Source organism: Bos indicus x Bos taurus, chromosome 4 (genome assembly GCF_003369695.1).
Source record: "Bos indicus x Bos taurus breed Angus x Brahman F1 hybrid chromosome 4, Bos_hybrid_MaternalHap_v2.0, whole genome shotgun sequence".
Taxonomy (NCBI): Eukaryota; Metazoa; Chordata; class Mammalia; order Artiodactyla; family Bovidae; genus Bos; species Bos indicus x Bos taurus.
Genome location: NC_040079.1, coordinates 107,179,082 through 107,686,071, shown reverse-complemented (window position 1 = coordinate 107,686,071; position 506,990 = coordinate 107,179,082). Strand labels below are relative to the sequence as shown.

Genomic DNA, 506,990 nt, shown 5'->3' with positions numbered 1-506,990 from the left:
TAATGTATAAAATAAAGCCCCATGATTAATAGCAACTCTATGGACATAATATAAAAAACTTCCTAAGCTGAAAAACTTAAGGCCACACAATTAATAGAGATTCTATTGACATGTATAACTTTTTATATGAATTTACCATGGGGTCACAGAGTCGGACACGACTTGGTGACTGAAGGACAACAACAACAAACTTGGAATACCTGAGATTTATTAATAGAAAATTATTAAAAATTTAATAATTTAAGGATAAAAGAGAAGACATACCAAATGTACTCAGGTATGACATGAAGGGAAATGAGCAGACGTTTTTAACACCAAATAACACTAAAACAATAATAGCATGAAAATCATCTAAAGTGACAAGTGAAGTTGAGGAGGCACTCATCCTATCGAATTTCATAACAGTTGTAGGATAATAGGTTGCATATAGAAAACCTGAGCTAAAGGTATGATGATAATCATTTCACAAAATATATGTTGTCAAACTATTAAAGCTGCTCACCTTATATATATCAATAAAACTGGAAGAAAGAATAACATTGCCAGCTTTTGCCATTCCTTAGAAAAAGAAACCCTGAAAAAAAGGATTCAGTGATAGTCAAATTTTGAAGGGTTACTGGGTTTATTGATGGGGTAATGATGTAAATGCAATCGTTTATTGGTAGGTACACATGGGAACGATGACTAAATGGAATGATCTGGGGTAAGGAAGGACACACAACCTGAAAACTTTCACCGTAGAAGAACACCATCCTGAATGGTTACTCATCTAGCCCAGAGTTCATGGGCTTCGACAGTGCGCCGAGTAGTGGGCGGGCTTTGAAAAATTGGTGGGGGGACACAAATGCTTACTTGGGGCTGGGCGTTACTTAATTTAAACAATATGCTGTTGCTGCTGCTGCAAAGTCGCTTCAGTCGTGTCCGACTCTGTGCGACCACATAGACGGCAGTCCATCAGGCTCCACTGTCTCTGGGATTCTCCAGGCAAGAACACTGGAGCGGGTTGGCATTTCCTCCAATGCGTGAAAAGTGAAAGTGAAGTCGCTCAGTCGTGTCCGACTCTTCGCGACCCCAGGGACTGCAGCCTACCAGGCTCCTCCGTCCATGGGATTTTCACCACTTTGAAAAAAATGGGAGTATCCATACATTCCTGTTTTGTTGCACCTAGACTCCTTCCCTTTTTGACCTCCACCTCACTTCCTAAACCACATGATTAAACAAAACTTAAGGGAAAATACACAAATTATGAGTGAGTGAGTGAGTGAAGTCGCTCAGTCATGTCCAACTCTTCACGACCCCGTGGACTGTAGCCCACCAGCTTCCTCTGTCCATGGGATTCTCCAGGCAAGAATACTGGAGTGGATTGCCATTTCCTTCTCCAGGGGATCTTCCCGACCCAGGGATCGAACCCAAGTCTCCCGCATTGCAGGCAGACGCTTTAACCTCTGAACCACCAGGGAAGCCCAACACCAATTATAAAAACATATAAAAGCAATTAAGTATTAATGTGGAAAACTTTTTGATCCATACCTCAAAAAATACACTCGTGAAATCCAGATAGATCAAGAACTACAGAAAGGAAGAAGTGCATAATGGCAGAACAGGGTAAACAAAATTATTCATGGAATTAAATTAGCAATCGCAACTAAGACCAGTAGTTTTGAATTCACAAAGAACTGTTCAACATAATGAAAAGATACATGGTATACACCTATAAACTATGTGATAACTAGCTTATTTACCAAGCAACTACTATTTTCCTAGAGACATTAAATACCCAGCCCCCACCCTTGACTCATTTTGGGGCTTCTTTAAAAATATATAAAGAATAGAGATGGTAAATAATAAATTAATAAATGTGTGCACGTGTGTGTGTGCATGTGTGTTCTGGCTTCCTTGAATATATACAGAGAAAAATATGGATAAAAATTAAATAAATACATGTGTGTGTATATGTGTTCTTGCTTCCTTTCTGAATATAGGTAGAGAAAAATCTACCTGGATAAAAAATATGTGTGGGGTGTGTGTGTGTGTTCTGGCTTCCTTGAATATATTTATAGAGAAAAATCTTCATGGATAAATAACTAAATACGCGTGTGTGTGTGTGTGTGTGTGTGCTCATGTGGGTTCTGGCTTCCTTGAATATGTGTAGAGAAGAGTCTACATGAATAAATAACAATAACTTAATTAAACAATAAATATGTGTGTATTCTGACTTCCTTGAATATATATGGAGAAGAATCTAGTTGGATAAGTAATAAATAAGTGTGTGTGTGTTTCATGTGTGTTCTGGCTTCTTTGAGTATATATAAAGAATGTAGGTGGATGAATAATAAACATTTAAATCAATAAATAAAGGTGTGGTCAATAAGTATGAATTTCTCTTAACGTGCCAGACACTAAGGTAGCTTTGGGGGACACAATCTGGGCACAGACCTTGCACTGAGATGCCTACTGTGCTTGAAGGATAAGCACCTAAGGATGCTCTAGCCAGGGTGCCCCAACTTTTTAGGCATAATAGTTACCCAAGTTATTTTTGACCAGGAACAATTTAACCATCATTTACTGCAAGAATCTTGCTTAATTTGTGGCATTAGATATTTTTTCTAGAATACACTAAATTTCTCAAGTATTTGTTTTTATTAGTGTTTAAATGAGAATTAGAAAGTGCCAAGAGAAAGAGAGCCTAGATGGCTCTTTTCCTCCCAAATTAATCTAAGAAACCTTTTCAGCACACAGTAAACCTCCTCCCTAATTCTATTCCCAGATAATCACTGGAGATGGGTGATACACATACATCAGAAATCTTGCTTCCTGGAACTCAGGGTAATTTACAGAATAACATTTTGATCTAAGACAATAGCTATTATTAATTATTAATTACTCTGAAAGATCATTGATTATTATTTTTTTGTCTTATACTATTTTGTCTTATTACTATTGTCTTGTAGTCCAAACATAAGACAGCAGCTGGATTAAAATGATCAGTTATAGAACTTTGTATCATTGACTAGTTCTTTTCAAGCAGTCCATGTCACAAACCAAGAATGAAACAGGTGCAAGTTTTACCTAGAGACAGACACTCATGAAAGTTTATAATGGATAAAATTCTTTTCAAAAATAACAAAAAAATGTTTTCTATTCTAAGAGCTTTCAACATTATTGAAGGAACCTGATGTTAGAATAAGTCTAATAAAAAACACAGCATCTTACCTTCTAAGCCTAACCAAACTTTGGGACTAGGTATTGTTCATTTCTGTAACTTTGAATCACCTGAGCACTGCCACCCCAATTTTAATCACTGCCTGCAGTTCTTAAGACTAATCACAAATAGGGTAAAAGCATTTCGCTAGTTTTAGGACCACAGAATCTGAATATCGAATTACCAATTTTGTGTCAATACAACACTGAAATAATGCCCAATTCTGAGCAAAAGGACCCCTTGGACACTCTTGTGCAAAGGTAAACTGATGCAGCCACTGTGGAAAACAGTATAGAATTTTCTTAAAAAAAACTCAAAATAGAGCTACCAGAGACTCAGTGATTCTACTCCTGGGTATATATCTGAAAAAAACAGAAACACTTATTTGTAGATACATGCATCTCAATGTTCATAGCAGCATTATTTACAATTGCCAAGATTTGGAAGTAGCCCATGTGTCCATCAACAGATGAATGGATAAAGATGTGGTATATATATATACACATATATATAACTCAGTTATTAAGTAAAATAAAATTTTGCCATTTGCAATGACATGGATTGACTTGCAGGGTATTATGCTAAGTGAAATCAGTCAGAGAAAAGACAAATACTGAATGATGTCACGTATATGTGGATTCTAAAATGTGAAACTAATGAATATAACAAAAACGGAAAAAGACTCAAAGATATAAAGAATGAACGAGTGGTTCCCGGTGGGAAAGGGGAAAGTTAAAGATAGGAGCTGGGCATTAACAACTTAGTGACCAGAGATGTATGTCTTTTGTTACCTGAATGTTATTGACCAGACACATTTCAATATTCACTTTAATAACAAATGGCCAGCCATAAGCATTAGTTTCTGCAAAAATCCCCAATCAGTAACATTTTAAGAGCTAATAAATAAGCAACAGGGATATATTGCACAGCAGAGTTCTCCTACTGAGAACTTCTCTACCACCCACATGCCCCCTCCCCCCGAATCCGGGCAAAAAAAGAGCATTAACTTCTGCAAATGTGATGGGAAAAAGCTTAAAAAGTGCTTCTTATCTGGGAATAACGGGTATCTTTCCTGAAGGACCCAGAGATAAAAAGTGAGACAATCTGCTGACCTTCCTGAAATGGTGAAATAAGGAAAGGTTCGCTGTGGTCCAGTTAATTTAAACCTGAAGTTACATGTTCTTTGTTCTTTTCTCCATGTCCATTTGTGATCACCTGGAGATCAGATTTGACATTTGTGACTTACTCCAGCCCAGGAGGTCACGGTGGATTTTCATTTTCCATGAAGTAGAATTTGCACATTATTTAACTCTTCTAACTGGGGTTAGCTGTAGGCTAGAGAACATTCAAGTTGGGACTGTCCCAACTATTGCACAATTCTTTAATGAATTGGCTTCCCAACTGGCCTGTGGCCAGCTCCCATTAGCAACCCTGCCGACTCAACACTTTGCATTCCTTTGCGCTTTCTAGCATTCATCCTGCTAGCTACTTTATATTTTTAAGAAATTCCTCAAGTTTTCAGTATCATTAGAACATCCTGCTTTGTTTCCAGTGCTGTAATAGATTTGTTGCTTTTCGTGTATCATTCCTGTTTTTCAGGGTGATCTTAGAGATGAAGGAAAATAAAGTCTGTCATCTTGGTGTGAAGGGCACATTTTTTTTTCCACTTCACAATGGGTAAATAAACCAATGGGTAAAATCAGAATGAACAGGCTAACTTAGACTAAATAGGCATTGGTCTGATTTAAAATTCAGCTTTTTATCAGTATTTTTGGAATTTGTGCCTGTGCCAAGAATAATGGACATGAACATCTTCATTACTTTTAAAATGCTAAGTATTATTTGATGTTTATACAGTTTGATGTTTGTACAGTCATTTCAGTACTCCAGAGAAATTTTTTTCTTAATTCTTTTCTGAATCACATCTATGTCCATTAACATAAAAAACATTAACATAAATAGATTTTTATATGAGGAATAACCATTTATTATGGTTATTTTGGAAGGTGAAATTTTGACTGACATTATTTTTGTTTCTAAATGTATTTTCTACAACAAACACACATGTAATTAAAAGGGGGACATTTGTTTTCTTTCAGTTTGCTAGACAAATGTTATACCATACCCACCGCTACATAAAAAAAGTAATTACATTTTTGAGCAGTAAATTTTAGGTATGGAAAATCTAAGGCATGAACAGTCTTATATATTCTGGTTGCACAGAGATCTTTTTGTGAAGTTTAAAACTTCATGCGTTATTTCTTTTCTACTTTTTCCTGCCAGCTGCTGACCTTCAAATTAACATTATTATTGAGATGACTCCTGAGAGTCAGTGTGAAATAGACATTTTGCCGCTGGAAGTTCCTAGATTGCTTAGTACTACTTGGCAGTATTGTATAAAGGAAGAACAAAGTTATAAAAACCAAGATTAGACATTAGCTCTGTCAGCACACCTTAAAAGAACTATAATTTTGTTAAGAATGTGTAACATAAGAGTCAGTGTTAACTATTTTATTCAACAATAACATTTATTATGCAGAAGAAATAATGTGTTACTAGCATTAGAAGATGAAATCTCTTCTAAGGTAACCTGGCAAATACATCTTTTAAAAAAACTATTTATTTGTTTATTTATTTGACTTTGCCGGATCTTAGTTGTGGCTTGCGGGATTTTTAGCTGTGGCATGCTAACTCTTAGTTGCGGCCTTTGGGATCTAGTTCCCTGGACTGGGGATTGAACCCGGGTTCCCTGCATCAGGATGGAGTCTTAGCCACTGACCACCAGGAAAGTCCCAAGATAACATCTTTTAAAATAAAAAATGTTTTCTATATCCCTTAACTGTTTATTATATGATTATTATTAATCAGAAATAATTTCCTCCTTGTTATCATTTAAGTCAATGGCACCCCACTCCAGTACTCTTGACTGGAAAATCCCATGGATGGAGGAGCCTGGTAGGCTGCAGTCCATGGGGTCGCAAAGGGTCGGACACGACTGCGAGACTTCACTTTCACTTCTCACTTTCATGCCTTGGAGAAGGAAATGGCAACCCACTCCAGTGTTCTTGCCTGGAGAATCCCAGGGACAGGGGAGCCTGGTGGGCTGCTGTCTATGGGGTCGCACAGAGTCGGACACGACTGAAGCGACTTAGCAGCAGCAGCAGCATCATTTAAGTAGCTTGTAAAGAGTCCTTTTCACGTTAACATAGAAATATACAACGTGGATCAATGTACGTTCCTTACAAAAATTTGGTGGCATCTATATTATTAGTAGGTAATAAAGAATACACATTTTTGTACCTAAAAATAATAATAGAACATGGAAGCTAGGAGTTTATGTGTTTTTCCAGAAGTTAAGTAAATAGCTGAGCTATTATATAATGATCAGTTCAACTCCCAATTTATCACTACTTTCCTGTGAGTCCTGGGAAATCCCTATTTTGTATCACTGTTGGCAATACAATGACAAGTACAGTAACACTTGTAGCTATATGATATATTAATTTTGAGAAGCTATAGGTTACATTTATAAATTGGATGGTCTAGTGAAAAAAAAGTATTAAACTTGTAGTATCTTCAAAACCACCATGAGATAGCATTTCACACTTGTTAAAACAAGTACTATTAACAAAAAAAAGAAAACAGAAAATAACAAGTGTTGGCAAAATTGGAACCCTGATGCACTGTAGGTGGAAATGCAAAATGTTGTATATGCTATGGAAAACAGTGGCCTCAAAATATTGAAGATAGAATTAGCAAGCCCGCTGCTGGGTATATACCCAAAAGAATGGAAAGCAGAATCTTGAAGAAATATTTATACACCCATGTTTATAGTAGCATGATTGACAATAGTCGAGAGTTGAAAGCAATCCAAAAGTATGTGGAATATATAGAAAGGAATATGATTCAGTTTTGAAAAGGAAGGAGAGCGTGTCACAGACTACAACATACATGAATCTTGAGGACATCATGCTAAGTGAAATCAGCCAGTCACAAAAAGTCAAACACTGTACTATTAGACTTATTCAGTTCAGTTCAGTCACTCAGGCTGTCTGACTCTTTGTGACCCCATGGACTGCAGCATGCCAGGCCTCCCTGTCCATCACCAATTCCCGGAGCTTACTCAAACTCATGTCCATCAAGTTGGTGATGCCATCCAACCATCTCATCCTCTGTCATCCCCTTCTCCTTCTGCCTTCAACCTTTCCCAGCATCAGGGTCTTTTCCAATGAGTCAGTTCTTCACATTAGGTCGCCAAAGTATTGGCGTTTTAGCTTCAGCTTCAGTCCTTTCAATGAATTTTCAGGACTGATTTCCTTTATGATTGACTTATATGAGTTATATGATTACACTTATATGTGTTATCTATAGTAGCCAAACTTATTGAACAGTAGAAGAGTTGTTACCAGGGGCTGGAATAGAGGGAGAAATGGGGAATTGTTACTTAATGAAAATGTTCTGTAGAGGCATTTCACAACAGTGTGAATATATTTAACCTTAGTGAACTATACAGTTAAAATAAAAGCTAATATGGCAAATATTATGTTTTTTTTTTACCACAAATAAAAATAGAAAAAAGTATATAAATCTGTCTGGATAGGATTAACTTTATGACTTTATAAGAAGGCAGCTATAGGAATGGAGAACTCAATAAAGGATTCTCTCTCTCTAATCTCTCTTTATGCTTTAAATGCCTCCCTTAGAGCATCATTCATGGGTTATAGCATATTCATTATCGTGAGTAAATAGCTAACATAATGACCCATAGTCAAGTATTTACATTTTAAGAACATTTATATCAGATTGTTAAGAGTAAGCTTTGATAGAATAGGGCTTCCCTTATGGCTCAGCTGGTAAAGAATCCGCCTGCAACGCGGGAGACCTGGGTTCGATCCCTAGGTTGGGAAGGTCCCCTCAAGAAGGGAAAGGCTACCCACTCCAGTATTCTGGCCTAGAGAATTCCATGGACTGTATAGTCCATGGGGTAGCAAAGAGTGAGACACAACTGAGCGACTTTCACTTGATAGAATAAGGGAGGAAAAAGAGCAGAAGGGAAGGTGTCCTTGGAGAAGGAGGAGTCACAGCCCGGTGAAGACTAGCTGTTTACCAAAAACTTCACCTATTAACTCCACCTCAGACCTGCAGAAAAATGTTCCCTTCCTATTTCCTGTTGCCCTGGGGAAAGATTCTGTTACCATAGTAAAGGGATTCTCTCTGCGTAACCTATGCATGCCTTTCTAGGGGCACACAAAAGAGACATTGTGACGGAATGACTTTCACAGCTCTTCGCCTCTACTCCATTGGTGCTCTGTTTTAAGCAGCATTTTCCCTGTTTTTGAAATTAAATCCCATATCGATTGTTTCTCCTCATTTTCACATCTTCCTTTAGTTCAGCTGTAGAACAATACATTATGATCCTTACAAGGGAACCAGAAGTGGCAATTCATTTTAAGATCCATTCCAACACAGATCTCCCAGCCTTGTGCTGTGGGACTGTCTTCTGGAAGAAACTTCATTTTTCATTTTGCAATTTCTACATATATGAATACTACTTCCCCCCCCACCCACCAAAAAAAAAATGGTTACCATGGAAACCGGGCAGTTAGTAACTTGGAAACTTTAAAAGAAGCGTTCAGCTGCTGTGGCCAAAGCCAGGATAATAAACATGCATTTACCGGGGGGAATACAGAACTTTCTGTCATAAAGTTGGCTACTTTTTCGGCCAGGTGCTCCATAACTCTTCTGCAAGTGTATTCCCAATACAGTAACAATATTTTCTGTATTACTGATGTAGGAAGATGTTTATTCTTTTGACATAGCAGTATGGTGGTTAGTGAAAAAAATTAATTAAAACGATTTATATTACCTTATGTGTGTACATCTTTCCCTTCTCTTCAGCCTAAAGCTTCAAAAGGGCAACCTTGAGGGTCTTATAGGTTTAAGTTTCCTTTATTTTTAGTTAAGAATTGAAGTGATTTATTACACAAAATTTGGATAGCAGAGTAAGTTACAAAGGTGAACAAAACCCATAAACTCATTCTCCTAACTCGCTCTAGTAAGTGATCTATGTTCTTCCAGTATTTTTTCTTAAGCATGTTTTTAACATAGTTGAGATTATTGAAGGCTTTCATTGCAATAAATTTTGTTTATCACCTAGATCTTGTACCATCAGATATTCAAATTGACAATAATCCATTCAGCTGTTTCCTATTTCTTAGGCTTGATAATAGGAAAGGGTTTGACTGTTGGTAATAGGGGATGGAGAGGGGGGCATTATCAATATGTAAAACTTCCTTTTCTAGTCTGAATATTAAATGCTTTAAGCTCTTCTTCCTCTAAAAAATGCTCCTAAAAATACTCTTTGTCCAAAATTGTTCTGTGGTCGTTCTTGTTGTTCTTGAAATATTTCTTCTGGTTGGCGCCCACATCAATCTCTATTCTTTCATATTCTTGTGGCAATATAAACAACATAAACTGTAGCCCAGAATTCACACATGGAGTCTGAATATACTAATTTAAGACTGAAAAAATATGCTAAGTAAGTCTTTGATCCTCAGTATGTCACTTGCAGACACTGCTGGGAATCTAGAAATCACATGTAGGGGCAGGTAGATAAAGAGTTTTCCTCACAAATAAATTCTGAAGCTGGAGAGATGCTGAACAATTAGCTAAGATGAGGGTGCCGAAAGTATTCTCAAAACAACCCTGTTTTTCCTGCAGTTTCTTTGCACACACAAAATGATAAAAATAATACTCTTTCAAAGGCCCAGAAGCCATCCCAGCACTTGCCTACAAGTCTCAAAGAATAGGAGGCTTTAACATCCCTGAAAGTCCCAAGCATAGTGAATTTGCCATTAGCAAAATATTTGAACTTCTGAGGACCAGAGGCTGGAGATAAAAGAAAGGTAATTTATCCTTAAGCTGAAACTACAAAGGCTATATATATATTTTATTTTCAGCTGCCGAACTACTACTATGTAAACATTGCTTAGAATGCCTCTTTAATCCAGATGCTCTATAAAGTGAATAAGATGTCAAAATACTCTTCTAAAACAAAGAATTCTAAAGTTCAGTAAAACTTAAAAACTGAGCAGTATTGGCCTACACCCTGCACAGTGCTGCAAAAAATAAAAATATAAAATAAAATAAAGCTAGAAGTCATTAGCTGGAACCTGGGGCAAGTACATAGGAAGGTCAGTAATGTGACACGGTATAGGGGAATTAATCTTTGACAAAGGAGGCAAGAATAAACAACGGGGGAAAGTCAGTTTCTGCAGCAAGTGGTATTGGGAAAGCTGAATAGCCACATGTAAATCAAAGAAGTTAGAACACATTCTTACACCACATACAAAAATAAACTGAAAATATCTTGAAGACTTAAATACAGGACTTGAAACCATAAAACTCCTAAAAGAGCACATAGGCAAAACATTCTCTGACATAAATCATACCAATGTTTTCTTAGGTCAGTCTCCCAAGGCAATAAAAGTAAAAGCAAAAATAGACAAATGGAATCTAATCAAACTTATATTTTGCACAGCAAAGGAAACCATAAATAAAATGAAAAGATAACCTATGGACTGGGAGAAAATATTTGCAAATAATGTGAAGGACAAGGGATTAATTTCCAAAAACATACAAACAGCTGATATATCTCAGTAACACACAAACAAAACAAAAAAATGGGCAGAATACCTAGACATTTCTCCAAAGAAGACATACAGATGGCCAATAGGCACGTGCAAAGATGCTTAACATTGCTAACTATTAGAGAAATGCAACTCAAAGCTACAGTGAGGTGCCACCTCACATTAGTCTGAATGGCATAATAAATGCTGGAGAGGGTGTGGAGAGAAGGGAAACCCTCCCCTATACTGTTGGTAGGAATGTGAATTGGTGCAGCCACTAGCAAGATCAGTATGGAAGTTCCTTAAAAAGGAGTTACTGTATGAAAGGAGTTGCTGTATGATCCAGCAATCCTACTCCTGGGCATATACCCAGACAAAATTATAATTGGAAAAGATACATGCACCCCTATGTTCATAGCAGAACTATTTACAATAGGCAAGACTTGGAAACAACCTAAATGTTCATCAGTGGATAAAGAAGATGTGGTGTGTGTGTCTGCATGTATATATACACACACAGTGGAATACTACTCAGCCATAAAAAAGAATGAAATAATGCCATTTGCAGCAACACAGATAAATCTAGATATCCTCATACCAAGTGAAGTGAATCAGAAAGACAAATACTGTACGATATCACTTGCATGTGGAATCTAAAATATGACACACATGAATTTATCCATGAAAAAGAAACAGACTCACAGACAGAGAGAAAAGACTTTTGGTTGCCAAGGTGCAGGGAGGTGCAGGGATGGAAGAAGGGAGTTTGGGATTAACAGAAGAAAACTGTCAGAATGGATAAACGACAAGGTCCTACTGTGTAGCATAGGAAACTACATTCAATATCCTGTAATAAATCATAAAAGAATATGAAAAAGAATACGTATGCATACTTGAATCACTTTGCTCTAACGTGATTTAGAGCAAAAAGCGATTTAGATCTAAAGCAAAAATTAACACAGCATTGTAAATTAACTTACTCAATAAAATAAATTTTTAAAAATAAATAGTCACTGAAAGGCACAAACTTTCCATTGTAAGACTAAGTCCGGGCATCCCATGTACAAAACAGCAATTATAGTTAATAATACTGCTTCATATACTTAATGTTTCCAAGAGAATAGATCTTAAATGTATACACCACAAAAAGAAATTGCTAATTATGTAACACGATGAAGAGTTAGCTGAGATGGTAATCATTTTCAATATATAAACATATCCAATCAACAAGTTCACCTTAATTGTACACAATGTTATATGTCAATTATATCTCAATTAAGTTGGAAAAACAGCAGCAGCGATAATAACAACAAACTCTTAGTCTCTGGCAAAAAGCCAGAAGCAAGTAATTGTGAACTGTTTGCTTTACTAACAGGAAAATGTATGCTTTAGTTTTCCTCTCCTAAGAAGGTTTACCTAAAAGTAGGTAAACTTAGACCCCCCCCAGCAATTAATGTTTCTTTATTTACCCGATTTGAAATGACTATCCAGATAGTCAACAAATTCTCTTCAGTTTAGTTTAGTTAGGAAAGACCCTGAAGCTGGGAAAGATTGAAAGAAAAAGGAGAAGTGGGCAGCAGAGGATGAGACGGTTAGATAGCATCAATGACTCAGTGGACATGAATCTGAGCAAACTCCAGGAGATAGTGAAGGACAGGGAAGCCTAGCTTGCTGCAGTCCACATGGTCACAAGGAGTCAGACATGACTTGGTGACTAAACAACAACGGTTGCAAGTTACCAAAATCTGAAGACTGCTTTAGACAGACATTCCCAAAGCATAATTATTTCTAAACAGTTTTAAAAGGTCTCCTTCTTTCCTCTTCACTCTTAGAGATCACATAGGAGTAAAGTTTCTGAGAGCCCAAGTAGATGATTTATATCTCAAGAGCACAAGAACAGAAATATCAATTCCTTCTAGAACACTAACTTCCTCTGATGGTATATGCAAAGTCCAGCTTTAAAATGATAAAAACAATTCCCACCTTGGCCATTTTCAGAGATTTTTTTTTCTAGGTTCTAAATAAGCCAATTCAGTTGAAAGAAATAGCAATACTACATATCATTCACTCACATTCATATGCCTCACTTTCAGAGGAACAGGAATCAGCATGCAAGTTAACCGATACCGATACCTCGACGGTTAACTGTGGCCTTTCTTAAGCAGAAAGCAGTTGCTAGCCTGCAGCTGTGGCCACCACCTATTGTCTCTTTCTTTCCTGTAGAAATGGCAGCCAAACATCCCCACAGTAACCTTAGGAGGGTCTATGATTTCTCGGTACTCTCTCGGTGGCCCCCATTCATCAAGGACAGTTACCAAAAGGGCCCCACACACCAGCGGGTGGCCACGCCAGGGTTACACCTGCAACGTTTGGGCCCCACATGCTAGGTCCCTGCAACTTCCCATCCCCCATCTTTATTTCCCAACATCTGGTAGCTCTTAGGAGTTTCCTGGGTCTCCTGGCTGATTCTCTACTTGCTGTGCCGCACCCTGAGGCCTCCAAGGCCTTGCCCAAGAATAAGCCCGAAGGCAGTCACAGGGACATCAGTGGTTTAATGAACAGGGGAATCTTCATCTGAAGTAAGGTCCTGGAGTGAAACCCTGTCATGTGCAGACAGCAAGACTTGGCAGCAGTGTTTGCTGCCGGGGGCAGGGGGAGGTTATCTACCAGGGGAGGAAGTGAAATCAGATGGGCTCATAGGTTATCAAGGAAACAAGCCTTTGACAAGCATAGTGAAGAGTTCCGATGTAAAGCCAGAAATCATTAGCCAGGGCCTGGGGCAAGTATGTAGGAAAATCAGCTGGGTGAGTAGGGTGTAGGTGAAGCAGGCATTGGTTGAACAGGGCACGTACAGAGAGCAAGAGAACAGCCACCTCAGGAGTTCCCTGGTGGTCCCGTGCAATGGTTAGATGTGTTCACTGTTGTGACTCCAGGTTCAACCCCTGGTCAAGAGAACATCTTGAGTGACTTGACCGGACAAGTAGCTACAGCATGTTTTGAATGGTACTTTGGGGCTTCCCTGGTGGCTCAGAGGTTAAAGTGTCTGCCTGGGATGCAGGAGACCTGGGTTCGATCCCTGGGTCGGGAAGATCCCCTGGAGAAGGAAAAGGCAACCCACTCCAGTACTCTTGCCTGGAGAACCCCATGGAGGGAGGAGCCTGGTAGGCTACAGTCCATGGGGTCGCAAACAGTCGGACATGACGGAGCGACTTCACATTCACTTTCACTTTCACTTCACTTTACCACTAATATCAGTTCAGTTCAGTTCAGTCACTCAGTCGTGTCCGACTCTGCGACCCCTTGAATCGCAGCACACCAGGCCTCCATGTCCATCACAAACTCCTGGAGTCCACCCAAACCCATGTCTATCGAGTCGGTGATACCATCCAACCATCTCATCCTCTGTCATCCTCTTCTCCTCCTGCCCTCAGTCTTTCCCAGCATCAGGGTCTTTTCCAATGAGTCAGCTCTTCGCATCAGGTGGCCAGTGTATTGGAGTTTCAGCTTCAACATCAGTCCTTCCAATGAACACCCAGGACTGATCTCCTTTAGGATGGACTGGTTGGATCTCCTTGCAGTCCAAGGGACTCTCAAGAGTCTTCTCCAACACCACAGTTCAAAAGCATCAATTCTCCGGCGCTCAGCCTTCTTCACAGTCCAACTCTCACATCCATACATGACCACTGGAAAAACCATAGCCTTGACTAGACGGACCTTTGTTGACCAAGTAATGTCTCTGCTTTTTAATATGCTGTCTAGGTTGATCATAACTTTCCTTCCAAGGAGTAAATGTCTTTTAATTTCATGGCTGTAATCCCCATCTGCAGTGATTTTGGAGCCCCCAAAAATAAAGTCCGCCACTCTTTCCAGTTTCCCCATCTTTTTGCTATGAAGTGATATAAATCTTATGAATGTCGAGGCACAACTAGAATGTGTGTTTGTATCTATTCTTTTTATTGAGAATTATTTTATTATAAAATTGTGGGCTATTTTTTGCACTAACATAGATGTATTACTGGGTTTCTCTCATGGCTCAGTGGTAAAGAATCCGCCTGCCAATGCAGGAGATGCAGCTTCAATTCCTGGGGCGGAAAGATCCCCTGAAGAAGGGAATGGCAACCCATTCCAGTATTCTGGCCTGGGAAATCCCATGAACAGAGGAGCCTGGTGGGTTACAGTCAATGGGATTGCAAAAGAGTCAGACTTGACTTAGCGACTTAACAGCAAAATGTATTATTAGATTTTATTAAGAAAATTTTCTATAAAGTAGATAGCCCAACATTTTCTGTCTTATGAACTCTCCAAGTGTTAAAAATCATTTCCATTTTGTATGCTATACAATAAAAAAGTAAATTCAATAATTTTTACAAATATTTTATTTTACACATCAACAAAAATACAATATCAGTTTAGTTCAGTTGCTCAGTTGTGTCTGACTCTTTGCGACCCCATGAATCGCAGCACGCCAGGCCTCCCTGGAGTTCACCCAGACTCACATCCATTGAGTCAGTGATGCCACCCAGCCATCTCATCCTCTGTCGTCCCCTTCTCCTCCTGCCCCCAATCCCTCCCAGCATCAGGGTCTTTTCCAGTGAGTCAACTCTTCACATGAGGTGGCCAAAGTATTGGACTTTCAGCTTCAGCATCAGTCCTTCCAATGAACACCCAGGACTGATCTCCTTTAGGATGGACTGGTTGGATCTCCTTGCAGTCCAAGGGACTCTCAAGAGTCTTCTCCAACACCACAGTTCAAAAGCATCAATTCTCCGGTGCTCAGCTTTCTTCACAGTCCAACTCTCACATCCATACATGACCACTGGAAAAACCATAGCCTTGACTAGATGGACTTTGTTGGCAAATATAATATAATATTTATTTAAAATAATAATTTTAATACTCAAAATATTTAAAATGTCAATATCTGATAATTTTTAAAATACATAAGGATAAATTTAGACCCTTTCCTATTGATTAAGAAACACAGGTGCTTAATTTTTTTGCATTAATTATGTAAGACAATGCTTACTATACTTAAAATAATATTTAATATGAAATAAGTTTTATTTTGGGACTGAATAGATGTTTAAAGATATATGAATGTGTAATTAAATGTTATACATCAGAAAAAGCAAAAATGACTTTGCAATTTTAACATAATCTTCAAAAAATCAACTGATTAGTTAATTTTTTTAAATTATAAGTCCAAAGCTGTGTTTTCAGGCAATTTCTGGAGATCTTTCCAAAATAAAATAATAACCTTGGGGTATAGTAATTATTGATATTTTTACAGCACATGGCTAACACATTATGTTTTCTCCTTTTAACATAAATTTTTTAAGTCCTTCTCTTGAAGAACTATTTAAGAGTACTATAGCTCCTGGATTTGATTAAAAATAGCTTTTTTATTATAACCCCTGAGGAAGCAGAACTACCTACTTCTGAGTATGATTAAATTTATGAGATTGATTTATTACAGTGACAAACTATATCAAAATTGAAACAGTAAACTTTTCCATTAGAGTACAATAGATTAAAAAATTTTAATATATAATATTTTAGGATTAGATTCCATTGTGGACAATGAAGGCATTAACAAACGTCCTGACTCTGTCAATTTTTTCTGCACAATGTACAGTCTCAGAATATTTTATATGAATTACCTATTCATTTGATAATTCTCATGAATTCCTTATATGGTGATGAGTTAGTTCAAGACTATTAATATAAAGTATATCAAAGTAACCTAAAATATTTCTGGCATCTCTTTTTATAAGATAAATGTATAAATCATCGTGATTTTCCAGGGGCTCTTTGAGAAATGCCATAGATAATTTTAATTTTGAAAGACATATGATGCTCATTTTGGCAGCACCTAAACTAAAACGGGAATGATACAGAGATTAGCATGGCCCCAGAACAAGTATGACATTTAAATCTGTAACGTGTTCCATATTTTTCAGCAAATGTTGCCAGAAAAATTGACTATTCACATGCAAAGTAATGAAGTTGAACTCTTACCTTACACCATATACAAAAGATTAACTTAAAGTGAATCAGAGACCTAAACATCACAGCTAATACTAAAAAGACACTTGGGAGAAAACCCACTTAAGGTAGTTAAACTCAGAGGACAGAAAGTATAATGTTGGTTGCCAAAGACTGGAAGGAAGAAGGGATGGGGAGATATTGTTTAGTGGGTATAGAGTTCCAGTTGGGGAAGATGAAAATGTTCTGGTGACAGATGGTGGTCATGGTTGCACAATAATGTGGAGTGACTTTTTGTACTTGATGCTATTGAACTGTATACTTAAAAGTGATTAAGATGGTAAATTTTATGTTACATATATTCTGACACACACACAAAAAGACATCCTAAATGTTTAGTTTTTTTAATTTAGGATCAGTAATTCTTTAATAATCTTGAGGAAGCAAAATAAAGTTATCAAAAGGATTTGGTCATCTGATTGAGACAGAAGCACAATTACCTGTGAGCAGGGATGAGTATACATAAATCAAAGTAAAAATTATATTTTACAATAAAAATAGAAGGTAACAAAATAGTAAGGAAATTTAGCTGTTCCGAAGACATGAATTTTTTTAATAATCAAGGACATAAAGTCAGCACAGATTACTAAGAACTTATACCTTGAACATTACCAAGAAAACTATGGATATTAGTCTTAGCAAACTTAGTGTTAGCAAACAGCTTAGGTAAGATTATGAAGAATGCTGTTCGCCATACAAACAGTAAAGGTAGAGAAAGGACATTCTTAGTATCCATGCAAAAGACATAAAATTATGACCGAGTGTATCATGTTCACAGCTTATGAATAATCATATAAAACTTAGAAATAAAGCCAAAAGAGTACAGTGGATCATTAGAAAGACGGTAACGATAACCCTGTATGCGAGACAGCAAAAGAGACACAGATGTATAGAACAGTCTTTTGGACTCTGGGAGGGGGCGAGGGTGGGATGACTTGGGAGAATGGCATTGAAACAGGTATAATACCATATGTGAAATGAATCGCCAGTCCAGGTTCAATGCATGATACAAGGTGCTCGGGGCTGGCGCACTGGGATGACCCAGAGGGATGGGATGGGGAGGGAGGTGGGAGGGGGATTCAGGATGGGGAACACCCGTGGAGGATTCATGTCAATGTATGGCAAAAACCACTATAATATTGTAAAGTAATTAGCCTCCAGTTAGAATAAACAGATTTATATTTTTTTTAAAAAGCACACACACACACAAAAAAACATCTGAGTATTATTTTTAAGAAAATGAAACTGGCATTTTGACCTATATTTGACCATTCTCTTTCCTATTTGACTAGAGCTCAGACAATGTAAAATCCATGTGATATTGTAGATTTTTATGTGATAGAAAAGTTAACTTCCAGAATTATATTGGGGGATTTTTTTGTTCATTTTTTTCCTGTGAAGTAACAAGTTTTGCATCTCACCTAAAACCTTACTCTTATATTGGTGCCTATAAATAATTCCTCAAAACGTTTTTGAATTAGCTTTACCATCTTACTTGCTAATGTTAGGAGAGAATTCTCATGGGTGTCTCACATTTGTGTGTGTCTTATGAGCAGGGGTACTAACTGCCTTTGTACAGGATTATCTTTTAAAGAATGTTTGTATAGTAACAGCCTTGGAACACAGTGTTTGTGTCCAGAGAAATGTGCGGGTTTGCTTAGAGTCTTGGAACATAGAGATAGGTGCTCCTGAGTCGGATGGGAGTCAGGCAAGTTAGCATGCACTACCTAAGCTCAGAGTTTCTCTCCTGAAAGGCACCCTTGTGGAGGTATCACCTGGCCTTCTTCATATCATTGTGCGGAAATTGTGGTTTGAAAAACTGGCACCAAATATGCTTATGTTCATACAGCTTGCTGTGCTGTGAGTAATACATTTCTTCTTGCCTCTGACCCAAACATCTTGTGTCTTCTGCTGGCAACCATGAATCCTTGGCAGGCAGCCTTTCAGCTTGTAACTAGGGTAAAATCTCCAACCCTTCACAGTACTTGATAGTCTCTTCACTTTTTAAAAAATAAGCAAAATACGTGTTCATTCTGTATTGATAAGAGAGCTTTGTTTCAATTATTTGAAAAATGTACTTCACATGATGATCGATCCTCCCCTGAGATACCCGAGCAGCCTAACCTGCGGGTTCAGCAGAACAGCATTGTGCAAGAACTGAACTTAACGTGTCCTTAAGCTGAGGCATGTCTTTCCTTGACCCCTGCAGGGGTTCCAATCAACTGTAGAAACTTAACCTTTGTTGACTCACTGTCTCCAGCTTTTTCCTTTCTTTCCCCTCTCCTGACTTTTGTTTTCTTTCTTGGTTAAGTGTGTGAGTTGGTCTATGCTTTGTCTAACTGAGTGTTTGGGCTAAGTTGCTTTCCACAGTCAACTGGAGTCAGTTGAGCATCTGATGTGTATACATAATTTGATTTGTGTGTCGCTGATCAATGTTTCCTGATTGATTGCAACAATTTCTGATAATCTCTTTGAACTGTCCTGACATTTAGTAATCTCTGTGAGGGTGATGGAGATCTCTTCTTTGTCAGGTGAGAGATAACAGAGAATCTGGTTTGTTTTCCTTTTTGACTGTTTGTGAACCCATATCAACTAAGAAAATATTTCTGTGTCCATTGGAAAGGAAAAAGAACTGGGGAGTTTTTGTGCTCTGTGTTTACATTTACCCATAGCTGAGGTTGGAGAAGTAGAACTGCAAACTTTTTCTGTGGTTTTTGTGACTGAGAAAGTCTTTAGCTCCTTCAGGGTGATTTCAAATATTTTCCTATCTCCAGAGGGTATTAGTAAATTGGACTCCAAAGTCTTACAAAAGCAGAGTTCTGTTCTGATTGTTTTATATAAGTTAATAAGTTAGTAAATACATATAATATTCCCAGAATTTCTAGAAGTTAAATAAACTAAATTTTAATATTATATATAGGTTAGTCTTTAAAAACTGCATTTCTAAAGAAACTTAGTTCAGAAGCATTTTTATATAAGAATCTAAAATCTAAATAAAATAAAATAAAATAAAATCTACATTATGAAGATAAAATTTTGGACAAATCAGACTAGATTTGTAATTTTGGTTTAAACTAGGGTTTCTTCAGTTTGGCACTGTTGACATTTTAGGCCACATAATAAGAATTTAAAAGATTAATGTTCATTTAAACATACTTTAGTATTTTTTTTAATCCTAAAAATACTTGTGGAAACAAAGATAACTTACTGGATCATGGAACTGATGTAAGAAATCTTAGACATTTATATCATGAAAAATTAAACTCATCTTGTATTTAACTAAAATATTTTGCTAAACATTTTACAAGTTGATAAAATTAGCAAGAAGACATTATGTTGATTTTAAGCTACAATTAAAATCCTCTAATTTGTCCAAAGAATTATCTTTTTAAGAAGAATATCTTCCTGGTTTTTTATATATAAGTAAATCTCTGTAATAATCTCAAAAATTTTAATGACTGTGAAATTTTGCCAAAACTTCTCAATGTTGAGTTTTTCTTTCTAGCTGGGAACCACATACATTGCTTAAAATCACAGTTAACTTTTCTTTTGAGTTTCACTCTTGGCAAGGAAAAACATACAAAAGAAGCACAAACAATATAATATTTCCTCCATCCCCATTATATTTTGGAAACTTTAAACATTATATCTGCATTAGATACTATAGAATTTACACATCATGACTGAGCAAAGTTCATGAACAAATTAACTTCCAAATTTCCAAAGAGAAGGGGAAAAGAAAAGGAAAGAAGAAATAAGAGAAAGTCAGCTTAAGACGGATATAGAATTATCAATAAAAGACTAATTATCTAACCTCTGCAAGGAAGGGAAAGGGGTCAGATGAAAAGGCTAATTATCTAACTTCTGCAAGGAAGGGAAAGGGGTCAGATGAAGGAAACTCTATTTATACAAAAATACACACAAGATTAATAAAGCATTACAGTTATCTGAATAATAACTAAGGTTTTTAGCAAAACCTTATGATTAAAAAACTGGTACTCAGAAGATCCCTTGGAGGAGGGCATGGCAACCCACTCCAGTATTCTTGCCTGGAGCATCCCATGGACAGAGGAGCCTGGTAGGCTTCTGTCTATGGGGTCGCACAGAGTCGGACATGACTGAAGTGACTTAGCAGTTATCCAAATGAGCAAAGTATATACCTGAACAAAATTGGTTTGCAGAAATTCACAGAACAAACAGTAAAATGTACTGATTTACAGTCTTATCTCCTTGGGGCATGAGCTTCCTAGATGGCACAGTGGTAAAGAATCTGCCTGCCAACGCAGGAGATACAAGACATGGGCTCGATCCCTGGGTCAGGAAGATCCCCTGGGGTAGGAAATGGCTACCCACTCCAGTATCCTTGCTTGGAAATTTTCATGGACAGAGGAGTCTGGCAGGCTACAGTCACAAAGAGTCAGACGTGACTTGGTGACTGAGCATGTATGCATGCCATGGGCCAGAGTTCTCTAGAACAAATGGTTGTGTCATGATAGCATAGGTGGTCTGAGTTCTCGGAACCTTTCTGTTCTGTGACCCCTACTATGGCTTGCCTAGTGGCATACGTGGAAAGTATCGTTGCTTTCAGATGATTTCCCTTATAAAAATCAGTAAATATCTTTCATAGGAATACTTTTCTTTTCTTTTCTCAAAATATACCCTTTCTTTAGAGTGGTATTATCTTTTCATTGATCTGGTAATGTTTCTTTTTTCCATTTTCTTGCAAATAAGTTACTAGTTAATAGCATGCATGCATGCTAAGTTGCTGTGCTAAGTTGCTTCAGTCGTGGCCAACTCTTTGCAACTGGAGAATACTGGAGTGCGTAGCCATTCCTTTCTCCATGGGATCGTCCCAACTCACGGATCCAACCCACATCTCTTGCGTCTCCTGCACTGACAGGCAGATTCTTTACCACTAGTGCCACCTGGGAAGCCCAGTTGTTAATAGGTTAGAGTTAGAAGTTTTGACAGGGTTTAGATCTCAGATTCTTTCCAGCTTCCTGGGCACACTGGGCTCTCCTTCCTTAATCTGCTCCCATTTATAGCTAGCAAGCATTCATCAAACTTCTAAGGACAGTAACAATTTTTTCTGACTTTAATATTTTGCAATTATTTCCCTAAAAATCTAGGTTGAGAAAAACTAACAGTCTGACCTTATGGCCCTTTTGTAAAGCAAACAAGTCAGACATTTTCATTCTAACATAACCAGTAAAATAAAAAATAAGATTACAGATGACAGAATCTGTCCACTGTGATACGACCACTGGTCACTTTGTAACACAACTGCTTCATTGTTTTGGATTACAGTAAAAATGTTTTCCTCCATTGTAATGAAGTGAAGTAGCCTGAGATACATATGTTACTGCTTGGATTTATTAAAACAGAGAATTAAAACCTAAATTTTAATATTGCTCGATATTATAAACATTTCTAGAAACCATCCAAACGAGCTTTTTAATTCAACGAGTCAGATTAGGAGGGAGACAGAAACAGACAATACAGATACCAAAGGAAAACGACCACACTGCGTGTCCAAGTGTCAAGAGGAAGATTTTAAAAGTCAAAAGTGCAAAAACTAAAAAAGCTATGGGGATGCCTGGAGGGTAATTAGATATTTTCTAAAATGTATAACAATTTGAGCCCTAGAAGATAGAAAGAATATGAAAAGAATGCAAGATATGGTCATGTCCAAGGTTTTTTGAAGATAAACAGGAAGCTATTTAAGTATGTCAGGGCACAAAGAAGTGAAAAGCCAAATAATATGATGAAGCAAGAAGCAACAATCAGTGGGGGCCCCACACTCCTTTTGGAAGACAAAAGTAGGCATCTTCTGATTAATGTCAGTAAACTGTTCCTGACAATCAGCACTTACACACAAAATTGTTACCAGAAGCCTGTGTCCCAATTATTTTAAACAGGAACACATTTAATATGTTAACCATCAACTCAGTGCCTCCAACGAGTGTCTTAAAATACAGAAAACAGTTGCATATGAGTAACAGACTCTAACATTAGTCTGTTACTAACTAGTCTGTCTCTAACATTAGGATGTGAAATTATTATAATTAAATGTGTTGTGTGCAATAATGCTGCTATGCCTTTTTTTTTTTTTAACACTATGGGCATCATAAGAATCACAATAAAAAAGATTTTCTATTGGCATTATGTTATGCTTGTCAAGGCTTCTACTCTGATTCTGTCATTCTGTCAATTGTATTTGGATCACGAGTCGAAACTTTTCCCTCTCATCATTTTGATTTAAAAAATATTGCATTGAGCTTTGGGAATGAAAATATAAATTTGATCCCATATAAACACCAGCCTAAAATATTGTTTTGAGAAATAAACATGTTTTATGAAGTTAGGGGCAGTAAAATCTAAGAGGCATCCTAGTGGGAAAACCTTAATTGTGGAGTGAATCGGAAATTTATGCCTATATTTAAAAAATTGTGACTTATTTGAGGCTTAAATCTGTAAATTATGTGAAATTTCTCCATCCCCTTTTGAAAGGTACAGTGATTATAACTAAGACTTAGTTTGAGCCCCCACACCATTGTCATTAAGAATCATGCTAGGGACTTCCCTGGTTGGTCCAGGGACTAAGACTCCACACTCCCAATGCAGGGTGCCTGGGTTCGATCCCTGGTGGGGGAACTAGATCCCACATGCCACACTAAGAGCTTGCACGCCACAACTAATAATCTCATAGGCTGCAACTAAGACCTGGCACAGCCAAATAATATTTTTTAAAGGTCATTCTAGAATTTTGCTTAAATGGGAAGAAAACTCTGATACACTACCATAAGGATGAATCGGAGAATATTAGGCTAAGTGAGATAGCCAAACAGAAAGAGACAAACACTGTAAGATGCCCTGTATATGAGGCATCTGGAGTGGCCAAATTCATGGAGAGAAAAAGCAGAATGGTGGTTGCCAGGATCTGCAGGGAAGGGAGAAATGGGGAGTTGTTGTTATTTTTTTTTTTTTTAATGGATATAGAGTTTCAGGTTTTTCCAAATGGAAACTTCTGGAGATTGGTTGCCCAACAAAATGAATATACTCAACATTACTGAAATGTAAACATATGGTGCAAATGGTAAAGATGGTAAACTTCATGCTATGCTTTTTTTTTTTTTTTTTTACAAAAAGAAAAAAAGGCGGGGGGAGAGAATTATTCTAGATGCTCACCTTACTCAGAAACCATCTCTAAATGTTCTTGGTATGACATATTATATCTTTAGTGATTAAGCATCTTTTTGCCCAGGAAGAATCAGGAGTACGTATAAAAATCTAAAGATAATAAAATCCATAGTGTCAATATTTTGCACTGAGGAATCTTGCATGTTTGCCTCTGTGGTGGTTTAGTCACTAAGTTTTGTCCGACACTTGTGACCCCATGTACTTGTGAGCCTGCCAGGCTCCTCTGCCCATGGGGTTTCCCAGGCAAGTATACTAGAGTGGGTTGCCATTCCCTCCTCTAGGGGATCTTCCCAACCCAAGGATTGAACCCAGGTCTCCTGCATTGCAGGCAGATTCTTTACCCACTGAGCCACCAGGCAAGTCCTATTTGCCTCTGTATTTTCTTATTTATTTGTATTAATACCCTTGTAATTCCATTTGCTAAAGTGTACTTGTGTAATTGATTTAGGTTTGTGGTATTAAATTCAGTTCTTACTAAGTTTATGTACATTCTTTAAAAATTTAAGATAACTGAATGAGATTAAGAAGAGTTAAGTAGCCAGGAAGGCTGTACTTAAGCTAGGCAATTGTTTTGCCAAAAAGAAAACTGACCATTTTAATGTAAAATGCTAAACGTAAAAGGCAAGGTAATAAACTGAGATGTTTAAGGGAATTTAATAAGGTTCTAAAATCCAGCTTAAAAGCAACTGTAAAAATGTTCTAGACTTTTAGAAAGAATTCAAAGACTATAAAGGTACATTAAAAGCTTAAGAAAGAATCAAGTAAATAAAATATTCATTTAAAAAGTAACCTAAGTAAACCTCTAAATGGCCTTTTCTACACATAAAAGCTGTCCTTGAGGGCAATTAAACACACACACACACACACACACACATACACACACACGAAACCTCACTTTCACACAGACAGTAATACGGAATGGAAAGAAGGGAATGAGAGCTGGGTTGTAGCAGCTAACAAGAAGTTGTGAAGTATCTGGGAGAACAGAAATACAGGTAAACTCAATGACTGCAGAGAACCACAGCAAAAAATGGACGTGCAGACTGTTTTACTATTTAAATTATATCAAACTCTTCTTGATAATTTTTCACCTCAGAGCCTTCCCTCAGTTCTTTATTCATTAATTGCCTCACCAGCCGGCAATTTGTGAGTTCTAGGGTCGGCCTGAACCTGTGGGGCTAAGACTACCAGGAGCCTTGATAATGAGCAAGGCTTAATTCTCTCTTCCTCGCAGGAACAAAGAAACTTATAATTCTGCTCAGGTGCAAAAGCAGTTTGAAACTCTGTCTCCGGTTCTCAAAGATTTTTCTCACAATCAAAGAATAGATTTTCCTTTCTTTTTAAGCAATCTGCAAAGCACCTCACTCAGTAACGTGTACATTGAATAATTTGGGGGGAAGGTATTAAGAATGACCTGGTGTGATACCATTTTAATGAGCAAGTTTCTCTCTAAAAGAGCTCTGGGCTTTGGTGAATCAGAGGCACAGTTTTAAATGAATCAGAATCATGTATTGATCACCCTCTGTGTGTAGATGATCGTGTTAGTGTTACTGACAATTTAAATGAATAACAAAAGAAAAAGCCTTGGATTTCAAAGAGTTTCTAACAGCCCTTTTGGAACACGGAACACTTACAGACAGGTAAGCCCAGGGTGACATGCTGCAGCCATATGTCACTTCAAGGCCTTGAGTCACACAGCAGGAAAAGAGGAAAGGAAATGAAGGCTCCAAGTAGGCTGTAAAAATGAAATTGCCTTCAAAGGAATCCTCAGGCCAACCATCACATGGAAGATGTCATGCAGGGACTGGAGGAATCCATCCAAAATTATACCTCTTACTAAACACAGAACTTGGTCCAACTATCAGTTTGATGAAGACTTTGCAGATTAAAAAAATGAAAAGTCACTGCCCTCAAGGAGAGCCTGTAAATACTGGTAGATAAGACCAGAAGGTGTATCATGTACAGCTTCGCCCCAGGCCTCTACAGCAATCAGCCGGAAGAACCACAACTTGGTCAGCGACTGCCAGCTCCCTCTCACTGGGGGACCCACCTTGTTGCTCAGGACCAACCAGAGAAAGCAAAGTATGTGTACTTAGTCACTCAGTCGTGCCTGACTCTTTGCCACCCCATGGACTGCAGCCCTCCAGGCTCCTCTGTCCATGGGATCTCCCAGGCAAGAATACTGGAATGGGTTGTCATTTCCTACTCCAGGGGATCTTCTTAACCCAGGGATTGAACCAGAGTCTCCTGCATTGCAGGCAGATTCTTTACCATCTGAGCTACCAGAGGTCCAGTATATATTTATATATTTTTAATATATTTTTATATATTTATATATATTTATATTCCCAAATCAGTCATGGAGGAGGACCCACCTCTCCTGAGCCCGCTTCTGGCTTCCCCCCAGAGGCCTATCCTCCCACTGTCCCCTCATCAAGCCTCCTTTCCTGTCTTGGAGTCACTGCTAAGAGCAAGTGATTGGATTTGAGTGCCCCAGCTGGTAGCAAGCTCTGAATACATCACCTCCTAAAATTCTAATTTGGGTGGTACTCATTTATTTCCACAGTTCTGGTGGAAGCCCCACGCAGACCCTGTGGTCGCAGACCCCAGACTTCAACCAGACACAAGAGACCCCCCTCACTGCCCCCGAGGGCACCCCAGGTGTCTTGCTGCTCGTGGCCTACGGAGGGCACGCCAGAATAGCAGGTCAACACTGGGGGGGAGTCAGCACTGGGTCTGAACACTGCACTCTTTGCAGAGCTCCTCTGCCATTTATCCTCAGATTATTAGGCAGGCTTTGTTACCGGTTCTCATTTGTTTGGTGTCCTTGGTGGAATCAGGTCATTCTTCTTCACCCTTTTTTCCAGTGTTGTGCACTTTCTGTTTTGTGTTGTGCTGTCTGAAAGTGTTTTTTGTTATAAGAAAGAGAGTCCCAGTTGAAAACACAGGCTAGGTGTCCATCAGGGTCCCACTCAAACATACCCTCTTTTGGGCTTCCCTATAGCTCAGATGGAAAAGAATCTGCCTGCAATGCAGGAGACCCGGGTTCAATCCCTGGGTTGGGGAGATCCCATGGAGAAGGGAATGGCAACCCATTCCAGTATTCTTGCCTGCGGAATTCCATGCATGGACAGAGGAGCCTGGTGGGCTACAGTCCATGGGGTCACAAAGAGTTGAGCACTACTGAGTAACTAACACTCCCACTGCCAGGCTCCATAAGTCTGCTTGGCTACTTCACAGACCCATGCATTTGTTCTTACCCAACAGGTGTCCATTTGAACAAATTCTGCTAAGGGTCACCAGAAACCTGATGAGTGTTTTCTCCCATCCTGACTTTTTATCTTGAGAGTTTGGCTTTGATCTAGGCTGACTGTTCACTCTGGAATCCTGCCTGTGGGGTGAAGAGTTTGAGGGGAGGTGTGAAGATTATTGGGTCTACATTTGAAGGCATCCAGGCAGCCTTCTGATTAAGAGCCCAATATGTGAGGACCACAAGCGTCACATTAGTAGCTCTCATGGCGTCATCTAAGCCTAAATCCTATCCTTGGAAAGAATCTTCCCCTGTATACTCCTATTACCATCCTTTTCCTGAGCCTCTCTTACTAAATGACATAACTTCACCAAGGATGATCTGGGCCTTCAGGGGCACTCTGGAGAACATTTGACTTGAATGAAATTGTTCACTCAAGAGGTGCCTTAGAAAAGAAAGAAAATAAGATTTCGGGGGGGGGGGTCTGACGGGAAACAGTTTTTTTGATTGGTATGAAGAAGCCTCTAAATGAAATCCTAAATCAAAATTTGCTTCACTTAAAAGAGTCTTTGACCAAAAACAATGAGCAATGTAATGAACTCAGCAAAAGCAAACTAGTCTTATTTCCCTGGTAGGGTCTTCAGTCGCTTCTTTGTATCCCTTCCCTTAAACTCTGATCTCTCTCCTTCTTCCTCCCCTGGTCCAGATCTTCTTTCTCCTAATGACGACCCCCCAAAGACTCTAAAATAGCACTTGGTTCTAAAGATCCATTCCTTCCATGAGCCTGGCATGCAGACAACTATAGAATTTAAACCTTTGAACCAAGGTGAATTAAAAGCTGTAATTAAGGATTTCCCCAACACAGACAAGACCAACAACTATTCGTAGATGAATATAGACTTATTTCAGATGCATATGACCCAGGGTTATCTGGCCTCTATCAGCTTGTACATATGATAGTCAGAACTTCAAACCTAAATCCTAGATGGGAAAAGTTGATTGAACCAACTCAGAAAGGAACCTACAAGATGTCTTTCTGCTTTTCAAAAAAAAAAAAAGTAATGTACCAGGTTTTAGTTGGAGCACGTGGCATCCAGTTCCCTGACCAGGGATTGAACCCTAGGCCCCCTGCATTGGGAGCATGAAGTCCTAGCCCCTGGATGTCCAGGGAAGTCCCCAAGATCTCTCTTCCGACAGTCAACCTGAGGGTCAGAAAGAAGCTCAAAAAGGAGACCACAGTATTCTAAAAGCCTTACCTGAAACATTTCCAGGAAAAATTGTTTGGGCCCTAATTGACTTATACAAACAGAAAAGAAAGATGAAACTTTAGGAACAGGTTCTCAGTCAAGATTTAAAAGATCTAAACTTCCCCTGTGATTCAGTTCTGACACAACATATAGATGATGTCATCCTTTGTTCTGAGAACAAGGAAGCCTGTGGAAAAACGATGCCGTTTACAGTCACAGCAGAAAAAAGACTTCAAGTTTCTAAAGACATTACAGTTTTTCCAAAATATTACTTATTATTTAGGGCATGACCTAATTAAGAAGAAAAAAAAAACACTCTCCGAATAAACTAATAATATCCAAATTTAGCCTACAGTCCTTATAAAATGACAGTTGAGAGAATTCCTAACTTAACCGGATGTTGCAGACACTTGGGTGCCACATTTTTTTGAGTTTCGAGCACTTCTTTATGAATTGAAGAGTTTGCAGTTCCTGACTATGGAGACAGCTGAACAATCTCCAACTGGTGAAGATCAGGGTCTCTAGCCTCCCCCTGAACTGGTCAGCCTCTCACAAGTGACGGAGTGAGCGAAGAGTGAGGGGAGGTGGACTGAGAGGCACACAGATGGACACCGGCCAGATCCCATGTGCAATCCAATTCTGACCCGCAACTTCTGCTGCAGTTGGCCCAGAGAATCAAAACTTGGCTGATGACTACCAGCTTTCCTAATTTTTGCCCTAACTTCCAACTTGGGAGGAACCAGAGAAAGCTAAGTAATCTATACCAAACTAATTACACAGGATGCCTCATTTCTAGTTAGCCCTTTGGTTCCTCTATAATGCTTTTGCATGCCCCTGTCTGCCTCTGAGCCTCTGCCAAGTGATGGAGACTGCCTTACTCAGACTGCAAACTCTGAATAAATAACCTCTGTTTATTCTCACTTGGGTTGTTTTTATTTACTTCCACGTCTTCCATTCAGAATGTTCCTATTTGAGAAATTTTGGTTTCTAGTTATAAAAGTTTCTAAGCACCATCCATCACACCTAGAGCCAAGATAAAAAGGATGCAACTTGATCCCAAGGGCTTCCCAGGTGGCTCAGGGGTTAAAGAATCCACCAGCAATGCAGGAGCTGCAGGAGATTCGGGTTTGATCCCTGGGTTGGGAAGATCCCCTGGAGGAGGGCATGGCAACCCACTCCAGTAATCCTGCCTGGAGAATCTCATGGACAGAGGAGCCTGGCGGGCTACAGTCTGTAGGGTCACAAAGAGTCAGACATGACTGAAGCGACTTAGCACAGATGCACAGAGAGGAGACCTGGGTTCAATCCCTTGGTCAGGAAGATCCGCTGGAGGAGGGCAAAGTTACCCACTCCAGTATTCTTGCCTGGAGAATCCTATGGACAGAGGAGCCTGTACAGTCCGTGGAGTTGAAAAGAGCTGGACACGACTGAGCACACCACCACTGATCCTGAACTGCAGAGTCAAAACCTCTGAGTGAACATGCCACTTTGTCTTACCTTCACTTTCACCAAAGTCACGCTCAGTGAAATACCAGCCACCCCTGCAATAAAGATAACATATTATCTTCATCAACGTGATGGAAAAATAAGCCCACAGTGCTGGGCTTGCTGCTTTAACATCTATTGCCTGCACTATTATGTAACTCTGTAGGGACAGAGGTCAACATGCAGATTTTTTGTTCAGTAGAGACATAAATAACTTCTATCCTGTATCATTTATTGTCCTGTAAGATATGAAACAGCTTAGTATCTACCTCAGAAATCTACTACTAATATTCTTTTATTAGATTAAAATTTACATTCCTGGCTCCTCAAAAGCCCTCTGGACTAGTTTTACCATCTTACTGGCTCCTTCATTGATTGATAAGTTGAATAAAATCTTTAACCCATGTTCATTTGATAGTCTCCTGAGGCATGATTTTGTTTTATGAAAATTATACTTTAACCATTTAAAATGTAAGCTCTTAAAGGAAGAATGTCACATATTTTTTTTTCTTCTTAAATACTGTAATATGAAAATATATACGAATAGCTGTCCTAATATTGACTCAACCATGCATTCCTGGGATGTAGTGTACATATTGTGGTGCCAAATTCTAAACTACAAAATATGCAATTAGAATTTGGCGCCACATACGTGCATACAATGGAATATTACTCAGCCATTAAAAGGAATGCCTTTGAGTCAGTTCTAATGATGTGGATGAACCTAGAACGCGTTTTACAGAGTTAAGTCAGAAAGAGAAATATAAATATCATATACTGACACATATATATGGAATATAGAAAGATGATACTGCTGAATTTATTTGCAGGGCAGCAATGGAAAACCAGATACAGAGAACAGACCTGTAGACACAGGGGGAGGGAAGGAGAAAGAAGGCGAGATGCATGGAGAGAGTAACATGGAAACTTATAATACCATATGTAAAATAGATAGCCGATGAGAATTTGCCGTATGACTCAGGGAACTCAAACAGGGGTTCTGTGACAATCTAGACGGGTGGGATGGGGAGGCAGATGGGAGGGAGGTTTGGGAGGGAGGGGACATGGTTGTACCTATGACTGATTCTTATTGATGTTTGACAGAAAACAAAATCCTATAAAGCAGTTATCCTTCAGTTGAAAAATAAATAGGTGGCAAAAAAAAAAAAAAAAGAATTTGGCACTACAAAGAAAGGAAACCAGGAAAATGATATTTCAGTAAGATAATAACAGCAAGGAGAAAAAACATATAAGACCAAATAGTATAGCTGGAGGTGAAAAATACAAAAACTGAAATGAAAAATTCTGGAGGGGTTCACTAGCGGATTTGAGGAGGCAAAAGAAAGCATCAGATAATTAAACAATAAGTCAAATGAAATTATGCAGTCTGAGTAGAAAGAAAATAAAAGGAGGAAGGAAAATAAACAGAGCTTAAGGTAACTGTGGCACTCTGTCAAGCATGTGAACAAATGGAAAGCCCGGAAGAAGAGGGGAGAGAGAATTGGCATAGTTGAAGGATACGAAATATTTCAAGCAATAGCGGCCCCAAATTTCTCAATTTAAAAAGACATGAATCTGTACATTCAATACGCTCAACCCTGCCTGTTCATTTTTGCTCATTTATCATTTTTTAATATTTTATATATATATTTCATCCATTCTATGGCTTGGTTTATAGTGTTTTATTGATAGATGATTTAATTTTTATATCAGCAGTTCTTTTTGTTTATTTATATTCTGGGGGTTCCTGTATTGCTTATTAGTTACTTCATCCTCTTTAATATTATACAATTATTCTGTTACATTTGCTTCTAATATTTCTATGGTTTAATTTTTAACATTTAAAACTTGATTCCATCTGCAATGAACACTTCCCATGTGAGAGACTGGGGAAATAAAACCTTTCCTTCTAAATGTTCAACCAATTGCCCTGACATCATAATTGAATAATATATTCTTTTCCCAACTTTCACCCTTCAACTAACTTCTAATGCTACCTATCTCTACCCCTACCCTTTAAGATTTAACATATACATGGGAAAATGTATAGACCCTTTGATCTGTCTCTTTCTATACCAGCATCTATGCAGATTCAAGAAAATTTTCATATCTAATAGCACAACTACTTCAATATTATTTTTTTTCACAAACTTCTTGGCAAGTTTCATTTATTTGTTCCTTTACATGAGCTTGAGAATTATTTTATTGCATCAAGATTAAATATCTTTGGAATTCTGATTGGAATTGTATTTGATTTATATATAATTCTGAGGAGGATGGATATGAAGACTTCTCATCCTGGAAAATGATGTCTTATTTAACAAGATTTGGTTTATAGTACTTGATAATTTTCAAAGTTCTTTTTACAAAATTTCATTCTTTTTGTCAAATTCATTAATTTAATCATATAATTTTTTCCTGCATATCATATAACTTATTATGGATGCAGGAAATTTTTCCATTTTGATTTCTATCTGGTGATTTATATCATAAAAACTATTAATTTTTATATGTTTTTGTTAGCTGTTTATTAAATTCTCAAACTAGCTGTCATAGTTTACAACATTGAGCCTCTTTGATTTTCTTGGTATAGATCCATAATAACTATAAATAATAATAATTTCTTCTTTCAATAATTATTTCTTGTGCATTTTGTATTAGCTACACTCTTTAGGAAAAAATGAATAATAGTGGGTGAATAGTAGATATTCTCGGAGAAGGCAATGGCACCCCACTCCAGTACTCTTGCCTGGAAAATCCCAGGGACGGGGGAACCTGGTGGGCTGCCGTCTATGGGGTCGCACAGAGTCGGACACGACTGAGCGACTTCACTTTCACTTTTCACTTTCATGCATTGGAGAAGGAAATGGCAACCCACTCCAGTGTTCTTACCTGGAGAATCCCAGGGACGGGGGAGCCTAGTGGGCTGCCGTCTATGGGGTTGCACAGAGTCGGACACGACTGAAGCTACTTAGCAGCAGCAGCAGCCTAACTTCTATATTCCAAGATCACTAACCCTTTCTTGCATATTGTTATATTTGCCAGGAGTGTTTTCTCCCTACTTCTTCACAGGTCAGACACGGTCTCACCTTACAGACCACAGCTTCTCCTCAGAATCACTTTTCCTGAATAATCTGTCTAAAACTTACTCTTCTGGGTATTGTTTGCCTGATTCACTGGTTTGATTTTCTTTACATCAGTTTTCAAAAACTATTATTATCTTGCTGGGGTGTTTTTGTGGTTTATTTCAGGATTAGCAAATTTTTTCCATAAAGTTGTAGGTAGGGAATATTTTAAACTCTGGTCCTTTTGGTCTCTGTCACAGCTACCCAATCCTGTCACCCTTGTGTGTGAGCAGCCATAAACAATACATGAAGAAATACATGTGGCTATGTTCCAATAAAACCACAGCACAGGCAGCAAGCCTGTGGATGGGGTCTGTGACTTCTGGTGGCTCCTTTAGTTGTCTTCTCTCAGTTTACCAAATTGAGTATGGATCAAGATTTCTACTTGAAGCACATGTTCCAGCAGAGGCATAGCTGCATTCTTTTAGGTTTTTATCCAAAATGCTATCTTTTCTTTTCCTCTCTGGCTGACTTTACATTTCATTTTAAAATCACATTTCTTCTTGGAATTATATTGAAGTGTGCTTTCAATTATGAAAAAGTTTATGTCTTTTCTTGTTATTCATTTTAATTTTTTATATTTTAGTGAAAGAGTATTACTCGTGTTCTTTATTCAAATTTTTTCCAAGCTTCCTGCCCAATTATAGGAAATTTTTTACAGTTGTTTTGAGTGAAATAAAATAATAAATACATATAGTGATAGAGACACAAAATATCATATACATATATATGTATATTTTGTTCAAATGAGTATTCTTAGTTATTTGATAAATATCAGTGATTATCATATCAATTTTGCTGTATTTTTATCATTATAAACATCCCTCTTTTGTAGAATACTTTTAAATTCTACTACATCTGTTCTTAGTAATATCATCCTCTGATTTTTGATTTGTGTTTGCCTAATGTATCTTTTGGAGAAGGCAATGTCACCCCACTCCAGTACTCTTGCCTGGAAAATCCCATGGATGGAGGAGCCTGATAGGCTGTAGTCCATGGGGTCGCGAAGAGTCAGACACGACTGAGCGACTTCCCTTTCACTTTCCACTTTCATGCATTGGAAAAGGAAATGGCAACCCACTCCAGTGTTCTTGCCTGGAGAATCCCAGGGACGGAGCAGGCTGGTGGGCTTCCGTCTATGGGGTCACACAGAGTCGGACCCAACTGAAGCGACTTAGCAGCAGCAATGTATCTTTCACTTTTCACTTTCATGCATTGGAGAAGGAAATGGCAACCCACTCCAGTGTTCTTGCCTGGAGAATCCCAGGGAAGGGGGAGCCTGGTGGGCTGCTGTCTCTGGGGTCGCACAGAGTCGGACACGACTGAAGCGACTCAGCACTAGCAGTGTATCTTTCTCCATCCCTTTGTTTTAATTCTTTGTTTCTTGCAGCAGTTTATGGCTAGATTTTGTCAAACCAATCTAAAGTTTGTCTTTTTATGAGGGAATTTAATCAGTTGTTCAGGTTTATTTTGTTTTATCTAACCTATTTTATATACTCCTTTGTATATTTTGTTATAACCTTGTTTCCCTTCCTAGGGGCTTCTTGCATTGACTGTTTAAAAATTATGTTTCCCTTGGTAATTTATTCTATTATATAACTCTACAGTCTATTTGAATCGACCATATTTAAACTTCTAATTCTCTCTAATGGCATGCCAAAATGAAACAATTTTTGTAATGCTGTGTCCCAACTCTCTCTTCTATCATTCTCTGTTTTTTTCTGATGCTGGGGATTGCTGGTCTCTGCCTGAGCACTGTGGAGGCACAATATCCACTCGAATATTCTCAGGCTCTCTTCGATATTCTAACTGAATGTAGATAGAGCTAATGAGGAGGGGAGACTGGGGGCAAGAATTTCCTCCCTCAGAATGTATCTACAGTGAGAAGGTGATGTCCAGCCAATTTCCGGTTGTTGACCCTCTTCCTGTCAATGGGCTGCATCCATTCCCTGTTGCATTGTTCCAGGGCAAAAGGTCAAGCATGCATTGGCTATGATTAGACTTGTTTAAACCTTAACATCTGCTTGTAATTAGTATGAACCCTTCCAAGTTTCTGATATATGATGAATTCTAATCCTTAGTTTCCAGAGCCATTGCACATGTTTTTCTAATGTGTGTTTTCATAGATATTTCATAAAAATTTGGGGGTTTCTTTAATAGATATTTAAAAAGTAACACATGTTGCCTAACGTTTAGAAAATGCAGAAAAATCCCCAGAAAGAAAATATCCATAACCCATTTATAAAAAGATCATTTCTTTTATCAGACTGTTTATATATATATTATTCTAATTCTGATTTTATATCTGTTTTTGTAATACTACAGTCTATTTGCAAACTGTTCCATATTTTAAAATTTTATATACATGAAGTTTTTTCATTCTATTTAGTATTCTTCAACAGCATAATTCTTATTGCTACTTAGCATTTAATCTATAATTTCCAGAGAATTATTTTCAAATTTATTGGTAGAGTTGTGCTAGTATTTTCCTTTTACCTTTTAGTATCCCCTGGACTATGCAGATATCTGCTTTCTCATTCTTAAATTTGTTTATTTGCATTTACTTTCTATTATTTTTATTAGTGTATGTAGAGGTTATTTTAAAATCAACACTTTTTAAAACTTGGGTAAAATTTTATTTTAATATAATTTCAAACTTATATAAAAGTTGAATGAGTAGGAGGACATACCTATATGCCCCAATTCACCAATTGTTTGCATTTTGCCTGCTTGCTATCTTATTTTATATGGTATATTAATTATATATAATATAATATGTACTGCTATCACTATTCTCCATCACACTACTTTTTTTCTGAGCCATTTGGGAATAAGCTGAAGATATGCCTACTTTTCCCTAAGTGCTTCCATGTGTATTTACTGAGAACAAGGATATTCTCTTACTTAACCATAGTATAGTTGTCAAAATTAGGAAATTAGACATTGATACACTATTGTTGGCACAGCAACCCACTCCAGTGTTCTTGCCTAGAGAATCGGTACTATGTGACCCTATGGGCCACAGTCCGTAGGGTCACAGAGAGTCAGACACAAGTGAAGTGACTGAGCACATGCACACATTATTGTTGAAACCACAGTTCATATTCAAACTTACTTACGCCTCAATAATGTCCTTTATAGCATTACTTTAGTTATCACATCTTTTTATCACAGACTAAAAATCTGGAAGAATTCTTTCTTGAACTTAATGTTTTGAAGAGGGCTGTTATTTTTGTTGTTGTTATTTACTCTTCTTTAAAAATTAATTTATTTATTTTAATTGGAGGCTAATTATTTTACAATATCGTGGTGGTTTTTTGCCATACATTGACATGAATCATCCATGGGTGTACATGTGTCCCCCATCCTGAACCCCATTCCCACCTCCTTCCCCACACCATCCCTCAGGGTCATCCCAGTGCACCAGCCCTGAGTACCCTGATTAATGTGTCGAACCTGGACTGGCGATCTGTTTCACATATGATAATATACAGGTTTCAATGCTATTCTCTCAAATCATCCCACCCTTGCCTTCTCCCACAGAGTCCAAAAGTCTGTTCTTTATATCTCTGTCTCTTTTGTGGTCTCGTATAGAGGGTCATCACTACCATCTTTCTAAATTCCATATATATGCATTAATATACTGTATTGCCGTTTTTCTTTCTTATTTACTTCACTCTGTATAATAGGCTCCAGTTTCATCCACCTCATTAGAACTGATTCAAATGCATTCTTTTTAATGGCTGAGTAATATTCCATCATGTATATGTACCACAGCTTCCTTATCCATTCGTCTGCAGATGGACATCTAGGTTGCTTCCATGTCCTAGCTATTGTAAACAGTGCTGTGATGAACATTGGGGTACATGTGTCTCTTTCAATTCTGGTTTCCTTGGTGTGTATGCTCAGCAGTGGGGTTGCTGGGTAGTTTGGGAGTTCTATTTCCAGTTTTTTAAGGAATCTCCACACTGTTCACCATAGTGGCTGTGCTAGTTTGCATTCCCACCAACAAGTAAGAAGGTTCCCTTTTCTCCACACCCTCTCCAGCATTTACTGTTTGTAGACTTTTTGATAGCAACCATTCTGACTGGCATGAGATGGTATCTCATTGTGGTTTTGATCTGCATCTCTCTGATAATGAGCGAGGTTGAGCATCTTTTCATGTGTTTGTTAGCCATCTGTATGTCATCTTTGGAGAAATGTCTGTTTAGTTCTTTGGCCCATTTTTTAATTGGGTCATTTATTTTTCTGGAATTGAGCTGCATGAGCTGCTTGTATATTTTTGAAATTAATTCTTTGTCAGTTGCTTCATTTGCTATTATTTTCTCCCATTCTGAAGGGTGTCTCTTCACCTTGCTTATAGTTTTCTTTGTTGTGCAAAAGCTTTTAAGCTTAATTAGGTCCCATAGGCCAGGGGCTGTGGCCGGGAGGAGCTACCCCACGCCCCCATGCCCGAGGCCAGGGGCAGCAACGAGAGGAGTTAGCCGGAGCACGGGCTCAGGAGGGCCTAGAGGAGCTATCCCACGTTGAAGGTCAGGAAGGGCGGCGGTGAGGAGATACCCCTCGTCCAAGGTAAGGAACAATGCCTGTGCTTTGCTGGAGCAGCCGTGAAGAGATACCCCATGCCCAAGGTAAGAGAAACCCAAGTAAGACAGTAGGTGTTGCAAGAGGGCATCAGAAGCAAACACACTTAAACCATACTCACAGAAAACTAGTCAATCGAATCACACTAGGACCACAGCTTTGTCTAACTCAATGAAACTAAGCCATGCCCGTGGGGCAACCCAAGACAGGCGGGTCATGGTGGAGAGATTTGACAGAATGTGCCACTGGAGAAGGGAATGGCAAACCACTTCAGTATTCTTGCCTTGAGAACCCCATGAACAGTATGAAAAGGCAAAATGATAGGATACTGAAAGAGAAACTCCCCAGGTCAGTAGGTGCCCAATATGCTACTAGAGATCAGTGGAGAAATAACTCCAGAAAGAATGAAGGGATGGAGCCAAAGCATAAACAATACCCAGCTGTGGATGTGACTGGTGATAGAAGCAAGGTCCGATGCTGTAAAGGGCAATATTGCTTAGGAACCTGGAATGTCAGGTCCATGAATCAAGGCAAATTGGAAGTGGTCAAACAAGAGATGGCAAGAGTGAATGTTGACATTCTAGGAATCAGCGAACTGAAATGGACTGGAAGGGATGAATTTAACTCAGATGACCGTTATATCTACTACTGCGGGCAGGAATCCCTCAGAAGAAATGGAGTGGCCATCATGGTCAACAAAAGAGTCCGAAATGCAGTACTTGGATGCAATCTCAAAAACCACAGAATGATCTCTGTTCGTTTCCAAGGCAAACCATTCAATATCACAGTAATCCAAGTCTATGCCCCAACCAGAAACGCTGAAGAAGCTGAAGTTGAATGGTTCTATGAAGACCTACAAGACCTTTTAGAACTAACACCCAAAAAAGATGTCCTTTTCATTATAGGGGACTGGAATGCAAAAGTAGGAAGTCAAGAAACACCTGGAGTAACAGGCAAATTTGGCCTTGGAACACGGAAGGAAGCAGGGCAAAGACTAATAGAGTTTTGCCAAGAAAATGCACTGGTCATAGCAAACACCCTCTTCCAACAACACAAGAGAAGACTCTATACATGGACATCACCAGATGGTCAACACCGAAATCAGATTGATTATATTCTTTGTAGCCAAAGATGGAGAAGCTCTATACAGTCAGCAAAAACAAGACCAGGAGCTGACTGTGGCTTAGACCATGAACTCCTTATTACCAAATTCAGACTTAAATTGAAGAAAGTAGGGAAAACCACTAGACCATTCAGGTATGACCTAAATCCAATCCCTTATGATTATACAGTGGAAGTGAGAAATAGATTTAAGGACCTAGATCTGATAGATAGAGTGCCTGATGAACTATGGAATGAGGTTCGTGACACAGTACAGGAGACAGAGATCAAGACCATTCCCATAGAAAAGAAATGCAAAAAATCAAATGGCTATCTGGAGAGGCCTTACAAATAATTGTGAAAAGAAGAGAAGCAAAAAGCAAAGGAAAAAAAGAAAGATATAAACATCTGAATGTGGAGTTCCAAAGAATAGCAAGAAGAGATAAGAAAGCCTTCTTCAGTGATCAATGCAAAGAAATAGAGGAAAACAACAGAATGGGAAAGACTAGCAATCTCTTCAAGAAAATCAGCGATAGCAAAGGAACATTTCATGCAAAGATGAGCTCAATAAAGGACAGAAAAGGTATGGACCTAACAGAAGCAGAAGATATTAAGAAGAGATGGCAAGAATACACAGAAGAACTGTACAAAAAGATCTTCATGACCAAGATAATCACGATGGTGTGATCACTGACCTAGAGCCAGACGTCCTGGAATGTGAAGTCAAGTGGGCCTTAGAAAGCATCACTACAAACAAAGCTAGTGGAGGTGATGGAATTCCAGTTGAGCTATTCCAAATCCTGAAAGATGATGCTGTGAAAGTGCTGCACTCAATATGCCAGCAAATTTGGAAAGCTCATCAGTGGCCACAGGACTGGAAAAGGTCAGTTTTCATTCCAATCCCAAAGAAAGGCAATGTCAAAGAATGCTCAAACTACCGCACAATTGCACTCATCTCACACGCTAGTAAAGGAATGCTCAAAATTCTCCAAGTCAGGCTTCAGCAATACGTGAACCATGAACTTCCTGATGTTCAAGCTGGTTTTAGAAAAGGCAGAGGAACCAGAGGCCAAATTGCCAACATCCGCTGGATCATAGAAAAAGCAAGAGAGTTCCAGAAAAACATCTATTTCTGCTTTATTGACTATGCCAAAGCCTTTGACTGTGTGGATCACTATAAACTGTGGGAAATTCTGAAAGAGGTGGGAATACCAGACCACCTGACCTGCCTCTTGAGAAACCTGTATGCAGGTCAGGAAGCAACAGTTAGAACTGGACATGGAACAACAGACTGGTTACAAATAGGAAAAGGAGTTCGTCAAGGCTGTATATTGTCACCCTGTTTATTTAACTTATATGCAGAGTACATCATGAGAAACGCTGGACTGGAAGAAACACAAGCTGGAATCAAGATTGCCGGGAGAAATCTCAATAAACTCAGATATGCAGATTGACACCACCCTTATGGCAGAAAGTGAAGAACTCAAAAGCCTCTTGATGAAAGTGAAAGTGGAGAGTGAAAAAGTTGGCTTAAAGCTCAACATTCAGAAAACGATCATGGCATCCAGTCCCATCACTTCATGGGAAATAGATGGGGAAACAGTGGAAACAGTGTCAGACTTTATTTTTCTGGGCTCCAAAATCACTACAGATGGTGACTGCAGCCATGAAAATTATGACCAACATAGATAGCATATTCAAAAGCAAAGAGACATTACTTTGTCAACAAAGGTTCATCTAGTCAAGGCTATGGTTTTTTCAGTGGTCATGTATGGATGTGAGAGTTGGACTGTGAAGAAGGCTGAGCGCCGAAGAATTGATGCTTTTGAACTGTGGTGTTGGAGAAGACTCTTGAGAGTCCCTTGGACTGCAAGGAGATCCAACCAGTCCATTCTGAAGGAGATCAGCCCTGGGATTTCTTTGAAAGGAATGATGCTAAAGCTGAAACTCCAGGACTTTGGCCACCTCATGGGAAGAGTTGATTCATTGGAAAATACCCTGATGCTGGGAAGGATTGGGGGCAGGAGGAGAAGGGGACGACAGAGGATGAGATGGCTGGATGGCATTACTGACTCAATGGATGTGAATCTCAGTGAACTCTGGGAGTTGGTGATGGACAGGGAGGCCTGGTGTGCTGTGATTCATGGGATCGCAAAGAGTCGGACATGACTGAGCGACTGATCTGATCTGATCTGTTTATTTTTGCTTTTATTTCCATGAAGAGGGCTGTTATTTTAGAGAAAGTCCCTTAATATAACTTTGTCTGATTTTTCTTCATGAGAAGATTTAGGCAGTGCATTTTGGTGGAAATATCACAAGTGATGTTGTGGCACTTTCCATGCATGATATAAAGAGAAATGATGTTAGTTTTGGTCTCTTGGTTAAGGTGGTATCTTCAGGTTTCTCTACTTTAGAGTAATTGTTTATTCCTTTGTCATTCATAAGTAATTTGTGGAGAGAGAGTTTCAGAGTATGGAAAAGGTCCTGATCTTTCCCGCCCATAAATTTTAGCATCTCTGATTGGCTGATTTTTAACTTAACCACTCCTTCTATATTTACTGCCATTTTACTAGAGGAAAGCTATTTATTCTTTCCCTTTGATTTTTTACATCTGTGGGTATATTTTATCTCATAAATCCTTATGTTATTAAATTGGTTATAACTAATTACTCCATATATTTTGGTATACAACCTATCCCAAAGTTACCAAATGTGAATCCTTTAAAGCTGTCTTTCTTATCCTTTCCTTTAAAATAAACCTTCATATTATACTTCTTTTTTCTTGAAGATATCTCTAGCCTTTCCCATTCTATTGTTTTCCTCTATTTCTTTGCACTGATCACTGAGGAAGGCTTTCTTATCTCTCCCTGCTATTCTTTGGAATTCTGCATTCAAATGGGTCTATCTTTCCCTTTTCCTCTGCCTTTTGCTTCTCTTCTTCTCACAGCTATTTGCAAGGCCTTCTCGGACAACCATTTTGCCTTTTTGCATTTCTTTATCTTGGGGATGGTCTTGATCCATGCCTCCTCTACAATGTCACAAATTTTCATCCATAGTTCTTCAGGTACTCTGTCTATCAGAGCTAATCCCTTGAGTCTATTTGTCACTTCCCACTGTATAATCATAAGGGATTTGATTTAGGTCATACCTGAATGGTCTAGTAGTTTTCCCTACTTTCTTCAATTTAAGTCTGAATTTAGCAATAAGGAGTTCATGATCTGAGACACAGTTAGCTCCTGGTCTTCGTTTGCTGACTGTATAGAGCTTCTCCATCTTTGACCACAAAGAATATAATCTATCTGATTTTGGTGTTGACCATCTGGTGATGTCCATGTGTAGAGTCTTGTCTTGTGTTGTTGGAAGAGGGTGTAGGAATGCACTATGACCAGTGCATACTCTTGGCAAAATTCTATTAGTCTTTGCCCTGCTTCATTCCGTACTCCAAGGCCAAGTTTGCCTGTTACTCCAGGTGTTTCTTGACTTCCTACTTTTGCATTCCAGTCTGCTATAAGGAAAAGGACATCTTTTTGGGGTGTTAGTTCTAGAAGGTCTTGTAGGTCTTCACAGAACCATTCAACTTCAGTTTCTTCAGCATTACTGGTTGGGGCATAAGCTTGGATTACCGTGATATTGAATGGTTTGCCTTGGAAATGAAGAGATCATTCTGTCGTTTTTGAGATTGCATCCAAGTACTGCATTACAGACTCTTGTTGGTTGTGATGGCTACTCCACTTCTTCTAAGGAATTCTTGCCCTCAGTAGTAGATATAATGGTCATCTGAGTTAAATTCACCCATTCCAGTCCATTTTAGTTCGCTGATTCCTAAAAGTCGATGTTCACTCTTGCCATCTCCTGTTTGACCACTTCCAATTTGCCTTGATTCATGTACCTAACATTCCAGGTTCCCATGCAATATTGCTCTTTCCAGCATGCGACTTTACTTCCATCACCAGTCACATCCACAACTGGGTGTTGTTTTTGCTTTGGCTCCATCTCTTCATTCTTTCTGGAGTTATTTTTCCACTGATCTCAAGTAGCATATTGGGCACCTACTAACCTGGGAGTTCATCTTTCAGTGTCATATGTTTTTGCCTTTTCATACTGTTCATGGGGTTCTCAGGTAAGAATACTGAAGTGGTTTGCCATTCCCTTCTCCAGTGGACCATGTTTTGTCAGAACCCTCCACCATGACCCGTCCATCTTGGGTGGCCTACAACCAGGCCACATTCAGGACAGATCATATCAGCAGCTCTGTAGTCCTCCACTAGGATCGCATCTGGATGGTTTGGACATGTGCCTCTTGGAAGAGCATCTGAACGGCTGGTAGAAGCCATCCTCACAGTCACTACGGCTTCAGATATAAATAATAACAGACGCAACTGCAAATAAAGGACAAAAATGGTATGTACCTAACAGAAGCTGAAGATATTAAGAGGTGGCAAGAATACACAGGAGAACTATACAAAAAAGATCTTCATGACCCAGATAATCACAGTGGTGTGATCACTCACCTAGAGCCAGGCATCCTGAAATGTGAAGTCAAGTGGGCCTTAGGAAGCATCACTACGAACAAAGCTAGTGGAGGTGATGGAATTCTAGTTGAACTATTTCAAATCCGAAAAGAGGATGCTGTGAAAGTACTGCACTCAATATGCCAGCAAATTTGGAAAACTCAGCAGTGGCCACAAGACTGGAAAAGGGCAGTTTTCATTCCAATCCCAAAGAAAGGCAATACCAAAGAATGCTCAAACTACTGCACAATTGCACTCATCTCACACGCTAGTAAAGTAATGCTCAAAATTCTCCGTATGTTCAAGCTGGTTTTCGAAAAGGCAGAGGAATCAGAGAACAGATTGCCAATATCCACTGGATCATGGAAAAAGCAAGAGAGTCCCAGAAAAACATCTATTTCTGCTTTATTGACTACACCAAAGCCTTTGACTGTGTGGATCACAATAAACTGTGGAAAATTCTTTAAGAGATGGGAATACCAGACTACCTGACCTGTCTCCTGAGAAATCTGTATGCAGGTCAAGAAGCAACAGTTAGAACTGGTCATGGAACAACAGACTGGTTCCAAATCAGGAAAGGAGTACGTCAAGGCTATATATTGTCACCCTGCTTATTTAACTTATATGCAGAGGACATTATGAGAAATGCTGGACTGGATGAAGCACAAGCTGGAATCAAGATTGCTGGGAGAAATATCAATAATCTCAGATATGCAGACGATACCACCCTTATGGCAGAAAGCAAAGAAAAACTAAAGAGCCTCTTGATGAAAGTAAAAGAGGGGAGTGAAAATGTTGGCTTAAAACTCAACATTCAGAAAACTAAGATCATGGCATCCAGTCCCATCACTTCACGGCAAATAGAGGGGGAAACAATGGAAACAGTGACAGATTTTCTATTCTTGGTCTCCAAAATCACTGCAGACAGTGACTGCAGCTACGAAATTAAAAGATGCTTGCTCCTTGGAAGAAAAGTTATGACCAACCTAGACAGCATATTAAAAAGCAGAGACATTATTTTGCCAACAAAGATCCATCTAGTCAAAGCTTTGGTTTTTCCAGTAGTCATGTATGGATTTGAGAGTTCGACTATAAAGAAAGCTGAGCACTGAAGAATTGATGCTTTTGAACTATGGTGATGGAGAAGACTCTTGAGAGTCCCTTGGGCAGCAAGGAGATCCAACCAGTTCATCCTAATGGAGATCAGTCCTGAATATTCATTGGATGGACTGATGCTGAAGATGAACCTCCAGTACTTTGGCCACCTGATGCAAATAACTGGCTCATTTGAAAAGACCCTGATGCTGGGAAAGATTGAAGGCGGGAGGAGAAGGGCACGACAGAGGATAATATGGTTGGATGGCATCACCAACTCAATGGACATGAGTTTGAGTAAGCTCCAGGAGTTGGTGATGGATAGGGAATCCTGGTGTGCTGCAGTCCATGTGGTTGCAAAGAGCTGGACACAACTGAGCGACTGAACTGAACTGAAATGATACTGCTGTTTTTGTAGCTCTATTAACCGTTTCCTGTTTTTAAATTTATTTCCATGTATATTCATGCTTATGTAATTAATTGTGTATATAGGAAATGCCTCATGAAATTTCAACCTTTTACTCAAAGGTCTTCAGTAAGAATAATCTTGACTTGGTAAGAAAGTAATTTGCAGGTAAGACAGAACATGCTATCAGATGTGAAACACACTGATTTTCTATTGTTTGTTTTCCCCCATTTTAGCTTTAATGCAGCAGCTTGCAGCAAAGCAACTGTTGTTTTTATCTTTAAGATAACTATCTTCTTATGGGAGTAGGACCTCATTGGATTTGTTAATGTTCTAATAACACTAGTGTCTGAAACATGAATCTATACTATCCACCACAAACATCTGATTTTCAGTACCATTTTACTCTCTTTCTTTGTATGAACTTGTAGATCTTTACTCTCTATATACTCTTTACTATTTCTTTACATTCTTTTGAAAATTTTTATTCATTTCTTTTATGCTGCTGCTGCTAAGTCGCTTCAGTCATGTCCAACTCTGTGCGACCCCATAGACAGCAGCCCACCAGGCTCCTCTGTCCCTGGGTATCACAAATTAGTGAATATAGTTCCCTGTACTATCCAGTAGGACATTATTGTTTCAGAATGATAATGAAACTAGAAATAAATATATAAAACTAAAAATAAATTATAAAAATAAAATTATAAACTTCACAAATGGAGATTAAACAACATTCTACTGGACAATCGATGGGTCAAGTCTAAAATCAAAAGAAAAATAAAACTTATCTTGAGATGAATAAAAATGGAAATACAACTTACCAAAATTTACCGGAGCAGCAAAGTAATTCTAAAAGTTAGTTTATAATGATAAACTCCTTTATTAAGAAATAAGAAAAATCTAAAATAGCCTTTTTTTGTATACCTCAGAGAATTAAAAGCATTAGACCAAACACAAGCCAAAATTGCTAGAGGGGAATAAATAACAGAGATCAGAGTGGAAATAAATGAAATAGAGACTAAAAGACAATAGAGAAAAATCAATGAAATTAAAAGCTGGTTTTTGGAAAAAAATAAATAAAATATAGAAACCTTCAGCTAGACTTACTCCCAAAAAAGTGAGAAAATTCAGATGAATAAAATTATAGAGAGGATACATAAAAGACTACTGTGAACAATATACAGCAACAAATTGGGCGATCTAGAAGAAATGGATAAATTTCTAGAATTATACAACCTACCAAGGCTGAAACATAAAGAAATAGAAAATCTGAACAGACCAGGTACTTGTAAGGAGATTGAAAAGTAACAAAAACCTCCCAGCAATGGAAGTCCAGAACCAGACAGCTTCACTGGTGAATTCTAACAAACATTTAAAGAAGAAGAATTAACATCAATCCACAAACTCTTCTGAAAAATAGAAGAGGAGCGAACACTTCCAAACTCATTTTTATGAAGCTAGCATTACCCTGATACCAAAGCCAGACAAGGATCCTAGAAGAAAAAGAAAATTATAGGCCAGTATTCCTAATGAATGTAGTTTCATGAATGCTCAACAAGATATTAGCAAACTGAATTCAACAGTAAAATGAAAAGCCTCATACACCATGATCAAGTAATATTTGTTGCAGAGATGCAACAATGGTTCAACATATACCAATCAATGTGATACACCACATTAAGGAAATGATGGATAAAAATCATAGGATCATCTCAATAGATGCAGAAAAAGCATCTAACAAAATTCAACATAGATTCATGAATAAAAACTCTCAACAAAGTGGGTGTACCTCAATACAATAAAGGTCACATATGAGAAACCCACAGCTAACATCATATTCAGTGATAACAAGCTGAAAGGTTTTCCTCTAAGACTGAGAACAAGACAAGAAAATCCCTTCTAGTCGCTTTTATTCATCATAGTGTCTGATATCCTGCTGCTAAGTTCCTTCAGTCGTGTTCGACTCTGTGCGACCCCATAGACGGCAGCCCACCAGGCTCTGCCGTCCCTGGGATTCTCCAGGCAAGAACACTGGAGTGGGTTGCCATTGCCTTCTCCATTGTGTGAAAGTGAAAAGTGAAAGTGAAGTCTCTCAGTCGCATCCGACTTGGTCTGATATCCTAGCCAAGGTAATTAGGCAAAAAAAGAAATGTGTGTATGCATGCTAAGTCGCTTCAGTTGTGTCCAACTCTTTGTTACCCTGTGGACTGTAGCCCGCCAGGCTCCTCTTTACATGGGATTCTCCAGGCAGGAATCCTGAAATGGGTTGCCATGACTTCCTCCAGGGGAATCTTCCCAACCCAGGAATCGAACCTGCATCTCTGATGTCTCCTGCATTGGCAGGCAGGTTCTTTACCACTAGTGCCACCTGGAAAGCCCCCCCAAAAGAAATAAAAGTAATCAAAACGGGAACGGAAGAAGGAAAGCTCTATATATTTGCAGATGACATGATACTACATATATAACCCTAAAGACATTGCCAAAAAATCTTTAGAGTTAATAAATGAATCCAATAAAGTTGCATGATTGAAAATCACTATACAAAAATTATTTGTTTCTGTACACTAACAACAAACTATCAGAGAGGAATCAAGGAAAAACTCCCACTTATTCAGAAAGAATAAAATACTTAGGAATAAGTTTAAACAAGAAGGTGAAAGAGCAATACACTGAAAACTGTAATATTAATGAAATAAAGTGAAGAAGATACAAACAAATGCAAAAATATTCCATTCTCAAGGATTGGAAAATCAATAGAGTTTAAATGTCTATACTACCCAAAGATTGAACTCTGATCCACAGATTTCAATGCAATGACTATCAAAATCCCAATGATATTTTTTAACAGAAGTAGAAAAAAAATCCTATAATTTGTATGGAACCACAGAAGAATAGCAAAGCAATTTTGAATGAAAAGAATAAAGCTGGAGGCATCACACTTCTTGATTTCAGAGAGTCCTTTGGACTGCAAGGAGATCAAACCAATCAATCCTAAAGGAAATCAACTCTGAATATGCATTGGAAGGACCAATTCTGAAGCTGAAGTTCCAATACTTTGGCCACCTGATGCGAAGAGCCAACTCATTGGAAAAGACCATGATGCTGGGAAAGATTGAAGGCAAGAGGAGAAGGGGACGACAGAGGATGAGATGGTTGGATGGCATTACCAACTCAATGTAGATGAACTTGGGAAAACTCCGAGGGATGATGAAGGACAGGGGGGCCTGTAGTACTTGCAGTCCATGGGGTCCCAAAGGGCAGGACCTTGGCAGCTCAACAACAACAGCGAAGATACAGATCTTTTTGCATAATATGTGTTTGGATTAGAATTGCCATATCAAGTACCTACAATCACAAAATTACTGAATCTCTAAGTTAAGCTCTTACTTAAGTCTATGTTACTTTCTATCTGATACTTAAATCCCTTGACACTAATCACTTATTAGTGATTTTCAAAACTAGCAAAAATACAGTGAAGGAACTATAGGTACCACCATTCTAATTTTGCATTTTTCTAATATTTCCCTTAACTCATTTACTATCTGGTTTTGTTTGTTTGTTTGTTTGTTGTGATTTTTTCCGTATTTATTTTTCACTAAGTAAATTAAAAAAAAAATAAAGATTTAATGAGAGAATGAACTTATCATCAGGCCAAGCTACCTCTTTAAAACTTCTCTTTTCCTTTCATAATCAAACTAAAAGACATAAGTTGATGATTTAAGTAAATAAAAAGATCCATTGAAACTGGGAAAAAAAAGTTGACGATTATATTTAGATGAAAAAAAAAGTTAAAGTGTTGGTCGCTCAGTTGTGTCTGATTCTTTGAGACCCTGTAAATTATAGCCCTCCAGGCTCCTCTGACCATGGAATTCTCTAGGCAAGACTACTAGAGCGGGTAGCCATTCCCTTCTCCAGGAGATCTTCCCAGCCCAAGGATTGAGTCTCGGTCTCCTGAATTGCAGGCAGATTCTTTACCGTCTGAGCCACCAGGGAAGCCCTTATATCTAGATATTACTAAGTAATAATATTGTGTACCTAGAAGATTAATAGGTATTCAACTTTAATCAACCAAATGCTAGGCTGATATATTTAAATGAGTCTATTTTAATAACTTTTTATAAAAAGCAAAACAGAGGATAATGTTGAAATCAAATTCAAAATTACAACTTAAAGAGGGTTTGAATTGAGTAACTCCATTATAAGAAGAAGAAAATTTCTCTTCTTCACAAAAAGTAGTTGCTGTGGTAATGGATCAGGATTGAGATTTGATTATAAACTCATGTTTAGTTTAAAATAAATACAAGAGGATTATATATAGAGAAATGAGTATACTGGCTGATAGACACATATGTGTCTCTTGCTCTGTCAGCTAAGAGGGCTTGAAGCAGTGACGATCCAGTGGCAATGGGGAACCGGGGCTCCTGGGAGAAATGGCTGGTTCTAGTGCAGGGGCAGGAAATAGGATAATCCTGGAGCATATCATAGTGCTAGAAATATGAAAGTGGCAAAAAGAAAATCAAAACCCCACATGATGGGACACGTCAAAGGGACACACAAGCAAAATGCAAGGCTGACCGGTGGTCAAAGCTGCAACGATCTGGGCAACTAAAAAACAAAACAACAACAACAAACAGTACTGGGCTGTAACACCAAGTATAAAATAAATATCTGTAAGTCCATTCTTATAGAACTAAATGAGTAAACAAATAAAGGACAGAAGAGACAAACGTCTTGTGCAGAGAGTTCCAAATAATTTTTGCAAATACTCTGATGTCAAGAAATGGAGGCCATAAAGAGTCCACTCTTTTAATGAGGACTGTACATAGCAACCTGCTTCCAAAGTATACAGTATGGAAAGGAGAGGGGAAAGCATCTTTGCAGTGGAGGAACCTGGCAAACAATACCTAAGGCAGCTGACTGAGGTTAGCATTAAAGTGAGTGTTCAGTCACTCAGTCATGTATGACTCTTTGCAGCCCCATGAACTAGAGCCAGCCAGGCTCCTCTGTCCTTGGAATTTTACAGGCAAGAATGCTGGAGTGGGTTGCTGTGCCTTGCTCCAGGGGATCTTTCTGTTTCAGGGATCAAACCCATGCCTCGTGCGTCTCCTGCTTTAGCAGGTGGATTCTTTACCGCTAGCGCCACCTGGTATCACACTGATACAAGGTCAATAAGGAGAACTGGGTGTGAGGGTAAAGCATTCTGTAAAGCATTATCATCTTTTTTTGTAAATCTAAAACTGATCTTAAAAAATAAAGTTTATATTTTTAAAGTATACGCTGAAGTATGAAAAGTCCACTTGGTTTGGACTTTACATATAAACTCTTAGCAGTCTAAAAAGGTCAATTTAGACTTTCTAGTGAGTTTGAGCAAGTTCCAGGAGATGGTGAAGGACAGGGAAGCCTGGCGTGCCGCAGTGCACAGAGTTGCAAAGAATCGGACACAACTGAGCGACTGAACAACAACAACAACAAGGTCAATTGTACTGAGTTGTTATTTATTATTCATTCTTTGGAGAAGGAAATGGCAACCCACTCCAGTACTCTTGCCTAGAAAATCCCATGGATGGAGGAGCCTGGTAGGCTACAGTCCATGGGGGTGCAAAGAATCGGACACGACTGAGTGACTTCACTTTTCACTCACTTGGTTTGTAACATTTTTTTGATAAAATGATTCAAAGTCATTTAATGTTTTTACTCCCTTAGGCAAAAACTTCTCCATCTGCTCTTCAATATGCTATTCTGTAATCTTTTATTGCAATATTTTTTAATAAAAATTCTTTGCAGAAACAATACATTGTGGAGTTGGGTTTTCAACTTTATTGAGTAAAGGACATTAGCTCGTCCTGTTGTAGGTTCAAATAAATCTTGCATTTAAAATATAGGTCTCATATAAATTACTTTTGTTCTGAAAAGGGAAATGTGCCTTGTGAGATAGACAAAATACAGTGCAATATGTGACAGTTGTAGATCTGGAGGGCAGAAAGTTTCCTGAAATGAGAAATTTCAAGTATAAGATTGAACAAGTTATCCCAATGATGATCAAATAATGGTAGCCAGGACATAAACAACATAAATCTAAGCAAAGCAAAATCTAAGAAACTCAAAACACATCATAAATTTAAAATATTTATACATATTAGAAACAACAAATAATAAAGGTCTTCACCTTTTTCACGATTTCTCAGTAAGGCAGAGGAAGACAGGGCCCTTTTTGCCATATTTATATAAATATAGAGTTTATTCCTTTTTCTCTATTTTGGGGACTATTTATTAAAATCAAAGACTCTTTCCTGACATTAAAATTCTGCATAACCTCAGAAAAATTCCAGAAAGAAAGTTATTTCCCACTTTGTTCAGGACTGCATATTCTATGATGCAAAGGGGGAGAGTTGAGTTCAAAATAGGAGTTTTCTACTAAAGCATGATGATGTGACAAGTACAGAAAGCAGTCTTTAGATACTGGGGAAAGAAACTGGTACTGCTAAAAAAATTACACCTATTGGAAACAGGATAAAAGCATGACTGTATGTCATTTCAATATCCTACTGAAACCGTCTGATGGGGCCACCCAAGGATTATCTAATCCTCTAGGGGATAAACCTTTGTTTAACTTACTAGTTACCTTTGATTAAGACCCAGATTCTTTGAATTGTATGTCGATGATACAGATTTTTTTTTTTTCCCAGTAGAGGTGTAAATGGTAGAAAAGATAATATAAAAGGTTATGGGCCCTGTAGGATATTAATCAGTTTTCTCTCTCACTGAGTACGTATTTCAGCAAGATTTTTTTCCTGACTGACTTGATATAAATCAATGTTAATCTCCTTCTCTCTAGCTCTCTTTCTCCATGTATATATTCCAAAGGTTCTTTAGGCAAGATTAACCATTCTACTGGCACCCTTATTAGGTCAAAGGCATCTTTGATACATGTTTATCCTACATCTGTATGACAGTCATGCTATAATAAAATGATTCAAAGTAATTTATTTTCCAAGTGAGAACTTCCACATACTTTTCTCACCCTCTAAAACAGGTTACTGAAAAAAAAAGATTTATGCCTAAACACACTGGTTTAGGGCTACATCGCTGTCACTAGCATTCACCTCTTCCTTACTGTTACATACGTCCTAATTTATTTACGACAGGGGTGCAACACTGTATTTGTGAGCTAGGATCAGTGGTGACAAGACATAGATAACTTAATTTTTCATAGTTGAATAGTTTGACCTTGTGTTAGATGAATGAGTTGAATATACATAAGCTTTCAGAGCTTTTAAGCAGATATCAGTTGCAGAAGATGCTTTTATTTAACACTTACACTTGAAACAAAAACTATTTCATTAATGAAAATCATATTTAATCACCTCTCATTAAGTATTATCTTCAAGGGAACAAAACAGATTCCAGTCTGTGGGTTATATGAGGGGAAACAATGTAATCAATTAACATAATAATAATTTATTATCTTTTCTACCAGAGAGGAATAATTTATCAAGTAGTGAACTTTATAAATTGTACCTCTTGTGATCCAATCATGACATGATCAAAATACATTACATATAGATATTTGACATGCATGAAACAAGGGCAGAATAACTACTATGGTGAATTTCATTAGATAAATATGTAGACAGATTAATAAACAACACATCATCTGGCTACTCAGGTAGCCTAGGAATAAAGTTTCATGACAGTGGTCCTTCCTGGAGATTATCATACTAAGTAAAGTAAGTCAGAAAGAGATAACATTTACAAGTGGAATCTAAACAGAAACAGACTCATGGACATAGAGAAGAGACTTGTGGCTGACAAGGGGGAGGTAGGTGGGGAAGAAATGGATTGGGAGTTTGGCATTAGCAGAGGCAGATTATTATATATAGGATGGATTAACAGCAAGGTCCATGTCCATTCAAATTTATGTTACATGACAAACACCATGTAGTCAACATCTAATTGTTGCCCACATATTTTCTGTTCAAAATATTTAGTTATGGCCACCCATATTGCAGTTTCTGAAACACACATATTCGGAAAACTTGAGGGTTTATTATACTTTTACTCAAGTACTGCTTTTGTCACCGAGGCAAAGTATACTTGTAACCAGAAGGCCAACACACCTAGTAAGCTTTGGGGTTTTTCAACTACTTTAAGTGACAGATTAATGCATAGCACTACCATTTGGATAGTCTTCAAATATAAAGGTGACATAAATAAGTCAAGTGGAAAGGCCAACCACACTACATCAGGGACTAAGAACCTCAGTTCTGATAACATTCACACACGATCAATAATTAAGAAATCACCTCGGACTGCTTTCCTCCAATCAGAGGGCTGGGCTGACTTTGAGAAAACAGTCTAAGTTCTTTCTCTTCTATTTCATAATTTATTGCCTTCTCTAACTTTTTCCGACAAGAAAAATAAATTCAAAATAAAATTCTTACGTTTATGAACATATAAAAAAGAATCTAAAATTTAAAGAGATATTTCTACCACGGGGAACAAAGAAATAGTTGTCATAGCTGTATCTAATTTTACACTTGATCTGAAAAACTAATATGTTCTTTATATTACAACTATGAATTTTTGATACTAGAAAAATGTTCAGTTTATTGTAACAATGCCTGTAACTGTCCCAAGTAAGAAAAAACTATGAATATCAGTTAAACTTGGACATTAGGCAGTATTTTTGATAAATTGACTAAAAATTTAATTATATTAAATGCTAGGGATTATGAAGAGCTTTTAAAAATAAATTGTTACTTGTTTACTGGAGAACAATATAGATACAAATAGCATAAATTATTATAGTATTCACTTTTGAATACAATTGATGAAATCATTAGTAAAACCTACATAACTGAAATACTCAACTTTGACAAATTAAAACTTGTTTGTCAATATGGATTCTATCAGCTTTTGTTTTCCAACTCTCTAATTTTTTTTTCCTATCAAAAAATTTCCCACATGTATTATCTTCAGAATCATTAATATCCAAGTCAGGTTAATGTAGTCTAATTAAATAATTTGGCACCTCAGGTAAGGAAAAAAAATACGCAAATAATTTCCCGAAGAATTAAAACCTGGTTCTCTCTATTATTGTTGGTATTTCAGTTCTGCCCAGAGACCCTCTCAAATTTAGCTACAAACAGCTTCCATGGTAACTGAAGAATATGCTCTGATGAGTCTTGAAACAGACAAATAAAAATCTTTGCTTCTTAGCAATGGGCAGCAATTTACCTCTCTGATGCTTAATGGGAGACCTTGGAATCTATTTTGGTTTCAGGCAAAAATTGGGGGAAAAAAGCCAGTTCAGTCAATTATACAAAGTCTGAAATGTAGATATCAGTAAAGTTCAGGTTGGCATAGGATGTTGATATAAATCCCAGCTTTTAGCCTTTCCATATTTTTTCCAAAAAAATGAAATATCTTATACTACCATGAAGAACTTTAAAAATTAATTTTCTTGATCTAAGAAAATATACCACTTTCTAGTCTCACTGCTGTTTTTTAATTACTTCCTATGGAATCTAAAATGCAAAGTTATGACACTGAAAAAAATCAAAATGGTCTTTAATTTTTTATGTTTTGGTAGAGAAAAATTGGGGATGGATTAATAGGAATGTACAAGTTGGTACATGAAGGAATTAAACACTTTACTGAGGTGAAAAACACATACAAACTTTCAAAATCTAACAAAATCCCCATGAATGTAAAAAAAAGAATTGGTATTACTCAAGAACAAATCATGACCCTACTTGAAAATATCTCTGCATAAACTTATATGGAAAATGATAATACAAGCAGATAGTTCAGTTCAGTTCAGTTGCTCAGTCGTGTCCGACTCTTTGTGACACCATGAACCACAGCACGCCAGGCCTCCCTGTCCATCACCAGCTCCCAGAGTCCACCCAAACCCATGTCCACTGTGTCGGTGATGCCATCCAACCATCTCATCCTCTGTCGTCCCCTTCTCCTGCCCTCAATCTTTCCCAGCATCAGGGTCTTTTCAAATGAGTCAACTCTTCGCATCAGGTGGCCAAAGTATTGGAGTTTCAGCTTCAGCATCAGTCCTTCCAATGAACACCCTGGACTGATCTCCTTTACGATGGACTGGTTGGATCTCCCTGCAGTCCAAGGGACTCTCAAGAGTCTTCTCCAACACCACAGTTCAAAAGCATCAATTCTTCTGCGCTCAGCTTTCCTTATAGCCCAACTCTCACATCCATACATGACTACTGGAAAAACCATTGCCTTGACTAGACGGACCTTTGTTGGCAAAGTAATGTCTCTGTTTTTTAATATGCTGTCTAGGTGGGTCATAACTTTCCTTCCAAGGAACAAGCATCTTTTAATTTCATGGCAAACAGATAAATCTATCACAATCTCAAACCAAAATCAACAAAAAGACACTCAACTCCCCCAAGGGAATCTGTTTCTCTTCATTGTGACATTGGTTACTAAGGTAGTGATTATGTTTGAGAGGCTCCCGGTTGCAAAACCATTCTTTTGAAGACCTTCAGTGGAATCTAATCAGACTTTTATAAAGCACTCACTTGTGCTCCAAGTGCACAAAAAACCTGAACCTTAGCAAATGGAAATTTCTCTGGTTGCAAAACAAAGGCAAAAGCCAAGGTAATTACTGAAAATTTCAGCTTAAAGCTGCTTTTACCTCAACTCTTCAGAAGAAAAGGTTAGAAGATGTCTATCTGGTATAATTTAGAACCCTGTGACCTAGGCATTGCCGTTGGCAGGATAACCAGTAGGTTGCATGAATATTTATGTGATTTGGAAGATATGATTGCTGGTGTTGGGACTCACAGCATGCAAAGCACAAGCTGAATTTAAGCTCTCCCTCACTCTTCACCCAGGCACATTTGTGCAGTATGTAAACTGCTCAACCATACACAGCAGCCCTTGCACGGGATCTTCAGTATGCGGCAATGAGCAGAACAGGCCAGTCAATACCAATAGAAAACAAGAATTGGAATCTGGCTATTAAAGGACTATTATCATTAAAGGACAAATATCATAGGATATCACTTACATGTGGAAACTAAGAAATGAATGATACAAATGAAGTAATTTACAAAACAGAAACAGACTCACAGACTTAGAGAATAAACATGGTTACGAGAGTGGGAGGAGGAATAGACTGGGAGTTTGGGATTCCTGTGTACACACTACTATCTTTAAAATTGACAACCAATAAGGACCTACTATATAGAGCCCAGAAAACTCTACTCAATATTCTATAATAACCTAAATGGGAAAATAACATGAAAAAGAATAGATAGATGTTTACGTATAACCGAATCACTTTGCTGTATACCTGAAACTAAGGACACTGTTGATCAACTATAATATAAAAAAATTTTTATATACCATAAAAATAAAAAATAAAACTGCAATGACTTTGGAAAACTATCTTTTAGGGAAATAGGATTAATTTTTCACTATTTTTTTTCTGATCCATGCAATGTCATATAAATATAGCTTTCCTCAAAACTTAAAATATTATATATTTATCAAAATAAATATTAAAACTTAAAAGGACCCCCAAGAAATAAAGGACTATTCGTATTTAAACTAATTTGGAATGCAAAGATGGAAGCTAAGAACTACAAACAAACTCTCAGTTCAGTTCAGTAGCTCAGTTGTGTCCAACTCTTTGTGACTCCATGAGTCACAGCACGCCAGGCCTCCCTGTCCATCACCAACTCCCTGAGTTCACCCAAACTCATGTGCATCAAGTCGGTGATGCCATCCAGCCATCTCATCCTCTGTCATCCCCTTCTCCTCCTGCCCCCAATCCTTCCCAGCATCAGGGTCTTTTCCAGTGAGTCAACTCTTCACATCATGTGGCCAAAGTATTGGCGTGTCAACCTCAACATCAGTCCTTCCAATGAACACCCAGGACTGGTCTCCTTTAGGATGAACTGGTTGGATCTCTTTGCAGTCCAAGGGACTTGCAAGAGTCTTATCCAATACCATAGTTCAAAAGCATAAATTCTTCGGCACTAAGCTTTCTTCACAGTCCAACTCTCACATCCATACATGACCACTGGAAAAACCACACCCTTGACTAGATGACCTTTGTTGGCAAAGTAATGTCTCTGCTTTTGACTATGCTATCTAGGTTGGTCATAACTTTCCTCCAAGGAGTAAGTGTCTTAATTTCATGGCTGCAATCACCATCTGCAGTGATTTTGGAGCCCCCCCAAAATAGTCTGTCACTATTTCCACTCTTTCCCATCTATTTCCCATGAAGTGATGGGACCAGATGCCATGATCTTAGTTTTCTGAATGTTGAACTTTCAACCAACTTTTTCACTCTCCTCTTTCACTTTCATCAAGAGGCTTTCTAGTTCCTCTTCACTTTCTTCCATAAGGGTGGTTTCATCTGCATATCTGAGGTTATTGAGATTTCTTCCGGCAATCTTGATTCCAGCTTGTGCTTCTGCCAGCTCAGTGTTTCTCATGATGTACTCTGCATATAAGTTAAATAGGCAGGGTGACAACATACAGCCTTGACGTACTCTTTTTCCTATTGGGAACCAGTCTGTTGTTCCATGTCCAGTTCTAACTGTTGCTTCCTGACCTGCACATAGGTTTCTCAAGAGGCAGATCAGGTGGTCTGGTATTCCCATCTCTTGAAGAATTTTCCACAGTGGATTGTGATCCACACAGTCAAAGGCTTTGGCATAGTCAATAAAGCAGAAATAGATGTTTTTCTGGAACTCTCTTGCTTTTTTGATGATCCAGCAGATGTTGGCAATTTGATCTCTGGTTCCTCTGCCTTTTCGAAAACCAGCTTGAACATCAGGAAGTTCACGGTTCACATATTGCTGAAGCCTGGCTTGGAGAATTTTGAGCATTCCTTTACTAGCATGTGAGATGAGTACAATTGTGTGATAGTTTGAACATTCTTTGGCATTGCCTTTCTTTGGGATTGGAATGAAAACTGACCTTTTCCAGTCCTGTGGCCACTGCTGAGTTTTCCAAATTTGCTGGCATATTGAGTGCAGCACTTTCACAGCATCATCTTTCAGGATTTGAAATAGCTCAACTGGAATTCCATCACCTCCACTAGCTTTCTTCGTAGTGATGCTTCCTAAGGCCCACTTGACTTCACATTCCAGGATGTCTGGCTCTAGGTCAGTGATCACACCATCGTGATTATCTTGGTCATGAACATCTTTTTTGTACAGTTCTTCTGTGTATTCTTGCCACCTCTTCTTAATATCTTCTGCTTCTGTTAGGTCCATACCCTTTCTGTCCTTTATCGAGCCCATCTTTGCATGTAATGTTCCCTTGGTATCTCTAATTTTCTTGAAGAGATCTCTAGTCTTTCCCATTCTGTTGTTTTCCTCTATTTCTTTGCATTGATCACTGAGGAAGGCTTTCTTATCTCTTCTTGCTATTCTTTGGAACTCTGCATTCAAATGGGAATATCTTTCTTCTTCTCCTTTGCTTTTCACTGTTCTTCTTTTTACAGCTATTTGTAATGCCTCCTCAGACAGCCATTTTCTTTTTTTGCATTTCTTTCCCATGGGGATGGTCTTGATCCCTGTCTCCTGTACAATGTCACAAACCTCCGTCCATAGTTCATCAGGCACTCTGTCTATCAGATCTAGTCCCTTAAATCTATTTCTCACTTCCACTGTATAATCATAAAGGATTTGATTTAGGTCATACCTAAATGGTCTAGTGGTTTTCCCTACTTTCTTCAATTTAAGTCTGAATTTGGCAATAAGGAGTTCATGATCTGAGCCACAGTCAGCTCCTGGTCTTGTTTTTGCTGGCTGTAAAGAGCTTCTCCATCTTAGGCTACAAAGAATATAATCAATCTGATTTCGGTGTTGACCATCTGGTGATGTCCATGTGTAGAGTCTTCTCTTGTTTTGTTGGAAGAGGGTGTTTGCTATGACCAGTGCATTTTCTTGGCAAAACTCTATTAGTCTTTGCCCTGCTTCATTCTATATTCCAAGGCCAAATTTGCCTGTTACTCCAGGTGTTCTTGACTTCCTAGTTTTGCATTCCAGTCCACTATAATGAAATGGACTTTTTTGGGGGTGTTTGTTCTAAAAGGTCTTGTAGGTCTTCATAGAACCATTCAACTTCAGCTTCTTTAGCATTACTGGTTGGGGCATAGGCTTGGATTCCTGTGATATTGAACGGTTTGCCTTGGAAATGAACAGAGATCATTCTGTTATTTTTGAGATTGCATCCAAATACTGCATTTCAGACTCTTTTGTTAACCTTGATGGCTACTCCATTTCTTATAAGGGATTCTTGCCCGCAGTAGTAGATATAATGGTCATCTGAGTTAAATTCATCCATTCCAGTCCATTTTAGTTCACTGATTCCTAGAATGTCAACATTCACTCTTGCCATCTCCTGTTTGACCACTTCCAATTTGCCTTGATTCATGGACCTGACATTCCAGGTTCCTATGCAATATTGCTCTTTACAGCATCAGACCTTGCTTCTATCACCAGTCACATCCACAGCTGGGTATTGTTTTTGCTTTGGCTACATCCCTTCATTCTTTCTGGAGTTATTTCTCTTCTGATCTCCTGTAGCCTATTGGGCACCTACTGACCTGGGGAGTTCCTCTTTCAGTATCCTATCATTTTGCCTTTTCATACTGTTCATGGGGTTCTCAAGGCAAGAATACTGAAGTGATTTGCCATTCCCTTCTCCAGTGGACCACATTCTGTCAGAGCTCTCCACCATGACCCACATGTCTTGGGTGGCCCCACAGGGCATGGCTTAGTTTCACTGAGTTAGACAAGGCTGTGGTCCATGTGATCAGATTGGCTGGTTTTCTGTGATTATGGTTTCAGTGTGTCTGCCCTCTGATGCTCTCTCGCAGCACCTACTGCCTTACTTGGGTTTCTCTTACCTTGGACATGGGGTATCTCTCCACAGCTGCTCCAGCAAAGTGCAGTCACTGCTCCTTACCTTAACTCTCAGTATGTAACAATTCCTTCAAACCTCTACACTAAAAGACTTTACCAAACCACTCAAGGCCATTGTTTGGCAGCCTAAGGCCACAGTGCTAGGATGACCCAGCCCTTCTTTGAGTTCCTGCCTGAAAAAGCCCAAGAAAAGATATTCAAGTTTGTTCTAGCCAACACTTGACAGTAGGCTCCTGCCACCTCCCCTAGAAAATGTACTTAAAAATAAGCTTATAGTTATAAATCCTTCATTCATCCCTTTGAGACATGAAGTGGCTTTCTCAAGGACTGAAAGCCATTCTTTCAAAATGTAAACTTTAGAAAGGATAGGACCTCTGTCTCCCAGCCTCTGGGGGAGGGTATAATCCTAATTTCCATCATTGCTAGCCAGGAGAGACAGGTGGCCTAATTGCGTGTCTACTGATGGACACTTCCCCAACTTTTCATAGCTTCCCACTCCCCTGACACAGTTTGAGCTCTCTCCTTCCCTGATCCCTCATTATCCCTTTAAAACACGCAATCAGTTTTGCACAAATTGGAATGGAGCTCAGCCCTTTCCCCTATCATCAGCTCTTACTGAATAGAATCTGTTTTCACCACTTTAATTCTTGGCTCTCTCTTTGACAGATCCAAAGAAAATATTCCGGTGTGGAAAACGTGTTCCAAAGTGGTAATAGAATACAGAATAAATATACTCTGGTAGTATATTTGATTAATTAAATTGAGAGTGTGTGATATAAAGCCTGCACATTGGTACAGATGATAATATAATACCTAAGAAAAAGGGAGACATTCATTGGGCAGAGAAAGAAAGCAGTATTAAGGAGAGGAAATTTATCTGGGCTTTCTGAGTTTGGATTTGAACAAGGGAAATAAAGAGAATTGAATTTAGCATTGACATAGGTTCATATTATTTCAGGAGACATAAGCATTATCATAACCATACCAATAAATTCCAAGATCCACAAAGGGAGAGATCTTGTCTGATTTTTTTTTTTCATATCTGGATCATAAATATGTAAAATACAATGGTTTCAATACAAATGTACAGAAGTTACAAGTAAATGAGGTATCATTTAAAAAACATATGTATTTGTCTATTTATTTGGCTGCATTGGGTCTTCGTTGCCTTCCAGCACACGGGACCTTCATTGCAGCATCTGTTGAGGCCATGTGGGGTTTTTTGTTCTGGCAGGACTTGGACTAAGTTGCCTGTGCTATGTGGGATCTTAGTTTCTTGACCAGGGATCGAACCTGTGTCTCCTGCACTGGAAGGTGGATTCTTAACTGGGCCACTAGGGAAGTCCCTGAGATACCATTGAAAAAGAAACTAAATATGTAAACTGAAAGGAAGCTTATACAAACAATCAGAAATGAAATAAGACACATTCCAACTGATACCACAGAAGTAAGAAGAATCATGAGATTAGTATGAACAACGATATACCAACAAACAGGACAACCTGGAAGAAATGGGTACTTCCTAGAAATGCACAACCTACCAAGACTGAATCATGAAAAATATAATCAGAAGAAACACATAACTACTGTGGGGATGGAATAAATAATTAAAACCTCCCATCAAAGAAAGGTTTGGGACCAGATGGCTTCACTGGTGAAGTCCACCAAATATGTAATGTATCAGCACCAATCCTTATCAGCCTCTTCTAAAAAACTCAAGGAGAGAGAACCCTTTCAAACTCATTGTTTGAGGCTAGCATTACCCTAATGCCAAAACCAGAAAAAGACACCACAAAAAAAACACTACAGGTCAATACCCCTGATGGATTTAGATGCCAAAATTCTTAACAAAATACTGCAAGCCAAATTACTAGCAAACCAAATTCAACAGCACATTAAGAACATCATACACTATGATCAAATAGGCTTAGCGCTGAGATGCAAGGATGGACGATTCAATGTATGAAAATCAATTAATGTGATATGCTACATTAACAAAACAAAATGTAAAACCACATGTCCATCTCAATAAACGCAGAAAAAGCATTTAACAAAATTCTGTGTTCTTTCATGATAAAAGCTCTCAACAAACTTGAAACATACCTCAGGAAAAAAAAAGGTATATGTGACATTTTGACATATATTTTGACATTTTAATCAATGGTAAAAAACTAAGACTTTTCCTCTAGTATTAGGAACAAGGCAAAGATGCCCATTATTCCTATTTTTCTTCAATATAGTACCAGAAGTCCTAGTCAGTGCAGTTAGAAAAAGAGAGAGCAAGAAGGAACAGGTATCACAATTGGAAAGAGAGAAGTAAAATTGTCCCTGTTTGCAGACATGATGTTATATATATAGAAAATCCTAAAGGCTTCATCACAACATTGTTAGAAGTAATAAATTCAATAACATTGAAAAATACAATGTGAGCATGCAAAAATCAGTTGTGTTTCTGTACACTAACAATTAACTATATGAAAGGAAAATTAGGAAAACAATATCATTTACACTAGCACCAAAAAATAAAAGACTTATGAATAAACCTATGGAGGTGAAAAATTTATGTACAGAAAACTACAAAACATTGATGAAATAAACACGGGGCTAAAAAACTCACAATGGAAACTAGAAAATGTGAACTAAGGAAAAATGAAATGAGAATATAATAAATTTTGTGGGATGCAACTAAAGAAATTATTTGGAGGAAAATTTATAGTTTTAAGATCTTACATGAGAAAAAAAGAAAAGTCTAATATCTGTTATCCAGGATTCTCCATTAAGAAGCTATAAAAAAAAGAAGCAGTATTAAGCATTATTTAAGTTAAAAATTATAACAATAGCAGAAACCAGTAAAATTAAAAAAAAATAAAATAGAGAAAATTAACAAAATAAAAAGTTGTTTCTGAAGGGTAACAAAATTGCTAAAACCCTAGCTGAATTGAACAATAGCCAAAGAAAAAGATAACTCAGTTTCCTGATATCAGGAATAAAATAAGAGAATGGCTAAAGATAGCAAAGTCATGAAAACCTTACTTTAAAAATATATGCCAATAATTTCAATAACCTAGATGAAATGAACAAGTTATTGAAAAACATAATTTATAAATACATTCAAGAAGAAATAGAAAAGCCAAATTGGTTGAGGTGTATTTTTTTTTAGAAGAAACAAATTTACAGACTCCTGAACCAAACAGTCAGAAAACCCTATATTTATTAATGAAGTTAAATTTCTGATTAAATATCCCAAACTACACAGTGTGCAAAAAGTCAAGAAAAGGAAACAAAGGGCATATAGATAGGTAATGAAGAAGTAAACTTTCTTCATCCACAGATAACATGATCATCCATATAGAAAATCCTAAGAAATCTACATGAAACCACTAGAGCTAATAAGTGAAATTAGCAAAACAGTATGACCCGAGTCAAGATGCAGCAATCATATTTCTCTGTACTAGCAATAAATAAATGAACAATAAAATAAAATTTATAAAACTGTCAAGTCCAACTCTTTCCGACCCCATGGACTGTAGCCCACCAGGCTCCTCTGTCCATGAAATTCTTCAGGCAAGAATACTGGAGAGGGTAGCCATTCCCTTCTCCAGGGGATCTTCCTGACCCAGGTTTCAAACTCTCCTGCATAGCAGGCAGTCTTTACCATCTGAGCCACCAGAGAAGCCCTATATCATTTACAATACCATCTAAAAATATGAAATAATTAGGAATAAATTTAGCCAAATAACAAAAGGAAGTATAACTGAAAACTAATAAACATTGGTGAGAAAAATCAAAGGTAACGAAAATACATATATCTTTGTTAATGGATTGGAAGACTAAATATTTGGATTTAGATTTCCACAGATTAATAAACAGATGTGATACAATCCCAATGAGAAACAGCAAGAGATTTTATAGAAATTGCCAAGATGATTTTAACATGTATATAAAAGAGCAAAAGTCCCAGAAGAGCTAAAAAAAAAATCATAAAGTTGGAGAAATTGAATTGCCACATACAAGACGTATACAAACTGTAGTACATGGGTACATATAGACAGACAAAAGAACGGACAGAGAATCCAAAAATTAACCCATGTGTCCATGGTCCTTTGATTAGTACAAAGGTACCAAGATAATTCAGAGGTAAAGAATATTGTTTACAAAAATGGTGCCAGAACAAGTAGATTTCATTATTTTCTAAAATGAAGTTATCCATACTTTACAACATATACAAAAATTAACTTGAGATAGATGTTAGACCGGTGGCGCTAATGGTAAAGAAACTGCTGGCCAAGGCAGGAGATGTTAGATACCTGAATTCAGTCCCTGGGTTGGGAAGACTCCCTGGAGGAGGGTATGGTAACCCACTCCAGTATTCTTGCCTGGAAAACCTCATGGACAGAGGAGCCTGTGGGCTACAGTCCATGGAGTTGTAAAGAGCCAGACACGACTAAAGCAACTGAGCATACAGAGTGTAGATCATAAACCTAGAGATAAAATCTAAATTACAAATCTTAGAAGAAAATCTCAGTCACCTTGCTATTTGTTTCTTTAACAGAACACACACACAAAATGACTATAAAAGGAAAAATTGATAAGTATACTTCATAAAATTATAGATGTCTGCTTGCCAATAACTGTGAAGGAGCTTACATTTTACCCAACTTGCAGAGTAATGTGTTAGCCTGCCATAGTTTCATATATGCTATCATCCAAGACTCCTCAGCCAAATCTTTATTACTCAAGGCATAGCAAGTAGTATGACTATCAGCATCTTTTCACCAATTTTCTTTGTTCCCAAATCCCACAGGGATGAGGCAGATGGATATTTGAACATGCAGTTAGTTGCAAGACAGAGGTGCATTCTTGCTTGCGTGCTCAGTCATGTTGGACTCTTTGTGACCCATGGACTATAACCTGCCAGGCTCTTCTTTCCATGGAATTTTCCAGGCAAGAATACTGGAATAGGTTGCCATTCCCTCCCTCAGGGGATCTTCGCAACCAGGGGTCAAATCCTCATCTCCTGTGTTGGTATGTGGATTCTTTACCACTGAGCCAACGTGTGTTACAGAGGAGGGAACTCAGTCTTCTATGATGTGCAATATTCTATGGCTGCCCTTTGCTCTAGAAGGAGACATTACATTTATCATACCGGACAGTTGATGTGCCTGCCTTTTGCTCTGGAAGGAGATAACATCTCTTGCTTCCAAAGCCACTTGCTATACAAATATCCATTAAAAGATAGTCTAGAAAAAAGTTCAGGTAGTAACTTACTCTCAATAAATAAACAAACATGAGAAACCTATGAAAAACTGTCTCCCTAAGCTGGTCTTGCAAAGGCACCATTAAGTACATGAAAAAGGAAAGGCACAGAACAGAAAATATTTACAACACATGCATGTGACACATATAAATAAGTTCTACTAATTGATAAAAATACAAACAACCCAAATAAAAGAGTAAGCAGCAGATTTAAGCAGGTATTTCACCAAAGATGTCTGAAGGGTCATCACGTATATGAGAAGACATTCAATATCCTTTAGTCATTATAGAAATGGAAATTAAACCCTCAATTTGATAGTACTACATATTCATTAGAATGGCTGGAAAACTACTGGGGGGGATGCATAACAGTAGACCCATTTTGTAAATATGCTTGGTAATTTCTAATAATATTAAAAATATACCTACCCCATGATCCACCAATTTTAATGTTAGGTATGTAGCAAAAAGAATTGATCTGCCACATAAAAGAAATGCAAGAATAAGAATAAGATGTATAAAAATAGAAATACTTATAATAATACTAGCCCAAATTTGGAAACATCCCCAATGTCCATTGACTAGTAAATGAGTAAAATGTGATATATTCATACATGGAATACTACTTGGCAGTTAAAACAAATAATACAAGTACTTCTAATATATACAGCTATACAGATGAACTGCAGAAACATTATGTTGAACAAAAGAAACCAGATACAAAAGACCACATACTGTATGATTCCATCTTGCTAATTTACTAGAAGAGACAGAATTAATCTGTAATGGCAAAAAGGAGATCAGTAGATGCTTTGGGATTCAGGATAGAGCTCAACTTCAAAGAACTCCAAGGATCCTTTTAGAGTAATTAAAACTTTCTGCATCTTTGATTATAGTGGTGTTTACCCAGTTATATACATTTGTCAAAACTCACTAAACTGTACGCATAAAATGTGTATTACATTGCATATAACTTACGCCTGTGCACACATGCTAAGTTGCTTCAGTCGTGTCCAATCTTTGTGACCCCACAGAGTGCAGCCCACCAGGCTGCTCTGTCCATGGTTTCTCCAGGCAAGAATACTGTAGTGGATTGCCAGGAGCTCCTCCAGGGGATCTTCCCGACTCAGGGATCGAACCCTTGTCTCAAGCATTTCCTGCATTGGCAGGTGAGATTCTTTACCATTAGTGCCACCTGGGAAGCCCATAAAGTATGCCTGCTTAAAGTTTATTAAGGATATAATCCAGTTACATGAAAGATGACTTGAAAGAACAAACTCACAGGTAAAGACATTTTGAACAAAAAAAATGTGGTGTTATATTTGAATACAGTGAAATATGTGTAAATATAACCATTTAGTATAGATGATTATGCTAGATTCTATGAAAAATAAAACATTGTTTTTTATCATCAATGTAAAAAAGATATTAGTAATTTTAAGACAATTCAATAAGGTAGCTGAGCACAAAATTAATATTCACATTTTAATTGCTTTGTTATTTATCATTTTAAAATGTAGTAGTTAATATTTCACTCAAAGTAACACCACAGGCAAAAAATCTCAGGACTATACTTGAATGGAAACATAAAGGACTCACATAAAAATATTTCATAATTCTGCTGTGGAACACAAGATATACTGAAGAATATTGCTGTCTTGGTTGACTGGTTCTATATAACAAACCACTCTGAAACTAGGTGGCTTAAAATATGTACTTATTTGTAGATTTGCTGGGGTCTAGCTAGCCTGAGAGGAGCTTGCTGGGCTGTTCTGCATCTCCCTAGAATACTTCAAGCTGGTGAGGGTACTTCTTCATGTTGTAGCAGCTGGGTTGGATCTGCTCTACACATCACTCATCCTCCTATTGGGTCGCTAGCAGATGAATAATGTTCTCCTAATGCCAGTTGTAAAGGCATCTGGTCCCATCACTTCATGGGAAATAGATGGGGAAACAGTGGAAACAGTGTCAGACTTTATTTTTTTGGGCTTCAAAATCACTGCAGATGGTGACTGCAGCCATGAAATTAAAAGACGCTTACTCCTTGGAAGGAAAGTTATGACCAACCTAGACAGCATATTCAAAAGCAGAGACATTACTTTGCCAACAAAGGTCTGTCTAGTCAAGGCTATGGTTTTTCCTGTGGTCATGTATGGATGTGAGAGTTGGACTGTGAAGAAGGCTGAGCACTGAAGAATTGGTGCTTTTGAACTGTGGTGTTGGAGAAGACTCTTGAGAGTCCCTTGGACTGCAAGGAGATCCAACCAGTCCATTCTGAAGGAGATCAGCCCTGGGATTTCTTTGCAAGGAATGATGCTAAAGCTGAAACTCCAGTACTTTGGCCACCTCATGCAAAGAGTTGACTCACTGGAAAAGACTCTGATGCTGGGAGGGATTGTGGGCAGGAGGAGAAGGGGACGACAGAGGATGAGATGGCTGGATGGCATCACTGACTCGATGGATGTGAGTCTGAGTGACCTCCGGGAGTTGGTGATGGACAGGGAGGCCTGGCGTACTGCAATTCATGGGGTCACGAAGAATTGGACACAACTGAGCAACTGAACTGAACTGAAAAGCAGTTTTATGACTCAAGAGCATATCACATTTTGTCTATGTTACTTTGTAAGGTATCTTTAGCCAAAGCAAGTCTGCATGTTCATGGACAAAGTCAATGGGCAGGAAAAAGTACCCCATGGAGGAGTGGAAGGTACTGCAATGTCACATGGAAAGGTTGTTTTATGGACTGGGTGTGTCCCCCACCCCTAAATTCACATGTTGAAACCCTAACTCCCAATGCAATGATATGGGGGTGAGGATGTGGGGATTAGGGAGGTAATCAGATTTAGATATGGCCATGAGGGTGAAGACTCTTGAGAGTCCCTTGGACAGCAAAATGATCAAACCAGTCAATCCTAAAGGAAATCAAACCTGAATATTCATTGGAAGGACTGATTCTGAAGCTAAAGCTCCAAATCTTTGGCCATGTGATGTGAAGAGCCGACTCACTGGAAAAGACCCTGAGGCTGGGAAAGACTGAAGCAGGAGGAGAAGGGGATGACAGAGGATGAGATGGTTGGATGGCATCACTGACTCAGTGGACATGAGTTTGTACAAACTCTGGAAGATAGTAAAGGACAGAGCAGCCTAGTGTGCTGTAGTCCAAGGGGTCGCAAAGAGTTGGACACAACTTTGTGACTGAACGACAATGAGGGTGGGGCCCCTATGATGGGGTTTGCGCCCTTATAAGCAGAGGAATAGACATCAGCTTCATCTCTCCAGCATCCAGCAAAAAGGCAGCCTCCTGCCAGGCAGGAAGTGAGCCTTTATGAGAACCGAATCTGCTAGCATCTCGGACTTTCCTGCTTCCAGAACAGTAAGAAATCAACATCTATTGTTTAAACCACATGGTTGCTAGTATTTATTATAGCAGCCCAGTCAGGTTGTCATTAAAGAGATAGGTAAAGAATTGGACTAAACTAAAATCATACCTGGATTTTGGACAGAGTCAGTGATTATGGTGATTTTAAAACATTTACCCAAATTCTTTGACAAAAATGAATTCTTTGACTTCTCCCATGAAAAGGATCCTGTGATTCTTCTACTCGACCCAGGAGAGCCATTGTCTGTGAATAGAATGTGTCAGGAAAGATGCTACATGACTTCTGAGGCTTTGTTAGCAAGAGCTGTGCTTTTAAAAAATGCCTCAGTACTTCAGAATGATTGCTATTGTGTTAAATAAATTTGTTACTTTGCATAATGTGTTAGTACACATGTTTTCATTAGCATGACTAAAATGTATGCAATAATTAACACCTACATTTGTGCTTACCTTTACATTTCAAAATTTGTCTTATATAAAATCCATAAACAAATGCAAAAATAGACAAATAGACTTAGATTTGCTTCCAGCATTCAGCTTTCAAACCATATGAGTCACGATAGGTAAGAAGACAAATAAAACAATTGTATAAGACCAATTTCTCCTGATCATTCGATGAAGTCACAAGGGGCTGACAGGTGGCTACATTGTTGGTATAAGGCCAAGCTAGGAGTAGATGAATTTAAGAAAGCTAAGTCCAGCCAAGCCCCAGTAATAAAGTCCACAAGGCAAGTTCGCTACATCACAGAGTCCTGAAGGTGGAGTCTGTGTGGAGCCATGAAGCTGAAATGGTCCTGTCCTAGACTGAAGCCCACTCAAAGCCCTTCATGTTCACTGTCTTAAGAAAAAAAACTATATTAAGGTCTTGATATGAAGCCAGTCTGCTCACACTGAAAAGATGGATTCACAGCATAAGGAACCAGCTTGTGGGAACATGTATCAGGCCAAAGGAGGGAAATATTGCTAAATGGTGTCTGTATTTTGTACAGAATTAGGGTGGCTGCAAGCAGAGCGTCCAAAACCAAACTGATGGAGAAAACACATAAGCAAACCTGGAGGTAAAGCTGCTTGGCAGTGGAACGTGGGGAGGATGGGTAGAAACTGACAACAGCAACTACATTTGCAAGAATCATAATAAACATATTGGATTTTTTTAAAACCAGTACCAAGGCATGTTGCCCATGAAATGGAGAGCACAAATACACAAATGTTGAGTGCAAAGACTATAGCTTCCCAGGAAAAAAGCATGACCTGTCCAGTCTTCCTGTTGCTCTAAAGCACATGAGACTGTATTGTTTTCTCTCTCAGTTCAAGCTCTTCTTCCAATCTGAAGGAACTTCTTCCTCTTGCCACTATGAATATCAGGTCTAAATCTCCTTGACTGAGTTCTGCTCAATTTAATCAAAGTCTCACGTGCTTTAATACTTTCCATGAATTAGCATCCATTTTGTTGTTGCTTTGTAAGTATGGTTGACAGTTATTAATGTGTGGGTTCTGTAATTTTGACTAGATTCTAAACTCTGACTTTTTGGATGTTTTATTCAGATAAGCATCCAATTTTTTTCCAACCTTATTGAGATATAATTGACATACTGTTGTGTAAGTTTAAGGTGTGTTGATTCGACACAACTCTATATTGCAGTATGATTGCCACTGTAACATTAGCCAATGCCTCCATCACATCACACAATTAATGTTAATTGTTCACTAGAACGATTAAGATCTAGTCTCTTAGCTACTTCAAGGAATAAAGCAGTATTGTTGACTATAATCACCATGCTGTGCATTAGATCTCCAGAACTTATTCCTCTTATAACTGAAAGTTTGTAACCTCTGACCATTATCTCCATAATTCCTCTGTCCCTGGTTCCTGTAACCACCATTCCACTCTCTGTTTGTATAACTTTTTAAAATTCCACAGATAAGTGATATCATATTTAATTTATCTTTCTCTGACTTATCTCACTTAGCACAATGCCCTCAAGGTCGATCCATGTTGACTCAAGAGGCAGGATTTCCTTCTTTTTCGTGTTGTTGTTGTTCAGTTGCTCAGTCGTGTCCAGCTCTCTGCGACCCCATGAACTGCAGCACTCCAGGCTTCCGTGTCCTTCACTATCATCTTCCAGAGCTTGCTCAAACTCATGTCCATTGAGTTGGTGATGCCATCCAACCATCTCATCCTCCGTCGTCCCCTTCTCCTCCTGACCCCAATCTTTCCCAGCATCAGGGTCTTTTCTAATGAGTCAGTTCTTCACATCAGATGGCCAAAGTATTGGAGCTTCAGCATCAGTCCTTCTTTCTCATGATTGAATAACATTCTCTTATATGTCTATATCTATTTATCCGTTGACAGACACTTAGGTTTTTCCTTATCTTGACTGTTGTGAATAATGCTGCAGTGAACACAGGAGGTGTAGGCATCTTTTCAATATCTTATTTCATTTCTTTTCGATACATACCTAGAAGTAGGATTGCTGAATCATTTGGTAATTCTACTTTTAATGTTTTTAAGGAAACTCCATTCTGTTTGCCATAGTGTCTGAACTGATTTATATTCCTATCAACAGTTCACAAGGGTTCCCTTTTCTCCACATCCTTGACCACACTTGTTATCTCTTATATTTTTGATGATAGCTATTCTAACAGGTGTGGATGATTAGTGACATTGGTATTATTTTATGTATCTGTTGGCCAGTCGTATGCCTTCTTTGTAAAATATATTAGCAGACTGAATTCAACAACACATTAAAAGGATCATACATCATGATCAAGTGGGATTTATTCTTGGGATGAAAGGATAATTCAACATATATAAACCATATTAAATGTTGTATCCACATTAAAAGAAGGGATGTGGTAACCATATTAAAAGAAGGAAAGATAAAAGTCATCCTTCTTGACAGATGCAGAAAGAAGCATTTGATAAAATGCAACATCCTTTAATGATAAAACCCTCAACAAATTGAGTATAGAAGGAACATACCTCAATGTAATAAAGACCATATAGGAAAAGCCACATATTCCATCCTCAGTGGTAAAATTTTGAAAGCTTTTCCTCTGAGATCAGGAACAAGATAAGGGTGCCCATTCTCACCACACTTATTTAACAAAGCACTAGAAATTTTAGCTTGAGCAATCAGGTAAGATAAAAGAAAAAAAAGTTATCCAAATTAGAAAAGAAAAGTAAATTTTTCTTTATTTTCAGATGACAGGATTTTATATATAGAAAACCCTAAGACAACCAAAAAACTGTTAGAACTAATTAATGAATTCAGTAAATTTGTAGGATATAAAATCAACATACCGATGTCAGTTGTGTTTCTATTCACTAACAGTGAAATGACTGAAAAACAGCCAAGTGAAAAAAGGACTCCAGTAGTTTATATTCAGTAACTGGGGACCCAGGTGGGAAAGAGAGGAAGAGGGAAAACGAGGCAGAAACAATATTGGAAGTGATGTCCAGGAATTTTCTTCAACTAGTGATATGTATAAACACACAGATGTAAGAACTGCAGGAAGTTTCGAGCAAGGTAAAGAAAACCACACATGAGGCACACGACAGTGAAACTGCTGAAAGCAGTAGCGAGGAGCATCTCAGAAAACCAGCCAGGGAGAAAGACCCATCGCTGTGCAGTAATAGGAAAGAGCTGACAGATAACTTTCCTAAAGAATCAATGGAAGAAGACATTGCGACATAAGCGACATCTTTAAAGTGCTTCAGGAAAAAAAGCTAATAATTTACTATTTCATAGTCAGCAAAATATCATTCAAAATGAGATAAAGATGCTTAGAGACAAACGAAAACTGAAATAATTATCCACACACAGTACAGGAAATGCTGCAATTAATTATTCAGGCTGAAATAAACTGATGTCAGATGGAAGCACTGAACAATAGAAAGGAATGGAAAGTATCCAAGGAGGCATGAATGTGGGTAAATATAAAAGATTGTCTGTTTAAATCATGAATAACATCAATGTCTTTCAGTGGATATAACAAATGTAGAAGTGAAATGTATGTTGGTAATTGAATGAGGGCAAGAGATTTTTCAATATAATTAAACTAGTGAAAGATTTCTGAATTATTCACAAAATGGTAAACTTTTCAGCTAAAGCTGAAACTCCAGTACTCTGGCCACTTCATGCGAAGAGTTGACTCATTGGAAAAGACTCTGATGCTGGGAGGGATTGGGGGTAGGAGGAGAAGGGGACGACAGAGGATGAGATGGCTGGATGGCATCACTGACTCGATGGACGTGAGTCTGAGTGAACTCCGGGAGTTGGTGATGGACAGGGAGGCCTGGCGTGTTGCGATTCATGGGGTTGCAAAGAGTCGGACATGACTGAGCAACTAAACTGAACTGAACTGATATTCTATTCACAATAGACACACTTAAAAATATGAAAATTGATAAGTTGAAAGAAAAAGAATGAAAAAATGTGTAACATGGGAATATTAACCAAGAAAGAGCTGACATGCTTATGTTATGCAGGACAAAGTAAACTTTAATACAAGTAGCATTACTAGAGTTAAAGCTGGACATCTGACAATAAGAGAAACAACTCACTGAGAGGGATAAAAATACTGATTTTATTTCCATCTAATTATGGTTGAAAACTGTTAGTCCCTCAGTCATGTCTGACTCTTTGTGACCCATGGACTGTAGCCCACCAGGCTCCTCTGTCCATGCAATTCTCCAGGCAAGAATACTGGAGTGGATGGCCATTCCCTTCTCCATGGGATCTTCCTGACCCAGGCATTGAACCCTTATCTCCGGCCTCTGCAGGCGGATTCTTTACCACAGAGCCACCAGGGTAGCCCACTGGGGTCTGTACTGTAGGCTAAAGAACCATGAAAATACAAAGCTGGACATTTAAACAGGAGAAAGATAGCTATATGACTTTCCCTTCTGAGAGAATAGAAGACCTAGTTCCCTATTATAAACACTCCTTGAAAAGAGAAAGGGAGTAACTACCTTTTAGAATGTAATGTGTTTAGATAAGACAAGCGTCTCTGAGTTAATAATCAAGATTTTTATCTTCCTGGCTCCAGGAGTCACCGCCTTGAAATAAAAACTCAGACCTCTGTGAAAGTAAATCTCTTTTAAGTTCTCACTCTCTGTTTGGTTATAATTTCACTTTCAAGGCTTATGTTTTAGTCCAGGTTTCAATTTTCTTTGCTTTAGAAATAATCATGCACCTCTCCCCCCAAAAGTTCTCCTTAGCTTTGTGACTACTACTCAAATAACAATCTTAGATGTCTTAATAAATATCCATAGACAATATTTATTTTTAAGATCTTAGTTACTAGAAAAACTATTTAAATATTCAATGCAACTGAATTCAGTTTATCATAATTCCAATACAAGAAGTAAATTTCCACAGGAAACTGTAAAGCTGATTTTCAAATTTATGGGAACCCACAGAGATCTAGAATATTTAAGAAAATTTTGAAAATGACAATGATGTAAGGCATACACTAACAGATTTTAAGACTTACTAGAAAGTTGTAAGGAGAAGGCAATGGCACCCCACTCTAGTACTCTTGCCTGGGAAATCCCATGGATGGAGGAGCCTGGTAGGCTGCAGTCCATGGGGTCACTAAGAGTCGGACACGACTTCTCTTTCACTTTTCACTTTCATGCATTGGAGGAGGAAATGGCAACCCACTCCAGTGTTCTTGCCTGGAGAATCCCAGGGACAGAGGAGCCTGGTGGGCTGCCGTCTATGGGGTCACATAGAGTTGGACACGACTGAAGCGACTTAAGCAGCAGCAGCAGCAGCAGAAAGTTGTAACCATTAAGAAATGTTTTATTAGTAAAAGAGATAGATAAAGAATCAAATGGAATAGAAAAGTGTATGGAAACAGACCATACAAATATGAGTAATTGATTTAAGACAAGCATTTATTTCATTTAAATTTCAAAACGGAAAGGATTTGTCTCTCCAGTGAATACTGCTGGACCAATTGGAAATCCCCACCCATTTTCAGAAGCCCTAAATTTAAAGTAGTAGTGCTTCTGGGATATAACATAGGAGAATACTTCCATGATATTGGAATAAACAGTAATTCTTAAATAGAACACAAAACCCAGTGAATTAATTAAACTAATAAATATTATTAAATGACCAATATTATTATTAGTCTTTAGGGAAATGCAAATTAAAACCACAATGAGAGAATATTCATACTCGTAATGATTAAAATATATATAAAAAAATATGTACAGCAGATGTTGGTGAACATGTGGTAACTGAAAGCCTCATACATTGCTGATGGGAGGAAAACTATTTAACCATTTAAGAAAACTATCAGTGTTTAGCCCACATCTATCCTATGATGTAGGAACATTCAACAGGTACAGTTCTAGGTATTTATTCATGAAAAATAAATCCATATGTCCACCAAAATATATGCACAAGAATGTTCAAAGCATTTTTGTTCATCATAGCCTCAAACATGGCTATGGACTGGGAAATGGATATACATATTTGGATTAATTCATACATGGAGTAATACATAATAAGTGCATTACCGATAAATACAACCATTAACACAGATGTTATATTTATAATATATGTTGGACACAAAAGTATATATTCAGTGTGATCCTATTTACATGCAGTCCAAAAAACAAATAGTAATAGATGTCAGAATAATGCTTACCTCATGTATGGGATATTGCCTGAGCAGGCACGTGAGGGAGCTTTATTGGAGTGTCCTGTACCTTGATCTGGGCTTCTAAGGTGGCCCTAGTGGTAAAGAATCATCTGCCAATACAGGAGATGTAAAAAGACAAAGGTTTGATCCCTAGGTCTAGACCCCTGGAGGAAGGCACGGCAACCCGCTCCAGTATTCTTGCCTGGAGAATCCCATGGACAGAGAAGCCTAGTGGGCTACAGTCCGTAGGGTCACACAGATCAGACAAGACTGAAGCGACTTAGCACATATCTTGATATAGTTAGTAGTTTCTCAAGTGTATACATATATTAAAAAATCAATTAACTCTGTCTTAAAATCAGTGAACTTTTGAACATTTTTGAGTATGTACTACAAATCAATTGTAAAAAATGAGGAGTATTTTTATCTTTTGAGAAGTGTGTAAGCTTTTTCAAGTATGTTTTATATGAGACACAAGGGGATTCTCAGAAGAAAATACAGTTGTTTCTCTTTATTCATGGTAATGTTCCAAAAAAATCCTTGTGAACATTGCATTAGCAGATACTGAGCCATTGCTCCTAGGAGAAATATAAGATTCAGTTGAATTCAGTTCAGTCGCTCAGTCGTGTCCGACTCTTTGGGACCCCATGAATCGCAGCACACCAGGCCTCCCTGTCCATCACCATCTCCCAGAGTTCACTCAAATTCATGTCCATCGAGTCAGTGAAGCCATCCAGCCATCTCATCCTCTGTCGTCCCCTTTTCCTCCTAGTTCCCTGCTAATCTTAAAAGATTAGGTCTCGACTCAACGGACATGAATCTGAGCAAACTCTGGGAGATGGTGAAGGACAGGGAAGTCTGGCATGCTGCAGTCCATGGGGCACAAAGAGTCAGATATGACATGAACAACAACAACATCTGACCATGACACATTTGTCAACTGACAAATATATAACCTTGTTTTAAACATACTTCTGCTTAAGGACACCCTATTTCATAGACGCTGCTGATCATTAACATTGAACTTGAAGCTAACAACACCATAACTCATGCCTGAAAGCTTATCTAGAACACATACATTCTTCATAAGGCACATCACAATTTTCTTGTGCTTAGGAAACACCAGACAGTGCGTCAGCACGATGCTTAGGGACGACTTGGAACAGCAAAATCACACACACACACACACAACCACAAAAGAGCATAAGATGTGGCATTAAATAGATTGCAAAAAGAAGACGACATGGGAACACCACATTTAACGTCAGTTGGGATCATTCATGTCAGATGACTCAAAATTTCCACCATTCTGTGCATGAATGAGCGCAGAAGTGACGCAAGTATTGATTTGGGGGTCACAAATAAATTTTAGTGAGTAGAAAAATTTGCAAATAAGGAATCTATGAATAATGAGGATAAAGCATAACTAGGAGGTTGTTGTTATTTAGTCGCTCAGTCGTGTCTGACTTCTTGCTACCCCATGGACTGCAGCACGCCAGGCTTCCCAGTACTTCACCATCTCCCAGAGCTTGCTCAAACTCATGTCCATTGAGTTGGTGATGCCATCCAACCATTTCATCTTCTGCTGTGCCCTTCTCCTCCTGCCTTCAATCTTTCCCAGCATCAGAGTCTTTTCAAATGAATCAGCTCTTCTCATCAGGTGACCAATGTATCGGAGCTTCAGCTTCAGCATCAGTCCTTCCCATGAATATTCAGGACTGATTTCCTTTAGGATGGACTGGTTGGATCTCCTTGCTGTCCAAGGGATTCTTCAGAGTCTTCTCCAACACCACAGTTCAAAAGCATCAATTCTTCAGTGCTCAGCCTTCTTTCTGGTCCAACTCTCACATCCATACATGACAACTGCAAAAACTAGGAGGCTAAGACCCGTAAATCTTTCACCAATTCTCAAATTTAGGAATAATGTCCCTTATGGGGAAACTGATTTAGAAGTTATCTAGGTAGACATAGAAGGAAGTATGTAGGAAACATCAAGGCACAAATGAAAGTAAGAATAATAAAGCCAAACTGGATACTTGGGCATTGGTTACACAGAGCAATAAGGAAGAACAAGAAATACGACTGGAAGAAATAAGAAGGTAAAATGGATTTTGTAGTCTCCCAGAATCAATGAAAAACTTCAACTCATCTCTTTTGCTCTCTTCTATGTGTTTTCTTTTTTTCCTTTCCAAATGTTTTGTTTTTTCAGTTGAGGTATAGTTGATATACAACATTATATACATTTCAGGAGTATAAGATAGTAGTTAATAATTTTTAAAGGTTATGATCCACTTATATAGTTATTATAAAATATTGGCTGTAATCCCTGTGTTGTATAGTATATCCTTGTAGCTTATTTTATACACAGTAATTTGTACCTTTTAATACGCAACCCCTATCTTACCCCCACCTTCCCTCTCCCCAGTAGTAACCACTAGCTTGATCTCTGTATCTGAGTCTGCTTCTTTATTATCTTCACTAGTTTGTTGTATATGTTGGATTGCACATGTGAGTGATAACCCTACAGCATTTATCTTTCTTTGTCTGACGTATTACTTGGCATAATACCTTCCAAGTCCTTCCATGTTGCTGCAAATGGCAAAATTATATTCCTTTTTCTGGCTGATAGTGCACCATGCATGTGTGTATGTGTGTGTATCTCCATTTTCCTATTGGTGGATACTCAGACGGCGTTCATACCTTGGCAATGGTAAATAAATGCTGCTATGAACACTGCATACGTATATCTTTTTTAATTAGTGTCTTCATCTTTTTCAGATATAGATGCAGGAGTGAAACTGCTGGGTCATCTGGTAGTACCAGTTTCAGTTTTTGAGAAAAGCCCATGATTTCCTCCATAGTGGCTGTACAGATATACATTTCCAGTGGCAGCGCAGGAGGGTTTCCTTTTCTCCATATCCTCACCAATATTTGTTATTTTTTTCATAATGGCCATTCTGACAGGTAGGAGGCGATATCCATTGCAGTTTTGACTTGCATTTCTCTGATGATTAGCAATGTTGAGCATCTTTATATCTGTATGTCTTCTTTAGAAAAATGTCTCTATTTTTAATTGTGTTTTTTTTGTTGTTGTTGACAATGTTGAGTTGCATGAGCTGTTTATATATTTTAGATGTTAACCCTTTATAATCATATCATTTGCAAATATTTCTCCCATTCAGGAGAGTTTTTGTTTTGTTTTGTTGATGATTTCCTTTACTGTGCACCTTCTAAGTGTTTTCACCACCTGGGAGTTCAGATCCATCAGGACCTCAAATTTTATTAAGTCGGTGAAAGTTTATTGAAAATACATTAAACTCTTGACAACATACTACAGTAACACTAATATAGATCTAACAGAAATGGCACTTAGAAGGGACATACATACACATTCCATCAGCCGGGATAGTATAAGTTATGTTGCTTTAACAAACAACTCCAAAATCTCAAGAGTTTCATACAAAAAAGGTTTATCTTTTTCTTTCCCCACAAAGTACAAATGGCAGTTTTATTTGTGATAGTCCCAAACTGGAAATAACTCACTTGTCCTTTAACAGGCGAATAATTAAATGAATATAACCACAGCACAGAATACTCCACAGCAGCAACATGGGATGGCTACTGATAACACACAATGAAAAGGTTGTTTTTGTTTTTTGTTTTTCTCACACAACATGGCCTTTGCAGATGACCTAGAGGTTCTGCTTTAGCTACAATCTCATTTCAGAGAATAGCTACTCCATGGCTGTTAACAAAACTGATGCCTTCCTGGGCCTGTGCAAATGTTCCTCCTATCCTTCTATCGACCCTACCCAGGACTGTGCCGTGCGGTAAAATACTTCTCTGTCATCAAGGGCTTTGCAGTTAATAGATACCATTTAATAATCGTTAGAACCAGGTGGCTTCTATATTTTGTTAGTCCCTAAACAATGATGAAGTCCCTCATTGAATATTCCCAGCCCCCATGAGGCTAATTATCCATTCATAAATCTTGACTTAGGAATGCACTTCCTGTTTCCAAGAATGTATCCACATACCCTAGGTTAACTGTAAAGCTGTCCCAGTAGCCCCTGCAGTGTGGAGTGCAGCTGTGAACACTCCTGGATCATGATCCGCCTGATCCTACCAGGGAGTAAATTACCCTGTAACAAACTGATCCATTGATTGTATGGAGCTGGAGAAGTAAATGGCAACCCACTCCAGTGTTCTTGCCTGGAGAATCCCAGGGACGGGAAAGCCTGGTGGGCTGCCGTCTATGGGGTCGCACAGAGTCGGACACGACTGAAGCGACTTAGCAGCAGCAGCAGCAGCAGCCTGCCTTGCAGGAAGGCAGCTTTTTGTTCTCAAGATGCCTTTTTTAGTTTGGTGGGCACTTCTTGTTTCCTCCATCCTCCAACAACCACAATCTCAAAAGTTGCTTCTGGAGTGTAGGAGAAAGACAAAACGGTTTTGGAGAGTTTTATTCAGCAATAAATGCTTCAGCAGAGAAGTGAGAGACACACACTCTATTCATAATCATGTGGGCTCCCCAGGTGGTGGTAGCGGTAAAGAATCTGCCAAATCAAAACAAGCCATTGGCCAAATCTAAATAAAAAATGTAAATAACTTCATCCAACCCAAAGAGGGCTCAGTGTTGAGTTCAGGATATTGTGGCTATGTTTATGAAGGATAATGTTCCATAGTTTCCTTTCGTCATAACATTTTCTTCTGGTTTAGGTATGAGGATAATCCTAGTCACATAAAACGAGCTGATAAAACTTTTCTACTCTCTTTTCTGAAAGAGTTGTCTAGAATTAGAACTATTTTACTCTTAAATGCTTACTAAACTTACCACTGATCCACTCTGAGCCTGGAGTTTTCTTTGTACAGTCAACCCCTGAACACAGGTTTGAACTTCAAAGATCCACTTATATGTAACTGTTTTCCAGTGAATATATTGGAATTTTTTTGTGTGTGACAATTAGAAAAAACTTGCAGATGAATTGCATAGTCTAGATATATCAAATATTACTAAAAATAAGGTATGTGGTGAATGCATACAAAATACAAACATACTATTTTATCATTTAATACCGTAAAAATATATACAAATCTATTATAAAAGGTTAAAATTTACCAAAACTTTACATAACACTCACAGACTACACACCAAGGAAAACATAAACAAGTGTAAAGATACAGTATTAAATCGTAACTGCATAAAATTAACGATAGTACATACTGTACTACTGTAATAATTTTGTAGCCATCACTTTTTGGCTATTGTGGTGAGCCAAGTGTTATGAGTATCCACTTATTAATAAAACACAGTCTGATGCTAATCATTTCCTTGTGAGCAATTCATCTCTCTAAGAAACTGTGTATCACAGTAAAAAGTTCTCTCTCATAATTCTATATTTTCCATCATGTTTGGTGTAATACCATAAACCTTGAATGACACCGTGGGACCCATAAGAAGTACCATTAGTGATTCTGGAAGCGCTCCCAAGAACCAGAGAAAAGTTATGACATTATAAGGTAAAAGTGAGTTGCTTGAAATGTATTGTAGATTGAGGTCTACAGCTACAGTTACCCACCATTTCAAGATAAATGAATCTTGTGTAAAGACCACTGTAAAAAAACAAGAAAAGGACAAATTGTGAAGCTGCTGCTGTAGCTATGTTAGCAGGCATAAAATCCTTGCACTTTATGCAAAGTATTTTTTAATCTCATATTGAAAATGCATCTTTTATGTGGGTGCAGGCTTGCTAATAAGAAAGGCATACCTATAGACTCTGGGCTTCCCTGGTAGCTCAGCTGGTAAAGAATCCACCTCCAAGGTAGGAAACCTCAGTTCAATTCCTGGGTTGGGAAGATACCTTGGAGAAGGGATAGGCTACCCACTCCAGTATTCTTGGGCTTCCCTGGTGGTTCAGATAGTAAAGAATCCACCTGCAATGCAGGAGGCCTGGGTTCGATACCTGGGTTGAGAAGATCCCCTGGAGGAGGGCATGACAACCCACTGCAGTATTCTTGCCTGGAGAATTCCATGGACAGTGAAACCTGGCGGGCTTCAGTCCATGGGGTCACAAAGAGTTGGACACGAATGAACGACTAGGCACAGCACAGCACATAGAGACTCTAATATGATTTGAGAAAAAGTAAAGTCATTATATGACAACTTAATGCAAACAGAAGGTGAAGAATCTAAAGCTGGAGAATTTAATGCCAGCAAAGGATGGTTTGATAATTTGATAAAGAAGTTTAGCTAATAACAGTCAAAATAACAGGAGAAGCAACTTCTGTCCACCAAGAAGCAGCAGACAAGTTCGCAGATGCCATCAAGAAAATCTGAGGGTTTTTAGCTCACCCAAAGGCACCATATTCTGGAGGGAAAATGCCACATTTACTAGCAAGACAAAGAAGTGAGCACTAGGATTTAAGGCAGGAAGGGATAAGCTAACTCTACTGTTCTGTGCAAATGCAGTCAGGTTTATGATCAGGACTGGTCTTATCTATAAAGCTAACCCCTGAGCCCTGAAGGGAAAAGATTAAGTACCAACTGCCAGTCTTTTTGTTGTACAACAACCAACCCTGGACAATGAGAACACTTTTTCTGGATTGGTTCCATGACTTCATCTCTGAAATCAGGAAATACCTTGCCAGTAAGGGACTGCTTTTTAAAGTCTTTTATTTATTTATTTTTAACTGGAGGATAATTACTTTACAATGTTGTGTTATTTTCTGCTGTGCAAAAGCATGAATCAGTCATAAGAATACATAAATCCTCTCTCTCTTGAGACTTGGTCCTACCACCCCATCCCACACCTCTAGGTAAAGTTCTTTTTATAGAGTACTATCGGGGCTTCCGTGGGTAAAGAATTCTCCTGCAATGCAGGAGACACAGGATATGTGGGTTCAATCCTTGGGTTGGGACGATCCCCTAGAAGAGGAAACGGCAAGCCACTCCAGTATTGTTGTCTGAAAAATCCCTTGGACAGAGGAGCCTCGTGGGCTATAGTCCAAAGGGCTGCAAAGAGTTGGATACAACTGAATACAAGCACATGACCCTTCACCACTCAGAATTTTATGAATGTTCTTGATTTCTTCAAAAAAAAGCTTTTGGTTTTACTTTTTCTATTATTTATCCATCCTAAGATTTCAAATGAGTAAGAGATAAGTGGTATTCCGAGTCATGGTGTCCCTACTACTAAGTCCAGTGTTTGCAGACTCGGTTGAGTCATAAAAGAAGGGATCAGTATAAGGAAGACTAATGTTTATTAAATATTTGTTAAATAAATCTGCAAGGACTGTGGATGACCTTTTTTGCCTAAGAGAAGGAATGGCCAGAAAATGTGGGGTTGCACCAGCAGAGGCCAGTATAGGCAACAGGACCCTGCAAGACTGTCACCAGAGCAAAGCAGTGGAGATGGGACAGTGCCCTGCAATCAGAAGGACCTGGGGCACCTCCCTGGTGGTCCAGTGGTTAAGACGCCACGCTTCACTACGAGGAGCACAGGTTCGATCCCTGGTCAGGGAATTAGCATCCCACATGTTGTGTGGTGCGGCCAAAATAAAGTGAAATAAAAAATAAATACAAAAACAAAAAAAGAACCAAAGGGACTTGAACAGCAAGTCATTGCAGCTGGCTAAAAAAAGACACTCCAGAACATGCTGGAGATTTCTTATTCTGTGGTCAAACCATTGGAAGAAGAAAAACTTCCCTTAATCTTTGTGGCAAATGTGCCTACAAAGGGGTCATCTATAACAAAACCCTGGCATCAATGCAGATACTTTTAACAGCAGGGAGTGTTTTCTAAGGTTTGTGGTAGCATTCAAATCAAGTGATTGAATCAAGTGGTTGATAATTTTTCCTGTTTTTATACTATTTCCCTAACTAGAATCTAGAACATTACACTCATTTGTATCCCCTATGATATAATTCTGGTTCATCATGGTCTGGGCAAGTGTAATATGACTAAATATGAATACAAACATACATACACACTATCATCCTCCTACCTTTCAGTCAAGTTCGCAAATTATCTCATTTCAGCACTTGCTCACACATCTCCATATCGTCCTGTGGGGCAAAATCAGAAAAACTTTTAAGGTTGGGTAAACATGGATGTTATCTGTATGTTTAGGAGTTGAAATGACAGTAAATGATACTTAGTCACTCCTGGATCCTCTGCTTTAAGATACCAGTGTTATTTTTCTTTAGCATTAGTGTAGATAATGTGAATTGACTCCATTTGTGAAATAAAAGGAGAAACTAAGCAAAGGCAATATTTGCCTTTGCTTACTTTGCAAACTAAGCAGAGGAGATATTTAATCAATAAATTCATGAAAATCAACATTGTGAAAAAACTGTACAAATATTTAGCCAAATTGGAAAACCATTATGTGTTCCCAGCACGAAATCTGGCAGTATAACAAATCACAAGAAAAATCATGTCTTTGTGAAATAACCAAATGTGAAATGAGTAAAACTATATGAGGTTAATTGCTAGCTCTAAAACAATGTTTACTTGAATTTTTCATGAAGACTGTTAAATTAAATATGCTTGATATCTTGGGTTGCATATATTCTTCTATTCCCTAGTTCTGAGAATGTTTCATATTTGACAGCTATGTACAGCATGTTCTGAAAATAAATCTCAGAAGATCATTTTGATGCTTTTGAGTGATTCACTATTTGAACATTTACCAAATATTCTTCTGTCCAGTCACCTTTGTCCTTCTAAATCATTTTAAAGGAAGAAATAGGATCTCTAAGAATTTTTTGGACTACCATTGCAAAATCTTGATAATTTAACAATATATCTTGATTGTGTAATACTGCTTATACTAATAAAGGGCTTAGAAGGACAGAGGAAAGAGAAAGGTTAAGTGGAATGTTATGTTCTAATAGCAAAATAATGATCTTGAGAGTGAAGAAGTCATTAGTTCCTGCCCTTTTCCCCTTATCATTTTTCTGCATAACCACAGCAGACCTAAAAAGTCTTTTACTCTCTCTGAGATCAGATTTTAGCTTGGAATTCTGGTTATACCTGTCAACATCAGTCATTCTGAGCCAATTTTTCCAATACTGATCAAAGTTCCCACTTTCTTTATTCTTCTACACAGCTTTGAAAATATGCTATATTGCTACACATGTTAGTTTTTTTTTTTTCTCCTTTAAATCTTATTTTTCAAGCTAGTCTGGCTCTGTAGACTAACAAATGTATGAAACATGTAAATCTACCATTTCTCTCAGTTTCTTAACAGCCAATTCCAGTTCTATTTTGTTTGAATTGTCTAAACCTTTCTCTCTAAATACCAATTTGGACATATTGACTTTGTGCACATTAATATTACATATTTCCCCATGGCCTGAGGGATGCAAACAAGTATTAGTTAGTTGCTCATTCGTATCTGACTCTACAACCCCACAGACTGTAGCCCGCCAGGCTCCTCTGTCCATGGGATTTTCCAGGCAAGAATACTGGAGTGGGGTGCCATTCCCTTCTTCAGACCCAGGAATCAAACCCAGGTCTCTCACATTTGCAGGCAGATTTTTACCATTGCGCCACCTGGGAAGCCCTTCTGACCCGAGGGATGCAAAGAAGAGGAAGAGTCTAAAATCTGGTTAGGGTGAGAGGTTATACACAGAAAAAGTCATTGATCCATACTGAATATACAATGAAGGTAAGACAAGGCCACAAGAATGCAAATAATATTTAATCACTGGTTGCTGAACTAGAGAACATTTTAGTGTTGAAAGTCACAATAACAATGTCATTTTTAATTGTCATAATTATAGAATTCAATAAATTTTTGAATCATTTGCATGGTATCAAAGTATAATTACCAAAAATCAAAAGTGACTCATACAAATATAGAATAAACACTTGTCACAGATATATTAAGTCATTAATGTTAGAGGCAGTAAGACAATAAAGTTCCTTCAAAGACCACTCTGAGAAACTGGTTACTTACAGGCATTTTGGGAGTAGTTGGGGGAGAATACTAAATATAAACTAGTTAATTTCCAACAGGACAAATAAACCATAACCTTTGTGGTTATCATCTTTACCAAATAAAAATCTGTAAGTTAACAAGGTCATTTATAGTATCTGTACTCTAATCAAATAGTAAAATAGCAAACTCAAGCGTAAGTACACTGTCTTAGATAATTAAATAAGCCTTTCATCCAATGGCCTTTATTACATTGGGAGGTGATAATGCTCCATCCTCAATATTCAAGTTTTTGATAAAAAAAATTTTAACACTAGTTTATCTTCCTGGTTGTTCTAAGTAACTCATATAGTTTCTTGGCTTCATTGTTCTTTTGCATATTCAGTCACAGTCATGTCCAACTCTTTGCGACCCCATGGACTGTAAGCCACCAGGCTCCTCTGTCCATGGGCTTTTCCAGGCAAGAATACTGCAGTGGGTTGCCATTTCCTACTCCAGGGGATCTTCCTGATTCAGGGATTGAACTCGCATCTCTTGCATCTCCTGCTTTGACAGACAGGTTCTTTACCACCAGTGCCACCTGGGGAGCATCTGTTATAACATTTAATCACCTTTCTTGTTGTCTGTTAAAAGGAATGTCAGACTTATTTTTCTCACAGGGGAGTTAACAAGCCAATGTGCAAAAAGAGTCTTTTAATACTTAATAGGTAATAACCATTATTACGTGGAGATACCCCACATCCAAGGTCAGAGAAACCCCAGTAAGACGGTACGCACTGGAGCAGCTGTGAGGAGGTACCCCACACCTGAGGGCAAAGGAGAAGCCCCAGCAAGATGGTAGGAGGAGCAAATTCACATTTAGAATCAAATCCCATTCCTGCCAGAGATGTTCAGAGGGCTCGGGCAAAGGAGAAGCCCCAGCAAGATGGTAGGAGGAGCAAATTCACATTTAGAATCAAATCCCATTCCTGCCGGAGATGTTCAGAGGTCTCAAACAAACCTTGTGCGCACCAGGACCCAGGGACCCCACAGAGACTGAGACAGAACTGTGTTTGAGCATCTCCTGTGGAGGTACAGGTCAGCAATGGTCTGCCGCAGGGACAGGGGCTCTGGGTGTGGGTGTGGCATAAGTCCTCTTGGAGGAGGTCACCATTCACCCCACCACAGAGCTGCCATAACTTACACAGGACTGGGAAATAGACTCTTGGAGGGCACAAAAGAACCTTGTGCATCAGGACCCAGGAGAAAAGAACAGTGACCACACAGGAGACTGTCCCGGACTTGTCTGTGGGTGTTTGGGAGTCTCCGATGTAGGCATGGGTGGGTGGTGGCCTGCTGCAGGGTTGGGGGCACGGACTGTAGCAGTACATGCATGGGATCCTTTGAGGGAGGTCACCATTATCTTCATTACCTCCATCATAGTTGGGCCCCAGGTAAGTAGCATGGGGGAACAGAGCTCCACCCAACAACAGAAAATTGGATTTAAGATTTACTAAGCATGGCCCCACCCATTAGAACAAGACCCAGTACCCCGCTCAGTCAGTCTATCCCATCAGGAAGCTTTCAGAAGCCTCTTATCATTCTCCATCAGAGGGCAGAGCAAACTGAAAACCATAATCACAGAAGACCAACCAATCTAATCACATGGACCACAGCCTTGTCTAACTCAATGAAACTATGAGCCATGCTGTGTAGAGCAAGCCAAGATGGACGGGTCATGGGGGGAGTTCTGAAAAAATATGGTCCATTGGAGAAGAGAACAGCAAACCACTTCAGTATTCCTGCCTTGAGAGTCCCATGAACAGTATGAAAAGGTAAAAAGATAGGACGCTGAAAGATGCACTCCCCAGGTCAGTAGGTGCCCAATATGTTACTGGAGATCAGTGGAGAAATAACTCCAGAAATAATAAAGAGACGGAGCCAAAGCGAAAGCAACACCCAGTTGTAGATGTGACTGGTGATGGAAGCAAGGTCCAATGCTATAAAGAGCAATATTGCATAGGAACCTGGAATGTTAGGTCCATGAATCAAACAGGAGATGGCAAGAGTGAACATTGACATTTTAGGAATCAGCGAACTAAAATGGACTGGAATGGGTGAATTTAACTCAGATGACAATTATGTCTACTACTGTGGGCAAGAATTCCGTAGAAGAAATGGAGTAGCCAGCATAGTCAACAAAAGATTCCGAAATGCAGTACTTGGATGCAATCTCAAAAACGACAGAATGATCTCTGTTCATTTCCAAGGCAAACCATTCAATATCACAGTAATCCAAGACTGTGCTCCAACCAGTAATGCTGAAGAAGCTGAAGTTAAACAGTTCTATGAAGACCTACAAGACCTTCTAGAATTAACACCCCCAAAAATGTCCTTTTCATTATAGCAAAATAAAATGCAAAAGTAGAAAGTGAAGAAACATCTGGAGTAACAGGCAAATTTGGCCATGGAGTACAGAATGAACCAGGGCAAAGACTAACAGTTCTGCCTAGAGAAATGCACTGGTCATAGCAAACACCCTCTTCCAACAATACAAGAGAAGACTCTACACATGGACATCACCAGATGGTCAACACTGGAATCAGATTGATTATATTCTTTACAGCCAAAGATGGAGAAGCTCTATACAGTCAGCAAAAACAAGACCAGGAGCTGACTGTGGCTCAGATCATGAACTCCCTATTGCCAAATTCAGACTTAAATTGAAGGAAGTAGGGAAAACCACTAGACCATTCAGGTATGACCTAAATCAAATCCCTTATGATTATACAGTGGAAATGACAAATAGATTCAAGGGATTAGATCTGATAGAGTGCCTGATGAACTATGGACAGAGGTTTGTGACATTGTAAGGATACAGAAAGCAAACCATCCTCAAGAAAAAGAAATGCAAAAAGGCAAAGTGGCTGTCTGAGGAGGCCTTACAAATAGCTGTAAAAAGAAGAGAAGTGAAAGGCAAAGGAGAAAAGGAAAGATATACCCATTTGAATGCAGAGTTCCAAAGAATAGCAAGGAGAGATAAGAAAGCCTTCTTCAGCAATCAATGCAAAGAAATAGAGGAAAACAACAATGGGAAAGACTAAGGATCTCTTCAAGAAAATCAGAGATAGCAAAGGAACATTTCATGCAAAGATGAGCTCAATAAAGGACACAAAAGGTATGGACCTAACAGAAGCAGAAGATATTAAGAAAAGATGGCAAGAATACACAGAAGAACTGTACAAAAAAGATCTTCATGACCCAGATAATCACAATGCTGTGATCACTGACCTAGAGCCAGACATCCTGGAATGTGAAGTCAAGTGGGCCTTAGAAAGCATCACTACGAACAAAGCTAGTGGAGGTGATGGAATTCCAGTTGAGCTGTTCCAAATCCTGAAAGATGATGCTGCAGTGAAAGTGCTGCACTCAATATGCCAGCAAATTTGGAAAACTCAGCAGTGGCCACAGGACTGGAAAAGGGCAGTTTTCATTCCAATCCCAAAGAAAGGCAATGCCAAAGAATGCTCAAACTACCGCAGAATTGCACTCATCTCACATGCTAGTAAAGTAATGCTCAAAATTCTCCAAGCCAGGCTTCAGCAATATGTGAACCGTGAACTTCCTGATGTTCAAGCTGGTTTTAGAAAAGGCAGAGGAACCAGAGATCAAATTGCCAACATCCACTGGATCATGGAAAAAACAAGAGAGTTCCAGAAAAACATCTATTTCTGCTTTATTGACTATGCCAAAGCCTTTGACTGTGTGGATCACAATAAATTGTGGAAAATTCTGAAAGAGATGGGAATACCAGACCACCTGATCTGCCTCTTGAGAAATTTGTATGCAGGTCAGAAAGCAACAGTTAGAACTTGACATGGAACAACAGACTGGTTCCAAATAGGAAAAGGAATTCGTCAAGGCTGTATATTGTCACCCTGTTTATTTAACTTATATGCAGAGTACATCATGAGAAACGCTGGACTGGAAGAAACACAAACTGGAATCAAGATTGCCGGGAGAAATCTCAATAACCTCAGATATGCAGATGACACCACCTTTATGGCAGAAAGTGATCAGGAACTCAAAAGCCTCTTGATGAAAGTGAAAGTGGAGAGTGAAAAAGTTGGCTTAAAGCTCAACATTCAGAAAACGAAGATCATGGCATCCAGTCCCACCACTTCACGGGAAATAGATGGGGAAACAGTGGAAACAGTGTCAGACTTTATATTTCTGGGCTCCAAAATCACTACAGATGGTGACTGCAGCCATGAAATTAAAAGATGCTTACTTCTTGGATGGAAAGTTATGACCAAACTAGATAGCATATTCAAAAGCAGAGACATTACTTTTCCAACAAAGGTTTGTCTAGTCAAGGCTATGGTTTTTCCTGTGGTCATGTATGGATGTGAGAGTTGGACTGTGAAGAAGGCTGAGCGCCTAAGAATTGATGCTTTTGAACTGTGGTGTTGGAGAAGACTCTTGAGAGTCCCTTGGACTGCAAGGAGATCCACCCAGTCCATTCTGAAGGAGATCAGCCCTGGGATTTCTTTGGAAGGAATGATGCTAAAGCTGAAACTCCAATACTTTGGCCACCTGATGCGAAGAGTTGACTCATTGGAAAAGACTCTGATGCTGGGAGGGATTGGGGGCAGGAGGAGAAGGGGACGGCAGAGGATGAGATGGCTGGATGGCATCAGTCTCAGTGAACTCTGGGAGTTGGTAATGGACAGGGAGGCCTGGCGTGCTGCGATTCATGGGGTCGCAAAGAGTCAGACACAACTGAGCAACTGATCTGGTCTGATCTAATCTGAGTGACTGAACTGAACTGAAATAAAGTTTTTAAAAACAGAATCTTTCTAGTCTATAATCCTTTATTGAAACATCAAAACAAGTCATTTTTATCATTTTTTTTCACTAGAATTAAAAATAGCAACAATAACTTAGTGGACCTTCACAATACTTGTCTTTAATTCAAATGCCGTAACATTATCTTTATTTTTCATACATTGTATAATATTCTCACAACTGTTAAATATGGCATCATACAATGAAAAATTATTGAGGCAAAACAGAGTTTAAATTCTGTCTGTGCCCTTTACAGAGTTTAAAAGATCACACATAATTAGTGAACTTTATAAAACTTAAAATCTGACAGGCACCAGACTTCCATTCCCAAATACCTATTTGGCTTATTCCAACATAATTTTAACATTCTTCTACTGAATCAGGAATAGATGCAACAAAAAATCCTTTTATGATAATCATTTTAGGGATGCCAGATATATATAAGAAAGACAAAACTATCTCCTAGTTACAGAAAATCACACAGAAGGCAAGCTCAGGTTGAGGATATTAGCTTGAGATGGCCTAACAAAATAACATAGGCTGGGGGGCTTAAACAGATAATGGACATTTACTACTTACAGTTCTGGAGTCTGGGTAGTCTGAGATCAAGGTGCCAGCAGATTTGGTCTATCTTTGTTTTCTTAAGACACAAATCCCATCATGGTGACTCCACCTTCATGGCCTCACCTGAATCTATTTACTCCCAAATACCTCACTTTCTAGCACAATCACATTTCCTTAGGGCTTCAACATAGAATTTGAGGTGGACACAAGCATTCAGGTGGGCTTCCCAGGTGACTCAGTGGTAAAGAACCTGCCTGCCAGTGCAGGAGACACAGAAGACTCAGGTTCAATCCCTGGGTCAGGAAGATCTCCTGGAGAAGGAAATGGCAATCCACTCCAGTATTCTTGTCTGGGGAACTCCAAGGACAGAGAGCCTGGTAAGCTGTGAAGAGTCAGACATGACTGCACGACTGAGCACACCCAAGTATTCAGTCCCTGTGATGTGTGTTTAGTCACTCAGTCATGTCTGACTCTTTGCGACCCCATGGACTCTAGCCTCCCAGGCTCCTCTGTCCATGGGGATTCTCCAGGAAAGAATATTAGAGTGGGTTGCTATGGCCTTCTCCAGGGGATCTTCCCAACCTAGGGATCAAACCCAGGTCTCCTGCATTACAGGTGGATTGTTTACCATCTGAGCCACCAGGGAAGTAGGTATTTAAACCAAGTCCTCTTGGGGACTTGGGGAAAGGATGGAAGAAGGCAGGGAATGGGTATGACTCTGTAAGTCTCCCATGATGTCTATAAATAAACAAAACATTCTATACACTTGTTAAGCTGCTATGACTCTTCTCTATAAGAGATTTTGATTTAGTATGTTTGGTGTAATTTCTGGGAATATGCATTTTTATTAACTGTTCTGACCAATTCTGACTCAGGCAGTCTCTGAACTACTCTACTACTAAACACTGGATTAGATGACGTGTGAGGTCATTTAAGTATCTAAGATGCTGATTACAAGGGGCTTACCTGGTGGTCCAGTAGTTAAGACTCCATGGTTCCAATGAGGGTACGTGGGTATGAACCCTGGTTGACCAACTAAGATCACACGTGAGGTCAAATAAGTAAATAAAATGCAGTTTACAAAAGCTCAGGAATTCATTAGAATCCAAGCTGACTTTTCTGTGTTGTAGTATAAATAGTCAAAAGAAGAATACTACATGTGAACTATATTTTTTTTAAAAAAGGCCTTAATGACCTTGGTAATCACTACGGTGTGGTCACTCACCTAGAGCCAGACATCCAGGAGGGTGAAGTCAAGTGGGCCACAGGAAGCAGTACTATTAATACAAACAAAGTTAGTGGAAGTGATGGAATTACAGCTGAGCTATTTCAAATCCTAAAATGTGACACTGTTTAAGTGCTGCACTCAATATGCCAGCAAATTTGGAAAACTCAGCAGTGGCCACAGGACTGGAAAAGGTCAGTTTTCATTCCAACCCCAAACATAGGAAATGCCAAAGAATTTTCAAACTACTGCACAATTGTGTTCATTTCACATGCTACCAAGGTAATGCTCAAAATTCTTCAAGCTAGCATTTAGCAGTATGCGAACTGAGAACTTTTATCTATGCAAGCTGGGTTGAGAAAAGGCAGAGGAACCAGAGATCAAATTGCCAATATCCACTGGATCATAGAGAAAGCAAGAAATTCCAGAAAAACATCTACTTCTGCTTCATTGACCATGGTAAAGCCTTTGACTCTGTGGATCACAACAAACTGGTAAATTCTTCAAGAGATGGGCATATCAGACCACCTTACCTGCCTCCTGAGAAACCTGCATGCAGGTCAAGAAGCAACAGTTAGAACTGGACATGGAACAACGGACTGGTTCCAATTTGGGAAAGGAATATGTCAAGGCTGTATATTGTCACTCTGCTTATTTAACTTCTATGCAGAGTACATTCTGTGAAATGCCAGACCAGATGAATCACAAGCTGAAATCAAGATTGCTGGGAGAAATATTAACAACCTCAGATAAGCAGTTGATACAACTAATTGCAGAAAGCGAAGAGGAACTAGAGCCTCTTGATGAGGTTGAAAGAGGAAGAGTAAAAAAGCTGACTTAAAACTCAACATTCAAAAAACTAAGATCATGGTATCTAATCCAGTCACTTCATGGCAAATAGAAGGGAGAAAAGTGGAAACAGTGACAGACTTTATTTTCTTGGGCTCCAAAAATCACTGCAGACAGTAACTGCAGCCATGAAATTGAAATTAAAAGATGTGTTCTCCTTGGAAGAAAAGCTATGACAAACCCAGACAGCATATTAAAAAGCAGAGACATCATTTTGCCAACAAAAGCCCATATAGTCAAAGCTGTGGTTTTTCCATTAGTCATGTACAGATATGAGATATGGACCATAAGAAAGGCTGAGCACTGAAGAATTGATGCTTTTGAAATGTGGTGTTGGAGAAGACTCTCGAGAGTCCAGTGGCCAGCAAGGAAATCAAACGAGTTAATCCTAAAGGAAATCAACCCTGAATATTCATTGGAAGGACCAATGCTCAAGCTGAAGTTCCAATACTTTGGCCACTGGATGAGAAGAGCCTACTCATGGAAAAGACCGTGATGCTGGGAAAGATTGAGGGCAGGAGGAGAAGGGGCAACAGAGAGCGAGATGGTTGGATGGTATCAACAACTCAATGAACATGAGTTTGAGTGAACTCTGGGAGATAGTGAAGGACAGGGAAGCCTACTGTGCTACAGCCCAGGGAGTTGCAAAGTCAGACACAACTTAGTGACTGGACAACAACGTATGGGTTACCAAGATAATTAGCTGAGGAAGATTAATATGTCATCTTGGAGATTTTTTTTTTTAAACTAAACTAAAAAGAAAGCTGTGGTACATATACACAATGGAGTATTACTCAGCCATTAAATAGAATACATTTGAATCAGTTCTAATGAGGTGGATGAAACTGGAGCCTATTATACAGAGGGAAGTAAGCCAGAAAGAAAAACACCAATACAGTACACTAACGCATATATATGGAATTTAGAAAGATGGTAACAATAACCCTGTATGCTGCTGCTGCTGCTAAGTCGCTTCAGTCGTGTCCCGACTCTGTGCGACCCCATAGACAGAAGCCCACCAGGCTCCCCCGTCCCTGGGATTCTCCAGGCAAGAACACTGGAGTAGGTTGCCATTTCCTTCTCCAATGCATGAAAGTGAAAAGTGACAGTGTATACGAGACAGCAAAAGAGACACTGATGTATAGAACAGTCTTATGGACTCTGTGGGAGAGGGAGAGGGTGGGAAGATTTGGGAGAATGACACTGAAACATGTATAATATCATATATGAAACGAGTCGCCAGTCCAGGTTCGATGCACGATACTGGATGCTTGGGGCTGGTGCACTGGGACGACCCAGAGGGATGGTATGGGGAGGAAGGAGGGAGGAGGATTCAGGATGGGGAACACATGTATACCTATGGCAGATTCATTTCAATATTTGGCAAAACCAATACAATATTGTAAAGTTTAAAAATAAAATAAAATTTAAAAAAAACTCAAAAAAAAAAAAAAAGAAATAATTAAGATCTCTTCTTGAACTTTGCTTGGCATAATGAACTTATTTTGTCATGGGAACAATAGTTAATCATTGTTAATAGATTTTCCTTTTCATACTTTCTCCTCTTACTTTTTCTTATTTATTAATATTTTCTCTGGGACACTAAAAATGCAATTTTGCATATTTCCTATATTACCAGTGTCATTGGTAAATATTCATGTGTCACTATATGTACAGGTTATTATTTTCCCTTTTTAAAATTCAGTTTCATGAAGCACTCTAGGCCATTGTGCACATTCTTTAGTTTAAATTGTTTCTAATTAGAGTATTAGCCTCATTAGCTTTTTTATAATGCCCTGGAGCTGTTCAGTTCCATTAGTGTTTTTTAAAAAGGGCTAATCCAGAGGAAAAAAATCAGAGCATCTGATTTCCATAGTCTTGTACAGTCTGAAAAGCTACTTTACTTTTCAAATAAGGACATTTTTGTTTGTGTTGTTGGCTACTTTCACGGTAATACATACTCACTATTAAAATATATAAGATAGATAATCTGGACCAATGAAGCAGTATGAGCTCAATGATGGTTTTGCCTTTCGCACTGCCTCTTAGCACCACAAGAAATAAGCTTTCTTGGTATAGCGGCCACTCTATTATCAGGAGCTCTTTCTTGGCCAATTTCCAGGTCAAGGCCTGCTAAAAGCTGCTGAGGAGCCAAACGATTTAAATACCCCGCAGTTAAATTAAGCAGCTCTATTCAAGTAAACAACAGTAAAGGTGATATTACTTCCACAATTCTTTTAACAAGTCATGAATTCTCAAGGTGGATGAGCTCATCTAATCACCATGGTTAAAACAAATGGAGCTTAGATTCTGCTAGTTTTTCCTCTGCACCCACAAAATTTAATTTGCCGTTTTCTTTTTAATGGAAGATATTAGGGAGGAGAAGGCTTTGAACTGTCTTAGGCTGGTTCATATTCCAGCCCTGTATTTATTAATAGCTTTAGGGAGATTATGCAATGTTCTGAGTTTTAGAGGGTTTTTCCCTCTACATGCATACCATATAGACATGTTGCAGGAATTGATATAAGAGCCAATGTAACAGGCTTGGTACAATGCCTAGCATGCACATTGCTCTTAATAAAAGTAGTTACTTTTTAGCAAGAGAGCAAATATTGATATAGGTGAATGTTCATGTCTTTCTTCCCTCACTCCCTCCTGATCCTTTTTATTTTTTCCTCCAAACTAGAACAGGTGCTTCCCTCGCCGCCCCTTCTCCTGTCTCCATGATCTCCGTACCCATCCCTTCCCCCAGATGTCTGACGGAGTCCAGTATTTGCCACCTTAGCTTTGCTCTTCCTGTTTGTGGGCTATTTTTTAGAACATCCTGACTCTATTGTTATCAAAATATATCTTTTCTTTGTATTCCATTCATTTCCATATCCTATGTGTTTTATGGGTTTCCCTGGGGGCTCAGATGGTAAAGAATCTGCCTGCAATGCAGGAGACCTAGGTTTGATCCCTGGGTCGGGAAGATCCCCTGGAGAAGGGAATGGCTACCCACTCCAGTATTCTTGCCTGGAGAATTCCACAGACAGAGGAGCCTGGCGGGCTACAGTCCATGGGGTCACAAAGAATTGGACACAAATGAGTGACTAAGACTAACTAATTGGCTCATTGGTTACCAGTCAGACCAGCAGAGGGTCATGCCCTTCATTGCTTCTTTAATAAGCACAGTGGAAAGTTCTGATCTAAAGCTAGAATGATCATTAGGTAGGACCTGGGGCAAGTATGTAGGAAGGTCAGTCATGTGGGTAGGGTATAGGTGAATCAGGCGCTGGTCCAAGGAGCTGTACAGAGAGCAAGAGAACCACCACCTTGAGTGGCCTGATCCTGTGCTCCATCCCTACAAACCCCTACAACTCTTACAATCCTGGTCCCCTGCTCTTTCACCATGTCCCAGAGGGCACGTAGGCGGAGGCACACTGTAACCAGATGCCATACGTACATTACAGACAGCAGCAGCCACAGAGTATCAGGAGTAGGATGCCTAGTGTGCTAAATCCAGTCATTCACCAGGATATGGGCAAATTCTGCAGCCAAGTACTTACCAGGTCAATGGAAGGGAAGTCAGAGGTGGCAGTGCCCTGTCCAGTTACAAGGAAAGTAAGGCCGCCCATTGGTTTTGCAAATGAAGAGACCTCCATGGGGAGAGGAAGGCCTTGCTTTGAAGGAACTATTCCACTGGCCTCTCCAGGAACCAGCAGTTACATTACAGTTCTGACTGCATTGTTTTGTTGAGTGCAAATAGGACTAGACCCATTAGATTTTTCCAAACAAAGAAGTTAATCCTACTGGTTGGACCTGTATGTTCAGAAGGCAGCCTGTTCCACTCCACACCACATAGTGAAGAGGGGCTCATGGGGTGTCAAAGTTTATGAAGTGTTTTACAGTAATGGTCCCAGACAGGGGCCTTTCACATGTATTCTCAGGAAGATGGGAAGAGTCTTTCCCCTCATTGTCAGTCATCCCCACATGGTCACATTAGCTTAGGGTGTGTTAGTTAGAACATACCCTAACACCCTCACACACACACAAACCAAAATGGTTTAAAGACTTAAATATAAGACATGACACCCTTAAAACTCATAGTAGAGCACGTAGGCAAAACAATCTGACATAAGTCATACTGATGTTTTCTTTGTTTGGTCTCCAAGGCAAGAGAAGCAAAAGCAAATAAACTAACGGGAACTAATCAAACTTATAAGCTTTTGTACAGCAAAGGAAACCATAAATAAAAATGAAAAGATAACCTATGGACTGGGAGAAAATATTTGCAAATAACGTGACCAACAAGGGCTTAATTTCCAAAATATACAAACAAGTCACACAACTCAACAGTAACAAAAAACAAACAAAACAATCGAAAAATGGGCAGAAGACCTAAACAGATATTTCTTCAACGGAGACATACAGATAGACAAAGGCATATGAAAAATGCTCAACATCGCTATTACTATAGAAACGCAAATCAAAATTACAATGAGAGGAACTTCCCTCGAGTTCCAGTGACTGGGACATCAGCTTCCAATGCAGGGTAGTTAGATCCCTGCTCTGAGAGTTAAGATTCCACTTGTCTCGCAGCCAAAAACCCAAAACATAAAATAGAAACAATACTGTAACAAATTCAATAGACTTTAAAAATGGTCCACATCAAAACAAGATCTTCAAAAAAACTACAGTGAGATACCACCTCACAACTGGTCAGGATCAGTTCAGTCGCTCAGTCCTGTCCAACTCCTTGCGACCCCATGAATCGCAGCACGCCAGGCATCTCTGTCCATCACCAACTCCCGGAGTTCACCCAAACTCACGTCCATTGGGTCAGTGATGCCATCCAGCCATCTCATCCTCTGTCGTCCCCTTTTCCTCCTGCCCCCAATCCCTCCCAGCATCAGAGTCTTTTCCAATGAGTCAACTCTTTGCATGAGGTGGCCAAAGTACTGGAGTTGGATGGCCATCATTAAAAAGTTCACAAATAACAAATGTTGGAGAGGGTGTGGAGAAAAGGGAACCCTCCTACATTGTAGTTGGGAATGTAAATTGGTGCAGCCACTGCAAGAACAGTAAGAAGATTCCTCAAAAGAGTAAAGTGTTGCCATATGATCCAGCAATCCCACTTCTGGGCATACATTCAGACAAAACTTGAATTTAAAAAGATACATGCACTGCGATGTTCACAGCAGCACTATTTACAACAGCTAAGACCTGGAAACAAACTAAATGTTCTGCTGCTGCTACTGCTAAGTCGCTTCAGTTGTGTCCGACTCTGTGCGAACCCAGAGACGACAGCCCACCAGGCTCCCCCGTCCCTGGGATTCTCCAGGCAAGAACACTGGAGTGGGTTGCCATTTCCTTCTCCAATGCGTGAAAGTGAAGAGTGAAAGTGAAGTTGCTCAGTCGTGTCCGACTCTTAGCGACCCCATGGACTGCAGCCCACCAGGCTCCTCCGTCCATGGGATTTTCCAGGCAAGAGTACTGGAGTGGGGTGCCAATGTTCATCAACAGGTAAATGAATGAAGAACATGTGGTACATATACACAATGAAGTGAACCGAATACACAATGGAATACTACTCAGCCATAAAAAGAATGAAATAATGCCATTTGCAGCAACATGAATGGACCCAGAGATTATTATACTAAGTGGAGTAAGAAAGAGAAAGACAAATACCACACAATATCACTTATATGTGGAATATAAAATATTATACAAAGGAACTCATCTACAAAACGAAAACAAACTCACAGACATAGAGAACAGACTTTGTTGTTGCCAAGGGCGAGAGAGAAAAGACAAAGAGATGGAGTGGGAGTTTGGGGTTAGAAGGTGTGAGGTGCTGGATAAACAAGATCCTGCTGTGCAACACAGGGAACTGTATTCAACATCCTGTGATAAACCATAAGGGAAAAAATAAAAGAAGAATACATATGCTGCACAGAAGAAATTAACACATTGAAAATCAACTATACTTCAATTAAAAAAAAAAGTCCTTCCTGTGAATTTTCTTGAAGATGAAGCACTTTTGTAAAAGCACAGTACGTATCTGTCTACAAATGATAAAGGACTTTGAAAGGGACAAACACCCGATTCCAGTGTTATCCATAAAGAAACTTGGTTACAATAACTAGAATCATTACTGATTATAATCTTAACCCTTAAGAACTTTCAGTTCAGTTCAGTCGCTCAGTCGTGTCCAACTCTTTGCTTTAAACTCTGGCAAAAACAAGCAAGTAATTGCGAACCGTTTGTTATACTGGTCGGAAAATGTGTGCTTTCATCTTCCTCTCTTAAGAAGGTAAAGGTAGGCAAACTTAGACCCACCCAGCAATTAATGTTCCAGTATTTTATCCTCTTGCCAAATGCAGGAGACACAAGAGACATGAGTTCGATCCTGGGGTTGGGAAGATCCCATGCAATAGGAAATGGCAACCCACTCCACTATTCTTGGCTGGAAATTTCCATGGACAGAGGACCCTGGTGGGCTACAGTCCATGGCATCGCAAGGAGTAGCACACTACTGAGCGACTGAGCACGCACACACACATTTTATCCTATTTGAAATGACCCAGGTGGTAAATGAATTCTCTTCATTTAACTTAGTTTAGTTGCGAGTTAGCAAAATCTAGAGAGACTGTTTTAGATAGACATTCCCAAAACATAATTAAGATTCCTATACAGTTTTAAAAGGCATTTTCCCCCCCTTCACTCTTAGAGATTGCATAGGATTAAAGTTCCTGAGCACCCAGGCAGATCATTTACATCTCAAAAGCACAAGAACAAAAATACCAATTCCTTCTAAAAGCTAACTTCCTCTATCGGCATTCGCAAGAGCCAGTTTTAGAATGGTAGAAGATTCCCATCTTGGCCATTTTCAGGGATTCCTCCCCTCCACCTTCCCGCCTGTAGATAGCCCATTTAGTTTAAAGAAATAAGAGTAATAAACATTACTTATCACTCACTCATACTCATGTGCCTCACTTTCAGAGGAACAGGAATCAGCATTCAAGTTAGCCTTCACCTGCATGGTTATTCAGAGAAGGCAATGGCACCCTACTCCAGTACTCTTGCCTGGAAAATCCCATGGATGGAGGAGCCTGGACGCTAAGAGTCGGACACGACTGAGAGACTTCACTTTCACTCTTTACTTTCATGCATTGGAGAAGGAAATGGCAACCCACTCCAGTGTTTTTGCTTGGAGAATCCCAGGGACGGGGGAGCCTGTTGGGCTGCTGTCTATGGGGTCACACAAAGTCGGACACGACTGCCGCGACTTAGCAGCAGCAGCAGCAGCACTGTTATTAGCTCAGCTTCTGTGGCCTTTCTCAGAATAAAAAGCAACCAGCAGCCCACAGCTGTGGCCACCACCTTTGGTCTCCAACATCTCTTTTCCCTCCGGGATGGCGGCCAACATCCTCGCAATAGCTTTAGGGGTGTCTCTGAGTTCTCAGTACTCTCCTGGAGGCCCCACTCATCATGGACAGTCACCAGAAGGCCCCACGTATTGTGCGCAGCCACCCTGGGATTACCCCTGCGACTTTTAGGCTCCACATGCTAGGGGGCCGTGCCTGCAACTTCCTACTCCCCACCATATTTCCTGACATCTTGGGCTTATGGGAGCTTCCTGGGTCTTCTGGCTGTTCTATTAATTGTTGCCGCAGGCCTACAAGCCCTGTATCTATGAATCCATGCAGCTTCAAGACCGAAGAAAGAGCCTGGAATCAGCAACACAGACATCAATGGTTTCATGAATGGGGAAGCTTACACATCTGAAGCAAAGTCCTAGAGGGACACCCAACTGCGTGCAGGCAGACTGCAGGGGGCACATGGCGGCAGTCTTTGTTTCTGGGCAGAGGAGCCGGTTTGCAGTTATAGGGGGAAGTGAGGTCAGGTGGGATCACTGGTTACCAGGGAAACCAGCGGAGGACATGCCCCTCACTTCCTCTTTGATCAGTAATCAGGTGGAGATGTTCTGATTTAAAGTTAGAAAGATCACTAATTGGGACCTGGGGCAAGCATGTAGGAAGGTCAGCATTTGAGTAGGGTGTAGATGAAGTAAAGATTGTACTGAGAGCAAGAGAATAGTCATCTTGAGTGCCCTGATGATACAAGTCCAGAGTAGAAGTTGTAATCACCATAGCCATTCCAGTCAATGAGGTATTGATGGATAGGCAAGCCTCACGTGTGAACATCATCAGGGAGGAAAAACTTTTCCTCTATTCCTTTATATTCAGTACTAGGGGCCTGTGAATTAAACAAATAAAAGAGATTAACAGGAGAAAAGGTATACATTTTTTATTAATATTTACATGCATGGGAGTTCACAGAAAAGAAGTGAAACTCCTAGAAATGGTTATACCTGGGGGCTTATATACCATTTAAACAAAAGAATAGGGGATTGGGGCTTCCATTGATGATAAACCCTAGGAGAGTGATTAAGAAATAAGTTAGGTAACTAATGGTAGATAGGAGGCAGACTCAGCGACTTCACTTTCACTTTTCACTTTCATGCATTGGAGAAGTAAATGGCAACCCACTCCAGTGTTCTTGCCTGGAGAATCCCAGGGACGGGGGAGCCTGGTGGGCTGCCATCCATGGGGTTGCACAGAGTCGGACACGACTGAAGTGAGTTAGCAGCATCTAAACTTATCCATCTGTGGTGATGAGTCACTCTTTTCCTGGTATAGAGTAGGAGAGGAGGTCAAAGGGAGGGGAAGAAACACTTTCATAAAGGGAATTTTATGCCTGCTTTTAGGCAGAGAGCAGGGGAGGCTAAAGGGGAGGCTAAAGAGCTCTTTCTGCATCTGTTGATTATCCATTGCCTTTAGTTCAAAAGGGACTTCCCTGGTGGTTCAGATGTAAAGAATCTGCCTATAATTCGGGAGACCCAGGTTCAATCCCTGGGTGGAGAAGATCCTCTGGAGAAGAGAATGGCAACCCACTCCAGTATTCTTGCCTGGAGAAGAATCCCATGGACAGAGGAGCCTGGTGAGCTGCAGTCCATGGGGTCACAAAGAGTTGGACACAACTGAGTGACTAACACTTCTGCTCAAAAGAATCCTTATGTCAAAGAGGCATATTTTAGGGTGGTGAATCCTGATCTTCAGCCTGAGCCAACCAACCACCATGTAGACAGATGTCTACCCAAGCAGAAACTTATTCAGCTAGATCTACTTTCATGGTATGCTCACCATAATCTCATAAATGTTATCAACTGTCAGTTCAGTTCAGTTCAGTTCAGTCACTCAGTCGTGTCCGACTCTTTGCGACCCCATGAATCGAAGCACGCCAGGCCTCCCTGTCCATCACCAACTCCCGGAGTTCACTGAGACTCACGTCCATCGAGTCAGTGATGCCATTCAGCCATCTCATCCTCTGTCGTCCCCTTCTCCTCCTGCCCCCAATCCCTCCCAGCATCAGAGTCTTTTCCAATGAGTCAACTCTTCGCATGAGGTGGCCAAAGTACTGGAGTTTCAGCTTTAGCATCATTCCTTCCAAAGAAATCCCAGGGCTGAGCTCCTTCAGAATGGACTGGTTGGATCTCCTTGCAGTCCAAGGGACTCTCAAGAGACTTCTCCAACACCACAGTTCAAAAGCATCAATACTTCGGTGCTCAGCCTTCTTCACAGTCCAACTCTCACATCCATACATGATCACTGGGAAAACCATAGCCTTGACTAGACAGACATTAGTTGGCAAAGTAATGTCTCTGCTTTTGAATATGCTGTCTAGGTTGGTCATAACTTTCCTTCCAAGGAGTAAGCGTCTTTTAATTTCATGGCTGCATTCACCATCTGTAGTGATTTTGGAGCCCAGAAATATAAAGTCTGACACTGTTTCCACTGTTTCCCCATCTATTTCCCATGAAGTGGTGGGACTGGATGCCATGATCTTCATTTTCTGAATGTTGAGCTTTAAGCCAACTTCTTCACTCTCCACTTTCACTTTCATCAAGAGGCTCTTTAGTTCCTCTTCACTTTCTGCCATAAGGGTGGTGTCATCTGCATATCTGAGGTTATTGAGGTTTCTCCCAGCAATCTTGATTCCAGCTTGTGTTTCTTCCAGTCCAGCGTTTCTCATGATGTACTCTGCATAGAAGTTAAATAAACAGGGTGACAATATACAGCCTTGATGTACTCCTTTTCCTATTTGGAACCAGTCTGTTGTTCCATGTCCAGTTCTAACTGTTGCTTCCTGACCTGCATACAGGTTTCTCAAGAGGCAGGTCAGGTGGTCTGGTATTCCCATCTCTTTCAGAATTTTCCACAGTTTATAGTGATCCACACAGTCAAAGGCTTTTTGGCATAGTCAATAAAGTAGCAATAGATGTTTTTCTGGAACTCTCTTGCTTTTTGCATGATCCAGCGGATGTTGGCAATTTGATCTCTGGCTCCTCTGCCTTTTCTAAAACCAGTTTGAACATCAGGAAGTTCACGGTTCACGTATTGCTGAAGCCTGGCTTGGAGAATTTTGAGCATAGATCTTTTTTAAAAAGCAGACTAGTAAGTCCTCTTTCCAGCCTATCTCTGGAGATCTTGATCTGTGTTGTCAACAAGCATTCAAGGTGATTATTATGCGTTTTAAAAATTGAGAACTCCACTGGTGTGCCCTTGGCAAGTACATATAATGAAACAAGCCACAGTTTTCTTACAAAGAACTTTTACCAGATTTTCAGTCAGTCCTGAATAGTGAGTCAGAAGTTAACATCCTGAAAGTAATTGGAATTCTTTTCCCTAGCGTAAAAGAGATTGCTAGGCATCCTGCTATTTTACTTTTACCAGTCCTGGAAGCTGACATTATAAACAGAACCAAGCTGGGTTCTATTTTAAGACATATCAGCATCCCCCAGAGAGTTCTTAAAAATCCTGATTCTCAGGTCACACCCCAGAACAATGAAGTCAGGACCTTTTGGAATGGACCCAGGCATTTTTCAAAAGCTTGCCACGGGATTACAGTATGTAGATGCACACTGTAGACGCATTTAAGAATCCGTGTACTAGAGTCACAATACTCAACCCTTATTATTAGAATGCAATTATTAGGATGACCCAGGGAGGGTTTACTAGAGATCCATTCCCAGAGGTTTCCATTTAATCATCCTTGGAGTTACCCTAGTTGTACAATGAACGGCCCATGTTGAGAACAAAGACCATAGAGCCACAATTCAAAGTGAGAAGGTTGAAGGGTGGTCAGGAGGGAAATTTACTTTCAGATTTGAAACAGAGAAGGGAGAAGGAGAAAGTGAAGGATAGGGTTTAGAGTTTCCGATTGAGAAAGAGGCTAGTTTATACCAAATGATCCAGCACAGGCAATGTAATATAGAAGTGAGTTAACAGTTCAAATATCCTAGTTCTGAATGCACAGTCCTTCTACTTGAAAGACTGAGCAATTCTATACTCCAGGCTTTAGAGAGGCATCTATTCTTACTTTTTATCAACACCAGGTGTCTTTTTAAATAGCATAAGAAATGTTAGAAAAATTTTATTGCTCTTTAAGATACATGGTTGGCTAGGAAGACCGTGCTTCCCAAGTGGCTCAGTGATAAAGAATCTGCCTGCCAATGTAGGAGACATGGGTTCCACCCCTGGTTGGGAAGATCCTCTGGAGAAAGGAATGGCTCCACTATTCTGGCCTGGAGAATCCCAAGGACAGAGGAGCCTGGCAGGCTATAGTCCATGGGGGTCACAAAGAGTTGGACATTACTGAGCAACTGACACTTATACTTCTATCAAAATTGTGTATTTGATTTCTACATGGTGAACCTACATGGTGAACAAGACAGTAATTTATTAGAAACATTTTATATTTTTATTGATCCCTCAGTTACAAATTGCTTGTTCCTTATATTTCTTAGGTTTTATATACCTGAACATATGGCTAGAATCTTGCAGAGAAGTCATATTTTCCATAGTTGGAGAAATTTCATTTAAAGCAAAATTAAAATCATAGTATGCATCGACCTTGTGATTTGAAAATCTCACAGAAGTGATCAAAACAGTGTCAATAATGTGATGACAATGTACAAGTGTTTTGGAAAATGTGCCTATATATAAATATGTAAGTTTCTGGGTCATCACTTACCTGAGAGTATCTCAGTGTCAGTTTTAAGCTTAGTGTTAGGTTTTTTAAAATGTGTTTGCTTTTTGGAAAATGATCACATAATAAATGACTTTCATTTATTCATCTAAATGGCTCATTTGGTCTTGGTCCAACTCTCCTTTGGGTGAGCATGTGGTGGGCTATCATTTGGTTCTATGTTGCTGGTCCTGCTTAATTTCTGAGGCTCTTGAGATGAGCTCAATTTATGAATTTGAAAAATATGTACACTTTGCATAAATTATATTACAGCACACTGTATTGAAACATAAGTAATTTATCATAAGAAAGTTTTCAGGCTTCACAGAATAACATCAGAATAGATTGTTAGCTTCTAGAACAAAGCAAAAACAAAATTTAAATCCACAAAGTTCAACTGAGTTAAAGCTATATCAGGTCAAATTTACATTTCTGGTTAAGATTATATTTTGTTTTTGTTTTTGAAACTATAACTCCCTTCTAAAATTTTAATATAAACTCAATTTCACCTCTCACTGATGTGTTTGTTTCTATTCTCAGTATCATAAAATATGAATTTCATTTCCATTGCGAATCCAGCTAGGCATTAAACTACCTTCAACTATTCACTCTACTTTTATGGTATTCACAAAATAAATATGAGGTTTAGCTATTGTTCAAGTTTTATCACACTCCTATAAGGAAATAAGTCGTATTCTGACTTCTCTTCGTAGACATATACCATTTTGGTGCCCATGGCTTTCTTTTAAAAATTATGTACTATAAGGGAACAAAACATAGGTTGTAGGCCAGGTAATTATTTTCCTTAGAAGACTTTTATTAGACTATAAATATATAAGAGCATTTCTTTTTTTTTAAATTGGAGGATAGTTGCTTTACAATATTTCTGCTGTCTGTTATACATCAACATGAATCAGCCATAGGCATACACACATCCTCTGAACCGCACCCCCTCACCTCTCACTCCACCCACCCCTCTCGGTTGTCACAGGGTTTGAGCTCACTGTGTCATACAGCAAATTCCCACGGACTATCCATTTACATACAGTAAAGTGTACATCTCAGTGCTCCTCTCCCAGTTCAATACCCTCTCCACTTTCAATACCCTCTCCTTCCCCAACTGTGTCTACAAGTCTGTTCTCTGTATCTGCATCTCCATCGCTACTCTACAAATAGTCTCATTAGCACCATCCCTCTAGATTCTGCACATGTGCATTCATACACCATACTGGCTTTTCTCTCTCTGACTTACTTTTATAATATAATAGGCAGGTTCATCGCCTCATTAGAGCTGACTCAAATGCATTCCTTCTTACGGTTGAGTAATATTCCACTGTATATCCGTATCACAACTTCTGTATGCATTCATCTGTCGATGGATGTCTAGTTTGCTTCCATGTTCTAGCTACTGTAAATAGCGCTGCAATGAACATTGGGTACATGTGTCTTTTTCAATTATGGTTTTCTCAGGATACATGACCAGTTTTGGGATTTCTGGGCTCAAAGTCTTCCAGAAAATTGCAGAGAAAGGAAAACTCCCAAGCTCATTCTATAAGGCCACCAGCATCCTGATACTAATATCAGATAATTATTAAAGTAGAATTTAACAGTACTTTGCTCAACTGTACAAAAATCAAAAGCAGGATTCAGACACAAGATTTTGCACACAAACTGGTCTCTTTATTTTAACTATATCAATACTTTTAAAAAAACCTAACATGTTATACTTTCAGTTTGAAATTTTGTTTTCTTCAAAGAACAACAGCTTACTTCTTGGAAGGAAAGTTATGACCAACCTAGATAGCATATTCAAAAGCAGAGACATTACTTTGCCAACAAAGGTCTGTCTAGTCAAGGCTATGGTTTTTCCAGTGGTCATGTATGATGTGAGAGTTGGACTGTGAAGAAAGCTGAGCACCAAAGAATTGATGTTTTTGAACTGTGGTGTTGGAGAAGACTCTTGAGAGTCTCTTGGACTGCAAGGAGATCCAACCAGTCCATTCTAAAGGAGATCAGTCCTGGGTGTTCATTGGAAGGACTGATGCTGAAGCTGAAACTCCAATACTTTGGCCATCTCACGCGAAGAGCTGACTCATTTGAAAAGATCCTGATGCTGGGAGGGGTTGGGGGCAGGAGTAGAAGGGGACGACAGAGGATGAGATGGCTGGATGGCATCACCGACTCGATGGACATGAGTTTGGGTGAACTCTGAGAGTTGGTGATGGACAGGGAGGCCTGGCGTGCTGCGATTCATGGGGTTGCAAAGAGCCGGACACGACTGAGCGACTGAACTGAACTGAAGTGAACTGAAGAACAATAGCAACAACAACAAAAAGCTGAGAAAATATGTGATCCATATCACACAGTTTGTAGTGCCTTAATCAAGAGGGAAGGAAGTAAATGGCAACCTACTCCAGTATTCTTGCCTGGAAATCCCATAGACAGAGGAGCCTGGTGGGTTACAGTCCATGTGGTGGCAAAAGTTGGACATGACTTAGTGTCTAAAACCATGATCAATCAAGAAGAGTGGTGTCCAACTCTTTGCGAGTCTGTGAACTATACAGTCCATGGAATTCTCCAGGCCAGAATACTGGAGTGGGTAGCCTTTCCCTTCTCTAGGGGATCTTCCCAACCCAGGGATTGAACCAAGATCTCTCACATTGCAGGCAGATTCTTTACCAGCTGAGCAACAAGGGAAGCCCAATAATACTGGAGTGGGTAGCCTATCACTTCTCCAGCAGATCTTCCTGATCCAGGAATTTAACTGGGATCTCCTGCATTGCAGGCAGATTCTTTACCAACTGAGCTACCTGGGAAGACCAATGAAGAAGAAACTAACTCTAAACCCAGCAACATTTCCGAATATAATCACAAGTGTTGGGAACTGTTGTAAGGTGAGAACAAGAGGATTGGTTGTTTAATATCTGCCCACTAATTAGGATAAGTTCCTGTTCATAATTCATCCAGTTCAAAAGTTAAATAGTGTATAAACATGTAAATCATTCACCTGCAATTCAAACTTCACTTGAAACTATTGTGTTAGTGGTAATTGACAAGAGTCTAAAGTGGACATCAGAATCATGGCTAAGACCCTACAGAAAATGTACTAACAACTTCAGAGCTAATTTTTTATTTCTAAAAGCATATGACTACATCTACAAATGAAATACACTAGTGTTTTCTTAAAATGTAGCTTGTTACAATTTGAATTTTGTGTGAAATGGGACTATACTGGACCTTCTCAAGAAGGTTTTATCACTAGAACTAGACTGGAAATCGAAATAAAATCACAGAACTCTCCTGTTTAATTGGAGACAAACAGAGGTGTTTATCTACTTACTTTAATAATTAATTCATCAAGGCTAATGCCAAGGAATGGAGAAGCTACTGAGATACTTTTGTTGTTCTTTGATATCTTCCCCCCATATTTTCACAATTAAGACTGTTTTGGACAACTATTTCCCCCAACAACTGTGTGCAAAGAACTATGCTATTTTATAGCTCAAGAACTAGGCTTAGCATCTCTAGGGGGAATAAAAATACTGAATATGAATTCCAGTAAAAGGTTTTCAAGTTGAATCTCAGTTTGACACTCTGCTAACTGTTCTCTCAGTGAAGAATCAGTGTGTCTCTCTCATTTGTCTCAGTCTTAGAATAATGAATTATTCTGAAGCAGAGTAGACAACATGCCAATCGCAAAGATGCCAGAGTTCAGGTGCACCCTGTGGGTGGAGGATTGGCAGGTTGAAGACCACTCCTAGAATCCTTCTACCAGAGAGGCTAATCTGCTGAAAGTAAAATGCGTTTCTGGAGAGACAGATAAATACCTAACACTTGTTTATAAACATGCCATTTTCACCACTATAAAACTGAAAACCGAAAAGAATTGGTATAGCAGCTATTGTTTCAACCTGAGAAGCAGTGACGGTAATGACAACATCACACCAATGTCTCATCCAATAAAACTCTTGGTTTGGGGTGTTTTGTGTGAGCAACCAAAAAAGTAAAAATAGGGAAAAAAGAGAAAATGTATCACTTTTAGCCTAAATGTACCGTGCAAGTCTACTGTGGTTTATTTGTAGAGCTAAGATGTTGATAATAACTTAAAAATGACTTTAAGAAATCCTAAGATATTCTATAGTTTATTACTTGCAACAAATAAAAGTACTCAAACTTATCATGAACCAAGTTTAGACTGAAAAGCCAAGATACTGGATGTATTGTAGAGTGAGAAATGAACCAAAATGATGGTATGATTTTCAATGGCATGCCAAACCATGAATGCAGGTAGAAATTCATGCTGAATCATTATCAATTTATTTAGGCAGAAATGATACCTTATAGGTTACAAAATCCATTTATGGATTTAAGCTTAATTTTATAACTAACTTAACAAAATCAGAGATTACAGATATCTCTGATGTGTTCTGAATGTAAGCCTGGGGACTCTATCACGATTTTAGAGAAATATATTTTACTGCTATAATCAAGTATGTGTGAAATATTGTAAGACTAAAAAATAACAGTTTTTACCCTTAAACAGGGATGGTTATTTTAAAAGATGGACCTCTAAGATACAAGAATATCATTTGCATCTGAAAATGACAAAGCACTCTGATATTTACAAATGTAAAATAAGCAGTTATAACTAACTTTTTGTAAACAAGTGACTCATTACTGTCAACATACTTTTCTTATTAATACTGGTACAGAAACAACAGTATGAGTAAAATATCCTTTTATGCTAGAGTTATGGGTAAAACCAGGGCTTCCCAGGGGGCACTAACGGTAAAGAACCCACCTGCCAATGCAGGAGACCTGACTTGGGTTTGATCCCAGGAAGGTACCCTGGATAGGATTGGAATTGCTCTTCCCTTACTTTGCCTATTTCATAAAAAAATTATTCTAGGACTTCCCTGGTGGCACAGTGGATAAGAATCTGCCTGCCAATGCAAGGAACACAGGTTTGATCCCTGATCCAGGAAGCCTCCACACGCCTCCGAGCAACTAAGGCCCTGTGTAAAACTCCCAAAGCCTGCATGCCCTAGAGCCTGCATGGCGCACGCAACTGTTGAGCCTGCGGGCTGCAGCTAAGGAAGCCTGTATGCCTACAGCCTGTGCTCTGAGATAAATGAAGCCACTACAGTGAGAACTCCAGGCGCTGCAGTGGAGAGTAGCCCTCGCTTGCTGCAACTAGAGAAAGCCCTCATGCAGCAACGAAGACCCAGCACAGTTAAAAATAATAAATAAGTAAATAAAAATTATTCTAGAGACCTCCATGTTTGTTCTATTCTTTTCTCTCCCTTTATGAACTTCTGGTAACACACCATCAGCCAGGTGCTTTCATGCTATAAATCAAGGAGTGATGAGCTGTTTCAGACTCACCTTAGTCAATTTTCTCTCGTTTTAAAATTTGATTCAGGCTTGATTTAGGCTTAATTTCACAATTACACCCAATATTTCACTTTCACATATGAATAATTTAATTATTTGAATAGATATTCAGAATATCCATTATGAAAACTGAAAAAAATACATTGATAAAACCGCTAAAACAAGGTAGAATACATTTTGTATTTTTTATTGTACTAATCTTATGGTCCTTTCTTATTAATCGCATTATTATTGGTTACAAAGGAAATAAGAATAACAGCCCACAGTATTCTACATGATTTGTAGAACAAATCACATATGAAAATAAAAATTCCCATCTTCCCCAAATATATTGCATTTTGGATGTCTTGTATGTCAGTACTAAAACTTTACCTAATACTGAGCAGGGATTACCTGGTGGCTCAGTGGTAAGCAATCTGCCTACAATGCAGAGAGACACAGGAGCCTCGAGTTTGATCCCTGGGTCAGGAAGATCCCCTGGAGAAGGAAATGGCAACCCACTCCAGTATTCTTATTTGGGAAATCCCATGGACAGAGGAGCCTGGTGGGCTACAGTCTGAGAAAAAGTCAGACCGGACTTAGCTACTAAACAAAAGCACTGCCCCAGTCCCTTTCCAATTAGAAAATGCAAAATTTATGACCTCTTATCCTTATTATGACCATACACATTAATGATCTATTGAACTAGGTTTTGACCCTCACAAAGTCAAAATACCTTTCCTAATTTACAGAAGTACAAATGTTGTCTATGACAGCATCATTCAATAGAAATTTCTGTGATGAGAATGTTCTGTATTTATACTGTTCAATAGGGTAGCCACCAGCCACATGTAGTTACTGAGTCTTTCAAATGTGGCTAGTGGGACTAAGGAACTTAATTTTATTACTTATTTTTTTAAGTGTTAATATTTATTTTCGGCTTTACCAGGTCTTTGTTGCTGCCTGGGCTTTTCTTTAGCTGTGGAGAGAGGGGCTACTTTCTATAACAAGAGTTTCTCACTGCAGTGACTTCTCTTGGGGAGCACAGGCTTTAGGGCTGGCAGGCTTCAGTAGCTGCGGCCCCCGGGCTTTGGAGCATGGGCTCAGTATTGGTGCACGGCTTTAGCTGCCTCAAGGCATGTGGGATCTTCCCAGATCAGGGATTGAACCTGTGTCTCCTGTGTCAGCAGGCAGATTCTTTACCACTTAGCCACCAGGGAAGCCCAGAACTTAATTTTAAATTGTATATGATTTAAGTTAAATAACCACATGTATTGGATTAGTTAGTAGTGGTCTAGTAGTCCCTTCAAACATTCAGATAAGTGTTAGAAATGGAAGGTGGATAATGGGCAAGCCAGGAATCTAAAATTATGTTTTAAAAACTCTGTCATTCATCCCTTCACTATAAATTTTTCCAGAAGGTTCATATTAAAAAAAAAAAAAGAAACCCAAACCAACCGAATTCTTTAGGCTGCTTTTCTGCATGAATCATCTTTTTGTAAAGAGGTGTAAGACTGGTTTTGTTGCCAACTCTGCCCCCTCATCTACAGATAGAACTCAGTGATTAGGTTCCTGCATTTATTTAAGTTATTCTCCTAAAAAACATGGTTTCCATACTGCAAATAAATGACAGGAACTTTTCCGCTCATTTACCCCAGACAGCACAAATGTTCTTTCCAAAAGTGGAGACTGGAACCACTGCCCCCTCACACTGCCTGTTACATCTGTTTATGCTTATAGAAGTGACATCCACGTCGTAGACAGAGAATGCCAATTCCTTGGGAAAGCACCCAGAATTTGGTGAGGCTTGAAGAAAAGAAAAAAACTCCACTGTTCAAAATAAGAGATACATAGACTTGAATAGCGACAAAGCTCTTTTGAAATTAAATGGGAAAAGATTTCACTTCAAGAGTATACAGCTTCTGTGTACAGACTGGCCAGAGTTCATATGTAGCTATAATCACTTTCTAGTGATAAAGCTGTGTGTGCTCAGTCATTCACTTGTGTCTGACTCTTAGCGGCCCCACTGCCTGTATCCTGTCAGGCTTCTCTGCCCATGGAATTTTCCAGGCAAGAATACTGGAGTGAGGTGCCATTTCCTTCTCCAGGGGATCTTCCTGACTCAGGGATCGAACCCTGTTCTGCACTGCAGGCAGATTCTTTACCACTGTGTCATCTGGGAAGCCCTAGTGAGAAAGCTGTAGGTAAGTTACAAAACCTAAACCTATTTTCCCATCTGTAAAAATGCAGGTAATAATGGTTCCCTTGGAAGAACTCATGTAAGGCTTTAAAATGGACAAAAAGATTACTGAGTGTCCTTTCAATGGAATGCTGGATGTTATTACAGCAGTAGTCACCAATCTTTTTGGAACCAGGGACCTGTTTAGTGGAAGACAGTATTTCCAGGGACTGGATTGAGGGTGATGGTTTCAGGATGACTTAAATGCATTATGTTTATTGTGCACTTTATTTCTATTATTATTACTTCAGCTCCACCTCAGATCATCAGACATTAATTAGATCCCAGAGGGAGGCTGGGGACCCCTGGGATTCTTCATGGTTCTGCAGTACTTTGCACCTTTGTCTGCCTTTGACTATACTTTTTACCCTTCTATAAGCCCTAGAAACTTAAGGATTCTGTAAATGGTTCTTATCTGTAGAAATACAAAATCATTTTGTTCCTCAAGAGATACAGTTGATTACTACCCTGTATGGGAGATAATTCAAAACATTACATTTTAGTGCCTAATTAACCAGTTTTACCTCTTTTCTGATTTTCCATAAAGTTTTGTTCTTCACATTGTCATTTGGACAGGTTATATCTTGGTGTTCCCTCCCTAATTGATGAGTCAAATAACATTTTTGACACATCTTCCACCTTCTTGAAAAATTATCCTTAAAAGTTTCTACTCCATTTTTTTTTTTTTTTTTTTTGAGGACTGGTTTAAAGGTCTTTATTGACAGTCATGATAGATTTTATATTTTGCAGGAAGGCTGTAACACTTCCTGTATTTTTGATGGGGAAAGGAGAGGGTACTGAGCATTTATAAAAGGGGTGGGGGGTTGGGCGGGGGAGTCTGAAAAACTCTTTCCTGACGAGAAAGCCAGAAGAGTTCCTCCTCTCTCTCTTTTTAGCAGTGGCGCCTTAAGGTCAAGGTGGGTGTTAGGTGAAGCTCAGCGGCCTAAGTGGCGGCCATTCTGGATCTGGGCCTAGGGATTGGCCTTGCAGGCCAGGAGCGTGGCCCAGGGTTTTAGATGCCCTGGGGTCATGGAGTTAACTGCAGACTCTGTGGGATGGGGCCCCAAGAACCCAGTTCTCGCGGCTCCAGGACCCGAGCCGAAGGGCAGGCCGTGCCCCAAGCCCGAGGGGCTCTGCGCCCACGGCGCGGGGCTGGGGGCGGGGTGGGGCGGCCTCGCCTCGGGCCGGTGCTTTTCGCCCTCCGTTGGCCGCCAGAGGCTCCCTCTCTCCCTCTCCTGGGATTTTGCTGCCGGGCTCCCTCTCTCTGCGGCCCTAGAGTTAATCCCATCAGCCGAGGTGAGGCACCTGTTACCCCGGGCCTTCCTCACCCCCGCGGCCTCTCCCCCATTCCACCTCGGCTCCGCGGCCGGCCAAACGGCCCGGCGCGGGCGGTCGCACGTGGGCGAGGCCCCTGCCCCGGCCGGGACCCCCGCCCCAGGCCGGCCCGAGGGTGCGAGCGCCTCGGGGCCCGGGCCGCCGCCCGCCCGCAATGGCGTTGGGCAGTGCAGCGCGCCTCCCCGGGCCGCCCTCCGCGGGCCGGGCGCGCGTGGGGGCCGCGGCGCGAGTGGAAGCGGCCGCCGCAGCCACCCTCCGCGCTGCGCCGTGAGGAGCGGGTGGAGGGGCGGCGAGCGGGCCGGCGCCGAGCCGAGTTGCGGCCACCGCGGGGCGGGGGGCGCCTCGGAGGAGGGGGTGGGAGCCACGGCCGCCTGACCCTCCCCGCCGGCGGCGGCTCCGGCTCGGGTAAGGGGGAGGCTGTGCGCGGGGCGAGGAGTTGGGGAGGGTGGAGATGAGGAGGAAAAAATCGGGATGTACAAAGGCTGAGTTGCAGGCTGAGGGTGGGGGTGGGTTGCGGTTGGGGAGCGATAGGTTGAGGATCAGAGGCATTATCAGTGGGATCTATTGTCTCCTGGCACTCTGGGACGAAAAACAAAGGGATTTATTAGCATTACCCTGTAATTTTTTCCTTTTTTTTTTTTTTTTAAATGTGGCTGGGGAGCTCGGCTTTTCCCGAGCCACGCCGGCATCCGCCTGGCAGCCGCCAGGAGCCGCAGCCAATATGTTAGGACTTCAGGTGCTTCTTGGCACAAAGCTAGTCCGCGACCTCCTACCATAGCGCTTGGCGTCACCTGCTCTCCCGGCCCTGCCCCTGCCCGGGGGCCGAGGGATTGCGTCCCGAACCAGGCTTGGGAATCGGCTGCCTCTCAAGTTGGTGTTATTTATGTTTGTCTTTTGTGAGGGCAGGTTTTGAATCCCTCGGCGGCCCCATCGCCCCCGCCCCCGCCTCTTCGGGGTTTGGAATTGGTGGGGGCAGGAGTGGGGTGTGAGGGTGGGGGTGGGGGGGGGGGAGAGTGTGAAGTCTGAAACAAATGTCAGGGTAGAAGGAGATTGTCGATGCCTGACAGAAAAACAGGCACCACACTCTGAAGCCTTTCTTGTTTGTCTGCATGGGCCATGCATGCGTGCTGGGCCAGGAGCCGAGTTTGGTTGGAGACAGTTTCAATGAAAGTGTGTGCTTCCTCATCTGATGGAGCGTGCGGGTGATAGGGCTCGGCCTAATATTAAAAAAACAAAACAAAACCAAAACAAAATGAAAAATCTTTAGAGCTACAGTGTCGGCTCCACAGCGGATCTTGAAGTATTTGCTTGCTGGCATATTGATGTAAAATCCAGCTGTGGGCTTGAGGAAACCGGCCAGCATGCATTGCGTTGTATTCTGAGCTTGTAGTAAGTTAGGGGCAAGTGTAATAAACAAATCAGGGCTGTGAAAAGAGGTTTCATGGTCTGTTTACCTTCTGATCGTCACGTTCTCATACATTGATTCCCATGATATTGTATATCCCACTCTGTAATTAATAATTCACTCTTAGGAAACTTCCAAATATTTGATATGGTTCTGAACTTAGAGTGAAACTTACTGCCATTTAAGAACGTTATTATGCTTGTTTTGGTCTGAAATTCCACTAGGGTTGCTTTGGGGATGATATAGGTGAGAATATTGGACCAGAAAGAATGGAATAAACCACTGTAGGCATGTTTTGGAGTTTGTAAACATAGATTCTGAACTTTTAATTATGCTTGTGCAAAAAGAATAAGTTCTACCCGATGTAGGGAATCTCAAGTAAAGATCATTTTTCTGGATAGTTTGATGATTTCTTAAAGATCTGGGGACTGCTGGTTTCTTTTAAGGTCATTCACAAAACCAACCAAAACTGGGGCTAAAGTATTGCTTTCAAGTGTACTTATGTGTCACGTGTGTGTGTGTATGATTTTGGTGTGTGTGTGATTTTGGTGTGTGTGGGGGTCCTCAAGTTATGTTTGAAACAGTTTTGTTACCCAAGATTGATCAGAGTTATAACTTTTAAATTCTTGGCTTTAAAGTTTCCAGTTCAAAAAGTAATTTCTTAGTTGACATGTGGCTAAGCCACTTTGAAAAATGTATTAATAGTTGACTAAGCATAAATTCAAATAAGTAAATGAATTCAGAAATTCATTCTTTTCTGTTACAGATGAACCTGTAGTCTTGCTTTGAAAAAGCCATTTTGTGTAACTCTTGACTGAATAATTTCCTAATACACCTGTTGGGAGGATCACTGACACAGTATGCCATTTGAGAGGTACTTTTTCTTGACCAGATACTGGTGATTAGAGAAGAGAGGTGTTTTGTTTTTTTGGTTTTTTTACCTGATCATTATGAACATTGGCTTTTCACCCCTGAAGTAAAAATGTTGAAAACCGAGTCTTCAGGTGAACGTACCACGCTCAGAAGTGCCTCTCCTCACAGGAATGCATATAGAACTGAGTTCCAGGCATTGAAAAGTACCTTTGACAAACCCAAGTCAGATGGGGAACAAAAAACAAAAGAAGGTGAGGGCTCCCAGCAGAGCAGGGGGAGGAAGTATGGCTCCAATGTCAACAGAATTAAAAACCTATTTATGCAGATGGGTATGGAACCCAGTGAGAATGCCGCAGTCATGGCCAGAACAAGGGGCAGAGGTGGACCTTCATCCCCGCAGAGGCGAATGAAGCCCAGAGAATTTCTGGAAAAAACAGATGGCTCGGTTGTTAAGTTGGAGTCCTCTGTTTCAGAACGAATTAGTAGATTTGACACAATGTACGATGGCCCTTCATATTCTAAGTTCACAGAAACTCGCAAGATGTTTGAGAGAAGTGTGCATGAGTCAGGACAAAACAACCGCTATTCCCCAAAGAAGGAGAAAGCTGGAGGGAGTGAACCTCAGGATGAATGGGGTGGTTCCAAGTCCAACCGAGGCAGTACTGATTCCTTGGACAGTCTTAGCTCCCGGACCGAGGCTGTCTCCCCAACTGTGAGTCAACTGAGTGCAGTATTTGAGAACACCGATTCCCCCAGTGCCATCATTTCCGAGAAGGCTGAGAACAACGAATACTCAGTGACTGGGCATTATCCCCTCAATTTACCATCTGTTACCGTTACAAATCTTGACACCTTTGGGCACCTTAAGGATTCTAATTCTTGGTCTCCTCCAAGCAAGCACAGTGACGATGCAGAGGATGCTCAGAAGCGTAGCACAAGCCCAGGACTAGAGGTGGCTTCGAAAAGTACCTCTCTAGCTTCTGTGCCCAGTGAAGAGGCGCAGCAGAGCAAGGCAGCCGAGGACCCCGCATCTAACCGGGAGGCTCCCGGCAGAACTGACAGAGACACCCCTGAAGAACCTGGTGCTGAAAGCGAGGCAGTGCCAGAGCCTGAAATCCCTTCACCACAGAACGAACCTTCAGAAGACGCAGAAGCTCGTTTGGTGGAGAGTGAGGCAGCAATGCAACAGAGGAGAGAACTTGCAGGTGGTGATTTCACCTCTGCTGAGGTATCTAGGTTCACCTGTGAAAAGGAAGTATTTGAAGAGCCGCATCATTTTGGGAGCTCCCATGTTTACATGCACAGTGACTATAATGTGTATAGGGTGAGATCCAGGTATAATTCAGACTGGGGAGAGACAGGTACTGAACAGGAGGAGCAGGAAGATAGTGATGAAAACAATTACTGTCAGCCTGATGTGGAATGCTCAGAGATCGCTGGATTGCCAGAAGAAGAAGACATCCCGGCAAACAGGAAAATTAAGTTTAGTAGTGCTCCAATTAAGGTAAGTATATTTTCTTAGTTTGTTTTTGGAGTTGTTTTTTTCCCCCCCCCTAAGTTTTTTTCTTCGTATTTGGGCCTAACTGTATGTAGACTAGGACTGACAGCTGTAAAAACTACCAGGTTGTTGATGCACACATGTTGTCTGGTGATTTTAAGAGTTGGGAGTTTTGAGAGCTATTTCTTGATGTGCTTTATAGTTGTGTAAACAGCAATATTGAAGTTGAAGAAGTTTGGGGATTGTGAGATACATACCAGTGGACTGGAGTATGAATAATATGAACCCTGAAAACCAGGAGTGTTAGTTTGAAGGAGAATTACTTCTTTAACTAGTTTTACTTGAAATTATCCATAAATAAGAAAATTATCTAAATGTAAAGCCTGTAGGATTTGAGGTATCATGTACAAAGGGAGAGTTATGATAACCTTGAAATAATATTCTTTATTTACTTGCTTAAAAAATCTGAGTTATTATCCCATACTGAAGTTTAAGTGGATTGTGAGGAATGCTGGAACTTTTTTTTTCTACTGCTTCTTGGTAGTGAATGTTTGATTTGTGGAAATATGTTAGCGGACTTAACTACTTAAATTGGAAAGCTATGACTCTAAATAGCTTTGCGTTCAGAATTTGTTATATGGCTTTAAAATGGAATTGTTTGAAAGGATGTTAAATTGATTTGCTGTTCATGGATTTATTTTTACCTCTTAAAAACTGGATAAATGCCAATTGAATTCAGATGCTCTATTCTAATGACTTCACTTAGTTAACATTTGGAATAGAAGAACAGCACACAAAAAAAATACATCCGCAGCAGGTGGTGAAACATTATTAGCTGATAGGGGCAGTGGGGCAGGAGGTGTTTGGTTGAGTATCAGCATCTCTTGGAGTGCTTTTTCAAAGTGTCCTTGCCCATCAGCTGAGTCCCAAGGTACTGGCATGCCCTCTTAGGGGAATCTGGAGGGCTGTGGTGGCAGAGTTTGTAGTTTGCAACCACTTTCTAGGGACTTTTAGCTCACACAGTGTGTGTAGATGATAGATTTGGAATTAGATATGTCATTTTCTTAAATATTCCCCTCAATATCTAAAGCCACTGTCTCTAGTTATTTCCATCTTGTAAAACTATCATAGAAGGCTGTAAGATATGTTATGTATATAACAAAGATAAATATGACCTTTCTGTAACTGTGAAATTCTTTCTTGAAATAAGCTAATAATCTGTGAAATTATTTACTGGTGTTAACAGGCAAACTTGCCTTTCAGTAGTGTAAAGCAAAGTTTTGGGTCAGAATGGGTCATGTCAAGTTAAACTATGTTTGAAATAACTTCTGGAGCTATGAGTCTCGTTTCTAAGGAAACTAGATTTCTTTGCTGCTCTTTTCCCACCTCCCTTTGTCAGTCTCTCCCCTACCCCCAAGTTGTAGGCACTCTCTTTAGAGGACCCTTTCCCTCAGGCCCGTCCAGCCAGCTCCTAAATTTCATTGCTCAAGTCCCCTTTGCAAGTGCTCTCATTTGAGCATCATCTTTCTACCCCTTAGGAAGAAAGCAACAAGATTAAATTGTTACACATCCAGCAAGGCAGGAATAACTGAAATGAACTCTTCAAGGAGTTTGTTAAAACCAGTGACCAACTCCCTAATGGGGAATAGCAGCTTATTAAAATTTATCAACCCAAGTGGAGCACCAGCCTTGAATTTGGGTCCTGTGCTGCACAAAACATAACTGCAGTTATTGGTTGAATGGATTTTAAAGGATTTATCATTGAAACTTGGATGTTCATATGTGAACAAACCAGGGTTTAGGGTAGGATATTTTGAAATTGAAGTCATTTTTTTTCTGCCATTGCTTATAACAATAAGCATTTTGCCTCTTAATTTTCACATTACAGACTGTATGTCACATAACAAGGAATGAAATAGAGTACATGCGTTTAATGCTTTCCATTAAGAACATGGATCAAGCATCAGATTTGTGAAAGACAAGGTGCTGTGTTTTAGTGGGCAGTTAACTGCACTAGTTGGAGTGGATTAAGTTTGCAAACAGAAGATCCATTCTTAGCCCTTTGTAATGAATAAGACAATTACTCTTTTCTTGTTCCCATTGTTTAACATGGAAGTGGATTCACTTGGAAATCTTGAGAGCTACTTTTTCACTTGTGGTGGTGATGATGGTAGTGTTTAGATTGTTTTCCAATTAAGATTTTTGCCTCAGAGAATGGTAATAGTGTTTATTGAATGCTTGTCAGATGTCTGCTCTCATGCTGTTAGCTGCAGAGGACACAAAAATCTATAAGGTTACCTCTTTCTCTGTGAGCTTGTGGAGTCAGTTCTTAAGCACATGGCATTTAAAACCCATGAAACACAGTGTAAAAACCTGTGCTGAAGTGTCTGATGTCCTTTGAGTACTTTAACCGTTCATGGCTATACTAAATGTGTGGCGTGAACAGTATTCGATAGGGCATTTGGAAGGGAATACACTCAGCCATTCTCTATGGGTGTTTCCTTATTCTTTTTATAAATATTTCTTTATTGGAATGGGAAGTTATGTGCTTTCCAATATAAATCTTTTCCTTTGAAACATAAACACACATCCCTGTTTCAGAAGTAATAGCAAGCATATTCCTTACAGAAATGATCTTTAGAACTTTTACATTCTTATCCTGATACTCTCATCTTATTCTTCACTAAACATTCTCAACACTTTTGGCCTCTTGTTTTAGAACTTGTTTATGACGTTTATGTGTGTGACAGTGTCCAGTTTCTATTTTAGTTCTTCTGTAGATGTTTTAAATTGATATTTCCCTAAGATGTCTTAATCTGGACCTAGAAAAAATGTCAAAATAATAGCTAATCTTTCCTGTGTATGTATATCCTTGATACATAATTGTTGATGACTTTTAGAAATGGTCAGATTATTTCTTAATGGGTAGATTAATGTGCTTCATTGTGTCATGGAAAATTAGAATGAAATTAATAATAGAACATATAAAATCCAACTTTGGAGTATGGAATGAGGGAGTGTTATGAAGATATGCTGATTTGATATATGGAATTATACCTTCGTTCTCAAGAATTTCTCAGAATCAAGGAATTGAATTAAATTTGTCTCAGATAAATCAAAGAAAGGGTGACATTAAAATTTTTTTTATTATTATTTCAGAACATTTATTGAGTCCTTACTATGTGTCAGGAACAGTGAAATACAATAAATACATAAAATTACCAGAGCTGATGAAGTCAGGAACCGGTGGCCGGTGAGAAGTATACAGCTCATTAAGATCACTTCTTAGGTCATTCTGCTCAACTCTGTTCTTGGATAGTCCAAGTCGTCACTGCAGTCTTGTTAAGAAAGTCATGACCCTTGCTCTGTTTCTGGTAGTCGTAGGTCCTTTAGATTGGTGTTCTTGAAACATAATGTATCGGAAAAAGTGTATTTTTTTAATTCCCAGCAAGAAAAAGTGCTGGATTAGTGTTGAGATACATTATGCTGTACTTTTCTATGTGTTTTCTCAAGTTGCGTGGAGTTTTACAAAGCTGGAGTTGAACGAGAGTCACCAATAGCTGCAATGTTGCTCTAAGCCGTACATGATGGTTGTTGAAAATGGATTTCTTAGCATTCTCTCCCTGTTCTGGGGCTGTGAGTTATTTTCAGGGGGATACATGAGGGTTTTTATTCAGGATGCTGTTCTGAGCATCATTCTGACACCCGAATTTCTGTCTTTGTGCAGCTTTCTCCAACAGTCCCGCTCAGTGTTTCTAAACTTGAATTCACATTATCAATCACACAGGGACCTTTTGAAATGCATATTACTTTTCAGTAGATGTTTTGTAGGAAATTACCTTGATGCAGTAGTTAGCCTCCGAGTACACTACCAGCTGTCCCAGAGGTATGGAATAGACAGGCTCAGCCACCAAATTAAAATGCTTGAATCATACGATTTATCAAATCAGTTTAAAACACACAGCCAAAAGCAAGAGGAAAACCGTAGGGGGTGGTTAGGAGAGGGGCGGTAGGTTAACGACCTTAAGGAGACTGAAGAGATTGAAAGGAAGGACCTGAGTCCTTTCACTTTTTTGTACCTGAATCCTGGGTACACAAAATTCATGTGTCCTGTGTCTCTCACATCAGCCTTTCCCACTGATGATGTACGTGCTTATGAGGACTGGAGTTGAGGAAGAACTCTGCATAGACCTGGGCATCTTACTTCCTGGGATATATACTTGCTGAATCGAAGAGAGTGGGGACAGGTACACTTAGATACAGGTGTAGATTTACCAGTTTGCCTGCTGATGAGCCATGGGGGCTATTTGCGTTTCTTGGTGAGAGCACCTGAGGGTCCAGAATAGCCTCATACTGAACGTGCTTGCTGGAAGGCTGATACGGAATGGCATCGCTGTCAGTCCAGAGATGGCATGATAATGGCTTGGTCTTGCCATTCCTTTCTATTTTGGAATATCTTACAGGTTACTGATTTACCTAATTTTAACGTGTCTTGTGACTTTTCTCTTGGTCTTACAAGCTCTCATTACTGTGCTAGCTTACTACCATCAGTGATGATAATTTCTTATGAGTTTCACCCAATCCATTTATTTTCTTAACCTTTATAAACAGAATTTAATATTCCCAAGCAATACCACAAACTCTCACAATAGTAGGTCTGGGGTGAAATTTTGCATTTCTGACAAGCTCTCAGACTGGTGCCGATGCTGCGGATCACCAGACCATTATTTGGAATATGATTTTGAAGTATAATCTTCTGGCTTCTGAATGGGGCTTGTAACAAAATTTACTCTTTAGATGGGCATGCTGTAGCTGCTTGTATGGAAAAATATTCTTTGAAGCTGAAACAGGTGTAAACTTGTTTCTGGATGCCAAAGTGGATTATGATCTCTAAATTCATAAGGAGTTTGGGTCATTAAAAAGTCGTGTTTTCGACTCTGTGTGGTCTAAATTTTTAATTATAAAAGGACAGGAGGAGAAAGTTCTTGACAGACTCAGAAATTCCATTTCTTTCATTCTTTTGGAAGCCTAAATTTGAAAGCTTCTAGGGGGAGTAAAAGAATCATCATTTTGTATAGCTTGCTTATTTGGATAGCATTCAAACTGAGCTTCCTTTTAAAATTTGGTGTTTTATAAATTATGGTTTATGACCAGGCAAATATGTCAAATGTTTTAATGTTCTGTGTAAAATCAAATAATGAATAGTTACTGAATGACCCCTTTTCTAATACTGCATATGTGTATACTAATAGCTTTTCCCCTCCACTGAAATTTGGTCATTTAATATTTAAATGAGATTCTTTTCTACAGCAGCCTATTACAGATGTTTGCAGAAATTGATTTGTAGTAGAAAATTTTAAAGTTTCTTGCTTTTTGTATCATCAACAATGTTTTTTGTTCCCCTCTAAATTTCCTCACAAAGGATGCTCATTGTTGCAGTAATGAACTTTAAAGAGAAAAGGCTGAATTTGAGGGAAATAACTTTCTATTATGTCATCCATCCATTGTTTACTTTATTAACCTAGTCACATGCCTGTCAGCAGTAATTTGATTTGAATCTCTTCTCCATTAGATTTTTTTCTAACACCTTCTTCACCTAAGAAAGAAAAAAGACTTCAGAATTTCTATAGAAAAACAATTATATATACAGGATAAATTTTGTATAAGCAAATCAACTGTTATGTTTAGTTCTGAATATCACTTCTTTGTTTTTGTGCTATTATCTAATTTACTTAATAATTTTTCTTAATTTCCAATGCTCTTCATTTTCAATCTTTCATTTTTGTTCTTTTGCTTCATTATGGTCTCCAGTGTTCATTTTGAATAGAAAAAAAAAAGTAACTTTTCAAGTAATGCTTCACATTTTTTCTTTCTGGTCACTTTAAAAAATTACCCTTGTTCTAATCGCTTCATCTTGGTTTGTGACGTAGAAACTTAAAGATGAAAAATACTTAAGGGTAATCTAGTGTAATTTCCTCCTCACTTCAGTTAGCCCTTCAATAGCATATTGCTGACAGATGATCATTCAGCTTCTGCCTGAATAATTCCACTTATGGGGGGTTTATTATTTTGCAAGGCAAAAGGAAAGTTAGAAGGAGGGACGTGCTGTGTGCGTGTGTGCGTGTGTGTGTGTGTACGTGCTCATATATTTGCTTATTTTCATTTATCTTTAATTTGCAGTTTTTTATTGAGATCACATTTAAATAACATCAGATTCACCATATTCAAGTGTACAATTCAGTGGTTTTCAGTGTATTCACGATGTTGTGCAGCCAGCACTATTATCTAATTCTGGAATATTTCCACCACCCTAGAAAGAAACCCTGTGTCTGTTAGCAGTCGTTCCCAATTCCCTTTCTTCCCACATCCTTTGGCAAACACTAATCTACTTTCTGTCTCTATGGATTTGTGTCTTCTGGACATTTCATATAAATGGGATCAAGGGCGTGCTTTTTAAAGAGAATGTAGGAGATGCAGTGAGCATGTCTTGAGCTATGTTAAAATTTAGGATACCATGTGGGCAGCAGACTAGAGGAGGAAGGTCTAGAGGGTGAGGATAAAGGACTTTATGGATGGTGACATGTTCTCAAGATGAAGTGACAGGATATGGGGGCCACAAATATTGCCTGCCTGTTAATGCAGTTTCATGGAGAGAAAGAAGACAGGAAGCTGAGATAACAGCAGGATCCAGAAAAGGATGAGGATATTTGTTAATTGAGGAAAAATAGTGGATGGGGCAAAGAGGATGGTCAGAATCACCGCCTAGCTTGGGACACTGCACTTTCTTCACGTAATCTGAAATTGCCATTGATGAAGCTAAGTGATTTCTTCAGCACAGGGCATCTTTAAAGGCACAGAAGCGCTGATGCCAATTTTCATCCTTGCTGCTGCTGCTGCTGCTAAGTTGCTTCAGTCGTGTCCGACTCTGCGACCCCATAGACGACAGCCCACCAGCCCCACCGTCCCTGGGATTCTCCAGGCAAGAACACTGGAGTGGGTTGCCATTTCTTTCTCCAATGTATGAAAGTGAAAAGTGAGAGTGAAATCGCCCAGTTGTGTCCAACTCTTAGCCACCCCATGGACTGCAGCCTACCAGGCTCCTCCGTCCATGGGATTTTCCAGGCAAGAGTACTGGAGTGAGGTGCCATTGCCTTCTCCGAAGTTTCATCCTTACATTGGTCTTTTCTAGCACGAAGAGACTCTTGTCGTGTTCCCATGACCTGATTTATTTCCATCCTACTGCTCTTATGTTTTTGCTTGTATTATTCTTTTATGTTGATTGGAATTGTTCATGGATGAACTTCACTCTTTATTTTAAAACTTCTTCCCCTTCAGTATTTCAATATGGATTTTATATGCCATTCTGACTATTATCTCTATAAATTATATATGAAATAAGTCATTTTGGGCAGGCACTTAATTTATTGCACATTGTCAACTAAAGTATATTATACACATCACTTAAATATTACTAACTGATAATGAGAATAATACCAAACGTTTCTTTTTTTCTTTTTTTAAGCTAGTATGGTACACTTGATTTATCTGGCTGTGCTGGGTCTTCGTTGTCCAGGCTTTTCCCTAGTTGCAGCAAGTGGGGGCTACTCTTGTTCAGGTTCTCTTGTTGCAGAGCACAGGCTACTAGCGTGTGTCGGCTTCAGAAGTTGCCCACATGGGCTTAGTTGCTCTGAGTCATGTAGGATCTTCCTGGACCAGGGATCTAACTTGTGTCTCCTGCATTGGCAGGCAGATCCTTTACCACTAGGCCACCTGGGAAGCCCCCCAGACTTTCCTGATATTCTGTAAAGTTGGAGAAGTCTGCGTCTTGAAGCTTTGCTTTTCTTATGTGTAAGTGAGGCTGTCTTACTTGGAATTTTTCACTAGAATCTCTTCTCAGCTTTAACCTCTTGTTATCTTGTATTTTAAACATATTTGTACAGTATCATTGCCATAAATATTTGTGCTATTATTTCAAAGGGAAAAATTTGAACATCTTTATTGAAATGTCAAAATGAAGTTATGTTAAATTGCTCTTGAGAGCGTTATTTATACTATAGATTGTAGTTAAAAACTTTAAGATGATTAAAAGATTAAACCCAAGGGAGTACATTTTGATAGAGTCACTTTTAGAGCAACTCGACTTTTGAAAGTATGGCTTGAACTATATATTAGAACACCTTGCTGAGGAGTCTAAGAATAAAGAAAGAAATGTTTTGTAATATAGTTGCTGACATATTAATTGCTTTACTCACTTTTGTTCTGGAAATAGCTTCACAGCACAGTTCAACACGATTGAGATATTGATAATCTTCTGCATGATTCCCAGTTTTTTAGCCTAACTTGCTCTCTCTTTCTCATGTGCCAATCCTTACAAAAAGGACAATGAAAAGGCAGAGGGTAAAGATATTTGGAAATTTTATATTTATTTAAGAATAAATATTCTTAAATAAATATTAAATAAATATTTAATTTGTTTGGCTGTGCTGGATCTTAGTTGCAGCTTTGTGGGATCTTCAGACTTCCTTAAGACCTGCTGGATCTTAATGAACTCTTAAGTTCAGCATATGGGATCTAGTTCCCTGACCAGGGATCGAACCTGGGCCCCCTGTGTTGGGAGCTTGGAGTCTTAGCCCCTGGACCACCAGGGACATCCCTGGAACTTTTGTATTTTAGGAGGAGCCAAGTCTTGTTGCTTGTTTAATATATTACAGAAGGATTTAAAAAAAAAGCACTTGTAGAGTTAAAACTATTTCACAATATATATGTGTGAAGAAAAGTGGTTTTAAATGGACCGGCTCATAGACCTGTTAGCCTTCTCCTGTCTCTTTTTAAGTCAGATAATGAATGAGTTTTGTTCTGGGGGAAGCTAATCTTCCACATTATTTTCTACACCAGCTGAAATACGGTGGCCTAGGTTGGGGCACATAGTGGTTGACAAAGGGTCGGAAAAACGAATAGAGCGGTGACCACGGTGGCTGCCTGGGGAGAGCCAGGCTTGCAGAGTGGGGATTTGGTGTTTCTCCCTGATGCTCTGCGATCGGTGTGACTCCGAAGCTGTGTGCCCGTGTGCCCTGAGTCTGCCGCTGTTCAGTGAGGTACACCTTTCTGTCTCTTCCACTTCAGATCTCTTCTCCAAATATTGCTTTTTAGTTCTCTTCTTTCAAACAATATGTCAGGGATAGAACTTTGTGGAGGGTACATTCATACTGGAAAGTATGTTTAACCTTGATGTAAAGATTTTAAATAATACGAAGGTCAAAGGTGCCTGTTTTGAAAAGTTTTCCTTCACTGTCAGGGACCTCAATAGAGGAGGGAGAACAGGTTTATTGGTTGGTTTTTAAGGTCCACTTGTGAGTCAGTGCTGTGTTGATGGATTCTTTTTACTCAGCACTTGTTTCAGATAGAATGGATGTGCCAAGTTTTTTTGTAAGAAACAGACATGAATTCACACTTTCATTATGAATCAGCTATTGTATTTTTTAAAAAGAACCCATTCCTGGAGCTACAACTACTGTGTATACAATAAATAAGGAACAGGGGTATACTGTATAGCACAGAGAAATATAGCTATTATTTTGTAATAGCTTTAAATGGAGTGCAGTCTATGAAGTTATTAAATCACTGTGTTGTACGTGTAAAACTAATGTAATATTGTAAATGAACTACACTTCAATTAAAAAAAAATGAAAAGAAACCAATCCTTACAGGAAGGGCAAAACTTCCTACAGGGTGTCTGACGATCACCTTGGGTACCAGTCTGTAAAATGTAAGAGTTGTTATTATTTTCTGGCCACACCACGTGGTGTGCAGGATCTTAGTTCCCCGACTAGGGATTGAATCCATATTCCCTGCAGTAGAAGCACAGAGTCCTAACCACTGGACCATCAGGAAATCCGCAGAACATAATTATTTTTAAAAGTTTATTCTGTGGGTAGAATACTAAACTGCAGTAATTTAAGTTGTGCATCGATTTTATTTTGGCCACTCCAGGACACAGCATGCAGGATCTCAGCTTCCGGATCAGGAATCGAACCTGTGCCCCTTCAGTGGAAGCACAGAGTCTTAATCACTGGACTGCCAGGGGGAAGTCTGTAGGCTAAAGATTCTAGATAGTTGTGCATCAGTTTTAATATACGAATGCCAGAGCACATGTTTCCTCTTAGAAATTTTAAGATTGAGCACTGATCATTAAAACAAACACACAAACAAGTCTCATGAAAAATAAATGCTGGGCCAGAAATGAAAATGGATGATATAATAGGGGAAGAGAAATGTAAGAGTGATGATAACATAGATCAGGTCTTCGTTGACTTTTGATACATGTGCATAACACATGTTATGTTTTGTTTCAACGTTAAATTAACATTGAAAGGGAATTAACTCTATATACAATTTTTTTGTCAGCATCTAGAATTATCTATGATTATTTATTTAGGGTAGATTCCTAAAATACTTTAAAGTCGTTGATACACACAGTCTGAATTATTATTCAGAAGGATTTTGTTAGTTTATAATTAGCATTGCATTGCAATGTTTTTCTTATGATTCCTGGTGTTATATATATGCTTTATAGTTTTCAGCTTGTTAGGGTTCTCATAATTTCTATGTATTATATTGACTTATTGGTGATGTTGAATGTTTTCATCTGTTTACAGGCATTTTTTGGATATGAGTTCTGAGTGTTATTTTTTGCCTTTTTGTCAGTGATTATTAGTAATAATCAAAGTGTTTATCAAAGTGTTGTCTTGGTAGGAAGTTAAAAGAACTCAGATATTCAATTAATAGTGGAATGGTTATAGTGTAATAAGATAAAGCTGTTATAAATCTTGTTTTATAATTTTAATATGTGTTTATTTAACTGGTCTTAGTTGTGGCATGTGAAATCTAGTTACCTTACAAGGAATCGAACACCAGCCTTCTGCATTGGGAGCTCACAGTTGTAGCCTTTGGACCACCAGGGAAGTCCATAAAATTTTTGAAAATGAGAAATATTTTGCAGTATACAATCCTGTAGGCTAAAAAGACTAGTTAAATATTTAATTTGCATTTTTATCACAATTTTAATTTTAAAACTGAAAGACTGAAGAAAGCCTAAAAATACATACAGCAAAATATTAATGCTAGTAATTTCTGGATATAGAAAATAAAGGTGATGTTTATAAAACTATTTACAATTTTCCAGATTTACTAAATTCTCTACAATGATCATATATTATTTTAATTATATAAAAAAGGGGGATACATTTGGAATGATCAACAGTAACAACTGTGTTTTTTATTCTTTTGGCTATACTACGTGACATGCAGGATCTTAATTCCCTGACCAGGGGTTGAACCCACACCCCCTGCAGTGGAAGTGTGGAGTCTTAACCACTGGACCTCCAAGGAAGTCCCTAACAGCTCTGATGTTGACAGAAACATTAAAAAGTACTGTCACAGAGGGATTCTAATAATTAATTTTTAATGGAATTTTCTTTGGAGGTTAATAATGTCACAGAACAAAATTTTGGAGTATAAAGTTATGGAAAACTGAGGAGTGGTATTGGGTTTAAGAAAATGGGTGAACTTTTGACAGTTGAGTTCATTAAGTGCATACTTTCTAATCCTTGGTAAAATTGATCCCATATTTGTGCCTAAGCTTGTAAGTATTATGTGGGACAGGGCTTCCTAATGAATTTTAAATTATGAGGGTAACACTTGCATAGGTTTTAGGTGTTTTCTTTTCAGTTGCTGTTGTGTGTGTTATATCCCAATGTGTTACTTAAAATGTGGGCGTATATTCTGTATCTGAAGTGAAAATTGTTTTGATGTGTAGTTTTACTCAAAACGATAAGTATTTGTTTAAAGAAAGCCTAACAATTCTCCCACATGAGATCATGTCTTTTCTTTTGAATTTGTTAAATTATTGAACCTTAACAGGCTTTGTCTTTCAGAGGCTGAGAACAGAGATGTTAAGTTTAGTATCTTGTCTACATGTAATCTTATGAAAACACTTGGATGCACTCAGTTAAAAATGGAATTTTGTGTCCTAGGTCTCTATATCCTTTTGAATATGTTTTCTCAAATACCAGCCAATATATAGTTTCTTCTTATTGTTCTTTTAAGCAATGTATATTTATTTATTTGGTTGTGCCGTGTCTTAAAGTGGTTGTGGCGTGCGGGGTCTTCGATCTTCCTTGCAGCATGAAGGATCTTCAGTTGCGGCATGTGGTGTCTACTTCCTTGTAAAGTAAGTAAGTAAGTAAGTGAAGTCGCTCAGTCGTGTCCAACTCTTTGCGACCCCATGGACTGTAGCCTACCAGGCTCCTCTGTCCATGGGATTTTCCAGGCAGTAGTACTGGAGTGGGTTGCCATTTCCTTCTCCAGAGGATCTTCCCAACCCAGGGATTGAACCTGGGTCTCCCTCATTGTAGACAGACGCTTTACTGTCTGAGCCACCAGGGAAGTCCTGTCTACTTCCTTGACCAGGGATCAAACCTGGGCTCCCTGCGTTGGGTGTGCAGAGTCTTAGCCATTGAAAGGGAAGTCCCTTTTCCTGACAGAAGCTTTAGCTGAAAAGATTGATTGGATATATGATTAGAGTGTATGACAGTATGTAATGTTTTTAGTTAGAGTCTAAGGATCAGTTACCCTCAAGCACTGGATAGTGTTACACCTGTGAAAAGCTTTGGGAGACAATGCTGGAGTATATAAATGCTGAGAAAAATATTTGAGGGAGATGGCAGAGTTTTCTGAAATCAGAAGTTAAAGTGTTGCTTTTGGCCTAATCAGATCAAATGATAAATCATACAGTTTTGAGCAATTCCAGCATTTTATAAAATTCTGGTGAAGTCCTTTAAACTGCCTTACTATGTAATCTGATGCTGTCTTATCTTTTTTTATTAGGTGTACTTAAACCGTACTGTGATATGGCTAATAAATTCTATTTGCATTTTATTGAATAATGAGTTTATAATAGTACTACTTAGATATACATTATGTACATAATTATAAATATTATTTAAAGGAAAGAAGGCAGCATTATTAGATATTCAGTCAAGTTTGAGGTGAGACCTGTGTTTTTCCATTGGGGACTGTGTTGCTTGTAGAATTTTTATATTGCTGGTTCCTTCTCTGAATAATGAGTTCTGTGAATAACATGTTTAAGAGCTCTCAAGAGATTGCTCCACTTTGAAAAGGTAGCAATTAGAAGTTTTAGTTTGAAGTTACTTGGGTTTGGCACTTATTGTTTTGTGAAATTCTTCCCATTAATCTAGAAATGAATCATTGACTGAGTTGATCCCTGTCACTGGAAGATGGTGGAAATAAGCTATAAAGATTGATACAAAATACTTTCAAAGTTGTGGTTTTTCCATATTTTGTGTTTAATGTTTAGGTGATGTATTTGTCAGGGTTCTCCAGAGAAACAGAACCAGTATAATGTATGTGTGTGTTTAAAGTGTGTGTGCGTGTATGTGTGTGTAGATAGATATCAAGAAAGAAAGAGAAAGATAGAAATAGAGATGTTCAGGATTTGGCTCATGTGATTATGGAGGCTGGCAAGTCCAAGATCTGCAGGGGGGGCTGGAGACCCGGGGAAGAACTGATTTTCATAAGAATTTAAGTCTAAAAGCTGACAAGCTGGAGACTTAGGGAAGCACTCAAGCTCGATACTCAGGGTTTAAGTTCAGAGGCTGTCTGTTGGCGAATTTCTTTTTCCTAGGGGAAGTCAGTCTTTTGTTCTCTTCAGGCCTTCAACTGATTGGATAAGGCTCACCCACATTATGGAGGGAAAGCTAGGTGCTTTACTCAAAACCAACCAATTTAAATGTGTGTCTGACTTTTTGTGACCCCATAGACTGTAGTCCACCAGACTGCTCTGTCCATGGAATTTTTCATGCAAGAATACTGGAGTGGGTGGCCATTTCTAGGACCCAGGGATTGAACCGAAGTCTCTTGCATCTCCTGCATTGGCAAGTAGATTCTTTACCACTAGCGCCACCTGGGAAGCCCAACTTAAATGATAGTCTCAATCAAAAATATCCTTGCAGAAATGTCCAGAATAATGTTTGACCAAGTACCTGCATACCATGGCCCAGCCAAGTTGACACATAAAATTAACTGTCATGGTCAGGTTTTATTAGTTGATTATTTCCTCTGAAGCTGTTTCAGGAGAAAAAATCTTCAATTTCTCCACATATTTTAGTGGAAGAGTTGTTCTGTCCCTGTCATTCTTAGAAAACTTACCAAAGGGGTTCTCCCTCTTGGGGCAATATGTAGGAGTATTAGTAGTACTAGTACTAGTAGAAAAAAGTACTAGTATTAGTAGGGAAAAGACCACATGTTTTGGAATCAGACCTGAATTCAGATCCTGCTGACGTGTGATTTCTTCTTAAGAATGTTTGTTTGAACTTCAAAGATAGGGACTTTGTTTTATGGTTGGCTGCAGTCCATGGGGTCGCTAGGAGTCGGACACGACTGAGCGACTTCACTTTCACTTTTCACTTTCATGCATTGGAGAAGGAAATGGCAACCCACTCCAGTGTTCTTGCCTGGAGAATCCCAGGGACGGGGGAGCCTGGTGGGCTGCCGTCTATGGGGTTGCACAGAGTCGGACCCGACTGAAGCGACTTAGCAGCAGCAGCAGCAGCAGCAGCAGCAGCACTGTCATACTGCCTGGCACGTAGTAGGTACATAACCAGCGTTAGTAACCTCTGATGTCCATCACTGTACTCCTTATCCCTTTCCTGTTCACTCTCCCCACATATGAAGGTCCAGATTGGGAGGATGGGATGATATTTGTAGATGAACAAGGATTGTGTAATTTATTTATAGGTAAAACCCTTCAAGTTAGCAGTGATAAAGGAAAGCTGAGTGATTCTGTTACAGACTGTAATCTTTTCTGGCCCCTGCCCTGGCTTGCTGATGTTGTGCTCTCTTTCATTTGGAAAATCTCTATCTATCGCCTGGTGAGATAATGACAGTTTATAAGTAACTACAAACAGTCATTAAAGTATGGTTGCATGAGACATGGCTGTGAAAGTTGAGAGGGGAAGAGTATTCATTTTGCTTTAACTTTATCTCTGCTTTGAGTGATTGCCCAAGCTTGTAATTAGTTGCAAGATAATATAAAACTTGAGGTTCCATATAAAAATTTACAATTTTTACATATTGTATATGTAAATTGTACTTATTTAGAAATTGCATTAATTTGCCACAACATTGGTAACTTGAGTATGTAAACCTATCTATTTTTCTTCATGAAAATTATCGAAAATTTAATTGAAGAAGGCAGTTGAATTATTTCTTATAATTTAGCCTCTTTCCCACCTTTTATTTCCTGACCTGTTTCTTAAAATGTGGTTTCTTTTGTTCTTTTCAGTGATGAGAGAGGAATTCCCTTTTTGGATCACTTCTATTCCCACCCCCTTGATACTGATTTTAGAAATGTTCTTGGTTTTAATTCCAGACCTAAGTCATAATTTTATAATTATTTTGGTAGCAAGTTGTCTCATTCTCTGATCAAGTTCTTACTGTGTAAGATTTTTATTTATCCACAGAACAGTTTTCCATTTTCCTCAGTGCTTTTAAGTAATTAGTAACAAACTACATGAGGACAAGTAATCCAAGGTCTTCAAATCATATTTGTTCTGCCATTTTATTAGTTATTTGTATATTTTTCCGTGAATTATATTATGTGGAAGCTGTCTAACCATTGTTATTAGGCTAAAATATGAAATAGCTTTGCTTGTTCTTGTAAATTTGTTTATGTATAAAACGTATGTCATTTTCCCTAGGCAGAAATAGCTTTTAATGGCATTCCGAGGAAGAGAATAGCTGAGCTGATTTCTGCATTTTCTTTTTAAACAAAAATGCAATAACCATTTTTTAGGGTTTATGTGCATTTCTTGAGACACAAAAATGTTCTATAAAAATTACCTTTTAATGCTTAGTAATGTTGTTAAAATTGAGAGTTCATCATGTTATATGAATGAATTGAGCTAGTACGTCAAATATTATGTTGTTACTGGTGATAATATTCTTTGAGATTAATATGATTACAGCATTCTATAATTACTATTGTGAGCATAAGTCAAGGTTAAGAAATCACTTATTATTCAACTGTTTATAAATACCTGTTTATGCTGCTAGCTGTTTGGAGAAGGATTGTATTCTGAATTGACTGGTAACAGTCAACAAAAATTATTGAATATACTTAATATGTTTTGAGCTTGGACTCTGCTATGAGGTTATTATGATTAATGAGATAAGCCCTTGCTCCTCAAGACATTTATAGTCTTGTGAAGGAGATAGAGAAGAAAACATTAAATGGTATGATAATGTATATAGCTATGTACAAAAGACAGCCATATATTATTTATTGTCCAAATGTGATTCTTTCCAGAATAGAAAAGGAGTGAATAATAATTACACATATTTGAGAGGTGGACTAGTCTGAGGTGTATGTTTTTATTTTAAATAAGAGAATAGACCATTGCATAATCTTCTTTGTATTATACAATGTCTAGGGAGACCATATACTTTCTTATCAAACTGGGACTCTTTTTTGTTTTTTTTCTTGGCTATATAGTAGTAAATTCTTGTTGCTTATCTATTTCATACATAATTTTTTGAAAGAGAAACAGACTCAGAAACATTGAAAAATAAATTGGTCACCAAAGGGGAAAGAGAGGGGGAAGGGATAAGTTAGTGGGACTCTTGAACAGTGAAATGAGTGCTGTCTATACTTATATGGAGACAACAGGCATAACCTAGGACTGACCTAAGGCAGCCAGGATACACTGTCACCTACAGATAACAGGGTGCAGAGGCGCTGCCAAGCCAGGGTGTCTGCCTTCTTGAGGAGGAGCAGCATAAGGGAGAGATTTTAGAGGAAGTGATGATACTTAACATTCTAAAGGTGACTAACAATTAGAATTGGGACCTCCTCAGTCCAGGGACGAGCATGTTTGAGATAACTACAAATAAGTCAGAACAGCTGGAGGAACATCAAGGGTGTGTGTGTGTGTGTGTGTGTTTGTGTGTGTGTGTGTGTGTGTGTGTGGTGTAAGATTGCAAGCGGGTGGTATTTGTATACTAAGGGGTTGGAAATTGAATGCAAACTATTGGGAGTCATTGAAGAACTGTGAGGGATGGATAACCTCCTCATTGGGCTGTAGTGCCTTTCTCCTGTGAGTGATTATGGAAGGTTGGGGGAAGTTCATTGGTTGTCCATGCCTTCTCTTTCATTCCCTGTGTTCTTTCCAAAACCGTTTATCATAGAACTTTCCAACCAACTTCTACTTAACCAGCTTTCTAGGCTAACTGGTAGATAAAGTGTACTAACTGTTATCCATGTGAGTGATTCTGACTTGAAGACTACTTTAGGAAGCCTTCCATACTGAGTTGTCGGCTACCTGGGAGTGGTTATGTACATTTCTAAACTTGTTTTTTTTTGTCTACCTCTCATCTTTCTAAATGTGTATTTAATTGAATATAAAGTAAATTGATGAAATATGAGTGTGAAAAGCAAGTTTTTTAAAAATAAAAATGTAAATTGAATTCTTTGAAGAGATTTGACGAAGATCACTTTAAAGTCTTACTTTTGAATTTGGTGAGGGTGGTATGGATAAATAAAAGTGAACAAATAACCTAAAAAACGGACTGCTCCAATTACTCTTCGGGTGTCTTTAAGCTTTTGGTACCCTTTAAGAAAGCCAAACTGGCTGTCACAGCCAGTGCATTATGCAGAAAGATAATGCTGATCGTTAATCTGCAGACCTAAACTCAGAGAAGAGGCCCTGGCATGACATCCAGAGGGTGAATGAAAGCACTTTTAGATATCTTGCTGCTGCTGCTGCTAAGTTGCTTCAGTCGTGTCCGACTCTGTGCGACCCCATAGACGGCAGCCCATCAGGCTCCCCTGTCCCTGGGATTCTCCAGGCAAAAACACTGGAGTGGGTTGCCATTTCCTTCTCCAGTGCATGAAAGTGAAAAGTGAAAGTGAAGTCGCTCAGTCGTGTCCGACCCTCAGCGACCCCCTGGACTGCAGCCTACCAGGCTCCTCCGCCCATGGCATTTTCCAGGCAAGAGTATTGGAGTGGGGTGCCATCGCCTTAATGTAAACATGGTGAAACATGTATCGGTTTTTATGATTTCCCACTTAACTGCCTTTTTCAATTAGTTGACAAAATCATAATCCAATTTGCTTTGGCTAAAAGGGCATCTTCTTTTTTTTTATTTTATTTTTTATTGGAGGATAATTGCTTTACAATGTTGTGTTAGTTTCTTCTGTATGACAATGTGAATCAGCCATAAGTGTGTGTGTATATATATGCATGCATATGTATATCCCCTCCCTCTTGCATCTTCGTCCTGCTCCCTACCCCGAGTCCCACTCCTCTAGGTCATCACAGAGCTCTGGGCTGAGCTCCTGGCATTACACAGCAGCTTCCCACTAGCTATCTGTTGTACCCACGGTAACGTTTTCAGTACTGCTGTCTCAGTTTATCCACCCTGTCCTTGCCCCGCTGCGTCCACAAGTCATTCTTTATGTCTGCATCTTTATTCCTGTAGGGCATCTTCTTGTAGAGAGTATCTGCTCTCAGTTAGGCACTAAGCTGATTGCCTAAATTATGTATTAGAACAAGCAGCTTGCATTCTAGTGGGAGAGATGGGCACCAAAGTCAACAGTTATGAATATAGTGAGAGAAGCGGTTTGATAGAGGTGTGCATAGGGTACTATTGGTATAGAGAAAGGGTCCCTGGGTTCTGGATACAAGTTAGGGAAAGCTTCTAGGGAGAGATGAAGCTCTAGCTGTTTTGAAGGTTTAGTAAGTGTTTGTAGAGAAAGTTGCTGGTGTTCGAGATAGCAGGAAGGCACAGGGAAGAATGGGAAAGCCTGCTGTGTTTCATAGATCTTAAAGTAGTATAGTACTGTTGGTACAAGGTGAGGTGAGGGCAGATTGGGAAGGCTTCTTTGTTTTGTAGACTTAGGGCTTTGCATGCTTTTCTGAAAACTTACCAGTTATGGAAAGGGAGTTAGAGCATGGGAAGGCATGGTTGAATTTGTGTGTTAGAGAGACCTCTTTGATGGAGGGTAGAAGATGGATTGAAGAGTGGATGTGGAGATGGGAGTTGGGCAGGTATGCGGGAGTCCATGTAAACAGGGATAAGACTGGTGAATGTTTGTAAGGATGAGAGTTAAGACAGGCAGAGGGCAAGCGGGGGCAAGATGGTTAGACAGAAGATGATGAATTGTATTGTTTTTTAATATATAAAATTAACTTTTAAATACAGACACCATGTGTTCCTGTTTCTTACCTATGTATTTCTCTTTCCCTCTAAGAAATGGCCTTGCCTAGTACTTGGTTTATACACTCAGGTACTCAGCAAATGAGAGGTAGTGAAGGAATTAGCCGGACACAGAGAGGGAGTTGATTTTTTTTCAGTCCAACAGCTACAAAATAGGATGGATGAACTAATGGGTTCCTTTGAGCAAAGACTGTGGATCTGAGGATTGGGTCCAGGTATCTACATCAATGGAGCGGTAAGGAGAAATGAGGAGTACGACCTGAGGAAAGTATTGGGAGCAGGCCCACATTTGGAGGAGCAGAGTATGAGAAAGAGTGATTTGGAGAAGTCTCCAATGAGATTAGAAATATTTTAAGAAGTACAGAGGTTTAACAACCTTCCTGGTGGGTTGATAGATGAAGTACCGAGCTCTGAATAATTCTGAGGAAAGCTGGTGGTATTTATGGATCGAGACTGGGGAAAGAGCTCTTCAGGTCAGGGAAAGTGAGAGAAGTCCAGAAATGTAAAGACATTGACAAATATTTATTTCTGAGAAAGTAGGTTAGTGTTATTGCACCACCTCAAATATATAAGTCAGAGTTGTGTACAAGGTTGGTAGCAGATTTGGAATCAGATTTCAGGGCCTAAAAGAACTAGAACCGTGCTTTAGCTGTCAGCATCTTGCAAGCTAAGCCGAGATTGTTAATATATCCACCCAAAATAGTCCAAGTATGCAGATTGCTGTTACCTTCTGTAGAATTACTTTGCATGGTCAGCTGGCAGTTTTGCTTTTTTCCTTTGCAGATTTTTCTGGTTATAGTATTTTGCCCTCTGATATATTAGATCTATAATGATCCCAAACAAAGGCTCCAGAGTAATGTGCATGAATATTATTCTAAGTTGTAGACCAAATTAGTATTGCTTTCAATCTTCATTTACATTGCAAAAATGAGTGCTCATCAGTAAGATGTGTTTGTTTTCTTTTCGGAAGGCATGGTGAGCTTCAGATGGTATTTTGGTAACTCTTAATACGACCCAGTTGATTTCAAGCAATAACTTTTTGACAGGTCATTGTAAATTAAAATTTTTTCCCTATTCGCCTAATGTTATATACAATGAGATTTTGTTCCTGGAAATAGATGTCACCTTATAAAATTACTAAAGTTAGTCATGAGAATGAATAGAGAGAACACACAATGTAAGTTTATGCAAATGTTAAAATATATTAACCAACATGGTAATAATATAAATGTTCCTTTTAGGGGATTTTTCTGCATGAATTAGACTGACTGTGGGTTCTTAAAATACCACTTCTTTGTATACGTATGTGTGCCTCTTAAAAAGTATTTGGATAGGAGTGGCTGTTACCATGGCTATTTCTTCTTCAGGGAATTTTTGCTGCTAAATCTACACTGACCTGACATTTACTTCATTTGAGGTAGGTGTTGGGCTGGGCATGGCCAGTTTTAAGGACAAGTTTCGTTTTCCTTGCTCCTGTGTGAAGTAAGTTGACAAATGCTTGCACTCAAGCCATTCTAGCTCAGGACAGAATGGCTAGAGATAGGCTACTTAGTATTGCTGTTCTTTAGAAAGAATGGATTATGATTCTGATTATTTTTAAACAAGGTAGTATTTACCAGCTGAAAGGTGCTTTGGATTTTGTATTGTTATACTTTGACTTATAACTTTGTAAGTTGTATCAACAAGATCAAATTGTACAGCTCCATATTAAATTCTCTGAAATGAAGATGCTAAACTAGATGATCTTTATGTCTAGAAGTGCCTTATAGCTATAAAATTTCAAGCCTTTATTATACAGTTTTTAATTTGCTATATGAATAGTCAGACTTCTTACTTTTGTGAATGTTGTTCTGAGGTGTGAATTTAACATTTGTTAAATTTATAAGAATTGAGACGGAGTTTTATAGAGCCACTTCCAGAGGTTAAATTTGTTCTGTGTTAGAATTGAGAGAATATGTATTCAGAGCATTTGACCTTGGAGTTATAGGTAGGAGTGTTTGAGAAGAGGGGAAAGGGGATGGGTGGGGCTCATCATGACAGTTCATGAATTAAATTAGCCACCTACTCCATCAATGATAATTGTGATATGTCTTTTTTTATGCTGCTCTTCATTTACAAAGATGGAGACAGAGATTCCATCCTACCTGGGACATATGCTTTATCAGGAAAGGTAATAGGGCTTTGTTTCGTATATGCTTTATCATTTGATCTCCTATGTGATTGGTATCATCTAACTGTGAAACAGATGGTCAGGAGTGCAGTATAGAATGGCACTATTATATGACTAATCAGGACAGAATTAACTTTGACTATAAACCACACATTTAGATTGCCTTTGTCTATATATGTAAAGCCACATCTGTATGCATATATATGTATATAGCATATAGTGTCCTGTCATTGTGTGGGAAAATTTAAGTGCTTTACTTACGAAAGAAAGAAAGTTGCTCAGTCGTGTCTGACTCATTGTGACCCATGGACTTTAGCCTGCCAGGCTCCTCTATTCGTGGAATTCTCCACCCAAGAATACTGGAGTGGGTTGCCGTTCCCTTCTCCAGGGGATCTTCCTGACCCAGGGATGGAACCTGGGTCTCCTGCATTGCAGGCAGGTGCTTTACTTATGAAGGATAGTTGCATTTGTTGTTGCTGTTGTTCAGTTGCTAAGTTGTATCCAACTCTTTGCAACCTCATAGACTGCAGCGCGCCAGGCTTCCCTGTCCTTCACCACCTCCTGGAGTTTGCTCAAACTTGTCCACTGAGTTGGTGATGCCATCCAACCATCGCATCCTCTGTCGCCTGCTTCTCCTCCTGCCCTCAATTTTCCCCAGCATCAGGGTCTTTACAATGAGTTGGCTCTTCGCATCAGGATAGTTACATTATCAAACTTCAAAGCTGAAAGAAATTCTCTGGGAACATAGTTTGCCATGACTCTACTGTGAAGAGGTGCAAATTTACAAGATTAACAGAGAGAAGTTTATTATGGTTCAAGTTTGAACTACAGGCTGCTGCTTTTCTGTAAAGTCAGAAATACAACAAGGTGACATTAAAATATAAAATATTCTGAACCGTTTGCAGAAATGCTGCTGAAGCATTTCCTGTAAATCACTTGGAATCCTATGTGCAATTCTATGTACAAAATTTACCAAAAAAGACCCAAACCACCTTCTAAAATACTTCTTTTTCAAGTAAGAAGCCTATGTATTTATATACACAAAATAAAATGAAACAGAAAACAACGGAAAATGTTAACAGAGTAGGGATATAATGAAAAGAGGGGAAATCCTAGAAGTGAAGACAAGGGATTTGAATATTAAGGAGATGGCAATGTGAAGAATTCTATGTAAAGTATCAAAGTGCTTAAGTCATCACTGAATTTAGGTAGACAGGCAGAGGGATCAGAATAGAACATGCAGTGGGAGTCACTCTCCTCCCTTCTTTCAACTATATTGCATACAGTGTTGGTGTGGCTCATGCTTATAGTTGAAAATCCTTGTGCTCGGGTCCTCTACCCTGAGGAGCTCTGATGAGCTGAGGAGTGGCATCACGGGGCAAAACAGTGAGGTGTAGTCATATTAGGGGACTAGAGGTGGCTCAGTGGTGAAGAACCGCCTGCCAGTGCAGGAGACTTAGAGACAGGGATTCGATCCCGGGGTTGGGAGATCCCCTGGAGAAGGAAATGGCAACCCACTCCAGTATTCTTGCCTGGAGAATCCAATGGACAGAGGAACCTGACAGGCTACAGTCCATGGGGTCGCACAGAGTCGGACACGACTGAAGTGACTTAGCACACACACACAGCCCCCAGGTAAAGTCACCTGAGTAAATTTTTAGTTTAGTTACTTCGTCTCTTCTGTAACCACCGAGGGATTTCTTCATAACTGAAAGACTATTCCTTGCCACTTGAGGATACATGTTTGATTCCAAGCCTCTGTAGGTTCTTGAGTATAAGTATTTTGTGCATTACTGGCAGATCAGCAATCAAACAAGTGTTCGAGTACTTGACCAGCCTAGCCCCTGAAGTCTCCAGGATATTCATTTGTTCTTTGTCTCACACACTTTTGTTGCTGTTGTTGTTCAGTAGGTAAGTTGTGTCTGACTCTTTGTGACCCCATGAACTTCATAACCTTTTGTGACTGTGCTTCAACCAAGTAATCTACATGGCTAGGAGCTCCTTAAGGGTGGGGAACTCTATGTAATTTTTCTGTCCACACTGCCTGTGGCACAAATTAGGTATTCATTGATTAATTGTGAATGAGAGAAACTTTGTAGCTATCTGCCCATAATTTAGTTCTATTAACATATGTCCTGATTTCCAGAGTTCTTAGGTGTTAATTAGAATTACAAGTATATGGTGTTAGTGGTTTGGTTTCATGCAGAACTATATACCTCTCATATAAACTGCTTTTTATAGAAAATTAGAGAAATAACAATATCTTCTTTTTTCTTTTGTTTTCTACCTGACTTTTGAGGAGGTGAAGATATTCAAGACACCTAATAGCCTGATTCCTCAACCAGGCCATTGGGTAGTGTGTCCCCGATGATGCTTATTAGCTTTCCCTGTAAACTGGGATAGCACTTTGGGTAGTTTGCCAAACCATCTCATTTCTTTGTTTAATTTGAAGCAGCTCTGAGAATTAGTTTTTTTATAGAAAAGATTTTAATATTGTATACACTTGTGTGTTGAGTGTTTGCCTTGAGCATGGTGGTATTTTAGACACCTCTCCACATGCTCACGGGGAGATTTGTTCTTCCCTTATCATTATCTCAGCAAAATGATGACAAGGCTTATGAGAGGGAGCAGATACTTGAGGTGTTATTCGCTTGAATGGCATATATAACTCCCTTTGCTCATGAAAGGGGTGCTTTGAATTCTAAGCATCTTCTTAACTGTACCCTGTGTCACGGAGTGTACAGAAGTGGTGTTTAAATCTATTTATTTGTATTTTGCTCTTTATTTAAAGTATTTATTGTGGAATCTATTGCTTAGATTTTACATCGTTATAACTATTTTCTGTGTACCTTTTCTTTCTTTCCGTTGCATTTCTATGTTCAACGCTTTCCTTTTATCAGGTGTAATTTTTCCTCTGGAGCCCTTGACTCTGCTGTCTTTGTCTTTTGTTGTATATAACATCATATGGTTGGAGTTGATATGATCAAATAATTTTTTTTTTAGCAAAACTAAATCATGATTCTGTTTCAGCAACAGAAATTTAAATGTGGTTTCATTTCAGATGTAATGTGGTTATAGTTTTTGTAAGATTCAGACTCCCTAGTTGATATGTATCATTTTGTTACTAAATTGCCATTTTAAGTGTGCTTTCACCCAAAAATCTCTTCGTAGAATTCCTAGCATTGCCATCTACTTAATATTCAAATTCCTTGTCCTTACTTCTAGGATTTACCCTCTTTTCATTATATCCCTATTTGGTTAACATTTTCTGTTTCATTGGTTTCTTACTAGAAAAAGAAGTATTTTAGTAGGTTTTTTTTTTTTTTTTTTTGGTAAATTTTGTACATAGTATTGCACATAGGATTCCAAGTGATTTACAGGAAAAAAAAAAAAAAAAACCAACCCAAATAAAAGTAGAGAATCAAGAATAAAACAAAGAGGAGCCCAAATATGGAGACTGTAAATCAGAGTTGATTGCTCTGTTTGTGCTTTGCATGTGATCTTGAACATCCTGTAAATCATAATGAAAATGAAATATACTCAGTTATCTGTTTCTGATGTTAAGGACAAGCAGCACTTTTTACTCGAGAAGCAGCAAAACTTTGTTTTGTTCCTATAAAGAGAAAGTTTTTATATGGGACGCTGTCATGTCGGTGATAATAAAAATACCTAACATTTACCATGCAAAAGCAGGACTTATAGGGTGTTACCTGTATTAATTCGTTTAGTCCTTAGGGTAGCCAGTCACCTTACAACAGCAGAAACCCAGACACAACACACTTGAGCAGGGAGCCTACGGCTTATGGGTGGATCCGGCTTGTGACTGGATCCACAGTGGTCTGGCTCCCAGCGCCTGTGCTCTGTATGAGTGGAAGACTCGGTCTTTAGAGTAGGCCCTTTCTGATAAGCTGTCTTCTGTCTGTTTTTAATCCTCCTTAGAAAACAGTGTTTCTGTTAATGCTTTTAACTGAGTTTAGAACTGACTGCCATTGCATAGTAAATTTTTGCCATTGCAAAGTAAATTCAGGTTCTCAATTTGAGACGAATAAACCTGTAACATTGTTAGTTTTTCTTTGTTAATGTTATTTTATTGACTAGTCCTTGAAAAATTTCTGTGAAGATGCTCATATTTAACAGATGGGGAACCAGAGGCAGAGTTAGGGCCATAAGATCCGGGTAAATTAAGAGGTGATCCAGGAGTAACTTGAATGTAGAATTCTTTTCAAGCAACATTTTGGCCTTTTACTAGATGTGCATTTTATGTCCAGAGTAGAGCGGATTAGGCCATCAGTCTTTAATGGGTCTTTCCTGTAGCAGATTTACTGACAGCTCTGTAAGTATAATTGAGTTGTAACAGCCCACCCTTAATAATTTAGACATCAAACACTTGCTTTGAACATGTTGTCCTTCGTTTAATCTCCTCTTACATGACCTTTAAGCTCTCTAACATATGGGATAAATTTGAGAGCTTCTCAGCCTTAATTGCTGAGATGTATCCTGATTTTTATCATCCAAATGTTACCCCTCATGTTTATAAATTATTGTTAAATTTTTGTCAAAAAGGTCTGGCCTGTGAATTCAGAACAGGTTTGGTGACAGGTTAAGAAAATACTTTAAAACAAGTGCAGCCAGCAATTCACATACCTTTGTATTCTATTTAGTCTGTTATCTGAACTTTTGTCATATTGGGGTCCCCTTTTATTATGTAGATTATCTTTTAAAAATACGTTTATGTTTTGACAAGCAACACCTGTTAACAGGTATTAAACTAGTATTCCATGGGATACACATTGGTGAACCATGTCACAAATCTCAACTCCATACCTCCAACTTAAAATAACATTTATGTTTTGGAGTAATGAATGTAAGTTTTTGGATTAGCAAGAGGTCTAACAGAATATCATGTAGTAAAGTGTGAGAATAATAAATGCAGTGGTTTGAGCTTTATAACATGTAGATTGTATGCTCATAAATAATGTGGTTTGTGTTTTAGTACATTATGGAGGGGTCATTTTCATTGCCTGAAATTAGTCATCTTCAGTTTGTTTTTCTCTGCCAAGGTAAGAGAGGATGATAAGGCCAAGCTACGACCTAATCATTATCCCTTTCCATAGCTCTTCTTAGAACACTAGTGAGCAAGGACTTTGTATGGTCTAGAGGCCAATGACAAGATGTGCTGGCAGATTCCAAAGGTGTGTTTTACTGGATATTAATTCTTTGGGGAATACTGTGAACAAATGGCCCTGTGGTTAAATATGTTTGCATGCGTGCATGCTCAGTTGCTTCAGTTCAGTTCAGTCACTCAGTCGTGTCCGACTCTTTGCGACCCCATGAATCGCAGCACGCCAGGCCTCCCTGTCCGTCACCAACTCCTGGAGTTCACTGAGACTCACTTCCATCGAGTCAGTGATGCCATCCAGCCATCTCATCCTCTGTCGTCCCCTTCTCCTCCTGCCCCCAATCCCTCCCAGCATCAGAGTCTTTTCCAATCAGTCAGCTCTTCGCATGAGGTGCCAACAGTCATGCCCAACTCTGTGACAGTTGTATCTCAACTGTGGCCCACCAGGCTTTTCTGTCCATGGGATTCTCCAGGCAGGAATACTAGAGTGGGTTACCATGCTTTCCTCCATACTTTATGTCATAGCTCCTTCTTAGAGAATCACAAAACTATCAGCCTATTCAAGGCTTCAAGGAGACCACACTGTCACATTTTTAAAAAAATTCTCTTCCTGCCTTATTCTTTTTCATGGTATCTTTTAGCATCCCATGGCTGGTGGAACACACTTTGGGAAAAATTGTTGTACAGTTTTGAAAGCAGGATTTTTCTTTTAAATTGCATTTCAAAGGTTCAGTTTCTCTTATTGCCCCTCCCCCATTGATTATCCCAGAAATCTGAAAGTTACTAATAATGGATGTTGGGTTATAATAAAGTGATTTCAGTTAATGAAAGTACTGCTCTGATAAAGTAGTTTCAATTTTCAGTAAAGCTTGTTGCTATTTCATTTTAGAAACCAGGGACTTTGGATTTTAAATTTTCTTTGAATTTCTGAATCAGTTTGGATTATAGCATGCTCTATTTTCTGTCTCATGATAACTATATTGCCATAAAATATATGAAAATTAAAAACATTCTGTCTTCTTGTTTAAATCGTTGAAAAGAGTGAAATAAATATTTTAGGCTCTGTTTACATTTGGAAAAGGAGATTTGAACAGTAATCTCTACCCCTAGAGATAGACTTTTTGGATAATTAAGCCTAAATTAAAGTAGTTTTCTTCAGTAACTAGGTTTAAGTGTTGCTGTATGGGTACCAGAGGAGGTAGTGGACATTGAAGATACTTTTAGACTTTCCCAGCTATGTTCTCCTATTGGTAATCATTAGCTATGAGTGATCTTTTTATGAAGAGCCTCAGTTTCTTCTTCTGGAAGTAAAAGTCTTATTAGGTGATCTTTTAAAGACTCTTCCAGCTCGTAAAATAATTTTCCTTTAATTCAATATCTAAAAGAAAAATTTCCATCCTTATTCCTTTTTTTGCCTGGAAAAGCTTTTAGCATCAAATCAGGTTTAGGTCAATAGCATTAAAGAATTCTCTGTTTTCATCCTATTATTTTCTGTCTTATTGCATGCATTGTCTTCTTTATTCTGAAGATTCGAATAGAACTATCTTATTTGTGTAGGAAGTATTTATGAATGCTTATAAACAGGGAAACCCGAACAAAGATCATGTGAAAAAAATCTTCAAAAGTACTTTACCCTGAAATTATTAAAGTTGTACATGTGCGTGCTCAGTCATGTCCGACTGAGTTGTGTCTCACTCTTTGCAACCCCATGGACTGCAGCCCGCCAGGCTCCTCTGTCCATGGAATTCTCTAGGCAAGAATACTGGAGTGGGTTGCCATTTCCTACCCCAGGGGATCTTTCCTATCCAGGGGTTGAAACTGCGTCTCCTGTGTCTCCTGCATTGGTAGGCTAATTCTTTACCACTAAGCCACCTGGGATTGGAGAAGGCGATGGCACCCCACTCCAGTACTCTTGCCTGGAAAATCCCATGGACAGAGGAGCCTGGTGGGCTACAGTCCATGGGATGGCTAAGAGTCGGACATGACTGAGCGACTTCACTTTCAATTTCCACTTTACTGCATTGGAGAAGGAAATGGCAACCCACTCCAGTGTTCTTGCCTGGAGAATCCCAGGAACAGACGAGCCTGGTGGGCTGCTGTCTATGGGGTTGCACAGAGTCAGACACGACTGAAGCAACTTAGCAGCAGCAGCAAGCCACCTGGGAACTCCAAATATATGTGCTCTGCTTAGTCGCTCAGTCATGTCTGACTCTGTGCGATTCCTTGGACTGTAGTCCGCAGGCTCCTCTGTCCATGAGGACTCTCCAGGCAAGACTACTGGAGTGGGTTGCCATGCCCTCCTCCAGGGGGTCTTCCCAACCCAGGGATTGAACCCAGGTCTTGCACATTGCGGGTGGATTCTTTACTGTCTGAGCCACCAGGGAAGCCCAAGAATACTGGGGTGGGAAGCCTATCCCTTCTCCAAGGGAACTTCCTGATCCAGGAATCGAACTGGGGTCTCCTGAATTGTAGGCGGATTCTTTACCAGTTAAGCTACCCGGGGAAGCCTATATATATATATACACACATGTACACACACATATATATTTATTTCAAAGAATAACTTAGCAACTCAAAATAATTGAGTGCTAAAATTACTGAGGAGTGTGTGTGCTTTTTTGCACTGTGTGTGCTTGGTGACTCATCACCAAATATTAATTTTGTAATATTTTCAGTTTAATGAATGGCTAGCCCATAGTTGCTTCCATGACTTTGGGAAAATCATTTCTCCAGTTCTGAGACTGTTTGGTTCATATGTATGCTTAGAATTATCTGAATAAATTTACATATATAAAAGTAGACAGAGGACCACATTTTTTTGGTCTTCATGTTCCTTTTTTCAGTTAATATATAGTATGATAATTAAAGCCATTTAATGTCATTCTGTGCCCATGTATCATCTTTTTAAATAGCTCCTTAGTATAGATATTATAATTTGTTATTTATTTTTCCTCAATTGATGGATATTTGATTATTTCCAATTTTTCTCCTAGTTAATACCTTGATGTATTTTGTGCACACATGTGAGTGTTGTTGTGGGATAGATTCCTATAAGGAGTGCTACAGTCCTTTCTTGTCCTCCAAACTGGGTTGTTTCTGTCTCTCCTAAGTCCCCGAGCTCCCTGTGGATCCCTGTAGCACAGTGCTGCGCCATATTCTATTGTAAGTATGAGGCTGTCCCCTTCACTCAGGGATGGAGATTGTGATTGTGTAGTTGAAAGTTAAAAATACATTTGAACTGGACTTCTCCTGTGATCCAGTGGTTAGGATTCCACGCTTCCAATGCAGTGGGCGTGAGAAGTTCTGCATGCCATGTGCCAAAAAAAAAAAAGAAAAATGAACTTAACTTGAAATCAGCATCCAAATCTTTAAGTCCTGACCTATCTCTTTGCTGTCTTCTTTAACTCTCCAGTGGTTTCTTTCCATTGCATTTGGGTCATGACAGCATAGCTCTCCTGATATCTGTAGCCATCATCATAAGGAGAAGCTCCTCTGCTCTTTGGAACTTAAGTTTCAGAAGCTTGGCATGACCCAGTTACACAGGTGTGGTTTCTTACAGAATAAAATGCTTTACAGGTCTCTTGAGATAATTCTCCTAATTAGAAATCAATGCATGAGAAGGCTTATGTAATCACGATTATGGTACAGTGAATAGAAACAGGTTTGAGAGTTGGATGTTTGCAAGCATCTTCTCTGTGTTACACTATAGTCATTGACTTAGGGCAGGTTTATTGATCATTTCCTTATCTGATCTCTGTGAGACCCTGTTTCCTCACCTGTGAAAGGAAGATAGTATTATATATTAAGACAGGGTTTTGGAAGGATTCAGGGAGGTCATAAATGTGGAATGCCTAACTTGGGATTTGGATATGGTAGGCACCTGGGAAATGTCAGTTCCCTTCCCAGGTACCTCCAGAGTTTCCAGTCTTGAGGGGAACTGACCCTACAATATGTCCATCATGGTTCTCAATACCCTGGGATACTGCGGTAGAGTAGAAGATTGTTTTAAGTGTCAGATATATCAGAGATTTTAGACACTCTCCTTTTTTTTCCCCATTTAGATGTATCTGGTATTTCCCCACATTTTTTTTTCTTGGTATGAATGTGTTGACTCTGGCATTGCTATCATCTCCAGGAGAAAGGTGTTCCTAATTTACTACCATTTGTCTTTTTTTTCTCTGTTACCCTCTCTAATGAGGTTTATTTGAAAAATTTCATTGATTTGTCCTGTTTCACAGTGAGTTAGATTACGTTTGTCAAAAGATCAGAAATGCTCCTGGTTCTCATAATTCTTTTTTTTAATTAATTTATTTTTTATTGAAAGATAATTGCTTTATAGGATTTTGTTTTCTGTCAAACCTCAACATGAATCAGCCATAGGTATACATATATCCCCTCCCTTTTGAACCTCCCTCCCATCTCCCTCCCACCCCACCCCTCTAGGTTGATACAGAGCCTCTGTTTGAGTTTCCTGAGCCATACAGCAAATTCCCGTTGGCTATTTGACATATGGTAATGTAAGTTTCCATGTTACTCTCCCCATGTCCATAAGTCTGTTCTCTATGTCTGTTTCTCCATTGTTGCCCTGTAAATAAATTCTTTGGTACCATTTTTCTAGATTCTGTATATATGCCTTAGAATATGATATTTATCTTTCTCTTTCTGACTTAGTTCACTTGGTATAATAGGTTTTAGGTTCATCCACCTCATTAGAACTGACTCAAATGCTTTCCTTTTTATGGCTGAGTAATATTCCATTGTGTATATGTGCCACAACTTCTTTATCCATTCATCTGTTGAAGGACATCTAAGTTGCTTCCATGTTCTAGCTATTGTAAATAGTGCTGCAATGAACAATGGGATACATGTCTTTCAATTTTGGTTTCCTCATTGTATATGTGTAGGAGTGGGATTGCTGGGTCATATCGTGGTTTTATTTCTAGTTTTTTAAGGAATCTCCATACCATCTTCCATAGTGGCTGTATCAATTTACATTCCCACCAACAGTGCAAGAGTGTTCCCTTTTCTCCACACCCTTTCCAGCTTTTATTGTTTGTAGACTTTTTGATGATGGCCATTCTGACCGGTGGGAGGTGATACCTCATTGCAGTTTTGATTTGCATTTCTCTAATAATGAGTGATGTTGAGCATCTTTTCATGTGTTTATTAGCCATCTGTATGTCTTCTTTGGAGAAATGTCTGTTTGGGTCTTTTTCCCACTTTTTGACTGGGTTGTTTTTCTGGTATTGAGTTGTATGAGCTGCTTGTATATTTCGGAAATTAATCCTTTGTCAGTTGTTTCATTTGCTATTATTTTCTCCCATTCTGAGGGTTGTCTTTTCACCTTGCTCATAGTTTCCTTTGCTGTGCAAAAGCTTTTAAGTATAATCAGGTCCCACTTGCTTACATTTGTTTTTATTTCCATTACTCTTAGGAGGTGGGTCATAGAGGATTTTGCTTTGATTTATATTATTGAGTATTCTGCCAGTGTTTTCCTCCAAGAGTTTTATAGTTTCATCATTCTTGATCAAAGGTATTTTTAAAAGAAATTTTTATTGAAGTATGGTTGATTTGCAATGTTGTGTTAGTTTCAGGTATACAGAAAAGTGAATCAGTTATATATTCAAACTTAAAACTAATCTGTAAATTTCATCAGACCAATTTGTGAATAAACAGTAAAACTACTTTGGAGAGCCTAAATGAGCAGAAATAGAATTGGTTGGTTCTTCTTTAAGTCAGTTCTTTATGGGGTACAGAAGTGCAGTGTGCTATGCAGTATGTAGTTCTGGGGAATTAAAAGAGTTCTGGCAGTATGTTTTTTGTACAATCTCAGGTGAGTATCATGATGTTAAAGAGAGAGATAAATGGTCATTTTCCCTCCATACAGTGAAAAAAAGTATATGAATTTGATGAGCAAATGTTTTATTATTTTTTGCTGGTATAGAGATGTTAAGTCGGAATTCACTATGTATGGTGTAGCTGAATCACTGCACAGGCTTTGAGGTGTAGTAGTTAGGATGATGGGCTTAGACGGAGAAGGTCTAGGTTTGGGATTCTGCTTTGGAGCTTGCTCATTGTGTAACTTTGTGTACATCTCTTCCCAGTATCAGTTTCTTCATCTAGAAAAGGGATGATACTTTTTCACAGTGCTGTTTTGGGAACTCAATAAGAGAATATGTGAAAGTGTGTTAGTTGCTCAGTTGCTCTTTGCAACCCTATGGACTGTAGCCAGCCAGGCTCCTCTGTCCATGGGATTCTCCAGGCATTCTCCAGAATGGCTACTGCAGTGGGTAGCCATTCCCTTCTCCAGGGGATCTTCCTGACCCCGAGATCAAACCTGGGTGTTCTGCATTACAGGCAGATTCTTTACCATTTGAGCCAGTAGGGAAGCCTCTGAGAATATGTGAAAGCACTTTCTAAACTTGAACATTTTTTACTTGGATAGATAGAATTGTTAGTGTGCACGCATCTACTGCAGTGCTGGTATATAGTGGGCATATATTAAATACTTGGTGAATAAATGCACCAGAGGAAAATGAAGCTGAAACAGTCTGCTTAGCATAAACATTCAGGTGATTAATTTTTACTTTTTTCCTTCTGTATACTCAAGTCAAGAAAAAGAAATATCTTCTAAAACCCAGATACTTGACAGAGACATGATTTTGATGATCATAATAATAAAGGACTGCTTAATATTCCATTGGATTGTAGAGTGCTTTAGTCAACAAAACAGATTGAGGAAACAAGTTATTTATATTATTAAACGGTTTACATAAGAAATAGCTATTTATTGAATATAGACTATGTACTTAGTGTTTCATCATTTAAGTACACCTTGATTGGAGCTTATCATGAGTTCCAATCCAGGGATTATATAGTGTCTAGCAGGGGCATGGGGGGCTCACCCAGCCCTGCAGCCTGCCAGATACACTCTGTCTCTTTACTTTCTCACTTACGTGGTTCTTGACCTGACCTGGTTGCTGCTTGAAAGCTCCAGCAGTGCAGGAGTGTGTGGTTAACTCATGTACCACCAGTATTTGGTATGGTGCCCAGGACATAACAGCTGCTCAATAAGTACTGTTGAGTGATGGCTAGATGAAGGTCCTGGCTTCGCAGTGTTTGTGTAGGAAGGAACTTGTGCCGTTACAGTCAAAGTAGCTGACCTTGGTTAAATCCTACAATGTGTCATGTCCTCTGCTGAGTGATGTGCAGGCAATAACTCATTTCATCCTCTCATAATACCTCGAGGAGGCTAATGGTATTGTTCACATTTTACATGCGAAGAATTGGCATCTCAGAGGGCTTAGGTAATTAGCCTGATGTCTTGCAGCTATCTCCTGTTTCTTCCTTTCTCCCATTCAGGAGGATCAGAATAGCATAATCTTTGCTTTTTCTTTTCTTCTCACTTTTGCTGAGTTAACTTGAACTTAGCTTATTCTATCCAGATGTGCAGTACCCTCCTTAATACTGTGTCCCCTCCCTTCTAACTCATTCCTGCTTATTCTGAAGAGTCTCTCCCTCTCTTGGTCTGTGAGCCAAGTTCAGTTCAGTTCAGACATTCAGTTATGTCCGACTCTTTGCAACCCCATGGACTGTAGCACGCCAGTCTTCCCTGTGAGCCAAAGATGATGCTAATCATAGCTCATAAACATGAGGTTGGGATTAATGTTATATTTGTCATAAAGGAAAAGGAAAGCTTCAAGCTTTAAAGGAAAATGAACTGTTCTGTTAGTCTCTGGAGTTCTTGAAAATAATTAAGTCCATTCTGAATCCCTCCAAATGTCTTCATTTACTTTATTATCTTTCTCTATTGAAACCAGCTTCTTTTCATGACCAGAATGCAAGATCAAGAAATAAATTTCGATACAGAAGATTTTTGATAGGTTCATAGAATTTGAAAATTGGAAATGGGCTTATTTTTTTGATTGGGAAAAATATTTTATAAATTAGAAAGCTTAAAATTTAGGAAGCTGGAAGTTTTAGAGTATTAACTCTGTCCAACATACCTTGCCCAGCTCCCATTTGTCTTCAAGCCATAAAAGATCTTTCACAATGAAGAACATACCTCGTCCAGCAGCAGTGAAATCTGAGAAGAACTGAAAATTGAAGATTACATTATGCACACTGCCACTGTGGTTCTTGTTTTTCCAGAAAGAATGAACGATAAGTATCTTCTGCTTGATTTGATCTTATGTATGAAAGACCAACATTTTTTTAAAAACTTAGAAATATTAGGGCAGAAGGGAACATATAAGGACAAAGATCAAATGGAAGTAGAGAAAGGAAGAGGTTTGAAAAAGGGCAGTGGCATTTAGCAGCTGTTGAAGAGATCAGATGGGACAGACCCTCAGAGGAAGGAACTAAGGAGCAAAGCAAAGATGGGTTTTGCCGTGAACAGGTGGCAGTGATGAGACAGTGTCCATCTAGCTGAGACGGAGTCTGGATGAGCCAGTGTAGGTCACCTAAACTTCAGTGAAGGTGTGGACATTGGAATTATCTCTGCATGGAATTTAAGCCCTTATAATTAGTGCCTGTATGCCCACGTATGGGACAGTATGACTTATTGTTCAATTTAACCTCTTCAGTGTGCTCTTTTTAAGAAGTCATGGAAGTGTGTGTGTATATTTCAGAAGGAGTTTAAAGGTTCCAGAAATACAAGTTGATACCTAATGATCAAGCATCAGTTAATTGGCAACTTAACTTCCTCCCCCCTTTTTGTCCCAGACTGACCATCTTCCCAAAATTAAAAGCCACTCATGTTTGTGGGATCTTTTAGACTTTTGTTGGCTGGCAAGTATGAGAACCTAATTTTGATTTAAATCTTGATTTTTGTACAATTAAGTTTTAATTTCTCTGCATCTTTGAAATCTGTAAAAAATCATCTTGATAAAAGTTAGACTGCTGTTTTTATTTTTAAAGTACTCAGGGAAATGAGAGAAAATGATTGAATTTTTTAGCAAGACAGTATAGTTCATTGGAAAGAGCATTGACTTGGTTATGTAAGTTTCAGTTTTCACATTCTTGGGCTGAAGTTATTATTATTATTATTTTATTATTATTTTTGATCCTCAGTTTTCTCACCTGAAAATAGGAATAACATCTGCCTCATATGGCTTTGTACAGTACATGAAAAATATATAAATGGCCTAGTTTGTATTTGATACATAAATTTAAGAAATCTTATTTTCCCCATTTCTGTCTTCTTTTCAGTAAGATAGAATATTTCTTTCTGATTCTTAATCCCTGAACTAGTCAGGAACTCAGAAGCCTTAATAGCAGGTCAGTTTCCCCAGGCTGTAGACTTCCCTTAGAGTTTAATTTGACTTCAAATTAGTTCGCCTTCTGTATTCTACAACAGGAAATAAGCACTTCCTAGACTTGGGTGGGAGCATAAAAAGAGTATGAACTTATCTAGGAATAAGTCAACTACCTCAGTTAAAAGTCATCATAATTTAATAATTTAAAACAGAGAGATTGATGAACTATGACCCCTGGGCCAAATCTAGATCTCTGTTTTTATAAGGCCTTATGAAACACAGCCATGCCTATTTTTAAAGTGTTTTCTATGACCGTTTTTATACTCTAAAGGCAGAATGAGTCATTGCAAAGACATTGTATAGTCAGTAAAGTCTAAAATACTTATTATCTGTTTTATTTTTTTTAGAATAAAATTGTCTGTTCTTCACCACTGAGCTACCAGGGAAGCCCATGCTAGATTTTTAAAAAATGAGGTTGGAGTCATGTATTGATAACTCAGATTTCTTGCAGTGGGATATGATTATGAGAGAATCATGGAAGGCCAAATTGTGACCTACACTTTATCAGAACTGGTGTATGTTTCATAAATGCAAGTTTGCTGACTTCTTAGTTTGTTTTCTTTGTAAAATGCTTACCTCTGTCCATCTGTCTGTATGAGGGTTTGACCTGTATTCCACCCCTCTTCATTGAGCCAGGCCAGGTTTCTCTGTCCTCCCATCCAACACATACATACCCTTTGTGGTCACCTGCCCCTTTAGATCTCTTTAATGACATTTAAATGAATCCATGCCAGCTGTTATTAACATTGTGTTCTTTATACACTGACTAAACATTTAACATATAATTGATTACTGAAGGAGTTTGTGACTGTAGTAGAAATATGCTCTTTTTTTTTTAAAGAGCATTGCTGTTGTTCTTTGGAGTTGACTTTTGGTTGTTTAGATCAGCTAATTTCTACTCAAGGGAGAAGGGGACTCTCCCTAAACTTGTAGTTATAGTTAAACTTTCACTAAAACCAGAGTGATGCCCTTGTGATCAAAGACATTTCTTTGACAGATTTGTTCATTTGTAGAAATCCCAATTCCTTTTCAGAGCACTTTCTTTAGCCTTCATTTTTAGTATACTTTGTTGGACTCTGATTCTTTTTCTCAAAATAGCAGATTATCTGGATTTGGTATTCTAGTTGCATCTGAAGAGGATTTTGAGAGCTATAGTAGAATTTTAATTGAGTTCCATTATTTCAGGGCATTGAGGGTAAGGCTTTTTGAATGTGTGGCTAGTTAGATTCCAAGGAGTCAAATAAATGGAAATTCTTAATCAAATTTTAAGTTCTAAGTCTAGATTTTTCACCCAGTTCATGGTCTATGATGTCCTAACTTTCATAAGATACATATGTATTTTAAAAAGTCAGAGTAGGGTGATAGTAAAGGAGTTTAGGTCAGGTCCTCCAGTTCTTTGCAGACTTAAGTAACCTCATGTATGTTACTTAACCTCTTGTGCCTTTCTTTTCTCTTACAAAATGATGATGATTATACCTTCTTCAGTGGATTGTGAGGCTTATCTTCATGACATATAAAAGGACAGGGATTCTTAAGGTCAAATGAACATAGTGAGGGTTATCTAGATAATTTAAGTCTGAAACCTTGAGAAAACATTTTATGGGAGTGGAAGAACATATTTTAGAGAGGATGTCTAAATAATTTAAATTGATTCATTGTACTTGTTCCAATTCACTGAAAATTTTCCAATCTTTTGTTTTGTTTTGTATGAAATTGGCATAAAACTGTCATTTTAGTCACTTCATGTTTATGCCCAGTTCATAAACATCCTCTTGCTGTTTAGTCACAGTAAGGAGACAATTACATTCTATTAGATTGTATCAGTTGAAATAGGCTAAAATATTTATGAACATATGTTTCAAAATTTGGAAATATTGGAGGAAAAGAATCAATGAAGATGTAAATATGTTTTGTTAAAACAGGACATTCACAAAGCACTGTAAGTAGAAATAAAAGAACTCATTAACAAAGAGGTTTGCATGAATACAGAATTTGGTTTTTGGATTTTGTTTCATTAGTCTGAATATTAATTTTAATTTATTTTACTAGATCAATGGCTTTCATAGAATTAATTCTGGGAACTTGTAATCATCAGAAATCTAATATGATGCTAAGATGATGCACAGATTCTTTAAAAAATTTAAAATTACACATGAAAAAATGTATTGAGATTTTTCACAAACTAAAGTGATACCTAAACTGTAGCAAAGTTTTGAAAGCTTTTCTTACCCCCTCTAGAAGGAGCATTCTAAAGCTCTCTAGGAATACCCTGGGTAACTTACACCTTAATGACTCTTGGAGACCACTGGCCTTAAAATTCTTAAATACTGAAGAAGAGTGGTGAAACATTTTTTTGAAAGAGAGAAACATATTATAAGGTTTATCCATCTATTTCCAGTTTTGACTAGAGTCAGCAGAACCAACAGAAGATGAGGCCTGTTGGAGAGCTTTGCTGGGTTTAGACGGGGTCAGCTCAAGGGCTAGCATTTACCTTTGGTGGTTTGTGTTTAATTCTTTTGAAATTTTCAATTGCCTTTTTGTTCCTACCCCCACAGATCTTTGACATTCACTGACTAATGTAGGATGGACAAGGAACAATAAGGGGTGAATTTTATAAGGCCCGTTTGGTTCAGTGGTTATATTAAGGATAGTACTCAGATTTCTTGCTGGTTCTGACTCTAGTTGAAGTATGAAGCAGCAGATGGGACACCTTGCAGGTTAGCTCAGGGAAGGTCTTCAGAATAGAGGGTGAATGCTATGGCTCTAAAATAGAACACGAATGGGATTACCCAAAATAAAAGGCTTATACCCAAAATAAAATACAAGGGTGAATATTGTCACCCTGCTTATTTAACTTCTATGCAGAGTACAGCATGAGAAACGCTGGGCTGGATGAAGCACAAGCTGGAATCAAGATTGCTGAGAGAAATGTCACTAACCTCAGATATGCAAATGACACCACCCTTAGGACAGAAAGTGAAGAACTAAAGAGTCTCTTGATGAAAGTGAAAGAGGAAAGTGAAAAAGTTGGCTTAAAGCTCAACATTCAGAAAACTGTTCTGATGATTGATTTATCCTTATTTCTACCTCAATCACAAACTCATTTTGTCACTTTCTGTATGTTTTGATACCAGGTATTCAAGTTTCCCTTCCGTGTTGTTGTTCATTAAGAGCAGCTTTGCTCCTCTTAACCCTTTGCTCTTCCGTTCAGTTTTAGAATCAGCTTGTGAAATTTCTCAAGTCTTTTTTTCATTTTGATTGACATTTCACTGAATCTGTACTTCAAGTTTGAGAGAAGTCTGGCTATGGAGATTTTTGTATTTTCAAGTGTGACTATGGAAAGGTGTATGACTAATTAATATCTTTCTTTTTTTTTTTTAATTTTAATTAATTTTATTTTATTTTCAAACTCCACATAATTGTATTAGCTTTGCCAAACATCAAAATGAATCCACCACAGGTATACATGTGTTCCCCATCCTGAACCCTGTATTTCTTTGGGTGTTTAATATTTTTGTAAATTTTGTAAGTTATTATGTAACTTTTGTTTAAAATTTTTTGTTGCTTCTATAAATGGTTTTTTTGTCTATGAATTGGAGGGCAGTTGATATATAAAATGACTGATCACCTTCTGAATTATTATTAATTATAAAAATTTGCTTGCAGATTATTTTGGTTTTCTAAAAAGATGATCACATAATAGTTTAATAATGGTAGTTTATTTCTTCTTTTCTAAGCCATATAGGATCTTTGTCTTTTTCTTTATTTTTGTCTTACTTGGACCCCCTTCAAATATTGCCAGAGGTGGTGACTTTTTTGACTTGTTTCCAATTTTAAAGGAAATTATTTTAGTATTTTATCACTACTTATGCTGTTTATTGTATTCTTTGATATCCTTTATCAGAATAAGAAAGTTCTACTCAGTTGCCATTTATTTGGTGTTTTGCTTCTAAATCTTGAATGAGTATTAAATATCATTGACCTTTTATTTTCTGTACCTATTTGCATGATCTTATAGGACCGCTCCTTGTATTATATTAATAGGTGTTTTTGATGTTAAAGCACTCTTGGATAAATTGGGGATAAATCGAATGTTGTATTTTATATTGTTCATTCACTGGTTGCTTTTATCTGCTATTATTTTACGCAGAAGGTTTGCGTCAGTGTTTGTGAGACAGGCCTCACAGCGTTCCTCCCTTCTCCTGCTCTTGCGTGAGTTTGGTTAATAAGGGAGTGCCGGTCTCATGCCCCACCTGGGAGCATTCCTCTGCTCTTTGCTGAAATGGTTCTGTAACACTGGGTTGACCTCTTCCTTCAGCGTTTGATTCAGCTTTTTATAACACCATATAGGCATTTTCTTTTGTGAGAAAATTTAAAAGTTTCATTGAGTATCTTTAAAGATTATAGCACTCTTATGTTTAATGCTATTTTGAGTCAATTTTGGTTGTATTTTTTAGAGAATTGCCCATTTTGTCTTAGTTTTCAAAATTATTACCATAAAGCTGTTTATAATCTCTCTTTTTACATTTCTGCTCTAACTGTATTTCTTAATATTGTTATCATGCCTTATTAATTTATTGCAGATGTATGTGCTATTTTTAGTGTTTTCGAAAGAACCAACTTTTGTTTCCATTCATCTTTCCTATTATTTTTGTTTTATTAATTTCTATTTATTTTTTTCTTCCATTTTTCTTTTTTTGGGTGTTCTTTTTGTAAATTCTTAGTTTGAATTTACAACTTAAATTTACAAACTTAGCTCATTAATTTTCAGGCTTTCTTTTTAATACACAATTTTAAAACTAAATTTTACCATGTATACTGTTTAGCTAAATCTCACAAATTTTTACATTCATATGTCTTCATTATTCCTATTTAAGTATTTTCTGATTTCTATAGTGATTACTTTTACATATTATTTAAAAGTGTGTTTTAAAATTTCCCAATGCACACCTCCCATTTGTTTTTTATTAATTATTGTGAACTTGCATTGTCAGACAGTAAAGAATCTGGCCTGCAATGCAGGAGACCCAGGTCCCATCCCTGGTTGGGAAGATCCCCTGAAGAAGGGAATGGCAACCCACTCCAGTATTCTTGCCTGGAGAATCCCATAGACAGAGGAGCCTAGTGGGCTACAGTCCATGGGGATCACAGAGTCAGGATGCAACTGAGCAACTAACACTTTCACTTTTGCTTTATGATCATAGACTATGGGTACTATGTATTTATGATATGCCTTATGATGCATAGTATTTATGATACTAATTGTTTTAAATTAAAAGTAGTTTTGAAACATAGTTATGATCAGTTTTTGTAGCCATTCTCTGTGTATTTGAAAGGTCTCTAGTTCATGATGACAGTTTTCTATATGTACATATTAACTCAAATTTGATTCTTATGTTGTTGAATTTTATATCTTTGCTAAGTGTTTTATTATTGATAGCTTTCTGTATTAGTAGTGAGATAATTATGCTTTCCCACTGATAATGTTTTAGTTTGTGTATTTTTGAAACTACTTTAAAGTACATGTTTTAAGTTGTTACACTTTGCTCTATAATTTTTAAATCAATCTTTATGTATCATTACATGTCATTTCGCTATTTCTGCTTAAGTTATCTTATCTCTGATATAAATATATAGCTATGTCAGCTTTGTTTTGTAGACTAATATATCTTGTTTTATCTTTTTACTTGCAGACTTTTTTTGTCCTTATGCTTTTGAGGCATTTCCTTTGAAAAACATTGTGTTGGATTTTTTTTAAATCAGATTTTTCTTTTAAATAGGGAGTTTGGCTTCCTTAGATTTATTATGAGTATTAATAGATTTGTGTTTATTTTGAGCATTTTTTGTGTGCACTCCCACATTTACTGTTTGTCTCTTCTCTCTCTCTCCCACCCCTTTTTTTTGGTATGAGTTGTTGAGCTTTTCCTTTTGACTTGTTTTGTACTTTCCACTAGTTTGGAAGATATAGAGTCTGTTTTTTTCATTGGTAACTCTGAAACTGTACTTAACCATTGAACAGCAACAAATTTGGTTCATTTGCACGCATATATATTTCAGTAGTAAATACTAGAGTACTATCAGGTCTGCAGTGGTTGGATCCATGAATGCCAGGAACCTGAGATATGAAGAACTGACTATAAGTTATGTGTGGATTAATCCTCATGTAATTCAGTGAACAACTATATATATATTTTTTGTGTATGTGTATATATATGTATTATATGTAATATCTTAAAGTCTGTAGTTATTCAGTATTTCTACTGTTCTCTAGAGCTATAAAGTAATTTTTATTACCTCTCTTCCTGTGATTACAGAGTTGTCCCTACTTTAGGTCTTTTAAAAAACTTATCACATTAGATAATTTTTATTAACACAATTTTTTTTCTTAATACAATTTATATACTGTTTTTCATTTTATTTTTTCATTGTTTATTCATGTTTTCCAGATTTTTTCTCTGGATTAGTTTCCTTTTTCCCAAAGGGTATTTCCTTTAATAACAGATTATTGATATTAGCCCTCTTATATTTTTTATCTGAAACTTTATGCTTATTTTTAAGGAACCTTAAATAGCACACTATTTGATCCTATTGTACTAAAACAAATTTAGTGTAAAATTTTTTCTTAAGAAGAAATGTATATCAAAGTGTAATGATTTTTATAATTGTTCTTGCTTCCTATTATCCAAACCCCTGTACTCTTTCTTTGGCATGGATAATCAGGAATAACTTGTAGGAGATTCAGAATCTTTTTTTTTTTCTATTACAGAATTGACCCCAAAATAGTTCTCCTATTTCTTTTGATTCCCACTGGATAGTGATTTCTTCTTTTCTCTAATTGCTGTCCTATTAAAAATATCCAAACTTGCCTTGTGTTAATTTTCTTTACTTCCCTTGATTGTCTGAACACTGAATTTCCTCACAAAAGGGGAGGGAAGGCTATTTTCAGTATATTCATTTATTATAAATGTGTTGTTTCTTACGGTTTTAAAAATCAGTGCTTATTTGAGGGAGAAATTTGACTTAAAATCCCTTCATTTGTGTATTTCTTGTTTGGACATGGTGATAGCCATCCACAGTGTCCTCCAATAGAATTTGGAGATAAGTGTCTTCAAATTCTGCCAGTCTCCCATGGGCTTGCTCCACTTTTCCAACTTTGCCTCAAGTTGGCAAGGCTTAGGTTTCTGTGCCCCGTCATGGACTGGGAGCCACTGTCTCGACACCTGTGTCTGCTTACCTGCCTTTGTGGTGCCTTGGAGACCTTAGTTGGCTCTGGCTGTCTGCTGCCAGGCCTGCCTGCCTCTCTGCCAGTCTGCACCTGTCACAACACTGCCCGCTCTGTCCTGTAGTCTCATGCTGTGTTCCCCAGTTACTGCTGGCTTCCAGCGTGGTTAGATCCCCTCCACTAGTGACTGCTGCTGGATAAGCTTTGCAGCCCGTCATTTCAGTTGTGTCTGACGCTTGTGACCCCATGGAATGCAGCATGCCAGGTCTCCCTGTCCTTCACTATGTCCTGGAGTTTGCTTCAATATTCCAATGAATATTCAGGGTTGATTTCCTTTAGGATTGGCCAGTTTGATCTCCTTCCTGTCCAAGGGACTGTCAAGAGTTTTCTCCAGCACCATGGTTTGAAAGCATCCGTTCTTTGGTGCTCAGCTTTCTTTATGGTCCAACTCTCACATCTGTACATGACTACTGGAAAAACCGTAGCTTTGACTATATGAACCTTTGTTGGCAAAGTGATGTCTCTGCTTTTTAATACACTGTCGAGTCATTTCAGTAGGCATGTCTAATTTCCCAGGACAGCCCATTTTGTTAGTATCTGAATCCCTGTTCTAAAGTAGCAGTCAGCATTTAAGAAAGGACAGAGTTGATTTGTTCCACAAGCTTTCAGGAGAAAATTAGCTGCAAGTAAGAAACCTTCTTATTGAAAACATATTGAGTGTTAATATTAATAGTCTTTGTCTGGTTTTACTTTCAGACAGACATATAACTGCCACCTGTTTGCCATAAGAGTAGACTTTTAAATCATTTATTTTATACATAAATATTGATATCTTACTTGCATTCTTTGTTTTGCATTTCATATTATTTTGTCATATTTAATTTGACTAAACAAATGAATTATTCTTTACAGTACTGAAATGTTACCTGATTTCTTTCATATTTTAAGTTGCTACCCAGTGGTTAATTTTTTAAGTTAGCAGAAGTTGCACTGTAGTGGGACTGATTAAAATTTAGCAGCAGGAAATTCTATACATTCATACAGCAGTGGTAAAAAGGTATTTTTCCGGGACATATATATTTTTTTGTCCCTGTGAGCTCAACTTTGGTAAATGAGAGTGCTAAATGCATTAGATTTCTTTATTCAAATAATTGTCATCAAGCTGGCATCATTAAGTATTTTGTTTTTCCTTCTGAATCCACATATGTTCATTTATGTTTGCTTTCTTGGTGAGTATCTACTTTTTACCTAATGTAAAAAAAGTGTTTGTGTTATAAATTGCCCGCCTTCTGAAGGCAAATTTTACTTTGCTTTATTTCACGGTCTCTGGCTCAGTACCTGCACACAGTACATAGTAGGTCTTCAATCAGTGTTTGAATAGGAATCAATCAGATGAGCTAGCACTAAAATTTAGATTCAGAATTTTCATTTGTCAATATTTGCAAAGATGTAGGTAGTTATAAGATAACCACTTTCCTGTAGTTCTTTCTATCCACATACCAGTGTATGTGATCACTGTTTTACAAATCAAGTATTAAACATCAAAGTGCTTTCTATCATGTTTAAATATGTGTTTCAGAATTTAATTACAATTATACACTTCTTTATTTTAGAATATATGAAACATATGGAATCACAAAGTTCTAAGTTTTATCTCTTATTTTGCAAAAAATATAGGATTTGGTTTCTTTTGTACTTTTTCTTTTGTTTTAAAACTCTACTGCAGCAAATTTAATCTGTAAATAGTGGTCTTATTCTTGGCACTCCATCAGATAGTTGAAGCATAAAATATAGCTGCTTTCAAAGAATCCGATAGAAGTGATTAGCTTTGGTACAGTTAAAAATTGGCGCCTGGGGTATCATATTTAGCTTGCTTTGCTGAAGCCCCTCATCACACCTCTGTTTCTAGGAACAGAAGTAATAGAAGGAGGTAAGCCATACTAAGTAAAGCAATTATAATTTTTCCCTCCATGTTTGGCCAAGTTATGAGAAAGTGCCTGTAGATTTGATAGGCCTGTTGTCATGATTTCTGGATGGACATTTTACAAGTAGCTAATACTCTGTTTTAGATTAGAAAGTAGTTCAGTGGATGAAGTGTTGCTTGTAGACCCTTGTTCTTTATTAATCATTAATTGGCTACCAGTATGAATTAGAAGTGCCCACCCAAGGCAAGGCATAGTGCGTACTTTGTTTGCAAAAGGTCTGTGATTCAGCGCTTGCCAGGAGCACAGTAGGAGCAAGCTAAATTTTGTAAATGGCATGTTCCATCAGGAGTTTATGCATTTGACTCCAGTTACTGTGGCCTTTGTGCTTGCACTGGCTTCTGGCCTTGAACTAGGCATCTGTCTAGTCTGAACATCCCTTCTTCTGGATATCTGCTTGGCTGGTTGTTGATGTCCAGGTTCTTAGAGGTCTTCCCTGTTCTCCAGTTTAAATTAGCCTCTTAGGCTTTATCATATCACATTTTGTTTCCACATAGAACTTACATACCTGAAGTTTTCTTCATTTATTTCCCTCGGTTTAGAATTTTTGCCCCAGGACAAGCAGAGACATTATCTCTCTCATTCACCTCTTTATCCTCAGGGCCTCGGTCAGTCAGTACCTAGTACAAGATAGGTGTTCAAAAATGTTCCCTAACTGAATGTGTATATTTTCTCATTCACACTTTTTTTTTGATCATTATTTGTTATAATGACGCTGAATTATTATGGGAATAAATGATATTTGAGCCCTAAAATATAACAAAAGTGAAAGTCGCTCAGTTGTGTCTGACTCTTCGTGACCCCATGGACTGTAGCCTCTTGGGTTCCTCTCTCTATGAAATTCTCCAGGCAAGAATGCTGGAGCGGGTTGCTGTTCCCTTCTCCAGGGGATCTCCACAACCTAGGGATTGAATCTGTGTCTCCTGCAATGCAGGCAGATTCTTTACCATCTGAGCCACCAGGGAAGCTTCAGAATATAATGAAAGTCCATATCAAATTAGGGCTCTCGGGTCAGTGCAGTTTCATTGTCATCAGCAATATTAAGCATTGCTAGTGTATTTGCTTTCTTGTTATATTAATTATACATATATTTCCATTCATAAAATTTGAAACCTGACTATAATCCCAGCTTATGTAATCAATTTCCTTTTTTAATTGACTTGGTTATTTTGAAAGAAAAGAGACATTTTCTGTATCGCTACCCAAATTCCCTTTAGGGCTTTTATAGCAGTATGGCTTGAAATTCCAAGGTTGAATATAGTTACATATTTTTACAGATTACAAAGTTGGGAAAATAGTTAATGAATGACTAGTACAGAGTTAATGAAAATAGTTAATAAACAACCACTGAAATGTAGAATAAAAGTTTTCATTTGTATCCGTATTGAATCTAAAATGACAGTGAAAGGGCACTCTAGATTTACTTTGTATATACATTAAAAGGCACAAGAGGAGTAAGTGTTTAATCTTACTTTTGGGAAGAATCATTTACTTATGCTTTTAGTATTTAGTAACCACCTATAATTATGAGATTCTGTGTATTCACTTTCTATAGAAGAAGTAGCCACTTTCAGAACCTTTCATTAAATTTACTTTATTTGATATGGTGCTTTTGATACTCTTGAGCATAGTGTTTTATACAGAAAAATTATCCAAGGATTATATTGACTTTAAAAATTGATATTTAAAATTACAGATTTAAACTTCTACTTTTATCTTTGATTTATAAGTCTAGCATATAAATTATATTATTCTTGTCATATCAAACTGTTAAAATTTTTGAATGATTAAAGGTTTTGAATGATACTTTGTCATATTTACAAACTCAAACACCTTAAACCATTTAAAACTATTCATATAAAATTTATTGTATTTAAGTGCATTTCTGAAAACCAGCATAATTCCTATACATCTCACAAATTAAACTATAAATATGGTGACTCTGTGGTTCCCATAATATGCCAACACTCTGTATCAAGCTAGTGAGTTTTCTATTTATAATTACTGGTCTAAATCAATTACTCTATTTTATATTTTAATTGGAATTACAAGGCTAAACCTATCACTCTAATAGGTCAGGTTATCTTAAATGTTACAAATACTTAAAATATAATTGAGCTTATCATAAAATAGTAATGAGTTTGAATCTCCTAAATATTTTCACATTTAATTTAAATCTCCTCAACGTTATATCATCCCAAACAGTTTTCTGAAACATTTGACCCTACATGAGGAATTTGAACTGGACACTTATCAGATTCTTGTCGGTTCTTGTCACAGACACATTAATTAAAACAGTATTTATAGATGACAGGAGCATATTAAATTAGTCCCTTCTTAACCGCATGCCCATAACACTGTTCTGGTCATGTATAGAATGTTGACTGTGATACTTGATTGAACTTTGTATTTCTTTGGCTTGTTAAATAATTAAATATCTTTTTACCAAACTTTAAAGACTTTTGAAATTAGTGGAATTTTTTGTAATATTCTTTCTGGCTAGAGCACAAAAATCTTATTGATATTAAAATTATCTGATTGAATGCTAGCTTTCTCTCAAGACTTCCTTCAGTTACAACTTTCAGAGTCATTCCACTGATACTAAATAAAAGTGATCAGTGAACTTTGCTAGTCTCTTCAGTTCAGTTCAGTCGCTCAGTCGTGTCCGACTCTTTGCAACCCCATGAATTGCAGCACGCCAGGCCTCCCTGTCCATCACCAACTCTCGGAGTTCACCCAAACTCATGTCCATCGAGTCAGTGATGCCATCCAGCCATCTCATCCTCTGTCGTCCTCTTCTCCTCCTGCCCCCAATCCCTTTCAGCATCAGAGTCTTTTCCAGTGAGTCAACTCTTCGCATGAGGTGGCCAAAGTATTGGAGTTTCAGTTTTAGCATCAGTCCTTCCAAAGAAATCCCAGGGCTGATTTCCTTTAGAATGGACTGGTTGGATCTCCTTGCAGTCCAAGGAACTCTCAAGAGTCTTCTCCAACACCACAGTTCAAAAGCATCAGTTCTTCAGTGCTCAGCTTTCTTCACAGTCCAATTTTTACATCCATACATGACCACTGGAAAAACCATAGCCTTGACTCTTAACCCTTCTTTAAGGGTTTGTATTGTATAGATGTCCTCTGTACTAGGGGTGAAAAAAGAAAATACTCTTAAAAGGTACATTGATGCTAATCATGTGGTATCTTTATGATATAAATGATAGTTTCTGTTCCTTTTAGCTCAGTCATGTCCGACTCTTTGAAACCCCATGGACTGACTGTAGCCTGCCAGGGGCCTCTGTCCATGGAATTTTCCAGACAAGACTACTGCAGGGGGTGGCCATTTCCTTCTCCAGGGGATCATCCCAACCCAGAGACTGAACCCACATCTCTCGTGGACTCTGCATTGACGGGCAGGTTCTTTACCACTAGTGCTACCTAGGACGCCCTCCTTTTAGTTTAGGTCAATATACAATGAAGAGAGAACTCAAAAATCCTTTTAGAAAGTAGGGGACAGTAAAGGAAATAACACTAAGTCCTACCAACAATGTTTTACATATGTTATCCGATTTAAAATAATTTCATTCTTAACCATACACCTGCCAGGTAGCTATTAGTAGTTTCTCATAAAGTGTCTTTGTTTATAGACACTTTATAAAGAGACAGTGGTTCAGTAAGGTTAACAGCTTGCCAGAGGTCTTAAAGCTATTAAACGATGGGGCCAGAATTTGAATTTACATCTGTTCTGAGGCAGACCTCTTTTCCTGCCATGGCAGAGGATAAATGAAAATAAATTGGAGTTGTGTTCCTTTCAAAAAATATGTTTCTTCCTCATGTTTGCTTGTTTTCCCTGCTAATATATTTAGTAGAAAAGCGTTTGCTAAATTGCCACAGTTAGTTTTGTAGACTCCCTTGTTGGCAGAGAAAGATGCACTTTCTATAGAGCTGGCATCCACTTAAAGGTTTATGTGGCCTTTTCTCTATGGAAATGAATTTGATTAGGGGAAGGCAAGAATTGAGTAATGACATGATGTTCCTAGTCCAGAAAGGAAGCTCCTGAGTTCACTACCTTCCTGACTTTCTCTTCTCCTTCCTCTGTTTCATAGGAAGGAAACAAAACTGGCCAATAAAGTGACATATTTGCCCTTGAAGAGGATTAGGATAAGCTACCCCCAAATATGCCAGTTTGGCATCAGGATTATTTTGAGCTGAAGGAAATAGTCCGCAGATGCAGGAAGAGTTCTCTGCCCTCCCCTTATCTGCCTAAAAGCAGGATATAAATTTCCTTTGTGAAGGTATCCCCACTTCTGTACAACGAAGAAGAGAGAGACACTTGTCACTGGATTTGGAGAGTCAGCACTGGGGTGAGTCTGCATAAATAAATCTTATTAAAATAGCCCTGATTCTCCATAACTTCCCCCCATGTATTTCCAGGTCATTTACCCATAAGTTTATCGTCCCTCAAAGTCTAAACCTCCTTACTTTTGTTAAAATGGTATATAAGCCCTTGAGTCTAACCACTTCTTTGAGTTTTACTTCTTTTCTATGACCTCGCATGCACTTAAAATACTAATAAAAATTGTATGTCTTTTCTCCTGTCAACCTATCTTCTGTGTGTTTAATTTGCAGGCTCACCATTACTAAACCTAAGAAAGTAGAGGAAAAGGTTCTTTTCTTTGATATCTGAAAGAGAAACTTGAACCTTACAGTGTTAGTCTATTTTTTTTCCTATAATTGAGGTATCTTTTGGCTGTAGCAAATATTTATTCTTTTCAAAATGGTATCAAGACTCACAGTCAAGAGTATTATTCTGGTAACTCAGTGGGTTGGATATGACAGGTATTTTTCCTGTTTCATTAGTAAGTAAATAAAAAATGACTACCCTGAGTCACTTACCTCAGACTAACTCAAAGTAGAAAATCTATAATCTTTTAAACAAAAGGAAAGGCTATGGGCTTCCTATATACATATACAATTAGATAAATTCAGGAATTCTAGACAGTTATTTGTAGGAAGGTGGAATATCTAAGAGGTTAAGGTCAATTTTAGGAATGACTGGTACCCTCTTTGCAAAAACTATTTGTAAATATCTGTACCCGCTGTGGTAGTGAAGAATGCCAAATTTGGATGTAAAAGGCCTCTTAGGCAGGAAATTACTATTTAAAGTTTGAGTTAAAGTATTTGGAAAATGTTTGCCCTCATCCTTCAACACACTGGTTTAACTTGTGATCTGAGCACATATCCTAAAACAGACTCTTATTGGTACATCCAGCGTATTTAGGCACAATCTGAGGGTCAGTATGTCAGAGGATGCTCATTTTGCCTTAACAATGTTCATAAATATCTGAATGGTCATTATATGACTTATGTTAGTTTGGACTGAGATGAATTTCCTGTGATTCACTGCAGATCAACTGATCCTGTTTTTTTTTTTTTTTCCTTAATTTAAATCTTGTAAACTATCAAGCATGTCAGAACTCATTCTCTCAGACTCAGTTAGTTCATTTATTTATTTATTTTTTTGGCTCAATCTACTTGGATATCCATCCATCCTTAATATAGATTAGAATATGAAAAGTATTACTTATGCCTAATTTGTTCTCAAATTAGCTCATGCTATATTTCAGTGTAGTTTACTGTTCCTAAAATTTGTTGTGACAAAAATGTACTGTTGTATTGGTTATTAATTAAAGTGTAAAGTATATACTATTAACTCTAGTGCTTTACTGTCCTTAGAGTTTTAAAGAGCTTTTTGATTAAGCAAGATGGTGAGATATTATTATATTGGTTATCACTGAAAACTAATGGGTTTAAAGAAAATTCCACTGAATATTATTACAAATGCTTAATGGAGATTTTCTTCACTATATTAGGGGTTTATGACATATAATCCTAAATTGGATTACTTTAACCTCTTCCCCATAAGAAAACTTTTTCTGTTTAAAGAAATGTCAAATTTATTTCTTGTAAGGAGAAAATCTAGAGTTCTATTCATAAGCAGATAGTATTCAAGTAAAAAAAAAAAAAAAAAAAGGCAAAACCTCCAGTTGAAAATTCAGACTAATAGCCTGCAAAATCACCTGGCATTTAAAAAATACATTGAAACAATGCATGTGAAATCTAAAAAATAAATATACCTTAGTGAAGTCTTAGTGAAGTCGCTCAGTCGTGTCCGACTCTTTGCAACCCCATGGACTGTAGCCTACCAGGCTCCTCTGTCCATGGGATTTTCCAGGCAATAGTCCTGGAGTGGATTGCCATTTCCTTCTCCAGGGGATCTTCCCAACCCAGGGATCGAACCCGGGTCTCCTGCATTGTATACAGACACTTTACCATCTGAGCCACATGTGCAATGAAATTCACCTTAATTTTAGGCTTGATCTTGGAAGTCTGAGTACTGAAGTGTCATTGACTTCAGCAGAAAAGGACTAAGTATTTTCCCACTGTAGTCAAGGTAGCATATTAACACAGGTCCCTTTGAATTTCTGTACCTGTGAGTTTCAGTGTAGGCAGAAGACTTGCCACAGAATAACAGGGTAATACGTAGTAGCTCTTGGAGAAATAAATTTCCTTTCTTGGACTTTCTTCCTCTTCATATATGCTTACTCAGTGAAACAGTTGATTTTTGAATATGTGAAGTCATAGCATTTAACATTCCAAATAGGAATTATTTAAATACAGCAAAAATCTCTCAATCTCAAGATGCTAGAGGAATCAAGCATTCAGGTTTACATAACAGCATAACTTTCATATGAACAAGCAATTCTGAAAATATTAAAATGAAATATATTTCATATCAAAACTTCTTTAAATATAAGTAGTGTTTTTATGACTTAAACATGACATTTTAGACATTTGAAATGAATTTTGGGCTTACCAGTTAAGCAGCACTTAACTTATATTAGTGAGGCATGGAATGAAAATTTGTAAATGAGAATTTTAAATTCTAATGTGCCAAAGAAATCAGTTTTAAGTTATAGTTACTAGTTTTTATAATGGCTTTATTGCTATAATTCATATGCCATAAATTGTTTTTAGTGTATAGTTATTTATCCATCATTATAATCACTGCAGATGGTGATTGCAGCCATGAAATTAAAAGACGCTTACTCCTTGGAAGGAAAGGTATGACCAATCTAGATAGCATATTCAAAAGCAGAGGCATTACTTTGCCAACAAAGGTCTGTCTAGTCAAGGCTATGGTTTTTCCAGTGGTCATGTATGGATGTGAGAGTTGGACTGTGAAGAAAGCTGAGTGCTGAAGAATTGATGCTTTTGAACTGTGGTGTTGGAGAAGAGTCTTGAGAGTCCCTTGGACTGCAAGGAGATCCAACCATTCCATTCTAAAGGAGATCAGTCCTGGGTGTTCTTTGGAAGGAGTGATACTAAAGCTGAAACTCCAATACTTCGGCCACCTCATGCAAAGAGTTGACTCATTGGGGGCAGGAGGAGAAGAGGACGACAGAGGATGAGATGGCTGGATGGGATCACCGACTCGATGGACGTGAGTTTGAGTGACCTCCGTGAGCTGGTGATGGACAGGGAGGCCTGGTATGCTGCAATTCATGGAGTCTCAAAGAGTTGGACATGACTGAGCAACTGAACTGAACTGAACTGATAGTCAGTTTTAGAAATTTTCATCAGCCCTGAAAGGAGCCCTGTACCCATCCCCCATACCCTTCTCACCCCACCCCTAGGCAACTGCTGGTGTATTTTTTTGTGCCTTAATCTTCCTGTTGTGCACACTTTATATAAATAAAATTATACAGCACTGTAGTCTTTTGTGTCTGGCTTCTTTCACTCAGCAAAGTGCTTTCAGGGTTCATCCATGTTGTACTATGCATCAATACTTTATTATTTCTATGGCCAAATAATATTCCAGTATATGGATATACCTTTTTTATTTATCCATTCATCAGTCTATGAATATTTGGGATTCTATCCCTTTTTTAACTATTATGAATATTCATATGTACATTTTTGTAGGGGCATATATTTCCATTTCTTTTGGCTATATATATCTAGAAGTACATAGTAACTAAAAATATCACTTTTACTTTGTTAAAAGTAATTAAGATTTTGGATAAATGAACTAATATAAAGCAGCATCTTTGAGTAGTGGAAATGGGTATTTTTAATCCTGGCTCTAGTATTTAAACCTTTTGTACCTCTGTTTCCTTGTATGGCAAGTAAGATTTCAGTTGGGAGATCTGTTTAAACTCTTCAGCTCTTTGTGTGTGTATTTGCCTGTGTGTTTTCTCATTCACCAAACATTTGTTAGTATCTGAGAGATTTGTGCAAGCACTCGGGGACAGTGAGTCTTCAGGGAAGCTTAGAGACTAGTAGGTAGGTGGGAGAGGGAGAGGCAAAGCAGAACCGACAGTCAGCGGTTGGAAGCTGGTGCTGCGCATGCCCGGGGGAGGGTGAGCATCACTGAACGCCGTTGGGCCACTGAGGAGTGGTAACTCCTCCTGCGTGTGTGCAGGCGCAAGACGGTCTGGGAAAATCCCTTCATGGACATGATGCCTAAGCAGCCATCCGCAAGTCAGCCAAGTGGATGAATGAGTAAATGGCATTTTGTAACAAAAGCTACTTGGTGATTATTTCGTGCTTAAAACGTTGGTGAATGAATTGTTGAAGTTGACCAAGCAAGAAGAAAACAGCAACATTTTTCTTTTTACTATTCATTGCCAGACTTCTTGGTTATTTTTCTCACTGTGAAAGAATGTAGAATGAACTGGTTAAGCTTAAAATAACTCAACTCTCACTTGAACTCTTACCTGAAATATTTTAGTTACCTTCAAAACTGTTGACAATCATTTTGGGAAAATTCAGTTTTCTTTTTTTCAAGAAGTTAAGCTTTTTTAATGGTCTCTCACTTTCTCTCTCTCTCTCTCTCTTTTTTTTAAGTATTTACATGTTTCCTTTATTTAATAATCATTTAATTTTTTAGTAGTCACATATCTCCTCATAAAGAAATGTAGAAATGACCTTGGCTGAGGGTCCTTAGGTGGGAAAGCCTTAGAATGAAGTTATTTGGGTGAGGAATCCAGGTCCGTGTATAAGCATGGCCAGTTTCACCCTGGGAATAGGTGAAATGGTCATTATGAGGCTCTGATCTTGACTACAACTCCCTTCAGAGACTGCAGTGCAGTGGCTAGGCGCCAAATATGTGGAGGGTAAGTTACCTCTGTGAGACCTGTAAGTATTTTTTGTTGCTATTGTTGTTACTTTTGAGGCTCTTGGCCTCCTCTACTTCTCCTCCCTGCTTCCCTTCCTTTCTTTCTTCCTTCCCTGCCCCTCTCCCTCCCTTCCTCCTTTTTCCTTCCCTCTTTCCTCTTTCTCTCTCTCTCATTTTTACAGACATATAATTGACATATAACATTTTAAAAGATTAAGTTATATATATTGCTTTGATACATTCAACTATTACAGTATGATTAACACTGTGGTGTCAGCTAACACCTTCAACATGTCCCATAATTACCATTTCTTTTTTGTTGTGAGAACCTTTAAGATCTAGTCTCTTAGCAACTTTGAGGAATGTAATGCAACATTATTAACTATAATCACAATGCTGTGCAATAGATCTCCAGATATATTCCAGGTATACATCTTCTAACTGCAAGTTTGTACCTTTTGACTAATATATTTCTAATTCCTTACCCCTCTGCCCCTAATAATCACCATCTACTCTCTTTTTCTGTAAGCCTGAGTTTTTTAGATTCCACTTGTAAGTGTTTGTGTGCGTTGCTTGTCTTTCTCTGTCTGACTTAACCTTAATATAATGTACTCAAGGTCTGTTCATGTCAGTTTGTTCATTTCACTAGTGGTTAAGATATCCTTCTTTCTCATGGCTGTATAATATTCTAGTTTTGTTGTTGTCATTGTGTTGTTTGAGTTCTTTAAATATTTTGGATGCTCACCTTCATTAGACAGATAGTTCGCTAGTGTTTTCCCCCATCCCATAGGTTGCCTCTTCATTTTGTTGTTTTCTTTGCTCTGAAAGCTTTTTAGTTTGATGTTCTCCTCACTCATTGAGTCTTGCTTTTGTTCAGAAACTTCAGTTTTCTATTCGTTTTGTAGCTGGCTACTACTACTAAGTCGCTTCAGTCGTGTCCGACTCTGTGCGACTCCATAGACAGAAGCCCACCAGGCTCCCCCATCCCTGGGATTCTCCAGGCAAGAACACTGGAGTGGGCTGCCATTTCCTGCTCCAATGCATGAAAGTGAAAAGTGAAAGGGAAGTCGCTCAGTCATGTCCGACTCTTAGCCACCCCATGGACTGCAGCCCTCCAGGCCCCTCCACCCATGGGATTTTCCAGGCAAGGTACTGGAGTGGGGTGCCATTGTAGCTGGCAGGTATATGTAACTTTGGAATCCTCTGTGGGTGGTAATCTGTAGTAACCATGGTGATATTCCCATCGGAGTGTCTGCACGTGATCTTGGGTCACTCGAGAAACAAAACAGCCAAAAATGGTGCACTGAGCATTTTTCTAACTTGTAGAATTGATAATCTAGTTGAAGTACTAAAAAACTTGTTAGTGCTATTGAAAACAAAAATACAATTAACTTTGCTCATAATTGGAAATTCCAGGAATTTTTAAATTGCTCAAGATATAAGAATTCTTTCTTCCCCTCCCAAGTTCTTCCCTGTCTTTTATAACCATCATTTCCTTTAAAGCCTGTTTTAAAGCTTGCCTTAAAGAAAGCCTCCCATCATTAAAAACTCCCTTTATCTTATTTTCTTGAATGCTGATATGTAATTTATTACCTAGTTTACATTCTCCTAATGGATTGATTTAAAATAAAATTATGGGGTATTTCTTCCCTGGTCACGATGGCCAAGACTCACACAGAAGGTGACCATAGGACATGAATGATAATGCTTAATTTTAATTCATGAATGCAGTTATCTTTTTTTTTTTTTTAATACATCTTTGGTTTTGTGCCATACATATTATTTCAGGGTCTTGTTATTTTAATTAGGCAGTTTGTCTCTTCTGAGTTTTAGTTCCAAATCTGTAAGTGGGAAAGACTCCTATTGACCTTGGCTTTCATAATTTATTACATTGATGCGAATGAAACATAGAACAGAGAGGAAGGAAACAACCTTTCGTAGATGAAGCAATGCATTTTTAACTTATCCTGTTAAGACTTTTTTTTTTTTTTCATTACAAGTATGACAGGCTGCTCATTCTCTGGCAGTGACCTCTACCTTGGCCTGACTCAGCTGGTATGGTGGCTTTTTGTGCAATTATTTTCTCAACCTTCAATTTGTCACAAGTAGCTAAGCATTATCCCATGAATAATAGATTTATGATTTTTTCTAGCATTAGCAGAGCGGTTAGGATACTAAGTTGTTCCAGCTGTGTTTCCTGGATTTGGTTTTTCTTCTCAGGAACTGGGCTTTTTGAGCAAGAAGAAAATGAATGGTCAGTTAAGTAGATTTGTGATGGGTGTGTACTGGCCTGGCCATAAGGAAGATTAATCTGAAGATAGGTTGAGCGCACATAGAATGGTTTAGGCTTTTGATGATCTAAATGGAAAGTATTGCCAAGTCATGGAGCCAGATAGCTACCACATTACTGGCTGGGAGACTGAATCTTAGGGAGACAGAGGCTCTTGCCAAAAAGTTGTTCCATTCTGAATTTAATATACACCTTCTGACACTTAAGTTCCATATACTTTTCATTGCATTGTATATAGAGACCAATGAAATGATAGGTTTTTATTGGTGAGAAAAGAACCATTTCCTGGACAGAATAATTAGGAAAGAACCCTACAGAAGTAGAAATGACTTACTCCATTTCCTCAGTATTCCTGTTATTTAAAATAATGTTGAGATTTTACTTCCTTTACTTTTTTTGTCTTTTGAGATTTTTGTTCCTTAAGTGCTGTGAAAATGAGACCTTTGTGAAACATAAAGTAAAAAAAGACATTCACTGCATCATAAAAATAATACATGTGTTTGTGTATTTTGATTATTGTTGTTTACTAAGGTATTTTTCTATCTTAGAGTATAAATTCCTACGGTTAAAAGAACCAAAATGTTTATCTAATCAGTTGATGCTGAGGTCTGTACTAGGTATTGAAAGAAATACAAGATTTTGAGTTGGTAGAGGATCCTTTTAGATAAGAGTATAACTGATGTTAGTAGATATAATATAGTTGATGGGACTTTGTGTGTAGCCCTGGGATTTGGACATAATTGAAGAGGTAATAAAAAGACCAATATTGGCTGTTGTTGAGTAAGAGAGGGAGTTTTAAAAAGTGCTTTGGTAACATTGCTGTTCAAGAGATGCAGAGCTACTCTCTCAGTTTGTCCCATCTTCTCCTTCACCTGCTGTGTTCACAAGTCTGTTCTCTAAGTTTTTATCTCTATTCCTGCTCTGCAAATTGAAACATTACCATGTGTCAAATAGATAGCTAATGAGAAGTTACTGTATAACAAAAGGAGCTCAGACTGGTGCTCTGTGATGACCTAGAGGGGTTGGATAGGGGTTGCGGGGAGGCAGGGAGGAAGTTTCAAAAGGAAGGAGATATATGTATACTTATGGCTGATTCATTTGTTGTATGGCAGAAACCAACACAACATTGTAAAACAATTATCCTTACATTTTAAAAGTTTTTAAAATTTAATAATTAAAGAGCAAATGGAAGGCTAGATGATGCCTGAAATCATTTATAATAATTTGATGTGTTAAGAGCCAAGAAGGGAGTTTGGGGTTTGAACTTTCCCTTGAGGGACTGATACGTAGGTAAGAGAGGCGTAGATGTTATGGGGAGTTCCGTTGTCTGTGGTAAAGTATGTCAGACTGAGTACAGTCAAACTGAAGTAAGAATTTGAATGAGGATTTATGACTGGATTAGAGGGTTCATGGCGAGGGGTGGGGATGAGAGAGAGAGATAGCTTGGGATCACATTATAGAGAGTCTCAAAACTTAGGAAGATGAGTTTTAATTATGGTTTGTAGAGATGGCACCCCTCTCCAGTATTCTTGCCTGGAGAATCCCATGGATGGAGGAGCCTGATGGACTGCAGTCCATGGGGTTGCAAAGAGTTGGACATGACTCAGCGACTGAGCATGCAAGTCAAGACAAGTTATAGGGCAGGGAAAACAAAAATTATGTTTTTAGAATTTTCAATTTTGAGAAATTTTTGACATCACTTAGGAAATTGTGGTTTTAGGGTCTTGGTCTCTGTTAGCAGTAAGATTGGGGGGGGGAAAGGAGGTAATGTTAAATGAATGAGTTAAGGATGAATCTAAGGTAGAAGTTCTTAAGCTTGTATGTGCGTTAGAATTGTCTGAGGAGCTGGTAAAAAATTTCCCAGGTAACACTCTTTGAGGCTCTGATTTTGAAAGGATGGGGAAAGGACAAATATCTACATTTTCAAAACGTCTCTAGGTAATTCTGTTATAAGCAGCAAATAAGTTTCCAGCCAAACATACTGGGATAATCACAGATGAAGAAATGGAAAGTAAGAGAGTAAATCTGTGAGAAAAATAATGAGTTTGGTTTTGGACAAACTGAATGTGATCTTTATTTGCTGTGGTAAGTTTGATGTCAGGACATCCAAGTGGAGAGAGCTGTGCTGTAAAGATAGGTCTTTGCACTGGATGGAGCACATCTGTCTGGCTGTGAGAGTGACCACAGATCAGGAAGAAGGGTGTAGGACAAAGAACAAGGGGGTGAACCTTTTTCTAATTAGTTTACCTCAGATGGATCTCTTTAGTTAAGTCAACCCAACACAGCTTTATTCTTATTTTTGTTCTAAAAGAACACTGACATATTTTCTCAGCTCTTGGGAAATGTACATAAATGTCTGGTGGAGTCAAGCTGGTCTTGACATAGCTCGCAGTATTTTCAGCCACTGCAGACAACTGTTTGGGCTATTCATTTGAGGCAGTAAAATAATTCATAAACAAATAAAACACTGTTAATTATAGCACTAACTGTGACAATGTGTCAGTGACTTATATGGCTCTGTGCCTCCTACTCCTTACCTACTCCATATGTTAATAGCATCTGAGATAGCCCAACATGAGTTTGAGTAAGCTCCAGGAGTTGGTGATGGACAGGGAAGCCTGGCATACTGCAGTCCATGGGGTTACAAAGAGTTGGACATGAATGACCGACTGAACTAAACTGAACATTTATAATTGATTCTTAATTCATGTTTTTCCAGGTTCCCAGAAAGCATTGCAGATAATCTTAGCTAGTATTTTGAAATTCTCATAAATTAACTGCCAATTTCTCTTAATTTGGGGGAAAAAATACCATGTTGCACTGTTTAGAAGGGTCTGGGTATATATAAATTGCTCTGATCTCTAAATCAAATAAGTAGTGGCTTTCTGCTTCAACTCCCAATTGATATGAATCATGGTGATAAAGTTTAGTCTAGTCCGTTCATAGAGAAAGAGAAGTAGCCTGGTAGCTTAAAGCCCTCCTTTTGACTCTGCTGTGTATTTTATAAAATGTTCAACAAGCTCATTCACTTCTGGACAAGCTGGAGGTCTTTTTAGCTGCACCATCTGAGTAGAAGAGGCCTAATATAAAGTGACTTATTCTTAAACATATTCAGAAATGCCATGGGCCAAGTTGAATCCCATGAAACCTAACCTATATACAGAGAGTTTCCAGCATGTGAGCCAGTTGTGTTTCTAAAGTTTATGTGTAAGGCAGCTGTTTGGAACTCAGAACACATTTATTTTCCCCCTCTCACTGAAACAGTATAAAAAATATTGGCTGTGTTCCCAGGCCAGCTCACAAATCTGTTTTAACCCTATATGTACCTTAAATTTTAGCTGTACAGTTGCATGTCATTAAGGTGATATTTTTGTTTCTGTGGGAAAATATATCACAAATCAGTTTGAAAGAAATGGGTTATCTTTACTTAGCTGGGATCAGGGTCTTCTCAGAAGGTGTCACTGACAGACTGGGAACCAGTAATTTAATAACTTGTGCATTTGTAAATAGCTACCTTCACTCTGTTACAGAGGCCCGTTTCTAGGCTATTTATTTCCCAGGTGATCACTGTTTCAGAAGGATGGTCTCAGTTTCTCTCTCTTTTCTTTCTTTACTTTCTCTCCTTTCTTCTCTTTCCCCCCAAAGGTGGACAGTTATTAAGCGCATGTTCATGAAATCAGGGGTTGCCTGTAACAGCAGATTTGGCTGTAAAATGTCTCATGCTCTTGTACTTCATAACCAGCATAAGAGTTAATCACTTTCTCTCTTAAATGTGGCTGATGAGGCCTTATTATATAAAGCTTGTTTAGGAAATTATCCATTATCTGGCAAGGATGGTGATGATTGGTGTTGTCCAGGGCAAAATACTGAAATACTTACTAAATTATGAGTGACATAAAATTATATGAACTGTTATTATAACATTGCCTATTATATGATATCTTACTGGTTTGAACTTTTGTAAGATAGTGAATTATCTCTATGATTATTAACATATTATGTTCTTAATCCATATTTCATTTTGACTGGTTGCAGTGGTGAATATGCATTCATTAAATGAAAGGAGCTTTGTGAAAGAATGATTAAGGCTGTTTTAAGTTCAACTTTATGAAATGTTTTACCTTGCTGAGACTACTATTATTTTGAGTGGAACTGAGGATCTGGAGCCTCTCATTTATTTATTTAATTTTTCATACTGCATATATTTATTGAATGTCTATTATTTGTCCGTTTCTAGTTTAGTTATTTGGGATGCTACAATGACCAAAACAGACGTAGTCCTTCCCCATATGTAGCTTGTATTCTTGCTGGGAGTACAGAGAATAATAGTAACTGCTTAAGTAAGTATATCATGTGTCTGAGTATATTGTGAAGGTAGATCCCATTTGGCCAACAGATTATCTATGTTGTAAGAGAGTCAAGGATATCAGTGGAAATTTTGGCCTAAACAGTCAGAAGCATATAATTATCTTTTCTTAGTGTGAAGGAAGACTGCAGGGAATGGGGGCTTGAAGTCACTGGGGTGGGTCAGTAGTACGGTTGTATGTATTAAATTTGAGGTACCTGTTAGGCATTTAAATTGAGGTACTTAATAGGCAGTTCGGGGGAGAAGGCTGGGTTGAAGATAGAAATTTGACAATTGTCAGTAGAGAGTGATAGTATAAAAGAGGGAGAGGTCCAAAGTGTGAGTCTTGGAGCACTCCAGAATTGAGGGGCTGGAGAGAAAAGGACCAGGCAAAGGAGGCAAGAAGAGCAGTGAATTTCTGGAAGAACCAAGATGGTTGGTGCCAAGTTAAAAAGTGTTTCCAGAAAATCTGTTTTGTTAAGTTGCTTATGGTTCAGCTCATAGGAGAACTGAACAGCATCGAGGACATTGCTGACTTCTGACAAGTCATTTTCTTTTGAGGTGGAAACAAAAGGTTTGATTTCAGGAGAGAATTTAAAAGAGAGAAATAAAAACCAGCTGTACCATTGATAAACAGAGAGTTCCGGAGAGCACAGTGGCAGAGTAAGACCAAATCGAGAAATACAGAGTGTCATGGGTACTGACCAGGTGGTGAAGGGGGATTTAGGCTCGTTGGGCATATCGTGCGATTGCTGGGAAGTGGGCCAAAGGGTGAGATGTGTTAGTGCTAATAGTCTTCAAAGTGGATTGGGATGCAAAGCTTGTGAAAATGGAGGGATTGGAAAGCCCTGCTATTAGGTGTGAATAGTGTTTTTTCCATACGTTTACATTTTTTTCCTCAGAGATCGCTTAACAATTGTACATTGCCAAGTTATTCCTCACTATTTTTTCTTGTCTTGGTCTTTCTATTTTTTAAATGGTGTTATACTCATTTTCACTCAGCATATTTTTACCTTGTACTTTTCTCCGAAATAAACATCAGTCATACTGAGAATAAAATCATAACCCAGTATAAGTATTATGAGTATTGTTTCGGCTTTCCAATGATTCTAGAAATTCTTTTCCTATTAGAATTTGCCTGTTGGAATAAACTCCTGCTATTTTGTAAGTCAGATCTGTCAGGTACTTGTAATTCCCGATCAGATTTTTAGTTTTTTAGTCATAAATTGTATTAATTTTGGTTTAATACTGGCCAGGCGTATTTCACATTGCCGTCCGCGAGTCCGACAGTACAGCCACGGATCAGTGCTGTCCCATGTGAGTTTGTTGGAGATCTCTCAATGGAACGTGTGGTTTGCGAATATCGCCCTTATATTTTTACGGAAGATAATAAGCACTGATTTTAAATGCTACTTAGCAAGTGGATGCAAAGAGTTGACAGTAATTTTAGGTTGCTTCTAAAAAATGTGGACTTAAAAACATTTTGTTTTAGAAAGTTGTTTTCAGTTGACCTGCAGTTACTTGTAATCTATTATTATCAAGGTCACCCCATGGAAGAGCTCTGAATACTTTCTGAACTATGTAAAGTTATTACCTCTTAATTTTCCTCAGAGGAAATATCAAATTCTGCGGTGACTTAGGTGGAAGAATACAGCTCATTCCTCAGTTTTTGTTCTGAATGGTAACTATGCAGCTATCTTCCACATCCTTTTCATACTGTTCATGAGAATCCCTTGGACAGGAAGAAGATCCAACCAGTCCATCCTCAAGGAAGTCAGTCCTGAATATTCATTGGAAGGACTGAAGCTGAAACTCCAATACTTTGGCCACCTGATGCAAAGAACTGACTCATTTGAAAAGACCCTGAGGCTGGCAAAGATTGAAGGAGGGCGGAGAAGGGGACGACAGAGGATGAGATGGCCGGATGGCATCACCGACTCAATGGACATGAGTTTGAGTAGACTCTGGGAGTTGGTGATGGACAGGGAGGCCTGGCGTGCTGCAGTCCTTGGGGTCACAAAGAGTCGGACACGACTGAGCGACTGAACTGAACTGAACTTCTGTATCCTATGGTCAGTTATTAAACATAGTGGAAGCTAGTTCTAGCCAGATGTTATATGGACATAGCTCTCAATTATCTAATAAGATGAAGAGAAGAGTTGTGTGCAATTCATACTGGTTGACAGTGTAAAAGTCATTATCTTTTCGCTTTGGAATACCTTGTGGTACTTAGCTCTGTAGATTGAAATACTAGATCTGAAAATTCATACTTGTGAGGAACCATTAGTGTAATTGTCTAGATCAGTGTTTTTCCAAAAAGTCTTAACTCGTATCTCATTTTAAACTTTAACCCAGTGTATGGTTCCACACATTTATGTGCATATATATGTATGTGCATATATGTGTTATAATATGTAATATGTGATAGATAGGTAAAAGTTTCACGAAATAATACCTACTTTTACATCAGGGCTTCCCTTGTGGCTCAGCTGGTAAAGACTCTGCCTGCAAGGTGGGAGACCTGGATTCGATCCCTGGGTTGGGAAGATCCCCTGGAGAAGAGAAAGGCTACCCACTCCAGTATTCTGGCCTGGAGAATTCCATGGACTGTACAGTCCATGGGGTCGCAGAGAGTTGGACACTACTGAGCGACTTTCACTTGCATCATGTAGTACATTAGAATGTTTTTCTATTCTAATTAAAAAAATATTGTACATGATCTAAATTGGTTTCATAATCCATTACTGGCTTATAACTGGATGTTTGCCTAATCTTGGCCTCGCTAATTTCCAAAGTACCCTGTAACTATGGAATGTTTTATTATAACAGTGTACATAAAAATTGCTTTTTTTTTCCTATTGGTTTTGGATTTTAAAAGAAAGGTGATAAAAGTATTGACTGTTTGCTTAAAGGCCACTGATACCATGAGAAAGTAATCTTCACAATGAGATAATTTAAGAAATGCTTTTGACAGAGTCATTTATTCATACAACTAATCTTCATTGAGTGGTAATTATGTGTCAGGCTCTGAACTAAACATGTATTTTAATGTAAAGAAACAGAGTCTTTTTCTAGCTCCAAGCAACTTCCTGTGTAGCGGAAGGAATAATAAAGGAGCAAATAAATATTTATAAATTGCTATCGAACTGTGATAGAAAATAATGGAAGATGGTTGCTTGCTTACAGTTTTTACTTATCTCAATTATTTGTAATTGAGAGAAGGAAAACAGGAGCTGGAAGCTAGGTTTTTGGATCCAGATGTCAGTTCATATTTCCTAGGTAGGGTACTCTCCTCTCCATATCCCTTTTAGGCAGGAGGTATAATTTAAAAACTTATTAGAGGTAATTTTCTTTGGGGCATTTTTTTATTTTGTATTACAGGTAATTTTCTTTTTAGCCTCCAGTTTCTGTTTAGTATGTTCAAATAAAATTCTCAGGTGGTTTACCCATGGTTAATTTATAATGATACATATTTATGTATATATATATTCTAATAGAGGCGATTTTCTGTTTTTAATTTTCTCACACTAATATCCACATTTCCTTAGCATTCAAGAGGAAAAATTGAGGTTATTACAAATTGCTGTAGTTATTATAGAGGAAGATTGCTCATGAATGAGAGTGTTTCCCCAAACTCCTTTATACTTCTATATGAAATGGAATCATAAAATTTTTCTTATCTCCTAGTTTAATTCTAATAGATGATGCTGTTGCCATGCATGGATGTGTATGAGAAACTTCTGAGAAAAATGTGATATTAAAGAAGACTTGGCAGGTAGGAGGAGGGGAAGTGATAGTCCTTTTCAGATTTTTAGTGAAATAAAGACTGCACAGTTTTTAAAGATTTGGAAAGTAGCTTGAGATTATTAGGTAGAAAATGCAATGGTGACAATTTTGATGGAGAAGGAGGAAACTTTATAATTTTTGGTTGAATAATATTGGATATATTAGGCTCTTTCAAGTTCGCACCTTTTATCATTAATGTTACCTTCTTTTTAGTTTCATTGCTCAAGTTCTCCAAAGACCTGATCTGTTTCTCTCCCTTTCCCAGTATTTGCCACCTGATTTCATGCTTTTTTACAATAGAATAATTGAAATTATTGTCACACATGTATTAAAATATTGGCATTCAGAGATGAGATTCATGATTTTGACTTTTGGGTAAAATATATTTTTATTTTTTTTAATTTTTTTTAATTTTTTCATATTGCTACTCTTTTTTTTTTTTATTTTTTAACTTTACAATATTGTATTGGTTTTGCCATATATCAAAATGAATCTGCCACAGGTATACCTGTGTTCCCCATCCTGAACCCTCCTCCCTCCTCCCTCCGCATACCATCCCTCTGGGTCATCCCAGTGCACCAGCCCCAAGCATCCTGTATCCTGCATTGAACCTGGACTGGTGATTCGTTTCATACATGATATTATACATGTTTCAATGCCATTCTCCCAAATCATCCCACCCTCGCCCTCTCCAGAGTCCAGAAGACTGATCTATACATTGTCTCTTTTGCTATCTCGCATACAGGGTTATCGTTACCATCTTTGTAAATTCCATATATATGTGTTAGTATACTGTATTGGTGTTTTTCTTTCTGGCTTACTTCACTCTGTATAATAGGCTCCAGTTTCATCCACCTCATTAGAACTGATTCAAATGTATTCTTTTTAATGGCTGAGTAATACTCCATTGTGCATATGTACCACAGCTTTCTTACCCATTTGTCTGCTGATGGACATCTAGGTTGCTTCCATGTCCTGGCTATTGTAAACAGTGCTGCAATGAACATTGGGGTACACGTGTCTCTTTCAATTCTGGTTTCCTCACTGTGTATGCCCAGCAGTGGGGTTGCTGGATCATAAGGCAGAATATACTTTTAAAAAAGATACTGCTTCTAGTTTTAGACAATTTTGATTTGTCCTTCTGGAAATTCAGTTGGCTTATAATCAAATCTTTAATGCTCTAAAATTATCTGCTTACCTTCCAACCATATATAAGATGACTTGTGTAGTTTGAGTAGCAACTTTTGGCTTGGAGCTGTTTTCTGGTATCTGGGTGTCATTGGCTCACTTTCCTTTTAAGCATGAACTGTAGTATTTGACATTATGAACAATCTGGTTCCTTGGTGACATCAAAAATAAGAGGCCAGCCGAGGTTTAGGGGTAAAAGTAAAATACTTGGAAATGGACAGAAATTGATAAACTGTTAGCCAAAATACCATATCATGATGTTGACAAAAGTAAGGGATATTTATCTCTTGAAGCTTTTTTGTCTTTTAAATCTAGCTTTGGCTGTGCCTCTGTTGTGTATGATAAAGACGATGATGGTGATGATAATAGTAATAATTCATTCTGTTTAGCAAATTAGTAGCATTTTAGATTCTGTTTAAAAGAAAAAAATGTAGATTTAGTGAAACTATAAAAATAAGTACAAAGATTTAGAAATTAAATCCTTTTAAGAAAACAGTATCTTAGCTATTGAAAAAGTTAATGCTCTTTTTGCATTAAATATAACAGTAGGAGAAGAAGTGTTTTTTCCAGTAAAATCAGTGAAGACATGTTCATATCCTTTGAGCTAGTAGGCCTACTTCTTATAGTGTATTTTACATAAATAATCCAAAAGGAGGGAAATGTTCTTTGTAACATTATTTATACTAGTGAACATATATATCTTACATATCTCCTTATCCTAAAGTATAAAATTTTAGGTGTCTTCCCAGAATTCTATAATAGTACCCAGTCTTTTACTAAAAGGGATATATACAGAATTATTATAGCAACAGGGGTCATGTAAAAATGTTTTACACAATTAAATTTATACCACTTATATATTAACTATTTTTTTAATTCTCAAAAAAATACCCTTACCTTTTGAAAACATATTTAAGATAATTTTTTTCTCTTCTGACTCATTTGCTAACTTTTCTACCAATTGCTCCGTATCTGGTTATATACATTTTTGTTGTTATTTAGATTTCTAGGTTTATTCCTGTAAAATGAAAATTGTCATTTGAAGTGCAACTCTCTTGTGTTCTAAATTATTTAATATCGCAGCTCAAAAGTAAGAAAGCACATCTTCCATGTATAAGTTTTTGTTTGTGGGATTTAAAAAATAGGTAACAATGAATAATTACTATTGGGTCAGAGGTTCATTACGCTGGACACTTGTGGGCAAAATGTCTAGGAATTTGTTGTCTGTGTTTCCAGATGGGAAGCTCTTACCTTCTGATATTCGGTCTCCATTACAACTAAAATACTAGAAAATTTTGTTAGAAGCAGATGTTGGGAGTATGTAGATGTAACCCAAGTACAACTCTGGAGGAAATAGCTTAGTTAAACAAAAAATCAAGTCTATTAAAGGCCCTTTATAATTTAATGATAGAATTTTTGTATCTTCTCATATTCTATTATTTATTAATATTTTAGACATTTGTAATTTAATTATTTAAGAAGAACCCGATCAAGTTTTAAAAAATTTGCTGGATAAAAGGCCAGCATAGCAGTTTTGTAAATTTTTTTTTCTTCTTAATGTTTTGAAATGGTAATACAGTGTATTTAAGGAATGAACCAAATTGGAGTGATCAGCCAACTTTCAACAGATCTGAGTAGATTAGAAGGCCTGGCTAAATAATTTCTATTGAATATAAAAACAGAATTTGACTATCTGAATTATGTAGGCAGTTATTTCTATTACATTTTCTTAACCTTTGGAAACAGTGGGAAAGTAAAATGAGAAGCTTCTACTACAGTACTTTATGGAAAATTAGGGGGAAATGGGAGAGCGAATGGGAAGAATACAGAGGAATTTTAGTGCAGTGAACATGCACTATATCATATTATATGGTTATATGTGATTATAATTTGTTTTAATCCATAGAATGTATACCAAGAGTAAACCCTAAGGTAGAGTATGGACTTTGAGACATCAAAGTGATTATGTGTCACTGTAGGTTCATCTTTGGTAAAACATGTACTGTTCTGAACATATTGATACCTAGGGGGTCTGCGCTTGTGTGGGGGCTGGAATATATGGGAAATCTTTGTACCTTCCTCTTAATTTTGTTGTAAACCTGAAATTGCTCTTTTTAAAAAAGTCTTTAAAAGTGAAAATAAGAAATTATGAGTCAAAATATGTGTTGAGAGGAAACCATTCTTTAGGTGTGAAGTAGAATGACTGTAACTCAAATCCACATTTTCCTCAAATCCGCTTTTTCTTATCCTAATATTTTGGAATGATTGACATCCTTTTTCTCCATCTCCACTGCCTTACGTAGTGGTGGTGGCATATTAGCATGTATTTCTTACATTGCATAACTCCTGATTTAGCCAGACTTTTTTAGTGCTTAGCTGTTCAGTATTTTTAAGTTTGCATTAAGTTTTTTAAAATAAGGATTAAATATGGTGATCCCTTTGACAAGAAAAAAAAATCAAAGTAAATGTGATTAGCCCTCCACCCAGTGGTTATCTCAATTTTAAGGCATCTTTAGCCTCAGTTCAGTCAGTTCAGTCTCTCAGTTGTGTCTGACTCTTTGCGACCCCATGGACCACAGCACACCAGGCCTCCCTGTCCATCACCAACTGCCAGAGTCCACCCAAATCCATGTCCATTGAGTCATTGATGCCATCCAACCATCTCATCCTCTGTTGTCCCCTTCTCCTCCCACCCTCAATCTTTCCCAGCATCAGGGTCTTTTCAAATGAGTCAACTCTTTGCATCAGGTGGCCAAAGTATTGGAGTTTCAGCTTTAACATCAGTCCTTTTGGTGAACACCCAGGACTGATCTCCTCTAGGATGGACTGGTTGGATCTCCTTGCAGTCCAAGGGACTCTTCAAGAGTCTTCTCCAACATCACAGTTCAAAAACATCAATTCTTTGGCACTCAGCTTTCTTTATTGTCCAGTTCTCACATCCATACATGAATACTGGGAAAACCATAGCCTTGACTAGATGAACCATTGTTGGCAAAGTGATGTCTCTGCTTTTTAATACGCTGTCTAGGTTGGTCATAACTTTCCTTCCAAGGAGTAAGTGTCTTTTAATTTCATGGCTGCAGTCACCATCTGCAGTGATTTTGGAGCCCCAAAAAATAAAGTCAGCCACTGTTTCCCCATCTATTTGCCATGAAGCGATGGGACCGGATGCCATGATCTTAGTTTTCTGAATCTTTAGCCTAGGATTTTTAAATTTTAAATTGTTTCAGAATCACCTGGAGGACTTGTTAGACAAGACTGCTGGCCCTTACCTCCACGTTTTCTCATTTAGTAGGTCTGGATGTAGCCTGAGAATGTGCATTTCTGAATTCATGTGGATGCTCATACAGGCACCACACCAGAAAAAGCAAAACACTTTATCATGTATATTATACAACTCATTCTTAAAGTTAAAAGTAAAATCATCACTCACAGATATACAAGGAGTTTTATAAATATTGAACACATGATGAATCATTATTAGTGAGGGAATCAGCTGTATGTTATAACCAATTCAAAGGAAAGTCAAAGATATCCAGATTTGTGTGGTGTAGGAGATATTGAATTTGTAAATGGTCAGAAAATCGGCCTTTTCCATTCCGGCCCATTCAGGGACTCGTTGACCCTTGTTAACTGGACGGATTCTCTATAAACAAGAATTATCTGCATTGCTCTTGGTTATCTATGATAATCAGTCATCTATAACTTACTCTGAGTGGTAAAATAGCTCAAAGACAGACTAGGATCAGATAGCAAGGAGTGGTGTATACTATAGAGTCCATATTTTTTTCACCGGAGCACACTGTAATCGTCTCATTCTGTTTCCTTACAGTGATTTACTGTAGAACTTGCTTTTAAAGGTAGTTATCTTCTTTTCAACAAAGCATCCCTGTGATTCTGATGCACTCTGAAGTTGTAGAATCATTTTTTAATGTAACAGTGAAGTGAAGTGTTAGTTGCTCCGTCATGTCCTACTCTTTGCGACCCTATGGACTGTAGCCTGCCAGGCTCCTCTGTCCATGGGGATTCTCCAGGCAAGAATAATGTAGTGGGTTGCCATTCCCTTCTCCAGGGAATCTTCCTGACCCAGGGATCAAACCCAGGTCTCCCACACTGCAGGCAGATTCTTGACCTTTGAGCCACCAGAGAAGCCCCTAATGTAACAGAGTAGACATTTATTGCATCTATAACACATATTTACTAAGTCACATGTTTTCTCCCATTATACAAATTATTGTGTATGTAGCCAACTTATTTGGAAAATATTTGTCAGGTTGCTCCCATTAGTTGAAAATTTTAATCTATTTATTGGCTATAAACAAATTTAATATGCATTTGGGTAATAAAGTAGTTGTGAAGTTTTTTGAACATAATTAGAAAAAGACTGTTTTGATCCATTTAAATATGCTTCATAAAGCTTTTGATCAATCAAAATATTAAAAACTTCAATTAAAAATCTTTTCTAAGAGTATATCTTAAATCAGTCTTTGGACACTCAATAATATGTTTCTCAATAGACCCGGTTATTTTCAGAGGCCAAGCAGTATAATGTAAAGAGCACCAATTTTAGAAAGTCAGGCATGGTTTATTTTGCTTTTGTAGCTAGTAAATTATAGAATTTGAAATTCATGATAGTGATTGGATCATAAAGATAACTGCATCTAAGCTCTTGTGGTAATAGGAGCATGCATCTGGATCTAGTACAATATTGGGATGATGGAGCCAAATGAGGTTCAAGGTGTTAAGACTAACAATGTATAATACTTTGGATATTGCACAGCGGAAATCTTTTTAAGTGTTTACCAAATTGTTGTTGTTCACCATTTCTCTTTCCCATTTCCCCCTTTGCTCTTCAAAGCCTGATTGGTTATGGTTTCTTCTTTTAAGATAACTTTATTGAGATACAGTCAATTTCCAATAAACTGTACATCTTTAAAGTATACTGTTTGGTAAGTTTGGATGTAATATATCTGCTTATGAGATTATCACCACAATGAAGATAATGAACATATAATCATATACAAGTTTCTTTGGGTCCCTATGTAATCCCCCACCTTCCACTTCAGACAATTAGTGAGATACTCTGAGTTATTATTGATTAATTTCTATTTTCTAGAATTTTACATACATAGGATATTTGAATGTGTCCCTTTTTTGGCTTGGCTTTTGGTTTGGTATAATTATTCAAGTTGTGCACACATTAGTTCTTTATTGTTTTGTATTGCTGAAGTGAAGTGCAGTGAAAGTCACTCAGTCATGTCTGACTCTTTGCAACTCCATGGACTACATAGTCCATGGAATTCTCTAGGCCAGAATACTGGAGTGGGTAGCCTTTCCCTTCTCCAGGGGATCTTCCCAACCCAGGGATCGAACCCAGGACTCTCACATTGCAGGCCGATTCTTTACCACCTGAGCCACAAGGAAAGCCCTTGTATTGCTGAGGAGGATTCTATTTTATGTTGTACCACAATTTGTATATCAATTTATGATGATGGTGATGTAGGAATTGTTTACATTTTAGATATTATAAATAAGGTTGCTATAAAATGTATGCATACAAGTTTTTGTATAAGCATACACTTGTCTTTTGGGTAAACATGTAGGGGTGGGTTGATTGGGTCACATGGTAAGTGTATATTTAACTTTTTGTTTGTTTGTTTTACAAAAGGATCCTTTTTAAAAAAAATTATTTTAATTGGAGGCTAATTACTTTACAATACTGTAGTGGTTTTTGCCATACATTGACAGGAATCAGCCATGGGTGTACATGTGTTCCCCATCCTGAACCCCACTCCCACCTCCCTCCCCACCCCATCCCTCAGGGTTGACCTAGAGCACCAGCACTGAGCACCCTGTCTCATACATCGAACCTGGACTGGTGATCTATTTCATATATGATAACATACATGTTCAATGCTATTCTCTCAAATCATCCCATCCTTGCCTTCTCCCACAGAGTCCAAAAGTCTGTACTTTACATCTGTGTCTCTTTTGCTGTCTCACATACAGGGTTATTGTTACCATCTTTCTAAATTCCATATATATGTGTTAATATACTGTGTTGGTGTTTTTCTTTCTGACTTACTTCACTCTGTATAATAGGCTGCAGTTTGATCTACCTCATTAGAACTGATTCAAATGCATTCTTTTTAATAGTGAGTAATATTCCATTGTGTATATGTACCACAGCTTTCTTATCCATTTGTCTGCTGATGGACATCTAGGTTGCTTCCATGTCCTAGCTATTGTAAACAGTGCTGTGATGAACACTGGGGTACACGTGTCTCTTTCAATTCTGGTTTCCTTGGTGTGTATACCCAGCAGTGGGATTGCTGGGTCGTATGGGAGTTCTATTTCCAGTTTTTTAAGGAATCGCCACACTGTTCTCTGTAGTGGCTGTACTAGTTTGCAATCCCACTAACAGTGTAAGAGGGTTCCCTTTCTCTGCCTCTTCTCCAGCATTTATTGTTTGTAGAGTTCTTGATAGCAGCCATTCTGACCATCGTGAGCTGGTACCTCATTGTGGTTTTGATTTGCATTTCTCTGATAATGAGTGATGTTGAGCATCTTTCATGTGTTTGTTAGCCATCTGTATGTCTTCTTTGGAGAGATGTCTGTGTAGTTCTTTGGTCCATTTTTTGATTGGGTCGTTTATTTTTCTGGAATTGAGTGGCATGAGCTACTTGTATATTTTTGAGATTAATTCTTTGCCAGTTGCTTCATTTGCTATTATCTTCTCCCATTCTGTAGGCTGTCTTTTTACCTTGCTTATAGTTTCCTTCATTTTGCAAAAGCTTTTAAGTTTAATTATGCCCATTTGTTTATTTTTGCTTTTATTTCCAGTACTCTGGGAGGTGGGTCATAGAGGATCCTGCTGTGATTTATGTCAGAGAGTGTTTTGCCTATGTTTTCCTCTAGGAGTTGTATAGTTTCTGGTCTTACATTTAGATCTTTAATCCATTTTGAGTTTATTTTTGTGTATGGTGTTAGAAAGTGTTCCCAGTTTCATTCTTTCATAAGTGCTTGACCAGTTTTCTCAGCACCACTTGTTAAAGAGATTGTCTTTTCTCCATTGTATATTCTTGCCTCCTTTGTCAAAGATAAGGTATCCATGAAAGAAAGAAAGTGAAGTAGCTCAGTTGTGTCCAACTCTTTGCAACCCCATGGACTGTAGTCTACCAGGCTCCTCCTTCCACGGGATTTTCCAGGCAAGAATACTGGAGTGGGTTGCCATTTCCTTCTCCAGGAGATCTTTCCAACCCAGGGATTGAACCCTGGTCTCCCGCATTGTAGGCAGATGCTTTACTGTCTGAGCCAGGTGTCCATAGGTGCATGGATTTATCTCTGGGCTTTCTATTTTGTTCCACTGATCTACATTTCTGTCTTTGTGCCAGTACAATACTGTCTTAATGACTGTAGCTGTGTAGTATAGTTTGAAGTCAAGCAGGTTGATTCCTCCAATTCCATTCTTCTTTCTCAAGATTGCTGTGGCTGTTTGAAGTTTTTTATATTTCCATACAAAATGTGAAATTATTTGTTCTAGTTGTCTGAAAAATACCATTGGTAGCTTGATAGGGATTGGATTGAATCTATAGATTGCTTTGGTAGTATACTCATTTTCACTATATTGAGTCTTCTGATCCTTGAACATGGTATACCTCTCCATCTGTTTGTGTCATCTTTGATTTCTTTCATCAGTGTTTTATAGTTTTCTATATACAGGTCTTTTGTTTCTTTACGTAGATTTATTCCTAAGTATTTTATTCTTTTTGTTGCAATGGTGAATGAAATTGTTTCCTTAATTTCTCTATTTTCTCTTTGTTACCATATATTTAACTTTTAAAGAAATTGCCAAGCCATTTTCCAAAAGGGCTGTACCATTCTATTTTCCCACTAACAGTATATGAGAATTCTAGTTCCTTTACTTCTGATGTGATGTGCTCAATTTTTAATTTTAGTTGTTCTAATAGGTGTATAAGAGAATGTTATTGTGGTTTTAGTTTGAATTTCTGTAATGACTAATGATATCAAGCATCTTTTATTCCTTTTCGCCATCTATATGTCTTGTTTTGTGAATGTATGATGAAATATTTTACCAATTTTTAAAGTTAAGTTGTTTGTTTTCTTATTGTTGAGTTTTAAAAGTTTGTTATATATTCTGGATAAGAGTCCTTTATCAGATATATGTATTGGCAAACACTTTCCAAGTGTTTGGCCTGTCCCTTTATTCTCTTAACAGTATATTTGGATAGAAGAAGCTGTTAAAATTTGAAGTACAGTTTTATAGTTTTTTCTTTTGTGAATCATCTTTTGGTATCCTATCTAAGAAGTCTTTGGTTTACCCAAGGTCACAAAAATATTCTGTGTTTCCTTCTAGATTTGTATAGTTTTTGGTTTTAAGTATATGATAACATTTTGAGTTAATTTTATATATGCTGTGAGATATGGATCAATATTCTGTATTGTTTTCATATGGATATCTAGTGGTTCTGTATCTTTCATTGAAAAGATTATCTTTTTCTACTGAGTTGCCTTTGCTAAAAATCAGTTGTCCATATACGTCTGGGACTGTTTCTGGACACTGCCTGTACATTGTGTTGTGTAGCTTTATAGTGTCTAAAAGTCAGAAAGAGTTAGCCTTCACAGTATGTTCTTCTTTTCTGAAGTTGTTTGGGTCCTCTAGGTAATTTGAATTTCCATATGAATTTTAGAATTAGCTTGTCAATTTCTACAAAAGAACCTACTGGTATTTTGATTTGAATCTGCTTATCAGTTTGGGGAGAACTTACATTGTAACAATATTGAATTTTCATTAACAAAATGTAGCTTTCCATTTTTAATTTAATTTAATTGCTCTGAGAAGTTTAGTAATTTTCAGTGTACACTGTTGCTCATTTTTTGGCCAGATTTATCCCTAAATATTGCATATTTCTTCTTAACTTTTTGACCACTTGGTACAGTTAAAATGATCATCTCATGTCCATATCTACAATTTCTGCAATTTGTGTCAATTCTTGGTTAGCTTCAATTGATTGATTGATCTCAATGTCATGGTTCAAGTTTTTGTGCTTCTTTAGAATATTTGATTGGATGCCAGACATTATTGGGTACTAAACATTTTTGTATTTATATTAATATTGTTGAGGTTTTGATGCAGTTAATTTACTTGGAAACAATTTTATTCTTTTGGAGCTTGCTTTTAAATATTTGTTAGGCAGGGCAAGAGCAGTATTTAGTCCACGGCTCATTATTCTTCACTAGTGAGGCAAGGCCATTCTGTGTACTCCTTGCAATGTTCCATAAATTATGGTGTTTTCTAGTCTGGCTGGAACAATTGCTTGTATATTTGGGGAAAAAATGTACCTTGAACTCTAGTTCATGATATATATAAACATTAATTTATGATGGATCATAGGAGATCATGGGAGAATATTTTCATGGCCTGAAGATAGGAAATGATTAATTATATAGGACATAGAAAGCACTAACCCTAAAAGGGAAATTGATAAATTGGGTTTGATAAAAACTGTAATCTTCTCATCAAAAGGAACTGTTAAAAAATGAGTAAGAATACTGTGAGAAAGTATTTGCCCGACAGATATCTGATAGAAGACTCCCATGTAGGCTATTAAAGTATGCCTACAGCTGCTTAAAGACTTTATCACTGATTTCCAGTAATGTGATTTGATGTTCTCTGGTGTGGTTTTCATTGTGTATATCCTACTTGAACTCTAGCTGAGAGTTTATTATTTTTATAAAAACCTGGTAAATTATTGGCCATTATTTCTTCAAATGCTTTTTCTGACCTTCTTTCCTTTTTGATTCTAATTGTGCATATATCGGACTGGTTAATATTGTCCCACAGGTTACCTAGGCTGTATTCATTTTTACAGTTCTTTTAAAATTTCTCTCTTCCACTTTTGTTATTTACTGTGTTTTTAAACTTACTAATCTTTTCACTTCAGGTACTGTGTTTTTCATCTCCCCAAGTTCCATTTTTATGCCTTCCACTTTCCTTTTTATCATATTCTAAACACTTGAGCCTATACATATAAGCTGTTTTAAAGTTTCCTCGTTTGCTGAGTTTATTATTTTTTGCATCTTGGGGTCTGTTTTCTCTCTTTTCTCCCCACACATTTATGGATCTCATTTTTATCTTTTTACTCATAACACCTGGAATTTTTTGTATTGTGTGACTGTTATGCTATTAAATATTTGGATTTTTATTGTGTTCCTTTAGATTTTTAAAAATTTGTTTCAGGTGGTGCCTAAGTTGTGCTTTAGCTCGATTTTTTTGAGACTTTTTTTCGAAGCTTTGTTGGGTTGGGTCTAGCAGGAGAAGGGGATGACAGAGGATGAGATGGTTGGATGGCATCACCGACTCAGTGGACCTGAGTTTGAGGAAGCTCCGGGAATTGGTGATGGGACAGAGAAGCATGGGGTCACAAAGAGTCGGACGTGACTGAGTGACTGAACTGAACTGAGCAACACCTTTATGTAGGCTGCTGCTGCTAAGTTGCTTCAGTCGTGTCCGACTCTGTGCGACCACATAGACGGCAGCCCACCAGGCTCCGCCGTCCCTGGGATTCTCCAGGCAAGAGTACTGGAGTGGGTTGCCATTTCCTTCTCCATTATGTAGGTTAGGTTAGAACTACTAAGATATGACCCTTCTGAGGTATCTGCTTAGTGTCTGGGGTCTTCAGTATTACTGCACTAATGTCCATCTGAACCTAGTCTCCCAGCCCAGTGAGACCATTGGGAATTATTTAGTTTCCAGCTCCCAGATGGCTCACCAAACCTCATGGAGTTTTCTTCATACATATGGGTAGTTTACTTGTCAGCCATTGAATGAAGGGACCTCTGTGCAGATTTCTGTAGCTTTTTCTTTGCCAACATCCCAACTCTCTGATATTCTCCCCCACAAACTCCAGCCTCTTTTGTTTCCCCTAAATCTTAACTTCTGTCTCCTCAATTCAGTGAGACTTTCATGATCTCCTTTCAGGAGGCTCCCCTTCCTGCACTCTGATTGTGGAAAGTACCTCCTGGAAGAAGAGTTTCACTGCCTGTTTTTCTTCACTCACGGGTCATAAGTCCTGGGCTGCCTGTTGTCTGTCTCAATGTCTGAAAAACTATCTTTTTCCAATTTTCTAGTTGTTTATGGTGAGGGGGCATTATGGCAGAAGTAAAACAGTATCTGTTTTCAATAGAAGTATTTATTGCAATCATGATCTTAAATAAATGGGATCTGAGGTTATTTATTTTTATTGTTTTCTGAATAATTATTTTCAGCAGCAAAACTCTTCTCCCCCTTTTTTTTCCAAATGAAATTCTACAATTCTACACAGGACTCCAATATAGAAACTAGTTAAAACTTCATCTGCTCTCATTTAAGTGAGGTTTGGAGCTGGCTTGGTTTCCACCTAACCCTGAAGCAATCTGGTACTTCTGAAAATAAAATTTGAAGACCAGTGAACTATTTACCCCTCTCATTTTACATGTAAGGAAACGAACTTCGAGAAGGGTCAAGTGTTTTGTCTGAAAGTAATGAATCTTAAACTATCTTGTTCATATGGGCTTTTTTGGCATTTGAAATAAGACCTCTTCTATCCAAACTCAGTGTATTATTTTCCTTAGGTCAGCTTGACTGGGGAAAAAAAAGAAAGAAAGAAAAAAGGTCCCTTTGATTTTGAGCTGTTTCAGCATGAGATTCTTAGAGAACTCCATTCATTTTCTATTAGCCTTTGTGTAGTGCATTGAACTCTCATGGACTGTATTGTAACTTATAGCTGTTTAAACAGTTTTACAATAGTTTGTTTTAAACCAGTCCAGCACTTTGGTTTATTCTGCTTTCTCATTGCTTCTATATGATAGATGTCAGCTTATGCATTTTATAAGAATTCTGTATGCAGATGGTTATATACCTAGATTTTATTCCTCATTCCTCTTATTGTGGTTATGTTATTTAATCTCCTGGAAACTACTTGGACGATATTCTAAAGAATGTTGTACTTTGAACTCTACTTAGTATTTAGATAATTGGTTGTGACCTTGGGTTGTTGGGGAAGTTTTCATATTGAAGGAAGCAGAGTGTCAACAGCTTGCACTGTATTTCTTGGCAACAATGTGCTTTGTGTGCACCTGGGGCTGTCTGCAATCAGAATCTAAGAGCTTACACTTAGTCATTTCACCCTGAAACCCATCCTGTGTTCATGCACTGCTTTATTAGTGTCGTCTATAGTGTAGCAATGGGACAGTCACCATAGTTGGATGAGGGGTGAACAGGCAGAGTAGATTCACTCACTTTCAGTCTACCAATTGTAGCTAGATTTCAGTAGTGAAGAATAATGTTGCTGCTATTTTATTTTCTCCTTCTTACTGAAAAGACGAACTCAGAAGAAAACACCAAATAATTTGGTTATATACATTATATTATATAATTATACATTATATTATATACATTATACATTATATTATATACATTATACATTATATGCATTATACATTATATTATATACATTATACATTATATTATATACATTATACATTATATTATATAATTTAGTTATACATATATATTATATGTGGTGTAATTTTAGAGTTAAAATTTCCTTTGAGACACATCCATTGTAACTATTAGAGGCTCAATTAATATTTGCCTTTGAACAAATGAACTAAACCCAAAAAGATATTTCAAAACAAATTGTTGATGATATAACTATTTGAGCTGTTCTACTTTACAGAGCAAGAAGTTGATTACTCTTTGGCAAAACCAGTCAAGTTGCCTTATTTTTATATTAAGGCCAGACATGCCATGGTGATACAGCTTTTCCATAAGTAGTGCAGGAAAATTTCCTCTTACCTTACTCTTACTCCACACCCATCATAGTGTTTTTTACATGATAGGTGTTTAGGAAGTGTTTGTAGAATGAGACAAGAAGTCTGTTCTACCACATTTCATTGCACTCATGATCAGGCCTGGCAAATCTTGAAAAAGTGATTTTTTCATGACTGTAATAATCTCATGTGGATTTTTTCATAATACGCTTTACATCCACATATGTTCACTCTCTTCTAGTGCTATCTCTTAGTAGTCATTCCTTTGCTAACACTGATTAGAATTTTTAAAAAGTCCTGTATTTTTTAAAATTTATTTTTAATTGAAGGATAATTACTTTATAATATTGTATTGGTTTCTGCCATACAGCAACATGAATCAGCCATGAGTATACATATGTCTTCTCTTTCTTGAACCTCCCTCCTGCCTCCCACCCCACCCCACCCCTCTAGGTCATCACAGAGCACGGGTTTGAGCTCCCTGAGTCACACAGCAAATTCCCACCGGCTGTCTATTTTACATATGGTAGTGTATACGTTTCTATGCTACGCTCTCCATTCATCCCACCCTCTCCTTCCCTCCTTGTAGTTCACAAGTTCTTTCTTTATGTCTGCGTCTCCATTGTTGCCCTGCAAATAGGGAAAAGTCTTATATTTTTAATGTGGTATTTGATGCTTTTTTCTGTCTATTCTTCTTATCATCTAAATAACTTAAATTTGATGTTTTTTACCTTTACCCAGGTTAAAATTTATCACCTATTGGGAATAAAATTTGTAGTTTTTTGACTGATTACTAACATTTATAAAAGAGCAATTTGGGAAGGGTTTTCATGCATGTTACCTTGTTTGCTGTCTCAGCTTCACTGTAAGGTAGGTAGCCAGCTAAAGTAAGTGATAGAGATAGATTAATTGACTGTGTCAAAGTTACACAGCTAGTTAAGTGACAGAACTCTGAGGCCAGTGTTCTTTTTGCTGATTCTAAACTGTCTCTGGATATTATGTTTTAAAAAGTGACACAATCTATTTGCTTTCATTAACTTTTATTAGAACTGACTTTCAATTTCGATTCAAGGAAATCATGAGGAAGTGACACTGTCCTCAGTGGAGATAATACAATTTCAGAGGTTGATTTTGAGAGAGAGATATATATATTTATATGTTTAATCATGTCATCATAATTCTCTTGTCTAGGGCCCTGTGTCTTAAGACATCCTTAGCTCAATAATCTGTTTCTGATATAAACAGATGGTGAGAAAACAGTGATTCCCAGATTTGTTATTGCTGCTGTGGTAATTTGATGTTTTACAGATAAGAATTTTGACTGATGGGAGTTTCATCTGGAGGTCATATGTTTCAGGGGGCTCATATCGTTTAGATTTGGACGTGTGCTTGCAGTTGAATCAGGAAGGCTGTTGTAAACAAGAACTTGGCTGGCATTATCATTAAGCCTTGGATCTTCATGTAGCTGTTCCTTTAACTATTGAAAGAAAAATCGTTCATTTTTGAGATAGAAAATTTGAAGCTTTTTGAACTGGTCTTTTCCCCTCTCATCCTGAATAACCATCACAGTGATAAGCATTTATATACAGGCAGAAAAGTTGAAAGTCAAAAGGTATTAAATCTTCCAGGGAATAAGAACCTTTGTGTCATATAATACATTGAAAAGAAACAAGTTATGAGATTTTAACAGATCTAATTGTCGTGTGACTCCCACAATGAATATGAGGAGAATAAAATGATGCCTTGAGGGATTTTTGCAGTGGTTTAAATCAGATGGTCAGGAAGCCACAGTTAGAATTGGACATGGAACAACAGACTGGTTCCAGATAGGAAAAGGAGTACGTCAGGCTGTATATTGTCACCCTGCTTATTTAATTTATATACAGAGTACATCATGAGAAATGCTGGGCTGGAGGAAGCACAAGCTAGAATCAAGATTGCCGGGAGAAATATCAATAACCTCAGATAGTCAGACGATACCACCCTTATGGCAGAAAGCAAATAAGAAATAAAGAGCCTGTTGATGAAAGTGAAAGAGGAGAGTGAAGAAGTTGGCTTAAAGCTCAACATTCAGAAAACTAAGATCATGGCATTTGGTCCCATCACTTCATGGCAAATATATGGGGAAACAGTGAAACAGTGTCAGACTTTATTTCTTTGGTCTCCAAAATCACTGCAGATAGTGATTGCAGCCATGAAATTAAAAGATGTTTACTCCTTGGGAGAAATGTTATGACCAACCTAGACAGCATATTAAAAAGCAGAGACATTACTTTGCCAGCAAAGGTCCATCCAGTCAAGGCTATGGTTTTTCCAATAGTCATGTATGGATGTGAGAGTTGGGACTATGAAGAAAGCTGAGCGCTGAAGAACTGATGCTTTTGGACTGTGGTGTTGGAGAAGACTCTTGAGAGTCCCTTGGACTGCAAGGAGATCCATCCAGTCAATCCTCAAGGAATGTCCTCAAGTCCTGAATATTCATTGGAAGGACTGATGCTGAAGCTGAAACTCCAATACTTTGGCCACCTGATGCGCAGAGCTGACTCATTGGAAAAGATCCTGATGCTGGGAAAGATTGGTAGCAGGAGGAGAAGTGGATGACAGAGGATGAGATGGTTGGATGGCATCACTGACTTGATGGACATGGGTTTGGGCGGACTTCGGGAGTTGGTGATAGATAGGGAAGCTTGGCGTGCTGCAGTCCACAGGGTCACTAAGAGTCGGAGACAACTGAACGACTGAACTGAAATCAGTTGAAACACAAATTTTGTTTTTATTTGTTAGCCTTATTTCTTTAGTATTAATCGTGTTTCATTTTCCATATTCCTTATGTTTTTGATTAATGTTTTTTGGTCATCAGTTTGAAAGGAGTTACTTTTTATTGCCTTCTGAAATCTGAAGTGTACCTATATCACAGGTTTTCTAATTTGTGTTAAAGACAGCAGAGGTCATTAAAATCTGATAGTAAGCTCTCTTTTTCCAGAGGCACATTTGAGAAACAAAAACAAACAAAGGAAACTTTAGTGTTCTGAGTGATGGCATTAATTCAGGTATGTCTATTCTAAATGTTAATCACTGACAGAATTATTTGAAATGTTTTAGCATTCACTTGTCCCTCACAAGCCACGCTTTTTAGAAAAGAGAACTTTAGTATAAAGTGCCCTCTCTGTGGTGATTGTAAAGTGGCTTCACCTATGGTAAACACTGATGTTGCTCTGTTAAGAGGAACTAGCTAGCTCTTCAGAATACTTTGCGGAAGTGAAAACTGCTTTTCATACTGAAACCATTGGGGAATGGTTGAGGGGAGGCTTCAAACTGTTAAAAAATATGTGGCTAAAAGTATATGAGTATAGTATTTCAAGTATATGAATATTACTACAAAAATTATAATAATACAGAATACAGTTTCTTTCTACACCAAGTGAAGTGTGTTGATACAATATTCCACTTAAAAAGGCTTTCAAAGAAGAAGTCAGGGTTATGAACCATATGGGAGTCTATCTAAGACTTGTAGATTCTAGAAAGCAAAAAAAAGTTGAGAGATAGTGGGGATGGGTGTCTAGGTAAGGCACGAGAAAATGGTACCTGAGGAAGGTGCTAGTTGGCTAAAATGAAAGGAAAATCTTGTTGGGAGTGCCTGTTAGGAGAATGTAGGAATCTTCACTGAAAGAACACTCAGTTGAAGGCAAGGAGAATAGCTTGGACCTGAAGATGTATTTGTGAATTTTGAACCCAGAGCTAAGAGAAAAATATAGAGTTGAAAGCTTTTATGCGGCCTAAGATCAGAAATAAATATGAAAGAAGAAATACCATCTCCTAGGAAGAACAGATCAGAAACAGAAAGAAATCAGGTATGTTTTCAACCCAAGACCCACTAATTGAATGGAATTGTAGGTATTTAACTTGCCTGTATATGGTGTGTGCCCTTCTGATGTCTTTACACTGTAGTGAAAGCATACATTGATTTACTCTTTATTTACATTCCATCAGTGATACTTGTAATATCTGTGTCTAGAAAAGAAGAGGCCAGCCTCATAATTCCGTGAATAGCCACACTGCAGTAGTATCCAGTGTATATGTCTATGGGAAGCTGATCTTGAGGCTTTATGATTGGAGAATTACCAGTGTCATTGTAGCTTATCAAAAAGCCCCACCAGATACATGTAAAGGACACATGTTTAAAAAGTATATAAGAACTAATCTACAGAAGATTGCCTTTAAAAGTGTTATTATTTCTATTTTATTTTTGGATTCATTAGTAATTATGTTAGTGAGACATAATTCTTAGTGACTAAAGATGACAATTGTTTTCTTCTGTTTTCAGTATTGGAATCTGTTTTCAGATTCAAACCTGTTAGGAAAAACTCATGAGTAATTACTTTGTGTCCCTATTAATATGAAGAATCATGCATAAAATGTAGGTGCATGCCTCTCTCTAAAATGAACAAGGAAATAACAATTTCCTGGTTCTGTTAGTTGTTACAAAACATAGTTGCTCAGTTACTATCCTGTACTTTAGGTAAAAAAAAAAAAAATCTTCATTATTGATTCTAAGCAAAATCATTTAGAAATTAAAGTCTACCATGTACTAAACCATGATATTTTAAAAGGGTATGTTTCTTCAATCTGAAAACTTTCTGATTAGGAAACAAAAATATGACATTTGTTTGGTCCCTCAGTACTCAAACAAGAAGTTTCTCTTTTGGTGAGATACCTTAATCTTTGTATAAATTTTTATAGGAATAATTTAAAGTAAGGGGAAGCAGCTCCCAGTCTCCTGATTTTTTTTTTTTTTAATCAAAACTTTGGTTTTCAACCCTGGTTTTTCTTTAGAATCACTTTTTAAAATTACCAATATGGTGAGACCCCCAGAGATTCTGATATATTACTGATTTGAAGTGGGGCTCAATAATGGTTGGTTCCATAGGTAATTCATACAGCACTGAGTAAGTGCGGTAATTGATACATATTGACATACAGCACTGTACAAGTGTAAACATAATGATTTGATTGGTGTATATCATGAAAAAGTTTAGTGAACTTTAACATCTCATAAAGATACAAAATTAAAGACATAGAAAAACTTTTTCCCTTGTGATAAGAACTCTTAGAATTTACTCTCTTCCATATAAAATGTATAGCAGTCTTATTTATATTTCTGTAATGTTGTACATTGCATCATTAGTACTTATTTATCATATATAACTGGAAGTTTGGACCTTTTCACCACCTTCATCGAATTCACCCAACCCCGTCTCTGGTAACCACACACCTGATCTCTTTTTCTGTAAGTTTTTTTTTTTGGTTTTTGAAGTATGATTGACCTACAATGCTGTATTGGTTCCTATAACACAACATTATTGTTGTTTACTCACTAAGTCATGTCCAATTCTTTTGAGCCTGAGCACAAAAGGTACGTTATGTTATATCACACATTAAATACTTTTTCTACAACAGACTTTAAGGATATATTACGCTGTTCAGTTCAGTTCAGTTGAGTCGCTCAATCATGTCCGACTCTTTGTGACCCCATGAACCACAGCACACCAGTCCTCTCTGTCCATCACCAACTCCCAGAGTCCACCCAAACCCATGTCCATTGAGTCAGTGATGCCATCCAACCATCTCTTCCTCTGTCGTCCCCTTCTCCTCCTGCCCTCAATCTTTCCCAGCATCAGGGTCTTTTCAAATGAGTCAGCTCTTCACATCAGGAGGCCAAAGTACTGGAGTTTCAATATCAGTCCTTTCAGTGAACACCCAGGACTGATCTACTTTAGGATGGACTGGTTGGATCTCCTTGCAGTCCAACAGACTCTCAAGAGTCTTCTCCAACAAAACAGTTCAAAAGCATCAGTTCTTCAGGGTCATCTTTCTTTAAAGTCCAACTCTCACATCCATACATGACCACTGGAAAAACCATAGCCTTGACTAGACAGACCTTTCTTGGCAAAGTAATGTCTCTGCTTTCTAATATGCCGTCTAGGTTGGTCATAACTTTCCTTCCAAGGAGTAAGCGTCTTTTCATTTCACAGCTGCACTCACCATCTGCAGTGATTTTTGAGCCCCCTAAAATAAGGTCAGCCACTGTTTCCCCATCTATTTGCCATGAAGTGATGGGAATGGATGCCATGATCTTAGTTTTCTGAATGTTGAGCTTTAAGCCAACTTTTTCACTCTCCTCTTTCACTTTCATCAAGAGGCTCTTTAGTTCTTCTTCACTTTCTGCTATAAGGGTGGTGTCATCTGCATATCTGAGGTTATTGATATTTCTCCTGGCAATCTTGATTCCAGCTTGTGCTTCTTCCAGCCCAGCATTTCTCATGATGTACTCTGCATATAAGTTAAATAAGCAGGGTGACAATATACAGCCTTGACGTACTCCTTTTCCTCTTTGGAACCAGTCTGTTGTTCCATGTCCAGTTCTAACTGTTGCTTCCTGACCTGCATACAGGTTTCTCAAGAAGCAGATCAGGTGGTCTGGTACTCCCATCTCTTTCAGAATTTTCCACAGTTTATTGTGATCCACACAGTCCAAGGCTTTGGCATAGTCAATAAAGCAGAAATAGATGTTTTTCCAGAATTCTCTTGCTTTTTTGATGATCCAGTGGATGATGGCAATTTGATCTCTAGTTCCTCTACCTTTTCTAAAATCAGCTTGAACATCTGGAAGTTCATGGTTCACATGTTGCTAAAGCCTGGCTTGGAGAATTTCGAGCATTATTTCCTAGCGTGTGAGATGAGTGCAATTGTGCGGTAGTTTGAGCATTCTTTGTCATTATCCTTCTTTGGGATTGGAATAAAAACTGACCTTTTCCAGTCCTGTGGCCACTGCTGAGTTTTCCAAATTTGCTGGCATATTGAGTGCAGCACTTTCACAGCATCATCTTTCAGGATTTGAAATAGCTCAACTGGAATTCCATCACCTCCACTAGCTTTGTTTGTAGTGATTCTTCCTAAGGCCCACTTGACTTCACATTCCAGGATGTCTGGCTCTAGATGAGTGATCATACCATCATGATTATCTGGGTCATGAAGATCTTTTTTGTACAGTTCTTCTGTGTATTCTTACAATCTCTTCTTAATATCTTCTGCTTCTGTTCAGTCCATACCATTTCTTTCCTTTATTGAGCCCATCTTTGCATGAAATGTTCCCTTGGTATCTCTACTTTTCTTGAAGAGATTTTCCAGTTCAGTTCAGTCGCTCAGTCGTGTCCACTCTTTGCGACCCCATGAACCTCAGCACACCAGGCCTCCCTGTCCATCACCAACTCCCAGAGTCCACCCAAACCCATGTCCATTGTGTTGGTGATGCCATCCAACCATCTCATCCTCTGTCGTCCCCTTCTCCTCCTGCCCCCAATCCCTCCCAGAATCAGGGTCTTTTCAAATGAGTCAGCTCTTTGCAACACCTGGCCAAGGTGTTGGAGTTTCAGCTTCAACATCAGTTCCTCCAATGAACACCCAGGACTGATCTCTTTTAGGATGGACTGGTTGGATCTCCTTGCAGTACAAGGGACTCTCAAGAGTCTTCTCCAGCACCACAGTTCAAAAGCATCAGTTCTTCTGCGCTCAGCTTTCTTTAATGTCCAACTCTTACATCCATACATAACTACTGGAGAAATCATAGCCTTGACTAGACGGACCTTTGTTGGTGAAGTAATTGAAAGGTTGTTGCTTAATCACAAAAAGATGCCAGGATTCTTGGCATCTGGAGGAGAAGAATTCAATCTGGGGCCAGAGACGAGGCTTGATCGCTCAGAACTTTTGTGTAATAAAGTTTTATTAAAGTATAAAGGAGATAGAGAAAGCTTCTGACATAGGCATCAGAAGAGGGCAGAAAGAGTACCTGCTTGCTAGTGTTAGCAATGGAGTTATATATTCTCCAAAGAATCCAAAGAATTTCTGGAGGTTGTAAAGACCTCACCAGACCTACTCCCATAATTTACATTTTAAGATAACAGAATTAGCCAGAAGGTTTATTGCAGAGACTGTCCTCAGGCAGTATACATTATTGTTATCTAATCCTAAGGAATGTAGAGGAAAAAAAAGTCTGTCCATTCGTCCTCCTTGATAATTCCAGACCCCTCTCTCCTTGGGGACCCCTGGACTTTTTATCAACCTGCCTGGAAATTACTCTCTCATAATGTCTCTGCTTTTTAATATTCTGTCTGGGTTGTTCATAACTTTCCTTCTAAGGAGCAAGGGTCTTTTAATTTCATGGCTGCGATCACCATCTGCAGTGATTTTGGAGCCCAGAAAAATAAAGTCAGCCACTGTTTCCACTGTTTCCCCATCTCTGTGCCATGAAATGATGGGACCGGATGCCATGGTCTTAGTTTTTTGAGTGTTGAGCTTTTTAAGCCAACTTTTTCACTCTCCTCTTTCACTTTCATCAAGAGGCTCTTTAGTTCCTCTTCACTTTCTGCCATAAAGGTGGTATCATTTGCATATCTGAGGTTATTGATATTTCTCCTGGCAATCTTGATTCCAGCTTGTGCTTCTTCCAGCCCAGCATTTCTCATGATGTACTCTGCATATAAGTTAAATAAGCAGGGTGACAATATACAGCCTTGAGGTACTCCTTTTCCTCTTTGGAACCAGTCTGTTGTTCCATGTCCAGTTCTAACTGTTGCTTCCTGACCTGCATACAGGTTTCTCAAGAGGCAGGTCAGGTGGTCTGGTATTCCCATCTCTTTCAGAATTTTCCACAGTTTATTGTGATCCACACAGTCCAAGGCTTTGGCATAGTCAATGAAGCAGAAATAAATATTTTTCCAGAATTCTCTTGCTTTTTTGATGATCCAGATGATGTTGGCAATTTGATCTCTGGTTCTTCTGTCTTTTCTAAAACCAGCTTGAACATCTGGAAGTTCATGGTTCACATGTTGCTAAAGCCTGGCTTGGAGAATTTCGAGCATTATTTCCTAGCGTGTGAGATGAGTGCAATTGTGTGGTAGTTTGAGCATTCTTTGTCATTGTCCTTCTTTGGGATTGGAATGAAAACTGACCTTTTCCAGTCCTGTGGCCACTGCTGAGTTTTCCAAATTTGCTGGCATATTGAGTGCAGCACTTTCACAGCATCATCTTTCAGGATTTGAAATAGCTCAACTGGAATTCCATCACCTCCACTAGGTTTGTTTGTAGTGATGCTTTCTAAGGCCCACTTGACTTCACATTCCAGGATGTCTGGCTCTAGTTGAGTGATCACACCATCGTGATTATCTGGGTCATGAAGATCTTTTTTGTACAGTTCTTCTGTGTATTCTTGCCACCTCTTCTTAATATCTTCTGCTTCTGTTAGGTCCATATCATTTCTGTCCTTTATCGAGCCTATCTTTGCATGAAATATCCCCTTGGTATCTCTAATTGTCTTGAAGAGATCTCTAGTCTTTCCCATTCTGTTGTTTTCCTCTATTTTTATTGCACTGATCACTGAAGAAGGCTTTCTTATCTCTTCTTGCTATTCTTTGGAACTCTGCATTCAAATGCTTTTATCTTTCCTTTTCTCCTTTGCTTTTTGCTTCTCTTCTTTTCACAGCTATTTGTAAGGCTTCCTCAGACAGCCATTTTGCTTTTTTGCATTTCTTTTCCATGGGATGGTCTTGATCCCTGTCTCCTGTACAATGTCACGAACCTCATTCCATAGTTCATCAGGCACTCTATCTATCAGATCTAGGCCCTTAAATCTATTTCTCATTTCCACTGTATAATCATAAGGGATTTGATTTAGGTCATTCCTGAATGGTCCAGTGGTTTTCCCTACTTTCTTCAATTTAAGTCTGAATTTGGTAATAACGAGTTCATGATATGAGCCACAGTCAGCTCCTGGTCTTGTTTTTGCTGACTGTATAGAGCTTCTCCATCTTTGGTTGCAAAGAATATAATCAATCATATTTCAGTGTTGACCATCTGGTGATGTCCATGTGTAGAGTCTTCTCTTGTGTTGTTGGAAGAGGGTGTTTGCTATGACCAGTACATTTTCTTGGCAAAACTCTATTAGTCTTTGCCCTGCTTCATTCCGTATTCCAAGGCCAAATTTGCCCGTTACACCAGGTGTTTTTGACTTCCTAGTTTTGCGTTCCAGTCCCCTATAATGAACAGGACATCTTTTGGGGGTGTTAGTTCTAAAAGGTCTTGTAGGTCTTCATAGAACCGTTCCACTTCAGCTTCTTCAGTGTTACTGGTTGGGGCATAGACTTGGATTACTGTGATATTGAATGGTTTGCCTTGGAAACGAACAGAGATCATTCTGTCGTTTTTGAGATTGCATCCAAGTACTGCATTTCAGACTCTTTTGTTGACCATGATGGCCACTCCATTTCTTCCTAGTGATTCCTGCCCGCAGTAGTAGATATAATGGTCATCTGAGTTAAATTCACCCACTCCAGTCCATTTGAGTTCGCTGATTCCTAGGATGTCAACATTCACTCTTGCCATCTCCTGTTTGACCACTTCCAATTTGCCTTGATTCATGGACCTGACGTTCCAGGTTCCTATGCAATATTGCTCTTTATAGCATCAGACCTTGCTTCTATTACCAGTTACATCCACAGCTGGGTATTGTTTTTGCTTTGGCTCCATCCCTTCATTCTTTCTGGAGTTATTTCTCCACTGATCTCCAGTAGCATATTGGGCCCCTACCGACCTGGGGAGTTCCTCTTTCAGTATCCTATCATTTTGCCTTTTCATACTGTTAATGGGGTTCTCAAGGCAAGAATACTGAAGTGGTTTGCCATTCCCTTCTTCAGTGGACCACATTCTGTCAGATCTCTCCACCATGACTTTCCCATCTTGGGTTGCCCCATGGGCATGGCTTAGTTTCATTGAGTTAGACAAGGCTGTGGTCCTATTGTGATTAGGTTGACTAGTTTTCTGTGAGTATGGTTTCAGTGTGTCTGCCCTCTGATGCCCTCTTGCAACACCTACCATCTTACTTGGGTTTCTCTTACCTTGGGCTTGGGGTATCTCTTCACCACTGCCCTTCCTGACCTTCAATGTGGGATAGCTCCTCTAGGCCCTCCTGCATCCACGCAGCCACAGCTCCTTGGATGTGGGCTTCGTCCTCCCTGCCGCCGCCCCTGGCTTCGGGCGTGGGGTAGCTCCTCCCGGTTGCTGCCCCTGACCTCGAATAGTGATTCTTTTATATGCATTTCAAAATTATCACCACAGTAAGTCTAGTTATAGTATGTCACCATGCAAGCATATTACATAATTATGGATTCATTCATTTTGCAACAGGAAGTTTATACCTTTTAATCTACCTCACCTTTTTTTTTTTTTTTTTTGACGCCTCTGCTGCTAAGCCCCTATGGCCACCACCTATTTATTTTCTATATCTGTAACTTGCTTCCGTTTTGTTCTTTTTGTTCATTTGTTTTGTTTTTTAGGTCACACATATAAGTAAAATCATATGGTATTTGTTTTTCTCTGACTTACTTTACTTAGCATAATACCCTGTAGGTCCATCCATGTGTTGAAAGTGGCAAATTTTCATTCTTTTTTTTTATAGCTGAGTAGTATTCTATTGTATATGTATACCACATCTTCTTTATCCATTCGTCTATTGATGGTTGCTTAGTTTGCTTCCATATCTTGGCTATGATAAGTAATGCTGCAATAAGCAAAGGGATACATTTATTTTTTTTGTATTTAGTGTTTTTTCTTTCTTTGAATAAATGCCTATTAGTGGAATTGCTGGATCATTTGGTATTTCTTTTTTTTTTTTAAGGAAACTTATAGTGTTTTCCATAGGTAACATGTAGTTAGAATGAGAACCACTGCCTTGGAAGCATTCAGGTTAATTTTCTTTTGTCTTCATATAAAATCAGAAGGGGAAAGAGGAAGAAAAAGATGCCCTGGATCATTAGCTTATTTTAAGGGATCATGGTAAGGGAGCAGGTGAAGGCACCCCATGTAGCAGGGCTGTTATCGAGTACTGGAAGTAATGTTTGTGTTGAATGCTGCAGTGTGCTGGCATTTCTTGCTGGAAGTGAAGGAATAATTGATTATTTCTGCTTTTGTTTTGCTTGACTTTGAGTAAAAAGTTGACCGTCTCCTGCTTTCTTCATCGTTTTAGGACAAAAAATTTCTGTACCATGGGTATCAGGCAATCTGTCAGAAAAATATGTGAATGGAACAGATTGGTGTGTATCCCTTCAAACCAGTGAAGTCACAGTCATTCCTTTTGCTTTCTGGCTAAGCTATGGCAGTGCAATCGCTGGTAATTTTATAAGAAAATTATTTCAAAACAACAAGTGAGCCCCCCAAAAAGCCATTAGAGAGAGAGAGAGAGGACACATCTGGCTTATATTGTGTCTCTTTAAAAAAAAAAAAAATCTATGAGAAGGGTTTAAAATCTTTAAAGAAAGCTTGCTTTGTCATTATGCTGTTTCTGTATCACTTTGTTATTACCCTGTCTGTAACTTTTCTAATATAAACTTTATTGTGCACGTCTAAATTAACTAATTTGTGAGTACATATTTAGTGAATGCATTCCTTGTGTATGGAGCTGTTTAAAGCCTCTGAAAAGAAGAATAAAGATCTGTCATGTTAATACCAATTCTGGACACTCTGTGCCTGAATTAGCTTTTTTCTCCCAACCCAGAGGAGTATATAGTCTAACTGGTATACTGTTAGATATTGCCACCTTGGAGTTAATTTGTTAAACACTCATTTCATCCAACATATCCTGTTGCACACTGCCATGCTGAAGGAAGGAGAACACCCCAGAAATGGTGATTCTTTCTCACTGATGACAGTATATATCGTACCAAAGATCTGATGGGTGTTTTCCAGTGGAAAGGAAGAAATCTATTTTTTTTTTTTTTTTTTTGCCAATCAACTGGGGAAAGATTCTTGATGTTCCTAGAACAGGGATGATGCAATTAATTTTTATGGAAACATACACTCGTTTGTTAGTAAAGTATGCTAGAATGTACATTCTGCTCATTATGTTCTAGTCCACTAGCCTCTAAGCTGCATCTGGGCAGGGATTTTATCTCTTTTTTTCACTACTGTATCCTCAACAAAAATTAAATGTTTTACATTTTGATGAAATCATTTATTTACTTTTTAACTCTTTCATTCTTCTTACCACTTATTTTGCTTTGTAATTATATAATCCACTTACAGTTTTCTCCATAGGGCTGAATACAGTAATCTTCTACAGTTTATTAAAAGTGTTAATCACTAAGTCATGTCCGACTCTTTGCGACTGTGTGGACTGTAGCCCTCCAGGCTCCTCTTTCCATGGAATTCTCCAGGCAAGAATACTAGAGTAGGTAGTCATTCCCTTCTCCATGGGATCTTTCCAACTCAGGGTTGGAACTAAGGTCTCCTGCATTATAGGCAGATCCTTTACCATCTGTGCCACTAGGAAGGCCCTCACAATTTATTAAAGATGTAGTAAAGCCGATGATTTGTGAATAATCTATGAATTAATTTTATAGAGAATAACAGTTAAAAAAATAATGTCTTAAACATTAGTGTTGAGTATTTCTCTTATAATAAGCCTTTATAAGAGTTTAAATATGATTTTAAAACATTCCAACACATGTAGTCACAGAGATAAACGTATTAGAGAATTCCATTCAGAGTCATACTAGTTTACTCGCATTTCAAAACACTTAATCATAGTGTAAAAATTTTTATGGGATAATTTTAAATTATTCACCTAGTGAGTTTAAACCTTTTATTTTCAGAAACTCAAATTTCAGATCATTTTAGGATCATATATTTTGTAAAATGTTATATACTAGCATCTGGTTATGGTCAACATCTACCAGAAAAGTCAATACCTAATTTCTTTAAGATCTGTGGTTCAGAAAAATGTTCTGGTTTTATTTGTAGCAGCCTATATAAATAACTGCTATAAACTTAGCAACTCACAATATTTGAGAATTCCTTTAACCCCGCTGAACAGATGTTAATAAGAAAATTAGTTTTTTTTTTCTGTTATCTAACATTGTTCTCACCTAAAGATATACAAAATATTGATGTGTAGAATCATACATACAGTTTTAGAAATTGTTGTCATTGTTCAGTTGCTTAGTTGTGTCTGACTCTTTGCAAACCCATGGGTTTCAGCATGCCAGGCTTCCCTGTCCTTCACTATCTCCTGGAGTTTGCTCAAACTTATATATCCAGTGAGTCGATGATTCCATCCAACCATCTCATCCTCTGTCACCCCCTTCTCCTCCTGTCCTCAATCTTTTCCAGCATCAGGGTTTTTTCCAATGACTCGGCTCTTTGCATCAGGTAGCCAAAGTAGTGGAGCTTCAGCTTCAGCATCAGCGCTTCCATTGAATATTCAGGACTGATGTCCTTTAGGATGCACTGGTTGGATCTCCTTGCAGTCCCAGGGACTCTCAAGAGTCTTCTCCAACACCACAGTTCAGAAGCATCAATTCTTTGGTGCTCAGGCTTCTTTATAGTCCAACTCTCACATCTGTATATGACTACTGGAGAAACCATAGCTTTGACTAGACAGACCTTTGTTGGCAAAGTGACGTGTCTGCTTTTTATTATGCTATCTAGGTTTGTCATAGCTTTTCTTCCAAGGAGCAAGTGTCTTTTAATTTCATGGCTGCAATCACCACCTGCAGTGATTTTGGAGCCCAAGAAAATAAAATCTATCACTGTTTCAATTTTTCCCACATCTGTTTGCCATGAAGTGATGGGACCAGAAATGAAGAGGCTCTTAGAAATAATCTAGCCTTATTTTTGGCATCTTTATTATAGATTATAATTTTATAAAAAACTTACTGATATGTTTATGGAGAGATTTTTAACTACGTTTTTCATGCCTTAATATTTTTGTATTAGCCTTCTTGGTCAGATTTTACCAAGAGTCCCACTGAGAGATCTGAGTCATTTGTTCCAGTTTGCAGTTAACATAAGGAAGAAAATAAATTGAGGTCTTAACCATTTTGATGCTCCTTTGAAAAGAAGGCCCTGAATAAGGTCCACAACCTATTATAACTGATGTTTAAAAATATTTTTACAACACAGGAAATTCACTTTTCATTTAGTAGGATAGTGCCTTCAAGTAGGTCTTTGAGAAAAAATGAAAGTGACTACATTTTAATTTTTTGGCTACACTATGTGGCATGTGGGATCTTAGCTCCCCAACCAGGGATCACACCTGTGCTGCTTGCATTGAGAGTGTGGAGTCTTGACCACTGGACTGCCAGGAAGTCCTGATTTTAATTTTAAAGAGTAATTTCGAGAACCCTGCCCCTTCTCAATTCTGATGTGGGCTGCCTGAGGTCTGACAGGGTTTGTTTGCTCCTCCATCTATTTAGTTATCTTACCACTGCTCTGCCTCCTGTCATCCTTGGAGAAGCACAGTTTCAAGGTCTAATAGGTATGTGTGTGTATGAGTGTATGTGTTTTTAATATCTGGTCTACCCTTGCATCTTTTTGGAGCCACCTTTTTAATTTAAATGGTCATCCTAAATTTTAGGGGCTTCACTGGAGTATAGCGTTTTGCCCTAGATTGTAAATTACTCTAAGGTGGGTGTCTTAACCTATGTACTATGATGTTTGAATCAGATAATTCTTTGTTCTAAGGGACTTTCTCGTGTAGTGGAGGATATTTAGCAGTGTTTTTGTTCTTCTCCACTAGTGGTATTTTCCTCCCCCATTTTTGACAACCATGAATGTCTCCAACATTGCCAAATGTCCTGTGGGGGGCAAAAGTCGGATTGAGAATCACACACGTGTGCCTCCTAATTATATATAATGTGTAAGAATAAAAGCCCAATAAATTTTTACTGAATTGCAATAGTGACTTTATTTTAAGGCCCAATTATACTATGAAGAAATGTTTATTTTATAGCTTGTGTATACCAACAAATATGTAAATACTTGGAGAAGTCTAGGAAAACTTGGAAGTCTAATCCAAGTATTATATAAATAAATGAGCTAGCTTTGGGTATCTATTAAAACAGTGTTAAATTCCACGTTTAGTTTTCCATTTGTGTCTGTTATACAGTTATGGAAACTGTTCCAGTTTTTTCTTTCTGTAAAATAGGGATAATATCTATTTCACAGTTTTGTTGTGAGGGTCCAATTAGATGATTGGTATAATAGGCTGCTGCTGCTGCTAAGTCACTTCAGTCGTGTCCGACTCTGTGCGACCCCATAGACAGCAGCCCACCAGGCTCCCCCGTCCCTGAGACCCAGTTAAAAGGCCGATGCCTTTGGTGGGTGTAGTTTGATGGTACTACACCGTCTATTTTACTATTTGCATTCTGATTTACATAAAGGATTTCTAGGGGATGGAAAACCTACTAGAAATCTCCCCACAGGTAGCATTGTATATATATGTGAGCTTTAAAGATGTTCCATAGAGACTCCATATAGATTTCTTGATATATTTCTTTGTAGAGTAGATTGCAAAAAGGAACAGTGGTTGAGAGAGTATTAACCTTACTGTGAGATCCTGTTTCAGTTAGGGTAGTCTGCAGTGACAGTGTTAGTCACTCAGTCATGTCCAACTCTTTGTGCCCCCGGGGACTGTAGCCTGCCAGGCTCCTCTGTCCATGGAATTCTCCAGTCAAGAGTACTAGAGTGGATACCATTCCCTTCTCCAGGGGATCTTCCTGACTCAGGGATCAAACCTGGATCTCCTGCATTGCAGTCAGAATCTTTACCATCTGAGCCACCAGGGAAGCCCCTGTCTGCAGTAACAAATCCAAAAATTTAATAGCTGGTTCAGTAAAGCTTATTTCCTTATTACATAATAGTTGTGGCTGCTTCAGGTTGGCAAGCATTAATTCAGAAATTGAGGCTTCTTGCATCTCATGGAGTTACTATCCCCATCATAAACTTCATTGTTATCCAGATGGTAGAAGAGGTCAGGGTGTAGAAGAGTCATCTGTCCTCTCCTAAAAGCAATGATTTGGAAGTGACAAATGAATTCTGCTCATAGTCTATTGTTCTTCCTTTGGTTTAATGGTCACACGTACCCCTGTGCAGACTGAGAAAGAATGGATTTGACTCTTCCTTAGACTCTTTCCCCAAAGAAAGAGGATGCTGCTTACTGTCTTGACAAGGAATGCCCTCTAGTATTCAGGTGTGCAGAGATCCTTACCTCTTGACAACAAGATGTGATTGTTTTCCAGTGCTACCAGTGGGGAGTTATTAGGGAATTTGTGGGCCCCTCTTTGATTACCACATCTCTAGACCCATCAGGGCTGGATCTGGATGACCTGTGATGGGAAGTAGAAATCAGGATTAGTCCATCCAGGAACTCTTGCATGTGTTCCTTTTGATTCCCGAGAAAAATGGAAACTTCTTTCTCGTGCCATCCTGCCAGGTGTCAGGCTTCTGGCAATCAAGCAGGTAGAGCTTAGAGTTGTTGGTCAAATGACTGGGAGCTTAGAATCATCAAGAGCCAATTGAAATGGGAGATGCATATATATCTATATATATCCCCCAATATAAATATTCATAGATGGGTGAAGTTTGAAAAATTCTGGTTACTTAGGTATAAAGAGACTGGAATTGTGTGCATGACATATAGCCCCCTAGTGTAGTCTGGCTAGGTGAAGTGAAGGCTAGAGGGCAGAATGGCCTAGGAGGAAAGCAGTGCTCCTTACCAGATAGGGCAAATGGCTCTTCAGGGTTTTATAGGCATGGTCAGGTGGCCAGGAAGTTGTTTGACCATAGGAAAAACAGAAGACCTTTATATTAAATCATTTGTTTAATGAATGATAAATTTTACTAAGAACCTGCCCATGCCAGAGCTTATACAAACATATTTAGCATTTTTGGTACTATATGTGCTGTAACAGTTCCAAGAATGTTAATATCAAAGGCTGTTTAGAGATACTTAATTTTGTACCTTTTTGCTTTAAGTGCCATCTCATTTCTGAGCTTCTCCCATTGTGTTCTTTGCAACTTTGATAACTATCTCAGCTTTTAAATGAAAGGGAATTTGTTCTTTTACTTTTTCTTTTTTTTGGTTTCTGTCACTGAATTCCACTCATACTACATTTATAGCAAGCAGCGGGAGGGTCAAGCTGTATAACATATGTTGACACTTGTGTCTTTTAGTGTGGCTACCCAGTATTGACAGTGTACCTTGAGCAACACTGGTATTTCCTGTAGTTAGTAAGTCTTGCAATAGTTTTTTTTCTTGTCTTCTCCTTTGGTTTATCTTAAAATATATAATCATAATACCTAGTTTAAAAAAATTTTTATATGCTGCTCTTTTGAAAGTTAAAACTATTTCATCAGGAAGAAATCCATCAAATTACAGAGTGATCATAGTATTTTATTTTGAATAACTCTCATTGATAAACATTGTATACATATATATTTCAGAGACTTTGGGGGAGATTTGAAGAAGTTCATTCTGAGCTGCCTTCTGTTGCTATAATAATATTTTTAAAATTTGAACATAAGCTGGAAGATTTAATGATAGAATATTCTTATATTGATGTTTTATGTTTAGTTGTAATGTTATTTGTCTGTAAAAATATACAAGTTCCATTGATACCAGTATTGCCCATAGCTAGTAGATAAAAATGATGAATTGAGTGATGTGCCTGACAGAAATGCAGTCTGAGAAGAGAATTTTCCTCTTTGAATAGAATTCTCTTAACACTTGGTCTGAATTTTTTTTAAGATAACAATGCTGCTTTTCAGAATTTAGCCTTTTTCTGAAGATATTTTTCATATCAGCATATTTCATCCAAAATACCTCATGCTAAAGATTATGTTAAATTTAAAACAAGAATTATTAATATCTGAATTAAGCATATAAAATTAATTTTATACTTTTAAATGTGGAATTACAATAAAGCATTCTTTTATGAGGTTGATTTTTAGATTATCTTACAAGTAAAAGCATCTGAAAAATTTTGGCAAGCTTGATCTCTTTCAAAGTGAATATGACTTCCTTTTCTAGGAAATTCTGATGATTGTGGTCTTGTTTTGTGAACTAATTGTAGGGGCAAAGAAGCTGTTTTATGTTTTTATTTTTTAAAAACTGAGCAATCAAGTTAAAACCTACAATAATGTTTCAACAGTAATCACCATATAGATGTTCTTCTCCGTTTATCTCTATTTCTTCTATAACCAACTCCTTTTCTTTTAATTCCTTAATTTTAAAAATTTCATCCAATTAAAATTTATTAATCACAGAAGTACTAATAGTTAGGAATTATCTCTGACTCAATAGACATGAGTTTGAACCAACTGAGAGAGAGTGAAGGTCTTGGGAGCTTGGCATCCTGTAATTCATGGGGTCACAAAATCAGAACCGACTTAGCTACTGAACAACAGGCATAATGAGGGCTAACATTTAAAGACTGTTTTACTACAGGGAGTTAACTGTTCACTTAAAATAATTCACAGCAAGTTGGCTAAAGATTCTAAAAGAGAATAGACTATGTGAATCAGTGTCACCTTGGAAAGAGCTCCTTCTTTAACTCTGTTCCACCTTTTGTTTTGTAATGAATTAGGTCACTCCCAAATCAGGAAGTCTATGTCAGACTCTACATGGAGTTGCAAAGTTGAACGAAATCGCTAATATGTTGAGTGGAGAAATTGGAACTAAAATTTATCTCAGTGGGCAAGATCTCATTGTGGGTTTGTGTGTGTGAGAGAGACTGAGTCATAGTTGTTTGTGTGTGTGTACTGTATCTTCTTTATGCATTCATCTGTCAGTGGAGGCTTAGGTTGTTCCATGTCTCGGCTGTTGTAAACAGTGCTGCATTGAACATGAAGGTGCACGTATCTTTTCAAGTTAGAATTTTTGTTTTCTTTGGATAGATTCTCAGTAGCAATTCTCCTAACTGAAATTCTGTAACTGTAATTGTGGATAAATTGGTCTTTTGGGATTCAAACTCACTTCAAAGAGAACACTGTAGAGAGATCAGGAATATCTAATCATAGAATTCATGTTAATTCTTTCAAATAATATATTGAATAAATTTAGACCAATCTGGTAATCTCATTGGACAACTAGAAAACAACTATCCAAAGGTGAAAATCCAGTCTTTGTCTGGATTAGCTAGTATTTATAATCAGGAGTATAAGTGAAATGTAAGAAAAATGAATTTTTGTTATATAGAAGTGAATTCACACTGCTTACTGTGTCTTTGGAGTGATTTAGAACAATCTCAATGCTTTGCTCCAGAAATCTTAAAACTAACAGAAACAAATTTTATTAATATGTTATTAATGCAGTTGTACATGCTGACATATAGTAAACTAGATGAGATTTTATGAGAAATCATGTGATGAAACGGGTATTAGGTAACCTTGTTAGGGATAGGAGAAAGAATATATGAATAGAATATGGAGCATGTATGTGGAGAATTTTTTTAAAAAAAAGGTTTTTTTATGTTAAAAAAATACCTTTTTGAAGTTTAATGCTCTTAGAATAGGCTTTTACGTTTTACTCTAATATACTCGTTACACAAAGAACATCTTGTTTAATACATATAAGTTCCATGGACAGACGTTCCCTGGTGACGGTGATGGAACGCCTACAGAAGCTGCTTGTGCCAGGGCTGCACTGATAGAACACTTTCTTTGAGTGGAGCCTGAAGCAGGGAGATAGCTTTACTGACCGAACATTGTGGTTTCACTCTCTGGGCCATGCTTGGACGAACAAGAAGGTCACTGTGAACAGTCTATTTGTGGGTTGGTCTCAGAAGTCATTCTCAGAAGTTATTTTTAAAAAGCCAAGGAAAACAGAGCTCCTGTTTTTGGTGCATATGTCTCAGCTGGGCCTCTCTGTTTGAAGAGCCTCACTTAATGTATTTTGCCTTTTAGAGAGTAAGTAAGCTCTAGACTACATCCTAGACACTGTAGCATTGATAGAATGTTAATATATAGAGGCTCTGTGTATTCTCTGCACCAAATACTTTCCTTTTTCACACTGCTTGGCCACAAATCTTTTCTGTAGGGTAAGGAAGTGTTTCTTGGATGGCCAAGCCAATTTTGAAAAGATGGTAAAATATCAGTTAAAATTTATTATTATTATATTTGTTGTTAGTGAGTTCTGTATTAATGGAACATTCTTGTATTCTGGAAATTAATCAGGTTTTGAACCTACCAGGAAGTAGGCCAGGTTTTGATTTAGAAAATTGTGATTGAATTAATAGATATCAGGCAATAACTTATGATATTAGGATTCTAAGCAATTTGATAGAATGCAAATTGAAATGATAACTGACTGTTTGGTCATCAGTGATTGAAGGGAGCCCAAAAGGCCTGTTTAGTCTTAAGAAGTTATAGAAGCTCTTACACTGTTGGTGGGAATGCAAACTAATACAGCAACTATGAAGAACAGTGTGGAGATTTCTTAAAAAACTGGAAATAGAATTGCCATACGACCCAGCAATCCCACTGCTGGGCATACACACTGAGGAAAGCAGAATTGAAAGAGACACGTGTACCCTAATGTTCATCACAGCACCGTTTATAATAGCCAGGACATGGAAGCAACCTAGATGTCCATCAGCAGATGAATGGATAAGAAAGCTGTGGTACATATGCACAATGGAGTATTACTCAGCCATTAAAAAGAACACATTTGAATCAGTTCTAATGAGGTGGATGAAACTGGAGCCTATTATACAGAATGAAGTAAGCCAGAAAGAAAAACACCAATACAGTATACTAATACATATATATGGAATTTAGAAAGATGGTAATGATGACCATCTGCAAGACAGCAAAAGAGACACAGATGTATAGAACAGTCTTTTGGACTCTGTGGGAGAGGGAGGAGGGGGATGATTTGGGAGAATGGCATTAAAACATTTATAATATCACATAAGAAACGAATCGCCAGTCCAGGTTTGATGCAGGATACAGGATGCTTGGGGCTGGTGCACGGGGATGACCCAGAGGGATGGTATGGGGAAGGAGGTGGGAGGGGGGTTCAGGATGGGGAACCCGTGTACACCCATGGTGGATTCATGGTGATGTATGTTAAAACCAATACAATATTGTAAAGTAATTAGCCTCTAATTAAAATAAATAAATTTAAATTAAAAAAAAGAAGTTATAGAAGAAGCCATGTGTATATGTTTATAAAGTGAAATAGTTTTTTGTCCTTAATAAGCTCAGTGAAGAGCTATTAGGTACAGCAGATTTATAACATTCTACTGCTAAAATTTGTGACTCTTTGCAACCCCATGGGCTGTAGCCTACCAGGCTCCTCCGTCCATGGGATTTTCCAGGCAAGAGTACTGGAGTGGGTTGCCATTTCCTTCTCCAGGGGCTCTTCCCCACCCAGGGATCGAACCCAGGTCTCCTGCATTGCAGACATATGCTTTAACATCTGAGCCACCAGGGAAGCACTACTGCTAAAATTATTGGACTTAATTTTTAAGTGAGAATTTTATCTCGCAAATCTTAGGGAAGAAAATCCTGTTTTGAAGTATGTGTTTTCTATCTTACTCATTAGTTCTTCGCTTTTTTGAAAATTATTTGGATGTGTGTTTGATTTCTGATGCATACTTTGCTGAATCAGAAGTGACATGCATTACCAATTTAGTTGGTATTTAGTGTATTAAATGATTGGTACTTGTCCTGTGGTTTTGTGTTATGGTCTTAAAGTGACAGTACTCCGAGCCTGAGCATCATGGCTGAAAGGAGCACTGGGACTACCTCCACTGCTTCTCAGGAGCCTGAGTAAGTAGTAGGATGAATACAGTAATGACAGTACGTTTTGAGCCCCATAATGACCCCATAGACTGCTCTTTATGTTACCTCTCTGGCTTGTTCTTTAGTTAGAATTTTAAGCTTCTTTAGGGAACACTTTAGGCTTCTTTTGTGCTGTACACTGTGCTTATCTCTTTGCTAGTACTCTTTGCAAATGTCAGTGTTTCAGTATTCAAATCCAGCTCTATTACTTACCAGATGAGTAGTGGGCAGTGTCTCAGAGCCCTGATTTTCTCATCTGTGAAATAGAGATAACATACATCTCAAGATAAATGGTCAGCTCCAAATGAGGAATTATAATATTTATAAAAAGCTTATTTAAAATATTCAATGTCATTTATCTTAACTCACTGTTTAATCAGTAAATTGAATTGAATGATAACCTTTTTGCACTTGGTGGTATTTTAGATAACCAGTAGGTACTATTCTGTTAAGTTCCTCTGAGACTGTGGTTGGAGAAAAACTGTATTTTAATACGTTTCCTCAAAAGCCATTTTTGTAACCATGTGTGTGTGTGTGTATATATATATTTTTTTTTTTTTTGCACAGATTCAGACTAGAAAAAGAAATATACTTTCAATATATATACTGACAATATACTTTTAACTGTCTGATTTCCTAGAGGCAAATACTTTGTACTTAGTTTAGAAGAATTTTCTTGTCGAAGTGTTAGTTCTTGTTAGAACTTCTTGTTATTGTAATGACAGCAAATTTGAGAGATGTGGTAACCCAGAAAAGGATAAAGAGTGACTCTGGCTGTCTATCTACATAAAGCTGCCAGTAATCAGTAATTTCAGCCAATGAAATAGTAAAATTTGGTGAGTCAGACCCACTTTACCTCTTGTTTTCCCTTTAGAGTGCAAAAGAAACATTTTACTTACTCCTAGTTTACCCAAGAGTGACTGTCTAAGTATTTAACAGCTGGTACGGTCTAGGCACCAGGGAGCTGGGACTAGAACAATGTCCAGGGGACATCCTGTTCTACTGGGGCTTAGATCTTTATTTGTGGAATTGGGAGTTTCAGCAGCTGGCCGTGCAGGGGATCTGGCTGAGGAGACTGGGCAGCCTGTGTGGGAAGATGAAACTTGGGTCTTCTGTTAAACAGCAGCTCAACTGTTGGCCAGGTAGTACAGAAACCTGTATGTGATGGTTGAACATGCATGCTTAGCTAAAGGTGAGTGTCTAAAACTGGATTCATTATACCTGATTTTTGTTTTTTATGGAAACTCATTCATCCTTTTTACTCTCTTTAATCAGTCGTAGTGATAGTTGTAGGTATAACTTAATATAACATTACTTGCATTTTTAGCAAAGTATATGTAAAGTGTTAGCTTTAATAAATGGAAAGAAATATATGCTCTGGGAAAACTGTTTAAAGAAATGTTATTTTAAGTCCTTTCAGAAACTGATGATTTTGGTTTATCTTAGTTATTGAATTTTTATTTATTAGCTTTGTCATAAAACCTGTTTAAAATAGAGCATAGAACCCTAGATAGCATATAGTTTTGGAAGGGCTAATTTACATATAATTATAGAGTGGGCAAAAAAAAACCTTAAATGATTTTAACCAGTTTGGTCCAACTCATCTATGATCAGTCACCCAGCTGGTAAAATAAATGCCCAGTGCTTGAAGCAGCACATCTGTCCTGTCTCGAGTTATTTCTACTGTATCCTATTTTGTGTTAAGAAGCAATAGCTCTCTTTAGTTTGTCTTCTTCAAATCACTTTACCAACAATTAAGATACATGGCCTTCAAGATATGTAGCATGAAAGTTATTGTTTCTACCTGAAATTTGGGGTAACTGAGGCGTAGAATTTTTCTTGGTTTCTGATGTATCTAACTTCATTGTTCATGCTGGTTGGGTCAGAAATACGGCTTGTCACTTTTCCTGCATAGCCAGCCAAAGGTATCCTCTGTAGTTTGGCTGCTAATGAGCACAGTGAGAGTTAATGGATGGGCAGGTCTATGGACTTCTTCTCAAACATGTGTATTTTGAAAGCATATCACAGGGGGAGAAAACTGAATACTTGAATTTTTACTGCAGCATAATCCTTTTTTTTTTTTTTTTTTTAATTTAATGAGAAAACTTGACATCCAGGGAAGCAAAGTCACTCATGAGGATTTACTTATCCAAATGACAGTAGGATTAGTAAAACCAGTTGAATCCTTTCTCCAGTCTACCCATACCTAAGCCTACCCCTTAAGACCCAGTCCAAAGGATCCCTCTTCCATGCAGCCTTCTCAGGAGAAAGCAGTCAATGACCTACGAAGGCCAGTCTGACTCTGGAACAACCAAATGAGGAAACACTGAATCTCCAGATGACGTTTTTAAGGAGAATCTTTATTTTTGGTATAATATCTGGGAAATTGTCACCTAAATTCTTTCAGTACACGTAAGAAAATATGCTTTTATTACAAAATATATATGCAAAAGGAGGAGGAATTGGAAACCCACTCCAGTATTCTTGCCTGGAAAATCCCATGGACAGAGGAGCCTGGTGGGCTACAGTCCTTAGGGTTGCAAAAGGGTCAGATACGACTGAGTGACTGAGCATGCACATATACACTAAAATATATAAAACAATTACAGGCTTGGTAGGTGGCACTAGTGGTAAAGAACCAACCTGCAAAGAAGGAGACATGAGACGTGGGTTCAATCTCTGAGTCAGGAAGCGCCCCTGGAGGAGGGCATGGCAACCTGCTCCAGTATTCTTGCCTGGAGAGTCCCATGGACAGAGGAGCCTGATGGGCTCCAGTCCATAGTATTGCCCAGAGTCGGACATAACTTAAGCGACCTAGCATGCTTGCATGCATGTAAAACAATTATACAGTATTAATTATAACATAAATACCCATGTAACTACCTCCCACATGAAGAAATAGAATATTGTCATTGACTCAGAAGTCATTTTAATGTTTGCAGGTTATCACTCTCCCTAAGTTTCATGGAAGTACTTTGTTTCTTTTTGAATAAAATTATTAAAAAAATTTTTAATATGTATCCCTCAGTGGTCCTCTTTGTTCTTTACTTTTGCCTATTTTTAAGTACACGTTGCAGTTCTTTGTTCATTTTTTCATTCTGTGTGCTATCTCATCAGTTTGCAGAATTTCTGCTTAAAGTTTGACTGGAAACCCTTTGTTGTTTGTATCAGTTGCAGTATCTTGTCTAACCCTATGCCACGTGTTTTCACTCTTTATTAAGTTTTTTGTTGAACTACAGTTTATTATTTTTAAGTTAGTTAAGTTGATCAGTTATTTCCTTTTTGGTCAATGCTTTTAGTGTGCTGTTTAAGAAATTTTCCCCTCTTCTGCGATTATGAAGATACTCTCCTCTATTCTAAGAGCTTTTTAGTTTTGTCTTTCAACCTTAAGGCCTTCATATCCACCTGAAGTTTTTGTTGTTGTTTTATGGGTAATGTGAGGGAAGATACAATTAAATTTTTTTCCTATATGGATATCTAATTGTACCAACATTATTTATTAAAATGACTGTTCTTTTTTCTACTTCCATCACATGCTATTTTTGCCCTAAATCAACTTTTTATATGAGTCTGTTTCCAGGTTCTTTGTTCTGTCCCACTTATACTTGTTTTTGTCTTGCTGTACCAGTACTGTGCTGTACTGTTATTATCAACAAATAACAGTTAATTGATATATGTAAGTTCAGTTCAGTTCAGTCGCTCAGTTGTGTCCAACTCTTTGCGACCCCATGAATCGCAGCACGCCAGGCCTCCCTGTCCATCACCAACTCCCGGAGTTTACTCAAACTCATGTCCATCAAGTTGGTGATGCCATGCAGCCATCTCATCCTCTGTTGTCCCCTTCTCCTCCTGCCCCCTGCCCCCAATCCCTCCCAGCATCAGGGTCTTTTCCAATGAGTCAACTCTTCACATGAGGTGGCCAAAGTACTGGAGTTTCAGCTTCCAAAGAACACCCAGGGCTGATCTCTTTTAGAATGGACTGGTTGGATCTCCTTGCAGTCCAAGGGACTCTCAAGTATCTTCTCCAGCACCACAGTTCAAAAGCATCAATTCTTTGGCGCTCAGCTTTCTTTACAGTCCAACTCTCACATCCATACATGACTACTGGAAAAACCATAGCCTTGACTAGACAGACCTTTGTTGACAAAGTAATGTCTCTGCTTTTGAATATGCTATCTAGGTTGATCATAACTTTCCTTCCAAAGAGTAAGTGTCTTTTAATTTCATGGCTGCAATCACCATCTGCAGTGATTTTGGAGCCCCAAAAAATAAAGTCTGACACTGTTTCCACTGTTTCCCCATCTATTTGCCATGAAGTGATGGGACCAGATGCCATGATCTTTGTTTTCTGAATGTTGAGCTTTAAGCCAACTTTTTCACTCTCCTCTTTCACTTTCATCAAGAGACTAAAGTTCTTCGCTTTCTGCCATAAGGGTGGTGTCATCTGCATATGTGAGGTTATTGATATTTCTCCCAGCAATCTTGATTCCAGCTTGTGCTTCTTCTAGCCCAGCATTTCTTATGATGTACTCTGCATAAAAGTTAAATAAGCAGGGTGATAATATACAGCCTTGACATACTCCTTTTCCTATTTGGAACCAGTCTGTTGTTCCATGTCCAGTTCTAACTGTTGCTTCCTGATCTGCATACAGATTTCTCAAGAGGCAGGTCAGGTGGTCTGGTATTCCCATCTCTTTCAGAATTTTCCATAGTTTATGGTGATCCACACAGATAATCACGATGGTGTGATCACTCACCTAGAGCCAGACATCCTGGAATGTGAAGTCAAGTGGGCCTTAGAAAGCATCACTACGAACAAAGCTAGTGGAGGTGATGGAATTCCAATTGAGCTATTTCAAATCCTGAAAGATGATGCTGTGAAAGTGCTGCACTCAGTATGCCAGCAAATTTGGAAAACTCAGCAGTGGCCACAGGACTGGAAAAGGTCAGTTTTCATTCCAATCCCAAAGAAAGGCAATGCCAAAGAATGCTCAAACTATCGCACAATTGCACTCATCTCACACGCTAGTAAAGTAATGCTCAGAATTCTCCAAGCCAGGCTTCAGCAATACATGAACCGTGAACTTCCAGATGTTCAAGCTGGTTTTAGAAAAGGCAGAGGAACCAGAGATCAAATTGCCAACATCCGCTGGATCATGAAAAAGCAAGAGAGTTCCAGAAAAACATCTATTTCTGCTTTATTGACTATGCCAAAGTCTTTGAGTGGATCACAATAAACTGGAAAATTCTGAAAGAGATACATGTAAAATTATATAGAAATACATTTTATATGTTTTAGGTATTTATATAAATAAATCACTATGAAAAAACTTTATAACAAATAGAATTCTTACACTTTGTTCTTTTTCAAGATTGACTTGTTTATTCTTGGGCTTTTTCATTTCTATATATATAAATTTTAGAATCAGCTGGTCAATGTCCACACAGAGTCTTTTGTAATTTTAGATCGTAATTAACCTTGAATCCGTGAAACAGTATGGGTTAGATTGATCCTTTACTCCATACAAATGGTATTTTCTAGATTTTCTTCAATTTTCTTCAATTTTCTGCTGCTGCAAGTCACGTCAGTAGTGTCCGACTCTGTGACCCCACAGACGGCAGCCCACCAGGCTCCCCTGTCCCTGGGATTCTCCAGGCAAGAATACTGGAGTGGGTTGCCATTTCCTTCTCCAATGCATGAAAGTGAAAAGTGAAAGTAAAGTCGCTCAGTCGTGTCCGACTCTTAGCGACCCCATGGACTACAGCCTACCAGACTCCCCCCATCCATGGGATTTTCCAGGCAAGAGTACTGGAGTGGGGTGCCATTGCCTTCTCTGCTTCAATTTTCTAGGTTTTCTTAAATGTCTCAATTTTTTATAAACTAATTTTTGGATGTTTGTAAATATCCCTATTTTGCAAGATTTTTCTTGTACAAAATTAAAATAAAAATTAGTTGTCTATATAGCAGCATCAAACAAAGATTTGAAATGATACAGTTTGCAAAAGCATTTATTTTAAATATATCGCAACATAAGGTTTAAATTTACCACCCTATTTATGTGCTTTCAACTCTAAAAGTTTTTGTTATTTGGTTCTGCAAAGAAAGTTTTGCCCAACTTATCTACCAGTTGTTTGTACAGTTATATCAATTATTCAGAATTAGGAAATATTCTAATTTGAGAAGTAATAATGTTTGATTTTATATTGTTGATGGCATTACTATATTCTCTTGCATAAACTTATTTAAGCCTTCTAGTGACTGCATGAGTACAGCATTATGATCCCTTGTTTTATAACAGATGAAACAAATGTAGTGATGTTAATTAGTTTGCCCATTTTCACAGGACTAGAAAGTTGTGAGTACCTTGATCTGAACCAGGTTATGTCTAAGACCAGTGTCCTGTGTTTTCAGTTTTAACATTTTGTCACATGTCAGTAATTCCTAAGGGCAGCAGGGTATTTCAGAGTGGGATGGTAATTGATTATGATAATGAGAAACCTGATTATGATAATGAGAAAGCATCAAAAGACTAATTAATATTCATTTTATTTTGTTTCACTAAGTAAGAAAGGAAATTGTACATTTTGGAAGATTTCCATTCAAAACACTAAAATCAAAGTTTAAGCCTGTTGAGCTTTATGATTCAAATTAATTCAAATAATTTTTTCACTTAGAAGGGAGAAATATAATGCATAGAGTACTTATTAATGCTAGCTGTTTGTTAAAATAGAAAATTATTTTATAGTTAAGGACTCTACTTTTCACATAACGTCAAGTTTTTAGGATAAAAATTGTGGAACTTTAGCTTATATTTATGTATCTTTTTCTCCTTCTGTCAAGTGACTGCCACCTTGCCAAATCTGTGTGAGTTTTATGATCTGTTATCCTTTGAGATCTGTGGATTCATTTAAGCTTTTGCTGTGATTTTATTGGTTTTGGAATCAAGAACTAAAAACTGAACATAGTTCACTATTCATATACCAAGATTTAAGGATGCTTAGTTTTTAAAAGTTTTTTTGGTCCCCATTAGATTTATTTCTGTTTGACTAATGAGTAGATGGAGAAAAAAAATCAAACATTGCATATGGTTTCTGGAGGTATGTTTTAATAAGAAAATCAAGTCTGGTCAAAGAAAGCTTTCAGAAAATGATTTTATGAAAAACTTGCATTCTTTTAAGAACATTTTTCCCCAAACTTGTGTCAGCCATACTGCTTTATTTAAATTTTTGTCTCCATTTTTGATATTGCTTAAAATACTTATTATCTATGTGGAGATATTTCTGAGAACTGTGTCCCACTTAGGTAAAGGTCAACAAAAAGACAGCTGGAACCACTCCATATTGTCTACTGTGAAGGCTCAGTGAAATAAACAAAAATAAGTAAACACTGCTGTGATTTTTCTGCAGTATACTTGAAGCTCTTTTAATAAGACTGTGGTGCAAGCAGTGTTTTTCTTTGGGGGGGGGGTTAGCAATTCACTTTATTTTTACATTTCTTTGTTTTATTTTTAAATTGGGGAGAAATTATTTTCCAGTGTTGTGTTGGTTTCTGCCATACCTCAGCGTGAATCAGCCATATGTGTACATATGTCCCCTCCTTCCTTAAACTCCCTCCTGCCCTTTGAGGTTTGCAAAGAGCACCAGATTGTGCTCCCTGAGTCCTCCAGCAGATGTTCACTGGCACTCTCCCTGGCCACTGTTACACTTACGGTCATATATGTGTTCAGTGCTCCTCTTTCCGGTCGTCCCACCGTCTCCTTCCCATGCTGTGCCCACAGGCCTGTTCTCTCTGTTTGTGTCTCTATTGCTGCCATGTAAATAGTCTCATCAGTACCATTTTTCTAGATTCCATGTATATGCGTTAATATATGATTTTTTTTTTCTCTTTTTGACTTACTTCACTCTGTATAATAGGCTCTAGGTTCATCCATCTCACTAGAACTGACTCAAAGTTGTTCTCTTTTATGACTTAGTAAAATTTCTTTGTATATATGTACCACAACTTCTTTATCTATTTATCTGTCGATGGATATCCAGATTGCTTCCATGTCCTGGGTATTGTAAATAGTGCTGCAATGAACATTGGGGTACATGTGTATTTTAGAATTGTGGTTTTCTCAGGGTATATGCCCAGTAGTGGAATTGCTGGGTAATATGATAGTTTTATTCCTAGTTTTTTAAGAATGTCCACACTATTCTCCAGAGTGGCTGTATCAATTTACATTCCCACCAGTAGTGCAAGAGGGTCCCCTTTTCTCCTCATCCTCTCTAGCATTTATTGTTTGTACATTTTTTGATGTTGGCCATTCTTACCAGTGTAAGGTAATACCTCATTGTAGTTTTGATTTGCATTTCTCCAATAATAAGTGATGTGGAGCATTTTTTCATGTGTTTATTAGCCATCTGTATGTCTACTTTGGATAAATGTCTGTTTAGGTCTTCCATTTTTTCATTGAGTTGTTTGTTTTTCTGATATTAAGCTGCATGAGCTGCTTGTATATCTTGGAGATTAACCCTACGTCAGGTTATTTGCGGTTATTTTCTTCCATTCTGAGGGTTGTCTTTTCATCTTATGCATGGGTTTCCTTTGCTGTACAAAAGCTTTTAAGTTTAATTATGTCCCATTTGTTTTTCTTCGTTTTTGTTTCCATTACTCTAGGAGATGGGTCATAGAGGATCTTGCTGTGATTTATGTCAAAGAGTATGTGACATATTCTATGTCTTCCTCTAAGAGTTTTATAGTTTCTGGTCTTACGTTTAGGTCTTAAATCCATTTTGAGTTTTATTTTTGTGTAGGGTGTTAGGAACTGTTTTCATTTTATTCTTTTACATGTAACTGTCCAGTTTCCCCAGCACCCCTTAACTGAAGAGACTATCTTTTCTCCATTGTGTATTCTTGCCTCTTTTGTCAAAGATACGAGGCCCATAGACGCATGGGTTTATCTCTGGGCTTTCTGTCTTGTTCCATTGGTCTATATTTCTGTCTTTGTGCCAGTTCGATACTGTCTTGACTACTGTTGCTTTTGATTGATTCCTGAAGATTGACTCCTTCAGCTCCATTTTTCTTTCTCAAGATTGCTTTGGCTGTTTGGGGTCTTTTGTGTTTTCATACAAATCGTGAAGTTTTTTATTCTTGTTCTTTGAAAAATGCAATTGGTAACTTGATAGGAATTGCACTGAATCCCTTGAAAGGTTACTGTAAGTAGTATAGTCATTTTTACAATATTGATTGTTCTAATCCAAGAACGTGGTATATCTCTCCATCTGTTTGTGTCTTTAATTTCTTTCTTCAGTGTCTTAAAGTTTTCTGTATATAGGTATTTTGTCTCCTTAAGTAGGTTTATTTCTAGATATTTTATTCTTTTTGTTGCAGTGGTGAATGGAATTGATTCCTTAATTTCTCTTTCTGATTTTTTGCCCCAATCCCTATGCCCCAGCTGCCAGCTGCACAGGTTCCCATGGACTTGGATCCCTGTCCAGAGTACACAGGGCTGTGGCATGGACTGTCTGTGTGGTCCTCACTTCATTCAGATCGACACAGATCAGCTGTTCACTCTTTGACAGTCTCACACGCTTTCCCTCTGTCCCAGCTGATTGCCCTGGATGTGGGGATCTCACTCCCACTTCAGCTCCCTCAACCCCTGGGTGCACTCACTTCCCTCCTCTTTTTCCCTTCCTTCCTTCATCCCACCGAGTTTTGCGTGGATCTGTATTTTCCTTTCCAGTTATCAGGGACTCCTGCCAGAACTCAGCTGATTCTCTGCCAGACCTTCTGTATCTGAAATGTATTTCTGATACATCTGTACTCCACTTCCACCTATTCCTCTGCCATCTTGTCCTCCCCAAGTATTGTCTTTTAAACTGAGGCTTGCAACCTGTTGGTGAGTCATGGAATAATTTGAAGCATTGCAATGAACATTTTATTTAATAAATAGTGTAGAATAGTATATCAAATTTGAATAGGAAATTCAAATTTAAAAGTGAATATAGATTTAAGGGAATTTTAAATAGGACAAGTAAGAGTAGAAAAATTAGTATACAAACAAAGTATTCATTCATCAAAATTTAGTATCAGTTCCACAGACACACAGATCTATCAAATAACGTATGTCAGGATCTAGTCCAGGAAATAGAAAAACATGTGTTTTAAACAGGAAGCTTTTTAATGTGAGGGAATTACCTAATTATGAAAGATTGTTCCTACTGGAATGACTTGCCAAGGGTATAGAACTGATCCACCCAAGAGCTGCTTACATGTGAGGCTTTGCTAGAGCTGTGAATTTAAGAACATAGCTGCAATCCAGTAATTAGGAAGACTACTTTGGCTGTGGCCACAATTACTTTTGACACCAGAAAATTGAAAGTGCTGCTATACACACTGCCACAGAAAAAGCTCACATTTGCTTGTCCTTGTTTGCCGTTGAAACAGCTGAAAGGAAAATGACCTCTGCTGCAGTTTTGCTTTCATGGTCTTAGATGAATTGCTTATATTTGCAGAATTAATTCTCATCCAGAATTCTGAGTACAAGAGAAATGTTCTTAGTTTATTGACCTGTCCAGCTATCAAGATGGAAGTTAGAAGGGCAGATGAAAGATCAGTGCAAAATATCCACATTGGTTCACCTCTTTGATTTCTCAGCGCTCACATGTGCTCTCCTACTCATGTTTAGACTTCCAAACAACACCATTAATAGCAAAAACATGCAGCTGTCACTCCAACAAAGGAAACGAGCTCACTTCTTCCCAAAAGGCGTTAGGACAGAGTCACTGTACCCAGTGAATGGATATTCCTGTCCAGTAGAGATGCATACTGAAGTATTTGTATGTTATCTGGGATTTGCTTTAAAGTATTCTAGAAAAAATAGTGGAGGGGAGAGATGAAGCAAGATTGGCAAAAATGTAGATTATTACTAAGACTGAATTATGGGTATGTAATAGTCCATTATTAGTCTCTGTTTTGTGTATCTTTGAAAATTTCCATAACTGCAAATTAAATGAATATATACATGTAAATCTTTGCTCATAATTAATGTTAAAAATTTTACTGTTAGTTTAAGAAGAGTAACAGACAAAAGCTATGAAATAAAGAAACTGAACCATAGTGGTAAATACCTATACAAAGAATATTGATTCTCCTCACTGTCTGAAAATTATTCAGTAGTGATTGCACTCATAAAGCATTGTCAGTCTCATCTCATTTTAAAATGAAAATGCTACCTAGAGTTATGATAATAATAGTTAACTCCCACATATGTTATAACCAAAAGTGATTTCTTATCTATTTGATTGAATTAAGATTAGAGGTGTTAAAGGTAGACATGATGTGTTACATCTGAACAGTGTCAAGGCCAGAGCTTTTGACTCCAAAATACCAGGTTTGCACCATATAATATACTGAAGGGGGTATTGGTTCTTAGCATCTTTGAATGTGATCTGTACTTGCATTTTCTTTCCTTATCCCTTGTTGAGAATGGGGATCTGAAAGAATTGTGTATGTGTGTATTTTAATACTAAATTGATGGGAAAGTGGATGTTGAGACTTCCATTATCAGCTTTAACATTTAAAGATCTTGGAAGTTGTCGCTCTCATGCTTACAATAAGAAAAATCTGGACAAATTAAAATATCCATACCTTCAATAATAGAACTGAGGGTATAGGGCAGACTACCGCCCTGAAGGCTAGAGGAGATTGAGGGCAGGAGGAGACTGAGGGCAGGAGAAGGGGATGACAGAGATGAGATGGCTGGATGGCATCACCGACTCAATGGATGTAGGTTTGGGTGAACTCCAGGAGTTGGTGATGGACAGGGAGGCCTGGTGTGCTGCGATTCATGGGGTCGCAAAGAGTCGGACATGACTGAGTGACTGGATTGATTGACCGCCCTGAAATCTGGAGAGATGGGTGTATCCAGAGCATATCAGCCAAGATCTGCTTACCTGGAGCATAAGCTGCCAAAGCAGTAAGACTTAAATAGTATTAATAATTTTGATAAATTGCCCAAGGCTGAGTATGCACTAGTGAGAGTTAGAAACTCCTGGGGGCCACTGTCTAGTCTACGTTTCAGTGGACCTTGCCTACAGGGACTCCATCAAGTTCCCCTGGTGAGGATCTGAGAATGATTCCTTCATGGCTCTGACAGGAGGAGTGGGTGAATAATCGTCACAAAATACACCCAGACCTTTCTCCATAAAAACCCACTTTCTAGGGTGAAAGTCTTTATCAGAGCCTTGTTCTAGAGTCATAGGAGCAGGGCATTCTTCTCTAGCCTCCTGTTGCCTTCATGTCTCACCCAAGGAGGTGGGGGAGCTGCTATTCAAGAAGAAACCCTTCTAAAGGTCATGGGCCAGAGATAGGCTGCTTCAATTTCAGCTTTTAGATGTTCTTCACATCCCTTTTCATTCTCATCTGCCCCACACTCAGGTTATCTAGCCTTCTAGTTCATTGAGAAAATAGTAACATTAGAAAACTTAGGCCATCTTCATTCCCACCCTTTTCCTTCATGCCACATCCAGTTTTCACACGACACTCTGCATTCTCTGCAGATTTTGTTTAATGTGTTTTCTCCTCTCTATTTCTAGTTAGTGTTTCATCCTTTCCCTGTCTCGTGTGATTATTGTGATGGTCCTTTCATTCCTTTTCCACAATAGTGTCCTATGCAGTCTCCATGAACCAGATTAATCATATCTGTCCCATGCTTAATTAAACTTGTCTGTGCTTCTCACTTTGCCTACAAAGTAAAATCTACCTCTTTAGCCTGTCCTTCAAAGACTTTCCTATTCTGCCCCAAACTATTGGATCGACCATAAAGTTTGCTTGGGTTTTTCATAAGATGGTAAGGAAACGCCCGGATGAATTTTTTGGCCATTCAATGTATTTTCTGATTTCTGAAAGGAGAGATACCCCATGAAATATTTTTCGAGCTTACTTGACAGGAACATCCATTTGATGTCTCCTGGGTATCTTACGTTTGGCAGAGTACAGTTTGGGAAACACTAGGAGTGAGTGAAGAATGTGCACTTTGGGGAATGGGAACAGAAGAGGAAAGCGTGACTGAAGTCAGCTTGGTAGTAATGAGCATGGAGGCCAGCTGCATATGAGGTCATGACACACGTTAGTACATGGTTCTCAAAATGCTGACTTTTTCTCCAAGATTTTTAGGAGTGATCCTCTGTGTCTGTTTATAATCTGCAAAGACCCTGTCATGCAGAAAAATAGGAGGAAAAACCTTTCCGCTCTGACTCTCAGGAGAAAAATGATTTTAACCATGTTTCTGGAAACTTGCATTGGCAGAATTTAGTCTTTCAGACAGCTCACTTTTATTTCATTTGTAGTTATATTTCACTTTAACAATGTGAGTGTAGGCTTATTTGGCAAATTTGAAGAGAATAATAATTTTCATTTCTTATGAATTTTTGTGCTGCTCTTTTTATAGCCTCCCTAAGATATTATTTACATTTATCACCTTGTCATCCTAAAATGTGAATGTATCCCTGATAATGTTCCTGTTGTAAAAACCGTGGTTAATCATTTTTTATTTGTAATTTTTTGTGACTGAAAACCTTTCTTGTTTGGAATAGGGATAATTATTTATTGTCATGTAATTAAGAAGTACTTAGTCACTCTGAAATAACTTATGACACATCAAAAATATCAAATACAGTCTATCATTATATTATCTTTTACTTATTATATTATAATTTAAAAATTCATTATTTCTTTCAACTGTTTTCAGTGAAACTTCCAGCACCTGGCCTGGGGTGACCTGACTGCGAGCCTGAGAGCTCACACAGGGTGTTGCAGACGGGACCTTTAACACTTAACACAGGATGTTTTTATAGTTAGACGACGAAACGCACGCTGAGTCATGTAGTTCATCCTTAGGGGATCTTCCTGACCCAGGGATCGAACCCACATCTCTTACATCTCCTGCGTTGGCAGGCAGGTTCTTTACCACTGCTGCTGCTGCTGCTAAGTCGCTTCAGTCGTGTCCGACTCTGTGTGACCCCATAGACGGCAGCCCGCCAGGCTCCCCCGTCCCTGGGATTCTTCAGGCAAGAACACTGGAGTGGGTTTCCATTTTCTTCTCCAATACATGAAAGTGAAAAGTGAAAGTGAAGTTGCTCAGTCGTGTCCAACTGTTTAGGACCCCATGGACTGCAGCCTACCAGGCTCCTCCGTCCATGGGATTTTCCAGACAAGAGTACTGGAGTGGGGTGCCATTGCTTTCTCCACCTACCTGTGCTACTTCTTCTTAAAACTGATATGCTCTCTTAGAAGTGGCAGAGGGCATGTCTCTTTATACAGAAAACTTTTACATCAAATGGATTTGAGAATACTATCTTATGATTCTATTTTTTGTGTTAAGTAAGTGTCTATACCATTTTTAGTTTCACCAATTAAAAATATCAAATTTCGTCAAAGCCATGCTTCACTTATGATGCTTTGAAAAATAAACCTTACACTGTGGTTAGTTTCAGTTGTAGATCACTTGCAGTATGTTAGGTTTCTTTATTATGTAATCTCTAAATATCTCTGCCTGTATAACATACCTGTTCCTAACGAGTATGTAATGGGATCCTTGTGATGTCTTGAGCTAAAGTGAACCTTCTTACTGATGTTGAATCTAGTCAATAGATTGTCTAATGTTATTTTCATGATCAAGACAAAGAGAAAGATATCAAACTACCAAAATACAATGTTTTTAGCATCATCCACATGTTAAAATAAAATCTAAACAGTCCTAGATTTTTAGCTGATAGCTCTCATTTTGTAATTTTTCTATTTCTGATACATATAGAAATATGTTTTTGCTGAAAAATGTTCCATCAAGACAGATTTTAGGTATTCCACTTGCTGTATAATTTCTCTTAAACCCATATTTTTAAAATATTTCCCTTCACAGCTAGAGACATGGAAATTTTGCTACTTGTGAAGTCACAGTAACATGTATAAAAATTGAGACTGCTAAATTGTCTTTTCTTCTTTCTTTAAAACTATTTTATTGTATTCCTCTGTGTTGTTTTCATAACTTAAAGGAGTCAGATTTCAAATTAAATTCTAAGGAGCCTTCAGTTCCCTTTGGGTTCTCAGTTCATTGCAGGTATGTGTGTGTATTGGGGGTGATTAGTGGTGCCTCATTAGGATAATATAGGCAGAGTGTGAGACTGACTTTTGCCTTGAATAACTGTGCTGAGAAAAAAAAAAAGCCCACGCCACTAAATAAATACCTTGCTTGTGCTTTCCATAAAATTAAAATACTTTGGACAATAATACATAAATACAGCACAAATGAATGAAAAACTTGTGAGTGATGTACTGCTATAATAATAAACTATTATAACATCATTTCTAACATGAACTTAAACTTTCTAACTCCCACAGAATGCCCCAGACCATTTGTTTGCTACTCTTTATTTTACTCTTTGCTTTAATAATTGTCCCCAGTTCTGTCTTTAAATACGTAGGCCTTTTATTCACTAATTTTCTTAGGTTGTGAAGTAATTCAGAGGTAAGATTTAGTGGTTTACTCTTTAGTTTGGCCAAGATTTACGTTCCACTTAGTGCAGGAGAAAAATAGCACATTGGAGATCCTGTGTTTTAAAATTTTACTGAAAAGGATAAGCACCAGGTGAAACCATAGGCTAAGTGAGGGGAAATGAGGCAGTTACTGTTTTTTTGTTGTTGTTTGTAGTTAATATCTGGTCTCTGTCTCCCAGTGACTGTGCTAAACTGCTTCTCTCAAGTCCTGAAAGACACCCTTTATGAATCTTTCTTACCTCCTATTTAGGAAAAGATTAAGGTCACCTGAAGTGGATTCCCTCTCCTTTCGTCTCTTCTACCTTGACTATTGCTCTTCCTCATCACTTGTACTTTTTTTTCTTTCTACTGTATGAAATTCTCCTCTACCATATGAAATTGAAGTTTAAAAGAGAAAAATGTGAGCATTTTGCCCTGTGGTATCATTTGAAAGATAGAAATATAGTATCCATTTTTTGTTTTTAATTTCAAAGATTCTAATGAGTTTAAAAGAGGAAAATAAATATCAGAATGGCTTGAAAACTATAAAGGGCTGTACAGTAAATAAATTGTTATTAACTTCTTTTTCCATTGTTTGAGCTTAAAAATTTTTTTGATCCAGTTTTTGTTAGAGGAATAGATTTGGTTTAAAAGGATGTGGTAAAATTTGAGTAGATTCAATAAAGAGCAAGAATGAAAAGAAGAGAAAATAAATCCTAAGAGTAAAATTGAAAAGATTTGAGACTTTATTTGTCCTTATAAAACTAGGTAAGATGACTAACTCCTTCTAACTCCTTTAAGCATATGAAATATATTGACATATACTTTATCTTTTAAAAAATCAAATGGAGAAAATGACCTTAAATTGCAGCAACAGAGAATAGCCAGTTATAATTGCTGAGTTGAGATATTATAAAACACTGAAACAAGCTGCTAAAGGAAGATTTTAGATATTTTTTTCCTAAAGGCAGGTGACTTGATGATCTCTTGTATTCCCTATAAGCTTTTAGACACTTACTATTTTATAACATTGGAATTTGTAGCATCATATAATGTACTTTTTCACTTCTGTTATATCTAACTTTTTCTTAATATGCACATTTTCTGAGAGGATACTTTAAAAAAAATAAGAGGATACATTTTTAAAGAGAAAAGATGGTGGCTTACATAGATAATTGTTGGATTGAGTTCTGAAGATTCTCTGCCGTGGATTCCAATTGTGGGGATATCAGCCTCTGTTTAGGTGCTAATGACGTCTCACCTCCTTCTTTTTAATACCAGTATGAAATTGCTTGTCTCTAATTCATCATCTTTGATTCAATTAGATCAGAAATAAGAGTCCAGAGATCCTCCAGAAAAAAAAAAAAAAAAGCAAACATTTAGGTCTTCTTGACCCTGAAATTCCAAAATTATTTCTGAATGTTTGTAACCAACTTGGTTGATCAAGTCTTTTTTCCTTGTTCCTACTCAGAGAAACAATGACCCGCAGCCATCTGTGACCACAAGCCAAATGTATTGTGACATTTGTAATCAAAAGCTTTTTGCATGTGTTGGTGCCTCTCCTGGATTTCTTGATTTCAACAATGGAGTAATTCAGGAGAGCATAGAGGGGCCGGAGAGATCCCTCCAGGTGCTGGATAACACACACCATTGTTGGCAGCAGCTGAGAGTTATTTCATACTTACTTCCACTGGAGTTATACTCGTTCCAGCCACGGCATTAAAGTCATGTCATCTCTTCACATTATTTTTAAGGACTTTTAAACTTCTATATTCTAGATGAATAACTTGTATCAATAGGGACTATTAAGTAAGTTTTTCAAAGCAAATGTTTTATGGTACATTTTTTAGTTGTTGGGTACCATGTCAATTCTAGAGGGCCATCAATATAGTTTAAGTCTTCAGTGACACAATCTCTGACTCTCTTTTCCCAACTAACTGTAAACCTTTCTTGTTAAAAATTCACTTCTTGAGTCACAATCGCTTTACTTCTCCAGGATCTTTTTGTGTTTTGAATGACCTCATTGTTGGTTCACAGTGAAGAATGTTTCTGGTACTGCTTTGTGGTAAATATAGTTGAGTGCCCTTGCGGACATTCTTGTTGAGCCTGAAAAGTCCATTATGAGTACACTTTCTCTAGGGCTGTACCTTTGCTAAAACTGAAGGAGATTTTGAAGAATTTTCCCATTCTCTCCAGTTATTTTAGCTGCCTTCGGTTTTCCTTTTGGATTTGCAGTAACTTTGGTCAGCTATATTGATTAATTCATTGGGGACCACTTTAACCTTTTGCGTTGTGGGGTGAAGTGTAGATTTAAAGGTGAAACATTATTTAGGCCTTGGCAGTTGGAAGTAATACATATAGAAGTTGTTTGATGATTTAAAAAAAAAAAATTTGTGCTGTATGCTCAGCAGATACTTCTACAAATATAAGTATAAAGACATGCAGTTTAGCAAATATTTTGTTTTTTCTTAGAATACAGTTTTATTTGTAAGATCAATTCAAATAAAACTAGTTATGTTTTTCCAGATTGAATATTTATTTTAAAAAAGAATAGCCACAGAGGAGTTCACTATGTTTGTACTTTCACATCTAATTTTATTTAAAGCACAATGTGTACATATATATTTAAATTCATTTATTTTTAATTGAAGGATAATTGCTTTACATTTTATGTTGGTTCCTACCAAACATCAACATTAATCAGCCATATGTTTACCCATGAATTAAATTAATTGTATTAAATTATAGTACAAAAAAGTCCAATATAAAGCATGATGTAGCATGATGATGCATATAAAGCATGATGTAGTACAAAGCATGAAAAGCACAATATAAAGCATGATGTAAATGTCCAAAAAGTAGCATTTACTTTTTATTGACTAAAATGATAAGAGTTCAGGAGCATTTTCCTGCTTAATAGTTAGCATCTGTTAAATCTATTTTATGACTTCTTGTATTATAACCCATTCATTAACCTATCATTTTAAGTGTTCATTCAAAAAATTATGTGACTTGGTAGGGTTTTAAGATAAATAGGGTCATTTTTTCCTCAGAGCTAACTTGAAAAACTTGGATGTGAAAGATAAATATTATGCATGTACAATAATAGAAATATTAATATGTAGCCTATGTCACATAATCTCTGTTTTTTAAGAAAAACCTCTGGGATAAACTTTACCAGGGAATTTCCAACTTGCGTGTGTTTGATGGGTGATTTTAAGAGTTCTGCAAATCCCAGCATTGACTGTAGGTTGAATTAATAATATGTGACTCACATGTTTTGCTGTCTTTCAGATGTATGTAGAAGCAATCCTATTCAATGAATGTGAATTTATTTATACAGCTATCAAATTCATGGTAGATTTTTGGTCATTATATGTCCTTTCAGCCAGCTGGTGTTACAAGTGTGTCTACTCTCACGTGATGGGTCTGTCCTCTGCTCTCTAGAAATACAGATAGTTCAATTCATTTTGGTGTGTTGAAGATAGGAGAGATTTGAAGTGTAATCACAAAACTATGTTTAACCTAAAAAGAGAAGTCTGATGGAGGAGAATTTTAAAAACAGCTACAATAAGCTTATATAATTAACTTATGTTAGTACAGAAGCATGACATTTTAAAATGAATACATTGATCATTTTAAAGTAATCCACTCTGACTTCCTCTAGCAGTTTCCCATTACATTTGGGATTTAATTCTGTCTTTTATCATGCATTGCCTGGAACTAGGGTGACCATTTAATTTATCATTGAAATCAGAACTTTCTGCAGGTGAAAAGAAGTTGTATTTGTAATTGCACCTGAAGAATAGGAGTATCTAGCTCTGTCTTAGGCAAATGAGGATGTACAGTTACCTGAACACTGAGGCCCTACTGGTCTTGGCTCCCTGGCCCCTGCTTGCCCTTTCCACCTCATCTGCCATTTCTCTCATCTTCCACACTGGCCTTTTTTCTCTTCCTTGACTGGTCTGTTTGTATTTATTTGCCTTACAGCCTTTATACTTTCTTGTCTGCCTGAAACACTTTGCCGGATATCACATGGCTAGTTTCTTGTTATTCAGGTCTTAGCACAAATACCATTTCATCATTGAGGGCTTCCCCGTGCATGCATGCTCAGTCATCACTCAGTTGTGTTTGACTCTTTGCGACTCTATGGACTGTAGCTCCTCTGCCCATAGGATTTCCCAGGCAATAACACTGGAGGGGATTGCCATTTCCTTCTCCAGGGGATCTTCCTGATCCAAGGATGGGACCCACATTCCTTGTGTCTCCTGCATTGGCAGGTGGATCTTTACTACTGAGCCACCTGGGAAGCCCGAGGACTTCCCTGTCTGTCCATCTAAAGGAGCCATTCTCTTTCTCAGCACACCAACCTTTGTTTTTTGTGGTATTTTAACACCATCTGAAATTTTGTGTTTGTGTGTTGAATTCTTCGTATTTTCCCATAAAATAAAAAGTAGGAATAGTGTTTACCTTGTTCATTACAATACATCCAATGCTTACAACAGCGCCTGGTAGGTAAGATTCAAAAATATCTATTGAATGAATAAGAACAAGTTAATAATTGCAATTTGAATAATCTGTTTCTGATGAATTATATATCATGATGATAAACAAAATTTATTTGTGGGAAAGAACTTTGATATAGGAGACAGAAGGGACTATTTTCTTGAATTACCTTAAACTTTCACTGATTATTCTTCCTTCCCTGTTCCTCAGATTTGTTAAGTGGTGATAACATCTGCATTGCCCATCTCACCATCATAAGATATATGTTTGGGAAAGGAATAAATGTTAGGGGGCTTTTACAATTAGAAGGTATTATATATTTTCCACTTCTCTCCCACTTAAAATACTGCTGTTTTCCAACTTCCCAGCTTTTATGACCTTCGGGCTGGAAACCTTAGAAATAGTCTTAACTCTACCCACTCTTTTGTTCTTGACATGGAGTTACGTCTAAGCTCTGTTAATTCTCCCTTTGAAACATCTCCAATTTCAGTTTTTATTGCCACTACTTAACACCCAACTCTAGTGCTGCCTCATCACTTTTTCCCAAGTTACTATGATAATATTTAACGTGTTTGTTTTCTTTTTCTCATCTGGCTCACCAAAGGCAGGTTAATCTTCCTTAAACGATGTTTTCAAGTAACCTTCAGTGATCCCTATAGCCTGTTTGAAGACATCCACACTTCTAAGCCTTGCCTTTGGAATTTTCTGTTAACTGTAGCTGATTTTTGCCTCATGTCCATCTCCTTGGATTCTTATTAATAGTTATATCTGTGTTTTTTCCCCCATTTATTTCTCATTCCAACCTAGAATGCTCTCCTACTCAAGTACCTTATCCTCTAGGAAGTCTTTCCTGACTACATAACCCACATGTAATTTCAGCATACTTAAAAATTTCTTGCACTTATTGTGTTACATAAACATTGTACCTATTCTTGCTTCCATTTACTGAGTACCTACCATATTCCAGGACTAATACTCCAAGTGTTTTACTTAATAATTAGAAAAATCAATACAAAGCAACCCAAAAAAGGTATTAGTGTGGTTATTTGTTGACTTCTTATTTAACTGTTGTATATAAATGTTTTCATACTGGAAAATTAAAATGCTTTCAGAAGGCACATGTTATAGAGATATTAATTTAACGACCTACACTTGTTAAAATTGCATATATATTTTATAATTCCTAAAGACTGACTTTTTTCTTATAGAGCACACTTGATACTTATGAGTTTGTGTGTTGAAGAATTTTAATGGAAAAGTTCTCATATAAACAGTTAAACTGGAATGACAGAAGTTCAGTGAATTTGCTAATTTCTTTGTAATCATTCATTATCCAGGAACAATAAATCCATAATATAACCATGGATTTATGTGATATTTATCCCCCCGCCAAATGAACACACTGGTTTATAGTCATGCAAAGATAATTTCAATACGACAGTAGAATACTTTGAGCAGCAGAGAGGGGCTTTCTTTGTCTTTACTTCAAATCCTGGAACTCACAGTAGTCTGAGGTTGATGAAGTGTTGCATTCTTATTAATCATAGTGAGCTTATGATGTTGCAAACTACCAGGGTTTTCTTGCCATATGATTTTTTTTCTTGCCATATGATTTTGCTGTTTTTTTTCAGTTTGTGAACACTACATGCATTATATGACCATATTCCCAGAAGTTGCTTTAATGATAGCTAAGTTTGCCTGAAGTAATACTAATGGCATTTACAGCTGTATACAATATCATTCACCTCATGAAACTTGTCATTGATCTGTTTAAAACAGATATTTTAACTAGTATATTTTTGCAGGTATTTGCTTCAATAGCAGCTCTTAAAAAAAATTGAAGTTTTACACTCTTGAATCTTGAAAAGGCCAAAATCTAAGTCAAGTATTTATGTGTGACTGTTTGCTATGTAATTCAGCCAAGATGGTTCTAGAAATAATCAGACACACCTTTGCTAGAATTTGTGAGATAACTTAAGATTACATATAAAGTTGATTAAATTATCAGTATGATTTACCCCTTAAAAAATTGTTGAATTTTGCTCTTTCTCTTTGTGACACATGTATAGTTTGTTTGGAAATTTCACTTAGAGAAGAAAAAGAGGAATTTATGACTTCATCAAAGCCTCATTAGGGAATATGTTTGGCCTTCATGCTGAGCTTTTTCTTTGTTTCTGCTGTTGTCTGTTCCCAAGAAATTCAGTCTTTGCACTCATGTAATTTAGGGGATTTCAAGTACTACAGCATTCAGCCACAGCTGTTTTAGATATTGCCACAAATTGTAGTGGTATGGAATTGATTTTTTTCTGAATATGGTGAAAAGCAAAGAATACTGAAAAGAAAACAAAACAAGGAAAATTTAAACTGTCTCTATAGTAATGAGATCATTCGTTCAGCCAAAATGCTGCAGTTTAGTAACTACCTTTTAATGCAGCATCAGATATTGGTGGTTTGTTTCTCATTTAGATGTGGCATATTCTATATCTTTAGAGTGGTTTATAAGAAGTTATAGTCATGGTAGAGAGGTTTAACTTGAGTTCCCTCCATGAACTTGAGGCATTTTTCCCAATAAAGAACTGCAAGATGAAATTTTAGGTACATTAAAGAAAGATAGCTTGCACATCCTCTAAAACTTGGAAAACTACCCCCGTGTTTTATTTTTTCCTAATCCTCTCTGAGTTCATTTGTCAGTAACCTTCTTCTTTGCTTATTCATTTTTATTCCTTCCACTTGGCCAGTTTACTACTTGGAATAATTTTCTGTGTAACAGAATCTATTTGATTCCTTCCTTCTCTACTCTTTCAGTATAGTATTGAAGAGAAATTAATTATATTGAATAACTGTTCTTAAATTTATTTCATTTACCCCCTCTCTAATCATCTACTTTTCTTCTCATTTTGAACTTAGTTACGGGAAGTAGGTCAGGATTTGGAAAGACCTTTGTTCTGAATAATTGGAGCGACCATATTTGCTATTAGGAAGATATATAGAGTAATCATTATAAACCTATCTGAATACTAGAGGTTCATGAACAATATGGGAAACATGTATTTCCAGGTTTGTACCTAGAGATTCTGACTTAGTAAGTCCAAAGTAGCCTTATGAATAAGTGCTATTAATAGAAATAATTGACAACAGTGTTGTTAAGTCACCTTAAATGATACTTCTAGAATTAGTTTTAAAAGAAAAAAAAAAGAGCATTTGTTCTTGTGTAGATTTACCTCTAGAAAGGATTCTTTTTGGCTAGACTATTTAATTAATTTTTAAGTAGAGGAGAATGGGTTAGGCTAAATTAAAATAATTAACTGGACTATGAATGAATTCATTACTAGGTGTTAGATGTTATGCTGGGTAGGATGGAAAATGCAAAAAAATGACAAGCTGTTTTTCCTAGGGGAAAAAAATGTATCCAAAGATGTATATATATTTGGGCTGGAGATGGAACCAGTCTAGGAAAGGAGACTTTTTAGGGGACAACATAAACTGAGAAGAAAAGGAGGCCCACATGGAGTCCTCAGGAATATTGACTTTACCCAAGGTAAAAAGGATAAGGAGGTGAGGGCTGGGCTGTAACGTTTTCATATCAAAGAGGTATTTTTCCAGTTTCAGTTATTCATGTATCATCTCTCTTTCTTTGTAATTTCTAAGTACCATCATAATTGCTTTTCACTCTTTTTCTTCTTTATAGGTGATATTGCATGGTTGAAAATAATCAAAACTTTACAAAAAGCTTTATTTAAGACTCACTTCCACAATTGTCCCAGGCCTCTTCTACTCCTAACCCTCGCTCCTTATAACCAGCCATCCTGGTTAGTTTTTTGTTTATCCTTTCATGTTTCTTTTTACGAAGTCCCAGAGAAATCTGTCACAGTAGGTTTTAAGCCTTTTTTAAAAGCCCACTCTCTCCAAAGTACAAGAGAATAACAGCATAATAAGGGTCTCTAGCTTCTCAGCCCAGAATTCAGAGAGCTGTGTGTCAGTCAGCTGTGTGACCATATGATTTAACTGCCCAAGCTATCCTCCCGGTAGACTATGACCTGAGCACTGAAGGTAGTCCTGAGTATATTATTGCTTCACCTTTCTGTATCTGTTAATCCTAGAACATAAGCAGTTGGTATTCTGTGTGAGGTTGAACATGACAGAACTTTATGTACATTAAGTGTGGGCTTCAAGGACAAAAAGTTCTGTGATGTATTAAGTGAAAGTTGTTCAGTTGTGTCTGATTCTTTGACCCCATGGACTATACCTCCATGGAATTCTCCAGGCCAGAATACTGGAGTGGGTAGCCTTTCCCTTCTCCAGGGGATCTTCCCCACCCAGGGATAGAACCCAGGTCTCCCAGATTGCGGGTGGATTCTTTACCAGCTGAGCCACAAGGGAAGTCCAAGAATACTGGAGTGGGTAGCCTATCCCTTCTCCAGGGGATCTTCCCCACCCAGGAATTGAACCGGGGTCTCCTGCATTGCAGGTGGATTCTTTACCAATTGAGCTATCAGGGAAGCACTCTCACCCTCCCCCAAAAATAATTTTGTAGCACCATAATTCCACCACTCAGTTTTCAGTTTGGATCTTATTTCGTTTCTTTCATTCTGAGTGTGTACTGGGTCCTTGTGAGATTGAGATCCAGACTTTGGATCTTGATCCAGACCCCCTTGTAGCCCTTTTGCTCTTGTCCTGGACAAGTGAGAGGGGACACAGCAATCTCAAGGGGTTTCTGAAACACGTGACGGAGGTGTTCTGCCACTGACATAAGGCAGGTGAAGGTATGGGAGAAGCTGTAGCCTGAGGAGGATCTAGCAGACGTTTTGGGAATGATCTTGGAAATTGAAGAACTCCAGGGTATAGACTGGCACAGTACAGGGAATAAGTCTCAGTCTAAAACAGGAACTCTGTAAGTGCTGTAGTGCCTTTGTTATAGAGCACAGCCATGTACAGCCTGCAGCACAGCAGCCCTTAATGTGCACCAACACCGCCCTGACCCCGACTCTGTTACCAGGCAACACTTACCGGGAGATGCTAATGATCGCTCAGCCATTGGTCAGCGACACAGTGGGCCCCTCCCCCAGGTGAGCGCCTGCCTGTGCGTGACCTTTAGTGGTTCTGCTCGGACATTGGTTGGCGCTGCCGTGGGCCCCTCCCCCTGGCAATCAGCTGTCACTGTGACTGTTAAGTGTCCATTTCAGCCAAGGATTGGTGGAGTGGTGGCTGTCAGGCGGAGATTGAGGTAAGAGGCGGATCCCGGCCTTCTCCTCAGGAGCCTCCAGCTCACGTGGCCTCAGGCTGGCGGCTGAACTGGGGGCGCCGTGGAACAGGCTGGGGCTGTGTCCTGCACGGCTCCAGAGACTCGTCAAGGCTTCCCACTGTCCCGGCCCAGGCCCTGAGGGGCGGTGAACCTCTCCCCCGTCCCCGCCTCTGTAACCCAATGGCGGGAGCTGTCTGTGCAGAACAGAGTCTGTGGCCCAGCCCGTGGCGTCTGGGTGGCCAGAGGAGCCCAAGGGCCACTTGGGTCGTGGGTACCCGGCTCCCTCATTGATGACGGCTGGGCGAGGTCTGGGGACCCGGCGCTGAGGGAGCTGCCAACCGAGATCTCCCTCCTCTCAGCCAGGACTGGACCTTGGAGGGTGACGGTTGTGCCTGGGAACCTGGCCTTTTCTTGTCAGAACAGAGAATAACGTTTGTTTGATGGAGATTGACAGGAACATGTTACCTGACCATGACCTGACCTCAAGAAACAGGATCTGACAACAAGTCATTTGCAGCAATTCACCACACCCTCCCTCGCCTTTCCTGGAAAAGGGCTTCGCTGAGAGCTTTGGGGCAATTTGAGGTTTCTAAGGCATGAGCCACCTGTCTCCTTGCAGGGCCGTCAGTACACCGTTCTCTGCTGCAAACTCACACATTTTGGTATTGTTTGGATTCACTGTGCATTGGGCACACAGACTGGTGTTTTGGTATCACCTTCAGCCCTAACTGGGTTAAGACTCAGCTTTTGTTATGTCCAGGCTTACTTAAGAAACTGAAATCCAAGCATCTGAGTTCTTGCTGCACATTACGTGAAGCTAACAAATGTCTGGGTAGGCTGGCTGTTCCACACTGTGCATCTCTGATGGTGGGAGTTTCAGGTAGCCATGCAGTTGAGTAAGGAGTTAGGGCAGAGTTGGGGATTTGTATAAATTGGCTTTATGGAGCAGGGATTAAAGTATATCTAAGGAATTGAACTTGGACACTAATAAGGAGCAGATATATAAAAGGCAGATGAAGTGCCATGACCCATGGTTACCCAAGCCATAATCCCATCACCAGTGCCCAATGAGAGGGTCCTTCTTGAGTAGTACTAAAAATTGAGAGCAGGTGTTATAGGAATTAAGTAATGGAAGCACTCAGTTATGAACCATGGTTAAAAAGAAAAGGTCAAAAACTTCCAAATTTTCACCACGAGCTGTAATTAGATTTAGATGCTGGCATCATCTAAGAAAGGCTGTCCAAGTGGCACTAGTGGTAAAGAACCTGCCTGCCAATCCCAGGGACATAAGAGATGTGGGTTCAGTCCTTGGGTCAGGAAGATCCCCTGGAGAAAGGAATGACTACTGACTCCAATATTCTTGCCTGAAGTAGTCAATCCCCATGGACAGAGGAGCCTGATGGGCTATAGTCCATGGTGTTGCATGAAGTTGGACACAACTGAAGTGACTTAACATGCGTGCACAATCATCTAAGAATGGTTTTGCATCTTCAGAAAGTTGGCTCTTTTATCCCATTCAAACTTCATTAGGTCAGATTATCCAATTTAGATAAGATTTTAACATAATGAACTTGTACCATGTGGCAGCAAGCTCATGCATACATCACCTAACTGTACACTTTCCAGATGAGGCCTTTTAGTGAATAAATATTTCCTTAATCCCAGTGTGCTACTGCTGCTGCTAAGTCACTTCAGTCATGTTCGACTCTGTGCAACACCATAGACGGCAGCCTACCAGGCTCCCCTTCCTGGGATTCTCCAGGCAAGAATACTGGAGTGGGTTGCCATTTCTTTCTCCAATGCATTAAAGTGAAAAGTGAAAGTGAAGTTGCTCAGTCATGTGCGATTCTTAGCGACCCCATGGACTGCAGCCTACCAGGCTCCTCCGTCCATGGGATTTTCCAGGCAAGAGTACTGGAGTGGGGTGCCATCGCCTTCTCCGTAATCCCAGTGTACTTCAGTCTCTAAGTGTCCAGTGGTTTGGCTGGAGATACCCTAGTTTAGGGGCAGATAACATAGGGAAGCTGGAGCCAATAGTAGTGGATGGGAAAATGGGGGAGGGGGTAATAGGGAGGCGAACAGACAGAAACTCTACCTTCAGCTTTAAATACATTATGCATATCAAGATATACATTTATTCCAACAGAATCCTATTATAACATGGGGTTTAAAAAATCATTTGCATTGTAAGGGGAGTCCCACGTTCCAACAATGAAAACACCTGCACAAACACACACCTGGAATTTTCTGACCATTTTGTCTTCCTGGGCTTGTGCTAGGCTCAATGCAGTGCCACCAATGGGAAATTCTCTATGGAAATATACAGGAAGTTTTAAACATGTATGAGCCAACATCTGTAAAAATATTAAGTAGTTGGGCAAAAATTCCTTTGGTGATATCATAATAACTGAATTTATTATAATAAATCAGTGTTATAATTTTGTGATAAAGAAATTTTAAAAATTACCACAAAACTTAAAAAATGAATTATTCTCATTCTTTGAATGGCATTAGTAAGCTGTGACTTTGTCTCTGTTAGCAATATGATGTTACTGTTACCCAAGATACAGCAAAACTATTAATACAGAGCATTGTACCTGACGTGGCTTGTAAATTAGTATTCTTAAAATTAAAAACAGTGATGTACTAGGTTAGCAAATATAGAATTTGCTTACAATACTTTAGTGAATCGAACAAACCTGCGTTACCATGAGAAGATGCTGTACCAGGGCACTAAACTTTTAAATTAAATCATCAAGACAGTTTAATTGAAGAGAGTCTCATTAGCTTGTATCCTCTGGTAATTGTTTTGGTTCTCATTTTCCTTTGACAAGAGTAATTGTGTATATCTTGAAGATAGAGGAGATCCTCCTTTGCACAGCTGACAGGTGCATGGAGTTAAAGGAATGAATTAGGTGACCTTTCAGGGTGAGTGGAGCAATCTGCCCAACATTTTGTCTGTTATTTTGTACAGAGTCAGAAACTAGTGTCTTCACACTCAAATTCTCACCCTTGTTTTTATGAAAAGCGCACGATAATTAATATTTGAGAGGACATAAGAAGGGAATTGCAAACCCCAGCTTCCCCAGGCCCCGATATGTTGGTGTGAAAGAACCAAAAATGTTCTTCTTAGGTCCTTCTTGCTCCTCCAGATAGAAGCAGCTCAGCTCACAGATGAGTGATTTTTTTCTCCTGTTCAGCTATGATTGTCATAGTGTAATTATAAAACTGTATCTTTACCTATCTTTTTGCTTCTAGCAGAGCTATTAAATGTTTTAAAGAAAAATATCCACAACACACTCTGCTGTCAGAGAGCACTTCTGTTTGTGTTTCTCCTTTATGAAAGGGGAGTGTTGCTTGGTAGCGGTAGCGGCTGTGGGTGTGTGATGGCAGATGGGAGACTGCAGGGCTGCAGCTGCAGTCTTGCAAATATTGTTAAAATAAACTTCCATTGCAAATTGACCGGTCAAATAGAGTGTCACAGGGATGAAGCAGAGTTGAAAGTCTGATCTGAAAAAAAGCAAAACCATTTATCTGAGCCATGGAAACTTTTATGCTGAGCAGTGTGGATGAGGTTTCTTGGCAAAGAATTGGTGGCCTGTGCACCTAAGAGGCCTCTGGGGGTGATTGGAAAAATTGTCACTGACAGAGTATTTTGCTGAAAGAGAAAGGAATTCCATTATTTATTTTAAGAAGGTTTCATTCCAAAACCTAATTTTGTACAACTCTGTAATATGTCTTAGTACATTTTACCTGATCTCAGCTTCTCACGTGTGCATAAGATGGACTTGGTATGTGGTAAGTTTGCACACTAGATGTTACTGTGGCCTGCTCTGTACACTATACTCACAGTTTTCTTAAATTGCAGAAGAGCCAAATGAATACATGGTTGGTGGTTGTCAAGAGTTGTGGAAATTTATGGAGATTTGTCTTTTAGTGTAGTTGAGTCTGAGGTATAAATAAAATGAAATACGTTAGTTTATCATACATTCTTATTTTCCTTCATATTTTAATTAGGTCATAATACTTATTATTTTGAAATTATGTGTGAGGTGGTTTTATCATGTGAGTTCATTTCAGTTAATTTATTGTTAAAAAGGGGGACTTTGAGGTCTTCTTATCCTGGTAATAGTTTAAGTTGGACCTTAAATTGTTTATGCATCCAGCAGAATTTTTTTTCTTTAATCTTTTAAAGTACAGTCTGTAAATAACTACTATTATTTACAGTAGTTATGTTCTATAATGTTGCTGCAAACACTTTATTAGGGAATATTACATCTTTGCTCCTAGGGAAAATATAGTGTTATATTCCTGTGAGCCTTTGATTGCATTTTCCTCAACAAATCAGTATATAACTTGTTTTATATTGTGTGTTTCTGTGTAAAAACACTTTATTTAATGTTTTTGATTCATTAACATTAATTCATGACCAATGCTGAAAATATTCTTAAAAGTACAGTAACAGAGATGAAGAATGCCTTCAACGATCTATTTTGAAGACTTCACTCAGTTAAGGAAAGAATCTGTGAACTTGAGGGCAGAATGATAAAAATTACCCAAACCAAAAAATAAGAGAAAAAGAGAGTAGGGAAAATAGCAAAGTTTCAAAGACTTCTTAAACTAAAGTCTAATGTTTGTATGATGGGAATGTAGAAGAAGAGAAAGTATGGAATAGAAGAAATATTTGGGCAGAATGGGCAGATTCTCTAAAGATAACAAAATGCATTAAATTATGGACTATAGGAATCCAGAGATTCTCAAGTATGATAAATATAAAGAAAAGTCACCTAGGCACGTTAATATTAAAATTACCCAAAATGAAAGAGTAAATGAAAATTTTGAAAAGAGGAAAAAAAAAACTGATTAAATGACAGACATAGCAGTGAAGATACAAATTTTACCCGAATTCTTTTCAGAAGCCTTGCTTCTAAAATGGAGTGAAATTTTTTTAAGTCCTGGAAAAAATAAAGTCTGTCAACCCAAATTTCTATATTCAGTTAAAAAAAAAAGTATTTCAAAAATAAAAGTGAAAAAAAAAACAGTTTTGTGGGAGAGAATTCATTAGCAGCAGACCTGTGCTGCAAGAAATGTTAGAGGAAGTTCTTCAAACACAGGAATATGATACCAGACAGAAACTTGGACCCACATAAAGAAATGGAGAACCATTGAGAACATCAGAAGTTGACATTCCAGGTACCTCTAAAAATTAGAATGTGCAAAGAAGATCAGGAAATTAGTTTGATGCTTTGAGTAATCTCCCTAACAGTGCAACAGGTGAAAATCTTCCTTTTCACCACTAGAAGATAAGAGTTTTATTACATAAAGAATTTGAGAACAATTGGTTATCTTCATTATTGAATAGTTAGATTGCCAGTCTCCTTCCCTTATGTTGTTCCAAGCAGGAGGAAGATTCTTCCCTGAGAAAAAATTTTAAGCCAAGAGGAAAATTTTGACAGATATTTGGAATCACCAGACTAAATTGCTGGATTATCACTTCATCAACCCACACTGAGATTCACCAGTTAATAACCCTTGTTCCAAGGGCACAACACTCCAGTCAGCTTAACAGAAATATACCATTATGGGTTGAATTGTGTCCCCTCTCCCCAGATTCATATGCTGAACCCCTAAAACCCAGTACCTCAGAATGTGACTATATTTGGAGACAGGGCCTTTTGAGAGGTGATTAAGTTAAATGAGTTAAATAAGTGAAGTGAAGTCGCTCAGTTGTGTCCAATTCTTTGCGACCCTGTGGACTGTAGCCCACCAGGCTTCTCTGTCCATGGGATTCTCCAGGCAAGAATACTGGAGTGGGTTGCCATTTCCTTCTCCAGGGGATCTTCCCAACCCAGGATCGAACCTGGGTCTCCTGCATTGCAGGTAGATGCCCTTATCCTCTGAGCCAAGATGGGTTAAATAAGTTAAATAAGGTAGGTGCTAATCCAGTGTGGCTGGTATCTGACTGGTACAGTTGTCCTTGAAGGGAATTGGTTCCAAGACCCCGGCTTAGGTACCAAAATCTGAGGATGCTCAAGTCCCTAATAGTTGATCCTGTGGGCCTCTGGCCCTCTGTATCCATAGATTCTGCATACAGAAGGCCAACTATAGTTTGGGGAGAGAGAGGAAAAGAAAAACGAGGGCACTTTGGAGACTCTCCATCAGATGGCTTGATTTTATTTAGATTTTGTATAAAGGTTATGTATATAAGAAGTAATATTCTCCAGCCTTTTTATTGTTCCATAATTTTATGCTCATCAGTCAGCCCGCATTCTTTTCAGTATTGACATGTATAGACAGTAGCAGCCAGGATTCTCCACTTAAAAGCTTTTTTTTTTTTCTTACTTGTTAGGTGCCTGCCCTGCCTTTGAGACCCCTGTTTTGTACAACTTTTTTTTTTTTTTTTTTGGCTCCTTGGAATCCTTCTGTCAGAGACAGAGTGAACAAACAGACAAGAGAAAGCCAAAACAGAGGAGAATAAAATTAGCCATTACTTTTTACCTTTTAGGCACTGGGGTCCTTCAATTTCCTATAAGCAGTGCAGGGAATCTCATTATATACTGTTGTTAACACAATAAAATGGGCTCTTCTTATCCTCTGGGGCTACAGCCATATAATTCCATTTTATATTGTCCTCAGGTACCTTTTTTTATGTGTGATGACTTCGCTTTGTGAGTGCAAATATTCCTTTATTACAAAGGAAACTTTCTCTGGCCCATCTTACACTAAGGTTTCCTAAGCTATTGGCTTGCTTGATTCTCTTTTGTTAACTTTGACGTAACATTGCAGTGGCATCTGGTGTTCTCTAGAAATCATTCCACAGTGTGTAAAAACCATAGATGTCAGCCTCATATCCTTGGAAAATTTATTTCTTCCATTATAGGTGATGGAAATTTGTCATTGTTGAACTTTTTATATCAATTAGAAATGATTTTGGTTTAATTTATTTGAAAATAACATTGTTGAATGGAGGTGCAGCTCAAGAAAGATACTGTTTACTTGAGTAACTAGACCACCATGACCTTGTAACAGTTTCCTGTGAAGCCGTTCAATGAAAGCAAATTAAGGAATTACTGAAAATCAGTAGTCAGAGAGGAAATGAACAGTAACTTTTCTATTTCATAGGATCAGAAAAGGCAGAACACTTGGCTAATGCTAAAATTTAAATTTCAATCATTGTCCTTTCTAGTAGAAATGTGTAAGATGCTGTTTTTGCCTGTGAAATAAGACTACTTTGTCAGAGTTCATGTACTTACGGAATTACAAGTTCAGCATCACGATGAATGATATTTTCTGTGATTCCTTGGAGCATTTTGTCGGATCATGTTTCCCCTACCTGGATCCCTCTTCTTATAGTCATTACCTAGTTCCACTTAGAGATATTTAACATCTTTGTTCTTTTCAGATTACTGTAAAATCATTATTTGATCTCTACCTATATGAAAAAAGAGAATATTAATGAACAGTGGCTTCTGTTTTATAACTTTTAATTGGAGGAGGTCTTCAGATGATAAGGATAGTGTAATTGGCAAAAAAAACCCAAACTTTTCAAGAAAACATTTTTTTAGAATTTCAAGGGAAAAAGAAGTAGCTTTTCATTAATGTACTGGGAACATTTATTTATGGTTCATTTCAAAATGGAATTGAACCCATTCTATCTCAACTGAGCTACAGCTCAGTTGGTAAAGAATCTGCCTGCAGTGTGGGAGACCTGGGTTCGATCCTTGTATTGGAAAGATCCCCTGGAGAAGGGAACAGCTACCCACTCCAGTATTCTGGCCTGGAGAATTCCTTGGACTGTATAGTCCTTGGGGTCGTGAAGAGTCAGACATGACTGAGTGACTTTCATTTTCACTTTTTCTTTCAAACTGGAAACTGGCTTTCATATGCAATTATAAATTAGATTTTTCACTTGATTCATTTATATCCAGTGCTCACATGAGTAAGTGATCATACTTGGAGATCATTTGATACCATCTCAGTGTCTGGTAGGATTAGCAGGCAAAAATTAGTAGGATTAGGATTTCAAGAATAAGGACCTGAGCATAATATCCTCTTTGTTGTGAATTAGCAATGGCACAGAAGAATTTGTAATACAGAGGGAGAAACTAGCAAACTAGGAAGAGGCTGAGACTGGGGACATATTATAGAGATTAATCTATTTTCAGGGTTCCTTGCAAAGGCAAATAGTATCAGATCCTTGATTGAGATTTTTTTTTCCTCTGGGTACAACATCTTGTTGAACATCTTTTGTGTGACATTTCATAGAGTGTGGCAAAACCAGAATTGTCAAGAGCTTGGCTCAACTCACTTTCTCCTTTTGATAATTTTAAATGAGCACAAAGTAGACCATACGAAAACATTAGCTATCTAGGACCATTATTTTCAATAGCTACAATTTTCAAATAGCTTAGGACAGTCTTTTTGAAATTAAAAGAAAATATTTTATTATAAAAGGAATTATTTGTAAAAAATATACAGAAATAATATGTCAGAAGGAAGTAAAAATTGTTTGTAGCACTGTCATCCAACATTAATTGAATATATATATAGTTTTACTTGTTAAAGGCTCATATTTTATCTCCATATCTTTTCCCCACCTTAACATATTTTAAATAATGTAATTCATTAAATATTATTCTGCATATAACTTTAATTGCTGCAAGCTATTATATGGGTCAACTATACATTAATGTTCAAGTTAAGTGATTTAATTTTGTTAACTAGATTTATTATAAAATGAATATGAATATTCATATAAAGCCATGACATGTTAATTGTATTATCATTTAGTTTTTTTTAGGGGAGACATTTTAAAAATTGTATTTTACGTTAAAACTACTTGTATAATGTATACAACTTTTACCTTATTAAAAAGAAAATATATAGTTAATCATTTTGATATTTCAGAGTTTATATTATGAATTAATATTGTTTTAATATAGTTGCATATAAAATATATAGGCATATGTAAAGTATAACGTAAGTTTAAATTTGGATTTCTTTAAACATTTCCAGTATATGTATTTCAATGGCAAGATTTCTTCAAGACCTGAGTTTTTTTCCTCAGTCACTCAGTCATGTCTGACTCTTTGTGACCCCCTGGACTGTAACCCGCTAGGCTCCTCTGTCTGTGGAATTTCCCAGGCAATAATACTGGAGTCAGTTACCATTCCCTTCTCCAGGGATGACCTGAGGGAATCGAACCCAGGTCTCCCACATTGCAGGCAAATTCTTTACCTTCTGAGTCACCAGGAAGTTCCCAGTAAGATGACAGAATTCTTAAAAGTTAAGCCATTTTCTATGTTTGAACAGTTTCTTGCACACAAGAAACATTTGAAATTTCATTTGAAAATGATTACAGTGCAAAAAAAGTTCTCTAAAGTATAGTCTAACGTTGTATGTTCCCATAAAAGTTTTGCTTTACACGAGTATCAGAATATGAGCAAAACCCTTTTCAGTAGCATGAATTAAAGCAGTAACTTGGAGGGTAAAAATAAAAATACTCCTAAATTCTACCATGACTTTGGTAGTAACCATTGAAAGTATAGATCAGTTGAATATCATCACCATCGTTATGAAAGCTTTTGAAATGATCTTCTGCCAAAAACACAAAGGCAGATTTCCCAATAATGTGTTCCTTTTCAGAGTCCATTCTCTGTATAAAGTAGTAAAGTAGAAACTATTGTGATAATTTTTAAGGATATCATTATTTAAATTGTCAAAATATTTTTTTCTAAAATTAATACGCTTCTTTTCAGAGAGTCTTTAACATGAATATATATCAACAATCAGTCCTTCTGCTGTTTAAACCAGTTTTTGAGGACTGAATGGGTTAAGGAAGCACATTTGTGTTTGTTGTTTCTTCTCCCCATTCCCAGAATCTCCTAATGGATGTGATGAAGAATGTGCTGTCGTGTAATTAGGCCAGGCAGGAGCACATTAAAATACTTACCTACGTGGTTTTGATACCTAGTAAAACACACACACACACACACACACACACACACACACACACACACACGGTGTTATCAAGATTTTCAGTCCCCAGTTAGATTAGAAATTCATAAACATACCAAAACCATATTTGGTTACAATTGTAAACTATTCCAAAAAATACACTGGGATCAGAAACTATTTGAAAATGTAGTTTAGTTCTGACTTAAGCTCCATACAGTGATTAAAAAAAAGAACTATGAAATTCTGTCTACTTAGGTAAAATTATGTCATTTCTGAAGGCCGACACATAAATGTCATCACATGAAATTACTTTTGTAAATCACATGAGAGGTACCTTAACTAGGTGCATCATTTTTTGGTGGCACAGATTGCACAAAGGAAATTCATGCCTGTTTTTAGCTGGAAAAGGGGAGGGCAGAAAACTTTTCTTGCCTCTGTTGAGTCCCAGCTGCCTTGAGCTGAAAATAATTCTTATTCTGAAGTGGCACACTCTGGACTGGTGTGTCCTTCAACCTTACTATCTCATACTGCATGGTATAATTTTCTTATACTGAAATCTTTTAATCAACTACAGTGAATTTTTAATTGAAGGTTAACATGATGTATACAAATTATTTTGAGTACTAGTTAAATACTAATTATATACTAGGTCTGCTTGTATAAGTAAACCTCAAATTCAGTAACAGTTTATTTCTAAGGATCCTAATAAATCACAGATTAAAGAAAATAGATGATATAAGTGGAAGCATATATTTCTATGCTTTGTATATAATACTGTTTCATTTATTGTTCTGCTTTCCTCTTTACTGATAAATTAATCATGTATAGTATTTTTAGATATTTAGTTTTCGTCTAGTTTTGAAATATAAATACTAAAAATTGTCTGATTGAAAAGACTAGTAGATAAGGTAGACAAAGTATTGATGTTTTTAAAAAAATCATGTTTGTCAAACATTAAAATAGTAAAGAGACATATAAAGCAAGAAATAAATGTTTTGTCACGTCCCATTTTCTAAAACTACTAATAAATTTCCTTTGTATCCTTCCAGAAATTATACATGAATTTGTAAATACACATACATGCTTCTTTAGTGTAAAATGATTACCCACCATATGCACACCCACACACAGCTTTTGGCAACCTGAACTTTAAGATACACTGCAAGAGTGGGTAAAAGTAAGCACATATCAACTTACTTCAATTAAAAAAAAACTGATTAAAATGGAGTATATCATTCAAAAATAAAGTTAAGCACAGTATCTTGAGCTGCCTGGGATTGAACCCCAATTTCAGTGTTTACTATCTTTGACACCTTTGGCAAGTTACTTAACATCTCAATGTCTCGCTTTCTTCATGTTTAAAATGGTGGACAATATTAATATCTCTCTTATAGAGTTGCTGTGAGTATTTAATATTAACTCTGAAAAAGTACTTAGAATAGTCCTGGCAGTACAGCCATAGTATGTTAGCTGTTATCTTTCTGTTTTTCAGGATTTAAAATTTTATTTTATTCTTTCTAATATTTTCAGATTATCCTGTTTTAATATTACAATAATTTATTGGTCTTTCAAATAATAAAAACAATATTTCAGTGACTTACTGGTCTTTTAAATTGTCTTTCAAATTATGTGACTGCTTTTCTCCTATCTTCTTCAATACTAGACATTACTGATTTTTCAGTTTTTGCTAATGTGATTAGTTTTACTAATTTTTATTTTAATTTATATTTAATTGTAAGTACACTTGAATACCTATCTATAGGGGACTGTTTGTGATTTTTTTCCATGCAGAATGTATCCACAGAATTGGCTCTTTTTTCTGTTGGTTTATCACTGTTTTCCATATTGTTTTCTAGGGATACTTTCTCTTTAGAGGGAGTAAATGTTTGTTAGCCCATTTGTACTATAAGTAATTTTCTCAGTTTATTATTGACTTTTGGCAGAAATATTTGTGTTTATGGCTTCTTTTCTTTTTTGCCCATGATTATTCTAATTTTTATGTATTCAGGTTTACATATTTTTATTGTTATTTCTTTTGAGTATTATGTAATTCTTTGAAAGGTCTTCTCTAGCAGAGGCTCACATTTAAGATGTACTTGTCTATTTCTTTAGTGCTTTTATAATTTTATTTTACCTTTAGATCTTTGATCCATTGCAAACTTAAGGATCTAGGTTTATTTTTTTTCTCAGATGGTTAAAATATTTTACTTACAAATACTATTTATTAAATATTTCATCTTCCCTTCACGATTTTGAGATATTGTACTTCTCATAAACTTAAGTTGCATATATTTATATACATATATATTTATATATGGACTTCCTAGGTGCCACTCATGATAAAGAACCTGCCTGCCAACACAGGAGACATAAGAGATATGGGTTCAGTCTCTGGGGCGGGAAGATCCCCGGAAGGAGGGAGGGTATGGCAACCCACTCCAGTATTCTCGCCTGGAGAATCTTATGGCCAGAGAAGCCTAGGGGGCTGCAGTCCATAGGGTCACAAAGAATCAGACACTACTGAAGTGACAGCATACACACACGTATGTGTATATGGTACTTATATGTGTGTATTTGAGTTGAAGCTTTCTGGACTCTTCTATTTCACCAATCTGACAGTGTACTGCTTTACTAATAATAAGCAATCTTTTTATTATATATTTGTAATATTTAAAAATTCCTCTTATTTCTAGCTACCCTTCCCCAACACTGTTTATCCAGAAATTTCTAGTTCACTCTTTAGTGTAGTTCATTCCTGGAAAACTTAAACTTTTGTGTCATATTTCAAAATATAAGTCCCATGAAATTTGTAAGTTAAAGAGACTGCACTGAGTTTATAAGTTCAGTAGAATTTAATATGGGCTTCCCTTGTGGCTCAGCTGGTAGAGAATCCACCTGCAATGTGGGAGACCCTGGTTTGATTCCTGGGTTAGGAAGATCCCCTGGAGAAGGGATAGGCTACCCACTCCAGTATTCTGGCCTAGAGAATTCCATGGACTGTTTAGTCCATAGGATCGCAAAGAGTTGAACACGACTTAGCCACTTTCACTTTCAGAATTTAATATCTTAATATTTAGTGGGGAAATTTCTAAGGTAATCATAAATGTGGTATTTTCTTTCTTTAGATTTTCTGTCACTACTACTTATATATGAGAAAGCTATCAGTTTATACATATTAGTTTTATAACCTGACTCCTTACTTATAGTGTTGCTAATATTTTCCAGTTGATTTTTTGGTTTTAATTTTATCCCTTGGAAATTATAGTTATGTCTCTTTCCTTCTAATATTTATGCCATTATTCCAGTGTTTACACCATTTATTTCTTGTTCTTGACTCATGTCACTGGATAATTCTTTGCAGAGTCATCGCTTCAACTTTTTTGAGTGAGTTTATTCAAAATGAGCCTTTTTTGTAAATATATAGTTGGGTTTTAGTTTTTAATCCAGCCTCATGTTCTTATTAATTTCAATAGCTGATTGCTCAGTAAGCAATTATTGTTATGACAGAAATGTTTGATCTTAATTTTACCAGCTTACTGTGTCACAGTTTTTTCTTTCCAGTGCTTCCTTTCTTTTCTAGTTTTTGCTTTATGGTTCATGGTTTTGTTATTACCCTTAATAGTGAAATAAATGATTAAAAATTCTAGTTGTATAATCTATATTCTTTTTTAATCAAGTAGAGAGTATTATCAGCTTGTTACTGAATATGAGAAGTATTAGTGTGCTTTGAAGGAAATCAGAATATGCCAAACCGGCTATTTTAGCATAAGTTAGTTTGAACTGAAGGTAAGTGAGGAGCACCAGAAATCGAAGGAGCTGTTTGCCTGCCTCCTTTCTGCCTGAAAGCAGGGCATAAATTTTCTTTTGTAAAGGTGAAATAAATGTCCATTTGTAAAAAAGGAAGGTCCTTTCCCACCTCCCTTCCTGTACCAGGAAGAGGGCAGTGATTCTCACCACTGGAGATGACTCGAGTCTGTACGCCAAATGTTTCTGACCAGTTTAAGCCTTACATTTCTGAGTTACCTTTCTGCCATTTACCACCTGTAGGAGTACAAAGTCCTTTTTTCTTTGTTTAGTCATTTCTCACAAATTATGGCCCTGTGGTAAAATAGTCTATGAGGCCCCAGGTGTAGTCTCTCATTTGGGTTTTCTCTTCTTTTCTGTGATGCCCCCAAGATTTAAAGACAGAAATAGTGAGGGGACATATGTACACCTATGGCTGATTCATGTTGATGTTTGACAGAAAACAGCAAACTTCTGTAAAACAATTATCCTTCAATTAAAAAATAAATAAATATAAACAATAAAGACAGCAATAAAATTTGTATGTGTTTTCTTCATTAATATGTTTTTTGTTAATTTAATTTGTCATCCCCATTATAGACCCTAAGAAGGCAGAGAAAAAAATTTTCCTTTCCTACAACTTCCATTTCCTTTTTTTACTTTCCTCTCATTTTTTGATTTTTATTTACTGTTCAGAAAAATGTGAAATCATGTCTTTCTTATAGATTTAATAATGAACAAGCATACTCATATAATACGAGGGCACCAAGTAGATGTTATAACAGGTTCAGAGAAAGTTAGAACAACATAGATTGATATGAGCTAGAAAAATGTTGAGATGGCATGCAAATGAAAGCAGAACTGGTTTTTCTTCAGGATGTCGAAACACTGTCAGGCAGGTCAGAATCTACATATCTGTCTGTGCACTGTAATTTACAAGAGTTGAAAAATATCTCACAGATAACAGTATAATCTCATTTCCTTAACCCAAAGGGGTATGCTACATATGCTGCATAGTTTCCATTGGAACACAAAAAAAGTTTTGAGCTTTTACCTTGAAAATATTTCTGATATTCATTTTATATATTATTATGTAATTTCCAGAGTTGTTTAGCATTCATTCTCTATGTTAGGAGTTAGGAAAACTTTTACTTTAAGGACCAGATAGGAAATATTTTATATCTTGGGGAGCACTTATGGTTTCTGTCATATATTCTTTGTTTTATTGTTTTTATTTTCTTTCTACAATGCGTTTCAAGTGCAAAAACCATTATTAGTTTGTAGGCTGTACAAAAAACAGACCATGGACTGTATTTTGTTGACCTTCACTCTGTACAAATGATTTGAAGGTCAGCATCAGCCTTTTCATGCCATTAGTTGTCAGTTCTTGAGATCTTCATTTTCATAAATCTCCCGGCTGACTGGTATTCATTATCAAATACACATGAACACATTTTTCCCGAGAAAGCTTATTATAGCAGTGTGGTTATTTTTCATTAGTCTGTGCATACTTCCCAGTGCTTTTATGCACATCAGTAGTGCACCAAGGGCAGGACAGTGGGAGTGATGTGTTTTAGGTACAGGCCATGCATAGATTCATAATCTGCTGCTACTGCTAAGTCACTTCAGTCATGTCCGACTCTGTGCGACCCCAAAGCCCACTAGGCTCCTATGTCCCTGGGATTCTCCAGGCAAGAACACTGGAGTGGGTTGCCATTTCCTTCTCCAATGCATGAAAGTGAAAAGTGAAAGTAAAGTCACTCAGTCATGCCCAACTCAGCAACGCCATGGCCTGCAGCCTACCAGGCTTCTCTGTCCATGGGATCTTCCAGGTAAGAGTACTGGAGTGGGGTGCCATTGCCTTCTCCTCATAATCTGCAGAGGATTCTAAAATAATAATAAAGTTGAATAACAGTCTACTCAAGTTCATCTCAACAGTAAATTCAACTGCTGCTTCTGTTCATGATGTACTAACAAGGATTTAATTTATCCTCCTCATTGAAATAACATAAAATGGACAACTGAATGAAGCAATGGCAGTGAAGATATTGGATATCAGGCAGTACAAGACAGTGATCCCTGAGAGATGGGGAAAAAGGCGATTCTGCAATTGCCTAGATTCACCTGAAGGAAGTTACCCAGACCATGGTGCAATAAGCAGAACCCAGGAAGAGGTTATCATTACCAATCACTGAGATGTAGCTGGGGAAGCCAAGACACCTGCAGCCCATGAGTAATGATGAGACAACTGCACAAAAGGAACACCCTAGACATCTCCAGAGATCCTCCCTTCAAGACTGAGATGATACTGATCTGTGCATGCATGTGAGAAAAGTACTAATGGTCAAGGAATGAAACAACAGAAAGGATGAGACAGAACAGTACCCATATGCCATATCTGGTGTTAAAGAGTGTTCACAACAGCTAAAGTAGAAGAAAATCTCATAATTCTGTAGGTATTGCTTAGAGTGTCAAAGAAGGGTCTCACTTCCTTAGTGGAGAAAAAAAATAACTCCAGACTAAATGTGACTTTGTATCCTCCTAACAAAAGTTAAAATCAAGACCTGAATGGATGAGACAGTTTCTAAGTAGCTTAACCATATCACAGGAAAAAAAGCTCAAGGGTATTTGTAGAAACACAAAGATACTTCTGATGCAAGAAGTTGAGTAAGATTCACAGTATCTGGCTTTCAGTTAGGAATTTCCAAAATACAAAGAAGCAGGGGGGCAAAACCATGGTGAAGGAAAAAAGCGATCTTTTGATTAAGCAAATGGTGGAATTAGTACACAAGGATATTACAATAGATGTGGAAATTATTGGAGATTCAAATTAAACTTCTAGAGATGAAAAAATGCACTGGTTGGATTTACTGCATGTTAGACAGTCAACCAGTGCCTTGTACCTCCCCAGCAGACACTCAGACAAACTTCTGTCTCAGTCTCTGTGGGGTCGCTGGGACCTGTGTCTCCTGCAGAGGTACAGCTTAACAGTGACTGCCACGGGGCAGGAGCTCTGGGTGCAGTAGACCTGGGTATGGCATAAGCCCACTTGGAGGAGGCTGCCATTAACCCCACCATAGAGCTGCCAGAACTTATACAGAACTGGGAAAACAGATTCTTGGAGGGCACAAAAAAAAACTTGTGAGCACCAGGACTCAGGAGAAAGGAGCAGTGACCCCAAAGGAGACTGATCCAGACTTGCCTGTGAGTGTTCAGGAGGCTCTGGTGGAGGCATGGGTCTGTGGTGGCCTGCATCAAGGTTGGGGGTGCTGAGTGTAAAAGTGCATGCATGGAACCTTTTGAAAGAGGTCTCCATTATCCTCATTACCTCCACCAAAGTTTGGCCTCAAGTCAAACAGCAGGGAGGGAACATAACCCTGCCCTTCAGCAGAAAATTGGATTAAAGATTTACTGAGCATGCCCCCACCCCATCGGAACAAGACCCAGTTTCCCCCTCAGTCAGTCTCCTATCAGGAAGCTTCCATAAGCCTCTTACCCTTCTCTATCAGAGGGCCGACAGACTGATAATCACAACCACTGAAAAGTAACCAATCTGATCACATGGAACACAGCCTTGTCTAACTCAGTGAAACTATGAGCCATGCGATGTAGGGCCACCAAAGACGATGGGTCATGGTGGAGAGTTCTGACAAAACGTGGTCCATTGGAGAAGGGAATGGCAAACCACTTCAGTATTCCTACCTTGAGAACCCCACGAACAGTATGAAAAGGCAAAAAGATAGGACACTGAAAGATGAGCTCCCCAGGTCAGTAGGTGCCCAATATGCTACTGGAGATCAGTAGAGAAAAAACTCCAGAAAGAATGAAGAGATGGAGCCAAAGCAAAAACAGCACCCCATTGTGGATGTGACTGGGGATGGAAGTCAAGTCCCATGCTGGAAAGAGCAATATTGCATAGGAACCTGGAATGTTCGGTCCATGAATCAAGGCAAATCGGAAGTGGTCAAACAGGAGATGGCAACAGTGAATATTGACATTTTAGGAATCAGTGAACTATAATGGACTGGAATGGGTGAGTTTAACTCAAATGACCATTATATCTATTATATATATATAATATATATATAATATTATATATATTTTATTATATATATTATATATATAATTATATATTGTATATATTATATTATTATATATATTTGGCAATGCCAAAGAATGCTCAAACTACCAGACAATTGCGCTCATCTCACACTTAGTAAAGTAATGCTCAAAATTATCCAAGCCAGGCTTCAGCAATACGTGAACCATGAACTTCCAGATATTCAAGCTGGTTTTAGAAAAGGCAGAGGAACCAGAGATCAAATTGCCAACATCTGCTGGATCATCAAAAAAGCAAGAGAGTTCCAGAAAAACAACTATTTCTGCTTTATTGACTATGCCAAAGCCTTTGACTGTGTGGATCACAACAAATTGTGGAAAATTCTTCAAGAGATGGGCATACCAGACCACCTGACCTGCCTCTTGAGAAACCTATATACAGGTCAGGAAACAACAGTTAGAACTGGACATGGAACAACAGACTGGTTCCAAATAGGAAAAGGAGTATGTCAAGGCTGTATATTGTCACCCTGCTTATTTAACTTCTATGCAGAGTACATCATGAGAAATGCTGGGCTGGAAGAAGCACAAGCTGGAATCAAGATTATTGGGGGAAATATCAATAACCTCAGATATGCAGATGATACCACTCTTATGGCAGAAACTGAAGAGGAACTAAAAAGCCTCTTGATGAAAGTGAAAGAGGAGACTGAAAAAGTTGGCTTAAAGCTAATGGAGGTGATGGAATTCCAGTTGAGCTATTTCAAATCCTAAAAGATGATGCTGTGAAAGTGCTGCACTCAATATGCCAGCAAATTTGGAAAACTCATCAGTGGCCACAGGATTGGAAAAGGTCAGTTTTCATTCCAATCCCAAAGAAAGGTAATGCCAAAGAATGCTCAAACTATTGCACAATTGCACTCATCTCATAGGTTATCAAAGTAATGCTCAAAATTCTCTAAGCCAGACTTGAACAGTACCTGAACCGTGAACATCCAAATGTTCAAGCTGGATTTAGAAAAGGCAAAGGAACTAGACATCATATTGCCAACATCCGTTGGATCATTGAAAAAGCAAGAGAGTTCCAGAAGAACATCTACCTCTTCTTTATCAACTATGCCAAAGCCTTTGACTGTGTGGATCACAACAAACTGTGGAAAATTCTTCAAGAGATGGGAATACCAGACCACCTGACTTGCCTCCTGAGAATCTGCATGCAGGTCAGGAGACAATAGTTAGAAGTGGACATGGAACAACAGACTGGTTGCAAATAGGGAATGGAGTATGTCAAGGCTATATATTGTCACCCTACTTATTTAACTTATATGCAGAGTACATCATGAGAAATGCTGGGCTGGATGAAGCACAAGCTGGAATTAGGATTGCTGGGAGAAATGTCAATCCTCAAATATGCAGATGACACCACCCTTATGGCAGAAAGCAAAGAACTAAAGAGCCTCTTGATGAAAGTGAAAGAGGAGAGTGAAAAGTTGGCTTAAAACTCAACTTTCAGAAAAGTAAGATCGTGACATCTGGTCCCATCACTTCATGCAAATAGATTGGGAAGCAATGGAAACAGTGTCAGACTTTATTTTGGGGGGCTCCAAAATCACTGCAGATGGTGACTGCAGCCATGAAATTAAAAGACGCTTAGTCCTTGGAAGGAAAGTTATGATCAACCTAGACAGCATATTAAGAAGCAGAGACATTACTTTGCCAACAAAGGTCTGTCTAGTCAAGGCTACAGTTTTTCCAGTAGTCATGCATGGATATGAGAGTTGGACTATAAAGAAAGCTGAGCACCAAAGAATTGATGCTTTAAACTGTGGTGTTGGAGAATACTTTTGAGAGTCCCTTGGAATGCAGGGAGATCCAGCCAGTCCATCCTAAAGGAAATCAGTCCCAAATATTCATTGGAAGGACTGATACTGAAGCTGAAGCTCCAATACTGTGGCCACCTGATGCGAAGAGCTGACTTATTGGAAAAGGCCCTTATGCTGGAAAATATTGAAGGTGTCAGGACTAGGTGACGACAGAGGATGAGATGGTTGGATGGCATCACTGACTCAATTGATATGAGTTTGAGTAAACTCCGGGATTTGGTGATGGACAGGGAATCCTGGCATGCTACCGTCCATGGGGTCGCAAAGAGTTGGATATGAACTCTTGGATATGGACTGAACTGAACTGAGACAGTCACCAAATAAAGATAGTGGAAGGGATGATGTTGTAATAGAAGTTCTCCAAATTGAAACAGAATGAAAAAAAAAATGAAAAAAATGATTGGGAAAAAATACTGAAAGGTACATCAGTAAACTGTGAGATAGGCTATATAGTCAAATAAACGTTAGTGTATTACCAAACTTATGTTCAGCTGCTTGAGTCTCAAAAGCCAGTAATCAAGAGGGAAGTGTCAATAGAAATGAAAAGAGCATTATTCACAAAAGCCAGCAATCTGGGGAGAAGATAGAATGATGTCCCAAGACCAATTCCAGAGATTCTGCTTAGCCAGGACAGTTTTTAAAGGGATAAAGTCAGGGGTGGGTTGGGAGGCCTGGGAGGGGAGGTGCAGGGATGACACTCAGTGAATCATCCACGCAGAAGGTTGGGTTCTGCATCATTCTACATCTCGTGTAAGCTGGTAGACTCTCACTTCAGGTATTATCTTGCCTGTGTGGTCTGCGTGCAGGATTGCTTAGGGGGGCGTGTTTGGTGGAGAGCTAGTCATTCTTTTACTATTTAATTGTTCAGTCTTCTTTTTATATAGGAAAAGAATCCACAGGTTAATTGGATTGTTTCAAGGTTCACTTCAGTTCTGTTCAGTCGCTCAGTCGTGTCCAACTCTTTGCAACCCCATGGACTACAGCACGCCAGGCCTCCTTGTCCATCACCAATGCCCAGAGTTTACTCAAACTCATGTTCGTTGAGTCAGTGATGCCATCCAACCATCTCATCCTCTGTCGTCCCTATCTCCTCCTACCTTCAATCTTTCCCAGCATCCAAGTCTTTTCACCTCTTCGCATGAGGTGGCCACAGTATTGGAGTTTCAGCTTCAACATCAGTCCTTCCAATGAACACCCAGGGCTGATCTCCTTTAGGATGGACTGGTTGGATCTCCTTGCAGTCCAAGGCACTCTCAAGAGTCTTCTCCAACACCACAGTTCAAAAGCATCAATTCTTTGGCACTCAGCTTTCTTTATAGTCCAACTCTCACATCCATACACGACTACTGGAAAAACTGTAGCCTTGACTGGACAGAACTTTGTCGGCAAAGTACTGTCTCTGCTTTTTAATATGCTATCTAGGTTGGTCATAACTTTCCTTCCAACGACTGTCTTTTAATTTCATGGCTACAGTCACCATCTGCAGTGATTTTGGAACCCAGAAAAATAAAGTCAGCCACTGTTTCCACTGTTTCCCCATCTATTTGCCATGAAGTGATGGGAACGGATGCCATGATCTTAGTTTTCTGAATGTTGATCTTTAAGCCAACATTCAAGGTTAACTTTGAAGGTTAGAGGGTAACAGAAATGGGCAAACAAGAAAGGAGCAAAGGAACTGTTTTTAATTAATTCCTCACTGTCAAACATTATTTCATTCTATGGGATTAGGGGTTAAGATCCATATTCTGTAACTTTGGAAACTCAAGAAAGGATATAGACTACGTTTGAATTTCAGCTCAAGAGCAGTAAAGATAATATCAAGAAAAATAGCAAACATAACTTATAAAGTAGCTGATACTTTAAACAAGAAGTCATTGAAATTCATGAAAATGCCCTTTCACTTCAGAAAAAGAGTTTAGAATATGAGAGGGCTAAAAGAATAAGGCTGGTCAAAGTATTGTAATTTCATTGGTTAAAGCCGCCTAACACATTTATTGTAGCTGGACTGAGAATGTGAGTCTGTCTTCTCATTTCCTCGCCCTTTAAGGACAGAAGTAAACAGAAAAATGTGAATATGCTGCACCAGGTGTGTACTTTCATGCTATTGAGAAATTGGTGATATATTCTGAATTTCTTTCTCTAATCAGATTATTTCTCTAATCAATAGTTTATTTTAAAATAAATATTTCTTGTATTTAATTTAAATAAAAACATTAACTGTAGTTCATTATAAATTTTAATCTCCTTACTCTAATTTTATTTGAAACTAAAAATAAATTTTCTTTATTCACAGTACTATTGAATTCTTAATATGGGCAGTCTCTTTGCTAGATCATGGTCTATAATGCTTGAAGGACTTAGTTTCCTGGTTAAAGTGAAACATGATGAAATATTTATAGTAAAGGGGCAGATGATCTAATATATTTGAGTTTCCCATGGAACATTATTCTTTGGGATGTTTACAGGTGTGCTGAAAAAAAAAATAAGTTTATCCAGTCCTGGGCTTTGTTATTTTCTATTTGTTATCGTCTTTATTGTTTTGTAATCCCAGGTCTTCTCTGTGGCTTTAATCTCATAATACTCATCATGAATGTAGTGTTTGATTATCTCTCAGGTGTATGTAGCCAGGAAATCCTTTTTAAGGCAACACCTATAAATATCTGCTGGAACTGAACCAAGGTCACCAGTTTGTAATAGAAGAGAGTATAAAACCTGAGTGGAAAAAGCTCTTAACTCATGAAAGGGAATTCTAGTTCTTTCACACAGTTTGAGATCTCGAGACTGATGGAGATACTGCTAAGAGTGTTATCAGGAGTGTGTGTGTGTGTGTGTGTGTGTGTGTGTGTGTGTGTGTGCATGCATGCACATGTGCCCTCAGTCATGTCTGACTCTTTGCAACCCCATGGACTATAGCCCGCCAGGAATTTTCCAGACAAGAATACTGGAGTGGGTTCCATTTCCTTCTCAGGAGGATCCCCTGGGACCCCCAGGGTTTGAACCTACATCTCTTGCATCTCCTGCATTGGCAGGCAGATTATTTACCACCAGTGCCACCTGCAAATCCCAGGGAGGAGATGGGAAGTGAGAATATTTAAAAGTCTTGTAAGGTCTGTTATATTGTTGGGATTTTGGTAGCTTATAAGAATCTTTTGAAGGTATTTAAATTTGAAACAAACAAGAAACTTGTCTCTCTAAGCAGAGCACAGTCCTGATGAAATTCACATTTTTAGAAGAGTGGTGACAATATGGGGTGATTAGAGTGGTACCTGAATAGATACTACAAGGAGACCCAACCAGTCCATCCTAAAGCAGATCAGTCCTGGGTGTTCATTGGAAAAACTGATGTTAAAGCTGAAACTCCAATACTTGGGCCACTTGATGCGAAGAGCTGACTCATTTGATAAGACCGACCCTGATGCTGGGAAAGATTGAGGGCAGGAGGAGAAGGGGACGACAGAGGATGAGATGGTTGTATGGTATCACTGACTCAATGGACATGGGTTTGGGTGGACTCTGGGAGTTGGTGATGGACAGGGAGGCCTGGTGTGCTGCGGTTCATGGGGTCGCAAAGAGTCAGACATGACTGAGTAACTGAACTGAACTGACTGAATAGATGCTGAGAATTGAATTGATTAATAATAATTTAATGTGTCAATGAGAAGAGCTTCTGTCACTGTGGGGGAGAGAAAGAAACTCAGATTATTTAAGAAGGTGGAGTATACTGGGCCCATACCTCTGATTTTTTACTTTAAGAGACTTAAATGGATGGTAGTATCCTTACAAAAGTCTCTCTCTCTCTTTTTTAAAGAACATGGTATGCTGTATTACATGCTTTCTAAGTTTATTTTAGAAAGCATGAAATTAAAAGATGCTTACTCCTTGGAAGGAAAGTTATGACCAACCTAGATAGCATATTGAAAAGCAGAGACATTACTTTGCCAACAAAGGTCCGTCTAGAAAGGCTATGGTTTTTCCTGTGGTCATGTATGGATGTGAGAGTTGGACTGTGAAGAAGGCTGAGCACCGAAGAATTGATGCTTTTGAACTGTGGTTTTGGAGAAGACTCTTGAGAGTCCCTTGGACTGCAAGGAGATCCAACCAGTCCATTCTGAAGGAGATCAGCCCTGGGATTTCTTTGGAAGGAATGATGCTAAAGCTGAAACTCCAGTACTTTGGCCACCTCATGCAAAGAGTTGACTCATTGGAAAAGACTGTGATGCTGGGAGGGATTGGGGGCAGGAGGAGAAGGGGATGACAGAGGATGAGATGGCTGGATGGCATCACTGACTTGATGGACATGAGTCTGAGTGAACTCCGGGAGTTGGTGATGGACAGGGAGGCCTGGTGTGCTGCGGTTCATGGGGTCGCAAAGAGTCGGACACGACTGAGCGACTGAACTGAACTGAAGTTTATTATGGAAGGTTTACTGAAGTTAGTAAGTAGTCAGAAAGCTCTGTGCAATTGGAGAAGCTGAAAGATAAAAGAGGATTAACTACACCCATAATGGTCTGTATTCCTGCCCAAACTTTCTTCTTTTTGAGGTTTAGAGTTTCAGGATCCTAACAGACAGTATTTCCCTTTTCTGATAAAACTGCACCACATGTGAGGTAACTTGAGAAGTCTACAGCTATAGAGATCAAAATTCCCTTAGTAAAGAATAGGTATGGGGTGTACCTTAGGTTGTAGGGCCATCAGTCTTCCTAAATTCTGGACTCCAAAATTAGACTTGCCGCTCAGTTCCTGCTGACAGTGGAAGGCAACAGGGCTCTCCAGTGAAGAGAAAGCTCTATGAATAAAACATTGAAGAACAGATCAGAATATGGGCATCTGCTTCCAAAAAAGAAGAGCAGAGTCACACAGCCCTAGTTTCTTATCCCTAAAGGACCACCAGATAAGTAAATCAGTTTTACCTGGGTCTGGAGGCATACACTAATGTCCCATCCCATGACAAATAAAGCCAGGGGAAAGGGATTCCTTTTCTCCCCGTCAGTGGCACTGCTAAGACTGAAAACCATTTGTGGAATGATAATATTGTACTTTCAAATAGCAGATTGTTATAGTTTTGGAATTTTAGAGATGCAGTTGATCTTAGAGACCATTTACTTCACTCCTTGCAGTTTTACAGATGAGGAAAATGTGAACCTAAAAAGGTCAACTTTCTTAAGATAAAACAAGTGGAAGAGCGATACTGGAGTCACCATGTAGACATCTGTTTATAAGCAGGAATGCTACTGTATTGTGTTTTCAATAGAAAATTTAGTTTCTTCATTTCCCTTTTCCATGTAGAAAACAAACATATTTAACAAAAATAAAGTGAATTCATAATCCTGCCGCCTCAAAACAACCACTATCATATTTATGTACTTTCTTTTCAAAAGCTTTTTAACTCTTAAAACGCATATGTGAAGTATAACTGCAATTGGAAGTTCCAAATTGAAATTGTTTTCTGAGGAGGGCTTGTTTTGGTTCAGGTGAGAGGTCTTATTTTGCTACTTTTTTTTTTTTTTTTTTAATAGAGAACCATTCTGAAGGAATACAGGGTAGTATCAAGAATACTCTATGGCACTTCTTGAAATTACTGTTCTAACATCAGATTTGATTAACTGTGTGATCTTGGATTGCTTCTCTGAAACTAAAATAACAGATTAGACCAGATATGGCACATATGTTTCTTTTGTCCTTCTCTGGTCTTGCTCGCTTATCAGTGACTACATTGGAGATGATGGGAGGTGGCTGAAGTCAGCTCACATCACTCACCTGGTTAATCCATTGAAGAATGAAGGGGAGTATCATGTGTGGTGTCTATTTGTATCCCCATTTGGGCAATTGCCAAGATCCCATCTGGTTGTAAAATTATGTGGCTATATAAATTAGAAACTATTTTTTCCAACTTAGGCCAATTTATAGTTTTACTGACTTGTTATTTATTTTATTGGAATATAGTTGATTTACCTGAGTTTTAAATAAAGTCATATTCAGACTAATCAGTCAGTTTGCCATGCTTGTCTATAGATGTAACTCAGGGATCAGTTCTGTTTTCATATGATGAAAAAACTCATTCTGCATAAATGCACAAACAGCCCAGGAAACTTCAGCCAAAGCATGGTAATAGTTTTTTGTTCTGCATGAGCAGTGATTTTCCACTGAGCAGACCCTCAGCCAGATGTCTGAAAGAAGAGAATGTACAGCTAACTTCCCTGTAACCTATTCTCAGAATTAAAACCAGTAACTAAGCTCTCTTGCACAGAAAGTGGGATCTAGATCTTCTTTGTTATTGAGGATCAAGGCTTTTGTATCGTCTTAGTATTTAAGGTGGAAACTCTGAAATGAATTTTTTTGGTCAATGATACCACAACTAGAAAGCATAGTTCCTAACTGTTTAGCACATACAAGCTTATTATATTAAAAAACCTTAATGTAGTTTTGTTTCGAATTTAAGATTTACAAAGCAGATAGTGTGTTTATTCCTTAGTCTCATCATTGCAAACATCAGTTATCACAATATAAATTAATGGGGTACACGTTATTAAAATATATTTTAAATTAATATAAAGTCAGATAAACTTGCTATTACGTATGTGAAAGACTTATGCTTGTTGATCATTAAACATTTGGTATTGTTTTTCACTTATTTATCAACACTATATATTTTAAAAGATAGATAAGTATAAAGAAAATAGTTTATAAATTTAAAATTTATAAATCCCAAATTGTTTTATCTATATGTATATGTATAATTAGGATCATTCATATTCTGTGTGTACATACACACACACATGGTTTTATTATTTTTTCAGTATCATATATTTGAACATTTTTGTATCATTACATAATCTTACAAAGCATGATGATTATGTTACATCCATAAGGATCAGTGTGTTCCATCTTATGGATATTCCATTATTTATTTATCCTTCCTTTTTTGCTTAGCTTGTTTTGATTTTTTCCTCTTTTATAAATAATACTATGATTAATGTCAATGTACATACATTTCTGGGTAAGTACAATCTATGATTCCATTAGATTAAATCCTTAAAATCTACTAGGTCAATTGAAGTTAAATATCATATTCTAATGCATATATATGGAATCTAGAAAAATGGTATTGAAGAATTTATTTACAGAACAGCAATGGAGAAACAGACATAAAGAATAGACTTATGGACGTGGGGAGAGGGGAGGAGAGGGTGAGATGTATGGAAAGACTAACATGGAAACTTGCATTATCATCTGTAAAATAGACAGCCAACGGGAATTTGTTGTTTGACTCAGGAAACTCAAACAAGGGCTCAGTATCAACCTGGAGGGGTGGGATGGTGGGGGAGATGAGAGGGAGGTTCAAAAGGGAGGGTATACATGTATACCTATGGCTGATTCATGTTGAGGTTTGACAGAAAACAACTAAATTCTGTAAAGGATTTATCCAATAAAAAAAATTTAAAAATCTATTAGGTCAATTGATTTTAAAGTTTTCAAGATTTTTAACATATTGCTCTCTACAAACTTGTACCAGTTTACTTTATTCATAGTATATTAGAGTGATAGTTTGTCCCTTTGCCTGCTTTTAAATCTTTGTAAATAAAAAATAACTCATGTAATTTGCATTTCTTCATTTTCTAGTGAGTTTGAATCCCAACCCGCCTCCCCCTCATTTATTGGTCCTTTGCAGTGTAGAGTGTATGGGTCTTTGTGTGTATGTGTGTGTATGTGCATATGTGTGTGTGTGTGTGTGTGTGTTGTTTATTCTACATGGGGTGCTTATTTTATATTTCCGTGTTTCTAATCATGCTTCCTCTACTAAAGCTGTAGGTATTGGGGAAAGGCATGAAATTTTAATCCAGCCATATCTGGGCTTAGATTTCTGTTGCCACATGTTTTTTCCATGTGTTTTTGAGCAAACTACCTGTCATCTCTCAGCCTGATGTTCACTGATCTGCAAAATAGGACCAGTATGGGACACTTATTGCAGAAGAGTCACTTTGTGATAGGTATGATTATCTTCTTCTTGCTCATCTCCTCATTATTACCTTCAGTTCAGTTCAGTCGCTCAGTCGTGTCTGACTCTTTGTGACCCCATGAACCACAGCAAGCCAGGCTTTCCTGTCCATCACCAACTCCCAGAGTTTACTCAAATTCTGTTCATTGAGTCGGTGATGCCATGCAACCATCTCATCCTCTGTTGTCCCCTTCTCCTCCCACCTTCAATCTTTCCCAGCATCAGGGTCTTTTCCAGTGAGTCAGTTCTTCACATCAGGTGGCCACAGTATTGGAGCTTCAGTTTCAGCGTCAGTCCTTACAGTGAATATTTGGGACTAATTTCCTTTAGGATTGACTAGTTTGATTCCTTGCAGTCCAAGTGACTTTCAAGAGTCTTCTCCAACACCACAGTTCAAAAGCATCAATTCTTCAGTGCTCAGCTTTCTTTATAGTCCAGCTCTCATGTCCATACATGACTTCTGGAAAAAAAAAAAATAGCTTTGACAAGACAGACCTTTGTCCACAAAGTAATGTCTCTGCTTTTTAATATGCTGTCTAGGTTGGTCATAACTTTCCTTCCAAGGAGTAAGCATCTTTTAATTTCATGGCTGCAGTCACCAACTGCAGTGATTTTTGAGCCCCCCAAAATAAAGTCTGTCACTGTTTCCATTGTTTCCCCATCTTTTTGCCATGAAGTGATGGGAACGGATGCCATGATCTCTGTTTTCTGAATGTTGAGTTGTAAGCCACCTTTTTCACTGTCTTGTTACACTTTCATCAAGAGGCTCTTTAGTTCTTCTTCACTTTCTGCCATAAGGGTGGTGTCATCTGCATATCTGAGGTTATTGATATTTATTCTGGCAATCTTGATCCCAGCCCATCCTTCTTCCAACCCAGCATTTCTCATGATGTACTCTGCATAGAAGTTAAATAAGCAGGGTGACAATATACAGCCTTGACGTACTCCTTTTCCTCTTTGGAACCAGTCTGTTGTTCCATGTCCAGTTCTAAGTGTTGCTTCCTGACATGCATACAGATTTTTCAGGAGGCAGGTCAAGTGGTCTGGTATTTCCATCTCTTGAAGAATTTTCCACAGTTTGTTGTGATCCATAAAGTCAAAGGCTTTGGCATAGTCAATAAAGCAGAAGTAGATGTTTTTCCAGAATTCTCTTGCTTTTTCGATGATCCAATGGATTTTGGCAGTTTGTTCTCTGGTTTCTCTGCCTTTTCTCAACCCAGCTTGTACAGATGAAAGTTCTCAGTTCATATACTGCTGAATGCTAGCTTGAACAATTTTGAACATTACCTTGCTAGCATGTGAAATGAGTACAATTGTGCAGTAGTTTAAACATTCTTTCACATTGCTTTTCTTTGGGATTGAAATGAAAACTGACCTTTTCCAGTCTTGTGACCATGGCTGAGTTTTCCAAATTAGCTGGCATATTGAGTGCAGCACTTTCAAAGCATCATCTTTTAGGATTTGAAATAGCTCAACTGGAATTCCATCACCTCCACTAGCTTGGTTTGTAGTGATGCTTCCTAAGGCCCACTTGACTTCACATTCCAGGATGTCTGGCTCTAGGTAAGTGATCACACCATCATGGTTACCTGGGTCATGAAGATCTTGTTTGCATAGTTCTTCTGTGTATTTTGCCACCTCTTAATATCTTCTGCTTCTGTTAGGTCCATACCATTTCTGTCCTTTATTGAGCCCATCATTGCATGAAATGTTCCCTTGGTATCTCTAATTTTCTTGCTCTAGTCTTTCCCATTCTATTGTTTTCCTCTATTTCTTAGCATTGATCGCTGAGGAAGGCTTTCTTATCTCTCCTTGCTGTTCTTTGGAACTCTGCATTCAGATGGGTATATCTTCCCTTTTCTCCTTTGCCTTCACTTCTCTTCGTTTCACAGCTATTTGTAAGGCCTCCTCAGACAGCCATTTTGCCTCTTTGCATTTCTTTTCCATGGGGATGGTCTTGCTCCCTGCCTCCTCTACAGTGTCACAGTCCTCCGTCTATAGTTCTTCAGGCACTCTGTCTATTAGGTCTAGTCCCTGAATCTATTTGTCACTTCCAGTGTATAGTCATAAGGGATCTGATTTAGCTCGTACCTGAATGGTCTAGTGGCTTTTCTTACTTTCTTCAATTTAAGTCTGAATTTGACAATAAGGGTTCATAAATCTGAGTGACAATTTGCTCCTGTTCTTGCTTTTGCTGACTGCATAGAGCTTCTCCATCTTGGCTGCAAAGAATATAATCAGTCTGATTTCAGTATTGACCATCTGGTGATGTCCATGTGTAGAGTCTTCTCTTGTGTTGTTGGAATAGGGTGTTTGCTATGACAGTGCGTTCTCTTGGCAAAACTCGATTAGCTTTTGACCTGCTTCCTTTTGCACTCCAAGGCCAAATTTACCTGTTACTTCAGGTAACTCTTGACTTCCTACTTTTGCATTCCAGTCCCCTATAATGAAAAGGACATGTTTTTTGGGTGTTAGTTCTAAAAGGTCTTGTAGGTCTTCATAGAACTGTTCAACTTCAGCTTTTTCAGCATTACCGGTCAGGCCATAGACTTGGATTACTGTGATATTGAACGGTTTGCCTTGGAAACGAACAGAGATCATTCTGTCGTTTTTGAGATTGCATCCAAGTTCTGCATTTCGGACTGTTTTGTTGACTATGATGGCTACTTCATTTCTTCTAAGGTATTCTTGCCCACAGCAGTAGATATAATGGTCATCTGAGTGAAATTCACCCATTCCAGTCCACTTTAGTTCACTGATTCCTAAAATGTCAGTGTTCACTCTTGCCATCTCCTGTTTGACCACTTCCAATTTGCCTTGATTCATGGACCTAACATTCCAGGTTCCTATGCAATATTGCTCTTTCCAGCATGGGATTTGACTTCCATCCCCAGTCACGTCCACAATGGGGTGCTGTTTTTGCTTTGGTTCCGTCTCTTCATTCTTTCTGGAGAAGGCGATGGCATGACTGAGGGACTTCCCTTTCACTTTTCACTTTCATGCATTGGAGAAGGAAATGGCAACCCACTCCAGTGTTCTTGCCTGGAGAATCCCAGGGATGGGTGAGCCTGGTAGGCTGCTGTCTATGGGGTCGCACAGAGTCAGACATGACTGAAGTGACTTAGTATCAGCAGCTTCATTCTTTCTGGAGTTTTTTCTCTACTGATCTCCAGTAGCATATTGGGCACCTACTGACCTGGGGAGCTCATCTTTCAGTGTCCTATCTTTTTGCCTTTTTATACTGTTCGTGGGGTTCTCAAGGCAGGAATACTGAAGTGGTTTTCCATTCCCTTCTCCAATGGACCACGTTTTGTCAGAACTCTCCACCATGACCCATCGTCTTTGGTGGCCCTACGTCGCATGGCTCATAGTTTCATTGATTTAGACAAGGCTGTGTTCCATGTGATCAGATTGGTTACTTTTCTGTGGTTGTGATTATCAGTCTGTTGGCCCTCTGATAGAGAAGGGTAAGAGGCTTATGGAAGCTTCCTGATAGGAGACTGACTGAGGGGGAAACTGGGTCTTGTTCTGATGTTGGGGGGTTGGCATGCTCAGTAAACCTTTAATCCAATTTTCTATTGATGGGTGGAGTTGTGTTCCCTCCCTGCTGTTTGACTTGAGGTCAAACTTTGGTGAAGGTAATGAAGATAATGCAGACCTCTTTCAAAAGGTTCCGTGCCACAAAAAAAGAGAGCCTCCTTCTAATGGTTCCATTATCACCTACCTGTCATTTTTTTTTTTGAACAAAATTAAAGGAATGTCTATCCAAGTTTGCTGTTTGCTTGTAAGCATATTGGGGTGGGTTCTCCTCCCATTCCACCAAATGGTCACTATTGAAATAGTCTTTTCTTATGATAGAGTTGATTGGCAAAAATGCATTATATACATATGTATATACATGTATACACACATACACACATATAGGAAAAAGTGGAAACAACTAGAGTTGGAATATGCCCAGACACCAGCAAATCAGCTTTTTATATCCTGTGTCTGTTACTATTTTTTTGCTTTTGGCTCCCTGTGTTTCATTTTTATATGGCCCTTAGCTACTGCCAGAATATCAGTATCCTAAATGCCAGAGGTTTTAGTGGAAGCCAGCAGAGTAGACCAGATGATGAAGAAGATTTCCTTTGCTCATGTTGACAACTTGTCTGTAAAACTTGAACAGCTGTTTGAATGAATGAATGGAGAAACTATTCAGGAGAGTTTAGTTGCAGAATTTCCAAAAGAAGTCGATTTATCAGACTATCTCCTTTATAAGGCAGTTCTGTCAACAAACATCTGTTGTGTAAGTACCCTGTGTCAAGCTCAGTGCCAAGTGGTGGAGATGCAGTGGGGAATAAGACTTGTTTGAAGTTTCCAGCAGTGATAAGATTTAAACATTAACATTATTAACAAATAAAAGGAAGGATATAAGCACTAAGAGATTGACAGAGGACTTGATGAGTTCTGGAGAAGAAGAAAGTGATCCAATGTTGGAGGATATTGTCATAATAAGGCTTCAAAATATTGACGAAATAGAGTCCTATATTTCAAAACAGTGTTTTTTGTTTCTTCCAGCATGAAAGGGTGAGGTATGTTTTCCTCTGTATTAAGCTTTTCTTTTAAACCTCTCTGTCGAGTTGACTAGCATGAGGGAAAGGGCATCAGACTAACCAGACTTACGTACCTGACAAACACGTTCGCGTCCGCATGGCAGTAAGGCAGATGGGGGCAACATGGGAACAGGGTTTGGAGGTCGGCTTTTACACACTGGTTTGCTTGTGGTTTTTGGCTTGAGAGAGGATAGATACCAGCAGATGGATTTTCTCATGTATGGACCACCATGACCAGAACACAAGACTGAATGACTGCTCATTCATCTAAAAAAAAAAAAATCAATTATATAATTAATTTGGCCTCACTGGGTTTTAGTTGAGGCATGTGGGATCTAGTACCCTGCCCAGGGATTGAACCTGGGCCCTTTGCATTGGGAAGCATGCAGTTTTAGCCACTGGACCACCAGGGAAGTTCATATCCCTGACTGCTGGATTTTATTCAGCAAATCTGCTGCAGTTGTAAGCCTGACCCCCAGTCACTTAGTGAGAGTTGCTGCACCCAAGACTACAAAAGAAGCCAACCACTTTTATATATTTATATATTTAAGTCAGCTGTCTAACCAAAAGTGAAATACTTTTAAATTCCTCCTGCCAGTCTCTCAAGCAGAGAACCCAATATTAGATATTATTATATCTATCAAATGCTACACTTTTAGAAATCTAATTATCCTTGAATGTCCTATTCTACCAATACACTTTTATATTAGCATTTCAAAATACATTTAAAAAATAATCAGTTCTACCAAACTGACTTCTCTTGTCAATCACACTAATCTGATCAAAAAGGAGACATTATAAAATTTCTTTCCAGGAGCTGACTGGCCTTTAGAAAGGAGGGGAATGGTCTTTTTTTTGGTATTATCTAAATAGAATATACAATTAATTTTAATAACAAATATTCCTTCTTTGCTGATACTTGATTTCTGACACACATTGTGTGTGTGTGCTTAGTCGTGTCTGACTCTTTTGTGACCCCATGGACTGTAGCCCACCAGGCTCCTCTGTTCATGGAATTTTCCAAGCAAGAATTACTGGAATGGTTTGCCATTTTCTTCTCCAGGGGATCTTCCTGACCCAGGGATGGAACCCACATCTCTTACGTCTCCTGCATTGGCAGGCAGACTCTACCACTTGTGCCACCTGGGAAGGCCCATCTTAATGACATAATCTTAATGATATAATCTTAATGATATAGTCATTGCTACTGCTGCTGCTAAGTTGCTTCAGTCGTGTCCGACTCTGTGCAACCCCATAGACAGCAGCCCACCAGGCTCCGCCATCCCCGGGATTCTCCAGGCAAGAACACTGGAGTGGGTTGCCATTTCCTTCTCCAGTGCATGAAAGTGAAAAGTGAAAGTGAAATCGCTCAGTTCTGTCCGACTCTGAGCGACCCCATGGACTGCAGCCTACCAGGCTCCTCCGTCCATGGGATTCTCCAGGCAGAAGTACTGGAGTGGGGTGCCATTGCCTTCTCCAGATACAGTCATTAAGAGTATGTTATTATGTCATCTCTTCTGGAATAAGGCCTTGTAAATCGTTAGGCTAACTGGGTTTTATCACAGGTTTATTTGGCTAATAGATGACCACTGACAATCATCTCCAACTGTGCATATGTGAAGACTTCTTTGTTTTGAAATTGTTTTATTTTAAGGTTTTTTATGAATGAGGCTCCCTTTTACCGTGTTTCATTTGTTCAGCAATCCTGACTTAAGATACAGTCCATATATAGATCACTAACAATGATAAAAACTGATTGCTTTTAAGACATTGTACACTGTTAACAGTAGATGATGTTGATTGTGGTATTTCACAAGATATACTTACAGCATAACATCATGTTGTTACAAAGATATAATTTCTATTTGTTAATCATACCTTGATAAAGCTGAAAAACAGAAACCAAAACCAAGTAGTACAAAGATGAATAAAACTACTCCAGCCCTAGGATGCTGAAATTTTATTTGAACAGAAAATGTGATCATTGATAAATATAATATATAGCCTGGGAGGGATTCTATAGGAGAGACCCCCCCCAAAAAAAAGCTGGAACAAATTTTGCAGACATATCACAAAATTGTCATAATTTTTGCATGATGGGGAGAATGAATAGAAGTAGTGCCAGATAATGGCTGGCAAGGTAGGCTGGAGTCAGATCTTGGAGAATTTTGATGTCCTTCTAAATATGTGAACTATATTCCTTTGGGAGTGGAGAACCTTGGGAAGCTTTTTAGAATGTCTTCCCGGTTACACCCCCTCAGGAAAGGAATGCTTGGTCGTTATACAGAATTGGAAAGCACAGAAAAGGTGTGCAGAAGAAATGTAAAGTCACCCATATATTCACTCTCTGTTCCCCACCCCAGCCCCACCTCCCAAGCTAGCTGTGCTAAGAATGGGAGACATACATTTTTCTCTTGGGGCCCGTTAAATCTGAGGTGTTACGGAGGCATTGTACTGGCCCAGAAGTGTGGACTCTCTGTACGAGTCAGGCACTTGTGTAACAGAGGTTGTTGCATCCTCTTCTCTGCAGAGCAGTCACCTATTTTTTTAACGATGTACCACTTAGCTTTGTTGGCATCTTTGTTTGTACAGACAGTTTCTGAGGTTGTGAAGACAATTGATTTAAGAAGCATAGTGGTTAACAGTATTTACAAAGTCATCATTTCTATTACAAGATATATGAGGTCAAAGTTAGTGTGATTCAAGGGTCAGTGATCCCCAGCTTTGACCATTAATCCTATGGTAATGGAAGTGACGGCAGCTTTCACCTCAAACACACCAAGAATTAATGTGACAGCACTGTCCTCCACGTGTTTTGACAAAGATTGCCCATTATCTTGTTTCCCTTGAAGCACTCCTGCCCTTTAAGCTTTGCCAGTAAATAAGAGAAGAATGAGACAGATACCATTTGTAGATTTAGTGTTATGTTGACATTTTCAACAATGATCCAGAATCAGTTACATTTGACCATAGTTCTTGGAGAAGACTAAGTGGAAGGAACAGTTTGTTTATCAGAAAGCAGAGTCTTTCCTGCTTTGTGGGGTAGCATGATAAATTTTAACGCTGGATCGCAGCTGTGCTGCACGTAGTAGAGTTCCTGTTGCATCTAGTCTTAGGTTTCCAAGCTCGGCCTTGTGCGCGGCATCAATGTCCTCATGTATGTATGCATTCCCTGACAGTTGGTTGTTTGTTCTTCTGTCTTGTTTGTCAGTTTTTCCCACCATGTGATGTCTGGCCTCAGCTTGCAGAGTTTAAAAATGAAGCATATTTTACTCATGACCTTTACAGAAATTAAAATTTTCAGTTGACTCTGTAAGTCTCAGTTGATGGTAGAAATGCTTGCTAAAAGATTTTTTTTTTAAACTTTATCAGCATTTGAAGCTGTTGGAGGTTTTGAAAAATAGTGGAACCTTTGCTTTTATTATTTGACCTCTGGTAAAAGGTGATATCAATAACCTCAGATATGCAGATGACAGCACACTTATGGCAGAAAGTGAAGAGGAACTAAAAAGCCTCTTGAAAGAGGAGAGTGAAAAAGTTGGCTTAAAGCTCAACATTCAGAAAACGAAGATCATGGCATCTGGTCCCATCACTTCAAGGGAAATAGATGGGGAAACAGTGGAAACAGTGTCAGACTTTATTTTGGGGGGCTCCAAAATCACTGCAGATGGTGACTGCAGCCATGAAATTAAAAGACGCTTACTCCTTGGAAGGAAAGTTATGACCAAACTAGGTAGCATATTGAAAAGCAGAGACATTACTTTGCCAACAAAGGTCCGTCTAGTCAAGGCTATAGTTTTTCCAGTGGTCATGTGTGGATGTGAGAGTTGGACTGTGAAGACGGCTGAGCGCCGAAGAATTGATGCTTTTGAACTGTGGTGTTGGAGAAGACTCTTGAGAGTCCCTTGGACTGCAACAAGATCCAACCAGTCCATCCTAAAGGAGATCAGCCCTGGGATTTCTTTGGAAGGAATGATGCTGAAGCTGAAACTCCAGTACTTTGGCCACCTCATGCGAAGAGTTGACTCATTGGAAAAGACTGTGATGCTGGGAGGGATTGGGGGCAGGAGGAGAAGGGGACGACAGAGGATGAGATGGCTGGATGGCATCACCAACTTGATGGACTTGAGTTTGAGTTAACTCCAGGAGTTGGTGATGGACAGGGAGGCCTGGTATGTTGCAACTCATGGGGTCTCAAAGAGCCGGACATGACTGAGCGACTGAACTGAACTGAACTGAACTGGAAAGGTGATAAGGGGCTTCCTGGGTGGCTCAGTGGTAAAAAATCTTCTTGCCAATATAGGAAACACAGGAGACATAGGTTTGATCCCTGGGTTCAGAAGATTCCTGGAGAAGGAAATGGCAATCTGCTCTATTATTCTTGCCTGGAAAATTCCATAGGCAGAGGAGCCTGTCGGGCTACAGTCCATGTAGTTACAAAGAATTGGACATGACTGAGTGACTGAGCATGCATGCAGAAGGTGATAAATCTCAAGTAGAGATTCTCTCCTCTAGAGATGAACACACTTCTACTAAAGTACAAGGTTTTAGATAGGTCTTTATCTCATAGATAATTTCTACATAATTTCACCCTAGCAATTCAGCAAAAATAAATCTTTTATTGCCGTTGTCACTCACATGCCACTGTTGTCTCAGCTGACCTTGGAAGAGGAGCTTCTGCTCCCAGGACCTTGGTTTACTCATGGTCCGTCTGAGATAGATGATGCCTCAGCTCTTTTTGCTTCCCAGTCCCTGTGTGACGGCAGCATGCCCACGTTCCTGCCTGCCTTCTGTTGTCCTGTGAATGGCTGGCCACGCCAGCAGGGGGACCTTAGGCAAAATCTCTTAGTACCTTGAGGACTTAGGCTATCACTAAGTCCCCTCATAAGAATGACAGTATAGGATCTCTAGAGCTTCTAACTCATCCCCCCTTCCGATTCTGCTCCCCTCTAATCCTCTGCATAAGCTCTTTCAAGGTTGTTGTTCAGTCAAGGTTACAGAACTTGAATCTTATTCACACAATGAATCATGTATCACAAAGCTCTCCCTATATACTTTTTTCCGTCTCGTATTCACCACTCCAGCTTTACCTAGATTGAATTACTTTTTCCATAATTCTGGTGTTCTCTCTCTTTCCTACCTTGAACGTAGTATTTGTTCTCCCAGAATGCCTTTCACATGCTTCCCCTTCCCCACTTATTATTTGCTAATGGTAAGGATAGCTGACTAAAGTCTGTGTTTTTAAGATCTTCCTGGAGATCCTTTCTTGCTTACACCTCTCCTCCCGTCTCTCAGGCAGGCTTAGATGCACATACTCCTAAAAAATCATTGCTTAACCATGCTGTTGTTTTAGTCTCTATATATCATAACCATTTTACATCAAGACATCGTCCATACATGTGTGTATGTATGTGTTCAAATCAAACTGAAAGGTTTAAAGTATAATACATACCCTTAGTAAAATTGTAATGAACACTGATGTTTTCTATTATATTTTTTCTGTTTAATTTTCTCAATGCTATTCATGACCCATTAGATTGATTTTACAACAAACCGCTGCCCCCAAATAACTGTACTTTGTCCTGTGGTGAAGACTTGGAGTGTGGTGTATCAGTCATAGTTCAACCAGAGAAACGGTAGGAGATACATATTAAGAAGTTTATTTCAGTCAGTTGACTTACACAAATGTAAGTGTGCAAGGTTGAAATCTGCAGGTCAGGCCATCCAGATGGGAGGGAGGGTGGAACTCTGCAACAGACTGAAGCTGCTGTCCAGAGGCAGAACTTCCTCCGGTGGGCCTCAACTCTGCTCTTAAGGCCCTTCAACTGATTGAATGAGGCTTACCCCGATTATCTAGGGTAATCTCCCTTACTTTCTTTTTTGGCTCTACCAAGTGGCATGTGGGATCTCAGTTGCCGGACCAGGGATTGAACCTGTGCCCTCTTCATTGGAAGTGCAGTGTCTTAACCACTGGACCCTCCCTTACTTAAAGTCAACTGATTTTGAACTTTAATCACATCTACAGAATACCTTACAGTGAACCTAGATTACTGTTTAATTAAATAACTGGGGGCTGAAGCCTAATCTATTCAAGTTGACATATCAAAAGACCATCACAGTAGGTATGAGGATCTTGATCTTCAGCCCATTTTATTATTTAAGGAGTAGAAATCAATTTTAGTTGACCCACCTCTAGTATACTTTACGTCACATTCCTTTCTTCTGCTGTACTCAAGTTAACCTCCTTGATCTCCTTACACACTGATTTGGCTGTTATTTAGTCTCGTCCATGTTTTTACATTTTCTCCCATCTCCCTGGATAGATGCACAAGTTCTGATAGTTTTACAGTGCTGTGCTGTGACCAGTCGCTCAGTCTTGGCTGACTCTTTGTGACTCCTGTGGTCTGTAGCCTGCCAGGCTCCTTTGTCCATCCAGATTCTCCAGGCAAGAATACTAGAGTGGGTTAGTTATGCCTTCGTCCAGGAGATCTTCCCAACCCAGGGATTGAGCACAGGTCTCCCGCATTGCAGGTGGATTCCTTACCATCTGAACCAGCAGGGAAAGGGCTCCTTTTGCTTTTAACCTGAACCATTACTTCTGATGATATTTTTGAACAGACGATCAAGTTCCCTGCAAGGCTCTTTCTTTTACTCTATTTCCAGGCAAAATTCTGGGTCTGGAGTATACTTCCCAAGGTTGTTAAAACCTCAGAGTTTAGTATTTAGTCCTCATGATACCCCATAGCCCTCATATCAGAGGTGCAGTCACCCCTGGGACCTTTGCATGGGTGAGAGTAAACTTCTGTACATGACTAACTCTTATATCATGGAAAGTCTTTCTTTTCCCAGCCTTAAACCCTCTTTGGTGTGGCCCATGACTCCCTTTCTCCTCTTTAACCTCACTACCCCATACATGCTGTAGTACTCACCTCCATCTGTTTTCTTATTTAGATAATTCAAAATAATCTCACTCCATGGGCCTTCAGAAGCACAGTGCTGGGTCTGGTAGTGAAAGAAGTAAATACTAACCGCTAAGACAAATCCGAGAACAGAACTCTGACTTACTGGCTCAACCTGTTGCATCTGTACAAGAGTATTACTTTCTGTGAATGGAAAGTTATTTCTCTAGGAGATTATCCTGCCCCCCTAAAAGTTGCCAAGGGGTGCTAATTAGTTCAGTTTTTCCTGTGGTGAAGATGCCTGTTCAGTGGGAACTGGACCACTGCTGCTGCTACTGCTAAGTCGCTCAGTCACGTCCGACTCTGTGCGACCCCAGAGACGGCAGCCCACCAGGCTCCCCCATCCCTGGGGTTCTCCAGGCAAGAACACTGGAGTGGGTTGCCGTTTCCTTCTCCAATGCATGAAAGTGAAAAGTGAAAGGGAAGTCGCTCAGTCGTGTCCGACTCTTAGCGACCCCATGGACTGCAGCCCACCAGACTTCTCCATCTATGGGATTTTCCAGGCAAGAGTACTGGAGTGGGGTGCCATTGCCTTCTCCGGGGAACTGGACCAAGGCCACCAGTTTATTTTATGCTGGCCACTGGTTGTCAGTTTGAAAAGCATATGTCTCTGATTTAAACTAAAAGTCTGGCTGAGCTGAAAGAGAACATTGCTGATTTCTCATGGATGTGTTTAAATGTTTATTACAATTTGAAAAACACCAAGAAAACATGAACATCTGTGGAACTGCCCAGTTTTCTGTTCAGCTGTCTACCGGAAAAACTCACTTTTTTGGACAATTTGTCCAAGTTTAAAATAAGCAAAGTTTATATTTATTTATGATGGAATTTCTTTTTAATTACTCTAGTGGCATAAGCTGATTTTGTAAGGAGATATTAAGCTTATTTTTAAGATTTTTCAAGGACTTTAACTATATACATATTTGTAGATAAATGTGCTAATTATAACTGAATTCTAGTTTGTCAAAATGAAGAGATGTAGGACTTTCTAATCTTTTTATTTCACTGATAATTTCTGTGTATGTGACCTTAATAAAACTCCACTTATTTTTAAGTATTTTTTCATAAAAAGTTTTCTTATATTTAGCTTATCTTTCTACAGAGTCAACCATTGCTATTTTAAATTTGAAGAATTTACACTCTCCATATTTCATTGTTGATTGTCTACAAATATGAAGTGATTGGTGCCATTGATAATACAAAAATGTATGTTTAATTTTATCATGGGTTTTGTGTACATTCCATGAATGTATCTGGGGATATAAAAATTTACTGCACTCCAATGATATATAGAGAGGCACTATCTAGATATGATTATCTCAGTTAGATGTCAAGCTTTTGGAGCCAAAGATTATTCTATTTTAAGGACTTTGTGACAGTTAATTTTATGTGTCAACTTGTCTAGGCCATGGTGCCCAGATGTTTTAGATCACATATTATTTTAGATGTTTTTGTGATGCTGTTTTTGAACGAGGTTAACATCTAAATTAGTAGACTTTGAGTACAGTAAAGTAAATTGCCCTCTGTGATGTGGGTGGGACTCATCCAACAGGTTGAAGGCTTTATAGTATGGCTCAGACGGTAAAGTGTCTGTCTACAATGTGGGAGACCTGGGTTCGATCCCTGGGTCGGGAAGATCCCCTGGAGAAAGAAATGGCAGTCCACTCCAATACTATTGCCTGGAAAATCCCATGGACAGAGAAGCCTGGTAGGCTACAGTCCGTGGGGTCGCAAAGAGTCGGACACGACTGAGCGACTTCACTTTCACTTTCCTTTCTGACTTTCCCTGAAGCAGAGAGAATCCTTTGGACCTGAACTCCCAACAGCAACTTTTCCCTGTGTCTCCAGCTTGCTACTGTACAGATTTTGGATTTGTCAGTCTCTATAATGACGTGAGTCAATTCCTTAAAATAAATCTAGTTAATGTAAATACAAATATGAGGGCTTCTCTGGTGGCTTAGACAGTAAAGAGTCTGCCTGCAGTGTGGGAGACCCAGGTTCGACCCCTGGGCCGGGGAACATCTTATACACATACACTTCCTGTTGGTTGTGCTTCTCTGGAGAAACCTGAGGATATAGGCCTCTTTGTGTTGCCTTTTGCTCAGCCTGTCCTCTACCTCCCGTTGTATCAAGTATCTTTGTTTTTTCACTTCCTGTTCTTTAGTTATTCATGAAACCACTCGGCTTGCAACTAGTGAAATACACCTTTTGTCCTTACAGACTTTGTGTTTATTAGTTATCCTCATGTATGCCATGTATATTGTTCTCTGAGTTTCGAATTTCTCATGTAAAAATATGAAAAGTAAATTCTCTCCCTTTTTCTGCCTTATTTACTGGATCAGTTGGTATAAGAGTTAAAGACTACTTCTGTAAAGCTTTATATTGTCTGTAATTTACTTTCAGTTATTACAGCATACACACTACCACATTTACGGGTATAGCTTTCTTTTAGGAGTCTTTAGTTAGCACTCTAGGTACAACACTCATGGATCTTCACTCAAGGATTCGTATTTGAAAGAACCTAATTATAAGTCTACACTCCAGAGATGCATATTTTAAATCTGCATAGGAAGGTTTATTAATGTTAGGAATGTTACAGATAATTGGTTAAATGAGTGATGTTGAAAATATGTGGATTGGTTTTAGAAATATTTTATGTAAATAGATTTTGATTCAAGCAAGCTAAGCTTTTGTAGGGTGTCTAACTCTCTTATTCATTTGGTCTTTTTTTCTGACATGTAGGATTTTGGTGACAGATCCAGTTAGGTTAGAGACATCCTACTGTGGAATATTGTCACAGTTGCTTTAAGCATGCCTCCATGCAGGTTACTTGTCACAGTAACTGAAGGACAGAAATCTGAGACTGTACTGAGCATGCAAGATGGAGCTGCGGGTCTGTTTTTTCATCCTCCTACTCATCAATGTGTTTATATTCATCCGAAAGCTCTCACCTATTTAGAATCTTTGGACACTGCCAGTACTTACCCCCAAATGCCTGATGATTTTAAACTCAAGTTTGGCTTATGTCAGTTTGCAACGAGAACCTAATATACTCCCTGGCACACACTAGGCAATCTAGAAACTATAATTCTTAACATTGTAAGTCAGTGTGGGAAGGAAAGGAAACTGAAGTTTTGTGTACATTGTTCTAAGGCTGTCAGGATCCTCTTTTCTGAGGATGGTTTATCACCAAATTTGTTTTTAAAAACTTTGAGGTGGACTGTCTTCTCTCAGTTTCAATTTATAGAGTCTCTTAAGCAGAGCCGCTAAAATCATGTGAAGGTGAGTTAGAGTTCTGCCAAGGAAGCTTGTGATAAGTGGGGCCCGTTCGTGGAAGCATGTGAATGCTTGGCTAATTTCCACGAGCGTGCTGTGCCAAGCCGTCATCTGAAATACAGCTTGCTGGAACCTGGAACACTTTCCCTCTTTGATGTGTCAGGAGATGACGCAGAACACAGACGACAGGCAGGACTGAAACCTTGGGGAAGCCTTGTGGGAGATTCCTTCCAGTCAATATTTACAGAAAATTCTGGACTCATTTTGACCTGCATTGATTAAAGAAAGTGTGTTGTAAGGAAGTAAAGGAAATCAGGTTTTTTTCCCTTATTGTTGAAAAAAGGTTGGTGTTGTTTTGAAAAAGTGTTGGAGCTCCAATTACTGGAAATTTGAAAAAGAATGGTTCTAGTTGAAATCTTATACGCTAATTTTAACTTTATTTATTTTTCATAACTTTGGGTTGCAGGGTCAGAAATGTCATTGCTAACTGTATTTGTAAACCTGTTATCCCTAAAAGCCTGCCTCTGCTGTAAAGCAAGGGATAAGGTCTTGTTTTGTTTCCTTTGATCAAGGAATAGAATATCGCTTGTTGGCTCTGAAACAAGAAGTCTTAAATTTAAACATCCTTTTGCTTTTCTCAGTGAAATAACACAGAAACAATGTAAAGGTTACTGAACTAAACATGTGTGTATCTCTTGAATGGTGCTGAATATTAGGACACAGGATGCGGTTGGCCTTTAGCTTTTTGCATTTTTGCATTGCAGCCATATCATGATGGGGTTTTGATTACTATTTGCATAATTAACTATTCATATATATTTATAGAGCAGTTATGGTAATATAAATAAAAATGATAGAACTATTGTAAGAATACTGAATGAGTCATGACCATATTGATGAAAGGGAAAGTCTTACCTAGGTCAATTTTCCTTTCATCTCTGAGGTTCTTCCTGGTCAAGGCAAAACAAAGCCTGGCAAATAACAATCCATTGTGTAATGATATTATATTGCTCTGGACACAGGTAGGGGTTTTGGCAGGCCAGTCTACACTGTAATACCAAATTAGTCTAGTAGATTTTTGTGCCAAGGGCATTAAGCGTCATAGTAGATGAAACATTCAAAACTTATTTGTAAATAAGAGTATGAGATGAGTGTAGGTATCTAGGGAAATATTATTATCCCTGATTACCCTGGGAAAGCTTTCACTCCCCTTACGTTGAACCCAGCATAATTATTTGGATTGTCTCATTTCATTTTCACAGCAACTTTATATGATAGATGTTATTGTTATAATAGCCATTTTGTAAATAATGAAACTGAAGCTTAGAGTGGTTTTATAGTTTGGCAAGAGCTACATGGCTAGGAAATTTAGGAGATCTTTAATTTAGATTAAAGTTAGGGTCATACCAATTGAGAATATATTTAAACCTATATATATGGGCTTCCCTGGTAGCTCAGCTGGTAAAGAATCCGCCTGCAGTGCAGGAGACTCCAGTTCAATTCCTGGGTGGGGAAGATTTGCTAGAGAAGGGATAGGCTACCCACTCCAGTATTCTTGGGCTCCCCTGGTGGCTCAGCTGTTAAGGAATCCACCTGCAATGTAGGAGACCTGGGTTCGTTCCCTGGGTTGGGAAGATCACCTGGAAAGGGAAAGGGCTACCCGCTCCAGTATTCTGGCCTGGAGAATTCCATGAACTGTATTATATTCCATGGGGTCGCAAAGAGTCAGACATGACTGAGTGACTTTGACTCACTATATATGTATATAGAGAGATAGAGGAGTAGATACATATGGATATAGATACAAATATATCTGCCATGTGCCTTTTTGGTTAAGTAATATATGAGGCTTTGGCTAAGTAATTTCAAATCCTTTCATGTCTGCAGAGATAGATCTTTCTTATCATTGTGTGAAATTACATCTTTGTAAATACTATAACATAGTGAGACATTTTCTCTATCTTTGAATATTTATATAATTTTCCATCTTGGGGAATTACAAACGGTTCTTTAATGAACTTCCTTGCACAGATATCTGCACACTAGTAAATATCTCTATAAATACTTACATGTAACATTATTGGATCAAAGGCATTTACATTTACAATCCTGATAGCTAACTTCAAAGTTTGACTTTTTCCCTGCTTTTTCAAGAGTATTTCTCCTATATCCTCACAAACACTAATGTTGCAGGCTCTTTAAAAAAGTCATCCTATAGGTGAATATATTGCATTTCCTTCTTAAATTAATTTTTAAGAAGAAAATTTTTTTTAAATTTTATTTTTAAACTTTACATAATTGTATTAGTTTTGCCAAATATCAAAATGAATCCGCCACAGGTATACATGTGTTCCCCATCCTGAACCCTCCTCCCTCCTCCCTCCCCATACCATCCCTCTGGGTCGTCCCAGTGCACTAGCCCCAAGCATCCAGTATCGTGCATCGAACCTGGACTGGCAACTCGTTTCATACATGATATTTTACATGTTTCAATGCCATTCTCCCAAATCTTCCCACCCTCTCCTTCTCCCACAGAGTCCATAAGACTGTTCTATACATCAGTGTCTCTTTTGCTGTCTCATACACAGGGTTATTGTTACCATCTTTCTAAATTCCATATATATGCGTTAGTATACTGTATTGGTATTTTTCCTTAAGAAGAAAATTTTTAATGAAATTGAGCATCTTTACATCATTTATTGAACAGTAGTGTTTCTTTGTTGAATTCTCAGTTTCCTTCCCCCTACTTACAGACGTAGTTTTTAAGTTGATAAAACATTTCTTATATTACAAATGTTCATATTTCATCTTGATATTTGGCAATATATTCTCCTAATATTTGACCTGTTTTATAATTTCATTATGGTGTATATTGTTACCTAGAAATTTTCAGCATCAATTTTTAATCAAATAGTTTATTTTCTTTAGGCTTTTTAGGATCCGTGGCTTTTGGGGAAGATTCTCTCTTGCCTGTTAAAAACACTGTTGCATATTTTCCTTTAGCAGTTTGTCATTGTTCAGTCATAAGTTGTGTCAGACTCTTTGCAACCCCAGGACTGCAGCATGCCAGGCTTCCGCGTCCTCCATTGTCTCCTGGGCTTTACTCAACTTCATGTTCATTGAGTCGGTGATGCTTTATAACTGTCTCATCCTCTGCCACCCTCTTCTCCTTTTACCTTCAAACTTTCCCAGCATCGGGATCTCTTCCAGTGAGTTGGCTCTTCGCATCAGGTGGCCAAAGTATTGCAGCTTCAGCTTTAGCATCAGTCCTTCCAAAGAATATTCAGGGTTGATTTCCTTTAGGATTGACTGATTTGGTCTTCTTGCAGTCTAGGGGACCCTCAAGAGTCTTCTCCAGCACCACAATTCAAAAGCATCAGTTCTTCGGTGCTCAGCCTTCTCATGGTCCAACACTCACGTCCATACATGACTACTGGAAAAACAATGACTTTGACTAGATGGACCCTTTATCTGCATAGTGATGTTTTGCTTTTTAATACTCTGTCTAGGTTTGTCATAGTTTTCATTCCAAGAAGCAAGCGTCTTTTAATTTCATGGTTGCAGTCACCATCTGTGATGATCTTGGAGCTCAAGAAAAGAAAATCTGTGTGTCACTGTTTCCACTTTTCCCCCATCTATTTGCTGTGAAATGATGGGAACAAATGCCGTGATCTTAGTTTTTTTTTTAATGTTGAGTTTTAAGCCAGCTTTTTCACTCTCCTCTTTTACCCTCACTGAGAGGTTCTTTAGTTCCTTTTTTTTTGCCATTAGAATAGTATCATCTGCATATGTGAAGCTGATGATATTTTTCCCAGCAATCTTGATTTCATCTTATGGCTCATCCAACCTGGCATTTCTCATGATGTACTCTGCTTATAAGTTAAATAAACAGAGTGACAATATACAGCCTTGTCTTAACTCCTTTCCCAATTTTGAACCAGTCGTTTGTTCCATGTAAGGTTCTAACAGTTACTTCTTGCCCCGCATACAGGTTTCTCAGAGGCAGGTAAGGTGGTCTGATATTCCCATCTGTTTTAAGGATTTTCCATGGTTTGTTATGATCCATGTGGTCAAAGACTTTCTCATAGTTGATGAAGCAGAAATAATTGTTTTTCTGGAATTCCTTTGCTTCCGCTGTCGTCCAGCAAATGTTGGCAGTTTGTTCCCTGGTTCCTCTACCTTTTCTAAACCCAGCTTGTACAACTGGACGTTCTTGCTACACATACTGCTGAAGCCTAACTTGAAGGATTTTGAGTGTAACCTTACTAGCATGAGAAATGCATGTAATTGTTTGGTAGTTTGAACTTTAGCAGTTTAATAATTTATTATTTTTTTGTCCTTAGCCAATGTAAATTTTACTTTTGTTAATCATATGAAATAGGAGTTTTTTTTCCAGGAAGATATCTCATTCTTTCCCTACTATTTTTTGAATAGATCACCCAAACTAATTTGAATAGAAAAGTAGAGGAGAGAAGCAGAAAGTACAAAAATAGATGTGTCTTTGGGCAAAGTATATTGCCTTAATAAATGAGGTTTTATTATCTCTTCTGATATCTGATAAGGTCTGTTTCCATTCTTATTCTTAGTTTGCAAACAGCTTCCTAGTTTCCAGGAATAATGTTAGTGGAATTTCTATTTTGATTGCCCTGTATTCATAAATTAAATTGGGGCAAACAGACATTTACACTAATTTAGGATCATAGGTGATTTTACAATATTAATAATTTTAATCCAAGAACATAGAATGGCATTACACTTACTCAGGGCTTTTTAAATTTTTCACTTACGTTTTAAAGATAAGGATACCGTTGTACATTTATAATCACTAATTTTATAATTTATGATCTTGTCTATTATATTTTGTAAAATGACTATGGATTTTTTGGTCAGTTTCCAAATTCTGTTTTCACTGAACTCTTTTTTTTTTTTTCCCAAAGGCAAGACAACACTTTTATTTTCTTTAAAACAACATTAGTATTTTCTATCTATAGGTCTCACAATAAATTTGAGGTTGTATGATAATTTATCACAGATATAATAGTTAGGGAACTACATTTCTAGAAACACACTTGCTTTTATTGTAATTATCCTCTTCATTTATAGTAGCAGTAGCCCAAGTTTGGCTTGCATAAGTTTAAGAGAATGATTTTTTTACATGAGTGAGGGAATGTAGAAATCACTGAACTCTTGTTAGTTCTAAATTTTTCTATTTAACCTCTTGGATTCTCCAGGTAAACAAAAGCTTAATTCACGAATAATGAATTCTGGCATTTTTTTTCCTTGTATTTATAAGGGTGCCCACATAATTTACCAGACAATGAACAGGCTGAGGATGAGAGGATATTACATTATTTGTTCTCTACAGAATGAGATGGTGATATGGTCCTCTGATTGCTAGATGCCTCAAACATTATTTAAAATATTATTTTCCAGTCTGTAGTTATATAGTTAGTTTTCTGTTTGTTTTATTTAATTTGGGGATATCCCTAAATGAACTTAATAAACCAGCCATTTTGGGGAAGAATATTTGCTAGCAGGTGTGTGTCTATACACTCACAGTTCAGTTCAGTCGCTCAGTCATATCCAACTCTTTGTGACCCCAAGAACTACAGGACTCCAGACATCCCTGTCCATCACCAACTCCTGGAGTTTACTCAAACTCATGTCCCTTGAGTCGGTGATGCCATCCAGCCATCTCATCTTCTGTTGTCCCCTTCTCCTCCTGCCCTCAATCTTTCCCAGCATCAGGGTCTTTTCCAACTCTTCACATCAGGTGGCCAAAGTACTGGAGTTTCAGTTTCGACATCAGTCCTTCCAATGAACACCCAGGACTGATCTCCTTTAGGATGGACTGATTGGATCTCCTTGCAGTCCAAGGGACTCTTTAAGAGTCTTCTCCAACATCACAGTTCAAAAGCATCAATTCTTTGGCACTCAGCTTTCTTTATGGTCCCACTCTCACATCCATACATGACTACTGGAAAAACCATAGCTTTGACTGACAGACCTTTGTTGGCAAAGTAACGTCTCTGCTTTTTAATATGCTGTCTACGTTGGTCATAACTTTACTTCCAAGGAGTAAGCGTCTTTTAATTTTATGGCTGCAATCACCATCTGCAGTGATTTTGGAGCCCCCCAAAATAAAGTCAGCTACTGTTTCCACTGTTTCTCCATCTATGTGCCATGAGGTGATGGGACCAGATATGAGAGTTGGTCCGTGAAGAAAGCTGAGCCGCGAAGAATTGATGCTTTTGAACTGTGGTGTTGGAGAAGACTCTTGAGAGTCCCTTTGACTCCAAGGAGATCCAACCAGTCCATTCTAAAGGAGATCAGTCCTGGGTGTTCATTGGAAGGACTGATGTCGAAACTGAAATTCCAATACTTTGGCCACCTCATGCCAAGAGTTGACTCATTGGAAAAGACCCTGATGCTGGGAGGGATTGGGGGCAGGAGGAGAAGGGGATGACAAAGGATGAGATGGCTGGATGGCATCACTGACTCGACGGACATGAGTTTGAGTAAACTCCGGGAGTTGGTGATGGACAGGGAGGCCTGGCGTGCTGAGATTCATGGGGTCACGAAGAGTTGGACATGACTGAGTGACTGAACTGAACTGAACTGATGGGACTGGATGCCATGATCTTAGTTTTCTGAATGTTGAGCTTTAAGCCAACCTTTTCACTCTCCTCTTTCACTTTCATCAAGAGGCTCTTTAGTTCTTCTTCACTTTCTGCCATAAGGGTGGTATCATCTGCATATCTGAGGTTATTGATATTTCTCCCGGCAATCTTGATTCCAGTTTGTGCTTCTTCCAGCCCATCATTTCTCATAGTGTACTCTGCATAGAAGTTAAATAAGCAGGGTGACAATATACAGCCTTGATGTACTCCTTTTCCTCTTTGGAACCAGTCTGTTGTTCCATGTCCAGTTCTAACTGTTTTTCCTCACCTGCTTACAGGTTTCTCAAGAGGCAGGTCTGGAGGTCTGGTATTCCCATCTCTTTCAGAATTTTCCACAGTTTATTGTGATCCACACAGTCAAAGGCTTTGGCATAGTCAATAAAGCAGAAATAGATGTTTTTCTGGAACTCTCTTGCTTTTTCCACGATCCAGCGGATGTTGGCAATTTGATCTCTGGTTCCTCTGCCTTTTCTAAATCCAGCTTGACATCTGGAAGTTCACGGTTCACGTATTGCTGAAGCCTGGCTTGGAGAATTTTGAGCATTACTTTACTAGCATGTGAGATGAGTGCAATTATGTGGTAGTTTGAGTATTCTTTGGCATTGCCCTTCTTTGGGATTGGAATGAAAACTGACCTTTTCCAGTCGTGTGGCCACTGCTGAGTTTTCCAAATTTGCTGGCATATTGAGTGCAGCACTTGCACAGCATCATCTTTCAGGATTTGAAAGAGCTCCACTGGAATTCCATCACCTCCAGTAGCTTTGTTCGTAGTGATGCTTCCTAAGGCCCACTTGACTTCACATTCCAGGATGTCTGGCTCTAGGTGAGTGATCACACCTTCATGATTATCTGGTTCATGAAGATCTTTTTTGTATATTTCTTCTGTGTATTCTTGCCACCTCTTCTTAATTTCTTCTGCTTCTGTTAGATCCATACCATTTCTGTCCTTTATTGAGCCCATCTTTGCATGAAGTGTTCCCTTGGTATCTCTAATTTTCTTGAAGAGATCTCTAGTCTTCCCCAGTCTATCATTTTCCTCTATTTCTTTGCATTGATTGCTGAGGAAGGCTTTCTTATCTCTCCTTGCTATTCTTTGGAACTCTGTATTCAAATGGGTATATCTTTCCTTTTCTCCTTTGCTTTTTGCTTCTCTTCTTTTCACAGCTATTTGTAAGGCCTCCCCAGACAGCCATTTTTCTTTTTTTCATTTCTTTTTCTTGGAGTTGGTCTTGATCCCTGTCTCCTGTAGAATGTCACGAACCTCCGTCCATAGTTCATCAGGCACTCTGTCTATCAGATCTAGTCCCTCAAATCTATTTCTCACTTCCAGTGTATATACACATACATACACTTATATACATATATAAAAATACATATACATTCTGTTATAAACGTATTAAATGCAGGAGTAAAGTTGAGTTATGTTGTGGTATTAATGTCATTTGAATCTTTGTTTAGCAATCATATAATTGAACCTATTAGCAGAAGTAGAGTGGCAGACATTAATGGAATAATTTCCAATCATCACTGCCAATAGTTTCCAGGACAGGTATGTTCCAGATCCAATTACTTTTTGTGTGTGTTATTAAAGTTTGTTTATCTAGGCATGCTATATTGTGATCCGTTCAATTGTCCATGTTTTCCAGAAGATACAGATTTTTTATAGTGTCTTATATTTGAAATACATATTTCACTTCTTCTACATTTGAATATATGAATCCTTGTTTATTCTTTAGGATTCAGCTCAGATAGTTCCCCTTCCATGAAATTATTCCCTTTCTCTGAACGATAAAAAAATTGCTTGGTATATTCTTTTGTCACATCAATTATCACATATGTGGTAGTTGTTTATTTTTATTTCTGTCTTCCTACTAAACTGTGAGCTTCTTGAGATTGTGCTTTCTTCTGTGTCTAGCATAATGTCTAGCATAGAGCTGGTACTGTATACATTTTTGATGCATGAATATATATGAATTAATGATTACCAAAACATATAAGGGAAGTGAAAGATCAAAAAGGCTATCTTAGATAAAGTCATAAACCTGACAATTTAAGAAAAACACTAGAAGGTTCTATGGAAGGGGCATAGGAAGCATATTTTATGAAAAGATAAATTTAAAAGATATGAACCCCATAGTCTAGAAGTGTTCCTTTTGATGCAGAAATGTTTATTTTGGTGGAGAAATGTGGTAAAGACCAACTGTGAATGGTACATGGCTATGAAAACATGTTGAAAGTCAGGAACAAAGACTATAAATGACATGATTTTGAGAAGTGTGTAGAATTAGGAACCACACTACATCTGTTTCCGTGTATCCAATATGTATTTCTGGTTTATAGATTACCATATATAGCATGTAAGAGCTGCCAGTTTTCCAGTAATATGAATGTAAACCACATCTGGACTAGCAGGGCCGGCTTTATAGACAATAGGCTTGATTTCTTCCATCTCTGACCTTCAGTCCTGCTTTCTACGTTTATTGTCACTTTTTATGTATATTTTTTAAAAAACTGCTCACTCTGAGATTTTAAGTTTTGGAGGACATGACAGAGTTTTGTCAGGCACAGTTTGAATACTTTATAACTATTGAATTTAGTTGAAAATGTCAGTTTTTATCATGTAAATTAATTTGGTTTGATGAATTATATATTTCTTTCTTTTAAATATTCTTCAATGTATTAAGTGAGGGATTATAAACCAAGTTCCAGTTACTTTTAAAATAAATCAAATATTTCAGCAGAAATAAGGACAATAAGTTCCTTATGGCTACATTTGAAGACCACATATAATGATCTTTTGAATGACTTAGGTCAGGAAGAAAGACGTACCAATATTCTATTTTTTCTGCAGATCTTCAGCAATATTTTGATAGTGATTTCATTAAAATGTTCAATGAGAATTTAATGTATATTTGCATACAAGTAAAATGAGAGATGACAAATGAGAGCTTAACACTGCCCGGTACAGTATAGAACAGAAGTCAGTTTCGGTGATTCTGTGTTTCCATATAATTCTAGTACCAGCACACTACAACACCAGGGCTTCCACAAGACAGGCATGAAATGGATTCCGCATGGGCATTTGCTCTAGCAGCATGCTCAAGATGCTTTACCTTAGTTTTATTGCTGCTAATATGGTATAGCCTGATTCTGTAAAAAGTGATAAATATTGATAACCATGTAATGATTAGCTGCTGGTTACTTTTGTCTCTCAAATTATTCAAAGTGGTACATTTTTAAATTAGTGAGTTACTTTTATTCTGATTCCATTTTCCTTTTCCTAACATTTCTATTGATTTGACGACAAAACAGTTGTTTAGAAGAAATTCTTCATACAAAATTTGTAACGTATGTAGTTTTGGATACTTAGCAGAATTTTTTTAAATTAAGAAAGCTGTCTTTTCTGGATTTTCATCTTATTGTTGACATCTTACTACAGGTCTTCAGCACATACTCCAATGAAGATTATGACAGGAGGAATGATGAAGTTGACCCCGTGGCTGCTTCGGCTGAGTATGAACTTGAAAAACGTGTAGAAAAGCTGGAACTTTTCCCAGTGGAACTAGAAAAAGGTATATGAGCTCTGCAATGTTAATGTTATGCTGGTATTCTAATAGCATAGAAATGACTTTATTTTTCCTAAGTATAGCCTTTTTTTCCCCCTAAGGATTGAAGAAAGTTTTCATTCTCATGGAAAGTTTTTTTTAAATTTCAAAAACAGTTTATATGAGTTCTATATAGATGATATATTGAAAGACTCCTCCCTTACCATCTCTCCTGAAACCCATCTACTTTAGTTGGCTGGATTTGTGACTAGGAGTAGGGAAGGGTGGATGAGGTCTGATGTTTTCCTGTATTCCTGCAAACCACTGGTGCATGTGAAGAGTCCAGGCAGAGTTGCTATAAGTGAGAGCTTGGGCTAGGTGGTTGTTTGGGGTTATTAAAGATACAAAAGTGGAAGTGCAAGTTGCTCAGTCACGCTCGACTCTTTGTGACCCGATGGAATTCTCCTGGCCAAAATACTGGAGTAGGTAACCGTTCCATTCTCCAGGGGATCCTCCCAACTGAGGCATCGAACCCAAGTCTCCTGGATTGCAGGAGGATTCTTTACCAGCTGAGCCACCAGGGAAGCCCATTAAAGATATAGGATCCTGATTGAAGATCTTGATTAAAGATACAGGATCTAAGCAAATAGATATTCTGCATTCTTGGATGGGAAGACTCAGTATAGGAAAGTCTCTCCTATATCTGATAGGTATCTTCGATCCTGATAAAGTAATATATAAATTTAATGCAATTCAAATAGAACTGTCATCAGTTACATTGGGAGAGGGGATAGCATAATACAGTACTAAATTTTACATGGAAAAATACAGACCTAAGAGAAGTATGGAAAAGAAAGTGAAAGAATTTAATTTCCCAAATATCTGAATGTAGTGTAAATCCTCGATAATCAGAACAAATTGTAATCATACAGCAGTTGATCATTGAAACAAATTACAAGGTCCAGAGAATGATGTTAGTGTGCATGAAAATTTAATAACTTGACATGTGAGATACTCTAGGAGTAACAGGGTACTTTACAAATTGTTCTGGCATAACTGAGCATCTATCTGAAAGAATGTTAAGTTGGGAAAACTTCATTTTCATTATATCATATAGAAAGCTAAACTACATGAATTAAATAATAAAATATTTAAAAAACAAAGATATTTTATGAAAACGTATATCTACATCTGGGCTTCTGGGAGGAAGGGCTTCACCGTTTGGAAAATCAGAAATTATAAAAGAAAGATGGTCCAATTCACTCATTCAAAATTTTAAACTTTTGAAGGCAATATTGTCAAACAAAGCCAACAGATAAGTGATATATTTAGGAGGGGAAATATTCATTATAGGTGACATGGAGTTAATAGCTATAATATTCTAAGAGTCTGTAAATTATCAGGATGAAAGAGACAGGCAAAACTCATTAGAAAAATTGGTACTTTACTTTAGAGGAAATTGAATGACCCACATTCCTATGAATACAAGCTCAAACCTCACTAGTTGTGAGGGGAATGCTGAACCAACATGAGATCTTTTTTCCTGGTAGAGAAAATAAGCTCTGAGCTCCAGAAGGTGGTGTCAGCATCTTTCTAACATAGCCTTTGAGTCTTTTCCATCTTTTCCTGGATGTTTTGCATACTTCGTGCTCTGCCTGTTCCTAGTAGAATATATACAGAGGAAGACACGGTGGCTGCTGGGTTCTTGATGGTGCAACCACAGAAATCAAAGCCTTCAAGCGTGTGGCTCTGGACTTCACCCATGCCTGCCATCTCAAAGAAGCTGTACAGGGATGAAATCAGTCAACTGATCTCTGGGTTGATTGTACTCTTCCTTTAGTTTTCTTTCAGTTATCGCCATGTCTTTCAGGTGGTCTGCACTGAGTTGAGAGTGGCTCAAGCCAACATACTGCTTTGCCCACAGTTGCATTTTCATCTTTGCAAGACTGAGTAATTTTCCAGTTAGAGCATCAAGAGGAGCTATGAAAGGAAGGGAGATGATTTTACTAAAACCTGAGTCCAGGGAGAGAAAACGGATTTAAAAACTAAGATATAATTTTCATGCAGGATATTTGTTGGTAGAAACCATTAAATGGCATAGTAGTACAGAGAATCCACATTTGAGAGGAGCCCTTTGAGTATACCGAGTATGGTAGCTTAACGTTGGCTTGATATGTGTTAATTCATAATGAACAAAAGCTCTGTAAATACAATGAATACGAATAAGAATCCCCCTAATACTTAATATTCACCAAAGATTTCATACAGGATATAAGCCCTGCACCATTATTCAATGTGGAAAAGTCTACAGCGATCATCTCTTAAACAACACAAGAGCAAACTCACTAAATGTAAACACTGGGAAGGCTTTTGGGCATTATTAATCCCTTCATAAATATAAACATTCACACTCTAGAGAAATCCTATGAATGTGATAAATATGTGCAATAATTCTGAATACAGCTGACTTTTATACACATAAGAGAATTTATGTAACAGAAGCAACTGTATACATGTAACCAATGAGGAAGAGCTTTTAGCACAGATCTGACCTTCTTAGGCATAAGAAACCTCATTCTAGGGAGAAACTGTAAAGCTATAGCGAATGTAGGAAAGTTTTAGAACGAGAATGCCTCTTAATGAATATGAATACCTATACCAGGGAAACAATTAGAATGTAATAAATGTGGAAAATGATGTGTGCAAATATTCTAAATGTAAGGAGTGAAGGAAAGTCCCCAGTGATCACTCATTTAGTCAACAGTTCTCACAGCAGAGAGGTACCTATGCCTAAAATTAATGTGGATGTGCCTTCAGCTGGAGATCAAACTCTGTACTAGCTTTCTTTAGCATACAACTGAGCAAAGACATCACACTTTTGCTAAATGACATATTTTTAAACATATGTAGACTAAAAATTTGTCATATGTCTTATCTCCCCAACTAAGCCAAATCTTTTTAAGACATAACTGCCTTATAGGCGACCTCAGTAACAGCCACTCAGACGTTTCTAATGTTTTTTCCCCACGCCTTTTTAGGCGCCTTAAGTGCATTCTGCACTGGTGCAGTGGTGGCAGTGCGATGCCACCCCATTTCAAAATGGACCAGTAAGACCAGCACACGCAGGAATGCAGGGGGACAGGCCTCGCCCGACTGTGACGGGAATGTGAACTGGCACAGTCTTTACACAGGGTAATTTGGCAACACGGAGCAAAAGCCTCCTATCCTTTAAACACAAATTCAACTCCCAGGAATTTATCCTTAGAAAATATTTTCCAAGTGGGTAAACAATCTGTAGCAGCCCAGGGCTAGCCCAAGCACAAATGTGCATCCATACTAGGCTACCCACGCAATACTATCCATGCAAGACCACGCACTGAGAAAAAACATACAGGTGTGTGTGTCGAGGCCAATCGTGGATGGCCTGTGCCTGGCCTGTGGATGCCAGCTAAGGAGTTTAGCCACTGGTGCGCCAGGCAGGGCTTCAGAGGTTCTGAGTGGGAGAGCGACGTGAGTCTTCGCGAGGATTAATCTGGCAAGTGTGGAGGACAACCTGGAGGTGTGGGGACAGGCAGGGAGGAGCCTGGTGCCAAGCCACAGGAGCTGCCCCTGGGCTTAGGTGGCCTGGCAGAGAGCAGGGTGCTGGGCGGGGGGCACCTTGGAGGCAGCGGGCCTGAAGCTCGGGAGAGGGGCCTCGGGGAGGGGAGCCATATAGTGTAGACAGGGTGAGTGTCTGGTCTGGGGGTAGTATTAGACAGCATTTAGATATGCCACTCCAGTACTCTTGCCTGGAAAATCCCATGGGCGGAGGAGCCTGGTGGGCTGCAGTCCATGGGGTCGCTAAGAGTCAAACACGACTGAGCGACTTCACTTTCACTTTTCACTTTCATGCATTGGAGAAGGAAATGGCAACCCACTACAGTATTCTTGCCTGGAGAATCCCAGGGATGGGGGAGCCTGGTGGGCTGCCGTGTCTGGGGTTGCACAGAGTCAGACATGACTGAAGCAACTTAGCAGCAGCAGCAGCAGCAGACTAAAAATGTAGGATTATGAATTGTACTTAGAAATACTTAAAGCAGAAGCTAGTAATAAGTAATAATCAATGAGATGAACCCTATTCAAAAAATTACTAGCTGAAAATACTTAGCAAATTAAAGGTTATTGCTAAAGAGTCTTTTAAAAGCATGAAACATTCTATTGAGAGCATGAGCCAGTTTATTTTTTTTAATCAATCCAACACTGTTGATTATTAGTTCATATCTATTTTTATACAGCTAATGCACCATTATTATAAAGACTTTGAGGCTATCGGAAAACAACTTTGAATGTTAACCAAAAAATGTGGAATGCAACTAGTGTATCTTTTATTTCATTAATGTTAAAATATATGTGTTCACAGAAAGGAAAATTGTATCTGAATTAAAAAATGTGATTGTCAATATTGTTCAAAGGTCCAATAAAATGAAAACAGAAGTGAATGCCTGTTTATAGAGAAATGCTTGGATAAATTATGACACCTTCTCACCATGAACTGTTATGATATTAGTGATTTAAGGCTATATAAGTTGATATCTTATCATTGGATCAGAAAAATAAGCTGCAGAGAGAAGTAGGTATAATATGATCTTGTTTGTGTAAAGGAAATAAGAAGGAAAATTAAACACTATATAATATGTATATTCAATTATATGTACATATATGTGTATATTTTATCTGATCATATGTTATATGCTTGTATAGTAGAACAGAGGAAAATATTGAGAGATACTTACCATCTTATTAACATGAATGGGCACGTGGCCCAAGTTAAAAGAGAAAAAGAAGACCACATAAATAGATGGGAAATTCCAGATGTATTATAATCACAGTAATTTAAAATTATATACTCAAACATACATATATGTGTGAGTATGTATGCTCTGTGCTTAAAAATACTGTATTATTTAGTTAGGCTGTGTTTTCAGATAGATTGATTGCTCGATAATCAAGTTATTACCTTTTCCAGGGATCACAATGAATAGCCAACTGCAATAGTGAAAATAAACTAACGAGCCTTTTAAGGGATCTTATTTAATGTCCTTGCTCCCCAGCATAGGATAAAATTCTGTCAAAGCAAATATGTCAGTATAGTTCACAAAGAACAAAATTAAAAGCAGCAAATAGATCTCAGAAGCTAATTATGGATGAGTGTAAAATTAAGGTTGTTCACTTTTTTCCTTTTTCATAGATGAGGATGGACTTGGCATAAGTATTATTGGAATGGGTGTTGGAGCAGATGCAGGCCTTGAAAAGCTGGGGATATTTGTCAAGACAGTGACAGAAGGCGGTGCTGCTCAGCGAGACGGCAGGTAAACCAGCTACTGTTAACATCTAAAATCTTCTGGGAAATGTTTCTGGGAATTTCTTTCATTGGTAGCTTTCTTTTGATTTTTTAGAACAGAATTTCAGAGTGTGTCTCAGATGTGGAAAATGTTAAGACATTTGAATTACTTTCTGATTTGTAGTCAGAATATATTTCTTTAATGTATATTAGATAAATAGGTGGATGGGTCTGTTATCTATTATCTGTCTTCCTTTGTATATATCCATTCATCTGTCTAGCTCATGGATAGTGATCAGAAACATGGTATATATCATTTGACAATATGTACTATGGAGATCAGCATATAGTTTCACTTGAGACATATCAAGACAAATGATAGTAGTTCTGGCTGTTCTGAAAATGACAGTGGTAGGAGAGAGAATAGGAACTTGGATCCTGCAATGATGGTGATTGTGGAGATCAATGTCTCTCAAAATGTGTTGTCTAAAAACATAGGTTCTTGAGTGCCATCTAGACCTGTGGAATCTCTCAGAGAGGGTTAAACATCCTCTTGGGATAATTGGATACACACCAGAGCCTCAGATGTTCATATTTTATGTCCGAGCTTTCATCATCTTGAGCTATAAGTATCTTAAAAGATTTTGATTAATCCTTATCTAGCTACTGATGCAACAAATTGGGGATGATACAGAGGATTGGCAGTAGAAATAAAAGTAGACTAAAAAATATGAGTGCCAAAATCAATGAAATCTAATTTTATTTTTTTCAGAAAGTTAAATACTAACGACTGGCTTTGATTTTTTTCAGGTTTAAGTTTGTATTACTTTTACGGTCTTATCTAGAAATAATAAACCATGTTGAAAATCATTTGTGAATCTCCAGTGAAACCAATAGTAGTAATATTTCTTTTATAATTCTAAGAACATACTGATATCCGAAGATGTTTCCCAAGAGGAACTACTTTATTTAAATAGAGGACTGATAAATAAAACTGATTTATGTAAATAGAAAGCCACACCTTCAGAGGAACTAAATTGATTTGTTTAAATAGGAAGCCACACCTTCATTATCATCTCTTTCTATGTGGTTAGGGATCACATCTTACCAGAGTAACCTTATTTGTATTCCCATAACACGTTCGAGAAGACTCTTGAGAGTCCTTTGGACTGCAAGGAGATCCAACCAGACCATCCTAAGGGAGATCAGTCCTGGGTGTTCATTGGTAGGATTGATTTTGAAGCTGAAACTCCAATATTTTGGCCACCTGATGCAAAGATCTGACTGATTTGAAAAGACCCTGATGCTGGGAAAGATTGAGGGCAGGAGGAGAAGGGGACAACAGAGGACGAGATGGTTGGATGGCATCACTGACTCAAAGGACATGGGTTTGAGTGAACTCCAGGAGTTGGTGATGGACAGGGAGGCCTGGCGTGCTGTGGTTCATGGGGTCGCAAAGAGTCGGACACTACTGAGCGACTGAACTGAACTGATCTGAACACTTGAACAAAAAAGGTCTGAAATGAATGTTTTGAGTGAATCTTCAGCTGACTAGGTGTTATATTTAAAACAAAGAAAGTGGGGTATTAATATTTTGTGTTTAAAAGTAATTTATTGTCTTACCGAAGGAAATAACTTCTTTGCTCTGTCAATGGATTCTATAATTGTTGTTGTTCAGTTGCTAAGTCGTGTCCGACTCTTTTACAATCTCATGGACTGCAGCATGCCAGGCTTCCCTGTAAAATAAGATATTCCTATAAAAGATTGTATTTTGTGATGATAGTAGTATTTCCTAAGTGGCACCCCACTCCAGTCCTCTTGCCTGGAAAATCCCATGGATGGAGGAGCCTGGTGGGCTGCAGTCCTCGGGGTCGCTAGGAGTCAGACACGACTGAGCGACTTCACTTTGACTTTTCACTTTCGTGCATTGGAGAAGGAAATAGCAACCCACTCCAGTGTTCTTGCCTGGAGAATCCCAGGGACAGGGGAGCCTGGTGGGCTGCCGTCTATGGGGTCCCACAGAGTCGGACACGACTGAAGCGACTTAGCAGCAACAGTAGTATTTCCTATTATTAATTTAGAACCTTTCTTCCAAGAGAGTTAAAATTTGTTTGCCAAAATCTGCATCATTTTTCTTTGTTTCGTGAGAAATATAAATCGTTCTAAAGTGACAGGGAATAATTCTTATAGTTAATATTAAAACACTATTAATTATCAATCACCTCTCTTAAGTAAATAGGCCCCAAAGCCAAACAGAAACACCAATTGATTTAAAGCCAAAAATGTAGAAAATTTGAGGTCTTGTCTTGTGGCCCAGTGGGTAAAACTCCACCCTTCCAGTGCGGCGTAGCTTCAGCCCCAGGGGGGGCGCTAGGATCCTACATGCCGAGCGACCAAAAATAAATACATTAAGTACTCTTGTTCTCCAAAAAACACCATTAAAATAGTGAAAAGGCAATTCACTGAAAAAAAAAAGAAAATTTCTTATTAACCAGTTAGTCAGTTCCTGTTTTCTAAACTCGGAACTATTTGTTTTTGTATCACTCATTTTTAAAATTAGGTTTCTTTTATGTTAACCTGTTTACTGATGTTTTCTCCTGTGTAGTTTTAATTACATTGATATGAGAACTTTGCTTTACCCATCCCAGTGTGCATTTCCTCAGACCTTCTAAATGAATATTTACCTAGTACAGTAATCCTGCTGTTGTTATAATACTTAATCAATGTCTCAGTGAATATATTAAAAAAGACAACTGGAGGTAATGAAATGAGAATCTTTGGGATCATGTGACCTATATATATATATACACACATATATGTGTATATACATATATTTGAAAATAAGTGGTCACATTATGGCAGTGTTCACATCTTTTAAATTATTATACTTATTTCCACCATTAAAGGTATACTCATTTGCATAGCATTTATAATTTACTATTCAAAAGTTATCAGTGTAAAAAAAATACAAAAGGAACATTTTGGTTGCTATCCAGTCAATACATGTATACTTACTGATATAGAAATATATTGTATACTTACTGATATAGAAAGTTATTTGTACTTACTGATATAGAAATATATTGTATTAAGGATTTACAAAACAGTATAATGAGTATAATGCGGTTCTTATGCAGATATGTTTTCCATTCTTTTCATCCCTCTCCCACCTCACTCCCATCTCTCTCTCTTTTTCCTCTTTCTCTCAAGAAACTTAGAATTAATATACATCAAAGGGTTGAATGGCTCTAGTCTATGTTTCTATTTCAGCAAATATGGAATATTTAATCTTTCTATAGAGAATATGTAATAATACTTCATATAGTTTAAACTGCAACTAAAATAATCACCATGTGGCCATGCGAAAGTTACCCTTCAGAACTCAGTTGTGGACAAAATTAAAGTTCCAGGTTAGATGTTCCTTTTACCTTTAAAAGACTGTACTATAGCTTTCTAGCTTGCTGTATTATAGCTTTATAGCTTATAGCTTTCTAACTTCTTGATAACTCTTCCTTAAGAAAATGATTTCAGTGTTGTCTCAAATTTGGTCAATCTTCTTTCAAGGTGTGTCAAATAAACAGATATATAGAGAAAATACTTTTCTCCCTCCTCTTCCCTTACCACCCCTGATACAATAAACGTTTTTTATTGTGATGTTTTTACCCTTCCAAATGTCTCAGAAACTAATCACAGATAGTTTTGAGTAGTTTTAAAAATTTACCATGGATATATATCTCCTGAGTATCTAGTATAGTTAAAAAGTTTTGGGTCTCCCTTACTATTCGATATTATATCTTAACATTCTGAATTTGTCTTCATGTCTGTCTGTATCATTTCATATGACACCTGAAATGTTGGAGGTGCTCATTAAATATTTGTTGAATAAGTGAATATACCTGTGTTTCAGTTGCTTTCAAAACATTTATTCTTGAGACCTAACATTTTCTTTTTCTGTTCTTTCCTCTCTCTTTTATTGTGCTACTTTGCCTTATAATTTAGAGGGTAACTTGTAGTTTAACTGAGTGGCATGATAGCCATTTACACTTTGTTTGTTCTAAATTTTTATTAAAATACTATTCAGTTCAGTTCAGTCACTCAGTCGTGTCTGACTCTTTGTGACCCCATGAATCGCAGCATGCCAGGCCTCCCTGTCCGTCACCATCTCCCGGAGTTCACTCAAACTCACATCCATCGAGTCGGTGATGCCATCCAGCCCTCTCATCCTCTGTCGTCCCCTTTTCCGCCTGCCCCCAATCCGTCCCAGCATCAGAGTCTTTTCCAATGAGTCAACTCTTCACATGAGGTGGCCAAAGTACTGGAGTTTCAGCTTTAGCATCATTCCTTCCAAAGAACACCCGGGGTAGATCTCCTCTAGAATGGACTGGTTGGATCTCCTTGCAGTCCAAGGGACTCTCAAGAGTCTTCTCCAACACCACAGTTCAAAAGCATCAATTCTTTGGCGCTCAGCTTTCTTCACAGTCCAACTCTCACATCCATACATGACCACTGGAAAAACCATAGCCTTGACTAGGTGGACCTTTGTTGACAAAGTAATGTCTCTGCTTTTGAATATGCTGTCTAGGTTGGTCATAACTTTCCTTCCAAAGAGTAAGCATCTTTTAATTTCATGGGTGCAATCACCATCTGCAGTGATTTTGGAGCCCCAAAAGATAAGGTCTGACACTGATTTTACTGTTTCCCCATCTATTTGCCATGAAGTGATGGGACCGGATGCCATGATCTTAGTTTTCTGAATGTTGAGCTTTAAGCCAACTTTTTCACTCTCCAGTTTCACTTTCATCAAGAGGCTTTTTAGTTCCTCTTCACTTTCTGCCATAAGGGTGGTATCATCTGCATATCTGAGGTTATTGCTATTTCTCCTGGCAATCTTGATTCCAGCTTGTGCTTCTTCCAGCCCAAGTGTTTCTCATACTAAGTTATTAACCATTAATTTTTGCTGCAATAATGTTATGAATATACACAGGACACGTTAACAAAGTGGCCAGTTTGTAAAGCCACCTTCCTGTAAATTGCATTCCAGTAGACAGTATTTCCAGGGATAAACAGGTATTTCCTCTGCTATTCTGGAAGAATTTTGGAAAGCATATGTTATCTGTAAGCTTTCTACTCTCGGATGGTCTGATGAGGAGAAACTGTCCAATTAATTTTTACTATCATGACTCATCCCTTCTTTTCTGCTATTTTAATTATGAGCCAAGATTTGAAAGAGATTATCAGTTACTACTTTATAAAGTTGCATCTAAAAGTTGCCGTCTCTCAAGGTAAAAAATTCAAGCAAAGTGGGTATCAGATGCCAAAAAACTTTTCCCTACCAGGTAAGCACTTACATAGTAAATGCGCTGCATGTTCACAACCTTCTGGGTTGTAGGGTCAGTCCACGGTTGCAGTCACCCCAAGCCAGTGCCCTTTTTTGTAACTAGTATTATTTATTCCCTCACCCATGTTCAATCATTTATTATCTCTCCTCTTTCTTCTGCTCATTTTTATAGTTTCTTGAGTTTGTCTCCACATTATCACCATACAACTTACCTCTAAAAAGGTATATTGAAATGCCCTTCAAAGAAATAGCAAAATCTGTGGCACTTCCCTCCCTCTCTCCCTCTTTTCTAATTTAAAGGTGGCTTTAATTTTCTTGTTTTAATTGTGTATCAGATTTTTAGATCCTTTCTTTAATGAATATCACTTTGAAATGTGAAAAAAATTTAAATCAATACCCTTTTAATGAAAATAATAATCAAATAATATTGAGCTCTCTTTATCTCCTTAATGCTCTCTGTATTAAGGCAGACAGGAAGAATTATGTAGGATCAGAGACCTGCGTTTTAATTGTGAGATGCCTCTTTCTTACACTGGTCTCTGAATTTGGAGAGCAAATCCAGCCACATACCTGTTGCCACTCTTGGTGTTGCCGGAGTGCTTTACAGCTCTACTGTCTTCTGTTTCCAGCGTTCTTTATTCCTTTGTGAAATATGTATTTCCACTTAGTATCACTTTTCTTCTGCCTGCGGGATGTCCTTTACCATTTTATCACCAGATCTGCTGGTGATGAATTCTTTCAGCTTTGTATATCTGAATAAGCCTTTGTTTCACCTTTGATTTTTTAAAATATGTTTTCTCTGTGTATAGGATTCTAGGTTGACAGGCATTTTTTGTCCGTTTATAGCTTTTTCCAGATGTATTTTCTCATTTTAGGTTCTTGGGTGTGCATGAACATAAGGATGCCTACACAGATGAATTAAGACAATTAGGAATTGCTATAATATAAATAATAAATATTGTTTATTTTATGCTTAAATTTATAATATTTGATAAGCATTGTGAAATTTGTTGTAAAACAAGAGCGCAAAACCATTTGTATGAATTAACTGTCCTTTACATTTTGAGAAAATGTCTTGTTGGCTTTGGGTTATCAGTTATAGATTCTTGAGTCCAGAACCTTTAGTCTAGTTATTTTATGGTTATTCACATTTGCATCTTTAATAAAGAACAAGTGACTATAATCCTTCAGTTCAGTTCAGTTCAGTCGCTCAGTTGTGTCCAACTCTTTGTGACCCCATGAACCGCAGCACGCCAGGCCTCCCTGTCCATCACCAACTCCCAGAGTTCACCCAAACCCATGTTTATCGAGTCAGTGATGCCATCCAGCCATCTCATCCTCTGTTGTCCCTTTTTCCTCCTGCCCTCAATCTTTCCCAGCATCAGGGTCTTTTCAAATGAATCAGCTCTTCACATCAGGTGGCCAAAGTACTGGAGTTTCAGCTTTAGCATCACTCCTTCCAATGAACACTCAGGACTGATCTCCTTTAGAATGGACTGGTTGTTTCTCCTTGCAGTCCAAGGGACTCTCAAGAGTCTTCTCCAACACCACAGTTCAAAAGCATCAATTCTTCGACACTCAGCTTTCTTCATATTCCAACTCTCACATCCATACATGACCACTGGAAAAACCATAGCCTTGACTAGACGGACCTTTGTTGGCAAAGTAATGTCTCTGCTTTTTAATATGCTGTCTAGGTTGGTCATAACTTTCCTTCCAAGGAGTAAGCGTCTGTTAATTTCATGGCTGCAGTCACCATCTGCAGTGATTTTGGAGCCCAGAAAAAATAAAGTCAGCCACTGTTTCCCCATCTATTTGCCATGAAGTGATGGGACCGGATGCCATGATCTTAGTTTTCTGAATGTTGGACTTTAAGCCAACCTTTTCACTCTCCTCTTTCACTTTCATCAGGAGGCTCTTTAGTTCTTCACTTTCTGCCATAAGGGTGGTGTCATTTGCATATCTGAGATTATTGATATTTCTCCGGGCAATCTTGATTCCAGCTTGTGCTTCCTCCAGCCCAGCTTCTAAAGCAAAACTTTTTAGACTATTTCTACAGTCACTGTAAAATGCCATCATCACTTGTCAAATAAGCATGTGCTAATTTTAGAGACGGAGAAGGCAATGGCACCCCACTCCAGTACTCTTGCCTGGAGAATCCCATAGACAGAGGAGCCTGGTAGGCTGCAGTCCATGGGGTCGCTAGGAGTCGGACACGACTGAAGCGACTTAGCAGCAGCAGCAATTTTAGAGAACGTTTTAAAGTTATAAATGTAATACATGTTTATGGTTAAAAATTTGGAAAGTATAGAAAGTGTAAAGAAGAAAATAAAAATCTCATGTAATCCCACAATGTTGAGTTGACCACGCTTAAAATCTTGCTGGCAAATTTCCTTCCATAGTTTTTTATGTGGATATGCCTAAGTTTACTTTCTTACAGAATTAAGAGCAATTGAACATATAGCTTTATGCATTTTTCATACATTTTATTCATCAAGACAATATTTGTTGAGTGCTTATTATATGTCAGGCAGTGTGCTATGTTCTTTATATTTTGTACCTTTTTAATCTCACTAATAGCTTTGATTAAATACATGAAATTACTGTTATTTCTGTTTTATATATAAGAAAGCAATGGCTCCTCTTATATAGTCATAGCAAGTAAGTGGCAGAGCCTAGCTGTGAACTTAGGATATCTTATTCCAGAGCCTGTGCTCAAATAGTATATCACATATTAAATACTTTTTCTACAGCAGACTTTAAAGACATATTATGCCATAGTATTATATATGTAAGTGAAAGTGAAGTCGCTCAATCGTGTCCGACTCTTTGTGACCCCATGGACTATAGCCTACCGGGCTCCTCTGTCCATGGGATTTTCCAGGCAAGAGTAGTGAAGTGGGTTACCATTTCCTTCTCCAGAGGATCTTCCCAACCCAGGGATCGAACCTGGGTCTCCTGCATTGCAGGCAGACGCCTTACTCTCTGAGCCACCAGCAAAGTCCTTGTATATGTAAACCATTTACATACTGCTGTTGTTTAGTCACTAAGCTGTGTCTGACACTTGCAACCCGATGGACTGTGACCCACCAGGCTCTTCTGTCCATGAAATTCACCAGACAAGAATACTGGAGTGGATTACCATTTCTTTTTCCAGGGGATCTTCCTGACCCAGGGATTGAACCCCAGTCTCCTGCATTACAGACAGATTCTTTACCACCTGAACCACGAGGGAAGCCCACATATTGTTATAGTAGTGTATTATTTCAAGGTGTTGATCAGGTTAGCATTTTTATGTAAAAATCATTGTGAATGTCTCTGAAATTTTTTGAAAGTACTTCCTTGAAGCAGAGTTACTATGTCAAAGTGAATTGCACTTTAAATGTTGCAGAAATACGTTGATAACCTGCCTTTAAGAAAGGTTGTTCAATATATGCTCCCCAGCAGTGTCAAAGAGTAGTGTGTGTGTGTGTGTGTGTGTGTGTGTGCTTTAGTCATATCTGACCCTTTGTGATCCCTGTGGACTGTGCCCTCCAGGCTCCTCTGTCCATGGGATTCTCCAGGTGAGAATACTGCAGCGGGTTGCCATTTCCTACTCCAGGGGATCTTCCCGATCCAGGAATTGACCCCGCGTCTTGTGCATCTCCTGCATTGGAAGGCAGGTTCTTTACCGCTACACCACCTAGCAAGCCCCTAGAGAAGTCTCCTGCACCCTCATTAAGACTGAATATTGTGTCATAAAATTTTGAAGAACTTGATACTTTCTTGTTTTTAAGTTGTTTACTTAAAACAATTTATATTTCTTTCTTTTTCTAGAAACTATTTTCAGTGTGCTTTTTTCCTGTTGCCTTTTTTACTACTGTGTTATCATCTGTTCTATTAGTGCTAATTTCTACAAATAAGTGGTCTATGTCGCTGATTCGACTTCTTAACTATAGTGAACTTTCTCCTGTTTTCCCACTCTGATAACAAAAAATGATCAAATATAATAGAATTAAAGTGAAAATTTAAACAACACTGTAAAATTCTGTATTTAGTTTCTAGCCTTAATATTCTATCAAATTTATTGCTTTAAAATTATTTACTTCCTTTTTGAGACATCCAAGTAACATTTCTTAGGCCTTATCTTAAACTTCTCAGTGTCATTATAGTCATTCATTTCAATGAGATCCATGTCCCTTTCCTTGATTTTTGTTTGTTTGTTTTTATTGGTGTGTGTGTTTGTGTGTGTGTGCATGTGTGTGTGAGACACAGAGAGAGAGAGAAGGAGAGGGAAAGAGACTTTCCAGGTTCTCCTTCAGTATAGATCCTCCTGTTTTCACCCTGCATTGAAAGAATGCTTCTCTTCCAAGGGGAGCATCTTGAACTCATTTTTGTATTCAAGTCATTTTTTTAAATGACTCTATATAAATTACTCCCAAATTTGTATCCCAGTCTTGGTACATGTAGAACTTACTCATTTATTTCACATGTGTCTTATGATTATCTAAACTTTATCATAAAAGAAGTTGAATTTCTCTTTTCTTTGATCCAAACATGCTGTTTTCTATGTTTATTCTGTTTTTTGTGGCTTTAGATGTAAACTTCCTATTCATATTTTGTTTTTTCATTTTGCCCCATTAATATCTTACTGTCTTGTATATATATATATATTTTTTTTTAGAATGTCCCTCATATTCTTCTTTTTTCCCACTGTTTTAATTTATTAATTGAAGGAAAATTGCTTTACAGAATTTTGTTGTTTTCTGTGAAACCTCAACATGAATCAGCCATCAGTTCAGTTCAGTCGCTCAGTTGTGTCCGACTCTTTGCGACCCATGAATCACAGCATGCCAGACCTCCCTGTCCATCACCAACTCCCGGAGTTCACTCAAACTCACGTCCATCGAGTCGGTCATAGGTATACACATATCCCCTTCCTTTTGAACCTCCCTCCCATCTCCCTCGCCATCCCACCACTTTAGGTTGATACGGAGCCCTTGTTTGAGTTTCCTGAAAGTGATATCACTCAGTCCTATCAGACTCTTTGTGACCCCATGGACTGTAGCCTACCAGGCTCCTCCCTCCATGGGATTCTCCAGGCAAGAGTACTGGAGTGGGTTGCCATTTCCTTCTCCAGGGGATCTTCCTGACCCAGGGATCGAACCCGAGTCTCCTGAATTCCAGACAGACGCTTTAACCTCTGAGCCATAGAGCAAATTCCTGTTGGCCATCTATTTTGCTGCTGCTACTGCTGCTAAGTCACTTCAGTCGTGTCCGACTCTGTGCAACCCCAGAGATGGCAGCCCACCCGTCCCAGTGATTCTCCAGGCAAGAACACTGGAGTGGGTTGCCATTTCCTTCTCCAATGCATGAAAGTGAAAAGTGAAAGTGAAGTCGCGCAGTCGTGTCCGACTCTTAGCGACCCCATGGACTGCAGCCTACCAGGCTCCTCTGTCCGTGGGATTTTCCAGGCAGGAGTACTGGAGTGGGATGCCATTGCCTTCTCCAGTCTATTTTACATGTGGTAATGTAAGTTTCCATGTTACTCTTTCCATACATCTCACCCTCTCCTCCCCTCTCCCCACGTGCATAAGTCTATTCTCTATGTCTGTTTCTCCACTGGTTGCCCTGTAAATAAATTCTTCAGTACCATTTTGGTAGATTCCATATATATGTGTTATTAGAACTGACACAAATGCATTTCATTTTATGGCTAATATTCCATTGTGTATATTGTGTCCGTTGTATATGTACCACTTCTTTATACATTCTTTAACTTCTTTATCCATTCATCTGTCGATGGATATCTAGGTTGCTTCCATGTTCTAGCTATTGTCAATAGTGCTACAATGAACAGTGGGATACATGTATCTTTTTCAACCTTGGTTTCCTCAGGGTATATACATAAGAGTGGGATTGCTGGGTTGTATAGTGGTTTTATTCCTAGTTTTTTAAAGAATCTCCATACCGTCTTCCATAGAGGCTGTATCAATGTACATTCCCACCAACAGTGCAAGAGCATTCCCTTTGTTCCACATCCTCTCCAGCATTATTGTTTGTAGACTTTTTGATGATGGCCATTCTGACCAGTGTGAGGTGATACCTCATCGTAGTTTTGATTTGCATTTCTCTAATAATGAGTGATGTTGAGCATCTTTTCATGCATTTGATAGGCATATGTATGTCTTCTTTGGAGAAATGTCTGTTTAAGTCTTTTCCCCACTTTTTGATTGAGTTGTATGTCGATTTTGGAAATTAATCCTTTGTCAGTTGTTTCATTTGCTATTATTTTCTCCCATTCTGAGGGTTGTCTTTTCACCTGGCTTATAGTTTCCTTTGCTGTGCACAAGCTTTTAAGTTTAATCAAGTCCCACTTGTTTACTTTTGTTTTTATTTCCATTACTCTAGGAGGTGGGTCATAGAGGATCTTGCTTTGATTTATGTCATCAAGTGTTCTGCCTATGTTTAAGAGTTTTATAGTTTCTGTTCTTGCATTTAGGTCTTTAATCCATTATGAGTTTATCTTTGTGTATTGTGTTAGGAAGTGTTCTAATTTCATTCTTTTACATGTAGCTGTCCAGTTTTCCCAGCACCATTTCTTGAAGAGGCTGTCTTTGTCCCATTGTATAATTCTTGCCTCTTGTCAAAAATAAGGTACCCATAGGTGCATGGGTTTACTTCTGGGCTTTCCATCTTGTTCTGTTGGTCTATATTTCTGGGTTTTTTTTTTTTTTTGGCAGTACCATACTGTCTTGATGACTGTAGCTTTATAGTATAATCTGAAGTCAGGAAGGTTGATTCCTCCAGCTCCATTCTTCTTTTTCAGGACTGCTTTGGCTATTCGGGGTCCTTTGTGTTTCCATATGAATTGTGAAATTTTTTGTTCCAGTTCTGTGAAAGCTGCCATTGCTAATTTGATAAGGATCTCACTGAATCTGTGGATTGTGTTTGGTAGTATTGTCATTTTCACAATATTGATTCTTCCTACCTAGGAACATGGGATATCTCTCCATCTGTTTCTGTTGTCTTTGATTTCTTTCATTAGTGTCTTATAGTTTTCTGTGTACAGTTCTTTTGTCTCCTGAGGTAAGTTTATTCCTAAATATTTAATTCTTTTTCTTGGAATGGTGAATGGGATTGTTTCCTTAATTTCTCTTTCTGATTTTTCATTGTTAGTATATAGAAATGCAAGTGATTTCTGTGCATTGATTTTGTATCCTGCAACTTCACTGTATTCACTGATTAGCTCTAGTAATTTTCTGATACTATCTTTAGGGTTTTCTATGTACAATATTATGTCATCTGCAAACACTGAGAACTTTACTTTTTCTTTTCTGATCTGGATCCCTTTTATTTCTTTTCCTTCTCTGATGGCTATAGCTAGGACTTCCAGAACTATGTTGAATAATAGTGGTGAAAGTGGATACCCTTGTCTTTTTCCTGATCTTAGGGGAAATGCTTTCAGTTTTTCACCATTGAGAATAATGTTTGCTGTAGGCTTATCATATATCACCTTTTCTATGTTGAGGTAGATCCCTTCTATGCCCATTTTGTGAAGAGTTTTAATCATAAATGGGTACTGAATTTTGTCCAAGGCTTTTTCTGCATCTATTTAGATGATCATATGGTTTTTATCTTTCAATTTGTTAATATGGTGTGTCACATTAATTGATTTGTGTACATTGAAGAATCCTTGCATCCCTGGAACAAACCCAGCTTGCTCATGGTATATGAGCTTTTTGATGTATTACTGAATTCTGTTTGCTGAAATTCTGTTGAGGATTTTTGCATCTATGTTTATCAGTGACATTGGCCTGTAGTTTTCTTTTTTTTTTTTTTGGCATTTTTAAAAAAAATTTTATTTTATTTTTAAACTTTACAATATTGTATTAGTTTTGCCAAATATCGAAATGAATCCGCCACAGGTATACCTGTGTTCCCCATCCTGAACCCTCCTCCCTTCTCCCTCCCCATACCCTCCTTCTGAGTCGTCCCAGTGCACCAGCCCCAAGCATCCAGTATCGTGCATCGAACTTGGACTGGCGACTCGTTTCATACATGATATTATACATGTTTCACTGCTATTCTCCCAAATCTCCCCACCCTCTCCCTCTCCCACAGAGTCCATAGACTGATCTATACATCAGTGTCTCTTTTGCTGTCTCGTACACATGGTTATTGTTACCATCTTTCTAAATTCCATATATATGCGTTAGTATACTGTATTGGTGTTTTTCTTTCTGGCTTCACTCTGTATAATAGGTTCCAGTTTCATCCATCTCATTAGAACTGATTCAAATGTATTCTTTTTAATGGCTGAGTAATACTCCATTGTGTATATGTACCAAAGCTTTCTTATCCATTCATCTGCTGATGGACATCTAGGTTGTTTCCATGTCCTGGCTATTATAAACAGTGCTGCGATGAACATTGGGGTACACGTGTCTCTTTCCCTTCTGGTTTCCTCAGTGTGTATGCCCAGCAGTGGGATTGCTGGATCATAAGGCAGTTCTATTTCCAGTTTTTTAAGGAATCTCCACACTGTTCTCCATAGCTGTACTAGTTTGCATTCCCACCAACAGTGTAAGAGAGTTCCCTTTTCTCCACACCCTCTCCAACATTTATTGCCTGTAGACTTATGGATCGCAGCCGTTCTGACTGGCGTGAAATGGTACCTCATAGTGGTTTTGATTTGCATTTCTCTGATAATGAGTGATGTTGAGCATCTTTTCATGTGTTTGTTAGCCATCTGTATGTCTTCTTTGGAGAAATGTCTATTTAGTTCTTCGGCCCATTTTTTGATTGGGTCATTTATTTTTCTGGAGTTGAGCTCTAGGATTGCTTGCATATTTTTGAGATTAGTTGTTTGTCCATTGCTTCATTTGCTATTATTTTCTCCCATTCTGAAGGCTGTCTTTTCACCTTGCTAATAGTTTCCTTTGATGTACAGAAGCTTTTAAGGTTAATTAGGTCCCATTTGTTTATTTTTGCTTTTATTTCCAATATTCTGGGAGGTGGGTCATAGAGGATTCTGCTGTGATGTATGTCAGAGAGTGTTTTGCCTATGTTCTCCTCTAGGAGTTTTATAGTTTCTGGTCTTACGTTGAGATCTTTAATCCATTTTGAGTTTATTTTTGTGTATGGTGTTAGAAAGTGTTCTAGTTTCATTCTTTTACAAGTGGTTGACCAGTTTTCCCAGCACCACTTGTTAAAGAGATTATCTTTAATCCATTGTATATTCTTGCCTCTTTTGTCAAAGATAAGGTGTCCATATGTGCGTGGATTTATCTCTGGGCTTTCTATTTTGTTCCATTGATCAATATTTCTGTCTTTGTGCCAGTACCATACTGTCTTGATAACTGTGGCTTTGTAATAGAGCCTGAAGTCAGGTAGGTTGATTCCTCCAGTTCCATTCTTCTTTCTCAAGATCGCTTTGGCTATTCGAGGTTTTTTGTATTTCCATACAAGTTGTGAAATTATTTGTTCTAGCTCTGTGAAGAATACCTTTGGTAGCTTGATAGGGATTGCATTGAATCTATAAATTGCTTTGGGTAGTATACTCATTTTCACTATATTGATTCTTCTTATAGTTTTCTTTTTTGTGTGTTGTCTTTGTCCAGTTTTGGTATCAGGGTGATGGTGGCCTCTTAGAATGAGTTTTGAAATGTTCCTTCCTCTGCAATTTTTAGAAAGAGTTTTAGAAGGATAGGCATTAGTTCTTCTCTAAATGTTAGATAGAATTGTCCTGTGATGCCATCTGGTCCTGGGCTTTTGTTTTTTGGGAGATGTTTGATCACAGCTTCAATTTCAGTGCTTCTAATTGGGTTGTTCATAATTTTTACTTCTTCCTGGTTCAGTCTTGGAAGACTGAACTTTTCTAAGAATCTGTCCATTTCTTCCAGGTTATCCATTTTATTGCCATACAGTTGTTCATAATAGTCTCTTATAATCCTTTGTATTTCTGCATTGTCTGTTGCATCCTCTCCTTTTTCATTTCTAATTTTGTTGATTTGATTCTTCTCTCCTTTTTGCTTGGACACAATCAAGCAACTTTCACTTTAAAACATAATATCCATTTCTAACCTCTACCGAAACCTAGCCTCCCATCTTGGAAGTATGGTGAACATTAAGAATAAATAAGGAAGATGGATGACCTGACCTATAGAGTCCAGACCTTAGTAGCAAACAACTCCATATTTACAAAACCAGAAACGATGTCAGATGTCCTCATTCTGATGTATAGTTTCAAAGAAATCCAATAAAAATCTTAGGAGTCTTCTATTTTTAGGGATAGAAATTGACTAGCTGGTTCCAGAATGCATATAGAAACATAATGGACCTAGAATATCAATTCTATAAAAGAATAAAGTTAGAGGAATGACCTTACCTGATTTTTTTCAAGACTTAGTACAAAATTTCTGTAACCAAGGCCATATGATATTGGTATAAAAATTGAAGCAGAGATCAGTGGAGTAGAATAGAAAGTAAGAATAGACTGAAACAGATATAGTCAGTTGACTTTCAATTAAAGTGCTATAATAATTCTGTGGTAAAATGTATAATCTTTTCTACAAACAGTGCTATAAGGATTAGATATCCAATATTCTGTAATAACCGAAATGGCAAAAGAATTTGAAAACGAATAGGTACATGTATATATGAGTGTAGTTGAATCACCTTGCCGTATACCTGAAACTAACACAACACTGTTAATCCACTATACTCCAACATAAAATAAATTTTTTTAAAAATTAGATATCCGTATGGAAAAACAAAACAAGTAAACCACAAACCTTATCTTACACCATATACAGATTAAGTCAAAATTATAGATCTAGGCATCAGAGTTCCATGAAAAACTAAGAGAATACATAGGTGAAAGTATTTGTATCCTACCATTAAGCAAAGATTTTTGAGACAGGACACAAAGCATGGAGCATTAAAGAAAAAAGTGAACTTTATTAAAAGCTTTTGTTCTTTAAGAGGCATGGTTATGAAATGATAAAGGGAATCTATATAGACAAGAAGAAAATATTTGTTAAACATTCATGTGAGGATTTGTGTCAAGGGTGTGAAGAAAACTTACAACTCAGTAACAAAAAACCCACAAATAAAAATAATTGTATTTGAAAAATACAAATGAAAGACTTGTATAGTTGTTTCAAAGAGAAAAATATATGAATGCTCGATAGCATATGAATATTTGTTCAACATCATTAGTCCTTAGAGGATACAGATAAAAACTGCAGTGAGATACCATACCTACTAGAATGGCTAAAGTTGAGAATGCTGACAATGTAAAATGTTAGCAAGGCTATGGAGAAATGGAACACTCACACATAGCTTGTGGGAACATAACGTTTTACAGGCACTTAGGAAAATAGTTTGGCAGTTCTTTTAAGCATATACTTAACCTTTCAAGCCAGCAATTCTACTTGTTGGTAATTTCCAACAGAAATGAAAATGTATGTCTACATAAAGACTTGTATGATAACTTATTTATAATAGACAAAATTGAGAAAAAAAAAATGTCTGTCCTGTACTCTGTATCTTCTGCATGAGAATTTTGCAGGAGGTACAACTTGAGGAATTTTTAATTTTCAGAATGACTCCATTGTCCCATTGCAGTTAGGCAGTTTGAGAACCAGTGCCCTAGACGATCCTGTCCAGTATGGTCAGGCCTCTGGCAGCTTACATTGTACTTTTGTGCAAATTTGAGAAACGCAGCTTTCCCCTCCTCCCTCCGTCAACTTTATGTAGAGATTTGCTTTTTCTGGACATTGCATATAAATGGAATCATAGAGCATGTGATCTTTTGTGACTGGCTTTTTTCACTAGTATAATGTTTTCAAGGCTTATTCATGTTGCAGCATCTATCACATTTCATTTCCAAATAATATTCTATTGAATGCATATTTCATATTTTGTTTATTCTGGCACCAATGGATGGATATTTGAGTTGTTTCTACTTTGGGGCTATTATGAATAATGTTGCTTTGAATATTCATGTGCAAATTTTGTGTGAACAGGTTTTCATTTCTCTTGAGTATATAGTCAGGGGTGGAATTTCTGACTCATATGGTTACTCTGTGTTTAACCCTTTGGAAAATTGCTAGATGGTTATAGTGTTACCAGTAATGTATGTGGATTACAGTGTCTCCACATCTCATGAAGACTTCTTGTTATTTTTTTTTAATTCAATTATAGTTGATTTACAATATGATATTAATTTTGAGTGTACAACACAGTGAATGAATATCTTTATAGGTTATGCTCCATTTAAAGTTACCATCTGTCTTTTTCTTAATATATGTACTGGAGTGTAGTTGATTAGCAGTGCTGTGTTAGTTTGGGTACTATCTGTCTTTTGATCATAGTCATCTTAGTAACTATGAAGAGGTATCTAGCTTTAGTTTTGATTTGTAGTCCCCTGATGACTAATGGTGTTGAGCACCTTTTACATATGCTTATTTGCTTCTGTGTTTCTTCTTTGGAGAAATGCCTATTCAGACCCTTTGCTTATTTTTTTAAATTGAGCTATAATTGACATATAACATTATATTAGTTTCAGGTATACAACATAATGATTTGATATTTACATACATTGTGAAATGATCACCTCAAGAAGTCTAGTTAACATCCCATCACCAGATATAGTTATAAAAATGTTTTTCTTGTGATGAGGATGTTTAAGATCTACTCTCGACAACTTTCAAATACGCAATACAAATACTACAAAAATGTAGTCACCACATTGTACATTATATCCCCATGACTCATTTTATAGCAGGAAGACTGTATCTTTTGACCCCCTTCTCCGATTCTGCCCATGCCCCAGCCCCATCTATGGCAGTCATCTGTCTGTCTCTGTATCTATGAGCTGGTGGTTTTTGTTTGTTTTTTAGATTCCCAGGTAAGTGAGATCATATGGTATTTTTCTTTCTATATCTGACTTACTTTTAAGTTGGATTGTCATTTTATTATTGGGTTGTAAGTATTCTTTATAATAGTCTAGATACCAGCCCCAAGTAAGATATATGATATATAAAAATTTTCTTCCAATCTGTGAATTATTGCAAATTAAAACAGTGAGAAATACTACTGGACACCTAGTCGAATGGCCAAAATCTAAAATATGTACAATGCTGATGAGAATGTGATGTAAAAGGAACTTTCATTCATAATTTTGTGCTTTTATCATTTCAAACTTTGTACAGATTGCACATGACTTCTTAACTCTGTCATGACTTTAGTTTCTCCAGTGTCCTTCTCATCCTTTACCCCTAAATGGAGGAGCATAAAAGCATTTTTCAAATACATGAAGGGCTATCATAGAAAAAGGAATTGAGACTCATTCTATGTAACTCTAGTAGTAGAAGATTGCGTTCTTTTTAAATTATCTTTTGAACAGTCCTTTAAAACTGAGAGAGTTTTGTCAAAATGCAGCACAATTTATAGTGTCTTTTTGGCCCCAGGTCATATAAACCAAGGCAAATAAAAATAAGTGATTACTGTTCTCTATGAACCAATTAGATTATCACTCCTTTAATTTCAGAGGCTTTATAATTCAATTTATTGAGACCCTTCTAAGTTAGGAACATACTTTGTGCTCACATAGTGAGGTCATGGCTTCTCTCAGTTACTACAGCACAGAGAAGTTGTAGCTTCAGTTCTGCAACCTCAGGAACAAGTTAAGTAGTCCAAGAAACACAAAAACTCACTGGTCAAGATTTCAAAGGGCTTTTTCCTTTCTAGGGTTCATGAAATTTTTTTTAAATGAAATGGTTTGAGCTCCCAAATAGATAAAAACCTTTGACAAAGATCTGGGGCTTGGAGATAAATTTTGAATCAGTAAGAGTATCTTAAAAATCAAATATTTTGTCAACTCATTTTTTGCGAGTGGGAATATATTATCAGTAAAACTAATTGTGGGTAATTTTTTCCCTTTTCCCAAAGAATACAAGTCAATGACCAGATTGTGGAAGTGGATGGAATCAGCTTGGTGGGTGTCACACAGAATTTTGCTGCAACAGTTCTAAGAAACACCAAGGGCAATGTCAGGTATGTGGCTTGAGATATATACAATTTGATTACTTGATAATTTGTTGAATTTTAGTTTTCTCTCTAATTGTACCTATAAATATATATAATTACCAGAAGAATTTTATCTAAATACTAAAAACTTGTCTTTAGTTTAAAATTTTTCCTTCTTTATTGTGATTAGTTCATGTAAGTTAATAAGACTAAAAATTGTATTAATAATATTCTAGAAAGACATGAAGATATGAAATATACAGTATCAGTGTGGTTAATTGCTGAACTGTGTTAGTGTTTTTCATTGCTAATACAGCAATAATTTCAAGGAAGATAGAATTTCTCAGTAAATATGAATTTAGGCCCCAGATCCCTTCAATAAAATCAGTTATGCAGTAAATTGAAACGATTATACATATATCCAGTGATACATGTTACTTAAGACAAGTAGGCGGAATGATTTAAGGTTGATAAATGCATTTTAAAATCTCTTTCTTGTTTTAAAGAATGGCAAGACTAATCTTTGATAAACTATAACTTTTCCAACTTAATAGGACAGACTATACATTATTTGGAACCTTAAATTTATATCTAGCCCTGACGTGCTAAAATTTATAGTCTAGAAAACAAATAAAGTAGTTCTGTGCCAACTAAAGTCGAGGTTTTAATAACTTGTAATTTTGGTCACAGGGTACTTATTTTTTAATGTAGTATTGCTCATGCCTTATCCTTTTCCATAAGTCCTATAAAGAAGCACGTGAGGGGACATTATTTACTGTGTATAATTATGAGTGTATTTTAGTGTTACCTTCAAAATGAAACTGCCAAATATTCTGAAAATATTGATGAGTTAATATTGCTATAAAGAGAGTAACAGGATTTTATTACAGCATATTTTATGTTGCACAAGCACAGGTTTACATTTTATAATTTAGACTTTTTCAATTGGAAACGTCCTTTAATGTAGGGAATGTTAGCCTAAATGACTTCTGTGAGTGCTATGTCAATGATTCAAGAATATGCATCATCCTAAGAAAAGCATGTAAAATAATTAGAAAGAGTGCAGGGAAAATTTGGAGCTGCATGGGCTGGTCCCTCAGTAAATGCAATTGTCTCTGTAGAATTACCGTCTGTTCTTTAGACAGTGCTTTTCTGTGTCAGGGTAGAACTTGGTTTTGAAGCTGCTCATTATGTTTTGCAGTAAATGTTAAAGTGAAATAAGTAAGAAATATGTCCAACTTATAAGAACATTTCTCAGTTGGAAAAAAGTTTGTAGTTACATAGACTCATAGCCACCCCTTTCTTTCCCTTCATAATTTTGTACTCATTTCAAGCCTTGTACAGATGGCAAATGGCTTCTTAATTGTCTCATGATTTCAGTCTCTCCCTTCTTTAATCTGTCTTCATCTTTACCTCTAATGGAAGAACATAAAAGCAGTTTTTAAGTAAAGACCTATCATGGAAAAAGCAATCGACTCATTCTACATAACTTGAGTAGTAGAACTAAGACTTGTGGGTAGAAATAATAATTCTTCCTTTGTTATGTTCCTCGTCTTAATTTTTTTCTTCCAACAAGAAGCCATAACTTTATTAATAATAGAAACAATACAATTTCCAGCTGTTCTGTGTTTAGTTGCTCAGTCATGTCCGACTCTGTGACCCCGTTGACTGTAGACCGCCAGGCTCCTCTGTCCATTGGGATTTTCCAGGCAAGAATACTGGAGTGGATTGCCATACTCCTCTCGAGGGGATCTTCCCAACCCAGGGATCGAACCTAGGTCTTCCACATTGCAGGTGGATTCTTTACCAACTGAGCTACCAGGGAAGCCTGTCTTAACACCTACCTCTCCCTATATTCATGCTCTAGTACAGTATGACTAGTGTAGTCATCATCTTTCAAACATGGATTATAAATTTCTTTCTTCCATACTTTCTGTTTAAAATACTTATCTTGAAGACCGTATTTCAGCTCCTTTGCCCTCTAAGAAATCCTCCTTGATCTCCCTGTTTCCTAGTGATCTCTTCTTCCTGATAATATTCATCATTCATACCACTTTTTTTTAACCTCAAGTTTACAGAACATGCTACATTAATTTTTTAAAGGCATGTATTTAATTTCCTCATTTAATTTGTAAAAAACTTAATATCAAAATGGAACCCTTAGCTTCCTTTATTCCCTCAAATTATTTAACCCTAGGTTTAGATTGATGTATAACTCAGGGTCATAATTGAATGTAAGTAAAAAGACTTTTCTCATTTTAACTTATCAGAAATAACACCTGAATCCTCTGAATTTATTTTAGTTGGTAGTTCTTCATAAGACATTAATACAAAAGTGAAAAGTCAAAGTGAAGTCACTCAGTCATGTCTGACTCTTTCCAACCCCATGGACTGTAGCCTACGAGGTTCCTCCACCATGGAATTTTCCAGGCAAGAGTACTGGAGTGGGTTGCCATTTCCTTCTCCAAGAGATCTTCCCGACCCAGGGATGGAACCTGGGTCTCCTACGTTGCAAACAGACGCTTTTATGGTCTGAGCCACCAGGGAAACCAAAAATGGGATGAAAAATGTTAGATATATATTTTTAATGAAACTTTTTAAACTGAGGGTTTAAAGCATGTATGGTTCTATATTTCTTATTTATTGGGAGATAGCTATCACATTACCGTTTCCTAAAATCTACTTTTTAAAAGGGATATCTAAGAAATCACTAAATTAATTTGAATATTTCAAACTACTAAGTACAGATCAGGAACGAAGGTATGAAACTCATGGCTTTGAGAGCCTGGAAGGAGAAAGATAAGAAACTAGTATTGATAAGTAAGTTGAACCTGAGATTTGGACATGATTATATTTTAATCACTAAGATTGATTTTTTTAACTTATTTCCTGGAAATGCAGATGAAATTGGTACCATCATTTGGATATGAATCAAAACCACACAGTGAAATTCTGTTGATTTCACCCACAGTTACAGAGAATCACTTTTATCTGAGCTTAGTCTAATTACTTTTTAAACTTGGAATTGCTGTACCTGAGTTTATGAACTAATAAGTCCTAATGAAAGCCTCATAGAAGTCCCAATTTTGACATATTAGAGAAATTATAAGATAAATATTTTTAATATGATAACTTCTAAGGGCATATATATATATTTTTTTTCAACCTTACATCATTTATATGAATTAAACCATATTAGGCCACTGTGAAGAAGTGGTTCAACTCAAACCAGGCTATGTTCCTGGAGGATTAGAAGCTCAGGGATGGCTCAAAGTGTTGGAAAAACACTAGTATTTCCTCAGTTTTATTGATAGCATTTAAAACTAAGTGATCCTAATGAAATTATGGTGAGTACTATACTAATCATGTTAATTAAATTCACTTCAGTTGCTCAGTCATGTCCGACTCTTTGCAACCCCATAAACCACAGCACGCCAGGCCTCCCTGCTGCTGCTGCTAAGTCGCTTCAGTTGTGTCCAACTCTTTGCGACCCCATAGACAGTAGTGCACCAGGCTCCCATGTCCCTGGGATTCTCCAGGCAAGAATACTGGAGTGGGTTGCCATTTCCTTCTCCAATGCAGGAAAGTGAAAAGTGAAAGTGAAGTCGCTCAGTCGTGTCCGACTCTTAGTGACCCCAAGGACTCCACGGGATTTTCCAGGCAAGAATACTGGAGTGGGGAGGCCTCCCTATCCATCACCAACTCCCGGAGTATACCCAAACTCATGTCCAATGAATCAGTGATGCCATCCAACCGTCTCATCCTCTGGCGTCCCCTTCTCCTCCTGCGCTCAGTCATTCCCAGCATCAGGGTCTTTTCAAATGAGTCAGCTCTTCACAAGAGGTGGCCAAAATATTGGACCCTCAGCTTCAACATCAGTCCTTCCAATGAACACCCAGGACTGATCTCCTTTAGGATGGACTGGTTGGATCTCCTTGCAGTCCACAGGACTATCAAGAGTCTTCTCCAACACCACAGTTCAAAAGCATCACTTCTCGCTCAGCTTTCTTTATATTCCCACTCTCACATCCATACATGACCACTGGAAAATCCATAGCCTTGACTAGATGTACCTTTGTTGGCAAAGTAACATCTCTGCTTTTTAATATGCTGTCTAGGTTGGTCATAACTTTTCTTCCAAGGAGTAAGCATCTTTTAATTTCATGGCTGCAATCATCATCTGCAGTGATTTTGGAGCCCCAAAATAAAGTCAGCCATGTTTCCACTGTTTCCCCATCTATTTGCCATGAAGTGATGAGACTGGATACCATGATCTTAGTTTTCTGAATGTTGAGCTTTAAGCTAACCTTTTCACTCTCCTCTTTCACTTTCATCAAGACGCTCTTTAGTTCTTCTTCACTTTCTGCCATAAGGGTGGTATCATCTGCATATCTGAAGTTACTGATATTTCTCCCAGCATTCTTGATTCCAGCTTGTGCTTCTGCCAGCCTAGTGTTTCTCATGATGTAGTCTGCATAGAAGTTAAATAAACAGGGTGACAATATACAGCCTTGACGTACTCCTTTTCCTCTTTGGAACCAGTCTGTTGTTCCATGTCCCGTTCTAACTGTTGCTTCCTGACCTGCATACAGATTTCTCAGGAGGCAGGTCAGGTGGTCTGGTATTCCCATCTCTTTCAGAATTTTCCACAGTTTATTGTGACCCACACAGTCAAAGGCTTTGGCGTAGTCAATAAAGCAGAAATAGATATTTTTCTGGAAATCTCTTGCTTTTTCGATGACTCAGCAGATGTTGGCAGTTTGATCTCTGGTTCCTCTGCCTTTTCTAAAACCAGCTTGAACATCTGGAAGTCACGGTTCACACATTGCTGAAGCTTGGCTTGGAGAATTTTGAGCATTACTTTGCTAGTGTGTGAGATGAGTGCAGTTGTGCAGTAGTTTGAGCATTCTTTGGCATTGCCTTTCTTTGGGATTGGAATGAAAACTGACCTTTTCCAGTCCTGTGGCCACTGCTGAATTTTCCAAATTTGCTCACATATTGAGTGCAGCACTTTCACAGCATTATCTTTTAGAATTTGAAATAGCTCAACTGGAATTCCATCACCTCCACTCGCTTTGTTCATAGTGATGCTTCCTAAGGCCCACTTGACTTCACGTTCCAGGATGTCTGGCTCTAGGTGAGTGATCACACCATCATGATTATCTGGGTTGTGAAGATCTTTTTTGTATAGTTCTTCTGTGTATTCTTGCCACCTCTTCTTAATATCTTTTGCTTCTGTTAGGTCCCTACCATTTCTGTCCTTTATTGAGCCCATCTTTGCATGAAATATTCCCTTGGTATCTCTGATTGTCTTGAAGAGATCTCTAGTCATTCCCATTCTGTTGTTTTCCTCTATTTCTTTGCATTGATTGATGAGGAAGGCTTTCTTATCTCTCCTTGCTCTTCTTTGGAACTCTGCATTCAAATGGGTATATCTTTCCTTTTCTCCTTTGCTTTTGGCTTCTCTTCTCTTCACAGCTATTTGTAAGGCCTCCTGAGACAGCCATTTTGCTTTTTTGCATTTCTTCTTCTTGGGGATGGTCTTGATCCCTGTCTCCTATACAATATCATGAACTTCCATCCATAGTTCATCAGGCATTCTGTCTCTCAGATCTAGTCCCTTAAATCTCTTTCTCCCTTCCACTGTATAATCATAAAGGATTTGATTTAGGTCAAGTCCAGGAGTTGGTTATGGACAGGGAGGCCTGGCGTGCTGCGGTTCATGGGGTCACAAATAGTCAAATGTGAGTGAGCGACTGAACTGACTGACTGACTGATACCTGAATGTTCTAGTGGTTTTCCCCACTTTGTTCAATTTAAGTCTGAATTTGGCCATAAGGAGTTCATGATCTGAGCCACAGTCAGCTCCTGGTCTTGTTTTTGCTGATTGTTTAGAGCTTCTCCATCTTTGGCTGCAAAGAATATAATCAGTCTGAACTTGGTGTTGACCATCTGGTGATGTCTATGTGTAGAGCCATCTCTTGTGTTGTTGGAAGAGGGTGTTTGCTATGTCCAGTGCGTTCTCTGACAAAACTCTATTTGCCTTTGCCCTGCTTCATTCTGTCCTCCAAGGCCAAATTTGCCTGTTACTCCAGGTGTTTCTTGATTTCCTACTTTTATATTCTAGTCCCCTGTAATGAAAAGGACATCTTTTTTGGGTGTTAGTTCTAAAAGGTCTTATAGGTCTTCAAGGAACCGTTCAACTTCAGCTTCTTCAGCGTTCCATAGACTTGGATTACTGTGATATTGAATGGTTTGCCTTGGAAACACCAGAGATCATTCTGTCATTTTTGAGATTGCATCCAGGTACTGCATTTTGGACTCTTTTATTGACTATGATGGCTACTCCATTTCTTCTAAGGGATTCTTGCCCAAAGTAGTAGATACAATGGTCATCTGAGTTAAATTCACCCATTCCAGTCCATTTTAGTTCGCTGATTCCTAGAATGTCGACGTTCTCTCTTGCCATCTCCTGTTTGACCACTGCCAATTTGCCTTGATTCATGGACCTAACATTCCCGGTTCCTATGCAATATTGCTCTTTACAGCATTGGACCTTGCTTCTGTCACCAGTCACATCCGCAACTGGTGTTGTTTTTCTTTGGCTCCATCCCTTCATTCTTTCTGGAGTTATTTCTCCACTGATCATGTTAATTACTTTAAGTAATTGATTAAAGAATGGACTCATAGGACTTAAATAGTTTATGTTCAGAAGTGACATAACACAACGACAGTAGGCTGAGAAAGACAAGCATTGAAGAAGTGGGCATGGAGGAATCAGACACAGTCTTCCCTATAATACGTCTACTGGATTTCACAGGACTTGTTGATCTCCAGATTTTAAACTACTGTGGTTATGGGCATGGTACCAAGAAGCCCAAAGGTAATGTGTGGTATGGGCTCTCGTAGTGTTAAGGTTTCAGTTACCCCTAATCTTCAGATAAAAGGACAATTACAGTGAGAATCTCAGCAGGCTTTTTTGGAGAAATTAATATTTTTTACAAAGAACAAAGTTGGAGGACTTCTACTGTCTGAAAACTACACTAGTCAGAGTAGTCTGGTTTAAGCATAAGGATAAAAATATAGATTAATGGAACAGAATAGACAGTTTCAATATAGACCTGCACAGACAGAACAATTGATTTTTGACAGATGCACCAAGGTAATTCAGTGGGGAAAATTGCAATCTTTTTAAAAAATAAATGGTGCTGGAACAATTGGATAACCGCATGAAAAAAAAAATGACCTTCTTCCTATGGTGTGTACAAAAATTAACTCATGATTGATCATAGGCCTTAGTGCAACAGTTGAAACAAAAAAGTTTCTAGAAAGCAGGCAAAAATCTTTATGATCTTGGGTTAATGAAATAACACAACCACTTTTCAGAAGTGTTTAGCAAGTTCTTATAAAGTTAAACATACACTTATACCAGCTAGCAGTTCTACTCCCAGCTATTTACTCAAGAGCAATAAAAAGAAATACCTACCCAAAGGCTCACACTCACACATTCATAGGAGCTTCATTCCAAAAGCTCCAAACTGGAAAGAAATGAAATGTCCTTTAACTGATACATGCATTTACAAATTGTATTATGTTCCATACACTGAAATATTTCTTAGCAATACAAAGGAATGAATATATATTTATTTGTTTATATATTAAATAAATGTATATGCCAATATATTTAACACCATGTATGGCTCTGAAAACCATTTATATTGAGTAAAAAGCAAGACACAAAAGGCTTTACCCTGCCTGATTCCATTTAAAATGCATTGAATAAAAAGGGAACATTTGTGAGGTGACAAAATGTACTCTGTTGTGCTTACTGTGCTTGTTATACAACTGTATACATATTTATCAAAACATATTATAGAATTTAAGGTTGGTAAATTTTGTTGTAAATAAATTTGACCTCAGTAAAACTGATTTTTTAAATGTGTGATAATAGTTACAGGTAACTTTAAAAGTGCTATGCTAACTAATTATATTGAAGTGATGGTGATTATAAAGGAGGATCATGTTTATTTAAGAAGGCAGATGCAGTCAAACAATTTCATTAGCAATATGTACATTTTATTGTGCTTTATACTTTTATTTTTAAAATATTTTATTATTGGGTTCTTACTAGAAAAAAATATATATCTATATAAAATTCTTTATGTCTGGACTTTTTTCCTTTTTCAAACATGGACTTGCAACATAACTTTTAGGAAATCAAGTTTTGGGGCTGTAGCTTTAATTGGGACTTGACTGTCTTGTTTACTACTATGTGCCTGGCATAGTTGGTGTACCTATTGTTGCATGACATATCACTCCCCAGTTTAACGACTTGGAACAACAAACTTATTATCTCATAGTTTCTGTGATCCGCTTCCCAGCTTTCTTGTGGGAGCCTTTACAGAGATTCATCACAACATGGAAACTAGATTCCCTAGAGGGAGTGATCCAGGGAGTGGATCCAGCCAAGTGGATTCAGCCAAGATGCAGTCTGTCATTTTTCATTTTGCTGAAGTGACATCCCATCAGTTCTGTATTTTATTTGATAAAAGTAACCCAACAAGTGCACCCCACACTCAAGGGGAGAGAATTCCACAGGACATAAATGTAAGAATACAGAGATTACTTGAATTCAGCTTAGCGGCTGCCTGCTATATAGTGATCAGTAACTAGTTGGACAGAACTAGTTGGACAGATGGATGGATAGGCAGACAGATTAATGTTATTCCATAATATGTGTTAATGTTGCACACCCTGACTTAAGAAGAACCCTAAAAACCTTGAGACATTTTAAGAAAGACTGACCTTTGGATGGTGAGAGGTCTAAACATTTTTCCTTCTATATATGAAAGATTCTAAAAACTTTTGCCTAAAAAATAGAAAACATTGAAAAGACATGGTAACAATTGTAAAACATTTGAAAGAATGAACTCTGGAACACGGATTGTGTGTGTGCTAGGTTGCTTCAGCCATGTCTGACTCTTTGCAACCCTATGAACTCTAACCTGCCAGGCTCTTCTGTCCAAGGGCTTGTCTAGGCAAGAATACTGGAATGGGTTGCTGTGCCCTCCTGCAGGGGATCTTCTCCACCCAGGGATCAAACCTGTGTCTCTTATGTCTCTTGCATAGGCAAGTGGGAGTCTTTACCACTAGTGCCACCTGGGAAGCCCAGAATGCAGAGTAGCTGCTGTTTTTAACTCCAGACAGGCTTCTTTGTGCTGAAAGGAAGCTGTTATAGGAAAGTGATGCTATAGTAGAAATTGTGATTCTGTATGAGAAATTTCTAATAAATTGGATGTTTGCTTGTCAGCACCATTCACATTAAATTTTAAATGCTTTCTGGCAAGTACCTACTACTTATCCTCAATCACTATGCATTCATCATGCTTTTATCTCCAGTGAATGTATTTAACTACTTTTTGACATTAAGCCATAAAATGCTTCTAAAGGTTAGGATTTTATAGAAACTGTAGTCACAGACAATAGAAAACAAATTAATCTGAGATTCTTAAATATTCCTCTGTCCTTGTTGGAAGAGTTTAAAATACTCAAAAGAAAATATAAGTGAATGATAAGTGAGATTTTTATAGACATGCTCATGTTTATTTTGGGTTCTCTCCTGGGTATGTAATTTCTAAATATGAGAGCTTTAAAAAATACTTTTTACTTAATATCATTGTGTATTTGAGATTTCCACTTGAAATGCATTGAATATTGAAATGTTTTCAATTCATTAACATCATTTTAATGAGAATGTTTGTTTCCATGATAACCCAAGGGGAAATTGAGAGTTTCACTTTTTTAAAGAGCCTTGGTTTTGTGGTGGAGTGTCATAAATAACGGAGGGCAGTGAGAGCATTGTCATGTTCATGGTCATGTCACATCATGGAGATTGTGAGTTACTGTAGATTTTGTATTTGCCTCACTTGTAAGACCATCCCCTTTCCCTCAGATAAGGCGAGCAGCCACTCTAAAGTTGGGATCATGGATAGTAAATTTTTACACTTGTATATGTGAAAATGGGCTTCCTTGCTGGCTCAGATGATTAAGAATCCTCCTGCAATGCAGGAAACCCAGGTTCGATCCCTGGGTTGGGAAGATCCCCTGGAGAAGGGAATGGCAACCCACTCCAGGATTCTTACCTGGAGAAGTCCATGGACAGAGGAGCCTGGTGGGCTATATAGTCCATGGGATCGCAAAGAGTTGGACACAGCTGAGAGACTAACACTTTCATACATGAAAATGGTCAGCAACTGGTGATAGAATATTAAAGACAGTAGGGATTTCAGGAAACTACTTAAAGGAGACTTTGGCTTAATGAGACTTTTTCTGGTGTTACTATATACAAATTAACATTTAAAAACTTCTTTTTAATATTTGTGTGTGTAAATGTTTAAACCTGAGCCAGTATTCCTGCCCTGTAAATAGGTTCATCTGTACCATTTTTCTATTAATAGATTCTATATATGTGCATTAATATATGCTGTTTTTTCTCTTTCTGACTAACTTCACTCTATATAACAGTTATAGTTATGGTTATAGACTGTATGTATGTAGTCCAGGTTTATCCTTTTTCCCTCTTCATGGCTGACCAATGATCTAGAGGGGTGGGAGGGAGGCTCAAGATGTTATGTGGTAGAAACCGACACACCATTGTAAAGCAATTATCCTCCAATTGAAAGTTTTAAAAATGTTTACCACCGCCCCCCGCCCCCCATAAAAAAACTTGAGGCATCAGAGCTAACTATTAAACAGAGAAATGTCATTTCTTGAAAGGATGTAACATTTAAAAAAAATATGTCCTTGACGTAGGTTAATGTCAGGGTTAGGCAGTGTTTTTTAAATAATTCAACTACTTCTTTTGACGTTGAACTATAGTGTAAATAAAGTTCTATATAATCAGAATTGAGTTAGATAGAAAATTAATTTCTAGTAACTAATGCTTACAGTTAAGTTAAATTTTTAAAATATCTGGTTTTAACAAACACTTTGTAGCTGAATATAAAATTTTTTTAATGCTAAAATATATAGTATATTAATCTAGATCCAATATGGGAAGGAAAATATGTAAGAATCTGCAAGTATAAGCAAGAGGTAAAAGCTTGGATGTGCAGGACTTCAACTTCTGAATACAATCAGCAAATTTTAGTGAAGGGGGCTGGATATACTTTTGCCATCACTTGCTCAGTAGAATTAAGCCAAATATTTGAAAAGTTATGAACCTCATACTTTAAAATGTTGTCAAATGTAAAACAAGTGAGTTTTTACCAAAATGTTTAAAAGAACCATGTGATTTTGTTATCCAAGGCTCAAGTAAAATGATAGCTGGTCTTATGCATCTATTTTTTATTTTGCTTTTTAAAGATAATACAGATTTGGTCTATATATAATAAATATTGTTTAAAGAATATTTGAATGAAAGAATTGATTTTATAAGAACTAATAACTATATCCTGGTTTGTTGTTGTTGTTCATTTGCTAAGTCATGTCCAACTCTTTGCAACCCCATAGACTGAAGCATGCCAGGCTCCTCTGTCCTCATCTATCTCCTGGAGTTTGCTCAGATTCATGTCCAGTGAGGTGGTGATACCATCCAACCATCACATCCTCTGCCACTGTCTTATCCTTTTGCCTTCAATCTTTCCCAGCATCAGGGTCTTTTCCAGTGAGTTGGCTGTTTGCATCAGGTGGAGCTTCAGCTTCAGCATCAGTCCTTCCAATGAATATTTAGGGTTGATTTCCTTTCAGATTGACTGGTTTGATCTTGCAGTCCATGGGACTCTGAAGAGTCTTCTACTGCACCACAGTTCGAAGGCATCATTTCTTCGGTGTTCAGCCTTCTTTATGGTCCAACTCTCACATGCCAGTTTAGCTTTTCCTTTTTTTGATTAGCTTAATTCCACAATTATAATTTAAAATTTTTGATGTCATAATAAGAGCCATATTTGACTAACATAATACTTCTATTAGAATAGCTTATGTCTAAAAAAGAGAACACTCATAAATCCTCAAATCATCATCTTTCAACATAACCTTCTCACATCATTCACAGGAAACATGTAGGATCTTTATGACTATAATTCAGCAAATTGTAAATAGAATTTTATCGTTGTTTTGTTTTTGTTTGACAGCTCACCGGAAAATTCAATAAACAAATCAAATGAGTTCTTTATAATCTCATCATCTAAACTCCACAGGACAGGGCATGGACATTGCTGTGTCTGATTATAGATGGAAAGAATAGGAAAAACTGATTTATCTCCCTTTCTTATTTTATCTCAGCCTTGAAGGGGAGAGGGGGCAGTTCTTTGTGAAATAATTCATGTTGTAACATTACACTTGTTTTAAACACTAGAAACAAGCTGTGCTAAAAACATAAACCCTAGTAATAGATTTTGTTTTTAATATTGCCATTATTTGTCAGTCATAAGCTTAGAAAATATCTAATTTTTAATTTAAATGTCACATTACAGGTTTTTTTTTTTTACCTCATTCTTTATATCTGAACTGCAAAAGATCACATCATTCCTTATTGAAGCAAGGAAAAAAATTAGAAAGTAACAAGAAAAATATTTTTCTCTTAATTTTAAGTTTATAAACAGGATGATTTGACAGTATGTGTTATCATTTCAGTCAGGGATAATGTCTAAAATGTAAATAATAATTGCACAAAAATGTCAGTTAATTTGGTCACATGTATTTCAAGAATCTGATGGTTGCTGGCAATCATTTTTGATGATTTTTCAAATTCCATATAAAATGATTATATAATCCATACTTTCCTGTTTCAATCACAGCTCAGATTAAGGTTTTCAGAGCGCAATTCAGTGCAGTGTTTCATCATTTTTCTTGTGGTTGGTTTAGGAAAACCTCTCTTTCAAAATTAGTGAGCGTAAATAAGTAATTTAGATAGTGTGTACATATAGTATTTTGAAATACATTCAATCCCATATAGAAATGTATATATTACCTAGATAAAGGCAACATAAAACATTTATTAAATACTCTCTAGGTACCAGGTCATTAGTAAAGCTTTTTATATGGATTATATAATATTTGTTTGTTATTGTTACATTTATTGTACATATTTGGAAATTAAGGATTTAGAAATATTGATACACTCAAGGTCACAAAGTCAATAAGTCATGTTTATGGTTTAGTGTATTTGTTCTATCAAAACCAATCTTTTCTTTTGTATACACTTCAATCTAAATTATACTATCACAGTATGTCCATATTCTCAATCTATACTTGAATAATAACCTTACTTTAAATTTTACATTTTCTCCTCATTTCTCTGCTAGGTTATACACATACAATAGGACACATTTATAAAGACAGTTTTAAAGTGGGCCAAATGTTTAGAATATATAGAAAGGTAATTGGAATGTTACCCATTTTCCAAATAGAAAGTTTTATTAGTCTTATCATAATAATGGGCTTCCCAGGTAGTGCTCATGGTAAAGTTTATCTGCCTACCAGTGCAGAAGACATAAAAGACACTGGTTTGATCCCTGAGTCGGAAAGATCTCCTGGAGGAGGGCATGGCAGCCCATTCCAGTATTCTTGCCTGGAAAATCCTATGGACAGAGGAGCCTGGTGGGCTATAGTCCATAGGGTTGCAAAGAGTCAGACACGACTGAAGCAACTTAGCACATCATTATAATAGCGCCTTAAAGACTTTTCATGTCTATACCACATTTTATTCTTATGTCATTCTGTTAGACATATGAGGTAGATACTAATTTTCACATGAGGGAGATAAGGCATAGAGAATAGTTTAGTTTCAATTCTGTGTGCTTTCCCTTGGGACCACACTTATCATGATGATATTCTATTATTACAAATCTGTACCGTAAATTATACCATATTATAAGACGTTACAGATGTGACTAACTGGGAACTATAACATGACCCAAATTTGCTGCCTGAATTAAGATATCTATCTATCTATATATAATTCAACATAAAATTTTTAAGTAAATGCAGATAGATCAGTGAACTGGAAGACAGAGTAATGTATATCACCTAGATTGAGCAGAAAAAAGAATTTAAGAAACGAGGATAGTTTAAGAGACCTCTGGGACAACATCAAGCATATAGGGGCCCAGATGGAGAAGAGAGAAAGGGGCAGAGAATTTACTTGAAGAAATAAAAGCTGAAAACATCCATAACCTTGGAAAGGAACAGACACCCAGATCCAGGGAGTACAGAGTATCCAAACAAGATGAACCCAAAGAGACCCACACCAAGACAGATTATAATACTTAGAAGGGCATAAATTAAAGGTACAGAATCTTGAAAGCAGCAGAGAAAGTCAACCGGTTACATTATAAGTGAACTCCCATATGACTGTTAGCTTACTTTTCAGCAGAAACTTTTTAGGCAGAAGCCATTTCCTTCTCCAATGCATGAAAGTGAAAAGTGGAAGTGAAGCCGCTCAGTCATGTCTAACTCTTAGCGATCTCATGGACTGCAGCCCACCAGGCTCCTCCGTCCATGGGATTTTCCAGGCAAGAGTACTGGAGTGGGGTGCCATTGCCCCATAACTAAATGGTACCATATATTTAAAGTGATGAAAGGAAAAAATCTACAACCAAGAATACTCAGTAGGGTTATTATTAAGATTTGAAGGGGAAATAGAATTTTATAGATAAGCAAAAGCTGAAAGTTTTCAAACCGCTAAGTCGGCTTTAAGAGAAATGTTAAAAAGACTTCTCTAAGGAGAGAAGACAAAAAATAGAAACACAACTAGAAACATTTAAATTACAGAAGAAAAAGGCAAACATACAGTAAAAGAAGTATCAGCCATATATAAAGTTAGTAGTAGAGTTAAAAGACAAAAGTAAAAGCATCAATATCTACAATAACTAAAGGATACAAAACCCAAAAAAGATGTAAAATGTGGTAACAAGAAAGTTAAATGTGATTTGGAGGAGTAAAAATGCAGGGTTGTTAGAATATAGTTGAACTTGAGATCACTAACTTAAAATAAATACATATACATTGGTGTTATAGATGAACCTCCTGGTAATCACAAGTCAGAAACCTATAATAGATACACACACATGCAAGAAAAGAGAAAAGACAGTTGTCAAATCACAAGGAAAGAGAGTAAAAGAAGAAACAAAAAGAACTACAAAACCCCCAAAACAGTAAACACAGTGACAACAAGTACATACCTATCAACAGTTACTTGAAATGTGAATATATTAAATGGTCCAATCAAAAGATATAGAGAGGCTGAATGGAGTGAAAAACAAGGCCCACAGGTATGCTGCCTGGATGAGAGTCATTTCAGATCTAAAGACACACACAGACTGAAAACAAAGGGCAGGAAAGAGGTTTTACATGCAAATGGAAACAGAAAGCTGGGCAGTACTTATATCAGATAAGATAGAAAGAAGGACATCGCATAATGATGAAGGGATCAATTCAACAAGAAAATTAACAATTGTAAATATGTGTATACCCAACATAGGAGCACCTAAATGCATACAGCGCATGTTAACAAACACAAAGGGAGAGATTGAGAGTGATACAATAATAGTAGGGGACTTTAACAGGCCACTTATATCAACAGGAAGATCTTGTAGACAGAAAATCAATACAGAAACACTGCTCCTAAATGAAAGATTAGACCACATGGATTTCATAAGTCTCATGAAATTTAAGAAGATTGAAATCACATCAAGTATCTTATTCTGCAACAGTGCTAATGAGACCATTACTATAAGGAGGAAAAAACCTGCAAAAAACACAAACGTGGAAGCTAAACAATATGCTGCTAAACAACCAACGGGTTACTGAAGGAATCAAAGAAGGAACTGAAGCACTGTTGGAGACAAGTAAAATGGAAACACAATGATTGGTATCTATGGAACATAATAAAAGCAGTTCTAAGAGGAAAGTTTACAGTGGTACCAGATTACTTCAGGAGACAGAAAAAAATCTCAAATAAATAATCAAACCTTATACCAAAAGTAGCTAGAAAATGAGGGACAAGCAAAACTTGAAATTAGTAGAAGGAAAGAAATCATAAAAATCAGAGGAAAAGTAAATGAAATAGAGACTTTAAAAAAGAAAGAAAAAGATCAATGAAACTAAGACCTGGTTCTTGAAAAGACAAACAAAATTGGTAAACTTTAGCCAGACTCATCATGGGCCCAAATAAAATCAGTAGTAAAAGAGAAGTTAGCACTGACACCACTGAAATGCAAAGAAACATAAGAAATTACTATGAACTGTTACATACCTTCTAGGTTGTAAAAGACAACCTAGAAGAAATGAATAAATTCCTAGAAATATACAGTTCCAAAGATTGATTGAGAAAGAAATAGGAAATATGAGCGAACTGATTACCAGTAATGGCATTGAATCACTGATTTAAAAATCCGCCCCCACCCCCCAATAAAAGTCCAGGACTAAATGGCCTCATCAATGAGTTCTACCATGCATTTAAAGGATGACTGAAATCTGTCCTTCTCAAGCTACTTCAAAAATCTGAAGGGAAAGGAGTGCTTCTGAACTCATTCTATGAGGTCAGCATCACCCTGATACTAAAACCAGATGGAATTACTACACAAAAAAGAGAATCAAGGTCAATGTCATTGATAAAGCTAGATGTAACAATTTTCAACAAAATATTAGCAAACTGAATTCAACAGTACATTAAAAGGAATATATAATAACATGGTCAGGTGGAATTTATCCCAGTGGTACAAGGATAGTTTGGTATACAAAAATCAATGTCATAACATTATCAAATTGAAAAAAAATTTTATTATCTCAATAGATGTAGAAAAACTTTTATCAAAGTTCAACATGCATTTATGATAAACAATAGAGAGGGAACTTACCCCAACATAATAAGAGACATATATGACAGACCCACAGCCAACGTCATACCCAATGGTGAAAAGCTGAAAGCATTTCTACTAGGATCTGGATCAAAACAAGGATGCCAATTGCTGCCACTTTATTTAATATAGTATTGTAAGTCCTAGCCACAGCAGTCAAATAAGAAAAATAAACAGAAGGAATCCAAATTGAAAAGGAAGAATTAAAACTATCATTGTTTGCGATGACCTGATTCTATGTAGTAGGAGGAGGAGGAGTAGAGTAGTGGTGTTACTCGCTCAGTTGTGTCCAACTCTTTGTGACCCAGTGGACTGTAGCCTGCCAGGCTCATCTGTCCATGGAATGCTCCAGGCAAGAATCCTGGAGTGGATTACCACTTCCTTCTCCGATACTATATATAGAAAATCCTAAAGTCGCCATCAAAAAAACTTAGAACTAACGAATGAATTCAGTAAAGTGACAGGCCTCAAAATTAATATCCAAAAGTTTTCTATGATTCTATACGCTGACAACAAAACATCAGAAAGAGAAATTAAGAAAACAACTCAATTTACAATTGTATCCTAAAGAATAAAATACCTGTGAATGAAGTGTTAGTCACGCAGTCATGCCCAGTTCTCTGCCGCCCCATGAACTGTAGCCTCCCAGGCTCCTCTGTCCATGGAATGCTCCAGGGGATCTTCCTAACCCAGACTGAACCTGGGTCTCCTGCATTGCAGGCAGATTCTTTTATATCTGAGCCACCACCTGGGAATAAACCTAACTAAAGCAATACAAGACTTGTACTCAGAAAACTGTAAGACACAGATGGAAGAAACTGAAGATGACATAAACAAAAGGAAATACACACCATGCTTATGGACTGGAAGACTTAACATTGTCAGAATACTCCTTAGGCAATCTATAGATTGAGTGTAATCAGTATCAAAATGCCAAAATCATTTTTCACACAACTACAGCAAATAATCATAGTCAATTAATCAAAGAAGGCAACATATAAAATGGGGAAAAGACAGCCTCTTCAATAAATGGTGTTGTGATAACTAGACATGCGAAATAAGCAAACTGGACTACTTTCTCATACCATATACAAAAATAAACTCAAAATGGATTAAAGACTTTAAGACCCGAAGCCATAAAACTCCTAGAAAAAAAAACATAGGCTGTATGCTCTCTGACATCGGTCCTAACAATGTAATTTTGGGGAAATATGTCTCCTTAGACAAGGGAAACAAAAAAATAAACAAATGGGACCACATTAAACTAAAAAACTTCTGCTGCTGCACAGTGAAGGAAGCTATCAGCAAAGTGAAAAGGCAGCCAGCTGAATGGGAGAAGATATTTGCAAAAGATAAAAGATTAAAGTCTAAAATATACAAAGAACTCACATAACTCAATATCAAAATAACAAAGAACCCAATTTAAAAATGGCCAGGGGGCCTAAATAGACACTTTTCCAAAGAAGACATATGGCCAACAGCCACATGAAAAGATGCTCAACATCACTAATCATCAGAGACATGCAAGTAAAAATTACAATGAGATAACGCATCAGAATAACTGTTACCAAATAGACAACGAATAAGTGTTAATGAGGATGTCGAGAAAAGGGAATGCTTGTGCACTGTTGGTGGAATTGTAAATTGGTGCAGACATTATGGAAAACAGTATGGAAGTTCCTCAGAAAATTAAAAAGACAACTGCAATATGATTTAGTAATTTACTTCTGGGTACTTATTTGAAGAAAATAAAAACCATGATTTGAAAAAAATATACGCACTCAAATGCTCACTGGACCTTTATTTACAATACTCTAGATATAGAAGCAACCTAAGTGTCCAACATGAGGTGAAAGGATAAAGACAAAGTGTCACACACACACACACACACACAGCTAAACAGCTGAAGGTTTTAAGAAATGCAAATTTCGTGTGTATTCAGTCACACTTTTTATTGTTGTTACAAAGCTCTGCCACTACATTGGGCTTTTGTAGTTCTGTGGAGTTTTCCTTTTTCCCTTTTTTCTTTCTTCTTTTTTTTTTTCTTTTCTCTTTTTTATAATTTTAATTTTTAATTTTTTAAATCCTATTACATTTTTTCTATATTTATCACTGTTTGCCTTTCCTACTGTTCTCTTCCCCTTGCAGTTAATCTTTAATGTATATAAATCTTCATCTACCTCGATTTAACTTTGCATATCCATTCTTTCTTTCTTTCCTTTCCTCTCAACATTTTGTTAGTTTTATTTTCATTGCTTTATTCACCAATTGGCACCTTGCTTTAGTTTTGTTTTCCAGTTTGTGCTTTAGTTTTGTTCTGGTAGATACAATTTTTGGTTTCCTTTGTTTGCCAGGTCAGTCTATTGTAGTTTATTTTTGTTGAGCTGTTTTGATTTTGCTTATGGGTGTATACATATATGTGTCTATTCAGTCACACTTTTTATTGCTGCTATAAACCTCTGACTCTGTGTTGGGCTTTTGCAGTTCTATGGAGTTTTCCTTTTTTCTTTCTTCTTCCTTTTTTTTTTCTTTTCTCTTTTTTATAATTTTAATTTTTAAAAAACCTATTATATTTTTTCTACATTTATTCTTTTGTTTGCCTTTCCTACTGTTCTCTTCCCCTTGAAGTTAATCTTTAATGTATATAAATCTTCTTCATCTACCTCTGTTTAACTTAGCATATCTATTCTTTCTTTCTTTTCTTTATTTCCTTTCCTCTCAACATATTTGTTAGTTTTGTTTCATTGCTTTATTCCCCACTTGGCACCTTGCATTAGTTTTGTTTTCCAGTTTGTACTTTACTTAGTTTTGTTCTTAACTAGTAAATATAATTTTTGATTTACTTTGTTCTCCAGGCCAATCTACTGTACTTTATTTTTGTTGGACTGTTTTGACTTTGCTCATGGGGGAATGTGTGTATGGTGTATATTTCATTATTTTAATTATTATTTGCCTGATTTTATAACTGCCATTTGTCTGGGTTTCACCTTTGGTTTCTCATTTTTGGATATTTGATTTAATCTCGCTTAATGCCATAACAAACCACTTATAGAATCCTCGTTCCTGACCAGAGATCAAGCCCTGAGCATTTGGAGTGGGAGCACTGACTCCAAGATCAAGACTACCAGAGAACTAAAACTAGGGAGTATCAAATAGTGAGAACTCACACAAAGGAAACCACTTGAATACAAGACCCGGCATCACCCAACCACCAGTAGCACCCTGTGCAGGACGCCTCATCTAAACAGCAAACAAAACAAAAATACAAAGCCAATCTTCAGCAGACAGGATTCCCACCTCACTCAGCCTTGCCCCTCAGAAGAAAAACAAACAAACAAAAACTCAGCACAAATCTCACCCTGTAGGAAGCTTATACAAACCACTAGACCAACCTTAGGAAGGCAGAAACCAAAAGGAAGACAGAATTCAGCTTGGGAGCCTGGGAAAAGGAGCTCTCAAACACAATAAGTTAAAAAAAAATAGTGAAAAGGCAGAAAAATACTACACAAATGAGGGAACAAATTAGAAACACAGAAGTCCAAATAAATGAAGAGGAAATAGGCAAACTACCTGAAAAAAAATTCAGAATAATGATAGTAAATATGATCAAAAAACTTGAAAACAAAATGGAGAAAATGCAAGAATCAATTAACAAAGACCTAGAAGAATTAAAGAATAAACATATAGAGAAGAACAACAGAATTACTGAAATTAAAAATACTGTAGAAGGAATCAATAGCAGAATATCTGAAGCAGAAAAATGAATCAGTGAGCTGGAAGATAAAATGGTGGAAATAAATTCTGAAGAGCAGAATAAAGTAAAAAAGAATGAAAAGAACTGAGGATCATCTCAGAGACCTCTGGGACAATATCAAACACACCCACATTCGACTTACAGGGGTCCCAGAAGAAGAAGAGAAAAAGAAAGGGTATGAGAAAAATTTTGAAGAGATTATAGTTGAAAATTTCCCCAACATGGAAAAGGAAATAGTCAATCAAGTTCAAGCAGCACAAAGAGTCCCATACAGGATAAGACCAAGGAGAAACAAGCCAAGACACATGCTAATCAAACTAACAAAGACTAAACACAAGAATATTAAAAGCAGCAAGGGAGAAGCAACAAGTGACATACAAGGGAAACCCCATATGCTTAACAGCTGATCTTTCAGCAGAAACTCTGCAGGCCAGAAGGGACTGGAAGGATATATTTAAAGTATTGAAAAGGAAAAAACCTACTGTACCCCCACAAGGATCTCATTCAAAATTGATGGAGAAATCAAAAGCTTTTCAGACAAGCAAAAGTTAAGAAAATTCAGTACCATGTAACCAGCTTTACAACAAATGTTAAAGGGACTTATATAGCCAAGAAATACAAGAGAAGAAAAAAGATATACAAAATCAAACCCAAACGATTAAGAAAATGGCAGTAGGAACATATTTTTCAATAATCACTTTAAATGTAAATGGATTAAATGCTCCAACTAAAAGATACAGACTGGCTGAATGGATACAAAAATAAGACCTATATATATATATATATATACTGTCTAAAAGAAACCCACTGCAGACCTCACAGCACATATAGACTGAAAGTGAGAGGATGGAAAAATATATTCCATGCAAATGGGAAGCAATGCAAACCTGGAGTAGCAATCCTCATATCAGACAAAATAGACCTTAAAATAAAGAATATTACAAGAGATAAGGAAGGACACTACGTAATGATCAAGGAATCAATCCAGGAGGAAGACATAACAATTGTAAATATCTATATGTACCCAACATAGGAGCACCTCAATACATAAGACAAACACTAAAGGGCATAAAAGGAGAAATTAACAGTAACACAATAATAGTAGGAGACTTATAACACCCCACTCACACCAATGGACAGATCATCACAACAGAAAATTAATAAGGAAACACAAGTCTTAAATGATACATTAGATGAGATGGATCTCATTGATATCTTCAGGATATTCTATCCAAATGCAGAGGAAAACACCTTCTTCTCAAGTGCACATAGAACAATCTCCAGGATAGACGTCATCTTGGGTTGCAAATAAAAGCTCAGTAAATTTAAGAAAATTGAAATCGTATCAGGCATCTTCTCTCAACCACGATGCTGTGAGACTAGATTTCAATTACAAGAAAAAAACTGAAAGAAACACAAACACATGGAAATTAAACAACACGTTTCTAAATAACCAACACATTACTGAAGAAATCAAAAGGGAAATAAAATATCTAGAAACAAATAACAATGAAAACATGACAACTCAAAACCTATGGGATGCAGCAAAAGCAGTCCTAAGAGGGAAGTTTATGTCCATGCAATCATGCCTCCAGAAACAAGAAAAGCATCAGGTAGACAACCTAACTTTACACCTAAACTGGAAGAAGAAAAAAAAAAACCCAAAATTAGTAGAAGGAAAGAAATCATAAAGATCCAAGCAGAATAAATGAAAAAGAAATGGAAGAAACAATAGTAAAGAGTAATAAAACTAAAAGCTGGTTCTTTGAGAAGATAAAACTGGCAAGCCTTTAGCCAGGCTTATCGACAAAAAAAGAGAGAAGCATCAACAACTAGAAATGAAAAAGGAGAAGATAAAACAAGCAATGCAGAAATACAAAGGATTATAAGAGACTATTATGAACAACTGTATGGCAATAAAATGGGTAACCTGAAAGAAATGGGCAGATTCTTAGAAAAGTTCAGTCTTCCAAGACTGAACCAGGCAGAAATATAAATTATGAGTAACCCAATTAGAAGCACTGAAATTGAAGCTGTGATCAAACATCTCTCAAAAAACAAAAGCCCGGGACCAGACGGCTTCACAGGACAATTCTATCACACGTTTAGAGAAGAGCTAATGCCTATCCTTCTAAAACTCTTTCAAAAAATTGCAGAGGAAGGAACATTTCAAAACTCATTCTAAAGGCCACCATCACCCTGATACTAAAACCAGACAAAGACAACACACAAAAAAGAAAACTACAGGCCAATGTCACTGATGAACATAGATGCAAAAATCCTCAACAGAATTTCAGCAAAGGGAATTCAGCAACACATCAAAAAGCTCATACACCATGAGCAAGCTAGGTTTGTTCCAGGGATGCAAAGATTCTTCAGTGTACACAAATCAATTGATGTGATACACCATATTAACAAATTGAAAGATAAAAACCATATGATCATCTCAGTAGATGCAGAAAAAGCCTTGAACAAAATTCAGTACCCATTTATGATTAAAACCCTTCACAAAATGGGCATAGAAGGGACCTACATCAACATAATAAAGGCCATATATGATAAGCCTACAGCAAGCATTATTCTCAATGGTGAAAAACTGAACATTCCCCGTAAGATCAGGAACAAGACAAGGGTGTCCACTTTCACCACTGTTATTCAACATAGTTCTGGAAGTCCTAGCTACAGCCATCAGAGAAGGGAGAAAAATAAAAGGAATCCGGATTGGAAAAGAAGAAGTTCTCACTGTTTGCGGATGACATGATACTGTACATAGAAAACCCTAAAGATAGTATCAGAAAATTACTAGAGCTAATCAGTGAGAAGACTCTATACATGGACATCACCAGATGGTCAACACCGAAATCAGATTATTTATATTCTTTGTAGCCAAAGATGGAGAAGCTCTATATAGTCAGCAAAAACAAGACCAGGAGCTGACTGTAGCTCAGACCATGAACTCCTTATTGCCAAATTCAGACTTAAATTGAAGAAAGTAGGGAAAACCACCAGACCATTCAGGTATGACCTCAATCAAATCCCTTATGATTATACAGTGGAAGTGAGAAATAGATTTAAGGGCCTAGATCTGGTAGATAGAGTGCCTGATGATCTATGGAATGAGGTTTGTGACATTGTAGAGGAGACAGGGATCAAGACCATCCCCATGGAAAAGAAATGCAAAAAAGCAAAATGGCTGTCTGGGGAGGCCTTACAAATAGCTGTGAAAAGAAGAGAAGCGAAAAGCAAAGGAGAAAAGGAAAGATACAAGCATCTGAATGCAGACTTCCAAAGAATAGCAAGAAGAGATAAGAAAGCCTTCCTCAGCAATTAATGCAAAGAAATAGAGGAAAACAATAGAATGGGAAAGACTAGAGATCTCTTCTAGAAAATTAGAGATACCAAGGGAACATTTCATGCAAAGATGGGCTTGATAAAGGACAGAAATGGTATGGACCTAACAGAAGCAGACGATATCAAGAAGAGGTGGCAAGAATACACAGAAGAACTGTACAAAAAAGATCTTCATGTCCCAGATACTCATGATGGTGTGATCACTGACCTAGAGCCAGACATCCTGGAATGTGAAGTCAAGTGGGCCTTAGAAAGCATCACTACAAACAAAGCTAGTGGAGGTGATGGAATTCCAGTTGAGCTATTTCAAATCCTGAAAGATGATTATGTGAAAGTGCCACAGTCAATATACCAGCAAATTTGGAAAACTCAGCAGTGGCCACAGGACTGGAAAAGGTCAATTTTCATTCCAATCCCAAAGAAAGGCAATGCCAAAGAATGCACAAACTACCGCACGATTGCACTCATCTCACATGCTAGTAAAGTAATGCTCAAAATTCTCCAAGCCAGGAGGCTTCAGCAATACATGAACCATGAACTTCCTGATGTTCAAGCTGGTTTTAGAAAAGGCAGAGGAACCAGAGATCAAATTGCCAACATCGGCTGGATCATGGAAAAAGCAAGAGAGTTCCAGAAAAACATCTATTGCTGCTTTATTGACTATGCCAAAGCCTTTGACTGTGGAAAATTCTGAAAGAGCTGGGAATACCAGACCACCTGATCTGCCTCTTGAGAAATTTGTATGCAGGTCAGGAAGCAACAGTTAGAACTGGACATGGAACAACAGACTGGTTCCAAATAGGAAAAGGAGTACGTCAAGGCTATATATTGTCACCCTGCTTATTTAACTTATAATGCACAGTACATCATGAGAAACACTGGGCTGAAAGAAACACAAGCTGGAATCAAGATTGCCGGGAGAAATATCAATAACCTCAGATATGCAGATGACACCACCCTTATGGCAGTAAGCAAAGATGAACTAAAAAGCCTCTTGATGAAAGTGAAAGTGGAGAGTGAAAAAGTTGGCTTAAAGCTCACCATTCAGAAAACGAAGATCATGGCATCCGGTCCCGCCACTTCAAGGCAAATAGATGGGAAACAGTGGAAACAGTGTCAGACTTTAGTTTTCTGGGCTCCAAAATCACTTCAGATGGTGACTGAAGCCATGAAATTAAAAGACGCTTACTCCTTGGAAGGAAAGTTATGACCAACCTAGATAGCATATTCAAAAGCAGAGACATTACTTTGCCAACAAAGGTCCATCTAGTCAAGGCCATGGTTTTTCCTGTGGTCATGTATGGATGTGAGAGTTGGACTGTGAAGAAGGCTGAGTGCTGAAGAATTGCTGCTTTTGAACTGTGGTGTTGGAGAAGACTCTTGAGAGTCCCTTGGACTGCAAGGAGATCCAACCAGTCCATTCTGAAGGAGATCAGCCCTGGGATTTCTTTGGAAGGAATGATGCTAAAGCTGAAACTCCAGTACTTTGGCCACCTCATGTGAAGAGTTGACGTCGGAAAAGACTCTGATACTGGGGGAGGGATTGCGGGCAGGAGGAGAAGGGGATGACAGAGGATGAGATGGCTGGATGGCATCACTGACTCGATGGACGTGAGTCTGGGTGAACTCCGGGAGTTGGTGATGGACAGGGAGGCCTGGCATGCTGCGATTCATAGGGTCGCAAACAGTCTGACACAACTGAGCAAGTGAACTGAACTGAACTGAATCAGTGAACACAGCAAGGTTGCAGGATACAAAATCAATGCACAGAAATCACTTGCATTTCTATATACTAACAATGAAAAATCAGAAAGAGAAATTAAGGAAACAATCCCATTCACAATTCCAAGAAAAAGAAATATCTAGGAATAAACTTACCTCAGGAGACAAAAGAACTGTACACAGAAAACTATAAGACACTAATGAAAGAAATCAAAGACAACAGAAACAGATGGAGAGATATTCCATGTTCCTAGGTAGGAAGAATCAATATTGTGCAAATGACAATACTGCCAAACACAATCTACAGATTCAGTGAGATCCCTATCAAATTAGCAATGTTTGTTTTCACAGAACTGGAACAAAAAATTTCACAATTCATATGGAAACACAAAAAACACCGAATAGCCAAAGCAGTCCTGAGAAAGAAGAATGGAGCTGGAGGAAACAACCTTCCTGACCTCAGATTATACTACAAAGCTACAGTCATCAAGACAGTATGGTACTGCCAAAAAAACAGAAATATAGACCAACAGAACAAGATGGAAAGCCCAGAAGTAAACCCATGCACCTATGGGTACCTTATTTTTGACAAGAGGCAAGAATTATACAATGGGGCAAAGATTGCCTCTTCAAGAAATGGTGCTGGGAAAACTGGACAGCTGCATGTAAAAGAATGAAATTAGAACACTTCCTAACACCATACACAAAGATAAACTCATAATGGATTAAAGACCTAAATGCAAGACCAGAAACTATAAAACTCTTAAACATAGGCAGAACACTTGATGACATAAATCAAAGCAAGATCCTCTATGACCCACCTCCTAGAGTAATGGAAATAAAAACAAAAGTAAACAAGTGGGACTTGATTAAACTTAAAAGCTTGTGCACAGCAAAGGAAACTATATGCCAGGTGAAAAGACAACCCTCAGAATGGGAGAAAATAATAGCAAATGAAACAACTGACAAAGGATTAATTTCCAAAATATACATACAACTCAATCAAAAAGTGGGGAAAAGACTTAAACAGACATTTCTCCAAAGAAGACATACAGATGCTTATCAAATGCATGAAAAGATGCTCAACATCGCTCATTATTAGAGAAATGCAAATCAAAACTACAATGAGATATCACCTCACACTGGTCAGAATGGCCATCATCAAAAAGTCTACAAACAATAAATGCTGGAGAGGATATGGAGCAAAGGGAACACTCTTGCACTGATGGTAAGAATGTAAATTGTACAGCCTCTATGAAAGACAGTATGGAGAGTCCTTTGAAAACTAGGAATAAAACCACAGTATGACTCAGCAATGCCACTCCTAGGCATATAACCTGAGAAAACTAAAATCGAAAAAGACACATGTATCCCATTGTTCATTGCAGCACTATTCACAATAGCTAGAACATGGAAGCAACCTAGATGTTCATCGACAGATGAGCGGATTAAGAAGTGGTAAATGTACACAATGAAATATTACTTAGCCATAAAAAGAAATGCATTTGAGTCAGTTCTAATGAGGTGGCTCAACCTAGAACCTATTATACAGACTGAAGTGAGTCAGAAAGAGAAAGATAAATATTGTACTCTAACACATATATGTGGAATCTAGAAAAATGGTACTGAAGAATTTATTTACAGGACAGCAGTGGAGAAACAGACATAGAGAATAGGTTTATGGACATGGGATGAGGGGAAGCGAGGGTCAGATGTATGGAAAAAGTACCATGGAAACTTACATTACCATATGTAAAATAGTTAGCCAAGGAGAATTTGCTGTATGGCTCAGGAAATTCAAACAGCAGCTCTGTATCAATATAGAGGAGTGGGATGGGGTGGGAGATGGGAGGGAGATTTAGAAAGGAGGGGTTATATGTATACCTATGGCTGATTCATGTTGAGGTTTGACAGAAAATAACAAAATTCTATAAAACAATTATCCTTCAATAAAAAATAAATTAGAAAAAAAGAAAATTAAACCTATTTTTTAAAAAAAGAAATTCAAATCTCTAGTTATATGTTAAGGAAGTCAAGGTGTAATATACAGAATAAGGAATATGGTCAGTAATAGTGTAGTAAATCTGTGTGGGGACAGATAGTTACTAGACTTAGGGTGATCTTTCATAATGTATGAAAGTATCAAATCATTATGTAATACACCTGTAACTAACATAATATTGTTACATAGTATTGTCAACTTTATTTCAATAGAAATAATTAAAAATAAATGTAGAGAATTACTATGTTCATGGATCAGACAATTCTATATTATTAGTAGAATTAATCTACAAATTGATCTATAGATTCAAAGCAATCCCAAATCAAACATCAATGTGCTTTTTAAATGAAACTGATAAGCTAGTTTTAAAATTTATGTAGCTATTTAGATAACTTAGAATAGTAATTTTGAAAAGGGCACACATAATTGGATAACTCACAGCACTAGTTTCAAGATTAAGTATATTACAATGAAGGCAGTGTGGTATTGGCACAGGGATAAATACATCAATGCAAAAGACTGAAAAGTTCAGAAATCAGCACACAAGTACATGGTCAATTTATTTTCAGCAAATGTGCCTGAGTAATTCAGTGGTGGTAATGAATAGTCTTTTCAAAACATGGTATTGAAACAGCTGGCTACCCATTTGGAAAATATTGAACCCCCCTTTACCAAACATCATACATGAAAATAAATTTGAAAGATTTCACCTACCTGATATAAAATCAAAACATTAAAACATTAAAAAACCTCGAATAGCCAAAGCGATCTTGAGAAAGAAGAATGGAACTGGAGGAATCAACCTACCTGACTTCAGGCTCTACTACAAAGCCACAGTCATCAAGACAGTATGGTACTGGCACAAAGACAGAAATATAGATCAATGGAACAAAATAGAAAGCCCAGAGATAAATCCACGCACATATGGACACCTTATCTTTGACAAAGGAGGCAAGAATATACAATGGATTAAAGACAATCTCTTTAACAAGTGGTGCTGGGAAATCTGGTCAACCACTTGTAAAAGAATGAAACTAGAACACTTTCTAACACCATACACAAAAATAAACTCAAAATGAATTAAAGATCTCAACGTAAGACCAGAAACTATAAAACTCCTAGAGGAGAACATAGGCAAAACACTCTCCGACATACATCACAGCAGGATCCTCTATGACCCACCTCCCAGAATATTGGAAATAAAAGCAAAAATAAACAAATGGGACCTAATTAACCTTAAAAGCTTCTGCACATCAAAGGAAACTATTAGCAAGGTGAAAAGACAGCCTTCAGAATGGGAGAAAATAATAGCAAATGAAGCAACTGACAAACAATTAATCTCAAAAATATACAAGCAACTCCTACAGCTCAACTCCAGAAAAATAAATGACCCAATCAAAAAATGGGCCAAAGAACTAAATAGACATTTCTCCAAAGAAGACATACAGATGGCTAACAAACACATGAAAAGATGCTCAACATCACTCATTATCAGAGAAATGCAAATCAAAACCACAATGAGGTACCATTTCACACCAGTCAGAATGGCTGCGATCCAAAAGTCTACAAGTAATAAATGCTGGAGAGGGTGTGGAGAAAAGGGAACCCTCTTACACTGTTGGTGGGAATGCAAACTAGTACAGCCACTATGGAGAACAGTGTGGAGATTCCTTAAAAAACTGGAAATAGAACTGCCTTATGATCCATCAATCCCACTGCTGGGCATACACACTGAGGAAACCAGAAGGGAAAGAGACACGTGTACCCCAATGTTCATCGCAGCACTGTTTATAATAGCCAGGACATGGAAGCAACCTAGATGTCCATCAGCAGATGAATGGATAAGAAAGCAGTGGTACATATACACAATGGAGTATTACTCAGCCATTAAAAAGAAAACATTTGAATCAGTTCTAATGAGGTGGATGAAACTGCAGCCTATTATACAGATTGAAGTAAGCCAGAAGGAAAAACACCAATACAGTATACTAACGCATATATATGGAATTTAGAAAGATGGTAACAATAACCCTGTGTACGAGACAGCAAAAGAGACACTGATAAAAAAAAAAATCAGAACATTAACACTTTAAGAAGGAAAATATTAGGTTGGGACAAAAGTAATTGTGGTTTTTGTACTATTGAAATTTGCCATTTGATATTGGAATATATTATAAATAAATGTGGTTATGTTATATATCATTTTAATGCACATTTCTTGCTTTATGTTTTTTTGCTAGTGACTTATTGTTGTTCTTCAGTTGCTAAGTTATGTCCAACTCTTTGTGACCCCATGGACTGCTGCACACCTGGCTTCCCTGTCCTTCACCATCTCCCAGAGCTTGCTTAAACTTAGGTCCATTGAGTCAGTGATACCATTCAGCCATCTCACCCTCTGTCGTCACCTTCTCCTCCTGCCTTCAGTCTTTCCCAGCATCAGGGTCTTTTCCAATGAGTCAGCTCTGCGTCAGATGGCCGAAGTATTGGAGCTTCAGCTTCAGTCCTTCAGGGTTGATTTCCATTATGATTGACTGGTTTGATCTCCCTGCTGTCTAAGGGACTCTTAAGAGCCTTTACTTGCTGTTTATTTTCTGTTTATTTTAGACTATGGAAATGATGTTAGACAAAAAGCAGATTTGAGCAATTTTCTTATTTGAGTTCAAAATGGGTCGTGAAACATCAGAGACAACTTGCAACATCAACAGTGCATTTGGCTCAGGAACTTCTAACGTACAATACAATGCAGTGGTGGTTCAAGAAGTCTTGCAAAGGAGACAAGAGACTTGAAGATGAGCATAATTGCTGGCCATCAGAAGTTGACAGTGAAAATTGAGAGTCATCATCAAAGCTGATCCTCTTACAGCTATTTGAGAAGTTGCCTAAGAACTCAGCGTTGACCATTTTACAGTCATTCAGCATTTGAAGCAAATTGGAAAGGTGCAAAAGCTCAAAAAGTGGATTAGCTGACCAGAAATCAAAAAAATTGTCAGTTTGAAGTGCCTTCTTCTCTTATTCTATGCAACAACAATGAACCATTTCTCAATCAGATTGCAAAATGCAACAAAAAGTGGATTGTATACAACAACTGGTGATGACCACCTCAATGGTTGGACTGAGAAGAAGCCCAAAGCACTTCCCAAAGCCAACTTGCACCAAAAAAGATTATGGTTACTGTTTGGTGGTCTCTTGCTGGTCTGATCCACTACAACTTTCTGAATCCCTGTGAAACTATTACATCTGAGAATTATGCTCAGCAAATTGATAAGATGCACTGAAAACTGCAGCCCCTGCAGCTGGCATTGTTCAACAGAACGAGCCCAGTTCTTCCCAATGACAATGTCCAACCACGCGTTAACTTGAACAAATTGAACTATGAAGTTTTGCCTCCTCCAGCATATTCACCTCTCACCAACCAACTACCATATCTTCAAGCATCTTGACAATTTTTCCAGAGAAAATGCTTCCACAATTAGCAGGATCCAGAAAATGCATTCCAAGAGTTCTTTGAATCCCCAGCTACAGATTTTTATGCCACAGTGATAAACTTATTTCTCACTGGAAAAATTGTGTTGATTGTAATCATTCCTATTTGATTAATAAAAATGTGTTTGAGCCTAGTTATAATGATCCAAAATTCACCACCTCAAACAGAAATTACATTTGCACCAACCTAACTGGAGAAAATCTTTGTAATATTAAATCAGGCAGATTTCTTAGGTAGGAAGCACAAATCACAATCTTTTAAAAAAGAATAATTTGGACTTCCTTGAAAAACTTAGGAAAATTAAAAGGCAACCCACAGACTGAGAGAATATAATAAATCACATATATGATTTGTGTGTGTATATCTGTATCTATAATACATATATATGTCAGGGGAGTGTGTAATTTCCTTGGTTCTGTCACTGCAGCAAAAATTTGAAGCAATGGAGTAGTGTTATACAGCTCAGTTTTATTCGGCAAGCAAAGGAAAATACATCCTCGAGGTGTGAGGGCAGGCCAGCCCAAAAGAAGTGAAGAGAAGAGAAGCCAGCGGCTTAATTTTGGCTCCCCTTTTTGTATGTTTTCCTCCTCCCCCTGAGCCTGTCCGATGTAAACTGGGCTAGCCAGGAGGGCTGTTTGCTTCATCTGAGGTTCTCACTCAGGTTCTTGGTCCTTCCTTTGTTCTATTTTTCCGGGCTTTTTCCTTTCTTTGTTTTTTTGCCATCACTATTTTTGACTCCTTTTTCCTATTCTAACTACCTAACATATATGTATCCAGAATATATAGAAAATGATTATAACTCAATGATTAATTTCCCAAAGAAAAATAACTTGGGTGATAAATGAACACTGAGGCATACTTTCACACTTATTTGAAACACATAAAAATAACTCTAAAAATTACTAACATCCAAGTATAAAAATTTTGACATTTAGTGTATTTGTACAGAGAATGGTAGAGTACTTCTTTTAAAATTGTAATTGAAAATAGCAAAGTATTATAATCAGAACTGTTAGTTGCTCAATCATGTCCAACTCTGTGAAACCCCATGGACTATAGCCCGCCAGGCTCCTCTGTCCATGGAATTTTCCAGGCAATAATACTGGAGTGTGTTGCCACTTCCTTCTACATAGGATCTTCTGAATCCAAGGATTGAACCTACATCTCTTGTGTCTCCTGCATTGCAGGCAGATTCTTTATCACTGAGCCACCTGAGAAGCCCAATCAGAGGAAAGAAAACATCAGTTCAGTTTATAAGCAAAATTAAACAGAGTTACTAACCAAAATAATGAAGTTAAAAAATATATGGAAACTATATTATGGAGGCATATTATTTGTATTTTTAGAAAGATAGAGCCATATATTAGTGTGAAAAGATTTTAAAAAGTGAATATTAATTTGTTGAATAAGAAACATAGTATCAATGAGGATGTATCTAAATGACTAGATGGCAATAAGTAAATGTCTTCTGTGACTTTCTCTTTATATATTTTTTCTTACAGGAATTACATTGACAGGATTTCCCCTTGAGTATGTCTTGAGACCACATCCTTCCTCATAGCATCTTGCTCCAATCTTAGTGAACTGATTTACTTCTCCTTTGTTTTAGTTTTTCATTTTAAAATCACAGACCAAAAAAAAAAAAAAAAAAAAACCCTACATTTTTTTCTCTTTTTTTTTACCTTCAGAGTCATAGTGACTTAGCAAAAAGTCAATGCCTCCTTATTTACTCACATAGAGTATGCCATACCTCAAAATGTTTTTCAAGTAGTTTTTGCATTTTAAAGAGAATGTAAGGGATTTCTGTGTGTTGATTTTATATCCTGCAACTTTACCATAGTCATTGATTAGCTCTAGTAATTTTCTGGTGGAGTCTTTAGGGTTTTCTATGTAGAGGATCATGTCATCTGCAAATAGTGAGAGTTTTACTTCTTCTTTTCCAATTTGGATTCCTTTTATTTCTTTTTCTGCTCTGATTGCTGTAGCCAAAACTTCCAAAACTATGTTGAATAGTAATGGCGAAAGTGGGCACCCTTGTCTTGTTCCTGACTTTAGAGGAAATGCTTTCAATTTTTCACCATTGAGGATAATGTTTGCTGTGGATTTGTCATATATAGCTTTTATTATGTTGAGGTATGTTCGTTCTATTCCTGCTTTCTGGAGAGTTTTTATCATAAATGGGTGTTGAATTTTGTCAAAGGCTTTCTCTGCATCTATTGAGATAATCATATGGTTTTTATTTTTCAATTTGTTAATGTGGTGTATTACATTGATTTGCGGATATTGAAGAATCCTTGCATCCCTGGGATAAAGCCCGCTTGATCATGGTGTATGATCTTTTTAATGTGTTGTTGGATTCTGATTGCTAGAATTTTGTTAAGGATTTTTGCATCTATGTTCATCAGTGATATTGGCCTGTAGTTTTCTTTTTTTGTGGGATCTTTGTCAGGTTTTGGTATTAGGGTGATGGTGGCCTCATAGAATGAGTTTGGAAGTTTACCTTCCTCTGCAATTTTCTGGAAGAGTTTGAGCAGGATAGGTGTTAGCTCTTCTCTAAATTTTTGGTAGAATTCAGCTGTGAAGCCGTCTGGACCTGGGCTTTTGTTTGCTGGAAGATTTTTGATTACAGTTTCAATTTCCGTGTTTGTGATGGGTCTGTTAAGATTTTCTATTTCTTCCTGGTCGAGTTTTGGAAAGTTGTACTTTTCTAAGAATTTGTCCATTTCTTCCACATTGTCCATTTTATTGGCATATAATTGCTGATAGTAGTCTCTTATGATCCTTTGTATTTCTGTGTTGTCTGTTGTGATCTCTCCATTTTCGTTTCTAATTTTATTGATTTGAGTTTTCTCCCTTTGTTTCATGATGAGTCTGGCTAATGGTTTGTCAATTTTATTTATCCTTTCAAAGAACCAGCTTTTGGTTTTGTTGATTTTTGCTATGGTCTCTTTTGTTTCTTTTGCATTTATTTCTGCTCTAATTTTTAAGATTTCTTTCCTTCTACTAACCCTGGGGTTCTTCATTTCTTCCTTTTCTAGTTGCTTTAGGTGTAGAGTTAGGTTATTTATTTGACTTTTTTCTTGTTTCTTGAGGTGTGCCTGTATTGATTGCTATGAACGTTCCCCTTAGGACTGCTTTTACCGTGTCCCACAGGTTTTGGGTTGTTGTGTTTTCATTTTCATTTGTTTCTATGCAAATTTTGATTTCTTTTTTGATTTCTTCTGTGATTTGTTGGTTATTCAGCAGCGTGTTGTTCAGCCTCCATATGTTGGAATTTTTAATAGTTTTTCTCCTGTAATTGAGATCTAATCTTACTGCATTGTGGTCAGAAAAAATGCTTGGGATGATTTCTATTTTTTTGAATTTACCAAGGCTAGCTTTGTGGCCCAGGATGTGATCTATCCTGGAGAAGGTTCCATGTGCGCTTGAGAAAAAGGTGAAATTCATTGTTTTGGGATGAAATGTCCTATAGATATCAATTAGGTCTAACTGGTCTATTGTATCATAAAATAAAATAAAAAAAAAAAGATTTAAATTGGCAGATGCTAGAATAGTCTTGGACAAGAAGAAAATCCTATCTATGAAACAATTATGACTTTTTATTTTTCCTCTCTGCAAACAGTGATTAATTGCAAAGTGGGAAATATTTTCCAGTAAATAACTCACATATTTGGACATGTTTGGATGAGGGGTGACAAAAAAAACATATAACTTTACTTGAAGAGAAAGGTAAAAACATTTATTTAAAGTCTTTTGTGAAATAAAAAAAGTCTTTTGTGAAAGTGATTAATTCATTAAAATTAGGAGAGATGTATTAGAGAAAAACTTTAGAAAGGAAAAGGATGAAAATTATATTGTGATTTTAAAAGTTTGGAAGACAAAGAACATAGCAAAAAGGAATTGAATAGAGTTAATTTTTAATAAAATTTACTTGAATAAAAAATAAATAAATAAAGAGAATGTAACTGTGGAAATGATTCTAAAGTTCAGTGTTACAGAAAATTATGACCTTGCTTTCATTTTGTAGGGCATCAAAAATGTGTAAAGTACTGGAGGATGGATTACATCTGTTTTGTCTTCTCCTAAAGTAATAATTTTTGTGGTTCTTTACTTTTCCTCTTTTCCTTTGGTCTGTGGCTGCAAAAATCACTTTAATTGCTCAGCTAACCTTTCCTTCTACCCAAGCATACCTTTAAAAAAACAGGTAATATTATTTTTTTGAGGCTTGATATACTCTGATGAAACGTGAAGCTTATTTACTTTGCTTAGCATTCCTTTTTTGCTGGAGAGCCTGACTATACCAGTTCTCTTTAACTTTCATGTAGATTTGTTATTGGGCGAGAAAAACCTGGACAAGTGAGTGAGGTTGCCCAGTTGATAAGCCAGACGCTGGAACAAGAAAGGCGCCAGAGAGAGCTGCTTGAACAGCACTATGCCCAGTACGATGCTGACGACGATGAGGTGAGTTGCGCTTGCAAACATTCTTCTTCCTTCATTTCTTCTTACTACATCCCTACTCGATAAAACTCTCTTCACCATATAACAGTAAGACAGATCTTTGCAGTTTTTCAAGGAGAATGTGTCAACCTCATCCTCACAAAAAGGAAATATTGCTTGTGTTTGTGATTAGCTTATCAATCAATTAATGGTATCATATTTAAAGTATGAAGTCTTCTGGATCAAATAAGCCCTCTTTTACCATTATTAAGATACATTCATTGAAACAAAAAAAGGGTAAAAATACCAAAATATAAATACTAGCTATCTTGGATTTTTCTCTCTCTGCTTTGTATTTTTCAATTTTTTTCCAAATTTTCTACAGTAAGTATGTAACAGGGAACACTTTTTCAAAAAATCAGTAATCATTTTGAATGAAAAGACATACATACATATACAAACATACACAGAAAAAGTACTGAAAATTGGTGAGTTTTTTAGAATTTTTTCCCCCCAGGAAGAGAAAGTTCTTTGGATCTGCTCACTATGATTTGTGTTCACATAATGCAGAACAAAGCTTTCCACCAGCACATATTCCATAGAGTAGATCCATATTGGAGTAATTTTGCATCCTGCTCTCTGTAAAAGATCAAGCAAATGAATAGAAGCTAACCCCCAAGTGAAAACGACTCTCCGGAACCCTTGTGTGTCGTAATATAATACAGATGCTGGTCTATTTCTAATGTGAGTGCCAAATGTACGTTGATATAATGGGACAACATACTTTTTTATAAACATGTTAAACATGCATATGTTTCACATTGACATGTCAAAGGATCCATCAACAATGTAGCTGCAGTGTTTCATGCTCCATAAACATAGTGAATATTCAGGTGAAATAGATATTCTTTGTTATACCAGCTGGTAGAAGGACAGTGCAACTTCATATGTTCAACCTCTACTCATCTGATATATTATTTTTCCAGAACTTTTTTGGTTTCTATCAAGGACCTAGTAAAGATTAATAAAGAGACATTCAAATATTTTTCATGTATTTTTAGTGTGGAATGTTTTAACCCAAATGTATATTCATTTTTCATTTGCTTGTAGTATAATGAGGATGTATGCTCTCTTTATTATAGTAGAAAATTTTTTCAGTGGTGCTTCAGTCAACTATTGATCTAAGAATAAACATCAGACTATTCTTCACGTGAGTGAATTAGTTTCTTACAATTCTATTTAATTGATTTAGTTTTTCACTTTCAGAATTCATTTTAAATGGCAAGTATTTTTTTGAAACAAAAACAGTGATTTCCTCAAACGTTTGAACTTTCATCTTCCCAATTTTTCAGTTCTCTGCACAAGTATCTTGTGTTTTATCAGAGACGCTGATTTGCTTTGGCTGCAAGCCTGAATTAGGATCATTGCAGATTTGGCTGTTACCTGCTCACTCTGTTAGAAAAAATTTGGACTGAAGTTCAGGGGAGTACGGGTGACATCAAGTGGTGGAAGGTGAGGAGGCCAAATTTTCCAGTCGTTGAATCTCAGTGTCTTTGCTTAAAAGTACAGGGCCAGTTCCTTATATTCCATAAAGCATGAGGAATAAAGCATCAGGTCTAACAAGGAAAGAGGGAAAAATCAGATATTTCTTTAATTAAGGCTTCCCAACTGAACATTTTAGATCACATACTACATATTTTCTCCAGTTATTTTGAGGAATAGATCACATTCATCTGCCAAAGCTTTCAACCTAAAGTTTTGTGTGTTTTTTTTTAGTGTAAGATTTTCTCTAATAATTTGAATAAATGCATAAGGAATATTTGTCATTCAGTGTTTATACTTAGAAATATACCATATGGATTTTGTTTATTTGTTTGTATGCCTGTTCGAGGGGACTTCCCTGGTGGCTCAGCAGTAAAGAATCTGCCTGCAATACAGGAGACCAGAGTTTGATCCCTGGGTTGGGAAGATCTCCTGAAGGAGGGTATGGCAACCCACTCCAGTTTTCCTGCCTAGAGAATCCCATGAACAGAGGAGCCTGGTGGGCTACCGTCCATAGGGTCACACAGAGTTGGAAATGACTGAAGCGATTTAGCAGCAGCAGCATGCCTGTTTTTAAAAGGAAAGCAGAGTGGATTGTCACCTGAGCAGATATTCTCAGGGGCAAGGAGGGTAAATAAATATTCAGTGCCAGGCATTCTGCCGGGTGCCTTTCCTACATGATTTCAGATAATCTTTATAACAAGCAGAAGAGAATCTTCCCCCACCCCCTTTTTCTAAAGATGTAATAATTGAGGCTTTTTCTAGTGGTATAGCTAGTGGCTGCCAGATTTAGAATGGGAAAAGAGTCCTTCTGGCTCCGAAGCCTGGACTCTTTGCAACACACTGCTGATTTTGAATGGAGTAGACAGATGTGTCTGTCTGTATCTAGGCACACACAGAGTAACTGGGACACAAAAGATGCTGGAAGGATTCCCGTTTTGGGTAATGAAGTTTCTTGTAACACCTAGGTTCTGGAATTCTTTGTTCTATAAATTCCTATTAATAGGGAGATTGAAGAGTTATTTTACTATAGGTAAATACTTAATCCAGAAGTAGCCTGTGAAGATAGGGCTTAAAGGGAAGAATAGCTGAGTATACAACTATTCTAAAAAAAATCGGAGTTTAGTTTTAGGTTAAGCTTTTTCTTCTGCCTGCAAGTTGTTGAAATAGAAAGCAGGTGTTTGCTACACCAAGTAACCTTCACTTTATTGAAAAGGTCAAGGAGCTCTTTCTCATTGTTTGTTTCTCTCTCATGTTCCTTTTGGACGTATCCCTCTCCCTTTCTTGTGCCTGCCTCACCAAAGCATGCCCAGCTAAAACCAACCAACACACATAATTGTCTGTGTGTTGGAGAGATGAAAGGTCTGCAAATAGTGAAAACCCACTGTTGTGTAAACATGTCAATTTATTTACTTGATTTAGACTTATTTTTATTAATGTTTCCAAGTGTTTTTAAATTGATTGATTTGAGTGTTATGTCCTTATTTTTTATTTATTCTCTCTCTGTGTTAATGAAAAGTAAAATACATAATGAAAATAACCAATATTGGTTATCCAATGAGCGATTTGGATGGTCCTTGAATAATTTATTAATTTCATATGTAATTGAATAATTTATTGATTTACATAGCCTTGTTAACCCTGAGTTGTGTAATCAATCACTTGGTTTCTCATTTTTCTTACCATTTATAGAATTATCTTGTGATTTCAAAGTTAGAATCATTTTTATTTGATAATATCCCCCATGACATTCCCTAGGCCAGCCAGGAAAACCTCAAATTAAATGCAGAACGACCAGGTTCATCCAGTTAATTTCCAGAGCCAGCACTTAGATCAGCATTGTCTACTGCTGCTGCTGCTAAGTTGCTTCAGTCGTGTCCGACTCTGTGCGACCCCATAGACGGCAGCCCACCAGGCTCTGCAGTCCCTGGGATTCTCCAGGCAAGAACACTGGACTGGGTTGCCATTTCCTTCTCCAATGCATGAAAGTGAAAAGTGAAAGTGAAGTCTCTTGGTCGTGTCCGACTCTTCGCGACCCCATGGACTGCAGCCCACCAGGCTCCTCCGTCCATGGGATTTTCCAGGCAAGGGTACTGGAATGGGGTGCCATTGCCTTCTCCGATTGTCTGCTGAAGAAAAGATAACTCTGGTTTTGGTCACATAACCCAGGGTTGATTCTAACTTGGAACCTGTCACATTGACAGAGGGGAGTTGGTTGCTTGAATTGCCTATAAGGAAAACATTGCACTGTGAGGAAATATATCCTGAAAATGTAAAAGAACAGTGGGCATCTTATCAGAACCTTATTGAGGATTAAGAATGCTTTACCATGTATTGTGTGTGATTATATGTATCTGTTTTAATAGTTTAATAAATTATAAGTCATACTCCAGTAGAATTTAAAATATACAGATAATCCCAAAACTTCATTTAAATTTCTGAATTTTCTGTTTTTTTCCTTCAAATATTTAAACTGGAAGAATTTAAAATAAGCGAATGCCCAACTCAATTTGAATTGGATTCCTGTTTCTGTTCATTCTCTGTTAAACATTCTGATTTTTTTTTAAGTTAAAATGGCTCTGCCTAACAGCTGAAAATTAAAAGAAAGGATACTTTAAAGAAGAGGGAGATGTAAATCTGAACTACTGAAAAATTTTAAATGTAGATCTGAGTGTATCTGTGATAAGGCATTGTACTTCTGGATTTATAAAATTATCGTTCATTTATTTTTCTTTCTTTCTTCTCCCCCCGCCCCCAAAAAAAAACCCCAATCTGAAAGGTAAGCATGGAGGATTTCAGTAAACCCCTCAGACAGTCAGCACTATCCCATGAAATCCTAAGGTTATAGTAAATTTTTCAACTAGATTTTATTTTCAGTAACAAATTTAATTTCCATTCATATGCCACAGCTATCAGTGTTTACCTTTTAAGGCACGATGATGTAATTCTGGCATATGTTTTGTGTCACATGAGTCACGTATTTGTATTTTGGGAATTCGTTTCTATCAAAAAGAGCAAAATGTAATGCGAAACCCTGTGGGCTTAGGTTGGAAATGAAGTGTGAACCAGTACTGTACTACTTTTTAAAATTAGGACGTATGTAATGGTTATTCACATTAAAATGAGTTATTTTACGTACACTTTTAAAATTATATGATTATTTTGCTTTTGCTTCTTTCAATATTAAGATATAATATTTATTAGACTTTGAAGTCTTAGATTATAGATGACATTTCAAAGCCTTTTTGTGTGGTAGTTTGTAACAAGATTAATTATCACTCCAGAAACCGAGGCTCCTTCTCTTAAAATATAATTTAATCTTTCTTTCATAATTTGTTTTTATTACTAGAAATTATTATTACAACTACATCATGACAGCATTAGTTTATTTTTTTAGAATCTTTTAAAGTATTGAATACAATTTAGAGCAGCTGCCTACATGGATAAGCATTTTTATTGCTTGTGTTAATATGTAATAATTAGAAACAGAAATATAATGCAAGTTATGGTTTGCATAAGAGTTAAAGGTTTACAAAAATGTAATTTTTATGTGAAAAAGCATTAAAGGGATAACATTACATTTGACTTACTCTATTTGCTGTTCCTGTTTGGAAGCAGGTTGTGTTGTACAAACAAGAGATTGCAGTTACTGTGGATGGCCTTTCAATAATATGAACTGGCTTTATAACTGGTTACATGGTTGAAAAACTAAGAGTTTGGGCGTATTCCCTTAGTTCTTGAAAGTTTATGTTACAGTAAGCACTGGAACTTCAGTGGTCTTCCTTCCTTTGTATTACGCTGCTGTCTCTAGTGGAGGGAAACGCGTGTTTTAATTTTTGTTGTCAACCATTTTAGAACACTGTGGCTGAATTGCAAGGAGTGTCTGGCAACTGCAATAACAATAACAACTATTTCCTAAAGGTTTGTTTTTTGGTGGAAAATAATGCTTATCTTTACCTTCCTGCTTCATGTGTGAAATTAAAAATTCTATGTGTCTTATTAACTAGCTCTGTGCTCAGAAGAACTTCTCTAGAACCAAGTGTTTTGTATGTTGAATAACAATTTGAAAATAATCACTCAAAACTAGTATTTAATTCTGAAACATAGCACACAATGTAGTCACAGGGTCTGCAGTTTGGACTCACTTCCTAATATTTCACCATGGATGTTTTTAACACCTAACATTTTAAATATTTTGTAATTCATATTAAGGAGAAGAAAAAGATAACTAACAATAGAGCTGTATGGTATTTATAAAATACAATATACACAGCAATTTAAATATATTGTCTTTAAATTCAGTGATTATTTTTATAAAAGGATCATTTGATAAAGGTCTTAATTTTTAAAAGAACTAAATGCATATATCTTTCAATTATAGTAGTACTTATTTACATGACATATTGTAGGCATACTAAAATGTATAAAAATATTTTATACTTTAAATAATAAAATAATTCTCACTATCTTTAGCTGCTAGTAACAGTGATAGAATAACTTAGAAATGGAAAGTCAGGTGTATTGAAAAGGGAGATTGAATCAGTTCTAATGAGGTGGATGAAACGGGAGCCTATTATACAGAGTGAAGTAAGCCAGAAAGAAAAATACCAATACAGTATACTAACGCATATATATGGAATTTAAAAAGATGGTAATGATAACCCTATATGTGAGACAGCAAAAGAGACCCAGATGTATAGAACAGTCTTTTGGACTCTGTGGGAGAGGGCGAGGGTGGGATGATTTGGAGAATGACATTGAAACATGTATATTATCACATGTGAAATGAATCACCAGTCCAGGTTCAATGCATGATACAGGGTGCTCAGGGCCGGTGCACTGGGATGACCCAGAGGGACGGGATGGGGAGGGAGGTGGGAGGAGCATTCAGGATGGGGAACACACACACACACAAAAGACAAAATAAATAAATAAAAGGGAGATTGCTTTATGGTGATTAGAGGAGCCAGAAAAATAGAAGAAACACAAAACCTTTCAACTTGTATGCAGACTCCAATTTGACTGGACTTTTAAAATTATTATATTTAATCATACCCTTTGGCTTATGATCCCAGATCTCTACTGGTGGTTATTGTCATTGAAATCCAGAATCATAAGGTACTTGGAAGACATTGTTAAAGATTGTGTTCATTTTTGGTCTTACCTAAGCAATGAACACATGTGCACACAAGCACACACACACTCAAACACACTATACTCAAGAGGCGGCATACTGCTCTACTTGAAAGGTCCTCTCTAGTAATATTATTTGTATGTAGAAACATTATTATTTATAACATTGAGCAGAGACAGGAAGATGTAGCATGTGAAGGGAAATTAGAAGTTAGAACAGAAAACTTTGTCTAAATAATGCCATCTTTTTGTATCTCATCTTTGGGGTTTATTTTTGTTTATTATAATTCAAGTGATTGGAATATGTTTTCTTATTTTCTTTCCAACTACCACATTGTGATATGAATTCATGAGCCAGATACAAAATATCAGGTAAAATTTAAATTAAATTTAAATTAAATTTATCTCAGATTACAGACTCTATACTTTGTAGAAACCATTCTAGAACAATTCAGTGATGAATTGCAGAGTTAGCAATGTTACACAAATGCCATAAAAACAAACACAAATGACAGCATTTTTCCAACTTTAAAAACATTTATGAGTTGAATTTAATTTTTTACCAAAAAGCTCTAAAATGCTAAAATGCACAGTGAGAGTTGGGCCTTATTATCCTGGGAAACTAACTTTCCAGTGGGCCATAGGGATCCTGTGGTTCCCCATGCTTTTGCGTCTCCTGTTTTCTCTACCTTGAATGCCATTCCCTACACTCTTTGTTGCTCTTGTTAATCCTGTTCACCTTTCAGGACTCTGTTTAGGTTTCATCCATTCCTCCAAAAGCTTTCCTGGGCTCTCTCAGCTGGGCTGAGGGCCGGTTTTTATTCAGTCAGCAGCACCTTGTGTAGCTTTCTCTGCCACTTTTTATCTACCACTCGTTTGTAAACTCTTCAATGGCAGCTTTCAAATAGCTGCTTGACTTGTAATACTTGGAGGGATGAGCGCAACACTGGGCAGTTAGAGGAAGCCAAGACATTGAATCGAATTGAATCACTCAAATGATATTAAGATAAAGAGTGGAGACAAGAGTTAAATGAGAAGAATGACGTTTAGTTAGGAGCATAATCTGAAATAGTGAAGGAAAAATGGCATAGAATACAGGGATAAAAGAATCTAGGAATAGATTGGAGACTGAAGTTAGGGAAAGGACTTAAAGGAATAAGCTGTACTTGTCTTTGGCACTTTGAGGGTTAGCACCTTTCTGTGGGCTTTTTCTATCACATTTTAATTGTTTTGAGAGACTATGAATTTACAAGAAGACCTTATCTTTATCACATTGCACCAAAATCTTCTGCATGTAAAGCCAAGAAAAAAAAATATTAATGCATATTTCATTCCTTGAAAACCTTTGGGACCTTGGAAATAGCAGCCTGGTGACTCATACTGACATGACTGCTTTTTAGTCATAACTGAATAAACATGTAGTAGGCACAGAATAGTCGAAATGGCCTAAGTGATACCAAGATCTATACTGCATAGATCTTCTCCTGCCCATTGTATGAACTAAGAAATATCCTTCAATCATAGAAATCATTCCTGATACCAGGAATATAGTCAAACCTTTAGAGCGTGAAATGTATATAATGAGGTATATGGCCTTGGTACCAACACCAAATAATGATGAAAAAGATTTGTAAGTTATTCCTATTCAAAAGAATAAGAAGTTCTTCCCTACTCAAAATAATACAAAAAATCCTAAACAAAATAGTAGCAAACCATATTCCATAACATAAAAAAGATATCATGGCCAAGTTGAGTTTAGCCAATAATGCAAGTATGGTTTAACACTGGAAAATCAGTCACTGTTGCATCTGACATTGTACTGAAAGGCATAAAGAAAAATTAAAGAAAGAAATTAGAAAGAAAGAAATAAGAGTTATCATTACCAAGAGTTATCATAAGAGTTATTATTACCAAGTGATTGTCTGTTTGGAAAATCTCAAATATATATACAGAGAATACATTACAGATAGAAATAATATATGATTTCAGCGAATTTGCTGGATACAGAATTAATATAAAATATAACATCTATTTCAGTGTATCTACATAAAGAAAATAATTTATAAGCTATTTACCTTGTTAAAGGCAAGAACATGCCTAACAAAAGATAAGTATGACCTTCATGGAGAAAAATACATTCTATTGAACTTTATTAAAGAAAGCTTGTATAGAAAGACAAAAAAAAAAAACTCTTGTTCGTGGATTAGGAGACTCAATAGCTTAATTCAGTCAATTTTCTATAAGTTAATTTATATATTCAATATGATTGAAATAAAAATGATTCTAAGGAATTTTTAGATGGAATTTGATAACCTGATGCTCAAATATATATATGAAAGAATAATGCATCAGAAATAACCATGATATTTCACATGGTATTTATTATTAAGAGATATTTATTATATTATATTAAGAGATATTTATTATTAAACTGTAGCAAGTTAGAACCTAGGACAGAAGAATGGATAAGTTGGTCAATTAGCTGAGAAACAGACCCTCCCACATAGAAAATTTGTTTGTGACACAGATAACATTCTAATGAGTTGAGAAATATTAGGCTTTTCTATGAAGGGTAAATGGTAAAATTGCAATCCTCATCTTAACCTGAGCTCAAAGTTCATTCCAGATGAATTATTACTCAAATGTGAAAAGAAAAGCTGTAAAATTTAGGATTCAGTATAGAAGAATATCTTTATGACTTCAGTGTAAGAAATGGTTCCTTACATGAGACACTTAACAAATCCACAAAGGAAACAATTGAGAAAATTGAGTGCATTAAGATTAAGAACTTCTACTTATCAAAAGATTACTTCTGTGAAAACAGACATACCAGAAGCTTGAAGAAAATATTTGAAAAAATAAAAAACTGAAAGAAACCTATATAAAAAGTCCTCTGTGAGCCAACGAGAAAAGTCTACATATAGACCATTGACTTAAATAGTCATACTGTAGGAAAAGAGAAATCTGAGTGGCCAATGAGCACATGAAAAGATGCTGAAACATATTAGGAATCAAAATGTAAAAATTAAAAACCAAAATGAAATACTATTTTCCATCTATTAAATTGATTTAAATTGGATATTTTAAGTTTTGGTGGGAATATGAACTAAAAGGAACTCTTCTCTGTATAAGTATAAATTGGCCAATTCACTTTGAAAAATGATTCGGTATTATCTAGTGAAGTTGACCCAACAATTATATTTCTTAAAAAAACACCTTAGTAAAATTCTAAATTCATGAGATGTTGCTGTTGTTGTTCAGTCACTCAGTCATGTTTGACTTTTGTGACCCAATGAACTGCAGCACACCAGGCCTCCCTGTCCTTCACTGTCTCCCTGAGATTGCTCAAACTCATGTCCATTGAATCCATGATACCATCCAACCATCTCATCCTCTGTCGTTCCCTTCTCCTGCCTTCAGTCTTTCCCAGCTCAGGGTCTTTTCCAGTGAGTCAGCTCTTCCAGTGAGTCTTTTGCATCACGTGTCCAAAGAATTGGAGCTTCAGCTTCAGCATCAGTCCTTCCAATGAATATTCAGGGTTGACTTTCTTTAGAATTGACTGGTTTGATCTCCTTGCTGTGCAAGGGACTCTCAAGGGTCTTTTCCAGCACCACAGTTTGAAAGCATCAATTCTTCAGTGTTCAGCCTTCTTTATGGTCCAACTCTCACATCCATACGTGACCACTGGAAAAACCATTGCCTTGACTAGACGGACCTTTGTTGGCAAAGTAATGTCTCTGCTTTTTAATATGCTGTCTAGGTTGGTCATAACTTTTCTTCCAAGGAGCAAGCGTCTTTTAATTTCATGATTGCAGTCACCATCTGCAGTGATTTTGGAGACCAAGAAAATAAAGTCTGCCACTGTTTCCATTTTTTCCCAATCCACTGGCCGTGAAGTGATGGGACCAGATTCCATAATCTTAGTTTTTTGAACATTGAGTTTTAAGCCAGCTTTTTCATTCTCTTTTACATTCATTGAGAGGCTCTTTAGTTCCTCTTCAATTTCTACCATTAGAGTGGTGTCATCTGCATATCTGAGGTTATTGATATTTCTCCCAGCAGACTTGCTTCCAGCTTGTGACTCATCCAGCCTAGCATTTCACATGATATACTCTGCATATAAGTTAAATAAGCAGGGTGACAATGTACAGCCTTGACATACTCCTTTCCCAATTTGAAACCAGTCCATTGTTCCATGACCAGTTCTAACTGTTGCTTCTTGACCTGCATGTAGATTTCTCAGGTGGTCTGGTATTCCCATCTCTTTAAAAATTTACCACAGTTTGTTGTGGAAGCACGGTGTAATATCATTCTTGTAAAAGAAAAGAATTGGATACAACTTATATCTCTATCAAAAAGAGAATGGGTTAATATATTGAGGTATATTCAATGGAATGCCATACAAAAGATGTTTCTGCACTTCATAACAGGGATTTCAGGAGCCTATAATTAAAAGGAGAAAGGCACAGAAGAATACATGATTCCATTTATATGAAGTTTAAAATCATGTAAAAATTACTGATACATTACTCAGTCATACAAAAATATAGTAAAACTAAAGAAAAACAAGAATGATAAAAATCAGCAGAATTATTCTTAAGGGCAAGAGACTAAACTATTACAGAATCAAGAGGCACAAAGAGAGGATTATAATTGAAATGTAGCGGTACTGCTCCTTAAGTTGTTAGTTCATTTGTGGTGGTTATATCCTTATTTCATTATATTTTTGTATATTTCATAAATATTATTTGTGTGAATTCAATATTTAATGAAAAAAGTTAAAATTTGTCGTGTCCAATTGCTTATATTTAACAGTTATATGGGTATAAAATGAATATGACGTGATTCCTGCTCTCCAGGGTCCTATAAAATGACTTAAAGACTTTGTGTCTCAAAGTGGGACACTCATAGTACTTCTTTAAGACTGCAAATTTCTCCACCCAGCCTCGCATCTGCTGGAACAGAATGTGCACTGCCAATGGCCTAGGGCTGTGGGGCTTTGTGGGAAGGGTTGGGTATAATCAGGGCTGGAGCTGTCCAGTTTAAAGATGCCGGGAAAACTGACGAGAAGACTTTTGAGTGCTGGTATTGCAGACACTTTTCAAGAAGAAATTGTTGTCACAAACCACCAGATAGCCATAATGAGGAAAGGAGTAAAAATTGTTTTCCCTCAAAGGAAATTATAAGTTTGAGAGTACATTTATTATTAACCCGTAGAAACACCATCAATGATATTTTTGTTGGTCTTACTTTTTGTTTACTGTCAATTCTGTTGCTATAATTTCTAGATCTATGTTATAATCAGCATTTTTGCAATCATATGAGTCAATTTTTATGTGAATACACCATATTTTCCAAGATTCAATTAGTTGTACAACTAAAGAATTATTGAAATAATAATAATGTGCCACTTGGTCAGTGTAGTTGCTCTCTTCTGCAGATTAAAGATTCAGGAAAATACAAATCTCTTAAGTCTCTTCCCACAATTCTGCTGGCATCAGAATAAGTGCTTCATTGTTTCCTTAGCAAGTAAAATGAAACTCAAGGAAGGCTGCCAATTTGAAATTGCAGTGTGACATTTGAATTACAGAGGTCTACTTTGGTCTCTTGACTGTTTAGTTCTGGATATCAGTGGGAAAAATAGGGATCACTGGTTCCCTCCTCATATAGAATATATTCATCAGAGACTTAATGACATTTATATCTTAGTAAGTAGCTATCATTTATAAAGAGGAATTGAATTAGAAATATTGAGTCATGGAAAAATATAGTTTATACTCCCAAGAAGCTTAGTATTTTGCTGTGGAAACAAATATATATGGTAAAGAATTTAAATCATTTTCAAAGCAGTCTGTCAAAAGGCCAGAAAACCACAGTCTAAAAGAATCATCACAACAAAGGACACACGAAAGTAAAAGCGTGAGTTTGAGACTTGTGTTTCAGCTTTTATTTGCAAGAATTTTTGTTATTTTTATATGTTTTCTGTAGCTAAGAAGCTGAGCTAATATTGGGTGAACTCAAGAAATAAAAAGACTAGTTTACCTGCAGAGTATATGAAAGGAGTAACGGTGGGAAAGTCTTCAACAGAGTAAACTGAATAATGTTGTCAGTTCAGTTCAGTTCAGTCGCTCAGTCGTGTCCAACTCGTTGCGACTCCATGAATCGCAGCACACCAGGCCTCCCTGTCCATCACCAGCTCCCGGAGTTCACTCAGACTCACGTCCATCGAGTTGGTGATCCCATCCAGCCATCTCATCCTCTGTCAACCCCTTCTCCTCCTGCCCCTAATCCCTCACAGCATCAGAGTCTTTTCCAGTGAGGCAAGTCTTCACATGAGGTGGCCAAAGTACTGGAGTTTCAGCTTTAGCATCACTCCTTCCAAAGAAATCCCAGGGCTGATCTCCTTCAGATTGGACTGGTTGGATCTCCTTGCAGTCCAAGGGACTCTCAAGAGTCTTCTCCAACACCACAGTTCAAAAGCATCAATTCTTCGGCACTCAGCCTTCTTCACAGTCCAACTGTCACATCCATACATGACCACTGGAAAAACCATAGCCTTGACTAGACGAACCTTTGTTGGCAAAGGAATGTCTCTGCTTTTGAATATGCTATCTATGTTGGTCATAAATTTTCTTCCAAGGAGTAAGCGTCTTTTAATTTCATGGCTGCAGTCACCATCTGCAGTGATTTTGGAGCCCCAAAAAATAAAGTCTGACACTGTTTCCACTGTTTACCCATCTATTTCAAATAATGTTATAGAAACTTCAAAAATCAGCTGAATTTCTAGGCAGTTTTTGAAATTAACACAATATTGTAAAGCTTGCTTGCTTGCTTGCTGCGTCGCTTCAGTTGTATCCGACTCTGTGCGACCCCATGGACTGCATGCAGCCTACCAGGCTTCTCTGTCCATAGGATTCTCCAGGCAAGAACACTGGAGTGGGTTGCCATTTCCTTCTCCAGTGCATGAAAGTGGAAAGTGAAAGTGAAGTCGCTCAGTCATGTCTGACTCTTAGCGACCCCATGGACTGCAGCCTACCAGGCTCCTCCATCCATGGGATTTTCTGGGCAACAGTACTGAAGTGGGGTGCCATTGCCTTCTCCAATTGTAAAGCTACTATACCCTAATAATAATAATAATGGTTGGGAAACAGTTCTGTCCAGGGCTCTAAGATTTCTGAGGCATTGAATACTCTTTGTTCTAGACTATCTGTTCAAGTCCCTTATGATTATACAGTGGAAGTGACAAATAGATTCAAGGGACTAGATCTGATAGAGTGCCTGAAGAACTATGGACAGAGGTTCATGACATTGTACAGGTATGGCCCTAACAGAAGCAGAAGATGTCAAGAATACACAGAAGAACTATACAAAAAAGCTCTTCATAATCCAGATAACCATGATGGTGTGATCACTCTCCTAGAGCCTGACATTCTAGAATGCAAAGTCAAGCGGGCCTTAGGAAACATCACTCCAAGCAAAGCTAGTGGAGGTGATGGAATTCCAGTTGAATTCTTTTAAATCCTAAAAGATGATGCTCTGAAAGTGCTGCACTCAATATGCCAGCAAATTTGGAATACTCAGCAGTGGCCACACGACTGGAAAAGGTCAGTTTTCATTCCAATCCCAAAGAAAGACAATGCTGAAGAACGTTCAAACTACCACACCATTGCACTCATCTCATACACTAGAAAAGTAATGCTCAAAATTCTCCAAGCCAGGCTTCAACAATACATGAACCGTGAACTTCCAGATGTTCAAGCTGGTTTTAGAAAAGGCAGAGGAACCAGAGATCAAATTGCCAACATCCGTTGGCTCATTGAAAAAGCAAGAGAGTTCCAGAATAACATCTACTTCTGCTTTATTGACTATACCAAAGCCTTTGACTGTGTGGATCATAATAAACTGTGGAAAATTCTGAAAGAGATGGGAATACCAGACCATCTGACCTGCCTCCTGAGAAATCTGTACGCAGGTCAAGAAGCAACAGTTAGAACTGGACATGGAACAACAGACTGGTTCCAAACCGGGAAAGGAGTACATCAAGGCTGTATATTGTCACCCTGTATATTATTTAACTTCTATGCAGAGTATATCATGAGAAACACTGGGCTGGAGGAAGCACAAGCTGGAATCAAGATTGCTGGGAGTAATATCAATAACCTCAGGTATGCAGATGACACCACACTTATGGTAGAAAGCGAAGAAAAACTAAAGAGCCTCATGATGAAAATGAAAGAGGAGAGTGAAAAGTTGGCTTAAAACTCAACATTCAGAAAGCTAAGATCATGGCTTCTGGTCCCATCACTTCATGGTAAATAGATGGGGAAACAGTGGCTGACTTTATTTTTTTGGACTCCAAAACCACTGCAGATGGTGACTGCAGCCATGAAAATAAAAGACGCTTACTCCTTGGAAGAAAAGTATGACCATCCTAGACAGCATATTAAAAAGCAGAGACATTACTTTGCCAACAAAGATCCATCTAGTCAAAGCTGTGGTTTTTCCAGTAGTCATGTGTGGATGTGAAAGTTGGACTATAAAGAAAGCTGAGTGCTGAAGAATTGATGCTTTTGAACTGTGGTGTTGGAGAAGACTCTTGAGAGTCCCTTGGACTGCAAGGAGATCCAACCAGTCCATCCTAAAGGAAATCAGTCCTGAATATTCATTGGAAGGGCTGATGCTGAAGCTGAAACTCCATTACTTTGGCCACCTGATACGAAGAACTGACACATTTGAAAAGACCCTGATGCTGGGAAATATTGAAGGTGGGAGCAGAAGGAGATGACAGAGGATGAGCTGGTTGGATCTCATCACCGACTCAATGGACACGAGTGAGTAGACTCCAGGAGCTGATGATGGGTAGGGAGGCCTGGTGTGCTGCAGTCCATGGGGTCGCAAAGAGTTGGACACGACTGAGCGACTGAACTGAATTGAATCAGTGACACCACCTCTATCCTGGAAAGCATTCAGGTTGACCTCAGCTCAGTGGCCAGGGTTTTTATGGATTATAGAATTCCCTTCACCCCTGTGTTTTTCCCTTGTGGTCCCATTCCTGGTCTGTAAAATCACTCATATCCCCTGCTATATTTGAGGATGTAGTGGTATGGCAGTAAAGACTCTGATACCACTAGTACCTTAGACCAAGTGAAAAACTCACTTGAAGAATCTTAAGGAGATACCCCTGTATTTCTAAAGTAGACCTTGATGGTTTATGGAATTTGTTTAACCAGTAGGGTCTGGGAGCCTGGGGAGTATAGTCAGTCTCAGAACTGCAAGTTGGTCTCATTCTGCTATTTGGAGTTCTTTTAATAGTAGTTTTAATTATATGCTGTGGGAAAGACTGAATAGATTTTGTCTGGCCACTCTTGGCCACACGTATCAATGTAGTCAAGGGAATGCCATACTCATGGGAAGATTCATCAGATACCCAAATGGTGCAGAAATGAGGGTGAATATTATTGGAACACAATTCCCCCAGGGCTCTCTGACTATTCTGCATGTGTTGTGAGCAGAGGCACTAATGCCCTTTGTTTCAGATATTTCTTCAATGATATTTTACATAGTGAACAGCCTTGGAAAATAGAGACAGAGTCTCCATTTAAGGTAGGTGACAGACTTGCTTATCGCCTTTGATTAAAAAATGTGAGTTTTCTAAGCTCAGAATTCTTAACAGAAGATTTTATGTTCATACCCTCTGCTCCATTTTTAGACCATGACAGAATCCTGGATTTGATCTTTGTTTGGAAGCCATTTCTTAGTCTTAGAATCAAGACTCTCAGAACCATCATGTTTTGTTGGTTCCTTTCTGTTCAGCTGTCCTCTGAGTTGATGGCTAGTCATCATATTTTACTATAAGCAGCAGAAAGATAGCAGACAGTGCCTTCAACACTTTGGAAATCTACTTCTCTTGTTCATTTGGTTCAGTAGGAGTATTTCCTATGTTGTGCTTCAGAAGGTGATAATGTGGCTAAGCTTTCTGCCACTACAGTCTTTTCAAGGAAATTTAGGCTGCTTTAATATACTCTTCAAAATCCTCCCTGCTTTCATTCCAGCCTGATTCCAGACTTCCCCGTTTTCCTATATTTATTACGGCTGGGCTGGGCTGTGCTGAGTTGCTAGTCGTGTCCGACTCTTTGCGACCACATGGACTGCAGCCCACCAGGCTCCTCTGTCCATGGGATTCTCCAGGCAAGAATACTAGAGTGGGTTGCCATGCTCTCTTCCAGAGCATCTTCCCAACCCAGGGATTGAACCCAGGTCCCCCACATTGCAGGCAGATTCTTTACCGTCTGAGCCACCAGGGAAGCCCCCCTTTCTATTGTTCTATAATAAATTACTACCAGAACGTAGCAACTTAAAATAAGAAATACTCACAGATTACAGTATCTGTAGGTCAGTTTAGCTGGATACCTCTGACTCAAGATGTCTCATAAAGTAAGGTTGTAGCTACAGCTGCAGTCACACACACGCTCAACTTGGCGAAGGTCTGCTCCAAGGCCACTCATAGCTGTTGCCTGAATGCAGGAGATCCACTTCCAACTTGGCAGGCCTCAGGTCCTTGCTGGCTATTGGCCACAAACAGCAGTTTCTTGTGATACGGGCCTCTCCATAGGACCACATACAACATGGTGGGTTGGCTTTCAACAGCAAGAGGACAAAAAAGATGCCAGTCGCAGGGTTTTGAAAACCAGTCTTAGAAGTGACATCCCATCACTTTTGTTGTATCCTGCTTGTTAGAAGCGAGTCTCTAGACGCAGTGCCCGTTCAAGGGAAGAGCTTATAGAAGTCCATGAGGAAGAGATCAATGGGGCTTATTTTACAGCCTACCTGCTGTAGTGGTAAAGAGCTTTTGAAGAGTATACTTTTGAAATGGAAGGAGGCAGGGAGCTAAAGAAAGCTTTACAATTCTGTAAAGTCTAATTCTAGTTTTTGAATGGTCTACCACAATTACTAGAAAATTTTAAGAAGGGTTAAAGATGAGTTTGAGTTCTTACAGAAGATTGTACAGGCAAATCTTAAATCTTTCTGGTCAGAATTTTAGGAGGAATAATCTGCCTGCCTTCAGGAGCTGAGCATCTGAAGGCAGGGAACACAAGAGGCATTATCAGTAATAGAGATAGAGATGTTAGATGTTTCTTGATTTGGTGACTAGACAGTAAGAATGGAGTGAAATTTCAGAAAACATTCTGAAAACAAAGATAAAATTTTGAATGACTTGATAAATGAGAGAAATGAATATATGTCTTGGGCCATACATCATGTTGGATGTTTTACATATTTTATTTCTTTGAATCCTCTCAATACCTATGAGGTTGGAATTTTTCACACCATTTTATAGAAGAAAAGGTCACAGAAGACACAAGCTGAATGACTTGCCCACTGTCATGCAACAGTGGTATTACTTTTTCTCTTTTGGGGCCCTGGTCTCTCCAGCTCCCAGGCCATGCTCTTTTTTGTTGTACTGTTCTGTGGCATTGTCTTGGAGAAACCGAAGACAGTGGAAATAATCATAGTCCTGATGATTATCATAGTCATCTAGTCATTTAGCGTATTCTAGGCACTGTGATTGGAGAAGGCGATGGCACCCCATTCCGGTACTCTTGCCTGGAAAGTTCCGTGGACGGAGGAGTCTGGTGGGCTGCAGTCCATGGGGTCGCAAAGAGTCGAACACGATTGAGCAAGTTCACTCTCACTTTTCACTTTCATGCATTGGAGAAGAAAATGGCAACCCACTCCAGTGTTCTTGCCTGGAGAATCCCAGGGACGGGGTAGCCTGGTGGGCTGCCGTCTGTGGGGTCGCACAGAGTCGGACACGACTGAAGCGACTTAGCAGCAGCAGCAGCAGGCACTGTAATTAATACTTCAAATATATCACTACTAGAAATTCTCCCAACAGCGTTATGAAGAAGGTGTTATTATCCCCAGTGACATGAAAAGAGACCAAATGGCCCAACATTACAAAACCTGGACACGCAAGTCAGCTGAGAGAACACAGAAAGAGAGATGCCTTTTCAGAGATGGGGATGCTTTTGCTGAAAGTCATCTGGATGGTTGGCGCAGACTGAGGAATTTTAAACATTAAAGTGTTAGTTTGAGGTCTTTCTCCTCCAGAGAAAAAGCAACTCTCTTCTGTCCTCCCACAGAACTGAGTCTGAAAATATATATAACCAAATTCAATTCCAGTAAACAAATCCAACAAAAACTGCATAATTAAGGCTATTTTTATGATTAGCACCATTTAGTTTCCCTGAATCTACCAGAACAAACATTGCCTCAGCAAAAACGACTACTAATGGTGAACCTAACAACAAGAGAAAATCCCAGAAGGGTCAGTGAGGCCCCGGCTGCAGCTGTGCTTTCACTATGTTTCTTACTTGAAAGCTGAGAATCAACGGGAAAATCAGGCTCTACCGTGCTGTGTAGATGTGGCTAAAACTGTATTAATTTATTCAGCAAACATTTGTTCAGCGCCTACTACATGCCAAGCAGTGTGCGAGCCACACGAATTACAGGCATAGATTATACCTGGCATTCTCAAAGAATTTGCCATTGAAAAAAGTTGTTGGGAGAAGGCAGATAAAAAAACAGCCAAGTTTTATGGGTGAAGTGTGGCACATCACAGAAACATTAAGAGTCTTAAAGAAGAGTCACGAAGAAGAGTCTTAAAGGCAGCAGCCTTTAAGTAGATAGACATTCATTTGGATCATTAGGGAAGGAGGAGAGTCAATAAGTGAGGATAATAGAGACCTGGAAGTTTGCTTGACCCTGGGTAGAAGCTAGTACCTACTCCAAAACTGAGAACACGAGAAGAGGAACAAGTTAAGGAAGTGTAAAAGTTTCACTTCAAAAATGACGGTTTGCTTATAAAAGATTCATGTGGCCAGGGTTTCTAGGACATTATATTTGTGAGACCAAAAGCAAACAAATGTCTGGTTACAAGATTTGGTGAAGCTTTACCCTATTGCTAATGTGGTATAAGTACCACCACCAGCAGCAGCGGTCACTTATTTTGAGTATCTGCCATGTGCCTGCCCTTGTGTTGCATATTCTGCAGGCACCATCTAACTAAATGTCATGAAAACCTTGTTACTCTAAGGAACTATTTTTATCCTCACTTTATGGATGTGAAATTGAAACTTAGATCTGAAAAGTAACTTTACCAACATCAAGAGCTGAGATTTGAACCTAGGCCCAAGTAATTTCAAAACCAAGTTTCTTTAATTGGTCTTTGCTATAACAGATACTGTCTGTTCCTTTGTAAAACCTATACTGAGATCTACAGCCCTCCTGAGTATTCAAGGCTCTAATATGTCTACACGCTTCTGGTCCCTCTAGAACCACCAGAAGAGGCAGAAGCTGTCAGTTGTACTTAACATTGTAATTATGAATCTTAATAAAATATTAAATCCTCCGATAGAATATGAGTATAAAGGAAGTTGTGTCTATGAAAGCAGATAAAATTCTTTGTAGCGATTCAGAGAAGACTGGTAGCTCAAGAAAACTAGATTGAAAAGGAAATGCAAAAGAGAAAAGCTATAAAAATCTAGAGGAATTTCACACTTATTTTGCCTTGCAAGTATCTTTTTCATCCATTTTAAGACAGTGCATTAATTCTTTGGCATATACGCTCTGGTTCTGGTTTATATAACAAGGAGTACATGAAACATCAGTCAGCATACATGTGAGCCAAACCTTTTGAAGGAGACTTCTGTGCGCTTGTCCAGGGTGAGCATACTATGAGAGAAAAGAAGAGGACAAGAACTTTGGAGCTCACTACAGGCAGGCACAAGTCTTCAAAGTGAACTGAATGATAAGGTTCAAAGATGCAGAGAGTGAATCTCAACACAACAGGATTATGCACCAGGGCTTTTGGTTGGAGAGAAATGAAAGGAATGTATTTCCGTTTATTTTTCTACAAAGCTTTAGCTCTGTAGACTGCAAACAGCATAGCATAGAAGAAAGAGCATGGGCCGTGGGATATGTTAAATATGTAACTTCAGGAAAATAACTAATTGACCTTGAGGAAAGTTTCTGAGCCACAGTACAGTGTTGGGCACATAGTAAGTTACAAAAAAAAAATCAATATTCTTTGTTTTTACCCTTTTGGGAGGCTATTTAAAAATATAAAATGTTAGTCAAGAAGGTAGATAAGATGATGAAACGGTAAGAACTATTCTTGCCTCATTTAAAGTGGATTTGCAAGTTGGGACAAAGAACTTTCAAGAGTTTCTGTTTACTTAAAATATGTTAAGTATTTTCAGAATAAAGAGAGAAAGAGAAGAAGGATCAGGATACCAATGGAAACACTGTGTTGTAGCAGTTTTGGGGGGTACAACATTGTCCACTTTCCTCTGTAAATGTCAAATTCAATTTAATTTTGAGATTGATGAAATTCTGTATCAGTCCATGTAATTTATGTTATTTGCTGACTAACCAGAAAAGTAATTTCCATTTTCCAAAAAGATAAAAGAATTAGAAGAATGTATATTCTGAGTCTACTGAATGTAACTTTTAAGCTTCTAGGTGTTTATGGGCTTCTGTAGTAAATCCATACTTTATTCAAAAGCCTGTTTAGGATGGGGGTGATAAATAATCAATGGGAGAGAATGGCAACATGTTTTAAAACACTATATCCAGAGATTCTGATAAATAATAGTATAATAAAGACAGTAAAATACACATCTTGTCCTCAGGATGCTTGAGATTAATTAGAGAAAACACTAGTAAATGGAAAGATGAAATGAAAGATAACAAATTTTAACAGAATTGCAGGCAGTTTGGGTATTGAGAAGGAGACTGGCAAAGTAAAAAAAAAATCAAAACAATTCTTAGTGACTTAACATTTATAAAAATAATTTTGATGACTCAAATGGATAGCAAAGCCAGAATTGTACTTAGAGGTGAGAATTGCATATATTGTAGAGACCCTAATCCTGTTATTTACTAAAAAGAATGTTAAAAAATTAATGTGATCTAATGCTGCCTTCTCATCAAATGACTTTACAGGGTATTTTCTTGATATGATTGAAAACTTCCTAGCAGGTTACAGATATTACCAAGTAAATGCAATTGGGATTATTGGATTCATTTTAAAAAAAAATATTTTTCAAGATCCTATTATAGGTTAGGCCTCTTCCTAGGCACATATTTATGTTCATTCCCTTAGACATGATGAAGAAGTATCTATTTTCAAGCTGTTAAAGGAAAATCAAATTGTTCAACTCTTAGGTTTAAAAAGTGCTATGCCGTCATCAGACCTTAAATTTAACTTCAGATTTTACTGAATCATTCATGGTATTTGTCAAATTGATGTGATATAGAAGTGAATTTTATATACCTAGCTTAGGCCTTTATAATTGCTGATAGTTGTAACTATAGGGTTAAGAATAAGTGCAGAGTTTTATGTCTCTAAATCAGAACTTTCAACAAGGTATCTTGAGATCATGTACTTGCCAGTCGTGCTACATTTCTGTTCATTAACATCACTGGGATTCATCAAGTACCTATTAGTTCTAAAAATATGTATAAACAGAAGATGAATTAATGTACAGAATCTCACACACACACACAAAACAGGTCTGGAATTAGAGTCCTTTTAAGGTTTATAGGAACTAATCATACCACAAATGGAAGCTCTCTGGGAACAGCCAGCCCCCACTGTTCAGCTACCTTCCCTCCCAGTGCCACTGACACTTAGAATGATGTTTACAGTTCAGATCATTTCAGACTGCTTTCTAAAGACTCCTAGGATTCCCTGTGCTGATAAACTACGGTTTCAGCATGGAGGCCAGCCACTGCTTTCCCTTTCAGTCAAGGCGTCTCTGATTTTTTTGTGTGGGGGAAACAGGGAGTTCTAATGTGTAACCAGTGTGGAAAGTCACTGCTCTGTATGAAATACCCTGAGCTTACTTGTATACACAAATGCCGCCAAAGTCAAAGTCTTCATGATGATAGTCTCTGTGTGAGGAGGAAGAGTCTGAGTATGCTGCGTCATCCTTTGTTGTTCCTCATGCTCAATGGCCTCCAGAAATTGTGTGTACATCTGGACACTGCAATTTAAGAGAGAAATTTGAGAACCTGGAGAGATGTCAGTGTACAGGCAGAAAGACAATTACAGAGAATGAGACCTAGGAGGAAATTGCAGTTATTTTACTTTGAAAGAGAGAATTCAAAATGGCAATACTAATGATCTTTCAGAAATTAGGAATTATTACACTGAAGTTAATGACTGGATTTCCTTCATTTGCAAACAGTCAAGTAAATACAGTTTCAGGTTTAGGAAGAACAATTTAGTGTAGAACCAAAAGATAAAATAGCAATCGGATACTAAGCTTGTTTAGTCAAAGAAATAGATCACTCAGTACACTATGAAATGTTTTAGAGGCAACATGAATTCTTATCTGTTTTATGTATTAAATGTAATACTACCTGAAGGAGCAGGGGTGAATTAAAGAAACTTTGTTTTTCAAGCCTGTGAGTCAGTGATTTATCTTCAGTTTAAATCAGAAGGTATAGATCTCAAACAAGTAACCTGGTGCTGCCAGGAAAGGAGCCACTTTCTAATCACGTTAAGAAACTTAGTGGTGAGGAAGAATATACATTCCAGGGCTCATGAACTGGATCCCTACAGGGGCCCAGGGGTATCATGAAGGAGGGATGCTCACAGCTTAGTATAATGAATTATGGAACTTGTGGTGTATTAGAAAGAGTGTGACCCATGTAAACGAACAACCACTGCTGACTCTGACCAGTGTTTCTCATATCATAATGTGCCTATATTGTCAGATCTTTGGTTCTATCACACACACACACACAAAAGAGAAACTGGAAACTAGAATCTTAGGTGACATTTTTTTTTTAAACGTCAAAATGCTCACATTTATCAAAGTAGTACTAAACAGGCAAAGCAATGTACCCATGTGGGCTGTAAGGTAGAAACTTTTGGTTTGCCCTTTAGGTCACTAGTTAACCACCATGTTAGTTAAACAAGCAAATGAAGCAGAGTTGATTGAACTCTAAAGCTTAGGAGAATGAATCTACCAGACATTTTTTTTGTAAGGCTTAAATAAGGTCCCTTCCAGCTCTGTGAATCTTTTGACCTACTGTTTCTTCTTCTCTGCTGTCAATAATGCATTACAGGTGGCAGGAATTTAAAGGAATTACTTATTTCTCTTAGCAATGTAATTTTCTTTAGTAAAACCCCATCAAATACTTAGATTTAAAATAGTCTGTTGCTTCACAAAACCCCATCAAATACTTAGATTTAGAATAGTTTGTTGCTTCACTGAAGATACTGCCGATGCTGTTAGACTTTTAGAAATGCACTTATACACGGCACAGACCTGTCACTTTGGATCTTTGAACTAACATTTGTAACCCTAGCTGCATGAGGCATGCTTGACTCAAAAGCCTACTTACACTTTTACCACTTGGTGTGACATATTTTATTTCTCTTTTATAAAATATTTTAAAAATAGCCCACCTCCACCTGAGTAATAACAGCTGGGTTTCTGAAGTTCCCTTCCTTTTAGACAGGAGAATATGCCACAGATGAAGAGGAGGACGACGTAGGGCCTGTTCTTCCTGGAGGCGACATGGCCATCGAAGTCTTCGAGCTGCCTGAGAACGAGGACGTGTTTTCCCCCTCAGACCTGGATACAAGCAAGCTCAGTCACAAGTTCAAAGAGGTAAGTTGCCAATCTGCAAAATATTTTTCTCTACCTGTCCATTTCATTATTAAGTATATACTTTTGTTAGAAAAATATATTAAGAATAGTCGGTTTTCAAAAGAATGCCTTTCAATTACAGATTGTCCAGAATCTCATTGAATTTCAAGGCAAAAGTTAAGTAGATCTCATTATACAGTCATTAATTTAAATGCATTAAATTAATACAATCATTATTTGTCATGGTGACAGTTGCTAACTTGTCTGTTCCATAATTTCAAGCTACAGCTTTAATTTGCATTTTTTTGTGATAAGTTCAGGTTGTATGTTTAAAGCTTTATGAAAGTTTCGGGAGCTGGTTTCCTCAAAGGCAGTGATTGCTAAAAAGGATTTTTTTCCCCCCCTAAACTAGACAAGATTCCAGCAGGGATTAGATGGTATTCCCAAGTGGCTTAATTGAAGAAAGTTCAATTTCTTGAAAAAGTTCAAGGAAAAAAAAACACTTTTTTTTTAAACTTTTGATTTTATCTTAGAATATGGTTGAATGAGTTAACAGAACTACCAAGTGATACTACAGCACACAGGGACCAGCAGCAGCAGAAGCTGACACCATCTGTTGACTTAATAGGTGAAGAGGGAAAGAGATAACCTTTGTTTGAAGGCAGGCCATTCACCATCTGCAGCTTTGTAAGATGCAGCCACTGCTAAAAACGACAACTTTGGAGTGAGGGTGATAACATACCAAGACCCTCCTCTCCTCTGGCTGATGCCCCCCATCAGTCTAATCCAGGTAGGATAGCCTGGGCAATTCAGTCCTGAGGCAGGAGCTGTCAGAAATGGGCCAGGATCCCGAGGGAGTGAAGGGAATGTAGATAACCACAAAACTCTTCCTCCAGATTAACTTCTCAGAACCTCAACATGTAAAATAGAAACAGTGATGAATGTGTCCCCAGGCATTTCACTCTCTGTTGTTTTGTGGAACTTCCTCCATTGTTGAAAACAAATATGTCATTATTTACAACCTCCCTGCAATAAATAACTCTGAAGCACTGAGGCTTGAAAACCACTGTTCTGTGGTTACAAGTCTCTTAGGGACTTGACCCCACTTGGAAAGCATATTTTCCTTTTCAAGAAAAACAAGGTTGATAATTGCAGATTTCTAATATCTAATTTTGATGTGTTAGGAACAGGGACTTAAAAATTTATTTGTTTGTTTGTTTATAGCTGTGCTGGGTCTTCGTTGCTGCACGCAGGCTTTTTGGCAAGGGGGGCTACTCTCTCATGAGGATGCGTGAGCTTCTCATTGCAATGGCTCCTCTTGTTACAGAGCAGGGCTTTAGGGCTCCTGGGCTCAGTAGTTGCTGCTCTTGGGCTTAGTTGCTCCACAGCATGTGGGATCTTCTGGGACCAGGGATGGAACAGGCCTCCTGTGCATTGCAAGGCAGATTCTCAACCGCTGGAACACCAGGGAAGCCCAACAGAGAAATTTATATGTTCTCATGTTATACCTAAGACATCTAGTATATTGACTTACCTTTTTAATTCCTCATGACAAATTTGTGAGGCCAGTATCAAAGTGAATGTACTTTTCAAATATAAGTTTTTATTAAATAAAACAACTTACGTTCATTATAGGGTTTTGGAAAGTACAGATTTGTATAAATGCCCCCCAAATCATTCATGATCCCAATATTGTGGTATTTGATATTATAGGATATATACTATGTTAAACTCCTGCTCTTGATACTAAAAACTGTATTTTTAGGATCTTCCCATGTCATCAAATATTTTTCCAAAAATGATGCTTATTTACTGTTTATCTTATGGATCTTATATGATTTACTTCACCCCTTGTTTTAGAACAGTTCCTCTGTTTCCAGTTCTTTTAAAATTATTAAAAATAATATTGTAACAAATATTACATTTTCCTTAGGATAATTTCTTACAGTGGTATTACTAGATTACAGAATATGAGTATTTGAGGGACTTGTACTTAGTACCAATTTGCCAATGAATGTGTTTAGAATGCCCATTTCTCTTTCACATATTATTATTAGTCAGATTGAACCATTTTCATTTATATAGTTCACAGAGTCATTCAAGCAGAATACATGGGTTTTCCAGACAATGTATGACTATTCCTAGTTCTAAATCAGACGCAAACATCTTGGTGACAATGAAGTACACTATTATCTAATGATCAGAATTCTCTTACAGTGGAATAGCAATTCCTGTCTTCGGACCATTTCTTATAAAGGCTTTCTAGATTAACTGATATCTTCAAAGAACAATGCAGAGAAGTGCCCAAGTGGAAGTGGTATAATCCGTTCCTGCTCAGCTCTGATGTGGCCTAGAATTACATATTATCTGGAGAGCAGATGAACTGTCTGTTCTTTAAACAGTCTTCCTTGAATATTGTAGCTCTCAATCTGACTTTGAGGCAGTGAGAACAAGGTTGTGCTCCTTGGGAAAAGTCTATTGTGTAACTTCCATGTTGCCAGGTGAGCATGATCCCTGCTCTTTGGAAGATAATTGAGCTGGAATTAGAATACATGTTTTTTGTTTTTTTTTTTTTTTAATGGAAGTTAAGAGCTTAAAAAGCAGAAATAGTAAATAAAGGTTATAGCCTTCATTTTCTGAATTGAGCCAAGTACTCAATATTGCATAAATATTGTTTGAAATGGACTCCATAGTGCAGATAGCTACATGATCTAGACTGGGGGTCAGTAAACTATGGCCCATTGGCCAAATCTGATCCACTGCTTTTTTTTATAAATAAAGTTTTATTCAAACACAGCCATAGACATTCATTTATATGTTGTTATTTATTATTGTCTATTTGTTTGTGGCAGTTTTCATTCTACAGCAGTAAAGCTAACTAATTGCACGGAAACCATATAATCTCTAAATCCTAAAGTGCTATTTGCACTGTTAGAGAAAATGATTGCCTACATTGGTGTAGGCTGCTCTGTGATCTGGAACCATTCTTTGTAACATGGCTGATTTAGTTTTAGCCTGGGTGACCAAATCTGCATTTTTAATTTTGGCTTTTAAGAATTGAACGTTTGTCACCACCTCTAAAACAGGCAAATACTGTGTCATTTCACTTAAAGTCCTTTTATTCTCTTTTGTTTTATATTTAACATATGAATATGTTCATTTGTTCAGGGGTTTACCACAGAGTGTCAGCTGCCTGGCTCTCTGTCACAGGATTGGTGTCCTGTACACTGCCACTGCCACAGCTTTAAACTTCTCTATGTGATTAACATAACATGCCCAAAATTATGCACAGAATCTGGGGTGGAGGTGGAGAGTCATTTTGTGTTGGAGTCTGTAAAAAAAAAACTCATATTACAGAAAGAGTTCTCTTAATTATATTATTTCAACCAAAAGTATACATTATACTGTTTGGGCAAAGTGCATCATACTAACATTCTTGCAATCATTCCTCTTTTTAGCCTATTAAATGTCTTGTAACTGAACTCTAACCTCCTCTATTTTCTGTTGAATATTTTATCCATAGTTCTTGGATATACTTAGTGGTTAAATATTTGGTGAATGAACGATATCAAACAAACTAGAATTTGTTGTATAATACAAGACAGCTATTTAATTTCCCAAACAGTTGACGAGGGGGCTAGCACAATTTATTAAATGTTCCTTTAACCGTTTCCTTCTGGTTGGAAGGCCAGCATTATTATCTGCAGTATTTGTCTTTACACTCTGGACTGCCTTTGACCTTCATATTCTGTTTCATTTTCTCATTAATCTTTGGTGCAGTAATGTTAGAATATATATAAAACATTAATGAAATAAATCAGATCCACCTAACACTTCTCTTCAAAAATTCCTTTGCTTTTCAAGTTATTCAAGAAAACATTTGAATCATTTTAACTCCCTTGAAGAAACTTCTTTGCATTTTTTATTGTAATTTCGTTAAGCTAGTAAATTAACTTGCAAAAAACTGGCATTTTTATCACATTGACTCTTTTAATCCAAGTTCATGGAACATATCTGTTTAATTAAAGTCTCTTTCTGATCCTCCCTCAAATTTTATAGTCCCCTCTATTATGTAAGTGTCACCTGTAAGTAATAGAAAGTCTTAACCAGAGTGGATTAATCAAAAGCTGCCACAAAGGGAGGTTATATTAGCTCCAATATAAGTAAAGAAGTCTTCATTATTTTTCTATTTTCAGAAATGACTTTTATAAAAGAGACTTAATGACTTTCATAAGATCAAAATTTGTGTTCCCTGAAAGTTTGTTATTACTCAGCTATAAAACCATATGTGCATTTGCGGAGGAAGATTTTTAGAATACATTTTATAATAGCTATTACTCTTTTCAAGTTTTTCTTGGGCCAACTTTGGTATTTTGTATTTCTCAAGAAATTCATATATTTCCTCTAGGTATTCATATCTATTAACTTATATTTTTATAATATGGCTTTAAAATAGTGAAATCTTTAGTAGCTGTAACTAGTTACCTTTTTTATTCTTTTTTTGCTTTGAAAATGCTCAATTTTTTCTTAGTTTTTTTCTAGAATTTATCTGTCAAGTTAGCTTTACATTTCCATTTTTTATTTTTAAATTTAAAAATACTTATTTTTTCCTACCAATATCTTTATTTTTTCTCACCAATATCTTTATTTTTTCTCCTGTTTTATTTTTTGATATTTATCAGTTGCATTCAATACATTTATTTTTCTGATAACCCTTATATTTTGATAAGTATATTTAAAGCTATAATTTTTTCCCTGAATATTGCTTTAGCTATATGCAACTTTTCTCTTTAACACAAGAATTATTTACGGGTATATTTTACTTTCCACACCTATATACTTTATTTTGCTATCCTTTTGTTATTGAGTTCTGATTTTATGACACTATTCAGAAAAAATATTCTGTATAGTATCTATTTTGAATTTTCAAGATTTCTTTTGTAGCTTAATTCATAAATAGTTGTATTTAAATATTTCTTATGTATGTAAACATCACACATATCCTGTACTTTGATATGAAATTTATATAAGCATTAAATTTATATCGATAAGATTAATAATACAAACATACAAATGTCTTCTCTGTAGCGTGGCTTAGATTTTGTGGTTTGATGTACCAATTGTGAAAAGTATAAGTTAAAATCATCAGCTACAGTTTCTTTCTTCCTATAATTATAGCAGTTACAGTTTTATATATTTAAAGGCAATGCCAGAGAATGCTTAAACTACCACACAATTGCACTCATCTCACACACTAGTAAAGTAATGCTCAAAATTCTCCAAGCCAGGCTTCAACAATATCTGAACCGAGAACTTCCAGATGTTCAAGCTGGTTTTAGAAAAGGCAGAGGAACCAGAGATCAAATTGCCAATATCCGCTGGATCATCAAAAAAGCAAGAGAGTTCCAGAAAAACATCTATTTCTGCTTTATTGACTATGCCAAAGCCTTTGACTCTGTGGATCACAATAAACTTTGGAAAATTCTTCAAGAGATGGGCATACCAGACCACCTGACCTGCCTCTTGAGAAATCTGTATGCAGGTTACGAAACAACAGTTAGAACTGGACATGGAACAACAGACTGGTTCCAAATACGAAAAGGAGTACATCAAGGCTGTATATTGTCACCCTGCTTATTTAACTTATATGCAGAGTACATCATGAGAAACACTGGGCTGGAAGAAGCACAAGCTGGAATCAAGATTGCCGGGAGAAATATCAATAACCTCAGATATGCAGATGACACCACCCTTATGGCAGAAAGTGAAGAGGAACTAAAAAGCCTCTTGATGAAAGTGAAAGAAGAGAGTGAAAAAGTTGGCTTAAAGCTCAACATTCAGAAAACGAAGATCATGGCATCTGGTCCCATCACTTCATGGCAAATAGATGGGAAACAGTGGAAACAGTGTTAGACTTTATTTTGGGGGGCTCCAAAATCACTGCAGATGGTAACTGCAGCCATGAAATTAAATGATGCTTACTCCTTGGAAGAAAAGTTATGACCAACCTAGACAGCATATTGAAAAGCAGAGACATTACTTTGCCAACAAAGGTCCTTCTAGTCAAGGCTATGGTTTTTCCAGTGGTCATGTATGGATGTGAGAGTTGGACTGTGAAGAAAGCTGAGTGCTGAAGAATTGATGCTTTTGAACTGTGATGTTGAAGACTCATGAGAGTCCTTTGGACTGAAAGGAGATCTAACCAGTCCATTCTAAAGGAGATCAGCCCTGGGATTTCTTTGGAGGGAATGATGCTGAAGCTGAAACTCTAGTACTTTGGCCACCTCATGCGAAGAGTTGACTCATTGGAAAAGACTCTGATGCTGGGAGGGATTGGGGGCACGAGGAAGAAGGGACGATAGAGGATGAGATGGCTGGATGGAATCACCGACTCGATGGACGTGAGTTTGAGTGAACTCCCGGAGATGGTTTTGGACAGGTGGGCCTGGCATACTGCGATTCAAGGGGTCACAAAGAGTCAGACAGGACTGAGCGACTGAACTGAACTGAACATATATGTTCAGGATTATTGCAACTTTTCAATTTATTGTAATATCTCTCGTTTTCTAATGACACATTTTACTACAAATTCTGTTTTGTTTGTAAAAATTCAGCACTGCCTTTCTTTGGCTTCATATTTGCTGCAGAGTATCTATTTCTTCCATCTCTTTATTTTCAACCCTTCTGTGTACTTTTCACAACTGTGTTTCCTTTAGTCAACATATTCCTAAATCTTACTGTTATTCTACTCTAGGAGTCTCTGTCAGGTAATTGGTCAGTTTACCCCATTTATATTTAATTATTTTACTATTAGAACTTACATCTACATCTACCACCTGATTTCATAATTTCCATGCTTCTTTTTGTTTTGTTTTTATCTTTTTTACCTGCTTGCTGTTAGATATATCACTTTTTCATCTGCTGCTTAACAGTTACACATGTTTATTCTCTTCTCTAACAGTTACTCTCAAGTAGCTTTGACTCCGTCTTAGGATATTTTCACCCAGCAACATGAAAGGCAGACCAGCAGCTATGTCTTCACCATTTAACCAAATAATAGCCTTCACATACATTCATCCACCTCTCCTCCCCTCTAATACTGACACAAGAGTAATGATTAGCTGGTTTTAACATTTTAATTCACCACCTCTTCCCCTAAAAGTGTTGTTGCACAGGCTAATTTTTTTGACCTAGCACTGCATACTGTAAAAGAAAAATCTAACAACAACAGCCATTTGGATACTTGTATTACTTTAACTTTGTACTTTAAATTTTTCATCACAATTTCTTAAAGTGGGTCTCCTTTCTTTTTTCCTAATCTGTTTTCCTGTTCTGTGTTTGTGTTTATGTTTTCAATTTGGTCTGTGAATATTTTCTTCAGGTTTTGAATTTTTTTCAGTTTCTGTTTCCTTAGAAACACTGTCTCTAGTATTATCTTTTTAGCTTTCTTTTCTTCTCTGTTTTTTCCCACGCCTGAGATTGTCCTCAAACGTGTCCTCTCACATCAGTGTTTCACCTCTCTGTAGCATTAAGTATGCTTTGACTTCAAGTTTCTGTATGCTTTTTTAGCGCTTCTAACAACTTAATTCTTTTCATACATTTTAGTTTCCGTGTTCTCCATTCATTTTTCATGCCTCTTTACTTTCTCTTCATCCTGGTATTCCGTAGAGTTACCTTAAAATATCTTTTTATTTATGGGATACATTATTTTCACAGGTTTACTTATTTGAATTTTCAAGTTGATATTTTCTTTTCCCTGATCTGAAGAATTTAGTAATAGGCTTAGTTTTGCCTTTTTCTCATCTATTTATCTTCAATGAGGCACAAACCATTTTTGTATCCAGTGTTAATCAGGAATTTTTCACTTTTTGAAACCACAAAGCCCGTTGCTGGACCTCCGTCAGGAGGACATGTCTGTGTGCCTAGTTCCCAGCCTGGTTGCTGCTTTCTGGCAGCCTCTCATCTAAAGCAGTTCTCTGTACTAATGTGCGATGTCCAGATCTCACCATGCAGCTCTGTAAGTTAAAGAAAGAAAAGCTATTCCTCGCTCTCAAAGCACTTACTGGGACTGTCCTTGTCCATATTGCTGCACGTTGGAGTCTGGAGCTGTATGTATGCAACGTGCCACTGTCAGCCACCTTCCTGAATTCTTTTTCTCATGTAGCAGTTGCTTTCTGAATGAACACAGGAGGCGGAGAGTGAGAGAGCCTGGTGTGAAGGCACTCCAGGAGAGACAGTAGAGTTTGCCTTCTTCCTCATTGATAAACTTGGTGTCTCACGCTGTTGGTGAGAGAGGCACAAGGCACCTCCCTGTCTTTGGAGTGAAGATAGTGAAGCTTGGATAGATTTTTCTTAATTCAGCTTCATGACTCACATTCTAGTAACAGTTGTTTTTAGTTTCAGTATCAGTTTGGTTGTGAGTTTTTCTTTTCTAATATGATTTCACTGGATATGTATTGGAAAGTAGGAAGAGGCTGAATCAGAAACTGCTGGCCAGGTGCCTGGTCAGTGGACTGTCAGCGCTTCCCAACACCATTCCTTCTTGAGAGTCATAAGTATTAGCTCCCAGGAAAAACAGTTCTGCATTTATCTGGAGGGAAAAAATGGAGTCTAAAAAATATGTTATTTTGCCTAATTAAGTCATAGAAAATCTATGAAAAGTAATTTAGAAAAAGTTATTAATGCATTAGATAATAAAGTTACCTTTATGGAACTGTCCATTAATATGTCAAGAAGGTAAAACATTGTTATGTACTTAACAATAAACAGGTATTTATTTTAAAAGGAACTGTAATTATAGGCCGTCACCTACATCCAGCACCATCCCCATGAATAACCAGTTTATGAGTCACTTAGAGAGTGACTTGGTGGACTGTGTCACTCTATGCTGCATATACTGCAATTAGTGTTGCCATTCAAATTAGGTTATGACAGCATTCAATCAGCTGATTTCAACTAGTTTTGCATAGTCTATTCCCTGAGTGTTCTTCTATGTAAATGTAAAGATAGGTACCATTTATAAACCTTTGAGCAGAAATTGTAAAGAAATATAGCCTAGCTTAATTTTAATGGCACCAAATACAGGCAAGAGCAGCCCTGATTTCTTCTTTTCTAGAACTTAAGCTATCATGGGTAAGACAGACTGCAATCACATGATCACAGATATAATTGTAAGAATTCTGATTTCAATGCTGAAACCACTGCATAAAGTTGTATGCAAATATCAGTTATTATTTTGCCCTTGTAAGAACGAGCTTCCCAGGTGGCTTAGTTGTAAAGAATTGGCCTGCTAATGCAGGAGACTTGGGAGACACCGGTTGGGAGACATAGGTCGGGAGTATCCCCTGGAGTAGAAAATGGCAACCCACTCCTGTATTCTCGCCTAAGAATCCCATGGACAGAGGAGCCTGGGCGGGGGCGGCGGGAGGAGGGTCACAAAGTTCATGGGATCACAGAAAGTCGGACTGAGCACACATACCACCACCACCAAAATAAGAACAGAGGATGTAAAATCTCCAGTACTAGAGAGCTCTTAAAATATTTCCTGCAAAGATAACATATTTCCTTTTTAGAGAAAAAATGATTTACGTGCCTGTACAAGATAAGTAAAGAATGCAGAAGTTCAGTCTTATAATGTTTATGCATAAAAATGTTTCTGTTTCCTGTGCAGTTATATTTGGATATATTAATTCAGTGATATGAGTACATGTTCTGTATTCATCTTTTTGAAAGAAATAAACAGAAAATAAACACAGCAGGTATACCCGCAGAATGTTACATGAGAGCTGCTGTTCTTTGTAAGAGTGCATGTGTTTATTTGTACTGTAATCCTGGGGTGGATATCGATGGTATTCATGTTCAAGAGGACAGAAAAGATGAAAGACATTGGCCTTATAGACATTGACCTGCAGTCCTTAACTTTTTCTTTTTCTTTATATCCTCTCTTCCCAAGTCGTCTCTCCAAACCTATATTCTCTGAAGTTCTAAAAGTTCCAAAAGGTATTTCAGGTTCTGTGTCTATTAAGCAGTTATGTAGACCCTGCTCCCTGCAGCCAGCTGTTGTCTGCAAACCCTTATACTTGTACTTTGGAAAGGCTATTAAACGTGGAAGGAGAACTGCTTTAGAACAAGAAAATTCAATTTGGTATGCACTGTGCTTCTTGTTTCAAGTCACTGTACCTCTTTGAAAAGCAGTTTCGTCTTCCTCATGAAACGGAGGTATCCCAGCCCCCCACTGTTGCCCACTTTGCCTGGGAGGCAAGGGTCCAAGTTTGGAGATATGAGACATAGGCCAAAGCCGCAGGTCATCCGAAGTTCCTGAGTTTTTCTCATGCATCTGGAAACTTCTTTCAGGAGGTGGTATTTATTACTCTCCTCGAAGTAAGTGTTTCAAAGGTAGATTCTGTGTAGCGCTCATGTATCCTCAGTGACTAGCACAGCGTCTGGCACATAGTCTCATTCAGTAAATGCAGGTTGAATAATGCCTGAGAAATTTCTAAGTTCAGTGACTAAAAGCAAATGATTGAACACCATGTTGTACGTAGTATGAGAATACTCAGACCCCGGAAGTGACTCATGGTTTCCAGGTGGAATCTTACCTTCTTCCCTGAGAGGTGACAGTGATCACACATGCCTCAGCGTTTCCATGATGATCAGATGAAAAGTGTGTCCAAAGCTGGTTCCGATGAGGTACAGAGGAAGGGAGGAACGGAGTAGGTGCAGTCAGACCTGGGATAGTTTCCTCTCCACCACCCGCTTCTGCTGGGAACTTGAAGAGCCCATGTAACTTCTCTGAGCCTCTTTGCCTGTCTGAACAGTGAGGTTAACAGTGCCTGTCCTACCTCCCTCACAGATCCATTCGCAGTGAGGAAGGAGGACATAACAAAAGGGAAAGGATGCTACAAATGTAAGAAATTTGGAGCTAGCAGAAAGGACTATGGACTGGAATTTATAAAACTTGGCTTTGATACTTATTAGCTCTGCAGCTTAAGCTACTGAAACACAGTTTCTTCCTATATAAAATGAAAAAGTTCAGTTTATTTTTAATGCTTTTCCTTTTAATAGTGGTGGATTTCTAGACATTGTGTTAAGGTGCATGGGGGATTAAAATAATTACATAATAATTACATATCTATCATTTTAGGCTGTATTAGTATTAGGGAAGCCTTGCACTAAAACTTTTGTCCATCTTCTGAATAACGTCTGAATTTACAGACCTCGTTCTGCTTTCCTATAGCTAAAGGACTGGGCTGTACCGAGTAACAAACACTCTAAGCTTTTATCAGTGTTCTCACCTTGCTGCTTTATGAGTTCAGTTCTCTTCTGTCATCTGTTTCGGTGAGATGGGAGGGGTAGGATAACTGAAAATCAGCCTGGCTGTTTCACAGTTTCCCCTTGGTTTGTCCCACATGTCACTTGATTAATCCAGCGTATGCATTCCTAGGAATGAAAATGCTGGCGTGGGATGAGTTTCTCCACTCTGCAACCATGACAGTCACCTCCAGGGTCTTCATTTCGTAAAACGTCACACCTGTAGTACTTGCAGAGGCTGTGGTGGTCTTCCCATCCTGCCCTCTCATTTTGCATATTGGAAACTGGGGCCCAGAGCTGTAGCTTGCTACAGAACATGGTAATTTGAACAAAGAAAATCCAAAGTCCTAACACATTGTATTGCAATATAATTGGTTACCCTACAGGGAGTTAACCGCTGAGAAAATAAAATACGGCACTTGCTGATAGTTGCAGCATTCATCATAAAATCTGCTCTTGATTTCTTGCTACTCTTCAACTAGAACTAGAGGAGTTGGTTTTATTTCAGGTGCAACATTTTACAGCATTTAGGACTTTTATCTAAGAAGCAGAGTTGGAGTCATCGTATTTTAGTCCTTTAAATCATCCTTTCTTAGTCTTGGCTGACTAAGAGTACTTGCCCCTCGGGACTGTGGAGTGCAGAAGCCCCTGGGAACGGAGAGGGTGAAAGGAGCCACAGCCGCATAGGCAAGACTGCAAGGGCAACCGCGCCGAAAGCAGGAGAGTGAAATGAGCGAGCAGGGCAGAATCAGATGTAAAAGTTTCAGGGTCACCCCACAGGAGCAGGAGCAGAGATGCAGCTTTGTAGCCCACAGAGACTTAAACCTCGAACGAGACCTGAGAGCATCACGGAAGGGGAATTTTATAAGGAACTTGGGACTCTCCGTTTCTGGGCTCTTATTCATCAGCATCTAACCCTGGATTCTAACTTCTTTCCCTCTTCATCCTTCCCATACGTCCCTAGTGGTCAGGCAAAAACCAAGGAAATTAAGATTACAAACCAGAGAGAGGGCTGAGGTTTGTGAGGTGGTGTGATCTCCAAAGGTTCACATTTCTGTCTTTTCATTAGCTATCTTTCTGATAAGAAAACCTTAGACTTATTTGATTACGGTTATATGGGAAGATTACAGGTCCCTCTGTATAATCCTAAATTCAAAATGCTCTGAAAAGATTATTTTAAAATAATTTTGTAGCAGACGGTAGTAAATCTGACCAAAATTGATAGGCTACTATTTACAGTCTTTATGTACCTCACTTAGTCACAATATTCACATGTTTGGTGGCAAAGATATTCATGTATTTATTTGATTATAAAGCACCTCCACAGACCCTGCTGTGGGCAGTCAGCAATTTATGGAAAATGCATCTTACTAAGTTTCTGAAATTGGAAGAACTCTGAATTCCAAAAACATCTGCCTCCAAGCATTTTAGAAAAGTGATTTCCAACCTAGAAATTGTTTTCCATAATTTTTTTTTTTTTTTATTCCTTAAAGAGTGATTGTTTCCTTCATTTTTCTTCCTTTACAAAGAAAGCAAAGTGGGGGGAAGGGAGAAGCAAAACAAATCTAAATGGTGGCTCTAGAGAGAATCAACCGCAGCTGAAGCTTTGGAGGGTCCAGGCCCTCAGTATGAGTAAATGACTTAAAGGATGGACATCTAGATCTGTACTTTTACCTGCAATGTAAAAAGGAAATTACACATCTTGTCGCCGACCTGCATCGTCCTCTTCAGCTTTGCAGCCGCAGCCCGAGCTGTAAAAGAGCTGCTAAGCTAAAATGCGTGCCACTCGCGGAACCACAGCGCCGCCTTCCTTCCAGATTTGGAATCGAAGCTTCCCACTGCCCGTCTGCCTGCTGAAGCTGTTCAGTCCTCAAGACCGCAAGGAAACAATTCCTTGACACTCAAATCACAAAGGAAGAGCTGCAAGGAGGGCAGGAAAATGTGTTTCCTTCTCTTTGGTCCCTGAGCAATTAAATTCATAACCTAATCTGATGTTAGGGAGCGTGGACCATAAACCCTGTGTTTAATTAGTTCGCACCTAGAGAGTCATTTTACACACTAGACATTTTAATTTACAACCTGCTGCACCGTAGCATTTTCCTAGCCCTTCAGCTATATAATAAGGTATTCTGCCAGCTGCTAAGGCTTTAAAAATGTAGAAAAATATAGATACGCTTAGTTCAGATTTTTTTCCTTTCTTTTCCATTTTCAGTTGCAAATCAAACATGCAGTTACAGAAGCAGAGATTCAAAAATTGAAGACCAAGGTAAGCAGCAATACATGGTGTTTGAATTGTACTTTCTAAACTCCAGATGCTATGAATAAATTCAACCCAAGCACTAAATGCTTTGTTTGTGTACATTTAGAAGAACACAAATGAGAGATTCGTTCCCACTGTTAGTGGGAAAACCTAACAGTGCACACCCTTAGGGGGTCAGCACCCCTCTGAAAATAGCACAGGATTTTAAAATTACATATTTGCATATTTGCACCTATGTGGCCAATTCCCTCTGAACTTTCTCAAGAAGTAAATGTTTATAATAGTTCAAGCATTCAAACTACATTTTGACCACTAATCCTTAAGCACAAGCTGTTATACTGTATCTCTTTCTCTTTTATTTTATTTTAAATAAATATAATCATTTTATTTATTTTTAGCTTACCAGAAATAATGTATTTTTATTAACATAGCACATTAATTAGGTTTCATAAAGAAAAATTCAAATTTCTAGTAATGAAATACTGTGAAATTTAATTAATATATGAATAATTTATTTTAGGTTCCAGATGCTACCAGAAATCTTTAGACAAGTTTAGTTCATGTCATTTAAATTTGTGGGAAAAAACAGGTCTTGATAAAAGGAGTATATATTTTTAGTTTATATATGAAATAATGCAAAGTTCAAAAGGGCATTTTTAATTGGTAAATTATAAGGTAAGTTTCAGTTTCTTGAACTGTGTCTAGTTTTATCAAATATGTAGTCTCAAAGATTTTAAAATATCTTTTGAATTACTTTAAAAACACAGTTAATGTTTTTTTTTATGGTCTTCTAATAATTGAGACATAATTCCTCCCACACCACTAATAGTCCGTTTCCCTGTTCACAGTATATACACTTGTTTTGTTTTTTCCATGTGTTTTAAATGGAGATAAATTAGCAAGGCTATTTTAGGTAAATGGTATTTTCAGCTAATAACTCTGTAGTTCTTTAGTCAAAACATGTCTATACATCATTCATGGTTTCAGCCAAGCTCTGTGAATAATAATTTTTAAATTAGTAGAGATTGGTAAATAAGCAACTTGAACACAAAACACTGCTTAATAAAAGGTGCAGGTAAAAACCCAGTCCTGTTTTAAATTTCTATTGTTTCTTGGCATAGAATGGAAGAATAGAAGATTTTTAATTGTTGGGTTACAGTTGGGGGAAAAAGATTGCCCTCTGATTGCAAGTGCTTTAACAAGGCTTATGTGTTAGGTATTTAATTTAGAAAAATCTATAAATGAGTATTTTTTTTTCAAAATTATATTGGCTGTGCCAACATTCTATTACCTATGCTAATATCCACAGATTAACTTGCTTTACTGTTATTCTTTATATCCATGTTGATAATAGAATTCCTAATTTTGAAATGGTTCTGACTACTTTACTTTGCAATCTGTTTTGCCAATGTACTTAGTTTAAAATACATATAAAAACATATGTATATTTCCATTTGCCGAATGCTGTGCGATTTTGGAATGTTTCAGATTTTGAAAATTGATATTAATAGCTTGTAATGACTCTGCATTCTTTTAAACTATACCAGAGGCACGTGAAATGGATGCAGCACTAGTGTAAAGGTTAGATGGCTAGTGTCAATAAATGACCTTTGATCCCTTACCTAAGAGATCAGTCTTGAATTTCCGTAGAAATGAGGGATTTGGACCAGGGTCTTATCTGTTCCTAAACTTGCTGGAAAGCAGAAACCAGAGGAAGCTGCCTTTCTTTTCCATCAGAGAGACTTAAATTAGTTCAGGAATAATTTATATTTTTACTTACACTGTCATTTATACTTTTATGCAAATTGGCATTTATCCGGCTTTAGAAACTCAGAACAATGTCAGCAAAATAATGAGCTACAGACTGTTTTCATGAGTCAGTTGAAATAAAGTATGTGATAATATCGTCAAAAGGGATTAAGACAAAGTAAAAATAACTTTTATCAGACTATTATCCCCAAGGAGCTTTTCCAAGCATGCTGATGTGATATATCACAGTTCTCTTTTACATATAACAATTTAGTCTTAGAAGACTTCAGTTACTTGTCCGAGGTTTAAAGGCCAGTGTTGGCAGAGCTGGAATTCAAATCTAAACTATATGACTCCAGGGTCTGCCTCTTAATCATTGGCCATACTGTGCTCTGCCCCTCTCCTTCCCAGCTTGCCGTCTCCCCACTCCTTTTTTAGTTAACATTTTACATATAATTGTATGTTTTAAAAACAACTCTAAAAGCATGTTGAAGTTCATTGGATAGAATCAGTCAAATTCTAAAACATTTTTTACTGCTTGGAGAATTTCATACGCTGCATGGTATGCTCTGGAAAGATCCTGGGAGTTGGAAACAGATCCATGTTTTATCATTTATCAGATGTGTGACATTGGACAACCATTTCACTTTTCAAGGCTTCTGTTTTATAATCTCTATAATAATGAAAATCATACTTGCTCTTCTCATTTCAATGTATTTCATGATTGAGTATATGTAATAATGGAATTTATTCTAAAATATGCTGTAAAAGTATGAGAGATGTTTGCTATAAAAGTACCCAGAAATATCCTTGGTTTGACATTTGCTTTGTCCAGCTGCAAGCTGCAGAAAATGAGAAAGTGAGGTGGGAACTAGAAAAAACTCAACTTCAACAGAATATAGAAGAGAATAAAGAAAGAATGATGAAGTTGGAGAGCTACTGGATTGAGGCCCAAACATTATGCCACACAGTGAACGAGCACCTCAAAGAGACTCAAAGCCAGTATCAGGCCTTGGAAAAGAAGTACAACAAGGCAAAGAAACTGATCAAGGATTTTCAACAAAAGTAAGCAGCTTCTAATGATGTAACGATTTTTGTGTGCATCTAAAGAAGTCTTATATCCAGTAGTTTTGTAGTATCTAGTGGAAAAGAAAAGATGACCTCAGAGTCATCCCTTTAAGGAGCATACTTAAAATAATAAATAGACAGTACGTTTTAGAAATCTCTTACATCAGTGTTTCATGTGTTGATTGTATTTTGTTTCTTCTATAATTTTTTGGCAACTTCCTGTTTTGTTCTTGTTTTTGCTGTTGGTTAATCATTTATTGTAACTGTTAAAGCATTTGAACCTCTGTCCTTTTGAAACGTATGTAATTTAGAAGCAGGAAGCCAAGTTGAAGTCATGCAAAATGACTGTTGGATATGGTGCGTTCAGAGCAGCAACTGGGGCCTTCTGTTTCTGTTCTTAGAATCAGTTAACTAAAGAATTTTCCCACTACAGATAGTGGAAATATTGACTGACAAGACCCCTTGCCCTGTTACTTTCCTTTCCTTGTGAGAGAATCACAAGGTCCTTGGTTCACTACAGTGAGAGACCATCACCACACTTGGCTTTTAAATTTCAACACCTATTTTCAAGCTAATGCTGCTTTGCTTCCATCTGTTGGATCTTGGTGTAATTTCAGGGAGACTAGGAAGATTCTTACCATATTTTTTCATCAGTTACTTAGAAAGTAACTCTAGTGTCCCTTCTGGCCTTGCCTGTCAAGCCTTAAAAGCCAAGCATATATGTAAGATTCATGGTATCTGTTATTTCCTATCATGGAAACAATGGTTTTAATGTTTAAAAGGTATTGCTATAAAAGTATCTTAAAAAGGAAGCAGTTTTTCTTACAACTGTGAATTCAATACATCTCTATTTTAATTCTTATTAAAAGTATTCCTAACTCTTATTTCATGTAATAATTTTATAATAAATTCTACCACATTTGATATTTCTCCTTGTCCTCATGATATCCTTAGATGTGTAGTGACAGCTTCCCCTCTGTGTTTCTGGCCCATTCAGCCTATTGTCATTTCTAAGAAGCAGTCTTATAATAATTATATTTTAAAAACTCTTACCATCCATTCCATCAGTTTACTAGGTAAATGACTTTATAAATGTGGAATTATTTCTACTGAACATGTAATTATCTCCACTAAATTACCAAGGTGGGTCATTAGTTCAGTAGCTTCTATCCAAGTATGAACAGGTGCTCCAGAATCAGGAGCTACAAATGAAAAGCTCAGTAAGCAGAATCAAAGCATTTTTATTTACCTTGTATATCTTTAAAACATTTTATTTGCTTTTATTACTAGATACCTTTTCTCTGTGAGTGAGTTTTATTTATTTAAATAGCTGTCTAGTTACTTATTTCACTGTGTGGCTCATTGCTTCAGATAAGAATTTTTGTATTTCCTCATCTATTGAGTATTTGATGCACTGAGATCTATTATTTTCTCCTTAAGAGAACTTGATTTCATCAAAAGACAGGAAGCAGAAAGAAAGAAAATAGAAGATTTGGAGAAAGCTCATCTCGTGGAAGTTCAAGGCTTGCAAGTGCGGGTGAGTCCTGTGCACAGAGCCACTGAATGACAGAATAGCCAGACAGAGCTTAACTCGAAAAGACACACGCACCCCTGTGTCCATGTCAGGACGACTCACTGCAGACACTAAGACACGGAGACAGCCTAGCGTCTGTCACAGATGAATGGGTAAAGAAGATACGGTGCATTTATGCAGTGGAATAGTACTCAACCGTTAAAAAGAATGAAATGATGCCATTCTCAGCAACATGGATGGACCTACAGATTCTCACACTAAGCAAAATAAGTCAGAAAGACAAAGACGAAACCATATGATATCACTCACGTGGAATCTAAAATACTACCAAAATGAACATGTCTATGAAATAAAAAAAGACTTACAGACATAGAGAACAGGCTTGTGGTTGCTAAGGGGAGGTGATGAAAAGACTGGGAATTTGGGATTAGCAGATGCAGACTATTATGCATAGGTTGGATAGGGAGCTATACTCAATATTCTGTGATAAATCATAGACTATGATAAAAAGATAAATCATAGAATTTATCTTTGTGACCCCGTACACTGGAGTCCACCAGATTCTTCTCTCCATGGGATTTTCCAGGCAAGAATACCGGATTGGGTTGCCATTTCCTTCTCAATGGGATTTTCCTGACCCAGGGATCAAACCTGAGTCTCTTGCATTGCAGGTGGATTCTTTGCCAACTGAGCTACCAGGGAAGCCCATGATAAATCATAGTGGAAAAGAATATATATATACACACACATGTGTGCATGTATATATACATATATATATAAAACTGAGTCACTTTGCTCTACAGCAGAATTTAACACAATATTGTAAATCAACTACCTTTTAATAAAATTAAAGAAAAAGAATAATAGGGTAGTTTTGCCTAGTGCTTGGAGAAGAGTGCTGGTTTATGGTTTCATGAGTGTATTGGTTTTTTTTTCTTCTCTCTTAGATTAGAGATTTGGAAACTGAGGTGTTCAGGCTACTGAAGCAAAATGGGACTCAAGTTAACAACAACAACAATATCTTTGAGAGAAGGACATCTCTTGGTGAGGTCTCTAAAGGAGATACCTTGGAGAACTTGGATATCAAGCAGACATCTTGTCAAGATGGCCTAAGTCAAGGTTTGTTCAACCTAACCATAAAAATGGTTTTTAATGACTGTAAAATGTGGCCTTACATTCTTCTTTGTTTTACTCAGAGATTTAAAAGGTGCAAAAGCTTTCCTGCTTTGGGAAAGAAGAAAGGGCTTATCAAAATAGTAACCTATCATTTTGCTCTTGTTTTATCAAAAATAAATCTTTGAAGTAAAAAAAACAACAAAATTTCAAGTTTGACAAGCCAGATACTAATTTTAAACCACATAAACTTGATACGCTTAATGAACTGCCGTAAACTGATAGTTTATCCCATCTAGGGTGAGTTACTACTTAAGGATTATGATTTTTTAGTCCCTAGAATGAAGATCTTTTTCATAACATCAGAAGGCTGACTGCCCACTTCCATCATTTAGAATTCATTGAGTTAAGAAGTTCTGTATAGTTTTCTGCTTTTACCTTGATGACTTGTATATATGTCTCATTCTTTCCTGTCGAAGACCAAATCAGACCAAAACACTAGAAACATTTCCTATTAATAAAGGAAATGGTCTTTGTTCATATACCAACCATAAATGAATCACTTATTTTCTTCCCCCAGCGCACCTGTACATGGATTGCGTGTATAAGAATGTGAATGCTTTAATATGTGTAGTATATTTATAAATTTAAAAATGTGTTAAGAATTTATTAACATGAATACATAGGAAGACATACAACTTTCAATTTCATCTCTTAAAATTTCTACCTAGTGGACGTTAGAAAGAGTGAAAATAAAAGAATGTCATGCCGTAGCATTGTCAGGAAGGGACTGACAACTCACAAGCAGTGGTTTGACATGCAGTAAAACTGAGGTCACTGATGAGCTGTGTGATTCTCTGATGCCCTTTCACACATATTACAATGTCTCCAGGGAGATTTTCTGGATAAGCAAGTGTTAATATCATATCATTAACTTTCAGAACTAAACTCTTAGCTGTTAAAAATGAAAGTATTGGAAATTTTCATTTAAAATCGAAGTAATATTTAGAGATTTGAGTCTCTTCACTAAGTTTACATCCATTTGCTGTGTTTTCCCTTACTATGACATAGTCTGTAAATAATGCCTCCCAGTGGTGAAAGAAAAGTGTTTCGCACCAACATTACCACTAACTGAAGAAGTGTGTGACTTCGGGAAGGTCATTCAACTTCTCTAGGCTGGTTTTTTTTTACTATGCATAATATAAAAATAGCAACACTTCTTTCTTCTCCCCCCTAAACAGTGTTTGAGACGAAAAAAGAAATTTTATTAGAGCATTATAGAGTTACAATTTTTTATCTGGAACTCTGTAAGCTGATTTTCTTAAAAAATGGAAATCAAATCAGTGTGTTTTTTCCCACTTTTTTGAATATTTTAATTCTTCAGATTCACTGTAGTTTTTATAATAAGTATATATTCCTGCTGTGCCATACACAAAATATTATCAGTAACCAGTGACTTTGCAACGTCTGATTCATTTCTTTTAGTTCAGAAATCAGTATCTTGTCAAACATATAATTAACAGTATTTATTAAATTATATGACTACAGAAGATCAACATACTTTATTGTTAATATGTTGATTTGGATCAGAACCTTACATTTCTTTAGAATCTTACGTTTCTTCTTTTTCTTCTATCCTACACCCTCCATTTTGCCACATAATTATCAGTTTCCCTAGCAACACTGTCGGTTCCCGGTGAAATGCAGAGACTACTAATTCTCCCTGAAACCAATTCGTGCTTGTGCGGTAGAGGTGGAATCAGTCATCTCAGACATTAGCAGCATACATATCAAACGGTCCTCTTCCAGTTTTGCTGCCGAGGACAGTCAGCGATAAATCTCCTTGAATTTCAATTGCTTGATCACATAAACTAAAATGGCTTGGTCAGTAGCTAGATAGGAATGCTCTGGAAAGCACTTTTCTAAATTGATCCTTTGCTTCTGTTGCTAGGGAACACTGAAGTCGTCCAGGTTTAGAAAAGGAAGTAAAGCAGCGGACCAAACACAGGTCATTTGGCATTTAATTACCACCCCACCTCCAAGCACACACCTTTTTGCCCCAGGACAGATACAGCACTGGAGGTCGGTTCTGCTAGTTTTCACCCTTGAGGTGCAGGGCTTTGTCTCCTCACCTCCTGTAGACTGTCCAGCTCTGATTTGTTTTCTAAGCACTGGAGTCTTATTGATAGAATGAGTGCTTTAGCATCTTTTTGGGTCTGAGTCAGCTCAGTGAAGCAAAAGGATTATCAATTACAGGTCAGAGAAAAACCGTGTTGGAATGAAATAGTGAAAGAAAAGGAAAGAGAGGGTGAAGGAGGCAGAAAAGCAAGAGGAGGAAAGAAAGAGCATGTAAGCAGTCACTTGTTCTCAAGAACTCATCCTTTTTTAGGAACAAGCTTCCCAACTGTGGATGGATTAATTGTGTGACTCTTTCATTAAATTATTGTACATATTTAGAGTGATAAAACCATTTTTAAAATCATGCTGAAATTTACCACAGTTAAATTTCTATTCAAACATCATACATATGGCTTTTTCTATAAACTAAGCCTACTGAAATATCTTATTAAAATGTGGACATATTGGGAATTTCCTGCCAGTCCAGTGGTTAGGACTCTTCACACTCACTGACAAGGGTCCCAGATTCAATCCCTGGTCTGGGAACTAAGCTTCCCACAAGCTGCACCATGTAGCAAAAAAAAAAGAGTTGGCAGATTATGTATACAAACGTATTATTTAATACAGTTTGATACTTTTTTCTTGAAGTACATGAAGCAAGTATAACAGTTCTTTATTTTGTTTTTTTCACCAAGAGACACAACAGACTCAAGCACTTCTAGTTTACACCAGCATGCCTGGCAGGTACTAGTTTACATGTGTCTCAGGCTGTGAAAAATGACAGTTTTGTCCTGCTGCCAGGTTTCATGTTTGTAATTTCTTAGTGTCTGAGTAATGCTGGTCTATATACGAGTTCTCCAGTTTGTATCCAGAGGCCTTGAAGTGACGAGAAATGTCTGTGGCCACCCAGATGTTCAAGTCAGGATTAGGAAAAGCGCAGAGAACAGGCTTGTTAGAGAGATCCTGGTAGAAGGAAGAGTTGTAGTTGTAGTTTGATTAAATTCCCTAAAAAAACTCACTTAAATAGCATGCTCTTATTGAGCCTCCAGGTATTCCAGATGGGGCAGAAGAAGGTTTTGGTTGGTTTAGTTGCTAAGTCGTGTCCAACTCTTATAACCCCATGACTCCTCTGTCCATGAACTTCTCCAAGCAAGAATGCAGGAGTGGGTTGCCATTTCTTTCTCCTCAGGGATCAAACCCAGGTCTCCTGCATTGCAGGCAGATTCTTTAATTACTGAGCCACCAGGGAAGGGTGGATATGAAATGAATAGATAATATGAACATTTTAAGAGATGGAGAGGGAGGTTTAAGATGGGAAAAAAGTGAATAAAATTAGAATAATTTTTCCTGATTCAGAAACCTTATGTTAAAGGTGGGACCTTACGTTCAAGGTGTGTCGTAGGGTATTTTTGGAGTAAAAGTAGGCTTTGGGTGCATGAAGAACAGTTTATACTTAATTATGTAAGCATTGTGACCATTAACAGTTTTATTTTTTCTTAGAAATTAAAAACTCTATTAATGGAAAAAGATAACATTTGCAAAGTCAACAATAATGATAACAAGCAATACTTTCTAACACAATATTGTAAATCAACTATACTTCACTTAAAAAAATATTTATGGGAAACAACGCAATAGTTCTACAGGGCAGTTCTACAGGGCAGGCAGTGTTTTAAGTAACTCAGAATAATTCACTTAATTCTCACAACAACCCTAAGAATAGTATTGCTGTCATCCCATTTTACAGATCAGAAACCGTAGGTGAAGAAATTAAGCCGTCTGCCCTGGCTCACTGTGGTGGTTCAGACAGTAAAGAATCTGCCTACAATGAGAGAGACCTTAGTTCAATCCCTGGGTAGGGAAGATCCCCTGGAGGAGGGCATGGCAACCTACTCCAGTATGCTTGCCTGGAGAATCCCCATGGACAGAGGAGCCTGGTGGGCTGCAGTCCATGGGGGTCACAAAGAGTCGAACATGACTGAGTGATGAAGGATACAGCATACATGCTCAGTGAGCAGGAGAGCAGTTCTCATCCAGCTCTACAGCCCATGTTCTTAACTACGCAGCTGAACTGTACTGCTTTTTTGGAATCCGCTGCTTCTCTTAGACAACTGATGGGAACTCTGCCTTCAGAAAAGGCTGAAATCATAAGAAGTCAGAAAATCCAAAGCAATACCGTTAATAGCATTGAGGCATAACAGGAACTGGGTCACTAGTAGGTTTGTAAGTGTGATTCAAGGATCCCTTTGAATTTTGGGCATTACTACCAAATACTTGTTTTATTTCATACCCATCTACTCAGCCAGTAGACCACTGGTTAAATAACACTGAATGTTATCTTCTCCAAAGTATGAACATGGAATATTATATATAAAGCATTTTATCCTTAGTTCCTTTAGTTACTTTCTATTTCTTAACTCTAAGGAAAACTGTGCAAGAAGAAAATGACTTAAATTGCAAGATAGCAGATTATAGGAAAGTCTTGTGCTTCGTCGTTCAGTCACGTCCGACTCTTTGTAACCCCATCTACTGTAGTGCGCCAGGTTTCTCTGTCCGTGGGGATTTTCCAGGCAAGAATACTGGACTGGGAGTTGCCATGCCCTCCTCCAGGGTATCTTCCCAACCCAGGGATCAAAGCCAGGTCTCCCGCCTAGCAGGCGGATTCTTTACCATCTAAGTCACCAGAGAAGGCACTTTCGTAATAGACTGTGGCTGGAATTAATTAGTCAATTCTGACATCTTTAAAAATACAAATATTTCTTAGCTACCTTTTAGGTTATTTAAGAATAACTTAGAGAAAATAATACCTTCCTGCTGTTTCTGCTTTCCCTTAGTCTTTTTCCACAAAATGGTTTGGCTGTTGGCATTAAGGCCCAAGATTTCTTAAAAGTAGATCTCTAAGATAGTGGTCTACATTTGAATCCTGAACTCAGTAAGTTGAAGACCTGGGACTTATGGACATGTCAGTAGAACTCTGAGCCTGCTTAGGTATTCACACAAGCCAGTTCTTTGATCATTGGCCCTATCCTTGCTTGTTGTGACCCAGTTGTTAGCTTATTGGTTTGCACTGAATCTGATTTTTCTGAATTGAATCATTTTTTGATAATTCACTCATATTTAAATAAAGTCTTTATCAAGAAGAGCAAAGGAAAGTAAACAACTGTTAGTAGATTGACCTCTGATCATTAGGAAATGTCCCTCTTTATTTCTAGTAATTGACCTTATTATTGATTTTGATATTTGAAGGGCTATGTTATCTTTCTTTTAGTGTCTGTGAGATGTCTTTTTCCATTCTTTTATTACAAATTGTCTGTCTTTTGTAAGCAATGGATGGTTGCCTATTTTTATTAAAGTCTCGATCTTATGTTTAAATTTTTTTCTCAACTTTAGAAAGTTGCTATTTATTGATTGATAATAATAAGTTTAAATTTAACATCTTACTGTTTGTAAATCTTTGTTCTTTTTATCTACTTTCTTGCCTTCTTTTGGATTAATCAAATGGGAATTTCTTTTCTTATTTATTTTTTCCTATATTAACTTTATTCTTTTTTTGTGTGAATACCTGTAATAAAATTTAGAATATTTGCTGGAGAAGATGGATTGACTATTCATTAAGACGTTCCCATTCAACTGTTGTGGGGGTTTTGTTTGTAAATAAGTTTATTTTCATGATTCAAAACAATTTTTTGAATAATGACAAAGAATTTCTAAACATGAAAGAATCAGTGGCTATATCTTATAACCAATATTTGAAATCGAATGGACAAGTTTTATTACCAGGATTCATTTTATTAACAATAATCCATGTGTTGTTTCCATGTAAAGTCATGACTTGTTTTGTTTGAGAACAAGTCCCTACCACAGTTAAGCATAAAAAATATCTTCCATAATTGGAGTGTGACCTGCATTACTGAGTAAAGATTTCATAAATATTCTCAAAGAGTTGGAGATTTGTTTTTCTTTAAAAAGCATTCTTTCTATACAAGTGTCATTCTTAGTGAGCTTTTTATAGAGGGTTAAAGTTTATAATCCCTGGTAAATGCCGTGAGTATATCTTTTTGTATAGCTAATGTAGTATATATCTGTGTAGTTGATAGTTAGGTTGGATACGGGGTTAATACAGGTTTAAGCAGTTTAAACTAACACAGTTGTGTTCCGGAATAGAGTTCTTCCTGTATTTTCAGATGAGCAGAGTGAACACCCATTAGCTGGTCAGAATTCTCTTTATTTAAAACAAACTACTTGTTCACAAAGATAAATGTTGAATCTAGAAATACATTTTGAAGATCTTCATATACATTATCATGACCACCTGTGTCTATGTAAGAAAGACAAAGTTCGTTTAATATTAGAAAGCTCATATAATTCACACATTAACTAGAAGACAAATGTATATGATCATCTTATTAGATGAAGACAAACACTAAATAAAGTTGAGCACTTATTCATGATAAAAAGTTTCTTAAACTAGAAATACATATGAACTTTCTTGTTATATGAGGGTAACAAGTCTTTGTCAGTTATCATGTTTGGTGGTGAAATGTTAAAATCAAGAAATCCCTTTAAAATGAAGACTACTTTTAACATTTCACCATAACTCTTTATTACACATCTACTCAATGTTGTCCTAGAGGTCCTATCAAGAAGTAGACAAGATAAGAGATAAGAGAGAAAAGATACAAGGAATGAAAAGAAGCAACGTTACCGTTATTCACCAGTAATAAAATTAAATACATAAGAAAACCTTAAGAGTCTTCAGATCATCAGAATTACTGAGCTTAACATTCTTTTACAAGCTACCATTTATGATAGCAACAAAAAAATATAAGGTATCCAGTGTGAATTTAACAGAATAAACTCGAGATCCATGAAAAGACATTCAAGAAGACCTGTATGAATCAAAAGAGATAGGAAGGCTCAATATTGAAAAAATGACATTATGCCAAACTAATCTATATATTTCTCTGCAGTTTCCATCAGAATTTGAACAGGTGATTTTTCGGAACTTGACAGGTTGTTTCTAAAATGTAGGTGGACAAACAACTTGTTGCCCAGAATAATCAAGATATTCCTGAAGAATACCAAGGTGAGGGAACTTGTTCTTTCAGTTGCTGAGATTCATTGTAAAGCAACAGTATTAAGACAGTGTGGTGTAATCTCAGCAACTGACAAGTAGACCAGTTCAGCAGAACAGAGTCCAGAAACAGGCTGGTCCATTCATGTTAGTTTGAGAGTAATACAAAGCAGACATGACAGTTTAGTGGGGAAAGGATGGACCAACAGATAGCTGGAAAAATTGACCACTCAAGAGAAAACTGAAATTGAATCTGATCTCATACCATTCATGAAATAGATTTCAAATGGATTAAAGTCTCGACAATGAAAGGCAGCATTTAAAACTTTTAGAAGAAAATGTAGGAGAATGCTCATGTAATATCTTATTTAATACAAAAATTTCCAAATCATAAGCAAAATTTGATAAATTTGAGCACAATAATATTAAGAAAATCTGATTATGAAAAGACACTAGGAAAACTTAGAAGCCAAAAATTGAGAGAGGCTATTTATAGCCCATGTAACTAAGAAAAAAGATGGTTATTGTTATACCAATAACACAATATACTTAAAACTTACCCAATCATAAAAAAACACAACTAACATAATAGAAAAATGGACAAAACATGTAAGCAATCTGTTCACAAAAGAAGAAACTCAAAGGTTGGTGAACATAAATGTTCAACCTTATTAATAAGAATAAAATGATTGACAAAGATAAAGTTTCACGGTAATATGTGATAGCTAGTATGTAGGGGAAAAAAGGAGAACTCATACAACTATTTTGTTAAAACAATTTGAATTATCTAATAAAATGGAATACATGCAAATTTTATAGCCCAGAATGTTCACTTCTGTGTGTAAATGAGTGTTCTCCAGAAATTCTTGCTGTGTGCCAGGAGACATGTTCAAAAATGCACAGCAACATCATTCATGATAGGTACAGTTAAAAGATAATTAATCCAAACCTTTGAACATAATATTGAGCAGACAAAAAGGAAAATGATTTGAAGAATATTATATACAGTTCATTACCATGTATGTAAAGTTTAAAAAACAAGCAAAATTAATCAATATATTCTTTAGAGATACTTTTGTGGAATAACTAGGAGAAAAAAAACCAAGGATTACCACTAGAAACAGGGCATAGAGAGGGCTTCAGAAGTAGTAATTTTATTTCTTAGACTCAATAGTAGGTACGTAAGTGTCTTGTTCCCTCTCCTATCTCTATATGACTTATATAGATGGTATACTTTTTTGCTTAAATAAAATATTTTTAAATATAAAAAAATTAAGTAGCATAATTAAAAGATGAGAATGAGAAAAACCACAAAGGATTTTTTAGGCTTAAAATAAATACTAGTTTAAGATTTTTAAGGGAAAAGAAAAAGTCAGCATCAGCCATACATTTATATTGATAAGAAAGTTCTTAGACTTTGGACTCCTCCAGAAAATCATTTTTTGCTGAGGCTGTAACCTTGTGTTGTCTTTGTCTTTTCTGCTTTTCCCCGAGTCCTCATTGTTAGCAGCTCTTTACTGATACCTGTGGATTCTAGGCCAGGCCAGACTCTTATCACCACATCTGATTTATTTCCTGATGGAGTCTGAGAGTACACTAAACATTCACTTTGAGCACTGGAATCCAGAATATTAAACAAAAGTTAAAGCCATAATTAAAGTCAGAATTCATGAAATGGCAAGATAGTAAAAGGAAAGTGCATGCTTGTTCTCCGTTATCAGGAGTGCCCTGTCCCAGAGCATGAGACGCAGAGCAGTGGAGGATTATTCCATGCTGCCGTGTTGTTTAGTTCTAAACTGAGGCAGGGGAGAATTCTCAGCGAGATTCAAGCTTTCTTTATCGTGCATATAGATATCATTTCTTGGTATACTTTCACAATTTTCATTTTTCCTGAACAAATTATTTTCAGTAACTTTTAATCCCCAGTAAGTAATTTTGACCATGAAATACTATTGATTTGCACTAATTAAAGGTTGAATATTCCCAGTAAATCACTGTGGAAAATTTTAATGAACAAGCCAAATGAGTGAGAAATCAATACTTATTGATTGTTTCCTGGCATATAATTAAAGCCAAAATCTGTTCTCTTACCCAGAAAGCAAAGCACTTAAATTGCCTGTCTAGTTTTGTGCGAGTTTTGCATCTGTCTACGTGTAATAGACTTTTGTTGCCAAATCAACAAGGCATTCAAAAGGAGGTATTGAGTTGCAAAATGGCAGCTGTCCTTGGTTCATATTTCTCACTGCATCTTCATAAGTTCACAGAAGTCACCAGACCCTTCAGTCATACTGAGGTATGTATGAGTGCTAGAAGAGAGCTAGAGTTGTTTTGATAGAAAGCAAGTGATTTTTGTCAGAATGAGCTTAAGCTTAGTAATTTTCTGTTAATTTTAAGAAAAGTGAGCTGCTTCCTATTTTATTTTGGCTTTTGAGTAAAATTCAAAAGCCAGTTGAACTATAAGGTAGATTGTGATCTTCTGGAAGTAAAGACAGTTTTGACCCAAATGTGGAATATAACTCCTTTTCAAGGAACTTATACAAGATAGCTGTGTTTTGAAATGTTTCTTTTGTTTTATAATGTGGTTCGCCATGGAGTCATAGTTACATAGTTTGGAAGACGCCATATGGTTATGCTAAGGTAAGATGACTAAAAGAATAGGAAGTTAGGATGGGGGGATATAAAAGTAGAAAGTGCACAAAGTGATTTGTATATGTAGTGTGCACAGTGGGTTCCTGTGGATTATTCAGGATTTCATTTAAGGTGAAATTTATTCTATCAGCCAAGAGGTAAACAGGATCAATCATGGGATCATAACATCTAGAGAATTAAAACTCAAAAAATGAACAGCTGTTTCCAGAACTGGGACCAGAAACTTATCTTGTATGCATGGTTCTGAACAATCTGCCAACCATGTTGTTCCAATAAAGGTTCAGTGCCCTACAGTTTTTCTGTTACTGTGGGGCCCAGGCATCAGATTATAGTTGAATTCTTGTAGGTGGACATGAAGTAATGTTCCACTTCAATACTGGCCTGATTATTTATAAGAACTATAGGAAATTTCACTTATGAGAAAAGTTAGGAAACATTAGAATGTAGGTATACTAAAAATTCTGTTGCTTGTGAGGTTTTTTTTTTTTTTGGATGAAACAGAAGAGTTTAGGGGTACCAAAAAGTCATTCTGATTTTATTGTGGTTTTAATGTTTGATTTATTCAAGTTACATTATCAAAAACATAGTTTTTTAATTTGATTTACAAATCAATACTAAGTGATCTTTGAATATTTAGTTCCTATATACGGACTTAGCTAATTGAACATCTGCAAACATTTTAAATTGCATTTATGAATTTGTTATATTTGATTTCCTTTTTATGTACTATTATCGACTGACAATATTTTCAAGTACTTAAGAAGTTCTTATACATATCTATTATTCTTATACATACTGTAAATTTTAAGTTTTCTTAAATCTTCTATACATAACTCAGTCTTTCCTCTAGTCGAAAGATACTTTCCCATTTAGGAAGCAAACAACTCTCATCTCAGGTAACAGGTTATTCTCTACCAAAGGCATAAAATCTACCAAAGGCATTCACATCTGAATTTTATTCAGATTTTATGTAGATTTTATGTAGTATTTTATAGTATTCTTTCCATACTATAATCAAGGAAGATGTAGCATCAAATATATAATTTGGGGAGTCACCTAATTAGCATGCTTGTGATTACTCATATCTAGAGATTTTTGACAGAAAAGCTAATTTTGATACCTGTAGGAGACCCTGAGTAAGAACACAGAAGCTTGTTTATTGTCATGTCAGAGACTCTAGAATGTTAAGAAAAGGACATTCGCATAATCCACCTTCCTAGACCCAAGTTCTGCACTTGATTTCATAGTCCTACTCAGAGAAGCCTGCAGTTCCCAGACAGTTTGCCCATTTGATTTGATTTATTCAGTTCAGTATTCAGTTCAGTCGCTCAGTCGTGTCCGACTCTTTGCGACCCCATGAACTGCAGCTCACCAGGCCTCCCTGTCCATCACCAACTCCCAGAGTCCACCCAAACCCATGTCCATTGAGTTGGTGATGCCATCCAGCCATCTCATCCTCTGTTGTCCCCTTCTCCTCCTGTCCTCAATATTTCCCAGCATCAGGGTCTTTTCAATTGAGTCAGCTCTCCACATCAGGTGGCCAGAGTATTGGAGTTGCAGCTTCAACATCAGTCCCTCCAATGAACACCCAGGACTGGTTGTATCTCCTTGCAGTCCAAGGGACTCTTCAAGAGTCTTCTCCAACACCACAGTTCAAAAGCATCAATTCTTTGGCACTCAGCTTTCTTTATAGTCCAACTCTCACATCCATACATGACGGAAAAACCATAGCCTTGACTAGACAGACCTTTGTTGGCGAAGTAACGTCTCTGCTTTTTAATGTGCTGTCCAGGTTGGTCACAACTTTCCTTCCAAGGAGCAAGCGTCTTTTAATTTCATGGCTGCTGTCACCATCCACAGTGATTTTGGAGCCCAGAAAAATAAAGTCAGCCACTGTTTCCACTGTTTCTCCATCTATTTGCCATGAAGTGATGGGATCAGATGCCATGATCTTAGTTTTCTGAATGTTGAGCTTTAAGCCAACTTTTTCACTCTCTTCTTTCACTTTCATTAGGAGGCTCTTTAGTTCTTCTTCACTTTCTGCCATAAGGGTGGTGTCATCTGCATATCTGAGGTTATTGATATTTCTCCCAGAAATCTTGATTCCAGCTTGTGCTTCCTCCAGCCCAGAGTTTCTCATGATGTACTGCAGATTTGATTTAACATTTATTCAAATTTTAGGTAATGCAGATCTTTTCTGTCAAAGTCTAAAGATAGCTGACAATGAAGGAGTCCTAAGATATTGAAATGCCTTGTCTAAATTCTGTAATTGCTTTATATTCTCAGAATCAAGCAACTTGTACAAGTGTTTCAAGTGATGTATGGTGGAATTTAGGATAGCTCATACAGTTTTTTGTTGTTGTTGTTTTTCTGACTTATAGCCACTTCTTCTATGGGTAGGCTAGTCTAGTGGCATTTCTAAAGAGTCATTCTTGAGATATGAACTACAGAAATGACCCCTGAAAGTATAGTCTTAAAAGATATGGACAGCAAAATCTGGACCTCTCTCTACTCTGAGAATAGGAGTGTAGATTGACCATAAACTGAAGAAGGCTAAGTTAAATACCAGACTGCACTGGAAAATCACTACATTAAAACAAATAGCCAAATTGTGTTTCAAAGATCATATGGATAGTTTTGAGATTGCATTTGTTGATAAAGAGGTAAATAGTATTCCTCAATATTTTTCAAAGATTAGCAAATAACATATATACAACAATAAATTCAGACCTAATTAAAAATTAGGAAACAGTAATCTTTTGATTGATCTAAAAGGGTAAGAAATCAAGTCAGCCTCCTAAAATTTAATGAATACTACCTGGGGTATAAAATTTGTCAGGTTTTGGGTGGTTGTAAAGAAATCAACTATTAATAGAGTGTAGAGTAAGAGTTGCTCATGGGTGGGTTCCTAACCAAAGTGCTATCATGAGGTGAGCTGAAGTTGTATAACTTGACCTCAAATTACCATATCTGATTCAGTACATCTTCCCCTACAGCACTAAAACAGAGAAGTAGCTGGAAGGAAGCTAAAGGGTCTTCTTTAGTCCAAATCATCTGGCAGTAAAATGGCCAAGCAGGCAAACAGTCTCCATGTATGTGATGAAAGACAGCCTTCTCATGTCGGGGCAGGCTGTTGGTCACGGGGACTTTGACTGGGTATCCTGGGCTGATATCAACATCTGAGTCCTAGAACACTAGAGCTATCAGATTAGAATGAAATTAAGATGTTTCTAAAAGAAAATATACTAGATGTGTGCTCTTTCTTCTTTGCTAATTTTAATTGCATTTCATGTATAGATTTTTCTAAAATATCTAACACAAAATTTTTTTTAACATTACAAATAAGACTGAGGTACCTGTTGACCAGCCTCTTCAAATCTAATGTCTTCTTTGAAAGCAACCACCATCATCAGTATGAAGTGTATCTTTTCAGTTCACTTGCTATGCAACTATATGGACATATTTACTGTTAGAAAATGTATTTTATGTTGCTGTTTTTTAAATATTTAAAATGGATATACATGTTGTTTTGCGATTGCTTCAGTCACTTGAGTATCTTGCTAATCTTTTTTTGTATGTCAGTAAATAAAGACATTTATTAAGTGCTTATTATGTGCTCTTCCAAGCATTTATATATGTGTTAATGCATTTAGTCTTTGTTATGTTGTTATCATCATGCCTGTTTAGAAGCTGAGGATTCTGAGGGAAAGAGCAATTAGATAAATTGCCCAATTTAGTGACAGCCTCTGCTTTGGATTCAATTCAAGAAAGACTAACCCCAAGTCTCCTCTCATGGTGACTATTTCACACCGTCTCTCTAAAGTACATAAGCCCACCTCTGATACAATATGTACCAACCCAAAGCCCTATGGGCCCATCTTTTGTGAACTTGCAGTGACTTAATGATATGCAGATACTGTTTGAGTTTAAAGATGCCACCAAGTTCCTCATTAAGCTCAGCATTTTGATTGATAATAGCACAAACCAGGCAGGGTGGTGGTATAAGGTGCGAGTGTTTTTGAGCAGAGTAATCCACATAAGAACGCAGAGCAGACCCCATCGTTATGCTGCTCCAGTTCCCTCTGCTGATGTCCAGTCCTGGTCCGTGGGCAGCATTCCTTTTACGTCAAAAACATCATCAATCTAGTGGAAAACCTGAATGACTCAGACCATTACTGTAGGGAACTGGTTTCTGTATAATATGATCTACAACATCCTAATTTCACAGAACATTTTTCATAAGAGCTGCTAAAATTGTGATCAAATCCATTAAACTCTTTTAAAGGCTCCAGTGTGAATCAATACTGAAGCTAGCCTTAAAATGCAGGTATTTTGAGGTGAAGTCCCACCCACTCAAAACTGCATTATTGTCAGCTGCTTCATACCTTTTCTGTATTTTTCTGCTGTGTTTATTGATCCCTTTGTGTCTGCTCTTCTTTTGTACTTCTAGCTGCATTTGAGTCAGAGATAAGCTGTTTCAGAGTCGGAAGGGTCTGAAAGAAAGAAAAGAGAAGAAAGGAGAGGAGGGGAAAGGGAGTTTTCCTCTGATGCTAATGGCCAGGAGAACAAGAAACACTGACGAGAAAGGGCAGAGGAAGAACCCCGGGTCCTGGGCTGTGAGAGCAGCGTTGCGCCGTGCTGTTGATTGGCTCTCTGTAGAGGCTGAATGACGGTGAACATGGCCACCTAGACCCTTACACTCTGTGCTTTTCTTCGTGTGTGCTTAGTCGCTCCGTTGTGTCCAGCTCCTTACACTGAGCAGCACATAACTTGGAAATGTTGAACCAGTTGAACCATCGTCATCCACAAAACTGACAGCTAATTTTTCCATGTAAAGATTTTATTTCTTGGATAAATACACAGTCAAATAAAATCCCTCAGTTTTTTTTTTTTTTTTTTTTTTAATATCCTTCTGGGAATTGGCCAAATAAGCCCTTGATGGGTATTTTTGTTTGGAACATAAAGTAAGACCAAAAAGAGGTTTCAAACAAGGTGGAAGATTGCTTGTGAAGTTTACTTTCAGACTTGAGAGGGGCCTTCTAGGATGAGGCTAGGCTTCTGAGGACTGCGCTCTATCCAGTCTTCCACAGATTAAGTGTGATATGGTCAGTAGACAAGTCAGTGACCACTCAGCCTTGGTTTTCCTACCTGAAAGAGAAAGCTGGGCTAGAACCCCTGAAGTTCAAATTGTAATATTCTGATTTTCACGTGACGTGATTTTAAAAAGCTAGCTTCTGCTGGCCGTTAGATCACCCGTTAGTTCCCAGCAGCAGAAGTCTGGTACACATTTCCCTTCTCTCTCACACACGCCCTCTAATACTTCTGAGGGGGGATTATCCGTGATGTCTTTAGTAGTTGCTTCCTCTGGACATTTCTTCCAACTTCCTTCTGGCATAAGAGTTGATGAAGTGAAAGTTCTCAGCTCAATTACGGTTTTCTGGTTCTTTAAAAAAATTTTTTTATTCCTCAGGATGGGAACACAAATCACTGAGTTATAATCCATTGTTGTTGTTCAGTTGCTAAGTTGTGTTTGACCTTTGCGACCCCATGGACTGCAGCACCCTGGGCTTCCCTTTCCTTCACCATCTTCTCAGAGATTGTTCAGCTTCAGATCTCTTGAGTCAATAACGCTATATAACCATCTCATACTGTCACCGCCCTTCTCCTTTTGACTTCAGTCTTTCCCAGCATCAGGGTCTTTTCTAGGGAGTTGACTTTTCACATCAGGTGGCCAAAGTATTGGAGCTTCAGCTTCAGCATCAGTCTTTCCAATGAATATTCAGGACTGATTTCCTTTAGGACTGACTGGTTGGATCTCCTTGCGGTCCAAAGGACTCTCAAGAGTCTTCTCCAGCATCACAATTCAAAGGCATCAAGTCTTCTGCGCTCTATCACTGCTATAAAGAGACCCTGAGATCTTTGTTTTCAGGCCTTCAGAAATCGTCAATTGGATGTGATGTGTGGTTGGCCACTCGGTTAATGGCTCTACAGCCCTGCTTCTCAGGCTTTAGCTAACTCTACGTCCAATAGATGTTGTTGCGTGCGTGCTGTCCGGTGGGTTACACCCAGTCAGTGCTAGCTGATGATAAAACAAGCATCTGAGATTGTTATTTTGCAATTGTCCAAAACCAAACCAGGCAAATTACTGAAGAGCAATGGAGTAAGGTTCCAGGATAACCTCTGTACTCCCAACCCTGCTAATAGCAGTTTTCATGTTCCCTTACTTTATTTGTTCAGCATCGAGTGATGAGGTAGCTCCTACAGTCCTGGATGTTGTGTACTGTGCTGGGTGCTCCAGAGCTCAGGTTCTGTCATGCAAGGAATCATGCTCACAAAAGTAGAATGAGCTTCTTTCTTAGGTCTTTCTGTCACTGGGTAACCAAAGCTGTTACTAAACCAACAAAAGAAGAAATCATCTGAGAAATAATTTTTCTATAGTTTTCAACATCTTCCTTTTTTGATACGCTCCACATATGTGAAAGATTAATAATATTTCATAATAACCTGTTGGAGAAGTGAATTTCCTAGTCACATCATATGTGAATCGACAGCCGAAAACCCTGAACTCTCACTGCATTAAAATCTGATTCTAATAATTTGTTCAACATCAGCTAAGTTGGAGTGCACAGGCTAGTGGCCTAGGAGTCAAGAAACTAGAAAGGTTTGGTAGCTCATCAACTAGCTGTATGGATGAGGACAAGACAGTCAAGTTTTCTGAGCTTCAGGAGAGCAAAATATATGCTTGGCTATATATACTTGGCTACTCTTTCTGTTGGAGCTGTTGTGAGGAACAAATGAGATGGTGTATGGGCAGTGTGTGGGATTATAGAATGTGCAGTCCAAATATGAGATAGACAGATTGTAAGATGTGTGTGTATAGCAGTGTATCTGAATTATTGCATTCCTCTATGTTGTATTTCCATGTTTTATATGTAAACAAGAGCTTGTAAAGTTGATTCTCTCCCAATGATCACAACTCTTAAAGGGCAGTTACGAGTTCAGAATTTGTTAGAAGGAGGAAATTACAGTAATCAAGGGGATTTTTTTTTTCCATTGACATGTGAAAAATGAAAGGACTACTGATTAGAAAACATTTAGCTGTCTTTAAATATACCTGAATGGTCTGACTTTTCTGTTATCCACTTTTCTTTCAAATATAGGAAATGAAAAGGAAAACTTCTGTATATAGTGTTATTCAGTGGATGTATCTCTCAGGGAACAATATATTTAATTTTATTTGTTAGAACCATATGCCAAGCACCATGTTCCATAGATAAGAAAGGTACAATCTGAGATGCTTCCTTGTTTTTATAACATAATATATTTAAGCATCAGATCAGATTAGATCAGTCGCTCAGTCATGTCCGACTCTTTGCAACCCCAAGAATCACAGCACGCCAGGCCTCCCTGTCCATCACCAACTCCCGGAGTTCACTCAGACTCACATCCATCGGTCAGTGACGCCATCCAGCCATCTCATCCTCTGTCGTCCCCTTCTCCTCTTGCCCCTAGTCCCTCCCAGCATCAGAGTCTTTTCAATGAGTCAACTCTTCCCATGAGGTGGCCAAAGTACTGGAGTTTCAGCTTTAGCATCATTCCTTCCAGAGAAATCTCAGGGCTGATCTCCTTCAGAATGGACTGGTTGGACCTCCTTGCAGTCCAAGGGACTCTTCAAGAGTCTTCTCCAACACCACAGTTCAAAAGCATCAGTTCTTTGGCACTCAGCCTTCTTCACAGTCCAACTCTCACATCCATACATGACCACAGGAAAAACCATAGCCTTGACTAGGTGAACCTTTGTTGGCAAAGTAATGTCTCTGCTTTTGAATATGCTATCTAGTTTGGTCATAACTTTCCTTCCAAGGAGTAAGAGTCTTTTAATTTCATGGCTGCAGTCACCATCTGCAGAGATTTTGGAGCCCAGAAAAATAAAAGTCTGACACTGTTTCCACTGTTTCCCATTTATTTCCCAAGAAGTGATGGGACTGGATGCCATGATCTTCGTTTTCTGAATGTTGAGCTTTAAGCCAACTTTTTCACTCTCCACTTTCACTTTCATCAAGAAGCTTTTTAGTTCCTCTTCACATTCTGCCATAAGGGTGGTGTCATCTGCATATCTGAGGTTATTGATATTTCTCCCGGCACTCTTGATCACAGCTTCTGTTTCTTCCAGTCCAGCGTTTCTCATGGAGTATTCTGCATATAAGTTATTTAAACAGGGTGACAATATACAGCCTTGACGTACTCCTTTTCCTATTTGGAACCAGTCTGTTGTTCCATGTCCAGTTCTACTGTTGCTTCCTGACCTGCATACAAATTTCTCAAGAGGCAGGTCAGGTGGTCTGGTATTCCCATCTCTTTCAGAATTTTCCAAAGTTTATTGTGATCCACAAGTCAAAGGCTTTGGCATAGTCAATAAAGCAGAAATAGATGTTTTTCTGGAACTCTCTTGCTTTTTCTATGATCCAGAGGATGCTGACAATTTGATCTCTGGTTCCTCTGCCTTTTCTAAAACCAGCTTGAACATCTGGAAATTCACTGTTCACATATTGCTGAAGCCTGGCTTGGAGAATTTTGAGCATTACTTTACTAGTGTGTGAGATGAGTGCAATTGTGCGGTAGTTTGACCATTCTTTGGCATTGCCTTTCTTTGGGATTGGAATGAAAACTGACCTTTTCCAGTCCTGTGGCCACTGCTGAGTTTTCCAAATTTGCTGGCATATTGAGTGTAGCACTTTCACAGCATCATCTTTCAGGATTTGGAATAGCTCAACTAGAATTCCATCACCTCCACTAGCTTTGTTCGTAGTGATGCTTTCTAAGGCCCACTTGACTTCACATTCCAGGATGTCTGGCTCTAGGTCAGTGATCACACCATCATGATTATCTGGGTCGTGAAGATCTTTTTTGTACAGTTCTTCTATGTATTCTTGCCACCTCTTCTTAATATCTTCTGCTTCTGTTAGGTCCATACCATTTCTGTCCTTTATCGAGCCCATCTTTGCATGAAATGTTCCTTTGGTATCTCTGATTTTCTTGAAGAGATCTCTAATTTTTCCATTCTGCTGTTTTCCTCTATTTCTTTGCATTGATTGCTGAAGAAGGCTTTCTTATCTCTTCTTGCTATTCTTTGAAACTCTGCATTCAGATGTTTATATCTTTCCTTTTCTCCTTTGCTTTTTGCTTTTCTTCTTTTCACAGCTATTTGTAAGGCCTCCCCAGACAGCCATTTTGCTTTTTTGCATTTCTTTTCCATGGGGATGGTCTTGATCCCTGTCTCCTGTACAATGTCACGAACCTCATTCCATAGTTCATCAGGCACTCTATCTATCAGATCTAGGCCCGTAAATCTATTTCTCACTTCTACTGTATAATCATAAGGGATTTGATTTAAGTCATACCTGAATGGTCTAGTGGTTTTCCCTACTTTCGTCAATTTAAGTCTGAATTTGGCTTAATAATACTGTGAAAAATAATTTTATGGGGCAATGCCACTGGGAAAAATTGTTTTACTTTATTAATATTCATCAGATCAGATCAGATCAGTCGCTAAGTCATGTCCGACTCTTTGCGACCCCATGAATCACAGCACGCCAGGCCTTCCTGTCCATCACCAACTCCCGGAGTTCACTCAGATTCACGTCCATCGAGTCAGTGATGCCATCCAGCCAGCTCATCCTCTGTCATCCCCTTCTCCTCCTGCCCCCAATCCCTCCCAGCATCAGAGTCTTTTCCAATGAGTCAGCTCTTGGCATGAGGTGGCCAGTGTACTGGAGTTTCAGCTTTAGCATCATTCTTTCCAAAGGAATCCCAGGGCTGATCTCTTTCAGAATGGACTTGTTGGATCTCCTTGCAGTCTAAGGGACTCTCAAGAGTCTTCTCCAACACCACAGTTCAAAAGCATCAATTCTTCGGTGCTCAGCTTTCTTCACAGTCCAACTCTCACATCCATACATGACCACAGGAAAAACCATAGCCTTGACTAGACAAACCTTTGTTGGCAAAGTAATGTCTCTGCTTTTGAATATGCTGTCTAGGTTGGTCATAACTCTTCTTCCAAGGAGTAAGTGTCTTTTAATTTCATGGCTGCAGTCACCATCTGTAGTGATTTTGGAGCCCAGAAAAATAAAGTCTGACACTGTTTCCACTGTTTCCCCATCTATTTCCCATGAAGTGGTGGGACCGGATGCCATGATCTTCGTTTTCTGAATGTTGAGCTTTAAGCCAACTTTAATATTTTCTGCAACTCAGTTATTTGCTTTATTTTTAATAATTTAAGTCCAAGATCCACTTGATGATCAATTTCTTCAATATTATTACAGTTTAATGACTGGCACTCTGAAAAGATAAAATAGGATTAATGATGAGACTTCATTATTTCTAAGAAGTGGCTACATGTACAAATGTAAGGAGTAGTACCATTGCAAATAAATTCAACCAGAGAACACTTTTTCTCAGCCAGTGAGGAACATACCTAAGTATGTTCATGGGTATCCTTCCCTCTTCCCTTGGAGATGGTAACTTTTGGGTCCTGACTTAGCCTCTGGGCAGCAAGATTAAGAGTAGGGAGAGGCGGACTAAAGAGAACCACATCAGATTCTCCCTCTAGCCTTTACCGAGCCATTTGGTGTGACTCTTTTTTTTTTTTTAATTTTAAGTTGTTTTATTTAAAGACTTGAACATGTTCCTTTGAAGAATAAGTGTCTTTTATGGTGAGGAGAGTAGATATCCAAGAAAAAGAAATGAGACAGAGATGCATGCAAATAACTTGGAATGTAAACTTAGAAGTTAATAAAAGGAAATTTGGAGAGGATATATTTATTTTTAACTTTTTAGCTCTTATACTGTATTTTTTATCTTCTGGTTTTATTGAGATATAATTGATATTCAGCACTGTATAAGTTTAAGGTGTGCAGCGTAATAATTTTATTTACATCATGAAATGATTACCACATTAAGTTTAGTGAGCATCCATCACCTCTTATAGATACAAAGTAAAAGAAAAAGAGAAAAATTATTTTTTCCTTGTGATGAGAACTCCTAGGATTTACTCTCTTAAACGTCATATATAACACACAATGATGTTAATTATATTTATCGTGTACATTATATTCCTGGTACTTATTTATCTTATCACTGAAGTTTGTACCTTTGACTACCTTCATCTAACTTCCCCTTCGCCCAACTCCCACCTTTGATAAAGACAAATCTGATCTCGTTTTATGCATTTCTTGGGTGGGTTGGTTGGTTGGTGTTGAAGTATGACTGACCTGCAATACTGTGTCATTTCCTGCACACAGCATAGTGATTCAATATTTGTATACATTACAAAATGACCATCACAGTAAGCCTATTTACCATCTGTTACTATACAAAGATATCACATTGCTGTCCACTGTGTTCCCCACTCTGTACGTTTTATTCCCGTGATTCATTTGTTAACTGGAAGCTTGTACATCTTATCTCCCTCACCTGTTTCATTCATTGCACATCTCTGACCACCACCCCTGCTTGTTTTCTGTGTCTAAAACTCCATTTCTACTTTGTTATGTTTGTTTGTTTTATGTTTTAGGTTCCACATGTAGGTGAACACATACAGTAATTGTCTTTCTCTGTCTGACTTACTTCACTTAGCAAAATACCCTTTAGATCTATCCCTGTTGTTGCAAATAGCAAGCTTTCATTATTTTTTATGGCTGAGTAATAATATGTATGGACCTAATATAATAAAAATAATAATAAGTATGGACCTAACAGAAGCAGAAGATATTAAGAAGAGGTGGCAAGAAGACACAGAAGAACTGTACAAAAAAGCTCTTCATGACAGATTATCTCTTCAAAGCAGATAATCACGATGGTGTGGTCACTCATCTAGAGCCAGACATCTTGGAATGCAAAGTCAGGTGGGCCTTAGGAAGCATTGCTATGAACTAAGCTAGTGGAGGTGATGGAATTCCAGTTGAGCTATTTCAAATCCTAAAAGATGATGCTGTGAAAGTGCTGCACTCAGTATGCCAGCAAATTTGGAAAACTCAACTGTGGCCACAAGACTGGAAAAGATCAGCTTTCATTCCAATCCCAAAGAAAGGCAATGCCAAAGAATGTTCAAACTACCCCATAATCGCACTCATCTTACACACTAGAAAAGTGTAATGCTCAAAATTCTCTAAGCTCCAATAGTACATGACCATGAACTTCCAGATATTCGAGCTGGCTTTAGAAAAGGCAGAGGAACCAGAGATCAAATTGCCAACATCTGTTGAATCATGGAAAAAGCAACAGAATTCCAGAAAAACATCTACTTCTACTTTATTGACTATGCCAAAGCCTTTGACTGTGTGGATCACAGCAAAATGTGGAAAATTCCTCAAGAGATGGGAATACCAGACCACCTGACCTGCCTCCTGAGAAATCTGTATGCAGCTCAAGAAACAACAATTAGAATGGGGCATGGAACAAGAGACTGGTTCCAAATTGGGAAAGGAGTACGACAAAGCTGTATATTGTCACCCTGCTTATTTAATTTATATGTGGAGTACATCATGAGAAACGCTGGGCTGGAAGAAGCACAAGCTGGAATCAAGATTGCTGGGATATGCCGAGAAATATCAATAACCTCAGATATGCAGATGGCATCACCTTTATGGCAGAAAGCAAAGAGGAACTAAAAAGCCTCTTGATGTAAGTGAAAGAGGAGAGTGAAAAAGTTGGCTTAAAACTCAACATTCAAAAAGCAAAGATCATGGCATGCAGTCTCATCACTTCACAGCAAATAGATGGGGAAACAATGGAAACAGTGACACTTTATTTTCTTGGGCTCCAAAATCACTGCAGATGGTGACTACAGGTATGAAATTAAAAGACACTTGCTCCTTGGAAGAAAAGCTATGACCAACCTAGACAGCATATTAAAAAGCAGAGACATTACTTTGCTGACAAAGGCCCATCTAGTCAAAGCAATGGTTTTTCCAGTAGTCATGTATGGATATGAGAGTTGAACCATAAAGAAAGCTGAGTGCTGAAGAATTGATGCTTTTGAACTATGGTGTTGGAGGAGACTCAAGTCCCTTGAATTGCAAAGAGATCAAAATAGTCAATCCTAAAGGAAATCTGTCCTGAATATTTATTGGAAGGACTAATGCTTAAGCTGAAGCTCCAATCTCTTGGCCATCTAATGTGAAGAACTGACTCCTTAGAAAAGACCCTGATGCTGGGAAAGATTGAAGACACGAGGAGAAGGGGACGACAGAGGATGAGATGGTTGGATGGCATCACCGACTTGATGGACATGAGTTTGAGCAAGCTTTGAGAGTTGGTGATGGACAGGGAAGCCTGGCATGCTGCACTCCATGGGTGGCAAAAAGTCAGTTTTTTTTTTTTGCTTAGTTGGGCACAAATGAGCAACTGAACTGAAATGAATATTCGTGTGTGTGTATACACATCTTCTTTATCTATCTATCAATGGGCAGTTTATTCTACTTCATCCATAATACTAGTAAATTAAGTACTTGTGGTGGTTTAATTGCTTTTTGATTTTGTTTTGCTTGGATAGCCTACCTTGTTTTATTTCCCCAGTTATCTTAAATGTGCTATTGAGATAAGTTCTTTGCTGGGCTTTCTAAAGAGTTGAAAGAACAAGCTAAATTTTCAGAAACTCTGTTTTGAGTGGAAAAAAAATATAAATATTAAGACCAAAGTGGTATAGTCCTTACAGTTACAGTTTTGGTAACTTTTGCTATAGAAAGTTTATGCTGATGGCCACCTTTTGGTATCTGCTCTTGACCTGGCACCTGACTTTTGTAGGTTTTTGTCTTAATTTCTAAGAGCTCTCAACTTTGATACACCTTCTTCTCACATCTCTCTTCATCCAACACTTCAGCATATATTCATGTAAACAAATAAATACTAACGAGTGCTTTGTATAGTTACAGGGAGGTTTTATGATCTGTGATGCTAGATTTTTGTTGTTGACTGTGGTCATGTTTAGTGTTGGTTTCTTTCTGTCGGCTTTGTACATTTCTCCCAAATCTCATCTCTGTTACCTTTGTTACCAGACAGACCACCATGATTCTCACCTGTTTCCTGCCTGGTGTTACTGATAACTTTGATATTTTGTTTTCAGTGTCCATAGTCTCTGTCAGTCCTCTCCAAAGGTTTCACAGATTATTTTGCAATATTTTATTTTTAGACTTTAATGAAGCAGTCCCAGAGACAGAGCGCCTGGATTCAAAAGTACTGAAAACTCGGGCCCAGCTCTCCTTGAAGAACAGACGCCAGAGACCATCTAGGACAAGACTCTATGACAGTGTCAGCTCAACTGATGGGGAGGACAGTCTGGAGCGAAAGGTGAGCACCCCTGACCGCTGTCTGACTTGCGGCTTTGGGCTGTATCCTTGTTCCTACAGCTTATTGAAAATAATGATTTTCCTGCAGCCAGATTCTGTATTCTAGTTGAAAATAGCTGGAATAGTTCACTTCTATGTCTCCTAAATTCTTATTCACCTCTATATATCGTTATAATTCAAATTCTTTCTGTACTCACTCAATGAACTAACAACCAAGAGAATATCCATATCTTCATATTTCCTGATGGTGTTTTTGATATTCAGCTGTTGATTTTTCCTCGTGGTAAATAATTAGTGCACAAGTCATTGTTTTGATTATGTCTTAGGTGTCTGTGTTAGCTACAATGGTAATATGGTACATTGTTGTGACTATGCAGTCTCATCTGTAAACCGTCAAAAATTGGTTTTCATAGGGATTTACTAAAAACAAGGTTGGTCTGATTTCAAAGTAAGTATCAAATGGACTGATGATCAGTGGCATAACCTCCTTTATAATCTCTTATACCAACAGCCTTCAAACAGTTTCTGTAACCACATGCACATTACCAAATCACTTCTGCCCAAGGGTTTGAGAGCTTCTCCAGAATCAGATTCTGGTGCTTCATCCCTCAGTCCAGTGGCTGGCAGTGTGCCCCTCCCGTCTGACCACATAGCTGAATTTCAAGAAGGACCACTGTACTCGGAAGGGGAGCCTTCCTCCTCTGTTGGGGAAGACACTTCACTCTCCTCTCCTTCAAAATCTGATCATGATATGGAAGAATTGCCTTGCCACAATCAAGCCACCACCACGAAAATACTACAAGAAAAAGGTACTGTTAATTTTGTTTTTTTTAGCTTTTGTTTTGTCTGACTTCACTAACACCTCAATTTGTGACACACAAAAACAGGGCCTGTGTGTTTTGCATAGCTAATAATCGATACTGCTTTCCATTTACATTATGGGACAAGAGAACTCCCTTACTTTTTATCTCTTCCTGTCTGATTAGTATTTCACATCCTCAGCAAGTTTCTTGTTGAAGGAGGCTAGAGATTTTAGATAATAGCATCCCATAAAGCTTCAATAAACACTAACATACTCACATAGAAAAAGAATATATATATATATATGGAGGTGAAAACAGTGTAGGCCTTAATCCATTAACTGGTTTTTATTTAGAAGAAATTCTCACAGTCATTTATATGGCACAGAATGTGATAGAAAATCTATAATAAAGATAATACAGCAAGATTAGTCCATAAATTTTAAAATATGCTCCTAGAATTAACACGAGAATTTCATAGCAGTGTCAGTAGACTATTGTCCTTTGAGTTGTATGTTTTAATTAATAGAAGTAATAAATTCTTGCTTAAACAAATTAAATGATGCAAAGATGCACAAAAAATAGGCTCATTTTCATTTATTTTATGTAACTAGAGTCTTAAAAACTAGTTAAGATCACATGGAAGAAGAAACTCTTACACATGTAGAGTCATTTTAAATATGATGGGTAAAAAATCCAGCTGTAATGCAGGAGATGCACATTCAATCCCTGGGTCAGGAAGATCCCCTGAAAGTGAGAATGGCAACCCATTCCAGTATTCTTGCCTGGAGAATTGCATGGACAGAGGAGCTTAGTGGTCTAGAATCCATAATGTTGAAAAGAGTCAGACACAACTGAAGCGACTTAGCACAGACATCTCTACCAAATCAAAGGCTGTAATCTTTCCATGAATACATCTTGAATATAGAAATTCAATGGATTGTGGGGACTCACTTTGTTTTGTAACTTTTAGTAAGCATCATAGCTTTACCCCTGGTATTTTCCCTGTTCTTCTTCCCTGAGCCTATTGATTTGCTGGAATTATCTTCCACAGGTTTGGTCCTAAGCACAAGACTTCTAGAAGAAGTTTTGAGGTAAAAATTAAGTACTTAGGGTGTATAAGATCCTTGTGGAGGCAAGAGAAAGTATGTCAAACCTGCTAATTTATTAAGTTGGTGAAGGACTTGTCCTGTGATTTTGGCTTACTTTCAATAGAATGAAGGCTTCAGAAACTCTTATTAATTAACCTAAATGTTAGATCGTAATAGCACTTTTATAGAAATATACTTGTAACAAGGCCTCCCTCATCTCCTCAGAAAAAAAGTGTGTATAGACCTTACTTTGTTTGTAAGAAGGCAAAAGAGCAGAGGGACCTATTTTGGAGGAAGAGGTTAATACCTTGTATTCCACTGTTTGAGTTTTCAGGTATAACTTAACTATCTGAAAGAAGTACATTGTAGTCAGAAAATGGGTCACTCACATGAAATCTGACTCAAATATTTTTTTTAAAGTGGCTACATCTTGTCTAGATTATTTTCTCTTTTCATTCTAAAAAGCAGGTGTTTCATCTCAAATTTGGGAAAGTATTACATGGGTATGATCTGTGCTTCACAGACCATTAGCAGGAATATTCAGCAGAATGTGGTTAGCAGTAATTAGCATGAAAATGTGAGAATTCCTTCTTTTCTCCAAAGACCTCCTTTGCTTTCCACTGCCTCTTCTTTGGGATTAAATTCATAGCTGCTGTAAGCAGGACCAAGAAAAAGGGGTGGTAGTTTCTTCTCCAGAGACTACATACTTGAACTTTCTCAATTTTTATATTCCTGGGTTGATGATGCTTCTGAGTAACTAGAAAGGAGCAATTAATTAGCTTTTCTAAAGTATTAACTTTGTAAGTAATGGTTATTAGGTATTAGCTATGACTCACATTCTTTCCTTCCCTGGATGAAGGTTTCCAGTCTTGAAGAACTCCCTCACATTCTTTCCTTCCCTGGATGAAGGTTTCCAGTCTTGAAGAACTCCCTTGTCTTCTGTGTTCACTAATATTAATCTATTCATCCGTGTATTTATTCAACAAATAGTTGAACACCTGCTCTGTGTCCAGCATTGTGCCAATGGCCAAATATACAATGATGATATTCCATTCTTTCCCGCAGGGAGTTTGTAGACTAGAGTCCGTCTCTATTTCTCTCGCTCTCTCTGTGTCTCCCTCGGACAGGTGACAAAGCCTGTCTCTCTGACGCCCCACAAGCATCACCATCAATAACCTCATACTTGATTGCCTTCCACTTTCATGTTCTGATGCACTTCGAAAGATAGCGAAGAAACCTGTCGGTCAAGACTCTTTGCAGTCTGTAAAATCCTTGAGTTCTTTGCTATATGAGACAAATCCACTATTCAGACCAGGACTCAACAGAGGTTAAGTGTGATTAGCTTGATTTACCCGTGTGTATGTGTTTATGTGTGTGTGGTTCTTACAGCTCATTGGCATCTCAATAAAGGAACTAGGTCATTACTCACAAGTACAAACTGGACTTCATGCTTAAGTTCATACCTAACGTGCCCCTCCAGTAGATTCTGGACTTCCTTCAAAGCTCATCTTAAATTTCACCTCCTTTAGTGGAGCCTTTGTACCCTGTCCCCTTTCCCAAGTAGACTTATTATTCTCTTTGATCCCCACAGAAATTTTCACACTGTTACTTCTGCTTCTGTCACTTTGTGTATAATAAGTCTAATCTAGTTTTCAAGTGTGAGATAGGGTTTTCTCATTCATCGTATTCATCGTTGCATTCATGGTCCCTAGTAAGAAGTATGCAATGTAGTTTATATCCATAAGTTTCTTGGATGAATTAATAAGTATGTCTCTCTAGATAATCAGTACAGATCTTCTGGAACAGAGGTCATCAAACCAAATCCAGCCTCCATCTATTTTTATAAATAAAGTTTTTTTGGAACACAACCACACTCATACAGTTCCATACTGTTTTCATACTACAGTAGAAGAGTGAGTAGCTGTGACAGAGTCAGTGACCCACAACCTAAAATATTTACACTCTGGCCTTGTACAGAGAAAGCTTGCTGACTCCTAGTCTAGACATATGTTTCCTTCCACTCAACATTGTTGGATAAACTCTGAAATTGTCTTACTCATTAGTTGCCATTTTTCTAGAATTTTTAAAGTAATATACCATTACTTTTAACCCAAGTAAGATGGTAGGTGTTGCGAGAGGGCATCAGAGGGCAGACACACTGAACCATAATCACAGAACACAGGTCAACCTGATCACATGGACCACAGCCTTGTCTAACTCAGTGAAACTAAGCCATGCTGTATGGGGCCACCCAAGATGGGCAGGTCAGGTGGAGAGAGGTCTGACAGACTGTGGTCCACTGGAGAAGGGAATAGCAAACCACTTCAGTATTCTTGCCTTGAGAACCCCATGAACAGTATGAAAATGATAGGATACTGAGAGAGGAACTCCCCAGGTCAGTAGGTGCCCAATAAGCTACTGGAGATCAGTGGACAAATAACTCCAGAAATAATGAAGGGATGGAGCCAAAGCAAAAACAACACCCAGCTGTGGATGTGACTGGTGATAGAGCAAGGTCTGATGCTGTAAAGAGCAATATTGCATAGGAACCTGGAATGTCAGGTCCATGAATCAAGGCAAATTGGAAGTGGTCAAACAGGAGATGGCAAGAGTGAATGTCGACATTCTAGGAATCAGCAAACTGAAATGGACTGGAATGGGTGAATTTAACTCAGATGAGCATTATATCTACTACTGTGGGCAGGAATCCCTTAGAAGAAATGGAGTAGCCATCATGGTCAACAAAAGAGTCCGAAATGCAGTACTTGGATGCAATCTCAAAAACAACAGAATGATCTCTGTTCATTTCCAAGGCAAACCATTCAATATCACAGTAATCCAAGTCTGTGCCCCAACCAGTAACTCAGAAGAAGCTGAAGTTGAACGGTTCTATGAAGACCTACAAGACCTTCTAGAACTAACACCCAAAAAAGATGTCCTTTTCATTATAGGGGACTGGAATGCAAAAGTAGGAAGTCAAGAAACACCTGGAGTAACAGGCAAATTTGGCCTTGGAATACGGAATGAAGAAGGGCTAATAGAGTTTTGCCAAGAGAATGCACTGGTCATAGCAAACACCCTCTTCCAACAACACAAGAGAAGACCCTATACATGGACATCACCAGATGGTCAACACCAAAATCAGATTGATTATATTCTTTGCAACAAAGGTGGAGAAGCTCTATACAGTCAGCAAAGACAAGACCAGGAGCTGACTGTGGCTCAGATCATGTACTCCTTATTGCCAATTCAGACTTAAATAGAACAAAGTACGGAAAACCACTGGACCATTCATGTATGACCTAAATCATATCCCTTATGATTATACAGTGGAAGTGAGAAATAGATTTAATGGACTAGATCTGATAGACAGAGTGCCTGATGAACTATGGATGGACGTTCGTAACACTGTACAGGAGACAGGGATCAAGACCATCCCCATGGAAAAGAAATGCAGAAAAGCAAAATGGCTCTTCGGGGAGGCCTTACAAATAGCTGTGAAAAGAAGAGAAGTGAAAAGCAAAGGAGAAAAAGAAAGATATAAGCATCTGAATGCAGAGTTCCAAAGAATAGCAAGGAGAGATAAGGAAGCCTTCCTCAGTAATCAATGCAAAGAAATAGAGGAAACCAACAGAATGGGACAGACTACAGATCTCATCAAGGCAATTAGATACCAAGGGAACATTTCATGCAAAGATGGGCTTCATAAAAGACAGAAATGGTATGGACCTAAGAGAAGCAGAAGATATTAAGAAGAGGTGGCAAGAATACACAGAAGAACTGTACAAAAAAGAGCTCCATGACCACAATAATCACGATGATGTGATCACTCACCTAGAGCCAGACATCCTGGAATGTGAAGTCAAGTGGGCCTTAGAAAGCATCACTACGAACAAAGCTAGTGGAGGTGATGGAATTCCAGTTGAGCTATTCCAAATCCTGAAAGATGATGCTGTGTAAGTGCTGCACTCAATATGCCAGCAAATTTGGAAAACTCAGCAGTGGCCACAGGACTGGAAAAGGTCAGTTTTCATTCCAATCCCAAAGAAAGGCAATGCCAAAGAATGGTCAAACTACCACACAATTGCACTCATCTCACACGCTAGTAAAGTAATGCTCAAAATTCTCCAAGCCAGGCTTCAGCAATACTTGAACCGTGAACTTCCACATGTTCAACCTGGTTTTAGAAAAGGCAGAGGAACCAGAAATCAAATTGCCAACATCCTCTGGATCATGGAAAAAGCAAGAGAGTTCCAGAAAAACATCTATTTCTGCTTTCTTGACTATGCCAAAGCCTTTGACTGTGTGGATCACAATAAACTGTGGAAAATTCTGAAAGAGATGGGAATACCAGACCACCTGACCTGCCTCTTGAGAAACCTATATGCAGGTCAGGAAGCAACAGTTAGAACAGGACATGGAACAACAGACTGGTTCCACATAGGAAAAGGAGTACATCAAGGCTGTATATGGAGAAGGCAATGGCAACCCACTCCAATGCTCTTGCCTGGAGAATCCCAGGGACAACAGAGACTGGTAGGCTGCCGTCTATGGAGTCGCACAGAGTCAGACACGACTGAAGTGACTTAGCAGCAGCAGCAGCAGCAAAGGCTGTATATTGTCACCCTGCTTATTTAACTTATATGCAGAGTACATCATGAGAAACACTGGGATGGAAGAAGCACAAGCTGGAATCAAGATTTCCGGGAGAAATATCAATAACCTCAGATATGCAGATGACACCACCCTTATGGCAGAAGTGAAGAAGAACTAAAAAGCCTCATGATGAAAGTGAAAGAAGAGAGTGAAAAAGTGACTTAAAGCTCAACATTCAGAAAACTAAGATCATGGCATCTGGTCCCATCACTTCATGGGAAATAGATGGGGAAACAGTGTCATACTTTATTTTGGGCTCCAAAATCACTGCAGATGGTGACTGCAGCCATGAAATTAAAAGACACTTTCTCCTTGGAAGGAAAGTTATGACCAGCCTAGATAGCATATTGAAAAGCAGAGACATTACTTTGCCAACAGAGGTCCGTCTAGTCAAGGCTATGGTTTTTCCAGTGGTCATGTATGGATGTGAGAGTTGGACTGTGAAGAAAGCTGAGCACCGAAGAATTGATGCTTTTGAACTGTGGTGTTGGAGAAGTGTCTTGAGAGTCCCTTGGACTGCAAGGAGATCCAGCTAGTCTCTTCTAAAGGAGATCAATCCTGGGTGTTCATTGGAAGGACTGATGCTAAAGCTGAAACTCCAGTACTTTGGCCACCTCATGCGAAGTGTTGACTCACTGGAAAAGACTCTGATGCTGGGAGGGATTGGGGGCAGGAGGAGAAGGGGACGACAGAGGATGAGATGGCTGGATGGCATCACCTACTCGATGGACATGAGTTTGAGTGAACTCTGGGAGTTGGTGATGGACAGGGAGGCCTGGCGTGCTGCGATTCATGGTGTCGCAAAGAGTCAGACGCGACTGAGCAACTGAACCGAACTGAACCGTTACTTTTGGCCTACCAAGGTACCAGAGAGGTAATGATTAAGTTAATAGCTGTGGTTGATTGCAATCCTTAGTCTGAATCTCTGCTATTATTGAACATGTAATTGAAGTAGGGCATTTTCTAAATTATAGCAATACTGCATTCGCAAGTCACCATTTTGTTAAATTGTGGGACCTCAGTGGAAACTAGGACAGAAAGACTCGCATTACAACTGGATATATGATAAATGTCTAACTCCATTTAGGGACAAGAAAGAATGATATGAGAGCCACTGAAAGTAAGCTGACTAGGAGAAGAGAGTGAGGAGGTTGAAAGTGATCACAGGGCTTCTGGCCTCAGAAAGCATGGTCCCTGTCGTTAATAGAAATAAGGAAATCAGAAACTTTATGGGGGAAAGACGATTAACTCACTTCTAGTAGAAGAGGACTTAAGCTCAAGAGAGAAGTCAGGGCTGGGAGGTAGACTTGGGAGTCCTTGATGCTGGGAAAGATCGAGGGCAGGAAAAGAGGGTTACAGAGGATGAGATTGTTAGATGGCATCATCGACTCAATGGACATGAGTTTGAGCAAACTGTGGGAGATGGTGAAAGACAGGGAAGCCTAGTCTGCTGCAGTCCATGGGGTCACAAAGAGTTGAACACAACTGAGCGGCTGAGCAACAACATAATAAAAGAAGAGGTAGTCAGGCGTCTTGTTGCAGTGAGAATAAGAAGAATACAGCCCCAATAATGGTTTAGTATTTAGCTCAAGAGATCAGTTATTACCTTTGAAAATGAAGACCCGCTTGCCAAAGCTTAAAGCTATGGCATCCAGAGTGAAGACTTGGACCTCTGATTGCTCATGAAGGTGATAATGGAGAGATTTCAAAAAGCCTAATGGAAAGTTCAGATACAGCTAAATAAGCAAACAGACAAAACTGTCAAAATTCTTTTTCTTTCCTGAAGTCATACCAATCCAGTGTTGGTTTCTATATGGACTAGAAGTTCTAATGTACATTAAAGATGGGTTTGATTGATTTAAACTGGAGAAGTGCTTTATTACTTAATTTTGCCTCTTCGGCCTTTTGAAAGCATTCATTTAAGTGTGCCTTGGAACACACTTTGGCCAATGTATGAGATAATGATGTAAGGTTGCCTGGCAGCAGGCTCTGTGATGGGCAGAACCAGGCTTTTAATCCCAAGATGTCCAAATAACTGCCACGCTAATAGGTTATAGAGTGTTGCCATGTACATTGTCTCATCTGGTCCTCACACCACTCATTGAAACATCTCCCAGCCACCTTTGTTTCCAAAAATAATCAATCAGTCTCCTTGTAACTTCACACAGTCCTAGCCATTAGAATTACTCTAGAATTGATTTGGAAGAATATAGTATTTTCTTTTCTTTGACTTCTGTTAGGAAAACTACAGTCCTGCTTTTTTAATGTCCATTTGCAAAATCACTGTACAACAAGTTTGTGCTATGTCTGTAGATTATATTTAGATGAATATGTCACATCTGTGGCTGTTTAATTCAGTTACCCAAAGAGTAATGATGCAAATAGTCATAATAAATATTTGAGGCTAGAAGTGGATTTTGATATTTCTGACTTTTTCTGACATATTTCTGACTTTTCTATTTCATTATGTACGTTTCAAAATTATTGATTATTGTAATCAGAGTATCATTAAAACTATGAAAAGCTCATTGCTAAAAATCCTTAGAATGTTTTTCAATGTCCTGTGCATCTTCAAAACTTCGAAAAGAAACTTCTAAATGAGAACTGTTTGTAAGTTATGTGTATTTAGAAATTTCTCTTGAAATAGACAAAAAACATAAGCAAAATTAACCCAGAAGATTAACTGAATATTTTCTTAGGAGAACTATATTCCATGCCACAAAGTTTCTGGATTTTCTTTTTAATTTTAAAAAGATAGACAGACACCCACAGACAATTGAGAAAAAGCAGTTTTCATACACAAATATGCATCAAAGTTAAGACACCCTTTGTTAATGATCTCAGATAACTGGATGTGCTGAAATATAATGCCAAATAGCATCCATTGCTGTATAGTTCCAGGTAGAGCCACAGCAGTTTCTACCTTGTCCAAGGTAGAATAAGTGCCACTAGTGAGATCTTGTTCCTGCAGCTGACATTGAATTCCCTTGGCAGAGTCTGTCTTCTGATCGGTTTCTGGCATCATCTCAGGTGTCCTCACCCCCCAGCAGCTGCTGCGCTTTCGAATGCCAGCATGACTCAAGAGAAGTAAGGATCATTCAGCTCCAAACACTGAGGAGGTTTTGGAGTCTTCCACATCAAGGGAGGCCGGCCAAGCTGTGCTCCGAGCCAACTTTTAAAACAGATCTTGCAAAGTTGTAAATGTTTTATAGCTGAGCTCCCTGCTTGAGCCGTCTCCCCCATGTCTGTCTCCTCTGTCCCAGTGCTGGCCGAAAGCCATTAGCAAGGGGCAGACCTGAAGGGGAAGCTTTGACTCTCACTTTCTCCCTGAATCTCCCAGACTCTCAGGGGTGACATTCTTCACTGGACTTGGGACATAGAGGGGAAGTGGCTGGGTTCCTGTCAGAAGGCGTTTAAAAACCCAAAGCAAGAAAGGCGTGGAGGACCCAGCCCAGACATCTGAAGAGAGTTGGAGCCAGAGAATGAACAAAAGAAAGTCATTTGGTCCCTGCTTTGAATGTAAAGGGTGATTTGACAGTATTTATTCTTGCTTATTTTTTCATTCCACTTTATTTGAAACTAAAATTCTTTTGATTTTAGAATTGGGCTTCTGTATAACAGGCCTTCTCCTGGTTTAACTGAGTGTTCCTCAACATAGCTGTATCCTGTTTCCTTATAAAAGGCATCCATTATTTTCTTTTACAGTTAGGAATTGAGGCAAACCCCTTAGCTACAGAGATGCAGTGACTTTTGACAATAGCTTTTTAAAAATGATAGTAATAGAAAACATGATAATAATCCTTTTTTACATATGTGTATATCCTAGATGGTGCCAAAGGTCCCAAGTCACTAAGGGCATCCAGTTCATTGGTGGTGCGAGGAGGAAAAATCAAGCGGAAGTTCGTGAATCTGGGGTAAGCGCTTCACGAGGTGAAAAGCAAACCCTCTTTAAGAGAAGGGTTAAAGGAGAAAATGTTCCATTCCCCTTTCTGACTGTGTGCTATCATTACAGGGCACCTTTACGGAAGAATTCCAACAAGGGAAAGAAATGGAAAGAGAAAGAGAAAGAAGCCAGTAGGCTTTCTCCAGGTAGCAGGTATGGCTGGGCGATTAAGAACACAGGTGTGTCTGCGCATCTGAACTTTCTGGCTCCCTGCCATTGTTAACCAAAGTCAGCGGTCAGTGCCTTTGTGCTGATGTGATGGTCCTAGAGGTGAGATGAAAGAAAAGCTCCACAGTTTGTATTTCTTACTTTAGTTGTAGCCTACACTTGGACCTACACTTGGTCCATTAGTTTAATTGCAGAATTATGGTCACATGAACAGTTTTAGTGAATGCTTATCTAAATACAGCATAAATATACCTATGTGACATGTCAGACATATTTCAGCTTTTTTGCCTGGCTACTCACAATGCTTATATATTCTCTTTTTAAGTCTGAAAGGGTGATTTTGCATTTAAGTACCTTGTTGCTTTCAAGACTGTTTCTGTCCACCTGCATGTAAGAAAGACCACTGTCTCTGGACTCAGCTGTTAAATTGATTTTTGCCAATGCCATCAACTATGCTATTAGATAAAAACTGTCCTATAGAGAAATGAGCTTTGTATAATATATTGTTAAGCTTTCCCAATTTTATTCTGAAATTGCATAATTGTAAACTTGGCTTTGTATAGGAAGACATTAAGGCACAGATGCGTGCTCTGTCTCAAGTCCAGCTGCCTGGGTTTAAATCAGCGCTCTCCCAGTTACTACCTTGAAAATCTTGGACAGGTTATGTAGCCTCTGTACCTTTGTTTTCTCTTCTGTGAAATGAGAATAATAAGAGTAGCTACCTCATAACATAAGTGTAGGGGTTAAATGAGTTTTCAACTCATTTAGCTTTTAAACTGCCACCTTGCACATAGAAGGCATTCAAAAATAATAATAAAAATAGAAATTCACTATTATTATTATTTGTGAGTTACAAAGAAGTTTTATATTTATCATTTCATTTGATTCTTACAATAAGATTGGGAGGGGAGATAATAATACTACACTTTATTGATAAAGAACTTTGCCGTCATAGAATTTAATTGATTTGCCCAGAATTATGCAACAGGCAATTAATGTCAGTTAGCTGGAGCTTGCCTCCTGTCTAGATGTCTTTTTTACATTGAATGTCATATGCACTTCCTTAAGCATCTAATGATGTTTATATTGCTTTATGAATTTAGGGAATCATCCCAAAAGTACAGACTAAGGAAGAAACAGACAAAATGCTAAGAATAAAGGAACACAAAATTATTTGCAGGCCATTTATCTATTTTATAGGTTGTCCCAAGCCTTTTTTCTCTCTTTTCTCTCTTCTAGCAACTTGGTGAGAAATTGCACCTTCTCCCCATGATTACAGGAGAATGGGGGAGAGGGTAAAGGATGGGAAGAGAGAATTCCAAAATTTATTTTTGTTATTCTGGGTTTCCTCTGTGCTGTCCAATGGAGAATGGCAAGAAAGCTCTGTTTATATTGAGGACAGGAATCTCAGGGGGAAATTAGGCCATAATGCAACTCAAAAGCAATTTTTAATTTTGCATGATTTTGAAATGAGAAATTTAGTGAGTGCCTTAGAATTAAGAATAGAAGAGTATCAAGTACGCTCAGGGGTGAAAACAACAAACGGAGACACCGTTTAAGGGAGAGAGAGACGCCCAAATACACTACGGGAGAGACCCTGGGACCCTTCAGAAAGGACGCTGTGTGCCCTGTGGTCCCTGGGCTCCTGGGGCAGCCACCACCTCTCACGGTGGGAGCACCACCCTCGATGGGGCGCGTTAAGCACAGTTACCCGGCAGGGGGGAGACAAGGTTTGACTGAATTTCATTATAGTAGCCAGAGAGTTCTCATGTTCTTGTTTAAATTGCAGGTGAAAATCAAGCAGGTCTTGATTCTCTTGGCAAGTGCTCACCTTACTCTAGGCAAAACCACCCATAGCCCATGGCGGGTGGTCATCAGCACGATGCTTAACCACAGTTAATGCCAATTTTGAACCAGCAGCCACCCAGGCTACCTAGTCAGCTGTATTTTAAAACATCAATTTTTGTGTCTCTGCATCAGCAGTCACAAACAATTCACATGTACAGTGTTATAAAGTAGTTTTCAGTTAGAATCATAGTTTCATAGTTATTTGTAATTATAGTAGAATGCTGACAGGACTCAAAGAACCTCATGTAATTGTAATAATAACACAGGAAAGAAGAGGGGCTTTGCCTGTTCCCAAAAGTAAAATTTTTGAGCTATCCCAGTGATTGGTTAACAGTAATCAAATCTAACGATAGCCTCCGTTCTCCTATGTAAACGAATAATTGGGCCAGAACCTTAGAAAACCTATTCCAGGAGGCACAGTTACTGTCCAGCATGCTGCAGTTGAGCTGGCTTCACAGGTCCCTGAAGATAGGTGGGCGACAAGCCCCAGTGCTGCAGGGTCCCACTGGTCTTCCCAGTGATTAGAAGAACTGGGAGTAAACTCATCAGTCCTGTGACGTTTTCTCAAAAATGACTCACAAACTGAGTTAGTAATGTTATCTCTTAGGCTTTTCATCCATTTCTTATAAGATGATAAAAATTGGATGAGGTCAGTCAATTAGTGATACCCTGAGAGTGTTCCCTCCCTGTATTTGACCTGAGGCCAAACTATGGTGGAGGTAATGAAGATAATGGTGACCTCCTTCAGAAGATCCCATGCACGCACTGTGCACTCAGTGCCCCCAGCCCTGCAGCAAGACATCATCGACCCACGCCTCCGCCGGAGACTCCGGGACACACGCACAAGTCTGGGTCAGTCTCTTGCGGGGTCACTGCTCCTTTCTCCTGGGTCCTGGTGCGCACAAGGTTCTGTTTGTGTCCTCCAAGAGTCTGTTAACTCAGTCCTGGGTAAGTTCTGGTGGCTCTGCGGTGGGGTTAATGGCAACCTCCTCCAAGAGGGATTATGCCATACCCAGAGGGCTTATGCTGTGCACCCAGAGCCCCTGCCCCTGCGACAGGCCACTGCTGACCTGTACCTTTGCAGGAAACACTCAAACACAGTTCTGGCTCAGTCTCTGTGGGGTCTCGGGGTCCTGGTGCACACAGGTTTGTTTCAGCCCTCAGAGCATCTCTGGCGGGTAAGGGGTTTGATTCTGAATGCGGTTTTCCCCTCCTGCCATCTTGCCGGGGCTTCTCCTCTGCCCTTGGCTATGGAGTATCTTCTTGTGGTGGGATCCAACATTCTCCAGTCAACGGTTGTTTAGCAGCAAGTTGTAGTTTTGGAGTTCTCAGGGGAGAAGAGAGCACACGTCCTTCTATCACCATCTTACATCAAAACCTTCCTCAGTGGCCAGTGCAAAGAAATAGAGGAAGGTAATAGAATGGGAAAGACTAGAGATCTCTTCAAGAAAATTGGAGATACCAAGGGTACATTTCATGCAAAGATGAGCACAATAAAGGACAGAAATGGTATGGACCTAACAGAAGCAGAAGATATTAAGAAGAGGTGGCAAGAAGACACAGAAGAACTATATGAAAATGATCTTCACAACCCAGATAATCACAATGGTGTGATCACTTACCTAGAGCCAGACATCCTGGAATGTGAAGTCAAGTGGGCCTTAGGAAGCATCACTACGAACAAGGCTAGTGGAGGTGATGGAATTCCAGTTGAGCCATTTCAAATCCTGAAAGATGATGCTGTGAAAGTGCTGCACTCAATATGCCAGCAAATTTGGAAAACTCAGCAGTGGCCACAGGACTGGAAAAGGTCAGTTTTCATTGCAATCTCAAAGAAAGGCAATGCCAAAGAATGTTCAAACTGCCACACAACTGCACTCATCTCACACACTAGCAAAGTAATGCTCAAAATTCTCCAAGCCATGCTTCAACAGTATGTGAACGGTGAAATTCCACATGTTCAATTTGGATTTAGAAAAGGCAGAGGAACCAGCGATCAAACTGCCAATATCCGCTGGATCATGGAAAAAGCAAAAGAGTTCCAGAAAAACATCTGCTTCTACTTTACTGACTACGCCAAAGCCTTTGACTGTGTAGATCACAACAAACTGTGGGAAATTTTGAAAGAGATAGGAATACCAGACCACCTGACCTGCCTCCTAAGAAATCTGTATGCAGGTCAAGAAGCAACAGTTAGAATGGGACATGGAACAACAGACTGGTTCCAAATAGGAAAAGGAGTATGTCAAGGCTGTATATTGTCACCCTGCTTATTTAACTTATATGCAGGGTACATTATGAGAAACGCCGGGCTGGATGAAGCACAAGCTGGAATCAAGATTGCTGGGATATGCAGAGAAATATCAATGACCTCAGATATGCAGATGGCATCACCCTTATGGCAGAAAACAAAGAGGAACTAAAGAGCCTCTGGATAAAAGTGAAAGAGGGGAGTGAAAATGTTGGCTTAAAACTCAACATTCAGAAAACTAAGATCATGGCATCTGGTCCCATCACTTCATGGCAAATAGATGGGGAAACAATGGAAACAGTGTCAAACTTTATTTTTTCAGGCTCCAGAATCACTGCAGATGGTGACTGCAGCCATGAAATTAAAAGATGCTTGCTCCTTGGAAGAAAAGTTATGACCAACCTAGACAGCATATTAAAAAGCAGAGACATTATTTTGCCAACAAAGGTCCGTCTAGTCAAAGGTTTGGTTTTTCCAGTAGTTATGTATGGATGTGAGAGCTGGCCTATAAAGAAAGGTGAGCGCTGAAGTATTGTTGCTTTTGAACTGTGGTGTAGGAGAAGACTCTTGAGAGTCCCTTGGACAGCAATGAAACCCAAGCAGTACATCCTAAAGGAATTCAGTCCTGAATATACATTGGAAGGACGGATGCTCAAGCTGAAACTCCAATACTTCGGCCACCTGATGTGAAGAACTGACTCATTTGAAAAGACCCTGATGCTGGGAAAGATTGAAGGCAGGAGGAGAAGGGGATGACAGAGAATGAGATGGTTGGATGGCAACACTGACTTGATGAACATGAGATTGAGTGAACTCTGGGAGTTGGTGATAGACAGGGAAGCCTGGCGTGCTGCAGTCCATGGGGTGGCAAAGAGTCGGACACGACTGAGCGACTGAACTGAACTGAACTGAAAGAGTAGAGAGCTTACATTGTTCCTTGTGGAGACAAAATTATTCAAATACATGAGCAACATGAAACAAATCGATGAGTTTGAAATAAGGAGAAGACAAACTAAGGAGAAAAATGCAGAGAAATGTGATTTGGTTCTATCCTTTTCAAATACATTCTCTGAACTTTCTGATTTAACCAGGTTACACAGCAGATAATCAAAGTAGGAAACAGTTGTCAGCGGTTGTTCTTCCCTTAAAGTATACACCAGGGTAAGATAAAGTGCTCTCCTTAGAGTAAGGAGCCAGTGGTATCAGTGGAGTGCCCATTCCGGAAATGCTCCCGGCTCAGTCACTGAATGGAAAGCCCTGTGAGCAGACGTGTGTCTCAGAACAAGGCTAGATGGTGGCAGGTGGGAAGATGACAAGGGAGGGAGACAGCGCCCCTCTGTGGAAGTGAGTCTGCTTTCTCCTTAAAAGTCTGAATAGTGGAGAAGACGCAGAGCTGGAATCCAGTATTCATCCTGACTTTGCCACAGGTAAGTCTCTGAATTCCTCACCAAAAAAAAAAGCGAGGTCAACTAAAACTAGATAGTCTGTGACTCCCCGTCCGTCTCTGTCTGCATCATCCAACATGGTAGCCTCTAGTCAGGTGTGGCTGTTGAGCACTTGAAGTGTAGCTTGTAAATACCAAGATGTATGCTTGATGGGAAAAAAAATAATGTGAAATATCTTGATATTTTTATAATACTGACTGCATGTTGAAATAATATTTGAATATTTGAGATAAAAATAAAATAAAAATTAATTGTACTTTTCTTCCATGTGGCTAACTAGAAAAGTTTACATATATGATTCATATTATATTTCTATTGGATAGTGTTGATCTATATGATTTTATGAAAAACATACTCTTGATTTCTAACTCATTATTTTGTTGTTCTAAAAATTAGCAAGTATTCATTTGCTTGTTTACCTTTTTTTATCTATATGTGCTCCTCTTTGTTCCAAATATTATTTTATGATACAATATAATTTATTTTCAAAGTAAATTGGATAGGGAAAAACAAGATAAAATAAAAAGTAAGATTGATACTTAAGATAGAACATCTTTAGCAGTACTTCATAGTAAATGACAGTGGCCTCCAGTAAAAGCCAAGAACATAATGTCAGAGTGGTTAAGGACCTGAGTTCACATCCCAGCTCTCTCTGTCACTTGTCCTCCTGAGCAAGTCACATAACCTCTCTGTGCTTCAGTTTTCTTACACACTTACCTCTTCAGGTCATTAGAGGGATCGGGATTGCATTTAACCACATTTCAAGTCCTTACTAAATATAAATGGCTATCATCATTATTACTACTTAAGATCATTTTTATTGCAGGGATATAAAAATATTCTCTACATATGTTGCTTACAGTCTCTTTTATGCAGGGGTGACTTGAATAATATTGAGTAATATCTTGAATAATACTTGGACTGTGTGGATTGTAGTTCAGACCACTCTTCATAGATGCCGTTTCTCTCAAAGATAAATCATAGCACTAAAGTGAGTTTTGAGATTATACCGAGAGACAAGTACGTGGAGGGCAGTTCTGCCTTGTTGCAGAGCAAAGGCAGAGCCTCTGCTACTGAGTGGGGGAGGAAACACACCCTTTCAGAAGAGCTAAGAGCAAGATGAAGCACAGAGAGGAAAACCTAAATCTGCCTAAACCTGGTCCGGAGAGGAGACAAATTTTTCCCTAAAAAAATGTTTATAAACAAAAATGTAGTTATAAATGCCAGTGGAGGATGGTGATCAGAAATTGGCAGAATAATTTGAGCCTTTGAGCTTGGAAGGTTTTGAGCACATGTTTGTAAGCCGTTAGGATCCATGAGCAATGGGGGCAGACACTCAGGAAAGCACCGGCGGAGAGCTTAACCTTGGTCATGGGCTCCTAGGTGCTCTCCCTTTCATTGGATGTTTTCAATGCCCAGAGGTAGCTTTGTCCTTAAACTTGTGTTATAAATTTTAAGTAATTAATAAAGTCTCCCAATTTTACAACCTACCTTTTTTTTGAGTTTCAGCTCAGCTTACAAATCTCATTTTGTGTATACATCTAATAAAATCTTATGTGAAATAAAGGCAGTCACTTTTGTGAAGACCTTTGAACAATATTAGCTTAGCCTCAGGAGAGCAGACTCATTGCCCCAAAATTGTCCTGTTTTAGGTGCATTTATAAATTTAATCTATTTCGTTTTCCTTTCAAGTAATTCTCTGTGCCTGAAACCTGACACACTAACATTCCTAACAAGTTAATACTTTTCATGCTTAAAAAAACTTTTCAAAATCTAATGAATTAAAATAGCTATAGCGACTTTAAAGGTCCCAATACTCTTATCAGTGTAGTTATTTAACTTAACTAGTTAAATCTGAAATCAGTTAAATATATTAAAATAGACTCAATAGACAAGTTTCTCAGATTTCTAATGCAAATTTTTGTAGATACTAAGCAATATATTTATTACTCCAGAGCTAACATTTTTATTTTTATAATATAGATTTTTATTTACATTGTCATCTTGCTGTTTCATTTTATATCTTCCCAGTATGGGAAAAACTCATCTCCATCTAAAACGAGAAAAATATATTTTTCCCTCAACACTCCTAGGTTCTCCAACTGAAGCCCTGTAAATTAAACTGACAGAAGACAGTTAATAAGGGAAAGGCATACAAATGTATTGAATGTAATTTTTATGAGACACAGGAGCCTCCATAAGGAAATGAAGACCCAGAGAAGGAGTTAAGCCCGAAGAATATTTATAGTAGATTTGATGAAGTGTAGAAAGTTGTGGGGAAATGTGATAGGACAAAAAGGTATGAGCTAAGAGTAGTAAGCTGAGGAAACTTAGCAAGTCCTGTTCATTCATTTGCTCAGATCCCTCTTGGTACCCGTGGAGATGCCTACTCCTCTCCTCTGGATATAGGAGGGCACCTCTTACCCCAGGGTCTTATGACCTGGTTCAGGGGAGATGTGGGAGGTCAGAGAGCTCTTCCTGCACCTGCCATTTCTCAAATTCCTTCAGTTTAAAATATTCAAAATACTAGCTATGCCTCGGTGCCATATTTTGGGGTAGCATTTCCTAAACCCCATCATCAGTCAAGGTTAAGCACTCTATAGTGACCATCTCAGATGGGCTGTTGACTATTGACCAGATATTTAGACTATAACTCAGAACCTAGAAGCAGGATGAGTTCAGGGTTATTGGCCTGGCTGCAGGTGGACACCCTCTTGTTACAGCTGTTACCTGTTCAGGTCTCTCGGTCGCCTTCAGAAGAGGCTGGCTTTACAACCTCAGTCCTTACAGAACTACTTCATCGTATTTGAGTAAATGGAGGTCTGCAACCCTTGCTCTGGTTGCACCTAACTTTCTTCACTTAATCTCCTTTACTACCTGCTTGAGTTCTATATTCTGTTTATACTTTCTCTGTTCTGGCAGTTCCTGAACGCCTCATTATATTTTGATGACTCCAGTTATAGTCTGAGTATTTTCTACACCTTTTATTCAAAGTTAAACTGAAAAAATTCACCAAGGAATGTTTACCTGAGCAACTTAATTTTGGGGTGCTAGCACCAGGATAAACTGGTTTCAAGATGTGTACAAATTAGTTAATTGTTTTATAGAGTTGCTAATTGTAAACCATTTCCAGGCCAGGAGACAGTTAGTCCCCCCACCCCCCCTGCAAAAATGACATTTCAGGATTATGGAGACTTAACTTGAAGCCATGCTTTCTCCCCGTTCCTACGAATAAAGCAATCAGGGGGACTTGCTTGGTGGTCCAGTGGTTAAGACTCAGTGCTTCCATGGCAGGGGACACAGGTTCCATCTCTGGTCAGGGAGCTAACATCCCATATGCTGTGCCACCAGAAAAAAAAAAAGGAAAAAGAAAGTGAGAGTTTCCACAGGGATGTAACAGTAATTTATAAATCTACTTTTTCCAAAAGTGATAGTGAACCATTAGTGTATAAACTATAAAAGAAAAATAAGCATAGAACACATACCTGTGTTGATCTTCCAAAAGTTATTTTCAGATCTATTAATTATTCATTTCTACCAATCATGATTTTTCAAGGGGATTGTTAAGGATCTAGATAGAGTTTATGCCTCTTGGACCATAATCTGCCCTCAAACTCTAAAAAGTTAAGGAAGGAAGAATTTTATGTTATTCTTAACAGATTTCTCCACAAAGAGAAACAGTCCGTAAGAGTGATCAATCATAGAATAACCATTACCAAACCCTCTCTGCTCCTTTTGTAGACCCAAGAGTTGAGTTTATCCAAAAGGAGATTGGCATTTGTTTCAGAAAAGTTGGTAAGCTGATAGGTCTATAGTTTTAAAGTAGTGGAGAATTTTATTTCTTAAATGCACATTCTATACTTAGTTCCAAGCAATTGGAAGCACACCACTGTTCTATTTTTGAAGCACATAGGAACCACACAGAGGTTCCATCAGCCCAGAGAGCTTTAGAGTCAAGGATACACAAAGAAATGAGGGGGACAGGATACAGCCTCAGCAGAGGCACAACCAGACCTCCTGGAGAACTGGAACACAGTTTTCAAAGTACCCCAGGAGCTGGTGGTTTGCAGCTGTGAGGACAGTTGCTGTCTCCTTAGAATTGGGCTTTTGTTGCTTTCTATGTGACTGTTCCTCTGTATCATCAATTATCTTGGTGTAGAAAGCTAGAGCAGAAAGCCTCTGGAAGTCATCCAGGGCTGAACTTCCATGACTTCATCATTCTCACATCATGGCCTTCAGACCCATCTTCAGTGCTGGATGTCCAAGCCCACATGGAATGATTTGTCTTGAGTATTTTCCTGACAGTGAGAATTTTATGAAAGGGTTTAGTGAGGTGTGATCTTAGAATTTTGTTTGAAACATTACCTGGCTAGGATTTGAGCTACCAAAAGTCGTTTTCATGGGTCTTAGAATGAAAACAGTCAGGCAATAATATTCCTACTTCCTATCTATTAAAAGTTGTAGTGGTGGTGGTTTTAAAAGCGTTGTTACAAAAGCAGTTCACTTGGGCATAGGACAGGATACTCATGCTGCCGTTAATAGTGGCCTGTTTATGAACTTGAAAACAGTATCCATATATGTAAGTACTACCATACCTTATTTGAATTACGGATGGAACTTTTTTTAAAAATTTCTATGTTACTTTGATTAACTGGTTCAGAAATTTATAACCAAAGAGAAAAATAAACATCAGGTCCAGGTTATCTCATATATCCCCAATTATAAGAGTATGAGACTACAGAGAAAATATTTTTATGTTTTAAAGCATATAAAAGATATTTTATATAAAATATAAAGAATCTTTAAAGCATAAAAATATTTTTATGTTTTAAAGCACAGTTAGAGCTTTCTGAGCATTTTTACTGGAATGTGGGACTGAGCTAAAAGATAAGCCTGAGAAGTTAAATTATGACTAACTAGATAGATTTACCTGCAGAGAGATTTACCTCCCCAGAGGTATGTGATTACATTTTCCAGGAGTGGGAATGGAGAGAAGGGCTTTGAGACCCAACTCCATGGAGATGTTCTAGGGGCTGTAAAGCTGGAGACATGAGTCTTACCTTCCTCTGACATAGATCACTTTCCAAAGCATAAGAACCCAAGATCCTTCTCAAGATGAACTTGTTTACATTAAGGGGATAAGATCTCTCTCCCTCTCTTAGAGAAGAGAAGGGGGGCAGCTGTCCTTCTCCTATATAACCTTACAGATTCATATTTTTAAAATTCCTCACATATAATGTCGACCACATATAGAATGACAACTGGTTCTCATTGTGTTACCCTGGAAAGATGAAATTAGGGCGTGGGAAACCAGAGCAGTGACTTCCTACCTCTGTCTCCCCCAAATTCTAGCTTGGTAAGTCCAGGTACCCAAGAATTTGTGTTTATATAGCTTCCCCAGGTGATGCTTACTTATCAGACTTCTGCACTGGTCCATGATCCAGGAATAAAAAGTGCACTTCCCTGGTGGCGCAGACGGTAAAGCGTCTGCCTACAATGCGGGAGACCCGACTTCACTCCCTAGGTCAGGAAGATCTCCTGGAGAAGGAAATGGCAACCCACTCCTGTATTCTTGCCTGGGAAATTCCATGGACGGAGGAGCCTGGTAGGCTACAGTCCATGGGTCGCAAAGAGTCGGACACGACTGAGCTACTTCACTCACTCACAGAAGACCAGTCTGCCTCTGCTCGTATGCTTTCCTAAGTTCAGTTATTGTAACCCCGCCCCACCCCTCATTTTTTAATAGTAAATGGATTTAAGAATATAGTTTTTTTTTACGTTAAACTTTAGGATAAAGTTGAAGGTTGGCATATTTCTGGTTGGTCGTTCTCTATTATCCTTGCAGACCCCTTTGGTTTTTTAAAAAATAAATACAGAATTAAAATCATATCTTCTGTACTCTTTAGTGTGATGAACACTTTTACTCATCCAACCTGTGATTTCAGTGCTGCTAAAACTTTACTGACCTCTGCATTCTCTTTAGTTATTGTTCTCATAACCCCTTTACATTTGTATATTGCTTTACAGTTTTTCAGGATGCTTTTATAATAGTTGTCCCATTTGATTCTCACAATATACTTCAGAAATGAACAGAAATTGTTAGAAGCTGTATCATCTATGTAAATTTGAAATGTGTAATTTTTCAAAATAATGTGAAATGAAATGTGAGGTTGAGATTCAGTATACCTCTGGGACGTAAGATGCCCATAAGCCATGCTGTTGAGGCACTTTTAATTGAAAGGGAATCTCTTTGTTGTCATGACATTCAGTTCAGTTCAGTTCAGTCTCTCGGTCACGTCCGACTCTTTGTGACCCCATGAATCGCAGCACGCCAGGCCTCCCTGTCCATCAGCAACTCCCAGTGTTCACCCAAACTCATGTCCATCAAGTCGGTGATGCCATCCAGCCATCTCATCCTCCGTTGTCCCCTTCTCTTCCTGCCCCCAATCCCTCTCAGCATCAGGGTCTTTTCCAATGAGTCAACTCTTCGCATGAGGTGGCCAAAGTATTGGAGTTTCAGCCTCAGCATCAGTCCTTCCAATGAACACCCAGGACTGGTCTCCTTTAGAATGGACTCCTTGCAGTCCAAGTGGCTCGCAAGAGTCTTCTCCAACACCACAGTTCAAAAGCATCAATTCTTCGGTGCTCAGCTTTCTTCATAGTCCAACTCTCGTATCCATACATGACCACAGGAAAAACCATAGCCTTGACATTAACAGCTAACAAATAATAAGTATTATATCAGTTATCACTTGAACTTACTGAGGGTGCATTCTTCCAAAATGCACAGAAACTCCTGCCCATTCTTGCCTTAGGTCTTGAGGATTTTTTTAACCAAAAGATAAATATAAATATGCAGGTGCTTGCATTAAGAAAACAAAGTCTGTTTTCAGACTGTTTTTCAAATGCCTTTGAGTCCTTAAAATGTTAAACAATAAGCACAGACCTTTCTACATTTACAGTTTTCAAAGCACTTTCACACATATCTAACTTAATTCTTAAGCACATATAAGATACATAAAATATCTACCTTTTATGGATGAGGAAATAGAGGCAAAGAAGGCCCAAGGTCGTGTACACAGGAAGTGAAAGACCCTGGACATCCAAGTAGGGTTTAGGACCTCTAGTCTGGTGCTCCTCCTATAAGGCACTAAGATCACGATAAAAACCAGTAAGGTGTGTATTCTGCCTAAAGTATCATGAGCCCAGAAATTTCCAGTTATGGAATATATCATTTTCTAAAGTCTCAGGCTCTTGGGAACTTGTGTTCCGAGGAGGCCAGGGTGAAAGCTGCTTTTGAGCTCATGTCACCAGCAGTGAGGCACTGCTGTGTGAGCCGAATAAAGGGAACACTGTGATCATTCACTCAAAGCAGTTCCTAGAAGACCGTGCCCCTCTCTGATGCTAATTTCTCCACACACATTTATTCCCATTTCAAAAAAGTCATCATGGCAGTGGTGATACCAAAATACTTATCATTGTTATAACATCCATTTAGATGCAAAAAAAGATTAATGTTCTAGTCAAAAGTGCAAAATTTGTACTCTGTTGTATAGAACAATTTCTTAAACTATTACTTCAAACTGTATTCAGAGTCCCTTAAAAATTCAGTTCAGTAAGTTTTCCATCTGCCCTTTTCCTCTGTCTAACACACCTCCTCTTTTCATAACCCAGGATCTTCAGATGCAGGCTGGAAACCTGGAAACCAACGCCATCCTCCACTGCTCAGGCCTCCACACGCTCAACTGGCCTGCCATTCTCGTGGTTTAATGAAAGCCGAAAAGGATCCTATTCCTTCAGGAATCTGCCTTCATCTGCAAGCCCCCCTCAGCCTTCTCCTGAAGCTCTAATTTCAGATAAAAAGGGGTCTAAGGTAGAAAACACGTGGATTTTAAAAAGCAAACAAGAAAACCCCAGTCCTTCCTCCTCCTCAGTCTTTGGAAAGCGTTCTCAACTTGCGTGTATGCTCTGGATTTGAGAAACCACTGTGATAACACTTCAATAAACATGCATGGTGTTTTTGTGTTGGGGAGACAGAAAGCCTTATTTAACCACCACCTTCTTTAATACTATTCTGTTCTAGATTGTACGTTAATCTTTGATTTGCCTGTCTTTTCACATATTGCTATTTAATCTCAGTTTGACAGTTAAGCCATGCTGGGAAAGATACATTTGAATCCTGGAACAGTATGATAAATCTGTTTACCAAGTATTCCACTTTAAATTTCATTACAAAACTATTTTTGCTGTGCTCTTCAAGATTTACTGGAAAACAAATAAATTTGAGACTGAATATGTGTTCAATATATCTAAATGAAACCCTTTCAAACAAATCAGTGCTGACATAGCGCCCTTACTTATTTCTTCTTTTAAATCAAACTTCCGTGTTGATAAACTGGGATCATTCTATCACCAGAGTTTTTTAACTTTAGCAGAATGGGGAATTATATGCTTATTTGTTTTTAAATATACGACGGTTATTTCCAGCATGACGCTGCAAACCTTACCTAACAACTTATTGAAACACATGTGGTGGCTAACTTTTGTGTGTTGCTTGGTCTCCTTTTATCTGTGTTCACTTTTCCTTCTCAAACAGTAACCTGTGATTAATGTTCCTTGAATTTAACTCTTTTCTTGAGGTCAACAGCTCATAACGTTTTGACAGAATGTGAGGTCGTATCTCCATTGACAGTATCAAATGGTAATGTGCTGTTAAATGCGTTCATGCTTAAATGTTTTACTAGCTTAGCTCCTTGTACTCTGACTTCATCTCCTTTCCTAAAGTTTTAGCAAACCTTCAGAGTTTGGTACTGAATTCTCTAGCCTCTGCCATGGTTTTTATTCTTGACGACCAACTAAACCCAAGGCAAGGGAACCTAATGGGAAGCTGTAACAGTCCAGTTCCTAAGGAAGTGGAATAAGAAACGAGATGGTGTTGGTCAGGTGCTTAGAATTCCAGGAAAGGCAATGCTTCTAGAATTATTAGCAAAAGAAGGTTTGCCAACAGCAGACCACATTGGTCTCGAAACATTTTTCAGTCTTGGATCTGAGAAGTCTGAATGTTGTTTGAAAAATTCCAGCCTTATCTTGCATTGGAAAGACTCTCAAGAATTTGGTTTAAAATGTTTTCACAAATGCAACTATGTAGTCATTGTGAGTTTATTTGACTGTAGCAGCCACTGAACATTTTCATAAAGTTTTGGGGAAGTGTTCATAAAGTTCTGACACACCCAACCTCCTCCAACCCCAGGTGATTGTTTGGAACCATGTTTCTGGCCGTGCTCCGGCCTCGCTGGTATTCCACTGGTGCTGTGCGAGAGCTGTATTTCAGCGTGTAACTCCTAGTGTAATGGCAGATTGTGACCCCCCAGAACTCATCATCTTGAAGGTTACATCCAGGAGAGAATCTGCCACTTCTCACGGTGTTTATCACGGCCAGCGGCAAGCAGTCCTTCCTAGGGGGTGCTCAAGTTACCTTTCTAATTTGGATTGCCATCTGTTCCTAATAACTCAGGCTCACCACACCATCTTATATTTTTACTTACACTGTTACTCGTCACAATTAGGGCCAAAGGAGATAGGCTTATTAACATGACTCCTCTGAGCAGTTGTAGAGGATAATGAATGCTGTACCCTTGAAGAGAGATTGAAGACTCATTTCTCTAAAATGCCTGGCCTTTCATGTGATAGAGAAAGAGCCCAGAATTCTGTGTGCAGCACAAAAGGCTAGAGTTCTCAGCCACTGCCAGGTGAAGGCCACCCAACCAAATCTGCATCTCTTCTAAGAGGACTAAAAAGAACCTCTCTAAAGCTTGTAAGCAGGCTTCTCTCTGGCTCACTCACCATGCTCATTTAACACTGAGCTTTTTTACTTTTTCAGAATTTTACCTTCAATGACGATTTCAGTCCTAGCAGCACCAGTTCAGCAGACCTGAGCGGCCTGGGAGCAGAGCCCAAAACGCCCGGACTCTCTCAGTCCTTGGTGCTCTCATCCGACGAGGTATGTGCATGGCACGGGCGGCTGAGCTGCCTTCTCAGATCGTGCACGTGACCCGTAAACTGTTGCAGACAAAAACGTTTTCAGGCAGATTTTGCAGATCAGTCATCAGGACTATGGTTTCACATTTGATGTAAAAGCCTTGTGATTTCGCCCGCTGTCTGCCTCAACATGGAAGCCACGTTCTGTCTCTGAGCCCCTTTAAGCTGTCCAGGGAACTCCTCGGCCTTTCCTGGATGTAAATGGGACGGCCCTCCACAGAGGGGTGCGGCTGGGTTGCTGAGCGCTGCACAGCCCACCCTTCCCCTCGCTCAGCTTCTCCACCACCCCCGCTGGTCCCTCCACGTCAGGCGTGGCCCCTGGTTGGGGATCACCACAGGGGACGGGGGAGAGGTGTGATTCTGATCAGGAGGGACCAGGAGGGAAGACCTTTACTTAGAAGCCAGGGTCAGGTGGGTACTGTGATGACTTCTCGGGAGATGACTGTGTACAGGAGAGGCAGAAAGTTAGACTGGTAATTCATGTGACTCAGCGCCCCGAGAGATAAGGAGAAGAAAGAAATACCAGTACTAGAAGCGGGCTGGGGTCGGGGAGAGAAGCACGATAAGTAAAGATAGATTCACCCAAAATATCTGTTCCTAGTTACTTCTTTCTAACATGGTTTTTGCTTTGTAAAACTTTTATTCCTCTTAAATTTTTCTGTCCGTATTCTTCAGACCTGGCATGATTTTAATTGTATGGAAAATGTGTACTGCATATGCGTGCTTCCTATAACACTTCTCTTTTTGATTCCTTTGTTGCTCTCTCACTCAGAGCCTGGATATGATAGATGATGAGGTGAGCTCTCAGTGGGCGGTGTGTGGTGGCTTATGGGGTAGCGTCTGAAGCTTCTTTTCTTTCTTTGTAATGATTTAAAATCAAACTAGACAGGAAGTGTTCCCCTGCAGTGGGTTTCCTCATGTTAAATAGTTTCACTCTCTGCCCTTGTCTCAATCTTAGTGGAAAAGACATTCAAAAGGATCTCCACCTCCAGAGCCCCTTGGTGTGTCTCCCACCACCATTAGCCTGACACAGACCATTGCGTTTCACCCCCTTGCCCTCATCTCAGCTTCCCCATTTCCTCCTGTGTTCCCTGCATGGTCACTAAGGTGCTCCCATCTCTCTCCCAGATTTATCACCATCGTCATCTCCTCTCAGCCTAGTGGGTCTTAAAACCAAGCTGCCTTTGCAGTCTTCATAGTGTTCTCCTGTGTTGGACAGAGCCAGAGATTTAGAATAAACTACTAAGGGCTGAGCTCTGTCACTTGCTAGCTGCATAATCTCGGACAGGTCTGTAGACTTTCTGAGCTTCACTTGCCTCAATTATTAAAAGTAATTTGATAATTTGTGAATTACCTATCCCACCTTCCTTACAGGTTTGCTTGCTGCTCAAATGAAATAATGGCCGTGAAATTTCCCCTACTAAGAATGCTTGAGGGCTTACTGCTCCCCTTCTAAGTAAAATATATACCTCAATATTTTAAAATGTATCTTTACGTATCTCTAACGTCTTAGCAGAGGACCAATGCAGAGCAGTTCATTACATACAGAGATAAATGACGTACTTGTTTTCTGCATCTGATAAGCTTTCCAAAGTGGTTTAATGTAAAAACTTGTGATATTAAATGTATTTTTCAGTTATTAACTTCCTACCTACATTAAAATGCTGCTTTGTTTGGGGGAATTTTTAAATTTCCAAATACCTAAGGAAACTGTAAAGGTGATCACTGTGTGTGTGTCACACACAGCTAGACCCATTCGTTTACTCTAGGGCTTAAAAGCAGGTGTGGCTCTAGTAGGCAAGAACTGGCTTTTCGATAGCATCACATTCCTACTGAGCTACAGCTTCTCGGTCCTTTAACAACCCTGCATAACATTCCTACCTCAGATCCTTGATGACGGACAGTCTCCCAAACACAGTCAGTATCCGAATCGGGCCGTTCATGAATGGAGCGTGCAGCAGGTTTCTCACTGGCTAATGAGCCTAAATCTGGAGCAGTATGTCTCTGAATTCAGTGCCCAAAACATCACTGGAGAGCAACTCCTGCAGTTGGATGGAAATAAACTTAAGGTAAAGAACTGTATGTTACCAAGTATAATCTGTATTACTCATAGCACCTGAAATGTTTCCATTAGATAAGAGCCTTCTGCATATCTGAGAGGTACTTCTCATCCACGGTCAGCAGAGAGGACATTGAATCATTTCCCAGTGGTAAAGGAGGTTTTGGAAAATTGTTGGGTTCTGAATTAAACAATAGGCTGCTAAGCAGGAGCGCTAGAGGTTCATCCATTGCTTCTGCCAAACAGCACATGGTCCATGTATTGCCTCTGCTTACTTCCTCTGTAGTGTGAGTTTTAATAATGGCCAATGTGGACTCTCCCATGACATTAAAGTTAAAATCCAGATCCGTGAATCTCCCCTTTTGAAGTCCTTTCTCCTCCACCCTCACTGTTCCCTGGGTACCACTCCAAATCAGGACTGTGTTCTCCCCAGACCTTTGTCCTCCCGCTGCAGCAGGCCATGTCCTCCCTTCCCCGGCCATCACGCTCTCATTTTCACCTGTCCCGCCTATCTCCTTTAGAGTCTGAGGTGGCACCTACCCTGTGGAAAAAGGGCAAAAGGAGCTCACAGCCAGCCCACCACCCCCACACAGGCGCCCTGCTGGGCTGATGGCAGCCGAGTATCACTTGACGGTCTTGAAAAGGTTAGAGCTCAATCAATAGCCTGTGAATATGAAGGCCCATCGACAGGCCTGTCCCTGTTGGGGAGATGGATGCATCCTGCTGTTGATTCTGAAGGTCGTGAAACACTGAAAATATGTAACCAGCTCCCCTTATTCTGAATTCCAGGCTTATCGAGCAAGCTCCTCATTATGATCAGGCTTCCTTTACGGGTCTACCTGCAGGGAGGGAACGGCTAGTCATGCTGACACCAGCGCTGTTGTCCTGGGAGGCATGTTTGGTTTCCATTGTCAGTGAATGCATTGCTAGAAGGGAAGCCGTTCCAGTCCCTCCTGCCCTTCTTCGAGCCCTCCGAGATGGGTGGCAGGGGCCTGCTCCGAGCTTGCGAAAATAGTGATGAGTTTAGCAGTACAGCCCAAAGGTTGGAGAAGACAAATTGTGCCCTTCCGCTGTTCATTTGCCCATTAACTACCAGTTCAGAAAGCATTTACTTGCTGAGGTTTACACTGTACTGTGCTCAGGACTCCAAAGAGCAAAAGAACAAGTAAAGCTCAGCCCCGCAGTACGTAGACCTTTAGCAAATGTACTCCGCCCTTCCTCATTTTCTACCTCTTGGATTATGTTTCTGTCAGTTCCTGAGTTTGGACTATCTCGTGATATCAGCCTCCTCATAAACGGGGTCATCAGTTTTCAGATGGTTTGTGTGTGCGTTTCCTTCTTAGGCCCTCGGAATGACATCATCCCAGGACCGAGCCGTGGTCAAAAAAAAACTGAAGGAAATGAAGGTGTCTCTAGAGAAGGCTCGGAAGGCCCAGGAGAAAATGGAAAAACAAAGAGAGAAGCTGAGGAGGAAGGAACAAGAGCAAATGCAGAGGAAGTCGAAGAAGACGGAGAAGATGGCCGCGGCCACAGAGGGTGCTAGTGAGCAGTGACGCACCCGGGACGCTTCCACCTCTTCCTGCCCTGCTCTCCTCTGGAGGACAAATAAGACACTGATGACAAGCGCTATGTGCTCTAGGCAGACTGGGGAACCGTGTGTTCAATAACTGCAATTTTCTGCATCCATAGAGTACACTCTTAATCTTAACCTACTGAAATAATCCCAAGCCCCCTTTGGTTTAGTAACAAACCAAGGATCTCCTTTGCGAGAGACACAAAGTAGCAGTGTTTCTTTGTGTTGGGTGGGTGGTGTCACTTGAACCAGCGTGACCCTGTCCAGCAAAAGCATGGCACACCCTGGCGTTGTCAGCGGAGCGCCATGCATTTTCGGCACGGGGTCCTGAAACTGAGCGTGGCCGGGAGCACCGCTCTGCCCTGGGATCGGGGCTGCAGAATCCGCTCGGAGAGAAAGGTTCCCCATCATTGCTGGCGTCTGGACTGTGAGACAGCCCCACCGTGGAAATGTGGGTGCTCTGCCGTGTAATTACCGACTATGGCTAAAAGCCGGCAAATTGTCCTGTTTGCTAGGCATCAGGAAGAGAGAAAAGAGTTACGCTTACTTGCTAACCCCAGAAGGAAGCAAAAGCCTTAAGAATGTGGATGTGGATATTACTTTGGGGTTCTGAGGGTAACATTTATCCTCCAGATTTAGGCAAACAAAGAAAAATTCGAGCATTAATGCAGCCATGGGATCCTGGGATCTGTGTTTCCTTTGCTACTGCTGCACGTTCAGTATTTCAGCAGCACCGACACACACCGCACAGTTCCTTTTCTTCCCAACAAATTGAACAGGAAATTGATTTTTAAGGAAACCAACATTTTCAGGTTTCCTCTCCTGGGGAACATTCGGGCTGGTCTTCAGCCTGACTATGACACAATCAGGAACTCTTCACATATTTTCTACTCAAGATTTCCCAAGTGGGCTCAGTTAGAGTTTTAACAAATGTACTTTTAAGAAAAATAGAAATACCAGTTAGAGAAAAGTTAGATTTGACTATCATTCAACCAGAGAAGCAATTTTATTGAGCACACAGAATGTTCCCATAAAGGAGAGCTGTCAGTTATATTTTAGAGATGTTTTGAATGGTTTTTCTGAGCCGGTCTCTTTCATTCCTTGAAGAGTTCCACTTTACAGGTAAAGTGTGTTTAAGATGGTACACACGATGCAGTCCTTATTTTAAAGCCAGTATTAAGGATTTAAGTGTTTCATCAAACTAATTCAAGTGCAGGAGAGTGGGGCAGATGGAGGAGAAAATCAACTCGCCTCGAGAAATTTCAAATGATGGATTTTGTTGTTGTTGTTGCTCTTTTGCTTTTTATGCTCATGTATCTGGTTCTCTTAGCTGCATTGGCTGCAAAAATGAGGTCATCCACTTTCCAGAGGACGAGTTTCCAAACAAGAGTTGAGGCCAGATGAATTCCTGGACAAGTATTTTACTTCCTTTTCTTCGGTTTCAGGGGGTCTTCGTCCTTATCTTCTACTGGAAAATGTTCTGTACACAGAGCTTAGGGGAAAGCTTTCAAAGGTTACAAGGAACAAATAATGTTAAAGGGGCTTCTTACCATATAGGCCATCTCCTATTTTGAACATTGTGCTTTTTTTTTTTTTGCTTGTCTGAATATTTGAAATCTAAAATTGTCTAAACTAGAAGTTTGTGATCTTGTTCTTCCCTGAGGCGTGTTTCCTTTTCCGTAACAGAGTATTGTCTGTTAAGCTTCAGTCCCTTTGTCACCAGGTAGAGATCATCCATTCGATCCTCAGAAACATAAAGTAACATTGTGTTTGACAATTATTGAAGTCACTACCTATTTTTCTTCTGTCTTCATTTGGGGTATGATAATGAAACTGCCATACTGGAATCTCTATTAATATTTTGAGGTGTGTGGTGCTTTGTTGTTTATTAATGTCATGAGAAACCAGGAACCACTATCAATTAACTACAAAATTCAGCAAATCTTTTCAATACTAAAAGACTAAATTAGTCAAAATCTGGTAATGCTAGTGCTTGCTGTTGTAAATGTTTGTGATTTTTGCTTATCTTTGGGGAAAAAAGTGATCTGGATCATACTGGAAGCTTCACTGTGTTCATTTTAGGAGTGGAAATAGAAGGATGATTATCTTATTGTTTACACTTTGGTAATATTTGAAAATGGATGTATATACTGGAAATGTCTGTAAGTCTCAGTCTCTGCACATAATTTATGATTATATTGCATTTTTAAGTGTCTTAGAAGTATTGTTCTTTAACTTTATTTGTACACTTCCAATATTTAGATCAATGACCAGTTGACAATGTTATAAATTGAATTCTTATTCTTCAAATCATTTATTTTGTATTATAACTGTTTTGACTTTTTTTAAGTTAAATTATAGTAATTTTAGGTCTTAATGAGTTATTTTAATTAAAACTGCTAAAATTGATTTGATTGTCCAACAAAGGATAAAAAGTAAACAGACTGATAAAGGATTTGAAAACAAAGTGAAGGACCTCAGATCTTGTGAACAGTTTGTTTTACTTTATTTTCTTTATTGACTCTGGAGCATGATGCCTCATTGAGGTTCCAGTGTCTTATACAATCCTTACTTTAACGCTAGTGGTTTTCAGTATCCTTACAATTTAACACAGAATTATTGCTTCATGAACATTAAAGACTTTGTATTGAATAGCTTTTTTATTTGTCAGAAAATGGACAAAAAGGGAATATCTGCTTACTATGAACTGTATTCCCTAAACGACAGCTCGGTATGACACCTGCAGTAGCCAAAAGTGTTTTGGGGGTACAGGCAATGCTTTAGGGGACAGGGAATTGTGGAGAGGCCAGATGGTGGACGGAGCGTTGTGTGAGCTGAGTGTCCGGGGCAGGGTATTCCACTAAAAACTTAGATTACTTTATTTAAGATTATCTCCCTTAAAGTAACTCACAGGTTATGTAATAGTTTTCTCCTGTTTTTTTCCCCTGAATCAGTTTACTGCAGAGCAGTGTTGGGTGGAAACTTACTTTTGCCCATTCGAACACACTGATGATGTCCACCATTAGTTTCATGACCACAAAGCTACTCTATGCTGTGGTCCTTTAGTTGGGGCTCGCGTGGGTTTCCCACCCTGCGCAGCAGGTACGCACTTGTAACCCACCGCGGTTCCTGACTGCAGTGTGACGGGCACTGATCCCGAACTCCGCCTGTAGGGGGCGCGAAACGGGAACCCTAGCGGTGCTTCTTTGTCGTCGGAAAGAAAGGGCTAAGAGGCTGAGACAGGAACCAAATGAGCCCTTGCCTTTTTTCCTGTAGTCACTGCTGTCCTACAATCTTCAGCTATCCCAGTCCAGTCTACTACTAGGCCCAAGCCAGGTTTTTGATCTAGCACCTTATCTAGCCTTTATGGTTTTTCGCTGAAGACAGAATTTCTTTGTGAAATAGGACTAACACATGCTTTAGAATTATATTTTAAAAAGGTAAATGAAAATTAACATTTATGTGGCTATTCTAACTCATTTTTAAGTGTTAAAGGTTATACAGGCCAAGTTGCACGAGAGGAGCATCCATGTTTGACCACAGTATTCAAGAAGTTCCAAACTGAAAGGAATGTCTATGCTTAGGATGTGATGTAGTTCCTTGATTACATCCAGATATTTCCAAATTATCAACTTCCATTTGAGTAACTAAATTTACTGTCCCAATAGAGCTGTGGTTCAGAGGCGTTTCAGTTTGGTGGACCGCAGTCATGAGGGTTCATCTCATTTGCTTAATGCCAAGTCCTTAGTGCTTTCTAAATGAAAAAGAAAAGCTCAGTTTTTAAAATACCTTTTCCAGTTTACCTTTAATCAAGGATCTACCTGTATACTGTTCTGAAACTAAGCATTTAAGGATGAAGTCCAGAAATGTCCCTATTTCCTACTAGAATTGTTTTCATTATGAAGATGGGGGTGGGAAATAAATTTTTAGAAAGACTCCTTGTCATAAGAAATATGAATGCGCTTCAGAAATTTCCCTCCTGAAGAACAGTCTGTGTATGCAGGCAGATCTTATTTATATTTGTTTTAGGCATTTGAAGTCTCAGGAAAGTTGGTCTTGATCCAAAACACTGGGGAAAAAAAAATAACACAGACAGTACACCAGTAGTATTTAAAGTAATGGCATCGAATAGACCCAATGGAGAAGTCAGAAAGCAAAGAAAAAGCCTGCAGAAGTAATTTCTCCTGGAACACGGAAACATCAGGGTCTACCTCACGCTAAAGAGAGGATCCTTACATGCTTGTGTGGGCACGTCGGTGTGGACGTGTTGAGGGAGTCGTGTTTACTCAAAGGCTCACACGTGTGAGTGTGTGAACCAAGCACGGCTTGTGACCTGCTTTCAGACCTACAGAGTGGGGGATGAAAGGAACAGCGTGATTTCCGATCCTTGGCCCACCCTAGTCCCAACCCCCAAGCTGCTAGGGACTCAAGAATGAATGAGGTAAAGAACAAGAGGGCAAGAGGCAACGTCTCGAGAATGTGCATGCCTTTGTGTTGATGTACAGAACTACATGTGTGTGACTATATCTCCCACCAGACACACACACACACAAACTACAGTCTCACAGCATAAACAGAATTGCATATGGAACTTGGTGATGTCAGGTAGGACCCCGAGCAGTAGCATAGCCTTATTGCCACGTGTGTGTGTGTGTGTGTGTGTGTGTACATTGAATGGCTCATGAGATTTTAAGAGATTTTTTTTAATGTATTTCTACTAAATGCACTTACCTTCTACATGTTTATATATTTTGGTAAAATTGGTTTATTAGATACTCGGTATTTTAGTAAGATGAAATTTCCTCACACGTTTGGCTGATGCTTTGATGTCAAAATTGCACATTGCTGAGCTGAAGCTCAGACGTTTATGCAGCTTTGGGCATTTTCAACTGCAGACTGCAGTTCCCTTGGCTAAAAATTGCACTGCGTGTTCCTGTGCATTCGCTCACACTCTAAAATGTGTTTGGTCACTGTGACACTGCAGTCACTAACCGCCGTCTCTCTGACGGCAGCGTTGCTATCACAGGACCATTGATTTACTTCTTTTTTGGAGTGATGACATGGTTAGGTCATCACCAAACATAACACAAGTGGATGTGAGCATAAGTGTGTTGTTGGAAGGTGTACAGTTCTGTTTCCTTCAGCTATCTGATTCACACACCCAGACTTCTTGTTAAGAATTTAATCTTTCATCCATGAAAGAACAATTGGCCAAAATAATTAAATCACCTTAACAAGTGGAAATTAAGAGGCACTCCAGCTAGATAGCATCTCCCAACAACATCAGATTTAGTTAGTGCTTAGTGAAAACCCTTAAATATATATATGTTTATGTTTTCCTTGATATTATTTATGATCATCACTACTGCTTTTGTATTTTTTAATGGTGTCACAGTTAAACCACTAGTTCACCTGTGTATCACTTACAAAACTGGCCGGTTGAAAACGAGAGAGAGAAAATGAATTCTGTTCTGTTGTTGAGAAGTCGATTTATTTTCATCTTTCTTTCTGTATCACTAAAAGGAAAAGAGTTGTTTGAAAATCATTTTAAGTTCGATAAGTACGGATAGCATGTTATCTGAAAATTTTGATTTGTACATTTTGATGTCTGATGATTTGCATGGGAGAGACAATAGTGCCCTGTCTGGATTGTTCTCTTGTGCTTGGTTACTATGTACTTCTCTAGATTGTTCGTTTCAAATGCCATTTCTTACTCTTTGGTTTTCAGAGGCATTCAAAGCAAATATCACAGTGGTCCTTTGTTTTCAGACCAATCTAAAAATACCTGTGATTAAATTTAATTTGTTAGTGTAAATAAATTTCTTGCCAATGAGTATTATTGTTGTTAGACAACGAATGCAATAAAAAGAGAAATACTAAGATCTGTTGAAGTAATTTTTTTTTTTCTCTTCTATTTTCACCTTCAACTAAAACAAGCCTTGACTGGGTAAACCTGTATTAACTGTCAAAATACATCTATCAATCAAGAGCAAAGTGCACATTTTCCATGGAAATGACACTAAAAATAAATTTTGGCCCTGGTAAAGTGTAAATTGGCAGCTAGGACTGCATTTGAAAGCACAATTATGCAACTGGGAATAAAGTTAAAAGATCAAAGCTTCCACTAGAAGTTCCCTCAACCATCTTTCTATCCACGTCGTCACCATCACGGCTTCTGATACCTGTCAGCCAGGAGCAGGTCTGAGGCCAGTCCACAGGCTGGCAGTTGGCCTCATGGCATGGGGCAAGCTTCAAGTCAGGCCATCCCAGAGGAAGGGGTTCCTTTCAACAGTTTGATTCCTAAAGCCCTAAATGTTCAGAAGACTGAATATAACAAAAGAGGGGTATTAATTTCTCTCACACACTCACAGGCCATAATTTTTCTGTGCCTAAACCTTTGGCAGTGCACAAATTTAGATCTGAGCATCATGGAATAAATGCACCAAGCTGTTCTCTTCCTTGGAGTTGTCATGAAATTTCTAACCAAGGGGAAGCATGTTTCCCTTTTGGAATGATTTGGAGCATAAGCTATGTCAAATTGGATAACTTTCTTTGGGGGGCAGAATTTGCTCCTTCTGCCAAGAACAAGAGAGAACAGAGTATAGTCATTTTATTGATATCAAGTGATTCTTCTCAAAGGAAATACCCACCGAAGCACCACAGCCATTGAGAGTCTCAAAACAGTGTTTTTGAGGATCCAGTTCAAGGGCTGTGAACGGCACCACTGGATCACTGAGCACTCATCCAGCACAGGATATTATGTCCACTGAAATCGTGATTAAGATAACTCTAATCCTGAAGTGAGTAAGGTGTTCTTTTGATCCAAACAAGATGTTCCTATTTGTTACCTTAAGTCAGGGGTCTTGAATTATCAGCAGTTGGCAGTGCTCAATTTCTCTGCAGAGCATTCTCCCCAAAATGCCAGACCATCATCATGGAACATGCCTCAGTAAAACTTTGTTTTTAATGGGCCTGCCTTGTCATCCCAAAGAAATAAACCAGCCTGAAAACCATACCTTCCAAACACAAATAAATGAAGATGGGTAACCTTTTCAAACCAGCTTTTATAAGAAAATGATAGAGTCATCTTCTCTTCCTCGTCACATCTCTCAGAAGATAACCAAAGGTTGTTGATATTTTCTTTTTTATTTGTTTACATTTCCATTGCTTTCTTCTTAGCCTCCACAGCAAGTGAGAATAAGAAAAGAAAATAGGAAGATAAGAAATAGGAAAGGAAAACCTACCTCTACAGCACTTCAACAACAATATTGTCTTTGAGGGCACTTGGTTTTACCTGAATCAGTTATGGGCTTCCTTCTATACCCAGTCATTGAAGTGAACAAACTTCTTCCTTTTATCAAGTCAGAGAAACTGAAATGTACAATTTGTGTTGAAATAACAGACACTCATCATCGTCAGGTGTGATGACACTCCCAAGAATTTGAGGATTTTCCTACTTGCCATTGCTGGGGGGACTGGATAAGCAAGAGTGGAGGAGGGCTGGGGTAATTGAGGTTTATATTTACTACGGGCATGCTCAGTAGCTCAGGCATGTCTAGCTCTTGGCAACCCCATATAGACTGTAGCCCACCAGGTTTCTTTTCCAGACAAGAATACTGGAGTGGGTTGCCTTTCTCCAGGGGATCTTCCCGACCCAGGGATTGAACCCACATCTCCTGCATTGGCAGGCGGATTCTTTACCACTGAGCCATTTCTGGGAATGTCCTATTTAGAAGGGAAGATGGGAATGAGTCTGTGTGTGCCAGGAAGTGTGACGGTTAGGTGAGCCTGGGGCTGAGGACACCTTGGTTGCACGTCTGGTTGTCCGGCACATGAACTGAAGGCTCTGAGTGCTGGGGCGCTGACGACATGTGACTTCATCCTGCTCCCTGAACAAGACAGGACACGGCAGCAACAAGCTCACACGCTCCAGGGAACACATGTTTTCGGGAGAGGACTTTCTGGGTCACATATAGTTAAAATACTTAAGACCTGACAGTTGATGTGATGATTTTAGCAATTTTATTTAAAGGATTTTTATTGGTAAGTGAAGTTTTCAGATATTCCAAGACTGATTTGATATTACACGCCCAAAAAAGCCATATGCGAAATATCTGTTCCCAGCTAAACAGATCTCCATCTCCTGTGATGTCCAAGTTTCGGGTCAGCGTTCACTGTTGAGATGAGATCACTGTGGCCCCCACAGATGTGGCAAGCAGTTGTAGTGAAGAGCTCCCACTTGTCAGGGTAGGGGTACGGATCAGCCAGTCAGAACTCACAGTAAAGAGCTTTCTGGAACACAGTTCCAACCAGCATTTTCCCCTTGTACACAGAAGCAACCGTACTTCCGTGCAACACTTTACCATCTTCTGCATAAACCACCGTAACTTTGGGTTCTTCTGCTAAAATATTCTGGATTTGGAGCACCTATCCAAAAATAACATTACATTAGTATTTTTTAAAGTCACTCGAGACATAACTTTAAATACGGGGTCATTTCTCCATAAGAAGAGACTTTTAGGTGAACTGTATTTTGTTCCAAAATGACTCTCTATAGATATCTATTTCCTCATTGGCAAAGATGACAGATTCTGATCAGATCATCTTTAACAAAGATAGACACTCTAAAGACCTATAGAAGCAAGAACCGTAAGACGGTAACGTAGCCTGTTTGTGGGGCCATAAGGAGGACTGTGGTACACCACAGGATGGAGCTGGGCTTACTCAGTAACTGTCAAATATTGCCATGCTGGAATTCAGGCCAGTTTTCGTGTATTTTCAGGTAAGTCTGGACTTTGGATGTTTACACGTAATTCTTGGTTTTTAAATATGGGAATAAAAACAAAACAAAAGACTGTTGCCCAAAAAGAACATACCTCTCTTCCACACTCATTATTCCTCTGAACTTAAGGTCCCAACTCCTAATATGTAAGATTTTATGAGTTCAGTTTCCTTCATTTAGTTGAGCAGAAACATGATTATATCATCAGCAGCAGTATAGTAGTATTCAAGTTGACTACTCAAGATAGCCAATATTTGACAATTTGGGCCAATGAAACGGTAATCTCATATGATTCACATACTATCACAAGCTCGCTGTAAGGCAGGAGCGCAGGGCTATACTTGGGATCTTCCGCTTACTGTGTGTTTCTGTTTGTAGAATGAGATGGGTGGGGCTCTCTGCTGTGCTGGCTATGTCGCTGCAGTCCTGTCAGACTCTGTGTGACCTTATGGACTGCAGCCCACGAGGTTCCTCTGTCCATGGGATTCTCCAGGCAGGAATACTGGAGTGGGTTGACATGCCCTGCTCAGGTGGGACTATATTAACTCTAAATTCCCTTTCATCTTTAAGTTGGTGTTCTTCTGAAGGCTTTAAGAGAAAATACAATGACTTGAAGAACAGATGCTGACATACAGAAACACTGAGTATGACAGATTAGGAAGGCTTGTGCTTGATTATTAAAAGGTCCATGCACTTATTTAAAAGGACCACTCCAAAACACCTGGCACCAAAAACAGATGTTTTAGGAAATTGCTAAAGCATTCACATGTAGAAGTTACTTACTGGGGAAATACTTGATGGTGCACCTTGGCTTTAGGAAACCACTTTCTATTAAAACTAAGTCACTCTTGCGTGGGGCAGTGCATTAGATAATGGATGGTTATTACTTTTTGCTATTCTTTACCAGATTCATCATTAGAAAGGAAGCATTTTTTTTCTAGAACAGGAAACTGAGTCCGTGCTATAGCAAATGGTTCAAGTTCACCAAATGAGCTAACAAGCAAGAGCAAATTAGAATCTAACATTCTGCCCAGTTCTGGACAGTGAACACGCCACAGCATACATTTCCTCAATTCTACTGAGCATACCATGCAGCAGTCCTAATAGCTAAGAACTAGCAAAAGGCACAAAGGGTTGCCATTCACCATAATCACAGTTGTCTTGTAAACCCAGAGAAAAGGTTATGAAGGGCCAACATGTAATTGGAAATACATATTTGGCTTTTGTTTCTTATCCAAGAGACACAGGCTTTAAAAAAATTTTTTTAGGGGTGAAGGGTGGAATGAGACTGACTCTTAAAGCTTTAAAAAGAATGCATGCTCAGTTGCTCAGTTATGTCCAACTCTGCAACCCCGTGGACTGTAGCCCTCCAGGCTCCTCTGTCCATGGGATTATCCGGGCAAGAATACTGGAGCAGGTTGCCATGCCCACCTCCAAGGGAGCCCCTTAAAAAGAATACATAACAGTAAACTAAAAGTACACCGAGTACTTGATGTAAATAATCAGCATAATTAGTAGAAACTGAAAGCCGAGTAGAAAACCCGAGTTAAGTCGTAGTAGACATTCAGTGTTCTTGCCTAGAGAATCCCAGGGACGGGGGAGCCTGGTGGGCTGCCTTCTATGGGGTTGCACAGAGTTGGACACGACTGAAGGGACTTAGCACCAGCAGCAGCAGCAACAGACATTCAGATGCTCATGGCAAAATGAGTTTCAAATTCCTGCTTGCACTGTCAAAATAATCCACTGAGAAAAAGACCAATGACGTGAATAGAGTCTTTGAATACTAAAACTAAGACAGAGGTCTTTCAAGCTCAGATCTTTCCAGCAAGGATTTACGTTCCCATTCTGCCTGGACGGTTTGGAGGGGATGGCATCTCTGCTTTGCAGCTGCTCTGTTACATGAACTGGCAAAGGCACTGACACTCAGGAAAAGGGTGTTAAACAGGAAGGCAGGTAACACATGTTTAGACCATAACAATGTGGCCTGTTATATTTTTTAAACTACTGTGAACGGCCACGTCGGAGAAACTCACTACTGAAATAAAGATACGGAGCCCGATCCAGTGCTGGCCGTCCTAACCCAGCCCTCCAGGCTCTTCCTCCACTCCGCTCAGCCTTCCAGAGCCTGCTCAGGGCTCCCTCCACCTCCCAGTAAAGGTTGACGGGAAGCAGCAGCAGAGAGGGGTGGGCAGGCTGAGAAGGAGGCAGAGTGTCTGCCCCCGCACCCCCACCCCGTGTGGGGCCATGACTTCATTCGGTTGGCGCCATCCCTCAACCAGAGGCCAGGTTCCCCTCCCAGCAGCCCCTCCCACACAGCTCTCACCTTGTTTGGGCTTCTGGTAGCTGTGCCTACGTCCGTGGTGGCCCTGGGGTACCACGTTCCCCTCCCCCGTTCATTTCCCTACCTGTGCCCACATCTCTGTGCATAGCGCCCTCATTAAACCCCCAAATCACCCAGTTTACAGGTACCATCTGTCTCCCACCTAGACTCTGTCTCAAATGCCTCCCAAAGTCAAATTCCATCTTTATCTGATCATTTAGGTCATCTATCCACATCTCCCTTTTATTTGCACATATAATTGAGATTTATGTTTTCAAGAGAAAACTAGCTGGGAATGAAGGCGCTGATATGATTCTTTTCTCAAACTAACCTCTGATCCAGGAGGATTCTCTGGGTCATAGGAGAAGATTTTCATGCCATTGGGGTGGCAGCCAACCCACAGGTCCCCTGTCACAGGATCCACAGATATGTTATCCACGAGTGTGTCACAGTCCAGAGACTTGTAGATTAAAACCAAAGGGAGAAAGAAAACAAGCAATAAAAAATTTGAAAGGAGATGGAGCAATACGTTAGAGAAAGCTATTGTGGCGTCCTTGGGCACCATACACCTGCTCCAGGGATGAGACAATTCTGCACCCCTGCCCATTTCACTAGCACTCAGGGAATTCCTCTAGCTCTCCATCTGTGTTAGTGTTTTGCCATTTTCCAGAACGTGAGGGAAGGGGAAGATCAGAAAAACCAAGAAAGACTATTAAAAGTGATATGAAAGCATTTGGACTAACATCTGTGCATGAACTTAAAACCAGAAGTGAAAAAAAAATTTTTTTTCAGTGCAGCATAAAACAGTTCCTTTGAAAACGGCATGTGCAAATGATATTTTTATAAGCATTCTGAAAACAACCAGGAAATGTGGATTCATTTCTGATGAGAGCATCAGTGAAGTGTAGGCTCTTCTTTAATGGCTAATCATAGGCTGTGCAGCCAGAGGAGAAATGGTCACCTGGGGTCTAATTTGTGCCTTGAAGTTGAGGAAAAGTTTCTTCTTCAGCTTCCTGGTGTTATTCGACTCCCTGTTCCTCTGCTGTTTATTTTCTAAATATAAGTTGCAAGCATGTGTTGACTGCACAGATTGCTGTCACGGCTTTGTACCAGGATCATAAATAATACCAACGATTCTTAATTCCATCATTCATCATCTTGGCTGCCTTCTACTGGGGAGAAATCACATCTATTTGTCTACCTCTAACTCTCAGTTGGATAAACAATATTACCATGTACCTCAAACAGAGGCCAGCATACCTCAGTGCCCAGAGAGCCTGGAACAATTGGCGGCTACTCATCGCAAAGGCCAGAGCGTGGGCAGACAACTGTGGGAGCCCTGTGCTTTCCACTCAAAACGAGGGCTCTCCCCACCTGGCTGGGAGGGGCAAGGATGTTAAGGGACCTCCTTTTTACCTTCATGCAGTGCCATCACTCATTCCTACCCTGGAAACAGGCAGGTTTGGCCAAGGGAGGTGGCTGAGTAAATGTCCTCTGGCCAAAGTCATCTCTAAGTCTTTTCCATCCCCAAATCCCATCTACCCCAGTATCAGGCATTCTAGGCTGATATGTTAAATTCTTTTTTTTTTTTTAATCAGAGCGTAATTGCTGTACAATGTTGTGTTAGTTTCTGCTGTACAATGAAGTGAATCAGCTATCTATCCATCTGTCTATCTATAGGGAGGAGATATATATGTGTATTCATAGGGAGGAGATATATGTGTGTGTGTGTGTGTGTGTGTGCATGCATATTATCCCCTCCCTCTTGAGCCTCCCCTCATCCCCAGCTTCCGTCCCACACCTCTAGCTCATCACAGAGCATCGAGCTGAGCTCCCTGTGCTTTCCGGCAGGTTCCCACCAGCTGGCTATTTCACAGAGGGTAGCACAGATATGTCAATGCGCCTTTCTCAATTCGTCCCACCCTCCCCTTCTCACTGTGTCCACATGTCTGTTCTCTACATCCCTGCCCTATTGCCCTGCAAATCGGTTCATCTTCCTGTGAGGAAAAAGTTTGTCTCGGGGCACTGCTACTAGCTTTGGAAGGGGTCATGGCCAACCAGTAAATTCCGCAGCAGATAAAAATTTGCAGAGATGAGGGTAGGCAGTAAGAGTGGGAGAAGGACCCAGAAGCCTAGGGTCCCATTCATTCTTCACACCAGTAACAAGCTCCTGCCACGGGCACCAGCTGAGCAAGGGGCAGAACTGTGTTCTGCCCAGGAAGAGCTGGACAGTCCAACAGGGAGCCCATCTTGGCCTCAGCAATAAGCTCTTCCCTTGCAAATGCATGGTTCCCAGCAATACCAACTCACCGACCGCAGGTACAGACCATGAAGCATGCTTCCACAAAGTCCAGTGGAAACTTTTGCATGCCTTGGTCAAGGAAACTTAATAAATGATTCTCTTGGGGGAAAACGGTATCCTGTATTAACAAACATCCCAGTTTTTAGAGAACTGAAACTCACTGAAGTGAGACTAATTCATTGACTGTGTCTTGGAAAATGTTTTGAAGAAGGGATCATTTTTACTGTGGTAAAATATGCATAACATGAAAATTTTCATTTTAACCATTTTTCAGTGTACAACTCAGTAGCATCAGTTACATTCAAAATGTCATGAATCCACCACATTCCATTTCCAGACCCTTTCATCATCCCAAACAGAAGCTGTACCGAGTAGCTCCCCAGTCCTCCCTTCCCCATCCCCTAGTCACCCCTGTCCTGCTCTCTCCTTACGAATTTGCCTCTTCTAGGTACCACATGTAAGTGGAATCGTAGAATATTTGTCCTTTTGTATCTAGCATAAGGACTTTTATGCTAAGTATTCTTAGCATAATAACTTTACTTAGCATGTCTTCAAATTCATTGGTGTTCTAGCGTGAATCACTCCATTCCTTTCCAGGGCTGAGGAATATTTCATTCCATGTATACACTACACTTAGGCCACAGACCCGTCCACATTTCATCACAAATCCTAGTAACAACCCAGCTAGTTTCTCAAATTTCTTGGCACTCCAGTAGTAATCAACTGGACTTGATTAACACAATCCTCCAAAAGAAAGAATGACGTTACCTAGTTGAGGAGAGGGGAGTCTCACCTGAATTACTATGTCAGGACACCAGCAGGGTTTTCTGCCAGCAGTGGGAGCCAAACCGGAAATAAACTTTGCCCTCAATCGACAGGAGTAGCACCTTTATCGGTCGGTGTTGTGTGTACCTTGGATGGGGTTTTATTCTTATAAAATCCTTTAAGTTTCAGTTTGCAGAAGTATCTACTGTGATAACCACAATTTGTTTTTATCCCCTCAGCCAGTCTGAGTGTGTGAAATTCCATTTTACTGCAGCAAATACCAAACTGTCATAGCCCTGTCAATGATTTTTAATGTCAAACACGATATTACACTTGACGTGGTTTCAAGGCAATTTTCTCGGAATGAAGCCCCTCACGATGGTCCCTGGTACACCTGACGGGCACAGTCACAGGTGACCGTGAGTCACAGTGCCGTGGGCGCTGCTGGCAGGGCAGGGACCTCTGCGTCTTTTCAAAAGCATCACTTTCATAATCCTCCACTTTACATATACTTCTTCTTTCTGCTTCTTTGTGTTTTTACCCCTTTTGATCCAAACCTTCAGACCGGACCAGAATTGGTACAGGTAAAGATGATCCCCTGAAGAATGTTAATTTAACAATTACTTTGTTGAGTGCCTCCTGGGTGTGGGAACTGTCCCTGGAACACACAGAGAAAGTATCCGTCCTATGACACTTATACCCTAGTGGGACAGGCAGACAGACACTGGGGAGAAGGAGAACATGAATGCAAAACGTGTTAGCAAAGGATGCTGAAGGGAAAAAAATAAAGCCATCAAAGAGATAGGAAGTGTGTGTGTGCGTGTGCATATTTGTCTACAGAGAAGCAGTCTAGGGGAAGGCCTCGCTGAAGTGACATTTTAGTGAAATCTGGAAAGATGTGAAGGAGAGAGGTGTGAAGACCTGGAGGAAGAATACCTGAGCAGCGGGACAAGCGCCCCATCCTGAGGAACGACATTGCCAGGGGAGTTCCAGAAATGCTCAGGCAGGAGCGGCTCAGCAGCAGGGGCAAGGGCTGGAGAGAGGCGGTAATGTGACCACCCGGTGGCCGTCTCGAGGGCCTGGGCTTTGTAAATACTGTGCTGAGTGCTGTTGTGTGCAAGCTGAGGCTCTTGTCTGTTCCATCAACATGGAGGAGGAAGGGAGAGGGGAGGGAAGAGGGACATGAAGAACACACTTCCAAGCTGGAAATTCACTGGAACAGAGAGAATCAAAGTTGCATAGACGATGCGTGTGGTCTGCCACTTCCCACTCTGCCGCTGAAAAGTGAACAACAAATGCAGACAATGCTGATGTCTCCTAATAAAGGAGTGAAGAGTTGGTTCTCACCCACTCCAATTAGACAATCCTTTTTCCTCACTTCTAATTTCACAAATCAATTAGAATCTAATTATCACCCCCACAAACTTATAATGTTAATACATCTTACCTTCAATGGAGTTAAAGTCCAATTAGCATGCTTTTCATACACATGAATCTTATGAGCCAGAAGTTCAGCTATATAGACATACCTTCAAAGAAGAAAAAGCTACATCAAAGCCCATGAAGGGGAGCAATTCAGAAGGTTACCATGAAGGCACAATAAACCTTCCTGGGGGAGAACTTTGCTTAGAGCCTGGAAAACGGAAGCTGTCTCAAAACACACAGGATTCTGAAGGAACTCAATGAGTTGACAGCACACAGGGGACTTTTAATCCCTGAAAAGTTATTTCAAAAGACGCAAAACTAGTTGGCCCTAACTAGTAGGCAAGGAGCCTAACTCTAACGCCAGTTCTTAGCATCTTTGAGCAAAAGCATGATCTCACTTTTCTTGGTTGGTCAACATAATGGCAAGCCCCAGGTTCTGCATTTCATCCCCTCATTTTAGGCCACAGAAAATCCAAGAGAAGACAAGTACTTGGCCTGGATCTGAGAGAAGACTCCCTCCCCTCTACGTGAGGACAGTGTCACATTCATCATAAAGATCTCTGGCCAGTCTAAGCACAGTGCCTCCCAGAACAAAGAGAGAAATGACTGCGTGATTATCTGCTGTTTTTGAAGACAAGGAGACGATATGAGTAAAAACTATGCTGCTTTCTCTATATGTTACCACCCTCTGAATATGTTACTAAGCATCTAAGTATGCTACAAATGCTTAACGATACGAGATGAAGAGGATTTTATACATACACCGGTCTTACCCAAAGTGTGGTCCCCAGACCCAGAGTTGGTCTGTGAATTGTTTCAGAATGACCACCAGAAAATAACATGAATCAACTACACCACTAAGCCTACTACTTATGAAGCTGACTTTTTCCCCATAGTAACACTTTCTTGATGAAGGAAACAGTGGCTTGATTTACATTTTGGTACAAACTCTCTGTCATGTCACAAACCAGCGCTCCGGATATAAACATACCCATAAGTTGTTAATCTCATGACACAGTCAAAAACTCTCCTTGAAAGCAAGCAAAGTGATACTAAATGTTTTTTGTATGTACCCCCTCTTGAAATGCACTCCCCCCGACACAGGAATTTAAAAGAGTATGGGTGCTCAGTTGTTCATTTGCATCTGACTCTTGTGACCCCTTGAACTAGCCCACCAGGCTCCTCTGTCCATGGGATCCTCCAGGCAAGAATACTGGAGTGGGTTGCCATGCCCTCCTCCAGGGTATCTGCCCAACTCAGGGATCGAACCCGTGTCTCTTGTGTCTCCTGCATTGGCAGGTGAATTCTTTAGCACTGCACCGCCTGGAAAACCTTCACAAAATAGTAAATTGTGATTTGATATATTTTATCCCCTGGAAATTAAGATATTTTACATTTTCCCCAATTTCATTTTACTGGAATAACATGCTAGAATGTATCCCCTTTTTTAGAAGATGAATATCCTCTAAACATGTTGAATGAGAATCTAGGGACAAACGTGATTTTTAAGGCGTTCACGTACTTGCGGTCAGGTGACATGCTGATTCCATTAGCAAAATCAAATCCACTGGCCACCACTCGAACGTCATCTGGACTGTAGTAAACAACATTTGACCATGCTAGACCCAAATATAATTCCCAGGATCTCATGTACTGGTCAACAAAATAGTGGTCATTGGTGGCATAGAAGTGTTCACGGCCCACAGCGACAAGGTCATTCAAACTGCAATCGAAACACACACGTGTGACACAGGTGGGTGACAGCATGGACCCTGACATGCTCACACACGGCGCTCATGAGTGTATGCTCGTAAAATCAGAGTGTGCGATGGAACCTTCGCATCAGCTGTTACAGCCCAGAATTATGTGCGATCAGTCCCGCCTATACAATCCTGAAAGACAGTGATTACCTGAAGAAACCCTAAGAGGTTATTATAGCAATGGAACAGAAAAAACCTATTAACTGTATCGTGGGAAAAAGTGCTGTGGTGTGTGTGTGTGTGTGTATAGACAGACTAAACTCCACAGACATTAAATTAGTCCAGGAATCATTATCCAGGCCACATTTGTTTATGCTCATATAGAACATTTCAAGGCAGCACCAGACAGTGGGAAAAAACCCAGCTATCCTGAGACTCGCATTTTAGTTACAGCTCTGCTACATGGGACAACAGACTGGTTCCAAATCGGGAAAGGAGTACAAGGCTGAATATTGTCACCCTGCTTATTTAACTTATATGCAGAGTACATCACGTGAAATGTTGGGCTGGATGAAGCACAAGCTGGAATCAAGACTGCTAGGAGAAATATCAATAACCTCAGATATGCAGATGACACCACCCTTATGGCAGAAAGTGAAGAGGAACTAAAGAGCCTCTTGATGAAAGTGAAAGAGGAAGAGTGAAGAAGTTGGCTTAAAACTCGACATTCAGAAAACTAAGGTCATGGCATCTGGTCCCATCACTTCATGGCAAATATCTGGAGAAACAATGGAAACAGTGAGAGACTTTCTTTTCTTGGGCTTCAAAATCACTGCAGATGGTGACTGCAGCCATGAAATTAAAAGACACTTACTCCTTGGAAGAAAAGCTATGACTAACCTAGACAGCATAATATGCTGTTTTTTAATAAATGTTTTTTAATAAATGTTTTAATAAATGTTTTTTAATAAAAAGCAGAGACATTACTATACCAACAAAGGTCCATCTAGTCAAAGCTTTGGTTTTTCCAGTAGTCATGTATGGATGTGAAAGTTGGACCATAAAGAAAGCTGAGCACTGAAGAATTGATGCTTTTGAACTGTGGTGTTGGAGAAGACTCTTGAGAGTCCCTTGGACTTCAAGGAGATCCAACCAGTCCATCCTAAAGGATGGACTGAATATTCATTGGAAGGACTGATGTTGAAACTGAAACGCCAATACTTAGGCACTGATGCAAAGAACTGACTCATTGGAAAAGACCCTGATGCTGGGAAAGATTGAAGGCAGGAGGAGAAGGGGATGACAGAGGATGAGATGGTTGGATGGCATCACCAATGATGCGATGGACATGAATTTGAGTAGGCTCTAGGAGTTGGTGATGGACAGGGAAGCCTGGCATGCTGCAGTCCATGGGGTTGCAAACAGTCGGACACGACTGAGCGACTGAACTGAACTGGACTGAACTGCTACTATTAGCTGTGTGATCTAGCAAAAGTTAATCATTTAACATGCCAGGGCCTCAGTTTACTTATCTGTTTAAAAAAAAAAAAAAAAAGGAGGAGATGGACTGGTCTATCTTCCAGACTTACAGGGTCACTTTCAGCTGTAAAGTTTCATGATTCTAAACAGAGTGAAACATCCGTGAGCGAGAAAGCTCAGAAATAGGATGCGGTGGCATTTTTTATTGCTGTTGTTCTGATTTTGATTCTCTCTGTGTTACTGAAAATCTAAGCTATATCAGTCTATTTTTCTGCTTTAATAGGTACAACTGTGAGCACATAAGTGAGTCATTCTGTGCTGATTGAGGTGACAGAAGTTCCTCTGGGCCATTATCCAGGACAGAATTATCTCAGTTCCACTGCCGAGGGCGTCACGGCCCAGCACATCAGCTCTGATGCCACCCCGGGCTCCTGGGCATCTTTGATAAGCATACAGAGCCTCAGTTTTCTCATCTGCAAAGAGAGGTTAAATGATTTTCCCAAAGTCATACAGCTCATTAGTATAAGACTAAGGGTCAGCATCTTCATTTGTGGCGTTGCAGTGAGAATTACAATGAGACAATGCCTGCCGTCCGCTTTGCAGTGAGCCTGCTGCTCACAAAGCCTCCATCAATGGTAACCACTGTTCCTATCCGAGAAAGGGGGTCTAGGAATTTAGGATTAGTCTGTATGGGCTTCAGGCAGAAGCCTGCAAAGATGTTTTTTTTTTTTTCTTCTCTTTTTAAAAGGTAAATGTACGAAATTAGTATGTTTTTTAACCCTTTGCTGTTTTTCATTTTAAAAAGAGAGCAGAGCAGAAAGGTTTAGAGTCATAGTTTTGAAATCTGATGAGCTGCATTTGAATCCTCCATTTGTGGCTTGCTCTCAACGTGGTATGCGGCCATGGCGTGTCAGTATGCTCTGAGCCTCTCCATATTTTGGAAGGTTGGGGTATGAATAAAATGAAATAACTAATCAAAGACTTTGGTACCATGCCTGGCATATAGTACATGATCAATAATGACCAATAATATTATTATTAATAACCTGTTCTATTATAATAGATTAGTCATTGGAACATTAATGCTATTCTGTTGTTGTATTAGTCGCTCAGTTGTATCCTACTCTTTGTGACCCCGTGTACCACCAGACTCCCCTGTCCATGGAATTCTCCAAGCAAGAATCCTGGAATGGGTTGCCATTCCCTTCTCCAGAGGATCTTCCAGATCCAGGGGTCAAACCCGGGCCTACCCACATTGCAGGCAGATTCTTTACCATCTGAGCCACCAGGGAAGCCCATTAATGCTATAGACAACCATATAAACAACCATTGAATACAAAGATGAAAATATACATGGCTAACTCTCGGGTTGGGAGAGCAGAATTTTTGTTAATTGTGACACTAACTATAGTTTGGTTCTGTATTGCCAAAGATCAATGCATTTGCAATTGCAAGTAGTCATGTATGGATATGAGAGTTGGACCATAAAGAGGGCTGAGCACCGAAGAATTGAAGCTTTCAAACTGTGGTGCTAGAAAAGACTCTTGAGAGTCCCTTGGACAGCAAGGAGATCAATCCTAAAGGAAATCACCCCTGAGTATTCATTAGAAGGACTGATGCTGAAGCTGAAGCTCCAATACTTTGGCCACCTGATGGGAAGAGTTGACTCATTGGAAAAAACCCTGAAAAATGCTGGGAAACATTGAGGGCAGGAGGAGAAGAGGGCGACAGAGGATGAGATGGCTGGATGGCATCATCAACCCAATGGACATGAGTTTGAGCAAACTCCAGGAGATATAAAGGGCAGGGAAGTCTGGCGTGCTGCAGTCCATGGGGTCACAAAGAGTTGGACACGACTTAGCTATTGAACAACAACAAAAGGAAAAAAAAACAAAAAAAAAGCCCTAACCCTAGGAAATCGGACAAAACTAAGATTTCCAAGGTTAAATGGTAAAAGAAATAAAATAAGTTTCACTATTTCATAGCGACTCAGAGCAGAAGCTCCAGACTCAAGCTCCAGACTCAAGGATTAAAATTCCAGTTGTGCCATTTACTAACAGTGTCCCCTGAAGCAGTGTCCCCAGGCTTCATTTGTTTTAAATTTAATATGGTATAGTAGTAAAACCTAATTAAGAACATGCTTGTAAAAAGCTAATGAAATAACCTGTTAAATTGGCTGTTGCACCACCTGAGTTATAGCGGAAGCTCATTCAACTTTTATTATCACTGTCATTTCTACCATTAGTCCGGCTTCTCTAGGCCACACACCTTCCCCTAATTTAGATCTCAGTATTTGGCACAGTCTCCAGACAACTCAGTGTCCTCATTCTCTTTCCAAAATACATTTGTTGAGTGAAGGTATGAACAAACTCTCCCAGCAGAAGCTGGTCTCTGAACTTGCATGCAGATGAAGACCTGGGCTGTAGTTTGTAATGGTCACCAATTGGTTAATTTGCCTTCATCCAGTAACCTGATTTCTCTGCAGTCTCAGTTTCCTCAGCTTCAGCCCCATCAGGTAAGACAGGAGCGGGAGAGCCCTAACACTGAGCAGGTGCTTTGCTAGACATCTGCAAGTACATACCACATGTTTTAAAAGAAATCCAGATTCACACATTCTGAGATAATTGAGTTCTGCAGGTAAATTATTCAAATAAAGGTTAAGAGTCTAAAAAGACCATAACGATTAGAGGATAAAAACTGTGTGGGAAGATAGTGTCAAATTATTTTCTGAAATCCATCATTACCTCATAAACAGAACCCTAGGGCTTCCCTGGTGGCTCGGCAGTAAAGAATCTGCCTGCGATGCAGGAGACGTGAGTTCCATCCGTGGGTTGAGAAGATCCCCTCGAGAAGGAAACCACAACACAGCCGAGTATTCTTGCCTGCAGAATCCCGTGGACAGAGGAGCCTGGAGGGCTGCAGTCCCCGGGGTCGCAAAGAGCGACAAAACAACAGTAAAGTCAAGTGAAGATGTCAGTTTTGTGTTGGGATCAGGGATCTGTGTGTGTTTCTTTTCTCTAGATGTTGTGCTATGGAGGAAGCTGGGATGGAGCTGGCTGTTAACTACAGAGCTGCTGTTTCAGGAATCATGTGCAAATGAACAGCAGGAGAAGCAACGCTAGGAGGTCTTAGAGGCACTGGATCACAGATCTCTGCTTGGGTTTGTGTTTCTAATTCTTAGAAACATGTATAATTCCAACTTTCACTGTAAATAACAATAAGCTTGAACAAATAAGCTCAAGAGGTGAAATTTGTCCATGAAACCAGTTTGGGTTTGAGATACTAAGTCTGGTTCTGCAGAAGAGCAGAGTGCTTTCTTGGTAAAAGCATAAAGGAACATCCTCTGGGACCAGGAGGCATAAACCAGCATCCAGCCAACCCGGGAAACAAGGGAGGAAGAGGAGGGGTGTCTTCTCTGGAGCTTGAGTCCTCAAAAGTTTCTGTGGATGAACATCTGGAGGAGTTTATGCTCATCAGAAAGGAGAGTCACCCTCATTTATAGTCTATGGGAACTTGGATAGTATTTGGATCCTACTGTTGTGTGAAAATTGTATAAATCTTAATTATGTTGAATTGGCTCATAGTGCTTTCCAGGTCTACTATATCCTTCTACTTTTCTGTCTATTTTATTAATTTTTGAGAGTTTGATATTGAAACTCCAACTAAAAGTCTTAATTTACCTACTTAAAAAATAATTGTATTAATAATATACAGTGAAACTATATGTAACTTTCAGTTGAGTTCAGTTCAGTTCAGTCGCTCAGTTGTGTCTGACTCTTTGTGACCCCATGGACTGCAGCTCTCCAGGCCTCCCTGTCCATCACCAACTCCCGGAGTTCACTCAGACTCATGTCCATTGAGTCGGTGATGCCATCCAGCCATCTCATCCTCTGTCGTCCCCTTCTCCTCCTGCCCCCAATCCCTCCCAGCATCAGGGTCTTTTCCAGTGAGTCAGCTCTTCACATCAGGTGGCCAAAGTATTGGAGTTTCAGCCTCAGCATCAGTCCTTCCAATGAACACCCAGGACTGATCTCCTTTAGGATGGACTGGTTGGATCTCCTTGCAGTCCAAGGGACTCTCAAGAATCTTCTCCAACACCACAGTTCAAAAGCATCAATTCTTCAGTGCTCAGCTTTCTTTATAGTCCAACTCTCACATCCATACATGACCACAGGAAAAACCATAGCCTTGACTAGATGGACCTTTGTTGACAAAGTAATGTCTTTGCTTTTTAATATGCTGTCTAGGTCATAACTTTCCTTCCAAGGAGTAAGCGTCTTTTAATTTCATGGCTGCAGTCACCATCTGCAGTGATTTTGGAGCCCCCAAAAATAAAGTCTGCCACTGTTTCCCTATCTATTTGCCAGGCAGTGATGGGACTGGATGCCATGATCTTAGATTTCTGAATGTTGAGCTTTAAGTAACTTTAGTCTCCTGTAAATGTGTTATCATACTTTCATAATTTAAAAAATAAGAAAGAGGAAAAAGAGCATTAGAAGAGGAATAAATGAAAGTAAAATAACATTTTTAAAAAGAGAAAGGAGAGTTGCCATTGTCCCCCCTCCCCACCCCACCCCCGCCAAAGGAAACACTAAAAGTAGACACACCATCCCCTTGTGTTAAAGGGAAATAGGAATATGACATATCTCAGTACTTAGGCAGAAGTTCATGTTTGATGGTTTTCAGATGCAAAAGTGACTTTTCTTCTTCTTGAAATTTAAACAACTCAACCGTGGACTTAACGTCTGGATGGCTCACCACCAGCAGGTACACAGTATTATCTGAGAAGAGATTAAAAACAAAAATCGAAACATTAACCGAGCTCTCAGCTGTCAGCTCTGTCTCTAAAAAGCAATTTCTACCCACCTCCAACCAGTACTTAGGATGTCAGGCAGATGGAATATTTTCATCTCTTTGTAGAGAGAAGCATTTGTGATTGCTCCAGAGAAAAATGGCTAAAGGAAGACCTAGTGACAGTCTAAAAACCACCAGACTCCACAGGGGGAAAAAAAGTCCTCAACTTAGGAGTGAGCAGCCCTTGACACTAAAACTCCAAAGAGCTTATTAAGCTTTCTGCCGCAAATGGTCTCAGCAAGATGCAGCACTGAGATAAAAGAGATAAAAGATGAGAAGAATATCAATAAGAGAAGGTGTGCTCAGGTGTAATTTACACAGTGTGAGATGATAAATTCCATAAAAAGAGCACCTGAGAGATAATATCAAAGGGATTTAGCTTCCAGGAGTCAGTGCAACTCTGCGGCATGAAAGAGACCGGTGTAAGTGGTCAAGAAGGAGTGATCAGATGTTAGCCCATAGTCTTTGCCTTCGGAAGCAGTGAATCTTTGGAAAGCTTTGACGTGACCAAATTGGTGTTTAAAGGAAAATAGTGTCAAGTTTAGGAGGTTGAATGGGAGAAATCTGAACAGAAAAGCCAGCTATGAGACTTCCCATTAGGCCCCCTGCCAAGCAGATGTTTATTTTAATTGGTGTTAAGTCCTACAGAAGGAAAATAAAACCAGATAAAGGGATGCAGAGTAATGAGATGTCTCGTCCATGGGAGTCAGGCAAGTTCTGAGAAGATGATGCTAAAGCAGGTACTGAAATGAAATGAGAGACTGAACTATATGAATATCTGGGGACAGGGTGTTCTAGGCGGAAGGAAGAGAACGTGCAAAGGGCCTGAGGCAGGAGCTTAGCTGGAGGTTGTAGTTGGAGTAGACATGAATGAAAGAGTGGGAGGATTAAAGCCATAGACATAGGACTCCAGGTTAGTCTTGTAGGGCTTAGGGTGAGGCTCCAGGGCTTACTTACAGGGGCTTTCAACCTAGTAGTATACAACTGTGGGTATAGCAGTAATCCAGGCAGGTGGAAAGAAGGGCTAGAAGGAGGACGCTGCTTCCCTCCACATGCCTGGATTAGTGCTATACCCACAGTCATGTTACTCCTTGGTTGAAAGTCCCTGTGAGTAAGCCGTGGAGCCTTACCCTACTGATCGGAAAAGGCAGGAAAGGATATGAGAGGGGTTTGACAGGAAGCACCAAAAGTCCCTGATGATGGCTGAGGAATATGGGAAGTGGAAATCGACCAAAAGTGAGGATTAAAACCCAGATTCATGTTTTGTGCAGCAGAATCTACCTCTAGGAATGTATCATAAGCAGTCACAGGAGCTGCCTAAGATGTTTATTCTGGCATTCGTTTTCATTGAGCATAAAGGTAGGAACAGGCTCGATATCCACCGACAGATGAACTATATAATGGTTATCCCATGCCATAGAATTCCAAACAGCCGTTACAAAGCAGCTCTGGATGTACTGTCAGGGGAAGGAATCCACGATGCAGTGTTTAACGCAAAAGTAACGCATATGAGGACCTGTATAATATTTATGTGGTTATTTCCCCTTTTTAATTCAAGAGAGCATGCGCACACCCCACATCCTATTTCTTTGCACTTACAATATTTTAAAAATAAAATAGAATGTTAAATGGGTGAAGAGATGACTGGAAGGGAAATACATATGTATGTATGTAAATTTCAATAGATATATATATGGAAGAAGGGAAGTCATATGGAGTAAGGGAAGATAAGAGGATAAGAATTACTTTTTAACATTTTGAGTTTAATTTGGCTGTAGGTGTTGTGTTAGTCGCTCAGTTGTGTCCCACTCTTTGTGACCCCAAGGACTGTAGCCCACAAGGCTCCTCTGTCCATGGAATTCTCCAGGCAAGAATACTGGAGTGCGTAGCCATTCCCTTCTCCAGGGGATCTTCCTGACCCAGGGATTGAACCCGGGTCTCCCAAGTTGCAGGCAGATTCTTTACTGTCTGAGCCACCAGGGAAGCCTGTGGCTATAGGAGAGGAACCCAAATAGAAATAGCTGGTGAGCTGAAGGGAGGGGACAGAAGAGCTGATTAAAATAATAATAATACACTTTGGAGGGTGTTTACCTAGACAGCAGACACAGCTACAGTTGTGACATGGCTGACCTTTTTGAAATAGAGAAAGTAAGGAGGAGGTGAAAGACCAGTCCTTTGGGGAATGCTCAGAGAATTCGAAATGAGTGGCAACATAATGAAGAGGGTGGAAAAGCTGCAGCAGGATCAGAATGAGAACAGATGAGTGTGCCGGAGTATCAGGGAGGGGAGATCGCCTAGAAGGAACAAGTGCTTGAGTGCTGAGTTGCATCAGTCGTGACCAACTCACTGCGACCCTATGGATGAAACCCACCGGGCTCCTCTGTCCATGGGATTCTCCCGGCAAGAATACTTGAATGGGTTGCCATTCTCTTCTCCAGGGGATCTTTCCAACCCAGGTAGCGAACCCAGGTCTCCTGAGGGTCCTGCACTGTAGGCAGATTTTTTACCCCTGAGTGGCCAACAGTATAAAATAAGAGTGAAGGAAGGAGGGGAAGAGTTGCGAAAGAGTTTCTTAATAAGGACATTGCTGATGGCTTTCAAGGCAGCAATTTTAGTCCCCCCTTGCAGAAAAGTCTGCAAGGACCAAGGAAGGGATTGTCTGATGGAGGCCATGGGGATAGGTGTGGTTCTCAACCCTGGTCTCACATTCTTAACTGCTGGAGAGCTTGTAACAAGCATTACCATTCAAGCCTCCCTCAGACCAACTGAATCAAAATATCTGGGGCTGTGGCCTGAGCATCAGGCTTTTTAAAACTCTCCAGGTGCTTGTGGGCACAACCAGGGTTGAGAATTAATGTAGAGACCAAGGCAAGGGCTGCAAAAAGAAGGGAAGAAATCAGATGAAAGCATAATGGATGGGGCAATTTGTCAAACTGTGGAGAGACTGTTTGAAGACAAACGAAGGAACCGGTGGGCAGCGACGCATTGAAGGTGACTGGCGGTGGGTCTGTAGGTTGCAGGTGTCTTACATTAGAGCGATCTGTTGTTGTAAACACCTGTATCTGTATAATTGTTTAAAATGGAAAGATTCATTTCTATTAGGGTTGAATATTATCACTATGGTAATTATAGGGATTATCTGAATGTTAAAATTCACATATTTTTAAAAATTAGGTGCTTTGCAAATCTCAAGTATTTTAGCATTCTCAAGCATTTACATGGTTATGTTATGTTGAATTCACATAGGAGGTAAGTTTAAAACCCAGAGTGAGAGCATTATTCATGACTGTACTTTAATTGGATGAAAAGAAATATTCATTAACATTTTTTCTGTTTTTTTTTTTTTAATTTGGTTTTATTTTTAATAGACATTGAATTTGTTACCTTCATCTGTGAATGTGCTAATGCCGTGAGGGTTAAATAAAGACGCATCAAAGTTACTTCCAGTCATCTTCAATTCCAACACTGTAGGATCCTCTTTGTTCAGGTCCATCAGCAGTATTTTTCCAGGCTTATCAGGTTCAAAGCTTTTTACTCCAGGATATCGTAATCCCTTATAAAATAACAGAGGAGAAAACACAGGCACTTTACAAATACTCCAAATGCTGATGGAGGTGGTAGACAGCACATGGGTTCACACTGTCTGGTTCGGGCTGCAAGCCACATGGCAAGCCTGTTAGCTGGCTTGTGCAAGCAGCCCTTGGGGGGTCTTTGGAAGTCACATGCTCCCAGGCAACCCCACATAATGGGCACAGACCCTTCCATCACCAGCTGCAAAGCATCTGTGTTGAATATCACAGCTACCAACCCATGATGACAATTACAAAAAAAAAAAAAGGAAGAGCAGACCAAAAGGGCATTTACTAATAAGCTTCAGTAATATAAGCAAGGAACACAGAAGAACACGGGTTATGGATCATCCCCTGGCAGGTTTCATGGAAGCATCTCAGAAACAAAGGTTTAGGGTTAGGGTCTAATAACTCCAGGGGACAACTCCTTCCATAGCTTGAAGGTAGACCAGCACAGCTACTATTTGTTTTAGATAGTGGGGTCCTATGTAAAATTTCGGAGAGGGCAATGGCACCCCACTCCAGTACTCTTGCCTGGAAAATCCCATGGGTGGAGGAGCCTGGTAGGCTGCAGTCCATGGGGTCACTTAGAGTCGGACATGACTGAGCGACTTCACTCTCACTTTTCACTTTCATGCATTGGAGAAGGAAATGGCAACCCACTCCAGTATTCTTGCCTGGAGAATCCCAGGGACGGGGCAGCCTGGTGGGCTGCCGTCTATAGGGTTGCACAGAGTCAGACACCACTGACGCGACTTAGCAGCAGCAGCAGCATGTAAGATTTAATGGAAATTTATATTCTGTTGCTTTAAAAAAAAGTTTGTAAGACACCTCTTCAGAGGACGATCAGTCTTCATAGGAGAAAACTGGATTAAATAAATTACAATAGGCAGCAAAGGATTTTCAGTGGCTGGATGACTTGAATACTGTATTCTATCAATTCTGTTATCCTTCATTAGGGTGATGACTTTTGTTTTTGAGCTACATCATCTACCACAATGATCTGTGTGCAGGAGAATTTGACAACACGGGGGCTTTTCTTTCCAAAAGTCTGGAAATTGTGGCATGACCTACTAACATTTTAAAATTAAAAGGCTTATTCCAAAAAGTGTAAAAAGAAGGATTAAAATCTAAATGATATGTGAGGGGGAACATACACAGACACACACACACACTCAAGTCAGCAGGTATTTGACTACACTGCTTACTTTCTTCAAGGAACAGACAGATGAATGGGAAACTCTTGAACTCACTGGACTCAAATTGTCACAGTGGAAGATAAGGGAATACAGGAGCTCAGTGTACCCACAGGAATACAAACACGCATAGAACACATATGATCATAATCGTTATACCAGTATGAATGCATACACAGGTTGTTTTTTGAACCATATCACCGCTCATTTGATTTGAAGATGGGCATTGGTATAAAGAAGGCTGAAATGAAAGGCAAGCTGCTGGTCCTAGAAAATGGTTCAGAGCACAGGAAATCAAAAGCAACACTTACGGCACTAATGAAAGCGAGTCCATTAGGAAGTATCTCCAGGTCTTCAGCACCAGTTTCTTCAAAAAAGAGTACAGACAGCACAGATTGTTAAGACCATTGCGGGAAGTTAGGGGGCCTTGTCTTCATCACTCCCAACTTGAAAATGGGGCTATATATTTAGTTCTTCTTTGATAGGTTCAGAATAAATCATTCTTTCCTGTATTTTTTCAAATTGATTCATATGATTATTTAAAAATTAAGAGATTCATATAATAAAGTGTATTTAAAACTTACACTTAATATATTTGTTTTAAGTTTATGAACTAGAACTTTTTCCTCAGAGTCTGAAATCTCTTAACGTTTATGGAAATTCACTAAATGTACAAAAGGTATAGTAATTTGAAAATAGCTTGCAATTTTTAAAGACACAGAGTAAACTCCCCGTATATGCTGACACCTAATCATTCCAAATCAAATAAACTCTTTGAAAAGCCCTATTGGAAACATAAGCAAATTTCAAATGCTTTGGTTAAAGTGAGCATGCATTTCATATTCTGAATATGCCTTTACAAACATTAATAAATAACTCACCAAGTTAGTTATGCTTTAAATACATGTAAATTTTTTGAATTTCAATCTCAAGACATATGTGACTTTTTACTTGGTATTAATTTTAGTGGAGGTGTTCATTTTACAAATATCCAGTGATATTTAATATCAATATCATGCTTGTTTTCTAGAAAAAAGATTGCAAGATATCTGACCAAGCTAATTGATGCTATCTGCATAAAATCATGTGGTCCAGCCTTTCTAACCTCAGCTGAGATAAATGATTCTAAAAAAACAAACCCTCAAGCATAACAAAAGCATGAATGTCAAACAAGTTGTTTTCAAACAACAAAGCTGGTTGGTTGAAACCAGATGGGGACTTGAGTCCTCCAACCCTCCCTGTTGGCTGTCTACCAGCTTCTGTTACCCCGTCCTTTTTATCTTTGCTGAGGGGCCTGCCTCCCACAAAGGAGGCCCCCTAATTACTTTCCCAGCTTCCTTTGCAGCTAGGGCACCAGCCTGTTGTCTAGCTCTGACTAATGAGATCTGAGGGGAAATCTACTGAGACCTTCTGGGAAAACTTTGCCTCCCAGATATTAAAAGAGAAATGCATAAGGAAAGGGCCTGTGGTAATGGCAAAGGTGTGCGAGGCCTTTATAAACATTTACCCTTTACTCATTACTCTTTCTCCTTCTGTGCCTCCTCTGCCATCTGCTCAGGTTATATTACCATAAAATCAAACGCTTCCTGACCACTGTTTCTGCTAAATGAATCAAAAAGTGGTCAAACCTCTTGATGACAGGTTGGTAGAGTTGAAGGTCAAGTAATCTGGTATTTACAACTCACTACTGACTTGATAATACTCTCCTGGCTAGTAGTTTTATTTTTGAACAGAATTAAATAGGTGTATTAATCAAATAACTCACAAGGTAATACTTCAAGTGGAGTATTATCAGACACTTACGTATTTGATAATACTTCCTCCTCTCAAATGCTTACCTATTCCTTTTATTAATTTACAGTTAGGAAGTTCTACCGATTTTACTTCTCGGGAAGCGTTCATTCTTGCTCTGGAAGAGAGGAAAAAAAAGGAATAAAATATGCATAAAACTATCCAGAAATTTAACTAAGTTGCAAAAGTAAGTAGCCAGTAAAATTCTCCTTAACTGTACTTTGCCTGGGTTTCAACCCCAGGGTTAGTGGTCCCTGAAACCTGAGCGATTCTATCAGACCAGGCCTGAGCGAGACACACGGGGCCCCTGGGCACAATGTTTAGCGTATATTTAGCAGAGGGGGGTAGATGTGCTGTGTGCTCAGTCGTGTCTGACTCTCTGTGACCCCGTCGACTGTAGCCCACCAGGCTCCTCTGTCATGGATTCTCCAGGCAAGAATACTGGAGTGGGTTGCCATCCCCTTCTCCAGGGGCTCTTCCTGACTCAGGGATCGAACCCGCATCTTCTGGGTCTCCTGTTGGCGGGTAGATTCTTTACCACTACACCACCTGGGAAGCCCTGGGTGGATACACAAAAATGTGCAGCGTCCTCTTCTGGGCTCGGTGCTCTCTTCTGGGCTCAGTGCCCTCTTCTGGGCTCAGTGCCCTTTGGCAGAACAGGAACTATTTCATCAACCATGTCAGGAGCCCTAAGTGGACGTTCGGGTTAAATAACAACCTGGGTCCAATTGATTCCATTTGATGTTTTAGGGCTGCTGACAAATAGGCCTCCTCCCCATCTGCCCGGTGTGGCCCCAAAGCTTGGACTGGGCACCTGATTTCAGGTGTGTTACTTGAAAAATGCAGGTGTGCTTAAAGGATTTATAGCTTCAGAAAATCCTACCCAAGGCCAGCATATTTAAAGGCATCGCGCACACACATGTGTGCACACACACACACACACACGCACGCACAAAAGTAAAGCAGAAAACATAAACTTCCTGGGGAACATCTGAGTGAAGGACCAAGGGAAAAAGAACAGCTGTGAGAAGGAGGCACCAGCAGGCTGCCTGCGCATGTAGCACAGAGCTGTTGAGTTGTTGACGTGGCATTTGAAAGAAAAGGACCACAACATTAGCTCAGCCAAGAGACTTACACAGTAAAATTTTTTTTTTTTTTTTGAGCACTAAGGATAGTGTGCTGCAGTTCATGGAGTCGAAAAGAGTCCAACACTACTTAGTGACTGAACAGTGAGTAGCAATGCTTATCCAAGCAGCCCTAGAAATCTTATTTGGCTAAAGATATTCAGGAGGAGAAGTCTCTCACTTGCCTTACTGATAATTTCCTCTCATAGAAGGAAGATGATGGGTGAAGGGGTGACTAGACACTTTGAATAAAATTATTAACAACCTGGTATAAAATAATATGACTTTGGAGGTGACTGATCTTCCATCTTTTCATTCAGGAAAAGTGTAGCACGTTCCCACTAGGCCTACTACTACGTTATTAGCTAGCATTTTCACCCTCTAATAGGCTCTGAGCTTAAGAGGCTAGCAGTGAGCTCTAGAAATCAGCTTTGTTAAAGTGCCACAGTGCATTATTAGCATGCAGTAGAGATCTTCCAGTCCGAATGCTACAGACCCAGAGGTGAATGCACAGATGAGGAAAGCCTGGCTGCAAGGAGAGGCTTGGCCCTGAATGATGGACATGAACTTGGAAAGCAGACTTCAAAGGCAAGTTGGGATCTGCCTCCATGACTGAGAAAACGAAAAGGTATTCCAACAATGGAAATTTGACATTATAGTCACAAAAGTTTGCAGTAAAGAAAGAAAAGGGAAAGTTTGGAGCTTTATCAACTTTTCAGACTAAGACCCACATTAGGAAAAGCATTTTATTTGGTGGAAACACACAGCACACACTTACACACATACCTGAAACAAAGTTCGTGAGAGGACACTTCCCCTAATCAATGTGATACATTCCTAACGTTTCTGTTCAATTCTGTTTCATTTATTTAAAGATACTGATAATACAAAAAACCCCACAAATATTGGTGAGGGTTTGGGGAAAAAAGGAACACTATTTCAGATGTTCAAGCTGGTTTTAGAAAAGGCAGAGGAATCAGAAATCAAATTGCCAACATCTGCTGGATCATGGAAAAAGCAAGAGAGTTCCAGAAAAACATCTATTTCTGCTTCATTGACTATGCCAAAGCCTTTGACTGTGTGGATCACAATAAACTGTGGAAAATTCTGACAGAGATGAGAATACCACACCACCTGACTTGCCTCTTGAGAAATCTGTATGCAGGTCAGGAAGCAACAGTTAGAACTGGACACAGAACAACAGACTGGTTCCAAATAGGAAAAGGAGTACGTCAAGGCTGTATATTCTCACCCTGCTTATTTGACTTATATGCAGAGTATATCATGAGAAACACTGGGCTAGAAGAAGCACAAGCTGGAATCAAGATTGCCAGGAGAAACATCAATAACCTCAGATATGGAGATGATACCACCCTTATGGCAGAAAGTGAAGAACTAAAGAGCCTCTTGATGAGAGTGAAAGAGGAAAGTGAAAAAGTTGGCTTAAAGCCCAACATTCAGAAAACTAAGATCATGGCATCCATTCCCATCACTTCATGGCAAATAGATGGAGAAACAGTGGAAACAGTGGCTGACTTTATTTTTCTGGGCTCCAAAATCACTGCAGATGGTGACTGCAGCCATGAAATTAAAAGACACTTACTCCTTGGAAGAAAAGTTATGACCAACCTAGACAGCATATTAAAAAGCAGAGTCATTACTTTGCCAACAAAGGTCTGTCTAGTCAAGGCTATGGTTTTTCCAGTAGTCATGTATGGATGTGAGAGTTGGACTATAAAGAAAGCTGAGCACTGAACTGATGCTTTTGAACTGTGGTGTTGGAGAAGACTCTTGAGAATCCCTTGGACTGCAAGGAGATCCAACCAGTCCGTCCTAAAGGATATCAGTCCTGGGTGTTCATTGGAAGGAATGATGTTGAAGCTGACACTCAATACTTTGGCCACCTGATGCGAAGAGCTGACTCATTGGAAAAGACCCTGATGCAGGGAAAGATTGAGGGCAGGAGGAGAAAGGGACGACAGAGGATAAGATGACTGGATGGCATCACCAACTCAATGGACATGGGTTTGGGTGGACTCTGGGAGTTGGTGATGGACAGGGAGTGGCGTGCTGCAGTTCATGGGGTCGCAAAGAGTCAGACACAATGACTGAGAGACTGAACTGAACTGATTCCACTGTTGGTGGGAATATAAATTGGTACAGCCACTGTGGAAGTTCCTCAAAAGACTAAAAGAACTACCATATGACCCAGCAATTCCACACTTGCATATATGTACAAAGAAAATGAAAACACTAATTTGAAAAGATACATGCACCTCAGTGTTCATAGCAGCACGATTTACAATAGCCAAGATATAGTCGAGATACGGAAGCAATCTAAGTACACCAACAGATCAGCGGATAAAGATGTGATGTGTATATGTGTGTGTGCATGTATGAATTTTACACGGTCATAGAAAACTAATGAAATTTTGCCATTTTCAACAACATAGATGGAGCTGGAAGGTATTAGGCTTAGTGAAATGTCAGGCAGAGAAAGACAGATACTGTATATTATCACGTATATGTGGAATCTAAGAAATAAATGAATGAATATAACAAGAGAGAAACCGACTCACAGATAAAGAGAACAAACTAGTGGTTACCAATAGGACAGGGAAGTGGGGAAGGGCAATATAAGGGTAGAAGATTAAGAGGTACCAACTGTTATATATAAGATAAATAAGCTACAAGAATATATTGTACAGCACAGAGAACATAGCCAATATTTTATAACTATAAATGGAGTATAATCTATAAAATATTGAAACACTGTGCTGTATACATGAAAGACTAATATAATATCATAAACCAACAATATGCTAGTCGCTCAGTCATGTCCAACTCTTTGTGACCCCGTGGATTGTAGCCCACAAGGCTCCTCTGTTCATGGAGGTGAGAATACTGGAGTGGGTTGCTATTTCCTCCTCCAAGGGCTCTTCCCACCCCAGGTATCAAACCTGGATCTCCCACATTGCAGGCAGATTCTTTACCATCTGAGTCACCAGAGAAGCTATACTTCAATTTTAAAAATAATAAAACAAAAATAAATAGATAAGGGCTGATCATACTTTACTAAATTGATTTTGTGATCCACCATTTGAAAACATAGCTTTATAGAAAGCTTAGTGAATATGTATAGAGTGCCCCAGGGAACTCAAAAGACAGGTACAAGCGGTCATAATCAAGGACACAAAGAGTGACACAGAAGAAGAGAGTTGATGACAAGCCATCAGCGAGTGGGTGAAGACTTGAGGAAAATGCCAAGGATAGCCATATTAGCTTTTTAGAGTCAAAATCACACAGGGAGAAGAGGCTCCCTGGCTTGCAAGGTTCAGTAAGAGTGATGTGTTCACAGAGGACAGACAAAAGCAGAAATGATTAGCCTCTATTCTTACTCAGGTTTCTCTCTCATGGAAAAGGTGGAATAATCAGAGCTAAAGGGAGCCAATTGTAGATAAGGAGGCATTAAGTCAGCATCCAGCTGCTTTTGGTTCAAATTTGTGGCCATGTGTGGGTGCTAAGTCTCTGTGTGACCCCATAGACTGTAGCTTGCCAGGCTCCTCTGTCCATGGGATTCTCCAGGCAAGAATACTGGAGTGTGTAGCCATTCCCTTCTCCAGGGCATCTGCCTGACCCAAGGATTGAACCTGAGTCTCATGTCTCTTGCGTTGGCAGGAGGGTTCTTTACCACTAGAGCCACCTGGGGAGCCCAAATCTCACAGACTAATCATTGTTACTGTAGTTCAGGGACTTCAATTACTCTGCTTTAATCCTCAAACCTCTCCCTGAGGCACTGTTTTCCCTATTTACAGGTGATGAAGATTAAGTGGCTTTTCAAGTCTACAAAATTATGAAGTGGCTGAGCTGGGGTTGGAACCCAAGTATGAATTCAGAGATCACACTCAGTCCTCTGCCCAGCAAAATTTACCGGTATTACCGCTTCCAAAAAGCTGGAAGCAATGCCAAAAGACAGCTCAGATTGTGTTACTATAATCCAGCTCATGTTTTTCTATTTTACTTTCAATTATCAGGAAATATCTTGTCAAGGGCTTAAGTCCAAATGTTCCAGGTCTAAAGGACAAAGTTCAATGTTTGTGGTGTTTCGCTGATTAATAAGCTGCTGAAATCTGGCCAGAAATCACATACTCCCTGCTATGAATTATTCTTTGCAAATACATGCCAGCTCCTTACAAAAGAAAGTGAGGATCTTTAGCTTTGCATTAAGAAATCCATTCTAGAACTTTCCTTGGGGCCATATATATCCTCACCAGTCTATCTTCTGCCTCTGCACACTCCTATTCTTCAATATTTCCTATTGGGACTTCAGTCCAGTTCAGTTCAGTCCCTCAGTCGTGTCTGACTCTTTGCGACCCCATGAATCGCAGCACACCAGGCCTCCCTGTCCATCACCAACTCCCAGAGTTCACTCAAACTCACGTCCATCGAGTCAGTGATACCATCCAGCCATCTCATCCTCTGTCGTCCCCTTCTCCTCCTGCTCCCAATCCCTCCCAGCATTGGGACTTACTGTCCTTAAAAAGGATGGAATTTAAAATTTTTTAGGATTTTACTTGTTTGTTTTATCTTTTTGCTGGGTCTTTGTTGCTCTTCAGGCTTTTTTCTAGTTGCAGCAAGTGTGGGCTACCCCCTAGTTGGGTGTGTGGGCTTCTCATTATGGTGGCCTCTCTTGTTGTAGAGCACGGGTCCCAGGGTGCGATGGCTTTAGTGGTTGCAGCACAAAGGCTCCGTAGTTGTGGCTCCCAGGCTCTAGAGCACAGACTCAACAGCTGTGGTGCACAGGCTTAGTTGCTCCACGACATGTGGCATCTTCCCACTCAGATCAGGGATCAAACCCATGTCTCCTGCACTGGCAGGCAGATTCTTACCACTGAGCCACCAGGGAAGCCTGGGAATTTGGATTTGAAATCAGGTGCCATGACACCAAGAATCCTTTTCTCTACATCACTTTCTCTCCTTTCACTTGCTCGTGCAAGTTTTCCCTCCACCTCATCCTTCCTGCTAATCCACCTGGAAGTTTCCTACTCGTGACCAGTCTGCAACTCCTCCTGATTTTTCGTGATAGGATTAGTAACCCCTTCATTTATCCTCATAAATCTTCACATATACATCTACAGAGTCTCTTTGCATATTGTTTCATGGTAATCAGCTTGTAGTCTCATTGCTAACACTAAATTCTGAAATCTGTGACTGAATACTGCATCCTATTCTGTCCTGTGACTTTGCACAAGTGCACAGAGCTCAAGTAAAAAAAAGTACTTGGTAGATGTCTGCCAAATTGTTTTGTGGAATTAGCAGGCTAGTGCATCAGGCGGAGAAGATGATGTTGGTTGCATTGGTAGAGGAAGACTGGTGAATTATTTGTTCTTAACCTAGGGTCTCAGTGAGGTCCTACCGCAACATATATTCAAATTTCACTCATTTAGTAGATCATTCATAGGTAGATTTTTGAGATAGCATGTGGCAATAATAAAAATTAACATTTACAGAGTATCTTTCATGGGCCAGATTTTATACATATACCTACTGTGATAGGTATTATAAGCCCATAATATTTAGGTGGAGAAACAGGCTCAAAATGGTAAAGTTGAGGCAGGCTGACACCAGGGACTCTTTGCTACAATGCTTCCACCTGAACAAACATCTCCCAGAGCAACAGAGGGACTAAACTATAAGGGACTAAAAAGAACTGTATGCATAGGCAGTTGGAACAAATGATCAACAATATGATACAAAAAGGACCAAAAATCCAACAGCCACGTAAAAGTTGTTGGAGCAAAAGTAGGGTACTGCACATGATTCCTACACACAGTTCCATCAAGCAGGTCGGCCAACCACCCAGGCCACCCCTGTGGCCTGACCACTGGATAGGCACCTACCCTCACCCCATTTAAGGGACCAGATTGCTCCCCAATCAAGGAGCAAGCAAGGAAACCTGTTACATGTTTTTACTCCCTGTGCTGCAGCACGAGTCCCCAAAAAAACCTTGCCTAAATTTCTCCTCTGACCTGTTATCAATTTCTGTCGATTAAAAAGCCCAAGAATCCAGGTCAGTAACAAAGTGACCTGAAAGCTGCAGAACTGAGGTCCAGCCCAGGTCTGCTGGAATCCTCCACTATCCTTTTCCCACTAGAGTGTGTTGCCTGGAGTGGGCACCAGGGTAGCAGAAATATGAACACTATTAATAAATGCTAGCTTTGCTGTTTCCTTGTAATAAAGAGTTTCACATGTTCAGTTCAGTCACTCAGTCGTGTCCGACTCTTTGCAACCCCATGAATCACAGCACACCAGGCCTCCCTGTCCATCGCCAACTCCCAGAGTTCACTCAAACTCACGTCCATCGAGTCAGTGATACCATCCAGCTATCTCATCCTCTGTCATCCCCTTCTCCAGCTGCCCCCAATCCCTCCCAGCATCGCGGTCTTTTCCAACAAGTCAACTTTTCACATGAGGTGGCCAAAGTATTTGAGTTTCAGCTTCAAAATCAGTCCTTCCAATGAACACCCAGGACTGATCTCCTTTAGGATGGACTGGTTGGATCTCCCTGCAGTCCAAGGGACTCTCAAGAGTCTTCTCCACAGTTCAACAGCATCAATTCTTTGGTGCTCAGCTTTCTTCACAGTCCAACTCTCGCATCCGTACATGACCAATGGAAAAACCATAGCCTTGACTAAACGGACCGTTATGTCCTGCTAAATTGCTTCAGTCGTGTCTGACTCTTTGTGACCCTAGGGACAGTAGACCCCAGGCTCCTCTGTCCATGGGATTTTCCAGGCAAGAGTACTGGAGTGGGTTGCCATTTCTTCCTCCAGGGTATCTTTCCAACCTAGAGATTGAACCCGTGTCTCTCAAGTCTCCTGAATTTGGGAGGCTGCTGCTGCTGCTGCTAAGTCACTTCAGTCATGTCCGACTCTATGCGACCCCATAGATGGCAACCCACTAGGCTTCTCTGTCCCTGGGATTCTCCAGGCAAGAGTACCGGAGTGGGTTGCCATTGCCTTCTCCAATGCACGAAAGTGAAAAGTGAAAGTGAAAAGTGAAAGTGAAGTCGTTCAGTCGTGCCCAACTCTTCGAAACCCTATGGACTGCAGCCTACCAGGCTTCTCAGTTCATGGGATTTTCCAGGCCAGAGTACTGGAGTGGGTTGCCATTGCCTTCTCCCATTTGGGAGGCTAGCGCCACCAACTTAAGAAATGAGGAAGTTGCCCTAGAGATGCATGTTAACATTCCATACACCAGGGGGCACTGTTTACATCGTCGTTCACTGGAAGTGCAGTGCGCCTGCGTAGTGAGCACGCTGTAGTACCTCAGCGGCCGCCGGCACAGACGGGTGGGAAAGACTACTAATCCAAGGGAGCTCCCTTATTTCCTTCCTCTGTGCTGCTGTCACCTCAGAAGCATCTGGGAACCCCTCAAGACACATCTAGTATCCGTCCACAAGATCCGTCCAGCTCCAGGACTATAGAACTTCTTGTGAACCTGCCTTACTCCCATACGCCACATCTCTGAGGGAACAAAAGTTGTATCTCCTCTGACGATTCACCTCGACCTTGCTGCTGGTCTCGGCATATAATCTTTTCCTTCTCTCCCTTGGACAGATTCATGATTTTCTCTGAAATTCAGAGACCTTATCTCTAAAATGGGGGTAAAGGTAATTTACTGATCCTCTAGGCTGTCTTTATCTGGTTCTAAGTTGGGGCGGCGAGCGCCTGCAGGATTTGAATGTCCTTTAGAAACCGCACACCTCAGGTGGGAATTCGAACACAACCTTGCCTCACGTGGGACAGGAGCCCAGGTGAACCTCATGTGAGACTCCAACCCCCAATCTTCTGACTGAAACCGTGCACCTAGTCTCGGGACTTAATGAAGTTCAGGAGAGGCAAAGTGAAAGGTAAGAAGTGGATTTATTAATATCCTTTGTAAAGAAGTTGCCGGGCAATGGGGCGTGAGATGGTCGTGTCTCAGATTTCAGGCGAGCTCCTGAGATGGTCTGCCAAGTGAGGGTGCTTGGTGCGGGGCAGGAAAGACGGCAAAAGCGAGCCGGAGTAAAGGGAGGGGACACACAAGACTGAGACAGAACGCAGGCGTCTTGGAGGAGAAACACGCATACTTCCTGGCAGTTTCCCTTCCTCCCCCATCTGAGCTGCTTGAAGGCTCTACACCATCTTCCATCCCCATAACCACCCATCCTCCTGTTGTTTAGTTGCTAAGTCATATCTGACTCTGCAACCCCATGGATTGTAGCCCGCCAGGCTCCTCTGTCTATGGGATTACCTAGGCAAAAGTACTGGAGTGGGTCTCCATTCCCTTTTCCATGGCATCCTCTCCACCAGACATCAAACCTGCATCACTTGCATCTCCTGCATTGCCAGATGGATTCTTTACCACTGAACCACCCATCCTCCCAGCTGCACATTATTCCTACTCTGCTCTCTGTTCTAGCTCTCTTTTTCATTCAAAAAGCATAGGTCCACCCCATGGCCACTTTCTTTCTCTTCTCAGCCATCTGGTTACAACCAGAAGTTAAAGGACTGAGGCTCCCTCCCCACGTACTGGACCCAGGTGGTGAAAGTAAAACAGGGAGTTCTCACTCCAAACCAGACCTGGTCTTCCCACTGCAGCGTCCCCATGGCAAAGTGGTTCTGGGAAGTGCCCTAATCACAGGCAAGGCTACCAAGGGGACTTGCGGACACTGACATTATGTTAAGCTATGACCATAGTGTGCTTTGGTCCCTTCAGACAAATCACAGTCAGGCTTGGGGGGTCCAGAAAGCTGCTGCCCAAGGCCAGACCTCAACTTCTGTTGAAATTTAAGTCTTGGTGCAAATCAGTGATATAGAATAATTCGTCTCAAACTGTATCCCAGAGAGTTATACAGGTGGTACCAAGAAAGGGAGTAAAGGATGTGGGCAAATAAGTCTGTGAAATGACAAACCAAAATCATTTTGTGTATTTTGTTACTGAAGGACTTTTCAAAGTGTTCAGTGTGCCAGAATGCACTGTCAATCTCCAGGAAAAGGCTATAATAGACATTTCCCAAATTTACTTTGTCTAAGGAACCTATTTTTTTATAGAGCATGTTTTGTGACTTGTGTGTGTTCCAAGGAACAAACTTGGGGAAATATTAATGCTGGCTCAAATAAGCTAAGACTTCATGTTGATAGAGAAACTTTTTAGGGTAGTAGCAGTAAAGCTATACTTTATGTATGTATGTGTATATATGCATTATATATACACACATATATAATGTATTTACATACATGTATTAATATTGTATATAATGCATAATGTTATAAGTATATATTCTTCTTTGACAACAAATAGTACCATGGTTAGTGAAAATCCACAAACTATAATTTTTACATGATTAAAAGTCCCAAATCACTGTCCATTTCTTACTTTTTTCTAAGTTTGTGATTCCAAAAGTAACCAACAATTAGAAAAGAAAATCCCAATATTTACAAAAATCTATTCTGAATCAATGTATGTACGTTTCTAAACAGTCAACAGGATCATATGATCTTTTTCCGAAAGTCCAAAATGTTCAGTTTGATTTTTAGTAATGTTTTACTTCAAAGTCAATAACGAGGTATGACTGATTAATCGTTTGGATTAGGATGATCTCTAGACATTGAACCCCTATTAAAAAGTTATTATGAAACTACTGACACTTTCTTAGAAAAGTTTTCCCCCTTGTGTAGTACTTAAAATTTTATAAAACCTTTAAGGGAAGCAGAACACTTCTAAGCAGGGCACTTTTCCCTTTAAGGGAAGCAGGACACATTTATTAAATACTTACTATATCCCAAGCACATTGTTAGGTGCTTCTTATATGAGGTTTTGGTGACACAGTAGCCAAGATACACTGATATTCATGAAAAATAAATGTGAGAGATCCTACAATGGAAGGGACACAGCAAGAACCCAGGACATCAAGCTCTCTCCTCTAACCCCTGACACATCTCCACTGGAGCAGGTGGCCATGTCCATGCCCATTCCTTCCCGCCTGTTCCACTGCACATGGGAGTTTTCTGTCTCTCAGCGAGGTCTCAAACTGAGCATCTCCATGCTGGGAAGTTTTCTGCCTAAGCCAGGCAACTGAGTCTGGAGCTTCTTCCCTAATTCTCACAATATCACAGGCCCCTTCCAGTCTGGTTATTTATTTTGCAGAAAATCTGAGAAGTGAATCTGTAGCCAAGATACACCAGTATTTATGATAAATTAATTGGTGTGTGACAACAGCTTGGTCATTCACACCAGAGACAATCACCTCCTTAACCTCTCTCCCAGGCAGTGAGCAAGGGTGTTCAGGTGGTTGGGGAAAGTTGGATATTTATGAAATTGCTTTGGGATGTACATCCTGCTGCCTTCTGATTTTCTAAGAGCCTGGAGCCAACTTGGGAATGGAGAGTGAGGGAAGAAGACTCTCGGGTCTGGGTAGTGGATAGGACAGACAGGACAGGGGTGGGCTGCAACCCAACTCACAGATAAGAAGACCGGTAATCCCTGAAGAATGCCAGCCCCAGTCCCAAGAGGGTGAGCACCAACAGCTTCGCCATGGCCTGGGACAGACAGCGGCAGGATGGACAGACGCACAGACGGGAGAAGGGGTGGAGACCCTGAGCGCCCGCAGCCTAGGGCTGGGGTTGGCCCCACCCCTCCCCCGGGCGCAGCTCACCCCGCCCGCCCTGCTCAGGGACTGCGGGAACTTGCTTGGGGTCAGCGCCTGCAGCCAGGTGCTGAGCGCTCCCGAGGCTTTACAGAGAGAACTAGCTGCCTAGAGCGGGCAGAAAGGGGAGAATGGCAGGTGGGAGGAAACGGAGAGCGGTGGAAAAGGAGAGCCAGGCTTTGAGGAAGGCTCACTTTGTGATAACAAGGTCCTATGACTCAGAGGGGTTCAGTAACTTGATCGCTGTGACTCAGCCAGAAAAGGCACAAAAGGAAGGGAGGGCTGTGATTGGCACCTTTTAAGATACAAGTTTATTCTCATCCGACTACCGCCATGTGGCTCCGTCAGATATCTGCATATCAAGCTTCTCTTTCAGCACCACTCATCAGATACCTCTCTATGGTGTTCATTCATTCCAGACTCTTGGCTGACATTGAGTGCCTGTTATGTGCCAGCAATCAGTAAAATATATCACTCTTGCATATGCTGTGGATAATCCGAGATGCACATCCTCTATGGAGAACAATAAAGCAGGGAAAGGCATGGAGCAGGCATACTGAGGTGCCATTTAAGAAAGGGCTGTCCAGGGAGGCATCACTGATAAGGTGACTTCTGAGCAAAGCAGGGTAGGAAGTGCCTCTACCTTCTGCCTTCTCTCCTGTTACCATGAATGAGACTTTCCTGTTCATGAGAGACCATCTCTTCTCTGCCCGCCCTGGGTTTCTTTTTTTTATTTCCTTCTCAAGTTTTGGTCCCAGTCACAACTTCTCTCTCCTACAACATCTTCCTCTTCTCTGGAATATTGCCATTAGATACAGGCATGCTTTAGGTTCATTTATAGTTTTCTGGGGAAAATACTCTTTGATCCCACATTCTACCTACCTACTGCTTTCTTTCTCTGCTGCTTCTATAAAAAAGCACAGATAAAATCTCTTTGACTTGTCAACAGTTGCTGCTTCCATTTTATCACCTCTTGTAACAGATTAATGATGGCCACAAATTCTTTGACACTCTTCCTATTGAAAAATGTGATGCAAGATCCCTCTTTTGACACTGGTGCTGTCTCTGTGAATGCCTTAATTTATAGAATGTAGTGGTGCTGTCCAAGTTTTTAGGCACAAACCTAGGGCTTCCATCCCTTGTGACTCAAATACTTACTCTTACATCTTGAGCTTCTGCTTAATAAATCTGACTGCCTCACTGGTGTGTCCATATGAAAGAGTCTGAGCATGTGGAGAAGGAAAGTGGCCAGCTAAGGCCAGCCTTCTAGCTATCTCCACCAAGGCAGTGGATACACTGAAGCCTTCTTGGACACTTGAGACTTGTCCAGCCACCCAGAGAGTATCACTGAGGCACCATCCCAGTTGATACCACATGAAGCAGAAGAATCAACCTGCTGAATCTTGCCCAGATTCCTTACTCATTGTGTGTAAGCATAAGAAAATAAATTTTGGTTTGGCAACTGATTTTAGGAAGTATCTTTAACCTCCCATTCTCCACTTAACCATTCTAATAGAGCTTGTGTTCCTTCAGTTCAAACATAGAATTGGCTCTTATTAAACTACTCATAACATCTATGTTACCCAGCCCAGTGGTTACTTCTATGCCATAATCGTACTCAACTTGTAACCACATTGGGCACAGATCACCACTTCCTTCTTTTTAAATACTTTCTCTTGTATTCGTGATCCCACCCTATCCATCTTTCCTCCACCTTTCTGGTCTTCTTTGCAGGGTCCTCCTGTCATTGACCTCAAAATAATGAAGCCCTCGGACTAGTTTTGAGATATCTTCTCTTTCTGCATTCTTCCTCAAGGTGGCCCCATCCATTCCAGTCGATTTACATACCATCAGTATGCTGGTGTTTCAAAAATGTACACACCTAACTCCAGTCACTTAGTCATCTTTGATCTGCCTAGCTAAAGTAGCACATGCCACCTTCAGCAACATTTTGATATCTCATTTTTTTTAATCACTTTTTGCTTCTGAAGTCAACTTGTTAATTTATTTAGACCAGGAGCTGACTGTGGCTCAGATCATGAACTCCTTATTGCCAAATTCAGACGTAAATTGAAGAAAGTAGGGAAAACCACTAGACCATTCAGATATGACCTAAATCAAATCACTTATGATTACACAGTGGAAGTGAGAAATAGATTTAAGGGACTAGATCTGATAGATGAGTGCCTGATGAACTATGGACGAAGGTTCATGACATTGTACAGGAGACAGGGATCAAGACCATCCCCATGGAAAAGAAATGCAAAAAAGCAAAATGGCTGTCTGGGGAGGCCTTACAAATAACTATGAAAAGAAGAGAGGTGAAAAGCAAAGGAGAAAAGGAAAGATATAAGCATCTGAATGCAGAGTTCCAAAGAATAGCAAAAAGAGATAATAAAGCCTTCCTCAGCAATCAATGCAAAGAAATAGAGGAAAACAACAGAATGGGAAAGACTAGAGATCTCTTCAAGACAATTAGAGATACCAAGGGAACATTTCATGCAAAGATGGGCTCGATAAAGGACAGAAATGGTATGGACCTAAGAGAAGCAGAAGATATTAAGAAGAGGTGGCAGGAATACACAGAAGAACTGTACAAAAAAGATCTTCAGGACCCAGATAATCCTGATGGTGTGATCACTGACCTAGATCCAGACATCCTGGAATGTGAAGTCAAGTGGGCCTTAGAAAGCATCACTATGAACAAAGCTAGCGGAGGTGATGGAATTCCAGTTGAGCTATTTTAAATCCTGAAGTATGATGCTGTGAAAGTGCTGCACTCAATATGCCAGCAAATTTGGAAAACTCAGCAATGGCCACAGGACTGGAAAAGGTCAGTTTTCATTCCAATCCCAAAGAAAGGCAATGCCAAAGAATGCTCAAACTACCACACAATTGCACTCATCTCACACACTAGTTAAGTAATGCTCAAAATTCTCCAAGCCAGGCTTCAGCAATACATAAACCATGAACTTCCAGATGTTCAAGCTGGTTTTAGAAAAGGCAGAGGAACCAGAGACCAAATTGCCAACATCCATTGGATCATCAAAAAAGCAAGAGAGTTCCAGAAAAACATCTATTTCTGCTTTCTTGACTATGCCAAAGCCTTTGACTGTGTGGATCACAAGAAACTGTGGAAAATTCTTCAAGAGATGGGAATACCAGACCACCTGACCTGCCTCTTGAGAAACCTATATGCAGGTCAGGAAGCCACAGTTAGAACTGGACATGGAACAACAGACTGGTTCCAAATAGGAAAAGGAGTACGTCAAGGCTATATATTGTCACCCTGCTTATTTAACTTCTATGCAGAGTACATCATGCGTAATGCTGGGCTGGAAGAAGCACAAGCTGGAATCAAGATTGCCGGGAGAAATATCAATAACCTCAGATATGCAGAAGACACCACTCTTATGGCAGAAAGTGAAGAGGAACTAAAAAGCCTCTTGATGCAAGTGAAAGTGGAGAGTGAAAAAGTTGGCTTAAAGCTCAACATTCAGAAAACGAAGATCATGGCATCTGGTCCCATCACTTCATGGGAAATAGATGGGGAAACAGTAGAAACAGTGTCAGACTTTATTTTTGGGGGCTCCAAAATCACTGCAGATGGTGACTGAAGCTATGAAATTAAAAGATGCTTACTCCTTGGAAGAAAAGTTATGACCAACCTAGATAGCATATTGAAAAGCAGAGACATTACTTTGCCAAAAAAGGTCTGTCTAGTTAAGGTTATGGTTTTTCCAGTGGTCATGTATGGATGTGAGAGTTGGACTGTGAAGAAAGCTGAGCACTGAAGAATTGATGCTTTTGAACTGTGGTGTTGGAGAAGACTCTTGAGAGTCCCTTGGACTGCAAGGGGATCCAACCAGTCCATTTTGAAGGAGATCAGCCCTGGGATTTCTTTGCAAGGACTGATGCTAAAGCTGAAACTCCAGTACTTTGGCCACCTCATGCGAAGAGTTGACTCATTGGAAAAGACTCTGATGCTGGGGGGGATTGGGGGTAGGAGGAGAAGGGGCCGACAGAGGATGAGATGGCTGGATGGCATCACTGACTCAATGGACGTGAGTCTGAATGAATTCTGGGAGTTGGTGATGGACAGGGAGGCCTGGCGTGCTGTGATTCATGGGGTCACAAAGAGTCGGACACGACTGAGTGACTGAACTGATCTGAACTGAATGGAATGGAAGCTCCTTAAGGTCAGAGTTTTTGTCTTTTCTGTACTATGACCCCAGGGCATAAAAAGAGGCTGGCAAAAAGTGGTCCCTTATTAGACATTAGACTGATTGGCTGGTGAGCATATATATACTTTCCCAGGTAGCGCAGTGGTAAAGAATCTGCCTGCCAATGCAGGAGTCACAAGAGGTTCAGGTTTGATCCCTGGGTCAGGAAGATCCTCTGAAGTAGGAAATGCAAGCCACTCTAATATTCTTGCTTAGAGAACCCCACAGACAGAGGAACATGGTGGGCTATAGTCCATAGGGTCACAGAGCCAGACATGACTGAGCACGCAAAGATGAAGGATGATTATGGCTGGTGAGCTCTAATGATGGCTTTGTGCTCACTAACTGGCTGCCTGGTTGACACTTCCACTGGGGTGTCTTATAGTCTCTTCAAAATGTCTCCAAACGAGAATTATTGATTCCCTCACACCAGCATGTTATATCCTCCAAACCCTCCACACTTTAATAAATGGCACCACTACCATCTAGTTGCTCAAACTCCAAACCTAGATGTTTTTGTTCATCCACCTCTTTCTCTCACATCTCCTTACACAGGCATATCAGTCGTAGGCTCTACTGCTATATTAATTGTTTACTGCTACACAACAAATTACATAACAATCTCACAGTCAGAAGACATTTCCTGTCTCTTGATAAACCCATAGTTTCTGTGGGTCAGGAATCAGCATGGCATAGCTAAATACCTCTGGCTTGAGGTATCTCATGAACTGACAGTCAGAGTTGCTCTGATGGTTAATTTCGTGTGTCAATTTGACTGGGCTCAGAGATGACCCAGTTGCTGGTAAAACATTTTTGCATGCAACTGTGACAGTAATCCCAGAAGAGATTAGCATTTGAATCAGTACGTAAGATCAATTCTCATCAATGTGAGTGGGCATCACCCAGGCTGTTGAGGGCCTGAAGAGAATAACAAGGTAGAGAAGGGATGACTTCTCTCACTCTTTACTTGAGCTGGCACATCATCCTTTCCTGCCCTTGGATACCAAAGCTTCTAATTCTCAGGCCTTCAAACTCTGGGACTTATACCAGTGGCCCCCTCCTCTCTTAGGCCTTCAGACTGGACTGAATTATACCTGGTTCTCCAGCTTGCAGGTAGCATATCCTGGCATATATCAACTTCTGTAATCCTGTGAGCCAGTTCCACAATAAATCTCCTCTTATCTCTCTCTCTCTAGCCATCCTCTTTTTCTGGAGAGCCCTGACTAATAGAGCTGTGCGTGTGTGCTAAGTCGCTTCAGTCGTGTCTGACTCTTTGGGATGCTATAGACTGTAGCCCGTCAGGCTCCTCTGTCCATGGGATTCTCCAGGCAAGAATACTGGAGTGGGTTGCTATGCCCTCCTCCAGGGGAATCTTCCTGACCCAGGGATCAAACCCCCATCTCCTTCATCTTTTGCATTGGCAGGTGAGTTCTTTACCACTAACGCCACCAGTAGAGCTGTAGTCTCATCTGAAAGCTCTACTAGGATGGGATGGAGGGGGTGAGATCAGCTTCCAAGATCACTCACATAGTTCTTGGCAGATTGCAGTCCTCTGCTTCATATTCAAAAATTTGGAGAAGGGGTAAAAGAAGGGATGAATGGCAAAGGATGAGGATAAAGGAAGGAAGGAAGACATGGGACTGAAGGGCAGGTTGAAGAATAGAGAAGAGAGGCCACTTCCTACTCTTCTGACCTGGTTGATTTGTTAACTAATTCATTCATTGTATAAATTATACAGTATATGAGTATCCTTTTCAATTTGCTTGTTCCACTCTGTCAGATCTTAGAGCACAGATTCTTAACTTCTCTTGAACGGACTCAACCAGCTTTGAAACTGCTGAAGGCAGTAAAGCCCCTCCTTGGATTCACACACCCACAAAATACTCACGTGCCCTTTCTGTGGTTTCACATGTCCAGCCTTGAAGCCTGTGATGACCAAGGCCGGAGATCAAGAATCCTCGTCCAAAAAAAAAGTGAAAACTCTTGACGGGTGAATGATTTGCCATGGACTGTCAATTACTTGGAGAAGGCAATGGCACCCCATTCCAGTACTCTTGCCTGGAAAATCCCATGGATGGAGGAGCCTGGAAGGCTGCAGTCCATGGGGTCGCTGAGGGTTGGATACCACTGAGCGACTTCACTTTCACTTTTCACTTTCATGCATTGGAGAAGGAAATGGCAACCCACTCCAGTGTTCTTGCCTGGAGAATCCCAGGGACAGGGGAGCCTGGTGGGCTGCCGTCTCTGGGGTCGCACAGAGTCATCAATTACTTTGAAATAACTCTCTGTGGAACTCTTCCTCTGGGCCTCTGTACCTACTCTTTTGTTTGAAACAGTTTTTTCCAAAACCTCTCTATTCCTCATTGTTGACATGTCCACATCTTGTTCTTTCAGATGTCAGTTCAGAACATATTTCAGGTAGTCTTTCTTGACCCTTAAATCTTCAATACTCCTCTTGTATACACAATGCTTCTTTATTATTCTTACCACTCTGTGTTTATTATTAGTATCTTACTACTGTTTTGTTCTATTCACTAGGCTATAAACGTATATAACAATGCCTTCATTGTTATAGTTTGATATCTGGTATAGCACCTAACACAGGTTAGATGCTCAATATACGTTGTTCAATAAATGAATAAATGTTTGACAACCATTCCTGGAGCCTCTGGAATACTTTAATATGCCATAATTTATTAACTTTAAAGTATTATAGGTCTTATGTTTATTATTTTACTACTTTAATTGTTTTGTTATTTTATGTGCCACTAGAAAAGAAAAAAAACAATCTACAACATAATTCTTTAAAAACTATCAATTATACAGCAATTTCCTATTTAAGAGTTGTTAAAATGTATAAAAAATTATAATGGAATCCATGAAATACAAAAGTTTAAAATTAAGGGGAAGCTTTGCAGGTTTTTTAAACTTAGAATTCCTTCCTATCACAGCAACTTATAATCTTTTTTAAAGTCCTGTCTCAGGTATCACCCAGACTTTTATCATTCATTTCCTTTCCCCTTTTACTCCTCACATGCTAAATAGTTATTTGCACACATTGAAATGTTAGTTCTTAAATATATTTTGTAAAAAGCACATCTACTAATTCTTACACAAACCTGAACTCACTGACTATTCAGTAGAACCTGTCAATGCATTGGCAGAGAGCCAGAACCAAATCTGCCAAGCTTAATTCTGTGCAGGCACAAAGAGTTGATCTTGTGGCTGCACTTGCTGTTCTTCCTTTAGAAGTTGCTGAACCTGGTTGGCAGTAATTGCAATGTTCTCAAGTGTCTGCAAGTATGAAGTTCCAATGTCCTAAGAACTCCAATAACATTATTCTGCTTGAGGCATCTCTAGTAAAAATACAAAACAAAACCAAAAAACCAACTCAAAACCCACCAGACTTGAATCCTGGATTCATGGTCATTTTCTGAAATTCTATAGTAGCAGAAATAAAATGAAGATAATTCCTGTGGGTTTATTACATGAAATAAATGGAGAAAATCTATGAAACTGCTATGCAGAAATAAAGCAACTGCAGTGCAAATAATAAAGTTCTATCCAAGAATAGAAAAAGTGCTTTCACCTCACAACATCTTGGTAGGTGAGATAGGGCCAATGTTATTATCCCTGTTTTATGCAAAGTCATTAAGTTAGGAAATGGAGGAGTTTCAGATATGTATGTCCAGCTTTGGTGATCCTAAATTTAAGTGTATCTAAAAACAGAAAGTGTTAGTCACTCAGTCATGTCCGACTCTTTGCAACCCCATGGACTGTAGCCTGCCAGGCTCCTCTGTCCATGGAATTCCTGACCCAGGGATCAAACCTGCTTCTCCTACAATGCAGGAAGATTCTTTACCATCTGAGCCACCAGGAAAGCCTATGGGTTTGCAGAGAGTCAGACATGACTGAGCAACTAACACTTCAGAAATAGAATTTCAAAGTATGTAAAGCAAAAACAAACACTACTATACCACTTCACAACAGTTATCTAACTCATCTCCAAAACTGAAAAACATAAAGTTGAACGATAGAAATGATAAAAAGACCAGCGATCTATGAAATAGAAAACAAGGAGAAAATACTCATTGTGTAGAAAGCTGTTGAGTCATAAGATGAAGTCCTGATGCATGCTACAACACGGTGGCACTTTGAGAATGTTACGCTGAGTGACAGAGGCCCGCGTACTGTGATTCCATTTATGTGCAGTAGCCAGGATAGGCAAATGCACAGAGAGAGAGCAGCTAGTAGTTACTAGGAGTAGGGGAAAAGGGTGACAGAGAATGGCTTAATGGACATGGCTTTCCTTTTTGGGGTAATGAAAATATTCTGGCACTAAATAGTAATGACAGTTGCATGATACTGTGAATGTATTAAATGCCACTGAATTGTATATTTCCAAATGGTGAATTTTATGGGGGTTTTACCACATTTAAAAAATCAGAGGACAAAATATTTAGAAAATGATTATTGAAAATAGTACTAAAATTTATAAATCTTTAGTAAGACAGAGAGAGGTTACAAAATCTAAAAAGAATATTACCACAGGTCCTAAAAATATTTTTATAAAATAAAAATGTATTATGAACTGCTTTATTCCACTAAATTTGAAAATTTAGATGAAAATGATGAAATTCTAAACTTACAAAAAATGCACAAGAAGAAACAGAAAAATCTCAATAAATTTTACATTTATTAAAGACATTGAATCTACTATTTAAAAGAAAGAAAGAAAGTGGAGCAACAGGAACTCTCCAGCATTATTAGTGGAATGACTACCTTGCAGAACTGAACATATACTTGTGTGTAACTAAATTATGTGCTGGACATGAGTGTATCCTACTACTAACTCCAATTTGCATGTATACTCAACAGAAATGTTTACATATGTGTATTAAAATACACTCTACAAGAAGGTTCATTGCAGCTTAGTTTATAATTAAAAAAAAAAACAAAAACCTGGATGCAGTATAAGTGTTCATCAGTAGTAGAATGGATAAATAAATTGTGGGATATTCATACAATGAAATACTATATGTAATAAATGAAAAAGAATACTGTAATGTGCTACAACAGAGGCTTACAACAATGGTTTATTTATCACTTATGCCACATGTCCATTGCAAGTTGGCTGCAGCTCTGCTTCCTGTCATCACCAATCCAGGATGCAGTCTAGCAGAGCACAGGGCATCTAAGACATTACCAGTTTGGAGGCAAACAGAGAAGAGACACAGTGAAACACGGACACTTGATATTTCTACCTGGAAGAAGTGGCATGTGTTGCTTTACCAACATTTCATGGCCCACAGTAAGCCATGTGACCACTCTTCAAGTTCATTAGCAGAGACGTATTGCCAGCCACTGAGAATAGCATACCAAGAAGAGAACAAGGATACTTGGGCAATAGTTATCCAACCTACCATAGAGGTTGGGAAAGTGAATATCTAATGATGCTAAAGCTGAAACTCCAGTATTTTGGCCACCTCATGCGAAGAGTTGACTCATTGGAAAAGACTCTGATGCTGGGAGGGATTGGGGGCAGGAGGAGAAGGGGACGACAGAGGATGAGATGGCTGGATGGCATCACTGACTCAATGGACATGAGTCTGAGTGAACTCCGGGAGTTGGTGATGGACAGGGAGGCCTGGTGTGCTGCGGTTCATGGGGTCGCAAAGAGTCGAACACAACTAAGCAACTGAACTGAACTGAACCCAGCTTTTCTCTTGGGCTGATGGGAGTCATGGTGAAGGTCAATGTCTGATTCCTTGGAAGTAGAGGATTTTAAAAGTTCATGTTTTATTGAGAGAGTGCTCATCAGGAAAAATTCTGGAAAGGTAGCAAGACAAGAAAAGGAGAAGGATCAAAATATTTAAACCTATTAATGGTAGGGCACATCTAACTTTATTGTTTCCATTAATTCTATAGTGTGTGTGTTTGTGTGTGACTTTTAGCATACAGTGTGATTTATTTTCAGTACCAGTGGACTCATCTAGAATCCACTGATAATCTGTTTACCAAAGATCTTGAACTTACATTCTATCCACAGACAATCTTCAGATTCACTACAGAAGCCACTCTTTTTTTCTGTAGTGAAAATTGCCAATAGTCCAGAGAATGTTCCAACTGTACTTCATTTAGGTTTTACTTCTTAATGGAATCAATGACATTTTACAGGTTCATGTGATATACCAGTTAGCTGTTAGAAACCACAGAGCTCCATTTCCCAAAACTATCCCTGATGAACCCAGCTTTTTCTGCTCTGTCTGTGGTACAGAGTATCAAATTGTATGTTAAAAGTTTCCATTACATTCTCTATTCCTACTTAAGCATGTTCCTCTTGGATTTCCTCACTTGCCCTTTTCTATGCTAA

General features: G+C 38.5%; 2 protein-coding genes, 1 long non-coding RNA gene, 1 other non-coding gene and 1 pseudogene across 14 annotated transcripts; 2 read left to right on the top strand and 3 right to left on the bottom strand.

Moving 5' to 3' along the window:
* Window positions 1-16,683: 16,683 nt before the first annotated feature.
* Window positions 16,684-16,787, top strand: LOC113891977. Its single transcript, XR_003510949.1, has one exon. It is a non-coding gene; the product is annotated as a U6 spliceosomal RNA (small nuclear RNA).
* A 62,551-nt stretch (window positions 16,788-79,338) lies between these two features.
* LOC113891915 lies at window positions 79,339-91,690 on the bottom strand. Its single transcript, XR_003510904.1, has 3 exons — window positions 91,651-91,690; window positions 83,097-83,157; window positions 79,339-79,515 (listed from the first exon to the last, which is right to left on the bottom strand). It is a non-coding gene; the product is annotated as an uncharacterized LOC113891915 (long non-coding RNA).
* A 21,390-nt stretch (window positions 91,691-113,080) lies between these two features.
* PPP1R9A (protein phosphatase 1 regulatory subunit 9A) lies at window positions 113,081-460,279 on the top strand. Of its 11 annotated transcripts, none has more exons than XM_027540128.1 (21): window positions 113,081-113,100; window positions 115,690-117,300; window positions 296,576-296,708; window positions 301,909-302,029; window positions 321,278-321,382; window positions 356,853-356,988; window positions 362,362-362,427; window positions 381,171-381,326; window positions 394,828-394,881; window positions 397,460-397,689; window positions 399,133-399,229; window positions 400,174-400,345; window positions 424,369-424,526; window positions 425,037-425,334; window positions 434,899-434,986; window positions 435,085-435,168; window positions 448,402-448,600; window positions 450,608-450,727; window positions 451,538-451,561; window positions 452,652-452,834; window positions 454,168-460,279. In XM_027540128.1, exons 2-21 carry the CDS (start codon window positions 115,906-115,908, stop codon window positions 454,375-454,377), a joined length of 4,029 nt encoding a protein of 1,342 aa, XP_027395929.1. In that variant the 5' UTR covers window positions 113,081-113,100; window positions 115,690-115,905; the 3' UTR covers window positions 454,378-460,279. The 11 variants fall into 11 exon arrangements, with proteins under 11 accessions (XP_027395929.1, XP_027395931.1, XP_027395926.1 ...); XM_027540130.1 differs by lacking the exon at window positions 113,081-113,100 and adding an exon at window positions 113,394-113,479 and having other exon boundaries at window positions 425,091-425,334; XM_027540125.1 differs by lacking the exon at window positions 113,081-113,100 and adding an exon at window positions 113,394-113,479.
* On the bottom strand, window positions 412,561-412,655 carry LOC113891952 (annotated as a pseudogene).
* Window positions 460,280-462,400: 2,121 nt separating the features above from the next.
* PON1 (paraoxonase 1) lies at window positions 462,401-496,341 on the bottom strand. The gene is made up of 9 exons (XM_027540137.1): window positions 496,211-496,341; window positions 484,628-484,698; window positions 483,101-483,156; window positions 481,409-481,577; window positions 477,825-477,951; window positions 471,514-471,714; window positions 470,014-470,095; window positions 465,831-465,959; window positions 462,401-462,824 (listed from the first exon to the last, which is right to left on the bottom strand). Exons 1-9 carry the CDS (start codon window positions 496,282-496,284, stop codon window positions 462,666-462,668), a joined length of 1,068 nt encoding a protein of 355 aa, XP_027395938.1. The 5' UTR covers window positions 496,285-496,341; the 3' UTR covers window positions 462,401-462,665.
* Between the last annotated feature and the right edge of the window lie 10,649 nt (window positions 496,342-506,990).

Excerpts from the sequence above, each read along its gene's own strand:
- PPP1R9A (XM_027540128.1), top strand. The coding sequence starts at position 115,906 with ATGTTGAAAACCGAGTCTTCAGGTGAACGTACCACGCTCAGAAGTGCC. Across the intron at positions 296,709-301,908 it reads CCCAGTGGAACTAGAAAAAG|ATGAGGATGGACTTGGCATA; the intron begins GTATATGAGCTC and ends CCTTTTTCATAG. Across the intron at positions 424,527-425,036 it reads AGGACAGTCTGGAGCGAAAG|CCTTCAAACAGTTTCTGTAA; the intron begins GTGAGCACCCCT and ends TTATACCAACAG.
- PON1 (XM_027540137.1), bottom strand. The coding sequence starts at position 496,284 with ATGGCGAAGCTGTTGGTGCTCACCCTCTTGGGACTGGGGCTGGCATTC. Across the intron at positions 483,157-484,627 it reads TAAATTAATAAAAGGAATAG|AAACTGGTGCTGAAGACCTG; the intron begins GTAAGCATTTGA and ends TCTTTTTTGAAG. Across the intron at positions 481,578-483,100 it reads GACTCGCTTTCATTAGTGCC|GGATTACGATATCCTGGAGT; the intron begins GTAAGTGTTGCT and ends TTATTTTATAAG.